This window comes from Aristolochia californica, unplaced genomic scaffold, assembly GCF_029961685.1.
Source record: "Aristolochia californica isolate CCGP_79_NKW_82.1479 unplaced genomic scaffold, dmAriCali1.0.hap1 SCAF_3, whole genome shotgun sequence".
NCBI classification, from domain to species: domain Eukaryota; kingdom Viridiplantae; phylum Streptophyta; class Magnoliopsida; order Piperales; family Aristolochiaceae; genus Aristolochia; species Aristolochia californica.
Genome location: NW_027181992.1, coordinates 45,875,883 through 46,431,444, shown reverse-complemented (window position 1 = coordinate 46,431,444; position 555,562 = coordinate 45,875,883). Strand labels below are relative to the sequence as shown.

The 555,562-nt window shown below is 38.5% G+C and overlaps 60 protein-coding genes, 4 long non-coding RNA genes, 3 other non-coding genes and 2 pseudogenes across 95 annotated transcripts; 21 read left to right on the top strand and 48 right to left on the bottom strand.

Annotated features, from left to right (window-relative positions):
- Positions 1–3,384: 3,384 nt before the first annotated feature.
- LOC137959037 (omega-amidase, chloroplastic) lies at positions 3,385–18,404 on the bottom strand. Its single transcript, XM_068806306.1, has 10 exons — positions 18,075–18,404; positions 16,004–16,120; positions 15,096–15,320; positions 13,142–13,235; positions 6,569–6,643; positions 5,324–5,402; positions 4,670–4,685; positions 4,194–4,274; positions 3,923–4,005; positions 3,385–3,810 (listed from the first exon to the last, which is right to left on the bottom strand). The coding sequence occupies exons 1-10, from the start codon at positions 18,306–18,308 to the stop codon at positions 3,735–3,737; spliced, it is 1,080 nt and encodes a 359-aa protein (XP_068662407.1). The 5' UTR covers positions 18,309–18,404; the 3' UTR covers positions 3,385–3,734.
- Positions 18,405–21,915: 3,511 nt separating this feature from the next.
- On the bottom strand, positions 21,916–23,278 carry LOC137959633 (uncharacterized). Its single transcript, XM_068806987.1, has 4 exons — positions 22,981–23,278; positions 22,614–22,876; positions 22,347–22,532; positions 21,916–22,278 (listed from the first exon to the last, which is right to left on the bottom strand). Exons 1-4 carry the CDS (start codon positions 23,276–23,278, stop codon positions 21,916–21,918), a joined length of 1,110 nt encoding a protein of 369 aa, XP_068663088.1.
- An 8-nt stretch (positions 23,279–23,286) lies between these two features.
- LOC137958379 (uncharacterized) lies at positions 23,287–25,495 on the bottom strand. Of its 2 annotated transcripts, XR_011113978.1 has the most exons (4): positions 25,207–25,495; positions 24,623–24,681; positions 23,931–24,076; positions 23,287–23,364 (listed from the first exon to the last, which is right to left on the bottom strand). It is a non-coding gene; the product is annotated as an uncharacterized lncRNA (long non-coding RNA). The 2 variants fall into 2 exon arrangements; XR_011113977.1 differs by lacking the exon at positions 23,287–23,364 and having other exon boundaries at positions 23,820–24,076.
- A 105-nt stretch (positions 25,496–25,600) lies between these two features.
- On the bottom strand, positions 25,601–37,925 carry LOC137960122 (phospholipid:diacylglycerol acyltransferase 1-like). The gene is made up of 8 exons (XM_068807621.1): positions 37,170–37,925; positions 30,520–30,742; positions 30,028–30,311; positions 29,612–29,939; positions 29,250–29,515; positions 26,449–28,930; positions 25,946–26,363; positions 25,601–25,697 (listed from the first exon to the last, which is right to left on the bottom strand). The coding sequence occupies exons 1-6, from the start codon at positions 37,601–37,603 to the stop codon at positions 28,447–28,449; spliced, it is 2,019 nt and encodes a 672-aa protein (XP_068663722.1). The 5' UTR covers positions 37,604–37,925; the 3' UTR covers positions 25,601–25,697; positions 25,946–26,363; positions 26,449–28,446.
- Positions 37,926–38,836: 911 nt separating this feature from the next.
- On the bottom strand, positions 38,837–42,740 carry LOC137959837 (protein Brevis radix-like 2). 3 transcript variants are annotated; one of them, XM_068807220.1, is made up of 7 exons: positions 42,489–42,740; positions 42,248–42,372; positions 41,944–42,109; positions 40,936–41,303; positions 39,906–40,041; positions 39,413–39,819; positions 38,837–39,253 (listed from the first exon to the last, which is right to left on the bottom strand). In XM_068807220.1, exons 2-7 carry the CDS (start codon positions 42,262–42,264, stop codon positions 39,175–39,177), a joined length of 1,173 nt encoding a protein of 390 aa, XP_068663321.1. In that variant the 5' UTR covers positions 42,265–42,372; positions 42,489–42,740; the 3' UTR covers positions 38,837–39,174. The 3 variants fall into 3 exon arrangements, with proteins under 3 accessions (XP_068663321.1, XP_068663322.1, XP_068663323.1); XM_068807221.1 differs by having other exon boundaries at positions 42,320–42,372; XM_068807222.1 differs by lacking the exon at positions 42,248–42,372.
- Positions 42,741–64,036: 21,296 nt separating this feature from the next.
- LOC137959296 (GBF-interacting protein 1-like) lies at positions 64,037–73,794 on the top strand. Of its 2 annotated transcripts, XM_068806701.1 has the most exons (10): positions 64,037–64,446; positions 65,321–65,364; positions 66,847–66,973; positions 67,193–67,319; positions 68,271–68,890; positions 70,191–70,530; positions 71,314–71,569; positions 71,654–71,746; positions 72,539–72,985; positions 73,312–73,794. In XM_068806701.1, exons 1-10 carry the CDS (start codon positions 64,272–64,274, stop codon positions 73,648–73,650), a joined length of 2,568 nt encoding a protein of 855 aa, XP_068662802.1. In that variant the 5' UTR covers positions 64,037–64,271; the 3' UTR covers positions 73,651–73,794. The 2 variants fall into 2 exon arrangements, with proteins under 2 accessions (XP_068662802.1, XP_068662803.1); XM_068806702.1 differs by lacking the exons at positions 64,037–64,446; positions 65,321–65,364 and having other exon boundaries at positions 66,886–66,973; positions 68,306–68,890.
- Positions 73,795–74,405: 611 nt separating this feature from the next.
- On the top strand, positions 74,406–102,359 carry LOC137958750 (polyadenylate-binding protein-interacting protein 3-like). Of its 6 annotated transcripts, none has more exons than XM_068805860.1 (16): positions 74,406–74,730; positions 76,725–76,854; positions 78,582–78,743; positions 78,812–78,973; positions 79,214–79,350; positions 79,479–79,666; positions 80,642–80,819; positions 80,946–81,179; positions 81,623–81,768; positions 87,782–87,836; positions 87,967–88,000; positions 90,049–90,371; positions 90,562–90,708; positions 91,878–91,976; positions 92,104–92,166; positions 102,106–102,359. In XM_068805860.1, the coding sequence occupies exons 3-16, from the start codon at positions 78,605–78,607 to the stop codon at positions 102,133–102,135; spliced, it is 1,935 nt and encodes a 644-aa protein (XP_068661961.1). In that variant the 5' UTR covers positions 74,406–74,730; positions 76,725–76,854; positions 78,582–78,604; the 3' UTR covers positions 102,136–102,359. The 6 variants fall into 6 exon arrangements, with proteins under 6 accessions (XP_068661961.1, XP_068661958.1, XP_068661962.1 ...); XM_068805857.1 differs by having other exon boundaries at positions 78,574–78,743; XM_068805862.1 differs by having other exon boundaries at positions 74,407–74,730; positions 78,574–78,743; positions 81,653–81,768.
- A 905-nt stretch (positions 102,360–103,264) lies between these two features.
- LOC137960531 (pentatricopeptide repeat-containing protein At5g39710-like) lies at positions 103,265–104,627 on the bottom strand. The gene has a single exon (XM_068808177.1). The coding sequence runs from the start codon at positions 104,622–104,624 to the stop codon at positions 103,488–103,490; it is 1,137 nt and encodes a 378-aa protein (XP_068664278.1). The 5' UTR covers positions 104,625–104,627; the 3' UTR covers positions 103,265–103,487.
- Positions 104,628–106,897: 2,270 nt separating this feature from the next.
- On the bottom strand, positions 106,898–108,714 carry LOC137960528 (extensin-like). The gene has a single exon (XM_068808174.1). It carries the CDS (start codon positions 108,676–108,678, stop codon positions 107,239–107,241), a length of 1,440 nt encoding a protein of 479 aa, XP_068664275.1. The 5' UTR covers positions 108,679–108,714; the 3' UTR covers positions 106,898–107,238.
- Positions 108,715–110,976: 2,262 nt separating this feature from the next.
- Positions 110,977–112,768, bottom strand: LOC137960294 (uncharacterized). Its single transcript, XM_068807869.1, has 2 exons — positions 112,566–112,768; positions 110,977–112,420 (listed from the first exon to the last, which is right to left on the bottom strand). The coding sequence occupies exon 2, from the start codon at positions 112,311–112,313 to the stop codon at positions 111,267–111,269; it is 1,047 nt and encodes a 348-aa protein (XP_068663970.1). The 5' UTR covers positions 112,314–112,420; positions 112,566–112,768; the 3' UTR covers positions 110,977–111,266.
- Positions 112,769–114,903: 2,135 nt separating this feature from the next.
- On the bottom strand, positions 114,904–120,688 carry LOC137959945 (probable 26S proteasome non-ATPase regulatory subunit 3). Its single transcript, XM_068807372.1, has 9 exons — positions 120,572–120,688; positions 118,095–118,182; positions 117,808–117,998; positions 117,516–117,653; positions 117,260–117,396; positions 117,056–117,110; positions 116,874–116,984; positions 116,364–116,603; positions 114,904–115,608 (listed from the first exon to the last, which is right to left on the bottom strand). The coding sequence occupies exons 2-9, from the start codon at positions 118,171–118,173 to the stop codon at positions 115,096–115,098; spliced, it is 1,464 nt and encodes a 487-aa protein (XP_068663473.1). The 5' UTR covers positions 118,174–118,182; positions 120,572–120,688; the 3' UTR covers positions 114,904–115,095.
- A 5,567-nt stretch (positions 120,689–126,255) lies between these two features.
- On the bottom strand, positions 126,256–132,725 carry LOC137959632 (phenylalanine ammonia-lyase-like; annotated as a pseudogene).
- Positions 132,726–132,807: 82 nt separating this feature from the next.
- LOC137959631 (phenylalanine ammonia-lyase 2-like) lies at positions 132,808–135,053 on the bottom strand. The gene is given in 2 exon segments (XM_068806986.1): positions 132,808–132,968; positions 132,971–135,053. Coding segments are annotated over 2 exon segments (2,244 nt in total).
- Positions 135,054–136,284: 1,231 nt separating this feature from the next.
- Positions 136,285–143,204, bottom strand: LOC137958587 (PHD finger protein ALFIN-LIKE 4-like). Its single transcript, XM_068805652.1, has 5 exons — positions 142,770–143,204; positions 142,623–142,655; positions 141,068–141,296; positions 136,945–137,077; positions 136,285–136,807 (listed from the first exon to the last, which is right to left on the bottom strand). The coding sequence occupies exons 1-5, from the start codon at positions 142,867–142,869 to the stop codon at positions 136,541–136,543; spliced, it is 762 nt and encodes a 253-aa protein (XP_068661753.1). The 5' UTR covers positions 142,870–143,204; the 3' UTR covers positions 136,285–136,540.
- A 771-nt stretch (positions 143,205–143,975) lies between these two features.
- LOC137959256 (alpha/beta hydrolase domain-containing protein WAV2-like) lies at positions 143,976–153,996 on the bottom strand. Of its 2 annotated transcripts, XR_011114060.1 has the most exons (9): positions 153,541–153,996; positions 151,924–151,959; positions 151,748–151,826; positions 151,595–151,649; positions 150,458–150,574; positions 146,864–147,028; positions 145,303–145,537; positions 144,500–144,603; positions 143,976–144,334 (listed from the first exon to the last, which is right to left on the bottom strand). XR_011114060.1 is itself a non-coding variant. In XM_068806640.1 (8 exons), the coding sequence occupies exons 1-8, from the start codon at positions 153,776–153,778 to the stop codon at positions 144,324–144,326; spliced, it is 936 nt and encodes a 311-aa protein (XP_068662741.1). In that variant the 5' UTR covers positions 153,779–153,996; the 3' UTR covers positions 143,976–144,323. The 2 variants fall into 2 exon arrangements, 1 of the variants encoding a protein (XP_068662741.1); XM_068806640.1 differs by lacking the exon at positions 144,500–144,603.
- Positions 153,997–159,008: 5,012 nt separating this feature from the next.
- LOC137959630 (uncharacterized) lies at positions 159,009–159,515 on the bottom strand. Its single transcript, XM_068806985.1, has one exon. The coding sequence runs from the start codon at positions 159,513–159,515 to the stop codon at positions 159,009–159,011; it is 507 nt and encodes a 168-aa protein (XP_068663086.1).
- Positions 159,516–161,800: 2,285 nt separating this feature from the next.
- Positions 161,801–166,066, bottom strand: LOC137959104 (multiple organellar RNA editing factor 2, chloroplastic-like). Its single transcript, XM_068806408.1, has 4 exons — positions 165,534–166,066; positions 165,164–165,261; positions 164,997–165,062; positions 161,801–162,184 (listed from the first exon to the last, which is right to left on the bottom strand). The coding sequence occupies exons 1-4, from the start codon at positions 165,938–165,940 to the stop codon at positions 162,042–162,044; spliced, it is 714 nt and encodes a 237-aa protein (XP_068662509.1). The 5' UTR covers positions 165,941–166,066; the 3' UTR covers positions 161,801–162,041.
- A 5,728-nt stretch (positions 166,067–171,794) lies between these two features.
- On the top strand, positions 171,795–178,358 carry LOC137959230 (nuclear transcription factor Y subunit A-3-like). Its single transcript, XM_068806604.1, has 6 exons — positions 171,795–172,112; positions 173,952–174,374; positions 175,543–175,655; positions 175,746–175,811; positions 176,741–176,893; positions 177,528–178,358. Exons 2-6 carry the CDS (start codon positions 174,074–174,076, stop codon positions 177,912–177,914), a joined length of 1,020 nt encoding a protein of 339 aa, XP_068662705.1. The 5' UTR covers positions 171,795–172,112; positions 173,952–174,073; the 3' UTR covers positions 177,915–178,358.
- Positions 178,359–179,393: 1,035 nt separating this feature from the next.
- LOC137959399 (large ribosomal subunit protein eL21x/eL21w-like) lies at positions 179,394–181,517 on the bottom strand. The gene is made up of 2 exons (XM_068806791.1): positions 181,203–181,517; positions 179,394–179,854 (listed from the first exon to the last, which is right to left on the bottom strand). The coding sequence occupies exons 1-2, from the start codon at positions 181,437–181,439 to the stop codon at positions 179,597–179,599; spliced, it is 495 nt and encodes a 164-aa protein (XP_068662892.1). The 5' UTR covers positions 181,440–181,517; the 3' UTR covers positions 179,394–179,596.
- Positions 181,518–181,849: 332 nt separating this feature from the next.
- LOC137960385 (uncharacterized) lies at positions 181,850–187,920 on the top strand. Its single transcript, XM_068807996.1, has 9 exons — positions 181,850–182,030; positions 182,832–183,151; positions 184,110–184,232; positions 184,664–184,709; positions 184,809–184,891; positions 185,054–185,131; positions 185,478–185,528; positions 185,631–185,765; positions 185,864–187,920. Exons 2-9 carry the CDS (start codon positions 182,870–182,872, stop codon positions 187,541–187,543), a joined length of 2,478 nt encoding a protein of 825 aa, XP_068664097.1. The 5' UTR covers positions 181,850–182,030; positions 182,832–182,869; the 3' UTR covers positions 187,544–187,920.
- A 284-nt stretch (positions 187,921–188,204) lies between these two features.
- Positions 188,205–190,865, bottom strand: LOC137960344 (uncharacterized). The gene is made up of 4 exons (XM_068807940.1): positions 190,287–190,865; positions 190,132–190,197; positions 189,368–189,543; positions 188,205–188,528 (listed from the first exon to the last, which is right to left on the bottom strand). Exons 1-4 carry the CDS (start codon positions 190,564–190,566, stop codon positions 188,334–188,336), a joined length of 717 nt encoding a protein of 238 aa, XP_068664041.1. The 5' UTR covers positions 190,567–190,865; the 3' UTR covers positions 188,205–188,333.
- A 3,606-nt stretch (positions 190,866–194,471) lies between these two features.
- LOC137960053 (galactinol synthase 1-like) lies at positions 194,472–196,123 on the bottom strand. Its single transcript, XM_068807519.1, has 4 exons — positions 195,797–196,123; positions 195,031–195,351; positions 194,802–194,936; positions 194,472–194,711 (listed from the first exon to the last, which is right to left on the bottom strand). Exons 1-4 carry the CDS (start codon positions 196,121–196,123, stop codon positions 194,472–194,474), a joined length of 1,023 nt encoding a protein of 340 aa, XP_068663620.1.
- A 1,149-nt stretch (positions 196,124–197,272) lies between these two features.
- LOC137959113 (chloroplast stem-loop binding protein of 41 kDa b, chloroplastic) lies at positions 197,273–199,651 on the bottom strand. The gene is made up of 10 exons (XM_068806418.1): positions 199,512–199,651; positions 199,075–199,209; positions 198,888–198,974; positions 198,726–198,816; positions 198,531–198,585; positions 198,376–198,436; positions 198,064–198,285; positions 197,800–197,916; positions 197,629–197,718; positions 197,273–197,535 (listed from the first exon to the last, which is right to left on the bottom strand). The coding sequence occupies exons 1-10, from the start codon at positions 199,644–199,646 to the stop codon at positions 197,344–197,346; spliced, it is 1,185 nt and encodes a 394-aa protein (XP_068662519.1). The 5' UTR covers positions 199,647–199,651; the 3' UTR covers positions 197,273–197,343.
- Positions 199,652–205,366: 5,715 nt separating this feature from the next.
- On the top strand, positions 205,367–208,542 carry LOC137959709 (small ribosomal subunit protein bS1c). The gene is made up of 7 exons (XM_068807043.1): positions 205,367–205,814; positions 206,403–206,678; positions 207,054–207,134; positions 207,349–207,630; positions 207,714–207,824; positions 207,917–208,003; positions 208,220–208,542. The coding sequence occupies exons 1-7, from the start codon at positions 205,527–205,529 to the stop codon at positions 208,325–208,327; spliced, it is 1,233 nt and encodes a 410-aa protein (XP_068663144.1). The 5' UTR covers positions 205,367–205,526; the 3' UTR covers positions 208,328–208,542.
- A 438-nt stretch (positions 208,543–208,980) lies between these two features.
- LOC137958802 (uncharacterized) lies at positions 208,981–220,294 on the bottom strand. 3 transcript variants are annotated; one of them, XM_068805939.1, is made up of 15 exons: positions 220,081–220,294; positions 219,713–219,825; positions 219,529–219,625; positions 219,228–219,352; positions 218,226–218,763; positions 217,704–217,889; positions 217,110–217,403; positions 215,805–215,957; positions 215,544–215,698; positions 215,114–215,219; positions 214,119–214,985; positions 213,202–213,286; positions 212,602–212,982; positions 210,230–210,427; positions 208,981–209,379 (listed from the first exon to the last, which is right to left on the bottom strand). In XM_068805939.1, the coding sequence occupies exons 1-14, from the start codon at positions 220,183–220,185 to the stop codon at positions 210,234–210,236; spliced, it is 3,399 nt and encodes a 1,132-aa protein (XP_068662040.1). In that variant the 5' UTR covers positions 220,186–220,294; the 3' UTR covers positions 208,981–209,379; positions 210,230–210,233. The 3 variants fall into 3 exon arrangements, with proteins under 3 accessions (XP_068662040.1, XP_068662041.1, XP_068662042.1); XM_068805940.1 differs by lacking the exon at positions 208,981–209,379 and adding an exon at positions 209,386–209,497; XM_068805941.1 differs by lacking the exon at positions 208,981–209,379 and adding an exon at positions 209,739–210,091.
- A 207-nt stretch (positions 220,295–220,501) lies between these two features.
- LOC137959778 (Golgi apparatus membrane protein-like protein ECHIDNA) lies at positions 220,502–223,912 on the top strand. Its single transcript, XM_068807128.1, has 6 exons — positions 220,502–220,648; positions 221,262–221,318; positions 221,405–221,608; positions 221,768–221,827; positions 222,003–222,129; positions 223,613–223,912. The coding sequence occupies exons 1-6, from the start codon at positions 220,634–220,636 to the stop codon at positions 223,699–223,701; spliced, it is 552 nt and encodes a 183-aa protein (XP_068663229.1). The 5' UTR covers positions 220,502–220,633; the 3' UTR covers positions 223,702–223,912.
- A 1,860-nt stretch (positions 223,913–225,772) lies between these two features.
- On the bottom strand, positions 225,773–228,745 carry LOC137960043 (psbP domain-containing protein 1, chloroplastic). Its single transcript, XM_068807507.1, has 3 exons — positions 228,509–228,745; positions 226,919–227,337; positions 225,773–226,158 (listed from the first exon to the last, which is right to left on the bottom strand). Exons 1-3 carry the CDS (start codon positions 228,705–228,707, stop codon positions 225,940–225,942), a joined length of 837 nt encoding a protein of 278 aa, XP_068663608.1. The 5' UTR covers positions 228,708–228,745; the 3' UTR covers positions 225,773–225,939.
- Positions 228,746–229,405: 660 nt separating this feature from the next.
- On the bottom strand, positions 229,406–234,883 carry LOC137960452 (uncharacterized). Its single transcript, XM_068808084.1, has 6 exons — positions 234,657–234,883; positions 234,470–234,577; positions 233,806–233,930; positions 233,206–233,306; positions 230,917–230,976; positions 229,406–229,708 (listed from the first exon to the last, which is right to left on the bottom strand). The coding sequence occupies exons 1-6, from the start codon at positions 234,880–234,882 to the stop codon at positions 229,624–229,626; spliced, it is 705 nt and encodes a 234-aa protein (XP_068664185.1). The 5' UTR covers position 234,883; the 3' UTR covers positions 229,406–229,623.
- Positions 234,884–242,893: 8,010 nt separating this feature from the next.
- LOC137960289 (MYB-like transcription factor EOBI) lies at positions 242,894–244,514 on the top strand. The gene is made up of 3 exons (XM_068807862.1): positions 242,894–243,050; positions 243,580–243,709; positions 243,836–244,514. The coding sequence occupies exons 1-3, from the start codon at positions 242,894–242,896 to the stop codon at positions 244,431–244,433; spliced, it is 885 nt and encodes a 294-aa protein (XP_068663963.1). The 3' UTR covers positions 244,434–244,514.
- A 3,596-nt stretch (positions 244,515–248,110) lies between these two features.
- LOC137958943 (alkaline/neutral invertase A, mitochondrial-like) lies at positions 248,111–259,686 on the top strand. Its single transcript, XM_068806161.1, has 6 exons — positions 248,111–249,104; positions 250,012–250,177; positions 250,362–250,573; positions 250,671–251,164; positions 258,934–258,982; positions 259,062–259,686. Exons 1-6 carry the CDS (start codon positions 248,343–248,345, stop codon positions 259,386–259,388), a joined length of 2,010 nt encoding a protein of 669 aa, XP_068662262.1. The 5' UTR covers positions 248,111–248,342; the 3' UTR covers positions 259,389–259,686.
- A 2,139-nt stretch (positions 259,687–261,825) lies between these two features.
- Positions 261,826–262,411, bottom strand: LOC137959628 (gibberellin 2-beta-dioxygenase 2-like). The gene is made up of 2 exons (XM_068806984.1): positions 262,209–262,411; positions 261,826–262,036 (listed from the first exon to the last, which is right to left on the bottom strand). Exons 1-2 carry the CDS (start codon positions 262,409–262,411, stop codon positions 261,826–261,828), a joined length of 414 nt encoding a protein of 137 aa, XP_068663085.1.
- A 4,713-nt stretch (positions 262,412–267,124) lies between these two features.
- Positions 267,125–268,320, bottom strand: LOC137958337 (uncharacterized). The gene is made up of 3 exons (XR_011113971.1): positions 268,251–268,320; positions 267,717–267,781; positions 267,125–267,622 (listed from the first exon to the last, which is right to left on the bottom strand). It is a non-coding gene; the product is annotated as an uncharacterized lncRNA (long non-coding RNA).
- A 10,119-nt stretch (positions 268,321–278,439) lies between these two features.
- Positions 278,440–284,963, top strand: LOC137960137 (beta-glucosidase-like SFR2, chloroplastic). Its single transcript, XM_068807641.1, has 10 exons — positions 278,440–279,099; positions 279,703–280,072; positions 280,621–280,759; positions 281,359–281,525; positions 281,715–281,936; positions 282,951–283,119; positions 283,211–283,444; positions 283,563–283,712; positions 284,044–284,173; positions 284,304–284,963. Exons 1-10 carry the CDS (start codon positions 278,919–278,921, stop codon positions 284,498–284,500), a joined length of 1,959 nt encoding a protein of 652 aa, XP_068663742.1. The 5' UTR covers positions 278,440–278,918; the 3' UTR covers positions 284,501–284,963.
- Positions 284,964–288,379: 3,416 nt separating this feature from the next.
- On the top strand, positions 288,380–291,393 carry LOC137959627 (putative pentatricopeptide repeat-containing protein At1g56570). Its single transcript, XM_068806983.1, has 2 exons — positions 288,380–288,952; positions 289,763–291,393. The coding sequence occupies exons 1-2, from the start codon at positions 288,380–288,382 to the stop codon at positions 290,966–290,968; spliced, it is 1,779 nt and encodes a 592-aa protein (XP_068663084.1). The 3' UTR covers positions 290,969–291,393.
- Positions 291,394–292,102: 709 nt separating this feature from the next.
- Positions 292,103–293,553, bottom strand: LOC137960192 (nifU-like protein 1, chloroplastic). 2 transcript variants are annotated; one of them, XM_068807721.1, is made up of 4 exons: positions 293,183–293,553; positions 292,622–292,758; positions 292,307–292,525; positions 292,103–292,251 (listed from the first exon to the last, which is right to left on the bottom strand). In XM_068807721.1, the coding sequence occupies exons 1-3, from the start codon at positions 293,517–293,519 to the stop codon at positions 292,337–292,339; spliced, it is 663 nt and encodes a 220-aa protein (XP_068663822.1). In that variant the 5' UTR covers positions 293,520–293,553; the 3' UTR covers positions 292,103–292,251; positions 292,307–292,336. The 2 variants fall into 2 exon arrangements, with proteins under 2 accessions (XP_068663822.1, XP_068663821.1); XM_068807720.1 differs by having other exon boundaries at positions 292,103–292,525.
- A 1,141-nt stretch (positions 293,554–294,694) lies between these two features.
- Positions 294,695–297,182, top strand: LOC137958541 (serine carboxypeptidase-like 26). Its single transcript, XM_068805602.1, has 10 exons — positions 294,695–295,018; positions 295,159–295,266; positions 295,430–295,525; positions 295,642–295,734; positions 295,839–295,927; positions 296,018–296,260; positions 296,396–296,550; positions 296,639–296,734; positions 296,836–296,941; positions 297,027–297,182. The coding sequence occupies exons 1-10, from the start codon at positions 294,748–294,750 to the stop codon at positions 297,171–297,173; spliced, it is 1,404 nt and encodes a 467-aa protein (XP_068661703.1). The 5' UTR covers positions 294,695–294,747; the 3' UTR covers positions 297,174–297,182.
- Positions 297,183–297,250: 68 nt separating this feature from the next.
- LOC137958542 (uncharacterized) lies at positions 297,251–305,309 on the bottom strand. Of its 3 annotated transcripts, none has more exons than XR_011113997.1 (3): positions 305,166–305,309; positions 304,228–304,306; positions 297,251–297,298 (listed from the first exon to the last, which is right to left on the bottom strand). It is a non-coding gene; the product is annotated as an uncharacterized lncRNA (long non-coding RNA). The 3 variants fall into 3 exon arrangements; XR_011113998.1 differs by lacking the exon at positions 297,251–297,298 and adding an exon at positions 303,089–303,358; XR_011113996.1 differs by lacking the exon at positions 297,251–297,298 and adding an exon at positions 303,089–303,353.
- Positions 305,310–308,312: 3,003 nt separating this feature from the next.
- LOC137960217 (protein AGENET DOMAIN (AGD)-CONTAINING P1) lies at positions 308,313–316,757 on the top strand. Its single transcript, XM_068807767.1, has 3 exons — positions 308,313–308,791; positions 315,747–316,163; positions 316,497–316,757. The coding sequence occupies exons 1-3, from the start codon at positions 308,366–308,368 to the stop codon at positions 316,515–316,517; spliced, it is 864 nt and encodes a 287-aa protein (XP_068663868.1). The 5' UTR covers positions 308,313–308,365; the 3' UTR covers positions 316,518–316,757.
- A 131-nt stretch (positions 316,758–316,888) lies between these two features.
- LOC137960218 (uncharacterized) lies at positions 316,889–317,603 on the bottom strand. Its single transcript, XM_068807768.1, has one exon. The coding sequence runs from the start codon at positions 317,490–317,492 to the stop codon at positions 317,061–317,063; it is 432 nt and encodes a 143-aa protein (XP_068663869.1). The 5' UTR covers positions 317,493–317,603; the 3' UTR covers positions 316,889–317,060.
- Positions 317,604–317,832: 229 nt separating this feature from the next.
- Positions 317,833–320,965, top strand: LOC137960219 (intermediate cleaving peptidase 55, mitochondrial-like; annotated as a pseudogene).
- Positions 320,966–320,986: 21 nt separating this feature from the next.
- Positions 320,987–332,611, bottom strand: LOC137960213 (uncharacterized). 5 transcript variants are annotated; one of them, XM_068807760.1, is made up of 16 exons: positions 332,536–332,611; positions 332,306–332,421; positions 330,656–330,738; positions 329,795–330,238; positions 329,560–329,592; positions 329,345–329,463; positions 325,078–325,820; positions 324,391–324,520; positions 323,871–324,310; positions 323,210–323,290; positions 322,985–323,083; positions 322,730–322,864; positions 322,522–322,608; positions 322,182–322,253; positions 321,672–321,945; positions 320,987–321,475 (listed from the first exon to the last, which is right to left on the bottom strand). In XM_068807760.1, exons 7-16 carry the CDS (start codon positions 325,741–325,743, stop codon positions 321,381–321,383), a joined length of 2,079 nt encoding a protein of 692 aa, XP_068663861.1. In that variant the 5' UTR covers positions 325,744–325,820; positions 329,345–329,463; positions 329,560–329,592; positions 329,795–330,238; positions 330,656–330,738; positions 332,306–332,421; positions 332,536–332,611; the 3' UTR covers positions 320,987–321,380. The 5 variants fall into 5 exon arrangements, with proteins under 5 accessions (XP_068663861.1, XP_068663863.1, XP_068663860.1 ...); XM_068807762.1 differs by having other exon boundaries at positions 325,078–325,490; positions 325,605–325,820; positions 332,306–332,541; XM_068807759.1 differs by having other exon boundaries at positions 330,617–330,738; positions 332,306–332,541.
- LOC137960215 (F-box protein At5g49610) lies at positions 330,810–332,318 on the bottom strand. Its single transcript, XM_068807764.1, has one exon. The coding sequence runs from the start codon at positions 332,166–332,168 to the stop codon at positions 331,056–331,058; it is 1,113 nt and encodes a 370-aa protein (XP_068663865.1). The 5' UTR covers positions 332,169–332,318; the 3' UTR covers positions 330,810–331,055.
- An 821-nt stretch (positions 332,612–333,432) lies between the features above and the next one.
- LOC137960216 (protein REGULATOR OF FATTY ACID COMPOSITION 3, chloroplastic) lies at positions 333,433–336,148 on the top strand. The gene is made up of 5 exons (XM_068807765.1): positions 333,433–333,754; positions 334,723–334,777; positions 334,900–334,965; positions 335,101–335,178; positions 335,393–336,148. Exons 1-5 carry the CDS (start codon positions 333,479–333,481, stop codon positions 335,890–335,892), a joined length of 975 nt encoding a protein of 324 aa, XP_068663866.1. The 5' UTR covers positions 333,433–333,478; the 3' UTR covers positions 335,893–336,148.
- Positions 336,149–336,601: 453 nt separating this feature from the next.
- LOC137960287 (pentatricopeptide repeat-containing protein At3g48810) lies at positions 336,602–339,309 on the bottom strand. The gene is made up of 2 exons (XM_068807860.1): positions 339,236–339,309; positions 336,602–338,941 (listed from the first exon to the last, which is right to left on the bottom strand). Exon 2 carries the CDS (start codon positions 338,662–338,664, stop codon positions 336,658–336,660), a length of 2,007 nt encoding a protein of 668 aa, XP_068663961.1. The 5' UTR covers positions 338,665–338,941; positions 339,236–339,309; the 3' UTR covers positions 336,602–336,657.
- Positions 339,310–340,377: 1,068 nt separating this feature from the next.
- On the bottom strand, positions 340,378–345,933 carry LOC137959626 (importin subunit alpha-4-like). Its single transcript, XM_068806982.1, has 10 exons — positions 345,718–345,933; positions 344,650–344,746; positions 344,436–344,527; positions 344,214–344,345; positions 343,929–344,114; positions 343,677–343,840; positions 342,860–342,938; positions 341,455–341,583; positions 341,069–341,196; positions 340,378–340,711 (listed from the first exon to the last, which is right to left on the bottom strand). The coding sequence occupies exons 1-10, from the start codon at positions 345,931–345,933 to the stop codon at positions 340,378–340,380; spliced, it is 1,557 nt and encodes a 518-aa protein (XP_068663083.1).
- Positions 345,934–348,938: 3,005 nt separating this feature from the next.
- LOC137958467 (protein REDUCED WALL ACETYLATION 2-like) lies at positions 348,939–356,279 on the top strand. Of its 2 annotated transcripts, XM_068805504.1 has the most exons (16): positions 348,939–349,281; positions 351,296–351,387; positions 352,266–352,406; positions 352,507–352,563; positions 352,645–352,717; positions 352,921–353,079; positions 353,682–353,831; positions 353,916–354,171; positions 354,263–354,384; positions 354,525–354,611; positions 354,704–354,792; positions 354,890–354,952; positions 355,080–355,136; positions 355,458–355,554; positions 355,643–355,801; positions 355,951–356,279. In XM_068805504.1, the coding sequence occupies exons 1-16, from the start codon at positions 349,249–349,251 to the stop codon at positions 355,954–355,956; spliced, it is 1,641 nt and encodes a 546-aa protein (XP_068661605.1). In that variant the 5' UTR covers positions 348,939–349,248; the 3' UTR covers positions 355,957–356,279. The 2 variants fall into 2 exon arrangements, with proteins under 2 accessions (XP_068661605.1, XP_068661604.1); XM_068805503.1 differs by having other exon boundaries at positions 353,682–354,171.
- Positions 356,280–358,348: 2,069 nt separating this feature from the next.
- On the bottom strand, positions 358,349–364,990 carry LOC137959160 (probable pre-mRNA-splicing factor ATP-dependent RNA helicase DEAH2). 3 transcript variants are annotated; one of them, XM_068806490.1, is made up of 7 exons: positions 364,543–364,990; positions 363,556–363,749; positions 362,352–363,436; positions 361,786–361,911; positions 361,453–361,691; positions 360,596–360,714; positions 358,349–358,797 (listed from the first exon to the last, which is right to left on the bottom strand). In XM_068806490.1, exons 1-7 carry the CDS (start codon positions 364,810–364,812, stop codon positions 358,668–358,670), a joined length of 2,163 nt encoding a protein of 720 aa, XP_068662591.1. In that variant the 5' UTR covers positions 364,813–364,990; the 3' UTR covers positions 358,349–358,667. The 3 variants fall into 3 exon arrangements, with proteins under 3 accessions (XP_068662591.1, XP_068662592.1, XP_068662593.1); XM_068806491.1 differs by lacking the exons at positions 358,349–358,797; positions 360,596–360,714; positions 361,453–361,691 and having other exon boundaries at positions 361,820–362,015; XM_068806492.1 differs by lacking the exons at positions 358,349–358,797; positions 360,596–360,714; positions 361,453–361,691 and having other exon boundaries at positions 361,855–362,025.
- Positions 364,991–367,769: 2,779 nt separating this feature from the next.
- LOC137959625 (jasmonoyl--L-amino acid synthetase JAR6-like) lies at positions 367,770–370,449 on the top strand. The gene is made up of 5 exons (XM_068806981.1): positions 367,770–368,044; positions 368,506–368,607; positions 368,903–369,623; positions 369,669–369,753; positions 369,836–370,449. The coding sequence occupies exons 1-5, from the start codon at positions 367,770–367,772 to the stop codon at positions 370,381–370,383; spliced, it is 1,731 nt and encodes a 576-aa protein (XP_068663082.1). The 3' UTR covers positions 370,384–370,449.
- A 4,074-nt stretch (positions 370,450–374,523) lies between these two features.
- Positions 374,524–376,195, top strand: LOC137959624 (probable glycerol-3-phosphate acyltransferase 2). The gene is made up of 2 exons (XM_068806980.1): positions 374,524–375,210; positions 375,311–376,195. The coding sequence occupies exons 1-2, from the start codon at positions 374,524–374,526 to the stop codon at positions 376,193–376,195; spliced, it is 1,572 nt and encodes a 523-aa protein (XP_068663081.1).
- A 2,099-nt stretch (positions 376,196–378,294) lies between these two features.
- Positions 378,295–379,773, bottom strand: LOC137959623 (pentatricopeptide repeat-containing protein At5g66520-like). Its single transcript, XM_068806979.1, has one exon. The coding sequence runs from the start codon at positions 379,771–379,773 to the stop codon at positions 378,295–378,297; it is 1,479 nt and encodes a 492-aa protein (XP_068663080.1).
- Positions 379,774–382,271: 2,498 nt separating this feature from the next.
- Positions 382,272–392,465, bottom strand: LOC137958902 (galactokinase-like). The gene is made up of 13 exons (XM_068806106.1): positions 392,126–392,465; positions 391,591–391,775; positions 391,111–391,157; positions 390,888–390,982; positions 390,708–390,790; positions 390,414–390,482; positions 386,756–386,941; positions 386,360–386,494; positions 385,727–385,861; positions 384,280–384,350; positions 383,860–383,937; positions 383,082–383,223; positions 382,272–382,644 (listed from the first exon to the last, which is right to left on the bottom strand). The coding sequence occupies exons 1-13, from the start codon at positions 392,283–392,285 to the stop codon at positions 382,534–382,536; spliced, it is 1,497 nt and encodes a 498-aa protein (XP_068662207.1). The 5' UTR covers positions 392,286–392,465; the 3' UTR covers positions 382,272–382,533.
- A 1,719-nt stretch (positions 392,466–394,184) lies between these two features.
- Positions 394,185–397,929, top strand: LOC137960002 (uncharacterized). Its single transcript, XM_068807442.1, has 2 exons — positions 394,185–394,739; positions 397,539–397,929. The coding sequence occupies exons 1-2, from the start codon at positions 394,491–394,493 to the stop codon at positions 397,806–397,808; spliced, it is 519 nt and encodes a 172-aa protein (XP_068663543.1). The 5' UTR covers positions 394,185–394,490; the 3' UTR covers positions 397,809–397,929.
- Positions 397,930–404,760: 6,831 nt separating this feature from the next.
- Positions 404,761–407,777, bottom strand: LOC137959020 (short-chain dehydrogenase TIC 32 B, chloroplastic-like). The gene is made up of 8 exons (XM_068806278.1): positions 407,571–407,777; positions 406,505–406,736; positions 406,080–406,159; positions 405,816–405,969; positions 405,617–405,695; positions 405,428–405,515; positions 405,260–405,306; positions 404,761–405,158 (listed from the first exon to the last, which is right to left on the bottom strand). The coding sequence occupies exons 1-8, from the start codon at positions 407,701–407,703 to the stop codon at positions 404,976–404,978; spliced, it is 996 nt and encodes a 331-aa protein (XP_068662379.1). The 5' UTR covers positions 407,704–407,777; the 3' UTR covers positions 404,761–404,975.
- Positions 407,778–411,251: 3,474 nt separating this feature from the next.
- Positions 411,252–411,325, bottom strand: TRNAE-UUC (transfer RNA glutamic acid (anticodon UUC)). Its single transcript has one exon. It is a non-coding gene; the product is annotated as a tRNA-Glu (tRNA).
- A 3,074-nt stretch (positions 411,326–414,399) lies between these two features.
- Positions 414,400–416,431, bottom strand: LOC137959866 (WRKY transcription factor 23-like). Its single transcript, XM_068807270.1, has 3 exons — positions 416,047–416,431; positions 415,684–415,827; positions 414,400–415,566 (listed from the first exon to the last, which is right to left on the bottom strand). Exons 1-3 carry the CDS (start codon positions 416,382–416,384, stop codon positions 415,137–415,139), a joined length of 912 nt encoding a protein of 303 aa, XP_068663371.1. The 5' UTR covers positions 416,385–416,431; the 3' UTR covers positions 414,400–415,136.
- A 3,696-nt stretch (positions 416,432–420,127) lies between these two features.
- On the bottom strand, positions 420,128–428,378 carry LOC137959806 (prefoldin subunit 3-like). 2 transcript variants are annotated; one of them, XM_068807167.1, is made up of 7 exons: positions 428,132–428,378; positions 422,869–422,926; positions 422,654–422,725; positions 421,005–421,124; positions 420,798–420,899; positions 420,561–420,682; positions 420,128–420,469 (listed from the first exon to the last, which is right to left on the bottom strand). In XM_068807167.1, the coding sequence occupies exons 1-6, from the start codon at positions 428,263–428,265 to the stop codon at positions 420,608–420,610; spliced, it is 561 nt and encodes a 186-aa protein (XP_068663268.1). In that variant the 5' UTR covers positions 428,266–428,378; the 3' UTR covers positions 420,128–420,469; positions 420,561–420,607. The 2 variants fall into 2 exon arrangements, with proteins under 2 accessions (XP_068663268.1, XP_068663266.1); XM_068807165.1 differs by having other exon boundaries at positions 420,128–420,682.
- Positions 428,379–436,363: 7,985 nt separating this feature from the next.
- LOC137960517 (transcription factor bHLH148-like) lies at positions 436,364–437,323 on the bottom strand. Its single transcript, XM_068808163.1, has one exon. The coding sequence runs from the start codon at positions 436,986–436,988 to the stop codon at positions 436,410–436,412; it is 579 nt and encodes a 192-aa protein (XP_068664264.1). The 5' UTR covers positions 436,989–437,323; the 3' UTR covers positions 436,364–436,409.
- A 932-nt stretch (positions 437,324–438,255) lies between these two features.
- LOC137958837 (protein SUPPRESSOR OF QUENCHING 1, chloroplastic) lies at positions 438,256–466,351 on the bottom strand. 2 transcript variants are annotated; one of them, XM_068806011.1, is made up of 29 exons: positions 465,947–466,351; positions 465,000–465,100; positions 464,715–464,771; positions 464,250–464,344; positions 463,928–464,027; positions 463,643–463,701; positions 462,003–462,130; positions 461,540–461,645; positions 456,155–456,242; positions 455,897–455,975; positions 455,706–455,766; positions 455,494–455,569; positions 454,007–454,117; positions 451,975–452,070; positions 451,657–451,779; positions 449,431–449,628; positions 449,162–449,266; positions 448,910–448,974; positions 443,314–443,407; positions 442,944–443,101; positions 442,350–442,399; positions 442,150–442,271; positions 441,588–441,695; positions 441,198–441,290; positions 439,794–439,830; positions 439,346–439,593; positions 439,093–439,242; positions 438,767–439,005; positions 438,256–438,587 (listed from the first exon to the last, which is right to left on the bottom strand). In XM_068806011.1, the coding sequence occupies exons 1-28, from the start codon at positions 466,314–466,316 to the stop codon at positions 438,838–438,840; spliced, it is 3,246 nt and encodes a 1,081-aa protein (XP_068662112.1). In that variant the 5' UTR covers positions 466,317–466,351; the 3' UTR covers positions 438,256–438,587; positions 438,767–438,837. The 2 variants fall into 2 exon arrangements, with proteins under 2 accessions (XP_068662112.1, XP_068662113.1); XM_068806012.1 differs by having other exon boundaries at positions 438,256–438,584.
- A 428-nt stretch (positions 466,352–466,779) lies between these two features.
- Positions 466,780–469,444, bottom strand: LOC137959885 (WUSCHEL-related homeobox 8-like). 2 transcript variants are annotated; one of them, XM_068807293.1, is made up of 2 exons: positions 469,260–469,444; positions 466,780–467,552 (listed from the first exon to the last, which is right to left on the bottom strand). In XM_068807293.1, exons 1-2 carry the CDS (start codon positions 469,315–469,317, stop codon positions 467,044–467,046), a joined length of 567 nt encoding a protein of 188 aa, XP_068663394.1. In that variant the 5' UTR covers positions 469,318–469,444; the 3' UTR covers positions 466,780–467,043. The 2 variants fall into 2 exon arrangements, with proteins under 2 accessions (XP_068663394.1, XP_068663395.1); XM_068807294.1 differs by having other exon boundaries at positions 466,780–467,525.
- Positions 469,445–472,024: 2,580 nt separating this feature from the next.
- Positions 472,025–481,774, bottom strand: LOC137959887 (uncharacterized). Of its 2 annotated transcripts, XR_011114087.1 has the most exons (4): positions 479,836–481,774; positions 479,597–479,712; positions 473,792–474,159; positions 472,025–473,661 (listed from the first exon to the last, which is right to left on the bottom strand). It is a non-coding gene; the product is annotated as an uncharacterized lncRNA (long non-coding RNA). The 2 variants fall into 2 exon arrangements; XR_011114086.1 differs by having other exon boundaries at positions 479,597–481,774.
- An 8,874-nt stretch (positions 481,775–490,648) lies between these two features.
- On the bottom strand, positions 490,649–491,419 carry LOC137960268 (calcium-binding protein CP1-like). The gene has a single exon (XM_068807831.1). The coding sequence runs from the start codon at positions 491,323–491,325 to the stop codon at positions 490,849–490,851; it is 477 nt and encodes a 158-aa protein (XP_068663932.1). The 5' UTR covers positions 491,326–491,419; the 3' UTR covers positions 490,649–490,848.
- A 1,731-nt stretch (positions 491,420–493,150) lies between these two features.
- Positions 493,151–493,224, top strand: LOC137960723 (small nucleolar RNA R66). Its single transcript, XR_011114271.1, has one exon. It is a non-coding gene; the product is annotated as a small nucleolar RNA R66 (small nucleolar RNA).
- A 79-nt stretch (positions 493,225–493,303) lies between these two features.
- On the top strand, positions 493,304–493,390 carry LOC137960736 (small nucleolar RNA snoR118). Its single transcript, XR_011114283.1, has one exon. It is a non-coding gene; the product is annotated as a small nucleolar RNA snoR118 (small nucleolar RNA).
- A 531-nt stretch (positions 493,391–493,921) lies between these two features.
- Positions 493,922–519,935, bottom strand: LOC137960558 (uncharacterized). Of its 3 annotated transcripts, none has more exons than XM_068808212.1 (21): positions 519,436–519,935; positions 518,438–518,805; positions 516,544–516,780; positions 515,560–515,652; positions 515,089–515,133; positions 512,349–512,543; positions 510,774–510,848; positions 510,503–510,667; positions 510,162–510,325; positions 509,779–510,003; positions 501,516–501,642; positions 498,515–498,703; positions 497,797–497,883; positions 497,501–497,661; positions 496,949–497,068; positions 496,284–496,509; positions 495,365–495,424; positions 495,089–495,262; positions 494,885–494,994; positions 494,486–494,696; positions 493,922–494,383 (listed from the first exon to the last, which is right to left on the bottom strand). In XM_068808212.1, exons 1-20 carry the CDS (start codon positions 519,722–519,724, stop codon positions 494,531–494,533), a joined length of 3,276 nt encoding a protein of 1,091 aa, XP_068664313.1. In that variant the 5' UTR covers positions 519,725–519,935; the 3' UTR covers positions 493,922–494,383; positions 494,486–494,530. The 3 variants fall into 3 exon arrangements, with proteins under 3 accessions (XP_068664313.1, XP_068664314.1, XP_068664315.1); XM_068808213.1 differs by having other exon boundaries at positions 493,922–494,368; XM_068808214.1 differs by lacking the exons at positions 515,089–515,133; positions 515,560–515,652; positions 516,544–516,780; positions 518,438–518,805; positions 519,436–519,935 and adding an exon at positions 513,772–514,230.
- Positions 519,936–526,038: 6,103 nt separating this feature from the next.
- On the bottom strand, positions 526,039–529,257 carry LOC137959802 (stachyose synthase). The gene is made up of 4 exons (XM_068807158.1): positions 527,556–529,257; positions 527,302–527,479; positions 526,860–527,227; positions 526,039–526,787 (listed from the first exon to the last, which is right to left on the bottom strand). The coding sequence occupies exons 1-4, from the start codon at positions 529,029–529,031 to the stop codon at positions 526,209–526,211; spliced, it is 2,601 nt and encodes an 866-aa protein (XP_068663259.1). The 5' UTR covers positions 529,032–529,257; the 3' UTR covers positions 526,039–526,208.
- A 2,238-nt stretch (positions 529,258–531,495) lies between these two features.
- LOC137959939 (GDSL esterase/lipase At4g16230-like) lies at positions 531,496–533,467 on the bottom strand. Its single transcript, XM_068807364.1, has 5 exons — positions 533,119–533,467; positions 532,883–533,013; positions 532,508–532,753; positions 532,164–532,419; positions 531,496–532,085 (listed from the first exon to the last, which is right to left on the bottom strand). The coding sequence occupies exons 1-5, from the start codon at positions 533,372–533,374 to the stop codon at positions 531,862–531,864; spliced, it is 1,113 nt and encodes a 370-aa protein (XP_068663465.1). The 5' UTR covers positions 533,375–533,467; the 3' UTR covers positions 531,496–531,861.
- A 5,492-nt stretch (positions 533,468–538,959) lies between these two features.
- On the bottom strand, positions 538,960–541,502 carry LOC137960201 (pentatricopeptide repeat-containing protein At5g66520-like). Its single transcript, XM_068807743.1, has one exon. It carries the CDS (start codon positions 541,459–541,461, stop codon positions 539,422–539,424), a length of 2,040 nt encoding a protein of 679 aa, XP_068663844.1. The 5' UTR covers positions 541,462–541,502; the 3' UTR covers positions 538,960–539,421.
- A 1,176-nt stretch (positions 541,503–542,678) lies between these two features.
- Positions 542,679–544,544, bottom strand: LOC137960524 (peroxidase 29-like). The gene is made up of 3 exons (XM_068808171.1): positions 544,290–544,544; positions 543,418–543,775; positions 542,679–543,306 (listed from the first exon to the last, which is right to left on the bottom strand). Exons 1-3 carry the CDS (start codon positions 544,512–544,514, stop codon positions 542,891–542,893), a joined length of 999 nt encoding a protein of 332 aa, XP_068664272.1. The 5' UTR covers positions 544,515–544,544; the 3' UTR covers positions 542,679–542,890.
- A 3,441-nt stretch (positions 544,545–547,985) lies between these two features.
- Positions 547,986–553,637, top strand: LOC137958473 (ABC transporter B family member 4-like). The gene is made up of 12 exons (XM_068805513.1): positions 547,986–548,117; positions 548,404–548,458; positions 548,561–548,736; positions 549,030–549,251; positions 549,476–549,714; positions 549,891–550,416; positions 550,511–550,784; positions 550,868–551,748; positions 551,904–552,158; positions 552,279–552,542; positions 552,645–552,938; positions 553,035–553,637. Exons 1-12 carry the CDS (start codon positions 547,986–547,988, stop codon positions 553,389–553,391), a joined length of 3,675 nt encoding a protein of 1,224 aa, XP_068661614.1. The 3' UTR covers positions 553,392–553,637.
- The last annotated feature ends 1,925 nt before the right edge of the window (positions 553,638–555,562 follow it).

Genomic DNA, 555,562 nt, shown 5'->3' with positions numbered 1-555,562 from the left:
GGCTTTTGGCAAAAGCCAAAATCTGAGAACACTGGCGACCACGCCTTAATCAATGTGAAAATGACTGGTGTTGGAGTCCATTATTCGTTTGATCTTTGAGGGGATGGGGAAGTAAAGAGGTCATCTTCCTTGTCGGTTCCGGATCTGGAACCGTTAACTGGTCCGAATTTTTACCCGCCTTTTTACTATTACAACCGTTTATCATTGAATTGACGGAGTTTGAAGAGGGCTGATCTAATACAAAAAATCATAGAGGGAGAAACATCTCCGATTAATAACTTTCTCAGCCGTAACTAAGTTGACTCAAATTTGAAGAAGGCCGATTTAATATAAAAAATTATTTGGTATAAAACATGTAAAACGACTATCTCAGTTGTCCAATCACGATCATTGACTATCTCAACCATTCGATCGATAGCTTTCTCAGATCTTTTTTTTTACAATTAGTTTATCATCGAATTGACCCATAACTCAACTAAGTTGACTCAAATTTGAAGAGGGTTGATCTAATAAGAAAAATCATTTTGGTACAAAATATCCAAAACGACTATCGCAGCTATCCAATCATAATCAACGAGTATATCAACGAATGAATAAATAGTGCAGATATGAAATAGAATAGGTTGAGCAAATGTTGGATCAAGTGGGACTGACAATTCCAGGAATAGGAAAACCGAAAACCAATGAAGATATCCAGTTTAAGAATAACAGTTCAAATGATAGAACAAAATGGGACCGGAAGATTCATATATTTCACTCAATTATCATAAGAATAATTCTCTTAGTAATTATCATATATTTAAAGTCATTTGTTTCAATTTTCCATCAACGAATGTCCTTAGTTACCACTCTTCAATTGTTGTACAATTATGAAGATAGAATTGATGTTATCTTCATAAATATGGTCTAGGGTTCATGAATCTTCATCTTACGTGTCCGGCAATCTGTGACTCTTCACCAGCCGTAATTATGCAGTCACACTACAAAATGCAGAGAAGTGAAAGCGGTTGGGGGGTCAGGGGGAAGCGTCTCTCCCACTCTTCACTCGATGCCTTTCAGCTGCCTTTGGCGTGGAACTGAAGTTACCCAGGACGTTCATGGCGTTCTCAACACCAGCTTCTCTTCCACCCACGTGTCCCAGCTTATCACTGCCTTAAAGCACCCAACGCCAAAACCAGAAATCATTAAAGGGTATGATAAGAAATCCCAAGATCTCTTCCGTTGACGGGGACGGATGGTTTCGGACAAATTTATCTTCATTTAAAGAGACAATTAAGGCTACTTTCCGGCGTCCACTGTATTCCGAAACATTTCGATTTGAATCAATTAATAACCAGCGGAAGATGATGATCAGTCGTCTACATGCTGGGCAGCGACCATACATGAGTCGCTGGCCGCAGTGCGTGAGGCCGCCCCCTCCACCTGATGTACCTTATCCCCGCGCCCGTACGGCGGCCCCACGGTTGTCCAAGATACGGGACACAGGGTGGGCTGTGAGCCTGTGAGGATCCCACGAGTGGAAAGAAACAAAACCCAGTTGGGTCATTTTCTGAGAGTTCTGATTAGAGGAGGGAATTTGTCTTTCTTTCATTGCATTATGATATTATCTGCCAGTAATGGAGTTCGTCATTTCGTCTCAGTGACGTGACTAAGTGCGGGCTCCATGGGTGTCTTTGATACAGGGCGCATCCCGGGTCGTGAGCGTTTTAATCCAAGCGTCCGTCGAAGTGGACATGGAATGGCTTTGGGACTGATCATTTAAGCATCACGGCCTGTGGTCTGGTAGTTGTCACGTTGCAGACGCGTAAGGGTCCTGTCCCCTGCAGAATTTCACATTTCCGGTGAAATGTGAACCAGTGATTTGATCTCTAGTCTTAGTAAATGACTCTACAGTTTGTAGGGGATTGGCGTCAGTGACGAAGGGGAGCAGGGCTGATACTGAAAGGAAGTAAACATTAGCATCAAATTGAATACGAAACATCGCGGAAAGAGATGGTTTACTGCTTTACTGTACGGAACTGGAGAGTAAAGGGACAGAAGCGTCGCAGGAGCAGGCCGGCGACACGACCCAGGTACAGAAGGAGACCAGAGAGGCGCGGTGGTGGTGGGGAAGACGGGACGTGGGGGTCGCCCGGCTCACGTGATGCCTGCCCCCACGCTGTCTGCTTCTTGTCTCCACAGCCTGCAGGGAAGCACACGTGCTTCTGCTCATCGTCTCCGCACAGCAACTCGTCAAACAAACTCAGATTAGACTCGTTTGATGTGGCTTGCTCCCTTTGCCCCTGGCAACTACGTCAGCTTCGCTCTGCCATCCCTCTGCCTCTTCCTACTTTTCTTAAAAGATGCTCCAGGAACCATTAAAGGGCAATTGCGGATCAGCGCGGATCAGCGAGAACTATTACGAGGGGTTTGCTGTAACTGGAGTCTGGACCACCATTCTGTAAAAAAATTCAAATCTTTCAAATTGGATCAATGTGATATCAGTAAAGAACCCAAAAGAACCCAGAGGCAGGTAGCTGATAAGCAGATAAACCAGATAGGTATCTGTGATGAACAGTTGGATAAAGGCTGCATGAGACACGAGAAGAGGGGGTAGCTTTTGGTTAATTAATCAGTGGGAGGTGTGAACAGAGGATTAGGGAAGACAAGGAGGGGAGTTCAGAGTTCAGACAGTACAGCTTTTGTTAAAGCGGAGGAAGAAAAGAAACCGGAGGAGCTGCCAATGGTCAGTGGTCAGTATCTGGCGGGCTTTAAACGAGGATAAAAGGGTGTGGATAAGAAGATTTTTGGCGATCCCAAGGAGGACTTGTGTTTTTATTTAGATTATAGACGCATCGTCTTGCTTTTCGCTTTTCTTTAAATTTTTTGGAGAACGAGGAGGGAGTTGTCCGATCGTAGAAGAAGATCTTCTTTGATCTATGTCAGACCCTGTCGCTCTCACGCGTGAATTGTCACGTGCAGTGCCTGTCTTCTCCTTCTCTTCCAAAAAAATCACCCGCGTAATCGCTGACACGCAGACGCAGGCACCATTCACCACCACGGCTTTCGAAGTTGAAAAGCAGATGGCACTGCGAGTCTCGATGCCAGAAGCTTGAATCATACACTGCCTGCAGGTTTCCCAGGCCGAGACCATCTGCTGAGAGGGACGGGGCTGCTTCTTTTTGTGCTTTTGCACAGAATAATCCTGTAATCGGTGAAGAAAAAGGGCTGGTCACGTAAGGCATCTCCTGTCTGGCTCGATTTGGATTGATGAACAGAAACCCACTTCTCCCCACCCGATGAGATGATTAAAGGGCTTTTCATCTGGCAAAATTGCACTGGAATCTCGAATTAGTTGTGTAATTTATCCTCAGGCTTGGCTGGAAAAAAAGAACACGCAGCACATTGAAAACCCAGCAGGCCTCACTAAATACCAACAGAAACGAAGGAGACCAGAATGCTCGTTCATGTGTGGATTACAGGCTGAGACAGATCCAGCAGTTTATCCATATCAGATTCGGTTGCAGATCAAGTTTACATATCAGTTGCTTCTCACTGGGATTTGCAGATTGTGGCTTGGAAGTCAACCAATTATTGAAACTGATACCCTAGTCTTTTGCTACTCAAAGTTGCAGGTTTCTCAGTGAAAGCATATTAAAAACATCTTCGAAGGACTTCAATGCTTGAAAAACTTGGTGACTACTTTTACTGACATTGTTACTGACCATGATCAGGAGTTCGCTTATTTTGGTCTATTAAGAATTAAGCCTCTGGACATCAACGAATTGATACAGATCCCCTCGCCTTTGCTTCTGTAGAGGAAGGTTTGCTCTGCAAAAACAATAATGAAATTAAAGAACATATTCAGAAAATCTTGTAAAGAAATCACCAACTTGAATAAATAAAATGGTGATTATCCACTTTAACAAATTTGTGGAGTTACCTTCGAAGGTCAATTATTGAATAGTCAATCTCGGCTATGATCGTAGCTTCCTCATGTTCAGTAGTTGCAAGCACTTCTCCAAACTGTCAATGGAATCGAAGAAAAAAATCAAGATAGAAATGTAATCGACTGGCTCTAACTCCAGGAAGAACTATTTTGGACAAGATCAGTCATGACTCTGAGAAGCATATTTCTTGTTGATTAATGTCATCTTTTCCTTTTTAGAAGGTAAATAATACAATCTTTATTTAACAACTTTGAGCATACTTACTGGACCAACAAGGGTAGAATGACCCCATGCAACGTAACCAGAACCAGTATCTCGAGCTGGTGAACATGTTGCCACATATAACTGTCACCCAACAGCACGTCTTTTAGACCACGTCAAATTCTAAAAAGAATCCAACATAATGTCAAATCAAAGAGCCATTTAACTCATTCATAGGAAACTATGATTTTCTAACGATTTGTTTGAATAACATGGTTTCCTTACTGACTATCTGAATATATTCAAAAGGAACAAGCAAGATCATTCTTAATGATATCAGGTATCAATTTTTGTTCCTATTCAAGCCCATCAAGGTAGTTCTATTATTGGTGGATAATTTTCCATGTGGACAGATTTTAATTTCTTTCGGATTTTCGTTACTGTTAACAATATTTTCTATTTGAGACCAGAAGCATGACCATCTTTTTAGAAAAGCTATAATTGGAATTGGAGTCAGTGATAGGGTTCCAAAAAAGTACCTGATTATCAGCAGCCCTGTAAAACCAATGGAGAATAGAATGGATCAGCATGGTTACTAATACGGCAAGTGAATTTTTAATAAGTATGTCATTCATTAAGCAATTACTTCACATTTGATTTCAGAAAGAAAAACAAGGAATTACTTCTTATTTCAAAAGAAATAGATTTTTGTGAAAGATGAAAAATACAGATCAAAATCACACAGAATAGCTAGTAAATTCATCCCTGAAGACAATGGACATAACAGACAAAACAGCAAGCTTATTCATTTCTCTTAACAAGAGGCAACCTGATATTGAGAGGGACGAAATATATGTTATGTGCTCAAATAGCAAAGAGAATTCAGACAAAAGTACAGACCAGCAGAATGCAATTGAAAGCAACTACTATCTTTCTGTTCAGATTCTAACGTAAATAAATCCCTTCTTAGTAATCCCATTGGTGAACTAAGTAACATATCTCATTCACAAACACCCATTTTTGTTTTTCAATAAGCTCATTGACTCTAGGTGTGACGACCTCAAAATCTGAAAATAAAATCTTGCTCTGAACCTTCATTTTGCAGTTCCTAGAACGGCAAAGAAGCTAATGATGGTGCATTTAAGCTATTTAATGAAAGTTCAAAAAATCCAAAGCAGCCAGATGATCATTACCTTGCTCTTTGCAACAATTCCCAGTGCAATGGGCCAGTAGTCATGTTAAAGGCTCCTGGATAACATACTAAATGAGCACCTGCAATCCAATCCATACTTCACTTACAACTGTGATATGCAACCTCTTCTTCTTCAAAAAAAATAGTGATATCCAACCATTCAGATTCTTTTAGTTTGCAATAACATATAAATATGCAAAAACAATAGCGTGAGGTTTAAAAACCAAAAGATAAATAAACAAAAGAAAAAGTAGGAAAGAAACCAGCATAATGCATAACATGATATAATAGAGCGGAGAAATGAGGAGTTGGCAAAACTAATGACATAGGGAATCAAGAAATGCTCATCCCTTGGAAAAAGAGAAAAAAAAAAAAACAATAAACTTTCTATGTTATAAACAAGCTTTCAGAGAACATATAGCAACCAAACAAGACACTCTCTTAACTCTTCCCACCAAAACTTACGAAAGAACATATCATAGATGGAAGCAGTAAGTTTCTGTTTCACATTATATTAATATGCTTCACATAATCTGTCTTTAACCGCTCACTTCCTGTTTTAATACCATGTCTCCACCCAATATCATGATGGAACATAGTAGGAGTAATGCATTGATGTGAGAATAACAATGATCATGATCATGATTCAGCTCGTGATGCTCATCATGATGATCTAGACGCTCCGACAGAGTAATACCTTAAAGCAAACTGCTACAATCAATGTGGTGCTGTGAAATAGTTTCACCTTACATGATATTAGGAAAAACCACCAGTATATTAACACCCAAAAATTAACAAAGGAAACATAAAAGTGAAAATTTGCCTGGTCATGCAATTAGACCTCGTCCTATGAAGTACAGCTGGAAGGGATCACTAAATGGCAGTCCCATAAATAGGGTAGAGAGCCCAAAGAAAAAACTTTGTTGAGAACTGTAGGACCTGGGCCCAGTTGAGCAACCAGGCCCAAACTCTAATATATTCATAATGATAAAATATTAGTACAGTATCAGAAATTATTTAGAATTTTAAACTTCCTCATAATGGTTCTGAAAAGTAATTCTTCTGTAGCTTCAGGGAAAATGCATGTGGCCTGGCTAACCAAAAAAAGACTGGCAGAAGTGATGACAGAAATGCTAGATTTTGAGGTAAAAGCTAATTGAGAAGGAAAAAAAATTAAAGAGCAATACTAACAAGCCTTAGTGCGATCTACAGAAACTCATATAACAAAACGAGTATGGGAAAAAACCTCTTGCTCCATATATCATTGCCAGTTCCTGAAACCGAATATCATAACAGATACCTATACCAATGCGCCCCACATCTGCACCCACAATTGAATATTCAGTTTCATACACATGAATCTGAACTACAACAAATACAATTAAATGCCATCGACAGATTACTGTAAAAGCAAGGAAATTTTTCACAAGAAGAAAATAATGGAGAAAGTGCATTTTGTATAAGACAATATGACACATCCTGAACAATTGGAGTTACTTCAAAAGAAGCCACACATTGTGGTATTAGATTTTTCTCTCAACATTTTAAGGCAATTGAGTTTATTAATATTTTCACCTCTGGCCATTCAAAGGAAAATATTTTTCTCACTTTTAGTTCAGTTGTTGCAATGCTAAGTGAGGCCCTATTTTGAAATTTTCTCTTAAATGAGTCATATGAGATGAAGAAGTCCCAAATATATCTGCACTATTATCCTGTGCCAGATGAGAAAAAGAACGTATTTGCCTAATGTTAGAGTTAGGTCCAAGTCCATGCCAAAATACAAGCCAAAGTTGGAAAGCCTTTTCCCTACTAATCATCACAAGGTTTTCCTGACATTAGCTTGTGGGATTATTCCCATTAACTCTCCCTCTCACATTCAAGCCTAACCAAATAGACAATGAGATTCAGACAAGGACCACTTCTAAACCTAGAAAAATATTCAAGGAAGTCCAGAAATGGACAACATAAATGGGTTATAAACTAAATGAGGATGAACTACGTCTAACAAAATAGATGCCCTTGGGTCTGATACCATGTTAAAGTTTGGTCCAAGTCTATTCCAAAATAACTAGCCAAATTAGGAAATGTTTTCCCAATTAATAACCAAAGGGTTTTCTTCTTGACATTAAATCTATATAGGATTATTCCTACTAACACCTAGAATTGTCAAATAATCCTCAACTATCACCACAAGGCTAGTAAGAAGCTTCATTAGCATTGGAGACATGAAAACTCATCAAATTTAGAACCTCGACTGATGGTCCAGATGCAAGCATCGGTCAATACCCAAGATCATGAAGTCCAACCAAGGGTTGACTACCAGTTAAGATCAAACATCTTGACCAAAATTGTGACTTGACAAATAGATAATCAGACATCAAAGTCAAATACATTGATAGACAGTTAACCATTGGCTAAAATAAAAAATGAATGATATGAAGGAGAAAGTGATTCAAATCACATTATTTACTCGCTTTCGGTATTTACTTACTATTGACTTTGACTTTCAGGATGACCAACAATGCGAGTCTGAATCAAGGATCGGATATGTCAACTCACAATCACTCAAGGTTTTAGGTCAAAGATCTTACAAGGACTTTGGCGACTAGAGGTCAACTAAAAGTCTTGACGACAATGCAAAGACTTTGGCAAAACCACCAAGTCAATTAGTGGTTAAAGTCAAACACCTTAAACCAATAGTTAAGCAATGGTCAAAGTCAAATGATTTTGACCAATGGTGATACAAGTTTAAAGCAACAAATGTGGTGCTCAGCCAATTGTCAACTGGGTCAACTGGCAATCAAAGTCTGAATCATTGTCAAATAGTGCAAGTTTCAATCAGCAACCACAAAAGTCAGCTTGCAGTTAACCAAGAGTCAAGGTCAGACAACTTGACCAATTATACAAGGGCCATATGATCAACCTAAAGTCAAAGAAATTGTCTGAAGAGGTGAGACCATAAGACTGAATCATAAATCGATTAGAATTGAGAGTCCCTATCGAATGAGTTGGAAGTGACGTTGCAAGTTTGGGTCAACATCTAAGATCAAGCCATGAAAGCGGGACCACCACCAAAATTAAATCAAGCAAGCGGATCACCCTTTAAAACCTTCCAATCAAGATTACTGGTCTAGATCATCTTGGCGTAGGATGGGCCCATAGATTAAGTCAATAGGTAACATGTAGCACCACCTAGGAGTGACATTTGGCATGATCAAGAGGCTCCATGTAATCCAATATGTGACTTAAACAAGACCCACATATTTGGAATTCCACCCATGCATTTGCCAAGTGTGACACCTCCATGAGGTGCAGATTTGGCTTTGCCATATATCTCATCCTCATGGAGGTGGACTTGGCAAGGGGGAAATGCTTATGAAATAGTCTCAAACTTCTTTTATTGACTCTACAAGGAAAAATACTACAATGATGTTTCCTTAACTCACAAGCTTCACACATTGAGGACCCATTTGACACTAAAGACGGGAAAAGATGGAGCTTGACATAAGATGGATGATTGAGCCTCGCATGCCATTGGTATAATCCTAATATGTTTGCAAAACCTTCAACCCATAATCTCCTCCACTAGTCAGATAATATAAACCATACCTTTCATGTCTTCCTCCAATCGTCCTCCTCATCTGTAAATCCTAGAAAACTCAAATAGAGGGAAAGAAGGTTTTGGAGTAATTAAGAGACTTAGTCAATTGCTGATTAATAGAAGATTAAGTGGGAATTTAGGTACATACCAGATAGAAGAAATAGACAAGGGTGGAGACACTTTAGTTTCACCTTGCCCTTGAATCTTTTGGCAGTTTAGAACATCAAAATTTGTTCTTAGAACAGTAGAACCGGTAACCTTAGGGTTATGGTAGAGAGAAAAGGAGAAAAAATTGGATTTTTACTAATCAGTAACCGAAAAACTGGAAAAAGATCTTTCCTTTAAGTAGACATCTTCTTCAAAAGAGAGAAAAAATTACAAAGAGTCCTCCCAGATGCGATCTACTACTTTGATATCATGAAAAAAAATTAAGAAAAAAAAGGGTTGAAGAGAGAGAATGAGAAGGAGAGAAAGTGGAGAAGAGAGATTTGAGAAAGTGACTGTGTTAGGGGACTCTATTTATAATCAGGGTTGAGTACAATTTACAAGAATGCCCTTACTTTAAGAGAAAAACCTAATTCTCTATATCTCCTATTCTACGTATCCTATTCTATGTATCCTCTTTGCATGAAATTTGGTCCATAGACATATTATAAATAAAGAAAAGGTAAAAAGACCAAAATGCCCCTGTACTTGTTTTTCAACAACATCTTTTCACAAGAGATTAACAACTCAAAGTGCTTCCCTCTGTTGCTCTAAGTTCTTGTCACTCACCAATGGATGGTACATCAAAAGATCTTGCCACACACTATCTAAATCACCAACAAACTCTATTAAAAATTTCTCACTTTGTCGCATAGTGAAGGCCTTAGAACAAGTCATATATCCTTGACAAGTTCCTATCTTTTGAGAACCTCTTTTGCAACTTTCTTACCATGCTTCCATACTGTTCACCAACCAGCTATCATTGTGAAGTTGTCGGTTTCCCATTCTTCTGTTAGAGTAGGAGGGTCTTTAGTCACAAATTTCAATTTTTTCTTTGAACCAAGAAGGATTCAAACAATCTGCACCCATACTACATAATTCGTGTTATTCAACTTAACAAAAATAATTTGGGTAATGTTGTTGTCCTTGCCATCAATTTTTGCAGGTTTCATATCACTTGAATCAGCCATAGTATATGCTATTAGGGGTGGGCAATCAGTTGGGTTCCATGGATAACCCAACCCGAAAAGCCAGGTTTGGGTTTCTGATTTCACCCTACGGATGGGGAATGGGGTGGGGAAAAAAAACCTTGTCTGGTTTCGGGTCGGGTTTAAGTTGGACTTACGGGAACAGGGCGGAGACAAGATTACAAGGACGGTGATCGGGTTGGGTTCGGATTTGGCTATTCAGGTTCTGGTATCGGGGATTGGGTTCGGGTTCAGGTTTTGGTAAACCTGACCCCGACCCAACCCATGACCACCTCTATATGCTATCTCACTTCAGATGTTCAAAAACTAGTATTCTTCAAAGAAAAAAAAAGGCTGGCTCACACACACACCACAAGGGCAGGCAGGCACGAGTTCATCAAACACCCAAATACTACATTATAACACCAGATTGCTTGAAACAGTAGCACATCAGCCACCAGTATAGCTATGCAGGCAATTAGAAATTAAAAAAGAGACAACTTTAGAGGAGAAAACCCTCTCAAAGGCACTTAATATTCGTAAAGAGGGTAGGCAAGCACAACATAACACTTTCTGAAATGTAGGCGGTTATTTAAGCCATTACCTGAAGGTAATAGCCCCCAAAATAACCAACTTGGGAGTTGTCCCAGACAAAAGAGAAGATTTGAAGAGGCCACAAGTTGAGAGAGAGAAAGAAAAGTAAATAAAATAAGAAAAGGGAAGAGAAATTGATAGAGATCACACATGATTTGACAATTGATGCTTTGGTACCATGTAGAATTAGGAGAGCATTGCTGTCACAAGAAAATTGAAGGAAGAAGCAGGACAGACACCTGCTGTCACTTAATTCTCTTTAATTAGGGCAGAAATCAAGCGCTCTCCTGCTTAAGTAAAAGTCAAGCGCTAAAAGACATAAAAGCCCATATATAAAGAAAATAAAAAGACTTTAATTGATCTGACTAAATTACTCTTAACTAATTGCATATAATAAAGAAGCCCATAACAGTGATTGAAATTACAAGAATGCCCCTCATACTCTCGTCACTCAACAGTAATAGATGTGACATCCTTTCCCAAAAAGTACATCACATGCAAGGCCTACTTCACACACACAAAGCTCCATAACATTACTTCATACACACGAAGCTCCATAGTACTCCATAACATTTCTTCACACGCACAAAGCTCCATAGTACTCCATAACATTTTTTCACACACACAAAACTCCATAGTACTCCATAATGGTTCTTCACACACACAAAGGTCCATAGTACTCCATAACAGTTTTTCACACACACAAAGCTCCATAGTACTCCATAACATTCTTCACACACACAAAGCTCCATACTAATACATAGCAATGGCAGAGTTTATCAATTCTCCTCCACCCAAGAGAATTGGGTTATCAAACCGTTTTATGTCAAATTGGCTTATTAAATTAAAGTTCTTTAAGTCTAGTTTCTTGAGAAACAAACCATTTGTTATTCGGAGCTATATTTTGGAAGATATCGATGACAAAAGTACCAAAGGTCAGATCTGCCAAAAATCTTTCATTTTCCTATTCTCTCCTCTTACCTTTTTTTTTTTTTTTTTTTTAATGGAATGTGTGAATATTATAAATAGAGGAAAGAAAAACAACCTATAGAGGTGCACCCTCCACCTCCACAATAAGGATTTGGAGGGAGGTTCCCTGTTTAGCATGATTCTCTCCTATTACCTCTCCATGCATTGACGTAAATTGAGTTTCCTTTTCTCTTAGAGTCCTAGTTTTTTAGGTAAATATCTCTTCTAATCAAAGAGTTTTGGTCATACTTAATCACTCCATGATGTGCTCGTTCAAGGTATGCAATATCTTGCTTGAATGTTGTTCTTAATTTTTTGCGTTTTTGTTACTTGGTTGTGTATCTTCTGCATCACCATCTCCAAAAATTATGCTTAGGCCCAAAAATTTCTTCTAGGTCATACTTAGACAAATTGGTTTAGTAAGTTATTTTTATCCTTAAAAAAAAGTCACATTCTAGATTCGTTTAGAACTATGAGTATTGCATAATCGCCTCCTTCCGATTTTAGTTGTTTTCCTCTAGTATTTTTTTCATTTATCACCTTGTGTTTTCATTAAGTCAAAGTAATGACCCACTATCTAAAAAGTATAGGAGTATGCCCAACATCCAACTCGAGTAAAGTCTTTTATTCTTCACCCAAGAGGTGAATCTTGTTTGAGCTACCCATAAAAAGTAAGTAGTATTTTTGTTGTACCCTAAGCTTAGGCCATTTTTCTACCTTTGAAATTAAGTGGTGTGTGTTTCAAACTATGACCGTTTTGACTAGTATATGGAGTTTTGTCGTACAACTAGGAGTGATTTTATTCTCCCATATTATGTTTTGTCCAAGTTGTGTCTCTATGTCCTTTTTATCCTTTGCTTGAGGGGGAGAAGTAGAAGAAGAAATATAAGAAATAGGTATTTTATTCCACATATTGTGGTAATTTTTATGTGACCAAAATATTCAAGAAAAGTGAGAAACAAAACAAAAGATTTTGTATTTGTGAAAAAAAAATTTAGGCAATGAAGATTGAAAACCAAATTTTTTCTTCATTGTAAACTAACGTTATAAACTCCAGTTTGAGGGGGAGTGTTGAAAAACAGGTATGGAAGAGTCTTACATGACTCTCACAGCAAGAAGTCTCACATAGCCAAAATTAATATGGTGGAGCCTAAGAGGAGTTTCATGGAAAGAGGTCTCAAAGAAGAGTCTTAGTTAAATGTGTTTTAGTTATTATGTTAGTCTGCTATTTATGTTTAATATTTATCTTTTAGTGTAAGACTTTGGGTGTAACAGGAACAAAAGGGTCATTTAATTGTAATTAGGTTATACTTGTTTCCTCTATTATAAATAGAGGCGCTTTGTACTCAAATTACAGCAAGTCAATGAACTATTTGTCTTTTCCACACATTCAACAATTTTAATAAACATCCAACTATTCAAAGGAAGAAAGAAAGTTGAATAGAAAGAAAGGGGGAAAAAGACCCCATGAAAATAATGAAACCTGTATCTACAATAGTAGGTGTCTCCCCCGCTGTAAGAGTTTTTGATTCTTGGAAAGTGATCTTCCCAGGAATGTCAATGTCAAATAGATGGATCTGCAAAATGAAACTTTCACTATCAGAATTATTGCAGTAATTGAAACAATTAGATGAAGAAAGACTTGGTGAAGACAAGATGGCCCTAACAATACTACCACAAAGGTTAGTAAAAGTTATCCCACAAGACCCCAAGTTAATTACTCAAGGAAAACAAGAGAGGGAGAGAGAGGAAGAGAGAGTCCATAAGATATAGGTTATTTAGTAGTTGAAAATCAAACACATCCATTGGAAGCTCAGAAAAATACCTTAATAAGCACAATCCAAATAATAGCTTAACTGCCAAGCCATATGCTTTCTTGCAAATGAAAGTGCAAAATAACTAGACTTTGGATCTTCCCCTCCTTATCTGAAAACCTTGCTTTTGACTCATTCGTGTATATTTTTTACCAATATTTCTTTTTATTGTATGCTCTAAAAAATTGCTAGAAATCCAAATATTTTGAACTCTCACAACTCCCTATCAGGTTTCTCATTCTACTTCTGCACTCGAATAAACTACCAAATATCACCCCAAAAAAAATAGCAAGAGCAATTTCCTTTTCTTAGAATGGTTATATGTACTTGTAGACATATATACCTACCCATATATTCAAAAATAAACATAATTCAGATCCATTATAAATAGACAACAAATAAAACCATTGGGCAGAGGCATGAGACATCCATTAAATGAATCGTCCAACATAAAACTCAAAACTCCTGAAACTCATAGATCCTTCCCCTAGGAGGAAAATAAAACACATTATCTATTATTTGTTTATATATCATATATGTACCTTCGATAAGGGCTATAGCTATCTTTTTTTTTTTTTTTTTTTTTTTTGAGATGTAGGCTTTAGCCATCTCAAGAACATAACAACCACTTTCTCCTTCATTGTCACTTCGCCTGGTCTGTTTGGTCCAGTATCTTCAACCACTTCGGCCTTTAATTATGCCTTCCCAGTGACCTCCTCACTACACTAAAGATCGCTTCAAGGCTCCATCTTCCCACCTTATGTAAAATCTTGATCTCCTCAGCTATTGGCCACACTCCTTGGGCCATATGGAAAGAGCACAATAACAGACGTTTCAACTTCAAGGCCTGCTATCCTGAGATGGTCGTCACCAAAATTATTGGTCAAGTCTCAGCTTGGCTTCATACCAGAAAAGAATTCAGATATATCAGCTCCTCCCTTCGTCTCAATTAGTCGACTATTACTGGTATGACTTGCCATCAACATCCACCCACCAACATAGCCTGGACCCCTCCTCCAGCAGGCTTCTTTAAGCTAAATTTTGACGGCAGTGCCCGTGGAAGCCCTGGCATAGCTGGTTTCGGTGGTATTTTCCGGGATGCTGATGGCCGATCCCTCCTCACTTACCCAGGAGCTAGGGAACTGCTCATTCTAAGGAAGCTGAGCTCTTTGCTCTCTATCAAGGTCTCCTCCTCTTCCGGCACTGTCTCAGCAGTCCCCTCATTATTGAAGGTGACTCACTGATCATCATCATCTGGTGTTCTACCGCCTCAGCACCTCCTTGGTGTAATTGGAGTGTTCTTAACAAAAACATTTATCTTATTTCCCCCCTTCAATGTTATTGGACTCACACCACAAGATCAGCAAATGAGTTTGCTGATTCTCTTGCTAAAAATGGAGCCTCTCTCCAATCCCTTGTGGTAGGGGCAGAGCTCTTCTAAGTTCTGTTTGTTTGCTTTTGTTGTCTCTAATAAAATATCGCTTAATTCAAAAAAAAAAAAAAAAAAGATAACAACAACAGCAGCAAGAATTCAGGAAAAAGTTTCATTTCATTTTGAAAAAGAAACAGAAATTCAATAAATTCCATGATCTCTAATACACGTTACCATAGAAGTCTCCACACCTTTCTATGTTTGCCCTTCAGGTACCCATCTGTACCAAAAATGCAGCAGGTGTTGTACAACCTATCACCTGAACGCTCTGGTATAGACCCACCCACTATTGTGATTTTTCGATTACGAGCAACTTCTGATAGCATTGAAATTGATGGCGATGATTCACCACCAGCATCAATATCTTCAGCATACACGGGAAAGCTATCATTTGAATATGGACTGTTCCATATTTCCTGAACCAAAGAGAAATGAAATAATGTCAAAACAGCAAAATCTTCACAACAAAGGCACCACCTACCTAAAGGAAACCACCAAAGAAAGAAGAAATAGAGAAGTAGAAATACAAAATTGGAGAGGAAGATGTAGTCTCAATGAGTCCCTAGCAAGCATACATGCAATTTTTTCAGTTAGAAATGAATTTGACTATTTAATTTCTTTTCAGATTATTCCTACAAACTGTTCAAGAATAAAAGTGATAACAACTAAATTTAAAAAAGATTCTGTGCTTGAAGAGCAACATTACCAATTCAGATCTCTCAGACAAAGAATACAATCATAACTCACATGGTCAAAATGAAGAAGCTGAACTACTAAGAGCTAGATTAAGCTCTCTAAGTCTTTGTTGATGTGCAGGATTGTGCAAAAGTTAATTTTAGAAATGCATCTACAAAAGTGATTGCATATCCAACATATGCCTTCTCATCAAGCTGCTCAAGAAAACTCATTTCCTTCACACTTATTAGCTGCTGAAAACCAAAGTAGCCAAAATATATGAACTCCTTCCAGTGTTATGCATAGAAGAAGTCATTATTTTAGTTTTGAAATCATGCTCCTGTTCTCTCTTAATCAAAGGAACTTCTGACAGAAGCAAGCATCAATATTTCAGTAATTTCCAAACAAAAACAGTTTAACTTACAGGTAAAAGAACAAGTTCAGCACCCTTGTCTGCAGCCTCTTCAATGGCCTTACGAGCATGAGAAATGTTTCTCTCCTTGTCTGCTGTCACTGATAATTGGCAGAGAGCAATCTTGAACTGAAAATCAGAGAAAAGATTAAAAAAAATAAAACAGAAATTTTCATGACCTTATGAGTTGCCATACTTTGGCCCATCAATGAAAGACCTCATAAAGACAACATCAAGGAATCCATATCAGAAGCATTGATATCCTTAAACCAATTTGAGAAGTACTTGAAGCATACTTTTTTATGGATAGAATCTCATCATTGTCAGAGCAGGAAAGGATGTAGAAAGAATAAGCTCCAGAAACAACCTATCTACAGACTGCATAGATCTCAATAGCTAACATCATTTTCAATTATTTTGTCATATTACCTCCAAAATCCAATAGCTTCATGAATACCTAAACCTGATGCTAACTAAAATTTATCTTACTAAATATTCATTACTAAAGCATTCAATGGTTATACTTACTCCCAGCCCTTCTTATAACAGAAACTCAAGAAGAAAATGCAAGAAATGATAAAAAAATAATGTATAAAAAGAAATAACCATAAAATATAGTTACATATAGACAGGGGAAAGTAACAATCTGCATCTGCTTGAAAATTTTTAATGGGGAAGAAAGTTGTACCATCTCTTATCGTTGCAAGTCTATTTGGCACACAATTGAGAGAGAGGAGAGAGATCAAATGACCTGACTTGGTTGAAAATATTTTTACTTGTTTTTTATGCAATATCAGAACCTTAATGTCTACAGAGTCTTAGACTTGAGGAAAAATACACCTTTTTATGTTATTTCCCACGTCGGGCTTCCAAATAAAAAGTCATCCATGAATGAAAAGCATTGTCCACAAACAATGGCCCTTTCTGGTATCAGGTACTCAAAAGTTCTTATACATATTCACCAAATCATCTGAATGAATCACTGAACCAGTCTAACATAATTGATGCAAAACAGTGATGGCAAGATCTGGATCTGATATACCCTTCACCTTAGCACTAATACATTATCACTGTTTGGGGAAACATGACAAGTACTTCTGAATTAACCAAAATTTGAACAGAACCTGATACTTCTATGCAGATTATCTAAAGCAACCCGTTGACTAGGGAATTTCAGTCACGAATAAATTTTCACCAACTCAGGCACTTCAATACCTGCAATCTTAACTCTGTAAATTTGTGGTTGAGTTTTATGTAGTTCGCACTAGAAAAAAAGCTACATGAAAATCAACGAGAATATTATGCTTAACGGATCACAAAATATTTAAAAATGAAATGTTCAAAAAGCTACATTTGAGCAAGGTAAATAAACAATTGCTACTGCTTATAAAGACATACTTTGTTTCATGAAACCTTGTAAGAACAACATTAAAACCACTAATAAGTCATGCATAATAAGTCAACAGTTATATGTTGCCTTGAAGAAGCACTAACCATGATTTTCATCATTACCATAATCACTCTGCACTGTATTGTTTCTCTTTTAGTTACTCCAACCATTGTAATAGAGTAACTGCTGAACTTATGAATGAAACATTCAGAAAATTATATCTCTTTTTCCAAGAGATATGCTTCTCAAAGAGCCAAACAATTCTCTTCGTATTGGCCCGACATGACACATTTCTAACTTTCCGGAGCTCCGAACAACAACACCTAAAAATCAGTCAATTCCCTTCTAGTTTATATCATCGGAATTACGACCAAGATCTAATAGATGGACCTGATCCTTCTACGGCAAAAATTTAGCAGTTTACCTAACTATCCAATCATTCAACCGCAGCATCTATGAAGTCCAGAAAAATCATGAGAAAAAAACAAAAAAAAAAACACAAGAAAACCACAAATTCTGAACAATCCCAATTGCTCTGGTAATAAATAAATAAATAAAAGCGCTTAAGATAAGAGTAAGCTCGCGATCAAATCGGAGTAACAACGGCAGTACCAAAAGCACATGGTGTTACACTTTATAAAGTTGAAAAATCACATGGTGAAAAATACGTCTATAATTGCTACATGTAGGTACCTTGGACACACGGGGCGGTGGCAAAGGAAGAGCCGGAGGGACCCTAGCCTGCTCGGGCTTGTAAGCAGAAGCCATGGCAGCGAAAGGCCTAAAAGGAATACTGAACCTCGGGACGCTTTTACGGATTCTGAAGACGGAATCAAGAGGAGAATGGCAGCTGTTAAGATGAGATAAAGAAGCGAGACTTGTCGGGCGAAAGGAGGCGGACGACAGAAATGCAATGCCGGTTCTCATCTTGCGACCATGGCTTGGATAGTAAGCACGACTTAATGCAGTTCGGTACTACCCGAACCGCGGCATTCTCATCAACGAGGACGGCAACCGTGTCGGAATCTCAAATCCGAAAAATCCTGCACATATTCGACGCTACAACTTTACCATGGGTTTTTCGACCCGGGTTCTATTAAACAGGTCGCCCCAGTTCAGACCGAATCTGACCCACCTTTTTTAAGACCGAGTTCATTCAACTGAAAATCGGGTTGACCAAAGTTTTCCCTCCTACACTTATAGGGGTTAGTCAATAAACATAAAATTTGAAGTTCATCTTTATCTTCATTTTTATTTCATGTATCTACATGATCTTCATATTCGAAACGGGTGTTAGTGTGGACAAGTTCATGTCCACTGGAAAATAATTTCCAGTGTTAGTACTTTCAAATGAGGAAAACGCAGAAAATAAGAGAATTAGTAACTTGTAAAGCATACTTAAATATTAAATTAGGTAAAATTATTACTACACGAATAACTAATTTAATGTATCACTAAAATACATTAACGTACTAATTAATTTAATTATATATTATATTAGTTAAAGATTTCTGTTAACTGTTTAACTATTTTTCAATTGACAAATTGACAAACGGATACGTTTCATTCAGAGTAAAGCTATCAACCAAATTCAGTTTCACCAACTAGGTAAAAGGGGATGATTTTTTATTTTTTTCTTTTCCTTGTAATTCACAATTTACATCAACATTGGCATTAGCCTGCTGTCACAATTTTCCTGGATCTTGAAAACTGGAACAATAAGCATAAACAAAGAAATTTGCAACAAACCAACAAATCTTTTAAGAAAAGTTCGCATGCAAAATAAACCATTTTGGAATTAAACTGGAGATGCCTCCAACACCCACCACTTTGCCAATTTGTCATTCATCTAGCCATTTATTGTTTGAACAAGATGTGCCTTTGGGGCTAACAACAAAGCCAATATGTTGTACTCAAATCAAAATGAGAGTTTACATAGTCCAAGAAAAAAACTGAGAAGAAAACTATTGAAGGATCATGTTATCAATTGAGTGAACTTTACTAATCCACACCTCAAAAAATATGCTGTCCTTCTTTCTTCCACAAGAATGTTAGACCACACTTTTCACTGTTCAACAAAAAGGAAACAACAATTGTCACACTATCATTAAGCATTAGCAATGGGGTCTTAATCTAGTGACCAAGACGGAACTTATACATAGTGGTAGAGATCCCCTTCCTCATGGTGTTGAAGCAACTTGTCTCAGTTTGGTCTGAAGGACGACACTGGCTTCATCTACCATGTTTTTCTTCTTTGAGGCAACCTGCATTTTACATTATTAAGTGTTTGGCTTCTACAAAAAAAAAAAAAAAAAAAAAAGTGAACAGCTTAAATAAGAAAAGATGATCTAGCTCAAAAGAAATAATTAGCTCCAAGTGTCTCATAAAGGTCTTCCATCTTGAATGAACTAAGGCAAAGGGGGAGGGGGAATAAATTCTAACGGAGGATTTTAAATTTTCAAATTAGAAGTTGGAGGTCACAAGAACATCTCTTCCAGAGAAAGGAGAAGGGGATGTCAAGGTCAGTAGCACATTCTCTTCAACCGAGGGTTTGCAGATCAGCCTTTAGTGACATGTATGAAAATCCCCAAGGTCAAACTAGGGAACTGTTTCGGCCTTAACCGAAGTCCGAGTTGCAACACTGTTAGGTCTCTACCCCAAGTTTTGATGCTCCAAAAAAGTATTATCAGTTCTACTTCCATCCACTACATTTATACTGACCATGAATGTTACTAAGCAAGTTCACCAATCCAAACATATATGCTAAGGCGATTTCCAGCTGAACAAACAACTGAATTATATGAGCTATGAGAACTCACTCTTGTTTCCTTCCTCCAATAAATAAGATAAACTTGAAATGGTCTATAGAGTGCATTCGTTAACTTGCAAAAACTAACATTTTCCAGTTAAAGTCCAAAACAAATACATGGAGAATTTTAAACATAATCTATTCCTTTAGGTTGCTAGGTAAAAAACTAATCCAAAGTGAAAATAATTTTGACCGATGCCAGCAGCTGTTTCTTTTAATAAAGTTATCAATCAATAAGCAAACAACTCAAGATAATTAAATCATCACAAAAATGCCAATGCATAGCAAGAAGTTTGACAAACATATTTAGTTAACAAAATAAATAACAAGAAAAAAGGTCAGCTTCAAGAAATGAAGACAAAATGGTCCACAAAGTGAAATCAAATTCTTGGCTCATAAATTGTAAATATGTTGTATACCTTCTGAAATTTGGGGAAAATCGAAGCCGAATGGGGAAATCGATGCTTGATCAAAGTAGAAATTAAGCAATCGATGCCCAAATGTCAAAATCAAAGAAAATCAAAATCAAAATGGGAAAATCGAACAAAATCAGAAGGTATTTTTGGGGAAAAGAGAATAGCGAGAGAGAGACGGGAGTGGGATGCTGAAAGGGAGAAGAGAGGGAGAAGAGAGAGAAGAGAGGGAGGCCAAGAGGGATAAGAGAGAGGGAGAAGCGAGAGAGAAAAACGGAAAGCGAGTCCGAGAGAAGAGATGGAGACACGGAGACGAGAGAGGGGTGTGGGAGAGAGGGCGAGTCCAACAAAAGACCGAGAGACGGAGGCTGGAGAAGAGAGGGAGCAGAGACGTCGGGGCGCAGGGTGACGAGAGAGGGGGTGCGGGAGAGGGGGGAAAATGAAAAATGAGAAGAGAGCGAGAGAGAGGGGAAAAAAAATAAACGTAGAGGGTTCAAACCCCTGTGTTTCCTTCATCCAAATGATTGGCAAAAAAGGTCAGAAACTAGTTTTCATTTTTTATAACGTGGAGATGATGTTCCGCCTTCATCCCCAACATCCAGATGACATGAAGTCTGGCGCTCCACTAACGACGTAAACTGATGAACAATGTAATGCGGCTGATCTTCATCATCAGCTACAAGTTGACTACACCCCCCCCCCCCCCCCCCCCCCCCCCCCCCCCCCTCCCCCTTAGTTTCTTGTTATTAATTACTAATTTTTTGCCCTACGAGGATCGATTCTCCTTGAATTCCCGACTACACTAACATCGTGCCTTAAATCATATATTTTGCAGAATAATTTTACATAAATCAATTATGAAGTTGGAGCCAAGACCTATCCCAAAATGACTAGTCTTCTTAATAAACCTTTTTTCCAACTAATAAACAAAACATATTTGTTCTCATTAATCCATTGAACTATTCCTTAACACTTCCCCTCCTGCTCTATACCATATGAAATTGGGTCAAGGCATATCTCAAAATGAGTAATGCTCTTAAAAAAAAACTAATAAACTTAACATATTTATTTTCATTAATCTATATAGGACTATTCCTTAACATCAATTAATACAAAGATCTTGAATTTATTTATTCACATGGTCCATCATAATAGAGAAAAGCATGAAACCAAAAGCACCACAGTAAGTACCAATATGTAAACCACCCATCCAATTATTAACGTGTAAGAGATATAAAGAAGGTTCACTTTTAAAAGTATATGTAAACATGGAGCAACAAAAGCAACATAAGAGAGAAGGTTGAGGTCTATGTCAGGCAAGATAGCCAGCCGAGAACCCCAGGTTGAGGCTGGCATCATCGGGGGGTCGAAGCGCATCATAACCTACGAGCTGTGGAGATCGAGAATAAGACCCTTTCTCTGTTGGCCATGCCATGATGTAGAGGTCGATCCCATCCATTCGCTCGATTGCAGAAGCTAGGGTTTGTTTAACCTCTGCATGATCACAACAATGTATGAGACCCGTTGAGGAGACTGTAGATGGCATCAGGCTGTGACCTTCCAGGCGGGAGATGATCATCAGCTTCCCCGAGGCTGCCGCCTGCTCCCGCAACTGTCTCAGGCCGGCTCTGTCCGCTGCTGAACCCTTCGCCACCCCGTAGATGCAAATGAAACCCTATCAAGCCAGACGAGTCGATCACTATCAGAAGAAGAATAAGAAGAGAAGGGGTACAGTAACTTTACCTCTTCTGTCCGCTTGATGTCCATGCCGAACCGGGTTTCACCTGCTTCAGGCGTCAGCATCACGGGAACCTCAGCAACTCCAGGCAAGAACCAAATCCTCACGGCTTGCAAGATTTGAATGGTCGGATTCGGGCTTTGATGCCACATGCTCCATGTCTGTGAATTGCCTCCGATACCGCTTCTCTCCTGCAAGAAAATTTAGGCTCCACTATTTTGAGGTGTCCATGCTGATCGATGAAACAAATCACCAGTAAAATGGTTAGTTACCGATGTGACGATTTGTTCCGTCTGGATGTTGACGAAGACGAGAGGAATCCCAGAAGAAACTGCAGCTGAGAACCAGGCCATGGTCCTCGAGGTTGTGGCCTCGACGGTGTGCTCGTTGTTGACGGGCAGGAAGAGAATGGAGCTGATAACGGTGGATCGCTGGTCTGGTAAATAGGTCCCAAGCTTCTTCTTCCAATCGTATTTAACACCCTTTCTCATGAAACCATCGCCATCCGTGATGTTCACAACCCTCCTGCTCATTTCTGTGATACAAGAGCACTGCTTACAGTAATCAGTGAAAGAAATTAAACCTGGACAACCAGTTGTAACTGATATTAGCGGAAGCGCAGAACCATGGGAGTAGTACCTTGGAGCTCGCAGCACTGATCAAGTGTGAGATCCGCCAAGACGGCCACATGCCGATCATCGGAAGCTGCCCGAATAGTGAATCTCTTCTGCAGCTTCGAAGATGATCTCTCCGGCACAACACCAGCCTTCAGTCTCAGCGTCGCGTTCCCACGCCTAACCTTCACCCATACAACCCCCCCATGGCGAATGAGCCTTCCCAGTTGCGAGCTCAGTTCCGACCTGCCTTTCGCCGAGATGAAATTTTCACCGCACTCACCTTCTGCGATGCCTTCAATTATATCGCCGGGAAGCGGCATGCTCTCGTCCCACTCCCCCTCCGGCATCCCTTCCTTGACTTGTTTGACGCAGACGAGGGTCTGAACACTACCCATATCGCCTGGAGCTGCAAAACAGCACAAATCCATCTACTGTTGGGTTGTGATTTTCTCTGGGGACTTTAAGCAAACTGTCCCTTGATCGGTGAATCCGAAGAATGTGTTTTGAAATTTACGTCCAGGTGGAGCAAACAAACAACAGATGTGGACGATGTGTTGCTTCGGTTATTTTGCGCGTGGACTGAATTTCTTGGACGATCAAATTGTCTTGAAAAATGTTTTTCTATGCCAAAACAGTAACCAATGCTGGCCATTATCTCATTTTTATTAATTATTTTTAAGAATAATAATGATCAAATTATTATTATCTTTTTCTTTTAGAGTTCTGGATAGACCCTAAATAGCATAAACTAAACGGGTTAGATGTGCAAGCATTGGGCTAATCTACTCCAATTATATGGAGAGTGTGAAGGAGACTCACTCCATATGATTAGAATAAACTAGCCTCATTATTATCCATTTGATACATATACAAGCATTAAGCATAGTGGCACATCTGAGGACTATGTATTTGTAATTGGGCTTTAATCAAGCAGATCGCCAAAAGCTTCTGCTTTCCTCTTCTTTCTGTTACCTTTTGAACCTCTAAAGGAACATTGGGCCTGGATCAGCATCTTCTCCCATCTTTTCCTCTCACTAGAGTGCAGGAGCTCTTGTTGACCTATAGGAGCTCCCATTGTCAATGGAAAAAGCTGAGGCATCTCCTCCCCTCTCTAATCTCTGCAGTGTCAGACCCAAATACTTAGAGGTCATATTTACAGAATCAAATTCACTAAGAGTAGAACAAGTCTTCTTGTTATCCATTTGATTACTAATAGTGAAAAGTAGATTCTCCGACACTCACGATTATGACGAGAGAGGTGCCATATATGAGGCTACCAAAGAGAGTCTCTCTACTGCCCTTCCTTTCTTTTTTTGCAATAGTTGAGAAATATGTGGTTGTTTATTATTTAACAAGATTTTTAAAGGTTTATAATTGAGACAAGATGGTAGTATCTTTTCAGTTTTCAGTGTAAAAAGGGGCGGATAACCCACCTCCCCATCTGGTTTTCTCCTGACATAGTGATTCTTGCACTGAGAACGGGGAACAGAGGCACCTCCCTTCTCCTTTTAACATTTTGTGATATAGAGAAGAAGGGCGAGGTCATCCCCTCCCCTTCCATCCTTTTTTGCTCCCTCATTCAGGAAAGTTTCATCTCCCAGCTCATCTCTTGCTCTATTACGCTAGCAAAAGATAAGTGTGCATCAAGGGAAACACAAACTTACAAGTTTCACCAGTATCTTAGTATCTCCTGCCTTTTTTCCTTTTCTCCTTCTTATTTCTCCTATCCTCGCACCACATCAGCAAATAACATGAAAGGTTACAACAACAAAAAGTTAGCATCAGAAGGAAGATCTCACTTGACAAATAAATCTGCATTCATTTTGTGGTGAAAAATTCATATTCATATCTGCTCTTGGAAATTAGAACTTGAAGCCTTCAATTTGGAAAGTCTTGTCCAAAAAGAAGAAAAAAATACAAAATAAAATTCTGTTAAAATCATGCATAGAAAATAGATTCTTTAAAAAGTTAAATGGTACCTGGAGTTTGTAACAAATGTTAGCATCAAGGACTTATTCAATTAAGAAAATTCAACACCTAACTTTTTTTTTTTTTGAATGTCGATTATGCATGACTCATTTTCCCCAACAAGACTTGAACTGAAGATCGCCTCCCCTCTCCCACCCCCACCCCCCCAATAGCCATTGACCCAAAAGGCTCATTCCCAATATTTTCTTTTCGAACAACTTCAAGAAATAAATTCTAGGAATCTACACCAAAGAATCACCATATCTTATTAGAGGCAGACCTTTAGTCTTTGGATGTGTGTATCACATGAAGACATGATGCACTTCACTGAAGGGAGTGCATGGATTTGATGATTCACCTCGCCTCTACATGGATTCAGCTATGAAGTACTCTACAGCCTTCTGAGCTCATCCCAAGCAGGGGTTGCATCGAGTTGAGCCAAACTTGAACCTGCATATGCTCGAGTTGGGCTTTATCTAAATACTTCGAACTCAAGCTTGCTCTCGAGATCAACCTCGAGCCTAAAATTAGAATCGAGCTCCAACCTATATTTAAAACTTTGCATAAAATACATGTCAAATAAACTGTACATAAAATTATGCAAAAAATTTACTTAAAATTGTACATAAACTCTGCATAAAATTGTACATGAGCATCGTGACAAATTTGTCAAACCATTCTCGTGTTTTTCAAACCTACATTCTCTCGTGTTTTAACAATTTTGTACTGCACAAAATTTGTTTGGACATAGTCAAACGAGTTAAATCCTTCCTGCATAGAAACCAAAACCTTAATTAATAGTTGCAAAACAAGACTACTTTACATACAGGAAAAACTAATTTTCTCCCCAAATTACAGCAAATCATCTTATAATCAACGAGGTTGCTGCAAAATCAACCAGGAGACACACACTAGCTCACTGGTAAACAAAATAGTACAATTAATAAAGGAAAATCAGCAAAACATACCATAAATAACAACTACTGAAAAAGAGAAATAAAAGAAGTTCAAAAGCTTACTTGATAACAATGAATCAACAATGCAGTAGCTCTGAAGACGCTTATGATGTGATCAGACGTAGGCCTTCCCAACTTGTACACTGCAGTGAGTGGAGGACGAGCGATGGGCTCGTATCATGCGAAGAAAACAACGAAGATAGGCTTACAAGTAGCTTGGAGATCAACGGTTAACAGTGAATAGTAGCATGCATGAAGACACGAAGCCATAGGAGTTCACAGCGTGGAGCAAATGCAACGGTCCGGTCCGCTTGGCGGGTAAAACCACATTTGGGGAAATTATTTCCGATTAACTTGACAAATCAGAAAAAGTAATTTTCAAATTCCGACAGGACTCTCCTTAGCCTTTTCACAGTCAAGCTTCTGATAAAAAAATGTGCTCCTCTTTCGACTCTCTTTGTTTAATCTATCAGACCAAGCACTGTTTAAAGAGAGAAATCGAAAAGAGGAGAATAAAAAAGAGAAGAGAAATCAGTGGTTAAAGATAAAATAGGTAAGGTTGATACCAGTTGGTTTCGAGACTTCCATCGGCAACGCTCAAGATGGCAATGCCCAAGTCGTTGGTAGCACCCAAATCGGCTAGAGCGGCGGAGAAATTGCAGACACCTAAGATTCAAAATTTTTGCAATTTGCATCCAGGCAAAGAATAATGTTGAAGGAAATCAAACTTACCTATGACTTCCGTCGGCAATGCCCAAATCTACAAGAGCAACGGAAAAATTGCAAACGATGGAAGATGTACATGGCAAGAGGAATCAATTTTCTGGAGGCAGAGAGGAGTCATGGCCTGGCTCCCTTATTCTTATGTCGAAACTCGAAACACCTCCTCTATTTTGGATATGCCCGAAGCGGAAGATGCTAAACTCCCCAAATAAATCGCCCCTCCCAGCTCCTGCTGGTTTAAGTAAATGAGCTGGCTCGCGAGCTTGCGAACCGAACCGTTGCTCATTCAAGTTCAATTCGTTTACTTAAACAAACCCAAAACCCGATCTCAAATTCGATTCGAGATCCAGTTTATTTGAACCAAACCGAGCCGAGCTCGAACCATTAGCGAACCGGCTCAGTTTGATGCCACCCCTAATCCCATGTGACCATTAGCACCACATATCAAGCCAGCATTACACAGCCTTTTTACAATTCATCAAGAAGCTAAACCAAACATAAATAATAATAATAATAATAATAATAAAAAAAGCATGCAGCTTGGATAAATCAGGTCACCAGTAGTGACTTCCACTATCAACCATCTAACTTTTTCTATTATTCACATATGTTAAAAAATGGTGAATCACAAATATTTTATAAAAATTAAAAAGAAAAAGTTCCACCTAGTCATATGATGCAATAATTTTGACCTCTATCAACCAGCATTTGGTTATAGAAACAGATCGAATACAAGCAAGCACTTGTGCAGAGAATTCCCCTATACAGCAACATTGCTCTGTCCTTTAACAGCAATATTGCATCTCTGCACCTGGGGCCCTTAAGAAGGTTTCTATACAAGATTTTAGTGTTCAAACACTCCAGTACGTAAGTCCAAGCTGCAACCTTGATCATAAGAAATCCAAACAATGCATGAGAGAGAGAGAGAGAGAGAGAGGGAGTAAATTAATCCAGGTGGGTAAATGCATTATTTTTGTATTAAAAAAATAACTTCATTAGAATCAACCTAGAAGCATATTTCCTTGCAATGGAGATGATAATAATGTTACTTAGTCTACCTTTCTTACACAACACAAACAAGGTATATCTTGACAAACATCTAGTTAATGTGCATGAAAAGAATATGTCAGAAAAGGGATTGCCAAAAGAATGATTCAAGCCAAACAAGTCTTCAGACTCTCAAGATGCCTAAGGTGTAGCAGGTAGAGACAGCTTAATTTTATTTTTTTGCAACTTCTCTTTTTATCTGTTATTCTTTTCCTCCTTATTCATAACAAGCCTCCACATTGAAATCTACTAGACTAGACTGCAGATTACATATTCCAATAAGAAGTTCAAGCAAAATTTTGTAGAGTAGATTCAGTTGCATCCATCATGTCTTTTAGGTGATCAAAATGATGAATATTATGGTGAGAGACACTCACACGAATAGATATAGTTAATCAATTCGGCTGGAATTATATAGAAAATTTCTAGTTCAAGATGCATATTTTTCCACTCAAAAGCATTACCACCTTTTTCCTACTTATGCTCTTCTTGCACTATTTCAGGTAATCTGGAGGTCACTAATAACTCTGAAATTAATCAATTCAAGGCAGTCTCTCTCACTGTAAAATGGCAGCTCAAAGGATGAAGGGCAATTCGATCAAATTTGCTCAATGCAAACCCTCGGAAAAGAGCTTCAATGAAATCAGATTAAAAATCATAGGAAGAACTTTCTTTCAATTGCATTTCCAGTTGTGTTTCCTCGTGGAAAAAAATGGATGATATATCATTCTGCTGTAAAATGAATATAAAATAAAATAAAAAACTCGGCATGTACTTGCTACTACCTTTGGAGACTAGAGCTTTAGACTGACTTTATCAGACCACTTGAAGATATCAGAATGAACTTGATCACCGCCCAAGTCCTCCCCAGTAGCCCCAGCTGCAACTCTTATAATATCTTCCATCAGCTGAAAGTTACCCATTATGTCAACATGGGCACCACTCTGTGTCCCACGTCCCTCCAAGAGATTTGCAGGTGGTGCATGATCATATTCCCTAATATATGTCCGAATGCCTGACGGGTTGAATCGGTTTTTCCCACGCCAACCTTTTGCACACATGAAGCCAGCACTTAGAACAGGCACAGTCTCATCTCCATTTGTTAAGTAAACTCCTCCTTGTAAGCAGTTCTCATCTTGTCCAGCCCCAGCAGATGTATCAATTTGGAAGGGGATGTGACATTCGGCATAGGGAGATATCTTGTAAACATATGATCTTTCAGTGAGAATTCCTACTCCATACATGGAATAGATCTCCATGTCAGGAGCATCCGGCAACCTGCAAAAAATTCTCAGCAGAAAGTAAGCAACCAGAGAGATAACCTAAAGTGAAGGGCATATTTTCCATTCTTGTATAAGCTAGACTATAAATAAGATTACTGGGTCAAGTTCTCGATCAACCAGATAGCCCCCTCTTTCTCAAAATCTTTTCTCATCTTTTTCTTCTCTTTCTCCTATCTCTTGACTTTCCTAATTTCTTCTCTTGTCCAAGCAACCTCTCCCACAAATACAGCCCCATAAAAGGACTCTTACCATTCTTCCATGCAATTTAACCAAGAAGAAACTTATATTAACCAAGAGAAAGGTAAAATACTTACTTTGTCTCCAGGGGGTTAGACCAATATTTATAGTGCTGATATTTTGGGTCATCCAAATCGTCTGCAATTCCATAGGAGAATTGGGCCCCTCCACGCTGCATCATCTTTGGAGCAACAAATTGAAGGAGATCCAGAAGTGACCCAGCGGTATAAACTTTGTAATCAGCAACTGCTTGAATACCACCCCATCCCATTTCATGGTACTCAGTCCAAACATCATGGCAGGATACATTTGGGGAAGCAAATTTGCTACCTTTAACAGCATCCTACATATGTTAGCACCAAGATGAGATTTTTTTTAACAGCAAGTATTTCATTTAAAATAGGATAAAATGAAATAGGATAATACCCATAAGACTTACCCTAAAATCCAGCCTTTCAATCTTCAATGATGGTAACACAGCCACATCTTTTCCAAAAGATATAATCCTTCCATCATTAATTCCTTTTGATTTAATTTTCATATTTTCTGTCTGGTTGCCACGCCCATGCTTAGCATCATTGTTTCTCTGTTTCTTAGGAGTGCAATCAAAGCCTTCGTCAGGTGCCCAGTCAAGGCCCCCCCATATGGTGTCACCACCTTTTGGTATCATTGACATGGTTGAATCCCAAGTTCGTGTCATCCGCATAATATGTTGTAAAGTTTGCAGGCCAAATAAATCAGAGTCTAACACACCCGGAGCAAGTGCTCTGTAAAATTTTATTTCACAAACTGGATCTCAGATTTAGTAAGCAATGAAACGAAAATGAGACTACATGGAAGTTGTTGAGTAAGAACCTTGCAACGGCAACATCTCTAGCTTCAGCTGAGAAAAGTCCAGCAACAGCTTTTGGAACTCCTAAAAAGGGTCCACCAATGTTCATCACTGCTTTAATATGGCGAGCACACCAATCTGAGCCACCCTCACCACCCATTGGAGCTGGTGCTTCAACCCACTTCATAAAATGTAGAAAGTACAGAACACCCATAGAATGTGGAATTACAACCACTTTTTTACCACCATTAGTAGCCACCATAAGCTCTATATTACTTTTTATTCGACTAAGTGTTTGATCCCTCACCTGTTGACTCCAATTTAAACAGAAAACAGTAAGCATATGTTCCCAATATCAAGAGACGTGTAAACCCGTAACAGAACTCACACAGGAAGGAAGAAGTATCAAGAAAATTTCTTGTTAGGGAACAAAGGGAAAGCAAAATTTTGTTTTCTGAAAGTAAAGGAAAATTTAAATTTTGTTTTTTGAAAGTGAAGGAAACGGAAAATATTGCCTCAGTGTTCTGAAAGGAGATCCTCCAATCATATGCCGCCATATACATATTTTTTTCTTCATAACCAATGCGTGCTAAATTAGCAATTAGAACTGCCCAGACAAAATATCCAGGAGCAAAGTAATCTGCAGCCACAAGTCCTGTAACAGGCCTAATTCTTATTCCTGGGGGATCTAATCCAGTCTCATTGTCAAGAGACATATGCTCTATCCAACACAAGGGCCTGCAATAAGACAAGAAAAATGTTAATACAATTAGAACCATCTCTTAGATCTAAGAAGAACACCGCACTACAAAAAATAAAAAATAAAAATAACAAAAAATAAAAATAAAATCAACTTACCATGTCCCCAAGCACCATATAAAAAATTTACAAAAAAAAAAGAATAGAAAAGATAAGTTCAAAAGGAAACACTGGTCATCTGTCTTTTTAGAAAATGAAATCAGTGCCAATTAGCCAATCATTAGTTGTCTAATTTTCTTTGATGGGAAAGAATAGCAAATGAATGTGAACATTTTCCAACTAAGAGTTTGCTTGAAGAATCCAGCATCTGGGGCACAGCATAAAATGCTAACCACAATACAATAAATGGAAAGTTAAAGAGAGTAGCAGTACAGTACTCCTTTAGATGAGAGAAGGAGTCATGTGTTGCACAAAGATGCTGTAACCAGTCCAGAGGATCACCCAGATTGAACTTCTAAGAGAAATGTGTTTCCTGAGAAGTGTGAAGTACCAGCAGCTTCCAGCCAACATATCCAGGAGAAATGGTGTCACTGCCTAGCCAGCATGCACGGCTTATTTTGAGGAAAGTGAGAGAGAGAGAGAGAGAGGAGCTACAAGGGTACAGCTATCTGGCTTAAGGTTCACCTGTAACTTTCAACCCTATACCTAGGACATGTTTAGCATGTAGCTCACACTTCAACCACATTAGGCATAGTCAACAGAAAGGAGAGAAGAGAAACTGATCAGGAATGGATTGGGTTTAAAGCGAAACGTGAGGAAGGAAGAGAGGAAGAAGAAGAGAGAGGCAGGAGGGCTGCAGAGTGAACAGTCTAACACAACCCAAGTGCAAATATGCCCCTAACTTAAAGAATGAGTAAACAGGGGCAATTAAGTAAACCCAAATAAAATACTAGACTAACTTAATTTCAGTAAACCCAAATATAACTTGAAATAACTATATCAACAAATATGCCCTTATCTCAAACAATCCACCCCCAATACCCAGCTTTGAAACTAACATGAGATAAATGAGCAATAATTAATGCTGTTTTAAACACATCTGCAAGGTGATTCTATAATGAAACATGCTCTGTGAGGATAATTTTATATCTCTTTTTTTTTTTGAAAAGTGACAATCAAATTTATGACATTTGGTTTGCTCATATAACTGCGTATATATAGAGTAGCTTTACTACCCCAAAACAAAATCATAGGCTCCTCAACTTGTAAGTATATTGCTGAAGTAAACAATTCAAAGGCATTATCTCGTGTATTGCATCAGCTACAGCTCAGCAACTCTGCTTTTGCACTTCATCTTGCAACAGAATTGCTTTTTACTTCACCAGATCACCAAATTTCTGCCCACAAAGATACTCTTTGCCACTTCAAATAGATGCCTAGTATTCCTCTCAGTAACACCATTTTGCCGTGTATATGAACAAGATGTTTCATATAAGATACCTTTGTTATAAAGAATTTGATAAAGATGTAAAAATAAGAGAAAATAAGAGAAAGGAGAGGAAAAATGAAGAGAGAAGAGAGAAGAGAGAAGAGAGAAAGGAAGAAGCAGCCAGAAAGGAGCTGTGTTCCTCTTAAATTCATCACTCAAGTGATTTTGGGTAAAAGGACAGAAATGCTCTTTAGTTCAAGAATCCCTATAACTTTTCCATACACATCAGATTGTAATGAAATATCTACTCAATTTGAAATTACTTAATTGGAAATAACAAAACATTGATAACAAGTAAGTCTAGAAACTCATATAGATTTCCCTATAACTTACACATGGTCTTCAAGAATGAAATCTGTCACTATAACAAATAAACTAATGGACATCCAAGCCTGTAGGAATACAACAGTAGGAAAACTGCTGTTGTTGATGCTAGGACAATTTTTTGTCATTATAATAAGACCAACAAGCTCACAACATGCACCAACCACCCGCTTTATCTGCAGAACCTGAAAGGTACAGTGAGTAGGAAAAAGAGTAATAGAACAACTAAGATGCTTACTAAGCTTACTAAAAAAATAAAGGACTCGAATGAAGATTTCATACATTAGGGACATTTGAAAAAGATAAATTTGGAAAGACCATAGATGTCTCAAAGCCATGTACTCGAGACTGGGACATATTAGGCAACAAGACAAATCTTTCTATTACAAGGATGAAAGTACTATATGCTTTTCAAATCTGTCATACGTTTAAATGCTCTAAAACAATGATCCAAGAGGGAGACTAGAGAAGCAGCACTAAGAAATCTCTAAAACCAATGATCCAAGAGGGAGATTAGAGAAGGAGCACTAAGAAATCCCACAACTATAGAGGCCAGTATAGTTTGCAAAATATGATTTTTTTTTTTTTGAGAAAGGGCACATTGGTATCAGAGCAGGTATTCATATGTGAGTCTCCACCTAAATTATCCACTTGTAGAGCCACAAAAAAGGCCTACACGTTAGGGGGAGTGCTAAGGAATAGTCCCACATAGATTAATGAGTAGAAAGATGTTGAGTTTATTAGTTGGAAAAGAAGCTTCCTAAGTTGGCTAGTCATTTTGGGATGGGCCTTGGACCCAACTTTACAACATTAAAAAAACCCAAAGGCTAAACAAGTAACCCCCTCTTTAGCTAAAGAATCAACAACATTATTTGTTGACCTAGGTACATGAGATTACGTAGAAACAACATCTTTCAAAGGATCTTGAATTTCAAAATAACATTCCAACATGCACCAAGGAGGGGGTTTGTTGTCCATGCACCAGCCATTGACATTTCTGAATCTCCTTAAACAGAAAGCATCCAAGAGATGCGATCTTTAAAAATTCTTAATTTGTGTTCTAAAGCTTGAAGTTCAGCCATGGTGGAATCAGAAATGCCACAAGGTCCAGCAAAAGAGGAGATCACAGCACCATTAGAATTCTGGAAAACTCCATCAAAACCATAAGGCCCAGGATTATCGAGAGAAGATCCATTGCAATTAAGTTTGATAAGGTCATTTTCAGGGGGTTTCCACTCCATTTGGATCAGTCGCTTAGGATGAGAAATGTTAGCAATCTGAGACCGATTACTTCTGATTACCCCACATTTAATTTCCTCAAGATATCAAAAGAGCATAAACAGGAAATCAAATGGGATAGGGTCTTCTCAGCAACAACCTTCCCAGGAGAGGAGCTTTGACAAAAGCATCTTTTATTTCTCTCCCCCAAATCACACATGGGGCAAAGACAAGACACGCCTTGAGCATACTCTTAGTTTTTTTAAATGCCTTGTATTTATCATCAGACAAAATATGCATGCCCTTGGAAGATTGTGAGCTAGATGCTTGGACTTCCACTTGGTTTCTTCATGCTCGTTGATGCACAACATAATTCGCAATACTCTCCTCTATATTATTGAGGGGAGTTGATTTTTAAAAATTTTAAATACTATTCTGGTGTAGATTGATCAGATTAGGCAGCCATAATTGATCCAAGTGGGTGAGATCACAAAAGAAGAGATGAATAAAATTCTAACAAGTATTTCATAAGCTTTTAAAAAGAGAAGAGAAGGAACAAAGGTTCAAGTTTAAATTTTGTTTGTGCCAAATAAAAGCAGCATAAACAATAATACGGATGAAAAAATCACCTTCAGCAACAAGAGAGTAAGGGTTTTCCTTAGCTCAGAAATAGGAAACCCAATTAGGTTATCCAGGACCCAAAGACTGTAAATCAACAATATAAAAGATTTCCAGCAACTCTATTTAGACAGCCCAGATTACTCAAAAAGTAAATTAGACCACCAAGACTAAACAAGTAGGAGAAAGCAGACAAAAAATATTTTCAATAAAAAGGGGACAAAAATAGATGTTGAAACCAAAATTACTCAAGAAAATACAGAAGTCATAAACAGTGAACTCACCCAAAAGGATTAAATTTTTTCAAAGAAATAGGACAAACTACGAGCAAGAAACTTTTTAAGTAGATGCCAGGCCTATTACTGGCTCTGGTACAGTGTTAACATAATAATCACTCCTTATAGCCTCATGCTTTGAGCACCATCAGCATAAAGAAGCAGGAAAGAAAGGTAGATGCAAGAAGAGATTAAGATTTAGAATGAGAGAAGAGGAAGCAACAGAGGAAAAAGAGATGAGGGGGGGAAAGCTTGTAAGAGGCAGCAGTAGGGCTGTCCAGTGAACAATCTAACTTGACCCCTCTGTCTCTTTCTCTAGCATTCCCTCATAAATAATAGACACATTTGTTTTCTTAAGCTTTTTTTAGGGAATAATGGCAGATGTAAAATTTGCACATGGAGGGAATGAGGTTTCAGAGCGTGGTGTACACATGAGATAGCTGATGGTTGACGAGAATAGTGTGACAACCTCCAAGTTGGGTCTGGTTTAAATCAGTGACTTCCATGCTCGGCCCATGAGTTGTGTCAATTTCAGCAAACATAACAGTAATCACTCTCTTCTCTCATTCTCGCAGCCCATAAGTTGTCCAGTAAACAGACTATTGTCCTCTCCCTCTAAAATAAACCATGAACCCAAGGTTCAAACTTAGCTGACTTCTAACTAGACTCTTGACCCAAACCAACTACAATTCAATTAACTCTTCTCCTAATAACTTTATTGACTCTTACTTGACTCTTGAACGTTATCACAAGGATCCAGGCATCTTCTCATGTGCAACAACTAAGAGTTTACGGAAGCTAATTCACCAAGCGGGTAGCTGCCACCTAAGACTTGGAACACCTTGAGTACCTCCCCAAAGCAGTTATGTCAAATTGAGTTGACCTTAGCTCCATGTGTAACTACAGTCTGGCTGGCTGTGGAAGGTGCTTCGGACAACAATGGCCACATGATCCTTACATGCCCTAGTTCCATGGGCATTGTCAACTCCGGATAGTGAAACTCCACTCTAATACAGGAAATCAAGACATATCTGCAGTTCTTCTTGAGTCAATCACTGAAGAGGACTCCACAGTAGCAGCAGCAGGATGAGACGGAATGGTTCAAGCCATTGAAGCCTAGAGCAATATATTGGAAAAAAATGCTTGTGATATGGCAAATTTCATCTCAATTTCAAGCTCTCGCATAAAGCTAACTCTTTAGCCGATTTCTTAGCTAAAAATATTGTATGCAATCAAAACCTTGCAGCACAGTAGATATCCCCTCAGTTGTCCTGATTGGATATTCATCGTTCCACCAAAAGGTTTTTTTTTTGGGCCTAGAGGCAAAATGTCTAGCACTGAAGCAGAGATGGATGTGTGTGTTCTATCATGTTAATGTTACCAGATTCCAGTTAAATTTTCAACTTCTTGCTAACTCTTAATGTTTTGATCAACTATAAGTAAAATAATGACATGCAAAACCTGCATGTTGTAGCTCACCATAACTAAGAGGCAATAAAATTCCACGAACGTTCAATTTGACTGGATCCCAACAAACAGCATGGTTGGATCAAGAAAGCACCAACATTAAGAGAACTTCAACAAACATTATCTACAAAATGATGCAATTTTGTTCATTCTTCTGTTTCCTCCTATCCTTACAAGCACACATAAAAAAAGAATAAAAGAGAAGGTTTTCTAAGGATTTTTTTCCTTATCCTACTCTAACAGGAAGCCTATCACCCAAAATGCATGATTATGACATGGAGTAACACTTCTAAGGACCATTAAGTACTACTTCCAGTTCTGCAAACAGCACAACATCCATAATAGATGATGATGCAACCTTTCTTCCAAAGGTCGCACTTGACCTTCCATTACTTAAGATTTATATGATATAAAAAGTTGCTTCCGTTTTCCTTGAGCCCTCAAAAGATTTGTACGCATATTCATCATCCTCATATGAAGTCTAACATGATTAACGATTCAAAGTTACATACTTCCAATGTTTATGAGAAATCTGTCCAGAAAGCCAAATACGCCAGCTAAAAACATGACATAAAAAATAGAACATTCATATCACCCAATGACATGAACTAAACAGTCAAGTGGCACAATTTTTTAAATAAATCACCTTGAAGTACAAGTACTTAACATAGAACCACTCCTTTGGGAAAATAATATAAAAGATAAATGCAAAACAAGATAATTACTTTGGTGAAAATTTCAGAAAATGAGCAGTCCAACTGGTAATATAATCGTTATAAAGGACAACTTAGTTAAAACACCTGCCAATTTTTATTTTCAGTAAAAATTCCACATCAGAATTAGTTAATAACTACTAACTCTACCATATGTTTTCTGAGTCCTAAGTGGTAGAACAACACCAGTATTTGCAAGATAATAACTGCAAATTAGGTTGCAGCACAAGTAGACCACCAGCAAATTGAATAACTTTGAAACCAGTTTAGGAGTTCAAAGTGTTTGAATTACAAAAATTCAAAATGTGCTATTTAATATAACTAACAGTCAGCTGATGGAGTCACAGCTGAATAAACTTTACCTCTTATAGACTTCCCCAAATGTACCGCCCCATAGTCGCTTCCTAAATAATCCATCCGCGCACTGATGCCCCTCCCACAATTCCAGTCCTCCAGTGACAATCCCCGGAACGAACACCACTGGATGGTTGACTTTCAACCCTTCTTTTTGTAATTTCACTCCCGGTGGGTGTGGCATAGGCCCGGTTATCGCCTCCGTCACGTACTGAGGAATCGAAGCCGGCAACGCATTGTACAAAAACAGGAGACACCACCATATCGAACAGATACAACCAATCAACCAATAACAACTATCCACACAAGACCACTTCTTCCTCTTTTTCTCATGGACCTCGTTTCTGCTCTTCTCTTTCTTCTTATCCTCCTCGCTCTGCTTCTTATCCTCCGGCGGAGTCTTCTGCGGCTCCGAAGCCTTCCGTCGCCGAAGCGTCGGCATTTCTCGATCCTCCTTTACTTAAATAAATACCACATAAAAGAACACCAAAACTAATTAAAAAAAAAAAAAAAAAACTACTACAGACACCACAACGAGCTATGCCAGCTGCGGAGACGCAGTGAAGTCCGAGCTGCAAACCGCTTTATTGGCTTCTCTTTCGTTACAAAACCCTGATTAACCGAGATCTTTGTCTTCTTACAGCAGGGAAGAATTTATGAATTTACAAGTGCGGTGCTGCGGAGGCGACGTAGAGAGTTCTCGGTGGATCCGCACTGGAGTTCGGGAAAACGGCTGAAGGTTTGCTCGTCAGGTCTCGACGTTAAGAAACTTGGCTGGATATTAATTGCTGATGACATTGCCATCAACATGGGACCAGCTGCATAAGGGTGTGGCCAATGACTTATTTTATGGCCAGGAGAAAACAGACGGAAAAAATTCAACAAAAAAGATTAGAGGCGGGCGTGACTTAGAGGTGGGCACGGGTTGAGTAGGGGTCGGATTTAAACCGGAACCGAACCCGACCCGATTATTATCCTCATAACCTATTCCCGTAAACCCGAATTAAATCTAACCTATTCCCACCCCATCCCCATAAATCTTGACCCGTCTCAACCCCATTTTATATCTTTGTTTTATATGTGAATTGAGTTCGGTTGGGTTCCAACCCAGATCTATAAACCCGAACCTGCATTTTTCGGATCGGATCTAATAGGTTCCCATAAAATCCGACCCGATGCCTACCTTGGGGACGTCAGGCTGCGCTTTTGTTGTTTTATTTTTGACCGATCACGTGCTGTAGACTATGGCCTCTCACGAGCATCGGGTGTTCGGATGGGGATTCGGGCCTCTATTCGGACACTTTGGAAATTCAAGTCATATCAGCCGATCGAGACTTATCGGTCCATTAACTACACTTGGGACGAGTAGAGCGGAACAAAAGAGTCGAATCCATCCAAAAAAACCAGTCCAAAAATCCGATTTAACTTATTCGAGTTGTGGATCAACTTGGTGACTCAAAAGCGAACGGTAAACATAAGAACTAATGGGTGTTTTATTGCTCATTTATTTACCTAAATAATTACTAATTATTCCAATGTCTATAAGCCTATATTACCTTGTCACTAAGATTTTTAATGTGAATTCAGTTTTTATGTAATTAAGTCGAACAAGATTCCGATATCTTCTAATTACTAAACCACATACTTCACCTTTTATTATTTACAACACCCAAAGTGAGAAGTGAAGGCCCCAAACCCATTTATATTAAACACAGTTCTTTTCACAAACAATTATTGACACATCCATTCTTCACCAATCCCACTCGGACGAGCTCCGAGTTCCAGGACAGACCAACGAAAACCCAGAAAAAGGAGAAAACAGAGACAGACCATCAGGTAAAAAGATAATAGGTGTGGAAGAGCAACTAGCATGATTTTGGCTGTTGGTGCTCCATTATCTTAGACAACCAAGAAAGAAACGATATGAAGATGCCGCTAAGCTTTCAGTGAAGCTTAGTGATAGAAGCTACTCTAGGATATGTATTCAATTTGCTGCTGGAATCATCTGTACGCTCACAAGTACTGCGCGTGTATTCTGGCGCGATTTTCTTCCCACCACAGCCTCGCGTGCATCTCCCCGAATCTTTCTCGGCTGCACAAACAGGTTTAATCGCAGTCAAAACTCTTCTGCAACCAATTTTAAATGAGGGAAATGCACAAACAAATAGTGAATGGCCTTCTCAATTCTCAGTCCAGTGATCAAGTAGGTGGCATTGGACGATAACGTAATTGATTTCGCTTGTATATTTACCTGAATCTGACGCGTCTAAGCTCCCTCGTCCCACCGGGCAAGGCCCTGATTGTTATGTAAACGCCGGGCTCGTCTTGCTCCACCCACTCGGTCTCCTGATCGCTTGCGTTGCTAATTGACACAGAAAGCTCCCCAGACCGGTCGCCTTCCCTTGAAGAGCTCGTCCTTATGGAGGCATCCATGGACGATGTCTCCGTCTTAGCCCCACTTAAGCTAGAGAGCTTCGGTGTCGAAGCGGGTCCGCCAGAGTCGTAGTAATGGCGAGGGTGGCTGTGTATAGGGTGGTGGTCCAGCGAATCCGAGGAAGAGTAGCCCATCCCAATTGGCCGCTGGAAGTTTCGCGGGAGGCGTTCTTTGCTCAGCGGGGGTGTCACCGGGCTATCCTCCGCTGATTCCATCTTCGAGCTCTGAGGAGAACATTAGATATCGCTCATTAATGAAACAGGAAACGGTGAAGCAGATCAAGAGGTAGAGGCGATTGAAGCCTTCTCACCTCATCTTCAGACCTCGGCGGTGTGGGAAGAGGGACAGCCTGGCGGTTGAACCTCTGGACGTTGTAAAGCTCCATAACTTTCTCATAATTTTCGGCCCACCACCTTTGAGCTTGCCATTTGTTGAACATGTCGCGACTAGCAAAATCCCAAACAGAACAAGCTTAAGCATGGCCTCGAAGAGGGTCTTAGTTGTGGGTCATCTATTCAGGGTCATGACGCCTGTTGACTATAATTTATTACGAGTCTGAAAAAATAAAGATTAGGATAACTGCTCACCACATCAGGAGACGGTGCTCCTGTCAGAGAATCCTGATTCATGGGAAATAACTGTAAACAGCCACAGTATTCAATATGTGTTGACAACATAGGGTCCCACTGTTAAACATGGGCTCTAAGTCCTGTGCCCATTGGCTTTCCACAAGACATCTAAGAGACGGAAAAGCAAGGAGAAGATGACAAACTGAGACCACGCAGCGCCCATGCACAATAAGTACCTAAACCAGATAAAGAAATGGTGTCCTACACAACGTGTACCAGCCTAGTGGATAAGGGCCACAACCAAATGATCCAAGAGACAGCCATGGAAGAAATTGACTCACCACATAGCCCACATTTCGACGCGCGTGGATTTCGAAAATTGGAAAAGGTTAAGCGCGATTTTGACAAGAATGGGCTCAAAAAAATACTGTACAGATAAGGGGAAAGGAGTGGTTTTCCTGATCCGCTTCAAAACCCCATATTTAATATAAGAAGATTTTCTATTATTACAAGTGAACATTGATGTCCAGATTATTAAAATAATAAATTTTATATAATTTAATATTTAACAACTTTGAAATAAACCTCAAACTTATCCCTCGAAGGATAGGTTTTAAAAAACCGGACCGCGCCGGTTCCAAGCCTGGTTTGCACCAATTTTGGAAGGGAAGCAAGATTGGGAGTCGTGTGAATCAATGTAAACGAGTAGAGTCATGCAAAATATAACTTTGAGATATAAAAAGCAGGGCCAGTAATAAGTACAGGGCTTACCTGAACCGAATCCGCTTGAGATCGTTCCCTCCCTGAGGAAGAGTGACGAAAGTTATGAGGACGCCGGGCTCCACCTGCGCCACCCACTCTTTAACCTCTTCCTCCTCCAGTAAAACAACTGCCGACGCCGACTCCGTGCGGCCACTCATTGATGGCGTTCGTTCTCCGCTTGATAGCCCCTTGAGCTCCTTCCCGAAGATCCTAGGCGTCGAGCTGGCGCTTCCCGTCCGGCGGTACGAGTAGTGAAACCTCTCTGACGCCGATGCCACGTCCGAGTCGACATACCCAGCGTGCCGGTGACTGCCCGATCCCGCACACGGCTTGCAGTGCTTGTACGCACCTGACGCCTTTAAGGCCATATCCTTGATCTGAGAGAATCAAACAGGCAACCACCATCAGACCATTTCACGCAGTTTGGGCTTTCTGTCATTCAGAATCACTCTTCCCCACGGTACTGCGCCCTTGCGCATTTTGGCAGAAGCCAACTAAAAATGAAAATGAAGCTGGATTCACTATTTCTAGGAAAGAATAGATTGCCATCCAAATGTTTGAGCAAGGAAGGTAACTTGCAAGCCTCATTAGAGGCAGAAGATCTGATGCACGCCATTAAAGAATGTAGACCAAGTCGACATGAAGTGAATAACAAAACATTAGGCGGACGATTGACATCAAATGGATGAAATTATCGACCAAATTGTATCTGAAATATACTGAATGCAACATTAGGGCTTTCTTTTTCCACGAATGTGAGCATTTCCTATGAAGACGTCAGACCACAGCATCGACTATTTTTTGCAGTGAAACTGAATTGGGCGTGGTAGGTGATGATTTTTCAAAATAGTATGATATGTTAATAGGCAAAGATCACCATCTCCGGTAACAAACAACCCACCAATGACTAAAGCAGAGGTCACTGACATCCCACCAGGACCGTACGCGATCCAAAAAAGGAAAAAAATATGTTAGAGAAAGAGAAATTTCTTCAGCCTATGAGCAATGTCATTTTACCTGAGCTGTAAGAGCTTTGATAGCTTGTTTGGTGCTCGGAGTTCCGGAAGGCTCGTTTTCTTCGGGATGGTGTATCGTTCCCCCGAGCTGCTTAGAGCAAGCGATGCACGTCAACATCTTCTCAGTTTGCCGATCCGCAATATCAGATCTCACCGGTTCACTCCCCCTGAACAGATCGACAAATCAAACGCCCTCAAAAACAAGAGAACCCGAATAAATGAACTCAAGTGAGACCAAATTCCTCCTCAGACATATTATCAACTAAATTCTTCTGGCCTTGAGAAACACAACTCGACATCCTTACGAAAGACTACAAAACATGGTACAGTAACAGGCGCAGAGAAACCACGAGTGATTTAAAGCTCCAATAAGGTACTTTAATGGCTACATAAATACAGCGGGCAGAGTCTTCAGGCGCTTTAAATCCCTCTGCAAACAAAAAAACAAAACCCCCCCAAAAGAAAAGTTGAGAAACCCATTTGTCACTCACACAGTCACACGTCTAGAAGAGGAATCGAAGGAAACATGGTGTCTGATAATATTACCGCTGAAACTTGTCGACAAATCTCTTCACCGACTGATCACGGGCTACCAGGGGGCTCCGTTATTTTCGTTTTCGGGATGATTTGAGAACGCGGAGAGAGGCGTGCGCCTGCGGCGGCCACCAGCGCATTTCCCTGACAGTTCTCCAGCACACAAAGGCGCAAGGAGAGTGGGAACTTAGATATGAGAAATACTCCCACTCCTCTCCCCCTTTCTCTCTCTCCTGCGCTTTCCGTTTCTTTTTCTCGCTCTAGGTTACAGAATTGGAATATTAAAACCCGGCGAGCTGCCGTTAGCCACTTGTTACCGGGTAACAACCGGTTAGAGGAGGCGTACGGCCGGTATCTGAGTCGGACGCAGGGGGGGGGAGGGGGTTCTCTCTTGTCGCTATGTGCTGGATCTCGGGACTCGACGAGGTTTTCGGAAACAAAACGCCGATGTGAAAAGACAGCCGAGCGCTTTTTCTGCTCACCCCGAGTTCCTCTCTAGTGTGTGCTCGCTTTCCGTTTCCTTGAGCGCAGATGAAAACCAGTAAAAAAGCGAAAGTTACAGTGCACACGCGCGTGAAAAAAGCTTTGCTTCGTACCCTTTTTTCCAGCTCCTGCCCCCTGCCTTTTCCATAGATGAAAAAAAGAAAAACAAATCCCTTTTTTAATCTATAAGAAAGTCTTCTTGCAATTGATCTTTTAAAAAATTATAAAAGTTAACTCTAATACATTAAATTAATTTTACAAAACAAAAATAAAAATAAACAATTATATCTCAATAAATAGAGAGAATTATATTTTTATTGTAAATATAAATATTATTTTAATTTTAAAGATAAATTAAGTATTCAAGTAGGTAATTATCCAATATGAAAAACTATTTGGTATGAAATATATTAAAAGATAATTTAAGACGTCGGATTTGTTAGAGTTTGTGGTTTGGGATAAGTATTAGGCTCCGTTCCTTAACAGACCGATCTTTTGGATTGTATTCGCTAGGCGTTTGACATGGTATTAGAGTTAGACACCATGTTTCGTATTAGAATCCCGGAGGGCAGTGGTACAGAACCTTGGAAGGGTGGTTGTTAAAGTTTGTGGTCTAGGTTAAGTACATGGCTTTTTGCTCCTTAAAACCGATCTTTTGGGCAATTGAGATAATGTTTCACACCAAATGTAAAGGTTAAAAAGATAAAATCAGATTACTCTCAATAACTTATCAAGTGGTTATTTTCCCTGATTATTACTAATCATTATTTTTCGTAATTTTTTAATAAAAAGTTCTTTGGTTCCTGGAATCTAAAATAAAACGAGAAAAAAAAATCAAAGGAAAAAACGTAGGGTCGTTTTCAGGACGGTGGGGTCTAACCGGACTCGAAGCCCGGAGCAGGGATCCGGCACACGTGCTCATCCAGAAGTACGTCAGAGAATGGAAGGACAGGGGAGTTCTTTGTCGCTGGATCTGCCCTTCGACTTGCTTCTGAATATCCAGATCCTAAGATCCGTAGAAACCGGAGTTGTTTCAACGTTTCAAATCCCCCAACGGTCATTTCGCGCGCCAGTTATTGTCGGTTCAATTGACCCTCTTCTACTCTTTTTCTTCACTCTTCATTGTAATGCATTTTTTACTACTCAACCAGAAAAACGACCATAAAAATAGAAATTATCTACCTTTGTTGGAGGTTGCTAACGTTAAGTTAGGTCCAAAATCCATTTAAAAACCAACTTAAAAAAATAAATATTTAAACTAATAAATTTAATATCTTTATATTCACTAATTCATGTGATACTATTCTTTAACAACTAACTAGTTACAACCATGGTATTGAGATTCATGGTTCTCATGGTTCTTATGGGTCTACTCGATTTTGTACCATGATAGGTCTCTCATGTCTACTCAATTTTGTACCTAGGTGAGTCATATAGGTCAAGCTCCACCTTTCCATGATAGGTGAAGCTTCCTTACCCACCCCAAGACTAGTGGGAGTTCACTTCAAGTATTGATCAAGCTCACATAGTCTAACTCAGTATTTCAGGAACATTTTTTAATAGAGTTTTGGATACCTAATATTTTTTTACTATTTAAGTTATTTAACTTTTATTTGTATTTATTACTACAAATCGGTTCAACTTGGATATTTTTCCTTTCAACCGGTCTATTTGTTCATAGGCACTTCATTAAATGGTTGTTACATCAAATTGGTTCAGCCCGGACATTTTCCCTTTCGCCCGGTCTATTCGTCCATGGTCACTTCATTAATTGCCGTTGATCCGGAACTAATGGTCCATCCTGTCCCGATCTCCTCCAACCGGTCCTACTGTTCCAGCGAATGCACTCTGCAATCTCCTGTCTTGATGTTGCCACCCAACCACTCGTCTTCATCATCCGGACCCTTTTTGTCATTTTCTAAGTTAAAACTCGCTGAAGGACGCCGAGTAAAGTTGGTAGGACGTAAGAATCGTGAAAAACTCGCCGAGTCCTTTTTGCGAATAAGGTTACCTTGCGAATGGGATATTGTGGGGTGCGCGTGGGGCGCAGTGATGACCTCGAAAGAGACGACTCGATCCGCTCTCCATGCTAGAAAATAATACGCCACATGACTCGAATGTAACCGACGGTCATAAAATCAGACCCCGGTTCGGTTGAACCGTTGGTCATAATCAGGTCCAATTGAACTCTATTTCTTTTCCTTTTTTTTCTAGTGTATTTGTGCTAATAAGAAAGTGCAAAAAAAATGTGATAGACCAAAAAGTACAAAAATGATTTTTTATCACTTACCTCTTATATTAATTTTTTTATTTATAAAAATACTTTATTTATAATATAATATTTTTTATTGAGATAAAAATAAAAAAATTGATCAAAGATAATTTTTTAATAATTTTTTCCTAATTTAAAAACTAGTTAAATAAAAAAAATTCCCATTGCATTGTTTTTCTATGACAGTATCTATAAAAAATAAAAATTTGACCATTATTATTCCTAAAAATAGTTAATGGTCCGATCCAATTGAACCAACTTGGTTTGATCTAAAAATAATAAATTAAACCAACTGGGAATAGCAAGTTAAGGAGATTTCAATCATGGGGCATCAGTAAATTCGAGGTGGACAGAAATATTAAGCCATCACATTATATCATTTGTCACCAATTATTCACCAGCTTCAGCGTGACACAGCTAATGACGAAGATGGAATCAACGCGTGCCACCGAACGATGCGTTTATTGCTCCACTTTGGTCGGCCATAACGCTCGCCCGCGCGCCATTAAATCTTCATGCTAAGACAGGGATTAGAAAGCTTATGATGATTAACGGGGGGAAGAAAAAGGTGAAGCCTTTCTAGTGAAGTACCCGGTAAGTGGTAACTGCATTTATTTACATTATTATTTTTGGTGAAGAATGATTTTGTCGAATGGGCGAAATGGTCCCATTGGGGCATGTGACATAAGTGTGGACGTTAATTGGATCATTTGGTTTAGTAGACCACCATTCTAATAACCTAAAAATCTAGGTCGGATTGACCAAGTTGGATCGTAATTTACAAGTTTGATAGTAAAATTGGGGGGCTTTGTATGAAAGGGTTTTAATAATGTAAATTGGTAAAGACGGGTTTAATTATGTTTTATTTTGGCAACTAATTGATTGATTAAATCCTATTTTTAAGATTATTAAGTTAATTGACATTTATTCTTTTGTTAGGAAAAAAAAATTTTAAAAAAAAGTTATAAAAATATATAAAAATAGTATAATTTATTTATATTTTTCCTTTAATTTTCAACTGTCCGTACATACTTTTAGGGTCTATTTGGAACCCCTAGAAAAAAAGGAGAATTTGAATATTATTATTCTCAAAAATAGTTAGTAAAAATGAGATAATAATTAAATTCTTATTTTTACTAATTATTTTGGGGAATAATAATGACCACATTGTTAGAGCTAGGTGGTTCAGGTCCACCTGGGTTAGGTTCCGTCCACACCTGGTCCATTTGGGTTAAGTACTTGGTTTTCCGCACTTAACAAACTATTTTTTGGGGTTGTATTGGTGAGGCTTTTGATATGGTATTAGAGCTAGACATTCGAATCCCGGCAGAAACGATAGAGAATGGGAATGGTGGGTGTTAGAGCTCGATGGTTCCGGTCCACCTGGGTTAGGTTCCCTCTACCCCTGGTCTATCTGGGTTAAGTACTTAGTTATCCGCACTTAACAGATCGGTTTTTTAGGTTGTATTGGTTAGGCGTTTGACATAAATTCTTAATTTTTTTATTTAATTTTATTTTTCATAGGTTCCAAATATACCTTTTAAGCTGTTGAGGTGGTAATTAACCGGATAATCTTCTGTATGGTGAACGCACTAAAGTTATAGTGTTGTGTTCACTTGTTTAATTAACTAGTTGATTATTTTTTAATTAATTTGAACATTTTTAAGTATAACTCAACATCAAGCAATTAAGCAACAGCTTTCGAATTTTATAATTAGGTTGGGTTTCCACTTGATGGGAAATTATACTTTGCTTGCCTTGTGTGCGACCAAATGTCATCTCTAAAAGCCATTAGGCCACCGAATCCTGCAAAAGTTGCTTCTCTCTCAAAGCTTCCTCTAGTCTGATATAAAAACAAGAGACCATCACGTACTACTTTCTGCCCCGGAAGAAAAAAAGTTTCGTCGAAAGGTTCCTGCAATCAGGTATTATAATCGATTACTCTAGACAATGCTCCAAGCAATCATTTATTCTCCCGGATTTTGATTCTTTGTCGCGCAGGAACGAACATACCAGCCACTGCATCCGGAATTCCAGTTTGGATCTTTGCGGAGGAAACTGGACATTTACCCCTTTTTATTCTCTTCGTGGAGGTTCTGCGTGTGTCGAAAGTCTTCATTGCTGGCTACACGCTGAAAGTGAAGGCGAATATTGTTGATTTGCTGTTGGCCGGTGGCGTTCTCGCGGGGTTATCAAAAGGGAAGGTAGTAAAGGTCGGTTTGCTCTGCTTTAAGTTGTTGCTTATCTTGTGTTTGTTGCAATGCCTAGGTGCCAGAAACTGGCGATAGAAGCAGATCTATGTATAGTTAATGGTTCTGGCTTTGAATGAGGGCATAGTTGCACTAATTAGCTGAAATTGCCACCACCTAACGCATTTCTGAGCAGTTTCTGCTAGCATTCGCAGGCTAGAACAAATCAATTCGTTCATTTAATTTATTCAATGCTCTTGTCAAAGAAAGAATCTGCTTCTTCCATTGTTGGTAGTAGGGTTTCAACATTCTAACCACCTAGCATTGAAGGGCTGGTGATGCCATCACCAGTTTCTTTATCTGAGAGGGAGAGGGGTTCTGACTTTGGAGGCTTCATGATTTGGATTTTAAGGTTGTTTCAGTCTTTAATCACACCTAACGCTGCTTTAAGCTGATTTTAAAGCTTTGAACCAGTGTTGATTCAGTCTGGCGGACTAATGGGTTCTGTACGAATTATGGAACGATTCAAATGATCCCATTAAATTGTTCATTGACTTGGTTTCTATGGGGATATTGGTTGGCTTAGCTACTGGGATTGGATTTGGAGTTTTCTAACTTCTCTTAATCTCATTTCAGCATGAGACTGATTCATCCCTGTTTAGTCGTGTAGAGCCTCACTGTAATAAGCATGCTTACCATTTCAGTCGTTGTTTTGTTATGTACAGAACTTTTTAGAAATGCCGAAAAAACATTTCTAGTAGAAAGACGTTGTTAGGGACCATTGATGTCTCATGATTTTTTGAAACATTTTTCTAGCTAAAAATTCTTACCTTGAAAATCATAAAATTTTCTAGGTAAGATTTTCTAGCTATAATGGGCCGGAAAACTATATGGAATTTTTTTGAATAAGTGTGTGACAATTGATGCTTTAATACTTTCAGCACAAAGGTAATTTTGTATTTGATAATTTATTTTAGTAAAAATTTATCCGATAAGTATGGTAATGTATGAGATTGATTATTAAATTTTCATTTATTTCCCTAGAAAAAGCACTAACAGATCCATTTAATTTTTTTTGGAAAATTTTAAAAATTTTTATTTAATTTCCTAGTAAGTCACTAATAGGATTTTATCTGAAAATTTATTGGAAATGTGTGTCATAAGAAAAATATTTATAGCTTTTTCTGGCATATAAGTATTTTAAAAAAAATTAATAAAAAAGGAAAGTGATTTTCCTGTTATTTTTTTATTTGCTTACTATTTCAATTTTTTATTATTTACAAAAAAAATATTTCTTTCTAGTGTAGTTATGAACAATATCCTTAGTTTTCTCGTTGTTTTTTATGGCGGCATCAAAGTAAGAAATTTAATTTAATATTTTTTTAAATTGGAGAACTTTCGAATAAAAAATGTAAATAATTTATTTTTCCAAATATATATATATATTTTTTTTTTATAGAGACAATGTTGTAAAACCTGATCCGGTCACCTCCCCCCTTTCCACTGGCGTGGAAAGGGGGATTTGCCCTGCCCTTCCTCCTTTCCACAGGCGGGGAAAGGGTTGTCGCCCTCTCCTTTGCTGTCTAAAAGTTCCGCAACTCCCCGTCCCCACGTCTGTGATGCTTGGTGATTTGGTCAGGTCCGCCAGTTCACTAGTTGAATCAGCAATCAAACCTGGTCAACTAGAGTTTCACAACAGGGGAGGGCGGTGGTCCTTCCCCAGCTGACGTAAAGGGAAATTTTCTCAGTGATTTTCCCCATCTGACGTCTGTGGCCCTTCCCCGTACATACTCTTCAGTTCCCTTCTTGTTATATCATAACTGAGTGAAGGATCCCTTCTCGGTCCTTGGAGGGAGGAGGTCCTCTGTGATGAAATAGGGGAGTATGCATCAACAATCCCTCTTCCTCTCTTATATCAACCTTCAGAAGAAGAGCAAAGTGCATATAGAAATGGTACAAGCTAGCCCCAGTGCATACCACTCATGTTCATAGGCTCTTCGTTTTAGAAATTGGAGAACTCTAGAACTTAGGGCATTTATTCACCATTTCTTTGATTACTGAGTAGTTTCAAATCTGTTTTTTTTTTATATATATATTAGGCTCAAAATCTTCATATTGATTGAGTGATTGTTGGTTTTCTTGCATAACCAACTTAGTAGTATTTCTGAATGCAATTCATTTTATCTTTTGTACATTAAAGTTGCTGAATTGCTGGTAGATTCACCTTAGTATTGGGGGTGTAATTTGAAGTTTTGAGTTTGATCTTAACGTCTACCTTTCAAGAGGCTTGATTTGTGTTTTAATTAGATAAACAAGTAATCCTTGTATTTGTTGAAAATGAGGCTCATGATTCCTCCAAATACAAGATTTTTGAGGATTACAGACTCTTATGTTAATGTTCGAGTAGAAATTTTGCAGAAGAGACAGAGACTTATAAAGTTTTGAAAAAGGAGTTGAATCCATACATGGGTTACAAACCACTAGCATGAAGAACGAAAAAGAAGGATTCAAACATCAGTTAGGAATCGAGCCCATCAGCCAATAGGATTTCGAATCCCAAGAACAAACGAACACTAAAAAGAACAATGAAGTTGACGCTAGGCATAGGAGTCGGACACTTACGCAACCAAAAAGAACAATGGAGTTGAACTCTAGTTATAGAAACTTCCAGAATAAAAAAGGGAGGGAGTCGTCCCCTATATGATGAAGAAGTTAAGAGGAGTTGAATCCACGGGAGATATCCACCCCATCTAGGTGAAAATGACAAAAGTATTGGGACAAAATAAAAGGGTCGACCTCTATAGGGTATAAAATCTATAGGAGTCAAACCTAGGGGAGCATTCGACTAGAGAATCATGATGTTGGCAGAAAATGGAGTCCAACCCAAACATTAGATTTGACCCCATGGTGCACAAATTCAAAATTTATGAATGTTTGACGCATATCCAGGAAAGAGTATTTGCTTTTTCGAATTGAATTTCTATTGAATTAGGAAAAGTAACTTTTATCCAGGAAAGAGTATTTACCTTTCCGAAATGAATTTTTATTGAATTAGGAAATGTAACTTTTATACAAGAAATTTCCACAATGACGCAAATCTCGTGAATCTATTCTTAGATAGTTATACAACTAATACAATCTATTTATAGCTATCATTGACCTTCTCAATATTCTTAACATTCCGTCTCAAGTTGTAGAATGAACGTAAAAAACTCCCAACTTGTGCAACATAGTTGAAAAAATTTCATTTCCCAATGGCTTGTGAACACATCCGCAAGTTGATTTGTTGAAGTAACATATTTGGTTTGGTTATAACTGAACTATTTTGTATTTTGTCACAAATAAAATGACAATCAATCTTTATATGTCTAGTTCTTTTATGGAAAATAGGATTGGCTATTATATATAAGGCAACTGTGTTATCACAATATACCAATGCTTATTTCATATGTAATATTCTCAACTTTGTCAATATTGAGCATAACCAGGATAATTCATTGCATATACATGTCACAAATCTATATTCGGCTTTTGTTGAGGAGAGAGATACGGTTTTATGCCTCTTTGTTCACCAAGAAATAAACGAATATCCCAAAAAAATACAATAACCTGTAGTGGATCTACGAGATATTGGACAACCAGCCTAATCTGAATCAGAAAAAGCTCACAAGGATAAATCGTTCTGAGAAGGGAAAAACAAACCTTGTCTTGGATTGTTTTTCAAATAACGCAACATTGCAAGGTGGCTTCCATGTGTGGTTTGTGTGGTGCGTGCATGCATGAATTTGCTTAACACATGAACCGAATAGGTGATATCAGGTCGGAAATTTTTCTAATAAATTAGGTTCTCATATATTGAGATGGATCTTTAAGCAATTCACCTAAATCCAAAAGCTTTACGTTTTGCTTCATGGGAAAGTTCATAGGTTTAACACCCCAAAATCCAATATCTTTTAAAAATTCCAAAGTATATTGTTGTTGCGAGATGTAAATACTTTTCTTTGATTGAGAAATTTCGATGTCCAAAAAATACTTCAAATTACCCAATTTTTAATCCGAAAATGACTATGCAGAAATATTTTGAGAGCTAATATGACATTAACATCATTACCCGTAAAAAGAATGTCATCAACATTTATGAACAAAGTTGTAAAAGATTTGTCTTTCCGACATGTGAATAACGAGTAATTTGCTTTGGATTGAACAAATCTTGTATTTTGGATAGTTGTAGAGAACTTGACAAATCATTGTCGGGAAACTTGTTTTAAGCCATATAATGACTTGTGAAGGCGACATATGAGATTCTCCCCCATGTCAGAGTGGTTCCGTCCACTCTTGTTAGAGTTTGTGGTCTGATTTAGATACTTGGCTTTCCACACCTTAAACGGCTAGTCTTTTTGGGTTGTATTGGCTAGGTATCTGACTCAGAACTTCGTAGTTAAGCAAGCCTGGGCGAGAGTAATTCTAGGATGGGTGACCTCCTGGGAAGTACTCTTGCCTAGGACTTTGACATGGTATCAGAGCTAGGCACACCATGGCCCGCGTTCGTATCCCGTGAGAAGTGGCTCCAGAATGGGCGAGGTGGGTGTCAGAGTGGTTCTGTCCACTCTTGTTAGAGTTTGTGGTCTGAGTTAGATACTTGGTTTTCCACACCTTAAATGGCTAGTCTTTTCGGGTTGTATTGGCTAGGTATCTGACTCAGAACTTCGTAATTAAGCGAGCCTGGGCGAGAGTAATTCTAGGATGGGTGACCTCCTGGAAAGTACTCTTACCTAGGACTTTGACACCCCAGTAGTTGAAGACTTGAAAGTGGAAACATATAAATTTCTTCATGGAGATCATCACGAAGGAAAACATTGTTGACATCAAGTTGGTGAATAGACTAATTTTAAGCAATTGCTAAAGCTAATAAACGACACAATAATAATTTTAGTAGTGAGAGAAAAAGTGTCATGGTAATCTATACATTCTAGCTGTGTGTAACTTTTTGCAACCAAACGAGCTTTGAAATGCTCAATAGTATCATCTGAGTGTCGTTTGATTTTATAAACCCAATGATAACAATAGACCTCTTACAAGGAGGAAAAGAAGTGAGTGACCAGGTGTGGTTAGCTTCTAAAGTGGCTAATTCAGATTGCATTATATTTTGCCAATGGGAATGAGAAACTGCTACGATATAAGATGTAGCCTCAATATCTGATTGACAACAATAGTAAAAGAGCAATGTTTGTTAGAGTGGTTCCGTCCACTCTTGTGAGCGGTAGCTTTCCGCACTTAACCGACTAGTCTTTTAGGTTGTATTAGCCGGCCTCTTGACATGGTATCAGAGCTGGGCAACACGTTCCGCGTTCGAATCCCGGCTGAAGCGGTAGGGAACGGAAACGGTGGGTGTCAGAGCTAGGTGGTTCCGGTCCACCCTTGGTCCACCTGGGATAGGTATTTGGCTTTCTACACTTAATAGACCGGTTTTTTGGGTTGTATTAGCTAGTCGTTTGACATGGTATCAGAGCTAGGTTAGACAAATCTAGCCTTCGAATCCCGCGGGAAGCGGTAAGGGGTGGGGTGGGTGTTAGAGGTGATTCAGGTCCACCTCTCTTGATTAGGTTGGTTTTTTGCACGTAAACGACTAATTGTTTAGGTTGTATTGGTCAACCTCTTGACATCAGGAGTTCTGGGGCACGCCACATCCGCGTTCAAATCCCGTGAGAGGCAGTAGAGAATGAGCGGGGTGGGTGTCAGAGTGGTTCCATCCACTCTTGTGAGCGGTGGCTTTTTGCAGTTAACCGATTAGTCTTTTAGGTTGTATTGGCCAGCCTATTGACAATGTTGTGGTGAGTAACGATGATAAGAGACAAAATTGTTAAGGAGATAACACGTACCTTTTTGTGGACCTAATGACAAAGGCGAAAAATGGTCGAGTTATGTCACTTGGTTGCAGACATAGTTACGGAAAGTCGTGGGAGAGTTATGAGGTCGTTGAGAACTGCTTAAAATTGGTTCGGGAGGATTACTAACAAACGATGGTTAAAGAAAAACTAGAGTCGGTGGTAAGGTTTATTGAACGGGAAAAACTAGTTCTGATGGTGAGGATTGTTTGACAAGTTGGGAAGGCTAAATTTGAGAAATTGGATGGAATAGACTCATCATGAAAAAAAGTTTCATGAAAAACAACATCACGTCTAGTGAACATATGATGAGTGGCAAAGATCATTTAACGTGTAAGCTTTCTGACCAATAGGATAACAAGAAAAAATACAATGTTTAGTTCGAAAAGCGAATTTTTGTGGGATGTGCACATCTGTGGTATATGCAAGATACCAAAAAACTCGAAGATGAGAATAAGAATGAAGTTTGTCATAAAGTTGTTCAAAAGGAATGGTGCGGGCAAACGATTAATTATGTGAATAGTAAAAACACATTCTTCCCAAAAATATAAAGGAATGAGGGTTTGAAAATAAAAAGCTCGAGTTGACTATATGGCAATGTTTGCACCCTACAACCCCATTTTGTTGGAGAGTATAAACACAAGAATTTTGATAAATAGTCATTTTTTCTTTAAAAATTTTTGGCATAGAAAACAATTTTCCACCATTATCAACCCTAATGTTGGCTATAGAAAAATGAAATTATGTTTGGACAAACGAGAAAAAATTAACAAATAATGTTGTGTTTCACGTATGTGATGCATAAAAAATACCCACGAGACTATAGAATAATCGTTCACAATAGTTAAAAAAATATTTCTAACCAGAAAGAGGGGCAATTTTATAGGGCCCCAAATGTCACAATAAATTAATTCAAAAGGTCTAATAGACGAAATTGAACTAACAGAAAATAGAAGTCAACTTTGTTTTGCAAATGCACAAATATCATAAGCATTATTAGACTGGAAAGTGAAATTTAACAATTGTCTTGCTATAAAACCTAATTTAGAAGAAGACAAAATCCTCCAATCGGCATTGCCACAAAGCGGTGGACGAGGTGACATGAGGGTTGAGTGAACTACAAAAAGTGGCTACAGTAGATGGAGTTTGAGGTTTTAAATTCTCTGATGCTAACACAACCAAGTAATAAAGCCCGTCTCGTTGTTCACGTAAACCAATTCTTGTCCTCGTCATAAAATCCTGTAAAATACACCAATGAGGGAAAAAATTACTAAACAATTGAGATATTTGGTAACTCGACTTGCAGACATTATATCCATTTTAATGGCACATCAAACACATTTTTTAAAGTAACAACAAAATTCTTAGATAAATTACCAATGGAAGTATATGGAAACTGTTCTCCAATTGGCATAACAACTGGTGGCAAAAAGTGTTCTTACTACTGTTGATAATCAATGTTGTAGATGAAGAAATGTGGTATGTTGTACCACTATCGATAATTAATTGGAGTCACAACAATGTTTGTAACAAACCTTAGCTTTAGGATTGGCGGATTGTGTTGTCCATATTTTTTGTATGAAAGATAAAATTTGTAAATCAAAGAGCCCATTTGTCACAAACGACACTTCATGAATTATTTGACCCTCCTTGATGGAAGACTGATGACTATTGTTGCGTTTGAAATAAGTACTTCCTTGATTAGGCTTGTTTGATGCATCTTTAGGGTATTCCGATGGGTACCCATTCAACTTCTAGCATATTTCTTGGAGATGATGGTCACGATCACAATAAGAGCAATGCAATGTTTTTGATTAGAAGTGTTGGAACGAGAATAAGAACCTTGTCGACATCGAACAACCAGAGCCACCGGTTCAGCTCTTCAATCAACCACGGCAGAGTTCTCCGTTGTCTCATGTGCTGCCCTCAAGCTTTCCTACTTCTTTTCTTGTACAATGAAAGAGTAAGTTTTAACAACATTAGGTAGTGGATTCATCAGTGGAATTTGCCATTGTATAACACTGTACGATTCATTGAGTCCCATGAAAAATTGCATCAATTTGCATCTCTTATGGTTTGTCTCACAAGAGCAAACAGTGTCATTATAGGATCCTATTTATCCCATAATCTTTTAAGCCTTGTGTAATAACCTGCAACAGTCATATGATATTGAGCAAGAAAAGCAATGTCCCTCTCAATATGAAAAATACGATGAACATTGCTTTGAGAAAACAACGATCCTGAAGGTCTTCCCATACCTTTTGGGCGGTGGTCGAAAGAATGACACTGTCTGCAAGATCCAGTGTGAGTGAATTGAGAATCCAAGAGAGGATTATTCCTTACCCTCTTTTTATCATTGTTTCCCATTGCCATGGTGAACGAGTAACCTTCGAATGGAGGCAAACTTGATGCTGCAAATCCATATTTTATTCACCATTCCGATCATCCAAGAATGGTGTTTGTTTCCAAGCCTCACAATGGGGGTAATTATTTGACAATGGTGTAGATCCATGACGATTTTTTTGAACGTCATATCCAAGTTAGGGTTTATAGATGAGACCACAATAATGCCGTCCACAACAACCAAACCAGACGATTAAGCTTCGTGGAAAAAAAATGTAACTATATGATCCTCTCTTGGATTCTCGATTCACTCACACCAGATCTTGGAGATAACATCATTCTTTTGACCACCGCCCAGGAGGTATGGGAAGACCTTCATGATCGTTTTTATTAAAGCAATGCCCCTCGTATTTTTCAGATTGAGATGAACATTGCTTGTCTTGCTTAAGATCAGATAACTGTTGCAGTTTATTACACAGGGCTTAAAAGATTATGGGATGAACTAGGATCCTATAATGACACCGTTTGCTCTTGTGGGACATACCATAAGAGATGCAAATTGATGCAATTTTTCATGGGACTCAAATGAGTCCTATAGGGGGGGTTAGTCAACTTGAAGTTTGAGATGATCTTCAACCACATGATGCCCTTCAACAGTTGAAGTTGTTAGTGGAGCGCTGATGACATTTCATCAGGATGCAGGGGATGAATCGGTCCTTCATCTCCACGGTTTAAAATCCTTCATCTCAAAGAAGGCCATATTTGATCTTCTTTGAGATGAAGGACGCGCAACGCTTCCTTTTCCCCTCTCTCTCCTCGCACCCCCCTCTCTCGCGCGTCCTCATTTTCCTTTTTTTCTTCCACTCTCCCGCACTCTGTCTCGGAAACTCTCCAAGCGGCGAAGCCCCAATGGACTGCGATTCACCACCGAAGAAGCAGGAGACTCTGTCGGGGAAATGTCCACAAGGGTTCTCTATTCTGGGGTGTTGAGAAACAAAGCTTAACAGGTTTCCGAGAGCCCTCTGTCTCAGAATTCTCCACACGGCGAAGCCCCAACGGGCTGCGATTCGCCCTCGGAGAAGCACGAGACTCTGTCGGCGACATTTCCGCTCAACCTCCGTCTCGGCAGCACAGCGGCAAACGACCCATCAGCGAAATTTCCGCAGGAGGAAAAAGGCTTCCGATTACAATTTTCCTAAGTTAGGAAACTTTAATCAGCGCAGTATGCTGAGTCGCGTGCCGGACCGGGCTTACTGAACCGAGTCAACCCAGGCCAACTCGGACCGGACCAACTAAAAAAATAAATAAATAAATAAATAAAAATAAGCTACAATTTTGGGCGTCCAGAGGGTGGACATAGCTATCGCGGATGCTACTTGGGCACCGGTGGAGACGTCGGCATATAGACCCTACTTTCGAGCTTGAGGACAAGCCGTATTGATCTGCTCCGTAAATTCGGTTGGAGCTTGATTAGCTGCCTGGATTGATTTTCTCTGTTCGTCGCAGTTTCTGGTTTTTCGGTGCCATGGGAAGAAGACACTGTTGGAAAATTTGATTTTCCTAAGTTAGGAAAAAATTAATGTGGCACTGGTTCATATTTAAGTCTCTTGTATATAAAATATAATTAAAGTATGTATTTGATTAATTAATTACTTTAAATTTTGTGAAAATATATTATTAATTAATACTATGTAAAAATCTATCTTATGTTATTAATATAATTTTTTTTATTAATTATATTTATTTTTTATTTACTCTATTGTATTAGTGATTTAATAGTGGTAATTAAAATATTGTTAACTCAAACACTTGGTTTAATTAACTCATTTTTATAATTAATAAAATCAATGGTTTTAAATTTCAAAGATGAAGATGAAGATGAACTTGTCTACACTAACACCCTATTTCAAAATTTCGAACATGAATTTGTCCACACTAACACCCATTTTGAAGATGAAGATCATGTAAATACATGAGATGAAAATGAAGATCAAATTTCCAGTTTGTTGACTAACCCCCCCATAATACAATATGAGGGCAAATTTTATTCATAAATCCACTACTTGATGTTTCCAAAGTTTTCTCTTCCATTATACAAGAAGAGAAGCAACATAGCGTGGGGGCTGCATGTGAGACAATGGAAAACTCAACCATGATTGTTCGAAGGGTTGAACCGGTGGCTTTGGCTGTTCGACGTGGACAAAGTTCTTCTTTTTGTTCTAACACTTCTAATCGAAAACCTTTTTGTGACCGTGACCATTATGTCCTAGAAACATGTTGAAAGCTGAATAACACAAAAACACCCTAAACATGCATCAAATAGGCATAATCAAGAAAGTACTTATTTCAAACGCAACAATAGTCATGAGTCTTTCATCAACAATATCAAGGAGGGTCAAATAATGGAGGAAGTGCCATCGGTGACAAATAAACTCTTTGATTTACAAATCCAACAAATTTTATTTATCATGCAAGAAAAAGTATAACACAATCTGCAAATCCTAAAACTAATGCTAGTGTTTTTTTCTCAGGTTTGTTACAAACATTGTTATGGAAAAAGCAGGATAAGATTTTGAAGTTAATGGTGCTTGATGGCGTTTTTTGGCTGGAGACGTGTCGTGTATAAATAGAGAAACATCAACACCAGATTATGGCAAAAATCAATCACTGTTCAGTTCTAGTCGGCCTTGTAAATTGCAAAATGACATGATTTTGCTAGAAAACCAGCGACCAAATGTTCTAGTGGAGTCTGTCTCCTAACAAAAGAACCTGCGCAACAGTTAAGAGAGAAGTGGCAGGCAATGCTGGAATTTCTGAAATTTGAAAGACGGGAAAGACAAATTCAGAAAATCGCACAGGAAGGGCAAGAGCTTGATCCGGAGCTTATCAGCAAGGTAAGAGTAGGAACTTGCAGAAAAATTCAAATAATTAAACAAAGTCTATAGATTGATGTTATTTGATTCATCCCGCTAATCCCTAATGGATTTTAACTGGATCCACCTCCAGGAGCCCCTGAACTTCCTGGATTGCCGGAGGAAGCAGGTGATTGGATTCTATACTAGAGATGGCTATGTGTACAGGAGGAAGGATAAATGTCTTTCTTTGATGGGCAGCGCGTTTTCTGAGAAAGTCGGGATCCAAAGCCACAAAAAATCTGGGTGAATCGAAAAAGTTACATCTGGTTGCTGAATATGGTGGCATTCGAGCATCAACATGGTGTAGGGCTGTAGGCTACGAAATTAGTGCCTATCTCATCGCCTCTCCAGGTAACGACGAGACTGCAGGTTTCCAGCAAAAGCTACGTTACAGTCCGGAGTATGAACTGGAAATAGAGGAATACTGCAGGATGAAGAGGAGGCCGAGCCAACTTGATCCGTGGAAAAAAAAAAACTCGAGGAGAAAATACTTAAGAGCTTGTGGGATATGATCAAGACCAAGAGAGATCGGAGGAAGGCGGCGGCCGTTGACTATAGCGATCGGAGCGTGCTTCTTCCGATCTCTTCGGATTCATTGATTTAATCTTCGATGCATGTCCTTCTTCCGATCTGGTCACTGCAAAGCAGGGAGACGGTTTCAAGCCGCGGCGAAGGGTCGGCGGAGGGTAAAACGTTGTCTCGGTAGATATTGCGAGTTCTTGACGCAGAGAACTCGGTTCGTGTGGCTGGAAGATGCGAGTTTACTCAGAATACGAAAGGTCAAATCCGCGCCAACCTTTTTTTCTCTACAGAAGGCAGATGACCGAGTCAACTCGTAATTCAACTACATGTATGCGAGTTAACTCGGTTTGTCTGTTTCGTAGCTGTTACATTGAAGAAAAACGTTACAATGCCGTTACGATAACGGCCGATAATCGTTACTATCGATTTGTAACGGCCGATACTCGTTTTAACGGGTACTTTGCTGTCTGTAACGGCCTATACGTAGTTACAAGTGGCCCGATATTTTGGGGAAATCGAAATTCGAACAAGCACATCAATCAACATATCAGGTAATGCCAGACGCAACCGAGTCAACCCGATTTGACTCTGTCAGATTTTTGCCGTCGGCCGAGGCTAACTCGGACACACTCGGTCGAATCCAACCGTAATATCTGGAAACGGCCGATTCAACTGTGTCAACACGTTTTAACTCGGTCTGTTTCGTACCCGTTACATGCAAGAAATAACGTTACAATGCCGTTGCGACAACTTTGTAACGGCCGATAAGCGTTACAGTAATGTTGTATCGGCCGATATTCGCGTTGTAACGGACTACTTTGTCGTCGGTAACGGCCGATAAGTGGAACAAAGTGGCCCGATATTCCGGAAACATATCGAAACGTATCGTATATCGTAACATTCCGAAATGAAACGATATACGATACGTTTCGATATGTTTCCGAAATATCGGGCCACTTTTTTCCACTTATCGGCCGTTACCGACGACAAAGTAGTCCGTTACAACGCGAATATCGGCCGCTACAACGTTACTGTAACGCTTATCGGCCGCTACAAAGTTATTGTAACGGTATTGTAACGTTATTTCCATCATGTAACGGTACGAAACATACCGAGTTAAAACAAGTTGACACAGTTGAATCGGCCGTTTCCAGATGTAACGGTTGGATTCGACCGAGTGTGTCCGAGTTCATTCCTGAGCCTCGGCCGACGGCAAAAATCTGACAAGAGTCAAATCGGGTCGAGTATCGGCGGCTACAAAGCTATCGTAACGCATACCGGCCGCTACAAAGCTATCGTAACGGCCTTGTAAGTTGTAACGTCATTTCTTGAATGTAACGGGTACGAAACAGACCGAATTAAACGAGTTGACACGGTGGAATCGGCCGTTTCCAGATATAACGGTTGGATTCGACCGAGTGTGTCCGAGTGGACTCCAGAGTATCGGCCTGTACAGATTTGACGCTAAAAATCTGGCAGAGTCAAATCGGGTTGACTCGGTTGCGTCTGGCATTACCTGATATGTCGATTGATGTGCTTGTTCGAATTTCGATTTCCACCCCTGCTTCGTCTCGCCGATTCTGATCCTCTCTGCAATTGACGACGTTCTTCGTTTCCCCTTTGAAAGAAGCGGCTTTCTGATTGCTTCCGCTTGATTGTGTTGATCTTGTACAACCTCACTCTGAACGTGATCACGAAAAACTGGTGCAGCGAAAGTAATGTCTGGAGAGAAGATGCGTTCTCGGTGGTGGCGCAGCACAGGGGACGCTCTGCTGTAGGATTTCGTCAAATAGCTTCGGTTCAATCTTCTTCCTGCAGGAGAAGGTCTCTCGCATCGACATTTATAATAGCAAATCAAGGTAGATTTGATTGTTTCACTGTCGAATAGTGTGTATGATCCGTGTTCATACCTGAGTTCCAGTGAAAGGTGCTCCGGTTACATTACCTCGGAATTTATACGTTGCTGAAACTCGGAATTCCAGCAGAATTTTCTCTCGTTTCTGGGTTAAACAAGCCTCGTACGCTCTGATTTCTGATGAAAAACAAGAAGGCTCGCCGAATCACAGATCAATTTTACCAGACGAGTATTATATGATTTACTTACTCATCTGATTGTTCCGTTGTGCCTCTCGTTCAGATCTGCAGTTTCTCGGAGATTGATTTTGTGATGTGACAACGAAATTCGTAGTTGGAAATGGAGCTGAGAGAGGAAACGGCGGCTAAAGGATTTGGCAGGGAGAAGATCTGGAGAAGTCCGGGAGGCTGCAGAAATGATTAACCCTCTACATACTAAAGGTAAGTTCTTGCGTGCTTTTTTAATTTTACAGATATTCATCTCGTATCGTTCAAATTTTAAACACAAAGCGGTTAGTAGGCTGTTAAGTCGGTTCAATATAACACCTCTCAAAATATTAGTTGCCTTACACGTCTCCTAACTCGACCCAAACCAATTACCATCCTCGTAATCCCATCCCAGCCCTGATCCATAACCCTATTTTATATTTATGTCCCATATGCGGGTTTTTTTTCACCCTTTCCCATGCTAGGTAAAATTAGAAAGCCAAACCCGGGTTTTTCAAGTTGGGTTAGGTGAAGTTCCTGACCGGGTGCCTTTCCCTAATATTACCGGTATATTTATTGCTTTATTTTTAGATATAAGGTAATAAAAAGTGTTTTTTATTTTTTTATTTTTTTAAAAAAATATTCAATTTTTTTATTTAATGGCATGGCAGCTTATATGGCAGATGACGTGGTAAAATAATGATATGGCAGATGACGTGTTCATCTAACTTCACTGCACTAGTGACATGGCGACATGTAAACAGTCAAAGCTTACGTGTTGCCTTTGACTGTACACATGTGCAGTGGACAGGTCCAAGTTGGGTATTTTTCAAAATAATTTGATGATGTGGTTGTTTTTCAAAATAAGTTGTTTTAAATAGTTATTTTGGTGAAATTCCCTCGCTTTATATAGAAGAAAGAGAAAAAATCAAAACATTTCTACTCATACAAGAACTCCCTAAACTAAAAGGGGTGATAAATATTTTCATATATTTATTTTCACAAACATAATATAATATTATTTATGGATGATAAAATAATAATATGAATTATCATTATTTTTATTTATTATTAAACAAGACGGAATTACAATAATATTACATTGAAAATGGATGAATCATATAAATACACACATAAACCATGTAAAACATCAGCTGAATCATTTTCTACTGAAAATTAAAATTTGTGTGTAGTAAATAAAAATTAATATTTGAAAAACAAAAACCAGTATTGGCATAGAATAGCTCGAAAGCTCTAAGATGGTTCGGTCGATATTTGGATCACGTTACAAAAAAAACTTATGCAGGGAGAGGCGTATTCTGTGTTGATACATGTTAAAATTTGCCTCATCCGATATACTATATAATGACAGGTAGGGGTGGCTTTGAACCGAGCCGACTCGAGTTCGGCTCGGTTCGATTCAGTATCTTTTGAGCTCGAGATCCGAAATCGGCTCGTTTGAGTTAACGAGTCGAGCTCGACCGAATATAGGTTCGGTTTGAAAGCTCGCAAGCTGGCTCGTTAACGGGCGAGTTGTGGGATCGTCGAGCCCCTCCCATCCGCCACTTTGGCCGCCTTTGTCGTCGTCGACAGTTATATCCCCTCCGATTTCTTCCTCTTCCTCCAATTTCTTCGCCTCCTCTGTTTTCGTCGTCGTCGCTTCCATCGTCTTCGACGACAGGTGCTCGTCGGCGTCGCGCCTTCGCTCATCCTGCATGCTAAAAGTATTATATCATCAACTGTCAATTTTTTGTGCATGTCAAACACAAAATTGTTATGAAAATTGTTTCATGCTAAAAGTATTATATCATCAACTATCAATTTTTTGTTAAAAAATCATATAATTTTCTAAGTAGATTTTCTTGCCTAGATGGGCTAGAAAACCATATAGTAAAAATTTGAATAAGTATTTGACAGTTGATGATATAATACTTTTAGCATGAAGCAATTTTCATAATGATTTTGTGTTTTACATTTTATTTGATTAAAAATTTATCAATAAGTATAGTAATATATTAGATTAATTATTAATTTTTATTTATTTCCTTAGAAGAGGCAATAAGAGGTCCATTTAACTTTCCTAAGAAAAATTTAAAATATTTCTTATAATTTTCTAGTAAGTCTCTAATAGTAATAATATTTTATTTAAAAGATTTATAGTTTTTTTTTTGGGTGATTGTAAATTGATAGTGATATTTTATTTAATTTTGTTGTGTTTAATTATTGTATGGGGTTTATTCATAATGTTATATAGTGTATGGAGTGTATGGAGTGTTTATGGAATGTATAGATAATTTTATGGAGTATTTATTGAGTGTTTATGCATGTATTATGTATATAGACTATGCCCAATTTTAAGTAGAGGTTATGTCGAATTTTATATAGGTATTATATATATTGATCATGCTCAATTTTAAGTAGAGGTCATGTCCAATCTTATACATGTATTATATATATAGGTTATGTCCAATTTTATGTAAAATATATATATAATTTTATATACAATTTAATTTATATATATTTTTTGAAAATTTTTAAATGTATGTTGAAGCTCGAGCTCGGCTTGAACTTGGTTAAAATTTTTGGACTCGACCTCGATAAGCTTGAAATATTCAAATCAAGTTCGGTTCAAGTATAGGTAAGTTCAGGATTGGCTCGGCTCGAAGCAATAGGTAGGACCACGAGAATCCCAAAAAAGGTTATCGCCACAGGAGACACCGGCGCCATTGTTTATTTAATTGGGGGTAATATAGTCATTTAATAAATTGAGGTCCATTCGTCGGAAAATTCCCTCCTCCCTAACACCCTAGGGCCATTTCCGTAACTTCGACGAGGAAGGAATATATAACGCATATCGGTTTTTCAAACCTCTTTTTACTGAACTCTTTACGAGAGTGACTACGCGCGATTTCAAAACCCTCGCCCCCCTCTCGCCTTCCGTGAAGCAAGATTTTCCGCTTTTCCCTCTTTCGCCTTCCTTTTAGTGTCAGATGCGTTACCGAGTCTCGACTTTCCTGCTCTTCCCTCAAATTTGGTGCCGTTTCCCTCAATCGCTTGCCGTTTGAGGGTTTCCCCATTTCCTTTCTCCTCGCTATTCTGAGCTTTTGGTTTAAATACCTTGGGAGATGGTCTCCGGGCCGAGGTTCGATGGTGGAACTCCAGTACTTCCAGCGCCTGTCCGTAAAACCATCCAGTCGATTAAAGAAATCGTCGGGAATCACTCGGACGCCGACATCTACTCGATGCTTAAGGAGACCAACATGGACCCCAATGAGACCGCGCAAAAACTGTTGAACCAAGGTTTCATTTCTTGTTCTTTTGGTGTACTTACTGTACTTAAAAGTGCATGCTGAATGAATGGTTTGGGGAATAGGGGGTCCTCTTCAAGTGCTTGTTGTGTTAGTCTTGGAACTTTGTTGCTAGTCTGTTATACTTCGCGCTGATTGACTAATTTTGGGAGTAGAGTTCCTGTTCGAGTGTTTGTTAGATTTCTCTATCTCTGCATGGATGACTATTGGGAGTCTGCTATTGTTTCCAGTAGGGATTGTTGTGTACTGCCTTAGTTATTGCATGTGGAAATACTGACAAATATTCGTGTGCTGAAATAATGACAATTATCTTTAAATATTAGCAGAGTTTTACTCTGTTGTAATAAGATGAACTAGATGAGCTTTTGAATGGGGACATGCTACGGGGTCTTCTTCTTATTGCCTCGCTTTTTCACTGGAGCTACTAAAGTATTGGATAAGAAGAAGATTGGAGCAAGAAAACATTTTTGTAATTAGTGAGTTAGGGCATGAAAATCTTTTTGTACTTAATGTAACGAAAGAGACACCATACTTGATATGCTTGTAGGAGTGAAAATATGTCCTATCTCATGTACTCAGAGCTCAAAATGGTATTTATTGTGACACTGTGAGCGAAAAAAAAAATTATCTGAAAGGTCTTGAGATTGTAGATGAGTACTTTTTTGGCATTAAATGGTTTTTCATTCTCTGTTTCTTCTTTCCTGTTTTTTTTTTTTTTTTTTTTTTTTGTAATTGAAGTGAGAGGGTGGGGGGGGTGGGGTTGGGGTTGGGGTTGGGCTGTGTCTTATTACTCCAGGATATCATGTTTGTTAAATATTGTTAACTTTTCCGAAATTTATATCATGTATTCTACTTGTACTCGGCAGATCCTTTTCATGAGGTGAAGAGGAAAAGAGACAAAAAAAAAGAGGTATGATTTAATGCTTTATTGCGTGCATATACATTTTAGGTTTTGATCTAATTATTGTTACGTTTTTCAGTGCTCATGGTGCATAACAATCAACTGGTATGAACATTTGTTTGGCAGCTTCCCACCTTCCAGCTTTGACCATTTATGGCTGTGATTCTTTATGTAATTATGCCATTCAAAAAAAATCTTTATGTAATTATATGGCCACTCGTTGGTGGACTGGGACTGAGAAATTGTTTTTTCAAAAAAAGAAAAAGGGACAGAGAAGTTGATCAAAGGTCCACAATTCAGTCAGTGTCTTATTGCATCTCTGAACTGAAATTCTTGAGTTTGCTATTGTCCAATAGGAACTTGTTTCCATAAAAAAGAGTGGTTGTTGAGAAGTCTTTAGTGTGGAAGTCTCAGCTTTATTATCATTAAGTGGTCCATGAGGTTCCTAGGTAGGTTATTGGTGGTGTGAAAGAGTTCTCACTGTTATATGGTTGTATGTGTGATCCTGGTATAAGGCTAGCCATTTTTGGATGAATTGCCCAATGCCAACACGGTGTCAGAGCAAATCTAAGCCCATGTTCCTGTTCATGACTTGTAAATGTGTTCGTTTGTTGGTCTTGAGTGTATGTTTTCAAAGACTTAGGCCATGCTGTCTTTTTTGGCATAGGCGCGAAGAGAAGTATAGGAAGAAAACAAATCTCAATGTTTGATGGCTGTATATGCTCTCAGGCTAGTCATGTTGGAGGAAGCATCTCCATTTTATAAATCAGTATATAGTTCCAATATATATTGATCGTGTTGGGACTAGTGGATGTTTTTCTTTACTGTTGAAGTTGTTTGTTTCTTATTCTACTATAGTATAGAGCTTCTCTAAGTTGTACTTTTTATTTTTGGAAACATTAGACAGTGAGAAATTGTAACTCTCTAAAGATTCAGGGTTTAGTGAAGTTCTTTGTCACATGCCAGGTTGACTGTTTCTCCCTGTTTAGAACCATGGATAATTGATAGATGGCTTCAGACCCTTCATAATAAAATTGGAGAAACCCTTCAATTCTATGTCAGTTTTTTTTTTTTTTTTTTTTGTGTTTACATCTTGCACTAATTTTACTTAGTTAAGTTTTCCTGACTTATCTTTTTTTCGGTAATTCTGGATATATTTCTTTACCTCCTGAAGAAGTGGTGTACTTCCTGTTAGTAAAAGGTACTCATACATAGGAAGTAGGTGGGGCCACCTGACTTGGCTTCATTAAACAATGAAATTTGGCTCAAATTGGTCACTAAAAAAATAATTTGAATTTTTGTGTGAAAACATTCTTTTTATGGTTGCAAAATTCTTGTATGACCTTGTTTTGAAACGTGTTGTACTTTTGGCTGTATCTGTAGTTAGGTGAAACTTATGGTGGTTTGAAAGTTGCCAATTTTAATTTTATTCAAAAAGTCCAATTTATCTCTTTGCAATGACTTTGGTCACGTGTATAACTGTTGGTGCAGAATGTAGGAAACAAGGGATTTGTAGAACCAAGAAATGTTATTGAGAACACAAGACAAGTGTCGAAGCCTACAGTATCATGGGATCGCAATGCTCAAAAAGGAGTCTATTACCGCCCCTTGGCACGTGGTAATGTGAATTACTGTGGAAGTTGATGACGTGATGGTGCATTTCAAAAAATAAAATTGAATAATGGAAGCAATTCTTTGGTGATATTATCATCATTTCTATCACCATCAGTTTTATGAAGTATCTACCTTAATTTGAATAGTATATGCATTTTCATGTTACTAAACAATTCTTGGGGTTGGGTGGGGCAACTGATACATGAGGCATGGTTAAGTGCAGGTATCAGCCGAGAGTTCCGTGTTGTGAGAGATAACAGAGTCAATCAAAATGGGAATATGCTGTCAGAGCCATCTCAATGTTCACCATCAACCAAAGAACCAGTCAAGTCGAGTGTCTCTGACAAGATGTATTACTTTTCTCTGTGGATTTCTTTTTCCTTGTTTGGATTATAGCCAATATGAAACCAGAAGTGCTTCTGGAGTGGTATTTCATGTTCATTCTAAGGATAAGAGACTGGTTGAAAGTTCTTTGGATTTTTGTTATATCTGCTGTTCTAAGCTAGTTTAATTAGCATGAGAAGCTAATACGTAGTGCAGCTGCATTACTTGAGGCTACCACTGTGAATCCTACATGCTGTTAAAGTTGCATTGTTTTTTTTACCATAACTGTGGATTTCCTTATGGTTGATTGGGATGTTTTTGATTCTTTATTTGAACTTTCTAAGCTTGCTGATATTTGGGCTGATTCAATAGGTATGGTTTTTGGGCATGTCTTCTCATGGTCGAGCTATCTCAACTGGCATCTCACGGATTAGCGCATGTTGGTGTTAATAAATTAGGTTTCTCATGGATTCTAACATACTAGCGTTAACAATTTCTTTAGGCCTTACAATGCATGTATTTAGGGAATCAACCTGGTGCCATGTGCTTTTCTTGCATTATGCATTCTTATAGTGGAAATTTTGCCAAGACTTACATAGATATTTCTCCTTGAACTCGGGTTGAACTCAGGTTGCCTACTTGTAGCTTGTTTTTTTGTACTAATATATGAAATTCTGGAGGTGTCTGTTGAACTTTGACAACTATTGAGTATCTAGTTATAATAGAAGCACTTAATAAGCTAGTAACCCATTAATAGCTCAAAGCTTCTTGTCTGGAATTGGGTCGTGTGATGGGTGATGGCAAGCATTGAAATATGTCCTGAATATTACATATCATTATTTGTTACATTTTTTTTATTAACGAATATAATAATAGTGCTAAGATTTCTTAATGTATTGGTTTCTGGTGCTGTTAATACCCCGATGTTTATTCTCATCCATTTTAAAAACATGTTATTCTCATCCATTGCTATGTAGCCCTTCAGAGATTCTAATTGATCAAAAGCACTCAGATGCCAGAAACTGTGATCGGCAGTATGCTTCTCAGGGTTTTAATGGCACTCGTGATTTTGTTTCTGGCCGTGCCATTGATGCTGATTCATATGGTGCCCGTAGGCCAGTACTCTTGGGGGAAAAGAGAGCAATTGTTCCTAGCTCAACTCTACGGTCCTCAGGGCAGAAACCACAGAATATTTCAGCATCTTCACTGACATTGATATCAAGCAACTCTGCAGTTGGGTTGTATTCCAAATCCACGGACCCAGTTCACGTGCCTTCACCGGATTCAAGATCCTCTGGGAAAGTTGGTGCTATCAAAAGGGAGGTTGGTGCTGTTGGTGTTCGTCACCAATTGGCGCAAAATTTAGTTGGTCTTTCATCTGCTCAAAATAATTCCTTGTCAGTTCCACCTTTTGGAAAGGATGGGCCGGGTTCTACAGAATCACTTGGAGAGTCTTCCTCTAACTTAGCAAAGAGTGGTAACTTGAGCCAAGTGTCTTTAGTCCAGCCTGTTGCGTCTGGAACTTCAACTGGTCGGTCCTTTTTGGGTAATCAACAAAATAATAAACCGCATCAGCAAGCAGTAGGTCATCAAAAAGGTAATGTAATCATCTAAAACGGTTATTCTTGAATTTCTGTTTGTTGCCATCAGTTTTATGCTTCTAGACTAGGGCGGTTTCATGTTTCTTGGTCATACTGTTTTTTTTGAAATGTGGTGTATAAGCTATAAAAAGATAAGAGTAAAGTACAAACAAACCTAGCTAGACGGGCCTTCCTCCACAACAAGGTGTTGGAGCGAAATACCCATCTTAGCCTGAGTGTCTGCCAAATGATTGGCAGAACGTGGAATGTGCTTCCAATTACAATTTTGTTCATAGTTTAGTCATGTAGCAATGTAAGGGCTCTCTCCAAAGGTTAAGCTCACAATCACAAAGAGCTTCTAAAAGGAAAATGAAATGATAGTGTTAATTTTACGGAGGACCTTAATTTTAAAATGACAAAAATATCTTTAATTTGTTTTAAAATCCTTCATGTAGTCATGGAAGAACTTTAACAGCAAGTTTAGATGTAGTCTGGTTTAAATATCTCTCTTTATTAATTTGATTATAGACTTACCTGTATTCTTGGCTGCTAGGATAATTGAACCATTTGATCTATTAAGGTAATATTCATAAGACCTTAATTTTTCCTCTTATATTACGACTTTTTCTCCCAATTTGGAGTCTAATATTAGAGAAATTGTTCTGTTATGTTAAATAGAATGTAGTATTTGTATTTTGAGTGTCTTATCATGCTGTTCCTTTCTATTTTGAGTGTTCCATCATGCTGTTCCGTTATTTATTTTTTTATTTTTATGCACATTTAAAAATAAGTTCTGTTCTTATATTTAAAAAAAAAAAAAGTTCTGTTCTTATGGATCAGACTTGGGTCCATGTTGTCTGGAATAAAGGCAAATTTAAAACTAGCTAGAAGAATAGATTTGTTGTAAATACATTCTTTGATGTATATATTTGAGATAGTTTCATTTCATCGTAACTTAGCAAGGTATTACGGGGTAGATGGATGCATTTCCTACTAGTGTATCAGTTACTGAACTCATACTAAACAAGTGGTCCAAATCTTTTGATCAGTTTGATTTTTTTCTATACACATGAAAAATGTTAATTTTAATATTTAAAACTCTTATTGAATTGATTTTTATTTCCTTTACTCTGTTTAGAATAGGTTGAAAGCGTTGTGCTTAGAATATTGGTTAATGACTATGAGGTCTATTACCAAGTAAAAAGGACAGCCAGATAAGATGAGCCAGTGTATTTTCATTCTTAGTTTTTTTCTTTTGCGGCATGTTCTTGTTTTGGATTTCTAGGTTTCCCATAATTTTTCATATTCCTTCTGCAGCTTCACAATCTAATATGGAGTGGAAGCCAAAATCAAGTAAAAAGACAGGCCTTAATGGTCCTGGAGTAATTGGAAAACCTCATGTTCCTACTGTGTCTAATGCTGATAATTCCTCAGCCACACAGAGGGAAACATCTAAGTTGCCAGAGAAGCTATCACAAGTTAAGGTATCTGAGAAGCAGCCTGTTATCATACCACAGCATCTTCGAGTTGCTGAGGCTGATCGCTTCCGGTTGACTTTTGGTAGCTTTGAAGCAGGATTTGATTCTACAAAAGGTTCCACTTCTGGACCCCAAGGATTCACCAATTCAGGAGAATCAAAAGATGAACCGGCACTCAGGTTGGTCACATGGAACCACATTTATTTATTTATTTATTTTTCACAATTTACATATTTAATAACAATCATCCTAAAGTTGCCTGATGAATTGGCAACAATAAGTGCTTAACTTGGATTCATTGTTGGTTGAGTCTTGCTATTCTGGTTTTTGGTTGGTGTTACTAAGATTGTCCTCTTCTTATGATTGTTCTGGATGAGTGGACATTGGCAGCTTTTTTATAATCAATTTTTTTTCTTACAAAAAAATGTTCTGATTAGATAAGTCCAGTTGACCATGTGATCATAAATACAGGATTCCAGTAATGCACCAAAGCCAGTGTGTTATGGTCTGGCTTATGATGTATTATGATAAAACTTTGGTGAGATGGACAAATTATACAATCAAAACCCAAAAGAATACTTTCTGAATGCAATTTTTTTTTTTTTTTTTTTGATAAAATGCTGAATGCAAATTCTTGGTTAATATTATTGTAAAATAGAGGTTTATTTGGCTGTTATTTTTTTAGCTGGTCTTCTGTGTTGAGCCTTTGGATTTAAGGCGAGATTGTACGTGTTTATCTTTTGATATCTTGTGATATTTTGTAAAACGTTAGTAAGAATTATGTTTTGCTCATATGAGCTTGTAAAATGTCTCTGAAATTAAGTATAAACATTTTGAACATTGATTTAATTTCTGTTTATGCTATTTCCGAAAGGGAACTAGCACTGAGTTTTAGTTTGTTATTTGTGTGAACATGTGCTTGATTTGACATTGTAGATACTTTTTATGTTTGTTTCTGCTAGCCCGTCTTTATCAAATCCAGTGGCTTCAAGTGAAGATGTTACTGTCCGTGATGAGATAGACATCCTAGATGACCAAATTGGAACTTCTGGATCTCAGTCTCCATCTGAAGGACCTGAACACTCCCTGCCAGACAGAAAGGAGTCTTCAAGCTCCCAGAGTTTGGATAACTATGGGCTTGTTCAAAGTGAGAGCCCTCCTTATGGTCCAGCTGACTCACAACAGGAGAATGATCCCGACTCAATACCAAGCTTTACTGTGAGTCTAGTTTGTAATCCTCTATTCTGGTGTTGCCTGTGTTTTGTTTCCTTATTTTATTATTTCTATTCATTTTTGGAACAGGGGTATGATTCACAGAATGGATACGATGTACCATTTTTCAGACCTGCTATGGATGAGAGTCTGCGGGGCCAGGGATTAGCTTCTGCACATGAGGTACAAAAATTGTTGCTTGCTAAAGGTCTTCTGTGTGGAAATCCATTAGCATTTTGGAAATCTTTTGAAGGCTTGTCACGTTGAGAGGCCAAAAGGCCAGTATATGTGGAATCAAGAGCATGCCTTGCTGTTTATAGATGTAGTCTGCTGATTTGCTACATTTTGCTTCAAATACCTTGACATAAAATTATTATGTGTGCTACTTACTATTTCTTTCCAAGCTATATAAGTACACAGATGCATAGGTACTAGTGACTATTTCTTTCTAAGCTATACAAGTATACAGATGCATAGGTACTTGTGGATTGATTGAGCTTTCTTTCCTATGGTCAGCGGTCTCTTGTGTGTGTGTGTGTGGGGAAATCAATTAGCCTTTTGGAAATCTTTTTGAAGGCTTGTCATGTTTAGAGGCCAAAAGTCCAGTTATATGTGGAAGCAAGAGCATGCCTTACTGTTTATAGGTGAACAATTGGGTACAAAAGTAGTTTAAGCCAATCTGTATGCAATTCAACATCTAAAAGTGTGCAATTGCAGATTTTGCCGTTTGTCCAGGAAAGACTTAAAACATTCTATTTTATTAAATATTAACTGGATGAACTATCTCCAGCATTTACTTGTAATGTATGATTGCCAGTGACTTTGTTTTTTATTGATCTTAGTTGGATTTTGTTGTCAGCAAATGAAAATTGCATTTATGATGTTATAATTCACATATCTTTTTATCTCAAATTTTAGGCCATGTTAGCTTTGCCCTTTCTACTTATTTAGTATTTCTTTGTTATCATTTGTCAGGCCTTGAGTTCACATCCAGCGACCGGTGGTCCACCTGCAACACTGGCCATGGTGCAGCAGCAACAACCAGTGGCCCAACTGTACCCACAAGTTCATATTTCCCATTATCCAAACTTCATGCCTTACAGACAAATCCTTTCTCCAGTGTATGTCCCACCAATGGCTGTACCAAGCTATTCTAGTAACCCAGCTTACACTCACCCCTCAAATGGCAATAGCTATGTATTAATGCCTGGAGGCAGCTCACACCTAACTACCAGCAATTTGAAGTATTCACCGACACAATATAAGCCTGTCCCTGCTGCAGGTCCAGCTGGTTATGGAAATTATAGTAATCCTGCTGGGTATGGTATCAGCACACCTGGTTCTGCTGGTGGTCCCACTGGCATCGAAGATGTGTCACGAATCAAATACAAGGAAGGGAATCTTTTTGTCCCCAATCCGCAGGTGAACTTGAAACCCTTTTCCTTTTTCTTTGCTTGGAAATGTATTTTCCCGTTGTTATGGAGTTTGATATACTGTGTGGAGGGCACTGTTTTTGTTATCAAAGACAGTAAAAATGTGTTGGCTTTTGTTCCTCTTTTATTTCTTGTTACTCTTATGGTTTATATTTTGAGCATCCTAAAATAATCTCCATTTGATGGGAGTTTTTGATTTTACCAATCAGACAAGGTCTGTTTTGGCTCCAAGGTTGATTGTTCTGATGAATATCCTCAAATTTGATCAGAAGAAGGGTGCCTGCTTTCCAATTTATGTGAATTTTGATTATGCAGGCAGAAACATCTGAGATTTGGATTCAGACACCGAGAGAGCTTCCTGGGATGCAAACAGGTCCATATTATAACATGTCAGGTCAGGCACCTCATGCAGCATATGTACCATCTCATGCAGCTGCTGCATCATACAACGCTGCACCAACGCAACCTGCGCATGTGCCATTCCCTGGTTTATATCACCCCTCCCAGCAAGCCACAATGACTAACCCCCATCACTTGGTACACCAACAGCTGCCTGCCATGGGTGGAAATGTTGGTGTGGGCGGCCTTGGCGCTCAAGTGGGAGCCTACCAGCAACAGCAACTTGGACACCTTAATTGGACCGCAAACTTCTGAAAAATGTTGATATGCCTTGGTGTTGGTTGGTAGATGTAGAGTTCTCGGCTTTTCCTGTGCATTGTGCATTCATAATGACTGTAATTTTGGGATGAAGAAATCAATGTCTACTTGGCATTCATAAATATAATAGCATATATCTCACAGGTCTCTGTACTAATCTTCTTTCTTTCGGAGGCCTAGTTCACACGGCATCTAATTATAATTGTTATTGGTGACGTGTATTATTGCCAATGCATCCATGCAACTTGGGGCCCTAGGACCATGTTCAGGCACGAAGATTTTGAATTCTTCCCTATTGCAGTCTGTAAGCCAAAAAGCTGCTCTTTCAGTCACTTTTGCATTGCTTAGTTTGATTTTCTAAGGAGTGCTTTTATTTAAATAATAAAGAAGAGAAAACCATCCATTAGGGAAGTTAAAAAATGAAGTTCTTCGGAGATGTGGAAAGAGTAGATAATAAATTTTTACTGAATAAGAGAATTTCATTCACTACATCTCGTAAGAATGATAAATAGATAAGAGAATCCACTTTAAAACGAACTAATACACGTCGAATGAACTTACGAAGGATCCATCTTAGGTTTTGGCAGAGAGGGCAGATATTTCCGGACACGCTGAGGCATCAAGCGCAAAACGGTCAGGTACACGTCAACTGACGAGAAAGGCCTTGTCAATTTTTTAAAATACCAGAGTAACTCCTTTAGGACATACTCCGTATCCCGTCACTGGGCCTCTTCCTCTGGAGTCCGGACTCTCGAGACTCCACGCACTGATTAACGTTTCCTTCCTCGGCACCCTCGATATTCTTCCTAATTGCACTCTGGTCCTTGTTCCCTTTAGCTCAAATTCTGATCTTCGTTGGGGGTTGAGACTCGCATTCCGATCTCCCCTCGGAAGCCCTAAACCCCACTTCGGTTTTGATTAGTTTTTTCTCGCGGTGCCTGTGCTATCTCTCGCAGAAAGCCTCGCGGCCTCCTCACCTTTTTTTTTTTTTTTTGGGAGAATCCTGCGCTGTGTAGCTCAGTTGCCAGAAGACTTCGCAAAGACCTGAAAACGAGATCGAGTAAATTTTTTTTACAGGTACATATTGTTTCTATCACTTTCATTTTTTATGTGTTTGTTTTTCTACATTGAAGTACGGTTGTTAGAGTGCGAGGGTACATAGAATTTAAATTTGAGAACGATCTGTGAGTTTGTTTCTCTACATGATCAGCATTTTGTTTGCTTTCTTTAGTTTTTCGGTTCATCCTTTTATTAATAGCGGTTGGTTGCTTATGTGAAATGGTGTTGAAAGTTAATATTTTTTGTCCTTACGATTGAAGGGTTTTTTTTTTTGTAACGTAAGGGTGTCAGAGTTTATATTTTTGTCTTTGGTCTCAGATAGTTGGTTAAGTCATTGAAGGAACTCCCAGTTGTTGCTCCTCCGAGAGGTGCTATCCTAGTTTCGTGTGAGGACCGTCTTTCCTGTTCCTCGTTGAATATCAAGCTTTTTTTCCTCTGTGATCCTGTAAGGTTGTATATGTGTAGAAATTATCTTACATTGGCTTTTTTTCCCCCTCTTAATGGAACATGAGCTCAAGAAATTCTTTCTCTCTAAACTAAACTTTGACGGATCAACCTTTGGTAACCCCAGGCCTGTGGACGTTGGGGGTAGTAACAGAAATCAAAATGCACCATACAATTGCTGTTCTCAAGCCCTTTCGAGTCATGGTGATTCAACTGAGCTTTAAGCTATGCTTGCGGGTTCATGATTGCTCTCTCAAAAATTTTCTGGAGATATGATCCAATGTCATTTTAAGGTTATCAAGAAGATCAGTGCCTCCTTTTTTTTTGAAATAGTGCCTCCTTGAAGACTAGTCTACATCTTTTTATGAAATTTTGACCTCCGTGCTTTCAGAGCTACTGAACCCAATCATATTCACTGAGATGCTAACAAGCTTGCTGATTGTTTAGCTAAAGATGAAGTTTCCTGAGAGCATCTTGCCCTTGGGATCTCCATCCCTTTTGTAATTCTGGGCTGCTGGCCCATTGTCTCATGATATATATTTTCCCTACTGTTTAATAAATATTATAACCACTATAAAAAAATGAACTCAAGAAACTCTTTCTCTTTCTCTCTCTCTCTCTTGCTCGCTCGCTTGCACGTGCTCTTTTTCTGTGTGCTTTTATTACATTGAGGGAGCACAATAATTTTTGAATGTGTTTCTTAATGGAAGATGAGCTCAAGAATCTCTCTCTCTCTCTCTCTCCCTCCCTCTCTCTCTCTCTTTCTCTGTGTCCAATTTTATAACATCAAGCAGTGCACATTAATTCTTTAATGAGTTCTTATCACTCATTATGAATGAACTTCTTCATATCTTAAATTCTATAGGTATTAGTCACACTTGAACTTTCTCCTTTTTGATTGTTCAAGCATTTCAGAAGTTCCCATGGAGGTCAGAAAGTAGCTAACACAATTTTTCTGTCCTTCATGCTCCAAACAGAAACTTAGGGTGGCATTTTTCTTGTCCAATTTTATCTGTTTATGGAAATGTCATTGTCAACTTTTGGTTCTTTTGCAATGCTCATGCTATTGTTTGCAAATGCTATGTATTACGCTTCCACTATTCGGATAAAAGGGGAAATTCAAATGCATTCTTGTGGTTCCTATGAAGGGTAACTATTAATATGTTGTGTAAATTCATTGCTGTTCTTGTGTAATCCTGTCCCTTGGGGTGCTTGCCTAAAGTCCTAGGAAAAGATAACTCGGAATTTGATATTCCAACAAAAGTAAGCTCATCTTCCATTAGTTGTATGTGAGAAAATAATATGTAACATACATAATGAGATTCAGCTTATAAATAAAGAATTTGCCCCTGGGTTTTTTCTCTCATCTTTACACGATATTTTGCACGAAATAAAATTCTCTTGAAGGACTACCTAGCTAACTTTAGTGCATATATCACTGGCAACAGAATTATGCACAAGCCACATCTGTGGTCACAATGGATAGGCAAGTGGACTGTCATTGTGCATAATTAGCTATTAAAATGGTAAATTTCTATAATATTTATTCAGTTATCTGGGTGATACAGGTCCCTGCTTTTCTGGTAATGCGACATTTCCAAAGGCAGAAGATGCTGATGAATCTAAGGCAGAAGAAACAGATATTCATGTGGAAACCTTGTATTTTGTTCAGGAACAACTGGAAGATACTATAAATAAGTCAGAATCTGCAATTTATATCTCTTTTAGGGAATAGGAAGCTATCTTTATTGAGAAATTGACATACCTTTGAAATTTTAATGAAATTTAAGATAGTTTCATGTGGTGGAAAAAAGTCAATAATAGGGTGAGGAAAATAAATCTGCAAGAGGAAAGACTGCTGGCAGAAGGTTCTTACTGTTCTTTTCTGTATTCCTTGCAAGAACAGAGTTGAAATCTGTATATTTCTTTTACCAATTATGGCATGAGAAAGAGGATTACTATATTGCCTTTGAAAGATTAAGATCTTGCCAAGTATCTAGGGAGGTGATTAGAAAGAGATTCAGAGATGGTCACTAAGTGGAAGGGGGTGGGATCATTCAACCTAGTCCAACACAGTCCAGCTGAAAACCTTTGGGAAAAGGACACAGGGAAAGATAGGAATGGGGAGATATTGACAAGTCATTAGAGAATCAAGAAATTTGCAGCACACGTCTAAAAATTTGTACTTGAATTTTTTTTCGTAATCATCTGAAATTTGTTACATTTCAACATATGCAAGGAAATTGTAGGAAGGATATATAAATTTTGGAACAAGCTGCAGCACCAAAGTGTATTTTGCTTCTGGGCTGGAATTCAATCATTAATGTTCCATTTACATTGATGTATATCTCTTTCTTCTTGCTTTCTCATTTTTCTTCTCTTCATTTGTTTGATACTTGTAAGAATTTGGTACTTAATTGTATTTTTTCGGACAGCAATTATAATTTACAGTGCGATTTTCCCTAAAAAAATTAAGTTGTGGTTTATCTGAAAAAAATTCAATATTTTGTAAGAAATGAACTTGTTTTTCACCTTTTTTCTTCAAATGACTGAAAAGAAAAAAAAATCTCTAATCACAATATGATGTTCCATTAAATAATGATTTTGAATTTTTTTCTCAGTACTCGCGGTAGGTTGTAAAAGCCTTAATCCATCTAATTCTTCGATTCATCCCAATTCCTAAAGTATACTTGACTGTAGCAGATGAAATCAAGAGGGCTTTGCCTCATAAGCATATGATCAGGCCTAGCAACATATAGAGAAAGTGTTATCATTAAAAAAAAACTTGTGCAAAAGGGGTGGTTGTAATTTACGAAACATGGAACTTTACACTCTAATTTTCATTTGATTGCTTAATATTAGCTTCTGTTGTGACTTGGGGCCTTTGGTTCAATGGTCACATGGGGAATTTCTCATGTGAGGTCTTGGGTTCAAGTCTCACTAGGGTAAAGGGTTTCAATATCCGAACAAAAATATCAGCTTTTATAATGCAATTTATCTCCTGAATCTGGCTATTCAGCTGTCTGGTGAGCCATTGCGTAGATTGTGCTGTTTGACTAGATTCTTTCTTCAACTGAAATAGACATATTACATACCAGTCTAAATTTAGATGCTAACTCAACTGTTGAGCATCATCCTTAAGTTAATCTAGTGGTAATTGGACTTCTAATTGATTGTAATCATACAATAAAAACGTTTTTTATCAACTTTGTCTCTCTTCACTTCTGTTTCCTTGTCCTCTTTTTAATTTACTTTTGAACTTGTTTATCATGTATGAGTTGTTTTTTACTGAATCTATTTTGATCCTTTTCATAACTTTTGCTCATTCCATTTTGTCTTCTCTCTTTTTGATACGTAGCCTCCTAGCTGCATATGACTTGGATTCTTAAGCAGGAGGCCTGATTTATGTTTGCGTAGATCTGCAGTTTGGTAAGGGCATCTTCAGAGGATGAGTCTACAACAAGCAATGCAGCCGAGGACTTCTACAAATGGATTTGGCCGCCGCAGAGTTGACAGAGAGATGGGATCCCGTCTTGACAGTAAATCATATCCAGGAAGATCATCCTCTAGCAGTTTTGGAAATGCAGGTAATGATCACTTCTATATCAATAATCAACCTGTTCTTTTATTGCTTCTCTAATAGCTTTATGTGCAGGTGTAGTGAATGGAAGCAAAGTTGGAGGATTTGAAAGTCCATCACGTGATCGATTAATCTTTCTAACAGCATGTCTTATTGGACATGGTGTGGAAGTCCAGGTCAAAAATGGATCACTTTTCTCGGGGATTTTTCATGCAACTAATAATGAAAGAGATTTCGGTAAGTTCTTCTGTTCTGGGGGATCTCTGTATTGACTCAGCATGAGTTTGATTTTTTTAGATATCTCCATCCCGATTCCTGTCAATTGACCCCAAAATCTGAGTCATGTTGGTTGATTAGTAGGTCCAAATGTCAGTAACAGTCTGTGTTGTTTGATACAGAACATATTGGCCTTTGGAAAGGCCAATATGACTTTAATGCACTATGGTCATTTTGATTGATTTGTTATGGTTTTTGAAGGAATTATTCTTAAAATGGCTCGGCTGGTGAAAGATGGTTCTGTGAGAGGACCAAGGTCCCTTTCTGATTCTGTTAGCAAACCTCCATCAAAGACATTGATCATACCCGCTAACGAACTTGTCCAAATTATTGCTAAGGTATGTTCAATGCGGTGTAATAGGTATAGAGAAGCAAATTTACATCTGTCGCTCTTGTTTTTCCAAAGATTATGGCATTACAAGGCTTGTGACACTAACATTGCACTTAATTTTGTAAATTATCTCAGGATGTTCTATTGTCTGGGGACGGATTAATAAATGGGCATGCATGTGATAAACAACAGGACATTTTGATAGATTCGTTCATTTCACAGTCTTCATATGTTGAAGAGAGGGAGCTGGAACGTTGGGCCCCTGATCAAGATGATCCTCAGTGTCCTGAATTGGAAAATATATTTGATGGGCCATGGAACAGGTTTATGCATGATCTGAATTCCTTTTCAGGTTTCAGGAGTACCTTCTCTTTGAATGATTTGGCCTTGTTGAATGGGAACTTCTGTTGCCTTTGCTGCTGGCTCATTGTTCTGTTCATTTTGTACTTTTTTATTCATTTATGCAGTCTTTTACTCTATGTGCATGGAATTGAATGGCTGTAAATGGTTTTGCTTGTCAAACTCCTTATAATGTTTTTAAGAAGTACTGTAATGGCATGCAGTTTTGTTGATGTTAGCATGTACTCTATTTTCAGAATATTGATCTATGTGATGAAAGGAATTTATGAATATGGAAAACATATGTTGGTAAATGTAATCGTCTGTAGAGGACATGAGAATAAGAAAAATAAATGTTTTATGCATATATTCTGTTTTTTACCTATTCAAAAAAGGAGAAAAGAACGGCCACAATAGAGAAAAAGAAAAAAAGGGATTGACACACCGGGCCTTCGATTGCATACTGATCTTGGAAAGCCGATGATATTTTGTACTCCACCTTGACCAAATTGCAAAGTCCTGTTTTTATTTGGAAGTCTTGTTGTTAATATTCTTTCTTTTAAATGGGCTCTTCTGCTAGCATATGTCAGAAATCAAGGATGACACTAAGTAGTATGAACTTGCTGTCTCACACCTTCGAAACATTCTTTCTTTTAAGCAGATAGCTATGCGCATCTTTCAGAAAATAAATATGTCACTGATTAGTATTGTTGGCTTCCTGTTTCTCACCCAATGGCCTAGCTAATTTTATTCCTTTTTTGATATTTCAAGCTAATTATTTGAATGTGCAAAAATTTGTTTCAAGTTCTTTTTATGCGAGTCTTTTAATTTCATGAAATTGCTTCCTTGTACTCTGTATCATGTCAATTCAATTGTCGCATCTCTCTTTAATAGAATCATCTTCCACGTGTTTTTGTACTTGCTTGTGGTTGTTTATTCTTCATCTAATTCTGTACCAGGAAATGGGATCAGTTTGAAACCAATGAATCACTTTTTGGAGTGAAAAGTACCTTCGATGAGGAGCTTTATACAACAAAACTTGAAAGAGGCCCTCAAATGAGGGAGATAGAAAGAGAAGCTTCTAGATTAGCACAAGAAATTGAAGGGGAAGAAACTGAAGATCTCCATTTAGCTGAGGTGGATTTACAAAATGTTCTGTTTGTATCATTCAGAAAAAAAAAAGTCTTATGCTTGTCCGACTAGCAGATCTATTATTTGCCCGTCTCCACATAGCAGTTTAATGTTTCTGACTAATTTTGACAGGAGAAGGGCCTCTGCTTGTATGATGATTTTGAACTAGATGAGGAGACCAGATATTCTTCAGTATTTAGAGGAGTTGATGATGGCAGATATGAAGAAACTGATGACACAAAACTAGATTCACGGAATACAGAAACCTTTGGAAGTTCTACTGATTCTGTCATTAAAAGAACTTTTTCTGATATGACTCAAAGGAAAAGCAGTGATGAAGCTCAAGTTTCGCCAAGCTGCTCCATGGTAGGCTCTGAGCTTGCATTTTGTGTGCATGCAATGTTAAATATGTTATTTACGTTATTACATATTATTGTTTTTTATCAGTCATGGATCTGACATCTGTATATGGTTAAATTTGGGACCATTTTCATTTTCCAAAAAAAAAACGAGTGGATGACTAATAATCATGTGCAGGTTATTGTTTTTCATATTGTTGGAAATGCATCAGTTTTTTTGATAAATATCCAAATGTACTGTTAGGCATTAAAAAAAAATGCTGTCGAGTTTGTTTTTTAACCATTCTGTTCATGTTGAAGAGGCTGTTTATTGTATTTACCATAGCATTAAAAGAGATTATTAGAATGTTACCACCCCTCATCCCAGCCAACCCACACACTCTACGTCCTTTATTTATTTATTTATTTATTTTTGAAATGATGTCCTTTATTGTTATTGTCTTTTATCAGTGCGCACAATATACATGCTACTTTATGCAGGAAGAGGTATCCAACTGTCAAAGACATGCTGCCAGGACTCTGCGTTCTTCGGGTTCTGCTGATCAAGTTGTAGATCGACTGGATAGTGTCTCAATTAGTGCAGATGCACAGAGCAGGTTCCTAGTTACTTTAATTGGGTGGTGCAACTTAAAGTTGTTTCCTGTTTCCATGAGCCTGTACCTTTTTTTGAAAACATAAACCTGTATTGTCTTAATTTTGTATACTCTGGCAAAAAGTTCAATTGTTTATTAAGATTTTGCGAATGATTTTTTTTTAAGTATGAAAAGTTAAAAGAAAAAGAATTCAGTGATATGAAGAAACATAGCCAGCTTATAGAGGAAGGATGCATCAATGACAAGATGGTGGCAGGAGGTCCATGCTTTTGCTGACCTCTAAGCAGTGGAGTTAAAATTTATAAGTGTCATTCAAATTTCCTCCTGTTTATTGAAAGTCGACATGAATACTATTCATGTGCTATTTTCCACATTATGTTTGAAAATGCATTTTAACCTGTTAAAATACTGGTATAGGGGTAATTCACATACTTATACGGGTCTTATAGAGTTACAGCAAGCTAGACTTCATATTAGGACTCTTTAATTTTCAATTTTCATTCAATTCTGACTTGGATTTATGATGTTATGAGTGTGTTCATATTGACGGGCTGAATTGTCATTTCCTTGTATTTTTTCACTTATGTGAGATTTTAAAACAGAGTCTCGATTTCTGAGTTCTCATTCAATGCAGCCTTAAGTGCTACTTCTCTCACTCTCTCATCTCCTTATTTTCTCCCTTTCTTCTCCTTTAATCCATTCACTATTGCATCTTTCATAATCTTCATGCACTTGTATCCTCAAAAGTCAGAGAAAGGTGAGGAATGGTCTGCCAGTGATGCCATCTCATTTCTCGTTGTTATTTTTAAAAAAATTGTCGTGTCTTCTTTGTCTTTTAATTTTTCTCTTTTTATTAAACTGACAACAGGACCTGTGCAATAGACAAGATGCAATTCCACATTAGGAAAGCTTATGAAATAAATAAGTATGAAATTAATATAGGTACAAATTAGGTAGTGATGAATTAAGATTGGTAAAAAATAATCTGTTTCAGGTATTTTACATAGTTATCTTCAAGTTAGCACCATAAGTTTTCATGGCATGTTAAGGATTTCATAATCATTTTTAATGTGGACTCAATTTTAAAAAAGAAGATGTGACTCTGAAAATTAAAGAAAATGATAAAGAGTAGTAAAAAATTTGGGCTAATTTATATATTTATATTCAAGTGGGCCCTTTGGTTTGCATGGCTGGAATTTAGATTTCATACAGAATAGGACAAGCTACCAATTAAATAAAAATTCATAAAACTCAAAGACATTGGCTTGTAAATTTTGGAGATGAAAGGATGATTATTATTTGTATTATATGATAGAGTTGCCATATTGAAAAAAATCTTAGTATTTAAAGATGAAGCCAATCAAGTGAAATGTAAAAGAGGTATTATAATGAGGATGAGAGGTCAACCGAGACAGCTTGTCCAGGGTGGTCCCAGTGTTATTACTAGATACCCCTGCAATCCAGAGATAGGGGACTTCATCTTTCCAGAGCCAGGTGAAAGAGCTCAGAATTATGTGGCTGCTCTTTAGATAGAACAACAAAAATTCGAAATAGTGGAACTTGCCAAGGTGATGGGCATCGTCTACACGGAGCTCCTCTGGGGATATACCCACTTGTCTGAGAAGTCCAAGAAGAAGACTGGTGATCAATGGTCATTCTCTCTTGGAATGTTCGTGGAATTAGATCCGTGCGTCGTCGTGCCTCAGTTCGGGACCTCCTTGCCTCTACCAAGGCAAATATTGCTATTTTTCAAGAAACCAAGGCGACTTCTCTGCCCCTTGGATGTATCCGCAAATTGTGGCCTCTTAAGGAGCTTGGATGGATTTTTGTGGATGCGATTGGATCGGCTGGCGACATTCTGATGATGTGGGACACTAATACCATTGAGGTGCTCGATTGTTGTTGTGACACTTACTCCCTTGGAATCAAGCTGAGAGACAAAGGATCGGGGAACATTTGGTGCTTTGTGGGTGTGTGTAGTCCTATTAGACACCATGAGAGACATCTCTTCTGGGATGACCTTTAGAGGACTTGTCAGAGGTGGCCCATTCCTCTGATGCTTGCGGAGGATTTCAATGTTACCCGCTTCTGCCATGAGAAATCCCCGCCCTCCCAGAGAATCACTACCTCCATGAGGCTATTTGCAGACTTTATTGGCAGCTGGGATTTTGATGAGGTTATCTTATCTGGGAAGACCTTCACTTGGTCAAATGGCAGATAGCCCCCTCGTCCTCTCCAAGCTTGACCACTTCTTAGCCAACAACGACTGGCTCCAGTTATACAGCAATTCCACAGGCAAAGTTCTCAATAGGGTCGTTTGCGATCATTAGCCGATTATGGTAGATACCCACTTCGGCAGCTACTCCCCCCTGCTCTCTTTCAGATTTAACAATGCTTGGATGGCAGACCCCCCTATCCAATCCTTCTGGGAGAGGATGGTCGTGGCTGTCCCGAATGGGTGGACTTTCCTAGCCAAGCTCAAGATGTTGAAGCCGTTGCTGTGATCCTGGGCCAGCGAGAAAGACCTCTTCCTCAGCCGAGAGAGCCTTTGTCCTTTCTCAGATTTCCACTCTTGACTTTGAGGAGGAATCTAGAAACCTCTCTTCCTCGGAAGTAACCCAGAGATATGCCCTCTAAGTGCAAATGCAGTCCTTTGCTCATAGTGAACTCGTGCAAGATTTAAGTGGCTTGTTGAGGGGAATGCCAATACTAAATTCTTCCATGTAGTTGCCTCTGCAAGGAGAAGAGCCAACCGCATCACCATGCTTAGCGTCAATGGTGAGATTACCTCGGATCGATCCCTTATTTCAGACTCACTGGTGAACTTTTTTGCATAATTATATTATGATTGCTAGCCAATTTGCCCTTTCTTCGAAAGGGTTCATTTCCAGGCTATTCCTTCGGCCGAAGCTAGTCTCATCAAGCTCCCTTTCTCTAGCAAAGGAAATTGAAAAAGCAGCATTGAGTCTTCCTTTGGATCGTGCTCTGGGCCCGGATGGTTTCAACGGGGAATTCTATCACCGCTGCTGGCCCTTCATTAGAAAAGATATTGCCTGCATGGTCCACTTGTTCTATCAGCATGACATCAGATATAGGAGCATCAGAGCTTCGTTTATTGCCCTCATCCCTAAAAAAGAAGGGACAAAACTTCCATCTGACTTTCGGCCAATCAGTCTCACCACCAATTACTACAAAGTGCTTGTGCGCCTCCTTGCCAATCGCCTCATGGCGGTTATCCCTATTGCCATTCATCATGGCCAAAGTGTTTTTATCAAGGGAAGATATATATTAGATTCGGCCATGGAATGTCACGAGTTCATTCACCATTTTAAAGCTTTAAAGCTTCCCAAATTCATCCTCAAGCTTGATTTTGAGAAAGCCTTTGACAGAGTTAATTGGAAGCTTTTGGACACTCCTGGGGAAGATGAGATTCGGGGGAAAATGGCGCTTTTGGATTCAAAGTTGCATCTCCTCTGCAAGTTACTCCGTTCTTCTCAATGGAACGGTCTGCAGGTATTTTAAGGGATCCAAGGGAATCAGGCAGGGAGACCCCCTTTACCCTTTGCTCTTCAATGTGGTAGCGGAATATCTATCCTCTTTGATCTATTCGACCAAGAACTTGGGTTGACTCCTCCCCACGACGAACTGTGCAGCCTTTGATGTCCCGATCCTTCAATTTGTAGACGATACAAATTGCTTTGGGGTTGGTACTGTGGATCAGATCCGAAAACTGCATGCTGTATTGGGACTATTTGAATTGGCTTCTAGTCATAACATTAACTGGAAGAAAACCATCCTCCTAGGCTATTATATCAATTCACCTGTGCTTCAGGGTATGACTGGCTATTTGGGGTGCTCAGTGGCAAATTTGCCGGTTATATATCTTGGACTCCCACTCTTTGACTCTTGCCTTTGGCGACACTTTGGTCCCCCCTTATTGAGAAATTTGAGAAGAGACTAGCTACTTGGAGGGGCAAGCTTTTATCTACTGCAGGGCGATTCACTCTCCTCAATTCTTGTTTGGCAAGATTGCCAAACTATTTATTATCCTTCATGCACTGTCTGGCCTTCGTTTGCAGCAGGATTGACCCCATCCGTCAGCGTTTTCTCTGGAGAGGATTAGAGGACACCTTCAGATATCATTTGGTGAGTTATAAGGATATTTGCATGCCGTGCAATCGGGGTGGTTTAGGCATCTGGCCTACGAAGGAGACGAACAATGCCCTTATGCTCAAATGGATCTGGAACTTCAACATCAAGTATAACATCCTATGGGGAGATATGGTCAGGTTCTATCTTCAACCTTCGGGTTCCTGGTGGAGGAAGGATGGCGCTACTTGCCTCCTATCCCCGATATGGAAATCAATTCAAAAGCTCCTTCCAATATTCAGAGATGCCACTTCCTCTTTCACACAAGAATGGAAGGACCCTCCTCTTTTGGTCGGATGAATGGTGTGGCCCCCGCCACCTCTCCAAGGACTTCCTGGGGCTCTCGAGGGTGGGGAGGGACATCTCTTACTCAGTGGCTGATTCTTGAAGAGATAGCTCATGGAGTCTCACGTTTTGTCGAGGATTAAATGATGAGGAAACTTCGCCTTTTTGCTCTCTCCTCTCCAGACTCAGCAGCATTACTATTCGTGAGCATGCAGTTGATAAACTGACATGGAAGCCCAACATTAATGACCGATTCACAGTTGCATCCGCCTACTTTCACATTAGAAAGCAAGATTATAACATGCTTGAGCACAAGGCAAACCTGGCATGGAAGCTCTTAGCGCCTAGTAAAATCAAATTCTTCATGTGGACGGCCATCAGGGAACATATCCTCACCTCTAACAACCTCCATAAAAGAGGTTACACAGCCCTCAATCGTATTTGTCCCCTTTGTGGATTGTGCGACGAGACAGTCTGGCATGTTCTCTTATATTGTGATTTTTTTAGGCAAGTCTGGATGAAGATATTTCAGAAGATTGGACTCCAAATGGGGCTACATCAAGACCTTTTCGGCACCTATGAGATGGTTATGGGGATCCGCCTTCTTAGGTTGGGCAAGATAATTCTCTCGGCATGCCTTGCGCATGTCCCATGGTGCCTATGGCTCGAGCAAAATAACCGGAGATTCAACTCCAAGGTTAACACCTCGGATAATGCAACTTCTCAGGCATTGGGCCTTATCTCAAATTGGTTATATACTAGGAAGGAGTTTGCCTCTCTATTGAGTGTTTCTCTTCCGAAAAATTGGGGTTTAATCGTGCATATGGTGGGCCCCTGTAGGAATCCGGTTATGGCCACCTGGGATCCTCCCCCTTAAGATTGCATCAAACTCAATTTTGATGGCAGTGCTTTAGACTGGCTTGAGCCGACTGGAGCTGGTGGTGTTTTCAGAGACAACAGTAGAGACCCTATTCTATCCTATGTTGGGCCGGTGGGTATTGTTGATTCAAATACTGCTGAAGTGAATGCTCTTCTATTCGGCCTCCAAATCTTTAAAAAACGGCTTCATGGCAAGCTGCTTATCGAAGGAGACTCAAAGACTATCATCAGCTGGTGTTCAAAAGATAGCTCCCCCCCTTGGCACCACTGGCTAATCACTGATTGTATTGCTGACATTGTGTCATCCATTCATTATAATTGGAACCTCGTTCCTTGATCAACTAATTCTTTGGCTGATAAATTTGCAAAATTCGGAACCTCCCAGCAATCTCTCATTGTTTGGGAAGGTTTCCCCTCTTGTAATCTGCTCGTTTGAGCTCTCTTAATAAAATTGAGCATCATTTAAAAAAATAAAAAATGAGGATGTTTAATCATTTCACTTACTAGAAACAATGAAGGGCAACATAACATGGTTCTGTTTATGGCTGCTGAGATCAGGACCACTTGAATGTAGATTTTTTTTTTTGTAGGGCGAAATATTTTTAGGCTGTCATTGCATGATTCAGTTGATAGTTCTTATTCACCCTTTTCTTGTATTTCTATGTGTAGAACATTTCAATGTGACAGTTTGTGTCACTTTCAGGTTAAATGAGAGCTTTTGCATAGATCGCTTAAAGGATCTGGCAGAAAGGAAGAATGTAAGTTGATTTTTATTAAGGAATTTTGTTTTTTTACATTCCTGGCATTTTTTCATGATTATATTATTCCTTTTAAAGTTTCCTCTTACCCCCCCTCACCCTCTTATTCCTAACCTTTTGTTTAATACAGATTTCTGAGGAGGCTCAATCTGCAAAGCCTGAGGGTGAGTGAAACTAAGGTTATGTGAGTTGGACAGTGTTCTTCTAGGGCTGGTTTCAAATATAGTTTATACATTGTTGATTGTAAGTGCATGGGAATGGAGCAGAGTTTATTTTTCTACAAACATCATCTGCCTTATGATAGAGTTTCCCTCTTCATCTTGTTAAGAAAGCAACCATGGGCATTGAAGCTTGATAAACATGTAAATGCACGTCTTGTGGTGATAATGGTGGTCTGCCAATAGAAAGTATGGCTTATTACTAACCATATGGTTCTGGTCCCATTACATTTATCTTTCACTTGCTTCAGTCTTCTATCCAGAACAATTTGCATGAGAAAGAATGGTTATTATATAAAAAAATGATTGTGAGTTTGTTACTTACCATGCTTTCGAGTTACTAATGATTTCTAACATGCTTGAATGCCTTCTACTGCCCTAGTAGTCATTTTTGGTACTCCTTGATGCTGTTCACTCTGCATTCACTTAACATTAGAATTTCTTATCTGGTTAGAAGAGGGCTTCATGGTAAGTTGATAGATGTCCTGGAACTGGCATTTGGTCCAGGGAAGATGGGCGGACTAAAAGTAAGTTAAAAGGTGGTGTTAAATTCCATCTTTTTCAAAATCAATAAAGATGGTGTTATATTGCAACTTATGGTAAAAGTACAGTCAAATGTCTTTTATAGGCTGGCATGCTTTTGAGAAAATAATGCAATCTGCAAAATAGAATTGAGAGTATCTTTGTGACTCTTTGACCTGGTTATTATTGCCATTTCTCCCTCGTCTGGTGTTAGATTAGCATCTTCAGAGAATGATGAAAGAAGGGCGGGATGGTAAAGCAGACCTCTTAGTACTATTGACTTTTTCAGTCTTTTCACTGGGGACCTGTTTTTTCTTTTGAAGAGAAGGTTTAGTTAAATTTCTGATTGAACTCTAGGTAAGTTTCCATTGACACTATTGGACTGACGAACCTGTATAGTATTTATTTCCAAGCTCCTTGTATAACCCAATGTCAACTTCAGTGAGAAAGTTTGGCCCTCGTCTCCTTTAATTTATTTATTTATTTTTGCCATTTCTTCTGAGGAAAGTAATGGTCTAGAACAATCTAATTTGAATAAAAAATCTGACTTGAGTCTGATGATCATCTCTTTTTTATTTTTTTTAAAACACTGATGATGATCTTGTATTCTCACATATTTTCACGTCTTTGGTTCATGTTACCAATGATTTATCCTCGCTTTCCCATTTAGCTTTGTCTCTTCAGTTTGGTTATTATTCTCGGCATCAATCATGTGTGGATCATGTGGACAGACACCTTTTTGTTGTGGTTCTTTGGAAAGTTTATGAAGAGAGAAAGATAGGATCCAGGTTGCTTAAAGATCTAAAGTATCGCATGGCTCTGCCTCTTATGGCATCTCAATGCCGGATGAGCTCCCAAGGGATCCAGGTGTAGCTGGGTTCCATTGGTCGTGGCTATTTTCAGGGGGACCTCCTACTACTGAGTCGAAAAGGGCAGTAGTTTGCTGGGCATCCTGTTTTCTTGTAAAAATCCAAGCATCCAGAAAATGGGGCAGTAGTTGTGGACACTCTTGACTGCTCTTAAGGTCCTTATTGATAAGTTGGTCATGTCTTAGTGGCATGTGACTTTACAAGTGTAATATTTTCATGATAAAAGGAAATTGAGCCCTTTGCTAGTGTAATATAAGCATGATAGGCACATCAATTGGTGGAAAGATTGGCTAATAATATGGTGGGATTATACTTGATCATACCCTCTTGTTCATTGTATACTCTCTATTTAGCCTTTGTATTTCTATGTTCTTCATCTGCTCTTCTTGATTATCATCTTCATTTTTGTTTATTTCAGCTTTGATTGTTTTGGTTGGATAAAATATTTTGGTCTAGTTTACGTATTGAGGATGACTGTAAACAATCTAATGAAGTTATAATTATTATATTTATTATAGTTATTGAAGGAAAATGAGAAATTTAATGCTTTTATAGTGTTTGGAAGAAAAACAAGTAATTTGACTATATTTCGATTTGTTGCAGATATACATCCAATATCAAACCCAAAGAAAGCCAGCCTGGAAAAAGGAGGTTTATCTCCTAGTGCCACTGCATATGCTCCTTCATTTTCCACTCCCTCAATACGTCAGGAGCGTGTTAGTGCTAGCGCTGAATCTTCAGAATTGGGAGGTTCTGGCAAAGGGGCAAAGCAACCTGTAAGTCATCGTGGACGACCTGGTAGTTCTACATCATCTACATCAGAGTGTCATGGTGCTTCCTCTGCTTCTAGTGGTCCTGGACTGTCACCTAGTTCATCTGTCGGGTCATTGTTATCAGAAAAGTCATCACTAAATCCTAATGCAAAGGTGGTTCTTTTTTATTCTAAGTTAAGATATGTTCTTCGTTGTAAATCCTCTGGTTCTTGTTTTCAAAAAAAAAAAAAAAATCCTTTGGTTATGCTTACCTGGATCTTATGTACTCTTTATTTTACCACTCTTCTATTTCAATTTTTTTTTTTTACCTCTTTTTCTGTTCCTTTCTTGCTTTGTGATTCAGGAGTTTAAACTAAATCCCAATGCAAAGAGCTTCTCACCATCTTCAGCTTCCTTTAGGCCTCCTGCCCCTGGACCCGAAGGCTCCTTCTATTATCCTGCCAATGTGGCTGCCGTTCCGCATATGCATGGCCTACCACTGGGAGTTGGGGTGAGTTTGCTGTTCAGCTCTTTTTTTATACAATGTTTTGTTCTGAACAATTTTTGGGTATCCTAGATATGATTACTTCTCTTACATCTAAGTAGATAGATAGTGACTGGTATATTGGAGCTTCATCCAACCATAATTCCAGTTGACCTCCGAAAATTGGAAATTCTCGTTATTTCTCATTTGGAAGATTCTGTTCCCTTAAAAAAATTATAATTTTTTTTGAATAACATTTTTTGGTGTAATACTGAAAAGTAATGGTTGTTTGCACCTGGTTGAAGAGAGTTGTAGAAATTTTCGTGTAAGTCTGATGTTACCTTTAAGTTTTAATATAGGTTGCATATAGGTCGTGATGTCTTTCTAAAACATTGATTTGTTGGTAGCCAGATGAAGGTTGAAGCCATGCCTGATAAGATATAATTTGATATGCAATTAAATGAACTCTATTCTGAATGAGTGAGCTTTGTTTTAGTAAGTGATGACTCTGAAAATTTGTGATCAAGCTAGATATTAATATCATGACGGTTAGGCTTGCATAATATCGTTTCATGCTGGTTCCCTCATTGGGGCACTTGTTTTTTAGTCTGTATCAGGTGATGCCAACTGAGAAAGCTGAGGAAACCAAGGAGCCGACTTTGTCCATTACAAATCTCTTATTTCCCCACTGACTTTGTTATGGCTAATGAATGATGTTTAAAATAAAGTAAATCACTCTGAGATATCATACATTGTTGGCATTTGAAAACTTGTATATCTCGGCTGACATTGAACTGCATCAGCAATATGGACTCTGTATTGCTCTATTTGCTTGCCTATTAAGCTCAGGCCCCTAACTGAAAATGCTTAAAAAGATGTTTATGTGAGAACCAGTTGGAAGACAACTTTCAGCATTAGTAACTTGCAGGTATCTGTATACTTGTTTAAATGTGAGAAAGACTACAACTTTTATTTCAGATTTTTGTATTATGACGATTACATATATCTAGTCAATTACCTTATATATATATATATATATCTAATCAATCATTCTGTCATCACTATATTATTACTATTAGCATATTTTTGTTACCTTATTCTGCCATTTATTTCGTCATGGTCCTTTAAGAGTCTTGCCATGTATAGAATTATGGCATGAGAATTTTTTTGTAGTGACCCAAGGAAACATATTGCAGATTGGACCGTCATTTGGTGGGAACCAGCCAGTTGTTTATAGTCCACAGGGGACATCATTGCAGACACATGGGGGATATGTCCATCCAAGTGGACCACTTGTATGTGATTTATGTGCATTACAAGTTTCTTTCAGTTGACTTACAAAGAGAGGCTATTTGTTTGGGATGATAAGTTTCTTAAGTTGTGTCCACAAAAGGATGACTTGATTTCAACATTTGCTTGTAGTATGGGCAGCAAATGTTCGTTGGCCAACCAAGGCAAGTCTTATACATGCCAACATATCCTCATGTAAGTCAGTGTATTATGCATTTTACTTTTTTTCTTTTTTTCTTTTGAACAATGTGTAAATATTCATTAAAAAGAAAAATGTGCATGTAGCTCTACATTGTTAGTACAAAGGAAAAATGAAAGGTCCCTTCTTTAGCGAGTGAATCTGCTGAAGAGTTTATCGAACAAAATACATCCATCCACACTCTATAAAAGCATTATTAGATCTGTGATATGCGGGAAATGTTGATAAAATCTCCACAGGGGATTACCTAAGCTTTCCTCATGAAACCAATATGACCGCATCACCCTCAATGATTAATGGCTGATTGAAATGTTTGCAGTTAAGAAAACAATAAGTCCTTGAAGAACTTACTGGACTTCCACTTCCATATAATTTACTACCCCAACTGTTACTGAATAGGACAATAAGTGACAACCCCCAATGATCTCTTATACTGCCACCAACATCCCCAGGTCCAGGGTTTCCTCTTGAACTACTGTCAAAATTGAGTTTGAAAAAATCTGTCCACGGGGAGTCCTAGCTTCTATGTTGATCTGTTTTACAGAAGAATTGCATTTTTCCAGTTGAGTCTTAAAGGGGGCACCTGTATGAATAAAGGCAGTTGTTAATTGAGTCCATGTGAGCACCATGTGAACTGATATCTTAGTAACAGCATCAACTGAGCCAATCTGATTTTAAAAGACCATATAATTACTTTCCAGCCAGAAGCTCCATATAACAGCTCCTCCTACGATGGCGATTCTTAGATGAGGCGACATCGGGAGGAACGCGATGAGGTGACATTGGTGCCTGGGCTCCCCCCGCTACCCCCCTTGGCTATGGGGGAACAGGAGGAAGATGCACACTGACCTCCCCACCCTGGAATTGTCGACTATGTGGAGGATCCAGTCACGGGGACCCATCAGAGGCAAGCCCACCGTGGAAAACTGGCAGCAACGGAGGATGGACCCTGGAGCACGGTGAAAGTAAGATCTTCGGCGAGGAAAGGAAATCGTAAAGGCAGGAAATCATCGTGGGCTTGCGACGAGTCTGAGATTTCATTGGAACTAAAGCAAGGGCGAAGTGAAAAGGTAATCCGAATCAATATAAGAAATGGGTGAAGGAGTTCTTTCATTTCGATCCCTCTGGTTTCAATTTCGGATTTTGCTCGATGTTTCGAAGATGGCGACACGGGAGAGCGCCGAAACTCCGTGAAATCTGAATCGGGGAGGTCTTTTTCTCCCTTTCTGTGTTTCGGAAAAAGGGGTTAGAGAGCTCAAGATAATCTAGAGAAAGGTGACTACCATCATGGCACGTGTCTACCTACCGGAAATTTTCGGGTCCTCTCCTTGCTGGAAAGAGGTGTGGAACTTGATCTTAGCCATCGGTGAGAAGTTCGCCGAGGTTCCTCCGGCGAGAAATTTAAAAAACCAGCTCCCCCCCCCCCCCTCTCCAGAAATGACCTCCGTGACTTCCCTCCCCTTCCAATTCCCAGCCAGGAAAATCTAACCCGTAAGCCACCAAATCAAAACAACACCTGCCCCCCCCCAGAAAATCCCTCACCTCATTGCTCAGAATCCATCAATAAACTTACCCCTCAACACCTTTGTAATGGGAAAGATGAAGCTCAACGCTGGCCTAATCGTGGCAGCAAAATCTGAGTGCTGGAATAGCACAAGTCTCGCGCAATGGTTCTGTGAATCCTTTCAGCTTGCCCGGAAATGGCTGGTTCTCCTCAAATTGAGGGAGGAGGTAGAAGATATTCTGGATAAGAGGAAATGGCTGCAAGAAGACGGCATTTCTTTGTCAAAGTTGGAAGAGACCCCGGTGTGCCAACCTCTCGGCCAATAGGTCTTGGTCTGAGGCCTCCCGATCGAACTATGGATGGATGAAGTGGTAAATCAAATTTTCAGCTCATTTGGAAAGTTGATACAGTGGTCAAACACCACGTCGGAGAAATCAAAACTCGATGTCGCGATGGCTTTCGTTGACCCAAACTCACGCTGGATCTTTACCTTGTTTTCTTAAATTAATTTTTGGTGAGAAGTTTGTATGGATTGAGGTATCCTTCGGGGAAACCTGTATTTTGAGGTCGTTGGAGTGTCATCGGACGTGAAGGAGATACACAACTCCTGAGTTCACAACCTGCTCGACTCCCCGACGAGTCAACTTAATGGACACTCAATAGGATCCCTCTTGCTCAAGTGAGTCCACATCGCTCCCAAGTTCTGATTCAAACTCAAACTCGTTTTTGAATTCTTTGGGAAAGGTTTCAAGATCCATCTCTGGCGTGGTCCCGATGTACAATGCTCCTCTGTCAGAAAGTTTTAAATCAATCCCAGATTCCCAAAATGAAAAAGTGGGATGTGTCAGATTCCCCTTCCATCCTCTCTTACCCAATCCCCAATACGGAAGCCCCTCGGTCTCTGGCCCCAAAGTTTCAAAATTCAAATTTGAAGAGCCAAGTGAGATCTCCGAGATCTGTCCCCTCTAATCTCGTTTCGGTAAACGAGTCCACTTCATCTAATACAAATTTAAAACCGGGTTCCCAAAATGAGAATGCGTTAGATCACACTACTCCTTTCCCAAACCCCAAAACAGAATCTTCTCGTACTGCAGCCTCAAATTTTCAAACTTCGTTAGGTCTCTCGTCTAGGCCTCTGTCAGAAAGCTCTATCTCGTTAGCTTTTTCCACTTCTTCCTCCTCGTACCAAGAGACATTTCCATAGAGTTTGAGATTATCCGCCGGTCACAAACACTTTGATCACCGTGGGAACTCAAATAGCTAGAAGGAGACCTTCAATCTGAACCTCGAACCAAGTTCCTCACCTACACATCATCTCAAGGCCCCAACTAAGTACAATGGTGCTATCAATAGTGACCTCTCGGGGTTTGACACCTCGAGCACCGAGAATACAGGAACTTCTCTTGTGGACAACGCACTCTTCCCCTCAAACTCTGTTTCTTTCGGGGAATGGAATGACCAATTGCCAGGAGTTGCTCTCATCGATTCCAGCTTCCATCTTACTATTGTTTGTTGTTGAGCAAGACTCCCCTTTTCTGAGAACCGAAAGACCGTCATCCCTTGCCTCACCCCCTCAAACTCACATGGAGCCTGGACATCCTGACCTTCCAGACTCAGAAAACTTCCCTCCTCTACACCCAATTCTCCCCCTGTCCTAGCTACATATCAAAGAAGAAGAAGGCATATGGAAAAAGATGTTCCTCAGGGTGTTATCTCTTCGTCTTCTTGAGAAGTACATTGCTCAACCTCCGCCTCTTCGAAATGACAGATCAACTTGTCTTGTGGAGGAACTCCAAGTGGAACGTCATAGATATGACGATGAGACATGGAATTAGATGATGCATTTGGCGCACTTTTTGGGCATTGTTTATAAAGGTCAGTTGCCTTGTGGCAGTACTACGTCGAGAGTCCAAAAACGAGGTAGCAAATGATTTTGATATCTTGGAATGTCAGAGGGATTGGTGTTGTCTGGAAGAGCGGCATGATATCTAGTTTCCTTTCTCAATTCAAGCCATCTATGGTTATCTTCAAAGAAACAAAATGTCAGGAGATGTCAGATGCCATTGCCAAGGAGCTCTGGTCGTGCCCTTCAATCAAGTGGGTTGTGGTAAATGCTATGGGCACTTCGGAGGTATCTTTGTAGCCTGGGACTCAGCGAAATTTGACTCTCTTAATGTCATTGAGGGTCGATACTCTTTGGGTATCTAGATTAGAGATCTCTCCTCCGGCAGAATTTGGTGCGTGGGTAGTGTGTATGGTCTGACCAGGTATAGGGAGCGAGGCCTATTCTGGGAAGAGCTCAGTGCACTTCAGTAGAATCGGAATCTCCTCTGGATATTTGCGGGGATTTCAATGCTACCAGATACTGTCATGAGAAGAAACCTCTGTCAACCCTTATTACTGCCTCATTGCGAGGCTTCTCGGATTTCATTGGCGGATGTGGTTTGGATGAGATTCCTCATTCCAGAAAGAACTTCATGTGGACAACGGCCCAACAACAGCCTATCCTCTCAAAATTGGACCGTTTCTTGGCTTGTCAGGACTGGTTGCAGCTGTTTGGGAATGTTACTGGAAGAGTTCTCAATAAGGTAAGGTATGATCATTGGCCTATCATGCTGAGCACCGTTTTTGAAAAATGGGGGCCCTCTCCTCTCCGTTTCGAAAACTCATGGTTGATGGAGAAAAATTTTGAAGCTCTTATTGATGGATGGTGGGTTGAGGGTTCAAACTATGGTAGAAGGGAGTGAGCATTCCCTCTAAAGTTTGTGATTCATAAAAGGAAAAATTAAGGAGTGGGCTACTAGTCATCATGCCTCTTTGGGTGTCGAGAAGGCCTCCCTCTTCTCTCAAATCGCGGCCTTGGATCTGGTGGAGGAACAAAGGTACCTAACTTCTGATGAGTTTTCTTCCCAAGTTTCTCTAAATTTTAATCTTAATACCATGCTGCACCAAGAGAAGATCCGTTGGAAGCAAAGATCCAGATTCAAATGGCTGAAAGTGGGAGATGCAAACACTAAATTTTTCCACACCGTTGCTTCGACAAAGAGGAGATCCAACCGAATTACCTCATTATGCATTGATAATGAGGTAACATCGTGTTGGGCCTCAATTACTAATGAGTTGATTAAGTTTTTTACAGATCTATATTCGGAGGAGTGTCCCAATCAGCCGAAGTTTCAACACATTAGCTTTTCTTGGCTCTCTCCAGCGACCACTTCACTGATTGAATCTCCTTTCTCTTCTGGAGAAATTGAGCGGGCAGTCTTGGTCATGGAAAGCGATAGGGCCCCTAGCCCTGATGTTTTCAAAGGAGATTTTCTAAAAAGATTTTGACCTCGTCTCAAGAAAGATATTATTGCAATGATTCATGGCTTCTTCAGAAATGGCATCACCTTCCACAACATTGGTGCATCTTTTATCATTTTGGTTCCGAAGAAAGCAAGTGTTGAGAAACCAGAGGATTTTCACCCAATCAGTCTTGTTACGAGTGCATACAAAATTATCGCAAGAATCTTGGCTCACCGTTTAAAAGTATTGCTCCCTATCGTCATCCACAGAGGGCAAGGCGCTTTCCTTAAGGGAAGAGAAATTTTAGATTTCACAATGGCAGCTCACAAGCTTATGGATCATTTTCGGCGTAACCAGAAACTGAGAATCGCCCTTAAGCTTGATCTTGAAAAAGCTTTCGACAAAGTAAATTGGATCTTGCTTGACGAGATAATGGAAAAAATGGGTTTCGGAGAAAAATGGCGTTTTTGGATCAGAAGTTGTGGGCTCGGCATCCTATTCCCTCATCCTCAATGGTTCGGTTTGTGGGTATTTCAAAGGAACCAAGGGGATCAGACAAGGTGACCCTCTCTCTCCGCTCTTATTCAATATAGTAGCAAAATTCATCTCCGCTATGTTTTATTTGGCTGTTAATCTTGGATGACTCCCCCCACTAGTCCCCAACAGACTTTTAATATTCCTATTCTTCAGTATGCGAATGATACCATATTATTTGGAATCGGAAATATTGATGGAGCCAGAAAGATCAAAGCAGTTTTGGGCTTTTTTGAATTAGTGTTTGGATAGAAAGTTAATTGGGGGAAAACCTCTCTCATAGGATTCAATGTTGGCACTGAGCTTCTTGCAGAGATGGCGAATTTATTTGGTTGTTCAACTATTAGCCTCCCAACAACATACCTTGGCCCCTCGTCCCCCTTCAAGGGCGTATATCCCAATGTCTATGGAACCTGGTGGTTGAAAAAATTGAGTCCCGATTAGCAACCTGGAAGGGGTGTCTCCTCAGCAAAGCTGGAAGGTTAATCCTCCTTAAGTCTTGTATTGCGGGCATCCCAAATCATGCTTTGTCCTTTATGCCTTGCCCTTCTTCCGTATGTAAAGCCATGGATAAGATGAAAAGAAGGTTTCTTTGAAGGGGATCAAGTGATACATTTAAATATCACTTGGTCAGATGGGATGTAGTATGTTTGCCAAAGAGATTCAGTGGACTGGGGATTCGGAAATCAAAGGAAATGAACCAATCTCTGCTCTTTAAATGGATATGGAAGTTTAACACTAATTCTTCTTAACTTTTGGAAGGATATGGTTCGTGTCAAGCTGGGTTGGAATTCTCCACGGTGGATGTCTGGTGGAAATCAGAGAGGGCTATCCTCAATATGGAGATCAATGTACTCACTTCTTCATAAATTTTTTCAGCCAGTAGATTCTATGTTGGAAGCGGTAGATCTCTTAAATTTTGGGATGATTTGTGGACGGGGCAGAAGCCTTTGCGGAATTCCTTCAGGAATCTATTCCTCCTTTCTACCCAAAGGGAGATGGCAGTTGTCGATGCCTTTGAGGGGGGTAGTCTGAGCCTACATCCCCGAACGGGTCTTTCCGACTCAGAGGCCATGGAAGCAAGTCGTTTATTGGATTCTCTGAATTTTGTCAGAATGAGACCTTCCGATGCGGACAAGCTCATTTGGTGGCCTGACAAAAGCGGCACTTTCTCAGTTTCATCTGCATACAGTCATATTAATGGTTAGGATTCAACGCCAATTGAGCATGATATCTACTTTGTATGGCGTCTCTATGCACCCCCAAGGATAAAATTCTTCATGTGGAGCGCTTACCAGAGTAAGATTCTCACGATAGATGTGCTTAAAAGAAGGGGCCACCCATCTATCAACCTCCTCTATCCTTTTTCCAATGTTGAGGCTGAAACCGCAGTCATATTCTTCTATTGTGCTCCTTCTCATCGCATGGAATGTATAGACCTCTGTTCTCTGCAAGTTGGAGCTGCAATTCTGTATGTCAGCTAATCTGATCTCCTTCAACAAGTCGATCATTGGCTATCCCCTTCCTGGTCTCGGTAAAGTGATGATCTCTGCCTGTGCTAGTTTCGTCCCATGGGGGCTTTGGAATTAACGTAACCGAAGGCGGTTCGATGCTAAAAGTGAATCAAAAGTAAGAGTTGTGGACAAGGTGTCAGGGCAAATCTCCACCTGGCTTCTAACTAAGAAGTATTTTTCTTCCTTCAAGGGTGCCTCTATCCGTGATAACTTCAGTAATTTGGCAAAGATGCACTTTGGGACTAAGGTTCAAGTAATGGAGGAGTGGACCTCCTGGAAGCTGGTTACCTAAAGTTGTATTTTGATGGCTCTTCTCTCAGCAATCAGGGGATCGCTGGTTTTGGGGGAGTTAGTTCGGATTCATCTGGCAATCAGTGTTTCTCTTATGCCGGTCTGTTAGGCATTTCCGATTCAACGTCGGCTAAGCTATATGGCCTCCTCAATGGGCTTCACGTTTTCAGAGACAATTGCAGTGGTTCTATTCACATTAAATGGGACTCAAAGGTAGTCATTGGATGGTGCGAGTGTGCTTCCCCTCCACCGTGGCGCCATTACCTCACTACTCTCTTGTATTTGGTCTCACATTCCGAGATCTGCAAATTCAGCTGCAGATGTGCTAGCCAAGCAGGGAGCGTCCCTGCAATATCTTTTTGTTAGGGATCTACTCCCTCTCCCTTTGTAAATTTTATCTTGTTAATATATATACATCTTTATAAAAAAAAAAAAAAATGCTCATCCTAGGGTCTTCCATAGTGTACTACCCAAAGAAGGGAGTGTGAAAGAAGAAATTTCAGCAAGCCATTCATTAATTTTCTCTTGTACGCAAAGAGAAAGGCCTAGTCTCCTAACGTAGGAATACCAAATCTCTCAGACAAAAGAGCAATTTAGAAGAATATGATCGATAGATTCCTCTTCTTCATTATAGAAATGATAATTCATTAAGGGTGGATGGAAACCTCTTCTGCTGAGAAGGTTACTTAACAGCTTGCCTTTAAGTACCATCCCCAGAAGAGCCTTAACCTTTGGTGCCCCCTTAAATTTCCTAGCAATGGCGAGGACATTTGAGTAAGTTCAACTGAAAAAACTGCCTCAGCAGAGCGAATGGCTTCTCTTCACCATTGCCATTATAGTAAAATTGGTAAGGAGTATCTTGACCCTATTCATCTTGGAGTTTAGCATTTTACTTCTTATGTGCATGATATTTGGTCTTTTCTTGTACTATTTGATTTTATGTCTGTTTGGGAGGATAGACTCTTGACAATATTAATTTGGGGTTTGGTTCTCGTATAATCTTATTTTTGGACTCTTTTTACCTTTATTTTTTATTTTTAATTTTATATAATGCTCTATATATATGGATTATCTGTTGGGCTTGATTGTTATTACCAAGGTACTAAAATGTACTGTTGTATTGCTTTAGCATTTCTATACTGCACTTAATCTCTGGTTATTCTAGATATTGAGACTGAGATGTTATTATGTATCAGTTTATCTGATAAAGTAAAAAATGGGCATTAAAAATTCATCTAGTATATGGCTTGGGCTTTAGGCCGGTTTCACTGTGGCGTCTTAGAATAAAGTCTCATCAGGGGTTGTGTGTGTGTAACCAGCATTTAAAAAAAAAAGTCTAATGTTCATTTAAAAAAAGGAATATTTGACCGTTACTCAAATGGACTTATGCTTTTGCTTCAAAATTACTATTGTATGATGTTTCAGTGTGTGAAAAAAATTCAGACCCCAAAAGTAAGATATATTTGTCAAAACCTAGGTGCTTGAGTATTCGAATACTGTCTGGCTAATTGGTAGGCCCTGTGTGAAAATCACATCTTAAATTTTTAACATTTTGCAGTTCACCAGGATAGATCTTTAAGGAATATTGCATCTTATTGTTTTTGGTATTCTATTTATTGTTTTTTAATCTGCCGACCAATTGTAACGAATGTTATGTATATACTTCTGGTCAATAGATGCATGCAGAAATAACATTAACAGCAATAATGTTTTAACTTGGTTGATGAAATGTCATGGAATGTTAGGGTTGGTTAGTAGTAACCCATTATCGGTGGTGATTATGGCTGGCTAGAGGCCCCTTTATCTGTCTGGTGGACAGTTTTATACATGATGACTCTGGAAACGGGCAGTAAGAATTAAAATGGCTTTCCAAATTTTCAAAATGCCATCTAGTATGAAACAAACCTCTTAGTTTCTGGCCAAAAGGAACCTGAGCTTTTATGCTACACCAACTTCTGGTGGCACAATGACAACAAATGTCATCCTGATGGCATTGTCTTGCCAAAATTGGGTCTGATGACCTCAGTTTTCTTGTTCCGTCTCCTGCTATGGACCAAACAAACGTCACAAGTGCTGAGAAACAAATGCTTGTAGCTGAGAACCAAACTGTTCCAGAAGGAGTGAGAAATTTCCCAAAACTTGACTGTCATTGCGTATCCGTTAATTTTTATTAATTTTTATATCTGGTGAACAGGAAATGATTACTAGTATATTGGTGATAAACTTGGATTTGGAAAAGAAGAAAGTCATTTAGCTTGCTTTATAGATTTCATATGACATTCATGTGAAATGTTGTTATACTGATAAAAGAATGGAACTAAAATGCAAACTATTGCGATACTGCCAAGAAGATCTGGTAACAGAGTTATGGAAATATTTGAGCTTCTACAATGTTCTATATGGTTGTTGTAATCTTCTATGCATAGGCATCCATAGTTGTTTTATTCATTTGTTTTTTTCTTTAATTTTTTTTTTTATAAAACTACAATATAAGCCCATTATTCTTTTGTGCAAAGATTGCATAAATAGCATAAAGATATTGTTAGTCTTTTTTTGAGTTGAATTTTGTTGTGCTGTCGTTTTGTGCTGCTCTGCAAGCAATTTGGTTTTCTCTGAATCCGTGGAAATTCTCTATCAGCGCTTCAACTTTTTATGATTTCCACATCAAGGTTGTGTCAAATTACTGTGCTGAGCTGCTTTTTAATTTTCATTCGACGACGTTTAATATTTTCATCTACTCTTTGTCCATTCGTTATGTGTCTCTCTCACTTTCTTCATTCTAATCCATGTTTATCCTGGTACAGGAAATGCAGTACAAAGGAAGGGATTTCTAAACAATTGACCGAGGTTTTCAGGTGGTATGAAATACTGCACTTTGGGGGTGTTGTTGCTTAAATCATTGGGAAGAACTAGCGTTGCGCCAGGGGTTCAATAAAGGCACTTGCCAAAAATTCATTTTCAAACTTCATTTTCATGTCTGTATTTAATAGTATGTATGAATGCTGTCTATTGTGTGATCACCAAAAGTTTATTGTTAGATTTCTATTTGTCCTCTTAATTCTTCCTGCCGAGTGTGAACTACACTTGCCATGTGATAGTAATAGGAATAGTTTAGTCGCCTTGAGTTTGCTTTTGTTCCCTATTAGAGGTTTGGCTTGTTGGCTAGATTGGTTGTCTACTTAAAACTATAATATTTAGGAATTGAGAATAATATTTGCCGTGATTTCATTGATGACAAGATAAGAATTTATAGAATTACAACAATGATTGTAGAGATTATAATTCTTCAGAGTTTGAGTTTGAGTCTATTTGGTATTTGTATTTCGGTTTTTATCCTTTATCTTTATTATGTCTCTATAAAATGGAGTAGTCTCATATGGATTAGTGAGTATAAGTCTCTCACAGAAATTATTGAGGCTTATATTCCACATTTGGGGTACCTTAACAGAGATTCGAGTGAATATTGTTTTGCCAAAAAATCGTTGTGGATGCGATGAAACCAATATTCAAACAACTTGCAAACAGTTTTTAGCAGTCAGTTTGTATATTTAATGCCACCAATATGCCTCAGAACTTGGGTTTTAAACCCCGTTGAAAAGAAAAAAAAAGAATTGTATTCTGGGTGATTTGGGCGAGGGCATTAACTAAACCGTTATTAAACTGCAAGGCTGGGGAACAAGTAACATCTTCCGGTTCATTATCACACCATGTTTGGGATTCTGCATAAGACTTTTTTTTGTCTCATAAATTTCATGAAATTTGGGTCAATTCTGCTAGTTGAAACTTCAAAGTCAGGGTCTGACCTGACTAAGCCTTACCAAGAAGTAACCAGTCGAACGTGATGAACTTGGATGAGTTCAAAAGTGAAATGAGGCAGTATAGATTAAGATGAGTGATTGCAAAATTCAACTCGACTGTTAAGCAAACCTTATCAGAGAGCTCGTTATTCAAGAGAGAAACCACCACAGTAACGCAGATTTATCTTTGCTTGTAAGATGGATCTTATGTTAGAAACTCTGTTCATTTTGAGCAGTTGAGTTCATGTACATGGGTGGAGTGGAACTCGAAATATCGCACTGGCATTTAATCTTCTCCACTGCCAATTACCACTCTTCTATTTTACTTCCCAGAAATCTAATGAGCCCGTTACCTTAGTAGTTTCTGTTTAGCTAACCTTTGTGGAATGTCACCTTATCAAATGCTCATCTACTACTCTTCTGTAAAGGTCCACTTCAGGTACATGACATCTCCTACACATCTCCTCGAACACTTTCTCTACTTCACTCCCCTTGCTGTCCTGACATAAATTCTTAAGTAGTGCAGAGAAACTCTCCCTGTTGATGACAAACCCTTTCTGTATCATCTCCCTAAACATTTCAACCGCCATTTCCATATCATTACTCTCACAGTATCCTTGAACCAGTGAACTGTACATCGACGCATCAAGGGAATGACCCTTTCGAATCATTGTAACAACAAGGTCTTCAGCATCCCTCATCCGACCTTGATGCTTGCACAGTTTACAAATCACAATGCTGTAAGATAAAGAATTTGGAGCTGTGCCCTGTCGAGGCATCTGCTGTAGAACATGAAATGCTGTCTCCGTTTCTCCTAAATGGCACAATGCTCGCAAGACTGCATTGAAACTAGAAACGTTTGGGACTAAACTTTGAACCTTCATTTGCTCCAAAACATTCATGGCCTCCATTGGATGACCCATCTTACAGTACTCATTTATTATCACCTCATATGATCTCACATCTGGTTTAATCCTTATCCGAAGCATCTCTTCGAGATGTTTCACAGCATCATCCAATCTTCCAGCAATACAAAATCCCTTTAGTAAACTAGTATGGGTAGCAACATCCGGTTTTATACCATTTAATAGCATCTTCACTAACATCTTCTCTGCCACATTGATCTTCCCCTGCATACACAACCCATATATTAAAGAGTTATAAGTTACGAGATTCGGTTTGCAAGACCACTTTGCCATCTCTTCCAAATATTTCAGAGCCAAATCCAATTCCCCCTTTTTACAGTAACCATCAATCAAACTTGTGAAAGTAACCGTATCAGGTTTGGATTTCCCACGTACTATCATCTGGTATACAATCTTCCTGGCATCCTCCAGTAGTCCCTTTTTGCAATACCCATCTACAAGTGTGTTATAAGTAACTAAATTTGGTTCACAAAGCATTTTATCAAACAGTTGTCTGGCATCTCCAATACGCCCGAATTTACAAAAGCCACGGATCATAGTAGTGTAACTTGATACATCAGGACGTGCAGACCTGTCCTCCAACATCTGTTTGAAAACCATGTGCGCATGATCGATGCGATTAGAGCGAACGAGAACAGCGAGCACCGCGTTGTAAGAGAAGCATGTCTGAGATGTTAGGAAGGTGCGGGCCCTGTGGAACCAGTGGAGGGTGCCGCTAATGTCACCCAGGTCGCCATAAGCTCTGATGAATTTGGAGAGGATAAGATCGGAAACAGAATCGGGGTATTTGATGGGGTCAAGGAGGGATTCGGCGCAGGAGAAAAGCGAATGAGAAAGGAGCCGAGAAATTATGTAGGCGAAGCAGCTTGTGGTCGGCGTATAGTGGTTCGGAGTTTCTAAAGCCCACCGGAAGAAACGGAAGGCTAGATGCGGGTCTGATTGTGCGTTAATAACTTGGTTCACGAGACTCGGAGACAGATATTCGACGAAATGATCAAGAGAAGCTTGGGGGTTTTGATTACCTTTCAGGGATTGGAGGGTAGAAGAGATTGAGGCTACGAGGCAGGCGAGTGGTAGAGGCGAGGCGCTGGCTCCGGGGAGAAAGCGTGCCCCCGGTTGCATAATTCGAGTTGTTTGCCGCCTCTTCTCTGTCGGAACTAGACACCATTAGCTTATCACGTACTCCCGAAACTTTTGAAATCCATGGATTTCGATTTTTGAGATGGATTTAACAAGTCTGCAATTAGTCAATTTATTCCAGTACGATGGGAAAAGCGCAAAGAGTCCTAGAAAAATAGAAACTTCAAAGAGCCCTCTCTACCGTTGTTTAACAATTACTAACCTGTGATTTGAGCAAGCCTGCTAAGGAAATGGAGAAGATGGGCTCTTTGGAGTTTTTGACTCACCCAAAGTTGCTGGTAATCTCGAGTTGACTCACGGTCTCCCCGCATCCTCCTCTCCTCCTTGTGACGGGGAGGCCTCCCATTCCATTCCCCCTTGTCACCTTAATTTTCAAAAATAGTCACAAGAATACTAATTGTTATATTTTTAGACATAAAAATTTGATTATTTTATTTAGAAAGTGGGCAAGATGAAGATTAATTTCGCAATGGTTCATGATAGATGTATGTGTAATATTACAATTATTGATTTTAATTTTAATAATAGGCAATTTACACCGTGTTTGGGTTTATTTAATTTCTAATTTAATTATATTAAGCAATTGCGTGATCTACTAACATCTTAGCTATCGTAACAGTCTCCACACCAACCCCACCAACAAGCAGAGGCTTGTACCAACCTGAGCGATGATGTTAGTGCTAAGACTCATGGTGCATCGCCCTGAAGAAGGTGATGACATTCAAGTCTTACAAAGATGAAGATATTTCCAACATGTTTGACATGATCCATGTAATTCCACTTTATTTAGATAAATTTTTAGTAGATTGTTATAATGATGAGTATGTTAGACGCGTCTATAAATCAATTTGGGACAAATTATCATGGATTACCACTCTGAACAATATAAATAAAAAGGAGTGATCCCCAATATATATGATCGTAGAGAAGGGAAGGAGAGAGAGGTGGTATCTTCCCTCTTGCATTTGAAGATCAGGGGAGACTTATCTCCCCTAACCTTTTTTTATAAACAAAATTTAACTTAAAAACTATTTTTCATACAAACAATTCACCATAACCGGCTCAATTGATTGTCGAACCTGATGGAACTAAATCTCGTCACTTTCAATATTTTTAAAGTTATGTAACTATATAAATAATCTTATTGTAAGACATTACTTTTAAAAAAACATTTGTTATAGTAAGAATTGTTTACAATTTCATAGTTTCTAGGGTTTTGATTAATTGATCAATTAACCTATTGTAAGCTAAAACCTAAGTGGCTTTATAGAATAGTGTATTCACATAGACTAAGTAGAGTTAAATCTACTTAGTCCATGGACCACATTAGAGTTATTACCTTTCAATTCCATGAAAAAAAAAAGTGAGAGACACCTTATTTAGATTGGGAGAAAGAACTCACTCACCTCGTCCATTTGCAGCCTTACTAAACGAACGCAAGAGAAAGCTGTAAAGGGGGAGAAAACTTTCGTGCCATCTTATTCTCAACTGAGATCAGGCTCAAACGAACTCAGACCAGATGAAGAGAGAGAGGAGACCATCAGGCTCAAAATCATTCCCCCTCCTCTTGCATTTCACTCGTTCAACTCCAATCAGCCGTTACTATGTTTAGATCATTTGTCTTGATCCCTTTTAATCATATGGGGTAAATATTCAAACCAGTTATAATCCCACCGCCTCATTCTTCTCTTGCAATAACTACATACAAGAAATTGAATGAGCTCGCTAGTGAGTTCAGCAAGAAGTCTACTCCATTATATTATAACCATGCGACTTGAATAAAACTGCAGAAACTTGGGTTTCAAGCATATAATTGCTTCTTGGAGGAATCACTTCAACATCTGGTCTTTAACAAACTGTTAAAACTTTAATACGACGACTGAGATCAAATAACAAAAAGACATGCAGATTCTGCTTCTTTGCTTCATTGCTATGATGGCAGTCGCTCTGGATTATGGGCAACAGAAAGACGGAATCTTGCAAGTTTGCAGACCTTAACTAAACTGGGTATGGATGATACGGCAGCGGAGGCGAGCGGTGGACATGAGTCGGCGGAGGCGGAGATATATACCTACTAGACGGGTGTTGGTGGTGGAGGAGATTTGTACCTGTAGACAGGTAATGGTGGCGGAGGTGACCAGTACTTGTACATCGGTGGTGGTGGAGACTTGTGTACTCGTCGTGGAGGCGGCGGAGAGTTGTACTCGTACACGGGGTGTGGTGGAGACTTGTGTACTACTGTCGGAGGTGGCGGTGATCGGTACTTGTATACAGGTGGCAGCGGAGACTTGAGTACCAGTGGTGGAGGCGGCGGTGACTTGTACACGTACACAGGGGGTGGCGGAGACTTGAGTACCGGAGGTGGAGGCGGCGGCGACCTGTATACGTATACAGGGGGTGGCGGAGACTTGAGTACCGGAGGTGGAGGCGGCGGCGACTTGTATTCGTATACATGGGGTGGCGGAAACTTGAGTACCGGAGGTGGAGGCGGCGGCGACTTGTATAAGTATACAGAGGGTGGCGGAGACTTAAGTACCGGAAGTGGAGGCGGCGGCGACCTGCATACGTATACAGGGGGTGGTGGAGACTTGTGTACTACTGGCGGAGGTGGCGGTGACCGGTACTTGTATACAGGTGGCGGCGGAGACTTGAGTACCAGTGGTGGAGGCGGCGGTGACTTGCGTACCAGAGGTGGAGGTGGCGGCGACTTGTATACATATACAGGGGGTGGCGGAGACTTGAGTACCAGTGGTGGAGGCGGCGGTGACTTGTATGTGTATACAGGGGGTGGGGGAGACTTGAGTATCGGAGGTGGAGGCGGCGATGACTTGTATATGTAAAAAGGAGGTGGTGGAGATTTGTGGACGCGTGGTGGAGGTGGCGGTGACCTATACCTGTATACTGGTGGAGATGGAGGTGGGGGAGACTTGTATCTGTGAACAGGTGGTGGAGGCGGTGACTTGTACTTATAGACAGGCGACGGAGGAGGCTTGTGAATGGGAGGCGGAGGTGACAGGTATTTGTATAAAGGAGGCGGTGGCGAACCGTAAACAAGCAACGGGGGAGGAGGTGACTTGTGCACAGGAGGCGGCGGTGGAGGAGATATGTACAGGTACGGCGGTGGTGTGTAAGCCGGCGACGGGGGTGGCGGAGATTTATACGTATAAATGGGTGATGGAAGCGGCGGCGACATGTGTGCAGGCTCCGGCGGAGGAGGTGACTTGCGCACAGGAGACGGCGGTGGAGGAGATATGTACAGGTAGGGCGGTGGTGTATAAGCCGGAGATGGAGGCGGCGGTGGTGACTGGTAAGTATACTCGGGAGGAGGTGGTGGTAATTTGAACCAGAAAACGGGCGCCGGAAAGTGATGATGGTGGTAATGCCATGGGAAAGGCGGAAATTGGATTGAATGCCAGAGACCTCCGGACAGTTCACCAACAGTGGCGGTGGCCGGCGCAGCAGAAGAGAGAAGAAGAGCCAGGCATAGGAAGAGATACGCTACTGAACCAGCCATAGTAAAGAAATTCTCGAATGTCGGAGATGAAGGAAGCTGTTTGGTGGTGGTATATATAGTGGTCTCCGGTGAGACCCAGCCCGAGCAAGACAATACTCATCCACAGAGAGAAGCACGTCCTTTGCAACGTCAAGGATTTTCTGTAGTAAATTTCCAGAGCTTTGGCTTGACCCAGAACCGGTCCAAACCCACTCTACTACTGAACCTTCCGGTTTAATCATATTCCGCTACTTATTTTGATTATTCTAAGCTTATTCTATTATCCATTTTAATTACACGATTAACAATAAGTAAAAGGGATATAGATCATCTCATTATGGTAATTAGGTAATTAGATGTGACATAATGTCTGACCATACTTTCATGTGAGACACAGAAGCGCAGACGCTTACCTCTAATCATGGCGATCAAATTCCAGAAGTTACAGAAGAATGTCTCGTCTATTTAGAAGTTCCTCAATGGAGAAGTCACTTACTAGACCAAATCCGAATTCTTAAACTTTTTTTCCCATCAAAAGAGAGAGGTTACAACTGCCTATCTTCACTACATCTAAGGGATAACGGGTCATCCCTGAAAAGCAAGAACCGATCATCCCAAACTCTGGTTTTGCTTATCTTTTCATTTTGCATGAACCAGACCAACAGAGAAAGAAAACCTGGTCAAGGCAGGTAGGCTCTTGCATGCCCAAGAGGGAAAAGTTAGGTTGAAAACATTTGATGAAGAGCAGAGAAAGTATATAGAGAAGCTCAAGTCCTCTTTGTAGAGAGAAAACTGAAAAAGAAAAGCTGCACAGCCTATAATTACTCCCCCAAGTCCAGAGTTTTCCCCAACTTTGTCAGATAAGGATAGAATGTCTCGTCTCTCTCTATTGAATTTAGAGAGCTTAAAACGCAACATGACCAACCCAGGAACCAATCTTCCTAATTTCTGCTTTGGGTTTAATTAAGCTTCTTTATATATGATCATGAATGGTGGGTTTGGTGAAGAGCAGGTGGAATCAGCTGACACAAACTGGTTGTGGCTTATGATAATACAAATGAGGAGATTACTAATGGTTTAGTGCTCATTTTCTGCTTTGCCAAAGTGGGTTTTGCAGTGTTCTAGTGTCAGTTCTGGGTTTCTTCCTGGTTGTGAAGCTTAATGATTTTAGAATACTTTTGGAAGTTACTATACTGAACCCATTTTGAATTCTTCAGAGTTGTTGTCCAGTGTAGAATGCTTCAGATAGCATTATTAGACCAAGATTAAATGACGAGAACTGATCCTACCAAGTCGTTCCTGGTTCTTAATTAAGCAGTTCTGAGGATTCAGACTGCCAATTCCCAGTGCATGGACTGTAATGGTAATGGGAACATTTAATAAGTTTGTTTCTGAAGGTTTACTGGAAATTCTTTCTGCAAGTAGAAAACGAAGAGGGAAAATGAACAATCGTCAGAGCCAGAGTGAGGTTTTAGAGCCTACCACATTTAATTTTCTTAGCTGGAGGCTGAAGCCATTCGTCTATTTTCATCTTCAGTTCTTTCAAATGGAAGAGTTGGCTGGCTGGCTGCCATGATAGTATCTCAAAGTTAAAGAAAGGCACAACTGATGGGTCAAAAAGCTAGATGGATTCATAGTTCTTCAGCTGTGGGACTTTTGTCGTGGGACACTTATGTATTGAATATAGGGAATTTTACTTAAATATTTAATTTTTTTTTAAATAATAACACAAATAACCGATTTTTCAACTTAATATCACAAATACCCAACTTTGACGGGTCAACTTCACATGTGTACAATCAAAGGTGATACGTAATCTTTGACCGCTTATATTGTACCACATCATCACGTTATATCAGCACCAAAGAGTGGCTTGATCCAACTGGGGTAGTCTCACATGATTCTAAGTGCCATGAAGAGACTAGACAAGAGTAATCTTATGGTCTTTGTTCACCTTGTTTTAATCATGTCAAATGGTCCAAAAATTCTCTTGAGTTCATTTTCAAACGTTTGATGTCACGGTGTAGCTAAAATGCCAACAACACTTGAGAATGAAAGGCGTTACAAAGAAGGTAACGATCGCCCGTCTAAAATATACAGACTTTAGACAATGACCGTTGAATGCTTCAGATAGCATTATTATACGTCCTGTATACGTCCGGCCACCCCTCACCCCCTAATCGCAACGCCTGCACGCCCTTTTTTATCAACTTTTTCCATTTCTTCAGCCCAAGGTTTAGATGGAGAACAGTATCACCATGCCCTTGAATCGTGATAAAAACATTTACATCGTCAAGCTTCTCCGTTTGTGGAAAGAAATGAATACAGAAATTTTCATCAGCAGCAGTCTTTTTTCTTTTTTTTATCGAGATTACAAGCATCTGTTTTTAAACGTTACATAACCTTTTCTTCTTCACCATCTTCCCCAGTTTCAGGTAATATCTACACGGTACAACAGAAAGAAGAAAGACTCTTCCACGGTATCGCTGGGTAGGAGAAAAGGAAGAGGATGGACGGAGGACTTTGCGTTACATAATTGGAAAGAAACAGGCGGGGGGAGGAGAGGGAAGAAAAGAAAAGAAAAGAAAAAAAAAGTCCAGTCTTTTCTATCAAGCTAAGGTGTCCTGACTCTTGGCTGAGAGTCGTTTCAAAAATTCGTACGTGGTGATCATTGTGGTGGCAGACATGGACATGGAAGCCCAGCGAGGACCCAATCCCCTGTAACAGGCCATCCATCCACCCTCTTTCAAGAGATTCCTCACCGTTTGTCCCACCGTCGGGGCGCGTCGTCCATTCTCCTCCCCTTCCAAAACCTGCAATCTGGTCTTGATTGTGTCCAGCGGCATCGTTATTAGAGCCGAGACCCCTCCCGCCATGGCGGCGCTCAATCCCTGCACCGCCACCACCGTCTTCGAATCCGGCCTGTAGACAACGCCCGCGCTCCCGCTTCCCCCGCCGCTATACTCTTTTACCTCCTTTCGACAAGAATAGTACCCAATGCCTTCCCACACCAGCCGCTGCGTGACAGAATATGAAGCCCACCACACGGCGTTGGAGGGTGCATAGGTCAAGATGGACATGCCGAACCCTCTGTACAAACCCCGCAAACCGTCCGACACAAGGATCTTCCGAAATGCGTCGATGCCTCCACGGTATTTACAATTGGTGGCAACCGGAGCAGAACCGGAACCTTGTACCATCAGCCGTTGGCTGATTACGTCCACAGGGGTCCACACCAGCTGCGCAGCCATTGCGGCGCTCAATCCCGCCGCGGCATTCGCTATCGTCGCGGCCGCCGGCTCAGGCAACCCTAACCTCACGGTGGCGGTCCCCACGTTGCTCTTCGTGATCTCCAGAGCGGTCATGTACAGTGCCCTCGCCGGTATGGTACCCATAAGGGAGGTGCCAAAGCCCCGGTACAGCCCGCGGAGGCCTTCGTGGCGCACGATGGAGAAAGCGGTTTTGATGCATGACAATTGGGTCTGTGAGATCTGTTGCCTGGTCTTAAGGACCACAACGGGGTAAAGTGTGGCTGAGACGCCGGAAAACAGAGCAGCTCCGAGAAAGAAAAACTTCGATTTATCAAGCATTTGCCAATCAATATCAGCTGGGAGATGGATCTCCGATGCCGAATCCTCTTCGGCGCCCAAGCTCATCTTCGCCACTTTGGGTGGAATTTTCGCCCGGGAAATCGAACGAAATTCCTCTCGATTCGATTCGATTTCCCTACTCGTATTCTTCCTACTCTTTCCTCATTGAAGCCCTACATGTACAAAATAAGAAGAACAAAAAGCAAAACAAAACAAGAACTTCCAGTCCCAGAAAAGCAATAAAAAAGACTAAAACCCTAGCCCTAACTGTACAAAACGAGGCACCGGATCGACGTCAGAGATCAAGGGTCTGAGTACCTGAGTCCGAGATGCAACCTGCGGCATCCCGTATCGGAATTTCCGGCAAAAAATGGAGTAATCGCTGGAAATAGAAGAGAGAGAGTCGCCAAGAGAGCAAAACAGGGAGTCACACTACAATCGTTTTTAACAGAGCGAAAAGCGGTCGCAAAGTCGAGACGGGGACGAGAGGCCTTTCAGGAATGGGGGAACCGGATGCCTTTTCAAGGCTTCAAGGGGATTTCTCATTAGGGCTTAAGCAGGGCTTTTTAATTGTGAATGCCACGTGTCAGTCACGAATTCGAGATCTCTCGCAGTCGGTGGTGGAAGCGAGGCCTGGATACGTAGGTTAAGTGTGAACCCTATCCGCACCCAGGGTCCCTTTTTTCTAACACAAGGGAGCCCGACTCAGCCGGTTCTCGACCGGCACGTTTCATCCTTCGATTCGGAAAATGGGACCCTATGGGCCGAGTTCCACGTGCCACGCACGTCCTCCGAGGGGGAAACGTTAATGTGGGTGATTAATCTGGCTAATCAAGGATCTTTAGGGTTTAGATCCATTAATACAAAATTATTGCACGCCCATCCACACTTAACAAATGACTCGCCAATGAGTCATATAAGTTATCCAAAGACTTTATTACGAAAAAATGGAATAAAAATAATATTTATTTATTTTTCGTTAATAAATATTAGTTTCTCCAATAATGACGTAATTTATTGTTAAATCATTTTAAAGAAATTAACGGGCTCGAGCATAAATAAATTAGGGCTGTACACGTGGCCAAGATGTAAGGGCTCACCGATCACACCGCAATAATTCTGACAAAATTTGTTGGTTACCGATACTAAGTCATATTCAATATTATCTCGATTAGGGTATTACCAGATTAGGCTAAACAAGAACACGAGGTGGGCCCGCCATCTGAAATGTTGCGACTGACGATGTGAACTCAGGCCCAGATATCTTATCGATCTCGACACTGATTGACGGCCAGGATGGTGGAATTATAGCCTGTTATGTGGTCCACGATGGCGTCCACTGGCTCAAATCAATTAAAATGGTATTTAAGTTAATAAAAACCTTAAGGATCAAGTGGTGGACCCAAAGCTGAAACAGTGGGGTCCATCGGGCTTGCCGTCTGTTTTGGACGGACAGAGGTAACAGTGTCGCACAGTTCCGCAGCTTTTTTCTTTTCCCAGCGGTTATTATCAATTTCTGGGTTCTGGTAACCAAAACCCAATCGTTGTTTCTGCGCAATCAATCAATCGGCTCTGCCTTTAGTGGTTTTATGTCCGGAAGAAGCTGATCAGCCCATCCTGTGTCTCCTTCTCTGCAACAACGAAGAAAATGGAAAGAGTTCACTGAATCGCTTACAGAAGGGAAGGAGACAACAGACATTGAGTATGGAACTATGGGCTGAAATGATGTCTGGCTGCGGCAGGAAAGAGCTGTGAGGACGATACGGTGGGTCTATTTTGTTTCTTTGGCAAGGTTAGAAGGTTCGTATCCGCTGGTCGGTGACTGGCGGCGGTGGCGATCGGGTTTGACTATCGTGAGTTCTGGGTTTCTGGGTGTGAAAGTCTCTATTTCTTAAACGAGTATGGCCATGGATGATTAGTTACAATAAAGTGAGAAGAAATACAAATTTTTTTTTTATTCTGTGTGTGGACATGCACGGAACCAAACTGAAACGAAAGGGCAAAAAAAAAACAAAAGCCAAAGAGCAATCAAGTGCCACCAAGACTTACCTGTTACAGCAAATTTTCATTGAGAGGGAAAAAAAATAAAGATTGGATTGAACTCAGGTAACCACTCTGTTTGGTTTGCATTTTGACAGCATTAATTTAGCCCTTTTTTGGACGGGAGTAACCCAAGCAAACTTTCTTTCTATGCAATAATTATGCTAATTGTTCTACAAAATTAATGTAGACAGATAGATCTTATCCGGGAATTGCCTGATTTGCCAACTTAAAATGGGCAAACATTAAAAGGTAGTACCAGTGTAATATGATTTATATAAGAATATGATCATAGATTGACACGCACATACGACGTGAATCATTAACCATAAAAAGCAATAAATAACGCAGAATTTTGTTTTCTAGCCAAGAAAAAAGAACTTGCACAATAAAGAAACCAGCATGTTACTGTAATGGCACTGGATTTTGGCGAGATCAGCTGTCACCTAAATTAAGTCCGTGACTGAACAAATTAATGAGTCTCAGACCTCTAATTTGAGGCAGATAAATGATACGAGACAAAAAGAGACGACCTAGAGATGCAATTCGGTGGTTACCTGAGAATTGTTCTCACCAATCACCGAAATCCACACCCTACATAAACATACAGAACAGATAATGTAACAAAGCCACTGTTCAGCTTTGACGACGAGGCACCTACTCTTTAAGATCTCAAATCCAACACACTAGATTCAATGAAACTTGGTATCAACTTCTAATAGCAGGTAGGCAGATACCAATGTAAATGATTTTGGTCATTAGTAAAAATTATGAAAACGAAAGAGTCTATCAAAACAGAAAGTAGTTATCAGAACTCATCATCCTCTTCGGCGATATGCTTTGCAAGCTCTTGCTCCTGTTGTTGTCTTTCTCTCCTTTTCTCAGCACTTTCCTTCCCTTTCTTGTGCGAGTTTGGTGGGAACCTCAAAGCCTTGACTGCTTCATTATGCATGTTCAAGCAAAAAGCAATTCTCGAATTAAAAGCCGTCTGGGGTTCCAGTGTTGAGTACACATCACCAGTCTCTTTTGATAGCATCCATCCGCTGGCATGATCCAATGTGGCATCAATGGCGCCATCGCGGATAGCCTTGGCCACAATACTTTCAGCATCAGCGATAGGATTACTTGAGTCCAACCTCAGTTTTTTAGCAACATCTATGAGAGAAATTCGAGAGTAGGAAATGCTGATATTTCGAAGACCTGTCCGTATCACATTGTGGCGAAGCCTCACAATGAGATTATGGGTCCTGTCTGAGCTGAACGTGCTTCCAAATTTCTCAGCTACATTCCTGAAGAGTTCTAAATCTCCTATCCGCACAGCCTGATAAACCCCATGAAATGAAATATAAGTTTCTTTTACAAAATCAAAATTGCTATGTATGCACTGAGATTTTAGTTTCAGCTAGCATAAGTTCTTCAGATCAAAGAGTTCACTAAAAGCAGGACTTCAGTCTGCTTAGTTTGGATTCAAGGAACTTTTTTCATGGAATTACTTATGGAAGCTTAAAAAATCAATGAACTTGCAACTACTGAAAATAAAGGAATTCAAGCTATAACACGGTCAACTAAAAATGAAGTTGCATCTACAGTAAAAAAAAGGGATAGAACCTATAACAGAGAACTAATATATCATAGGCCTTTTTATCCAACCTCTCTGAAAAACCATTGAACAGACATGCATCACTCGCCACCTATTTTCTTAACTCAAAAAGCAGGACTTAAGCAAAGATAAGATACCCCTATAAAATAGTGATTATTATCTCTTAGCAGATTGGAATTGTGAATTATTTTTTTGAATGTAGGGTAGCATCGAAATGGCCCCACAATGACACTGTCCACAGATGGAAAACAATCCCACATCAGATGAGCAGGCATTGAATCAAAATAGGAGCCCACAATTCCTCATGGTACAAGAGACAATAGATTGTTTACCATTGTAGTTTATCTTTTCTATATACTGGCTTAATGCTACTCGAAGACAACAGAGAGAAAGGGGTAGAGACCCTGGTTTTATGCACATTAAATGCTCACACAGAACACTCACAAAGGAATTTAATTTTATGGCGTTGTACTCACATTGGTAAGTTCAAAGTATGGCCTAAGAGCCTTCTTCATGCCTGTCTGCATGAAAACTGTCCTTTCAGGCATCTCTCCTAGAAGGAGGCGCACGATCAAAGCCCACTTATTGCACTGAATTCTGAAACCCCGGGCTGAAATTGGAGCCTTCCGCGCAGCTTGAAGGAGGCTATCTTTTGCGTCTGTATAATCCAATTGAATTGTCCTGATCTTTCCAACGTAGAACAGGTACCGGCAGAACTGCAAGAAATCATTCAGCAGCAAAATCTTAAAGCGCTTATCCACAAAACCAAATATATAGCAGTATCAGTAGAATCATTGTCTTTAGAGCCTTATCATAACTACTTCAGGTTCAGATTATAACTCATGGCAACTCAGTAGACAAATAGACAAATAAAAAAACCAGAATATCTTAGAACAGATTCAGCAGGATCCACGAAGGCTATTTGAGCATATTTACTTGTGACCTTGGTTCACAAGTATGTTTATCACATAAGTCAGGAGAATTACCTGTTGGTTGTTGTGAGCTTCAAAGCGTGGAGCCTTCGACCTCAGCTTCTCTGCTTGATCATACAAGTTGTAGTGAAGGTAATTGCGAAGAAGTAAGTTCAGTAGAGTTTCCTGCCATAAGAAACCAAACCTCAGAAGCATAAAATTTCAAGGGAATTGCAACTCAACTAATAGACACAAACCTGGCCGAGTTCATCATGCCGCAGAGTGGCCATTCTGTGCAAGGATAATAGGGTCCTGAAAGGAGTCCATGAGAACAAGTTTTGATAGTTAAACAACCTTGCTAAGAGATGCAAAATTTTCATTTTCTTCAAGTTCCAGGTGTACTAACCATCTATATAAAAATGAAACAAAAATTATCAGAAATAAGGTAAAGAAGTACTTACCCACGAATTTCTGCAAGGCTGTCAGTGAGTTCATGGACATATGAATAATAGAAGTAAAGTCTAGATGCTAAAACATCAAGTGTTCTTCTGTTCACACTCTTCACACGAGCAATGCTGGCAGAAGCACAAGCCTTTGCCTGAGAAACAGAAACCACCACCCAACAGGATAAATTAGCATGAAATATTGAGCATAAATTCCAAAATGGAGCAGATGCAAATTTTTTATAATTTAGCTGAAATTCTGGGACAAGTTTACTTCGTTGAATAACTTGTGGTCAATTAGAAATATCAGCACAAGCAAGTGACAGTAAATCTCAATCTCTGGAAGAGAATGTCTTAAAGGCCCTTGAGCTGCAGCTGTTGCAGTATCAATTTCCATATCCTCAACAGCTTCCTAGGGGAGAAAACAATACCATATGCAGGCTTTAGAAACAAGTCATTAAGAATAATCCAGAAAAAATCTATCCAAAATCTAGATAAATTATCACAGCAAGTCGGCTTCATAATCTATCACAAGAACCAAAAGAATAGATGAAACAATTGTTTACCTTCGGAAGATATGAGATCAGCCGTGAATGGGATTCAGAACCAGGGACAAGCACCAAGTTAAGAAATGCTGAAAGAATAGATGCTTTCAACTTCCTCCTTAATGCAATTGTAAGACGGATTGCATGAAAGATTCGGTGCACCTCCTTCGCGTAGGCCCCAGTCTCGATCAAAGAAACAATATCTTTCAAATCTATAACCACCCTCCACAACGAATCATCGTCAAAAAGCATGGATACTCAAAAAAAGGCTTGTTGAAATGAAAAACAGAAATTTAGGTTTCCCTTACGCTGTAACGTTACGAGCACAGACGTCGAAACAGAGTTGGAGGCCACTGGTACCTCCCTCATCTCCACATCTTGAGTCATCTTGTAAAACTGCAGCATATAAAAATCATATCCACCCTAATCTTTTTTCAGACCCTTTTGTTTGCAAAAGGAAATTAAAAAAATAATATCAAGTGAAAGTGTTCAAAGAAAGATCCATGAACAAATATTTGCAGAGAAAGACATGCACCCAGCAGAGCAGAGGAAGGCAGAAGAGATGCTCAGGGCACAAGCTCAGTGACACAGGCCTTCCTTAACTTTGGGAAAAGATAAAGATGTGAAGGAAAGTCGCTTAGGGGGAGGTCAGTGTGCAGAAATAGAGTTTTAGAAGCAGAGAACTTATGAGCTTCCTAACTTAGTCTCTAATACTTTTGGGGAAGTCAGTGTCTCTTGGTAGACAGTGCCTTGAAATGCAGTCACTTTTTTTTTGCTAGGCAACTACATGGAAAGCATCCAAGGTATTCGTTACTAGAGAGATTTGAGACTTTTTAGCCTTATTTTGTTTACAAATGTTTTCGCCAAGATTAAACGTTACAGATGAAATAAAAAAAATAAAAAAACAAGAAAATTGCCCAATGTTTGCTCATCTTATGTAAAATTACCCACCGTTAAATGCTAAAACCTTCATAGAATGTAAATGAAATTACCATCATTTTTAATGTGAAAAGAAGATGTAAAAAAATTCCGCACATACTGGAGATGTATTATCCCACGTGATTCATACAAATGAGCTAGCCTGATAGATTTGAATCACCCCCAAAAACATGACAATGAATTCATAAAATTACCAAAAAATAGTAAAAACTTACTTAAACCATCCATGAGATATTCATTCTATTCCTATCATATAAATATAAACTACCCATCACAAGTCATATATACCTATGTAAAAGCAAATATCCAAGTCCAATATATGCAATAAGTAATACTGTTTCTAGTATCGAGCATCACATGAGAATCTTGAACAGATTGGCTGGGTTCACTTAGCCAAGATTATGCTTCCTTACCTTTATCCAAATATATCTGCCCTATGTTTTCTTCCATGTTTTATACTGAACACACAATAAACAGAAAGCTCCACCTCTATGTTTTTGGGATGGGCATGATATCCCCCACCTACATAACCCTCCATATTTTCGCTAAAAAAACTAAGCTGCATCCAGAACAGGACTTAGTACAACCTCTACCATATCCACCTTTATTTTTGAGAAATTGCGAAGATTCTTCATTACTGAATGCAAAGATTACAATGAGGAGGTACATCAAGCCTCAGAATTACAATGGGAGGGAGTTTCCAACAGTTGACAAGCCAATGAGATTCCCTAAAAGTCAACACTAAACTAACATGATACGATGGATAGAAAGCGCAATTCAACATATTGTACATTACACATTGAATTACCTGATCTTTTTTATTTGCCTTAAATTTTTTTAATAAAAATATAATAGTAACCTTCAAATTTAAGAGACAAAAGCCAAATAATCATCTTCTGTGACTTTAATTTTATAAGTGAGTCCTCACCAAGGTTAAAGTTTGGCAGTCAATTCTCCAAGGCAGTTCGGTTTTAGATACCCTTATACAAATAGTTGTGCAGTGACTAATAGAAATACTTGACTAAACAATAGATAACAAATTTATTTACAACAACTCTTAGAGATTCTCAACTAGGCAGTAGATAATTTCGGAATTTTTATCTTCATCTTGTTCTTAAGAGATATAAAAGTTTCTGGATCAATTGAGCTAGCATATCATAATTACAACTAACATTTTTCAATGAAAATACGTTATCCGGTTGATATATCACTTTTCTAATCAGTAGCAGTTGACTAATGAACTAATCTGAAAGAACTTCCATGGAGAAGTCAAGAAGTTTGGTCTCGGATTTAGAACGAGCTTAGCATGGTAGCTGCGAGCTGTTAGGCGACACGGATCTCTCACTTAACCATAAAATTGACTCTAGATTTAAATAACTAAACAAATAACTAATTTAATTCTTAATAAAAGGAAATGAAGATAAAAAAAACTCTCCCACATCATTGACTAGTCGGTTACGTCTCAAATACCTCCCATCTAGTAGGAAGTCCTTAATAGATGCAGTATAATAGTAATCACAATTGCTACTAAAAATGAGAAATCCCTCTCTGAAATTATACTGTTTCTCCGATCTGAAAGCCAAATGAGATGAGAAGGAAAAGATAACGAAAAGAGGGAATAAAGTTCGGGATCCCTCAATCTGACAGCCAAATAGCGAAGAGACTTCTGCCAAACTCGATATCTGTAGATACCTCGAGTCAACAACGCAGAGAGGAGAATAAACGATCTCTGAGAGGAGAAGGATGAAGCCGCACTGCTTCCGGAGAAGAAGAAACCAACGCACAAACGGCACACAAGCTAGGGTTGCGGAAAATAAAAATGGAGATATGAGTAATGAGCACAGACCTAGGTCGCCACGAGGAGGACAGCGAGCGGGCAGATGTAAGATCGTCCTTCAAAGGAGAAAAAAGTGAAATGCCACTCTTTCTCCTGTTCTGCTCACCCCTTTCTCTTGTAAGGGAAGTGATCCAGAGAGATTGTATTATGAAACGACCGGATTGTTTTATTTATTTGTAAAATCCCAAAAGGCCCTAGTAGTGCACTCTGCAAATTTTACTTACACCAAGTAGTAAAAGTGCACAGAAACCCGTTACTTACAAATATAATTCACTTCCCCTCGTTTTAGACATAACTCGAGGGAAAGTGAATTCACTCGGGTCTGCTTTGAATTCACTTTCCCTCAGTCAATTACATCGGGCGGGTTATCGAAAGGAAGTTGGAGAGAAAAAAAAATTGCAACTTCTCGCTCGCGACCTTTGGCGATTTCAATCCCCCCCCTCTGTAACCTCTCCCCGGTGCTCGTTGAACCTCTCTTACTCTTGTTGTCCCTAGCATCGATGATTTTTTGCGACTTCTCTCCCCCCTCTGCAACCTCTTTGGCTCGATTAGAAAGAAATTAGGGTAAACCTTTCTTCCTGAAAATTGAAGGTCAGTCTTCTTCTTGTTTGTAAATCGTTCATCTACCTCTCATTTTAAATTTTGCCTCCATTTTTAGAATCGTTCCTTTGCCTCTCAGTGCTTGCTATTTGAAATTCTATGGTTTTTTTATTCAGGAATTTTTTCCCAAATACATTTCTTGGAAATCTTCCCTTTTTCTGCTTTCCATGTTTTTTCTTTTGTTGTTTCTGCATTTGAGGTTTTAGAGTGGAGTAATGTTGGTTTAGTTTCGTTTTTTATTTTTTTCGATGAAAAATAAAGTTATTGGAGTGGTATCCTTTGTAAATTCTGTCTCCAAATTCTTTGATGCTTTCTAGCTTTTTTTGTTTTCCAGCTTTCATCATATTCTCTTTCGGTCCAATAAAATTCATCATACTGCAATAAGCTCTATCAACAATATTAAATTTTACGACTTTCTTGGGGAGATCAACCTTGTATATTGTACCCCACTTGGTTCAATTGATTCTACTAAGGTGAAAATCCATGCCCTTTATCATAGCCTGAGGCTTTACCGTGGTTCCTTCTCTGCCTCCCCATTGTCGACGGTGACTCGATGGCTCTTATCAGTTGGGTTGCCGATCATGCTGCCCCTCCATGGATTTGCAAATTGGATCATGTGCAATTTGCAAATTAATTTCTAAGTGGGGACTAAGCCTATCAAGTAGGAACTAGATTTGTCTTCTATTAAATTGCACTGTCCTTTTATGGTCCGCTCAGTACTTCCATATTCAATAGGCAAGACAAATAAGGTCCAACCATGAGATTTTGTAGATACAGTCAAGATCACGACCTCATTTTGTATCAGAGGTGATCAGTGGAGAAACAAAAAAATGTTGAATCATTAAGTGCATTTCAGCATCTCCAAATGACTATGTCTCACCAGAAACCAAAAACCATGTTGCATTCTTTCGGGTACAAACCACAGACCAGAAACCTTTTCTTCCTCTCCTTTCCTTTTTTCAGCACTTACAAGTTATTTTTGATTCATTGTCTACTTGTTATGAGTTTTGGATGGTTGGAAAGAGGAAAGGTAAAGACAATATGGATGAAACTACAAAGAGCGCATACAACACATGGATGTGCGACGAAGACAGTAAAATGCTTGATTTATTCATTGAACAAGTCAATTTGGGTTAACAAATTACCCAATGGAGTCTGGAAACATGAAGCTTTCAACGATTGTGTCTGTATGTTTAATTTGGACACAACGAACCAAAAGACACTTGAACAATTGAAAAACTGCATGTGGACTTGGAAAAAAATCTATTAGATCGTGAGTACATGCCCCAACACTAGCAGCTTTGGGTGGGATCCAACAACCCAGAAAGTCACCGCAAGTAAGACTGTGTGGCAAGATTACATAAAAGTTTGTAAATGTAACATAGTATAATGTTTTTTTCTTTACTAATCAGGATTTTAAGTATTTTAAAAGATAATTTTTCATATAGGCGCACAGAGAAGCCGATAAGTATAGGTGGGAAGGTTGTCCACTATATGAAAAAATTGGCTTTAATTGTTGGAGATTCTATTGTTGTGGGGACAACAAGTCAAATAAACGTTGAGTCAGAAGACAACATTCCAAAGACTGCAAATGGTCAATGCTTGAGGACATAGATGAAGATGATGCAATGAGGGAGATCCTTATTGAAACCAGTTGCACTAAAACCTTGAGGTATTAGTGAAGGCGCAACATGAATAAAAGAGGGATCGGCCCGATCGATATTAAATTTTCAACACTCCCCTGCACATTGCCATTTGTGGCTCGTGGAAACAAGTGGGAGCGAGACTCGAACTCGAGACCAACCTTGCTCTGATACCACATTGAAACCAGTTGCACTAAAACCACGAGATCAACCTTGCTCTGATACCATATTGAAACCAGTTGAACTGCCAACCTTGCTCCGATACCATATTGAAACCAGTTGTGCTAAAGCCTCGAGGTTTTAGTGCAACTGGTTTAAATATGGTATCAGAGCAAGGTAGGTCCCCAGTTCGAGTCTCGCTCCCACCTGTTTCCACGAGCCACAAATGGCAACGTGCGGGGGAGTAACCAGTTGCGCTAAAACCTCGAGGCATTAGCGAAGGCACAACATGAATATAAGAGGGATCGGCCTGGTCGATATTAAATTCTCAACAATTCTAATACCTAACGGTATAGATTCTCCAAATAAGGCTACTCTAATAAGCAAAACACCCAGAAATGTTGAGGGTAGAACTTCTGCTACTCGATGTAGGAAGAGATACGAACCATTAACTAAATATACTTATAGGGTCGTTGAGGCTATTAAAAATATCTCATCAACCCTTTTGCATATCTTTAGTCCCATACCTGTCGATGCACAACTTCCATGGTTCAAAGTTATCGAGGCATTACCTAATTTGCCCAAAGAAGTCAAATTTTGTGCCCTAGAGTTGTTCGACACCAAAGATAAAAAGGATATGTTTGTCAAGATGAAACAAGAAGATCAATATGATTGGCTGATGGCTAAATTTAATGCAATATAATAGACTTACACAGATGTTAATAGTTTTAACCTATATTTATGAGACACATTTGACTTTGTATGAATAACGTTGATTATTGAGTATTTTTGGTAAACAATAAATGTGTATGTAATATGAAAAAATATGGGTAGAAATTTAATGTGTTTTTTGTATGATGAAATGGTTGAAAATTATTATTGTTTATGTTCAATATGTAGATATTGAGACTTCTTTAATGGTGTAGGTTGTGTTAACATGTTCAGACATAAATAACTGAATGTGTTTTAACTATGTTTTTATTATTGAATGTCTAGTGTTGCAAGTACTCATAAATAATCTACCAAATAGGGAGAAAATATGTATTTGTATTGCAACTTACACAGTTATACTTGTCCTTGTCAATTCATACTTAAATTTTTATAATAGGCAAGTACAACATTCTTATCATGGGTGGTCCACAATATTTAAATAAAGCATTAGAAATATTGCATATTAAATTTCGAAAAGTGTATAGGATGAATCAAACTATTTTTCTCAAGTTGGCTAGAATCTTAAAAAATAGAGGACTCTTATTTGATACAAGGACAATATATGTGGAAGAATAGCTCGCATATTTTTGTATCATTGTTGGTCAACAACAATCGTACACTGTCACCTCAGAGATGTTTGAAAGATCAAATTGGACAATGAGTACGTATTTTAACAAGGTGTTAGATGTTATTATCAAACTACAATCTGATTACATCAAGGAACCTTCAAGACGTACTTATTCAAATATCTTGAACAGTGATATCTATTACCCATATTTTAAGGTAAATATAAAGTCGTTTGATGAATAATTTTCAGTTACTATCAAATATATGTTTGTATTAATGAATTTTTTTATTTGGATTGTATTGGTGCCATCGATGATACTCATATTAAAGCACATATCATGTGTGATCAACAAGCAAGATTCTGGAACAGGAAGGGTTTCCACTCACAGAACGTAATGGCAGTATGTACATTTGACATGCTATTCACATATATACTTGTTGGATGGGAGAGATAACAGTTGATTCACGTGTCAACATTAACCAAACGAGATAAAGGTAAATGTCACTTCTCTCTATATAGGCTATTTAATTTTATTATTTTTATTAGATTATAATATATATATATATATATATATATATATATATCTTATTGTAAGCAAATATTATTTGGTAGATGCTGGATATGCAAATCTTTCAGGGTTTTTAACTCCCTATCGAGGGACTCGTTATTACTTGCAATAATTTGGAGATAATGCTCCTCGGATGAAAGAGAATTATTTAACCGAATACACTTATCTTTACGGAACACTATTGAGCGTACATTTGGGGCTTTAAAAGCTCATTTCAAATATTAAAAGATGGTCCTCCTTTTGATTTTGATATCCAGATAAAAATTGTGATTGTTTGCAATATATTGCATAATTATATACGCATGGAACATTACAAGGATTTATTTGAAGATAAAGAAGATGATTCAAGTGATGATTGTGGTGGAGAACAATGTGAAAATAATAATTAAAATGAAAATGAAGACAGTAATATTAGTGATGATGTTGAGGATGATGTGGACACTCAAAGAAGTACTCATCAGGAATCTACAGTACAATCTGCAAGAGCATCGTATTTTTGAAATATATTAGCAATTTAAATGTGGCTAAATTATAGACTATTATGTTTTAATGCCATTAAATATTTTTTGTGTTGTATTTTGTATGTACAATTGTGGGTTTTTTATATTAAATAGGTGATTGAGTTATATTTGTATTATTTTTATTTTTATTATTACGATCTTTGTGCAGTACGTTGGGTCATGAATTTAAACAAATATAACTAAGTATATACATTAGTTTAAGAGTGAGAATTTAAACACTTTTAATATAATAATTGCATTAAGTTTTTGGATATTATAAAAGTAAGTATTTGTGTAAATATTTTACTTTTTATAAATTATGTTAATAAATTAATATTATTTTGATATTACTAATATGTATTAAGTTAATAACTATTTTATAATATCCTTTTTTATATAATTATTTTATATTTAAATATTACAAAATTACAATTCGATTACAGTTTTAATAATATAAAAGTAAGCATTTGTTTAATTGTTATATTTAATATATTTATTTATTAACTAATTTTAATTTAATTTTCTAAAAGTCAGATATATCAAAATATTTTATTTAATAAATAATCTATCTGCACTTTACACCGCACTTTCCATTATGTACACTAATACAAACAAGTACTTTACTCTTTCTCCTGCTCTAACCATTAAACAACCATCTGACATAGTCTAGAGATGCTCCATTGTTTTATTTATTTGTAAAATCCCAAAACTATCCCTTTCTTCGTGTTATTATACAAGTTCTATATTAATTTAATTTACTTATTTTAATTCATCTAATTAATTGAAGTTAAGTAAGAAGCAGAATTCCGAATTCCAAACTACTCCCACCGACCCATTTCCAACCAGACCAAACCCTCTTCGTCACCTTGAGCTTCTGGTTTCAAAGTTTCCGTTGATCCCTCCAAGTAGTTGCAGCAGGGGACGTCGCTCGTGAGACGGCGGAGTCAGTTCGTGCCGGCGGATGTCAAACACTTCATCAGCACCTCGCCCAATCTGTCTTCCTTGATCGCCATATAGACTTTCTCGTTATCTTCCCCGGGGCTCACCTTCTTGGCGCCACTCACAAGCTCCGTTCCTACTTCACTCCTTACGAAGCGATAGATGGGATATGTTCTGCACTTTTTGATCCTGTTCGCTATTGGGGATTCGCGGGCGTCGAATCCTTTTCCTCGCTCTACCTACCTCCTTTTCCAGTCTTCTCTTTAGTTCCTCTTCAAATATCGGTATCCGTTTGAACAACGCGTAGCCCTCCTGGCTGTTGGCCTTTTGTACTTTAAGTGCCCTCTCAATCAGAACTGCTCGCAACTGTTGCAGAAGGGAGTAGGAAGGATTGGTAGGATCGTCGAGATAAAGAAAACACGGGCTGGTGGTCGATGACCATCGAGAGATCCTTCTCGCAAAAATGCGCTTCCAGGAGGGTTCCGTCATCGTTGATGTGTTGACAACTATGTTATGAAAAACTGATGACAATAAAGAGACAGGTAATCACACGGCACAAAATTTTACGTGGTTCGGCAAATTATCAACGTCCATGGGAGCTGCAGAGGATTTTTATTTTTTCAATCAGAGGAATCACAATACAAATGGGACCAGTATCTTTCTTTACACCTTTTACACAACGTCGACCAGCAGAGACCCTTCTCTGCAGCGTTGACCAGAAACATCGGCAACGGCGTCGTCCAACAGTATCGGCAACGGCGTCATCTAGCAGTACCAGCAACGGCGTCGTTCTTCTCGAGCCTCGCTCTCTTTGCCGAGAAGAACGCTTCTCTCTTCCGGCAAAACCCTTCTCTACTCTGTCACTCTCTGTTTTTTGTTTTTTCACTGCTGCTCACTGTTTGTCCCGATTATTTAAAAAAAAATAGCATAGAGGGAAATTTTTTGTTTCCCTTGTGTGCAGTACATGCATTGAATATGGGATGGGAAATGTCCTCCATGCCGCCCCGTGGACCAGACTCCACATTACTCAACAATTCTCCCACTTGGAGACTGGTAGATCCACTGCATCGCCTTCTTCCTCAAACATGATATCCTCCACTACCTCTGCAACTCACTGCTCCTGTCTTCATGCTAGAAGACCAACTGAAGTTGAGCACAACTTCAGTTTCTCAAGTGTAACACCCTTTGTCAACATATCAGCGGGGTTCTTACTTCTACAAATTTTCTCAAGTACCAACTGTCCATCATCTAACAATGATCGTATAAAATGATACCTGATCTGAATGTGTTTTGTCCTAGAATGAAGTGTTGGGTTCTTGGCAAGGAATATGGCACTCTGACTATCGCTGTAGAGAGTGCCCTTCTGATTTTTCTTGCCCAATTCCTCCAAGAAGTCCTGTAGCCAGATCATCTCCTTTGCAGCTTCTGATACTGCATGTATTCAACTTCTGTGGTAGACAAATAAACTATTTTCTGTAGATTTGAACCCCATGAAACTGCAGTACCGCCCAGAGTGTAAACAAACCCTGTAGTACTTTTCTGCTATCAATATCTCCAGCTAGATCAGCATCAACATAGCCCCTCACCTCTAAGCTCTTTCCTGAGAAACACAAACACATATCTGAGGAGCCTTTTAAGTACATCAGAATCCACTTCACAGCTTCCCAATGTTATTTTATTGGGTTACTCATGTATCTACTCACAACTTTCACTGCATGGGCAATATCCGGTCTAGTGCAAACCATAGCATACATAAGTGAACCAATGGCTGAGGCATAAGGAACCTTACTCATGTAATCTAGTTTCTCCTCTGACTTAGGTGACTGATCCTTGCTGAGTCTGAAGTGACTACCCAAGGGTGTGCCAAATGGTTTGGCCTTATCCATATTGAACCTGCTGAGTTCCTTTTTCACATACTCAGCCTGTGAGAGTCTCAACGTGCCTCTGACTCTTATCTCTGACAATTCTCATACAGAGGATTTGCGTCGCAGCTCCCAAATCCTTCATTGCAAAGTGCTCTGACATCAGCTTCTTCAGATTATTGATCTCATCAATACTAGCCCCTGCAATAAGCATGTCATCCACATACAGTAACAAAATGATGTAAGAATTGTCAAAATACCTGACATAGCAATTGTGATCTGCCTGACATCTTATGTAACCTGCACTGGACATAAAGCTATCAAATTTCTTGTACCACTGTCTAGGAGCTTGCTTCAGGCCATACAAGCTCTTCTTCAGTCTGCAAACTGAACATTCCTTTCCCTGTACTGCAAACCCCTCAGGTTGGTGCATGTAGATGTTTTATTCAAGGTCTCCATGAAGAAAAGTTGTTTTCACATCTAACTGCTCAAGAAATAAATATTCAGTAGCAACCATAGACAGTACTAACCTGATGGTTGTGATCTTCACTACAGGAGAGAAAATCTCAGAGTAATCAATACCCTGCTTCTGCTGAAAGCCCTTTACAACAAGTCTAGTCTTGTACCTCTTACTGCCATCATGCTCAGTTTTCACCCGGTACACCCACTTGTTGTGCAATGCCTTCTTCCTGGTGGAAGTTCAGTCAACTTCCATGTCTAATTTTCTAACAAGGAATCTATCTCTTCCTTCATTTCCAACTCTCACTTGCTAGAATTTTCATCTTGCAAGGTTTCTTCATAACTCTGCGGTTCTCCACCATCTGTCAACATAATATAATTCAAAATAGGTGAGAAACGCTGTTGAGGCCGAATAGTCCTGACTGACCTACGAACTGTAGCTACAGGAGAAGACGGCTCTAGATCTGACTGAGGAATAATAGGAGTGGGTGCACTAGATCCACTCTCCCCGTCACTCGCATCTCTGCACTGCACTGTGGCCTCTGGTAGGTCATCCAAGACTACTGAGGAGCTGCTTCAGCAACCGTACTGGACTTGTCCTTGTATACAATCTTCTCATTGAAAATCACATTCCTGCTTCTTATAATCTTCCGACCCTGATCATCCCAGAAACGATAGCCAAATGCTTCGTCTCCATAGCCAATAAAATAACATTTTTTTGACTTGGCCCCAAGTTTACTACGAGCATCAGAATCAACAATAACATAAGAAAGACAACCAAAAAGTTTAAGATGAGAAAATATGACCTCTTTCCCGCTCCAGGCCTCCTCTAGCTATCCACAATCCAACGGAACTGATGGTTCTCTGTTGATCAAGTAAACTGCAGTACTGACTACATCTGCCCAGAAAGTAGGTGGTAATCCAGTGTGCAACCTCATGCTTCTAGCACACTCATTGATGGTTCTGTTCATATGTTCAGCAACTCAATTTTGCTGTGGTGTCCCAGGAATGGTCTTCTCCATTCTGATACCTTGAGCTGCACAATATTCTTTGAACCCGCCATCAATATACTCACCGCCATTATCAGACCTCAAACATTTCAGTTTCAAGTTTGTCTCTGTTTCAACCATGGCCTTCCAAATTTTGAACACATTGAATACCTCAGATTTATGCTTCAAAAAATAAACCCATACCTTCCTACTATGATCATCAATGAACGTGACATAGTAACGAGAACCTCCAAGGGATGCCACTAGGGAAGGTCCCCACACATCTGTGTGCACAAGGTCCAGTTTTTCTTTCTTCAGTGTTCTGCCACCCTTCAAAAAACTGAATTTCTTCTGTTTCCCCATAATGCAACTCTTGCACATACTGAGATCAACTAATTTCAGTTCTGGTAGCTTACCTCTGGACAACAGTTCTGTCATGCCCCTCTGACTCATATGGCCAAGCTTGCAATGCCATAAATCTATTGTGCTTTCTGCAACGGTAGTAGAAATAGTATTAATCAAACCAGTAGTCGAATAGAGTGTACCGATTTTCTTACCCCCAGCCAGTACCAATGCTCCTTTGGTGACCTTCCAGGTGTTATCTGATAACACCACTAAATGGCCATAGTCATCAAGCTACCCAACAAAAATGAGATTCTTCTTCAATTCAGGAATGTGCTTGACCTTTTGCAGGGTCCATTTGTTCTTGTTAGGGAGTGCAATGTCAATGTCTCCCATCCCCACCATGTTCAAGGCCTCTCCATCAGCCAGATATTCCTTCCCAAAGTCACCTGCAACATAGTTTGCATTATCTCCTGATGGTAGGATGTATGGAATGAAGCCCCTGAATCCAGTATCCAGTCATCAACTGGACTATGAACTGTAAGCAATAGTGCATCTTGTACTTCTTCAGTTACTGCATTTGCACTATCATTCTCGGTTTTCTTAGGGCTTTTACAGTTTCTCTTTAAGTGGCCAGTTTTGCCACAGCTCCAGCAAGTTACGTGCTAACCAGGCTTTGACTTACTCTTGCCCCTGTACTTTGACTTTGATATGTTTCTGTTTGAGTTCCTGTCATGTGATCTCCCTCGAGAATCAACATTCAATGTGGAACTCGAACCAGAAGTCTCGTCTGAATCCCTCCAGCGTACCTCCTGAACCAAAATCAAATTACGAATATCATCATATTTCAACTTTGATTTACTGACAGAATTACTCATGGCTTCCCAACTATTTGGCAATGAAGCCAATAGTATTAGTGCACATATCTCATCACCAAATTCAATTTCAACAGATGACAATTGATTTGTGATAGTATTAAAAGCATTCAGATGTTGTGCAACAGATGTACCTTCTACCATCTTCAAATTGAAAAACTTTTTCATCAAATAAACGTTTTATTCGCTGAAGGTTTTTCGTACATACCTGACAAAACCTCTAAGAGACCCATAGTCGTCTTCACCTTACTGACGTTGTGTGCAACGGATCTTGACAGGGTTAGACGAATAATCCCTAGAACCTGTCGATCCAATTGATTCCAATCGTCTTCCTCTATTTTTTCCGGTTTCTTCCCCAACAGTGGAAGATGGAGTTTCCTCCCATGGGGGTAGTCCTCTATCTGCATCCTCCAGAATCCATAGTCCTTGCCATCGAACTTTTCGATTCCCGATACCTTCACTTCGTCTCCAGCCATCATTTTTCCCTCAGCCGAACCTCTGGTCTGATACCAGTTGTTATGAAAAACCGATGACAATAAAGAGACAAGTAATCACTCGGCACAAAATTTTACGTGGTTCGGCAAATTGCCTACGTCCACGGGAGCTAGAGAGGATTTTTATTTCTTTAATCAGAGGAATCACAATACAAATGGGACCAATATCTTTCTTTGCACTATTTACATAGTGTCGACCAGTAGAGACCCTTCTCTTCAGCGTCGACCAGCAGAGCCCGTTGGAACCGTCGACCAGCATAGACCCTTCTCTGTAGCGTCGACCAGCAGAACCCGTCGGAACCATTGACCAGCAGAGACCCTTCTCTGCAGCATCGACCAGAAACACCGGCAACGACGTCGTCCAGCAGAACTAGCAACGGCGTCGTTCTTCTTGAACCTCGCTCACTCTGCCGAGAAGAACGCTTCTCTCTTCCGGCAAAACCCGTTTCCCTTGTGTGCAGTACACGCATTGAATATGGCATGGGAAATATCCTCCATGCGCCCCCCCCCCCCCCCGTGGACCAGATTCCACATTACTCAACAAACTATGTACTTGATAAACTCACTCATATGATCCTCCAGGTGTCTGAGATCCACAGCTTGACAAAGGGCGATCATGTAAGTGGCAGACATGAGCTTCAAGATCTCCACGGCCTTGCGGAGAGTAAACCCAGAGAATTCGCATCTTGGGTATGTTGTTCGGCACTTTGGACGTGGGTAGTGACGGGGTTTGCGAGGTACTGGAGTTCCGAGCAGTAGGCAGCCATGGCTATCACAGCCCCTTTGAGACCGTAATCCAATCTCAGGTCTGGCCGCTGAGATTCGAGGGAAGGCCGTTGCTGTAGTGCTCGCGGATGAGCTCGGAAAATTGAGCAAACATGAGCTTCCCGATTGCAGCCATTGCGATTCGCAGGTTATCCATAGGGGTCCCTTGCCTACGTGAATGGAGATTTTCCGGTCGACGTCTATCAGAGGATTGTCGTTGACATAATTGATCTCACGCCAAGCGAATTACCTCGATCTGGGGCCCCAGCCACTGCGGCGATGTCCACAGCGCATACCTATCCTGCTTCGGCTTCGTATATGGATCCCTCTCGTGCCTAATCTTCGCCTCCTTGATGTAATTGCTCTCGTCGAGCAGGAATTTCATGATCGCCGCCGCCTCGATCTGGCCCGGGTGGTGCTTCAGCTCGTGCGTCAGCGGGTACGCGAACTCCAGCTTCCCATGCGTCACCTCGCAGAACATCGCGGAGAGGATTTCGGTAGAAGGGCCAGCACGTAAGCGTTTTAATAGAGATGCTCAAGAACAGTTGAGAACAGACTAAGAAGTCTGAGCATAGTCATTTGGAAGTAATTAATTTATCTCTTTATTTTCTAACGGTGCAAGTAATTAATACATAATCATTTGGAAATAAACAGAATTCTATTTTTATTTCATTTATTTTAAAAAACATATCGAAGTTGGGTATGATGCAGATTTCCGATTTTCAAATGATCCATTTACATTTCCATGGTTCTACTCTACCAATCACAACCTTACTCTGCAATTTTTATTATCTTTTCCGGCGATGTCAATCCTCTCCTCGTTTCGACCTTGCAGTTTCTAAGTTTCCGGAGATCTCTCCCAGTTGTTGCAGCAGGGGACCTTGCCTGCTCGAACCAGCCACTGGGATTACAGTGAGCTGGCGAACTCAGTTCTTGCCGGTGGAAGGACCGGACGATGTCAAACATTTCATCAGCACCTCGCCAAGTCTGTCTTCCCCGATCGCCTCGTAAACTTTCTCGATATGTTCCCCGGGGCTCACCTTCTTCCCGCCACTCAGAAGCTCCGTTCCCACTTCATTCCTGACGAATCGATAAATGGGATATGTTCTGCACTTCTCGATCCTGTTCGCTATTGGGAATTCGCCGACGTCGAATCTCTCCCTTGCTCTGTGTACCTCCTGTTCCAGTCTTTCCTTCAATTCTTCTTCAAATATGGGTATCCGTTTGAACACCGCGTAGCCCTCCTCACGGTTGGACTTTTCTCCTTTTAGTGCCTTCTGAACCAGAACTTCTCGTAGTTGTTGCAGAAGTGAGTAGGAAGGATTGGTGGGATCGTCGAGGTAGGAAAACACGCTCTGGTGGTCGATCACCTTCGATAATTCCTTCTCGCAGAAACGGGCTTCCAGGAGGGATCCGTCGTCGTCAGAGTAAAGAGTCTTCCTTGATGTTTGGACGATTATCTTCTTAACGAACTCTCTCATGTTTTCCTCCAGGTGTCTGAGATCCACAGCTTGACAAAGCGCGACCATGTAAGTGGCAAACATGAGCTTCAAGATCTCAACGGCTTCGGCGCTCTTCCTTGCGGAGATCAAACCTAGAGAATTCACGTCTTGGTTGTGTTGTTCGGCACTTTGAACGTGGGTTGTGACGGGGTTTGCGAGGTACTGGAGTTCGGAGCAGTAGGCGGCCATGGCGATCTCTGCTCCTTTGAGACCGTAGTCCAAGCTCGGGTTGGGCCCGCCGCTGAGATTCGAGGGCAGCCCGTTGTTGTAGTAGTCGCAAACGAGCTCTGAAAACTGAGCAAACAAGAGCTTCCCGATCGCAGCCAAGGCGATTCGCAGGTTATCCATGGAGACGCCGATAGGGGTCCCTTGGAAATTCCCTCCATGAAGGGCGATATTCCGGTCGACGTCTATCAGAGGGTTGTCGTTGACAGAATTGATCTCGCGTTCGATCGAATGGGTCGCCGAGCGAATCACCTCGATCTGGGGCCCCAGCCATTGCGGCGACGTTCGCAGCGCGTACCTATCCTGCTTCGGCTTCGTCAATGGATCCCTCTCGTGCCTAATCTTCGCCTCCTTGATGTAATCGCTCTCGTCGAGCAAGAATTCCATGATCGCCGCCGCCTCGATCTGGCCCGGGTGGTGCTTAAGCTCGTGCGTCAACGGGTCCGTGAACTCCGGCTTCCCATGCATGACCTCGCAGAACATCGCGGAGAGGACCTCAGCGAGAAGGGCCAGCACGTTAGCGTCGTAACAGACGGTCGCCGCCACGGCGGAGCCCACCGCCGTCCCATTCACGAGCGCCAGCCCTTCTTTCGCCTGTAGCTCAAAAGGGCCGGCGATCCCCACCCGCTTCAACGCCTCTATGGAAGTAATCTCTTCTCCGTCTCTCGTCACCACTCTAGAATTATGACGGCCGGTGAGCAAGCCGGCAATGTAAGATAAAGGAACAAGATCGCCGGAAGCAGTAATCGTTCCCCTCAGGGGCAGCTTCGGAATCAAATTCTCGTTCATCAGCTTCGCCACGGCTTCCAGGATCTCCCACCTGATCCCGGAATAGCCTTGCATGAGAGTGTTTGTACGCACGAGCATGGCAGCCTTGGCGTAGCTCAGGGGGAGAGTCTCCTTCCCGACGACGCCTGCGTTAAGAAACCGTATCAGCTCCGTCTGGAGGTCAGCCGTCTTGTTGGTCCTCCTCTGAGAAGTCGACCCAAAGCCAGTGGTGACCCCATAAATATCAATCCCCCGAGCAATGTTGTCAGCCACCCAAGCAGCGCTACGAGATACCCGACCCTTCGCAGCCGCCACGTCCAACTCCACCGCGACCTCAGCCCGGCGGGAGATGGCAGCCACCTGGGTGACCGTCAGGGTAGTCCCCTCCAGCTGGACGTACTGTGAGTCCCGGAACTGGGACACCATGCGGCGAACCTCGTCCAAGTGGGTACCCTCAAGGGCGGCGGCAGCCTTCTTCCAGTGCGCGGGAGAGCAGGGAATAGAGAGGTCGGGGGAGGCCATGTCGTGATGGGAGGAAGGCGAGAAAGAGGACTGAAAACAGTTTATGGGAAATCTCGAAGATGATCGATCGTCTGCCGAGTGGATGCCGAAGGGTCGCCAATTTATAGGGGAGAGATGGTCGGTGCCCGCGTCAATGGTCAAGTCATCTATAGGGTTGGTCAGAGAGCAGAACGTGCGAAGTGGAAACCCAGCTTCGTGGCAGGCTTCCCAGTCAATCCCAGTCAAAGGGGCGTGCGTTCCTAACCAAGTCGACTAGATTTGAGATCCCCTAGGTTTTTCTCTTGACACAGTAAGGCTCAGTTAGACTTGAGTCCGGTCTCATAATGAAACCGGTCCCAATTGAAAATGAATCCTCGAGACTTAGGTGACGGTGACGGGAGCGACATATCTGCAAACGAGTGGTTCAGGAAGAGCCGAGCGTGAAACTCGTAGGGAGGAGATGGGGACGATTTAATTAGACTGGACTGAGTAAAAAAACGTAAACCACATCTTTGCATGGTCGTCTCCGAATTCACAGCGTTCACAAGATACCATTCTCTTCTGTTCGATCAAGAATTTGATTCCTCTTCTGCAAGTATCTTGGTGACCGTCATCTTCTTTCTTTGATTAACCTCCTTCCTGTTGCTCCCCGTTTCTGGTTCTTTAAAACTTCAAACAGGATTAGACATAAAGAAGGGAAACAGAGTTTCTCTGTCCCTTTACTGCTAATGTTTAAAGTCCGAGTCTACTGTCGAATTGAAAATTGACGGCCAGACCTTTGGTTGTCTCTACCCAGCAGGGGATCACCCTCCTTCCTTTTCCTCTGCCTTGATCGTTCTTTTTGCTTTTTGGTCTCTCGACTAGGATCGTCGCTTCTGTGTGTTTCATGCGGCTGTCGAATTTTAGAGTTTGCGGACTTTGTTCGTTGTGTTTCATGCGTTCACATTGAAGGAATCGTGAAGAGTATTGGCGTTTGCAGATTCGCTAGACAAATTTAGGCTATCAGGTGAAGATGATCCAGCATTCTCATGCATGTTTCAATCGTTCGGTTCAGTCTATTCTTCTCCTATTCTTCGTCTTTTGATTTTAACCACAATCAAGCACCATAACGTCATGTCGATGGCATGCTTGGCTAGAGAGATATTGACACGCCCTGAATATGAATCAGTAAATGACTGCTTCAGCACCCCAAGCATAGAATGATGCTAGAGTCTAATGCACCAAAATCGATCAAATAACAGGCAAGAGAACGGGGTTAACAGATATAATTTGAATCAAGACGAGCGAAAAAGGCCTCACAGCGTAAGATGAATTTTACGAGGAACTGAACATTTCAGCAATGGGTAGAGTTGAGATGAAGTCTTATGAGACTTCAGAGGCAAGAGTATCATACACGCGCTGGGACCAGTGTACTAGATAGTAAGAAAAACAAACCTGTCCACTCCCTATGAAAAGAAAATGAAAACTAGACAGTTAGCAGAACCCTCAATTACAGACAACCAACAACATCAGGGACGCGCTCTCTTGTTGCTGCAAGATGGACACTTGTACTGCTTGATATGCTCGGCCCTTGCGGGGGTGATTTTCACACATTTACCATGGAACCACTTCTCACATATATCACAACAGATCCAGAACTCGTCCGAGGCATAATTTTCACCACAAGCCCCACAAAGAGTCTCACCATGTTCATCCTCATCTTCATCCTCCAAACCATCATCTTCTTCTTTTTGTTGCATGGTTTTTGTGAACTTCGACTGAGAGTCGGAAACCCGCTGATGGCCATAGAACATAACAACATTACAGTAAGTAACTAACTTATTATCCTGTCAAGAGTACAAGATGACTCTACTGAAGCACAAAACTACAGCAAATAAATGCAACAAAGACAATAACACAAACAATTCATTACCACTTTGGAGTTGGGCTTGGATTTGTTGCTGCTGTGATTTGTGCCGGTCTTTTCCTTCACTTGCTTCTTTGCAGTTCCAGTCACAACCTCGAAGATTGATGGGAGTTCATTAATCATATTAAACAGCCGCCTCCTGAATATCATGCAGTAGCAAAAAAAAAATTATCATTTGTCCAAATGACATAAGAGGCATCAACCTGAGCTATGCCAAAAAACTCAGCTACTATCTGCATATTAAGAAGCACCTCAAACCCTTAACATTGGGATATACAACTGTTTAAACATTTTCCAGATTTTGCAACATTTCTTTTTTCAACCACCAGATTTTGAAATATATATCTCCCATATGAATTTAACTCAATTTACACAGGTTAATCACTACTTCTGTCACACCAAAACATCATCAATCACTCGTAACAAGATGAAAGTTCCAATGATCAAAAGCAATTAGCACACAAAACAAGTCCAGATCAACAACTCAGAAAAAAAATGATATCTTAAATACACAAAATCTATATAGAATCCATTGAGTTCTCCCTTGATTGTTAGACGAACCAGGATACCACTGCATGCTACACATAATATCAACATAGTATCGGGAGACCTATCAATTCATTGACTTGTACCAACAAAACTTAACAAAGAAAGGTCTTAAACAATTACCACTAAGCCAAATTCTTAGTGAGTAGTCCATGAAGATACAATACCCCCAGAGCGAGCAGCCACAGCCAGCCTTAGGCTGCCTCATGCAATTGCAGTTGCAGAATCACAAGTCAGCAGAGGGTAAAAATCCTCAACCCTAGTTCCAACTCTCTGAAAACCTTGACCAAAGTGAAAGATATAACAATATGAGGAAAGAAAGAAATAAGCTCAAAAATCCAGAGTATCTCCTCATTATACAAAATTCTGAGACAATTTAATCAAACAAAGAACTTGAAAATGCCCTATATTGACTTCATCTCCTCCCATATCAAACCAAAAAACAATATGACAAAATGAAAACAGTTAAAAGCAAAAAAGAAAAAATGAACTTTGAGAGTTTACATACAGGAAAACATCACTACTTTTAACTCCTCAAGATCAACATATACAGTAGACAAGCCAAAGAAAGGCAGGCTGAGCCAAAAAATATTAGGAATAGCCATCCAAAGGCAAACAAAAAAGACAAATAAGCCAGAGACAGCAAATATAAAGAATCAAGGTCATCCAAAAGAGATCATCCACTTGAAATGTCCAATAAAAAAGCAATCCAGGACGTGAGATTCCAGCATAGATGCCTTTATCTGAAACAAGTAATGATGACCATGGGTGTATCTCCACAGTGGATTTCTAGGATCACAAATGCCAGTTTGCTAATCCACCTTGTCAGTGAGCATCCTTATCATCAAGGAGTGATGAAGTTAAAAGAATCATTCAACCCAAGGGATCTAAATCACAGGTTACCATTTGCACTTACCAATATAAGGTTTCCCAAGAATTGAACTTGACAATTTTCAAAAATAAACTTAATCTGGAGATACTTTCATATGAGAAATAACTTCTATTGAAAAGCCTTAATTCTTGAGAATAGGTCACTCTCATTACAATACAGTAAAACAACCATGCAATCAATCCAACACTTCATCACAAACAACATGACACTCCATAACAGAGCCTGACCGAACTTTTAAGCTGTGCTCAAGATTCAAGCATTATCTCACTAGAATATAATAATGATCTACAATAATCTATAAATATGTTCTTATTGCGAATTTTAGTTCACCATCTGCACAATTTTTTGGAGATTAAAAACATGGTTTTCTCAAGTCCGATGTTCATCAAACATGCACTTCAATTAGGTACTTTACTTAGAACTACACTTAATATTTGTTTTTAAGACAAAATAAAGAGAATGAAGTGCTCTAAAAGGCTCAAGAAAAAGTAGCATGCCAGAAAAAATTAGACACATGCTAATGCACCTTTTCCTCTATGCAAGTTTTACTCACAGAAAAAATAATTTTTAATAAGATTTCCCAGCTTGTCGTGACCCTAATTTGTTTAATACTTTAATTTCTTCAACCCTAACCATTATGGTGATTTCAATTTTGCAAGTGCAGGAAGCATCAGTACATTGATAACAAGTACCTCAATATAAAACATACTTGAATATCCAGACAACAACCTTCCACCACTTCAACTAATATAGGAAACCCCAATTTTTAAACATTGTTACACCTAGCACTTCATCAATGGACCAGTATGAAAAAAAGCTATAGAAGTTGTCACAAGAAAAAAGTTGAAGTAGGTCACTAATGCAGGTTTGGAGAATAGAACATCTCACAAGAACAAGTTAGAATTTAGAACAAAGGAGAAAATAAAACCAATGAATATGGACATCAGCAGGGTCTAAACTAGAAAAAATTACTAATAATCCATCCTAGAGCTTGATAGACCAACCTAAACTCAAAATAAGATTCAAGACCAATAATAGTAGTTTTCATGCAAAATTTGTAGTGGGGATTGGGAGAGAGGTCAAGCTCTAACAAATTAAACAACTTTTGCTTCCTATCCATTTATAAGATAACCGAAAGCCCTCCACTTATTTATACTCTCTAAATTACATGAATACCCCTCCCCATCCACAAATGGGTTTATTAACTGTTGACAGAAACTAAAATACAACCATAAAAAAATGTTAGCAAGTAAAACTATATCAGTAGAAACCCTTCTTTTTAAGGAATAAATCATTGAGAAGCATCTTCTTATTACTATGAAGATCGTCCAGGTTGTACTCTTCAAGAATGTGTACCCAATTCTCTTCAAACCCCTCATAGTCACCCTACTGAAACCCTTTAACACACCAGATCTAACCAATTAGGTAAAGCAAGGGATGCATCAATCAACCTCAAAACTGGTAAGAAAAATAAGGTACTGTATATTGATGCAGAGGCCTTTTTCTTCTTTCCACTGTAAAATAAGGTTTAGGCCTGTAAAACTTCTGCAATGACTAACAGACATCTACTGCAAAATATACCAAGCTTCCTACACATTTTGTAGCACATAGTGGGGTCTTGATTTCAAGACTCATTAGTGTAAGGGGTTCAACAATCAAAAACGCTAGAGCAAGAGAGAGAGAGAGAGAAGAAGAAGAAGCAAGAAAGCACATAAAAGAAAAGAAAAGAAAAAATTATGTACTGTATATTCTCCTAAATTCTCAAATTTTAGGAGCACTGCAATAAAATTTTCCCACCTTAACCGACTTAGGCTTAATAAAATTTGTAAAATAGCAATAAGCACGCGTCAAACCTTGTGTGGTATAGGCAGGCACTTTAAACAGCTAACTTCCTCACACAAGGTATGCCGCACCAAATAGTCAAACCAAATTCGAAGTTTGGATAAGGTAAGCCTCCTGTGACCCATTAAAAAAATAAAAAAGAAAATGAACCACCCAACTCTTTCAGTGATTGTTTACTACTGAGATCAAGTAAGCACAAATAGAGAATCTCAAATAAGAAAAGCCTATACGTGAGTAATCTTGTTCACCTTTTCAACCTCCTCAATGTCCTACATAATGACTATATCCCCTTATCTTTGGATGGGTCCACCCATGAGATTTTACAATATGACCCCCTATTACATAGGATCAATGAGCTTGTCTAAATGCATGTGGTAAATATAAAAACTACTAGTAATCAAAAGATAAATTCAAGAATAGCTCTTTTCTATAAGAGTTGAAGAAAAGCATTCAAGAATAGTCAGTTACAAGTGTTGAGAAAAATGCTTTGCAGTCAAACTGCATCAATTCAAACTCTTGAAAGCCTTTTCTCGATTGTACTTTTTGCAGTATTTCCTGAAACTAAACATAGATTCTCTACAAAATTTCCAACCTATACCCTTTTAACATATAAATTACTACTTTCCACAGAATTTGAAAGAAAAGTTTGCAGTTTGGTAGCAAAGAAAAGTTCTTATCTTACTAAATAAATAGAAAATGAGATGCACACACAAAAAAAAAAAAAAACAATCCGATAAATAATTCATGTTATAACTTAAAATAACAACAAGAAAAATGAAAAAATATAAATACTGCTAAACATTCAGAAATGGGAAAAAGATCTCCACGTGAAATGGATAAGAAAATCACCTGTCATTCTTATCAAACCCAAATCTAGCTCCAAAATAAAAGGCCACAGCAAGTAACCAGGCATCGCTGTGGACAGCAACCAAAGACAACCAATCTTTTTCCTGCATACCATCTCGAGCAAAGTTGATGCCCAGTGCAGGTTCAGGGAGCTCAGGTGGAACCTCATCAGCAGGTAAATTTACTTCCCATTGCTCACTTGGAAAGCCATAGAGGCACAAATTTTCCTTTTCTGCAAAAAAAAAAAAAAAAAAGATATGTGATGTCACTAGTAAGTTGCCCAGCCATGAAGTTTATGTAACTAAGACAATATGTAGCATAAAATGCTATTAAATTGAAGCAACAAGAACAGCAGTAAGTGAAAGCAAACTTGAATCAACAAACAAAAAAGACAACTGCAAAACCAAAATGTACATCAGAATTATTAGTCCTGATGTCAACAACCAGTATAAGAAAGTCTCAAATTTTTAAATCTAACTGACTGAAAACACCAACACTTCAAAGAATGCCTGACCCAAGAGCAAGGAAGAAAACAGATAATCCGAAAACACTATCAAACTGTTCATTTTCCATTGAATAATCAATAAAAATGGTATACAAGCAACACTAGAATTCAAAACAGAACGCCATTAAGAAATTTAATGCCCATAATAAAACTTAAGACTTAGCAAAATAACAAAAGTAGTAACTAAATATTTCTATTAGCATACACAAATCAATGTCCTAAAATCTCAACTCACTACCATGACCAGAACAGACAATACCTTTCAGGCAGGCACTAATTCAATCACAGGTAAGTCAGATACTCAAAGTAATTTTAAAAAATACAACATAGTATTTCATGTAAAACTCCCAAGAAAGAACTTAAATATTTGAACCATCACTTAGCTACTCACGTACTAAAGTGGAGAGAATATTAAATTTAATATGAACACGTGGACATGAACCAAGGACTTAGAAGGTATAACTTTTTCATATACACTATTTGGAAGAGAAGGTGAAAATAAAAAGACAAAAGTAAAAGGCAAAATGTATAAATAAGTGGGCTAAACGGTAATGCTAAACACAAAAAGCATGTATTGTTCTGCACTCTACTATTGCTGGTCTAAAAGCATGGACACCAACCACGTCACTTTCCATCCATGAGAAGCAGCGATTAAACTCTGGGACTTCACGACATACTCTGAAGCATAATATTGAAAAGTATGGGAGGCATTTTAATTTTTCAAAAAATTAAAATAAGTAAAAAGAAAGAAGAACAAAAACAAGCAGAAGAAATAATTCGCATTTCGACAAAACCGAGGCAAAAGAAGACAACAAATTCGAGGAAACAGCTGGAAAAATCAACGAAGAGCACGCCTTAGGAGCTTAAGCCCTAACATCAAACAAAATAAGACCAAAACTTCGAACTATACTAGCTGGTCAACCACCATAACCACCGAACAAAAAAGACCATATGCCCAAACCGAAAACACCTTCCCAAAAGAAATTCCACTAGAACGGCGAACTTCACAGAACTTTAACATGCACAACGAAACCACAAGCCATAAACCCTAACCTGGATCGCACTGGTTGAAAAATTCCTCCACGTCTGCACAAAAACCAAAAGCAGAAACTACGTCAATTCCTCAAAATGCAGCAAAAAGGAAAAAACGAAGCTACAAATTCACCTTCACATAAAAAGTCAAAAAACGAAAAACAGCACCTGTAGTGAGGGCTTTAATCATTCCGGCTCTCCGGCCTTTAAAATCTCTGAAGACCTCCTCAACCGTCCGAGGATTGTACGGTCCGGATCCCGCGTCCATCGCTCACAACTCCCAACCTGCCGCGAGAGACAAAAACAAACAGAACGGGCACGAAGAAACGGAGGAGGACGGTATAGATGCAGAGAGAGCACGGGAGCAGAATCCCTCAGAAGCGAGAGAAAAAAAATGCAGAGAGTTGAGAGAGCGGACTGCGTTTTGTGTTCGGAAAGGAGGGAAACACGAAAGAAAAATATTTGACCCCTCTCCCTCTCTCAGACGAGCGGGCTGAGCAGTTTCGGAGCACGAAAAAAGAAAACCGGAGGAAAAAACGACATTCGCTTGGCGGATTTGAAGCGGATTGTTGTAGACGGTTTAACTGGATTTGAGACAGGGGGGACGCGTCCGGGAACGGATTATCCAAGTACAGGTAAACGCTAAAGAACACCGCGAGTTGATTGGACGGAGATGCGATCATCCGCGCGCTCATGCGAGAAGCGCCAGAGCGGGCCCACCGGCGTCACATCACCCCGATCCGAGTCTGCTACAAAAATCGAAGAGGGGGTTTGAATTTCGGGATTTCGGATTCGATTCGAAATTTGGCGGTTACTTTTATAGAAATGTCCGTGAAATTTCACACAATGACGGTACTGTCCCTTGGCTCGAAAGACAAGGCGATGCTTCAAAATCCGTTGGTCGCTGGTCAGGGATGTCACTGTCTTTTCAGTGATATGACGAAAACACCCCTGTCATGCGACGGGGATCAGCTGATCTTGGCTGAAACGAACAAAGCTGTGAGATCGATGTTTGGCCCACTTCTGTTTCTCGATGTCATTGGCGTTCGGTTTGAAGGATTTCGGGTCTCGGGTTTCTCAAGCGGAGTTGGGTTCGACTCAGGGGCGGACTCGGAGCATGTTCTCATCTGAGACTTTGACTGGGCATGATTTACCTTAACGGACTCGTATCAGATACGTGCGGAACTGGTACGATATGTATCAGCTAGTAAAACTTTGAAAGAAGAAAAAAAATCCAATCAAATTTTATTTACCTCGGTTCTTGCCTTCCTTCTGTGATCTTCTATTGCTCTTGCCTTCCTTCTGTGTCGCTAAATTTTATTTACTTTGAACTGAAGAATGACGAAGTTCTTTGAGAAAACAAATGGACAAAAATTGGACCGAATGAATTGTGGAGCAATCTTGAGTACTAGTTGTTTGACTTTCATTGGGAGATTCATGATACAAGAGAACAAAAACAAGAACTCCAGATTGGACAAAGGTACAAGGCCGATGTGAATACTGACAAAAGAGATATCTAAAACCTACTCTTATCTAGATTCCAACATAGCAAATGTCCAGGACATACGGGCAGCCAGATCCACAAAACATTCAAATTTTTCAGCTTCTCCTGCAAACAAATTGATAAAACTGGTTGGAGTGCCACTGGCTAAAGCTTCAAAAAGCACAAGTCAAGGCCAGAGCCCAAAATGAGGTGGGAAATTGATGTTTACTCGACGCCAATTATCTTGCATCTGTATCAAGTAAAAAATAATCAAGGGTGTTAACATTCGGCCATGGCCAGACAGAAAAATCCCATGTCCAGAAAGATTCACAGACACCATTTTTCCAATCTTAGAAACATATCAAATGACAAATCATCAATAAAATCCCAGGTTTATTATAAGCTCCAACCATACCTCTCATTTAAACCAAGGCCTCTTGCACCAAATCCAAAAGATCTCACTTACAAATATCCTATGTTTATCATAAGCTCCACCCTATCTCTCATTTCAACCGAGGCCTGCTCGTTCTTTCATCAAATCCAAGAGAAGTTGTACATAAACACGGTTGAGAAGACTTTAGAATAGTAGAAAGTGTGATGCCCCAAGAATGAACCGTAGTTATAAACCCAAAGTTCATGATGGGTCTCCACATTCATGTACTGATAGAAATTTGCTAATCTGTAGCAGTGGGTGGTTGTATTTGTCATTTTCTATATACACAAGCGAAGACCCCATACAACAAGGATTAAACAGCATCCTTATGAATCATTTTGTACTACAAGCTTTTCTTGAAAGACGCATTATGCATGCATAAAGTACTGGATTCATGCATCTAAACTCCAAAAAGAAAAACAAGTGCCAGTGGGAAGATCCATAGTTCCAACCCTAATAAGCGGAGGAGGGTAACATTATCTCCATACAGATTTTTATGCCTTACAAGAACGATATCAACTTAAGAAACCTCCTTTGACCACAACTGAATAGTTATATTTAAAGAGAGAAAAGTTTTAGAAAAATTGAAGAGTGAAAAGAGAGTACACAAAAAGGACTGAAATTCATTCCTCCAAATAAATAAACAACCATCTCATATTGGGAGAGAAACAGAGGACAATTATAAAATGGAGAGTTCTTGGCTCAACTCAACTAAACAATTAGATAAATATATAGCAAGGTTGCCATGGATAAATGGAAAAATATATTAAGCAAGGTTCACAAACCGCTAAGACTATCTTTCTCCCGGCTCTCTGGAACATGCTGCTCAAGAAACAGCTGAATTGACCTCCAATACCTATCACCACCAGACAGCCATGTGTCCATATGCATGCCTGAGGGAAAATCAATGAATAGGCATCTCCTGTTGTTTTCTGATGCTTTAGCATAGAGCATCTGCATATGAGAAGGGGGAACCATCTCATCTTGCAAACCGGACAGAAATAGAATCGGTTGCTTAATCTGCAAAACCAATTCTACATTAAGCCAGACTTATGAGTCATGCTTCATTCTTCTAGAACTTAATTTCACTTTTAACCTAGCTGCCCTCAAGTTACCTTGAGTTTGCATTGGTAGTGTGTGTGTGTGTGTGTGTGTGTGTGTGTGTGTGAGTGTGGGTGGGTGTGTGCAACTAATATTTCAAAAAGAAAAAAGAAACAAATTAAAGCTCAAGATCAATCACAAATGATAGTGATGATAATGCCACAATATTGCCTTTGCACAATAAATTCATAAATTTTTCAATCAGAGAACTATAACATTGACCAGTGCAAGTATAGTGAGTGTATTATCCATCACCATGCATGTCACGCTAGTCTTGTTAGAGCATCTTTCAGAGTTTATCCAACTCAGAATTTAAAGTTTTAAATAATTCCAGAAAAGTAAGTTTAGTCAATATGAGTTTATCCTACTCAGGATTTAAAGTTTTAAATAATTCCAGAAAAGGACATAAGTTTCATCATATGTTTCAAATTCCTTTATGAAATAAAGCTCCCATAATGGTTACCCAACATGAGATACAGAGGGGCTAAAGCACAACAAAAAATGATGAATTTCTATTGTGGTTCTTATTCTTCAACTAGTCAACAGAAAAGTTGCATTAAATATTTTATAAAACTGAGATATATAATTCCATATCAAGCTTAACTGTCAGGATGACAGAATCACCAACCTATTAAGGGAACCATCATATAGATCCCTATTTATCCAGTTGTGGGAATAGTCCAAAGTTATTATCAAACTTTGAGCCCTCGTATGGACAAAAACAAATAAGAAAACTACTTTACAGTGCTTTTTTTATGAGTTCTTACACAGCATGATAATACCATTTCATGCTAGTCAATGAGCTGAACCAGATTCTTAATGCCAACTTCTAGCAGAGTTAATGGCAACTTTTTTTATGAATTAAAGACAGCAAAATAGAATAAAATTTTGAAATTTTTGGGACTCTATAGCTGCACCAATAGCACAACGCAGAAAGTGGCTAAATCCCTTTTTTTCATTTTGAAATAACCAACAAACTATTTCTAAAACGCTCCATAAGTGCAGTTCAAAAGAAAAGAAAAATTCAAAAAGTGCAAGAAACTAAAACAGTGAGAGGACCAACAGCATGATTATGGCTTTGGTATCATCGCTTTCACATGTCAAAGAATGGGCCACTGGACCCAATACTAAGCTATATGACCATCCAAAACTACAAAGAAACAAGACCTCGATACAATGAACAGGATTTATGAGAGCAATCACAAAACCATATACACAAGCAAACAGGTAAAAAACCAATTCTACCTGCCCAATAATATCAATAGTGCTCCATGGAGAACGAACAACACAATTGAGGATCCTTGGACCTTTACAGCCACTTCCACCTATAAACCATTTCAGGAATGGCAGCAGAACACCAGCCATGTCCAAGATTGAAGTAAAGGTGTTCTCCAATATAATAGCAGAAACCTAAAAATCAAGGAACACAAATGCTTACAAATCAAACACAAGATTTGACAAAAATAAGGCAAAAATAAGAAAAGAGAGAGAGAGAGAGAGAGAGAGAGAGAGAGAGAGAGAGAGAGAGAGAGAAACCCAGATGAAATTAAAATATTTCAGTAAAATTGAAGCTTGTACAGCTATCAAAGTGGATGACTAAAGTATTTTGATACAGCAACAGAAAGTGCACACTATGCATGGAATTTTTTCAAAAAAATGAGAAACAAGATTCATTAAGAGAACTCCCCGAGGGAAAAAGGTAATTCAAGAAGTAGAAGATGTCAACAGAAGATGCTGAAGAAAACCAAATAGCCCTGTAATAGACGTAAGGCATTACCCACAAGGCATTCTGGGGAAACACCCACTCTAGAAAGAGAGCCCACCATCCTATTGGCAGAACCAGGTATGTGATTCCATGATACATTAATACAGTAACAATTAACATCAATCTCATCTAAGAACTCGAGAAATCTCATTGGGTGAGCAGGGCACAATTTCCCAAGGCCCAACTGATGACAACCAAAAAGTCACCTCAACCAATAGCGAAATAGGATATCCTCTGGGAAGGGCACACCATTGGGAATAACTTGAAATTAGCCCAAAGATATTTCCAATATGAATCCATCAAATTTCTCAAACAAACACAAAAGCTTGAAGCCATAACTCATCAAAAACATATTGGCAGTGAGAAGATCGCATTGAGTGCCAATAACATTGTTGAATTTGGGTCAGTTCCTCCAAAGTGAGTAGAATAAGTTCGGATCCAACTAGTAAGTGTACGATCTCTCCAAGCCAAAAATAAATATAAGATTACTCCTCCAGAGCCACATTTCCCACTCTCAGTCAACTGGTCAAGACATGGAGTAAATGTACAGCCTTAAAATAGAAGGACTTCTCTTTCACAACAACACAAATGGAGTTCAGAAAGATGTCAACCTTGATTTTTTGTTTTCCTCCAAAAATAAAGCGATGTTAGAGTACATGCCTGACAGAGCAAGCAAGAATTTTTCCCATCAATTCCAAATAAACTTTGGTGACTTGTTTACCCACGTACCAATTGTGCAACCTACTGTAAAAACTAGACTTAAAGAGTAAAGCTACCCACATACCAAACATAAAATGTTTCTTCGATTCTTCACATCACTTATGTGCTTCCACCCTGTAAAATATTTCTATGAAGACAACTTGACACGTGCACTACAGTTATAACTAACGAGCTATAGAATGAAGCCTAGTGCAATAAAAGAGAAGTTACAACATATTTGGGAGAGGAATTAAACCACATTCCAAGAATAGTGAGCAGAGAAATGTTTTTAACAAAGTAGTACCACAAAGCAAGGGATGGAAATGAACAGCTCTGATCCACTCATGCTAAAACAACAATAACAGGAAATTGTCTTAGTTTCAGTCCAATCCAAGTCAGACTCAGCCTTCGACAGCAAATCAAAATGAGCACTCAGACTTTGGTTCAAACAAATTTCATTCAGTATAGAAAAAACTGTAGTCAAACAAATAAGGTATATAGCAGGAAGTGCCGCAGAGTTTTGGAAGGGAAATTGTTAGGAATCAACCCAACATGTAAAATGTTTTAAATCTGATGGAACCTGGAAAACTAAGCCCTTAAATTAACATATTCTAGTTGATCCAACCAAATTGGGCCCCAAAGATACATAATAATGTACCATGCCCATGTGTTAACATCCACAGAAGCCCACCCTTTGACGGCTTTCACTTTAAACCCAATAGCCTTTTTCACCTTTTATGACCACTCTCACTTTGGCAGCAAGTAGTCTTTTCTATAGGTAATACCTTCTAGGATTCGAACATGGGATGCATTGCCTGCTCTAATACCAAATATTAGATATCTAACAAAGTATGCAAAAGCTCCATAGCTGATAGAACACCAAAATCTAAGCTCTTAAGCCAGTCAATTGCTAAGTTGGTCTCAACTCAACACCCATACCCCCAAATTGCCCACATGCATATAAAACATGCGAGGATCCGAATCCATATTTAAATTTGTTAACCAAATTCACACCACTTGATCAAATAATTAAGTGTTTGCGTCCTAACTTCAAGGACACATAAAAGTCCAACTCCAGCAAATTAATGGTCCACATTAGAGTTTTCTTGCAGTGATACACATAATAGCCTCTTTGAGTACAAGAGTCTCAACTCAACACCCGTACCCCCAAATTGCCCACATGCATATAAAACATTCAAGGATCCGAATCCATATTTAAATATGTTAACCAAATTCACACCACTTGATCAAATAATTAAGTGTTTGTGTCCTAACTTCAAGGACACATAAAAGTCCAACTCCAGCAAATTAATGGTCCACATTAGAGTTTTCTTGCAGTGATACACATAATAGCCTCTTTGAGTACAAGAGTATCACTCAGTTGCAACTGTATCTGTCCTTCCTAACAAAGGTGAAATAAGGCACCTAAAATGATGCAGATGATTTAAATAAACCTATATCCTCGGCCCCTCCCCTTGCTTGTCCATGTGCTCTTCTCCTCGATGCACTCATCAAGATTTGATCCACTGGTAATGCAAGTTTTTTTCTGCTCAAAATACACAAGTAGCCAGTCCAACAACAAAATACAAGATATGCCAGATTTTTTTAGCAGATGCAAAGTAGACCATTTGCATGTGAAGTCATTGCCCTTATCAGCAACCCCTGAAACTACGAGCTCAACCTGAAATGTCAATCTAGCCTTACAAGGTAATGGTTGTCCACTTTGATAAAGAAAAGTTCTAGATAACTCAAATTCAACCAATGAACTCATACTAGATAGACAAAGTCAGTGGAAGAAAACTCAAACTTCACTTAATACAACTGTTTGCGTCATAATTGTGGATGAAAAGCCTAGAGAAAGACAACTTGATGTAGGCCTCAACTAAAAACATCAAACAGCCACGATGCTTTTCTTTCTTGCTTTTGCATGAGTAAGTCTGCTTCAGCTCCTTCACTCATTGTGTGAGCATATCAAGATAATTGAGCAGATAAATACAGCATTCCATTTTCTTTCCATTTGTAAGTTTTCAGTTCGACTACTAGGAGACACCTACACTAGAATGTTAAAGAAGATAAAATGGTTGAATAATATAAAAAGCCTTAACCTTGTATGAGCAGTTCATTCAGGTCATTATTGGTCACTCATGGAGCACATGAAGAAGAAGAAAAAAAAAATTATTAAAAAAATATGATGAGATCCTAAAGAAGCTAAAAAAAATTGTTATTTCCCAAGCTGAGGTTCAAACAACAAAAAGTGATTCCTTCAATAATGCTGCCAAGTAATAGGAAGAGAGAGAATCGGTGAAGTATCATCAATGTCAAAAGAGAACCTTCCACATTATTCATACAAATAACAAAAAAAATTAAAGGCATACCTTATCAGGATTATTGTTTGCAAGAACTGATCCAACAGCACCCCCAAGTGATCTTCCAAAGACAACTATCCTAGATGTGTCAATATCAGTTCTCTGGAAGAGATGATCCAATGCAGCCTAACAGCAGAAAAGAATAGCACTTGAATTTCATCTTCAGAGTCATGCATATTGTTAAAGGTCATGGGTATTTTGGTAATTTTACTGTAGGGTATTGTGGTCCAGCCATCTAATTAGATAGAGATGAATTAGACATGCTCACAGATGTAATTTTTACATTTTTTTATTCTGTTTGATGGCTGTAATTAAGATAACTAGAGTAAGGGCATTATGGTCATTCTGTACTAAAATTACTTAAGTTATCAATAAATAGATTAGGGATTGTGCAGATCCTCTAACCACTTTCTCTCAACATGAGACTTCCCCTTGTCTTTCTTCCCTTCCTCTCTTTTCTCTTCAAAAATTCTTTCTTTTTCTTCATTTTACACATATTTAGGAGTTTCCTAGATTAGTTTCACTTCATACTTAGCAAATTTCAAAGTTTGATAAAGTTGTATCTTATTACTTTAGCAAGTGCCTTTTCAAGGAAGTTTCTTCCTATAGTAAGGAGTCCTTTCTTTTACTATTAGGGTTTCGCATTTCACATTATTTTCTTTTTATTACAAATTTCCTATTTTGGAATAGTATCTTTGATTACGTGCTTCCTAGTTTTAAACTAGTCCTTTTATCATTAAAAAATTCTTACATCAGATTATTGGTGTCTATAAGAGATGCACTTGTTTAATTAGAAAAATAGAGTTCTTAGGGAATTTAAATTTTGTTTCCATGCAAGAATTGTGTAGTAGAAGGCTACAAATAGCCCTCTCCAGCCCCTGGACAGGACATCTTATTTTGTTTTAGAATCAAAAAAAAAAAAATTTGGGTTTTCTTTTCTTTGCTGCAAGGAACCTTCCACATGATTCTGTAAATCACTAAATACTATCAAAGGTCAAGCTGTACCCTAGTGCAAACAGATTATAAATTGTTTTGAAAAGTCCCTAGTGCAAACTTGGTACTATTATTTTCTATTCTTTGTTTAGGCCACAGCACAGAGGGAAAGAAAAAGAAACTACAAGTACAATGTAAAAAAGTCACACTTACCTGAGCATCTCTCGTGATGCCTTTCTGAGAGGGGTAGCCTTCACTTGCTCCGTACCTGAATTACAAAAATAGTTATAATCAGTTCAGTCTATGAAGTAGAAACATGAAAAGGAAAAAGAGCAAGATCTCACAAGGATGAGAAAACAAATATACCCTCGATAAGATAGCATAAACACATTACATTGCAGCCTCTGCAGCATTATGCGAACAAATTCAAGACGATGAGCAATATCTGAGTAATCAGTAAAGTTTCATCCAAACAGAACTCATATAAAACAAATTGTTAAACATACACCAAAGCTTTTCAGAAAAGCAAGAGAAAAGGATACTGCCAGCATTTTCTTGAAAAAAGAGCATTGTAGGACCTGCAACAACAGCAACACCACTGTTACGACTTTCTTACATATTCAAAATCACAATAATTGAAGTAAAAAAAAAAGACACTTGCTAATCTTTTCCAGGGCAAGGGAAACATGAATTATCACTACAGAATGCAGGAAGATTTTACTAATACTATGAAGTGGAAAAAATTCTTTCACCAAACATTTATTAAATATGCTAATAGCACTCAGCACTCACCACCAAGCTCACATTTCTTGTTCTTTCTCTGATTACTGAAATAATTAGAAAAATTCACAGTTGTGGCAGGACTAGTTCCATGGGAATATATGCCAAGCCAAGCAGTGAGAAGATGTTTGGAGCAGCAGTAAAGGTGCAAAGAGGTCAATCAACTAAATAGACCTTGCAGGAAACAAATGCAACTGACGGTAACAATTTCATGAGGTCAAGGCATTTCATATAGGCAACTTTCACTTCAGTTGAAGCAGGTCGAGAAAGTCGAAAGGCACACAATGACTATTTAAAACACTAACGATTTACACCCATGCTTTACTCTGGATCGGAATCATTGGGAAGTACTCCTTGATCATTTCTACCCTATTGGTATCATTTTCAACCATTTATGCTGCCCCTCCCATGAAGTTAATCACCATTTTCTGTTATTCAAGATATGTTTGTGAATGTTGATCATACTCTTCCCGTGCAAAGTTACAACCAACGCTTTTCGGATGTATTACACTCTATAGCTACTACAAGGTCGATTGAGAAACAGAGAGAGATGGTCATACATGGAACACTGATTTCTGAGCTTATTTGATTAAAAGATACTGTGCTTAAATGTTAAACGAACAGTGATGTTGTTATGGTCCCGAATCTCACACAGCAAATCGCAAGGAAGAAGAAGAAAAGAAAAGAAAATCAAGCCAAAGGGAAGCTTGAGACCCTAGGTTCGTTGAGTAGAACGCACACCCCTGAACTCGTTTAGGATAACTCAAAACCCTTTGTATAACCTAAATTCAGACTTCCTTTTTTCCCATTCCATTTCCCCTCTAGATAGGGTTCATGTCCACAAGGTTCAAGAGAAAATTATAGATATGCCCCTCCAAGGCATTCAACTTAAAAAGTAAACAAACTTAATGACTTAACTTAATAACTAAGTATCTTTAACAACTAAGTAACTTAATGACTAAGTATTGACTTAAGTTACTGACTAAGTAACTGACTCAGCCAAAGTAATTACAATAGATGGACCCACCCAAGTGGAGTAATTACAATAGAAATTAGAAGTTCCAAGACAGAATCTAAACTACAAGATCAAAGAAACATCATGTGTAACCCTAGCGCGACTATCTCCCGTCTGCCATAATTGGATAAACCAGACCTCGCAGAGAAAGTCCCACCAAATGGAACAAACACCTAAAGAAGACAGTCAAGAGCAGCCTTGCCCTAACAAGATTTCATCGAACAAAACCACAGGCATACAAGATACAAGCAGTTCAAATTCTCCGATAAACCCTCGAGAAACATCGAAGCCCTAGCTCCTCAACCCTCAAATACCACAGCAAACGAGTTTAAAACGTTCAACCAAAATCAGATTCACGTATCACCTCTACAGTCAGGAAAAAGCTTGATGAACCACGCGTGAAGTCGAACACCATCCGAAGAGGTCAGCCATACATCTTCGTACTTGAGACGGAGCCGCGCGGGCGTTATCGGGTAAGACTTGGTGAGTCCCGGCAAGACCGGAACGTAAACGAGCTTCTCCTGAAACGCCACCAACAGAGCAATCCCCGCCATCATCATGCCGCCCACCCCATATATCAGTACGTTGAAGAACGAAACCATTTCCTCCCTCTCTCTCCTACTGTTTTCGGAATTTTCAGGCTCAAAGAGAGAGCAAAAGAAGGCCAGAATAGAATGAGACGCGAGAGAGCTGAATTACATGCAGAATTGGGAGAAAGCTTGTCGGAAAGTGGGAGTCGGAGGTACGAACTGCAAAGCTCCGTTTTCCAATCGCGGGCGATGGAGCAGAGTACGAGACAACGGAGGGCTTTTGTCGCATACGTGGCGATGACGATGCGGTAAATTTTGATCTTTCGGTCTGGAATTGGGCCCAAATGTATAGAGATGCAAACTTTTTCGAGGCTGACAAGTCTCGAACGTAGAAATGCAAGTCCCGCGTTGGAGGTGGGTAGAACTGTCCAATAAAAGCCCATGGGCTTTGCATATATTCACATTCGGTAAAAACTACAAAACGATTTTTTATTTATTGTAAATTTAATTATGTAAAATAATTATTCCTAATTTATTAAATAATATATTTATGATTATCTTCAATTGAGTTTTTAATCTTTTTATTTTTTATTATTAAATAAATATAATAGCATTTTTTGTAAATTTTAATTAAGAGAATGGCACTTTTTTTTTGTAAATATTGTATTTTTTTTTTAAAAGCAAAGAGCTGGAAGAGCCACAAGTAGATATGGACATATTGTCTTTATGAACTTCTTTGATACTTTAGTAAATTCAATTAAAAATGACTTCTTTATTTAGTCCAAAGTTTTGATTAATAATTCATCATTAAAAATGTCTGAACTTTTTTATTTGATCTATGCCTTCATGATTTTGAATGATGAAATTTATGTTTTCTCCACCAATTTGGGTGTTTGATTTTTAAACTGAAGAATAACAGACTTGATTTTTGCAATTATTTATCCATATTGGAGAATTTTTTCCACCATCGGACATGAAAAGTGTGCTGCAATTGTAAATCGTTAAATGCAAATTTACAATCCCATTGTAATATCCAAAAAAGGAAAATTACAAAAAAGAAAAATAATGTATTAGATATGTCTAGAATAGATTTTACCTCTCTTATACCATAAAGTTATTGAAGTGGATCAAGAATAATTGAAATTGGAGGTCCAAATTAGTCCACCACTTGTATACCGATAAAGGAATGAGTATATTTTCTTGTTTATGCTTTGTTAATTTAAGCATTAAAAATGACAAACCAATAAAACCTATGCAAAAGGTTTTGATAGTATGACAAATTTGACCAAACATCGACATTATCCTGGTAATTATACCCTTTATAATTGGGCATATATTTTTCGTCATGAAGATTATGTTTTCCCCATAATAAAGAAGATAAAAAATTATTTATTGTACATCGACTAAGTAAAAAATAATACTTCAATTACAATCTTGATTTCTCATTCACATCATCGGCTTAAATAGCCGTTTTACAGAATATACATGGAAGAATTTGAGTGATTAACGGGATTACCCCAATCACCGGATTTACAGAATATTTACATGATTTCTCCTTAAGGGAATAAATCTCAGAGTGAATCTTAACACTCCCCCTCAAGTTGGTGCATATATATTACTCATTCCCAACTTGTCAAGACATTTGTTAAAAGCTCGGTAAGACACTGTTTTGGTTAGCACATCGGCAAGCTGATCCTCAGATCGAACATGAGGGACTTCAATGATTCTTGCTTCTAACTTTTCTTTAATAAAGTATCTATCAACTTCAACATGTTTAGTTCTATCATGCTGAACTAGGTTGTGGGCAATATCGCATACTGCCTTATTGTCACAATATAATTTTATAGGACTTGTTTGTTCAATATGTAGTTCTTGTATCAGATTTTTTATCCATAATAATTCACATATTGCCTTGGCCATTCCCCTGTATTCGGCTTCAGTTGACGATCTAGCCACCACCTCTTGTTTCTTACTTCTCCAAGTGACCAAATTTCCACCTACAAATGTAAAGTATCCAGATGTAGACCGTCGATCTTCTATTGACCCAGCCCAATCGGCATCGGTATAACCTTCAATTTTCAAGTCACCTCCCTTTTTAAATAAAATTCTTTTCCCTGGAGATGATTTCAAGTAAGGATACGATTGATGACATTCATATGTTCTTCACTTGGAGAGTGCATAAATTGACTAACCACACTTAGTACATAAGCTAAGTCTGGTCTGGTATGTGCAAGATACATTATCCTCCCAGCTAGTCTCTGATAACGCTCCTTGTTAGCAGAGACTTGATCTGAATGTGTTCCCTATTTCAGATTTTTTTCCATAGGAGTACTGACTGGACTACACGCTGTCATACCATTTTTTTTCATTTCAAATTCTCTAACAAGACAACTTTGCAATGATCTATTTTCTTCTGGATCATTCCCATTTACTATCATATCATCAATATATACAATAAGATTTGTGATGGCCTCCTTGTTATATTTCAGGAAGAGAGTATGATCTGAGTTGCTTTGCTTGTATCCGATAGATTTCATAAAATTTGTGAACCTTCCAAACCACGCCCTCGGAGACTGATTCAAACCATATAGGGATTTCCTCAGTTTACATACTTGTTTGCATCATTTGTTTTGCATAATACATCCAGGAGGTAATTCCATATATACTTCTTCATGGAGATCTCCGTGCAAAAATGCATTTTTTACATCAAACTAATATAAGGGTCAGTCAAGATTCACAGCTAGAGATAGTAGAATCCGAACAGTGTTGATTTTGGCCATTGGTGTGAATGTCTCCATATAATCAATCCCGTAGGTTTGAGTATATCCTTTGGCAACAAGTCTTGCTTTGAACCTTTCAATGGTGTCATCAGCTTTATATTTAATGGTAAATACCCACCTACATCCAACTGGTGTCTTTCCTATAGGTAGGTCAACCACTTCCCATGTTGAATTCTTTTGGACAGACCTTATTTCTTCATTCATGGCTTTTTTCTATTTAGGATCTTTCAAGGCTTCCTGCACACTATTAGGAATAGATATAACAGATAATTGTTTCACAAATACTTCATTTGCCTTTGACAATCTATGATAAGATACAAAATTATGCATGGGAAACCGAGATTTAGAGGTGAGAAGAGGTTCATAATTGACTTTAGGTTTTCCTCTTGTGGTTCGATGAGGTAGCACTCTTAGTTGAGTTTTGGAAATTACCTGAGGCTCAGACATGGACCCGGACTCAGAAGGCAATTGATCCATTGGCACATTATGAAGGGGGGAAGATGGTAGCTGGGACTCTGGTTGCATTACTTCCATCTAGTCTTGTCTTTCTTCATCCTGTGAACCATGCTCATTTGTATCATTTTGATGTCCACAGTTGTAATCTGAATATTGACCACTTGTAGTATCCAAGATATCCAAATGATGATTAAGGGTCTTTAATTCAATCATTTTCTTCCCCTGTATTGAAGACTCGGGAGTAGAATAATACATGTTTTCTTCACGAAATACCACATCAAGAGTGACATACAATTTGCGAGAGGGAGGATGATAACAACGATAACCTTTCTGATGTTGAGCATAACCAACAAAAACACACTTGAGAGCTCGGTGTTCCAATTTATGTCTCAATGACTTATGAAGGTGAACAAAGGCTACACACCCAAAAACTTTAGGTGGCAGATTCGGCACAGCAGGTGAACTTATGGTTTTATGAAGAACACTCAAGGGAATCTGAAATTGTAACACACTTGATGGTATTCGATTGATAAGGTAAGCTACAGTTGTGATGGATTCACCCCAGTAACTAGCCGACATATGAGCCTCAAACAAGGACACACGAACAACCTCAAGAAGGTGGCGATTCTTTCGCTCTGCAACCCCATTTTGCTGAGGGGTGTACGGACAAGTAGTTTGATGAGTAATATCATGATCATCTAGATATTATTTGAAACTTTGATTCACAAATTCTCCACCATTGTCACTTCGAAGAGTTCGTATTGTAGAATGATACTGAGTGACTATCATTCTGTGAAATTGTTTGAACAATGAACTAACTGCACTTTTTTACTTCATTAAACAAATCCAAGTCATACGGGTGTGATTATCAATAAAAGAAACAAACCACCGTTTATCACTAAGAGATGTTGTATTTGATGGACCCCACACATCAGAATGAATAATCATAAAAGGTGATGGACTCCTATTCATGCTTATTGGGAATGGAACACGAAGGTTTTTCGCCAATTCACATATATCACACTTAAAATCTGAAATAGATAACTTTGCAAAAAATGTAGGAAACAATTTCTTTAAATAACCAAAGGATGAATGACCCAACCGTTTATGCCATAACCAAATGTCAGAATCTGCAGATTTATTCTGAAATAGATAACTTTGCAAAAAATGTAGGAAACAATTTCTTTAAATAACCAAAGGATGAATGACCCAACCGTTTATGCCATAACCAAATGTCAGAATCTGCAGATTTATTCTTCGTTGAGAACGCTTGGGCTAACTGATGAAAACTCTCTGGCTGCAGATCAAGGTAATAGAGCTTCCCCCTTCTAGTACCATACCCAATTGTCTTTTGAGTTCGAATGTCCTTAAAAACACAAAGGTTAGGCCAAAAAATCACAATACAATGCAGAGTACAAGTTATTTGAGCAACTGATAATAGATTATGATTGAGGGTTGGAACAACTAATACAGAATCATGACTCAGATTTTCAGTGAGAGTGATTGAACCTTCTCCAATAACGTGAGATGGAGTACCATTTGCTATAGATAAAATATGTTGTGCAGATGGTTTCATACTTTTAACATGATGATTGTCAAAGGTCATATGATCAGTAGCACCAGAATCAATTATCCATTCACTATTTCTACTAGAAGCGGAAGTATTAAGAACCTTACCAGATGTAGCGATTAAGACTAATGCATCCTCAGTTGTGTGAAAGGTGGAAGGTTCTGCTACTACAACGAAAGCATGATTATTTGATTTGGAGTTCCGTTTGCGAGGCGCTTTGGTAGGATCCCACCATTCTGGATACCCGATAAGTTCATAACATCGTGACTTTATATGCCCAGTCTCACCACAGTGAGTACAAATGCACTCTGATTTGGTTGTTCCAACCTCATAGCTACAATTTTGAAATCCTGATGTTCGGTTTTGATCACTAATTGGTTGAGCTGTTTTAGGCTTAGCTCGACGTGCTACCATTGCAGATGTCTCAACGCGATCAACTTCATTATGTAAAGTGGTTCTACGAACAGAGTCACGAAGTACATAAGTATAGGCTTCTTCAAGATCCAATATCAGGTCTTTTCTGAGAATTTTCGCCACGAACTTGTTCAAATTCTGCATCCAATCCGTTTAAGAAAATATGAATACGCAATCTTTCAACGGATTTTCTATACGTGATAACATCATCAGGATCTTTCATTATAATCCTGTCACGATGATCAAGTTCTTGAAAAATTTCCACAAGATCACCATAATACGTTGATAAAGGGCGACCAGTCTGTTTGGTGGAGAAAACTCTCTGATTCAATGAAAATAATTGGGATTCATCTGACCCATCATAGAAAGTTTTTTCCAGAGCATTCCATATTTCGCATGCGGTACGCAGCCGAATATAGCGCTTCATAATATCTGGTGACATAAAGGTTAACAACCACCCTTTGACTTTTTTATTTTTAGCATACCATTTCGCATAGGAGGCATCCATTTCTTGTGGAAATGGTGTTTTCCCATAATATATTCGAGCTTTTCTCGTCCCGCAATTTGCATCTCCATGATCTGGGACCATACATCATAGTTGACTTCGGTAAGAGTGACGTTGGTTGTAAAACCAGAATTTTCGGATTGCACATGAATAATTGGTGTCGATTCCTTCGACATGATGAAATAGAAGATCAGTAGATTGGTGATCACCCAAAAATACTGGTTCGGTCCGTTTTCTGTTCCCTGGGTTGACCCGGTTTGGGTCTCCGATTGTGGTCCGGTCCTCTTTTTGAATATATATTTTTTCTTTATTTCCCGGTCCGGTCCAGTCCGATAAGTGGTTCGGGTCTCTGTTTCCGGTCGGGTTCAAGAAGATCTCGTGACCCGCCAGAAAAATAAAAAAAATTTGGACCTAAGTTAACGGAAGCGAATTTTTTTGTACCTGTCTTCTTCGTCGACGGTGCGGCTTCTTCGTTGCCGACAACATTCGGGCTGGCGGTATGCTAGAAGGCCGAGCGGTGGCTCTTCGTCTTCTGCGTCGTCCCGACGGTCCACCGGAGTGAGGGTGACGACAGAGATAATGCGGCTCTTCATCTTTTGCGTCGGTGACACTGGTGCCGATCGCTGGAAGGTGGTTCATTGTCGGCGACGTTCGGGCTGGCGGTACGTCGACAAATTTCGGGAGTTCAGGTGATAGCGGTTTTGTTGTAAAGCGACGGCCGAAGAGAACCTCAACAGAGTTGTAGACCTGCTCTGTTTTTTTCGACGACAGAGTTGCAACTCTGTTCTTCGGCTACGGGAGAGACGACGAGACAGAGCTTTTGCTCTGTTCTTCGGCGACGAGAAGGAGAAGGATTCTCCTGCTTTGATACCAAGTAAAAAATAATACTTCAATTACATTCTTGATTTCTCATTCACATCATCGGCTTAAATAGCCGTTTTACAGAATATATATAGAAGAATTTGAGTGATTAACGAGATTATCCCAATCACCGGATTTACAGAATATTTACATGATTTCTCCTTAAGGGAAGAATTCTCAGAGTGAATCTTAATAGACTATATGCTATTGGGTTGTCAAAATGTTTTTATATTTGACAGTGTATGATGTGCAGTAACAGATTGAGTATGAGCCGAAATTGCTTCATAGTCATACCGATATTTTTTATTAGTGACTAGAAAAATGAATTCTTTAGCCACTTGGACATAAATTTACATGGATTAGCTATTATGAGCATATCTTATTGATTGATAATCATAACTTCTTACGTAATTAGAAGAATAGTAAAATCGAGTTCTCAAATAATACTTCAGTCATTGAAGTAGAAGATGAAGCTTCGAAAACTTAATTAAACTGTGCTAGAAGACATTTGGATTGGTGGCTGAACCCAAGCAATAATCTAGAGAAGCATTCGTTTTGAGGGACAGAGAAAGAAAAAGAAAATGGACGAAAGAATTTTGTTTTGCATGATGGAATGACTCGCTGTGTGGAGTTCATTTGACTTTGCAACAACAAAAGGCAATTAAAAACTGGAAATGCAACCGCTGTCTTTTCATGCTCTGATCTCGAAAGGAAACCCACGATTCTTTTGCTCTGAACTCTGATCCTCTTCTCTCAGGTCCCCAACCACTGTATCTTCCCCCCTGCAACAGCACCAAGATCTCTATTATTTTCTCGGTCATTTTAAATTGGTCTAAGCTTTCATAGTCTCTGTAAATGAGGATGAGTGGATCGAGAGGGAAGTTAGAGCAGCATTAAAGCCTTTTGTTTTCATTTTCCGACGGAGACAATTCTCTCTCTTTACTTGCTTCTGTTTCTCCCTCTTCCGTCTCCTCTCTTTTACGCATTTAAGGTGTCTGCACTTCCCGAGCTTCCAACATCCAACCACATGTTGCAGCCGCCGCTGCTGCTGCTCAGAAGCCCAGCTGGAGGCATGTGAGTCTACTCTGTATTACAGACATGTCAAGGGTGTGGGAACCATTTGTCGCCAACCCATTAGAAATCGTCTCAGGTTGTATACAGGATGATTGGGGATTTACAGGTTGTGTGCTAGGAGAGTCTTCAAAGCAACAGATTGTGTTGAGCTTAAAGAGTAGTAAGTAACTCAGCAAGCACAAAGTTGACAATTGTGCATGTAAAATTAGACACTTCAAAGAAGACCATAATCTTTACTAACTACCCTCAGTGGAAATGAACTGAAAAGTAGATAAAGAAAGAAACAATGAAAAGAAGAGAAAATCATGGCGATGAATTGCATGTGCCACTGCCATGGTTATTTCATATCCCTCTTTTTCTTTACGTACTATTCAGTTTACTATACCCGCTGCTGTAGCATTATAGACTGTATTATTACTCTTGCTCCCTTCCTCTGTTCCCCAAGTAAAAGTGAATGTTTCCATTGATCTGATTTGCCGCCGCACCAAGTCCAAACAAAATATTATGACATACTAATCATCAGCACACGGAATAGATTAAAACAGCCTTCTATCTAGCATGACACTAGATTCATGTCAATCCTTTTTTTTTTTTTTTTTGTCTCAAGCCACCACCTAGAATTGATAAACAAAGAGTACACAGCTCAAAGCATCTCTACATTTATGGTGATATGATTCATCGTTGGTTCTCTCTGCGCCTAATATATCGGGTTCGATCGTTGTATCTAGGCCGGTCTCTATTACTTGGTGGAACAGGCTCAACCCTCCTCTGTCTCTCTGGAGATCTTTGCACAATCTCACCATTGACAAACAGTTCAGCTGCACAGGCAAGAAACAGTTTATAAGCCTGACACAAGGATTCTTTTTTTTTTTTTTTTTCTAAATGGTAGCTGATAACGAGATTAACAAAAAAGGTACTCCACCAATCTTGCAAAATGGTTAAGAAAAATAAACGAAGTAAATACATGAAAAAATAATAAATACTCTTGTTGGTGTATAATCAGTCCATAGCCTTAATCACCAGGTAAAACAACAATTTTCAACGCAAGCACAGCTTGGAGCATAAGCAAGTACAGAAAACAAGCTCATATATAATTACATGACATGAGTGCAGTGGCTTCAAAAAAAAAAAAAATACATGGGTATATTGAGCAAATTGCTCCAGTTATCATGCCACACAAATGTCATCTGATTTGACCCTTTTTTTTTTTAATATGATCTCAACATTTCTAATCATAAAGACAAATCAAATTTGTTTTTTTATGTCTATATGCCATCATTTGTAGTAAGCACAACATAGGCACATCATGATCTTAAAGCTACAAAGTCTTAAGTCTTGTCACCAACAAATAGATTTGGCATTTTTTGTCAGAAAAAGGTAAGTGATATCACAGGAGGGAACTTTCTGCAAAGTTTCACTACTATTAATGGGTGGCTCCAGGAGTTCTTATGGGTATAAGCATCTCAGGTAATTCACTCTAATGGTTCCTCATTATCCACATACAAACTCATTTTGTCCACCAATAAATAGATTTGGCAAAATAAACATAATGCTAATTTTAGCAACAGAACAAGATAAATTGATTAACATCTCCCTCGTCTATGTTCTAAAAATTGAACTAAATCAGTCTCTTAGTTGTACTCATTATAAATTTTGTTTTTTGGTTATGTGAGGAAAATTCAACATGGATACTCAATCTGAAGCAGGATTTCTCTGCATTGAGATAGAATGCCATGCCATGCATAACCTTCTGCTTCTTTTTTCCATGACAGTCTTTTAAGCCAATCCTACATAACCCTCTATAAAGCCCATTAGGCTATAGCTGTTTGGATGGCTTTGGGTCAATTATCTAACGCACATTAGGCTAATGGAATTGTTTGATGCACTCAAATATTGTTTTATTAAAATATTAAACACCTCCATCGTATATCAACTCACAAGAGAATAACAGACAGCTCACAAATCATTAAAACCATAATCAACCGTGGGTAACAGAAACAAACAACCAAATCAGGAAAGAAGAAACTGAGAACTGAAGTTTCAGAAACCAACTTAATCACAAAGATACTAACACGTAACAACTAAAACTACATAAATATACACAAAAAACCAAGAAAACTAGCCTACTCACAAAATGTACACTTACATAAGCAGAGAAGACAATTTTTTTGCAAGGTAGAGAAACCATCAAAACGGTACAGTGTCCTATTTAACAAAGCTTCAAACTCAGTATCTAACCGAATACTACACCTAGATGCAATCATGATTCTCCTAGCAGAATGTTATCCAAAGGAGCAAAAGCTGTCTCTTGGCCACCCAACCCCCCCTCTCCCCGACAAACCATCCCCACTCCACTTCTCTAACAGACCTTTCAAAGAAATGATAAAAATCTACAGAAATAAAGCAACTTTTATAATATTGATTATGTCCACAAACCAAAGATACCACATACAATCTGTGAGTCTTGATACCAGGAACTCAAATTAGAAAACCCCCAACATGGCCATCAAGAAGTGATATCATTTCAAAATAAAAAACCATTAATTCTCAAAAATAAAAAATATTAACTTTTTAATTTCAATGAATATAAAAATATATTTTCTCTATTTTTCAGTAATAGGAGCAAAATTTAGGTCAACATACATCTTTAACTCATGGGCCTCAATATAGTCGGCCAATGCTCAAATAATTATGATGGATGTGACACCAAACTTTCATTATGTCTCACGTTCAGAGATTGTGTCTTTAGGACCTCCAAATCTCTACTAGAAAAGATCCAATCTCTTAAGAGCTCCTCTCACCTTGATCCCAGTTTTAATTGGGTTCGTATATTGCTAATCTTAGTTGAGTAATCCTCTCTCCACATTCGCTCATCTCTTCACCACAAGGTGATTCTTCACTAGCATGTTTTTGGGCTGGATTACAAAGACATGACAAAGGGTGATCCAGGGGCCATTGCATGACTTAACCACCATCAATTTCTCAACTCCAAGGAAGTGTATGATGATTTGAGATTGCTATACAGTTTGGCAATGTTCAGTCGAATATGTAAAAGTAAACCATATGTAACTTCCCATAGCCAAGATGTGGAGATATCAAGATAAAGTGAAAACTGAATATGGGAAACTCTTAGACAATTGACTATCCATCATCCCATGAAGCATGAGGACCAAACATTAGTAAGACAAAATATAGATAAAAAGAGTATCACAAGGAATTTTTTAATTTCACATAAATGGAATAAGTAACCTAAAAAAATGTGATATCAGGGAAAAATAATTTCAATCTTAACTCAAACGAAAACAGAAATTAACAAAGGAACTAAAAAGAATTAACAGTTAAGGTGTCAAGACTGAAGAGATCTTTTATGCAGAAACTCAATCTAAACCTGATGGCATCTGAAGTAGTACACTGCCAATTGCACTAACCCAATCTGCCAAGGTGGACAAACTAGATTGAACAAGAACTCCTTACTAGTATCTAGAACCATTATTTTCCAATTATATTCCTGTAAAACTTTTAGTCTGAAGCTGAACCGTTAAGCACGATTCTTCTGATCTTAAAAACCATGAAATTATGTGAAATGCTACACATGCCACAAGAAATTATTTTTGTCACTAAGATGATTACCTCCATAGTCCTTGTTCTCAGGATCAACATATGAATCAGGCAGTACAAACAGAACTCCAGGCAGACCTGTGGAAGAACAAAAGTCCAATTTAATGGAACAAAGAACAAGACAGAACTTTGCAATGCAGAGATAAATTCCAGTTCCAAACTGAACGACATCAACTAACCCTCAAGCTTGTTCGAGGTCTCCTCATCAATCTCACAGCCAAAGCCAAAGTAACGCTCACAAGAAACATTATAAATCTTCTTCTTTGCTTCCTCTTCACTGTTCGATCACAACAAAAACGGCAAATATATGAAAACTGGAAAAAGGAAATCATGATTCTAATACTGGACAAGAAAATAATTTACACGTATGAAGTTCCAAGCATAGGAATATTTTAAGCTAACCCATTAATAGGAACAGATGCATCCACTCAAATGCAGAAAGTAAGAAAGATTTATCAGACGAAGTGAAAAAGTACTGAATCAATACAAGGAATTAAATTAAGACAAGTGATGGAAAACGTAAACTTGAAAAAGGAGAAACATACTCACCTTCCTAAGACCTTGGCTAAGGTCTGGATGTAGCAATCGATCATCTGCTGCTTGGCGGCCCCATCGCCTCCGGGTTTGTCCATCACAATGAGCCAGTGATTATAGTCACATCCGGGGAAGAGTGGAGCCATCTCCGTCGGCGGCCGGTCGCTGCTGAAGTTGGAACCCGAGTTCAACGGTGAGTATGCTGAATCGTTTCCGGAGCGGTTTACCCTGCATCGGACAGTGTTGAACCGACTGGCTAGTCGCGAGGCATGGAAGAGTGAAGGCACCATCCGTGCCCTAGCATAACCCAGCGACAGCGCTCCAACTCCGGGAGGCGTCACGCTGGTGAAGAGATGCCTTGAATGGAGGAGAGAAGAAGACCGAGCGGACAAGATCCCTCGAGCAAGGGCTGCTATGGCCATGGGGAACAGACACAGGAGGGTTTCGGAGGGGACGAGAGAGCGAAGGATGGAAGCGAGGGTTTTAGAGACGGCGAGAAAATTTGGCCGCGGGGCAAAGGGAGAGGAGAAAGGGAAATGAGATAACGCGCGTCGCGCGGGGGGGGGGGGGGGGGGAGGTGTCCGGAATCAATTTGAATTGAAGTCCGGAATCAGGGTTTAGGGTCTTATGTGGATGGTAAAAATCATTTACAATAAAGTATCTTAGCCCATTTTCGAAAATTTAACATATGATTTAGCTCATGCCTTTTGCAAATAAATTGGATCATCAATCCCATGAGGATGTAGTGCACGTCTATTCCTATGGCTGAGATAATATTTTTCCATCATGTACATAAAACATGTGAGTGCTATCATACATACAATCATTTTTTTGTCTTTCTTAATATCCATGGAAACCTGCAATCACCACAAGCACAATGACAACTATAAAAATAATTTATATTTTTTCCTAAATGTCATAAACACAAAAGCATACCCTTATTTTCAATTATAACCTAATTTCAATCACACCTATATACAACTACATCCAATCACAATATTTATTCATATAATAAGAACACAACAATCATGAAAAGCCAAATCTTATCCATAATGATATTCATAATCTATTAATGATAAATCTCATAATGTCATAATTAAAAAACATAATTACAATTCAAACAATCGTCCCAAAGTAGATAGTGTACTTAAAACTCATTACTACATTTCACTAGAACAATATTTAAGCCACTGAAGTCGCTCTTCCACTGTCATATTTGTAAACATGTTCCTCTTAATTTTCGTATCCAACCATTCAGGAGCGCAAAACTTCCACTGTATCGGAATCTTCGGGATTTCTGATAGGGCTTCAATCCATTTCTTTTTGTTGACTTTATCATCATCCGATTTTATAGCATCACACAATACCGAGACAATTTCTTTCATTGTATCAAGGAACATGAAACTGTCATCAGTGGAGATTTCCGGTCTCTTTCTACAACGATTTGAAGTTGACGGGTTAGCACTTCGAGACTGATCAGGTGCCGACTCATTTTCTGTAAAGAATGGTGATGGAGTATCTCTACTTAAATCAACATCCTCTAGCATGTCCAAGCATGAATTTTCTTCTTCATGCTGGATATCATTGGACATGTTTGCGTTAGTTTAACTTACTGTCCTCATGGTTATTGAGTTTCCCACTACCAAAGCCAATTTCTCATAAAGGGGGCAACCTTGTTGTCTATACTTTTTAGCATCTTTGTGTTTCTACAAGAATAAAACATCATTAGACGACTTGGAATAGAGTTCTAATAGTGCGGAAAACATTGGCATTCATTTTACAGTACATCATAATTTACTGACCTTGATATAGTATTGCCATACAGAATGACATACAGTAACTTGGTGTGTGGTTGCATCTCAGCCGAACCCACTAGTGTTGAGAGAGTTTTTTACTGCTTGGTAAGTTTTCTTTTATGATCTTATTCGATTCTTGAGCTGATCAACAATTTTTTTATTAGTTGCGTCTTCATTTAACCTATTGACACAGTCCAAATACATCTCATGCTTCCAAACCCCATTGGGCATCTTGTTCCCCATATTGACTTGCTCAACCAAGAGATCGAGCATTTTGTTGTCATCAGCAAAGGTCCAAATGTCATATGATCGAGCAGTTTGTTGTCTTTTTCTGGCCATTTATAATCTAAATCTGAGATGGTCCTCATGGAAAAAAATTTAGATGTGTAGTCTTGAAAGCATGAAATCCGATAATTAATATATTATTCATAATTTATAATAATAAATTATTTCTAAAATCAGGTCGAACTTTTTAATTCGTGGATTATGAAATATATTTTTCACTCAAATGTTAATTTAATCTATTTATTTTTGGATTAAATAGATTTTACAAATCCGGTCCATTTATAGCCCTTGACAACGCATTCTCGCTACTCCTTTTTGAGAACTGTCCCAAAACCCTCGCTTCCTTCGCTCTCTCCTCCTCTAAAACCCTTTCCTTCCCAAAACCCTCCTGTGTTTGTTCCCCATGGCCATGACTGCTCTAGTACGAGAGATCATGTCCGCTCAGTCTTCTTCCCTCCGTTCATGGCATCTCTTCACTACTGTTACGCCTCCTGGAGTTGGAGCGCTGTCGTTGGGTTATGCTAAACGTTTATTACACGCAATGGAGCCGTAGACAATCAAGTGAAATCCTAATAAACCCTAAAAGAAAATTAAATTAAGATTAAGAAACAAAAATGATATCTATATCACATAAGAGGTTATATTTGATTTTCCTAGTAATAAACGTGTGGATAAATGGTGAGCTTTCTCTATTGTCTATGAACAAATGAAAATGAAGGCAAACAACAATGAGAATTAGTCAATGCTTCTCTCTTAATGATGCTCCCATAGTTACCATTATAGTTGTCAAGGAACTCTAACACTTTCATTATATTTCATTTAGAAGATTATTTGTTTTTACATATGTTTACATAATAAGGATAACAACGGGTCGGGTTTCATGGGGAACAAACTCCACCTCCACCGATTTAATCGAGGGGATGGGATTGTTATTTGACCTCACATAAATGAATGGGATGATGTCCAAAACCTCGATGAATTTAGTTTATAACTTTCTTGTAATTTTATTAGTAAACTACTCTATGGAACAAGATTGAAAATTAATTGCATCATAAGACTAAATGGAGTCAAGATATAGGGTAAAAATATTCAAACCCCGTTGTAACGTGGGACGAAAACGGGGTTGTAAGGTGGAGTTGAATGTCGATAAAAAAGTTGAAAAACCAACCCAGTTGTGGGATTAAGAGGGAGCAAGTTTACAAACTAGGGTTAAGGGGGATGGTTGGGTTTCTTAAAACTTGTCCAACATACACCTTAACTACAAATATTACATGAAATTTCAAGGTAAATATTTAATTATATAACTTTTTCATTGATTTTAACAAGAAGACCAGCTGGGGTGTCAAGTTTATTACATCGATAACTCGAGTTTGAGCCTCACTATGTATAGACGTAACCAAGTATAGACATGATACCATAAATACACCAAAGATAAAGACTAATATCGAATACAAAAATCTAGTAATTGTAGGTGAATAGAGATTTTATGGTATTCAATCAGTTGAATTTCGATAAATCTTAATTGAAATAATTCGAACCTACGTTGAAGTTGTAAGGTAAAAAAAAACATAATTTTCGTCGAGTTCATCGACATCATTTTTGAACATTAAACACCTTTACTCGTTAATATTTATTCATTGAACTTATCTTATAATACAATAATTTCCGATTTTCATTTTTATGAACATTCATTCATAATTGTTTGTTCTATTGGGATCCATTCTAATCAGAGTAGTTAAAATGGAGTTTTCAAGTTTTTATGCAAAAATAGAAAATCACAAAAAAATCGAAAACTCAATTTTTTTAAGAAGAATACAGTAATCATACAACAGATTTTCTAAAATTTTCTATTAATTTCCGAAATAAAGAGTCTTCAAAGTTCAGACATCAAGCCCTAATTGACATGAAAATTACCAGAAATTTTAAATTATAAATATATTTGGGGAAGCAGTGATCTCCAAACCAGCAGAAAAACATATCTCCATCGCTTCACCTAAAATTCTCCAACCCCTTTAAACTTAGTTTGAAAGAGCAGCAACCAATCGAGAAAAAACACAGCAGAAAAATTAAGGTAATCTGGTTCCCGGTCGTGATTCGATTTCCCAAATTCTTGGAGCCGTTCGAGTCGTTTTCCCTGGTGTCGTCGTCCCAAACACCTGTTCCCCGAAGAAGATACCGTCTCAGGCTTCCTCGTACACGGCCGGGCATAAATAGACAAACAACCCTAGCAAATCCCCAAATCCCCAAATCCCTATCCGAGGAATCAATCAATTTCATGCCCTTCCCATTCCTGTAATTCTAATGCCGTCTTCTTCGACGACAAAATAAACTGGTTTTTGCTTTCGAACGGAGAGGCGAGCTTGGAACAACTCATCTTCTCCTGAATTGGAATTGGAGAGGAGAGGCCGAGAGACGCAGGTGATTCATGATAATAAAATAGTGGAAGAATATTCTGGGTTGGTGTGACAAATCAGCTGTTTGATGGCTTCAATCTCAACTGCTTACAAATTTTAATGGGTTGGATGGGTTAATGAAATTAATTGGATTATAGGATTATAACTTTATATTTTATTTTTGGGGGGTATTTATGTGCTTAAGACGTATAGATTAAGGTAAAAATCAAATTTAATTTGATCTCCAAATACCAAATTTGGCTGCGAAACTCGGATTAGTATTTCAGGTGTAATCAAGTAGCCTAATTCGACATTTACCTCCCTAAAACCAATTGGGGCGATCGATTTTGATCTAACTGGGTTAGATCAGGTTCAACCCTAAGTTGGATTAATATATTTTTTTATTTCATTAACTTTTGACATTTGTTCTCCACTTCAAATCCTCTCTCCAATAGAATCGATTGGTCGAATCATCCGGTTTTTATCTGAATAAGAACAACAAAAGGTTCCATTCCGATTTAACCTGATTGAACAAGCCAGTTTGGTCCGTTTTGACAACATTGCTAAAGCCAAATCGATCAATCAGAGTCGATGATAAAGTGACATGAAGAAAGTTATTATAAGGTTAAGAAGCACAATTGATGTTATAATCTAGAAGGGTGATAAATTATAAATTATAATTTTTTATATTGCATTAGCTTTGAAGTTTTTGATATATGACAAAAATTAATTAAAGCTATTATGGTGACAAAATAAATTGTTAATTTTACTTATTAACGCTAAACTCCGACAATATCTTTGGGTTGAAGCAGTCGATAATTCTTATGTACGAATATTTAAAATGATTTGATAATTAATTTCATAATTATCATTTTACTTAAAAAACAAAGATCAAAATAATTTCTTGGTGGTTGGTGAAGGGTTTTAGGTTTAGAATTTAAATATTTAATTTATTTAAAAATTATTTAAAAATTTAAATTTAAATTATTATTTTTGGATGAGTCAACATTACTTAACCTAAAATGCAGGTAAAATGGGAGAAGAATTATTTAATGTGATGTTGATCTAAGATTAATTAAACCGAGTTAAGCAAAGTGGGAGTGCTTTTATGAAAAGCATTGATTAATTAAATTTATCCGTTCATAAATAAAAAAAATATTTTAAAAAAATTGGTGGTTGTTCTTTGTTTTATTTTAATCCAAGTCCCAAGGTTTCGTCTAATTTAATTAAGTTTAATAATTAATAAGTGCTTAAACATGTGAATATTATAAATTAATGACATTTGCATCATGAATCATTAAGGCGTACTTAGCGGGAAGCTGAAGTTATTCGCGTACGAAAAGACGGGAATACCCCTGTAGTTGTGTTGGGGAACAACGACTTTATTGGTATTATTTTGTTGGAACAAGTGAGGGGCACCGTCGTCTTTTAAGGGGGTCTTTTCGTTTCACCTGACGAGTCAAGCAGCGATTGACGTGGGTCTCTGTGTCCTATTCGTTAGACTTTAGGGCCTTAGGCGGCTGAAAGCGAGCCTCCACAGCTCAACCGTCCATTTTTTTATACCTAAAATACCCCTATTTAAATAAAAAAAATATTTTTTTCCTTATTAGTCTAGCTGGATTTCGGATTTACCAAGTAGCCTTAGCCGCCAGGAATTACGAGGGCGATTTTGAGATTTTCGGGACTTGCGGGGGGAATACGAGGAAGGGCATTTAAAGTCTTAGGATTCCTAAAAAGGAATCGTGGCAGAAATGGAAATAAAGAGTAGAAATAAGGTTAGTGTTTTAGCCGTAGCTGTCGTTTCTTGCTTCGATTAAAAAAAGCAGGCAGGAAGAGGGCGGCTGGAGATGGTGGCGGTGTTAAAAGCAGGCAGAGCCGAGGAGAACCGCTCAGGAAATTATAAATAAATAAACTAGAAAAAATTGAGGGAAAAAGACAGGAAGAGAGGTGAGAAGGGAAAAAAATAATCTTCTGCTTGGATATATTCTGCCGTTGATGAAGTTGTGGTCATTGTTTGGGTAGAGAAAAAGAGTGGGGAAGCGAAGGGTTCCGAGCGGGGGAACATAAAAGGATGTTGAGATCAACTCCGGCACTGCTGAATATCTTTACCAATCCCAAAGGTCTTTAGCTTGTTTCTTTCTCTCTCTGTCTTCTTTGTTCTGCTGTTGTATTTTTTTCTTTTGACTTCTGTTTGTTTTTCTGGTTTTTGGTTGGTCTGTCTTTTTTACTTCCCTTTGAGTGGTATCATCGTTGTCTATCATCTCTCTGGTTGGAGATGGAAGTGTGTTTCCGTGGAAAGGTGTTCAGTCTTACTTCTTTTCTTTTCCTTTCTTACCTCTCTTTTGTTTTTTTTAATATATATATATATTTTTTTGTGGGTTTGCTGTTCAGCACTTCTGCTTTGGTTGATTTTGGAGCTATTCCCATGTGTGTTTGTTTTGTTTTCTGGTTCACGGATTAATTCCGCTGTCGTGAGTGAAGTTTTTTTTGTTTTGCTTTTGTTATTATTTTCATTTTGGTCGGCGTTTGGTCTCTTGCTGGCGGAGTTTGCGCCTCCGTAAGGAGCACACTGTTCGCTATCGTTTGTTACTTTTTTGTTTGTCGAAACTGTGCTCTTATGGGGGTAGGGAACTGGTTATCCGTTGTTCGAATTTATTTGTGGTTTATCTTGAATGGTAATGAAAATCTTGTTCTACGGTTTACTCGCTAGATTGTAAAATGGGTCGGTAAATGGGGTCTCTCTTGAAATTTCGAAGCATGGTACCATGTTGATCATAAAACTTTATCCATCACCGCAATCACACAGATCTCTCTGAGAGTTAGCTTCACTGACTTGAACACCATGTAATTTTGATCTTCTGTTAATCTGAAAATAGTTTACTGGAAATAACGTTGGAGTTTAGCATGAGTTGAAGATACGTTCCTTACTCCTAAGTGGAAATTTGCCATGTTTGCTATGAATTTCTTAAATGTGGAATGCAGATATTATTCAAGCGTTACTTCAGTGGGAGTGACCTGACTTTAGTTTTGCTATGTACTCGAATTACTTACCGTGGAAAGCTTATTGTCAAATTTAAACAGTATTGATAATTATCTTTGATTATTAAATCTTGTTCAGGAGCCAAGTTATCCGCATGTTTTTTTAGTTGAAGAAAGAGTTATATGTTTTTGCCTTCAAATGTTGTGTTATTCCTGGAAGTTCATTTCTTCAAGATAATGAGTGTTCTATGTAAAAAATTGATCAAGAAAACACCATGGGGTATGGAATATCAAATTCAAACAGGTCATGTTTCGTTATAGTTGCCCTTGATTTTGAAAATTTTCAGGATTTGAGTTTTAGTGGCCAGATGCTGTCTTTCTCCCATTGGTTAAATTTGCCTGAACATTCTTAGAAGAATAGGTAGGTTGACAAACTTTGGTTAGAGGAAAGTGAAGCTTTTTTTTATGTGTGTACTCCCTGTTATTATTATAGTTTTGTGGTGAGATGTCAAATAAAAGGATCAATATTCTGGACTGAGTTTTTTTCTTATTGGCGTGGACAAGGTACCACATAAGTTTAGTTTGTTCGTTTTTCTGAAAAAACTGAGGGAACAGTAACTGGTATGCAATAGGTCCTTGCTATTTTCTTCAGCATTTTCAATGCTAGCAAATGATGCTAGTTCTGTGTTTTCTTCACTTTCCCTCATAATCAATGCTTCCGGGGCATGAACCTTTTAAAGATAACTGATGTTTTCTAATCCGATAATCTTATTTTGAGGACTTCCTGTTTGTATGACTGGTGTCTCTGAGAAATATAGACTGGCTATTGTGCCAAAACTTGCATCTCTTGCTTAAATCAGCAAGCTTCATCTAATAATCATGATGGTACCAATTATATCATATTCTTTCATAGTTAAACCTTTTTTTTTTGCTAATTTTTCGTGTTAACCTATTGAGTGTACAAATTGATGCTCATGTAGGCTTGATCTTTCGTCTGAGTTCTGGTTGAGGAGTCTTGATTGGTTCAATGAAATTCGAAAACAACATTCAGCATTAGAAAGCCCTTTGCACACATTTGAAGATTTACTTTTGGCTGTAAAGAATGCAAAGCATAAGCAACAAAGAGTCTAATCAAAGCTCGGTACATTCTACATCTCAAGGCATTGGTAATTGCCCATCATGGTGGAATTCAACCCGGTGTCAGATTCCACATTCTTCTCCTTCGAAGAATTTGAACTTGAATTTGGACTCTCCAACTCAAAAACTTGATCATGTCAAACAAGTCAGTCATCAACTGCAGGATCAGGAGTCATCCTCCACCCAATCGACGGGCCAATCTTATCATGGAGTGGGGGGTGTGGAGGGAGGAAATTCACAAGGGCAGTGTGTTTCCACCCAATCTGGTATAAGTCACACACTTTATCCCTCTCCATTATGTTAAATTCTTCTCATGTTGTCTTTTCACTTGCTCTTTTTTCCTTTTTTAATTAAGATGAAGATAATATATTATATTTGTTTTCATTAATCTCACAACTGTTGTTCTATCACTACACTGCTGTCAACATTTCTTTAAATGTATCATATCCTGTTTGGCTTCTTTTTGTCTTCTTTTTTGCTGTTTCTAGAAATTTTTGTGCTGGGTGTCTTTCTATGTGTATGTTGATGTGGTTTGGGGTTGCAAATTCCTTCTGCTTGTTTCTCCAGTTTTCTGAGTAAAAATACTTATCCTTTGCAAGGATGCCATGTATGGTTCACTAACTTATCTTACCTCAAAGATTTTATTCTTCTCTCCCTTTGTGAATGTTTCAATTTCATGATGTGACAAATTTGGTATTCTTTCTTCTTCATTACTGTTATGTGCATTTGGTGTCTCCCTGAGAACAATTAAATTAATGATCTATATGCAGAGAAGTTAGGGATTTGCTCCCAGTTTCTTTGTAATTCTTTTTGTTAAAATATACATCCTTTTTTTTTAAAAAAATAAATTATATGCAGTGAAGGATATGGGTCACATGTCTTGGACACAAGACATTCTAGACCTTGATAAATGAGTTTGTTGTGCAATCAAAACCAGTATTGTAAAACCCTACTAATTATTGACATGGGGGACTGAAGCAGTCTGGTTCAACTGATGGGAGCACCAACATATTTTTAATTAGGTTTGAATAAAAACCTGAAACAAAATGACTAAGTCAAAGTGCTAACTATTATCTTTTTCTATTTTTGGAACCCTCTCATTATGTGTGCTTCATAATTTGGTCCTGTGTTAACCCATTGTCCAATTGGGTTTCCTGTGTATTCAATATGAGGCCTTATCTAATGATTTATCAATTGCAGAACCTGAAAACATAAAAGGAAAAATATCTTCTGAATTGATTTTAAAAATTGAGGTGCCAACTGAATAATGGGGTTTTACATACCTCTCTCTCTCTCTCTCTATATATATATATATATATATATATTCACCCATTTTCTTCTTCTTTTGGAGGTGTTCTGTCTCAACAAATAAGGTCATCCAATTATTGATGTAGATAGAACACCAACTTTGGCTTCTTTTTTTACTTTGTTCAGGATGCAGTGAAAGTAGTGTGCCGCGAGTTGAGGCTCCTGGAAAACAAATTTTAGCCCATGGAACTCCAGATTTTCTCTTTCCTGCTTCACAGGTTGATTACAGCCAGCAAGTTGTAAGTTTACTTCATCTATTTTCTTCTTTGCCTTGTCCTTGGCATCTAGGTACTTCAGATTTTTTATTGTAATTCTTTCTCCTGTTTCAGGTTCAAATTCCTTACACTTATACTGATCCATACTTTGGTGGGTTAGTGGCAGCTTATGGATCACAGGTGCTGTTTGATATTTTAGCCTGTCTGTTAATTCATACATGCACACCCCTATTCCTGGTGGTTGTGTGGGTGTTTTACCTTGGTGGTATTCATTTTTCCAGTTCGTGGTTCTATGTATTATTGTCACAGATCAGCATGCACTATTCAGTTTCATGGTTCATGGAATTGTGCCTATTGCTATCTGGAAGAATGGGACGTTCATTTTGTTTTATATACTTCTTTTTTGGATAGGTTTATTAGATCAAGCCTGTGACCTAGATGTCTGGATAGGTTTATTAGATCAAGCCTTTGACCTAGATGTCTGGAGTCTAGTCTGCCTGTCTGTCTTGTCTGTCTGTCTTTTCATAGGCTGTTATGCTCTTGAAAGGTCATCTGATATTCTAACAGTAATATGTAGAAATATGAATGGTTGGTATCTTGTTCATTTATTCTTTACCTTCTGTGATAGTTGACTGCCCTATATGTATATGATTGCCAGAGTACAGAGTGTATCTACTTATAGCAATATATTTAAATTGTGAAGATCTTTTGAGGAAACACACCTTGACAGTATAATTTATCATTGTAGGGCCCTTTTTTTTGGAACCTGTTACTCTTGTACTCTTATTCTAGCTTTAGGTAATATCATGTGTCTTTCATTGAACAAGTAAGTGGTCACCAAGAAATTTGAAGCATTGCATGAGATCTTTACTTGTAAGTGGTCTATGATCTTCTTAGTGGTGTGGTGGGCTATAAAAGTGTTGATCCTTTTTGTTTTACAGACTGGTAATTGTCTGCCTTGTCGGTATTCTTTTCCCTTAATTTCACTCAGCCAATTGTGTAAATAGATCCTCACTAGAAAGCTGGAATTTTGAAATAAACACATAGGAATTCCAGTTGTATGATATTCTTTGAAAATTGCATCATTTGACTTGTAGATACATACTCAGGTTTATGGGGTTCAACCTGCACGTGTACCACTGCCAGATCTTGTGGAAGATGAACCCATATATGTGAATGCTAAACAGTACCGTGGAATCCTGAGGAGAAGAGAATCAAGGGCTAAGTTGGAGGCAAAAAATAAGCTGGTCAAATCTCGAAAGGTACTTCTACTTCAACTTGACTTCCTATTGTTTGTATTTTCTTTTGAGTCCTTTTTTTTTTTTTCCTTTTTTATTCCCTGTAAATTTCTTTTTTATCTTGGAAGATTAATTGAGAACAATTCCATTCGAAAAAAAGGAAAAAAATAAGAATAATCCATGACAACTTTGTCTCAGAATTCTCATTAATGCTGATAACATTGCTGAAGTCTTTAAGCACTATCATGTTGTCTTGGCCAATGAAATGCCGTAGTTGTCATTGAAAATGGAGTCTCTAAATGCACTCATATTCTTCACATTTTTATCTAATTGTTTGCAAACTGTTTTGAGATTTTAACGGGTGATAACTGATACCTGTTCAGTGAGACTTAATATGCTTATTGTGGAACCTTTATGTTTCTAGTAGAGGGTTTATATATCTGATAGTGATATAGTTTGGACAAGGTTTAGATGATGGTGACGACACATTTATGAGTTAGCATGTTAATATGATGATGATATATTGTGTTGGATTGTGGCATTCCCGTCTGGATTCATAGCGTTATTTGACTTTACGATAAATTTCTTTTTACTTCTTACAGTATCATGTCCAAATTTAACTATGCATTGACTTTCCTGTTGTGCATATGATATGTAGCCATACCTTCATGAGTCCCGACATCTCCATGCAATGAAGAGGGCTAGGGGATCTGGGGGACGATTTTTGAACACAAAGAAGCTTCAAGAATCTGACTGGGCACCTCCCAGTGGTGGAGAAAAAACCACACATTCAGCCACCATTCTCCCATGTGGAGGCGGAAGTGTATCTGAATCAGAAGTTCTTCAATCAGAAAATGGCAACGCAGGTGCCTCTGCGGTTACATCTTGTTCTGAAGCGACAAGCTTTTCTAAAAGTAAAGAAGAGGTCTTTCGGCAGGCTAATCTTGGTTACTCCACCTTTCATTCCCATGTTGGTGGTACCCTCCAAGATGGTGGCAGCATCATGCACAATAGGGCCCAGCACCGTACTTCCGCCATCCGGTGAGAGGCGGAAAACTAGTGCAGGCTTGGGTTTATGAACGCCAGGCATTGTTGACACTAGCTCATATTGTCTGGTGGCTCATGGGCAATTCATCCTTGGCTTTGATACATCTCCACTACAACGTTTACTTTATCCTGTCTATATATGCGGAAGACTTGAATGGGGTGTCCAGTGCAAGACTGTTGATCCGCTTTATCTTATTTCCATGTGTGAGCTAGAAATCGGTTTCTGAAATCACTCGTATTTAGGGTACATCATGTTAGATTATTTCTGAACGCATCTTTCTTTGGTTTGAAAGACTGTTGAGTGTCTTTAGATTTTGTTGGGGAAATTCTAGACTCCAGTACCTGTAAGGTCATCTTTGTGCTGCTGTTTAGCTGAACGAATCGAGTTTCCCCCCCTATCTTTAACGACCGGTTGCATTGCATGAAAGAAAAATGAAATATTAATAGTGGGATGGGGGAGGGGATGAAGAGAGTAGGTTCTTTACCTTTCCCTCTCCTATTATTTTATCTCAAAAGGCCTTTTCCTTCTCTCTACATCGTCCTTGTACATCATGGAAAGGTACTCTCTTTCTTATGTGAGTAAAGGAGTGGGTAATCCTTCTCCTCCCATGCCAATAACCCTCACCTGTGGTTCTAAGGTAGGTCATATTCTTTGTTTGGGTTGATTTTTTAACCTCATCTCAGTTCCTCAAATTTTTCGTGAATTTACAATCTTTTAATTATTATCATTTAAATATTTTTTAATTAAAAACTATATAAAAAACCTGTGTATTTTTTGATCCGTTTGTTCTATGTTTTCTCCTCTTGTTCCAAATGAAGGTTAGTGGATTTCGATAGTGCCAATTGTCATTAGTTTTTGTTTGTTCTATGTTTTTTGCTTTGATTGTTAACTTCGGATGATTTTTTTATTTTTTTATGAAACTGCATAACTGAAAATCTATGGTTGGGTGAGCCTAGATTTGCAATTGACGTTCATAATTCTCAAAATTGACTAGTCTGCGGAAAAACATCTGATGTGTGGACTTCCAGAAAACCTGCCTAGTTTTCTCTTTTCTCTCTTTCCGACTAAAACAAAGATGGAACCTCCTCTTAATTCTCTCTTTCTAGATAGTATAGTTGGCCTCTTGGAGAGAGAATTAGGTATGCTTTCACCATGTAGATCATATGTCTGATAAAGCAGTTGACAGTTTATAATGAATCGGTGTTCTTTATGTTCTTCTTGTTGCAAATTCACTCATTCAGGATTCTCTCAACAAATTATTCTTGTATGAACAAATGAGGAAAAGAAAAGACTAGAATCCAACCCATTGTGTAAATAAGGAGAATCTAATTGAGAACTGTTTCCTAATAGGTTAATTTGGGTTATGAATCTTAATCGATATCTGTTTCCAAATGGGTCAATTTGGGTTTTTATTCAGTTGCTGGTCAGCCAACAAATTCCAAGCTTTTGTTGATATGGGCATATCTCATCAATAGCTAAAATTGAAAAGAAAAAAATTAAACAGTTCATATGCTCTCTCAGTTGTAGAGAAAACATTGATTCACAATATGAATCCTTGGCAAAACTGCATCTCTGGCCAATAAGAAAACTAATTGATGTTCTTGTGCCTAAAAACTCAAAACAGTGAGAACTCAAACCTCAAGTATCACTCCAACAAAACCCTGGAAAGTTTCTTATGACTAGTATCCTCCCTTGAGATCGTTAACAACATCATAGGGAATGGGTGTTACTGTCTCAAGGGTGGCTCCTTCCACCATGAACCCAGGTTTGGGTCCAATGGGTTGTCTCTTTGTGCTGATGATCTCACCACGAGCCTTGGCCTCCGCCTTCAGCTTGTCGTTGTTCAACTTTCGCAGCCTGAACTCTTCCGTGCACCTCGATGGCTGGACATGCTCAACACGCACATGAATCCTCTTCCTGATTATCCTGTTGCCGACCTGTTAATCAACAAATTATACAGGTGAGACATTGGATAGGTTAAGCAGGCAATTCACTGCCTACTACAGCAAGAAACTTCAATTATAAACTTTTATGTTTTTCATGATTATGAAGAAACATGATACTTGTAACAGAGTCTAGCACATCAGGGACACAAACTACTATAACTTAAAGAGAACAGAATATAAATTTTCTTTCTACTCCAACCCAGCATTCAGTTAACTCACAGATGAAACAAAAAGTCATCTGAGAGTATACAGGGATAAAAAATTCTTATCATTAGGGAGATTAGTGAAATTGAAGTAGCATAAAATGTTCATCACCCAATCTGTTTGTAAGAACTTTTCTACTACAAAGCAGAACATACCACTGTAAAGGAGCTACAACCACACACAGGACATGAAAAGTCCTTTTGAATGGGTTATAAAGGACCTGAAAGAATAATGCATGAAAAATGTAGACAATATAGCAGTAGGATTCCATGAAAGTTCAATCATCATCGAAGTGAACCCTACAAACAACTCTTCTTGAGCTTCAAAACCAAACTTTAGCACATTTTGTTAATTTGGCTTATGAAGTTGACCAGCAACATTTTAGAGTTGAAAAGCTTGAACACCATACTCCGAATTTCATTTTATGGTGCTATTCTGAAAAAAAAAAAACATTATAGGTATAATGTCCCTCCCACAACTAGTTTGTAACATTCCAACAGAGCCTACTACTACACCCGACCTGAATACTCCAGATACTCTGGCATGTCAAAATTATAAAACTGCACTCCCAAAGGAAAATGCCACAAATATGATCCGAAGTAATACAAGTAACTGTGACTTAGCTTGCAGAACAAAAAAATTAATATAGGCATGAAAACAAAAAATTTCGATTACATAGACACCACGTAAAACATAAAACAATATCTATGATACCGTCTCAATCAGCTGGTGAACCACAAAAAGGTGCATGGTTAATGATAAAATGAAGCCGCGCGCATTTCAATGTATTCATGTAAATCAAAATGTAACAAACCGGCAAGCACCCACCGCAAAAACCATCTGCACAATCGAAAGACCTACCAAATCTCCTAAACCCAGCTAAAATTTTCCTGTATTCGTAAAAAAAAAAAATGCAGCAAAATATCAAACAATCTATGACCATATCAATGAGCTTGCCACACAAAAGTACGGGTCAATGCACAAGCTCGCATATATAAACCAATCTAATAAGGAGAAACGAGAGAAAAATATATCCGAGCTTCTATCAAGAGGACAAACAGAACAGACGTGAAAAAAAAAAAACAAATTGATTCGTTCGGTAATATTCATAGCGTCCACGGCTAGACAGTGGTACCTGTTTGTTAACTTCGACACCAATAGCGCGCTTGGTAACGTTCCAAACCCTACCAGTGCGACCATGGTAGAACTTGTGTGGCATACCTTTGTGCACTGCGCCATTAACCTTGATGTCTACGAACTCCCCGACTCGGTAGGTCCGCAGGTACGTCGTCAATGGGATGTAACCCTTCTTCCTGAAAGGGCGAGAGAACAGATCCCTGGTGCGGGAACGGAGACCGTGTCCTGCCGGCATCTCCTTTTCTTTACGGTGCTCCCGCGCTCTCCAAAGATGGCCTCTCGCCTGAAAGCAACCGCGCAACGAAGAGACAGAGCTTAGTAGGGTTTCTCTGCAGCCTTCTTAAACCCTACTTATCAAAATTTTGAGCTTCTGGAGATGTGCGGCTAGGATTATTTGGATCAAGATGACGGGAATGCCCTCCCTCAGATGTTCTACAGGGCCGCACGCCGCATGCGCTTAACGGGTCAATGTCCCGGTTTTCGTTTCTCTGGCAGCCGCATTCGGTCACCTGAATAGCCCAGACCCGAACCGGATTATTGTCATTGGCCCATCAAAGAGAAGGGTCAACTTGAGTTTTGAGTTGTAAGTACGAACGGTCAGGGCAGAGGTAGGGTTTAGGCACAACTCATCGGGCCGAAGTGTTCTTGCTCGACGACGGCCATGTGGAGATACACGGGTTAAACCCAGGCTTTGTGATTGGAGAACATTCGGCTACGTTGCGCAGATACATTTGATCGGGGCGAGATTACCTATGCAGGAAGAGCTTGGAGGGAAAAGAGCGCGTCCTCTATGAGAAGAAGCGGCAAATTAAAAAAAATCTCCCAGGTACTAGAATTGTTTTGCGGCTTCTATTTCGCTAGGTTCTTTTTTTTATCACAAATTTGTTGTTTGCATTAAATCGTCCTGGTGCTGGCTCTGGCTTCGGATGACAGAGGGAAAAGCAATTCCGACTTAGCCCAGGAATGAAATTGATCTTGAAGGTGAAAATGCTGAAGGTTACACAAGACATGAGATAATGATCAAATTTTTTTCACGAACTATTTTTTGGAATAATAATAGTCAAATTCTCATTTTCGTTTCTTTTCCATGGGTTCCAAACATACCCATAATCTCTTTAAGAAATGTTAACATTGCAGATTCTCTAATTCGGTGGGTGGGGGTGGGGAGGGGGGTTGATTTACATGGTATTGTTGTGGGCGATTCATTCCCTTTAGATATTTGAGCAGCCTCCTGCCCTTTGTACTCTTGTATATTCTCTCTTTAACGATTTCTTCGTTTTACTCAAAAACATCTTTTTTGTAATATTGGCTTAGTGGGGTTGTATAGATCTTGTTCCGCCTGTCTTTTCTTTTTAATTTTGTGGGTGAGCTTCTTTTTTTCAATCCTAGTTTTGTGGGTGGCCTTTTTGTAATTCCTCCTCTCTCCTTAATTTCATCATTCTAAATGAACATGTCTGGGAGCTAGCAGAAGTAGCATGTAAGTATTGTCAATCTTTTGAATGTCTTGGATGCATGTTGAATACATTTTTTGAATGCATTTAATTTTTGTGCTTCATGTTTTTCTGTTAGTATTGATAATATAATTTTTGTAAGCTTCTTCAGACTTATCCTCTTCATGCTCTTGCAGTGGCTTCTTTGTTAGCAATAGACATAGCTGTTCCAGAGATGGCTACGAAAGTTGACCAGACACCCGTGGTGTCCTCGTCTACTTCATCGACAGTATCATCAAGTAGTCCAAAGGTTTCTATGTTTGGAAAGAAGTCTGGATTCGTTATACCAAAAAATAAACTCTCAGGCTCCTTGGTTCCTGTCATTCGAGGCAGCAGGAAGTTAGAAGATGGTAGTTCTTCCAAGGAAAACACTAAACAAGCTCACAGGAAAACAAAATGGGGTCTGGATCTGACTCAAGATACCTCTGTCAGAAGGGGAAGAGCCTTGGCATATCAGGTGAATTGAGTCTTAATTCAATTGCTCACTACATCCTTCAGACTTGAGTTAGTTTTTCATATTTTTATGTTTCTGTAGACAAGTTTTCTCAAACAAATATTTTGCCTATCAATCTTTTTCTCCTTCTTGGGGTTTAGAACCTTGGTACTCGTTCCTCAGATACATTATGATGTAGAGCCTCCAGTTATGATGTTAGAACCTAGGTACCTGTTCCTCAGTTACACTCGGCATATGCTGTGTATCACTTGGCTTTTATTTTTGTTCAACTTTCTTTTCCCTTTTTCTTGATGTTTTATGCTTGGTGCGCTTTATAAGCTACTTAAGTTCTCTTTGACCTTTTTCTTGTATTGTCTATTTATGCAAAAGTTGAATATGGTTTTCATAGGGAACTTAAAGCTCTCTTTGACCTTCTTCTTGTATTGTCTATTTATGCAAAAGTTGTATATGGTTTTCATAGGGAACGATAATCTGAAAACCTTAGTGCTCTGGAAAACTGTGCATTTACCAAGATACCTTTAAAGTTGTCTAAAACGGCAATATAAGTTTTTATGACCTCTTTGGAGTGTCAGGAAACTTGAATGAGTGGGTTTCAAACAGAGGTGTGAATCTAAACCATTCTTGCTGGAAATATTTAGGTGGAAAATGGGCCATTTTACAAGGATAAATAGGATAAATTTTCTTTTAGGAACCCATTTTCCTGGAATATGTTTCCTGTTAGAAGTGCATTTCCAGCATTTCTAGGAAACGACACTAACTGAGCCTTGGGCAGGGGCAATGATTCTTGCACTCCTACTTGTGGAAAGGAAGTGGCTTGCTCCACATCCGGCAGTTGGACTTCCTCTGTCCATTGAGTGCCTGAATGTTAGTGTCTTCCTTGTGAATTTCTTATATTGAAGCTTCCATTCCAGGTGGCATTAAGTGATGTTACTACCTGTGTGGTGGTAAAAATTTTGTTCAGACTCGAGTGGAGCAAATTACAAAGCAACTGAAATCAGGAGCTGAGAGCGGAGATGGTCAGGACTCACGGACACCCATTGAGTCTGCAGATAATGGATCATCCAACCAGCAAACTAACAATGAGGTGCGTTTATAATAACTATTTAGCTCTTGAAGCAACTTTTTTGCATTCTGTGTGATTTTATTTTGGGTGATTGATATTACTTTGTTGAGAAAGACAAGAACCAAGTTCACACTGTTGCTTTTATTGGTACTCCCAAACTTGGTCCAACCAAATGTAGGTCCCACATATGATGTGTATTGGTGGAAGTCATCATTCGTTATATAAAGAAAGTTTCCTATAAATGAGAATCTTAGAATACAGCCCATTCATGGTGGCACCTATCTTGGTGCATCTGGTCCATGTTGCCTGTACTTAAAGACCCATGAAATTTGAGCTTTAAATTTCTTGGGTTTATCCTCTGAAGAGGATTCCATCATGTACACGACCCTTGTGCTTTTGTTAGCAACATATTGTAATTCTAGTGTTTTTATGAGATCACCTTAAACCTGCAGCAACAAAACTTTGAACAACTGGAATTGGAAAGACGGGAAGCTATCGGTATCTTCAGTGGCTTCTTTTGAATTTCTATTTGATTTTGCTAGTTATGTTCTTAAGCCTGTCTTTTCCATATTTACAAGTGGTAGTTTTCAATTTTAGGTGAAATACTACGTTTAAACCCAAATTACAAGGCCCCACCTGACTACAAACCATTGCTTAAAGAAGCCAGAGTTTCTGTTCCTGTAAGTGAACTTCTGATCATTTTGGCTCTTTTCTGTTATTCTTATCTCCATGTTTAAGCATTTGGCTTCTACATATGTGTTTATAGTTACCATTGATTGCTTTTAATTTTTAGCAAATAAAAAAAACAGGCTCACTTTTCTCTTATCCTAATACTTCTGCAGCTTAAAGCTTATCCTGGATATGACTTTCTTGGTGTCTTTTTAGCACCGGAAAGCAGTACTCAAAAGCGATTGGAAGAAGTAAGTATATCTTATGTGAGGTGTATATATTGAAGCTCATCTTCAGGAAGATTTTCTTGTAGATTCCAGTTTCCTTTATTTATTGGCCTCGGTTGAGCAGCCATGGTTATTAAATTTATTTCTGTATATGCATGTTAAGTTTCGGATGAAAAGAATGAAATTTTTTCCAGATATTCTTCAAAACATTGTGGAACTCATCCTTCTATTGTCTATCGCTGCCAAGAAGTAGTTTCTTGGGTTTCTATTAAAACATATTTCTCTGTCTTCAGTGTTAGTTATTCAAGCTGCACTAGTTTATGCAGAATTCATGTTTTTTTCTTTTTGACATTTTCTTTTTAAAAATCAGGAAACTGGAGCTAAAATACGAGTTTTGGGTAAAAAAGCAGATATGGTGGAGGTAAATATTCTGTCCATATATTTTTCCCATTGCTTTTTCCATTTTACTTTTTTGAATCTTTGGACTCAATGTCTCTATGGTTGTATTGTTGCTCATATTCAGAGGGAAATTACTACAGTAGACAAGGATGATGTTCAGGATGTTTATCAAGAGCTTTATGTCCATATATCTGCAGACACATTTGAAAAAGTTGATGCTGCAGTCGCTCTTATAGAACTTTTAGTCACCCCAGTATCTGTGAGCCCTCTATCCCTTCTCAACATACATATATCTTATATCTATATACACGTATCGTTATCAACAATGTTGAAGTCTTGACTTTTCTGAAATAATAGGGAAATTCAAATATGGCCGTGACAAGTTCTACTTCAGATTCTGGGGATAAGGTGAGACTAGCTGATCAGAATGTGACATCCGGTTTCTTGGTGCCAGTAGCCTCTGGAAATCAAGGTTTGATGCAACCGAAGGTGGGGCTTGCACAATCTGCTCGTCTGCAAGTTCAGCTTCAACCCTACCCAAGTTCTTGGGCTCCATTAGGTCAACTTCAGACTCGTATACCTGCTGGCTCTGTCCCACCTCCAAATTCAGGTTTTGCCAACCCTCATTTTCCTCCATCTGCTGCCAATGTTTACAACCCACCATATTTTGGTGCTCGTCCTCTGACCTCAGTAGGAATTCAATCTGGTTCTGTAACTGCATATCCATTTGGGCCTGGACCACAGCAGTATCCAATGAGTCAAGTCATCCTGCCTCAAAGCGCTTCCATGCAACACACGCAGGTGCCACAGGCTTATCCTCCCTTGCCTGCCCAGCCAACTTCTAGTGTCCATCCTCAGTTCAGTGCTCCCCCTTCAATTGCAACCCCTACTGGATCTGATGTTAGACCTCCTATGACCTCAATGCTGCGACCTGTGTCATCAGCACCGCGAGGCCCAGCTTCAGCTGTAAACCCTCCCATTTGGACTGGAGCATCAACGACTGCTGCTCATGCAAGGCCCTCCAACATTGTCCAAACAGGTCCCAACTTGGTTCCTGCGTTGAGGCTTCCTTTTACAGATCCACACTCAATCATGCCAGCAAATGCAGTTAGTAGGGCTGCTAGTATTGCTCTTCCAGCTACACCACCTGTGAACCGTCCTGTAGGCCCATTATTTACTCCTGGTTCCCCTCAAATTGTTGGTGGTTTATTGTCATCAGTGACATCTCCACCTGTCACTCTTCCTTCATCAACTTCTGTAGCACAAGCCCCATCACCAACATTTTCACAGCCACCACGATCAGTAAATGTATCACCTCAAGTCTTGGGTCAAGCATCCAGTCCATCTGGATCAATGCCTCTATCGCGGCCAATGTTTGTGCATACTCCTGGACAAATTCTGCCACCATCACCTCACCCCATTTCAGGAAACTTACCAAGCTTCTCACCTATAAAACCATCGATGTCTAATCCACTGACAATTCAATCCATGCAATCCCCAAAACCACCAGGCCCAAGCACCAATGATTTCACATTTCAACCTCTTAAGCCTCAGTCTTTGGCTTCTCAAACATCTCTGAGGCCAAGTAATCAGCCTCTACCACTGAACACCCATCCTGGTCAACAGCAACATTTAGTTAGGCCACCTGCACCCCAAACACTTCCCTTCCAACCGGCTGTGAGCAATCTAACCACTCCTCTGAGCATGACTGGATTTCATAGGCCTCCTGATAATCCAGTGGGTCGTGCTCCTTCGGGTCTCATGGTTCCTTCGGGCCCTCCTCCAAGACATCCAGCTTTTCAAAATTCTGCAGCTCTGGCAACTCAAATGCGCCCTACGGGCTTCATGTCAGCTCCCCAGGGCAACAGTCTACTTGGATCTTTGCCTGTTCGACCTGGAGCTTCAAATACTTTCAGAGACATGAACATCATCATCCAAAACCAACAGCCAGGGATCAACCCGACATTTCCTGGTTCGAAGATGGCTTCAAGCCCATCAGGAGGGAATCAGATATATGATCCATTCTCGCCCACGTAAGAATCCTGCAATACTGGATGCAGCAAATGAAGCTGGGAAGGGAAGGAAGCTGGAGCCTTACCATATGGTATTAACGTGGAAAATGAGGCTAAAGGCGGTGTCATGAGTGGGCGGTACATTCCTTAGTGCACTTGTAACTGAATGCCCTTAATAGGACCTTGTTTCAGTAGATAGAGAAAAGGGTTCTGCTGTTGCCTAAGTTTATTTGTTTCTGTTATCTGTGGTTGCTTATAAGCAATTAATCTTCAGCAAAAACTTTTAAATTGAAATTAGCTGCAATGGTGAAGTAAAAGTTGGAGAAAAATCCCAACAGAATCATGTGTAAAATACTGTGGGACAAGGGATTAATTGTTATCTATAAAAGGACATTTGCCTGATGCACTGTTTCAGTAGTTTCATTACTGGGAAAACCCAGATCAGATTAGGGTTGCTTTGTCCATTGGAATCAGGAATCAGGACTGAGGCTGACATGAGAAAACCGCCGAACAATTCTACATGCTGTTGAACTCTTTCTGATCCATCCTCCTGACTCTGCTCATCTATAATGCTACTTTCTCAAAGTAGTCAACCTGTCTTGATTTTAAACGCCTAGTTTCAATTTCTACGTTCTTCACGGTTCAACCAGTTCTATTTCACTAAATACTTGAGAGTGAACCAGAAAGTAGTTTCTGAATTAGTGGATAAAAACCTTTCAGGTGAACAAGCTTCGACAGAAAACTTGGGAGAAGTATCATGTCTTTGAGTTATGTACAGATTCAGGATTTACAAGATAAAGAGTCATAGGCTTTTATCAAATGGAAGCACCGGATCTGAGCACTCTCTCAAGCTTTTCTGCCTTCTGATAATCCTTGTCTGTGATCGGTCCTGCGGGAAACGCAGTGATTTCCACGACAAGATGAGGCGTTGGCAGCTCATCAAACAGTGCTCTGACATTATTACAACATACAGTTTCCCCATGGGCACTCTCCCGCCTAATTTGACATCCCTGAGTATCCACAGAGAATTAATAGTAAGCACTTGGGATATTACACCCTATCAAAGCAAATCACAGTTCATATATTATCTAAATCTCATATCTTTAAGCAAGAGGACTTCATCAAATCTTCCCTAAAAAAACTAAAACCATGCAGCTCAAGAGGGAGGAAGGGCTACACTTGGATGCTGCAACAAATCATTACATCAAATAGAAATTGAAGGATCTTAGAGTTCATCAAGCCCATGATTTCATTATTGGGTAGTTAAAAACATCCAAATTTTGACAGATAAAATATGAGATTTGAGGGGATAAAGAAAATGCCAATGGTTTGAGCTTTAACAGTGATTTATATAGTTCTGAAATGTTAGCTGCTACTAGTGCTACTAGTGAATATACTGCTACATATACCAGTCATAGCTCATATAACAGGTTAATATGATTGTAACACTATTTTCTACTTGTGCCATCAGTTCCTACTAGAAAGAAAGAGCATCCACCATTGCTTTTTTGGTAACTTGCTCGAAAACATTAACCATTAAGGAGCCATGCAAATCTGCACTAGGAGATTGATTGAAAAAATGAACTAAAGGACTGTTTATGAAATCAGAAGAAAACAAAGAGAGGAAAATCAGTTTTTGTTTCATTTTGAGTTATAGGAAACTCAATTTCCTGTCCATTTTAACACTTTGCAAGACGAGATATTGGGTACAAAATATGATTTTTTTTTTACTAAATAGATAATTTTCCATTTGCACTTTTTTCCTATTGTTTCCTATTGTTTCCTATTGGCATAGCCACATCCTTAATTGTATTTGAACAAGATTTTTAAGAAGGACAAAAGAAATCACCTTGTGGGAAGTGGCATCTATGAATTGATCATCGTCCGAGAGTAATGAAGCAATAGACTTAAGGAGCTTTCGCCCAACAGCTTTTGAAGGCACTCTGTAGCTTCTCCTGAGTGTACCCTTCGTAGTGGGATGCCACTTGCTTATTAGCTTCCTTTTATGGCTTGCTTCTTTTTCCTCTGATCAATAGAACTCATTCATGAATATTAAATACATATGAAAGTAGATTGTTCACAATCTATTCTCATTCCTATAAATTTTTGAAAGATCAAAGCTGATTCCACCTTAATCCATCTGATAAACAACTAACTAATAGAATTGAGTTTCAGCAGATTCACACAATTTTCAACAATGAAGATAAAAAATAAAATAAAAGATTGCTTTTCAGTAGACAAGAGTTAATATCCTTTATATAACTGAATAGAGCATCATCCTCAATAATCATGGAACTGTTGCCACTTCTTTTCCCCTTTTCCTGTTATTTTACCCATTAGGAGCATGGAGGAAATCGAAAGGTATGCCAGGTAGAAGGGACTAACATCAGTAAGGAATTTCATGGACATCTCAACAAACTCAGCAAAAAACAAAACATAAGAAGAACATGAATGAAGGTAATAGAAGAAACCCAAGAGACTCGCGAACGAGTATGACGGCAATGTGAAGAGCAGATAGCGAAACATTCAGCTAAAAAAACCAATGTGCCGTAATTCATTACGATAAGAATGAAGATACGGCAATAAACATATAAATCAATTAAAACAACGTACTGGAGCTTCCTTGGAGGGTCTCAAGCCACTTAGAAAAACCCAAATCGTCTCCCTCTTTTACTAAACCTAAGACAAAACCAGGAAATAAGAAATACCCATCAATATAAAAAATCAGGAAAAGAATCGCAGTCAGTTTAAAACATACAAATACAAACCAGAAGCTATAGGATTTGACTCAGATCCAGCAATTCCCGCCTTGAGGAGAACATAGAAAACGCAGAGCCTACCGGCCCATAGTACAGGTGTTTCCAGCAAAGACGCCTGGAATTGAGACGGCCCAGAAAACTTATCCCTCCTGTAGATTCTCCAAACCTGTAATCTATTTGGGGTTTTTAAGGTTTCTATGGAAGGAAGCATAGACGTCTTGGTGGGGGGAAGCTTCTTGCAGACTTGGAAGGGCGAAGCAAATGGGGTTTGTACCAGGTAAAGAGGCATTGCTAATGTTTGCAAGGTACTAAGATGAGAGTGGATTTGAACTACGCAATGTAGGGAAGATTGAATTTACAAATGTTGAAGTAGATGGAAAATTCAGAACATGACTGGAAGCGAGTATTGCCATGTTTTTGATAAAGAAACAAGGAGGGTTTGTGGATAAACTACATGAATAATGGCAAGAAAGAAACAAAACAGTCAGGATCCAGCCTCCCATTCAAGAGAGGGTCCCCCCGTCCAAAAAATCTCCTCTATCCATTAGCGAAAAGTTCGTAAATAAAAATAAATATTCGTCATTACATTAGATTCTTGAGAAGAAAAAAAAACAAAAAACAAAAAACTAATCAGCGCATCGTGACAGTGAATAGCGGTGACATGAATCGATCATGCTTCATCAATGAGCATAAAAGACGAAGTTAAACGGGGTCTCGTCTATTGAGAAGTTCAGCTCTGCTTCTTTCATTCCATGGAGTTTAGAATTACTCCACCTCCTTGGATTTTATTTATTTATTTATTTATTATAGTTTTAGAGAAATAATTTTACTTTTATTTTTTCTGTAATTTTAATTTAAACTATCTAAGGGTGGTACCAAGCCAAACTAGCTCACTTACGCTGGGGAAAGTGGGTTGAAACCGTTAATACGCCCAGTAAGTGACGGGGGAAAGTGAAATACAGTTATATTTCGTTTTCTCCCATTTTAGGCATAAAACGATGGTAAGTGAAATCTGAGGAGACGAACTCGGATTTCACTTACCATCGTTCAAATACATCTCGCTGTCGGGGAGGAACATGAGGTTTCGGAGAATTTTTTTTTCTCTCTCAGAACCTCGGCTCTCTTCTCTCTCGGCCTCCCTCTCCTCTCCCTCTTGACCTCCGTCGCAGAGCACGGGAGGGTGAGCCTCTACTGTAGAGCTTCTCGGCCTCCCTCTCTTCTCCCTCTCGGCGTACTGTTGAAGCACCGCCTCCTTCACTGTTGCTCGTTGGCCTGTCGCCTCTGTCGTCGTTGCCCACTGGCACATTGCCTTCGTCGTTGTAGTCTCTTGCCCGCTGAGAAAGACGACGCACGCAGGAAGACAATGGTTTAATTTTCCTAAGTTAGGAAAAATTAAACCATCATAAAAATAATAATTTATATTTTTTATTTATAAAATAATTATTTTTATTTATTTAATATATTTATTTATAATTACTATATTAAATTATTTATTTAAAAGTCATAATTAAAATATTTTTAAAATAAATATTTGATAATTTTTTTGGTTTAATTATCTCGTTGCTATAATTAATTAAACCAATGGTTTTAAATTTTGTGACAATATATTATTAATTAATAATACATAAAAATATATTATATTCTTGATAAATATATATATTTATTTATTATATTAAATTAGTGGTTTTTAATGTTAAAACATATCTTATGTTATTAAAAAATAATTTATTTATTTATTATATTCACTTATGTTATTTATTTATTTATTTATTTATTTTAGTCGCACGTACTCAGAGAGAGTTTGCAGTACAATCTAAAAGGGCATCATATTTTTAGCAATTCAGATGTGGGAAAATTATTGACTATTATGTTTTAATGCCACTAAATATTTTTTATGTTGTACTTTTGTATGAACAGATATACTTTTTTATATTAAAAAGGTGATTGAGTTATATTTAAATTATTTTTATTTTTATTATTACGATATTTGTGTAGTACGTAGTACGATATTTGTATAATTATTTTATATTTAGATATTACAAAATTAAATTTTGATTACAATTTTAATAATATAAAAGTAAGTATTTGTTTAATTATTATATTAAATATTTATTTATTTATTAACTAATATTAATTTAATTTTCTGATAATCATATATATCAAAATATTTTATTTAATAAATAATCTATATATACTTTACACCACACTTTCCATTGTGCACACTAACACAAACAAATACTTTATACTACACTTTCCATTGCACACATTAACACAAACAAGTATTTTACACTGCACTTTCCATTGCGCTCACTAACACAAACAAATACTTTACATTCCCTTTCACTTTCCCCATGGAAAGTACTTTTTATTGTATTTTATTTCCCTTTGCACTTAAATTGTACACTAACACCTCCCCCCTAAGGGTGGTACCAAGCCAAACCAGCTCACAAACCCTTCCAGCTCAGCTAAAAAATAATTTGAAATAAGGTTCATTAAGTATAATAAGCTAAATTTGAAAATTTTCAAACTTGTAACATATATTGTTTTACGAAAATATTTTTTACTATAATTGTTTTCATCAATTTTCCTTAAACCTCAAACGATGATTAATCATTCAGCTGGGTCCCTCAATATCTAATATTGTTATTTGTCAATAGAATAAACACCTCAATATCTAATATTATTATTTGTCAATAGAATAAACACTATTGATTGGAGGTGTTTACTCTTTATTTTAGGTTTGTGAAACTGGTTATTATATATTAATATGTTTCATCGCAAAGTCTTACCTTTTGTGATAACTTGTAGTGTAACCACAATATTTTCTTTATTTATATTTATATTTATTTTTATAATTTTAAATATAAGTTATATATATTTTTATAATTTACAAAGTCTTACCTTTTGTGATAACTTGTAGTGTCATCACAATATTTTCTTTATTTATATTATATATATTTTTATAATTTTAAATATAAGTTATATATATTTTTATAATTTTAAATATAAGTTAAAACTCCAACCCAACTTGAACTCGAGTTGGGTTAAAATTTTAGGGCTCAAACTCAACTCACTTGGATGTTACCCCTAAAACCTTCAAATTCAAATTGAAAGATTTGATAGTTTTGTCTTTACTTAATTATCTCATGCATTTTCTCCAATGTCTAGTTTTGATGATAAAATAAAAGATAATTATATTATTCCAAATTAAAATAAGTATATAATAAAATTCAAAAATATATAAATTTAAATAAATAAAGAACTAGGTGCTAAGTTAGAATGACGGAAGAGTCGAACCTCCACTCACTGTGGTTAAAATTCTTTCATGAGATTTGGGATGAGGAGGTGAAATCATGATAAGGGAAGATTCTTAAGCTTTCCATCCTCATCAATGAACTTGGGTTGGTATTGATCTCTGAGAAGTAAGCAAACAGCCCATGATGTTTGAGGATGGTCTCAATGAAGAAGAGACTAAAACCCATTACAGTTAAAACCAACCGGGAACAAATTAGAAGGTGAGAAACAGAACACCCACGGCAAAATATTCAGTATTCACCCACGGGCATAAGCGGTTTTGATGGCGGTGATGATTTGGAGATGCCGAGGGACCCTTTTCAAGCATTCGGCAATATCTTCAACAGTTCTTGGACTGGAAAGAAGCTCCAATTGTCAGAACAGCAAGCAAAGAATGAAAGCAGGAATCGAACGCAAACAAAATCAGCCCATCTCGACCTGTAAATCTGATAAGGTTAAACATTGGATACAGTGCCAGTGTCAGATTGTCCGAACTGTTAGGACTAACAATCTCGACGTTACACCCGCTTCCATGAGCTTCAATGGAGGAGGTTCTGAAGATTCCCTACTACCACTCATTCTTCGATGAACCGAAAATGCGCACAGAAGTAATACTCAGGAGCTTCACTGGGGAATAGTCCGAAGCTTTGGGTCTCAGGAACCAAATATTAATGCATAAGAAGTGATATCCAGCACCTGTAATTTACCCCTTTCGTCCATTGATCAAATGAAAAATACAAAAGCTTGTTGACGTTCTGGAAAACAAATTTACCTAAACAGGTCTTTACATCTCCAATTCTCACGCCCAGAGATAAAAAGAACGAACAAATTAATCTTCTCACTCTATTTTTTCACATGACTGATTTTAGGTTCTTCAGTCATCATACCCCGGCCCCGCGCCTACGCCGCTGATGGTGCTGTTATATAATGAACAGCTCCGGCCTCCGATATGGCCGCCAGCAATGGCTGCAAACCAGTGGGCTCCGGCTCCGGCTCCGGCTCCGGCAACCTGCCGTCTCTTTTCGGCTGGTAGTCCAACGAGTCATCGTTGTAGATATCCCACCATTTCTTCACCAAAATCTTGATGTCTTCCCTCTGCATGTTCTCCTCTTTGCCTGTGTACCTCCATGGTTTTGAGCCCTGCAGTCAATATTCCATACTATCTTTACCACTCCTCCATACATAAATTCCTTGATCTTAATGCCGTTACTAAAGAGACTATATACTTACCGCAGCACAATAGTGTACCACTTTAACCTTCTCCAGCTGAACATTCTCCGGATGACGCCACAGCATGGCCATGACAAGGTTGTAAACAAGTGGAATGGGCTTGTAAGTGTTCTTAAAGAACATGTTCAGGAAATCCTGCTCAACTCGTAAACAGTATCCTTCTCAGAAATGAACTTGATGTACTAAATTCTTAACTCAAACGTTCGCCATGAAAACTCGAATAATTTACCTGTTCGGCAAAAGGAGTGGGGTCGGTGACTTTGACAGTGTCCAGGAGGGCCTGGCAGGTGGGCAAGCTGGGCTCAAACACGAACATACCGGCATTGAAGTAGAGCGCCGGAGGTTCACCGAGCTCTGCTGGCCAATGAACCTTCCCAGGACATTGCTGGCAATAGCCAATTTTGTACTGTGGTGTGTGAGACCACGTTTTCTCGCAGAAGCAATCCATCACTGCGTATAAGTAACCGTCAGGGTAGTCGAACAAGTGGTCTATGTTGTCGTACACTTGGATGTCGGCGTCCAGGTATATCATCTTGCTGTACTCCACGAACTGCAATTCATAATCAAGATCACCAAAATCACTCTCGTACGTTTTCCGATCTTGAAATAACAAAAACAACAATTCTCCACATAAAAAGAAAAAAAAGTGAAAAACGACAAACAATTTGTTTAAAAAATAAGGAAATCCTCTAGCATTGGCAAATCGCATCACTACACAGACAACGAAATGAAATAACCAAAACAGATCTCAACGTCAAAACTGATAGTCTGCCAATGAAAATCAACGACCCATGCAACAAATAGCACCACCATACAGACAACGAAATACAATGACCAAAACAGATCTCAACGTCAAAACTGATACTTTGCCATTGAAAATCGACGAACCAAGCAACAAATTAATCCAGCTGGCAACTAAAAAACTCCAGGAACATATCCACGAAAACTGAATTCTACGATCCATGCACTGATAACGAATCAAACACAACACTTACGCCCCAAATCCTAAGCTTGGAGTAGTTGATAACATAATACGCCATAGCAAAATTGGTCTGATTCTCAGGGGGATAAACCGGCTCGATCACCCGCACAATACATCCCTGATTCTCCAAAATCCGGCGATGCTCCTCCGGCACGTCCGGCAACACCGCCACCACCAATGGATAAGCAGATTTCACCTTCCGCAAGCCTTTCGCCAATCCGATCGCACCTTTAATGTAATCGCCGTCTCCCGCCAGAAACGTCACGTAAGCTCCTCTACGGAACCTGGCGGACGGCTTAGAGTACATGGCCGTTTTTCTGCTCAACATCTCCGGCGCCATTGTAGCTAAATGAAGAAGAAAGAACGAAGTGTAATGAGGAAAAAATAGAAGCAGCTGATTACAAGAGAAAGGAAAAGGCTTTGAAAGCTTCAAGTCTGAGAGCTTGGTCCTCGAGGCCGCAGTGGCTTCATAAGCGCGAAATGAGAGGCAAATTCGGGTAAAATGACGGGAAAGTGAAATGCAAATGAAGAGTGGTCAGGTTCCGATAATATTGGGTGGCGTAACGACACGTGGCGAGTCGGGTGATCCGACGGTTGAACGTTTGGTTTGCATGGGAAAGTTCTCGAATGCGGCTCCACGTGGAGTTTGAGAAGGGGCTAGAAGCTTTCACATTCAGTACTCGGCGAGCTCATGTATACGAGTAGAGGAAACAAACAGTATTCCGACTTTGGGTAAAGTATTCTCCATAATGACTCTCATATCCCCCTTCCTCCACGAACATGCTCTCGTCCGCGCTCTCTTCCGCGAGATTGAAACGTGTCACTGTATGAGGCCCCAGCGTCCGCCACATGGGTTTTCTAGCGTCTTCGTGGAACGCTCGAGGGAAAAGCCCATGGATCTTTTGTCGTTTAGTGTGATAGGATTTTGATATCCCCCTTCCTCCACGAACATGCTCGCGTCAGCTCTCTCTAAGTCTTCCGCGAGATTGAAACGTGTCACTGTATGAGGCCCCAGTGTCCGCCACGTGGGTTTTCAAGCGTCTTCGTGGAACGCTCGAGGGAAAAGCCCATGAATCTTTTGTCGTTTAGTGTGATAGGATTTTGATATCCCCCTTCCTCCAAGAACATGCTCGCGTCAGCTCTCTCTAAGTCTTCCGCGAGATTGAAACGTGTCACTGTATGAGGCCCCAGTGTCCGCCACGTGGGTTTTCTACGTCTTCGTGGAACGCTCCAGGTATAAGCCCATGGATCTTTTGTCGTTTAGTGTGATAGGATTTTGGTGGAGCAGGCGATGCCCGTAGCGTGACGCGTGACTCGCGTTTATTTGATTTTTTTTAAAAGAAAATTAGCTGCTGCTACTGGGCCCACAAGGAATATGTTTGGAAGAAAGAATTTTTTGTTTTTTTCATTTATTTAATTCGAGTTCTAATAAATATTAAATAAAAAATCAATTAAAAATGACTTTAGAAGGAATTGTGGGCAAGTTGAGGAAAAGAAAATAAATTTTATTTAATTTATTAATAATATTAATAGAACAAGTTGAAACCTCTTAATTACAATTCATAAGCTAACACTGGGGGCAACTATTGGAACGTTTCCCAGTATAATGTCGTCTGTGGAGAAATCAGCTTCTTCTCTGTACGTTCCTCGTCCAAAGTCCAGGTTATAAGAGTCAGCCAGACCTTCCACCAGTCCAAATTCAGGCTTCCACCCCAGTTCGCTCTTCGCTTTCTCGATCGATGCGAAGAAATGCTGCAATCCAGTCGATTCACAGAGAAACAGAGGTATAACAGATCGTTAGAATTTCTGTAAAAGAGACAGCTTTATGTTTCATTGATCGTTTACCTGATCGCGGAATGGGAAAGCCTTCTTTTTGCCGAAGTCGAATACTTTTGGATTGTAGTGAAAGATCTCTGGTTCGGGAAATCCAGCAGCCTGAAATAAAGAACGGGTAATTGAATTACATGAGAGCTACGGCTAAATCAGTACGCATTAGAGATTGATTCATAAAATCACCTTAGCACAAGCCCTTGCTAATCCATCAAAAGTCACATATTTCTCCCCGGAGATGTTATACACTTGCCTGCTTGCCTTCTCATTACCAAGTACCGCGACGAAAGCTCTTGCCAAATCCTGAGACATGATTTTTTCCAAGTTTTAAACTAGAACAGAAGAAAGAAAGAAAGAAGACCGGTGCATGTAACTGTTAAAACTACTTTAGATTGATTTCAGAGTAAAATTGCGCTTGAGGAGACTGTAATTTATGGGAATGCATCAAACCTTGACATGGCCAAGTTGGCTAATTTGGATTCCAGAGTTGGGGATCGGAATAGGGCGACCAGCTTTCAATCTGTGGAAGAACCATTCCTCCACAGGATTGTAATTCAGAGGGCCGTAGATGTATACGGGTCTTATGGAGGTCCAATTCACACCCTTGGAGTTTAACAAGCTCTCTGTTTCAAGCTTCCCTTTGTGCCTACTCTTGGGATCGACTGCATCGGTCTGTAATTCCCAGAAGAAACAAAAGATCAAATAATCAAAAGCATAAGGCCTTATTCTCTGTTAGTGACGAAAGACACCAGAGAGATTCACCTCAAAGTGTGGCAACAGATCAGACTTTAAGTAAACTCCTGCCGACGAGCAGTATATGAACCTGCAATTGTTTATATTTTCTCTCGTTATCTGCTCGGAGGAAGATGAAAATAGGAAGCTGTTTGTGATACTGAAGATTTGAATAGGAAGCTTACTGCTCCAGTTTTGGTAGGGCATCCAGAATGGGCGTCACTTCTTCTGCTTCTCGTCCTGAAGAAATTAAACAAGTTTAGAGAGATTTACTTGATTTTGAAAAGAGGAAGAAAGAACCCTTTGTTTACATCAGCTGTACTAGTGTTGATGGATGGATTACACAATGTAAGCAGGAAGTATTATAAGAATTCTCATACCGTTTATGTCATAAACAACATCAAAGCCTTCAGCAGAAAGGCTACTCTTTACAAACTCAAAATCCTTTCTATCGCCTTTCAAATGCAAAATCTGCATAAAAACTGAAACCAATGAGAAGCAAAATTCTTTAAACTACTGTCACCCTAACTAATGTCGTTTACTTTGGAAGAGAAATCGGTATAGTCTTGATCAGATTCTCCTGGAAGTTGCTGAGTGACTGGTGTTTTCCCTCTTGTAAACAAGGTAACCTGCGCAAGATAATTTTTTGCATAGATTAAGCGCTTGACGCCAATTGAAATCATTCTAAGGGAATGATTAAAAACTGCATTAGAGGCACGGGAGAATTACTTGATGGCCTTCTTTTACTAGCAGCCTGGACAAGAACACTCCAATAAATCTTGTGCCACCCATTATCAGAATCTTTTTGGCGCTCGAAGCTGTAACCTGCAATCCCCTCTTTTGCTGCCATACCTTCCTCTTGCTCTGCACCATTTTTTATTTTTTATATACAGGAAAGAACAATCTGAGTTTAGAAAAAGCAACAACTAAATGGCAAAATTAATCTTCCCTTGAGTTCTTCTCTCTCACACAAACCTAAAATCATACAGAATATGTGCAACCCTTGAACGAGTAACACATCGACAGAAACATGAAACATTTCTATTAAGCGTTTTCAAAACCTGATTGATATAATCTTCCACGTAACGAAATTTAAGCAAGTACATAAAGTTCGGTAGGTAGTTTCGGCTCAATTTATATTCAAATGCAGAGTGTCTGAGTTTCACCTGAACGGGAAAGCTAAACCTGGCTCCATTGAAGTCAGAGAGAGAAGAAGGAAGGGCAAGGAGGTGGGAAGAAAGGCCAGAAGTGGGAGCGGGAGCAAATGGCTGATTCAGCTGAAACGCGACCAGGTTCGCCATTCTTTTTTTCTCTGATTTACCTGACTCTGTTTCTTTGATGTCCTTAAATATATGCAGCGATGAGATGAGCGATGGCTACTCCACCAATCATCTTTCTCCTTCGTTTCTCCACGTGAGGATAAGATGTTACATCCAGGGCCTCTCGTTTTTGTACTCTTGACTTGTTGTTAGTCAAACATGAAGGACGAGATATCTAACCGCATAATGCTTTTCAACACTTGAAGTCGTCAGTGGAACGTAAATGAAACTTTATCTCGATGCAGGGGATGAAGGGGTCTTTCATCTTCACGGTTTAATTTCGATCATGTGGAAGAAGGCCCTTTTTGATCTTCTTTGAATTGAAGGATGGGCGACGCTCGCATTTTACCCTCTCTCCTTGTACCCCCCATCGCGCATTGTCATTTATCATTTTTTCTTCCTCTCTCCCGCACTTCCTTCCCTCTCTCGTCTCCCTGTGCCCCCAACGTCGATCTCGTCCTTTGTCTCCGGCCACCGTCTCAGTTCCCTCTCGTCTCTGGCCTCATCTCTCGGTCTTCTCTAGGCCTCGCCCTCTCTCTCGCACCCCCTCTCTCGTCTTCGTGAGTCCCTCTCTTCTCTTTGACTCGCTCTCTCTCGCTTCTCTCTCTCTATTCCCTCCCAACCTTCCTTTCTTCTTTGTCTTCTCCCTCTCTTTTCCCTTTCGGCCTCCCACTCCCTTCTCTCTTTGGCTAGTCTCCTTTCCCCTGAAAATACCTTCTGATTTTGTTCGATTTCCCCATTTCCATTTCGATTTTCTTCGATTTTTGACATTTGGGCATCGATTGCTTAATATCTACTTCAATTAGGCATCGATTTCACCCTTCGGCTTTGGATTTCCCCAAATTTCAGAAGGTATGCCTAAATCCTAATTTTTTTCATTAAACTAGTGTTTTATTTGATTTAAATTTATTTTCAATGCGTAATTAGGGGTTATTTGTGCATTATTTTGGGATTTAGGGTTACGATTTATAGTCTAAATTCTTGATTCGTGTATGGATTATTTTTAGGGTTTGCTGCTCGGTATTTAAGGGTCCAGTAATTAGGGTTTAGGGTTTATGGTTAAGGATTTAGGGTATTTTAGGCATTAGGGTTTTTAAGGTTTAGGGGTTTAGGGTTTTTAAGCTATAAGGTTTTTTGGGTTTAGGGTTTGGAATTAGGGTGTAGGGTTTAGGGTTTAGGGCTTTTAATGTATTAAGTCCTGAAATTAGTGTTTAGGGTTTAGAGTTTAGTAGGTGATAGGGTTTATGGTTTGATCGTTTAGGTTTTTTTTTTATGGTTTGTGTTTCGGGTTTAGGGTATTTTAGGGATTAGGATTTTTAAGGTTTAGGGGGTTTATGGTTTTTAAGGTTTTGGGGGTTTTGTGTTTTTAAGCTCTAAGATTTTTTAGGTTTAGGGTTTGGAATTAAGGTTTAGGGTTTTGGGCTTTTAAGGTATTAAGTTCTGGAATTAGTGTTTAGGGGTTTTTAGTCCAATTCAAACAAGGTTGGGTCGCCTACACGGGCATCCATTAGCCAACGAAAGCTGACCCCCATCACTGACGAGGTACAGTTCATAGTGACTGCGAAGTTATATGGGGCTCTATGAGGGGTCTTTGGTGAATTTGGACTTGATGTGTGTGTGTGTTTTCATTGTTTAGTGCATATGCATTAGTGAAAATAATTTAATTAATTTTGAAATGTGTGAGAATGTTGTTGAGATTTTTTGAAGTGCTACGGAATGTTTTTGCCATGTGGTGAGGAGATTCGGGTATTATACATATCCACCACATGGTATTTTTTTTATGGTTTGTGTTGGTGTTTTTTTTTATGGTTTGTGTTGGTATTTTTTTTATGGTTTGTGTTGGTATTTTTTTTTTTTATGGTTTATGTTTCCGTGATGAGTAAAGGTTGTCTGATAAAGTTTCTTCCGTGAGGACCGTCTCAGATTTAGATTATACATAGCTGCAAGAAGACAACCAAGTGGTCGAACATATGATATTTGGACATTCGATGATGATAACAAAATGCTCGATCTCTTGGTCGACCAAGTCAATCTAGGGAACAAATTGCCTAACGGGGTGTGGAAGCATGAGGTATACATGGACTGTGTAAATAAGTTCAATGAAGACACAGTCATGAAAAAAACTGTTGAGCAGGTGAAGAATCGAACAAGAGCATGGAAGAAAACATACCAAACGGTAACGAGCTGTATCAACACTAGTGGGTTTGGTTGGGATGCAACCACACAACGAGTTACTGCATGTAATTCTGTATGGCTTGATTACATAAAGGTCAGTAAATCTGTATGGCTCGACTACATGATATACTATAAAATATTTTTTATGTTTTCCGCGTTAGTATAACTCTATTCCAAGACGTCTAAATGATGTTTTATTCTTGTAGGAGTATAAAGATGCTGAGAAGTACAGACGTGAAGGCCGCCCCTTGTACGACAAATTAGTTGTGGTGGTGGGAAACACAATAGCGGTAGGGTCAGGAGCTGCAACCTTGGTAGATCAGGGCGATGAGGTGATCCGTGAATCAGAACATGTCCCGATGGATGAGCCAGAGGATGTTGATATAGTTAGGGATACTCCATCACCATTATTAAGCATGAATGAGTCTCTAGGTAATCAATCTAAAAGAAGTAAACGGTCATCTTCAAGTCGTCGTAGAAAGAGAAGCGAAATGCCCGATAATGACACTAGTAGAAGAATCTTTGATGCAATAGATCGAATTGCTAAGACATTTGAGAATTTCAAGATGAAAGACGATATTGTAAGAGATTGCGTCAAAGCCCTCAGGGAAATCCCGGACTTGCCTACAGAATTGAAGTATCGCGCTCCTTCATGGTTGGATACTCCAACTAAGAAGGTCATGTTTATGGAAATGACAGTGGAAGAGCGGGTCGAGTGGCTTAAATTTTGTTTTGAAAACTAATTGTAATGCGTTATAAATACACTATTTTTTGGAATATTATTATGTAGTAGACATGATATTTGAATTATGACGTTGCAAGACTTATTAGTATGGTTTGTATTTAAATTTGATATGTTGTTGTGTTTATAGATTGCATAGATGAATATGGTGTTTTGAGTATGGATGTGGAATGTGGATGAATGTAGGATGTGGAATGTGGATGAATGTAGGATGTGGAATGTGGATGAATATAGGATGTGATTGAATGTAAGATGTGGGAATGTCGATGAATGTAGGATGTGATTGAATTTAGGATGTGGGAATGTGGATAAATGTAGGATGTGATTGAATGTAGGATGCGGGAATATGGATGAATATGGTTGTTTATAGGTGTGATTGCAAATAGGTTATGATTGAAGATTGATGTTTACTTGTGTTTATGAATTGTAGGCGATTGAATTTGTGGATTTCCAAGGATACTATGACAGACGATGAAAAGGTTGCAACTATGGTTGCATTCACAACTTTGTTGATCGCCATGGAAAGATACTATTTGTACCATTGCAACAGACGTGTACCACGTTCTTATGGGATGAATGGTCCATTGTATTTGCAAAAGGCACTAGACAAATCTCCAGTTAAATTTCGGAAAGTGTACAAGATGAACGAACTGGTCTTTCACAAATTCACAAATATACTTACTAGTAAAGGGTTTTTATCAGCCACAAAGACCATCTCAGTTGGAGAACAACTTACATATTTCCTCCTAACTGTTGGTCAAGGACAAGTGTATAGTATCACAGCAGTGATGTTTGATAGATCAAACTGGATGATAAGTAAGTATTTCAACAAGGTGTTGGATGCAATCCTCAAACTTCACTCTGATTACGTCAAACGGTCTTCGGAATGCACACACTCGAAGATTTTAACAAATTCAATGTTTTATCCTTACTTCAAGGTAACATAACTTCCTATAACTAAATAGTTTTAGATTAATATACAAAGTTAGTAAATATTAATTGAAAATGTGTAATTAGGATTGTATTGGAGCTATTGATGAAACTCATATCAAAGCCAACATTCCATTTGAAGATCAATCAAGGTTTTGGAATAGAAAATGTTATCTCTCACAAAATGTGTTCATTTGATATGCAATTCACTTATGTACTTGCTGGATGGGAGGGGTTAGCAGCCGATTCCCATGTACTGAAGGATGCATTGATTCGTCGAGATAAAATCTTTGTACCTGAAGGTAAGTAATATATTTTTATGCAGTAATTTTTTATCTATTTTATCTTCAATTATTTTGTGGTATATAATTTTTATTATAGGAAAATATTATCTAGTCGATGCTGGTTATGCAAATCTTTCGGGATTTTTGGCTCCATATTGAGGAACCCGATATCATCTGCAAAAATTTGGAGATAATATTCCTAGAAATGAAAAAGAATTATTCAACCGAAGACATTCATCTTTACGGAATATTATTGAGCGAACTTTTGGTGCTTTAAAAGCTCGATTTCAAATGTTAAAAGGCACTCCTCCATTTTCTTTTAAGATCCAAGTGAAAATTGTACATGCTTGTTGCATATTGTACAATTATATACGTGTAGAAGATTATGATGATATATTTGAAGATGAAGATGATGATTCGGGTGGCGAGCTCGGTGGAGGAGGTGATGCGGTCCAATTAGGTGCAATGGATGATACAGACAATGATGATTGCGATGATCTTGAGGATGTGGGTAGCCAAGTAACAAACATTCAGAGGTAGAGTGCATTAGAATCCATAAGAGCCGCACAATTTCGAGATGCCATATCGACATCCATGTGGAATGATAAATGATGGTTTACTCTTATTACTTTTGAACATGCGTAATTTATACGTACTAAACTTGTAACTCGTTGATTGTAATATTAAAGGCACGAACTCGTTATTTGAATAATTTTTTTAGGTTATTTTCAAAGTTGTATATGTATTTATTAATTATTTTTTAAATTTTATTACTATATTAAACTTCATATTTAAGTCTCTGGTAAATAAAATATAATTAAATTATGCATTTGATTAATTAATTACTTTTAATTTTGTCAAAATATATTATTAATTAATACAATGCAAATCTATCTTATGTTATTAATATAATATTTTTTATTCATTAATCATAATTTTTTTTATTTACTCTATTGTATTAGTGATTTAATAGTGGTAATTAAAATATTGTTAACTCAAACACTTGGTTTAATTAACTCATTTTTATAATTAATAAAATCAATGATTTTAAATTTCTTAGATGAAGATGAAGATGAAGTTGTCCACATTACCACCTATTTCGAAAATGAAGATGAAGATGAAGATGAAGATCAAATTTTCATTTTGTTGACTAACCCCTCATAACGACCTCAGGAGATGAACTGAATAATGCTGATGTTAAAGTGAATTCATACTCATTTTTCGCTTAAATACGTGAAAGTGAATAACTGTGTAATTCACTTTCACTTTTCACTTATACAATGTATTAACGCTTTTGGAGTCACTTTTCCTTACTAAGCTGAATCAAAGTTCTACAAGATTTTTCTGCAATTAAAAGAAATAGCTGAAGGTAATATGGAGACTGTTTCAATCTTTTCTTCTAGTGTGGACTCCGGTCATGCGTAACAAAGTTCTCACCTCTTGTTTTCTTCTCAGGGTAAATATGGATGTAAACAATCGTGCAAGATTTCTTATTGGTTCAGTTCTTAAGATTTGGACTTCCCAGTTAAAGTTGCGAGCTGCTATTTAACACTCACTTGCGTCAATCGTCGAGGCTCAACTGCTTTGTCTTGGCCCTGGTCTTCCCACCTTATCTCAAAACGAAATATTTCATCCTTTTTCCGGATTTTTGGTGGGAGGACTGAGAGACTAGAGAGAGGTGAAACTTGGATAGAAGACGGGTCGGACCTTTCTTCTACTTTCTCCCCTAGAATGGCGTCTTTGCCGCAGCAGTTTGCAGGATTGAGATGCCCGCCGCTCTCTTCGTCTCATTTGTCGAAGCCCCTTTCTTTGAAGCCCCATAAGACTTCGTTTTCCTGCATAGTTTCTGCTGTTGCAATCTCGAATGCTCAGACGAGGGAGCGTCAGAAGCTCAAGGAAGTTTTCGAGGAAGCCTATGAGCGGTGTCGAACTGCCCCAATGGAGGGCGTCGCCTTCACGGTCGAGGATTTTCATGCGGCCCTTGACAAGTACGACTTTGATTCGGAGATTGGTACTAAGGTCAGTTTTTTTATTTTTTTTTATTTTTAAAGTAGGTACTTTTGCAACGAAAGGAAATTCTCACTGGGAGCCTTACACCCATGACGAAATTGGGTTTTATATCCTTTTTCTTCTCTGCTGTCACAAGGACACTCGCTGTGGAGATTTTCTCATTACTGCGTATGAGCCTGGATGAGCTATTGTCAACTTCAGGGTAGACTTACTCAATCAGTTTCGTTGTGTTCTTCATATTATACACGCTGTGGATGCAATCCCTGATGTGTCTGAGTTCATAAAGCTTTCCCTTCCAAGTTTCTCTGAATTTGTAAACCAAGTGAACTGAAGATTGAATGCTGATCAATATATTAGCTACCTGAATTGAGTGGCTTAGCTCAAAAGCTGTTTGATGAAATTCCTGTTCTCCAGATTGTGCAAACGGGGAAAACGAGTTACTTTTTCTTAAAACTTTGTGCAGAATGGTTACATATTCTACCTTTGCATCATTGCTTCTTTCTTGTTAGTGGTTAATTTGAAGGAAGCCACACTTTCTTGGGCAGTTTTCATATTTCTCGGGAAGAAGTGTTTACTTCAATCCTGTTTTCCTTTTAGGTCAAAGGAACTGTTTTCTGTACAGATGCAAATGGAGCACTAGTTGACATTACAGCGAAGTCTTCAGCATTCTTACCTGTTAGAGAAGCTTGTATTTACCCAATTAAGCACATAAAAGAGGCAGGCATATATCCTGGACTACGAGATGAATTTGTAATTGTCGATGAAAATGAAGCTGATGATAGCTTGATTGTGAGCTTAAGATCGTTACAATACGACCTCGCTTGGGAAAGGTGTAGACAGCTTCAAGCTGAGGATGTCATCATCAAGGGAAAGGTAGGAGTATTTTGATCTGAGCTATCTCCGGTGAAGTCTAATATTTCTTGGAAACATGTTTCTTTAACTTGCATAGGTATTTCCTGCCTGCAAGTTAGTTTGATGGCTGTTTGAATGGCATATTATCCTTTGAGAGATGAGCATCAATTTTGATTGAAAATAAATTTATTGAAGTCGCACATAATGTACAGGAAAAGTCTGTTAACAGACTTGATAAGTAGGACGGACAGAGAGCTATTAACTGTATTTACATTTTGTTCTCTGAGGAAATGAAGCTTGCAGTCACTGGTCTTTGTGTCCAATTGTTTGGTTGCCTTATGTTCATCAATACCGAGATGACATACTTTCAAACTAAAGGCTGAATTCTCTATACAGGTAGTTGGTGCAAATAAAGGAGGAGTGGTTGCCATTGTGGAGGCCCTTCGTGGGTTTGTTCCATATTCACAGATATCAAGTGTATGTTCCATCTTCTTTTGAATTGTCAAGTTATTATTGGAACTGCTAACTTTCTGATATATGTTTGTAGTTCTGTCCTTTGTTTCCGCTTCCCTGTTTAGTTTGTTCTAAACTCTTTCTTAGATTCATAAGCAGTGATAAAAAATCATAATTTTATTATATTTGCCATCTAGGCAATTACGTTTCACAACTGATGTTGGCCACTTGCTAGCAGAAATCGACTGCTGAGGAGCTCCTTGGTAAGGAACTCCCCTTGAAGTTCATGGAGGTTGATGAAGAGCAGTCCAGATTGATTCTCAGCAACCGCAAGGCTGTGGCCGATAGTCAGGCTCAGCTTGGAATTGGATCAGTGGTCACTGGAACTGTTCAGAGCCTGAAGCCTTATGGTGCCTTTATCGACATTGGTGGAATTAATGGTCTTCTCCATGTTAGTCAGATTAGCCATGATCGGGTTTCAGACATTGGAACTGTCCTGCAACCTGGTGACACTCTTAAGGTAATACAGAATTGACCCATCTGTGCCTTTGATACTGGGTCATATCTATTAATCTAATTGTGGATCTGTTTTGTATTTGAAAGGTGATGATATTGAGTCATGACCGCGATAGAGGTCGAGTGAGTCTTTCTACCAAAAAGCTGGAGCCTTCACCTGGTGACATGATTCGCAATCCAAAGCTTGTTTTTGAGAAGGTAATCATCTAAAGAGATTTTGCTCCATACTGACTAAATTTATGCAAACTTGGTAATGTATTTGTTCTTATTTGTTCCGTCATTTGAATTAGGCGGATGAGATGGCTCAGACATTCAGACAAAGAATAGCTCAAGCAGAAGCGATGGCCCGGGCTGACATGCTCAGATTCCAGACTGAGGTAATTTACTGGCTTTCTATCCACCCATCCAAAAAGTGAACCATGGGGTTGTTACTAAACGATGAAATTATCAAATTCTATAGTTTTGAGTCATCTGATTGATTAAGTCCTTACTGAAGTGGAGAATTTCACTCCGGTGGGGCTTTTCTTTATCTGAAGTTTATAACATCTCTCTTTTTCTCTTTTTAACTGTTGGAACATCTTCTCCATTGACAGAGTGGATTGAGTCTAAGCTCAGAGGGTATCTTGGGTCCTCTTTCACAATCAGACTTGCCAGCAGATGGGCTAGATTTAGGAGATGTTCCTCCTGCTGTAGATGAGTAAATATGAAGGCTGTGAAGGAATATATAGATTGCTTTCTGTAACTATAATCTTCTGTATCATTTGCATGCAAGAGAAGTCTCAGAAGTGTGCAAAACTTGTCTACATAAGGCTGATCAGATTCATTCTCCTTCTATCCTCTAATTTTTAATGTATCTTTGTCTTAGTCCTACGTGCGAAACCGAGACATTGAATAATAATATTTATAATTTTGGCTAGGTGTATCGGTGATCCAATACGGACATCATGCTATATAATATGTACACCGAGAGAGATCCATAAGAATGGATTAATACTTGCATCTTATCAGAGAGACGCTCACCCTTGACTGTAATGCACTTGCACACTGAAGAACACAGACGACACATCCATACGGTTAACAGAAACCAATTCTTTCCTTTATGTTCCCATTGAAGATGATTTTTTTGCAGTTTTGTGTATTCCTTGAAGATTATTTTGTTTTTGTTATCGGTATTCTTCGTTATGTCAGAGTCACCATTCACTTTTGCCTTATCTTTAGCCTATTTGTTACTCCTGGTACACCATCCAAATTGAAAGGGGGTCTAGCCCCTTAATAGATTGTTCCCACAAACAAATCTAGACCTGTAATAACCAAACCACCCGCCTCTTAAAAGCTCATATAGCTACACAAAGCATGAAAAACCAAAGTTAGATATCCCTACATTAATTCCATCTGCAACTTGCATATAACAAGTACTACTAATAGCACCTCAGAAATCAACAGAGAACCCATGCCTTTAATCAAATTAAAAATCCATCATTACACCATAAAAAACAGGAACAAGAATAGCAAAGCCAGACTTTCTGAACATGAAACGAAAGGGCTAGAATAAAGTTATGCTGCCATTGAAGCGAAGAGAAAGTTACTATCTATCACTGCTTCATGTATGGTGGCCCTGACGTGCCCTGAACGGGAAGGCCACTTCGCCACATTTGGAGTCGTGAGTGAAGGAAGAAGGGGAGTTCTGCCTTTCAGTCTGCATGTCTCTGCTCGTGCAAAGGCGTGCAGGAGGGAGAGGGTCTCCACGCAGTCTCTGCAGAGAGGAAAAGAGGGTGAGCTGAGAACTTTGATCCCGTCAAAGGGATAGATGGGTTCGGGTTTAGAAAACCTGCTCCTAACCCTGTCTGAGATACCATCCTTGTTGCATTTGTCTGAGAAGATTCAAAAGAGCGAAAAGAACGTCAACTTGTTCTCACTTATCAGTTCAATGAAGATAAATTCAGTGGCTATGCGGCACGAAACGATTGAGATGAGAAAGAAAAGAAAACCAGCGGTGATATGCTTCCATCTCATGACAGAAAGAATAATCTAATGGAAAAAGGAAGAAAGGGGATACTATACATCTTTATCCAAAAAAAAAAAAAAAGAGATACAAGGTTCAAAAAAACAAAAGGAAGAAAGAGGAGAAAGACCGCAAGGGAGAAGAAAGGACGAAAGAGCAGGTGCTAGTTAGCATCTCATTCAGAAAATTTCTTCATAGAATTTGGAAGCCTTGAGTTTGATATGTAGCTGCCCTTGACACTCAGCCAAAAGCAAGGAAAACAATTCCAAAAAACTGCAATTCATATATGGAATTAAGTTTTGTATTCAAAATTCTCTCTGGGATGTACAATCTCGAATATGGTTTGACCATATCACTTTGGCAGCGACTCCTTTTGACATCAATGCCTATCTCATCCACATCTTTGTGAGTTGATGATCCATTCCAATCTAAACCGACTTACGTCTACTCATAGAAATTTCACCTAGTGGACACAACATTAATAGTTAAAGATACAACGAGAGTGAACATTGAAGAGAGAGCAACAGGCCTGAACGACCTAGGTGTGTCATTAACGATAAGTTCAGAAAGCTGTAACTGACAGGAAGTATTTCGAGGATACCTTGTTAAATTTCTTGTTTGCTGCTCTTCTTTCCTTTCTTTTGTTTTTGTTTTAGCTGGTTAAGTCCTGCTGCCGTTATCTTTACGTTGCCAACTATTGCAGCTACCAACTCTGGGTCTGTACAAGCTTTCATAAGTTCCTTTTCCCTGGTGGTCACTTCTGGCGTGTGACTAAACAAATTCATTGCAGTTTTTGCAGCTGAAAGTACAAGAATAAATTGTTAGAGGAGGGGGGGGGGGGGGGGGGGGGGGGGTTAACCAGTAGAATGCCAGGATATAAATATATATAAGGCATAACGCGGAACTTGAAGAGTGAGTTCATCAAGTTTTTCAAATAAACACAATCTCAGAATCACATCATATGTAACTAAAATCATCGTTAACATGTGAATATATTCACTAATAACTGGAAATGCAATACGTATGTGAGTGCCCATGAGCAGGAGCGGCAAGTCCCATTATTTGAGCCAAATTCAATCAAATTTAAAGATGGATCAGGTTCAAGTTTGACAGCAGGCCCAGAGGGGTCCTGGTTAAATGATTCAGAATTGCAAGAACGAGAAGGACTAGAAGTTTCTTACAAATGAAATGGCACCATTCATTAGATTGTCTCATGAACAACACCCACGAACATATTGGCAGTAACTGGAATGTAAACACACAATTTATATTGGGAACATATCTCAGTGCCAGAGGTGCATATTTAGTCCTTACTTGTGGGAGCTTCTTCCAAGGCCTATTCATGTGTTCTTCTGGAATAGTACTACCAAAAAAATACAAAAATTCTAAAAAAATGATGAAAAACCAGTTTATAGAGTTCATAGAATGGTGAATTTTTAATATGGAAGAGGAGGGATTAACACCAAACTAGTACCCCTCATAGGGTCAGCTCCAGAATGTATCACCACAAAAAGTCCGGCTCCTTGCTTTGCATGGCAGTTTGAAAAGAAGAAAATGGTTACTTTGGGCTTAGGTTTGCCCTTTGCCAAGTTAATGGTCTAACTTGCCCCTTGCTACATTTTTCTAAGCTGACAGGGAAAATTAAAAGGCAATCTAGCACCTTATTTTATATTTGCAGAAAACGTGGAATTGTCTAAAATATATGCGAGTCATACACTCAAAAAAGGTAACAGAGTGACGCAGAAAAAGGCTAGAAGACTAAATGGAGATGGAGATCGGAGAGCTGAGCAAATGATGAATGCCACTATGGGCATTAGATCGGCCGTAATCTAAAAACTACAATATCAAACAATGAAAAATAACATCCACATAAGAAATCAGAGCCACAAATTAGAATCTTGAAATGAATGTCAAGAAAAATTAGCAATTCAATATTGGAAAGGAATGCATTATAACACTGAGGCATAGCACCAATAGCTAGGAAGTAAGAGGCTTGTCTAAGATATTTATGCATGTTTGATAGAGGCCAATAACACACCAGAGAAGAGGGTAAGACAATATTGATCACGGACTATTGGAAACTGATGTATTCTAATGTTGAAGAAATTGCTGAAAAGTATGAGGACAAACTAAGTCATCCTAAACAATAGAAGGTTTATGAAAGGAGGAAGCAGAAAAGGAAAGGTGAAGACTTAAAAAGACAACAGCTTACTATGTTTGGAAGATCACTTTTTTGGAAACTACACAGTTTAATACTTTCTATAAGGAAAGTCAACAAGTTGCTACTACTATTATTTTCCTAATTTCTTAAAATAAGTCCCAATTAGAAGAGTTATTTAGGAAAGTGTTTGGTTAGTAATTTCCTTTATTAGCAATCAATTTAGGAAAGTCATAAAGTATTCATTGTTGGTAGATTCAATTTTAGTTAACTGCTGGAATTCTTTTTCCAGCAAGTGATTTTCAATTTGGTAAATCTCAATTCAATTGTAATAAGAAATTTTAGTCCTAAGAAAATTCTACCAAATAGAGGGTAGTTTTAGAGTCTATAAATAGGGATCTTGCAGTAACTTTCATATGTTGTTCAAGAATAAGACAGAATTTAGTTTTGGCTGTGTTAGGAACAGAAGAAAACTCAAAGGCATGGACGCTAGCAATCAAGAAAAGACTCGGGAGAGATATTTAAACAATGAATCCAACATATAATAAAGAAAACAAGAAGATTCATATACCTTAAGTCAACACATATAGAATGACAAAATAAGATTGAGTTATATGAAAAGAAAAAATGTTACTTGTCACAAGGAAATGATGATGGTAGTTAAAATTCCTGCTAAGCATCATTTATCTGGTCACTTCATTATCAAAATGGATATCAGCCACCTCCACAAATTAGAGCAAAGTTAAAAGCAACATCAAGTGGTATTGATGGTAAACTAATGTAGATTATGACTATCATACACAGATAGTTAATACCTTTCCCCTTCTTTGCAGTGCCAGGAGTTATTTTCACACGATATTTATATGTTTGCAATGCATTGTATGGACCACAAACAGGGACAGCATAGTGCAGGATATCATTTGGTAATGGGTTCCCTGTCAAGTAATCGATGTCATTCAGCTTGCCCTTCTCTTCATCCCCAATCTCATGAATATCATCTTCCTCCAGTGCTACTCTATCCATCTCATCATCATAGTCTACATCAGCTTCAAGATGCTTGTCACTACTATCCCTGTTTACTTGTGCATGACCGGCCATTGCATCACCATCAATTTCAGCTAAATTTTCTTGACAATCTCGAGAAAGGTGGCCAACTTTTTTACACCGATAGCATATTTTTGAGGATTCATCCTTGCCTGTTAATTTGAGATAACTGGTATTAATAAAACCCAAAAACATCATGGCAACAAGAAAGTTCTAAAACATCTGTGAGAGAGAATGGGATCATCCAACCAAATAATAGATTAGAACAACCAATGTGCAACAGATAACACAATTAGAGAAAATATCAAATGAAAAAGCATTCCTCAAAAACAAATTTTGTCTTAGATACCTAGAAAACTTAAATCATATACCTGTAATAGGTCCATCTATTTTAGGAGGAGGCCCTTTTCTGTCTGGCGACTCTTTTTCATTCATTGGAGATGGTTTCCCTGCAGACTAAGAACAGTAGTGCAAACTGTCAGTAGAACTCAAATAACCCTGAAATATGTCATAATTGGCTGGAAGGATTCCAAAATAATATCTACCTACCTCTGTAATATCAACCAAAGTGCTTACATATCCACTATTGGGTATTGTCAGTTAACTCTTTAACTTTGACAGAGGAAAAGACAAAAACATTCCTGTAAAAACAAAATTCTGATTTTTTTATATATTGTGTATATGACTGCTACTAAAGTTGGGTCTATGTCCATCCCAAAATGACTAATCAAAATTAATAAATCTCTTTCCAAGTACATGATTTTCTTATCTTGATCCATGAACAAAAATCCTTATTATTCCTCTTAACATCTGAGCCCTCTTTTTGGATCATGTGGACAGCTTTGGATGAAGGTCCCATACACATTGCTCAGGTACCATGTTAAAGTTGGGTCCAAGTCTATCCTGAAATGATTAGCTAAAGTAAAGAGACCTCTTCCCAACTAATAAGCACAAAAGTTCTAATCCCAGATCTATATGAGACTATTCTTGACAAGTGCTATATAATTTCTCAGACAAGTGACGTGGTCCCACTTAAATAACCATTTAGGTGTCCCTCACATCATTTTTGTGTCACATTAAATTGGTCCCATTTTAGTTGTATAGGTTCCGATTCATTGTATCCTTCTTTTAAGGGCCATCTTGTCTTTTCACTTATCAAAGTTTGAGTTAACTGCCGGAATTTAGCAGGGAAGTGTAAGCAACTGTGCAATTTTTAGGGTAAGTAGGCAATTAACCACCAAAAACAGAAACTTAGTGATATATTGAATATTTTATCTATGTTACTTACTGCTAATAAAGCCATTCGGATTTTCCTTTCTTCCTCATCCTGTTCTGCATACTTCTGCTTTATCTTCTTAAGTTTGCCCCTTTGTCCACGACTTGGCTTTCCACCGCCACCAGCAGCTTGATTAAGATTATCAGAATTTTTATGTGAACACAATTCTGGATGCTCATTTTCTCTAGAGGCTTCTCTCTCATGATCACCTGATGCAACATCATCAGTACTTTTCTGCCCCTTCTTCAGTTTCCTTCTTTCTGCCTTCGAGATAAATTGCTTATCTTTAACTACTGTTGTTTTCTCTACACACTCAAGATCCTCTACCAAAGGAATTTGAGTATCAGACCCTCTATATCTCTGGGGTATTTTAGCAGAACCAAGTTCAAGAGCCCGATCAATGAGATCCTCAAGCTGCGTTTCTACATTTTCTGAGGAACTATCATTATTAGTACCATTCAAAGTAGAGAGTATGTCTCCAGTAGGATCTTGATGACCAGGGCCATCCTCGTGATCAAGCTTAGCTGCAATATCAGATTCTACAGTTTTATCTGTGATTCCAGTAGTTAGCTCATCATCTGAATCAGAATCTACCTGCTCACTAGTTGGTTCATTTACTTCCAAAATGGGGGAGCCTTCCTCCTCACCCCTTACCCTCCTTTCATTTAAATGTGATCCTAGGGAAGATTCATCCAAGCGGAATAGCAAGCCAAAACCCATAACAAGGGGGTGAGGAGGAAGAAAGTTCTTTTTCCCACGGATCATAAAACTACCAGCAGTTAGATATTCTCCTGTGGGAGCTGTTTTACTAACTTGATGAGGATAAACCCACCAAGCGCTAGTCACAATTTTTGAATCCCATGCTTGACTGTGACACACCTGCAAATTGGAAAGCATATTAGTAGAGACAAAGCAGCTACTAACATTGCATTACCATCTCTCATACTCGTGCAATAATCTAAATTGATGAAAACACAAAAAATAAGAAGTTCTATGCTCAAACTTACAGTGAAGCAACCTGCTTGGTTCAAAGTAAGAGGAGGAACCGGATGATTCGGATTGTGATTCTTTATGACAGTACTAGATGCTCCATGGAGGTCTGCATGTATGTACCTGTTTCAAATACAAACAAATGCAAAAAGGTGACCATGTAGGAAATGCATAACATATTTCAAGGCTTGTGTATAAATATGCATATGTGTATAGACAGGAGCAACTTTTTCTATCATTGATATTTATCATGTATTATTATACATTTTGAATTTCGCTAATAATAATGTAAAATCTGTTATATTAGCGGATACATATCAAATTTTGACAAAGGAAGGATCAGAGATTAAGTTTTCACATGGCAAAATGATTTTCAATCAAGAAAATTTGATGCCTCAGAGGTAGGCATTTAGTCTATCATTAATTTCACATGAAAAATATACTCACAGATCTCCTTTAGACATGTATCGCTTCACAATCATCTCATTTTGTTGGGCATCACGACCACTAATCACCAAGTAATTTTCGCTGCTGATAAACCAGTTAAATTTCTCAAACCAATGAACTTTACGCATATGTGTAATTGCAGCCACAGTTTTTTCCTGCAATAAAGGGAAGTGAAAACAAGAACATGTTAAATCTAGTATTGTAAGAGTGATTTAATCAGAAATTTAAGAAGACACATTTTCAAGCATGTGTGCAAGGTACCTGTGAAAGCTGGAGACGGGTCTTCCTTTCAGCTGCTTTAAAAGCTTTCTCATGGGCTGTAGTTGTCTTTTCCTGCTTACTCTCCTGCCGTTTTTTCATCTCATACCAGCGACGAGCATTGGCATGAGCTGACAATGCCAAATCAACTTCCACCTTAAAAAAAGTAATAAGACAAAGGTCAAAGATACTTAGAAACATAGAGAAAATGAGCTGTTCAATGACAACTCTCGTAGTGTTTAACATATATTTTAACATGACATGTACTTGATGGAACAGAGAAAAATAAAAAAAAGAGGCCTATTTTACTTGAGGAGGCAGTACAATCTAGGAGAATTGTACCAAACAAGGACCATTGTGCAGTGGGAACCACTTCAAGTGCATACTTTCAGAAAAAACCATCAGTAAAATAACCTTTATTGACAAATATGGCTCCTGTGACTCTCCAGCCTCCACAGGCAAGAATTTCGTTTACTTATTCTCAAAAGAAAGAAAAACAACTAAAACAATGGTATTCTCATATGGCATCCACCAGCTCTACTTAGAGCTTTGGAAAAAGAAAAAAAATCTATGCCAACAAAGGATGGTGCTGGGGATGCCATATTCTCAAGATAACCACCAGAGATCTCTTCTAAAAACTTTAAAAAATGCTTGTTCAATTACTGGCATTGATTAGGGAGAATCAATCACTTCTTAGGGAACTAGAAAGCAGACCATGCAAAGAATTGATATAATATTAGTCCATGCAGCTGTTTGAAATTCTAGTGAACATCAAGAATTATCATTGACTGCTCAACAGCCTGCAGAGACATTGTGGATACTCTTTAGTTTTCATTTGTCCTTTCAGTGGAAGAATACCGGGATCAGTTTTTTTGGAATGTTGATCCCGCATCATACTACTGTCCAATGAGCCGGGGAAAAACTTCACACTAGATATATCCCCCAAGTGGCCATTGAGTCGAAAGCTCAATCCACATTTAGAAACTAGAAGAGCCTCTGGCTGCCTGTGTTAGTTCTCAGCTCTTATATTTTGTTACAACAACCCACTTACATCTGTGTTCCTGAAAGGCAATAAACTTAACTGAAGTAGACCACAAGTTGTCACTTCCAAATAGATATAAACCCAGGAATACATACATGTGAATATATACAGCAAGATGCACGTGCTGAAAATACAAACCACTCTTAATTTAGGTGCAGAGTTTTCTATGAGAAAAATCAACGTAAATAATAATACATACATGTGAATATACACAGCAAGATGCACGTGCTGAAAATACAAACAACTTTTTCCCCACAAGTACTCACCTTATGAGCAGGGAGTGTTTTTTCATCATCATCCATTTCATCCAGGTTATTGCTCAGCAGTAATGTGATGCAATTTCTTTCAAGGTGAAGCTTATCAATTAGCCCTGCGACAGGGTTTCCAGACTTTTTCTCCTCTTTAACCATACGAGCTAGATCCTCCCAAGCCATTCCATTAGCAAGTGCTACTCGGACAGCTAAGATGGCTCCATCAACATCTTCAAGATTATACTCAATCAATTTTGCCATTGCTATACTCCGATCAACTTCGTTTTTCAGTGTGTACACACGATTTTCCTACAAGATAAGACAATTGTTAAATTGGGTTCAAGGCCCTATTCCAAAAGGACTAGCCAACTTAGGAAACCTCTTTCCCAACTAATAAAATCTAGATCCTTGTACTCACTAATCCATGTGGGACTATTCCTCAACAACAATAAACTTTTGAGAAGTGGTATGCAAACTATAATATTAGAGACATCTAAATGTAAGTGAATAAATTTCTGGAGTAATGTCCATTGCAATTGCCAAACTAATTCTAGTAGCTGATATCTTTTCACTTTTTGCTTTGGTAAAAATCTAAAGTGAAAATTGAACCTGATCTAATCGTATCTTATTAAGTTTCTGAATAGCAGCTTCTTCTTTTGATTGCTTTTGTTTTTCTGCCCTTTGACTTTCAATTTTGCTATAGAATTCATCCAACGCAGCATCGAATGTATCAAATTTTAGATTCTCTCTTGACTTGAACTGATTCAATAAAATGGGGCAGAATTCATCATAAACCTGCACACAGACAAAGATTCAGGAAACAATCAAAGGCAGTTAACATAAATTGTCTCACTTTTCCATTTCCAGTAAGAGAAACCATCAGCTGTATTTGAGACAAAGATAATAAATTCCCTGAATCAAGTAAAATATTAAACCAAATACAATGAAAGATTGCAACAACCTATTTAAGAAATTTCCAACTGATTCAGAGCCCATTTGCAGGACACACTAACTAATTAAATTGGTTTAAATATTGAAACAAAAACATTAATTTTTTATCAAAAACTTAGAACTCACAGCAGATAGTATTATAAAAGATATTGCACAAAAGACAAAGCAGAATCAAATAACCTGGTTAGAGATTGCTTCTGAAGCAGGTAAAATTTTCTTCCTTTCTAACCCTCTGTTCTGCATCAGAATGTATCCTTCAGGAACTTTTTCACCAGATATAACATCCACAAGCCAGTCCTCAAACCTTGTAACAGCTTCAGCCAAAACCTGAATTGTATCATCTTCAATCTTAAAACCCTCAATAGCAATTACCATGTTTGGAAGCAAGCCTGCATCCAATATGATGTGCTCCGAGAGGGCAGGTCCATAACCCAGACCCTCACCAAGAACAGCCTTCAGTGTATGTTTCTTGGCACTGGTGCCAGTATAACTTTTCTTGTTTGGATCAGATAGCTGCTTAGTTTTGCTAATATCTTTTTCTTTAGATCTTTCTGAAGCATGGCTGCTATTGTCATCTTCATGAGAGTTGTTTTTCTCTGATGCTACTGAAGTATCAAGTGCACTTTGTAACTTAGCAATCGTGGTCCTCTCAAAAACACGACAAGCATCAATTGGATATGGATGACGTGACATTATAGCAAATCCTTTATCATCGTCCCTGTGAATAGTACCGAATGAAACAATATTTCCTACATTGTTTTTAAATTATGAAATACTTTCAAAATAAAAACTTTTTGTCCAAAAACAGAAGCAAAGCTGCAAGTAGGATAAGAACAGAGGTTAATCGGTGATAAAAAATACAAATAATAGCAAAAACATAGCAGGATGGTTTTGTTTTAATGCAAATATAGCAGGATGCAACAACTTCAACAACCAGAGGACAGACTAAGCACCACAACCTCATGCATTAAGAACTATACTGTGGGCATGCAATCTTTAGGCAGTCAAATGGTAAGCAAAAATGTTAGGCTACCATGACCGATGTTGGTAACAATACTGCAGCAGCTCTCTAGTGTCTTCAGTTCATGTTCTTTCCTAGACAACATTTCCTAACAGCCTTTTAGTAATATGACAAAGATCAGTAACACCTGATGGGTGAAATAGAGATTCCTCAAAACAAACCTGTGCGACCGTAGAAGAGTCATGACCATTAACTGAGAGTCAGTGAGGATGATGTTTCCATTGGCATACAGCTCCAGGATAATAAAGTGAGCATTACTACTCAATCCAAATTGAAAGAGAATAATCTGTATAATAGTTTTAGAAATAAGGAATAAGAAATTATAGCTAAAATAGTAAATTCAAGTTTCAAAATCCACAATAAATGCAAAAGGAATTGATATCATCAAATATATAAAATTTCTCCACTTTATCAATTATATTGTATATATAAAAAAGATAACTAAGAAACTTTGAGATGTACACGATCATATCCAAGTTGGCGGACATCCTCAAGCCTTCTTGTGCGTATGTGCTTCCTTAATTTAAGGGTAAACCCAGAAGGTGTTGTACTCTTGTCCCTAGAAACACAAAGACGACAAGTCACCGTAGTCAGAGATTCTATTAAAGAAAATATTCAAAAACGCTTCACATGGTGAGGAAACTACCTCATGTACGCAGTTGTGTGCAACCTTACTCCACTTTCCATTAGCAATAACACCTTTTCACTCTCACCAGATTCTGTAACCCCGCTGCTGTTCATCAGCTTGAATATATAAGTCTGCAAACCAACTGACAAAGTATTACTAACAGGTCCTCAAGTAATACTCCTATAACCTAGACGTTCCCAGCAATTTTTATGCCTCAATTCCAAATTCTAAATTCATTTCAAATAGTTCGCAACAGCCTGAAGCGTCCATTCACAGAAGGATCAAAATGTTTTAAGCATATAATAAGTGCACGAATAAAGAGATAAAGAAAATTTAAAAGAGTGATAGGGTTTAACTGATTCATTTTCAATGGGAATTAGAAATACCTTCGGTGAGAGGTCGTAGACGTTTGAACATCGCATTCCGATCAACCTTCTTAAGCATTTCACCTCTGCGGCCACGTCGGCCGTGTTCATTCTAACTTTCACCATCTCCCTTCTATTTACTTCTCCGGCAACGACCCTTTAGATCTGCAAATCCTCGTATAGAGAGAGAGCGATTCTTTCGTGGTCTATGCAAGCAATAGTCTACGGCGAAATTGTGTTTTCCTCTCAAATTGAGTTCCAAATTCCAATAATCTCCGAGGAGTAGGAAAGTTCGAGACTTATTACTTGAAAGTACTAAATTACCCCTATTCTTTAAGAAGACGAACGGTCTGAGCTACCGACAAGATGGCAAGACATGCAAATTTGCCTCTTTATGGTGGATACTTTAGGTATTTTTCTTTAAACCTTCAAGCAAGAGATCTGTGGAACAAGAAATGGAAGGGAAGGGATTTTGTTCAGACATTAAACACCGGAAGACACGAGGCCCCGTCCTCTACGTTCATGTAATCTGAAATCCTCTTTGGATCTCGCTGAATTGAAATCCTTTCTAGAAATGGATCCGAATCAGGTAAGTTTTTCGTTCTCCCACGTATGCCCTAGTACTTTCTGAAATTACAACTACTTTATATATGTGAGACCAATGTAATTGTTTTAGTTCTTCATTTCTTTCTCGGACGTATATCTTTGGAGTTCTAGTGCATTTGCGTTCTCATAAGTTTTTTTTTTTTTAATTCTGAACTTGTTATATGTTGGTATTGAAACGGTAGATCTTGCTTCTCTTGATTTATGAATTCGACAGTCGTACAGGCTCCGTTAGGTCTTTCTTTCCGATGGAGAATGCTGTCATGATGGATCTACTATCAGTTATGAATGTGAATTTTTCTTTATTCCCTTTTTAATTTAATGGACTTGTGTTTGTTATCGTTTCAATGTTGGAGTTGGGTTTTCGTCTGTTTACAGCACGGTTTGGGAGGTATTTTCGGAGTTCCGGATCTCATTAGGCGCTTGGTTGATCATCCCGCCAGGATATATTAATTTCCACTTGGGGTGAACTTATTTTTAGAGAATTAAGAAAATTTTAAACAATAAGATGAACTGTTTCAATACTACTTGCTTGTTCTGTGAGCCAGTCATTTCTTCTTTTATAAGCCTAACTAAATCTGTTCTCTCTTGTCCTGCAGAACTTAACGGAAAATTATGCTAACCCCAAAACATGTTTCTTTCATGTTCTCTTCAAGGTATAGTGTTCGTATCTTACAAGTGTTTCTGGTTTTGCTTGATTTCCTTTACTTCTGAAAATCTTACCGCCTCATGGCTACTACAGGCTGCAGCTCTGGCGTTCTATATTCTTTCAGCTCTCTTCTTTGATAGTTTTGTTATCATTTTTGTGGTCACCGTTGTTCTCGGTGCTCTTGATTTTTGGGTTGTGAAAAATGTGAGTGGTCGGATATTGGTTGGTCTGCGGTGGTGGAATGAAATAAATGACCAAGGGGAAAGCGTTTGGAAGTTTGAATGCCTTGATCAAGAGGTACGTTTTGTTTCTTTCTTTTGCAATGCGAAACGTGTGCACTTAACATGGAGAGCAGGAACAACTAAACTTTATACCTTCCATTCCAGTGAGTGATTTTACTTTCATTATCTTCTTTATTACTGTACGTCTTAATTCATCTGTGTCATTGTGTTATAGTCCTTGGCTCGTATGAACAAGAAAGATTCGTGGCTCTTCTGGTGGACTCTTTATCTAACAGTAAGTATTTTATCTGTCCTGTGTTTTGAATCAAAGTGCAGATTGCTGACCAGTTTGTTGCCCTTACGTAACTTAATCTTGAGCACTAACGAATACCTATAGCATTTTTTTTCTGACAACCCCTACTGCATGTTGTATTTTGTAAATTTTTAGTGTTGGATTTTTCACTTTGCAGGCAGCTGCATGGATTTTCCTTGGAATATTTTCACTCATAAGGTTTCAAGCTGATTATCTACTAGTGGTTGGAGTATGTTTGAGTCTGAGCATTGCAAATATCATTGGCTTCACAAAATGCCGGAAAGGTATGTATGCACTAAGCTTATTTGAGCAACCATAGAGCCTAGAGCCATCACTTGCACTAGGTGTGAAATCTATGATGAGGCCTACATGATCAAGAACATAGCACATGAAATAAACTGCATTGGAAATTTTTTCTCTCTTTTTGGCTTTAGGAACCAAAATTACTTTAAAACCCTTGGTCATCTATGATTGCCACAGGATGGCCTCCACTGAGGATCTGTGGTTTATATAAATGCGAGTGAGTTTCAGAATTAGGCTAATACTTCGAACAAGATCCTTAATGTTATGGATTGGAAATCGACGAATTCCATGTGCCTTTACTCATTCTTTTTTGTGTTATATCAAAGTCTTTCTTTAGTAGTAATGGGCTTACTCGGTCAACAGATTTATTAATTGTAGTTGAGCTTGGACTGAAATGAAGCAGCAGTTCAGTTAGCTGTTCTTTCACTATGATTTGAGGCCACAGTCAAAGTAATATGAAAGATATATTACATATTTAAAGATGAAGTCGAACCATAGTTTTTCTTTTAAAATGGAGTATATTCATAGTTTGTATTGGAAATTCCAGCGGATACCTGTTACTTTGTATAAATATGAAAACATCAATAAAATTAAGTATAATGTTTTGATTCCTGGGTACTTAATCAGCATGTATTGGTGGTTTTTAGAAGTTTTAGTCAGTATCAGTTCATTCCTACATGGGCCATTTTATTATCTATTCGATTGGCCTGATTTATAGGCTTATCGTACTGTTCCTATAGTTTGACCCCAGTTTCTGGCCTTCATGGGCTGCAACATTTAACAGGCTTTAAGTTTGTTATTCCTGTGTTTAGCGAGACAGGAGTAGGTGAAAAACTGAGTACCATCTTCATTCTGAAAACCCCTCCACATCAGATGGACATTTTTAAAAAAATGGACTCACTGAAATTGTTGTTTGACATCCAGAATGTTTCAATCATAAATACACCTTCAGCCACTGACTAGTCAGACAACAAAATGTACTCCAGAATGTTGTGGTTTTCATTATGTAAGAGTATAGATGATTAGACAATATTCATTGTTTGATATCCTCATTCTAGAGTCCAACCTACTATATAGGCCACACTCACTCCCTTAACCTTACTATGTTAGTCTTATGTCAGAACTTTTATTTATTTTTTATTGGGTACGCTTCTCCTGGCTATGCTGTTGGTTAGCACTACTATTGATAATTTCTGATTTGCATGCATAATTCTGAATGTACTTAGGGGGCGGTGATATCTGGTACCCCTTGTGACCACTGAAATTCGAAATCTTTTTTCATCTGGATTCATTATTCTTTCAACTTCATTCTGTAGTCCATACAACTACCCAAATTTGAAATCTTTTTCATCAGGATTTATTATTCTTTCTACTTCATTTTATCAGAATTGGTAATACAGAAACAAACACATATAGCACAAATATTTTATCAGTCTTTCTCATGAATCTCTTTCTGTGCTACAGATGCGAAGAAACAGCTGCAAGCATTTGCTTCTCAGACAATTGCTTCCCGTGTTACATCAACTATACAGTCAGCTTTCAGCGTTGTCTGAGCACGGATGCATGCAACATAAAGGTCCACACATATACAATATAATCAACAGGACATGTCTGTGCATGATCTTTGGCCATTGAAAGGCCCTCTGTTTTGGGATTGATACACTGGCTCCTGACTTTTGTAGCATATAACCAATTTTTCTCGTTTTTTTTGAATACATTATAATATTTCCCATTATCATCATTCGATCCATGTTTTGCTGTGTCTACCTTGTATCATTTGTTCTTCCTAGAAAGTGAGATCAGTCTAGGAGTGGTATTCATTATATCACTACCCACCATCTGGGGTTTGTCCCCACTATAGCATCTGTAATTGCTTTTCCTTTTTTGGCATCCTTATGTGGCAAATATTTATAAGACATGAAGCTTTTGAAAATTTTAACAGACTATCAATCTCATAGTATATCCAAGGAGAATGTTGTTAATTTTATCACATTCTCAGCAACTTCCAGACCTCAGGTGAACGAGCTTGACAAGCTTTCTCCTGTATGTTAGACACCACTACTGAACAATTTATCTTTATTACATGAGGCCTTTCATTCAATAGACACAGGAGTGTTTTCTGCATGAGATCTTCTTTCCAAGATAAACAACAATATTATTGACAGGAAAGAAGAATGGGTAAAGAAATTAATGCCGTAGGACTCCCCGTCTCCAGAGCCCGACGCGGCTAATATCAAACAAAAGACGTGTTTGTGTCGTCCATCTGCATGTGTTCCACCGATCTCGACTATTTGATGCAGCCATCTCTGCTGGATTTCAAACAAGTAGAACTAGCTCTCGGATTGCGGGTAAGCTCTCTACTGGATCTCATCAATAAGTATGATTTCGAACAAAATTTTTATTTTGTTGCTATTGCTTCGCCCCACAGCCCATTCTCGTCAAAATCCTCTCTTAGTTGATTGGTAGTTTTAATTTCGAGGTTTTAAGTTTCACTCTACGAAGATTTTGCGCTGTCTCAAGGAGATTTTCTGTATATTCTCCTACTGAGAGGTAGTTGTCCTCTGAAAATTTCGTTTGATCTTGTAGCTCTGTGAGCATGTAGACTCTCCTCTCTTTAAAAAAAAAAAAAAAAAAAACTAGCTTCCTATCCGTGCTTATTGTCGTCGTCTCCTTCCATGCTTTTGCTTTGAGTGGATCATTATTTTAACAGTCTTAGCCAATTGATGTTATTTCATTTGGATTTGCCAGTCCCAGAATTTCAAATGTTATACAATTGATCTTTTTTTTTTATCTCTCTTGTCTCCCCTCTTCTTTCCTCCCCACTTTGTGTGTTCCAAACACAGCTTAAGGGTATGTTGGGAACCCCATGAAAAAAAATGAAATTTTTTTTTTACTATTATTATTCTTAAAAATAGTTAGTGAAAAGAAGAATTTGATTATTATTTTATTTTCACTAACTATTTTTTAAATAATAACGGTTAAATTCTCTTTTTCTTTTGTTTTGTTTTTAGAATACAAAAAGGAAGAGGAGAAAAAGAAAATAAAAATTTCTTTTTCTCTTATTTGGATACCCATGGAAAATGAAAGAGAAAATAGAAGAAAAATATAATTTGCAAAAAATAAAAAATGAAAAAGAAAATAAAATTAATAATATTTTAAAATTTTAATAATTAACATTTTCTTTCAAGTTTCCATTTCTTTTCTTGTTTTTCCCTGGACTCCGTCATTTTGTGAGAAAAATTTTATTAACTAAAAGAGTGATTTTCTCTCCTAGTTTTTTTTCTGAATGATTTTATGTTAAGGGAAAATATTTCAGCAGGAACTGGATTTACCCATCATTTTTGGGGTTAAGTCTCCTCTAATCGTTTATGAGACCATTCACATAGGAAGGAGATCCAACCATCAACTGGATTAACCTCAATAATAGTCCATGGAAGAAATAATTTAAACAGCTTTCCAAACGAATTAGTTCTCTAGCTCCAGTACAGTAGAGAAGAAATTGGCGTGTACGGTACAGTGCTTAGGGTGCAGAGAAGGTAACCTGCAAAAACATCCAGATTTCCCTCCTTCACTGTCTGTAAAGCTACTGCATCAAATAACTGTCATTCTCTGTCTCTCTCTCTTTCTCTCCCTTTCTCCTCTATTGGATATGCAGTCGACTTATGTTTTGTAAAGTAGAAAAGAATGGAGTACTGAACTTTTGTTTCTTGCAAGCATTCCACAGACCAATAAATTAAACAAAAAGAAGGGAAATGAATAACCAAAACTTTTGATTTTGCAATTGTGTTATATTAGTCCACCTTCATTACTCTGAAGGAATCCATTACTCGTCGCAAGTCATTTTCCTCCTCTTGAAATACATTTTCTGGCGTTTGCAATCTCAATTCATACAATCGATTGTTTTCAACTCCAAGAACAGAAAGGTAGCGACGATCCCACTCCAGACGAACAACCCGGTCTTGGGGCATAACAGCCAACTCATTATTGTTTGCATATGACTTTATGTTTACCTGCATGCAATTGAATGGAAGCACATCCCAGCAGAAAGCACCTCAGTAAGTCCCAAGAGATCATTCAAAAAGGATTGGAAATCTATCTGCTAACTAAAAGTATCATTCAGTATTGTGAACCTTTTTAGAGAGCTGCACATTTAAAATGCAGGATTAGATTCATCTACTCTTACGCCAATGTGCGTTGTTGCTCAATTTGGAGTCTAATACTGCTCCATCAGTAGATGCTATAATCACACTGATGTGGTTAACATTCACTAGTGAATAATCCAGATAATGCCAGCCTGAACAGGTCATTAAACTCGGTCTTGGTTTCTGATGCATGATGCAAATCAGAATTTTCTATAAAGTCCAACATAAGGGTTAGTTACCTATACCATCCTCAAGATTTGAATTTCTCAAATTTTAATGCTAAGGTTTAAGCCTCTGTAAAGGAGGAGGATGGACTGAGCAAGTTAAACAATCGGCACAGAAACTCTGTCCCATGTTGCAACATGGATCAGGAATTCATGTTACTGACTCTATTTCGGTCAATTAATGTTAAGCTGCCAGTCCTAGGCCTCTGTAAAGGAGGAGGATGGACCGAGCAAGTTAACAATCGGCACAGAAACTCTGTCTCATGTTGCAACATGGATCAGGAATTCATCTTGCAACCTCAACATATTTGAAACAGGGTTCTGAAGATGACGAGGATGCCAAATATATAAACAAACTCAAATGTATTTCAATACCAATCATCTCATACCATGAGGAGCCTTACCTCAATTTCATAGTAAAGTTTCCCATCATCTGCAACTCTCGAGGAAGTCGAGAGAATGTTTGACTCGCGCCTTACACCAAGTCTAGTAGACATAAATTCAGTTAAATATTGCTTGAGTACTTTTGCTCCAGCAACCTGAGGGGGGCCCAGATCTTCAACACTTTTGTACCTAGAGGATGAAGGAGAAGACATTTCTACTGAGAGATTTTCATCCAGGACAAAAGGATCCCTGAAAAACACGTCAGCACCAGCACCTCGAACCTGGATCCAGTTTTTTGGGTAATTGAATGTGTAACCATCAAATGTATCAACATATTCCCTGAACACAACTGGTGGCTGAGCTAAGGTGGTACCATGTAGGTTCCCTTGAGAGAAGATAAAACTTGAGAATACGAAGGTCATAGTGTTCCTCCTAGAAACTGCAAAAAAATTTGCTCTGTTTATGATAGAGAAGATAACTTGCTAAGTTTTTTTATAAATAAATTGTGAAGTATTGGCAAATAATTGTAGCACACAAAAAGTCAAGAACCATAATCACAAGTAGTAGTTAACTACAAAAGCAGATCAATGCAACAGAGCATGATATATCCCAAGCACAAGTAGGGGTGGCCATTGAGTCGGGTTTCTGGGGGAACCCAACCCGACTGGACCTGACCTGAAAAACCCATGGATGGCATTCGGGTTTCACCCCATGGGTTGGGGAAAAAAATCCATTAGGTTCAAGTCAGGAATGGGTTTCCCCAAACCCGACCAGCAAGGACAGGGTGGGGATATGAAAATTGGGTAGGGATGGGGATGGGGCAGGGATAGGGGGATGGGTCAAGTTTACAGGGACGGGGTTGTGAGGGCGGGGATCGGGTTGAGGTTGTAGGGACAGGTTTCTTTTGGGTTTTGGAGTTGGTTTTTGGGTTTGGTTTTCAAAATCTCCACCCAACCCAATCGCACAGGTTCACCTTAGATACGTCATACAGCTGAACAAAAGGTGTGCCACAAGAAAATCCATGCTCAGCTTCAGCCAGTATCAACAGTATTTACCAAGCCATTTTCAAATTTGGGATTTTAGTTTCCTAAAGTGAAGCTATAGTGTACTTTTCCCGTACTCAAGGATAGTTAAAAAACATCCTGGTTTGAATCCCTAATCTTTTAAGCAGCTTTAGCAATCAGTGAATCATAGTATTGGTTCTAACAATTAACATCCCAACTTTTAGCTCATCGACGGCCCAGAGTAGTAACAGGTCATTTCTTCCTAATTTTACAAAAGTTAGGATGAATTCCAAAGGTCCGACTGTCATGACATCAAATTAAATAGGTTTTAGCAAGAACTGCAGGCGGAGTCCCAGTAGTGAATAGCAAGCAACAATGATTAACATCTACAAAGGGGTTTCATGATGAACAGCTGAGCAAATCAAAATCTACACAAAATAAAACTAATGTGGACATATGAGCACCAGCAATTTGCCCAATCTGTACCAGTATCACCACTACCACACAAAGGACGTATCTTTCACATAAATGTATTCCAGGGCTAAATGCAGTACATTAACGCATTCACCAAATGTTTACGAAGAAAGGAAACGCAAACCGACTCACATTTGGCGGTAGTTACCGATTCACTTCGCCGGCCGTGAGTAGGATCATCGGCACAAGCTGCAGAAATAAGTCGCGACGAACGCGAAGAGGTACTGGAACCTCCAAGAGACAGCCGGGTGAACCATTTTTGAGAAACCGGAACGACGGTAGGACGAGTAGAATAATGAGGACAGGGAAACGGCTCGAGCAAAGAAGCCATGAAACAGAAGCTTAGAATGAGCTTAAAATCGAGTGACGCAGAGACTATGGATGAGGTGGATAGAAATAGAATCAGCGAGAACAAGCCGCCGAGAGGTTTCTTTCCCACTAGGGGTGGCACAAGCCAAACCGGCTCGTAGCTCGGTTGAGTTCAGATTTTAAAACTAAACTCCTAAGATTATTAGCTTGTGAGCTTACTCATTAGGAATGATTTTTTTTTATAAAAATATCATTTACTAATTACTCTCATTTACCTCAATCCTCAAAACGAGTCGGCCTTTTTGGGTCCTTCTGTCATAGTGGTTCCGACAGAATGGATCTGTCCAATAGTTTTTCGCACTTAACAGATCGGTCTTTTGGGTGTATTAGCTAACCGCTGTCACCTTCAACATCTAATATTATTGTTTGTCAATAGAATAAGCACTATTAATGGAGGTGTTCAATAATTTTTTTAGGTTTATTAAGTTGGTTATTAAGTATACTCCATTACAAAGTTTTGGACCTCTTTGTGACACCTTGTGGTTCAATGGTACCAAGGTCATCGCCATATTCTATTTATTTAGTTCGGACTCAAACTAGTTAAAAATAATGGGTTTGAGTTAGATTCTAATTTTAGGATCGAAGTTGAACTGAGTTCGAAGTATTAAGATCAAACCAAGCTCGAACATCGAACATATGCAGATTCAAGTTTAGCTTGGCGGTAACAAACACTATATATCTAATTCCTGGACTGTAATGAGGTCACTTCATTTGTACACTATATATCTCAAATAAGGACTCTTGTCCCAAGTCCAAATTACTGATACTCCAATATCCTGTCATGATCCATCTTGTGTACAAAACATTTCAGGAATAGTCAAGGCTACCTCATGGTCCATCTTGTCTCCATGGATAAGTGAAGACTGCACACCTCATGGTCAACTGTCAAGGCAGTCCCTTATACCCTGCTCAAACTTGTCTAGGGAAGATAAAGTACTGATCAACTCGTTCTTCAGCCTGTCTCTGAAGCACAAAGAAAGATCAGTAATACAAAAATGGAAGTCCCATTCATACTATACAAATACATGAACACGCCAAGATTTGGCAAACAACAGTATCATACATGGCTTTGTCACAGTTGGTCGTCGCGAGATTATAGCTTGCAGGTAACTAGGGTTCCTGAAAATTTGCTGGAACCTTAACTAGCATGCAACCAAAAAACGCCCCAGAATGTTTACAGAATATTCAACATTAAAGGATTATGGTTGTTTGAAGTGTCAATTTTTAAGGGTCTGTTTGGAACCCCGTGGAAAAGAAAAAAATAAATAAATAAATAAGAATTTAACCATTATTATGTCCAAAAATAGTTAGTGAAAAGGAGAATTTGATCATTGTCTCCTTTTCACTAACTATTTTTAGGAATAATAATGGTCAAATTCTCATTTTCTTTTCTTTTCTAGGGGTTCCAAACAGACCCTAACATGACCAGACAAACAGTCTCAAAGCTTCCACAGATGTGACAATCACACCAAGATTACTACTGTTATCTCACCTCAAGCTCAGTCTGAAGCCACCTCTACTTAGTTTATTAAAATGGAATCCACCAATACAAACCCATTTTCTGGGTATTGAACCCTATTGCATGCAATGCCCTACTGAACACTTGCACGAGAATTCAAAACGCAAACATATCGTTCCTCTGGTTTCAGTTAGAAATTGAAACAACTCAGTGAACTAGAAACACACCTGGATGAATGAAAAAAATCCATGGCTCTTATTAATGGATTTCTTTAAAGAAAAGAAGATTTTAGCAGCCAAAAATTACTGTAAACCCAACTTTACAGACAACAATGAAGAGACTTGAGCAACAAGCAACCCTAAACCACAAGCCGGTACTAGCAAAAAACTGTTGCAGCAGAAAATGAATCAGTCTATTTTATATTGAAGAACAACCCTGACCAGGTTTGTCAAACACCAGGATCCACAGAAACAGCTGATGGAACTAGATGGCAGCGAATGCATGCAAGCACAGCTCAAAGCTCTTGGGTTTAGTTTACTAAATTAAGGCCTACAGAGTATACACACTTATTTAAATGATGGAATAAACGGGCAGAGGGGAAGGGGGCTATTACGTTCCCAAATATTGAGCATAATGAGTTATAATTTTCCCTTTATAGACTCAGATATACGCACATACATGGCAATTTTTCTTATATCATGACAGTGCATACCTATCAGAGGCCACTTGAAGATTGGTGACATTTGCAACATCGCTGAGAGAACTAAATGATCTGAGACACACAAAAATGAAATCATTATAATTTTCTTCGGTCTAATATTATAGATGAGACATCTGTATCTTGAGCACGAGCCTTTTTTTATTAACACGGTTTGAAAATGATTCTGCTAAAAGGAAGCAAACAGGTCCTGTTAGATTGTAGCATGCAATAAATCAAATTGTCAAGACAACATATTTCCAAGATAACCTCATGTAACTTGTCATCAAGTTCAACGTATAAGCCGGTAATACCATTAGAAGCATCAGAAACTACTAATTTGCACTAACACAAAGGTTGGCCTTCCACAGCAAGGATACAGAGACCATGGACAACATTAAATCTTTGGCAAATCACCGAGAAAAATTAGAGAGATGATTGAGAAGTCTTACTAGTTTGAGATTCTTCAGGGTGCATTGACAGCAATAAGGCATAGAACATGCTCCCCTGTTAAATCGAACAGTAAGGATGGGGCTACCACACCACAGGGGCAGACAGAGAATTGCCTAAAAGGGTTAATAATGTTCAATCCTAGGAATGTCAGTCTCTACACTGCTTCCCCTGATTCTGAAATCATTATGCACACCCCTCCACCTTTTTCCAATGGTAAGGACAACAATACCTCTTTCCTCTCCTCCCCTCCAATGACAAAAGAGAGGAAGAGAAGTGGTGGGCCCTTCCTCCCTCGGCCTCTCCCTTCTCTGTCAAGAGAATGGGCATCACTCTGAAACATCTAATATAGGGGGAGGAGAGAGAGAAAACTACCTCCTTCCTCCCACCTCCTTTCATGAAAGGAGAAGGAAGAGTATATGAAATAGGGAGGATGGCCTCTCCCCCCACCTCCCCAGGGCTCACTGCTTCCCTCCTCTCTCACCATCGAGAAAGAAGAGGGAAACTATGGCCTTTTTTTATAAAAATCTATTATTGAAATATATATATAGGGTTTTTTGGTCATTTCCCATGTTTGTATGTCCCTCTTAGGATAGCTATTAGCTTGTCTTCATGTGAGAACGATTTGGTTAAGTGTTTGTGGCATTCTAAGGTGTAAGTAGGGAGTTATAAGAATTTATGTATAGAGGTGTATATATGTTATTTTGTATTCTTTTAACTTAAGTGAGTTTATGAAGAGGACTGGGGTCGAGCTCAGACCCAGCGGCTGCTGCTTTCTTAACACACCCTCTTTCCAACTTCTCTTCTCCTTTTCTTCTTCTTTCATCCTCTATTTCTTCTAATTTTTCATATTTCACATCCATGTTTAAATTATATCTAAAGAGAGAGGATAGAAAGTGTTATGGAATGTCATAGGGAGGGATGCAGATAAGGTGAGGACTGCTCTGCACCTGCACAAGAACTCCATTCAAGAGTCCTCGGGCCAACAACTAATAGAAGGCAGTGTTTGCCTCTGCATAGACATGTGGCTCTTGAGTGAAGCCCTCGCAGAGGTTAGGAGCCATAGCACCTTGCCAGATCCCCTCTCTAATGTTAGGGGAGAGTGTATTTACAGATATTCCAACAGGTAAGTCTACATATACATAGGGTGTAATCCTGCTGCATTAAATGTTTAAATTATATATTCAACATAGTTTACATAGTATTTAGAATCTAAGAATGTATTGGCATTAATATATGTACAAAAACATAAAATTAAATAATATTACATGAACCACTTAAAACATAACATTTTGGAAACAAAATGGCATCAAGTAGGCTGAGTCAAAAATTGTTTCCTTGGGGGAGGGCCTGTGTTGGAGAAGAAACCCCATCAAGGAGCAAGGCTGGTGGGGTGGGCAAAATTGGGAATGGAATAAGGTCCTGTAGTGTGTTGAGGGGTCAGATTAATGACAACCATTCCAGCCAGCTGAATTAGACCGCTAATAAGATGGATAACTACTTAAATTCCAATTTTTCTCTTTTAAACAGTAACATGTCAGAAATTTTTGCTTTAATCGAATCCTTGAAACATATGATCCACTAATGCAATTCGCTTCACACCAAACCCCCTAAATCCAACAGCAGACTCAGTAGAGATGCTTTTGTGAGGTCGAAAGTGTCCAGCATCAGTGAGGACCAAGGTATTTATAAAAAAAAAAAAAATTATCTTTGATAATAACATTCAAACTTCATTTAGAAAGCAAGAAAGATTGTTGAATTCCTTCATGTTTTGGCAATGGCACATCCAGAAAAATAAAAAAAAGTGCAGTACAAAGTTGAGTAAATTGAATCAAAAGGAATAAAATTGACCACCTTATGAGATCACCAAGCTCAGATTCAGTTTTCAACTTTATAGGGCTTCTGTCGTCAAGCAAAGAAGCTGCATTTTTCACAATCAAACTGAATGTACAGACCTGCTCAAATAATTCGCCAGAGAATCAGTGCCAAATTCTAAAATGGACCAGCTTATAAGATAATGTAGCTTAACTTCAGTGCCCATCTTTACATATACAGAAGAGAAATCAACATTATTTTAAAGTCATAAAGGATGTCCCTGCCAAGACATAAAACTGTGCATGGTAAGGGTTTAGTAATTAGGAGGAAGGGAAATGAATCTTAATTTCATGAAAGGAACTTGGTAATTTATATATCTAGATACAACATTTCAGTCAGACTTCTATTTGATTCCAGGTAAATCTGCACAAGCGAGACAAAGTTTAGTTGATTAATCATATCTGCAAACTCTTTACTGATTCACTAGAAGGAGAAACGTCAGAGAGTTATCAAGTCAGAGTTTCAGGAGTTTTATGATAATGGCTGGCAGAAAAATAATTATCCAGGAGAAAGTTTGCTCTTTGCTGTGCACCAGACAATCATAATCCCATCCTAGACTCAAGAAAAGAGAAAACAAACCTCAACCCCTGTCTGCGATTGGAAAGTGAGAAATGAGTTCCTCTCCTGAAGAACACAATCCCTCGAAGCAGTCTTTAACAACTTCCCAACTTGCTGCATGTCCTCATCTAGAAGCGATTCTGCAGCTGTATAGGATCAAACGAACAATAAAATAATAAGAATAAGAGAGAAAGAAAGTGTTAAAGGATAGTACCATATACATTAGTTAGTATAAAGATTTTGCATTTATTAGCTGGGAGAAAAGGTTTCCTAAGTAGCTAGTCATTTTGGGATAGGGCTTCGACCCAAATTTAACATGGTATCAGAGCAAGGTTCTCATATGTGGACATCTACCCAAATTATCTACGTGTCTACACATGAGGGGGAGTGTTAAGAATAGTCCCACATACAAAGGTTTCTTAAGTGATTAGTCATTTTAGGATAAGGCCTTGGACCCAATTTAACATAGTATCATAGCAAGGTTCTCATATGTAGGCATCCACCCAAATTATCTATGTGCCACCACATGAGGGTCTTTACCCAAATTATCCACGTAACTATACGTGATGGGGAGTGTTAAAAGGTAGCCCCACCTACATTAGTGAGTATAAAAATCTTGCATTTATTAGCTGAGAGAAAAGGTTTCGGCTAGTCCGACAGGCAGATACTCAATACGAAAACATACAGAGCAAGAGGGAGGCGGTTCGAAGGCTCTGCCGCGACGCATCAATGGGCGCCAATAGGAACTTGGATGTCTTCTTCTTCTGCTCTTTCAGCCATTCTTTCGGTCCGCCTGCGTAATCAATCGACGGCAAAGTTACAATATATGCAACAATCAATAGGATAAAAGAGAAGACATACTCTATATTTACCGAAAGAGAAGGTATTGCCGGTAGCCTGGGCAGGGTGAGAATTGAGACCAGTGAGGGTGAGGGAGAGGAGAGGGAGGAGGACGACATTTCGCCTATTGCGAGTTCTGGAGATACAAAAAGGTTCCTGACACTGTTTTTGCAGCGACTGTAACGGCGCCGCCGCCAGCGCCGGCGGAGGATCATTCTCCGGGAGGGCGATGGATGGCAAGTTGATAAGGCCGCTCATTGGTCGCAAATTACAGTGAGCATTTCAAACCGTACAACAACTGCTCCTTTTATTATATAATATTTGATTTTATGTAATTATTTAATTAACATGAATAAGTTTCCATAAATTATTTTGACTATAAATTATAATAAAATTCAAAATAAAATTATTTTTCTTAAAATTATTAAAATAATTTTTATTTAGAAAAAATTGGAAGTGGCTCACCTCTTTATCAGATTTTAAGGCATCCAAATCCGTGGAGAGTTGAGACTTAATTAACCATGATTACCACGTGCTTTAATTCAAAAAGCCTATTGGGCCAAGCCCAATACTAATCACCCCAACTGCCACAAAGAATCAATTAGGGTCTGTTTCGAACCCATTGAAAAAAAAAAAGAATTTAATTATTATTATTTTAAAAAATATTTAATAAAAAAATTAATTATTATTTTATTTTTACTAACTATTTTTAATAATAGTAATAATAATAATTTTATTTTCTTTTCTAGGGTTACTCCGTTAGCTCACTAAATAAAAATTCAAACCGGTCCACGAGTCAACGCGGAAGCGATCCTTTTCACATTTATATCCCCATGAACCGGATCCCGATTCGTAAAAATTAAACGGAAATGCGAGCCAGTCAAATCTGGACAGTTCTGTTTTTTGACTTTTTTTCTCTTTGGTCAAATAGTCAATGTTTCGCCGCGTGCCTTCAATTTGTCTCTCTCCTCTCGGCAAATTGCATTTGCAGCTCTGGTTTTGAATAGTTACCTAAAGCGACTGGTGAGAGACGAGGGAAGGCCGACGTCGAGATGCCTAGTTTCTAAGATTCTCTTCGATCAACTCCTCGTCCACGATCCCTTTTTTTCTCATTTCACCACTAAACTCAGACCTTCCGTTATTTCAAAATTCTGATACCTACCCACATTTTTTATCCTCCTCTCCACGTCTCTTGCCCTCTCCTCTCCTGGTTCTGAATTTTTTAATTGGGTTTGCATTATATTACGATAGGGATGGCAGCCTTGCGGGCCTGTGCCATTTTTGGATTCAATCCCATTACAGTCTTCGTTCGCCGCATTGGACTGTTGCAGCCTCTCAGCAGTTCTATCTTTGTCCATTAATCTTCTGTTGTTTGTCTTGGATTTCATACTGTTGTAAAATATCTTAAGAGTGGTCCATGAACATCACCCACTTGAATTTTCTTAAAGCTTTGCGACCAAGTTGATCTTATAGTCCAATGGTTTAGTAGTCTAAATTCTAAGCTAATCTAACAATCTTCGATGGGGTGATCGACGTGGAGCTGGTTCATAACAATGTGCAGATCAATGGGGGAAGTCAAAGCTTTTTATTTTATGTTTAATGGATATTCTTGAGATAAGATGGGGTTAGGATGATTACCTCGTTGTTAAAGAACTACGACTGAGACTGATATGCTTTACGAAGTCAAATAGAAGCCTCCACAAACTTAATCTTTCAGTAAATAACAATGAAAAATGGCTGTCTTTGGCCGTTTCTTCTTCTCCAATTCTGATTTCTTATATTTGCATGAAAGCAATTCATTAATGGGGTTCGGCAAAACTAATATTCGCATGAATGTAGAGCAGGCCTCGTGTATCAGGGAAAAGAGGCCAAAAGGTGCACTATTCGTCTTCTTCCAGAAGGTCATTTTCCATTCAGAAAAAGAAAACAGGGGCTGAAAGAAATATCTTTCTGGACATTCATTGATCCATTCGTGTTCGTTCGCTTTGATAAGTCTTAACCTTCGGTAGTTCCGAAAGGGCAAAATCAGCTATTTTCTTTCAGAAATTTCAGTTACAACTAGTGCCAAACAAATAGAAATCTGCCAGCTCGATCGCGCTCTCGAGGCTCAAAAGAGGAAGACGATCACTTTACACGATGCTTAGCTCCAAAAAGAAGGTCATGGAACATGGTGGAGAGAGACGCCATTGCCGCGATCGCTATTTCCTTGTTCTAATCGCTTCAGGCTAATGTGCGACTGATTATTGGGAGAGACACCTGCAATCCCATGAACAACCGACACAGAAAAGGATTCAAGAAAAACAAAATGGAACTACCTAACACAAACTGCAACTCGCCATGTGAAAAACTCTGATTTAACTCTCAAATTTCCGTTTTGGATAATCCCTCTTCTTGGTTACGCGGATCGATCCAGATGGTCATTTAATTTTATGCAGGATTCGGTGAATGGCTGCACGCGTGAAGAGGAGGTGACGGGTGGGAAGATGACAGATGAAGGAATGAATATGCCAGACGTCAGTGACTAACTTACTTCCCATCAATCATTTCGTACTTGTAATTAGTAGTTAAAACTTACATGAACGATAGATCAATCACAGGTTTTCAAAGTGGGCAGGAATATATTATAACGATCAGATTTGAAAGCGAACTCCCTCTGTCGTAACACCGTAAGTTGTTAGAATTCGGAGATCCATTACAGAGATATATGGCAGATTAAGAACAACCCAGCGGTCGTTTTTGTGGTTTTATCCCACCAAGAAATGTCAATCTCACTCAACAGTGCGGATTAGCTGTAGCCCAGATTTATTCCTGTTCGTGTTACGATTTTCGATCAGTACTGCGCGATTCAACTACGGTTAATTAACAGAATACCATCATCACATAAATTTCTTTCTGGGGTAGAAATTGAACCAGAAACAGCAGAACTGAACAAGAGTCTCCGCCATCGTAGTCACTGATATCAGACACAGTCCTGGTTTTCAAAAATTCCTAATAAAACTGGGACACCCGGCGGGTATCACGGCAGACTCTGGTCTACGGGCGATGGCGTGAAGCAGACGCCAAGGCTGCAGCACCTTGAGCTCCTGTTGTAATGCCGATCGCTTTAAGTTAGTGTATTAAAGCTTTTAGTTTAAGAGCATCTACATAGCCTTAACTGGCAAAAGGACATGAAAATTTCTCTAAGTGAGAAAGAGAGATCCTTTCAGAAAGTGGACCAAAGTGACGACTCATGATACAAGGCATTGCATCTGGACAACTTCAGCGCTTATTCTTTAAGGCCTTTCTTTTAACTTAATCCCTCCTCTCTTCTTTCCTTTTTGAATTCTTCCCAGCACGTCCCTCTCTCCTGCTTTTCGCCTCCACTATGGTTACACAGAGCGTTTGCCTTCATCAACTTCATCGTCTTCGTTTCCATCTTGCTTGCCGTTATCCCAGTCGTCTCTGCAAATTCTTATTTTATTTACCTCCGTCTCCCCTTGTTTTTAATCTTTTTACTGTTGTGACACAGTTCCAGTACACCATGTTTGTAACGATTAGAGTGTCGATAACCCAGAAACGGAAGAAACTTGTTTTCAGCATCCAATTAACTTGTGTATAACGACTGGAGAGCGGAGAATCAATAAACCCAGAAATAGAAACTAGTTCTCTGCTTGAAACTCATTGGCAAATCGTTAATGAAGTCTCCGAAGAATTGACAAATGGAACCCAACCAGGGTCTGGTCATCAACCTGAAAACGCAACAGGGGTGGTTACCGTCTATTTGATCTTCTCGTCAACTGTTTCTGATCTGCTCTCCCTTTCTCAACACTCGTATTCGATCTTGAAAGATCTGTGGGCTTTGTCACCGGTGGAAGACCCTAGAGATGACTCAAAACTCCAAGCTTTTAGAGATGTAGATGAGCTGCACTGCGTGCATCGCCCCCTTCCAATTGGGTCACTCTCACACAACCTCCACTACGACCCCCGTACCTATCCAGTTCTCACCTCTGGACAAATGTGGCAACTGAAGTCTGCAACTGACCAACGTGGCGGACCCACGGTGAAGTAGAATCTGCTGGTGTGTTCTCTTCTCCCTCGAAGCTGACTGATTAAGATTTGAGATACAGACAGAAAAAGAAAGAGAGAGATCAGAGACCCAGAAGGCAAAAACAATGGGAACGGACGTGGGTTGCTTCCATTCGACAGAAATGGATAAAAGGGTCCACTGCTCGCACCATTCATGGAACATCCAAATCATTTAACTAATAAGCTTATCATGGCACTTGCCCAGCGCCTCCACTACAAACCTAATTAAAGTAACATCCACCTAATGACTGTGTCTCTTTGTTCCTTAGACAATTGAGAGGGCCTGGGTTCAGCACCAAAAAGGAAAAAGGAACAGGCGTCCATGGGTTTCAGAGTTCACACCGACAAGGCGACATCAAACCCCTTCACCGAGCTCCATTTTGCTTCAGAAGCTGTTGTTTTTTAGGCCATTCGTCACTGACGAAAGAGGTCGATTAGTGCCGGTCAATGAGTTGCAGAAGTCCTGTTACAGGCTTGTTAACCGACGGAGAAGACGCGCAGGGACACGGCCGAATTTTTTAATTCTATGGATCGAAAACACACGACAATCCCAACATATTTAATGTCCAAAACAACGGGCTGAAACATGGAAAGCGTGCGCCTACAGAGTCCCCAACACTTTCTAGATTGCTTTGGCGGCTGCTCATGGAAGGGGGGACCTCGGAGCTTTTTAAATTCCCTGCTCAGATGATGAAAGACCAGGTCCTCAGGAAGAATGCCCGATGAACAGCATTTACACTAATACGTAGATAAGCATTGGCAACGAGGGTCAAAAGACGGGAAGCAATCTCATTAAAAAACGTTTCTGAGATAAAAAGAAGAGCAGAGCATTGGTGATTGAAGCTCCCTGGTTGGGTCAAAGACGCTTCAGAAGTAAAGACGATAGACAAAAAATTAAAAAGGAATAACCGAAAAGAAACCAAGATTAAAGAAATAAAGAAAGAGATGGGTATTTGTGATGAGTTGAAAGAGGTCTATGTGAATAGACACCGTCCATGGAAATGAGAGCATAGCCCCTGAAAACCCGGCCATTTCTTTTGACGAATAATGCCACCGCCGTAATCGCTATCATCTGTGCAGTTTCCGATCACCCCTTTTCCCACTCTACTCCGATTCAAAACTCAGTTTCAAATTAACCCAGAAATTTATAAATTTCCATGTTCTCTTCATCTTCAAATCAACGGACGGAGCCCCGGAGACCCAGAGATTCTCGTCCCATTAAAAAACAGAAAAAACTCAAATTATCCATCGATAGCATTTCATTAAAATGGGCTCCATACAGCGAATGTTTATAATGGAGCCGACAACGCAGAGAATGGAGGATTAAGCAGGGAAAAAGTAGCCATTAGCAGGTAAAATGCGGTCGTATTTGAGTTCCGCAAGAAAGGAATTGCTTCGCAGTGGAAGAAAAAGATCAGACGTGACAAGACAAAAGAGGCTTCGCTCGTGGCTCGATTTAGCTTTTGTTTGGCTTTCACCCAACCAGTTTCCTTAAAGGGAGTACGAACACCTCGCTTCTATAATCTCCATTTCCTTTCCCTTCATTTTAATTCTTAAATCTTTCCTCGGAATTCACTTCCCTACTTTCAACACAACCATAATGGCAATGCCCAATTAAACATTTTAGAATTGTTAGTTGTAACACTTTACTTTCTGATATGCTTCTAATAATGATTCATGAAACTTAGGTGCACATTTATATATAAATTAATATTTACAAGTCTATTATAAATACCAGACTATAGTCGAGAAAGGGGGTTGGTCTACTAGGTATGATTCATACTTAAGGTACTCAAGAGTTATGTGACTCACTCGAACAATACAAGCTAACGCGCATGCCTTGTTCTGTAAAAGCTGCTTGCTCACGTTCTCGATCGCTCGTAGCTAACGCGTATGCCTTGTTGTGTAAAAGCTGTTTGCACACTTTCTCGATCGCTCGTAGCTAACACGTATGCCTTGTTGTGTAAAAGTTGTTTGCACACTTTCTCGATCGCTCGTATAATTAGGGGATGTGTGACTAATTCAAACTATACTGGTTAGTACGTATGTTTTGTTGTGTAAAAGGTGTTTATACACTCTCCGATTCTCTAGCTTATACTGTATTTTTATAGTTCAATTTTGGAATCAAATATAAAACCTAAACCCTAATGTGAAACACAATTTTTTTTAATAATTATCATTTTTAAGTAAAATTCCTAAAAATGGGCTGATTGGTTCTTCTCAATTACAAGAAATAATTAGGTTGTCTCTTCTCTATTACAAGAAATAATTAGGTTAATCTCCTCTCTTTTAAGATTAGTGGCCAATGGTACCTTCTCTAATAAGCTCCATGTAGTCCACCACAACACATGCAAGCTATTAATGATACACTTCTAACTAAATAAGCTAACCATATAGTCTCATCAAACATCACATTTGGAGAAAAATTGACTTAGTTTTCTTTTTTCTTGTTAGGATGGTACAAAGAAACTCATTTTGAGCTACTGACTTGCAACCCTTTTTTGGCCCCTATGCCCTCTTTTTTGTATACTTCTCCTTTTGACAAGGATGTCACACTCATTTTCAGGTACAAGTAGATTTTATTAGCAAAAAAAATGACCTAAAATTTTCATGCTTTGAATAAGGTCATATATTATAAAAATCAATACCGGCAACGACTATAACTTAAACCTACAACGACAGAAAAAGACTCATTTTACAGTGTTTAGGATTTAGAGCAATTAGATGAAAATGAGACAAGCTCAATTGTACAAATGACATCGATTCCACATAATATCGTCCACTTCTTACTGAGGTCGACCGACAGTCGGTCGACTGATCAAGGCGAGCTAAAGAATAAATGGACGACTTTGATTCTATCTCAAATGAATGTGGGTCAATGAACCCTACACTAACACTCCTAAGTCTTCACTTGTAAGCTAATAGCTATTTGTTTATTCTCTAATCCGGGGTCTCAAAGTCTTAATTCATCCAAGTCCATCTTTGACTCCGGTCAACCCGGCTGCACCACAGTCGGCGAGATTCACGATCCATTTTCCCTTAAACTAATTTCGCTTACCATAATTAATGAATAAAACGGTGTCCAGATGTGTCGGCCGCCTCGCTGCTTGAATGCGTGCCGGAAATGTCGTTTCGGGTTTGAAGAATTATTCGGTTTCGTTTCCGGAAAAGGGTTTGCCAGGATGAGTGGCCTTGCTGGCGCTTCGAGAAAATCAACAAACTCATTTTACGTCACGGAAACATTCGTTTGTTCAAGTTTTTGGCTTGCATGACAGGTTCTGTTAACGGTTTTTTGTAAGCCTTCACGTCCACTCCCACCCCGTTCCGTTTTATTATTTAAGATATTTATCCTTTTATTTTAATGAGATTTATAAATAGAATATAATATTAGATTCTGTTCGTCTAATTCACGAATTGTCACGTAAATTTAATATATAATTAAAAATTAAGTATTTTCTCCTCATTTCTTACGTGCATATATGATTATAATTTTTTATTTTAGATTAAATAAAATAAATTTCAAACGAGAAAAGGAACCAAAATTCTTTTTTTATCATTTTTTTTTAAAAAAAGTTCGAAATATCCACGAGGGGCTTAAAGCAGTAAAATTGGATTTTTACTTGCGGTAAAAAAATCGTGAGTGAATAATTTGGTCCGCCACGTCAGTGCGCCCACGCATGCGTCCAGAGGGCTCATTTATTGACATATTAAATGGTCGCTATACGGACAGAAACAGACAAAGCCTCCTCTTATCTTTTTCTTCCTTTCCCTGAAAAGCTAAGCCTATTAAACCTAATTATATTAAATTATTCCTTTATAAAAAATAATAATAATGACAATAAAGAGCGAGAGAGTTCCGAGTCGACTCGAACGTCGGAGAAGAAAGTCAAACTTAACTCTCTGTAACTCACTCGTCCTCGCTCCTTTTAATTAAGAAACGAGACCTCATCGTTTAATCTTAATCTAATCACGTTGCGGCGTGTTCTCTCTATCTTCCCTTTCTCATTTTCCACTCTTTTCTCTCTCTATAAAAGCCCACACGTCTCTCTTTGATCACTCCGTATTAGTCCAAAATACGCTCCCTCTCGATTCCTCCCTCCTCACTTCTTCTTCTTCTTCTTCTTCGCTTTCTTTTCCTCTCCTTCGTCCTCCTCCCTACCTCTCTGATTAATTTCTCTCTGCCTTTCTGGGTGTCTACGGAGCAATGGATGCTGCAGGGCGAAGTTGCAACTCTGGGAGTCAGAGCGAAGAGGATATGGATTTGAGGAGAGGCCCTTGGACCATGGAAGAAGATCACATCCTCGTTAATTACATTGCGAATCATGGAGAGGGTCGATGGAATGCTCTCGCGAGGTCTGCAGGTATGATCTGGTTGTTGTGCTTGTTGATCACACCGGTTTCTTGATTTCGTTTCGAAATGCGCCGAAAATATTTTTCTTCTTGGGGAGTTGTTAAAAACTGAAAATGATTCTTTTTCTGTTTGATATTGCACGGATTGGGATGCACTTTAGATGAATTATGATGGTTTAGGAAGTGGGTTGCTCTTAGAATGATTGCCGAGGTCATAAAAGCTTTCGTTTACATCTTTTCCACTCTTCTCTTTCCTGCTTCTGTTCGTATTCTGCATTTCTTTTTTAAAAGTAAAAGAAAGGTCGTTTGGAACATGGAGGAAATAAAACCTCCTTTTCCAGGAAAAAGATAAAACCATAGCGAAAAGAGTTTGGTCTGTAAATTTACGTATTAATCACAGCTAATTATGCAAGCTTAAGAGTGATGTTGATGCCAGAGGAAGAATAACAGAAGGGCCAGCAATTTCGTTTTCTTTTTTTCTTTTCTCTCCTGCACGTCTGGATATGAATCTGATCTAACCAAGTTGCTGGAAACGAGCAGGTCTGAAACGAACTGGAAAGAGCTGCCGACTCAGGTGGTTGAATTACCTCCGCCCTGACGTCCGTCGAGGAAATATCACCCCAGAGGAACAGCTTTTGATACTGGAGCTTCATTCTCGATGGGGCAACCGGTAATTATCGTGCAACAGAACACCTCCACTCTCTTCTCAGCTTGATAAATGATTTCGTAGTATCATCTGGGTCTCGCAATTTATTAACTCTAACTTCCTGGTTTAATTTCTATCTGTTAATTTCAGGTGGTCGAAGATTGCCCAGTTTCTCCCTGGAAGGACAGACAACGAGATTAAGAACTACTGGCGGACAAGAGTTCAGAAGCACGCAAAGCAGCTCCAATGCGACGTTAACAGCAAGCAGTTCAAAGACACCATGCGTTATCTTTGGATGCCCCGGCTGGTAGAAAGGATCCGGGCGGCCAACGGGAGCAACAACGTCGTCACCAGCCACCCCAGCCTGGCGGCAACCCAGCAGGTGAGCCCGCCGGCTTACGAAATGAGTGCCGTCCAAGTTAACCCCAACTGCACCTCAGAGAATTCCAGCAACGCAGCCTCATCGGACTCCGCCGGCCCCTCCGTCCAGGTGGTCTCGCCTCCTTCCGACTTGACCACGGATTATTACTTTCAGGGCCACAACAACACTGACATGGGCGGTTTCCAATCCGGCGGTCCCGTCGTCTGCCCGGAGGCCTTAACGAGCCCGGTCTGTTTTTACAACCCGACTCTGGACTTCGAGTCTAGCGAGCAGAGCGACTGGTTCTCCGGCGACGGATCAGAGAACTCCTCGTGGAATGTCGACGACATATGGTTTTGGCAGCAGCAGTTCTCCAATGGAGTATAGAAACGATTTGGAGATTTGTAGAAGCTGAGAAAATGAAGAGAAGGCATACATAGAATACACATATTTACAAAGAATAATCAAAGAAGGGTGAAAGATTTGTTGAAACAAATGAAGAAGAAGAAGAAGAACCAGAAAGAAAGAAATCAAATTAGTTTTTTCTTTTCTTTTGATCTTCTTTTTATATTTTTGTAATTTGTTACTCTCATTCTTTTAATTGACATGTATTGATGACATTACGAAGCTTGGTTTGGATTTAATAATACTCTAAAATGTGAATAATTGGCTTCCCACTCTGCCATCTTCTTTAGTGCTAGTCTCTGTCTTCACACATTTATCCGCCATTAATGGCCTTCTAAGTGAACTCGTTCACATCATAGGCTTCTAAACCTTCAATCACCCTCCCGACTTCACTTACAAATGGTTACAAATCTTACATTCGTGATCGAATTGGGCAAAACCATTCATGGTAAGCAGCTCGATCTGATAGGGCCAAATTCGGTCCAAGTCCAGGCCACCGGACTCATGAGTGCCAATCTGACTCAGACTTGAATAAATGAGCATTTTCGAAAAAATTAAGAAAAAAAATCGTCTTCAGCCATTCCTCCGAATTTAATCATTTGTTTCCTCCGAATTGCACGTTACGTGGCTGTTACCGTACGTGAGATGATCAATCTTATCTTTTCCCCCACGTGCATGGTGGACCCACCAGGACTGGCGGTGCCGATCAGCCATCGTTTCCGACACAAGCTCTTGATATCAACTTAAACGAGAATACCGGACCCGGCCATGGAAGACCAAGTCAAAGTTACGGCTGCTTCTAAAAAGTAAAAGGCACGAGGGAAATAAATGCACGATGCAACACTTTGACTACGTGGCTTCTTCTGAAGACTCTATCATGGTCCCCGCAGAAACTGGTTTCCTGTTCCGCCACGTGGCATGGAGAAAAAGTAATTCGTTAAACTTCCTCTGCTCGGTTTGCATCCGCTGAAAGCCGCAAGCTTCCACGTGGGGGTCGCGATCACCGCAGAATGACGGAGGTTGGCTCGGGAAGAACGGAAACGGTGAGAAAAATTACGGCGTTTTTGGCCCGCCGCTTTCTGTTCCACTGCTTGCGTCATCGATTGTCTTAACTCGAGCACGTGAAGGGAGTACTCGAGCACGTGACTCTTCGTCTTCTCTAATTTTTTATGGTTCCTTAATCCGAGCGCGGGATACTCTCTTTTCTTCTGAGAATATCGAAAGTATCTGTTGAGATCTTCTATTGTTTCGGTAAGCAATTCTAATGGAGGCTTTCGTGTTGCCGGATTTGGGTTAAAATCGGATCTTTAGCAGAGCGTTTAATATTTTTAAACCCTTTGAATGTGGCGGTGTTTGAACATTTTCCTGCAACTTCTGCTTGATTAAGAAATCCTGAGAAAGCTCGTGATTTCTCGTATGTTGTGTATTATTGATTTTGAGGTCGCGATGGGTTGTCTCTCTGGTCTCTTTCGACAATATAAAGCATGTTTTATATGCGTATATTTCATGGGCGGAGACGATCTTCTGAAGCAAGGGACTTCGTAGGAGACGGAAGGACAATGGGAATCGCGTTTTACACAATGTGTAGAGTTAAAAAGTAATGGAATAAAGGCTTGATTATTGTTCAGAATTTGTGTTTGCAGCTTTGTACAGATTCCAAACTGGCTGAAGTCCCTTCAGCGTACAGTCATGATGCGTTGTAGGGTCGTATCCATGGACCTCTTCGAGCAAAAGCTAATCACGCAGCTCGATCTCTGTCTCTCTGAATCGAGACGGAAACCCGTTCCCTTTCGGTCATGGGGTTTTTGAGCTGGAACAAACCTTTTCCATTCCATCTTCTCTCCCTGTTAATCTAATTCCATGGAGTTAAACGGGCGTTTACCATTGGAGATCAGAGCCTGAAAAACCTTACTTGCCCGTAACATATTCAAGAGAAGGGTTAGTCATGATTTCTTACCATCAAGGCGGCAATGTGCTGATGCAATATCCTTATCAGAAAGCTTCAAAAAGGCTCAACGTTATCATCCCACCACTACAAACGGATGGTTTTCAGGGCCAAACGAATCGAGGGAAACCCACATGGAATGATGTGGTTCTGAAGGCCCCCCAGAAATTTCTAGCGAGGAAATCGAACCAGTTGTTCTTTGATACTGACCACTCCGATCGTTCGGAAAGTAGTACAAATACCATGAACCCTGTTTCGTTTTCCATTTACGGAATCGGCTCGCGCATTTACAGGAACGGGTTCTCTGGATTGAAATTGTGCTAATCGGGGAGTTAGCTAGCGTGAAGGTGGATTCTTAGTCCATGAAGGTCGTCGTGACGTGCGTCTGGAATGGATGACGAAGACTACAGTGACGGACAGATATTTTCTGGTGAGAAGGTCTGACCCGGTGCAGGGATCAAAGGACTGCAACTATTCAATCAGGGAAACTGCAGGGGATCAGACGAGGAAGAAGGAAACGCCAGTGACTGTCCAGTAGATCAGAACCCTTGAGAGGGTCCAGGGTCGTTAGCAGGTTTTGTTAAAGAATAGCCCAGATCTAATAAACCAGAGGGCCTACATGTTATCTATACCGTAAACCTAAACCCTTAGTTTTTAGGTGTGGCTTATCCCAATCCTGTGGGACCTGAATGCCATAATGGGCCAAGTGGCTGGTGTCAACTTTCTGCAGGCCCAGTCCTACTCTAGTCATGGTTGGAAACGTGATCACAAATCTATTTTTATTTGGTTAATTAAGAAAAACTAATTTAGTTCCTAGTGAATATAAGATTATGAAACTAAATATAAGGTTGGGGGAAGATTTTTCCAAGCTCCAACTAATAAACTTAAGAACTATTACATGTGGATAATTTGATTCTATGTGAAATTGGGTCTAAGGTTTATCCGGAAATAACTAGTCATCTTAGAAATTTTTTTTTCCAACAAATAAATTTAACATATTTAGTCTCACGAATACATGTAGGACTATTTCTTAAACATTGTCGGCTATAATTTTACCTTCACTATTTAAATTGGATATATAATATCTAAACTCCACCGATTTTATAAATTTGCAACAATTTTGTCGAGCAAATTCAAGCCTAGCTTAAGCCTTCATTTGACCCAAAAAACACAAAAAAAATAAAATTAAAAGGAGTCTTTTGTGGTAATTGGGATGTCTCGTGGGTTTTAGACATCTTAATTGTAGTTTTATCCGGTGGAGCGGTTTATACGTATACAACTCGTATATATACAGTATTTATACGGGAAAAATCGCCGTAGATTTCCTCCAAATGGCCGTTTTCCGTTTCTCCGAAACGAGTAATCCGTACCATCATTTTGAACCGTCTGCGTCCGACACGTTTCTCTCTCTTTATCCGTTTAATTCTTTGGACTAAACTACCCTTTTAAAAAAGAATTTTTTATTGCTCTTTTTTTCATTTTAGCCTTAGTTTCGTACGCGCTTTCAGTTTTATATTTTAGAAGGTCGCCTGCTTTTTCGGAAAAAGTAATGGAGGGGGCTAAATTCGTCACTTCATATCTTTTTCAGGATTATCCGGTCCCATGGGGAACTTTCCTGTTTCGAATGCTATTAATAGAGGGAGGGCTTCACTGTCCCTGTTATCTGCGTTTCGTAGCGGCACAAGTTTGGTTTTGATTTTGATTTTGATTTCTTCTCTGCAAATGCACCAATTCTGTTTCTGTTTATCCAATCTTTTCATCTCTTTGTTCAGTGAATATAGAAACAGATCTAGTTTCATTTTTTTTTCGTGTATAGGTTTCAGTTTAATCTGATCTCTGTTGTTGTTGTTTTTTTTCACCGAACAGAGCTGTAAATTATCACTCTCTCCCTTTGATCTGATTTTTCTGATTCTTTTTCCTATTTTCTATTCCGAATTCGTTGTGATATGAGTACGGGCGCTTCGATGGGAATTTCTACCATGAAACCCTGCTGTAGGTTGCTCATTAATTGCAGGAGCGTGGCCTCTTTCGGATTTGAATTCCGGAGATGCAGCCATGCGATTATCGACGATATTTCGGGTCGCCAAGCGAAAGTTTTCGGCGATCAGCTAATCCGCTGCTATTCTCATCGTATTCTCGATTTTCGAATTCCGAGTCGGGCTCCTCTTGCAGTCTCAGGTTCGACATGGAGCCAGTCTAGGGGTTTTTTGGGACGTGACAGGGGAAGACGCATATCAATAATTTGTAACGTTGCTTCTGATGTTAGAAAATTTTCTACGTCGATTGAGCCCCAAATTGGCGGCGACAAGGGCTTTGAGAGGATTTATATTCAGGGGATGAATGTTAATGTGAAGCCTCTTGTTGTTGAGAGAATCGATAGTGATGCAGTGAAAGAGGAAGATACTAGGCTAAACGATAGTGCAGATGTAGATACGAATAATGCTAATGTGGATGAGTCAACAGTTTGTACAGTGAAGAAAGAGTACTCAAAGAGCGAAGCAGAGGCGTGGGAATTGCTGCGTAAGGCTGTTGTTTATTATTGTGGGACTCCTGTTGGGACTGTTGCGGCAAATGATCCAGCGGATAGTCAGCCACTTAATTATGATCAGGTGTTTATTCGTGATTTCGTTCCATCTGCAATTGCTTTCTTGCTCAAAGGAGAAGGCGAGATTGTTAGGAATTTTCTTCTTCATACCTTACAATTGCAGGTAATTTTCATAGTTTTTTTTATTTTTATATTTCGTAATTTAGATTTGTTCTATTTGATCACTATTAATTGAATAAGTTGCACACAGTTTGCTGCTTTTTTTTTTTCCCGCATTCTGCATTTTTCTGTTTGTACAAATACAACTATCTAAATTTTATTTGTATGTCAGTGTAAAATACTCTGATTCGTACGTTAGCCGAAATTATAGATAATTATTGCTTTAACTGGAATTTTGATTATTATTTTTAAATGTCCATACTAGTTACCGTTTATTCATTTTAACACCATGTTCAATCTGGAAATGATGAATAAAAAAGACTGACTGAGATTAAACGTACAAGAGAAAGTGAGACAAGAAGGCATGGCATCAAAAGAGGAGCCCTAGGGTTGGTCCCCTTAGAGATCAACCGTCCTCTTTCTATGTTGTGTATAGTTCAGAAAAATAATAGAAAATTCAAATGTGCTGTAATCTGACTAAAGTACCCATTGATAGCCCAAACTCACTTAATACTACATGATTCAGCAATATGAATGCCATGAAATGGGAATTGTGGAGCAGAGGACGAATCCTTCTCTCCACATACAAACTGGATCAGACAATAGAAAACCTGATATCATGCAATATGACATACCTTTTATGGGATTTAAAATCACAAGAACAATTATTGCTTATATTATGAATTTGTATCATATATTGTAAAGTTGGGCCATGCAGCATTGACATAGGGTGTTTCAATAGTCAGTTTTATTAATGCTCTTCGCCTGTTGAATTCAGATGTTGTTGGGTGAGTCATTATAGCAATTTATGTCATAAAAAATGGGTTCAAATCTCTGTTGAATTCAAAACAATCTGCCTATCCGCTACTTTGAACTGTTGTTGATTGGTGATTTTTGGATTTGTTACCCAGAGCTGGGAGAAAACTGTGGATTGCTACAGCCCAGGACAAGGTTTGATGCCTGCAAGTTTTAAAGTTAGGACAGTGCCTCTAGATGGCAACAAAGAGGCATTTGAAGAAGTCCTTGATCCAGATTTTGGCGAGTCAGCCATTGGCCGTGTAGCACCTGTTGATTCTGGTGAGAAAATGCTACTGATTATTTACTCCTTCAATATTACAAAGAAATATCATCTAGGGCTTATGGTGTCTGTCCTTGTTTGCACACTGCATCTGTCAACGCTTCTATCTTTAAATTAATCAACTGAATGCTCTAATTTAGTTCTACTTTGAAAGTAAATTTACTTGGACCTCTTTCTTTCCAGGGCTGTGGTGGATTATTTTGTTAAGAGCCTATGGAAAGCTTACAGGGGACTATGCATTGCAGGAGAGGGTGGATGTCCAAATTGGCATACAACTGATACTAAATTTATGTTTATCTGATGGATTTGATATGTTTCCTTCTCTGTTAGTCACTGATGGTTCCTGCATGATAGACCGACGAATGGGGATCCATGGTCATCCTCTTGAGATCCAGGTATTTTACATTTTCGGCAACGAGTTATCTGTGTGATTCTCCAAACTCTTAGTCAATTCTTGTTTGGTCAAGTATGGCTTATGGTCCTATTTTTCAGGCACTGTTCTACTCGGCTTTACGATGTTCCCGTGAAATGTTATCTGCAAATGATAGTTCTAAGAATCTGCTCCGTGCCATCAATAATAGACTAAGTGCATTGTCATTCCACATCAGAGAGTACTATTGGTTAGACATGAAGAAGGTGAATGAGATATATCGGTATAAAACGGAAGAATATTCAACTGAGGCTGTTAACAAGTTTAACATCTATCCTGAGCAAATTCCTCCATGGTTAGTTGAGTGGATTCCTGAGAAAGGTGGTTATTTTATGGGCAATCTCCAGCCTGCACACATGGATTTCAGGTTGTTCACACTTGGGAACACGTGGGCTGTAGTTTCTTCTTTGGCCACTCCTAGGCAATGTGAGGGCATTTTGAATCTGTTCGAAGAGAAATGGGATGACCTGGTGGGAAAGATGCCTCTAAAAATATGTTATCCTGCTCTAGAAGGAGAAGAATGGCGTATTATCACCGGATCGGATCCAAAGAACACGTGAGTGTTCTTACTTCTTGGTTTTTTTAACCTTTGTTGAATGATATCGTTTTCTTTATAAATGAAGAAAAATATCTAGATTCCAATGACACTTCTCACTTTTCCTTTTCGTTTGTTGGTTTTGAACCATACCTTTAAAAAAATCTAATGTCCTTTATAAGATTGTGCTCACCGGTAGGTTACTAGAAAAGCATTTTCTAGTATATTGTTTAAGAAGTCATCCACTAATCGTGTTAAAGCTACGAAAGTTCAAATATGCCCTCAGTCTTCCTTCAAGATTTGGAATCTGGAAGTGAAGCATTACTTCCTTGCTTGTCTTTGTAGAACTCTGGTCCTAGATTTTTAATGAAAATGCATCTCTTTGTTGTTGAGGTGCACAATGTTTTGAGCTTTCTGAGAACAATATGTTGGAACATAACCTTGATCCATGAAGCCCAGCAAAAAGAAGCTTAAGATTCCAGTGTGCTGGCACAATCGAGGTCGGCAATAGAGTACGGCAAGAACCATGCGCTGGCCAGTAAGTCGGCAAAGGTCGGCAAGCACAATGCGCTGCCAAGGAAGTCAGCAAACCAGTAAACGTGTTCGGCAACGATGAGAGGTGTATGCGGTGCCGATTAACTCTAAATGTCTATAAATAGGACCATAAACTATGTAATCTAGAATCCAGAAATAAGAGAAAAGTTCAGAGAGCTTGGTTGTCCGAGAGCGTTAAAATTTCTGTGAGAGCGAACGTCGATTATATTTCCAACAGTGGTATCAGAGCTGGTCGGAAATCCTTTACGAAGGTTATGCTGCCAAAATTCCGGCAAGAAGACGGTCTCCGGTGGAAGAAAAGCCAGAAACAGAGACGACGACGTCTCTGTTTTTTGGTAGAAGGAGGAAGACGAAGTTCGGGTCGACTCGTCCCGATTTCCACACGCTCGACTTGTCCCGTACGTTTCGGCTCAACTCGTCCATCTAGAGCACCAAAGTTGCGCACGGACAGACTCGTCCGACCCGTATTGAACTCGGCCGGTTCAACTCGTTAAGTTGATTCAATACTTTTCTGGAGGTTTGTAGAAGCTCATCCGACGTATCGGGGTGATTTTGGAGGCGTTGGATTCGTATTTTCGAGAGCTTCGATTTGATAAGGTAGAACTTTTTCAATAATATATAAGTTTTTTTCTTTTTGAAAAATGGCAAATAGTGTGACATATTTCCAAGTTCTGATTTTCAAAAGTGATATTTATGATAACTAGAGTATCAAAATGAAAGCTCTTCTTGGAACTCACAATGTCTGGGACATCGTTGAAAATGGTGTAAGTGAGCCAGAAAGAGAAGATGTTCTTACACAAAAGCAAAATACATCTTTAAAAGATTCAAGAAAGAGAGACAAGAAAGCTCTCTATCTCATCTATCAAACATTAGATGATGATGGGTTCGAAAAAATTTCAAGTGCAACCTCCGCCAGAGAGGCATGGGAGAAGTTGCAAACCTCTTATAAAGGAGTCGAGAAGGTGAAAAAGGTACGTCTCCAAACACTAAGAGGTGAATTTGAATCCTTACATATGAAAGCATCCGAGTCTATTTCGAGTAGTAGTTGTTTCTAATCAATTGAAAAGAAACGGTGAAAAGCTAGAAGATGTGAGAATAATAGAAAAGATATTCCGTTCATTGGATCCCAAATTTGAGTATATCGTCGTGACGATTGAAGAAACAAAAGACTTGGAGTAAATGGCAATAGAGCAACTTCAAGGATCGTTGCAAGCCTATGAAGAAATGCACAAAAAGAAGCAAGATCTCTCTGAACAACTGTTCAAGACAGATCAAAGAAAATGAGGAAAAACAAGACTACACAAGAAATGAGAGTGGTCGAGGAAGAGGCCGAGGCCGTGGACGCAGAAGAGGTCGCGGCTCTGGACGAGGTTGGAATAACAATTCCAACAACAGCAATGAGAGAGGTGAAACCTCAACAAGAGGTCGTGGAAGAGGAAACATGAATTCCAAGTATGGCCAATCTCATATTCAATGTTATAATTGCTAGAAATTTGGGTATTATGCTTCAGACTGTAGTGCTACCGAGAACAAGTTTGTTGAGGAGACAAATTATGCTGAAGCAAAGACAGAAGAAAAAGAAACGTTGTTATTAGCATACAGAAATAACAATAAAGAGCAAGAGAATACTTGGTATCTTGACTCAAAGGCAAGCAACCATATGTGTGGAAGAAGAAGTTTGTTCGTAGATCTCAATGAATCGATAAGTGAAAATGTCTCTCTGGGAAATGATTCTACTATGGCGGTACAAGGAAAAGGTAACATTCTTATTCGTGCAAAAGATAGTAGTCATCAATTAATTTCAAATGTCTACTATGTACCAAATATGAAAAATAATATCTTGAGTTTGGGTCAACTCTTAAAAAAGGGTTATGACATTCATATGAAAGATTATAGCCTTTTTATAAGAGATGACAGGAGAAATTTGATAACAAAGGTACATATGTCAAAGAATAGAATGTTTCCTTTAAATATACAAAACGATGTTGCAAAGTGTTTACAGGCTTGCTATAAAGATACATCGTGGCTGTGGCATCTTTGCTTTAGGCGACTAAATTTTGAAGCTTTAAAGCTATTGTCTAAGAAAGATATGGTGAGAGGCCTACCTCGAATGGCTTACCCGAATCAAGTGTGTGAAGGGTGTTTATCAGGGAAGCAATTCAGAAAAAGCTTTCTGAAAATATCAGAGTCAAGAGCCAAGAAACCACTCGATTATATTTCCAACATTGTTTTGTATATTTAAAGGAAACATTCTATTCTTTGACGTATGTACCTTTATTATCAAATCTCCCCTGTCATCTCTTATAAAAAGGCTATAATCTTTCATATGAATGCCATAACCCTTTTCTAAGAGTTGACCCAAACTCAAGATATTATTTTTCATATTTGGTACATAGTAGACATTTGAAATTAATTGATGACTATTATCTTTTGCACGAATAAGAATGTTACCTTTTCCTTGTACTGTCATGGTGGAATCATTTCCCAGAGAGACATTTCCACTTATCGATTCATTGAGATCTATGAATAAGCTTCTTCTTCCACACATATGGTTGTTTGCCCCTAAGTCAAGATACCAAGTATTTTCTTGCTCTTCATTGTTGTTTCTGTATGCTAATAACAATGTTTCTTTTTCTTCTGTCTTTGCTTCAGCATAATTTGTCTCCTCAATGAACTTGTTCTTGGGAGCTTTACAGTCTGAAGCATAATGCCCAAATTTCTGGCAATTATAACATTGAATATGAGATTGGTCATACCTGGAATTCATGTTTCCTCTTCCACGACCTCTTGTTGAGGTTTCACCTCTCTCATTGTTGTTGTTGGAATTGTTATTCCAACCTCGTCTAGAGCTGCGGCCTCTTCCACGGCCTCGGCCTCTTTCTCGACCACGCTCATTTCTTGCGTAACCTTGTTTTTCCTCATTTTCTTTGATTTGTGTCTTGAACAGTTGTTCAGAGAGATCTTGCTTATTTTTGTGCTTTTCTTCATAGGCTTGCAACCTATAAGTTGCTCTATGGCCATTTCTTCCAAGTCTTTTGTTTCTTCAATCGTCATGACGATATGCTCAAATTTAGGATCTAATGAACGAAGTATCTTTTCTACTATTCTCACATCTTCTAGTTTTTCACTGTTTCTTTTCAATTGATTAGAAACAGTTACTACTTTTGAGAAATAAACCGAAATAGACTCGGATGCTTTTATATGTAAGGATTCAAATTCACCTCTTAGTGTTTTGAGACGTACCTTTTTCACCTTCTCGACTCCTTTGTAAGAGGTTTGTAACTTCTCTCACGCCTCTCTGGCGGAGGTTGCACTTGAAATCTTTTCAAACCCATCATCATCTAATGCTTGATAGATGAGATAGAGAGTTTTCTTGTCTCTCTTTCTTGAATCCTTTAAAGTTGTCTTTTGCTCTTGTGTAAGAGCATCTTCTCTTTCTGGCTCACTTGAGTTATTTTCAACGATGTCCCAGACGTCGTGAGCTCCAAGAAGAGTTTTCATTTTGATACTCCAGTTATCATAAATATCACTTTTGAGAATCGGAACTTGGAAAGATGTCACACTATTTGCATTCAAAAAGAATAAAGCTTATATATTGTTGAAAAGGTTCTACCTTATCAAATTGAAGCTCTCGAAAATACGAATCCAACGCCTCCAAAATCACCTTGATCGGACGTCGGATGAGCTTCTACAATCGTCCAAAAAAGTACTGAGTCAACTCAACGAGTTGAACCGGCCGAGTTCAAGCCGGGTCGGACGAGTCTGTCCGTGCGCAACTTTGGCTCTCTGGATGGACGAGTTGAGCCGAAACGTGCGGGACGAGTCGAGCATGCGGAATTCGGGACAGAGTCGACCCGAAAATTAAAAAAATTTAAATAACTCACCCGCACTTTATCTTTCTCCTTCTGCCGAAAAACAAAGACGTCGTCGTCTCTGTTTCTGGCTGCTCTTCAGCCAAATAATCCTTCCACCGAAGACGTCTTCTTGCCGGAATTTTGGTAGTGTAACCTTCGTAAAGTATTTCCGACCAGCTCTGATACCACTGTTGGAAATATAATCGACGCTCGCTCTCGGACAACAAAGCTCTCTGAACTTTTCTCTTATTTCTGGATTCTAGATTATATAGTTTACGGTCCTATTTATAGACATTTAGAGTTAATCGGCACCGCATACACCTCTCATCGTTGTCAAACACGTTTACTGGTTTGTCGACTTCTTTGCCAGCGCATTGTGCTTGCCGACTTACTTGCCAGTGCATGGTTCTTGTCGACCTCGATTGTTCCAGCACACTGGAAATCTGAAGCTTCTTTTTGCTAGGCTTCATGGATCAAGGTTATGTTCCAACACTCTCCCTTAAACTTGATCCTGTAACTCCAAGTAGAATCCTTAATTTTATGAAGTCTTCACTTGTCAATGGCTTGGTAAAAATATTTGCAGCTTGATCTTGTGACTTCACATATTCAGCTTGCACATCCTTTCTTGTAATGCACTCCCGTAGATAGTTGTAGCGAATGTGGATGTACTTGCTTCGATCATGGAATACTGGATTTTTTGCTAGAGCAATGGCTGACTTGTTGTCGACATAGATTCTAGTAGGCTTTTCTTGTATTAAGCCTATTTCTTTCAATAGATTTCTGAGCCAAATAGCATGACAAACACATGAAGTGGTTGCAACATATTCTGTTTCACAAGTTGATAATGTGACAATCTGTTATTTCTTTGACATCCATGTGAAGGCGGTATTTCCCATGAAAAATACAAATCCAGTAGTACTTCTTCGGTTGTCTATGTCTCCACCCCAATCACTATCGCTATATCCAATAAGCTCGTAATTTTTAGAAACTGAATAAAACATGCCTAAGTGCATAGTACCTTTTAATAGCGAAGAATTCTCTTTGCGGCCTGGAAATGGGTGGTTGTTAGAGATTCTATGTAGCGGCTGACCAGTCCAACTGCATAAAGAATATCTGGCCTTGTACAGGTTAGATAACGTAGACTGCCTACCAAACTTTTGAAAAAAGTTGGATCTACGTTTTCTCCTTCTTCATGCTTGGATATCTTGATTCCGTCGGTGTGTTGGATGGCTTGCAATTTTCCATCTTGAACTTTTTCAAAAATTCTTTTGCATAGCCTTCCTGTGAAATAAAAATTTCATCTTCTTCTTGCTTCACTTCGATGCCAAGATAATACGCCATAAGCCCGATATCTGACATATCAAATTTTTTCGCCATTTCTTTCTTTAAGTCATCAAACAGGTTTGGATTATTACCTGTAAAGATCAAATCATCCACGTATAGGCACACAATCAGCACATCTTCCTCTTTGATCTTGATATAGAGAGCATGCTCGTATGGATGTTTTGTATAACCATGCTCTTGGAAATACTTGTCAATCCGGCTATTCCATGCTCTTGGTGCTTGTTTTAGCCCGTAAAGAGCCTTCTTTAACTTCAAAACTTTGTCTTCATTTTCCCTCTTTATACCCTAAAGGTTGCTCGATGTAAACTTCTTCTTCAAGAACTCCATTTAGGAATGCAGAGTTTACATCCATTTGATGTATTTTCCATTTGTTTTGAGCTGCAAGAGAAATGATTAGTTGTATAGTTTCTAAACGAGCAATAAGAGCAAATACCTCATCAAAGTCAATACCGGCTCTCTGACTGTATCCTTTTGCCACTAATCTTGCCTTGTGTTTTTCGACGTCTCCCTTGGTATTGCTCTTTGTCTTGTACAATCATTGAACACCAACGGGTTTATGCCCTTTAGGGAGTGGAACGAGTTCCCACGTTTGGTTCTTTTCGATAGCCTTAATTTCTTCATCCATGGTATTTTGTCATTTCTTCTCTTGAGCAGCTTCGTGGAAGCTTACTGGTTCACAATCAGCAAAAAAACAGAAAAAGAGTGAGATTACCAGATGGCTCGGTTTCTTCATATATTTCTCGAAGACTTCGTATTCGTGGCGCGATTCTTTGGCTCCCACTTGAATGTGACGAAGGTGACTCATCGTCGTGTGTAACTGTAGTAGGAGTCGTAGGCTCTAGTTGCATTTCTCCATTCTGTTCGACCGATATTGGTCCATCTTCAGATGGAGGGGAGATATTGAAGTCACTGTTATGAGATCCAAAATCCCATAATCCTTTTTCGTCAAACACGTCTCGGTTGATTATTGTCTTCTTACTGTCTGGATTATATAGCTTGTAGCCTGTGGAATGTGCATCATAACCAATGAAGATAAAATTTTCTCTTTTGTTATCAAGTTTGGTTCTTCTTTCATCTGGTATATGTGCATGAGTTATACTCCCAAAGACTCTTGAGTGGGACATGCTAGGTTTTTTTCCATTCCATGCTTCTTGTAGTGTTTTTTCCCAAACACTTCTTGTTGGAGATCGGTTTGATAAATAAATCGCACACGCCACAGCTTCTGCCCAAAACTCTTTAGGTAATTTCTTGCTTTCTGGCATACTCCAAACTATATTGAGAATAGTTCGGTTCTTTCTTTCTGCCACTCCATTTTGTAGGGGAGATCTAGGAACTGTCAGTGGTTGACGAATTCCATTTACTTCGCAGAATTCCTGAAATTCTTTGGAAGTAAATTCTCCTCCTCGATCAGATCTCATGGCTTTGATTTCTTTACACACTTTCCTTCTCTACTGAAACTTTGAATTTCTTAAAGACTTAAAACTTCTGATTTTTGTTTCAAAAATATACCCATGTTTTTCTTGAAAAATTATCAATAAAGAAAAGAAAGTAGTTGCTTTTACCTAAAGAGTTTAGCTTGATAGGTCCGCATACATTTGTGTAGATTAACTCGAGTGGCTTCTTGGCTTTTGACTCTGATCTTTTTGGAAAGTTTTTTTTTCTGAATTGCTTCCCTGATAAACACACTTCACACACTTGATTCGTGTGAGCCATTCGAGGTAGGCCTCTCACCATATCTTTCTTGGACAATAGCTTTAAAGCTTCAAAATTTAGATGCCCAAAGCGAAGATGTCACAGCCACGATGTATCTTTATAGCAATCCTGTAAACACTTTGCAAGATCGTTTTGTATATTTAAAGGAAACATTCTATTCTTTGACATATGTACCTTTGTAATTTAGAATCAAAAAATAAGAGAAAAGTTCAAAGAGTTTTGTTGTCCGAGAGCGTTAAAATTTATGTGAGAGCAAGCGTCCATTATATTTCCATTATATTTCCAACACAATAGCTGGTCACTGACACGATTTATCTCATGCAGTTCTTGGTCGTATCACAATGGAGGATCTTGGCCAACATTGTTGTGGCAGGTATGAATGGATTTAATTATTTATTTACGTAATGTCTCGCCCAATGTGATTATGAGTTGGTTTGTCTTGATCCCCACAGTTCACCCTAGCTTGCATCAAAATGGGAAGACCTGAATTAGCGAGGAGGGCAGTTGCGGTGGCTGAAAAGAGGCTAATGGATGACAAATGGCCCGAGTATTATGATACTCGTTCAGGGAGATTCACTGGGAAACAGGCGCGCCTGTGTCAGACATGGACCATTGCTGGGTTCCTCTCTTCCAAAATGTTATTGGAGAATCCAGAGCTCGCCTGTATCTTAACTTGTGAGGAGGATCTTGAGCTCCTCGAAGGCTGTGCTTGCCTTCTCAGCAAAACAGCTCGAGCCAAGTGTTCTCGCAGGGCTGCAAGATCCCAGGTTCTTGTCTAAAAATGACGTGGGATTCCATATTAGTTCATGTTGGTGATATATCCTTTTTTTTTTTTAATCACCTATTGTTTCATACCAACTGTGTATATATGCTGTATAAATTTTGAGCTGACAGGGAAGCCAGGCGGGATTTTGGTGCGCCTGGATGTGTTTGATTTGATTCAGACCACGTTTGGCTCGATGTCACCCTGCTATCGCCTCAAAAGATTTTTTTTTTATTTTTTACTGTCTGTAACGATGTGATAGATGTTACAACATTTTTAACAGAGATTGTTGAATCCAGACACACTTACCACTTCATGACTTGCTTTTAATCAATTGTAGCTATTATTTACTGATAACACATTCCAAAAATTTTCTCCAGAATCACGAGCTCGAAACTCCATTGTAAGGACTTAAGGCCAGACGCAACGCTCAGCTATCCCCCACATTCGATCATCATCTTCTTTCTCCATTAAGTTGCAGATTACATCGCAGTACTCGGGGAGAGTACCAGAGGCAGAATGGACCTGAAAGGCCACGCGTCCCCGCCGTGTCAGACGTCTCTCACCATCTCTGTCCATCTCCTTACATTCCTCGCCCACCGGAAGAAGATCGTTCCCGCCTCCTCTCACCAGAGCTCCCAGGAACAGCAGCAGTGAAGCCATTGCGACGGAGACACTAGCACAGAACAATCTCGCAGTCACCCTCGTTTCCCTTTCGCTGCGTGCAGTCAGAGACAGAAACCCAGCTCAGCTACAGCGAGGGGCCAGTCCATTTGGGAGCCGACTGATGGAGAAGATAAAGAGAGGACTGGGCAGATATGGGAAGAAACTAGGCGCGTTGTAGGAGAGGTTTTAGCAGTTTTTAGGAAGATGAGAGCTTTTCATGTAACTGGCACGGCGTTATTTCTTGGCAGGGTTGGCCATCTAAACCTCTCTCTGTGAGTCAATGGACGCCAAGCTACGTGACGGCTCGGACATTCTGAACGTGTCGGTCACTAAACGTTTCTTCTGGAGAAGACAATCCATGGTTTTGCGACTGCCCGGAGGACTCGGATTTAGAAACGGCCTACTCGAGTCAGAGGTCTGGCTTCTTTTACTTCTAGACTCGAACGACCCGAACTGATTCTAGGAACCGGACCCAGACTAAGACCAAGTCGGGTCCCGACTCTCCCTCGCAGAACCATGAAACCAAAATAACACAAGATTTTTTAGTATAATTTTTTTTTATGTTGCATAAATTTACAAAAACTTTATAACCCTTCTTTCCATTACCCAATTCACCATCAAACGTTGTAACGTAGAGTTAAAAGGAATGAATTAGGGTTTTCTAACTTAGAATTGGAAACTAACCCATGTTCTTAAAAACTTAAGTAAGATTGGGTCACCTGAATCTAGAGCTGGAGTTAGGACGGGGGCGCCTCTAAGAGGGGCGAAACCCCCCGACCCGACCTACCTCTTGGAAATGTTAGGAATAAAACGCTCTAATTTCAAACTAATGAGATCAATAATAATAATCACAGAAGAAAAAAAACACAAAAATAAACATTAAGATTTATATAGGTTTACCTCAAGGTGAGACTACGTTCTATTTTTTGCCGCTACAGTAATCCACTATAAAAATAAAATAATTTACAAAATAAATCGCACACACTTACAGTGTTTTCTCTAACCTCTCTTAAGCTACAACTCTTTCTCTCGATGATAAAACCCTAATAGTGATGCTTCTCGATTATAAAGAAAAAATTAGGGTAATTACTATATAAGAGTAAATTTTCCAAACTATCTTTAATGAAAAAACAATTAATATATCGTGGACCAGGCGACAACCCCTTCCAACCCCCATAGCGACTTTACTGCGTGCCGACTTAGTGTAGGGTGTTGATTAGGCTCCACAACTTAACAGGAAAAATTGAGTAAATTGTGATTAGTACCTCTTTTGACTCATGTCATGTAGAGATATCTCAAGAAACTAAAAATTTGAGATGGGGAATCTTGACCTACCTTAAAAAAAACAAAAAACAAAAAAAAACTCCTGCCTCTTCATCTCACCCAAAACCTATGCTTGAATTGGCCTCGCTGACCCTCAATATATTTTTTCAATTTAGAATCCCATTTTTTCAATATATAGAAATAAATAAATAAAATAAAGCAGCACCACCGGTTTGGCCATTACCTTAGCAAAAGACAGCTGGACAGAGAGAATCTAAGCCGGATCCGGGGAGGCTTCCCATGGCCAGACGAGGACGAGACAGTAGAAAATGCCCAACAATGACCCGTCCTTTATATGAACGGAAGTGAAACGTAGCCACCAAAGCCCATTTATGAGGCCTTTTAATGAAAGCTCTTGCAGTCACTCCATTTGTGGGTAACGGTTTATATAGGCAATGTTGTTTATGGACAGTAGGAGACCATACCCATTTAAAGGGGATCATTCAAAGCCCATATACACTCCGTCAGGGCAGAGCTGCACGCACAGCATTTCTCTCCTTGTTCCCCTCCATGCAGCACGGGTAGTGATTCATCGTGAACACAGAATCGCTCTCGCGGTCCCTGATCAGCCTGCTTAAGACCTTCTTGTCTGGGATTCTCAGCCCCTCCGCTAGCAGCTCCAGAATCTCAAATGCAATGTCTCTGACTGCCTCTATACACTCCGTCACGGCAGAGCTGCACGCACAGCATGTTACATACATGAATTCATTGAAGAAATCAGATGGATCAAATGAATGAACTAATACCAGTTACCAGTTAATGCAAGCAAATGAGAAGATAAAAGATAACTAAGCAGCTAAAGGAGAAGTTTGATTAATTGGCAGAAGAGAAAGAGAGAGTTGGATACCAGAGTTGTGCTGGGTGCCTGGAAATAGTTTTGGATCGCTGAGCGATGGAGATGGGATTGGTGTGAAGGAGAAGAGACTCGACTTCTCCGGTATCTCCATTGAATCCGATGTTCCTGCATCCGTAGCCCATAGGATTAGCAGGACCGGTTCTCTGCTTTGCCGAAGCCGGCCGTGAGTAGAAATCCTGGCCTTCCGCTTCCATCCTTGCAATCACCTCGTGGGGGAAACCGTGATTGATCACCTGGAAGAAGCCATAATCTTCGCAGGCTTTCACCAAGAGCTCTGCCACCTGGGTCCTTTTCCGAGATAGATCAATCACCGGAAGACCCACTGTCCGGATCTTCTAGCCGCCGATTGGGTTTGCGTTCTCATGCACATGACACTGATTTTGATGGTTGAAGGCTGGGTGATAAAGCTTAGTCGCGGGTCTCTTTCAGTTTGCTGCCATGGATGCTCGTTCATTCTCCTATTTGTTTCCACTGTACTCCTTTGTTTAAACAAGGTAATTATTATGAAGAATCATTGTGGCATAAATAATCTAAATCGATCAGCATTCCTTGATTCCCACCATTTGGAGGTTGGGTGTTGGCTGGGTTGGGTTTACAGGTCTTGTCATCAAGCTGTTTGGAATGAAAATTTTGCCCTTTCAAAGCCTTAAAAAATTAAAATAAAACCTGAAGTTATGTTGGCCACAGTCGGGTAGCAGCTCTTTCTCTCTTTTTTTCTCCTTTGGGTTTTATTTAATGAACAAGCAAATGAAGCTCAGCCCATGAGATCCTCACGTGGCTAAGAAGAATGGACAAAGAGAATATAACAAAAGAGGGGAGAGAGAAAAGGCTAGACCCCGAGCCCCTCATGTGGAGAAGAAGAATGGACAAAGAGAATATAACAAAATAGGGGGGAGAGAAAACGCTGGACCCGGTGAGGGGGTTTTTGTCCGGGTACTTTAGTGCGTTTGGATGGAGCAGATTTGTGTCAATCTTATTGGTTAGTCAACATGACTCAGGATATGATCTTCATGCGCCAAACTTCATGTCATGTACATGATCATCCATGACTCGGGAGTTCATGTCCCAAAAGTAAACGGCGGAAAGTGTTTTTGGCCCAATTTTGATAATCATGTACATGACGCACGCACGGGGCTCTCTCTGGCACACACCGTCTCGTTCATTTCTGCTCATTTCGTTCCTGCACCCCTCTCTCGTTCCCGAAGCCCCTCTGTCGTCTCCCTAAACCCCGAGCTCTCTGCTCCCTCTCTCGTTTCCATCGTCCCTCTTCGGTCTCCCTCTCTATGACCTCTCCCTCTCGACCTCCGTTGTAGAGTGCGGGAAACCGAGAGGCTCTGCGACGGAGGTCGAGAGGGAGAGGAGAGGGAGGGAGGCCTTCCTCCCTCGGCGACAACTTCTCTTCTCTCTCGGCGTTCCTCTCTTCTCCTCCCCTCTCTCCTCTCCCTCTCGACCTCCGTGGCAGAGCACGAGAGGTTGAGCATCTGTTACAGAGCTTCTCGGCCTCCCTCTCGGCATACCATTGTCGTTGCCCGCTGGTTCGCCGCTGAGGAAGACGACGATGGTTTAATTTTTCCTAAGTTAGGAAAAATTAAACTATCGTCATAAAAATCATTAATTTATGAATTTTATTTATAAAATAATTATATATATTTATAAAATATATTCATTTTATAATTACTATATTAAAATAGTGATTTAATAGTCATAATTAAAATATTGTTAAAATAAATATTTGATAAATTATTTTGGCATAATTATTTGATTGCAATATTTAATTAAACCAATGGTTTAAAATTTTGTGATAATATATTATTAATTAATAATACATAAAATATATTATGTACAAATATATAGTGTGTTAAAGTTATGATTAGATCAATTTTTTCTCTTAGATTATTTATTTTTAGGTTAAAGTATATCGTATGTTATTAATAAATTAATAACTCAAGGTATTACTTTCGTTTTTGTTATTTATAACGTTATTTATTTATTATTTGTAATTAATCATGTGCATATTTCATTGGCTCATGTAATTACCATATTAATGCACAATAAAATATCTAATTCAATTAATACATATATTAATATATTTAATTATACATTAAATAACTTATTCGTGTAGTAATAATGGTTGTTTTACCTAATTTGGGGTTTAAAGATTATGTTGTAATTAAGTGTACTGTAAGGGTTTAGGGATTCTCTTGTTTTTTATGTTTTTCTCATGTTAGGGCACTAACACTGGAAACTATTTCCAGTGCACATAAAGTCATCGACACTAACACCAAGTGTGAAGATGATCTTCATGTACATGATTAACATGATCTTCATGTTGGACATGAACTTGAACTTCAAAAATCCATTTGGGAGACTAACCAACTCCCCCTAAGTTTGATTATTATTCCGGACGTTTGGAAGTGAAGATATGGGGTGTAGCTCATATGGTAGAGCCTAGGGGATGTATTGAATCGAACTAAACTTGAACCTGCATATGTTCGAGTTTAGTTTGATTTGAATACTTTAAACTGGAGCTCGAGCTCTAACTCAGCTTTGAGCTTAAAATTGGAATCGAGCTCGAGATCAGAAATTTGAACCAAGTTTGAGTTCAAGCTTCAATGGATTTGAATAAACTATCATAGAGGAATCCAAGACTTTGCAATGAAGTTTACTAATGTATAATAACCAATTTAATAGACCTAAAAGAAATAGCAAAATACCTCCCTTAAGTAAAAGTTGAACTTAATTGCCGGTGCATGATGCTACCCTAGTAGAGTTAGTCGTCTTCCCTTCATCTCCATCTCCATTGTGTAATGCAGTGCCTAATTCTGACCTGTCGGCGTCCTCCATTTCCGAGTTCAAACGTTGAAGCACTTGATTTTTTGTTCCATTACAGTGTACGAATGTCCTACAATCAGTGTACTTGTCCTGTTCATTGTTTCATTTATTAGCTCATGACTATTTATGTCCTGGTCAGAACCAGTGACTTTTGTCTGGTGTACTACTCTTCACCATTATTTTCCGGCAAGTTCTTTAGACCAGTAAACCCCAGATTGGATCAGTTCCTTGAACTGGTTTCAATAAGACTTAGGTCCTTCCCAAAGGCTAGTGGAAGGAGGGGTAGAAAGAGGGGAGATTGGAGAGTACTAGAGAAGAGCTTCTCTACCCCTTCCTGGGGCTCCCTCCCTGTCGCAATAACAAAACGGAGAAGAGGCTAGAGATATCAATTGTCCTCGCCTGAGGTTCTAACCAGTCGACCGAAAGCTCAAAAAGGAGGCAGGGCTCAAGCCTAAAGGAAGGAGAGTCCTTACTATCAAACAAAAACGACGAAGTGCTATGAGACTCCGAAGAGCCAAGGTCCCTTACTAGTCTCCAGAAAGCGCAATCGCCTCCGCTGTGATGGGTCTCCGCCATCTGTAACGCGATCCGGGAGGTGTCTCCTTCTCTTTTATGATCCCAACAACCAGCGCCATCACCAGCTCACTAGAGCTTCGATAAGAGGTGACCCTCAGCCCATGAATCATTCACGATCTGCAACTCAAAAGCCGCTTATCTTTTCTCTGTTAAAAGTACTTTCACCTCGATTTGATTGACTGACAATGAAAAAAAGCTACTCGTTTTTGGGATAATTAAACTGGGTATCGTTGCTCAATAATCTGGCTCCGATCTGTCCTACACACAGTGACAAGAACTTGTTCTTGACAGCAAAGAGGACGAGAAAAAAAGGCTGTGTACTCTTTCCAGGGGAGTCAGACGGAGTTTGCAGTTTGCACTGTCAAACATATCTTCTCCATCCCACGAACACGATAGGTTCCCAAGCTGGAATCGATAGAGAGAAGATCAAATAATGCGACTACCCATGTTCTGAAGTCAGTCACGAGTGAGTCTACAGAGAGTGTTTCATGAGAATATTTACTGTCTACTCGTCCATCACCCAAACAACATATAAAACAACGAAACTGATGCCTCTGCAAAGCATGTCTGCTCACATAAAACCAGGGAAGCCCAGAATACTAGAAATTTATTTTTTTAAACTTCTCATGTCGTCAATGCAGTGGAGCTTCTACTTCTCTGAATCTTTTTGAGATTACCTATTTTAAATTCTTTTATTAACTAAATACCTAAAAATAAGATTTTTTTTTGTCAAAATACTCAAATTCAAACTTAGTCGATGGTGAATTGCCATGAATAAGGATGCATTGTCAATGTGCCACATTACTCAACATTCACTTAAAAGGTTCTCTCTTTCGGGCAAATCTCGATACCTCCTAAGTCGAATGCTACTTGACTTAATCTACTCGTCTCTTTTCCTTCGTTTAAAATCGTATGAAAATGTCAAGATCGAAAGTCCGAACCTAAAATTAATGTTCATAAACTACCTTAATTCACCTAATCGATTCATATATTAATCGTTATACCAAAAAAAAAGCCTCTTTTCCTTCGTTTAAAACTCGTATAAAAATGTCAAGACCGAAAGTCCAAACCTAAAATTAATGTTCATAAGCTACCTTAATTCACCTAATCGATTCATATATTAATCGTTATACCAAAAAAAAAGAATGGACTTGCATCCTTACAAAAAATAAAATAAAACATAATACTAAATACTTTAAATAATAATAAAAATATTAAAAATTGAATCAATTAATAAGAGATTAATCCAAATTAAATAAAGGGTACTAAAAGAAATGCTACATATGAACTAACACCAACATAGGAATTTTAATTTTTCTTTAAAGTAAATATTGAGTGACGTGGCACCTGGATGGATAAAATTTGATGACATGGCAATTGACCATTGACTAAGTTTGAATTTGGGTATTTTGATAAGTATCAGTACTTTTAAAGGCATTTAGTTTTCCATTCATTTCTTCATGTTAAATTTCTTCTACAAGTATTTAACAAGATGGACATGAAAGAACTCAAAGCTCAAGCAAAACAAAGACTTCAATATTCTTGATCTGTTCTTTGATGATAGCAGTAAGCTATATTGATGTATCCAGAAGCTCGGGAGGGATAGACAAAGATGGAGGAGAAGGGGGAGGAGGAAGGAGGGAGGAGATGAGTCGAGGCTTGCAGACCAGAACGCAATACCGAACCCAGACAGCCACCACGACGTGGGGTCTTACAAGGTCAAGAAAAGGTCTTACAAGGTCAAGAAGACTTGAGTTCCAATGGAAGGAAGAAGGGGGAAGGGAGGAGTGGAAATGATTCAGAGCTCAGGTAGGATAGCGCCAAACTAAGGTCATGGGTCGGCTGCTTCAGGACGTTCTTTCTCCGAACAGCTTCCGTGGACTGCAGATGGTTCCATCCGCAGAGATTCCATGGCCGCAGCAACAGCTACCAGTTCTTGAAATAATGGAGGCAGTAAGTGCATCCATACTGATCGATGCGGTGCAAGAGATAGGAGCCTGCAGAGAAGGCAAAATAAAAAATAAAAAAATGGCGTTTGAAATACCAGAAAAGAAACTAAAAAGGTCCAAATCTGAGGCATCTGAATCCTACCGACTGGACTCAGAAAGCTGTTTATCTGATGCTATTATTCTCTTCATCGCAGGATGTAACGAAACCTGCCATATAGAAAGAAGACAAACGGAATATATACATATGTAAGAACCGATACGTGAATCAGCCTTCGATCTTTCTGGGCTAAAAGGAAAACCTATTCTAGCAAACATCGTAAAACCTAGGCCGGAGTCAAAGGAGACCAAATAGCCTTTTCATCTTCAAAAGAAAAAACAAAGCGCCTTATCAGTCACCGCCTTAAAGATCTCATAACCAGAGGGACAGAAAGATCGTGCTAAAGAGAACAAAACCAATTTCAGACAAATAAAAGGAATGAAGCAATATCTTTCTTTTCCAGTCCAGCTTCCTCTGCTGGCCTACTGACGCCACAGAGAGAGAGAGAGAGAGAGAGAGAGAGAGAGAGAGAGAGAGAGAGAGAGAGGGATAACAAGAGGATCTTATGTATATAAAAAGCTTGAAATCCACATGGTCATCCAAAAGAAAAGAAAGACTACATTACAGTGAATCTCTTACCTCATCTGGATATGGAGAAGAAAGAAGAAGGAAATAAAAGAATATGGCGTTGAAGGGGAGGAGGAGGAGGAGATGATGAAGGGGTGGGTTGGTCGGGTGGGCTTTATGTAGGGTGAGAATCGGGCCGGGTGAGGTAACTCGGAGCGAGGTGCTGAAAGGGATGGATCGAAGCCGAGAAGGAATGAGCAGAGAAGATGATGTCATCCTGCCCATCCTGCCCGATACGTCGCTCGGATACGGTCAGGCAAGTGCATAACGGTCAGCGTTCGGCGATCGTTGGATCCAGTCTCAAGTATTCAGCGCTGTTTTTTTTTTTTTTTTAATATAAAAAGAAAGAGAAAATAATAATTTCTGGCCCAGAGCGGCCGCCGATGAGGTCAGTGGGCTCCATGTGTCGACGTGGCGCGGACTGCGGCATGTGCGTCTTCGACGAACTCGCGCGTGGAGGTCTTCTTTTACTGTAGTGAACAGTAGCCAATTCAGGACTGCTTTGTCGTTTCTGTTCTCTTAACGGAACGGGGTGGCGGAAGAGCCATTGCGGGACTACGGATTCGTGGAGGCTCTGCCTCCCATGTGCATTTATTTTTAGTACCACCCATTGTTGTGTACTTGTGTACTTATTTTTTAATTGCCGTTTGGGAAAATAAATTAATTTTAATAGCTTAATGTTTCATTATTTTTGTTCTATTCCAAAGCAAGTCATTGTCATGGGTCTAATTTCTTAGACTATAGGGCAAGGGGTATAGGACTTATAGGACTTGCCATGGTACCAAAAAGTTGTGCACATTAGTGAAGAGGGCTAGGGCTAGGGCTAGGGCCCCTCCCCATTGTGCAAAAAGGAGGAAGAGGACATCTTGCCCCCTCCCCCTTTGTACATTTTTCTTCCCCATTATTTGTGTTGGATGAGGGATAGGTCACTTCTCTCACCAACACTGCATGTAAAATTGGAAGTGTCTAATCATCCATTTGAACCATTTGATTTGATAGTTCAATTAGGGGTCTTATTGGGTCAATTAATCTTCTTAACAAATTATTAAACCAAGTTCATAGTGGGTATAATCATTTTTAAACTAATTTATTGTTATTAAATAAATAAAAATATTGATCATAAAAATCGAACTCAATTATTCGTGTGAAGATAATAAATCAATATTTTTAGAAAGCGGAATGACATTTTATGATCGGTTTTTTACTAAATATGTGGTTAATTATTGTTCAAGTTTGCAAAAAACAGGGCATGTGGACCCTTCTTTTATGAATTTCCAATGTACTAAAGTCTTGTGCAACAGTAGAGAATGCAAAGGGCCCCCCCACCCCTCCCCCTTATGAAGAAAAGAGATGTTAATAGTCAAGACTTGGCATAGTACTAAAGTAAAAGTGGGTAAGGGCCCCTCTTCACATGTCACTTTCCGGCCTCAGGTTCGTGTAAAATTTAAAATATTTAATTAATTAATTAATTTGTTTTAAAAAATAATTTTAAAATAAAGAGGAATTATGTTATCTGCTATTAATTACAATATTTAAAAAAATAAATAAATTAATTTACGATAAATATTGCGTTTATTATGTTGGTCCATCATGTGGCACGGGAATGGGAGCGTGTGCGCCGGAGGAATGGCGTGGTCGGTCACGGTCTCCCACGACCACGCCCATTTTGACTCACATTTCATCACAATTCACGAGTAAAAAAAAAGGGTAAAAAACAAAGACGAACCGGAAATTTACTCGATCTACGATCAAAAGGTGGCCCACTAGCGATCATGACAACCGGGCACACTTGGACGTTGAGGATATGACGTATCCAAATTGCTCCAGACATTTTGTCCGTGGGCCCACTGGAAGCTCGGACCAATTAAGACGAGAAAAAAACATCCGACAAGGAAAAAGCCTGCAAAGATTCTCGAATGTCGATTTTAAATAACGGGTAGAGGGGTCGTCCCTGTGATCCGTCCCCGATTTTTGTTTCGGATTTCGCCCCGACTCGCCTACGATTCAATATCCAGTTATCAAATTCAGGTGGAGTTTTCGGTTTGGGTTTCGGCCGATGAGGGTAATAACGGAAGTAGCGTTTCAGACAGATATTTGCTTCACAGGCGTCGCGTCTTCGGGTCAGGAACGTAAAAGAGACGGAAACGGGAAAGCGGCTTCTGGTGTCGTACATTTTAACCTATTCTCCAGGCAGATATGGACTCTGGAGAAAAGCTCCGACGGCCTTTTCTGAGTTGATGGGATGGTCTGACTCACCGGAATTCTATAGATTTTCCACCCTGCCGCTTTTTCAGTTTCCGCGGCGGTCACCGCCAGCTTTATCGCCGGCTTCGTGACAGAGATAACCACATTTGTGTCCAAAATCATGTGATTGATGATTGGGAAGCGAGTGGAGAGCGGTAAAAATAATGAAAAGGATAAGGTAAAAGATCAACAGCTCTTTGCCATCATTGATGGGCGTACAGGAGATACTTGTCGAGTATATTGACCGGATGGGAATCCTTTGACTCCGTATAAATTTGTACACGAATAACTTATTATTAGGACTCTTAATTCTAAATCAATGCAAAATGGTAGTTTAATTCAATAAATAATAATTTCTTATAGGGTAAAAGGGACCGTGTTAAAATTTTAAATTATATAGTTATATCTTGGTTGTCTGGTTCCGGTCCACCTGGGTTAGGTATTTGGCTTTCCGCATTTAACAGACCGACCAATCTGTTGAATTATATTGACCAGGCGATTGATATTGGTATTATTAAATATTATATTTTATGTTCATTTATTCATTTTTCTTGTGTTATTTGTTTTTTAATATTAATTATTATTATAATAAAACAATTGAATATATAACAATTGGGGAAGAAGGTCTTTTACAGGAGAAGAGGAGCCACTCTTGGTCAGTTGATAACTTGGTTTGGATAAGAAATGGAAAAATGATATTATTTTTATTTTATTTTATACACGAAGGTGGCTCCACTAAGAACTTCCTGTTTCTGATTGATGGGGCGAATTTGAAGTGGGGTTGGCCTGACGCCTGGCGCACGTGAATGAACATCCATGACTACTATTTCCACGTTGCATGGCATGTGATTCTTCATACAAATCCATGGATTTTTCCTGAAATATCTAAATTCCTGCCCCTATTGAACTCTTTCAAATGACTCAAAGAATCTATCTAGGAAGATGTTGAGATTCGACTCAGTTTCAGAGGGAGTAGCATATTCGTTCAATGACTGAATACCCTTGCCCTCATTCATCTCTGATTTGAATCTTGAGACATGGAATGCGAAGAAAATGATTTGCAGCAACCTGATTTCTTATGTTCGTCGCTTCCGGCGTTAAGAAATCCGGTGAAAGTCCTTTATTTGATCACCTAACTGAAACCTGCACCGTTTGTAGGTTTGTAGCGAGTGAGATAATCTGTGCTTACCGTGATCAAGGATTTCTCCAGGAATCGCACCGACTGTTCGATGAAATTCCTGAACGGGACGTTGTGACTCGGACTGCCAGGATTTTCGGGTGCATGTCTAAGTGGTAGCATTAGCTTGCTTGGGTTGGATTTCGGGAGATGGGGAGGGAATCAAGGCGTGGGTCCAAACGCTTATACACCACCTCGAACGTGCTCAAGGCCTGCAAAAGTTATATGGATAGGCGCTTGCATGGGGCCGGGTGCACGGCTTGGGATCAAAAGTGATGTTGGTGGGAGCATGTACGTCGAGAATGCGCTGGGTGATTTGTATGCTACCAACAGGGGAAGCTTGGATGAGGTTTGCAGTATTTTCGAGCGAATGGAAGAGAAGACCGCAGTTTCGTGGACGACCATGATCGCTGGCTATAGCCGCAAAAGTGAAGGATATGCTGGCATTCGAGTCTTCCGACAAATGCTGCAGGTAAATATGACTGATGACATTTGAATTTGATTTGTGGGACCTCTACTGCAATCTCACAATGGTATTTTTGGCGTTTGGGCGGTCATATTATCATCGACCCATGTTCATGTTCAGAACAAAGGAATAAACTATAAGAGAAATATCACGACTACATTCCTCATTAATTTCATGCTTTAATTTGTCTGTAAGTACCTTAACGGTGAGATTTTAGAGGTTAATGGGATGTTTATTTGAAGCTCAAATATAACCTTAATGCTTTCAGTACCTGTGCTCATCTTGGTAATATCTTTTTATGAGCTTCAACATCTGAGTAAGAGTCTCGTTAAGGATCTGATTGAAACATTCTGGCTGATATAGTTGTTGTTCTATCTACACTAGTGGTTTATAGGTTCTCATGCCAAGTAGGAGGATCTCCTACCTGGCATCTGATTGGCATTTTTGCATTGTGGGCAACAAGTGCATGGAGGCATCATTTGAAGAGGTTTCTGCAGTAACTTTGCTTTGGATATGCGCTTATAGATATGTATACAAAGTGTGGACTATTGTTGATTTGTGCAGGGTCTTTAATGAAATGGATCAAAGAATTTGCTTTCATGAACTTTTATCATGATTGGATATGGGAACCACTGATATGGGAGATTTGCTTCCTTTATCAACATGCATCATCTTGGTTTTCTACCAGATCAAGTAGCAGCTTTAGTGTTCTTAAAGCTTGTAGTCATGTGGGACTAGTTGATAAAGGCATGAACTATAAGTCCATTGGTGATTATGGCATGTCTTTGAATCAGAATATATATAGGTGTGATGTTGATTTACTTGGACGCGGAGCAAAAATTAAGGAAGCTTGTGAATTGATTCAGAGCATTCCCTTTGAACCTGATTAATCAGTTTGAGGTGCACTTCTTGGGCTTGTAAGGCACGCAAGAGTAAAGGATTTGGGTATTTTGTCTGCTACCGAAATTTTCTGTTTAAGGCCAAGGGGACTAGGACTTGCATCATTGTATCAAATGTTAATGCAACTGATTGCAAGTGGGATGAGTTTGCAAAAGCTAAGAGGATGTTGAGGGGCATGGGTAGGAAGAAAGAGGTAGGAAGGAGCTAGATTGGGGTCAGAAATAAGGTGTCTAGCTTTGTTGTCAGTGAGAGGATTAGTCCCCACATGGAGTTTGTATACATTCAAGAGATATATGCTATGTACCCGATTTGAAATGTAGAGATGATATAGAAGATTGTAGGTGACAAGCGATCAATTTGGAAAGTGTGATTCTTTTTCCTATTAAAATGGCTCTATTTCATAGGCCATGACAAAATACTCAAATATTGAATCATTTGGGTTTCTTCTTAAATTATTTTAAAGTGAGCGATTTCAATTAAAGACACAAACAATTGATTGGTTTTGCCTGGGAAGGTTCTTAAAACTTGTTTTGATACTAAAGAACTTGTGTACTTTTGGTTTTCCATTTGAGCAGGGAGAACATGTGTTTTCGCAGGAAGAACCAGTTAGAATAAGGTCTTGTTTTCACTTTTAAAGAAGTGTTCTATTTTTCTTTTTTTGGGTGATTGACAACTTGTACTATGGTATTATTAGCAATGGATGCCCGGAAGAATTAGCCCTAAAAAAGGTCTATCCATCATTCTCTACATCCTAAAATGAACTTTAATGCCCAAAAGGTGGTTCTTTTTCTTAGCCAACTTGAGGGAAATTTTATGAATTCTTTTCCTCTAGGGTGTTGTTCTCCTAATTGCAAACAAAACATTAAGCATGACAGCCACTGAAGCACCCAAATGTAAAATTATTGATTGCCCAAGATGGGATTGTCTCTATGCTACATGCCAACAGCAAAATCAGTGTTGAAATTTTTTGTTTCAGTGCAACTTTACTAGTGCGGAATTATTTCAAGTCACTAAAGGGTTTGATAGGTTTTTCCGAAACACATGAGTTGTAAGGAAGAATATGGTAGTATATGAAATTTAATTAATTTATTTATTTACTTTATCTGCTTTTCTATGTTTTAGTGAGTTTCTTATGTGAATGTTAAATTAAGCAATACAGTAAAAGTAGACATATGTTGGTTACTATCTTAATTGTCTAAAGTTGATATAAAAAACAAGAGGGGAGCTAAAGTTTTGATATTAGCTCCACCCTTTGTAATTGAAAATGGAGACCGGGGCCTGGGAGAGTTGGAGAGATCCTCTACCTTTAAATTAACAAATAATAAAAATTAAATCCTCTGCCTCCAGATTCTTTCTGAAGCCACACGAATAACTGACTCATCCTTGATTGCTGAGATAAGATACTGAATTGGATATGTTTCATTCATCTTTATCATCTTTTCTTTTTCAGTGACCGTTTATAGATCCTGATGTTTGGATCCTGAATTGAACAACTACATTTGCTTTTTCAAAATGACAACCTTTCAAGTCATCATTGCTACATTTGCTGCATCCTTCTTCTTGCTTATTTTTCAGTCGGACCAAGATTGCATGTCAGCCTTTGAACCAAGGTCGAATTGACCACATAACTGAAATGCTTGTTCTACTTGAAGAGAAGAATTTGAAATGGTGCATTTGTCTCCTCTGACAACCTTGTAGTGGACGCTTTTTGATTAAAATGGTGCATTTGTCTCCATTAACAACCTTGTAGTGGATGATTTTTGATCATCTATTTCTTGATTTCTGCAAGGTGCTGAAGAAGCAGAACAGGCAGCAAATGCTAATACAATACCTGAGGCAAATGAAAAGTCAGCCACTGGTGATGTGTCTGTATCTCCATCTTCCAATGCTCTTTCTTCTGTCCCACTTGTTGTTCCTCTAACATCTACAGCCGATGGTGCTGCAATTCCATCTGCCCTTTGTATGTTGAGTCTACCACCAGAGTTCACTTTCCTCACTTCTGGTTGACTGTAACTTTATGTCTCTCAGATGTTTGCTGTGGTTTGTAACATGGTTAAAATAATTCGCATCAATTATCAAAAAAAGGATCTCATCAGCATTCGTGTTTTGAAGCCTGGATTCTCATAATTTATGTCAACTTATCAAAGAAGCTTCTCTATTTGTGGTGCGACGCATAAGCTTTGGTCGCTTATCATATTTTTGATACATTGAGGTTGTGGGAGACTGTCCTATGACATTTTTAAAGTTACTTTTACTAAGATTTTTTCTTCTGAGGAAGGTCAACCTAATCTGGTCACTAGATAATAATTATGAAAGTTAGAGTTTATTTTCTCATGTCAGGTGCATTTGCATTTGCAAATGATTGTTCGGAGGTTTTAGAATGATTTATAGACTAAGCCTTTGTTTATTTATTTTTTTCGTTTTTCTAGTGCCAAGAGTTGTTTTTCATTATCCAAAAGAGGCAACTGTCTTTGCTATCTAGACTGTCCTAAGCTCCTGGCTGTCATGCAGAGAAAAAAAAATCATGCCAGGTGACTGTGTCTGAAACAAGCAATGTGTTAGGAAGCTGCATTTTTAGGAGTGCTTCTTTGGAGATACTTGCGAGATTTAAGCAGGTGTACTCCATAATTGGTTAGTGTCACTTAACAGAAGCTAGTTTTAACAGGGAAGCCAAACAGAATATCATATTGTACATACCAATTTTTTGGGTTGAATGCAAATTACTTACTAAAATTACTTATATCAAATATGTGACGGTATTTCAATTTAAATGTTTTGATGTTGTAACTTCTTGTATATGTTTTTTTTTGTGTCAAATGATTAAATGATCATATAGATGTTTTCTGACTTGTGACTTTTTCCAGCATTGTGTGTACTTGAGAAGAAATGGTCTTGATAAAATGATTCAAGCAGCTACCTCATCTGCTAAACTCTGAACTATGAAAAGGTTTGAACAGACTTTACAAGAACTTGTGGTTAGTTGTGCTTCCTTTCATGACTGAGTAACATTAGAGCAGACAAACTTAGCATTGTATTTTATGTAGTGCTTTTCTTAATATAGTATTTATTTATGAAAAGACGTTTTCGTGCTTCACTATTTCTGTTCAATCTTTTTTTTTCTTTTCAAATTTCAAATTGTTTGTTAGCTTTCGAAATTATTATCTTTGTCATAATTTAACACAAGCAATCTATTTGAAGATTTAGTTGCTTTTATGGGATCATTTTGAAAAAATTGAAATGCTTTTTTGTTTTTTCGTTCAATTGTCTCCCCCCATGTATATGTGACATTTGGTGTTTTAAGAATTCCCTATGTCCCATTGCTAGTTGAGATTTTTAGTGTAGTTCCACATGTCTTGTTGTATTTCAACAATCCTATTTTTTAAATTTATTTCCTTATCAATTCCTGATTTACTAGTTGATGCTCTGTGTTATTCATCTTGCTATCTTCTAGTCAGTTTGATAAAAATATTAACTAATTATTTGTGATGTTCAGTGTCATGTAAAACCTAGGGTTCCTACAAAAGCAGTTGGTGCTGAGCATGTCGAATTATGGAAAGCAATGCTTACTCTACTTAATCTCCAGAAGCAGGTGAGACTGTTAATATGGTTATGTTCTGATATAGTGGCTTGTATGGGTTTTTATGGCTTGCTATGAAAATGTTCCTTCTTATAAGCACTGTTGTTTTACTGATTGCAACATGTTGCTGATCAACTATGTCTTGGAGTTAGACATGGTGGAATGGTACAGTTGGGCCTTCTGACTGATACAGACTGACATATTGACAGTTTCAGCCATTGCCCCGGCAAACATCAGATTTTTAGGTGCTCAATAGTAATGCTTGTCAATGCCTTTCTTTGCCATGACGTGTGTTTCTCTTTACCCAGTTGTCTATATCATCAGAAAAGAACTAGCTTGAGTTTGTCCTAATTGCATTTGTTTTGTTTTACTAATAGTTGCATTATAAGGAAGCAGAAGCTTCTGGTTGAGACACTGAATATATTGAAACACTGGGTACCATGATCCTTCGACTTCTCTGACATTCGATCCATTGAATTGCTTTGAATTAGACTGAGTGGGGGTGAGGTGTATCAATTTTAATTGAGTAGTCTCTTGATATGCATGCAGGTTGATTGTGGGCTAGAATCATAGGCATAGGGAAGAAGTTGTTCTTGCTGTTAATGTTCTTTAAACTTTCGAAAGGTTAGTTAATTGTTTTTTATTTGTTTAAATGCTAAAAGAGTTTCAAAAGGGAGGGATCGACTCTCCCATCCTCTTCTTCTGTTGGAAATATTTTAATTGTATATAAATTGCATGAAAACATAAGCAAAAAGAGGCTGCCTCCTTCAGATTCTCCTCCCTATTGCCAAATACGTGTTGGATTTTGACGTATTTGATACAAGTACTATTGGCCGATACAAATCACTGATGATTATTATGTGGCTACCTGGTAAGATGATGATGTATTGATTTTTGGGACAAAAATGCCCTAGGCTTCCACCTCAACTCAAGCCATCTTTACCCATGCATTTTCTTCAACAGTTCTTAAACTACTATTTTACTCTAGTTTGGATTTTCGAAACATTGAAAGTGTGTGCTAGACCCCAATTTTTCTCTGTCTTTCTCCTCAAACTCGACCTTTTGTCCTATTTCTTCCTCCTGAAATCAACCTTCTCATATGCAATCTATAGAAGACTGATGTCTTCCTCTTCTAAAGCTTTGAACTCTGACAAAGAACTATCTTTAGGTAAGCAATTTTATCTTTCACTATCTAGCTCAAAGTGGTCAACTTTTGTTGAACTTTTTATTTACCCATTAAAGTGGTAGACTCTTTTTTAAATTCAAAACCCATCGTTGGGTAGTGGTTGAGTCCTTTAATCACTTTTTTGGTTCAAAGCTAGTGGGTTTTGATTTAAAAAGGACTTGACCATTTCACTAGGAGAGTCTTGAAGTGCAAATGACCAAAGGAGTCGACCACTCTGATACTAGGTAATTACTTTGAAAAAAAAAAAGTGATAAAAGGAGTTACCAATACATACCAACGACTTTTGAATTTAAAAAGGAGTCAACCATGGATGAATAGAGCTAAACTAGAACAATGTCAAACCTAACCGTTGATGAATCATCATTTACCATCTTTGGTTGAAGAATTATAATTTTGATATTATTGTGTTTGATAATCAATAAATTTTTTTAATTGTGTAGTATTCAAAGGAAGAAGACAATCTCTTATAACTAGAGAAGATTTATAAAATGTTCTATATTTTTCCAGAGTTCCAATTTGCTCTTGCATGTACTAGTAACCAGTGTAGTTCCCATCAAACATATAGAAGAGATAAACCAAACCTATTTATATGGAGAAAATGAATAAATAAATGTAAAAATAGTTGTTTTATTTCTAGTTTAATCTGTTCAATCCATCATATTTAGGATATAAGATAAGAACCTATCTTATAGGAAAATGTCCATTTTCCACTGCCCAACAGTGCTTCTGCTTGTATCAAAGATTTTCTATGATACGAAATCTTCGAAATTTGGCTGTAAGAAGACTGAATTTAAAGCCAGAGGAGAAGTTCACCAGGAAATCAACTGTGAAGGGTACTCACACCCGTCACCTCAGAAAGCTACTCCGTGACACCTTATCCGATGCCAGACGTACTCTTCCCAATGGATCTGGTCAACTTCCTCGCACTCAACCGAACCGAAGCCACACAAAGTTTTAATCGGCAGACTTCTGGGACGTTCCGTGCTCTGTAATTGGTGATTAACGGTAGCGTCAACACTCTGCGCTTGCTTCCCAGTTCCCATTAATAAACCAATCGTCTTTTTCTTGTTTGTTTGCTGCTAGCTTTCCTCCCTTCTAGCTGGCGAGAGCTTTTCCAAGGAGCCCTAGAAATGACGGTCGTGGCTCTTTGTATCTCAGCTACTAAGCTCGTCGGCGGCTTATTTACCGTTATCGTCGCCGCCAACGCCTTCTCATATTCTCGGTACCGGAAGAAGAATCTTCGCCCGTTCCGGTCGCCCATCGATGAATCATCCGACGTTCTTGCTGATTTCAGTGTGGACCCACCAAACGGTAACCTACGCCCTCTTGGTACTCCGACCCAGGAGGGTCTTGCCCTTCATTTTATTCTTGTTTGGGACCCAGTACGTAAGCTTGTCGACATGCATGCGGAGTGGTTTCGATGAGTAGAAAAAAAGTCATTGCATGGATGATAGAGCATGTCTTATCTCCGTAATGGTACCTCCGAGTTTTCTTGGTTACTTTAATCTGATCATCTTGAGTGCCAAATTACATGCATCTGGGTGCGTACTTACACAACACCCAGACTTCGTAGTCCAATATTGACTTCAGATACGCTTTGCTAATCTGAATTCATATTTCGTACTTACAAGTTGGAACTCCAAGACTGAATTCAGATATGCTTCAATTATTCTTCATTTTCAAAATAAAAAAAACATTAATTGATATAATAACTCCGAGACAAGGCGAATAATAGAATACCCAAAAGCAAACCGAACATGTGATCCCAGAATCTCCCAGCTCTTATTAATATCTTTTCCTCTGCTCATAAACTTTGAGAAATTTTGTACTAAAACAAAAATCACTTCGAGAATTTTGTTTGCATGTGCATAGAAGGGAGACTACATTACTCATATAGTACTTACCAATTTCCAGAAGATGAAGATCAATTCTTCTTTGGATTGGCAACTGCTCCAGCTCATGTAGAAGACGAGCTCAATGATGCCTGGCTACAGTTTGCAGAAGAACGCCCATGTGCTGATACTGAGCCAATGCAGGCTTTAGAACAAGCAGATGCCATAAGAGGTTCTGCAAGTGGGGATGGTGGGTCTCATCAGGCTAAGATGTCAGGTGTTGAACCAACAAAATCAAAGAAGAGAAAGAAGCCACTTAAGGTAGCCATGGAAGCCATGATTAGAGGTATTGTGAAGTACTCCGAAGAGGAGGACTCTGATGAGGAGGAAACACCAGCTGTAAATCCCAATTGCAGTCACAATATAGCTGCTTGGCATAATGTGCCTCGGCCGTAAGTCTGAATCTTTCTAGCCAGTTGATGTTAACCTCTTGTAGCATTTATGGTTGGATAAAGTTTTATGGTTAATTATTTGGGTGCCTCCATGAAAGTGGATAACTTGAAGTAGCCTACTCTATAGGTGATCTATACATAGGAAATAACTGAAAGGACCACGGTATCTGTTTTCAATGCCCCACATTCCAGTTATTATATCTATATTGCTTAAACCTGTGGATGTGACATTGGCCACCTATGACTTCTATCCCATCCCTGTGCGATTGTGTAGATTGAACCTTTGACTCAAGTATTCTTGTGGTTTGTTGGTTTCAAGTCTTGCAGGTGTTTTGCTATTCTGGCAATCTCTGACTTGACTGGCAAAAAATAAAAACACAAAAGAGTAGGTTGAACTTATGGTTACCCACATTCACTAGTTTTAGGGTGATGCAGAGTTGGGGCCTGAAAAGTTGAAGGGGGTGGAGAACGCTTGAAGTTGACATATCACAATGAGCTTGTTTTCCTTAGACATTCATGAGTGACAATATTTTGTTTTGACTTTTCAGAGAAGAGAGGCTAAGATTTTGGTCTGATCCTGATATTGAACTAAAGCTAGCGAGAGATACTGGCATAAGCGTCTTTAGAATGGGAATAGATTGGACAAGAATCATGCCTGAGGAACCAGACATTGCACTTGGCGAAACTGTAAGTTAGTGATGATTCTCCAACCCTAGCTTGCTGATACCTTGCTGATCTCTTGTGCGTGTTATCAAGAAGCTGAATTGATAGTACAAAGAGAAACTTTTTGTGGTTTTCTGTATAATCCTTATCTTATTATTATTCTCATTGATGGGTAACTGGAAATCTTATAAATGAAGGTAAAGATGGGACGGAATCCAACACTGAAAGCCAGTCAGGACTCAGGATCCTAATGTTGTCCTACGGAATTATGCCTGTGCAGGATTTAGAAATGTAGAAATTGACATAGAACTTTTAAGACCCTGCTATACGAAGGGAATCATTTCACAAATTGGTTTTACACTTTTGAGGATGCTGCACTGTCAGTTAGTCCAACTGTTCAAAGCATCCACCACACTCCAGAAGAAGAAACCTTTTTTAAGTTGCACCATTAGAGAGATTTTCTTTATTAATCGCTGATTCAGTGGGAGACCATTGTAGTAACTTTTGTTTGATTTACTATGTCAACTAAGTACCAAGCACATACTTGAAATTACGTTGTTTTAATCCCTTGTTTTTAATTTAATGGTCAAGACGAAGGATGAGTTACTGGTTTTTAATTTCAGGTCAACTTTGCAGCTTTACAAAGATATAAGTGGATCATACAAAAGGTTCATGCATATGGTATGAAGGTGATATTGACATTATTCCACCATTCTCTTCCTCCTTGGGCTGGAGAATATGGGGGTTGGAAGATGGAAAAAACTGTTGATTACTTCATGAAGTTCACTAGGTAGGGTAACATGTTCTAGTTTACAACCTGGAGTCTTGGCAATTATTGGCCTGTTTGTAGAAGTTATAATCTTTGCTTCAGATGAGAACCCAAATGTTTCAAATTTTATATAATCTTCTTTTTCTATTTTAATGTGTATTTTAAGTTGTATGATTTTTCCAAGTAATATCTGGTATTTTGTTTCTGCAGGCTTGTTGTTGATACTATGTCAGATCTGGTAGACTATTGGGTAACATTTAATGAGCCTCATATTTTCTGCATGTTAACATATAGTGCTGGTGCTTGGCCTGGAGGACATCCGGATATGTTGGAAGCTGCAACTTCTGCTCTACCTACAGGGGTTTTTAACCAAGCAATGCACTGGATGGCTGTTGCCCATGCAAAAGCATATGATTACATCCATCAACAGAGGTCTTTTTCTTCAATGCATCTTGTCATCAGTTTCATCCACTATAGAGAGGTCTGAGAAATAATGTTGAAAATATGATGCAGTGCTCCTTAGTAATTGCTTTTGAATATGTCCTGAAGATTCTTGTAACAAAAATTATTTTCAAGGGCCTTAGGATATCCTAAAGTTGGTTATGGAAAAATACATTTTAGAGTATGATTTTTTTTTCAAAAAAATAAAATAAAATTCTTGATCAATCTATACTTTGATTTATAAATTCATGAGATTTGAGGACAAGGTTTGAAAGATGATGAAGGCATACAAATGAGTACTGTTAGGTCCAGATTTCAGTATGCTTTGATAAGGTAAATTCCTAGTTTTGATGATAAAAATAGGATTATTAATCATGTAAAACATAAAATTTTGCTGACATATATAAAGTTTCAGTTGACTATTTCATTTATTTTCTATCAATCTAGTCGATAGCAAAATTCAATTGTGAGATTCAGAACTATGAAAGTCAACTACCTAAAATCAGGGTAGCCAAAGGAAAGGGGTTCCTAAATGTAAATCCAATCCTTGCTTCTATTCTAGGAACTGAGGGAGATTATCGGAAGCTTTATCATTGCTTTCTAATTACTCTACCTTCCTTTAGTAGTGTGTCCACTCACTCAGTCTTGATTTAGATTGTTAGGTTGGTGGGAATCAAATTGGGTGTTGTGGAAAGGGCTGGAGGGCAAAGCTATTGGGAAATAAAAAAAGATGCATGTCCAATGAAATGAAATGCTTGTCGCTATCTGCTCTAATAATGAATCATTGTTGTGACTCTTCGGTTCAAAAACTCTTACACAACGTAAGCGACACAATGAAAGTTTATTCTATTCTTTTATTAACGTGTTTACATATCGCATTCCACACTATCAAATTATAATTGGTCTTGTTTTTACTTTTCCAGCTATTCTTTTTCTTTTTCCAGTTAAAAGTTTTCAATTACAGTATATAGTGATGCAAATGTGATTTTTTTTTGGTTGTTGCAGCACCATAACAAAGGCTGTGGTTGGGGTGGCACATCATGTATCATTTATGCGACCTTACGGCTTATTTGATATTGCAGCAGTTACTCTGGCTAATTCATTGACACTTTTCCCCTACCTAGATGCCATATGTGGCAAACTTGATTTTATTGGAATAAACTATTATGGTCAGGTGCTTGCTTTGTCTTTGTAATTATTAACTCATAGCAACAATGTCTACGTTTTGATGGAGTTTGTGTTTTGACTATAACTTATATTACCAGGAAGTGATCTCTGGTGCGGGATTGAAGCTTGTGAGCAATGATGAGTACAGTGAATCAGGGCGGGCTGTTTATCCAGATGGTTTATATAGGATGTTACTACAGTTTCATGAAAGATACAAACACCTTAAAGTACCTTTCATCGTTACTGAGAATGGAGTTTCGGATGCTACTGACTTGATCAGACGACCGTATGTGTTAGAACATCTGTTGGCTGTATATGCAGCCATGGCAATGGTTGTGCACTCAAAACTGGATATTTACATAGTTTACCCTGGCAAAATTATGAATATTTTCAGGAATCTTTTGAATAAAAAATTGCTGACTGATTTAATGGTTAATGTCCATGTTTTAGGGCGTTCCAGTTCTAGGTTACTTATTCTGGACTACTTCAGACAACTGGGAGTGGGCTGATGGATATGGACCCAAGTTTGGGCTTGTAGCTGTAGATCGGGCTAATGGGCTTGCTCGTATTCCTCGCCCTTCATACTATTTGTTTTCGAAGGTAATGCATTTGAAGAGAATCTAATGCATCTTCATTAGGGTGTTTTTGTTGCTTACATAACATAACCTATTCCTGGGAAATGATGACAGTCTGAGTTATTAGACAGTGGTAGCGGTGGGGGCAGAAGGGGAAGGGGAGGGATATCGAGGCAATGCGATCAGAACACCTTGATTTCCCAATTTTTGGAGGGGTAATTCGCCCCCCTTGGAGACCTGAAGTTGCTTTGGGAATTCAGGGGCATGCTGTAGCATTTGAGAATGACATTTGAGATGTAGTTTAATGAGTAGCATATCTTGTTTACGTAATAACTTCAACTTGGTTGCAAGTCTAGGTGGTGAAGACAGGTAAGGTTACAAAGATTGACCGAGCACGTGCATGGTACGAACTCCGGAGCGCTGCTAAAGAACACAAAACACGACCATTTAACCGTGCTGTGAACAAACATGGGCTTATGTATTCAGGTATAACATTCTCAATTCTCCCATCTGTATTTGTTCAGTAAAAAAAATGTATTAATTGTTTTTTCAGGTGAATCTTTTCCTTCTTGTACATGGGCTATGTATTTTCTTGATTGTTGTCTTTTTCTAACAGGAGGACTAGATCAACCAATTTGGCGGCCCTTTGTTGAACGAGACTGGCGTTTTGGGCACTATGAGATGGAGGGTTTGCAGGATCCTCTGAGTTGCATCTATAGATTAGTCTTTCCTCTTTTCCTACACAAAAAGAAAAGAAGTCCTGAATCAGAATTTGATGATTTGGTGGTTGAGCCTCTTGGATTATCCCTCTAGGGCGCATATATATATATATCCCTACTGGCTGCGACCACTATTTTTACTGTTTAAGCATACAATGATGAAAGTGGCAGCTCTTCATGCATGATCCTCTAAACTACTACTTCAATGAGACTTATTCCATGGAATCCTGAAGCTGTAAATGTCATGGTAGACAAAGCATGTCCCTTGAATAGAAGAAGAGTATCATTTGCTCTGAAGCTGCTGGTGAGTTATTCCAAGCCTCCATCCCCATTAGGATTTAATATTGCATCTGTTAATAGCTCATCTTCTTTGCAGACTCTATTTATATTCGAAGAAGATAGAAACAGCTATTGAAGCTTTTGCAATCTTAATTCTATAAATGCTCCCACATTCCAAGCATGTACAGTATTTGGTTGTATGTTTCCATACGAAGCTGTATACTTCAAGAATTAGTTGGGCAACTGGCTGCAATCTGATTTGTAAATTTCTGGAGTTACAGTAGAGTTTGTTTTTGAGATTACCATGAGATTCTTGTCTCATTTTTCCTTTATATTGATACAATGTATGGTAGCTTTAAGCAATAGCCTTAAAAAGCTTGAAAACAAATGTTGAATTTGTCAGGAAATATTGAAATTATATTTCTCTTCCAATTTCTCTTTTACTTTCCATGGGCATCCAATAAACCTCTTTTCTTTTATTTTCTCTCCACTTTCTGTGTTCTAAACACAACCTTAATTTTTTTTAGGTCAAATTTATTTCTCATCCTAATATATTTACCATCGATTTTTATTTAATAGATTATCATAAATATTGTAATCCTTTATAAATAATATAAATAAAAAGAGTATAACAAGACTAGACTAAGACCAACCAAATTTTTGTTATACAAAAATTTCTAAATTGAATTATTTACTATTATTATTAGTATTATTTTTATAATAATATTTATTTTATCTTGTAAAAAAAAAAACTTAATAAACACCCATTATGAATAATGTGAGTCTAATAAATAATAAAATTTATTTAATATTTCTCTTTCATTATTTCACAAAGAGCAACAGTTCTTAAGCATTATTTAGAATGATTCATGTGGTCTTAATGAAGTTGATACATCACATACGGTTTTAGTTTTTGTTACGAACTATTAGTAGCTGCTATGTTTTCATTTATAAAGTTTGAAATGGACTTATTAGAGCATACTAATTCCATTAGTCTGACAAAAATCTATTATTAACGATACATTAAACATATCTATGTAGTTCCATCCAAGGCTTTAGTGCAAGAGAAACTCTAAGATGTTGTAGTTGAAGCTTGGTTTGTAAGGAATCAATTGGTTGGACCTAGCAATAACATGTAAGAAGCTGACATATTTCTCACTATTGATGTGAGCATACATTTGACTCGGTTCACCCCTTCCTTCTAGAGTATAATTTCAATATTTGGAATTCTTGCTGAAACAACAACAAAACGGACATGGGCTAGAGGGGAGTGGAAGTTCGGTGTGATATCAAATCACAGGATCGAACATTTGCAAATTTGGTGCTTCATAATAGAAAAAAGAGACCCATAGCTAGAAAAAAAAAAAAAAGTACACCAACATGAAATCAAACATGTCAAAATGGAAATATACAAATAATGAAAATGAATACCCAACGCAGTACACACATGAAAACTTTCAGATTGTTTTGGGACTTGAGATAATTAGAGGCGCATAAGAGAAATAAGAGGATCGTAAGTGGAGAAGAGAAATCGGGGGATTGTAAGCTGGAGAAGAGAAATCGATAGAAGAGAGGTTGGCAACCTTTAATTTTTGTAGGCCGGAACACAAATAAAGTGATAAGCGGGCGTGCACGAGGCCCTGGGTGGTCCATGTGTGAAAGCCTATCAAGATGGGTTTAAAATTCAAAAATTGAGGTTGGGGGTCTATCCAGATGGATTTGGATAAATTTTTTGAGGGATTTTAGGAATGTGGGATAATGACTTGTTTAAATTTGATATTGGCCTTAGTTGACAATTTTTCATTAGGTAGAGTTTGGATAAGGGATAAGAGGGTTTATCTCCCCGGGATAAATAGGGCTTTGTAAATCACTAGTAACATATTCAAATTCGTGCTTAGAGTTCACCATTTCAGTGAAGGCTTGTTGTACTTCATTTTTGGCTTAGTTTCTTTTTTAAAAAAAAGGTTGACTAACTTACTTTTTACCCGAAATAAGTTAGGCCTCACATTGAGGGACTGGCAAATTTTCTTGTTCGATCTAACGGCGTGACAATTGGTATCAGAGCCAAAATGTTTCAGCGTTGGAAATTACTCCAAACAAAGGTAAGAAGAAAGTCCCCGAAACTGAATCTCGTTTAATTTCTTTTGAATCTAGGCTTAAGAAGGTGGAGTACCGATGCTCGAGTTGTGAGGAGAATATACAAGGAGTGGCGGATTTCCATGAACATAACCTTAAACCAGTTCAAGGGCTAGAGAATGATGTGTATGATGTTGTTGTAGTTCTAAAAATAGATACTTTCAACGATCTCAACAAGATGCAAACGGAGTTGGAAAAAATGCGGACAAAAATGGTGATTCTTGAGCGAGCCATTTTGAATGGGGAAAAGGGTTTCTATGCACATAAAAATCAAGGTTCCCAAGCTTAAACCGTGTAAGGACGTACGAGATTTAAAGGCAATTGAGAACTTCTTATGATAAGTTGAACAATACTTCAAAACTTCAAATTTCACGGATGAGGAAGCAAAGGTTAGTACTGTATCCATCTTTCTCAATGATGATGTTATCTTGTAGTGGAGAAAAAGGGTTGGTGATGCCACTAATGCTAGAAACTTGGTTAACACTTGGAAAGATTTCAAACATGAGTTGAAGCGCCATATTTTTTCCGAAGATGTCAATTACCTAGCTCCAAAGAAATTGTGTATATGAAGCAAAAAATGATGATTCTCGAGTATATTTAGTCTTTTACTTCTTTATTGTTAAACATTTCTATCATAACTGATGAGGATCAATTGTTTTATTTTCTTGCGGGACTTTGTCCTTGGGCTGAACAAGAGTTGAGGCGTTGGGAGGTAAAGACATTTGCAACCACTTTAGCCACCGCAGAGAAGTTGATATATTTTGAGAGAAAATCCAATGATAATACCGCCACATCTATGGTTAAAAAAAATGAGACTTATCTTGCTTAGGTAGCACTTTCTCATTAGGTAGAGTGTGAATAAGGGATATGTTGGCTTATAAATAAAATTTTGTACATCATTTGTAACATCTTCAAATCTGTGTTTAGAGTTCCTAATTTTTGAGGTCTGAACTCTTCCATTATTTATTAGATAGTATTACCGAATGATTTCATACCCTTCTTAATCATTTTTGTTATATTAACCTTCAAATATGATGGATTTGTTGATGTACTTAAAAATTCAAATAAGGCTGATCGAATCAGATATTAAATACATCTAATATAGATGGACTTTGCTACAATACATACTCTAGTTTCACTCCTGCAATCCCGTTATTCTTCCCCATGTTGTGGCTTCTGACAGTAATGCAGCAGGCGGGACAGAATCTGCATTAAGGACCTCACGTCCAATCTTTAGATGCTCAGATCAACCAATGGATACAGACATAAGTCTTCTTACCCTTTTCTGTCACTCTTCATATCGTTAAATCAGCTGAAGATGCATACAATTTTCTCGTCAATACCCATGACTTCTACATAGCCGATGAGAGCTATGCAGGTGAGCTACCACCCTTTTCTGGTCTCTGTTTCTGAATTTTGGCTTGAAGAAAGAACCAGTTCCAACTCTCAAAGACACTACCTCTTGTTTCAGGACTTTACTGCCTCAGCTTGCTGAGCTTATGAATGAACGTAATAAGTTCGAGAAGAATTTCTCAGCCATTAATCTGAAAGGACAAGAATGAGTTGCAGTAACCGGATTTCATCGCTTCCGGCCGTAAAAAATTCGGTGAAAGTCTTTTATTTCAACACCCAACCAAAACCCGCTCCCTTTGTAGCGAGTAAACTAATCAAAGCTTACTCAGAGCATGGTCTCCTTGAGGAAGCGCGCCGGTTGCTCGATGAAGTTCCTGATCGGGACGTTGTGACTTGGACTGCCATGATTTCCGGGTACACGTCAAACGGGTTGCACGACCTCGCTTGGGCTGGGTTTTGCGAGATGAGGCGGGAAGGAGTGGGGCCAAACGCTTACACCATATCTAATGTGCTCAAGGCCTGCAAAGGCATGGAATTGCATTTGCATGGGACCGGGGTGCATGGCTTGGCAATCAAAAGTGGCATTGATGGGAGCATGTACGTCGAGAATGCACTGGTTGATTTGTATGCTACCTGTAGCAGAAGCTTAGATGATGCGTGCAATATTTTTGAGCGAATGGAAGAGAAGACTCCCGTTTCATGGACAACCATGATCGCTGGTTACACCCGCTGGGGTGAAGGATATGAGGGCATTCGAGCCTTCCAGAGAATGCTGCAGGTAAATATGACGGGTGACATGTGGATTTGATTTTTGAGATTTTGTACTATAACCTCACAATGGTATTTTTCGCATTTGAGCAGTCACCTGCTTGCCAACTCATGTTCACATCCGCATTAAGGACAAAGGAATAAACTAGGTGAAATATCACAACTGCCTACCCTACTAAATTCATGAAGTGATGGTAAGTTTATCAATGGATAGACTTCAGAGGGAAATGGGAAGTTTCATTGAAGCTAGATATGATCTTAATGCTTTCAAAACCCTATGCTCATAATTGTAGTATCCTGTTATGGGCTTCAACAACTGAGTGAGATTCTCATTATTGATCTGATTGAGAGTTTCAGGCTGATGTGGTTGCTGTTCTATCTACACCAGTGTTTTGCAGGTTCTTATGTCATCTAGGAGGGTCTTAGAGCTGCATCTCATTAGCATTTTTCCCGTTTTGCTTATCATTTTTGGCCAGGAAATTATTGTGGGGAAACTTCATTACACCCCCACATAACTTCATGGACCTCTTATTGTACTTTGAAGGAAATTCTTACATACATACCTTATGGTTGTGTTATAGAAGAAATGTTTACCCTATCCTAGAAAGAATATGTACATCATCGTTGCCAAAAGTGGTACGAGTCCACCACTAACACCGTGTATAGTTGACTAGGTCTATGTGATATACGGAAGGCTTCACTTGGGCATAGCTCATGCTCTGAGTGAAGCTATTGAAATAACAACCTGCTTGTAACCATATTTCTAACTCCTACAGTTTTGAGACTTGCTTTTAACTTGGTCTGTAAAATTGCAAAACAGGATGGTACGGAGCTCAATCCATTTAACTGTTCTATAGCGATAAAAGCTTGTGCCTCAGTAGAGTCAGTATTTCTTGGTAAGCAAATCCATGCTGCAGCAACCACCTCCGGTTTGGATTCAAATCTCATTGTTGCCAACTCTCTTGTTGACATGTACTGTAGATGCATGAGTCTATCGGAAGCAAAGCAATACTTCGATCGGATGCGTAATAGAGATTTGGTCTCTTGGAATACAATAATTTCTGGCTTTGGAAGGTATAGCTTTCATGAGTCTTTGCAGCTATTTTCTGAAATGGCTGTACATGATATGAAGCCGAATTGCTTTACATTCACTAGCATTACTGCTTCCTGTGGAGATTTGGCCGTTTTGCATTGTGGGCAGCAAGTCCATGGTGGCATCATTCGAAGAGGTTTCTGTAGTAACTTACCTTTGGGTAATGCTCTTATAGATATGTATGCAAAGTGTGGAAGCATTGTTGATTCGTACGGGGTCTTTAATGAAATGGATCAAAGGGATTTGCTGTCATGGACTTCTATGTTGATTGGATATGGGAACCACGGATATGGGAGAGAGGCAATTGACTTATTTAATGACATGCTTCATCTTGGTTTTCGACCAGATCAAGTAGCACTTTTAAGTGTTCTCAGTGCTTGTAGTCATGCAGGACTAGTTGATGAAGGCATGAAGTATTTTAAGTCTGTTGGTGATTATGACATTTCTTTGAATCAGGATATATATGGGTGTGTTGTTGATTTGCTTGGACGTGGAGGGAGAATTAAGGAAGCTTATGAATTGATTCAGAGCATGCCCTTTAAACCTGATGAATCAGTTTGGGGTGCACTTCTTGGGGCTTGTAAAGCACACAGAGTAAAGGAATTGGGCATTTTGGCTGCTAACAAAATCTTCGATTTAAGGCCCAAGGGGGCTGGGACTTACATCATTCTATCAAATATATATGCGGCTGAGGGGAAGTGGGATGAGTTTGCAAAAACTAGGAGGATGTTGAGGGGCATGGGTAGCAAGAAAGAGGCAGGAAGGAGTTGGATTGAGGTCAGAAATCAGGTATATAGCTTTGTTGTCAGTGAGAGGATTAGTTCCCATATGGAGTTAGTATATGGGGAACTGGAACGACTTCTAGAACATTTAAGAGATGCAGGCTATGTACCTGACTTGAATTGTGTAGATGATTCGGAAGATGGGACTTGACAAGCAATCAATTTGGAAGTTGTGAATCGTTTTCCAACAAACTTGCTTCAGTATATGGCCCACTAAAAGCGACTCATATTGAATCCTATGAGTTTCTTCCTAAATTATTTTAAAGAGAGTTTTGTCATTGAATGGAGTGGAGATTTCAATTGGAGATATGAACAAGTGATTGGTTTCAGGCATGAAGTTTATTAAAACTTGGTTTGAAATTGAAGAACTCCCTTATTTCTGGTTTTCTTAGTGAGACCTTGTATTTTTGTTTGAAGGATGAACCAAGTACAAGTCATCATTGGCTGGTGCTCACTCCCTCTTTCCCTGTGGCATCACTGGCAGTTTTTTCTTGATTTTTTGGACATTGTTTGTACTACCTCTTGTAATTAGTCCATGTTCTTAGATCAACTAATTCGGCTGCTGATTCAAATGCTAATTGGGTCCTCTCTGTAATTTTTTGTTGTAAGGGGAGGCCTCCCTTGATGTATTCTTTTGTTTTTCTTTGTAATAAAATCATCACCGATTTGAAAAAAAAAAAAGATGAACCTTGTAAGATGAGGTCTTGTGTTCATTTTGACAAAAAGATTATTATTTATGACCCACAACTTGTATGGCTATATTACCAGTGATGGATATCCAGAATGATGAGTCTTAAAAAGCCGAAGTTGAATCGTTGTTCTCTACGACCTTAGTGCCAAAGAGGTGGTTCTTTTTCTTAACCAATCGGAGGGAAATTCTCATCAATTCTTCTCCTTTGGAGTGTTGTTCTCCAAAGAAACAACCATTGAAGCACCAAAATCTAGATTACTATCACTGTTTGTCCAAGAAGGGTTTGGCTCTAAAATGGGGAATGATTTAGTCGTGTTGGTATAAAAGAAATTGGCTACCGAGCAGTTCATTGATACAACAACCCATCAGAAAAAGCAGTGCAGAAATAGTGAAAGGTTTTAGTGAAACTTTACTGGTCTTGGAATTGTTGCAAGTACCAGTATTTTACCCTTTGTGGCTTGTGGAGAGAGAAGACAAAATTTATCTTAGAATACAATTGACTAGTTTTACAGTTTGTTTAAATTTTCTTTGGCTTCTCTTTCCTCTCCTTCTCTCGTTCTCTCTCATAGCAAATTCATCAATTAACTGCAACAAATTTACAGGATCTCATGACATAAACACCCAAAGTAATATCATGTATTACTGTTTACAAAAATTAAGCTGCAAGTCAGTAATGCAGTCGTAGATTATCACAGATGGATGGATAGTACATCTGATTGTGTAGGAAACTTGATGATTGAGGACTCATCGAAAACATCTGTTGTGTTGCAGACTCTACTCCAAACTTCCTGAAAAGGTTTACATGTATTTTGGTTGTTCAATCACATCTTAACTGGTAAAAACAACATTGACAATGTCTGGGAATTTCTCCTTAATAGCTGCTTTGATTCCAGAGCCAATGGAATCCGGACCAACGTATTTAACAAGACAATCCCCACCCTCGACAGAGAGCACTTCCACGCTTCCACCAAAGTTCCTGATGGCGGGTCTCAGGATCTCCAGGTGATCATTCACTGCCTGTTACGAGCAAAGATTTTAGAATCATCTTCAGAAGTAAGCTCAGTAAATGGTTTTCTGAAGTTTTCTTTCTATGATGATTGTGTATGAAGTTACCCCAACTGTAGTCTCCTTCTGCATGTCATCAAACACTTGCCGTATATCTGTCACTGCTTCGCCAAACTTCTCCCTCAACACTCTTTCAATTCCCATTTTCATAGTTGTTGTTGAGCTCGGGCAGGTACCACAGGCTCCTGTACAATTTTCACAAATAGAATCACAAGCCTGAAATCAGGGAAATCATCTTAGGAAGAAAATCAAATATTAAAAATAAAATCACAAGCCCAGCTCTGTTGGCACCAAAAGATGAACAACATGGGATTACAATTCATTTCTTTGAAATTTGAATAATTTGTTTGTTTATCATTCAAAAAGAACAAATATAAATAAAAATCTTAAATGACACCATTAATTTTCAGCAGAACAATAATCAACCCAACCATGAAATTTCCTCTGCCAATCTAAACAATCCACACAATCGATGGTACTTCGAAATTGGGAGTTATGAAAAAGATACTAATACAAAAAGGGTTCGATCCCCTTGAATCACTTTAGCCAAATTTGGACAGAATGGAAATAATTCGAATTTGAGATTTAATGGAGAGTCCAAATTCATACCTTGTAGCTTTAGAGAGATAACGCCGTCTTCAACAGAGACCACATCGACGTTCCCTCCATCAGCGATTAGGTAAGGACGAACATCCTCCAGAACGAAATTTACATTCTCTGGAGTAAGTTCAAGTTGCTGAGCAGAATACAGGCCAGGAGAACCAGAACTGGATGCCTTGACTTGAAACGGTTTCGAGGCTTTAATGGCGTTTCCCAAGATCCATCTTCGAAGACCAATTCTGGCGCCACCGATAGGGCTGCAGAGAAGAGAGTGATGAGATTTAGGCACCCGTGAGCTACAGATAGAGGGATTTGGCACCGATCCTGTCGCGGTTAGGGAATTCATTCTTCGCTCTGCAAAATTACCCGATGAAGACCATTCAAGAAGGACAAATCAAGGACTTGATAATCACGGGCCCTGCTAAATGATAACGTAAAACGTAAAATAATTAATTAATTTAAAATATACTTAATATTTAGGGTATTTTGAAATAAGAATAACTCCAAATGTGTTGGATTCTATTAAAATCTGTAGTAGATAAATGATTTGATTTACCCATGAAATTCGATTTTTTATATTTATTTATTATTAATGAGCTATGATGGAATACTAAAATAAGGATAATAAATTTTAAAATTAAAAAAGCTTAATTCAAATTTAATGGCTTAAATTAACATGGTAGTAGCGGCATCAGGCAGTAGCGGGGTGATGAGGACGAGGGGTTCGATGCGGGGGTGGTCGGCGCTGTGGTCGTCCAGCGGCGACAGTAGCATGACCAGAGCGACCAGAGAGGCTCACGGTAATGTCTATGACAGTCGGACCAGAGGAGCTGCAGAGATAGATAGAGAGGGACCAAAGGTCGCTAGAGGCTGAGGTCGGTGTTGGGAGGTCGAGACTCAGGTCGCAGTCGTCGACGGTGGGGCAGTAGCGACTGCGAAGATTGTCGACGATAATTTTTTTTTTTTTAAATTCATCCAACGAGATTACATACCAAGTACGGGCAATAACAATGGGCTACAGCTACGGAGACTAATTTGATAAAGATTTTTGGTTCTGATTAATTGATAGGAAGCTTTGATACGGTATAAAATATAATAATAAAGAATAATATTACCATAATTATTATTAATTAAGTATAAACTATTTATAAAATTATACAGATACATGACTTTCCGATTATCGTTATATGTATCACTAGTTATGTTTGATTTTTCCCCAGGTTTTGGTTTCTCGCAATTATGCAGCAAAATCATACTCCGCTCAGAAATCTGCATTTAGGAATCGTTGTCCGTTGAAGCAGTTCAGAACCAGATCAGGTCCAGAATCTTCAGATGCTCCGCTCAGCGAATGGAGACAGACACTATTATTCCTCCGATGCTGACAAGTCGCATCTCACGGGACTCGGCAAGTCTCGTCTTCTTCGTACTCGAGTCTCTCTTCTACGGAAATCCGTGACGCCATGGATGGACCCATCACCATCGGCGTCCCCCTCGATATCCACCCTGTTTATTCCACCTCTCTTCCTTCATTCATTCATTGATAGAACGATGAATTTGTAATAAGTTGGAAAAAAATGCCTTCTTGCACCGGCATTGCCTCCTCTCTCTTCTGTTTCTTCTTCTTGTTCTCGTTAATTGGGACTGAAGCCTTGCAGAAGGAGCATCCAAAGACCCAGGAGTCTGATAGGGTATCGAACCTGCCCGGCCAACCGCTGTACCCGTTGCTTTCGCACTACTCGGGCTACATCACTGTGAATAGAGATCATGGGAGGGCGCTTTTCTTCTGGTTCTTTGAAGCTCTTTCCCACCCGTCTGAAAAGCCCCTGCTTCTGTGGCTTAATGGAGGTATACGACAGAAACTTGCACGATAATGTGATTCAGCATCAGTAGTTTTCCTTCTAGTTCCTGTGGGTTTGGTGCTTTTTAATGTTCATGACATTGATATGCAACATTAATGATCATTTATGTTCTCGGGTTTTCTGCAGGTCCTGGTTGTTCATCTGTAGGGTTCGGATCAGCTGTAGAGCTGGGTCCTCTGAGAATTCAAAGAAAAGGACTCGGCTTGGAATACAATAAATATGCTTGGAATAAAGGTCTATTAGCTTCCAATTGTTTTTTTCCCCCTCAAATCTCCACTTTTATCTACCAATCAAAGAAGACAAGACTGGATACAAGATATGGACGATAATGATGCTAATTTGAGGTTTTTGAGAGTTAAAAAGTTGACAAAACACCCATGATTTTTTGGTCTTGCAGAAGCAAATCTGCTCTTCCTTGAATCCCCGGTCGGAGTTGGCTTCTCCTACACTAACACATCTTCTGATCTCGACCAGTTACATGATGACTTTGTTGGTGAGTTTTACGCAGTGATTAAATAAATTACTCAGATTCAGATTCAGCTAATATAGCTTTCTCCTCCATTCTAATCTTCTTACCGTTTTCCATCACTCTGCAAATCATTAAACCAGCTGAAGATGCATATAATTTTCTCGTCAATTGGCTTGAAAGATTCCCAGAATACCGGACTCACGACTTCTATATAGCCGGGGAGAGCTATGCAGGTGATCACCTACCTTCTACCATTACATCATCTGATCTCTGTTTCAGTATTTCCGCGAAAGGACGAACCAGTTCCAGCTCTGAAAGAGACCACCACTTGTTTCAGGACATTACGTGCCTCAGCTTGCTGAGCTAGTGTATGAACGTAATAAGGACAAGAAGAATTTCCCAGCCATTAATCTCAAAGGTTTCATGGTAAGCATTTTCTGAGATCTTCACGCATGAAAATAAATGGAACTTGAACTCCTCCTTTTGAAGTCTGACATCACGACGGACAAATTTCAGGTGGGTAACCCTGAAACAGATGATTTTTACGATTCTAAGGGCTTGGTGGATTACGCTTGGAGCCATACAATCATATCAGATCAGGTTTACAGGAAAGTAAACCAGGTCTGCGACTTCAAGCTTCTTAATTGGACAAGAGAGTGCTCGGAGATCATGTCTGAAGTCTTTCAACAGTACCAAGAGATCGACATTTATAACGTTTATGCGCCCAGTTGTCTGGTCAAAAAGAAATTCCAGCAAAAGGTAACTTCGGCCTCCACAGTATCTCGTGGATTTGATAGTTAGATACATTCATGAAACAAAAAAAGAAATTAGTGTAACGGAGATTTCTCCCTTTTTCGAAGAATTTGGTGGGTTGGAAGTGAACTGTTGTTTCAGGTGGAAATGAACAGCTCGAGGCAGATGAGAATTCCGGGGGGATATGATCCATGTTATGCAACTTACGCAGAAGAATATTTCAACAGAGTTGACGTGCAGAGATCACTCCATGCAAATGTAACAGGAACTGTTTTCGGGAATTGGAAGGTCTGCAAGTGAGTAAATTGCATACTTGTATTTCGTAGTGCATCACGCATTTGAATTTTCAATCGAACCCATATATCGTCTTCTTCAATTTTGCAGCAATTCAATCTTGGCAACATATAAATTTACAGTATTTTCCGTTCTACCCATCTACACCAAACTCATCAAGGCTGGATTGAGGATCTGGGTTTACAGGTTCGTGCCCTCAAGATCACCCATCAATAGAAAATTCTTGCTTTCTTTGCAAAAGTAAAAACTTACCGATGGCTGCAATGGGTTTTTTTCCTGTTACCCAGTGGAGATACGGACGGGCGAGTACCAGTGATCGGGACGAGATACTGGGTTGAAGCTTTGGGCCTTCCTCTCAAATCTCCGTGGAGTAACTGGTACAACGAAAATCAGGTAGCCTTCTTCATGGATTCCAAACTCGAACTCTTCCGATTCAATTTTTATTTTTTCTGAAAAAGGAGTAGCGATTGACGTGCAGGTTGGTGGGAGATTCGTGAAATATGAAGGATTAACGCTGGCAACAGTGAGAGGTGCAGGTCACTTGGTTCCGCTCAACAAGCCCAGCGAAGCTCTGCTGCTCATCAATTCTTTCCTCGCCGCTGGCGATCTCCCTACGCAGAAATGATTCAAATCTACAGCCAGGGGTGAGCGGTATTGGGTACGTATCTGATTATTAAAATCCTATCTGATATGTATTATGTACTCATCAATGTGATTAGTCATTTGGCTCCATCATCTCCGGCACCAGATCTGATAAACAAACATCATGAGCATAGACGAGATAATTGTAGGGAAGTATGCCATTTTTATCCCATCTTTCAACAATTAAGATTATTGTGACGGTGCACTAGGAAATGTCAAGCTCATCTTGAACATTCCTCAATCAAATGGATCAGAAATGGCTGGGATATTACACACACTCGGATTTTGAGGGAAGCTTTATACACGTAACATCCAACATTTACAATAAGATGTTATAAACATTATGCAACATGTAACATCCAATATATATCGGATTTTCTAGAGAAGGAAATTGTAAAAAATGAGCTTTCAGTAATCACAACAAAAAAAGCAGATGACCAGCAGCAAACTATGGCAACCAGAGAAATAAAGTTAAAAGTCATTGAATGGTTAAGACTTAGAAGCAGTCAAGAATAACCTACTTTCCTGTCAGAACCTTGCACACACAACATGAATAAAATTTATTCAGATGCAATTTTCGACTTTGCGCAAAGAAGAAAATAACTTGAGTACAGGCAGATTTAGGTATTCCAAGAGTTATAGTCTTGGAATAAGCATAGATAATTAATAAGTTCGATAGCCTAACTATTGTCAAGCTAAGAAAAATGGGAAACATGATACAGGCTAGTTCGATAGCCTAACTATTGTCAATTCAGAAGGCAATGGCTCTTACAACTAAAGGTTCTCCACACCTATGACACTTGTGTTTGGGACATTCATCACGAACTAAATTTTAGCAATCCTTTCCATCTCTGCCGACTGATCTTACCTTCGATTGTGAGTCGTGTCAACTTGGGAAACATCGTCAGGTTAGTTTCCCTAGTAGTTTTAGTCATAGTTATTGAGTTTTTGAATTAATCCACTTTGATGTATGAGGCTCATGTTGAGTCCCTAGTTCTTTCGATTTTAAGTATTTTGTTTCCTTTATAGATGATTTTACTTGGGTGTATCTCCTACTGGAGAAGTCCAAAGTCTTTGATGCATTTGAGAAAGTTTTCAATGAAAAAAAGAATCAGTTTGGTGCCAATGTTCATATTATTCGTACAGATAATGGTGTACTTTACATAGTATTACTAAATAGTTGAATATATTCTCCCCGATAAAATGGGGAGAAAATTTTCAATGAAAAAAAAAGAATCAGTTTGGTGCCAATGTTCATATTTTTTGTAAAATTAATGGTTTTGAGTTTCTCTATCACAAGTTTAATTCATTTTTTACTTTACATGGTATTACTAAACAAATTTCATGCACATATTCTCCCCACCAAAATGGGGTTGTTGAAAAAAAAAAACAAACATCTCCTTGAAGTTACTCATACCTTACCATTCCAAATGAATGCTGCCAAATCTTTTTGGGACGATGCATTGTTAACATCATATTTCTTAATTAACAATATGTTAAACATTTGTTTTGCAAGGACAAGTTTTTGAGCAAGTTTTAAAACCACAGTGTAATTTTTTTTATTCTTCCTCATATGTTCATGTCTACGTGTTTTATTCATCTGTTCAATAACTCTATTGATAATTTATCTTCTCATTCTGTTAAATGTATTTTTCTGGGTTATTCCTGTTATCAGAAAGAATATAAGTGTTATAATCCCATAAGCATAAGACATTTATTTGTGCCAACATCACTTTTTTTAGAATTGTCTATTTTCAGTCCTCTATTGATTCTCAATTGTCATTTGATCCTTCTCCAAATAATCCATTGCTTATTGTGGTTATGGATACACCAACCGTAGGTTCCTATCCGCCACTTCAAGTGTATAGCCGGTGCTCTCTTCAACATACCGTAGGTTCAATTCCATTTGATTTGGATTTGTCAATTGGTCTCCAAAAATGTAAAAAGTCATGTACTTCTCATCCCATATTGAAATGTGTCCCTTGATTTTTTGTCATTCTCCTACAAGTCATTTGCACTGTTATTATCTATATTTCTATAGCTTGTTCACTACAGTATGTTATGGGCTCACCGGTGTAAAAATGAGCTACGGATGAGGAGATGAATGCTTTTGTGCCGATACAAGGCTAGATTGATGGTAAAGGGATATACCCAAACCTTTGGGGTTAATGTGTTTGAAACATTTTCTCCCGTTGCTCAATTCAACTCTGTTTGTATTTCAATTTTTGTGCTTGTAAACAAAGGGTGGTCACTATTTCAACTGGACGTTGAAAATGCTTTCTTGTATGGGTTTAAAGGAGAAGGCCTATATGAAGCAACCTCCTGGGCATGTTGCTCATGGGGAGACATGGAAAGTGTGTCGATTAAATAAGGCTATTTATGTATATAAGCAACGTCCAAAAAACGTGGTTTGAAAAATTTAGCAATGTGGTGATAAATTTTTGGTTTTACAGGAGCCATTGTGATCATTCCATGTTTTTTTTACTAGGATTATTATTCTGGTTGTGTGTGGATGACATTGTTTTGTTTGAGAGTGACCTCGAAGGTCGAGCAAGTAAAAAAATATTTGGCAGCACATTTTCAAACACGATTTAAGAAAACTAAAATATTTTATTGGTATTGAGGTGGCTCGAAAGTAAGCAAGGTGTTATTTTTTTCTCAAAGAAAGTATGTTTTAGATATACTACAGGAGTATGGTCTATTGGGTGCATGATCATTGGATGCTTCCATGGAAGTTAACACTAGTTTCATGATTCTCAGTCCTAAACTCAAGGACAAAACACATTATAAATGTTTAGTAGGTAAGTTGATTTATGCCACCATTACCAGACCAAAAATATATCATTTACAGTGGGATTGGTGAGTCAATTCATGAAAAACCCAAGGAAAATACACTTAGAAATCGCTCGGAGGATTATAAGGTATTTGAAAGGTGTTCCTGGAAAAGGTCATTTGTATATGCCTCATGAGAATATTGGATGTATTAGGATACTATGATGCAGACTATGTTGGGTGTAAGATAGATACGAAGTCCATCATTGGGAACTATTGTTTTATTGGATGTAACCTAGTGAGCTGGAAGAGTAAGAAACAAGTTGTAGTGGCTAGATCTAGTGCTAAAACATAGTATAAGGCGATGACTCACGCAGTTACTAAACTTATGAAGGTGAAATCAATTCATGTTTAGTTCACAATTCAGAACGTATGACTATGAAGTGTGACAATTAGGCAGCCATTTTCATAGCCAGTAATCCAATCTTCCACGAGAAGACAAAACACATCGAGATCGATTGCCATTTCATAAGAGATGTCGTTATGGAAGGGAAGGTTGTCATTCCATATGTGAAGTCATCCGAACAACTAAAAGTGATGTGTTTACAAAACCTCTTGAAAAGTGTGAACAATTGGTATTTTATGACAAGTTGAGTCTATTTGATATTTATTCTTTAGCTTAAGGGGGAGTGTTAAAATACTGATGTAGGGGTATTTTGGTCAGTTTGCATACTTGTATATCACTCATAAAGTTACAACAAGCTAGACTTCAATTAGGACTCTAGGTTTCAATTGTCATTGATTTTTTACTTGTAGTTATGAAGTTACGAGAATTGTCATTGATTTCTAACTTGTATTTATGAAGTTATGAGAAATGTCATTGATTTTTTACTTGTATTTATGAAGTTATGAGAATGTTAGTAATGAGGGGCAGAAATGTCATAGTATCTCTCACTTATGTGAGATTAATAAAAGAGAGGGCTCAATCTCTGAGCCCTATTTCCAACGGAGCTTTCATTGTTGTTTTCTCCATTCCCGTCTCTTTCCTTTCTCCCTCTCCTCCTTTCTTCCATCCAATCTTGCAACTTTTCAAGAACAACAAAGAGCTAACACTTACTTCTTTAGAGAGAGAGAGAGAGAGTGAAAACAATAATGTTATTAGAAAAATAGGACAATGACACCCTACTTAGGGACTATTAATAACGGTTGCAAAATTTTATGCCTCTTAAGACGGTTTATTCTAGAAAACAATTAACATGCAAATCAAAGAAAAGGTCTACATCTTGTTACATAAACAAAAAAAAAAAAAAAGTCGAGTTTAGGTCTATCCCAAAATGACTAGCTGAAGTTTGATAGTCATTTCCCACCTAATAACCACGGGATTTTTCTTAACACTTATTTACGCGTACAATTCCCACTAACTCTCTCCCTCACGTCGAAGCTCACACAAACAGACCATAGGCCTGAGATGTGAACAAAAAGAGGATACAAGCTAAACAAAGCACCAATTGGGTGCAACATAGTAGACGTCATGATTGGATACCAGATTAAAGTTGAGAGTAAGTCCATCCCAAAATGACTAGTCAAAGGAGGCTTTTTCCCAACTAATAACCATAGGTTCTTTCTAAACACTAACTTATGTGACACTATTCCCACTAATACTTTCCCTAACATTTAGGCCGTTAAGTTGTGGAACCTAATTAACACATTACGCCTTACATAGATTTCACACTTGTATTATGGTTGCCCTAGTTTTCTCTTTATATTTGGGGACGCCGTTGTTAGGGTTATCACCTGGAGGAGGATTATCAGTTATGGCTGAGAGAGGTTAGAATTAGGGCGTCCAATTCCTAACATAGGCCTACTCAAAGGATAATGAGCCTGAGACATGACAACAAAAAATGGAGCACAAACTAAACAAGACACAAACTGGGCCCCAAAAGGCAAACATCCTGCTTTAATACCATGTTAAAGTTGGCTCCATATCTATTCCAAAATGACTAGGCTAGTTAGGAAGTCATTTCCCAACTAATAAACACACAATTTTTCCTTATATTAACCCATGTGGAATTATTCCAACACCCCCCTCACTAGGGGCAATCTTTTTGGTTCACACACGTGAACAATTTTGGGTGGGGGTCCATTTACAAGCACTCACTAGTATATTACTTTAGCTCACTTCGTTCATTTCTCATCGTGCGATCCTACGAAAGTGAGACTGACAAAACTAACAAGAAGAGAGGAAAGAACCATAGAGAAGTGGCAAGAGGGAAGTTACACTGATTCTAACGACAGACTGGGAGAAGAATGGCCATAAATGAGCTTGAGAAACAACTATCAGAAGTTCGAAACAGGCTTCTAAAACCTCCTAATACTACAAATGAACTTCCCTAGCAAGTTTAAAACTATCTGGTGAGAGTTGAAGAATCTCCATCCAAGAGGATGTTATCTATGGTTGGCTCATCTAAAGATGCATTGATTGGAAGCAATTTTCTAAAAATTTCAAATATGGATGTTAAAGTGGTAGTTGCTTCCAGTATTAGTGAAATCACCGAGATAACAACTTCAATGCACCATAAAATGATAGACTTGATGAAGGAAATTCTTCGGGTAATCGTTGCTTCATGAGACGATTTGTTTGATGCATCAAGCACTCACATCCCCAGAGGGTGTCAAATCTTGAAATTGCGGCTAAGGTTTCATCATGTGTTTTCATGCTTGCCCTTGAATGTGACAATTTGAGTTTAAGGATGTTCTAGCATTTTATGGAAACAACCAAGGAAAACGTCCCATAAATGTCTTTTCATCAATGGAGACAATTATGATGTTGGAATTGGAGAACAATGAAGATGTTACATCTAAGCTCCAGTCATGTCTCTTGAATACTTTATTTTTTATTTTTTATAAAGATGTATTTATATTAACAAGAGAAATTACAGAAGAGGGAGTAAATCCTTGACAACCAGCGATTGTAGGGTAGCTCCCTCCAGTCATGTCTATTGAATAGTGTGAAGAAGGAAAAGTAAAAATTGGGACCAAAAGAAGAAGGATCAAAAAGTGGCAATAATATCAAAGAATGACTCTCTTAATTCAGGATGCAAGTCCAAGAAAGAAGCTACTCTGAGAACCAGATCAATGTCTAAAACAAAGACACCAACTTGGGGGCAAGTCCAACATAGATGGATCTTGGATTAAAAAAATTGTGCTGATTACTAGAAAATCACCTCCAAATTTGGGATAGTCATTACTAGAAAACCTTAAATTACAGACTTACGTACCTGTTTTCCTGTTTGGTAAATTTATCCAATGTCATGTGTCCCTTAAATGTTTTCTACACTTGCCAAGCTTGGCTGCCAGACTTGTCGAGTTACCTCCATGAGTTTCATAGTGCCTGTGCTGTTTAAAGTCTTATATTCCATTGGGAAAAAAAATAATAAACACTATAACAAACACATGCACAGAAAGATTTGCTCACATACAAGTATCAAGGAAAATGAAGTAAATTCTTTTCCTGGAACATCAAATGAGATGCAAACAAAAAGGTTGACTTCCATTTATCCAACTAAGCTGCTAGATTTTAGATTGCCATTGGACTATCTCATATTCTTCAGGCTTCCAACTAAACGCTTTCTTGCCCTCTTAAATACAATATGTGCTCGGTTGTTAGCACTTCGACTAGTCACCAAGGCAACGCAGCCACTGGAATTAACTAAAACCTGATTTTCTAGTTGCAACTAAAACTGACAGACACAGGAAAAAAAAGGTCCAAATTGCAGGCCACCAAACTGATGGACTTGCCGAGGCCATGAGAAATAGTAGGGAGCCAATATAGAAGGACATGTTTACACTCCCTGTTCAAAATTGTATGTTTATACATATACATCTATAAACATCCTCCAGAAAATACGAAATCATAAGCACCCATGCCATTTCCACATGAAGATGCAAAGATGAACACTTCCATAAAACAGATACTAGCCAACCAAACCAAACCTATGAAGGCAAACTAAACCTAGACCAACTAGTTGAGCAAAGTCCACCATCCCGTCAGTTAGCATGGTGGGGTATAGTGTTTCAAGAAATGACTCTAAATCTCAAATGCTGGCTATAGTAGAATCTCACTGCTTCACATCCCAAACAAAAGATAAAACATATAAGACACAGAAACTGAACACACAACAAGATCGTTTTTTAGAAAAAATTAAATCATAAGAACAACATTGAATTTATATATAATGAGAATAAGAATATGAATCAGTGCTCACCAATCTCACTCCAGCCTGTGAGTCCAGATTTACGACAGTGAAGAACCAAATGTAAACCATTGTCCACCGAGCTATTCTCCTAAGGCAAATGTATCAAGTGATCAGGTAACTCTTTGATAGTCAAACAAGCTAACATAAGTTTTCCTAATAACACAAGAGAGATAGTCCAACTAAACAAATATCAGAGATATATTGCACTTGAAGAGGCCATCAGAACACAATGTCAAGATAACAGAGTACATCAAGGAGCCCAAAAAAGAAAGTTCCACTTCTTTGAAATGCAAGAAAATTACACTTTTATTGTTCACTCTTTGTTAATTATTTTTTTCTTGAATGGTCTCACTTTTATCAATATAAGCAATTTGTCCTTATCAATTTATTTAAAATCCCAGAAATAGCAAATGTGCACCTATGAACCTAAAAAGGCGTTGAACTGCTTGTTGCATGAGCATAATACAACACTACTTAGGATGACCCAACTCTTCCTTCCAGCAATAAACTCTTTTGTTATATCCATATGAAATATTCAAATACCCAATAATATAGTTCCAGATTCTTACATTATACATAGCAAATAGAACAAACTGCAGTTTGTTTGTGACAAACTCTAATCAACGAGAGAAAAATTAATGCTTGTACGAAACATTTTACTTTATTGAAGACGATGAGAAATTTAGAATTCATAAAAAACCACCAAAAAATAAGAAGCCGCTCTAAAGGGTAAAAAATATAATAGGAAGATACTAAGATAAGCACGAAAAGTCTAGCAAAACCAAGTACACTTCCAAGAAGATCCAAAAATATGAAAAACATCAAAATGGGAAAGAGCGATATGTTGCCGTTGCCGAGGAAGCATCCTCCATTGTTAAGGAATCCGCACTTCCATTTGCGACGTCTAGAGGAATGAGACGAAAACATCAACAAAGATTTATTTATACCTTCAATCTCGTCAAAATATATCACAGAATGAACAGGGGGCACCTTCTTCCTGGGAATCCAGCTAAGAACCACCATCGAGTCCCCTTCCTGCAACGAGGGGAGAGGAGAAACGACTGATATAGAGCCTCAGAACCTGCAGATGATGAATGGACCCTCAATTTTGACACGACTGATAAGGCCCATTGAAGGTTAAGTATTTAAACTACCTACAGCCTTGAGCTATTATTAGTTCTTACCCTATAATTCTTTTTTTTTTATCTCCTCAAAATTACATAAAATAAATGAGACCTAAGTAATTTATTGAATCATATGGATCGTAAATTGATCTTAACCCTTCATGAAAACTTGATCTATGTTTCTATTTTGTATTTATCTACATTAATTTATAGTATTTAAAATATATTTTATTCACGTGTGTTTGTATCTCATTCAATGGAGGGATATTATCATATGTTATATTTCCAATGTTTTTTTGTTTTTTCATCGAATTTGAATCGACGTGAGCCTGTCGCGCCAGACAAAAAGGTGGCAAAATGCCGTGTTCTCAGTTTTTTCTTCCGCTCGAGCACCCTCGTGCAGCTATTAAATGCAGAGTTCCTCCTTTTATTGTTCACGCTGTAACGATATGTATTTATTTTATTTACGCGGGTGACTGAGTGCACGGTAAATTCTCATTTAAAGAAAAGAAGTCGTTATGTTATGGGTGCCGATATCTGGGTGGGTTTTGAGCATCTGGTTCTTCCCTCTCCGTGTTCTGTTTTTCAAATTTTTGGTAACCACGGGTGTACTGTTGTTTCTGTTCTACTGTTAAGGAGTAATGCCATTTGTTATGTTTGTGGAGTCTCATTTGAGCTTTCTTAACTGTACTTTCGGATTTGATCTTTAGGGATCTATTTCCTCTCAGTTCATCCTTGTGTTTAGTGCTCTCCCTTTTTGCTTTCTTAAAGACTAGTGTTTCAGTGAGGTTGTTATTCAGTAGCATCTCATTTTTGCTACTATATTTTTGTTTCTTATCCTCTGCACATCCTTATATGCCCAAATACATCCATTTCCTTTGGGATACTTGAGATTTCAGTAAGTAGTCAGTTATGCAAAAGATGGAGAAGTGAGGAGTGATTTGGTAGGCAGGGCATGGAAGAGATCTCTCCGGAAAATTTCATCTATCCTGTGTTTCGACGCGATTGTGGGGCAGTTTTTATGTGCTGGGAGTTTTCTCTGCAGCAGCAGTGCTGAAGCTTTCCCTAGAAATGCAATTGAAGGATAAGATAAGCCTCTGTGTGTAATAATTCTGATGTTTCCTGTTCAGCATTCCAGTGACATGGATTCAATAGTTTTGCACATTTGAGCCGGTTCCTTTGTGTTATAGGAGATAAGGCAAGAAGGGGTAAAGGGAACTAGGAAAAGAGGGAGACCTAAAGGAAGTGGCAAAAGAAGAAAAGACCTCCTAAAAAGTAAGAAATGGCAACTGCCTGTTACAGGTTGTTTCCTTGTTACCTAATTGTTTCTAGCCATTATGTGATGATGTTCATTGATTTTTAGACACAGAAAAACATATTTCGGGAGGTTTCCCATCTGATACACTTGCCATTGCTAGACTGTTAGAGGAGGTCCATCAATCAAAAATTGATGACCCTGTAAGTTACTTTGATGACAAACTGAAGAAAATTGCATTGCTGGAATGTCATGGGAATGATGTTCAATTAGTGTGTGCTCGTATGGCGGCGCTGTTACGATTAAAAAGGATAAAAGAGCAATGCTTTAACAAGGTAGCTGAATTGGAAGTGGAGACTTTCAACCAAAAACATGGGATTGCAGCAATCAACACTGAAATTGACAGGGTAGGTCAAGATCTGTCTTTGGAAAAGAGTATCCACAAACAAGAACATCCAGTGGGTACAACAGTTCTAGGACGTATTGCCTGCTTAGAACACTCTCTCACCAAACTCATGTTACAAAGGGAGTTTGGCATAATAGATGTTAGTAGGTTGAAGAAAGAAGTTCAGCTGATTAAGGAGAAATGTCGGAACTGTAGAAGTGACTTTGATAGAGTAGCTGCTGCTCCAATGGGCAATGAATAGCTGAAGCTTTTCTGTGTGTATATAGTCATTAGTTCATCACAATGCATACTCGCATTCTCTGAGTGAGAATACTGCCCAAAGATCTATGTACCATGCTTAAATTTTAGCATGTAGCGGATGAGCCAGTATGACACCATTTCCTTTTGCCAAAGTATTAATCATTCATCAATATACACAGATTATGAGTTTTAAATATAAACCCTTGATCCAACCAGAGGTTTTTTTGGCACTTCTGCTTGGATGTTTCACTTATTCTTTCTTATCATTCTTCTCTCAATTGGGTTTTTCTGTCCAATATATTGCTCATTTCTAACAGAACTTTGTGCTTTTATGAGGACTGGATTACAAGTGGGTCCATTAACATAATTTGAGTTTGCTTAGTTTTTGTGTGCAATCATCAGCTGAATCTCTGATAAAGGGCAAGTTACTGGTTCATATTCAAGTTTGGATTCCATAATACTTGGAGGAACAGCTGATGGTTGTCATCTGCTCCGAGCCTGCTATCTTCCTCTATTGGTTACTTGTTTGAACCCTCTTGTCGTCTTACAGTTGTTTTAACAGAAGGAATTTGCAAAAGACGATCTGTGAAGATCAATATTATTATCTTTTCTTTCTATTGTCCTTGTTGCCCATTTATTTTCTACGCTTTTCCATCTGAGTTCCTTGGAGTCAAAATGCATAAAAGAATCCGACATGGCAATATCTGTATCAGAAATTTCTTTGCTGAGAATGGTTCAGTTGATGTAGGAGATGCAAATTACTCTTTTTTACCAAGGTTTTGCTACTCGGGATCGGGATCGGCATCGGGACCTGACTCAGGGTCGTTTCAGACCTGGCTTTCCGAAAGCACATGGAGCTGGCACGCCAATTTGGCCCAGGGGACGAGTCAACGGTTCAGATGTATTTGTTCTGGTGGGCCACGTGCTACTCCTCACCGTAATCCGCGTGCTACAGATCACAATCAGTACAGTCGCGCCACGTCTGCAAGGAGATGCACGCGTACGACTCCGACTTCTGTGGTTCGCAAGTCCCGATTCAGTTTTCCGTACCATTTCCCGCCAGCTTCCTTCCTCCATTCCTCGACACACGAGAACAAACCGAGGGCAGCTCGGGAGAGAAAGATGGAGGAGTCGGGAACGTCAGTATTCTCCAAGGGTGCCTCAGTTGAAGTCCGCAGCGACGAGCCGGGTTTCGTTGGCGCCTGGTTTGAAGCCTCTGTTGTACGGAAGGTTAAGAAGAAGCAGCTTTCCGTGGAGTACGCGGAACTCGTTGAGGAGAACGATGTGTCGAAACCTCTTCGGGAGATTGTCGATCTTAGTTCCGTTAGACCTCGGCCACCTCCCGTAGGAGCCAAACGGGAGTTTTCAGTGGGTGATAAAGTTGAGGCGTTTTTCAATGACGGGTGGTGGGTTGGGGATGTAGTCCGCGTTCTAGATGAGGCTATATATGTCGTCAAGTTTCTCGATGATGAGGAGTTGGAGATGAAGGAGACGGATTTGAGGGCCAGACTTGACTGGGTTGATGGGCAATGGGTTCATCCTTCCAAGGTAACGGTTAATGATTCTCTGTTACTTCTCTCTCTCTCTTGTTATTATTGATTGACACTGTTTTTTCTTCTATGTTTTTGCTTTGGCATTGTAGACTTTTCTTCTTCTATCCTCCTACGTTTTTCATGATAAGCATTTTCCTGCACTCCCATAGTTTGTGTTCCTCCATATTCGTCTCTCTGGATTTTTTTTTTTTTTTCACTCCTCTTTTCTTCTTGCATTCGCTTCTGTTTGTTTTTATGAAATTTCTCCATTTGACCGGGTGTGCGTGCATTTCGCTGTTTTCCCTGTTGAGCTCGACGCTTGACGATTTATTTATAGATACTTTTTTGCTAATACTTAAAAGAAGTTGAAAAAGAGTGTCATAAAAACCGGACTGGACCCTGTCTCTTGTCCAGGTTTCAGAGGTAAAAAACATGGGGATACTAAAAGACCGGCTGAGTCACCGGGTCACATTATGATGATACCATCTAGCTCAAACGGTGGTCAAACCTGTTTGAACCAAATTGAGCTGGACTCGGTCACCTCTGTGATTGGGTCTGTTTTTATAATATTGGTTGAAAATCCTCATATATTGAGCTAGACTGTTTATTTTATAGATGCCTTTGCTATTTTTTTTTAAGAGAAGTTGAAAATCCTCATAGATGCTTACAGCTCGTTTTGGGGAACTTTTTGGTGATCTGGACCAAAGAAAGTATGCAATTCATGTATCCTAGTGAAACTTCGTCCTGATTGTGGTTCGTGTTTCTATTTTCTTTTAGTTGTTTACTATCTGGGTTTTTTTTGTGAAAACAAGTATTAATATTAAAAAAGTGAGGAACCCTGTCCATGGGAAACGAGTATTAATAATTAATTTTTTAAAATATAAGAATGAATAATGGATAGTATTTTTTTAGCTACTAAAAAGGTAAAAATGTCACTTCAGGTTACCTAGCTATCCAAACCATGCATGAGAAAACTAATTATAGAAAAGACAGATGAAGCAAGACATCAGAGCTTCTGATTAAGAACAACATTGCTTACAAGCCTTTTTGGCAACCTTCTGGAACAGTCTTAAAAAAATCAAACAGAACTCTTCATATTACAAAAGACATGCACATCCTCTGGCCACCCATTCTCATCCTCAAAGCTTTTCCTTCTAGACGGAAGTGCAGGATTGAACTATCTTCTTTCTCGTATGCTTTCAGATTTTCAAGTGAGGAGAGAAAAAGAAGAAAACTGAAAAAAAAAAGTTCAAGTGATCCAAGGTTAAATTATAAATAATTAATTCAGCAGAAAAATATACCTGGGAATAGGTGGCATTTAAGCAGGAGCAACTCTACATCACAGCCTCTAACTGTCCAAATCAAATACTCCAATTGCTCCATCACAAAAATCAACATATAATAGAAAACCATCACAAGAGTGGATTATGCTTGAAATTGGTATAGACAGCCTCTATAGGAGTACTCTATATCAGATAAATAAAAGCAAAAACTCATTAGAAAACGACGTATCACGTAAATGAAAACCTAATAAAATCATTTCTTCCATCAGATGAATGAAGAACATACATGGGATATGGCTTTTTGAACCATGAAAAGAACCTCATTGAGAAGAAAATAAGTCGTCCTCTTAAATCAAAGCATGGAAACCTTATAGTGCACACTAACAGGGATCACCACACTGGAGGTGCCCAAGTGAAGCTTTACTTTTTTTTCTCCTTTCTCAACCATCACTAGCACGGACATAAAGCATCATTAAGCAAATCACTTATATTGGTTAGAAATAACCTGAAAACTTCCATCTCCATAGATCCAAAAGAACCTGAAGTTAAACAGCCCTCAAGATTTTCACTCAAGCCAGCTACTTACATGTGCATCAGCATCCAAAGAGACTGATGAAAATCAGCTGAAGCGTAGTTTTGTCATTTTTAGCTGTATCTTCCAGAGTCAACAGTATTTTGTTCAGCATGTTTAGATCCTTCTATGGTCTAATTCTTATGTTATTTGAATGTATATTTTGGGAGATATAAGGGTTTAAGTGAAATGTAAGTGAGTGGGGGCATTCTTGTAATTATCTCTCACTTAAATGAATAAAAGAAGAGGGGGTTGTGCATGACCCTTAAGGAGAGTTATTCTGAAACTCTCTTCCCTCAGTCGTTCTCTTTGTTTTCTCTTTCTCTCTTCCTCTCTTACAATCTTCATGTTTTTACCTTTTTTCATGGTATCAAAGTAGTAGGTATTAGGTACAAGCCTTCAGCTTCCATTTTATTTCATCCTTGAAGCATACGAATCCAAGAAAAGAGGCTCCTTGAGGTATGTGCATGACTGGTTGCCCAAAAAACCAGTCTTTTTCTTCTTATTTTCTACCAAAACCCTAGGGTTGTAGGCTTCTGCTGCATTTAAGTGCAGTCTAATGCTAAAATAGAGTCCTAGAGGGATTCCTTGAAATGGGACAACCCCATTCTGCTTGTGCGCAGCCCAATACTGGGCCTTTCTGCATGCGTCACCCACGGGTAAGGTGACGCCAGCCCTAATCTTGGTTGTTTTGTGATATTTGTTGATTAAAATCAAATATTCTAGTTGAGATTGGATTGAAATTGGTTTATTGTGCAAGTGTGAAAATAACCATAATTTTTTGAGATGGGGTTATCTCTCACTTCAGTGCAGGATGCCTTCTTATCTCCGTAGAGGAAGTAGGCCATGGATGTTGAGATGGAGGCTCTCCTAGATAGAGGCATCTGGGAGTTGTGTGATTTACCTGCTAGTGCTACAATGGTTGGATGTCATTGGGTGTTTACTGTGAATTATAAGGTAGATGGCACCATAGAGGGGTACAAGGGAAGGTTAGTTGTCAAGGAATACACTCAGACATATGGTGTTAACGTGTTTGAGATTTTTTCTTCAGTAATGAGATTATTCTGTGTGCGGATTTTGATTTCTATAGTTGTGAATCAAGGGTGGTTATTATCTCAAGACATTAAAAATTTCTTCTTGTATGGAGACTTGAATGAAGAAGTTTATATGGAGCAACCTCTTGGGTGTGCTACTCAGGGAGAGATGAATAAGTTATGTAAACTCAAGAAGGTTATATATGGTTTCAAACAAAGCCCATGAGCGTGGTTTGAGAAATTCAGTCAAATTGTTATGTTTGTTGGCTTCTCTAATTATTGTGACCATTATGAAACGCCATTCCGGTATTGTGGTTTGTAGTATATATGGATGAGATTATCTTATCTGGCAATGATGAGAAAACATTGAAGAGGTTAAAGCACATTTAGCCGAACATTTTCAAACCAAAGACCTGGGACACCTGAAATATTTAAGTATTGAGGTGGCTAGAAGCAAGGTTGGTCTGGTATTGACTCAGAGAAGTATATTATAGACATGTTGCTAGAATATGGCTTGTTGGGGACTAAACTAGTTGACACCCCTATGGAAGTTGAGTATGATCTTCATAATGAATAGAGTAAGGAACTTAAGGACAAGACAATGTATCGCTGTTTAGTCAACAAACTTACATATGCCACAGTTACTCGTCTTGACATCTCATTTGATGTTTGTGTTGTTAGCCAATTTATGGAGTGCCCATGGAAGATTCACTTGGAGACTGCACAAAGAATATTGAGGTACGGAAAGGTTCACATGGAAAGGGATTGTTTTTTAATTCTCAAGATCATTTGCAACTAGAAGATTTTTCAGATGTTGACTATGCAGGGTCAAAACTTGACAGAAAATCTACGACAAGTTATTGTGTGTTCTTGGGGGTAATCTGGTAAGTTGGAAGAGTAAAAAGCAAAATATTGTAGCCAGATCAAGTGTTGAAGCTGAGTAAAGGGCCATGACTCATACAATCAGTGAGTTGATGTGGGTGACATCTGTAGTCAGAGAACTTAACCTAAAGAAGAATGAACCCATGACGATGTGTTGTGACAACCAGACAACTATATTCATTGCATGGAACCCGGTATTTCATGAGAGAACTAAACATATTGAAGTGAAGTGGATTGTCACTTCATTTGAGATACCATAATAAGGAAGGAAGTTGTTACTCCCTATGTTAGATCTGGTGACCAAATGGTAGATTTGTTTATTAAATCATTGGGTAAACATAAGTTTGAATCCTTTTGTAGCAAGCTGGGATTTGAGACTCATGGACATATATGTTCCAACTTGAGGGTGAGTATTGAAAATCAGTTGGAGAGTAGTTTTGTTATTTTACAGTAATTGTATCTTCCAGAGTCAACAGTATTTTGTTTAACATGCTTAGATCTTTCTATTGTCCAAATCTTATGTAATTTGAATGTGTAATTTGGGAGATATAAGGGTTTAAGTGAAATGTAAGTGAGTGGGAGCACTCTTGTACTTATCTCTCACTCAAGTGAATAGAAGAAGAGGGAGCCATGCACGACCCCCAAGGAGAGTTATTCTAAACTCTCTTCCCTCAATATTTCCCTGTCTTCTCTTTCTCTCTTCCTCTCTTACAATCTTCATATTTTTACCCTTTTTTAGAGACCAACACCATTTGAAGCATAATCCTTGAACGGAATATCCAAGACTGTAATCATTGAGGTGAAAATCAGAAATTTGAAACCTTCAACCAATCAAAGGACATTTGCATAGCCTGTGTTGCCCCTTCTTTTGAGATTTTTCAGAAAAGAAAGAAACATATGCCCTTGTCTATGCAACAAGCCAGGACTATCAGATATTTTTTTATGTACTCCATTTTACTACTCTGTACTAAAAAATGACCTGGCCAAGTAATCCTTACCTAAAATGTTTTAGGTATCCATTCCTCTATTTCTCTTTCCATCTCTTCTTTCTGTTACTTTATTTCCTACTTCTAGGTTTTGAGTTTTCTTGTCTTATGGAATGCTTACTCTCTTTCAATTAATCATTGAGAACAACGGATCTAAGTTGTTGTTCGCATCATCACGACCAGTGGATGTAAGTTGTCCTTCATTTGTGTTCCTCTTGTGGCCATCTCGGCTTTTGTTCAACAACTTGATCGTATCACCAGTGCAGAGAAGGACGGGTCTTGTGAGCCATGGTCTTGAAGTTCCGTCTTCTTCTTCTCGGTGACCGCCTACAGGGGTCGCCGGCACTGCCGGATCACCCAGCGCCGGGGAATCTCTATTCTGGCCTGTCTCTTCATCCTGGAGTGTACAAATAGTGGATTCGGCTGGAATGAGCTGGCGGAGGCATTACAGAGCCCCCCCTGATCCCAAATCATGGCCCTGTTCCCCTTGACTCACCCCCTCCAAAACTCCTTAAACCTGCATCTGCTTCCCCTCAACCCGTCAACCAACCAGGAAAGTCCCCGGAAATCATCCACCTACCTTCGAACCTCCTTCGCGACAGGTGTTTAGTGCTGGCGTGCTCAGTCGTCATCAGTACCAGTCATCAGTATCATCCACCTACCTTCAAACACCAGAAAAGTCCCACTCAGAAATCATCCACCTACCTTCAAACCTCCTTCAGATAGATGATTGATGTTCAGATCTTATCCCATACGGAAGTGGTAGGAAAGTAGGGGCTTATGCTTTTTAATTGATTATATTATTTTTATAGTTTTTTTTTTTTTATCATCTATGTTTTCTAGGGAACTCATTCTGCAAGTATGATCATACGTGTTGCAAAGCTGGTGGATGAAATAGTGAAGACTGAACTGCTGAATTTTAATCCTAGTGCTGTCAGGAGCAATGAGATAAGAGGTAAAGGATCACTACCAGTAATTTCCTTGGTTGCTGCAGACTTAATGGGTCATTCACGTGAAATATGCTTACTGAAAGAAGCACCTTGGCTCTTCATGAAGAAATCTCCTCTATGGAAACACTTAAATCAATGGAAGTATTTAACAATCACCGCAAAATCCACATTTTCATCCATTGGAACTGTTCATCGAAGAGGTTTGGAAGGGTTGGTGATTGGCATGATGGTTAACTTTGTCAATTTGGTAGAAAACATGCAATAATCTCAATTCACTGATCCTTCAAGTTTTTTCATGGAAAGATTGGTGGTTGTTGAGGACTTGGAACACCATGGATTTCATATTCAAGGGATGCATTCTCACCTTCTTGAGATGATTTCATATTCAAGGGATGCATTCTCACCTTCTTGAGATAATTACACTAAAGCAGATAAGGAAAAATGTTAGGGGTACCTTGCTGAGCTAGAAGAGAATATTCTAGGACAGAAGCAGGAGACACGTTGATTTCATGGCCTTATGAATGAAATAGACAACAAGATAGTAAGATTGGAGAAATTGATTGCATTTGTGCAATGTCAAAGAGCTTCATTCAAAGATCAGTGGTAAAATTGTGAATTTGAGCATGCCCAGTGGGAAAAGAAGGGAAAGGTGATAAAGGAACAGCTGTCTATTGGAAAACAAGAGTCCGATAGTTTATCTATGGCACCACTGTTGAACACACCCGTTTTATCATAGTTTTTGGATCAGCTTGCGGCTTTCCTTTTGTAAAGCATGTGAGGCATTGATAATGACGTCTTGTTTACGTTGGTGTATCAGCTAATATCATATTATGCTACAGCTAGAATAGATGTACATTGAAGAAGTCCCCAAATGATCCCAAAGTAAGCTGTTGTTGATAATTATGGATTTACAGAGGTGTTTGAACTGGTGTTTCAAAAAGGATGACATGAACGTGGGTTTCTTTTTTTTTTTTCTTTTGGAGAAAATGTATATGGGTTTCTGTTAATATGAAATCTCTGAGCTAGTTGGGGTCTCTCCCTCTCTCTGGATTTGAGATTGCACTTTCTTTTCACAAGATTCACTTTCTTTGTTATTATGTAAGTATCCGATTACATGCAAATTTACATGCTTTGAACATTCATTTTTTCTCTCCAATTCTTTTGTTTGATTACATATTTTTGTTTTTTCTATATATCATTGGGTCTAGCAAAACTTGTAGGTAGATGTATATACTCTACTAGTTCTGCTCTGTCCGTGGTTTCAGGGAAACTTGGAACTGAAGATTTGTAAGGGGAAAGTTGTAGAGGTCTGCAGTGATGAGGAAGGTTTCCAAGGGGCATGGTTCACCGCGACAGTGATTGGACCTGCTAAAAAGAACAACTTTCTGGTGGAATATCATACCTTAAGAACTGACGACGAGACCAGGCTCTTGAGAGAAAAAATACATTCTCATCACATTAGACCACCACCACCAGCCATTAAGGTCGAAAAGTTTTGCATACTTGAAGAAGTTGATGCATTCTACAATGATGGGTGGTGGGTTGGAGTGATTTCAAAAGTTCTAAAAGGCTTGAAGTACATTGTCTACTTCAGACAAACCATGGAGGAACTGGAATTTAGGCACTCTGACTTGAGGCTCCATCAAGATTGGATTAATGGCAGATGGGTGCGAGCTTCTCAGGTATTCTAATGTTCTCATTCTTATTTGAATGAAGTATTACGTACATGGTAAGCATGCCTAACTGGTTTTAAACGGAAGACTATTGCGAGTATCTGCTCAGCTTTTCTTACGGTCAGATGCTATCCATGTTTCTTATTGTTTTGCTTGGAGAAAAGGGAGAAGATGTGGGGAGTATGATAAAAACAGAGATTACAAAAGAAACACCCACTCAAGGGTTTAGAGTTTTGAGTGATTTTGAGACATCTTGCGCGTGAAATATTTTTAGTAGTGAAGATACAACTGGAGTTTGCTTTTCCTTTTCTCATGGTTGAAATGTGCAATTTTCTTTTTCAGGCTCTGAGGCTTTCTGATTGATAGGAAAGAGTCTGTGGAACCAAACTAAATACTATTTCTGTTGATATCTTCAGTCTTCTCTGTAGCTGCTACAGAATGACATCATAGCTGATCAACGTGCTCTGTTGAATCTTGTTTTTCAGCTCGCTAATCATCATGTATAAAGAATTTTTGGACAGGAATCGATTCGATACAGGGATAATATAGCCGTTGTTCGTGGCCCTTTTTTATATGTATTCAAATAGTTCTGCTATTCATGCTTGTTAGTGTGAAGTAGACCTGGCAATTTGTCTGAATCTGGCTTGAATCTAACTGCTCCGATCAAAGAAAAAAGGATTTAGGACATGGTTCGAGTTAAATCCAACCAGTGGAATGTAAATTCTAATAAGATCTTAAAAAAAGAGGTTTTGGCTTTGATCTCTTCTATAATTTGAGATTCATTTGAGCAATGTTGTGAGCAAGGAAAAACGAGGAAACTCAATGAAGGAAAAGCTGTTGCAGAATTCCTTCTATTTTTTTATTCGATTAACGACCAGATTAAAGAAGGCCGCGGTCGAAGAAGGCCTACTTCTTATCCTCTTCCAGCTCGAAGGCCTCGGTCGGGAAGGTCCTGAACAGTCCGGTGGGCGTCTTGCACGTCAGCTTTCCGGTGGGCGGATCGTCGACGTGAATCTCACTGAGCGTAAGCCAAATAAACTCCTTAACCTTGACCCCAGTTAACTTCTTGATCTTAAACTTCTCGACGTAGGCCGTGACCTCGGTGGCGTAGGAGACGAGCTTGTTGATCTTCTCAAACCGGTGCTCTTTCTTCTTCATCTGGATGAGCCAGACGTAGCCAGTTTCTTCAATGTAACCAACCTCGATGATGTCTTCCAGAGGGAGGAGGCCCCTCGGCAGGCTCATCTCCTGCAGCAGGAACTTGGATTTCTCTTGGCATATCGCGTCTCCGTAGTATACTTCAGCTTTAGCCTTCTGCTCTGCCGTGACCAGAGACATGTTTGTGTTTTTAACCCAGAGAGCTCGAAACGCCAGCGGCTGATTTATACAGGGGAGCTCTACGCGGTAGCCTTGGTTCGGACGAAACCCACTGAATATGGTCTTTAAGGCTTTGATCGATGTCCTTGGATGATTAGGTGGAACGCTAATTCAATCTCGTGAGTCACGAAATTGCAGCGAGAGGCTACTGGTGAGTTCCGCCTTCAAGAATGTCGTTTTTGAAGTCTATATCGTTTTAAAGAGATCTAAAAGAGACTTGTCGACTGCCCATCAGTTAATGATCCAGCTCATGTGGCTGGTATGTCTGTCCCAAAAAAGCTTGTTTTGGCTTTGTTTTCTCCCTTGCAAATTTTCTGGGCTCGAGCTCCCAACTTTGATGGGGGGACAGTGAGAAAAAAACACTACGGAAGTTCAGGCAGGGGAGGAAGTGGACTGCTGCGATGTTTTAAAGAAGCTATTGCAAAATAAATGTGGAATTAAATTGGAAGAGTGAAACGGGAAAGTAGATGAACAGAGAACTTCCACGTCTCTGAGGTTGGTGAGAAGAGGAAGCTGTCTCTGAAACCAGTAAATCTGCAACTGGCAAGAAGTATGAGGAATCCAGAAAAGATTGTTAACTTTCCAGAACTACGGTGGGTCTGGATGCAGCATCTGACTGAAAATAACTATGAATTAAACCTTTGAAAAGTAAAAAATCAAATCCAAGTACCTTCAGAAAACTGTTAGGGTTGGCACCATTCCGTTTGACTGACCTCAGCTCGAAAAAAGTTCGATTCAGTTCAGTTTTTATTTGAGTTCGGTTCAATATCAAACTTAAAATAAGGCTCGTTAAGTATTATTACATTGCATAATCTTGGATTTCTTTGTGATAGCTTTCGGTTCAATAGTACCTAGTGTTCAATGTGAACATTTCTCTTCGAGCTTATTCTATGAGTAAGATATTTGATGCCGGGCAGCCGACTCCTGCAACTCATCTTCAGGTGCTGCTTTGTTATTTTTATTGGAGTTGGCTTATGTTTAGAAAATTTTGGAACTTGCTAATCAAACGTTACCTGCTGTTATATGACTGCTGAGTTGAAGTTTATTTTTTTGTGTTTAGCTTCTGGGGGAAGGTGAGGTAACACCTGGCATCATGGCTGATGAGTACATCTTGAGAAGAGAGAAATTCTTAGACCATCTACCTGACAAGGGCTTAGCGATTTTTGCATCAGCACCAATTGAAATGATGACTGATGTGGGCTCTTATCCATTTAGACAGGATGCCCACAACCTGGTGGTATAGCAGTTCTAGGCCACAACTGTGGCTTATGCATGTTTATGCCCGATCCTGATCCTCAAGTAAGCTTTTTCTCTATCACAATGCAAAATTTTGGTTATTCAGTATTACATATGGTCAAATGTGAGGTATGGACCAGCTGTAAGAATCGTTCAAATCTGCTATCATTGTAGGATAACTAAAAGGAAAACTAGGAAATTATCAGGACTTAGTTACCTATGCTTCATGAACTAATGTAGGGGTGGACATCGGGTTGGGTTTTACAGGGAGCCCAACCCGACCCGGCCCAAAAAACCTGGGTTCGGGTTTCTGATTTAACCTGCAGGTCAGGGACGGGGCAGGGGAAAAAAGACATGCCAGGTTTCCCCAAACCCGACCTGAACCCGACCCACATAAGAGACAAAGATATCAAACGGGGTTGAGACGGGTTGGGTTTCACGGGGATGGGGTTACGAGGATGGTGATCAGGTCAGGGTCGGGTTTGAGGATTCAGGTTTTGGGGTCAGGGATCGGGCCGAGTTATGGTTTTGGTAATCCCGACCCCGACCCCACCCGTACCCTCCCCCAAACTAATGGAACTAATAAGAGTTCTATAGCACACTCCTTATGTATGGCACCATACGAGTTACTGAGATGGCCTCTTGTCCTGCATAAAATGCATCACCAGCTTCTTTTATGTATCGACATGACCAACCTCTTCTTTCTAAAACAATGAAGATGGAAGAAGCTTGATGCATTCCAAAAAATTTCTTATTTTTTATTACATCTATCTGTCTTAATGTGCAGTGATGCTTTTTTCTTGTTTCTACAATATGTCTGTACCTACCCTTTTATTTTATCATGTAGGAAGTGACTTGGCAAGGACAAAGTGCTGGAATTGAAGCAGCTGTAGACACATTCAGGGCTGATCAGGCATATCCACTAAATAGGTCAGTTCAGCTATTTACTTTTTTTATTTTTATGCATAAATTTATTGTTGAACAAAGTCACCTGACGTAGTTACGACTTTCTACACTGTTATACTAATTTTGACAACCTAGTCTAACGACGGTTTTACTGGGACATGCTGTGATTTGTGATGCAGATCCTTTCCCCAATGATTGGTAATGCATCAAAGTTGTTTCATAATAACAAAGACTGCTTCACCAGCTTATACAGATCTGAACGCCTTCCACAAGGCGGCTTACAATGGAAAAGTCAAAGACTGCTTCTCCATATACACATGAGCTGAGGTGGGCAAAATCACCATCTAAAATTAAATTGATGAAAGAATCTGCATCAATTGCTTGCCAGGTACGTCACTTATCACATATGATATGTCACCATTGTTTCTTCTTCGTTAATAAGATGTGAATTTTCTTGTTTTTGTGCTGCATTATGTCACTTGGATTTCCATAGGAGTCACTGTGTCTAACCTGCCAAACTAAAAAGTATTAATACCCATTAATCTATGTGTGTAGATTTTTTTAAAAAAAGTTTATTTTTAACTTGCTCGATTGCTATTGTTTCCTACATTTTCTTTCCTGTTACGTTTTTGTTTCTCATTGTAAGTTGCCTATGCTGTTGCAACTTTATAATTGATTAACAGTGTATGATGATAAAACTTCTGACTGTTTGCAAATGGGATTAATGATGCATCCATGAATGGGCTCTTATTCAGACTATGTTGCTGTCCACAACATCACCTGAGGAAAGTAAGTTAGCAGCTAAGGTTGCATTTGAATGCAAAACGTTATCGATTTGTTGAAAGAATATATCTGCTGTTCTAATTTATTTGAAAGCATTTCTAGTCACCTTTAGTTTTTAATATCTGGGTTCAATCCCGTGGTTGGTGGTGGAGCAAATGCTAGTGTTATTCACTATTGAAATGACGAGACGGTATTTAAATATGTAATTCAAGTCATGTATATATCAAACATTTATTATGAAAATTAATGCGGTTGTATAGCAGATCAAAGCTGGAGAGCTTGTTTTGATGGATGTGAGATGTGAGTTTCATTGTTATCTTAAGTGATCTCATTTGAACCATGTGGTAGCTTTTCCACTGCTCGCGTATGGAATAGTGGACTTTCATTCCAATCTTTCTGTTACTGGAATATGCAAGAAAAGGCCATTGTTCTGTGGAATCTAATGTTTTGGCCTCTGTTTTAGGAGGAGCTTTACAATCTCATTCTGGAGACAAATATGGAGTGTGTGGAGCTTTGTAAGCCTGGTGTAAGCATTCATCAAATACATCAGCATTCGGTATGTTATAACAAATTCACCCTTGCCATTCTATTACCACTATTAGAGAAAGATTCAAATTTTACTGGCTGTTTTAACAACGTTACTCTCTTGAATTCACATTTAAGAGCAGATTGAGATGCTCCTCAAAGGACTCAGCCAAGATTGGAGTTTTGAAAGGTGACATGAATGATTTGCATTCCTTCTATCGGCTAAATCCGACTTCGATCGGTCATTACTTAGGAATGGATGTGCATGACTGTTCCATGATTGGTAATCACCAGCCTTTGGAGCCTGGTGTGGTAAGTTTGCTCTGAAATTCTACAGTTCGGATGATTCAACTCATGTCATTAAGAAGGCACCCATGAAGCCAATTGCCCCTCGCGCTACTACAAATCTGTCCAGCAAATCAGATCATCAACAGAAATTAACAATTCTCTTTTGGATCGAGTACCTGCAGCCCGCCAACGCTTTTGGTGTTCAACTGCACAAAAATGAAGAACAAATCTGCCAATTTTCTATCAATATGCTCTTGCATAAGAATCAAAGGGTTGCTTTACACAATTTGTATAGAAAATTATGTAGATTATGGCCTTCGTTACGTGGCGAAATACATCTAAGAAGCTTCTTCTTTTGACAAAAGTCCAGTAACCACTAGAAGTCTCACCATTGCTTCTTACCCTTTCGCTTCTTTTTGCCACTGTTGCTTTTGGAGTAACTGGCACCATTTGCAGGGGTGTTCTCAGAAGGGCTATTGCTGGTCTCAAACATGCCAGATTTTACTGCATTCTGTAACCATTCATAGAACTCTTCCTCTGTCATTGGCTCGTCCATGTTGAGGCTAGGTCCATCTTTGTGTGATGCGCTACTACTAGCCTTATTATTCTGCTTAGACACAATGCTAGCATTGACATGAAAGCTTGGCTTGTGGGTATTGGCTGGACATCTCATTCCCTGCAGGAATAAACACAGGAATGGAATATAAAATCCAGAATGCAAAACCAAGAGGGGTGCTCTTTGAGAGATGCATTTTCCTCTGCAAAGTTCCCAAGGATTTCAGAGAATCCATGAAGTCATATAAAACCCTGAAAGTGCAAGAGCATGAGCATCAAGACATACTGTATCTGCTTTTCTTAGAAATCTGTGACCATGAACACGGAACTAAGGTATCAACGACTTCAAAGTTCTACCTGACAAAGATACCATGCAGTTGCATCATAAATCTGATTATCGGTACAAACATAGGCTGAAGGTGCATGAGCCTGTGCAAAATGACCGTCTATCAGTTGATATCAACAACAAGAAACATGTAAACTTCATATTTTACTTACAAATTGAACTTTTTTTCTAGCAAAAGATAATTAATCTTCTTTCACAGACAACAGATGGTGTCTATGAATAAAAGAAAAGATATGACAAGAACACTCATTCTTCTATGTTACAGCCACGAATCTTTCTGGTTGAAGAGGCACAGACCCCTTTGGTTGCAGTGACAAATGAAGATAAGAAAACCTATACAGTTTATTATACCTTTTGTAACAACCCAAAAAGAAGTGGCTGGAAGGATTGCTCAACCCATCCATCCCCATCTTTGGCTTGATGAAAGTCTTTACAGTCCTGCAGTGCAAAATCCATAGAAACAAAAGAAAATCAGCCCCATTGTTTCTTCTAATGAGTGCATTAGTCCCAAAGGGAGAAGCATTTAGTGAGCCACGTTGTTAGAGAAGAAAGGGTAAACCTGACACCATCTTGCACGAGCTTTAAATCTTTCAACAAGGACCCAGACATGGAATTGCTTGCACTTCTTGCAGGCTATTCTTCTGGAATCTCCAAACAGATCCCCATCATCAACCTCAAGCCCAGGCCTCCAATTCTACAAAACCACAAAAGCAGAACCAATGGTGAAATAGAAATGGCCAACCAAATAGCAGACTCAGGGCTATGTGGAAGAACTTCATTTAAAACAAAAATAAGTAGAAGAAGAAGTAGTCACCTGTTGAGGAGCATTTTGGAACCTACGGAAGTAGTTGAGCAACTCTACCTTCCTTAATTCATCATCATATGCTTTCCGCTTGACAGAATCCAATAAAACCTGGATGTGAAGATACCCTTTATATGGCAACTATACCTAATCTTGATATTTTCAGATATAAAGCAGATGGATCAAAAGACAGTTGCAGTTCTTAACAATAGAAAAGAAAAACGGGACCAAAAGTACCTCATATGCATTTTGAAGTTTCTTGAAGGCTTCTGCAGCCTTTTCATTGCCCATATTTTTATCAGGATGCACCAGCATTGCCTGAGGAAGACATTTATAAAAGACTAACTCAATACAAGGAACAAAGAACCAATGTGAAACCCCGAAATAATGTAAGGGAACAACTGAATACTGGACCATATGCAAAGTAAGCAATTGAAAATCAATGAATGAAATATAAACCAAAGATCTCACAAAGTAAATACCCAGGTCAATCAACTATTTCCTTATTTATATTTCAACTTTTTCTCTAATATCCTCTTACACAATCCCCCCCCCCCCCCAAAGGTTTTATCCATAGTCTTCTATTCCAAATATTTTTTCTTTCTTATTTTTTGTTTTCATTTTTTTAGGTTGGAGGGGTGGCGGCGGGGGGAGCAAAACAGAAGAGGGCTACCTAAATTTCTTACCAACTGATAGCGAACTGCCTTTTTTTTTTTTTTGAAACAACAATTTTCTGATTAATGATATGAAAGCCAGGATAAAGAGTTTGGTATTTCATGACTGTAGCTCATCCATAAATTTTGTCCAAAAAACCTTAAGCACATGCTCTGTTACTGCTTAGGATAGACTTATTAGAGCTATAAATAACTTGAATATATCTATTAGAGATTGTGCCTACCTTCTTTCTGTACTCCCGTTTTAAAAATGCAACATCAATATTCTCGAAACGAGGCAAACCCAATGCTTTATAGTGATCACCACAGGTCAAGAGCCTAAGAACTTCATCCTTGGATGTCATCTCTGTCTCAGCTCCACTAGTTGAAGGAACTCCTGTTTCACGATCCATGAAACCGCCCAAAGTAGTTCGAAAGGAATCACTGTCAAAAAAGTAGTTTCCTGACCTCCCTCCATGTTGCTCATGTTGGTCAGGGAAGCTAGTAGGCCCGTGGTCATTTATATTTTCTTTCAAGCAGAGTATCAGAAGATCACTTGAAATAAAAGACAAATTTATTCCCAAAAGCAAACCCAGCCAACCAACATATCCTACCGCACAGTAAATGGAGTACAGAGTGGTGACTAAAAGAGTGACTCGTACACAGCTTAAACCAAATGCAGCTCCTGCAATTTATAGCAAAAAAAGAAATTAAAACAGATGAAAGAAAAAAGTACATATTCAAAAATAATGTGAAGGGGCAAACCTGCAACAATGATGACAGGACCAGTTGTCCAAAAGCTGCCATACATCCACAAACATACAGTTGCAAAGGTGGCAGTGAATAAAATGGAAAGAGTCACACCAACGAAAAGAGCCATAAAAGCCGCTATTACCTGGACCACCAAGAAATTTAACAGAATTAAAATAATTTTGAAGCTATAGCCACATTGAAGCTTCAGTAAATCAAAGCTTAAAATAGGAAGAAATATGTGCACTATCTCATTTGGCCAGCAAATATATTTCTGCATCTGTTTTAAGTGTGTATTTAGCTTTACATGTGAAAAGTGAAAAACATATGACCTGCTGATCAAAGGTATATTAAGTGTAAATCACCCATATCCAATAAAAATGATTACCAACTTATTTTGAAAATTTTAAATCCAGCACACATAAACAACCTTCAGTAGTAGATAAAAATACAGTTCAAATATCAAATACATGAGAGTCACCACTATAGATTACAGAGATTCAAAGCAAAGTTGGATGTCTAATAAAATTATGGATATTATTTAAAAGTACATTCAAAATTAGGAAAATAATACTATCTAAGAGTCATCGAAAGTCAACTTATATAATAATTGGCACATGGTAAAATACGTAGATCTCAATTATCGAGAAAGAACTAACAAGAAATACAATGCAAATAAGAAGCATAAAAGATAGAACTCACCACCATTATAAGAAACTTAGAAAACCCTATCATAGCCATCAAAGAGAGAATGCTGCACCAAACAACAGTAAAGAAAGATGTGGTCCCAAGTTGTAACAATGAATCTAGGCCCCTAATGCTGCAGTCAAACCAAACCATTGATAGAAGCAGAACCAATTTTCCAAAATGCACAACCCACCGCCAAATGATGGGGTATAAATGCTCAACTTTGAGGCGTACATAATCATGACCACTTGCTAGGAGGGTCATAATAGTATCAAATAGTGGCTTCTGCTTTTCGAACCATCCAGCTGCAACCTTTAAAATGGAGAATGCCAAAGCACCCAAACTCCACCCAGCTAGTATATTAGGCCCGGGATTGCCCATGGCTAATTCAGGAGACAGGCCAGCTGCAGGATCATCTCCCCTTAAATCTGATGCATCAGATGCAGATTCATTTCCCATACAATTCTTTGAATTAATATCAAATGACGAACAAGTAGTTCTCAGGTTCATTCTTTGACCCTCTTGCGAGTATTTTGCCTTACCCAGTTTTTCTACTGGTGAACCACCATTTTGATGATCTTCCTGCTCAGAAACCTTTCCTTTATGCCCCTTTTCTTTCTTCACTGACAAAGAAGCATTACGACCTAATCCATTCTTCTGCTGATTTCCCTTTCGAGCCATTGCAGTTGAATTCAGTAGCCAGAAACTCTAGAAAATTTCAGTTACCTTCATGAATGTCATTTAATCCCAATAAAAGCCTGCAGGAATATGTATGTTATCATTAAGACTGGTAAGAATGGACAGAAAAAAAAAATTCCTGAAATCTGATAATGCAAAGCTTAATTTAGTCCCTGTTTGAGTCTACATGTAATTGCAAATTGACGAATTATCATTATCTTTCCTCAGATTTGTTATTTTAGAAGGCAATGAGAATTAAGAACTCTTTAAGAGGGCCCAAACCAGAGCAAAGAGTACAAATGCAATTAAGAAAAAAGTAAAATAGTAACAAGGAAAAAGATATTTTTTTAAAAAAAGGCCAATCCAACATCAGCAGCTACTAAAGACATATAACAATAAAAATTATAAATATAAAAAATCTCAAAAAATTCATAACAGGAGGGAGTTGTCATCAGTAGGGACAGCAAATTTACCCAATTACCCACATTACCCATTTAATTTAAAAGGATATGGAAGAAAATTCTTTACCAGTTTATAAATTCAGGTCAACTTACCAGATTACCTGTCACCCAGTTTGTTAACAAAAAGGATATGGACAATGGGTTTTTGCACCCGATTACTCGTTTACCAGGTTCTATAGGATACATATCCACCCTACAAGAAAGGAGAGAGCTAGAGGACAACAAACTATTTTTTAATATGATGAATACGTTTTATTAGTTCTATAGTTTTATAATGTTTTATAGTTTTTGTATAAACCTTGCGGGATGTTGTAGCTATATTTCAATTTTCAATTATTTTCAGATATTTATTATTTACAGCATTATCAAGTTTATGTGGTTCTAAAATAATATATTAAATTATCCATTTACTTACCGGTTTACCCATTTACCTGCAGGTAAACGGGTAAGAAAATCGGAAATAAAATAGGCTTTCATCATTAGGGTGGAACAGGTAACAGAATACCCATTACCCGTTTACAGCCTAGTCATTAGCAAGGTGCTACTAGGTAACTCATTTCTAAGCTAGGCCATCAGCCGCAATGTTGGTGCTTTGAAGGACATATTATTAGCATATGGTCCTAGATCTGCCAATGTCCTCATTCTCATTATAGTACACCAAAAAGCACCTTAGAGGATTTTTTCCCCCTGAAGTCCAAGCGATGACCACTGTAAAGACAACTTCATTTATAAAAAGAGGAGGATTGTAACTCGAGAAGAACCCAAAACCTTGAAGGAGAGCAGTCAACTCCACAATGGATTCATTCCACCTCAAGGGTGCAAGAAGACAAGAAGAACATTCCTTGCCGTGTCCTTGACAATGGTCCCACGCCCACTAGCCTAAGATTCCCCCTAGGTCTTCCCCCAGTTTTGTTCAGAAAAAACCGTTCTATCGGCCTTCCCAAAATATTGCTAACCTTCCCCAGAGTGACCAAACCGTAGATGATGGTCACTGCCACAATTGGTACTATATCCACGACATCATTATCATAGTCTTCTTTACATTTTATGGTCTGAAATTGTTATTTTACCTTTATTGGGATCCATCTCAATTAAGGAATGCCTCTTTTTTTGGAAAGCAATGAGAACTAGAATTCATTAAGAGGGCTGAAGGAGCATAACTACACAGAGGAATGCAAAATATCCTAAAACTAGAGCATAAGATACAATAATGAAAGTCATAACGGACAGGAATTGCTGAAAGAAAGGTGCTGGCAAGTAGATCTACCCCTTGAAAGTTTACTAAGTTATTAGCACATGTAGGAACATGCTGCCAATGAAAGGACAACAAGCTAAGATTTTTTTTTTTTTTTGAAAGATTGAAGTTTTATTAGGGAAAACAGCAACAAATAGCAAGCACAAAGGACGGTTGACAACAAGGAGTTGAAGATTGAGCCCCTCTTTAGCAAGATTATCAGCTAAGTCATTGACGGATTTTTGAACATGAGACCAAGAGACTTCTAAGGTGTTACTAACTAAAAAATCTGATCTAACATAGGGACAAAGTGCCAAGGGCCTGAGTCTTTTTTTGAGCTCCACCCAATGACAACCGCCGAGTCTCCTTCAATCACTATCTTTCCATCTGAAAATCACTGCTTGCAAAGCTTTAGTCCAGCAAGGAGAGATCTGACTTGAGCTTCATTTAAATCTTTTATTCCAAGAGGGCCAAAGTATGTGGTTAAGATTTCCTAGTTACTGCTACAGATGCCAACAAGCTCATTAAAACAAGGCCTGAATCTCATGAAAATGAACCAGAAATCCACCGGGGAGATTTTGTCCCCGAGGCCTGAGCAATAACTGCCACTGAGTCCCCTTCGACAATTTGGGAGGCAGACAATCTATCCTAGTAAAGACATAAGCATTGCAGGAGACCTATTAGCTCCACTACCATGGACCCACACAGCTCAAAAGGAGTAGAGAAAACAAGAACACTACCATTTGAGTACCATTAACTCATCCACCAACTGCCTCTCAAGTGTTTATCCTAGAGCTATTAACAAAATTGAGCGTCAACCATGCCTCCTAAGGAGGCCCCGAAGCCGCTAGATTTATGATACGCTGAAGGGACATATCAATAATAAATTTCTATCTTTTCCGAATAACCGCACTAGGTAGAAGAGTGGTCTCATGGATGTTACATGCCCAAAAAAGGATGCAGTGGGTGATCTTTTCAATGATTATCCCCAGTGATCTTTATTTGTTTTCAAATATTATCCAATTGGGCTCTTTCCATAAATCCCAGATGATGGCATCATGGCAGTATGGAAGGGTAAAAGTAGTACTGGTCAGCCAGACAGCCATTTATCTTGCCCTCATGGATATGCCACAGGATATGGAGAATGACTTTAGATCTCTATGGCCTGTCTTTCTTTTTTTGTTAAAAGGAACATAGGAGTGATATACCCCTTTTCGTTTAATGAAAAGAGGGAAATACACAAGGCACCAAAAGATATGTATCACAGTGATTACCAAGTAATTAACTATTGAAAACCGGCAAAGAAGCAATTTAAGGAATTCATATTTGTCGGTTGGCCTTAAAAAACTTCTTGTCTATTGAATAAGGGTAAAATCAATTCTCTAGAAAATACATGCCATTTTCTCTTTCTCCTAAATGAATATGGAAAGTAAGGTAGAATTTGATCAATGAAGAAAGAGGCAGATAAGTTCAGGGGAAAAAATAGTACAAAACTTTAGGATGGCAAATGGCTTTCCCAAGATGAAATAAACTATAAGAAGCAGATACATGGAACAGTGAGCGCTACATGAATAAATTCAAGAGGTAATATGGGTTTTGCAATTGTCCTTTGTCAACTTAGATTATCAGAAAAATAGAAAGCATAGGGTGGAAAAGGATCTTCAAAATGAGCTGGATGTATGCACATAAAAATGTACATAGAGATGCTATGTGCAGGACAGTAGAATACCACTGTATAGGACTAATTCAATCAAAGAGACAACTCATACAACTATTGGAATTTGCACCAAAAAGTGCTCATAAAAGATCCATAGTTGGCTGCATGCAAGTGTAAGCGGACTTTTAAGGAATTTGCATTTAATCCACCAATATAGTTTTTGCAGCCTGCCGTAAAACCTCCAAGACTTACAAAGAAGTAACCGAGTATGCACATCGAAGAAACAGTCTATCGCAGCTGAACTATTGGGCGATCTTTCACCGCAAACAGTTAACCCAAAGAACGAGCAAAACCCCCAATTTCAAATGTTCCTACAAGAAGCAACTCCATTAAAGTAATAGCATGCACAAGCATGCAGGAAAGAAGAGAGAGGTACCACCAGAAGGAACCAATCCTTAGAATCATACCCCGCAAATTCCCCAGCAATAGCAGAAGGAGAACTGAGACATGCAATAGCACGGAATAAGAGAAACGCAATTCAAAAGAAAGGAAAAAACAAAACTACCCATATAACAAAAACGAAGAATATAGAAAAAAAACAGGGTGATCAACGAAATTCCGTGAACGTAAGAAGAAATAAAAAAAAAAGCGACTTCCATGACGAAATGTCTGAAACACACAAATTTGGGCGAGGATATATACCTCGATACACTTGCATGCGAGAGGCCGCCAACCTTGCAGAGAGAGAAAATAAAAGCTGTTGCGGAAACAGAGTCAGTACGTTCACTCAGTAACGGGAAGGGACTTTTTCTCAGCTCAGTTTTGTATCGCAAATGGACGGCTACCCAGAAGCTTTTCCACGCGATTTATTTATCAGTATTCAGAAAATTCAGAAAAGTCTGTCCGTGAGATATAATCGTACTGCCGCTCGGTTGAAACTTGAAACCATGTTTGGGAAGGAAAAGAATTTTTTTTTTATATTTGTGCCAATATCGACTATTAGCCTGCCAACTGTAAGGGAGGTCAATCAAACCCTGTCTAGGTTCTTTCCCTAGGCCCACTTGAAGCAGTTTAAACTGGGCTCCACAAGTCAAGACATGGCCCACAAGCCATTGAAGCCACCCACTCCACCAACATTACTAGAAGCTGACATGTGAAATGCACCAAATTTATCAGGAAATAAATTTCAAATATGACACTTCTATATGTTATGCTCTAAATGATTTTTTTCTTCTTTGAATCATAATTCCTGTTAATTATTTTAGCTTAGTACAATAGACTGATGCTAATTTATTTATTTTTTTTTTTAATTGTTTTCAATGTAAGGGACGAATAAGAAAGAAAGAAGAAACAAGAATAAAAATAAAAAAATCAATAATATTTAAGAAAATTTCATGAAACGTTAAGGAAATAATTGATGATAATATCTTAATGATATTGATTATCAAATAAATCTATGCTTTGCAATCTTATGTTGGGTATCAACTCCTCTTCAGAACAAAAGAATTGTTTGAGGAATTTTACCAGTCACGTCTGGTGTAATATCTCTTTGATTGTACAAACCTTGCTGTAGATATCAAATTTACTTCAATTTTTTTTTTTTTTTCTCCAAATGAAATCCAACTTGTTCTCATCAACAACTGCTCCTACAGAAAATAAAGGTTATAGCAAGCTTCAGCCAACACTACTTCAAGATAGTAACAACATAAGATAAGAAACAAAAAACATCATAAATTCTCATGTATGTCTTCAAGCTATATATACACACACCAATCTACCATTTTCTTTATAGGGTCAGGGGGCTAAAATTTTACAATTTCAGCTTGGACTTCAATTACATATAGACATAACTAACACAACTTCCCTACAATCATCTGCCATCACACCTTCAGGAAAGGTGGTTTTATGGTAGATAAGAGTGGATCTTTGTAACTCTAACACTTGACTTCCCAACAAGCCTGTCTCATTCCATCAGAGTCCTCTCCAGTGAGTCAAAAGAAAAAATTGTGCTTCTAAAAGAATGAGAATAGAACCACAATGGAAATGCCACAGCTTTATCCACAGAGTAAGCCTGCTTCCACCCTTTACTCTTTCTGTTGTATATCAATATCTGTCTATGAGTTGCTAGGAAAACAAAGTCCTTGGTCTGGCTAATGGGAAAAGTAGTTGGTACCAATGCTTCAATACAGCTAAGGCTTACTGTATATTTAACAACCCATTCCTCTTTCATATAACTGTTCAAGTTCCATGTGATCATATAATTCTTCAAAATCTGAACCACTGAGAGAGAACCTTCCAATTCCAAAAGGTAAATCTTAGTGTCTAAAACATTCACAATCTCATGGGGCAGGTGTATTTTACTCCATGCTTCATTGTCCAAATCAAGAACGAGGACATACCTTGACCACTTTGTTAACCAATGTAGCGAATCCTTTACAAACACCACTTGATTCTTGTTCATATGAGTGAATTCATCATTTAAAGTTGTATAAAACCTCCTCCAAGAATTTGTCTCCGAATCAAAGACATGGCAAAGCAGGGAATCAAAGGGTCTACAACCAAATGGCCGATAAAAATCTGCTAGAACAACTTTAAATCTTCCATAATTTGGATAAACCGCCAATCCAACAAGGGTGGCCTCAACTTCAGGATGAAATCGACTCAACGGTCTTTCAGTAGCCCTGTAAAGTGTCCTGAACTTTCTGGTCATTGGGTTGCAAACATAATAAACACCTCGATTCAGGATGCTTGAGCAACACAATAACCCATTACAAGAGGCACGAACTTTAACTCTATCATTCAAGAAACTAAGAGAAAATTCTGAAATAGAACTAGATTTGTCAATGCACATAAAGGTGGAACTGGAATCGACTAGCTTCACCGTCTCCACCAATAGCATTTGGTTATCTGACGATATTTCGTTGAAGAGCCGAATGAAGTACTTCGAAGAAGTCAATTTATACCATTGTTTGCAAACGGCTCTGAACCTTAAGACAGATTTAGTAGGCAATCTAGCAAGAATTTGAATCAAAACATCATCGGGGAAAGACCAGTTCGATATCCCGCAAGAATTCATCCTCTCATAATAAGCAGATACCCCTCAGCTAGGTCAGACGAAATCTTCTCATTTTCGGCAAAATTGCAAACCTAATCGAGGTAAAAGAGGATGACAAGGCCAAAAGTTTCCAAATCGTCCTAGCCAGACAAACTTACAGAGATGGAAGCCATTCAAACCCATTTCTTTCATGCATGACTTTAAAGAAAGCGACGCTTCTTCTGTTGTGATTCCTTCGCCGTCTGCTCTTATGCGCGAACAATCTACGAGAGACCTAGATGGATTGGTAGTGTCAACAGCAAAAGGAGGAGAGATCACGGCCCTAATTGGTTACAGAGTTCAAACAATCTGAAACTCGAAAGGGAAAAAGAAGGGAAAGAACGCTAACCGTTACAGAGCATTCAACAAAGGCATCATCATCCGTCACGACTGAGGACCCCAGGGTCACTATATCCTCATTCCCCTACCAGATCCTGTCAATGGGTCGAAACTCAACCCATTAGAAAGAACCCAAACATGATCCATTAGTAAAGCCCAACCCTGATCTATTATTGTAAAAACAAGGAATTTTACCCCTTTTTTATTTATAGTAATTCATGATTTTAATATTATACTTGATTTCTAATTAAAGAGTGAGAATTTAGATATTACAAAAGTAACAATTTGATTAAGTATTTGATTATTATAAAATTAAGTATTTTAATTATATATATCTAAATAAATAATTAAAAAATATTTATTAATTTAAAATAAATTAAATTTTATTTTAGTAAAAATATCTAAAATAAAAATTAAATCTATTAAATTAATTTTATATAATAAAATATCCTTTTTTTATAAATTTCTTGTTTTTAATATTATATTTAGTTACTATTTTAAGAGTGCGAATTTAGATACTGTAAAAGTAATAACTTGATTAATATTTGGATATTAAAAAATTAAATTTTGTATAAGTATTTTTATTTATTTTTAATTGATTAAATAAAGTTTTTTTAAAATTATTTATTAAATTAGAACCTAGGAATAAGTTAGAATAAGAAAACAATAAAATTTGAGTTATTTAATTTAAATATATTGGTTTATTAAAAAAATAGGTAAGTATAAGTTGAATTGATTTATGGGGGGTTAGTAAACTTGACACACAGGAGATGAACTTCAGCCACATTACTCAGTTCATCTCTTATATTTTTTTAAAATAAAGTTAAAATAGTAATTATACCGTAATAATTAAACAGTTAAGTAAGATTTACCACACCGAACAGAAGCTACTTTTTAATCCATTTTATCTCCAGCAACTAGCTAAGATGTTCTAGAGGCGAACGATATTCGCCATGGAGGTTCTCAGGAATTCTCCCTCTCCGAGCTCTTTTCTTGGAAAAAACTTGAAATTCATTCAGAGACGGACGACTGTAACGAAGGAAACCTATTCCCGCTTGATTTCCAATCACTGGTCGGCTTCATTTTCGACACAGAAGCTCTCGCTCGATGTAGGAAAAAGAAAATTGCTCATTGCGGCAGCGAAGAAAAAGAAGGCGGACTCCCATAGTTTCGTTTCAAACCCGGATGAAGCTACAGGCCCATTTCCCGAAGCTGTTTTGCTGAAGAAGGTAATTCTTGGAAATATATGTAAATGTATATTCGTAGGGGTTCCTTTTTGTGGCTTGATGGTATAATGAGAAACAGCAGTTAAGTTGTTTGTTTTGTTTCGTTTCGTTTAGTCAAAATTGTGACAATAGAAACCCATAGCTTATGTCTGAGCTATTGAAATTTGTGATAGTATGATGAGGTTGTCGTTTACAAAGGGGTTCTGGAAGTGTGCTGCTTCCTTTAGTTTTTCTCTTTCAGCTGGATAGCTGTAGGGCATGAGCAGTATTCTTGCATTGAGTTCTTCTGTTGTATGTTAACTTAATTAGCTGGAAGCTAGATGGATTAGTAGGGTATAGTAAAGGCCACATGCTCAGATTGCTGAGTTCCATCTTCCAGGACAGAAGTCTCTGGAGAAGCTTTTTGATAATGTTATGGCTTTTAATTTTGTCTCTTCTCTGGTAACATCACGCTGTCAGACTCTGGGAGAGCTCTAACAAGATAAGTTTTCATCATTTGAAATATTTTTTGGAAGATACGAATGGGTCTTTGTATCTTATTTAAGAGCCTCCTATATTTAGTATTTGAAATAGCTCCTATTTGGCTGTGAAGGTTAGTATTAGTGCTAGTATTGACTCGGTTCGAGTTCAGGTTTTTGGTTCACTTGCTTAAAATTTTCTTTGGTTGTTTTATTTTTTTCCTTTTCTCCAGATGAAGGAACAGCTCTTTCAGACTACCGATTGATCTTTCTGATTTTTTCTATTTAATTTTCCCTTCTTTTGATTATGATGGTCCTAGATAAGTTTGTATATTAAAATTGGGCTGCATTTTTCTCTTGGGATCAAAATTGGAACTTCCTGATCTTTGGTTGTTAGCAAGTTACTTAAGAATGTGATTTTTGAGACGAGGAATTGAGTCTCGGGTTATATGGAATCTATCTTGGATTGTTGTCTCTTGATGCTGACGCTGGGATCCTATTGTCCGTTTTCAGAGGGAAGTTCAGAAAGATGGTAGCACTCTGCCTGAGTTTGTAGATGCTGAAGAAGGTCAGATTTCTCATTTTCCTCTTCTCTCCTGTGCTTTTGGTACTCATATGCTTCCTGAGATGCTACTGCTGCTGGGTCTTGATATTCTTTGTCAAATTACTGAAACATTTGCTTTTTGGCAGAAAAACTTTTTGAGTTCCTTAACCTTCAGCTGGAGAGCGACTTGAGCGACTTGAGTGTTGAACGAAGTAAGCTTTTCATTTTTGTTCATATTTACTTTCACATTTCCACTTATTTTTGTTCTGCACGTGCCTGCTTAACGTGTTCAGCAGATTTGGTAATAATAAACCTTACTGTAGAAGTTTGGGTTTCTTTATCTGCAGTTCGTCACTATGAAGTCGTCTTTTTAATTCATGAAGATTGCTTGGAGGAGGTTCCCCGAGTAATATCAAAAGTGGAAGGTGGTTCTTTTAAACCTTTTTTTTTTTCTTTTTATTCCAGTATCAATTTCCCATAATTCCAGAGATTATTTCATTAGTTTTCTAAACTGAGGGAAAGTTGACAACCATTCTAGATCCTGAGCTAAATCTTTCCTAAGCTTTTTTCCTTTTTCTATTACTTTTGATATCTTCTGCACAACTATTTCAGATTTATTAACAAACTGTTGTTTTCCAGATTTTATTAAAGAAAAAAAGGGGAAAATCTGGAGATTAAACAACTGGGGCCTCCGGAGGCTGGCATACAAGATAAAGAAAGCAAACTATGCCACCTACATTTTAATGAATTTTGAGATTGAAGCCAAATGGATTAATGATTTCAAGAGCATGTTAGACAATGATGAGAGGGTCATTAGGCACTTAGTGATAAAGCGAGATGAAGCAATTACAGAAGATTGCCCACCACCTCTTGAATTCCACACTTTGCGAGCTAATAGTATGGATGATATTGATACTGATGCTGATGCTGATGCTGATGCTGATGCTGATGGGTTTGACGAGGAGGAGGATGCAGAGGAGCGGAATGATGAGAATGAGTCGGATATGATCGGCTCTGATGAGAATGACGTGAATGATGGAATTGTTTATGTTGAAGCTGCTGCTGATGATGAAGAGGATACTACAAGAGGCTCAAATGGTTCAAGAAAAAGAACTCTTCGGACTGGAATCGCTAGGTAGTTTCTATTTGTAGTTTCAATTAGTTGTTTTACAGGAGCTTTTAGTACGATACACAGTGAGATAGTTTCATACAATCATATCTATGGTAAAGCATCTCTCGACTTTACTGAAGAAATCAGCTCTTCTATAATTTTGTGATTATGAAAACCGAATCTTCCTGTTTTCATAAACAAGTGGAGATACTGATTGGTTCAGCCCTCATACCAGGGATTTTTGTTTTTGCAGTGCAAATATTATGATTAAGATGTTATACTGATGAGCCTAGCCATGAATGTTGTTAAAAGCCAATGTTTTCTGACTTGTTGAGTTGACTTCATACTTGGTCGAGTCGGATTGGATTTGGGACTAGGTGAGCCGAGTTGAAGGGTGAGACTCGACCTTTCTGTTCCGCCGAGTTCCTTCGACTTGCCTTAAGTCTGGCCACCAGATTTGAGAGTCTTCATCCAACTCGGCTGATCCGACTTGGATTTTCATTTGTCAAGTTGAGTCTCGAGTCTGAGTTAAAAAACCCTGTTAAAAACTCCTGCGATTGTACCTTCTCCTTCTCTCCTTCCACGAGGATGAAAAACTTTGTTTACTAGCAGCAGAGTATTGTATATTTGATTGAGATCAATGATTAAAAACAAAACTGAGCCAAGATTATGGTAAGATTATGGTAGGTGAAGTTAGTCATCTTATGAAGCAAGCACAATTGAAATCACCATGGGAATCTTCTTTTTTCAAATTGCTTGAAGTTACAAATTACATAAGAATGCTTTTTGACTCTTATTTTCCTTCTTTTGCCAAACCGTCCACTAGCATGTATGATGACTCAGAAAAAGCTGTCTCGCTTAGGGCCTTATGAATCAAAACATTCCAAGTAACAAAATTGGGAGATATTCCATCCTCTAGCATCTTATTGAAATAAATCATAGCCTCATCCAGGCTAGAATGTTCACAGATGCCATGTATTAAACTAGTATATGTAATCAAGTCAGGGGCCAACTCTTTTGCAGCCATTTTATCCATGAGTTGAACAGCCTTTTTGACTTCACCACCCTTCTTACAATATGCATGAATAATAGTGTTGAAAGTCACTCTATCAGGTGAAATTCCCCTCACAACCATCTTTCCCAAGTGCATCAAACCTCCCTGTATCATGCCACTGGAGCAGAAACCATAAATTAAAGTGTTATAGGTAACTGAATTCAACTCGATTCCCCTTTCCAACATCTCATGTACAAGGTAAACAGCATCTCTGTAATAGCCTTGTCTGGAGAGGCCACTCAAGAGCTCATTGTAAGTGTTGACATTAGGGAAGCACCCCTGCATTTCCATTTCATTTAAGACACTCAATGCCAGGTCAAGTCTACCATTCCCACACAAGCCTTTAATAAATACATTGAAGGTCATAGTATTTGGTGGGCAGTTCTCAGACACCATTTTCTTGATTAGTGATTCAGCTTGTTGTAACATGGACCTCCTACAAAGAAGGCCTACCATACAAGTGTAAGCCACGACATTAGGGCAGCAGCCACTAGTTACCATCCTGTTCCAAGTCTCAGTTGCACCTTCCAAGTTTCCTGTCTTTGAGAAGCTATCTATAATAATACTGTAGCTTGTCACATCTGGGGAGCACCTATTTCTCTCCATTTGGTCTAACACAGACATAGCAGTAAATAGAAGCCCATTCAAGCATAGACCATGTAGGAGTGTGTTATATGAAATGACACTGGGCTTGAATCCCTCCTTGAACATCCGATTCCAGATTTCAAGAGATTCTTCAGTTCTTCCTTCAATAAAAAATCCTTTCATCAAGGTTGTAAAGGTGAGGAGATTAGGATTAGAACCTCTTACAAACATCTGTGCCAAAAGAGCAAGAGACATCTTCACATCCCCAAATTCACAAAGAGCATTGATAACTGTTGAGTATGTAATAACATTGGGTTGGACTCCTCTGTTTCCCATTTCTTTTAGCAATAGAGACACTTCTTCAAATTCAAATTCTTTGCATAGACTATTTACCAGGGCATTGTAGGCAGGCACAGTAGCTGGGAATCTTCTTAGAAGCTCTTTTGCTTCTTTCAACTCACCAAAATGGCACAAACCAGATATGATTGTTGTGTAGCTGACCCCATCAGGATTACAACCTTTTTCTGTCATCCCCACAAGCAGCTTCTGAGCAGCATCAACTCGATTATTCTTACACAAAGCTTTGAGAAGAATGTTGTATGTATAAACATTAGCCTCTATTCCATCTTTCTTCATGTTACCATAGATGGGGTTAATCATCTGGAACTTGTTCTCATTCAGTAACACGTCCAACATGTGGTTGTAAATCTTGACTGTGGGTTTGCAACCAATATCCTGCATCCGATAAAACGTTTTCAGGGCTTGATCAGCAAAACAAGCTCTCCTGTATGCCTTTAAGACGCTAATAAATATTTCCTCAGAGCAATTTACACCTTCTAATGTCATTTGCTGTAGAAGGTATTGGATACCATCTACTTCATTCTCCATCGCAAGTTTTTCAATGATTGCCTTGTAAGTGAGACTAGTGTGTCTAAATGCTTGCGAATTAGAGACTGACTTAAAGTACTCCAAGGCAACAGTGATGTCCTTCTCATGTTTCAGCCTTCTCAAAACATTGACCTCTTTCACTGCTGACTTCTCTGGTTTTGTTTCTTGTGTATGATCCTGAAGCACATTTGTCGTGAAGATGACTGGAATTGATGGGTTTCGGACTTTTAACAGCAGTGAGCAACCGTCCTTCAAATGCACGACTGAAGACATAATTCAACTTTCCTCCTCGATCAAGAATTCAACTTTGTCTATAAATATGCAGAAAAAAAAGAGAAGAATCAGCTACCAGTAGCCTAACCGTTATCATCTACACTTGTTGAATCGACCATCCTTGAATGTCATTTCGGAGTACGTCTTCAACATGGTTTTTTCCACCAAACAACCTCCAGTTCTATACATTAACAATCTGACTTTATATTTATAACAAGGATTTTCTAAATTCCATCCTCAGAGGTTCCAACCGTTCACCACCTTCACTTTGGATGATCTGCAAACAGAATAATTTCAGGAAAAGAACATTCTTTCAGGCATTTCATCGAACAATTTCATACTACACTTTTAAGTTTCCTACTCCGAGTGTAAACGGACAGTATTAAAACACGCAGAAGCTCGAGTGATGAAACAATGAAATAAAAAAGATGACGCCTTCGAATAACGCTCGGTTTATAATGGGTATTCAGTATTTCCGAGTAGCTACATCTAGAAAAATGAAAACTACCCATTCGAGGCCGCGGAAAATCTTGTCGTCAAGAAAGTAGTTTATTACAAAGCATTATCTGACCTTTTCCGAAACTTCGTACCACTGAAAGCATGCCACCGATAGAATGGTTGCAATTGCAGTTCTTTGCGCCCTTTTTTTCTGTAACTTTCTCGTGAAATCGAGTCTAACAATAGGTTCCGCGACTTGGGTCTTCCTCACCTGGCAGGCCTGGCGCGTTTATTTCAGTACGACTGTGGGAAGAAGTGTACCGGAAAGAAACCGCAATTTCGACAAGGAAATGGACAATTGACAATTTAACGTTAATTTTTTTAACTTGTTAATTACATATATCCCCGCGCGAATTGCCAATTAAACTCAAAATACAAATATTAAGTCTCCTCCATCGTAGTTTTTTATTATTTAAAATTTTATAAATACATTATTTTATCATTGATTTTAAGAAGATTTATGGATAAATTTTATTTATTTATTTAAATTATTTTTAGTTTTATTAATTAATAAAATAATATAAATATTTTAAAATTATAGATAATTTATTAATTTATGAATAATATTTTATTTTATTTTGATTTAATATATTTATTATATATTAGGTGATGATTATCATATAAAATAATCACTTAAAGTTCATAATTATTTACCGTTACTTAGTTATTTGGATAAATAAAATAACTAATAATTTTATTCGTAATCATATAAATTATGTTATAAAAATGAAAAATAATAGGAGATTTATAATTGACTTAAATTATTATATGTTTGTCATAAACATAGTACAATATTTTAATTAATAAATTGAGATAAATTATATTTATGTTATGAAAGTAAAAAAAATATATAATTTAAAATAACCAGTAATTAAATTCTGAGTTACACTAAAATGAATTCTTTTGACACTTTTCATAAGGTAACACTAATACAAAAAACGTACATTTCATTGCACTTTTTATATGACTCACAAACACAAAAAAAAAATACATTCTTGATGAAATTCAATTGGATGAAATGCTCAATCCATCAGAAATCAAGAAAAAAATCACAAAAAATGTGAAAAAAAAAAAAGACTCAGCTAATGAGATGATAACAACAGTAGCACTTTGCTACAATTCAGACAAACAAAATTCGCAAAATAAACCCATATCAGGCTCAAACGAACTTAAAGCTTCCAGCAGAAAGACTGGGTGGGTGGGTTAGCTACAAATCTAAAGCCAATTAACCCGTACACCATCTTCACCACCTAGGGCATTTTCTTCGTCTTCATTATCCTCAACCCAATACCTCTCCAAGATCTTCACAGCCTTTTCATAGATGTCTTTATTAGCATGGCTCAACAGATTCTCAATTTTATCCAAACCATCACAATCAGCTATCATTTGTGCATATGCATTAACTCCACCACTGTTGCCAAATTCTTTATCAGCTTCACCAGCCTTGAGAATGTTCTCAATGCCCTCAAGACACAATGTCACAATTGTCGGATCGGGGCAGGATAAATGATCGTACAACGGCTTTACACATCCTTGACTCACTAAATTGCTGTAGTAACAACAATTACAGAGCCACAGTTAAAACCAGAAATAGTATCATATCAAACAACTCAAACAATGTTAATTGCCATGGCTACAAGTAGCTCAGCTTAGGTGAACCACTCTCATTCCAGAAAGCAGTCCCGATGGGCAAACAATGGACTTCATATGCGAGTTCAAACAAGAGATTCCAATGATAAGGTTGAATGATAAGGTTGAATCACAAGGTTGAACTCAAACAGTTGCAACTAGAATTTCCAATCGTGAATCTGGCTGTGCCACACCTTGCCACTCAATGTTCTCAGAAACTGCATCTTACATTTGCCAGAATATAATGAACTTCAACAAGTAAAGAAAGGAAGCATACTTGATTTGTTCATTTGAACCCCCCCAGGTGGCATTTGAGATTGCCCAAGCAGCCTCTTTCTTGATATCAAATTCTGCATGTTGTAGAAGGTCTATCAATGGGTTGATGATGCCCGCATCAATAACAGCCTGTAGTAATATTGTAATGTAGAGAAAAAAATGAAAAGTTTAACAAATTCTGGAAATAGTAATGCTTAAATTGAAGATTATGCGAAAGAGTTCATGGCTGATACAGATCTCTCTTTTTCTTCTTTTTTTCAATGTTAATTACACAAACACACTACAACCCATTGCCCCAGTGAGACTTGATCCCAAAGCCTCACACTTGAAACCCATTCACACTTAAACCCACATACTCAGACACAGATATATCAGACACCAATTTACCTGTATATGACCACTGTTTCCAGCAGTGATGTTGGAGATTATCCAACATGCTTCTTTCTTGACGCACTTCTTGTGAGGTTGTGAGAGTAGGCCACAAAGACACGGTAATACCCTCTTGTCAATCATGTACTAGAAAGAAACCTCACTGGTTAGTGTATTGAGCGGTAAGACATCCTCAGACATTTGTACAACACTACAGATTTGACTAAAAAAATCTTCTGAGATGTTTACAGTTGCTTGGAAGCAGTTAAAAGTTGGACTTACAACTTCACCCTCAAAATTTGTAGTCAAAGTCACTCCAAAGATGGGATTCGGATGCAAGTACAGTTTAAGAAGGAGAGGAATATAAAGACACATGCCTTTAAAGGTCCTAATAGCTACATAGGCCCCACAAAGAAGAGACTGTAACTCAAAAACTTTCCCAGGAAAAGGTTTTGGCCAAGCATAATATTCCAGAAGACAACCAAAAGCAACTACATAGACTAATTTCACAACCAAAATTTATCTTTAAAGCATCGTGAGTTTCAAAACTGCAAATAGAAAAATCTAAAGCCTTCTTTACTCCATGTAAACCTGCAAGATGCACCTTTGCAGATGATCATTCTAATTGGTATCTCAAACGAGATGTTAAGCCACACAGTCATGCATTTTCTGCCCAATTTTAGTGCCATTGGATGCTAATGCTACATCTCCTTCCTCTAATTGATGCTACTGCATTTAAAAGGGAATGAACAATGACTTAAAGTCCTCTTTCCCTGTCAACAAACAGAAATGATCTTTGCTTGTTAATATCTGAACTTCACTCCTGACGAATATTCTATAAAACTGCAGTCCACACAATTTGTTAATTGATTGGCCAGATCCATTAACCATAACAGCCTTAAAGTCTTTCATAAAAGTAAGGAGAAAAATAAAAGAGATCCTGAGCAGAATTAGTTGATGCTTATTATTTCCTAAAAATTCCATACATATGTTTTGTTTTCAAAATCATTCTGTTACAACCACACTATCCTCTTTGGTCTAATCTAGCTATGAACCTATATAATTGATAGAGTAGCAGCTATTGCAACCATAACTTATATCCATTTATGTATTTTTGCTTCAGCCAATTCAAGCTAATACGATTTTTGGTCAACTTATACTTAAAAATATATGGCACGAGTTTGCAGGCAAATATGAGAAAATATCGTCACTGTGATCTCTGAAATTTATACACTTTAATTTAAGAAAAATAACACAAGAAAAAAGTCATTCATAACTTTGGGGCACTTAAACCATAACAGTGTCAAAAGGACAGGAGGCTACTTATTAGACTTTACTTTGTCATTGTAAATGAGGGGAGAATAGATTTTAGCTACATTCGATGAACAAAAATGCAATCTCACAGTCAATCATAGGCACATACCTGAGTTTGTTCATCTTCACCCATTACAATGTTCCCAACAGTCCTAAGAGCAGGTATAAGAGCAGTTGAAGATGGCAGACTGGAGGATAGACAAAGCACCATCATCAAGTTTTATATTTCTACCTAGCTTCTGAAAAAAGTACATAAAGATACCAAAAAGAGAAAGGTTCATTTGGAAAAACTGACTAAGCAACAATGCGAAGTCTTCATCATTAAAAGCCCATTTCTACTACTTAAGCCAAAGTAATAAACAAGAAAAAAGGAAAAAGAGAAAGAGAGAGAAGAAGACTTTAAGTCCATCAGCCATATGCTATTTAGACATGTAAAAACCATTTGCTTTATGAGGCACCCCACTAAAAACCTGGTGAGGGTTGGGCTCCTAGGTGAGAAAGCTCAAAGAAGGCCCTAATTATCAACAGAGCCAGCAAATGATAGAGCACGATGAAGGAGAATCCATGTAGCTCACTTAACATTCTCTAGGATGAAGTAACAATGACCATCTCAAGATAAGTCTTATGAGGAATGTCTAACTCTAGTATTAGTATCAGATTTTACTGAAGACACAAAAAGCTACATGTGAAAGAAAAACATCGAGTTTTAAGTAAAACTTTTGAACAGTGTTATATAACCCTGCAAGTGTTTAACTGTTATTGCACCAGAATCTCACAGAAAATCAATAATTCTTCATTCAATTTTTTTTTGGAATTTTAGCCCCATACTAGTAGTCTTAGGATCCTGAAACCATATTCGTAATCACAAAAGAGGACTACATGTTATTGATTGATAGCTAATGAAGAATAATAAATTAGCGTCATACCCCAGAAGATCTAAAAGCTTTTGGCAAACTCCTGCTTCAATTACAGCCTGGATTTCATCCTTTGTGCCATCAGAGAGAGAGAAAAGTGCCCAGCAAGCATCTGTTAGAACTTCTTCATCAGTTGAGTGAATAAGATGTGCAAGAACTGATAAAGCAGGCTTTATCTGATGCATCCAACACATAAGTACGGTTAAATTTACAAATTCATGCCAATTACAGTAAAAAAATGAGATGTTATCTCAATCTTCGTACCAGTTGAAATGGTGCAGATGGTTTGGAACGACAAAAAATAGATAAAGTCCATGTCGCTTTCCTCACCATGGACAATTTTGAGAGTTGATTGAATTGAGCAAGTAAAGGCATCAGGGCACCATGACTAAGAACGAGATCTCTCAATCTTGGTGAATCACCAGCAACATTCCCAAGGGCCCAAACAGCCTATTTGTATAACTGTCTTTATTAGAATTCTTAACAGTTATCCTAATTAGTTGAATCTTAAGGATTGAAAGCAAACAGAAGATAGGACAAAAATAATACCTGCTCCCTCACATCATCGTTTGATGAACTGAGAAGTTGGACAAATAATGGGACAGCACCATGTTCAATGACAATCCGGGTGTGTTCTGATGTGCCAGAAGCAATATTGGTGAGAGCCCATGCTGCCTCGAACTGCAAAAAATGGTATACTAAACAATTCTTACAGGCTTATGGATTTTTTAGCAAACAGAGAAATCAGAAAAAATGGCAGAAAAAAATTGCCTGTAGCCGTGGCAGATCATGCCTTGAAAGAAATTCCACAAACCGGGGAACAACACATGTAGTAATGACCTCCTCTATTGGAGGGTTTCGCTCTGCCCAATTACAAGCAAAAAGATTATAAAGCAAGTTAGTAGCAGAATGCCAAAATTCCAACAGTTAACCTAATAAGACAAAAAGGATAAATAAAGGGAAGCAAAAACCATAGCTCTACTACCAATAGAGAGTAGCTTCCTAAACTGAATAGTTGCTTCCAACTGCAAAGCTGGGTGGTCTGACTGCACTCCTTCAACCATGGCAGATAGGCTTTCCAACTGTAAGAAGTCAACAATTCACATTAAACTACTATTTAAAAATGTTTCAGTGGAATCAAGGTCATCTTTATCCCACTTCAGCTTTTAAAAAAAAAAAAAATCCTAATTCAAGCTAATTTCAGCTATTCGAATGCTTTTATACTGGTTTTGGCATGGCTTATTGCTGTTGACCTGTTTAGCACAATGACATGCAAATAAGCTCTTGTTTCCCCTTAATTTATAGACGAATACAACTGAAATAGACACAAATAGGCTTCTGTGTCTTCTGTGAGAAAGAAGAAACCACAACTTTAGCGGTCACCACTAGGTTTCTTATCTCTCACTAAAAAAAATACACATTCACAGAGAAGCTCATTTCCAGTGTCCATTACATTAGAAGGCTGCCCGTCTTAGTGATGTGCTATGTTTCTACTAACATGGCCGATGGTCATTTTCATAACATGGCAGTGAAGTGTTTCAAGAAAAACACTAAGGTGCACATACGAAGGCTGGAATATTTTCTTTATCAAGAACAAACCATAGGAAAGAAAAGGTTCTCGAGTAACCAACAAAACAGTGTAATAATTGATAACCAACAGGAAATACATCAATCATGCCTTCTTAATTAACTTTTTCAAAATAAACATAGCCACCACCAAACCCATTATCCAACTATAATGGAAATGTGGAAAACCAAAAGCAGTCAAGTAGAACAATAAAACAACAGTAAGACCAAACAAGCAGAGCAAGAAAAATATACCATAATCGACGCCTGTTGGTCGAATGAAATTGCAGAGTTATTAAATCGAAGTGACCAAGAACATTTAAAAAATAAATGCAACAGAAATAAAAATCATAAACACACCGAAGAGAAACCAAGAATGTCAAGTGGAATCCACTACAGTTAGACCAGAATCAATAGCGGCTCATTGAGATACGAGATAAAACGTTAATATGGAAAAGATGAAACAACAAATGACAAAGACATTCACCTTTTTTTGGTTAGTTGAAGGTGTTTGCGATGCTTGCAGAGGCAGCTGAGATTGTAGAAGCAGTTGGCGTCGCTTCTTGAGAAGATTGTCCTCTCTTTTATTTTTCCGAATCTCCTCCAGATTATCTTCTCGCTTTCGACGAGCTTCGTCCGCATCAATCCCCGTTTTGTACGACTTTTTCCGAACTTCCGCACAAGAATTTGGTCGGAGAGACATCTCGTTCCCTCCTTTTCTTCAGAAGGCTCTCTTCCTTCAAACTCAACGTATTCGTAGAAATGTTTATTTATAAACTCTTAAGAGTTTACGATGTATTTCAAATGATTTTTTTGTAAAGCACTTTTCCAAAAACATTTATAGGTATGTGAAGCAAGTGAAGTGACTCTGGATATGATCAAAACTTAATCTATATCGGTTATAAGAATCAGATTTCCAAGACAGGCAACTAACTCCTCTATGACAGTGGATTTGAGAGAATTCACCTCGATTAAATTCTTTTGTGAATGGTCGTTTGTGAATGCTTTTTTGGTTTCGAAAATCTTCTCTGAGTTGTTCCGTTGCATGCTTTAGAATTGCACTCTTTTCGTCCTTAAAACCTTTGAAATGCACAGAAGCAAGTAAACAGAGGGGCTACTTCAACAAAAGCCATCCAGTGCCCGTTGATTCCGTGGACCGATATGTTTGGATTGGCCGGCCGTAGTATGTTGCAAACAGATAGCTTTTGAGTCGAGGGTTCTAATGCTGGAAAGAGATCTGCAGACTTGTGCAACATCAACCATGCACCCCTATAATCTTTTCTTTTCTTCTTCCTCACAACTATTTCCTTAGCTCTAAGAGCCAACTCTCTGCGCTCGTCCATATCTTTCTGTCATTTTTCAGAGTCAAAAAATGAAATCGTAGAAACATCAGATTCAACGAACCAAAGCATAGAGAAGGAAAAATAACAAAAAAATTACAGATTAAAAAAGGTGATGACAAGTCAGAGGTAAATATTCAGTTCAAACCATACAGAAACCTACAAGTATAAGAAAAGCACATAACTCATTGGCAAACAATGAAAAGGTTAACAACATCTTTAGTCCAATAACGGAAGTGAGTATTAAGATTTACTCGTGAATTGGGTTTGTTCTTCATCGTTGAGTGATGGATACAGGCTCAGGTTCAGACTCCAATGGCAGGGTCCATACACAGACCTTGATTCTCAAGGCGATATTTTTTATAGGAGGAGCGCTACTTCTTAATATGTATAGTATATTATATATTGTGCCTCCGTCCCCGACGGTTGAGCAACGCCGAGAGTTCGCAGTTGACAACCTTTATTCCTGCGGTTCGTGCTCGAGGTCGAGTTTCATTACTTTATAGCAGTTAATTGTGTTCAGTTATTTTCCCATTGATATCTTCCCTCTCCATCTTCTCTTAATTCGCCTAAACCCTAAACCCAAATCCAATTCGGACAAGATTATTCCATTGACCCGTAATCAAAACCATCGCCCAGATTGTGGGATCTCGCCAAGCACTGCGCCACAGCCACAAACTATATTCAGTAAAGGATTAAAGCAATAGTTTAATGCAAATGTTCTTGTCTTGTTCCTTGAAAGCGAAGACGAATTAAGGCTGTCCATAGAGTTTTATATGAATTTTGTAAGTCTCTAATTGTGGTTAATGCAGACACGCAGCTTAAAAGGATTTTTATCAAATATTTGTCAAATCTGACAGTTGCAGTGTATTCACACGGCTCAAATTATTTTATTTTGACAGAAAATTTCTTTTTAATTAGAATTTTATAATATTTTAACCTAACTAGAAACAAAGATAAATTTATTTATACATAATATTTGTATTTATATTAGAAATAATTTTGAATAAAAAAAATTTAAGCAAAGAAACCAAGCTATTAAAAGTTTTCATTCACAAAACGGTACAAACTGAGAGAATTTTGATTAAACAGAATTTTTTTATGGTCTTCTATTAACAGGAATTCCCTTAATCAATTTTTTTTTTTTTTTATGATTATATAGCGATATCCAGATTCAGCTACTCAGTAAGAGATAGATAAGAAAAATAGTTTTCTATTTCTCGATTACGAAGTGACTACAGAAGGACAAACTTATAAAAAAATCTACTAAAAATTAATTTCCTCCGTATATCGATTGCACAAACAATCTCTAGTCTCACTCTTCATGACTGTCCTCGTTCATCCATGAAGTCTTTCGAAATCACTTCGAACATCCTTTTTCGGAATATTTTACAAGTGACAGTCTAATCGCTAGTGAAAAATTTTCAGCGAAATGAACAGATGATCAGGATGAGGTGAGTTCAAACTCACACAGTATTAGTTTCGGATCAAGTTCGTTTCACAATTCGGTCATTGATCTAGCTCTGACCTGCAGCTGCATTTTCTCGTATCTTCCAAGATGTAGATCTTGACGACGTTGCATTTTCTCCACAGCTCAACCGCAGAGGCGCGGTGACTCTTTTCCGCGTGATTCCAGAACTCAAATTCTCTCCGCGTGGAGCGAACAGCGGACCGCTGACGTCCCGATCCACCAAAGCTGGAGAAGACGACAGTCGAGAATAGACACCTCCAGGAGAGAGAGGTTCCAGGAAAAATCCGGAGTTACGATGGAGGATCTCTATCAATGGCCGTGATCTCTCTCTACTTTTTCTCAAAAAAATTCTTGTGTACTTTTCTCTCCGTTACGTCAGGCAAGCAGCCAGGAACCGACAGGCGACAGCTATCCTCTACTTCGAATTCCTCTCCGTCGCTTCTAACTCTTCCACGTTGTTCACTCTGGTCAGCGCTCGCGTCATGCTTTCTCCATATTCAATTTTCAACTCTTTCCATTGTGAGTTTGATCCACCGTCGATAAGTGGGTCACCGTCGTGCACTAATGACGCGATAAGGGAAGTCTTGAGAGTGCGACAGGCTATATTTATTGGCTAGTATGGGAATTAATAAAATGCATTTTCTATGTACAAACCTCAAAACTACTTAGTACGGATTTCATTTTGGAACAGACAAGGATTTGAATTTTTTATCAATTTATTAATTTATTTATGCTCTCTCACTACTTTTATGAAAACAAAAAGAGAAAATCAAGCTTTAAAGCGCTCGAACGACGCGACGAGCTTCCCATCTGTCTCAACTAACCTGCTTCAACCAGACTCTATTTATTGGTGATAAGTTTGAGTTTTTGCGACTCTCAGACGAGACGAGTAAATGATAATAAAAGCAATTGTAAAAGAGGGTGCGGCAGAGAGAGAGAGAGAGAGAGGGACAGATCTCTTGCCGTGGTTCGTACAACTTCCTTGTGCCACTCTTGCTTGGCGCCTCTTATCCCCTTCTTGTCGTCCGGCACTTCTCCGTCCCGTATTGCGGACTTCGGGTTGTAATTGTTGCAGCGCTGCGGTCAGGAGCATTTGCACTGGAGCTTATATTAGATCTGCTCGGTGATCGGCATACAATTGAAATGTGTGCCTGTTTGTAGAGATCTCCTTGGAAGTTCCTCTCTCGAATTGTTGCATTGGTCGGAAATGGTGATCTCGGGACCTCTGACTCCTGGTCAGGTATGTCGAGTTGAAGAATACAGGATCTATGTTTGTACGGATTACCTTTTTTTTATTTGTCATACACAGATCGGAAGTGCCGTAGCGAAAAATTGTTACGGTGGTGGTCGAATTCGCGACTAGTTATATCGCGTGTTTTGGGATTCTTGCTTGAAAATGCGGCGGGTACCGCGTTCCTGCCAGTGTTAGAAACAGAAGGAAAGCTGCTGCTGATAGTCACAATTTTTGTTTGCAAGTGTAAAACAACGAGACGTAATTTGAGAGATCTGGATTTGCTTGGTGAAATATTGGCTTGTTTGAATTAGTATTTTCTTTTCTTTAACTCATGTTATAGTGTTTCACAGCTTGATGAGGAAACGATTTATCATAAGTTCGTAACTTACCAAAACAGAGACATGAGAGGAAGTGATACAAGGATAAGAAGATAAAACGGGGTAAAAATCAAGATCAAAATTGACATGTTCGCATTTTAGAATATTGTCATTATCACATCTTTGGTGGAGCAGAGAGCGGATGATGATGATGGACTAAAATATAAAAAAATAAATGGCTTAAGCCGAGTACTGTTCAACAGTGTCTAGACTGAACCTAGCTTCGTTTTTATAATCTTTGATATTTAGTGAATTTTATCATTCAAAACAAAACAATGAATGTCCTATGGCTCTTGCATATGCTCCTAGGCCATTAGTGGTGGTTGTAGAGGTTGCATGTCATTCATTGGAAAAATTCTAATACTAACTAATGGTGTAGCACTTAGATTATTTTTTGATTGTTATTCCTAGGTCTGGGAGTTCTGTTAAACAGATCTGTAGAGATTGCTTTCTCAGCAACATGCAGACACATTTGACCCAATTTTGCAGTTCTGTTTGCATGAGTATTCCATGTTTTTGCAGAACCTCTTGAAAGATTTTTGAGAAATTAAATAGATTCATAATTTCCTCTTCGACCAACTTCAGGAAACTACTGTGCCAGGCCTGGATTTTTTTTTTCTTCATACACACTACTGAATCCTTTTAGCTACTCAAATGACAATGAACATCAAGGGATTGAGAAAGGAAAAACCCTTTTATACTTTTCTTCTGGCTAAAATTGTGATGAATATGAGCTGATGTTCTATAGATTGTCTGTTTAGCATGTCAAACTGTTTATGATTGGCCCAGATTATCATGGCATTTTCTGAATTTCCAAAAAATATTCGTTTTTAAATTGTAATTTCTGTTGTCACAGGGTAGATACATTATTTGGTACCTTTTCTTTTTTGTGACAATCAGCATTTTCTGAATTTCCAAAGATTTTTCGTTTTAAAATTGTAATTTCTGTTGTCACGGGTTAGATACATTATTTGGTACCTTTTCTTTTTTGTAACAATCATTTGGTACCTCTTTGAAATAAAATTTCATCTATATTTCAGGTTACTGGTATGATCCACAGTTATGAAATACTCTAGGTTTAGAATTTGAGGATTAGAATTCGATCATCTTCCCAAGTGCTAGTTCTTTATCATTAAAAACCACAAATTAAAATGAACTTTACGTGCAAGGTTGAATTTTATGGTTTAAATTATAACTGAGATATAGCACTCTTATGTCATTATCTCAACAAGCCAAAGTGCTGATGTCTGAGCACCCTATTTACCCAAGTGCTAGTTCTTTATCATCACCAATCACAAATTAAAGTGAACTACTTTTCATGCAAGATTTGAATTTTATGTTTTAATTCAGAACTGAGATATAGCACTTTTATGTCATTATCTCAAGCCAAAGTGTTGATGTGTTAGCACCCTATATACCCATATCATTTGTTTATGCATTTTTTTTTGGAATTTTATGCATAACTTGTGCATACTGTACTAGTTCTTTAAGTGTGCCAAGTTCAATGGAGGAGAAAAGTGTTGCATCATGACACAAGATAGGGCTGAACTGGAGATAGTATTGTGATTATTTTAAGCTTCCCTGTTAGTGAGATATATCAGCCTTTCCACTCTGGCAGCATAATCTTTGCATGCTTGGTGCAGGTATCTTTCTTCCTTGGAACCATCCCAATTCTTGTAGCATGGTTGTATTCAGAGCTGTTGGAGTACAGGAAAAATTCAACTGCTTCCAAAGAGTGAGTTGTAATCTTGAAACTCAAAATTCTTATTTATTCTTTATCGTATGATAAATAAGTTACCAAGTCCATCCCTAGGAAGAACAAGTCATCCAAAATCACTTACAAGCTTCATATGAATCCTAATTAGTGATTTCCTATGAAACTCTTCCTTTTTTAATTTTTGAATTGTTCACTTCTACTTTCTTCTCCTTTTAGCTTTAATTGGTCTCATTCTGTATCTTCTCCATATAACTTCAATTGGTTTCATTCCCTGTCTTATCCATCTCTTTGTTGCTGTATCCTTTTGTCTTGGTTTGCACTGGATGATGGAATTCATATTTAGTCATGCATTAGCAATTTTAATATCAGTTTTATATATACTCCTCTCCCAGGTGTAGAGAATCTGCAGTGGCTTCTAACTTTTCCCACCATATGATAAGAAATATCTAGGTTCTTTGAGTAAAGCTTTTTGTGCTCTCCATAGACAGCAAAGATCTGATCTCAAAGATTTAGAGATATATGTACTGCTTAAAACTAACTGATGGTCCATCGAATAAATTCAAGAAAGTACCTGTTTGAGAATGACCTATTTCATTGGACCTCAGTGACAAGTGCTTACTTTTTAGGCTTTTCCTGGTTGAAAGTTCGTCTTGATACTGGATCTGAAACACCATAATGCTTTGATGTTATAAGACAGAGCACTTCATCATTTCTCCAAGATACATATAGTCGTTAATAATAACATCAAAAGTACATAATAGCTGGTTTTCAAAATTTAAAAATATATCTTTAATGAATTTTATTTTTTATTTAGTTAATTTTTGGTAGTCACATGGACTGGCTGGTGTAATTTTCTGCTGTACTGCAACATTTGACTTAATGAATTGCTTCTCTAGTGGTAGGCGTTCAGATATCACTTTGGTTGAGTTGGGCAAGGAGGTAGTTGCGGAAGAAGATCGAGCTGTTTTGTTGGAGGGAGGTCTCAAACCTGCTTCTACCAAGGTTCATGCCTCATCTGCAATGTCAAATATCCTCAGGTTTGCAGTATAACCAGTAAACAATTTTACAAATGGTGTTGAATCTCACGGAATTCATACGAGCTAACTCTATCTGATTATATTTCGTTGAGTGGGTTAGATTTCTTATGATGGAAGAGTCCTTCTTGGTTGAAAATCGTCTGTTATTAAGGACCATGTAAGTTGAGCCATCCTTAGAATCCAAAATTACAACTGTTGAAGAGAATTATTGCCATCTGACTATATTTCTGGCCTCCAGATCTGAATTTGGACTTATTATGGCCTACTTCTACATATGTGATCGGACAAACCTCTTTGGAGAGTCTAAAAAGGTACTCATTCTCTCTTATCATTTCGAACACCTTAAAAATCTTCTATTGAACTTGTTTTAAAAAGGAAACAATTGAAAATGGCATGTGAGTACTGCATTACTGAAGCATATTGTTTGGCACTTGGTACCTGGGTCTTTTTATTGGTTATATTATTTCTACTTATTGCCACGATCTTTCTCTTGACCATCTTTTTTTTGGTGCAGAACTACAACCGGGATCTTTTCTTATTCTTGTATTTCCTTCTCATAATAGTTTCAGCTATCACTTCCTTCAAGATCCACCATGATAAGTCTGCATTCACAGGCAAATCAATTCTTTATCTTAATAGACATCAGACGGAGGAATGGAAAGGCTGGATGCAGGTCAGTCCCTGCATAAAAATTTTAAGCAGCTACTATATCCACTTTCTAAATGAAAAAAAATTGTTAACATATTGTTGTTCAAGCAGTTTTTATTTGTGTTCAGAGCTTGCTATTTAGTCTCATTTTTAATGTTGCAAGTTCCAGATATTATCTTTACTAACATAGATCAGCGCTTGTGAGGAACTTGATTGAGGCAAACCAAGTTTACGCAAATTAAGATCCAATCAGTGGTGAATTTTTTAGTGTTTTCATTGATTTTGCAGTCATATTGCATCTAATATGAATTATTTAGTGTCTCTGAATCGTCAAAGTACCATTTAAGATCTACTTTTCGTTTAATGTTTGTCTTTTTCAGTTTGCTCATTAGGAAATTGGTTATCCTTGCGTTCATAATTAACTGTAGATGGGGCCTTTGGCTCAATGGCTATATGAGGGGTTTTTTAGTGAGGTCTTGGATTCAAGTCTCTAGGGAATGGGGTTAAACATTAAAAAAAAAAGACAAAATAACTGAGTATCGATCTTCTGTCTGTTTTCCACAATCTTTGTTTCTTATTGCTATAGTTTCCTGTGAAACATCTATGTTTTTACCTGTACATTTTCAGGTACTATTCTTGATGTACCACTACTTTGCAGCCTTGGAAATGTATAATGCAATTCGTGTATTCATTGCTGCATATGTGTGGATGACTGGATTTGGTAACTTCTCCTATTACTACATTAGGAAAGATTTCAGCGTTGCACGGTTTGCTCAGGTGGACTCTCTCTCTCTCTCTGTCTTTATCTATCTATCTATCTATCTCTATCTCTATTTTAATAACATTATTCCCTCTGAACAGATGATGTGGCGACTTAATTTTTTTGTCGCATTTTGCTGTATTGTTCTTAACAACAACTATATGCTCTACTACATCTGCCCAATGCATACTCTCTTTACATTAATGGTCTATGGTGCACTGGGAATATTCAATAAATACAATGAGAAAGGATCAGTTATTGCCACAAAAATTGTTGCCTGCTTTCTTGTGGTCATTTTGATTTGGGAAATCCCAGGAGTTTTTGAGTTTGTCTGGAGCCCATTTACGTTTATTCTAGGTAAGTGATTTGCACCCTTGCTTGTGGAATGTATTTTGTTTCTGTTTTTGTTGCAAACAACTCACTCTCTGTTTGACACACATGGTTGTAGGTTACAGAGATCCAAATCCCTCAAAGCAAGGGTATCCCCTTCTCCATGAATGGCATTTTCGCTCAGGACTTGATCGCTACATATGGATCATTGGGATGATATATGCTTATTATCACCCTACTGTAAGATCTAATGATCTCATATTTCTGTAGATATTCTCCCTTTGCATTACAAGGCATTTACCATGCCATTTAGATGAATCATTAACCTTTTTGTTCTCTTTTAGTCCTCAATTGCTAATTTGGCTTTACTGTTAATATAGGTTGAGAGATGGATGGAAAAACTAGAAGAAAGTGAATCAAAGTTTAGAATAACCATAAAGACAATTATTGTGGCAATTTCAATTGTGGTAAGCTAGCAACATCTTCACCTCTATTTTATTTTTTACATGAATTTAAGATATTGTCATGTCCTATGTTGAACACTCTTATGCAATTTTAGATGGGCTACCTGTGGTACGAGTACATATACAAGCTGGACAAGATTACATATAACAAATACCACCCTTATACATCTTGGATTCCTATCACGTACGTAAGCTTTTCCTTTTTTGAAATATATTTGGTGACATTAGGCTATACTGGATAGATTAATTATGATTTTTTATTTTTTATTTCTATGACACAGTGTCTACATTTGCTTGCGAAATTTCACTCAATACTTCCGGAGCTTCTCTTTGACCCTTCTTGCGTGAGTTATTAATCAGTCCAATCCTACTAACTTCATTAGACAATAATTGGTGCCTACGGGGTTGCAATAAATTCATTTTTGGATTTGGATAGAATTGCTGAGTAAGTAGTAATATCATTTTCTACAGATGGCTTGGCAAAGTGACTCTGGAGACCTACATCTCTCAGATCCACATCTGGCTAAGGTAAAGCTGATTTAACTGTATAATTTTCCTTTTCTTCTTGGAATTTTATGTTTAGCATCAAATTAGTCAACAATTCGGGAGTACATTACTGCAAGCAATGAGGTGGAAATAAGTGGCTAGCTCAGAATTTGGTTCACTTCGCAAGCTTCGTATTATGGATTGATTTGCATTTCTGATGAACTTTTGTGTTTGGACATAAAAGCTACTATCCTGGCACCTTCTCCTGCTTGATGCCAACAAGTTTTTATTTAGGCAATGATCATCTTGCTTAACTGAAAATTCTCATTGAGAAGACGTCTGATTTTTCACCAACTTTTGCAGGTCGGGAGTGCCTGATGGACAACCTAAGTTGTTGCTGTCGTTCATCCCCAACTACCCCATGTTGAACTTTATGCTCACAACTTCCATATATATTGCGGTCTGTCACTGCTAAAAATGGGTATGTTAGAATAGTTCCTTATGAGAAGATATATCTCTTACACGTACACATTTGTATTATTTGGCAGATCTCCTATAGAGTCTTTGAGCTGACGAACACCTTGAAAACTGCATTTATACCAAGTAAAGACAACAAACGTCTTGTTCACAACTTGACCACAGCTGCTGCTGTCTCAGTCGCTCTATATTCATTGTCCTTCGTTCTCCTTCAAATTCCCCGGCTGACGGTATGCGTAATTTCCTAGCTTCACGAATTGAGTTGGGCATGAAATAGACAAGCACACAAAAAGTAGATTCTTGTTGATGCTTGGCAACTTTAATGCAGTTGCTAACCGTGACTATCTTGCTTGGTGGCTCCATTTTGAAATATGTGCAGGCATGAAGATTGATGAAATCAAACAGCAAATTTCCACTGATTCTGGGGATTGACTTGTCAATTAGGCCATTGGATTTCATCCAAATACAACAGTGAAAGCACATATATCAAAAAAATATACGTTGGAACAGTATATGAGAGAGGTACGTGATTTTTCACCAACTTGCAGATCGGGAGTGCCTGGTCGACCCTGCTTGTGTTTTTATTTATTTATTATTTAAATCAAGCAGAAGTACGTGATTGGCAGTGAATATGTATAAAAATCAGGTGGATTTTTAAGTTTGTAAATATGATTTTTGCTGCCTCACACATAGGCATTGTTAGTGCTCTTTTCAGGAGATTTAGAAAAACATTTTCGGATAGAAGTTGGTTGAACAACATAGCCTGAAAAACATATTTGAAAAATCATCGGGCTCCTCTTTCCTCTCTCCTTCCATCTTTTCCCCTTTTCTTCCCCCAATCCCCCCTGCCACCACCCATCCTTCATCACCAATGAGGCAAGCTCTTGCCACGAAGATCCCATTGGATAGTCCTTTACCTTTGATGAGCAACGTGGGAGGGGGGGCTGTGGCCTCCCCCTTTTTCTCTTAGGACAATGGCAACACCTCCACCCAAGAAGGAAGAAGGGTGAAAGGAGGCCACTAGTCCCCCTATGTATTGACAAGAGGAGATGGGACGGGGCACCGACCCCCTCTCCCGTTTCTTCCTCTTCGAGTGGGGATGAAGCCCGTATAAGAAGAAGGGCGGGGTTGAAGTCCCTGCACAAAGAAGGGGGAAAGGGGCCCTCCACATCGTATCTTCCTCACGGTGAAGTCTCCCTCTTTTTTAAAAATAAATAAATATAAATATATCAAACTAAATAAAATGTAAATTATTAAAAATAAATTTATATAAATTCTAGATTATGATATGATATAAATAAAACTTCTGACCTTATTTTATTGAAAATATTATATTAATTATATATGATAGTCTATTTATTATTCTATGTATATTTAAATTATTTTATATTAGATAATAAAAGAGTTAATTAACAAGATAAGTAGTTATAATTATTTAAAACTTTAATATTACTATATTGCATATGATATGAATTTGCTTATATCTACTATTATGCTTATATACTATTATTTTGCATATTTTAATTTTTATTACATATGGTCCCTCAAATTTTATATGTATTTGCAAATGAATTATTATGTGTATTTTAATATAATACTATAAAATATAATAAAAAATTACTATATTAATATTCTATAAAGTAAGTCGGGATGGGGCTTGTAGGGTGAAGTTGGATCCTTAACCTTAAACCCTAGTGTTGCGATCCAAGTTGACCGCCTGCGTTGGATCCAACTCAGAATTTCATGGATTAAAGTCGGGTCCTGGATCCGAGTCACCGCACGTCAAACAAGACTCGAGACTCGATATTTGAGTCTCCTCGACCATGACATTTTGTCTCAAATGAGTTAAAAAACTTGGCTTTGCTATAGAAAACCCAGATTCGATGGGTCGGTTGAACTTAGACTGAATCCTTTTCCAAACGGATCTTACAAACTCGAAGTAGAGTGAAAACCTTGCAATTCAGCCGGTTTGGCCAATTCAATCGGTGATCTAAGTGACCGCAGGATGCAAATGGGAGGGGAGCACCGCTAACCCCTCCCCCCTTCCCTTAATTAAACATATTATCTTATATTTTATTTTTGTAATGACATCAAATTTGATTCAATTGACGGCTAAACCAAGTTGAAGCGAACTTGATCACCTCTTAGAGTCAGTGACTAGGTCAAAGTTTCAAAATATTGGTCTCATAATTTGAAATAACACAACAATCTAACTACTTCAAGCTGAGGGCACAATCAAGTTAATCACATATGTACCAGATTTGAATTGCATTAGAGTAACAACAACGATGATTTGCTTAGCAGGAGCACTAAGACCTTGGCTAACAAGACCACACCATTCCCCGTTATTTATCAACCGATATTTTTTAATTACGAGCCTAGAACAGGGTATTCTTTTCAAGTGTTAGTCCCATGTCGTCCTGGATTGGTCACTTTATTGAAGGGGAAAACGTTTGACATAATTGGTTGTCCCTTTTCCCTTGCAACAATATGTATATTTTTTCTATCATCACCTACATGTAGATTAAACAGCAATACGCAGTTTTTTTTTCATCAAAATATTTTCAGGGTTCGGAAGCTAATCCTTCACTCACCAATCTACAATTCAAACATATTGCCACCCAAAGTCTCCCTCATATGTTAGCTATTGGTCTAGCAACTGCCATCGATACGCTACAGTAGTCCAAACAGGTCAGGTGCCCAGGTGCTCCTCTTATCTCTTGTTGGTGGCAGAGTAGACCGTGCCAGGGATTTCATATGTTCCTGAAGGCCATTAATTGTCTTGACAACAAAAAACTAATTGCATAACCGAGCGAATGAGAGATTTGTTTCTGATCACATATGAGAGCACAGCAAAGGATGGGACAAAGGCTCTCTAGTAGCCAATTTGAATACCTAATACACCGCTTTGAAACGCTAATCCAATACATTTCAGTTCCAAACTCCACAGCACCCTTTTTTCCAGTCCGAAACTGCAATTATCTTCTCCAAATTCCAGCATCCCAGCGCTTGAAAAAAACGAAGGGCCAAAATCAAGTACATCCAAGCAGAGCAATCTTCGGACGCTGAAGCGTGTCCTTCGAGCAGACAAGTCTTTCATTTGGTCCGGTTCCTACTTTCTCCCTTTTCTTTCTCACGCTTGCTGTAAAGACGCTCAAGAACACGCTTGGCTTCACAATTGGGAAAATTATCGAGATCATAGTAATGAGGTGCTACGTCAATTAACCTGCACATATAAGTAGTTGAGAATATGACACAGGCACATGAGAAAACGTAGCTCCACATTCGCATTTTAAAAAACAAACTGTTTCTTATTACAGTGATACTTGTTGCTGAACATATGAACCAAAAACACATTGCTTCATAGATCAACAGATTTGAGACCCCAAAGAGATCCTTAAAACAACACCCAAAAATATCCAGGGAGATATATCATTTACAAATTGTCATCATGATGGGTCACTACACCGCTCAGCACAAAAATCAATAATACAACAAGAAAACTTGACAACTTGTGACAAAAAGAAAAAATCTCTGAAAAGATTATAAGTCAAACCACCAAGTGAATTGTTGGAAGATATAGATTGCCATTTTATACGGGAATATCTTTGACACCATTTGCAGCAAACTAAGCATTTATGATATTGTCTCAACCCCAACTTGAGGGAGTATTGGAAAATGGGCCCAAACCCACACAACCAAGTGTAAAAGATGGGCTCAAACCCACAAACCCACACAGTGGTAAGATGATGCTAAATAATGTAATTAGTTTATAATTTATGTCTCTTATTCACTCTTACTAAAGATATTCTTGTAATATTAGTACTTTTAATATATAATTCTCCATATAAAATCTCGTTTTTTATGGCATAAAACCGCTCAAAAATTGAAGCTTACTACTGTTGCACGACACTTTTTTGCTGTTTGACCTTTGCTTATTCAAAAGTCGATTTTTCTTTCTAGATAAATCTGATCCCAATGATTATTTTTTATTTGGAAACTATACTCAGATATCTTTCTAATGATGTATAATTTGCTATATGAAACATAGGGTAAGAGATTCAAAAATCCAATGAAAAACATGAATTGGAAAATAAGACTAAAGGAAAAACAAGAAACTCTTTTTTTCTTTTTCTTTTTCTTCTTATTCCTCCTCCCTTTCATCTCCATCTTCGTCTCATTTTACATCTCAAATCTTTACCCGCTCTAGGGTTTAGGGTCTCTTGGTAAAGAGACCACTAACTTAATGAGTGTTGGAAAATATGATGGACTGCCATTTTATACAAGAAAATCATGTACACCATTTGCAGCAAGTTAGGCATTTATGACGTTCTCTCACCCCCAGCTTGAGGGAAAACGTTGAAAGATGAGCCCAAGCCCACGCGTCCAAGCGTGAGAAAGATGGGTTCAAACTCACAAACAAAGGAGAGAGCCCAAAATCCCACATAGTAGTGGCATGATGGTAAATAAAGACATATCTAATAAAGATGACACTGATTAGTTTATGATTTGTCTCTTATCCACTCTTACTAGGGTAAAGAGTATTCTAGTAATATTAGTACTTTTAATATTCATAAATACAACTTAAGGGGGAGGGTTTGGACAAGTCCATACCCTAATTCTCTAGCCTCTTTCTCCTTCTCCAAATCCGTCACTTTTCATCTTCTCACCTCTTAATCCTCTTCTACTTTGATTAAACATCATGGAATCCTAAGTTTCAATAGGAATAAATGACTTGCAGAAATTTATAGAAAACCCAACAATAAACAGAATTGAATAAAGAATTTTTGTTTGAAAGATTGGGTAAAAATCAATGATTAAGATCAAATTTATAGAAGACCCAAAAATAAACAGAATTGAATAAAGAATTTTTGTTTGAAAGGTTGGGTAAAAATCAATGATTAAGACCATCTTAACATGCATTATGTTCATAAACATATTGTTTAAGATACTCGTCGTGGCAAATGTATTAAAGTAAAATATGTAACTAGCTATAATCAATTTTCTAGAGATCAGCTTCTTACCATTCCCCTCGAACATCTGTAACAGTGCGAATGAAATTCCTGCTGGTCAAGACATACTCATTGTATATAACCCACTCTGGCTTATGATCCAGGCAATTGGAAGGATGTAAGTGAACCACCTGCCAGGAAAAAAGAAAATATCAACCAAGTAAAACAGAATCAAGGCATGATAAACAGAATATATGGATGAAACACTCTTCCGCCAAATGCATGCATTTCAAATTGAAAGCTTTAAAAAAATAAAACATACAACGGGCAAACTTTATAAAGAGAAGGTGAATATCTTAAATCTCCAACATAATAACTCGTAAACACACAGAGTCGTTCCCACGCCACGCCACACCCAAAAAAAAGGGAAAAAAAAACAAATACTTTACTTTTTCAAAAATTTCTCAATAAAGTGAAAGGGAGAAAATTAGGGACTTAATAGTTAGGGTTCAATAAAAGTAAAAAGAACCTGAAAATTCTGTAATCAGCAAGTTATTAGAGTTTTCCTACTTTAATGCTTTAAACACCCACAAGATGCTAAAGATGCAGGCCTGCAGGCACTATAAAATAGTTTTAACTACACTAATAAGCAGGGGAAAATAATCTTATAAGAAGACGATTTCACCAAAGTCTCTACACAATTTCTCACCAAATAGCAGCACAATAAAAAGTGAAAGGAACAAAACCTAAAATTGACAATTAGGTTCAAAGCCTACAACAGGCATGCCTTGAGACTCAAAAAAGCAAATCATAAAGAGCAAGAAATGTAAATTTGTATTAGATAGCTAGGCTAATATGGTAAATATGCTTCAACTTTTGAAACGTATCAACATGAAGATGATTATTGAAGAGGGAAAGAAACTTTTTACCTGATTGTCTTTAACAGTCAAATAGTGACCAGTACGCTCCAAGTGTGCAACCTGCATAAAATACCCAGCCAGCATGGCTTTCCTTATGTTTACATAGTAGTCTCTGCTGTTAAAGTCAGTGCTGCATAGCTTGAGGTTGAAGCGGGCCATGATCCGCACTAATTGTTGCCTCACATTATCAGCTGACTTCAATGCCCTCTGATTTACGAAATTCTCATAGCACCATGATGGATCTTCATCTACACCAAATGAAACGAGGCAATCAGAAACATTAATTTCAATTGGAGAGTACAACCAAATATTTTCTAAGAATTATGCAGTTTGAACACGTACTGTTTTGCTTGTAGGCATGATATACATTCAGAAGGGTGAGATGATCTCCATCAATGTGTCCAAACCGAGCTTTTGCTTCATCTGCAGCTTTCTGAGCCTCCCTAGGCCGGAGAAAGCAATTGGGTACTAAAGAAAGAAATTTGTTATCACAGAGGAGGCCCACGGTAGGTCAGCAGATGCACAGAGGCGAGAGACGAACACCATTTGCTTCATGATAGAATACTGAGAAACTGCAACTATCTGCATCAGCACTTACTTAGGAATTTCTCCGCTGGCGTTGGAGACGACAAGACAGTTGCTGATGACAACCTAATGTGCAAAGCCCATGACACTAAACACATGAATTGAGACTCTTTTCTTTTGTGCTCCATAGTTCAAGAATGTGCTTGCCCACGAGTGGGAAGGATAAATATATGTCAAAATCTCAAAACTAATGGGGCACAAAAGCATAGAATTCCAATACATGTGAGGCATCCCAAGCACATGTTATGGGTTTTAAGATTCATGCATAAGTAGCATGATTAGGAACCAGAAAACAATGCACACGAGTAGGGAAGAGAGTGTACCTGATAGCATTGCAGAAACTGAGAGGATCTCATTGGAACAGTTGAACTCAGGACTCACAACAAGCATCTTAGACATTTGTGGATCCAAAGGAAACTCACTCATGATTTCTCCTAATTTTGTCAGGTTTCCATCATCATCCAAGGCACCCAAATAGTTCAGAACCTCTAGAGCCCGCATCAATGTTTCAGGTGCAGGAGGGTCCATGAAATCAAAGTGTACAAGATCATCAATCCCAAGCTTCTTGAGTGTGAGGACAGTATTAGCCAAATTAGACCGCAGTATCTCCGGGTAAGTTTGAGGTTGTAGATCATTTTGGAAACTTTTCTCTGTGTACAGTCTAAAGCATTTACCAGGCTGGGTTCTACCTGCTCGACCTGATCTTTGATGAGCGCTTGCCTTTGATATGGGTGAGACAAGCAAAGATTCCACTCTAACCCTTGGATTATAAACTTTCTGTTTAGAAAAACCAGGATCAATCACATACACAATCCCATCTATAGTCAAAGATGTTTCTGCAATGTTGGTTGAAACAACAATCTTCCTGCCAGGAGGACCCCCTTCATTCAATGCAGGTGGAGCAGGATCAAATATCTTCTGCTGCAAGGCAGGAGGTAATGTAGAATAAAGTGGTACAGCTTTTACAGGCCCCACTTGATCCCCCATATTATTAACTTCCTTCGTTATTTTTCTGCATGCATCTTCGATCTCCTCCTCTCCAGTAAGGAAAACAAGTATATCACCAGGCGGTTCACACATGTGTATCTGGACAACTGTGCGAATGGCTGCCTCAAGATAATCCCTCTCAGGTTCTTGTGTATAGAAAATCTCCACAGGATGTAGCCTTCCTGGAACTTTCATAAGTGGTGCATCATTGAAATAACCCCGAAATTTCTCTGCCTCAAGTGTCGCACTCATTACTACAAGCTTCAGGTCAGGCCTATTTTTCAATACTTCCTTCAGAAGCCCAAATAGGACATCTGTTGCCAAAGTTCTCTCATGAGCCTCATCAAGAATAATCACCCGATATCTTTCAAGAAGTGGATCTGTCATTGCCTCTCTTAGAAGCATACCATCTGTTAAATACCTGAGAAGAACAATGGTTCAGTAAAAATGCAGAGTCATCTAACTGCTAGTGATCACATTTCACAGAAATATAGACAGCCCAAAACACATCAAGATAAAAAGAAAAAGGGATATCAGTACTTAAGAACAGTTTTTGCACTGCTGCAATCTTCAAAACGGATGCTGTAACCAACTTCTTCACCAATAGTTACGTCCATTTCCTCAGCCACACGTCGTGAAACAGACATGGCAGCTACTCTGCGAGGTTGGGTGCAAGCAATCATCTTCCGCTTGCTAGGCTCCTGGCTGAATGCTTCCAGAGCGAACTGAGGAATCTGCAACATATTTAAAGGTCAGATTTCCATGAGCCAGAACAAGTGTAACATGATTTCCAAGGGATTACATAAATCTTAAAGGAGTTGGCTTCAGGGGAAAAAAAAGAAGAATAGAATAGAACAGAACAGAAAAATAAAAGTAAAACCATAACAATTTGCCGCACACAGCTTCCATATCAATCAGCAGAAGAGAAAAAATATTAGACAAACAAAGAGTCCCAAAAAGAAGAAACACCACCAACACAAGAAGCAAGACATGTAAAGGGATACGAAAGCCATACAGTCTAGGCACCCCTTATGATTGCTCTATAACTCAAAGCAAGAACATCGTTCAGAAAGTCCTTTTGATCAGCATAAACACGACCAGGATTCCATAAACAAAATTTCCATTTTAGCTTTCTGGAAAACGAAATGTGCTCACATTTTAAGGAGAAATCGAACTTCGGTTTAGCAAGTTACGTACGTGTGGGATGACGTGCAACAATAGCAACTATCCTGAGCCTAAAGCATGAATTGCTTCGATAATGAAATAATATTATCCTCCAAAAGATTAAATCCTTACACAGTAAACAGACCTTTCCGAGGTTTATATGTCAGTGAAAGTCAATAACTACAATCTGACGCGCAAAAAGGAATTCGGATGCCATGAAAAGAGAATAGATGAAAAACCCAGCCCATATGCAACACTATAGTACAAGAATCCATCAGTTCAGCACATCCTGAAAATCTTAAACTATATCTGCAGACACCCTGCTGAAAACAAGAATAAAATCTTATCTACAGTCTAACTAACCTGAGTCGTTTTACCACTTCCAGTTTCCCCAACCAATATCAGCGACTGATTATCCCTGAGAGTTTGGACGAACTCCTCTTTCTGCTGCCAAACAGGAAGAGTCTTTCGCTTCTCCAGAATCTCAAAATACCGTTGGGAAAACGGCCGACCGTTCCATGGATTCGACTTCCCACCAGTAAACGCACCGTTAGCGGTAGCCAGCTTGGCCGATACAGTAGTCTCGTCCACCACGTCGAACAAGCTCACCTTCCTCTTCCTCTCCGTCGACATTCGAATCACAGTAAAACCCTAAGATATGCACAATCCTACAAAAGGCGTAAAAAACCAGAGAAAAGATGTATGAATCCTGGCGCAGCAAGAGGGCTTCTTCTGGTCGACCTGTGAAACTCAGGACACAGGGTTCCAGCTTGACCTGTCAGACGCAAGCCCCAATTAAACGATTTACCTAGACTCCCCCGCGCTCAGTCGAAGCAGAGAAAGAGGCTATCTAGGGTTTTATTTACTCAACGGCGAAGGACGGCAAAGGAAGAAGTGGAAATTACCGGAAGATCCCTCTAGTCTCTCTGTAGTCTACGTATCCCCTACCGCTTGTTAGTCTTTTTCAAAGGATCTTTTTGTCTATTCAGCCACGCGAAGCTTTCTGGAAATTTCGCGCGAAGCGTTGCTGTTTGCTGCAAAAGTAGGGACAGTGGCATAATTTTGGCCCGTCCAGCCTCGTGGGCTGAGGTAAAGCCTGGAATGGGCCAGATGGTAAAACCCGCCTCGAGCTCGGTTAACTGGTTTTTTACTTCTAAAATATCTAAGTCCTCTAATTTACTTCATCCGTAAGCAAAGAGAAGTCGCAGGCCCCGTTGAATTCAAAACTTCGTTCCACGTAGCTCAAATTATCAAAGATTCGATAAAGACGGGTTTGTACCTTAGTGGCCGCTTCGGCCTCACTACCGTAACAGGGCATCAGTGTGAGAAATCAATGAGATGATCAAATAAAAAGGACCAAATGTACAGCAATTATGATTAATTTATTAATTATTTATTACATAAATATGATTAGTGCTACATTTCAGTACTGATTATGTACACTCACGTCAGATTATATTTATTTTTGTAATTTTCGAAATTTTTATGAATTAGTTTAAATAACAACAAATTATAAATATTTATGTCTGTTTTCTAGAATCTAACTTGCTTCTTACTATAAACAATTTGCACGAACCGCTTCTATATTGAAGAGGCTCCGACACCCTAGCCAAATGATAAGTACACGATAGCGATGCTTTAAAGGTTGGAGACGGGCGAGGCCTGGCACGGTCCAGAAAGTGCGGGAGCTGAACTGAATCGTCCCTCGGATAAAAAGGTGAAGAACACTGAGAGAGAGAGAGAGGGAGAGGGAGAGCGCGGGATGGGGAGGAGCTGGTCTTCTGTCTCCCGGTGGCTGGAAATCGACTTCTCGGTCTTCTCATGGACTGGACACTCCTCGGTCTTCCGGTGGCCGGAAATTGATCTCTCTGGCATGACCCCTAACTGGGCCAATTACCATCTCGATTTCTCCATCGTCGATAGCCTGATCTGGACCTTAATCACCGCCGTCGAGTCCGTCGCCGTCGTCTCCATGCTCTGCTTCTTCTTCCTCTTCTGCGGCTGTAGCATATGAGAAAGGTAGTTAAGCTGCGGGTGATGCCCGAGGGGTGACGACCAAAGAAAAACAACCAGGGTATACAAATTACAAATGAGTTTACTCTTTGTTTTTTTTTTTTTTTTTATCTTAGTTTGATGATCGGTGTCGATGATGCGTTTGCAGTAATGTAAATATCTTCAGTAGGGTTTTGCAGTAGAGTAGAATTTTTTCTTTTCAATTTGGATTTGCGTTTTTTGAAGGGTGGTTGGTGGTTCGGCGACTGGGGAAGACGATAGTACCTGGTGATGATTAGGTAGTCTGAAAGGCTTTTGTTTTTGTTTTTTTCAAAATATCCAGGCGACGTTCACGAAGAATCGATTCAAAAGTACCAAAAGAATTTTCGAATTTCATCACCTAAACGGTTTCTGGGTGGGATCAATCGTGTGCCCAAAATGAAAATGGGTGGGATCAATATTTGCGTCCGCATAATGATTTGAAGCTGGGTTTCTGAAAATGCCAAAAACAAAAAAAGCTGATAAATATCATAATCACACCTAGGAAAGTGAAACATAGTGACTATCAAATTTCCAATAACCAATTTATAAATCTGGACCACATTGGCCAGTAAAACAAAGGTCAATTGGACCTAGTTTCTCCACTATTTTACCATTGTATAAGACTCAAAAGCTTGAGTCAAACTTGGTTCACAAGCTAGGTAGGGTTTGTCGATACATTTGGTGATAGTTGAAATAATTCTTAGGTCATGTGAGGTACAAGCCTAGGGGTTGTTACAGGCCAGGTGGGGGTTAAGTTCCTAGTCATCGTTTTGTTTTTTTAAACCTGATTTAAACCCGACTCATCTTTGTTTAATACCTCAACCCCATTTTAAATCCCTCTTGTTTGCAGGTCGAGTTTGGGTTAGGGTTGGGAAACTTGTCTCCGATTCAAAATTCGATGGGTGTTTGATTTGTGCCCCATTCCCATTTCGTGGATCGAGTTCAGGTTGGGTTGGGAAAACCCGTCCCTGATTCGAAATTTGGTAGGTGTTTTATTCGTTTCTTGTCTCCAACTTGCAAGGTGAAACCATTAACCCATATTCGAGTTTTGTGGGGTTAGGTCGAGTTTCCTTTCTCCCCATCCGGAAGAGAGATTGTCTCATTAGAAATTAAGGAGATTTAATTGAGGAAGATCATAAAACCAATAATTCGTTTGGAATAGATCTAGGGATTTATCCGGAATCCTAATATTCTGGCATGATATAAATTCTGAATTAGTATTTACAATTAAAGTTTTGTAACAAACCAAACTAAGTACCCGAGGCAAAGAATTTTTATCATTTATTCGCTTTACGAAACAAAATTCCAGAAATAGCAAGTCGAAGCAACAGTTATCCTGTCTACTGCTGGCTCCTGGTTACGTTTCCGCTGCAGCGTGGCAGTTGAGCACAGTGCACACCTCCGCTATGCCGACCCTATTGCGAAGAAGCAACCAAAACATGGCTGTCGCTTCTGCAATCTGGAAAACTCAGCTGGGTCAATAGATGAGTGAAAATACTCGATGATCCGTGCACAGGGTACGTACTGGCTAAAGAGCACTAGCACTGGAGAAAGAAATGGAGGAGCTTCTAGCATTGGTAGAAGATTTCGAAGCGGAAACGGAGGACGCAGAGAGGGTACAGAGAGAGACTCTGGAGAAGATCCTTGAAGAGAACGAAGGAACCGAGTACTTGAAGAGGTTTGGGCTTAACGGGAGGAGGGACGAAGAGACTTTCCGGACGTGCGTTCCCTTGGCTTCTCATCAGGATTTTCTCCCTCATGTTCAGAGGATTGCGGACGGGGATGCTTCGCCCATTCTCGCTGCCAAGACTTTTACTGCCTTGTCTTGGAGGTTCGCCAATTTCCCTACTCTTTCTCCATGTTGATTCTCTTTAATGGCGTTCCAGAATGGGCTTTCCAAGACTTTCTAATATTACAATTGGTTGTATTATTTTGCTCAAAATTCTCTGCTTTTACTAGAAAAATTGAAAATTGGGTCTTCCTCCCTCCTTCTTTCTCCTCTTTTTGCGAGTATATTTAGCACTTGTGCAATGTGTTTGTATATTTAGCACTTGTGCAATGTGTTTATAAGAATGAACATCCTAAACAATACTCAAAACCTAAAAATAGATGTTGTAATCTTTTGAATGGGTAGTGACACTACTCAAGTTCACATTATGCTCATATTATACTAACCTTGAGTTCCAATTAAGTTTGTATTATTATTAAGCTCGACCGAACTTAGGGTCCTATCACTCTTCCCTCATCTACCCAATCTAAGAACTATTGTAAATCAGTTTGTGTATGATGCAGCTCGGGGACTACCGGAGGAAAACCGAAACTCATACCTTTTAACGATGCCTTATCCAGATCTATGACCCAACAGTTCTCCACATGTTTAGCTTATACCTTGAGGTATGTTACTCAAATTGCTAAGTAGATTTGACATCTAAACCTCGTTCATTAATACAATATATGTTGGGAAAGATACTTTTTAAGTTGATTAGTCATTTTGGGATCGATATTAGACCCAACTTCACATTTGTATCAAAGTATGTATTCATATGTGGGTATCCACCCAAATTATCCACATGTAGAGTCACAAAAGATGGCATACACGTGAGGGAGAGTGTTAAGGAATAGTCTCACATGGTTTAGTCAGTATAAAGATCTTGAGATTCGTGAAACAAATGTTAATTTCCATAAGCAGGGAGTTCTCGGTGAAGGAAGGGATGTCCCTTAGGTTCCTATACATAGCTTCTCGACACAGAGCAAAGGGTGGATTGAACGTGGGTCCTGCAACTAGTCATATATTTCATCAATTGCAGTCAGGGAAGAGCATTGATCAAGAGAAGACCGGAAAAATTCAGCCATGCAGTCCCAAGGTAGTAGCGATGGCTTCCGATTATCAGCAGGCTTCGTATTGCCATTTCCTTTGCGGGCTTTTTTACTCCGATCAAGTTCAATTTCTCCAAGCCTCCTTCTGCCACCTCCTAGTGCAAACATTTCGGATTTTTGAATCAATTTGGGAGGAACTTTGTGCAGATTTACGTCAAGGAAGACTCGGTGAAAGAGTCTCTGACCCTTTTGTTAGGGCAAGCATCTCTGAACTTCTCAAACCGAGTCCAGAGTTAGCAGATGAAATTTATCGCAAATGCAAGGTGTTGCAATCCAAGAACTGGTTTGGTTTGATTCCAGAATTGTGGCCGCAAGCAAAATTTGTGTCTGCGATCCTAACCGGATCCATGGAGCCATACGTGGGTAAGCTGAGGCATTACGCTGGTGATCGATTGGCACTTGTTAGCTGGGTCTATGCAGCATCAGAAGGTATGATCGGGATAAACGCTAGGCCAAGAACCAGCGTAGAATCCGTGGCGTACGCCGTCGGTCCTGGTAATGGCTACTTCGAGTTCATCCCTCTCAAGAGACGAGTTCTGGAAGGTGATGACTTGCTTATTGAGACCAGATCAGATGAGGGATTGTACGAGGAATCCGAACCTGTTCGACTAACAGATGTGAGAATTGGAGAAATCTATGAAGTTGTCATCACCAACTTTGCAGGTATGCCAAGTTATCTCTCTCCAAATAATTATTCTTTAATAAATTATTTCCATCAAATTTCAAACACTGTCTTCTTCAACAGGTTTGTACCGGTATAGGTTGGGGGATGTGGTGAAAGTATCGGGCTTCTACAATTCCACACCAGAGCTCCAATTCATGCGAAGGAAGAACGTAGTTTTAAACATCAGAACAGAGAAAACAACAGAGACCGATTTGCAGCTCGCAATGGAGAGAGCTTCAAAGCTGTTTTTAATGGAGGACGAAGTGGACATCATGGACTTCACGAGCTACGGCGATTTATCAACTGACCCAGGTCACTACGTAATCTTCTGGGAAGTAATAAGTGATATGCTCGACAAAGAAATGTTGCAGAAATGCTGCAATTGCTTGGATCACTCATTCGCTGACGTTGCCTACGTAAACCACAGGAAAAATAGGTTTATTGGAGCTCTGGAGTTGCGAATCGTTGCAAGAGGAACCTTCGGAAAGATATTTGAACACTATCAAAGCCTTGGGTCTACCATCTACCAATTCAAAACTCCCCGATGCATTGCCAACTCCAATACAGCAGTGTTGAAGATTTTAGATGATAATGTCATTGCAAGTTGCTTTAGCACGGCTTATGGTTGAGAGCTCTCAGGAATCCATTTTATATGCTCAAATGTACAGTAAGAATAAGCCATGAGAAGAACTACTTTGGAGAAGAACAAAGAAAAAGAAAGAAAAAGTGGAAAAAATCTATAAAATTCGGGGCTTAAAGGCTACTACTCATTTGAAATGTATATTCCTTCACACGAACTAATCTCAATACAAAGAAAAAATATTCTTAGAACTGGTTGGTATAGGCAAAGCAGGCTAACATGTCTCCCAAGTGGACCAATGAGTCAAAATGATTCTTATTAGAAGGCATAAAATCCATTGATAGCCAAACTTAGAATCAAATGTACTTGATATTTTGAAAAAAAATTCTCAGGGCAAAGATACTATTATGCTCATGTTTCGAGAATCTCTGCAAACCCAACTTTTCTCTTATTAGAAAAAAACTATTTTCTATAAGAACCCTTAGGGGGTTAGTGCACAATGTAAGTGCAGAGGGAAATAAAATACAATGAAAAGTACTTTCCCTGGGGAAAGTGAGAGGGAATGTAAAGTATTTGTTTGTGTTAGTATGCGCAATGGAAAGTGGTATAAAGTACTTGTTTGTATGAGTGTGCATAATGGAAAGTGTAGTGTAAAGTGCATATAGATTATTTATTAAATAAAATATTTTAATATATCTAACTATCAGAAAATTAAATTAATATTAGTTAATAAATAAAATATATTAAATATAATAATTAAACAAATGTTTACTTTTATATTATTAAAATTGTAATCAAATTTTAATTTTTTAATATCTGAATATAAAATAATTATATAAATATCATACTACATAGCGTACTACACATATATCGTAATAATAAAAATATAACTCAATCACCTTTTTAATATAAAAAATTATATTTGTTCATACAAAAGTCCAACTTAAAAAAATATTTAGTGGCATTAAAACATAATAGTCAATAATTTTGCCGCATCTGAATTGCTAAAACATCTCGGTAATATGATGCTCTTGCAGATTGTACTGCAGACTCCTTCTGAGTACGTGCGATTAAAATAAATTATTAAAAATAAATAAATAATTAAATAATAACATAAGTGAATATAATAAATAAATAAATTATTTTTTAATAACATAAGATATGTTTTAACATTAAAAACCACTAATTTAATATAACTAAAAATATATATTTATCAATAACATAATATATTTTTATGTATTATTAATTAATAATATATTGTCACAAAATTTAAAACCATTGGTTTAATTAATTATAGCAATGGGATAATTAAACCAAAAAAAATTATCAAATATTTATTTTAAAAATATTTTAATTATGACTATTAAATCACTAATTTAATATAGTAATTATAAAATAAATATATTTAAATAAATAAAAATAATTATTTTATAAAAAATATAAATTATTATTTTTACGACGGTTTAATTTTCGGGCCAGCGGGCAACGGCGTCGGAGACGGCGCTCCAACAATACACCGAGAGGGAGAAGAGAGGGAGGCCGAGAGGCTCTACGGCAGAGGTTCGACCTCCCGTGCTTTGCTACGGAGGTCGAGAGAGAGAGGAGAGGGAGGCCAAGAGAGAGGAGAAGCCGAAGGTCGTGAGAGAGAAAAAAAAATTCTCTGAAACCTATAGAGGTTCCTCCCCGATCCTCCCCGACAGCGAGATGTATTTGAACGATGGTAAGCGAAATCCGAGGGGTCGAGCTCGGCTTTCACTTACCATCTTTTTATGCCTGAACTGGGGAAAGCGAAATACAACTGTATTTCACTTTCCCCCGTCACTTACTGGGCCCACTAACGGGTTTCGTCTCACTTTCTCCAACGTAAGTGAAATATACTTCACATAAGCTGTGCACTAAGAGGCCCTTAGAGTTTGCTAGATACTTCTTGAAACCGGTACAGATGAACTCTGACTGAGCTTATCACCTAACGAAAGAACGAGGGGACCACTTTATCTTGATGGGGATGATCGAATGGCAGGAGGAATTGTGGGCATGGATTGTAAAATGGAGTTGAGAACGATAGTGCAGTCGTTGACGAGGTACAGGGACAGGGCGCCGCAAATGCATCTCGAGAGTTTGCGGAGACGAGGTCCCTGCAAGTCTCAGTAATGAACTCTGACGAGAGGCCCCGCCTCGGTGAGGTGATGTAGAGAGCGCCCATGCCTGGGAAGCATGGCCAAGATCTCTACCAAGTGAGAACACATGGAGGTAGGATCGGGCGGTGTATGCAGCAGCAATGGAGATTCATAAGTCTTCTTGTTTCATGCACTCGGTGTAATTACATCGAGGCTATGCTTTTAATGGATTCTTAGAACTTGGAAGATGCAGAAAACTCTTCATCCGACATGACTGGGAAATTGCCATTTTGGGATGGACTGGGCGGCGGGACGCCGTGAAGGGGTACTATTATTTCTCTCTCTTCGGGTCTCAATTCCACTGTTATCACCTCAGTCGACCACGGCTTGCAGCTGTCTTAATTTAATGCACACGGACCCGAAATTTCTAATCCCCTTCAGAGACACAGCTGTGGATAGAATGAATGAGTAAAAAAAAGAAATCAGTAGAGGGAAGGTTATGCAAAATACCATATGTCTGAGTTTTAAGAATCCTTTAGCAGTTTATCTTCACAAAATGATCTGAGGCATGCAATAGGATCTTCTTTCAATGCTTTAGGGAGATGAGAGACCACTCAACTTTGTGATTAAGTAGAAGTTTGGCCTTAATAATCATTGTGTGAGTATCACCATTCCACCTCATACATCATCACTAAAAACTCACTAAAATTAGTTGAAGTTGTAATCCCTATGAATCGTGATTGACCTCCATCGTAGCCAACAAAAATTTTCAAGATTCTCCTTCAATTTTCCATTGTATCGACAAAGGATACGAACAACTAACGCCATATTTTCTACAAAATCTATATACATTATTAGTAAGCAATTTTTGTTAACATAATTCCCGACCTCCACAAGGTAATGAATTGAATATTCTATAACACTTGAAATTTTTTCAAAAACAAAGTTATAGCACTTCAATTTTTACAAAAAACAAGTCATAGCACTTCTAAATTTTACCAAGCCTATATTTAATTGGGCTCTAAGTACCCAAGTAGTAACTACGACACACACAACAGCATAAACTGGAAAAAAAAGACCCCTCAGCTTAGTTTGAATTGGACTGAACCCACTTAACCTTATTTATGCAAAAAATTACCCAAGTTCAAATTAACCAAATACCCCTGGTAGAGCCTATATGACTAGTCCTATTCATACAAGAAACTGCACTAGTCAAGATTTACTTAAGTCCAAATTCATCAAATACCTATAGTAAAGCCTTATATGACTTCACAGTCATTATGAACTGTATCTCCCCCTTGACCCCTCCCCCCTCGAGGGAGAGTGCTGCCACAAGGAGGGACGAAGGGAGAATCACTACTAGGAGGAGAGATTGGCTATGGGAAGAGGGATTGGCCACCAAGGAGGAGGAGAGAAAGGGAGCCGGAGAGAAAATGGGGAGAAAGAAAGGAAAAGAAGAGAAATAGGGTTAAAGCTGACGTGGTGCGTTGCTGACTCAAATGTTGAATGTGACATATGTTCACTTTGGTTGACACTATGGCAGCAAATGTGGTGACACATGGCCGTCAATGCTGATGTGTCATTGGACTTTACAGTTGGTTATTGACATGTTAAAGTTAGGTATTTTTAAAATTAAGTTTCTAATAAATATTTTATTAAATATGGTTATTTTAATCAAATACTCCCCAAAAAAATCAACTACGACGTGTGTGTTGTTTGTTCTCTCTCTCTTTGCCTTTCTTCCTCCTTTCTCCTTTGCTTTTCTCTGTCATCTTCTCATCCCGTTCTGCTTTCTCTCTCTCTTTCCCCATTAATGGTTACGCGTAATTTTCACGTGTTATGCTTTAAAAAATTTAACGGGACTGCCTTGAAAAGGTCCACCTTTTTCCCATCCATGGATCTCCTTCTAACCAGACTCGAGAGTTTCCTTCTCAATGTGCTCCATAACTTCATTAAGCGTTTACTCTCGATGGTCTAAAGGGTCACTGTCTCATCAATATTTCATTGACGGACATTTCTGCAGGAGGGTCGCCTATAAAAGCCGATGGTAGGCACCAAATATGTATGCAAAGATGGCCACAAGTGCGATCCTCAAGTTCCTTCTCTTCTTTCGGATCATTCTCAGGCGACAGAAGAACGGACGCCTGCTCCAGCGGAGGGGAAGTTCTCTATCTTATCTTCTCAAACGCCTTAGTCCTCCTCTTTGTACAGAGAAGCTCCCTCAGCAGACCTTACTGTGTGATGTTGAGGGTGCCCTGTTCAAGTCTTCCTCTCTTTTCCCGTACTTTATGCTTCTGGCCTTCGAGGCAGGTGGGCTGCTGAGGGCGTTTCTTCTCTTCCTCCTGTACCCCTTCATGTCATTTCTTAGTGAGGAATGGGCACTCAAGGTAATGGTGATGGTCACATTTTGTGGAATTAGGGAGGAAAGTTTGACAGTGGGGAGGACTGTTCTTCCCAAGTTCTTTTTGGAGGATGTCAGATTGGAGGGCTTTGAGGTACTGACGAAGGCGGGGAAGAGGGTGGCTGTCACTGAAATGCCGAGAGTTATGGTGGAGGTGTTTCTGAAGGAATACCTGAACGTGGATGTGGTTGTAGCGAGCGAGCTGAAAATCATTGGTGGGTATTATGTTGGACTAGTGGAGAAGAAGATGAGCCTGGATTTGAATTTTATGGAAGAAGAGAAACTGGACCATGATGTCGTTGGTATGACAAGCTTCAAAATGCCTCTTGATCGCCGTTCTCTCTTCTCCAAGTGCAAGGTACAGAACGCATCTCTCTCTCTCTCTCTCTCTCTGTTTCTCTTTCTCCCTCTGTGTTGCTGCTTTTTAATAAATCGGATTTCCCCCCCTGTTGCACCAGGCAATCTACTGGGTGAGCGAAGCAGACAAGCAGAACAGCAATTCCCTGCCGACTGAAAGATACCCAAAACCTCTGATATTCCACGACGGCAGATTAGCTTTCAGACCAACACCAATAGCCAGTCTAGCCATGTTCATGTGGATCCCTTTCGGTCTTCTTCTAGCTCTCTTCAGACTCCTCATCAGCTTATCTCTACCTTACAGTTTCTCTTATCCCATCCTAGCTATCACCGGGATGAAACTGAGACGTCAACCCCATTCAAAACCCATCCAAGGAAAATCCAAGGGCACACTCTACGTCTGCAATCACCGAACGCTCCTTGACCCCATCTACCTCTCATTTTCTCTGAACAAGTCCGTCACCGCAGTCACGTACAGCCTCAGCAGAGTGTCTGAGATACTGTCACCCATCAAAACCGTCAGTCTGACGAGAAACAAAGAGCAAGACAGAAACAGAATGGAGGGTCTGCTGAGGCAAGGAGATCTCCTGGTGTGCCCCGAAGGCACCACCTGCAGAGAGCCCTTCTTGCTGAGATTCAGCCCTCTGTTTGCAGAAATCACGAAGGAGATCGTTCCCGTGGCCATGAATACGCATGTCAGCATGTTCTACGGCACAACAGCGGGAGGCCTCAAGTGCTTGGACCCGCTCTTCTTTCTCATGAACCCTAATCCTGGATACGAAGCGGAGCTGCTTGAGAAGATGACTGACGAGACCGAGAGCTGGGCGGTTGATAAATCCAGCATCGAAGTAGCAAACATGGTGCAAGCGAAAATAGGAAACGTTTTGGGGTTCGAGTGCACAAAGCTCACTAGAAAGGACAAGTACTTGATGTTGGCTGGAAATGAAGGTATCGTTGGAGTGGGTAATGGGTTCAAAACTAAATAACGTAAGCTCAAACAGAGGAGAAAAATTGTAAATTAGTTGATATTTTGTAACCACGAGTTATCTCGTTTATGTCTGCATAAGCTTATTCTTTGAATAAATGATACTTACGATAACACAGGCAAGGGTGGAGATAGGCAAGTATATAGGCAAGTGAGTTAAGGTCGGTTTGGAACCCTAAAAAATAAATGAAATAAAAGAAAATAAGAATTTGACCATTATTATTTCAAAAAATAGTTAATAAAAATAAGATATGATCAAATAATTAGGGTTGGTTTTTTAGACCGATGCTCAATTGGGAGCACTAAGAAAGATGTTTTGGTTGGATAGGAACTCCGATTGGATGCGATGCGGGTGGTTAGAAGTAATGGTAAGGTTCGTAAATAAGTTTATATGAGCTTAGGTGCACTTAATTTTTAATTTAATAATTATATTTGAATCAAATTACTTAAAAAATAATTTATTTTTTATTTTTTTATTTTAGTGATAAAATCGAGATAATAGTATTGTTGTAAGTACAATAAAGTAAATGACATTCTTGAAAATAGAGTGATTTTTTTCAAGAAAGAAAAAGTCGGGTGGAACCGACCTTTGTTATATTCGCGATTGAGAAAAATTCGTTACTCAATTATAATTATTCATTGTGTGATTCATACCTGCATTTGGCATGTGACATATGATGCATTTTATTAGGTGCAAATATTTTTGTAACATATTTTTAGAAGAAAAATTTCATTATGAGACACTTTTTTTCTATTATATTACTAATCATATAAAAATTTCTTTTTTTCTTAGGAGGATTTTTGTTTTAGTTACAAATTTTTCAATAATAGGTTCTATATACTATACTACACTTTATGACAAATTCAGAGAAAATCCAAATTGTGCAAGTAAAACTAGCTTCAAAAGCATGGTTAGACAATTTGCCAAGTTCATTCGTGACTGAACCGAGTCTTGGACTTGGGTGAGCTGATCTAACTGGAGTTTTTGGGTAACCTAATGGATTCCCAAGTATAAATTGTAGAACCATGGTCCAAAGTCATCGTGCACAGGTTCCAAACAGGTCAGGAATGGAAAAGGCAACTTGACTTCATCAAACCATCAAAATCTTATTGTAATCTAAGGTGATTCAAGTCATAAATTGAGCTGGGCAATAAGAATCTGTATGGCAAAGCCCCTAGAGTATTCGAACTTGAGACTAAAAGAAAAAAAGCCAGGCAACAAACTCTGACGAGGCAGAGTAATGAAGGGAAGGGGTAGATGGTTCAGATGGGAATAAGCTGGGGGATTCTAAATCTTTCTCCTTCAATCACTGTTCTGGAGATTGAAGCAATGTGGTTTGTCCACCCTCGGTTTTTGCTAGTGGTGTGAAATGGGTGAAAATTAGTGATTGAAATGATCTGGGAATGCTACTTCAACCCAAAATATGTGGGTATTAACCAGAATAACAGAAAAGCTAAGAGTAGAAAGCTCAAATTTCCGGGAATCTTCATATTCAGATGAACTAAAACAGGAAATTCAAAAAGTCTTGGTGGATACAGGTGTGGGGGATGATGAAATACTTGAGCTTCCTGCCAAACTTGTTGAGCAATTAAACAAAGGGCTTGAAGGTAGTGAGGCTCATTATGTGCAGAAAGTCAAGAGGTGATTGTGCATGTGGTGTGATTTCTAATCGAACAAATTGATAATCTTTTACTGAAACCAGGGTTGTCTATATCATTATCAGGTACTCCATAGAGAGACTCTTAAGATCAGACTATGATATGCCAATAGTATGCATATTGGTGCAGTTATAGGGATGTGACAAAGGAAAAGATTAAAAAAACTTGAACACAATAAAAAATAAATTATGTACCTCTCTCCTTGAAAATCAGATCAGATCAACTTCAAGGAAACAGTCCAGGCCAAGAGAAAGATCACTAGCTTTTTAATTTACACACCATTTGTTTCCTTGTTCTTCCATTACTGCCTGTTTACCCAGAATCTCACTGACTTTCAGTACACACACAATAAAAAATAAATTATGTACCTCTCTCCTTGAAAATCAGATCAGATCAACTTCAAGGAAACAGTCCAGGCCAAGAGAAAGATAACTAGTTTTTTTAATTTAAACACCATTTGTTTCCTTTTTCTTCCATTACTACCTGTTTACCCAGAATCTCACTGACTTTCAGTACACCAGGGTGAGAATTATCATATGCAACAAACTCATGACAAGAGCCATTTACTTCAATCAAGCTACAACCAGGATTCCTTCGACAAGCAGCCTCATGCATATCCTTCTTCACTCTCTCCACATCACTCCCCCTCCCAACTTCAGCATACAAGCTCATCAAAGCCATGTAAACAGCCCCATTCCGTGGCTCCTGGTTTATCAACTTTTGGGCTGCTAGTTCCCCTACTTGAACAATTTTATAAACCCTGCAAGCATTAAAGATTGCACCCCATATGGCAGCGTTTGCCTCCATTGGCATCCTCCTTACAACTTCCATTGCCTCTTCTATCAAACCTCCTCGTCCAAGAAGGTCAATGACACATCCATAGTGTTCAATGGTGGGTTTTATACCGAACTCACTTTCCATCCGCTCGAAATATTTTAACCCATCTTCAACCAATCCTGCATGGGTACACGCTGAGAGCAGTGCCACAAATGATACAACGTTAGGCTTAATTCCTGATTTGATCATCTCTTCAAATAGGATGATTGATTTTTCACCGTATCCCTGCATGCCTAATCCAGATATCATTGCTGTCCATTCACCTATGTGCTTCTCTTTAGCACTAGCAAAGATAGTAACTGCATTTTCTACGCTTCCACACTTGCAATACATGTCGATCAAAGCAGTAGTGACTCTACTGTCCAGTTTTTTCCCCTTCTGCTGTATGTATGAATGAATCCATTTACCAGACTCAAGTGCTCCCAGGTTCGAACAGGCACAGAGGACACTCGTAAGAATCGCATTGTTAGGCTCCAGATTTGCAAGTTGCAAGTCTCTAAACAAACACAACGCTTCCTTATACTTGCCACGATGTACATAGCCTGCAATCATGCAACTAAAAGAAACAACACTCCTTTGAGGCATATCATCAAAAAGCCCACGTGCTTCTTCGATCGAACCAAATCTTGCACAACAGGAAACCAAAGTTGTCCAGCTTCCAACGTCTCTTTCAGGCATTCCATCAAAAACTCTCCAAGCTATCCCAATTTTGGAATTGCACCCATAGAGATGGACGAGTGAATTCTGAACGAACACATCATAGTTGAAACCGTGTTTTACCACCCTACAATGGGTCTCCTCGCCCTTGGGGAGAGAAGGTAGGTTAGAGCACGCTTTGAGTAAAAAAGTATAGGTGTATTTATCAGCTGGTATGCTCTGCTTGACCATTTGATTATAGAGATTAACAGCAATGACAGGATCTTTGCTCGTAGCATAGCCTCTAATCATGGTGTTACAGATGAATGTTGACGGGTGTTCAATACGGTCGAAGATTAGGAGGGCGTAGTTGATGGAAGGGGGATGAGAAATGGCAAAGAAGGTGATAAGTTTACGTAGATAAAGCTCTTCCTGCTGAAGCCCCATTGTGGTTATGTGAGCATGAAGCTTCTTGGCTTGTTGCATCCTTGAATTCAATCAGAAGTGCAATAGACATGTTAGGAAGATTAAGGTGCCAAAGGCATCAGCCATGAGAACCCTTGCAAACAATTGTCCCTTTCCAATCACAGACTCTAAAATTCTGTAGTAGTGATGCTTTCAGGATTTCTAATTGTGACTCTATGCCGAGGCATGACTTTGAGAGATATACTGATCACTGATGAATCGATAAATTTACTTCCTTCTTGATCGTGACGAGTGACCATATGATCTCTCCATCTCATTACAGTTTGATCAGAGAAGAAAAGCTCCATCAATGGCAAGTGGACCTTTTACATGCAGAAATTTAAGTTAAGACCACCACTAGTCTGAGAGGTCAGTGATGACCAGAAAGTGGCACCATTGACAGACAACTAGAAGAAGAGAAGAGGATTATATTGTGATAGAAGAACCACATCATCCAATCACAAAACCTTAAAAATGAAATTATGATGACTTGGCTCATAAATAGTTTAAAATAAAGTATGCAAGTAAACCAGCTATGGCAAATAATAATGTGCTTCGAGTCCCAAAAAGTGTTAGTGGTGATAATACCTTCACTAGTGAATTGCTTTTAAGCTTGTTAAAAAATGGGAAGGATGGATGTCAGGATTGGGTGACACTTAACCTATGCCACAAATTACTTCATCCAGTATTGCAATGCAGATACATTTTATTGCTTCTTGTTGATGGCTCACTTTCTCGAGTTAAGACTGAAGGTAGCATATAGGAAGCTCCATCTATCTCTGTCTTTTGTATATTGTGTTTCTCTGTTTTCGATCAATTTAATGTCTATTAGTAAGATTACCTCTCAATCGAAGTGTTTTATTACATTCTTTCTTTTGTATTTTGTTTTTTAAGATCTACGACGATTGGTATTGGTTATGAGATGAGTGATCTTTATTACTTTGATATGTTTTGAGGTCTCGGTTAGTGGCTTTTGTTGGTGCCACTTCCTTGCATGACTAGCATCTCTATCTAGGACATCTATTTGTCGAGAAACTATATTAGATGTTTACTTCCTTCAATGTTGATTATTCTGATGAAGAAGAAAGTACATGGTTGCCCTAAAATATTATTTTTTGGTGATTATCATTTACCCCCTTATTTGACATTTTTACTCCTACCATTTGAGAGTCGATACCTTGTGGAAAGACATCGTCATGGAAGAGTTTATTATTGCACTTCTAAGCAATGCCTATAGATCTACTATACCTACAGAGGATAAAATCACTCCTAGCCATAAGACAACGTTTCATAGTCAAAAATATTTTTGGCTCAATTTCACAGGCAAAAAAGTAGCCTTATTGTAGGGCACAAAGTCTACTCACTTTCTTAGGGTAGCTAAAAAAACACATTTTGGGTGATTAGTATCTAAGAGACCACTAATTTGAGGGGGAATATTGGAAAATAAGATGGATTACCCTTTTATACGAGAAAATCATAAACACCATTTGCGGCAAACTGGTGTTCATGATATTTTCTCACCCCAACTTGAGAGGGGGAGTGTTAGAATATAAACCCAAGCCCTCATGACCAAGAAATGATCACAAGTCCAAGTGTGTTAGAAGATTGGCTCAAGCCCACAAGACTAAAGAAAGCCCACACATCCAAGAGATTTGGAAGATGGGTTTAAGGTTTCACAAACCAAGGCTAAGGCTCATAGGCCATCAACAGTGATGACGTGATAGTAAATAAAGAGTTCTCATAAAGATAACATTGATATAATTAGTTTAAGCTTTAAGGTTATTATTATAATATTATAATTTTATTATCTATAAATTGAACCTTAGGAAAAAGGTTATGACACAAGTCCATAACCTTTTTCTGTTCCTTTTTTTCTCCCATATGTGTCTCAACACTTTCAAAAAATCATCAAATGAGGGCAGTTCCCCTCCTGGCCACTCTTTCCTTTCACTCCACTAAAAAGGACAAAGACAACAAAAAATCATCAAATGAGGGCAGTTCCCCTCCAAGCCACTCTTTACCTTCACTCTGACTAAAAAGGACAAAGAGGTGTCAAATGTTCCCTTTTCTATTTAAACAAAGAGGGGACTAATAGGACCTCACTTATCCTTTTTAAGAAATAATTATATTTTTTACAATGTATAATAATTTTATATTTTATATAAAATTAAAATTAAATAAATACTATTTTACAACACAAATTGTTATATATTTTGTACTTTTGTATTGTAATAATATATTATATATGGGATAAATATTAACATTATTTGATATTTTTTTTAATAATATATATATATATATATATATATATAATATACTACTAATAATAATATTTTATGAATAAGTTAAGTGATTATCTCAAACTTTATCCCATACTAGGACAAAGTTCAAATTTGACTGAGTTAATAAGACACTTTATCTCAACCAAATCAAGCAATATATCTCAATACCTGAAACAAAACAAATTCTAACCAATCAAATACAGTTTGCTCAAATCATCTTAGTTTCAATTCAAGTTGTAAAGGGACATCCGTGCTCCAATCTACATCAGGTGCCTGTCAGATTCAAGTGCAGAAACCTTTGAAACATAATATTTGAGCTTAGGTTGACCAAGAACCTGATCACTTGCAGGACGTAATAGTTTGGCCAGCCATTTAAAGCAAAATTTATTAATTATACGATGACAGAAGCAACAGAGCAGCTTGTTTCATCAAGGGGCAACAAATACAAACAATGAGCAAGTTAAAACTTCAAAATTGCAGCGCCACTGGATGGCTTGGTTGCGAAGACGTAGAGACCAAGTTCATTTTTGTTGATGATGCCCTTCTCAATTCTTGCTTGGTAGTACGACTCCTGAATCAAATCAAAGTTTTTCTCATACATCAGGATATCCCACAAGCTATTTATCTAAATAGAGATTTGAGATTTCTAATGTGTTGTTAACATTTTTAGCATTTTCTGAGGCACCCATAGCACAGGATCTTTTATTTCAGATGGGAGTCCCAAGCTAATTCTCCCTGCCCTGGGCAGCTATTCACAGCTGCTTATTTGGAATGATAACCCTTGAAGGCTGATCCAATACGAAAAGTCATTTGGTGCAAAACATACGAAACGCTATCTCAGCCGTTTCACACCAAATAGTTTTTCGTATTGGATCGGCTGTGATAACCCTCTATGTCAAACAACTATTGACAGCTGCTATTTCCACAAATTTCTACATAAATGATTAGAATTCATCAAAACTAATAGCAACAGATACTGCACTAAAAATTAACCGCTCACGAACTAACCTTTAAATTGATAATGAATTGGGGAACAAGACTCTCTTTTACCAATGCAACAGCACAACCACCCCATCCAGCCCCTGTGAGTCTCGCACCTAGTGCTCCATTATCACGACACACTTTAACCAGCTCCTCCAACTCAGGACAGCTAATGACAGCAGATAATAAGCAGACAAGAAAGAAGAAAAGTGAGGAGGCAAATTTAATAAAAATTGCAGGCGCATTCTCAATGAAAACATTCAGTTGATATTAGCTCATGCATATAGTTGGGCACTGTAAGAAACTTTAACTGGAAGAAACCTCAGTCTCAACAAATTTGCTGAGTTTAGACCAGCCAACAATATTTACAGAGAGGCCAGTTGTAGAAGCTGACGAGTCTTCCAGCCCTCAGCGGTTGAAATGCATAGACATTTTTCATGAAAGTTGTTTTTTAAAACATACATAGGCAGTCCTTGGCAGCTTAGACGTTCTACAACATATCCCATTTTACATCGCTCATTACTTTTAAAGCAAGGACTATCGCAGTTGGAAAGCATAGTGCCATGCTTGAATACAAAGTTTACCATAATTGTAGAACAGCATAAGAAACAAATACAGCCACAGAAATAGGCCACAAAATCTACCACCAGCAACTTTCATATATTAATTTAGTGTTTAAATCAATTATGATTAAAAAAAAGCAGTAACCATTTTTCAAATGAAAATAAAAAACAGAGGCTGTGAATGAACTGATTGTTTAATTACAAGGGACCATTGCTTGCATCAAGGAGTGTATAGATCTTACCTGCACTCATACAAAACACTGCAGCTATAATGGCTCTCATTCATAAGATCACCAAGCTTCTTAAGCTTCTCCTCGTCACTGCAAGACCCTTTCACAGTCAAGTCTACAGTAGATTATATTAGGCTAACTACATCTTTAATTACAATAGGCTCTATTTAATAATTTGAATACATAGAAATTTCTGTTGTTTTAGACCTAAGTTCCGTCTGATTAAAAGTAGCTAATTGCATCTTTAACACATCAAAGAGATGAGAGTCAATTCTGTAATGCAAACAAGCTCATGAAGTTTAAATATATTTCTGCTGTGATAAAGAGTACTGACATTAGAAATTACAGAGTAAGAAGTGATTAAGAGTATTCTTTAGAACTATATAATTCCTCTAAGAGTTCTTGAACTTTCCCAAAAAACCAGTGACAAACCTGAGGTCTGATTGCACGGTATCCCTGAAAGCATAAACACGCCTAGCTTCAGAATAAACATGGGTCGCCCGCTGGAGTCAATAACCAAAAACAGTGATGAAATTAGACAATAATTATGAAAGATCATCCATATCTGGGGTTAAACAATAACATATCCCAGCTTCACAAATGCTACAAGAAATTTCCAGGAAGATTTAAAATGAGCAGCTATTTCAACCCACATGCTCACATTCCACATTTAAATGACATAATTGCAACTAAAATGACCTCGTAAACTTTCACACAGACTCATGTAATTAAACACATAAATTTAGAGTAGCATCTCAATCTAACCAACAATTACATCAAGCCAAGGGCAGAATCATAACAACACTATTTTGCTTTAAACTTCTCTCACAAATTCTCAAAGATCAACAAACAAAAAGAGAAGTTCAGCCATCCCTCACAGCAATGGGTTCAGTAACTGAGAATTTACTAGTATCAACCAGGGACCTCTAATTAAACTGCCAGAATGACTTCCTTGAGGATCTACTTGACATCTCCCTTTTTCACAATCTAAGGTGTCTAAGGATCAACAGCTCCCCCAGTTACAATGAAGGCAGTTAGATGACACCCAACTGCCCCTTGCTATTTAATTCAAGTAAATTGTTTGTTTCCGGACCCACCACTGTTCCCTTGGAAAAGGGCTTCAGCTGACAATTTTTTAAAAAATGTTGACTACACAAGCACACACCCCTTTTCCCTAGTGAGACTTGAACCCAAGACCTCATAGTAGAACCTCCTATGTGATCATTAAACCAAATGCATGACAATTAGAATTGCAACATCAGTGTTGGGAGGAGGTTTCCTGGTCAAATGATCAAATTTCTTAGTTCAGCAACTAAGAAATAATTCTTGTAACAGTCTCACTTGCCTGTAGATGTAAATGATCAACAGATGAATCCCAGGAAACAATTAAAGATAAGAGAGTTCAATGATATTTTTTCTCGTTTTTTTAAAAAAATCTTCCTTTGTTCGTTTTACCATATTATAATAAAAAATAAACAAGCACAAGTTAGTGCCTCAAAACCAAGATTTAGTAACAAGACCAGTAAGAGGTATGTTAATTTGCGAGGAACTCAAATAATCCCTCCCCCCTCCTTTTCACAATGTTTTATTTCAGTTTGATTGCATGATAAAATCCCGGCGATCCCATGCACATTCAGGGTTACCTGGTAACCATCACATTGCTTAATGCATCATCCATACTATTTAAGAAATGTTTCAGTCTTCTGCATGTCCTAAACACTTCTACTTGGTAAATATATTTGTAAAAAACCTGAAGTTCTGAATTGAAGTACATGAAAGCATTAATTTAATCTGACTACAGTAGAAACCTAACTAAGAGTTCTAGCTTTAATGACTCATCTAGCTCATACAGTATTGATTATAAAACTATAGTTAATACCTGAAATAACTTAAAATGCTTTGCAGCCTTTATCACAGCTAACGATGTTGGAGAATTCTCCAAGATCAAAGGCAGGCCTTCCTCTGTGATCTTCTCAATATCTTCAGCTGTGTAAGGCCCCTCGTTCAAAAATTCCTGCATACAAGGAACAGAACATAATACTTCAGACAGCCAGTTCATTGTTTTCTGCAACGCATGCAGAAGAATTTTACTTGAACACGAAAGACATGGGCATATTCATTTTAAAAATTCACAAGTTCTCATAAGAATAATCTAGTACAGACATAAAAGCAAGGCCAGATACAACTTCCTGTCTCACAACTACCTTAATGCAAATGAAAGAAAATAAAAAGTGCTAGAGACTACATCAGGACGACCTACTCACTTACCAGTAGACAATAAGATATGAATCACCACAATACATATTTGTGGCAAAATCTTTTTAGGTATTCCAACGTCCTCTGAACAAGGACATTTGCTCCTTCAACATAAAAGGCCTGAGCTCTCAGGTAATTTGTTGGGATGGTATAGAAGACATTTTATAGACAAAAGAGTAATGGAAGCATGAGAATGCACAGAAAAAATCAAGCTCAGATTATTTCTCATAATAAATTATAGAAGACAGCTTAATACCTTGACAGCAAGGACAGGATCCGAGGAGCCACGCCCATCGGCAAAAGTTATACACAAACCCTCAACATCTGAGAGAGTCTTAACTTTGGAGACTGCTTCTTTAGGCTTCATCCCCAGCTTGATACCAAGCACAATCTGCAGCAATTTCCAATAGTTACAACAACCATCTTGGAAAATATTAATTGCAGGCAAAATACATAGTTCATATGATTACCAGGGAAAAAAAGATATATAGTTGAATTCATTAGAAAATAGTAGCTCTAATAAACCAACTTCAAGAAAAATGAATAATGTAGAGATAGAAACAGAACCATGATCACCCAAATTAAAGGAATACGAAATAAATATCTTCAGAGTCTTTGTTTTTTAAATGTATTATAAAAAAGTCAAACTTACAGCAGCCAGACGACATTCCACTACCCGGTTATTGTAATTTGTTGCAGCAGTAACAGCCTTTTGAGATTCTGCTAAGGAATGGGCAATAATGAAACTACCCCCTGCGGGTAGTTTCACATGAGTTGCTTTGATTGGATTGAAATCTATCAGCTCAGCAAATCCAGATTTTGCCATGACGGATATTGCCTGTAGAGTTTTATCCACTAAAATAAGATAACTGATGTTATCAACCAATATGCATTTTGATAGGAATTGACAGTAAAAGAACAATAGATAAAATATATTACTGATGCTCTAAAAGAGAGCATAAACAAGCTAAGAAACTGAAAAGGTGGCAATAAATGACTTTTCATATGCCAGAATGCATTAGACGTGTAAGTAAACAAATAGGTCTGATTAAAATGGAAGGGTTTATAAAGCATTGACACAAAGCACCTAACTCCATTGATGACATAAATCTGATATATGGTGATATAACTGACTTCGAATTATTTCTCAACTAAGCTACCTGTATTATTCATATCAGACCTTAAACAAAAGTATCTTGAATGTAAAGATCACCACTATGGATGCAAGAATCTGCCATAATGTTTTCGAACTCAGGATCGTCCCAAAAACGTTGGATTGGGCAAGTCAACCAATTCGGCTGCCCAACCCGAATTACCTTCAGAGTCGAGCTTCCAAGGAAGACTTGGCCAAAATAAAATAAAATAAAATAAAATAAAAAATATATATAAAGTATACCTAAAAATAGCTTATGAAAGTATCTACTTTTTTATATTTGATACAATATATATCATAGCTAAATATAGGGTCGCATCGAGCCGAGCCGAGCTTGATTTAAATATTTCGAACTCGAGCTCGAGCCGAGCCTAGGCTCGAGCCTAAAATTGTTATCGAGCTCGAGCCCAATAATTTTAACCGAGCTCGAGAGCTCCAACATTCATTTAAAACTTTTCAAAAAATACATGTCAACTAAATTGTATATAAAATTATGCATACATTTTACATAAAATTAGGCATGACCTCTACATAAAATTGCGCATAACCTCTACTTGAATTTGGGCATAAAAGTGGCATCAAATCTAGCTGAGTCCGAACCTTCCTATATTCGAGCCAAACTTGATTTAAATATTTCGAACTTGAGCTCGAGCCGACCCTAACCTCAAACCTAAAATTGTAATCAAGCCCGAGCCTAATAATTTTAACCGAGTTCGAGCTTAACCTACATTTAATACTCTAGATAAAATATACGTCAAATAAATTATATATAAAATTATGCATATATTTTAAAAAAAGAATGATAGGGAGGTTCAGGATTGAATCTCGATAATGGATTAGAACGCACCAATATTAATCTTTTTTACCCCAAATATTGTTTAGATTATTTTGTAATTTTTGAATTTGGCCATAAATTTACTATGACCTCCTTAGTGCCCCTAGTTGAAAATTTATATTCTAGGAAAAATTAAAAATGTTTTCCTATGTTACATATTTCCAAAAAGTCCTTTAAATAAAATCATAACTTACAAGAAAATTACAAAAAATATTTTAAAATTTTCTTAGGAAAGTTAAATGGACCTCTTATTGTCTCTTAAAGGAAAATAATAAAAATTAATAATCAATCTAATATATTACTATACTTATTGATAAATTTTTAATCAAATAAAATGTCAAACACAAACTTGCTATGAAAATTGCCTCATGTTAAAAGTATTACAACATCAACTGTCAAATACTTATTCAAAAATTTTCTATATGGTTTTCTAGCCTATCTTGGTAGGAAGATCTTACTTAGAAAATTATATGATTTTTTTAATAAGAATTTTCAATTAGAAAAATGTTTCCAAAAAACATGATGCACTAATAGTCCCTAGAAACGTATTTCTACTAAAAATGTATTTTCAACAAAAAAAACCACTAATAGTCCTTCAAGAACCACGAGGAAGGGACAGCCGGAGTTTAAGAAAAAGTTTTTTTTCCACTTTTTATGATCTCACACGTGCGAAACCGTCTTCGTTCGTGTGTGTGTGTGTGTGTGTGTGTGTGTGTGTGTGGGGGGGGGGGGGGGGGGGGGGGGGGGTGTTTGGTGGCGCAGGACCTGTCGTCGGGGATGACGGCAGCGACGGAAACAGAAGCGAAGCCAGATGAGGGGAGGAAAAAATCGAAGGAAAATATGGAACCAAGCGGCGAAGGCGGCCGGCGACAGCACCGGACGGAGGGGCTCGGCGGTTATGAGGGGAGGAAAAAATTTTCCTCCCCTCACTCTCACTCTCCCTCTCCTACTCCTGAGTCCCTGAATCTCGAGCCCGTTAACGAGCCGGCTCGCAAGCTTTCGAACCGAATCATGACTCGGTCGAGCTCGGCTCGTTAACACAAATGAGTTTTATCTGGATCTCGAACCAAGTTCGAGATCTAGGTATACCGAATTGAACCGAGCCGGTTCGTTCGAAGCCACCCCCAGCTAAATATATAAATGATTTATGGGGCATAACTGAAAAGTTAAGTATATAAATATATTAATAAATTCATAATTATTTAACTGTTAATTAGTTATATATTTTTACCAAAAATTACCATTATTTGACTGTCAACTATCTACCAATTACCTAGTTTTTAGATACATCACAAACTACTAACAATTAATAATTACCCATTATCTCTCAATCAAGCCTTCATTGTCAACTAGCAAATTACATATTTTCATAAAAAATTCCACCTGGTCAGTCTTGAAAATCCGAACAGCAACAAACCACACAAACTCAACAATATCAAGCAATGCACCATTAAAAACACATTAATTAAAACCAAACTTAAAGTTAAACCAGGAAATACTCGAATGTGAGGGGGGAAACCATTTTGCAGAAAGAAGAACTTCTTCCTGAGGTCCGGCAAAATCTACAGGGACACCAATCAGGCAGGTACAATGCCAATCAGGCAGCTGGAATGCCGATCCAGTAGCTGCAACACTGGGAAATCGCATGACAGTGGAGGAATGATGGAAAAACCGAGAGAAATAGAGTAAGATGGTAAACAACAGATAAAAAATGATTCCAATAAAAAATACCAAAATCTGGCATGGAATGGTCAGAAGAGGAGATAGAGCTTGAAGCTGAGAGAAAAAGAGGTAAGGTTAGGGTGTCTCCTCAGGGAAGCCGATCCTAACAAGCAGATTGGAGACTCGAGAACAGGACCAGGAACCGCCCCAATTCCCTTCCCGCCCAATTCTCTAAATCTAGTGGGTCAGGTAGTCAAATCAGTCAAGTCAAATTGGGAGTTGCCAGTCTGGTGGCAGGACTCGGAGCGAGTTGGTAGGGACTCAGTCGGAATAGAAGGGTCGGGTCCATTCCTTTCATTTGGCTCACCCAATCCAAAATCCAATTTGACACACACGAATCATGAGTCAAGTCAGCGATTCAGAAAACCATGGACAAAACAGCATGACTCTATATGCATTTCTTCTGGTTGATTGCCTCAGAATTTAAGTATGCCATGATAATAATGGCAATCATTATAGGAGGAATAGGCCAATGTGCATGATAAAATTCAACACAATAAACTGCTAAATGTTAGATGACAGAAAAAAAACATAAATTAAATCAACATATAACATTGAAAATGCCATAAACTCATGTGCAGTAACCTCATGCCTGACTACCTGGTCCATTCCTCCAGATTGTGTTCCAATGTGACGTTCACAATCACAAGTAAGTTGAGCAATTTCATTCTGCAAATCAAAATACCAAATACAAAGATTAGCACCTTAGAGACAACCTTTGCCACCAGCAGATGGCTTTTTTCCCCAGAAAGCTTCACAAAGAAAGTTTTTCAACATATACTACAACACATTCAAAAGAAATTACTGACAGAAACGAATGATAAAACAAAACAAAGATTTCAAATATTGCTATAAACAATTTCTTTTCTGCAGACTTTTGTTAGAGAGAAGTACCTTTGGAAAATTCTTATCAAAAGCAGCCATTATAGCAATTGTAGAGGAGCAAACAAATGCAGCTGAACTGGACAATCCAGACCCTTAGATTGATTAAAAAAACAGAAAGTTAATTTCATTAAGGAAAATAAATTTAAAAACTGCTCCCAAATACATTTGCTTGAGGTATATTCTCTCTACCTGTAGGAACATTTCCATCAACAAGTATGTCAAGACCAACAGGTACACCAACATCCACACCTTTGGATTTAACAAAGTCATAAAACCCTTTATATCTGCAACTCATAAGATAGCGAAGTTTCATACTAAGATAGTATCACTAAGTCTAGTTTATGCTGGCAATAATGATGCTGATTCCTCGGGAGGGTAACTATAGTTGAAAAACTACAGGCACGTATATTACCCGCACAGAAAATAATGACCCCATTTGAGAGCCTTCAAGTCAATCTCCTGCCAAAAAAAAAAAAAAAAAAGATGCCATAGCAATACCAATTAATCCAATAATTAAATAATTAAATATTTCATGGCCATGTAAATAAGAAAAGTTTAAAAAGAAGAGGAAAATGAAAGAATGTGCAATATAAATTGAGATTCAGTTGCAAAATATAAGGAAATAAGAGAAAGTATACATCCTTGGCATGAACGGAAAGATTAAAAAAGAAAAGAAATAAATTAAACGCCAAAAACCCATGTATACAAAATACTGAGGTACGTTCGTCTAGTTGGGTCACCTAAAGCCTACAGATCCCCGAGTCCACAATTCCTGAGAAATAGACGTAGTACAGAAGAAGCTTACGATAATCTATTAGAACTGGTGTTTGTGAAACTACGCATGATACGGTAGCTAAAACTAACGCAAATACAACAATCACGGAAAAGTCACCTGGAGTGGATCAGCAGGATAAGTGCACATGGTATACTTGTCATTCACATTTGCAATCCGAAGGTGCTTTGGTGATTCATCGGGCTGATGCTTACGGATAGCGACAATAGTGTCCTGTCGGATGGCCATGGGCAGTACCGAGTACCCCTCGTAATCAATATGCTCGCCGATGAGGTTCACCCGACCTGGAGAGTGAATCACAAAACAGCAATTGCCAAATCCTCAGTATCCACTGAATGAACTTTCATTAGCCGACATCAACAACATCTCTATCCGATACTACGAAAATCCGATAAGAAACATAAAAACGATCAGAAAAAAAGTCAGTAAGCTTAAGCCGGAATGCAGCGAGAAAACGACGACATGGTCGATCCTCAAAGTCAACTAAAGAACAGAGTCTCATAAGCAAAGAGAAATCATCCAGAGTCGCCCAGAAAAAAAATAAAAAAATGAAAACGCAAGACAAAAATTCAAACTTGAACAAAACAGAAAGCCAAATTGAGGAACGGAGCAACTCAAAATAAAAACATCAGACCAGGAGATCGAGTGAAAACATCAGGCTGGTGGCCGAAAACTTCAACAAACTTGGATTTCATCTTGTCAAATCGCAGCTGAGCTTCTTCGAGCAAAGATCCGTCACCGTAAACAGGCTCCAGAGAGGAGAAAATGGGAACTGGTTGCCCGTCGTGTGCCATGGTTGAGAAAAATCTAGGCCGATGTCTCTATTGTCAGCAAATGGAATCGAAGCCGAAGGACTTCGGAACTGCTGTCAGGAAAATTTGGACAGAATTTTTTAATCCCGTAGACCCTTGAGTGAGAGAAGCGAGGATCAAAGAACAAGTCTTTCTCTATGCCGTTTCCGGAATCTCGCGGTTTTGAAGGATATCTCAGCGCGGTCTCTTCATGATGACAAGTGGCCAACGGTGCGGGACGAATCTGAGCCGTTGCGGAAATCTCGACGAGTAATTTTCGTAATTCGAATTTATGTTTATTATCAGGAGATGTCGCCGGTTTTCTTTGACAGTATTGCCCTTACTGGACGTAACGGGAGGCTATGACACGAAAGTCACGTAGCGTCTGCGGAAACGGAAACGCTCTACCTTGAACTCTATGGCCTCCGTTTTTATGTTTCTATTACCTTCTTAATTCCCATCGTTTTAGAGCATGCAATTGGGGAGATCCTTGAGCCATCACTTAGCGCTACAAAGTCTACAAATGAGGCTCGTAGAAGAAGTAAAACATCCTTAGATTCCCGATTTGGAAGTTCTTCTACTCGTCGTAGGAAGAGATCCCGATCTCTTGACAATATTGAAATGGTCGTTGATGCTATTAATAATACGACACCAACTTTTGTAGGGATATTTAGTCATGTAGATGACAATGTAAAACTTTCATGGTACGAAACTATTTTAAAAGTACCTAACTTGTCTAGAGAAATCAAATTTCATGCCCCTAAGTTGTTTGACACCAAATATAAGAAAGATATGTTTGTCAAGATGACACTAGAACAGTGGTATGATTGTTTATATATAACTTAAATGAAATGTAATAGGCTGACACACAGTTGTTGACAGTGTTAACATTGATTTTTTAGATATATTTGATTTTGAATGAATGACGTTGATTAATGAATAAGTATTTTGATTTACTTTGAAATAATATGTCTTAGTGTGGATAAATGTGTATTTGTGGTTAATACATAAATATATTTATGTTTAATACATAGATGTGATTTTGGGCTGAACATTATTTTTTTTTTGTTATCACAGAAGGACTCGAAATTTTCTGTTGATATGATTTAATATTTGAGTTTAATATATATATGTTGAAACTTATTTCATAGTACAGGTTGTGTTTTATTGTTCAAACATAGATGTTTATTTGTGTTTAAGTCATATTTTCATTATTGAATATCCAACATTGCAAGTACTCGTGGAAAATCTATTAGATAGTGAAAAAATTGGCATTTGTATTGCAAGTTTACATAATTGTGTTTACTCTTGTAAGTTACTATTTACATCATCATAATGCGCAAATGCAACGTTTTTTATAATAGTGTGTGGTCCACAATATTTGAAAAAATGTTAGAAAGATCGCCTATTATATTTTGAAAAGTTTATAGGATGAATCAAAATGTTTTTCTCAAATTGGTTGAAATCTTAAAGAATAGAAGACTCTTATTTGATACAAGGACAATATTTGTGAAAGAACAACTTGTATATATTTTGTCTCAGTGTTAGTCAATAATAATTATACAATATTAATTCGAAAATGTTTGGTAGATCAAACTGGACAATTAGTACGTATTTTAATAAAATGTTAGATGATATTGTCATACTATAATCTTCTTACATTCATTCAAATATTTTGAGTAATGATATTTATATCCTTAGGTAAATATAAAGTATGAATAATTTTAAATTAATATCAAATATATATTTATATTAATTAAATGTACTCAGTCGTACGGATACAAGTTTTTGTGGATAATGCACGCTCATTTTACTATCTTGCCCTTAACGACGGATACGGCAAACGTTAAGCCTTTTGTAAGCATAGGAAAAGCAAAAACCTAGATGCGCCCGGAAAATATAACTGGCATTTCCACTGTCCTGTTCCGCCGTTCTCGAGTCCAATCAGGCTTACGTTCTCGCCGTAGACGACGAGTGGAGCTCAGCATACCAGAAGCTCAATCAGTAGCAAGAACAGCCCGCTGCCGAAGGACTGGAGAGTTGAAACTGCGGACATCGATGTCTTTTGTTGGGTGAGCTGGTTTAGGGCTTCCGGTCTTAAATAATAAAGGCTAGCGTCTTATGCCTTGGCGAACACTTGATTGTCGAGGCGAATTCATGGAATAGAAACACTGGATCCGGTAACAAATTTTCAACTCAGATTTGAGAATGAAGAGCTATACGGGGCCGCCAGGGGGGGTACAGCCAGAGTCGTCGAAATCTATTGTATCACCTCTTCCTCCAATAGCGCCAACAAATGCTGGAAACGCGATTGTCGAGTACACGAAGCCTGCGGCACTGTTGGAGGATGATGAAGACCTCGAAATCAAGCTTCGTAGGATCATTGAGAATGTGCCTGTTCGCGTCGGTAACACCTCTGGCAGCTCTGCTGGTTCCGGTTCCGGAGACTTCCACCAGGTATGGTTCCTAGACTCTCATAGCTTCTGCAGAAAATGTTATTTTCTTCTCTGCTTCATAAAATGAATGATGAAAGTATTCGTAAAAGAATCTTGCGCTTTTTCTTGCTTTGAGTGAAGAAGATATGCAGGGGCTGAACTCAAGTTATTTTACTCTTTATACAGTTTTGTCTACTGTTGAATTTTCCTCAATTTACTTTGCATTTTCTTGCTTTGGCTGATTTTGTGGTTTACCTTGGCTGCCGTTCTCCTGTACTTTTGTAATTGTTGTTCTCTCTTTTCTTAATGAAATTTTCATCTTTTAGCAAAAAAATATATTTTTATTATGTGCTTGTTTTTTTTTTTTTTTTTGTCTTGGAAATGAACTCCAGGAACGGAGATATTAGAAGCTACTTTCTCAAGAAGTTTATTGGCATTAGAGTGTCATTTAAGATACGCAGATAAGAAGCAACTTTGAGTCTGTTCTTACTAAGTCACTAAGTTGACAATTGCAATTTATAGGTAGAATGCAGATTTTTTCTGTTCTAGGTAGGGGATAATCTGTAAGCTGAAGCTCCATTTGTTACTTGTTATTAATCTGAATGTCTTATGTTTATTTCGTAGATCTTCTTTTCTTTAATAGTTTGGGATATCTTTTGCACATTAAATTATTGTGTCACTCCTTTTGAACTATCAGTGGTGGACCCAACAAGATATATCGGACTCTATACTTAAAACAGGTATTATTTGCAACAGCCAATGAACCGTGTCCACTCCTGACAATAATTCCTTAGTAAACAAATGCTGTTTCTCTCTTGGGATTAACTTGTCTCCCTTGGCTCCATGATTTTGGGCGTTTGATTGAGTACTTGTGGCTGTCTGTTTCTCTCTTGGGATTAAACTTGTCTCCTTGTCTCCTTGTCTCCTTAGGCTCCTTAATTGCAGTTTTTGTTTGATTGAGTCCCCGTGGCAGTTTCACCATGGTGAAGTTGAGTTTTCAAGTGTATCTCTCTTTTGGGGTAGCTCATGAAAGTAGTATTGTGGATCAATTGAACACTAAAAATTATAGAGCTGGCTTTCCTGGTGATAGAGTCACTGGTAACAAGAAAAAAGGGAAAAACTAAGACCAGGTAATAGATTTTTTAATGAGACACTGCAAGGGAAAAAAAGAGAGTAGACAGTAGAAAGCTTTAGAATTATAAGAAGTACTAGATTATGAGAGTTGTTGCAACTAAAACATCTTGTTGCTTTTTATATGAAACTTTCAACTAGCACAGCAAGTTGTTACAACTACAAGTTCTCTAAGTAGATTTTAAATTGTAGATAAGAGTGTTGCTCCTTATTTAGACTTGCTTACTTAACAGATGCTATTTTAGAAACTTGAGATTGGAAAAGTTAAGTCCGCTTTCTTTAACTTGAGCTTCCTTCTTCTTTCTTCTTTCATAAACATGAGTATCTATTGGTGTCTCATATCTGGAAGTATTCTTGGGCTAATTCTTTATCATTTTGGTGTATTGTACCGTTTCCTCCTGGAATAGGGATTGTTTTTGAGTTCTTACTAATGCGTTTTCTATTATATGGAAGATGTTATTGAAGTCATCACTGATTTTTAAATCTACTGGCAAATCCACCTTATAATGCTGTCAGTCATCTTTGCACAAATCTTACAAAAGCCCCTTTTTTTTGGTGTGTGTGTGTGTGTGGGGGGGGGGGTGTTGTTCTACTTATGATATCCGCTGCTAGAATAATGTTCCTTACAAAGATAAAGATGAATTTCACAACAGCTTTGAAGATGACTTCTTTCTTATTTTTGGCTTGCTTACTTTTTGTTTTTGGTACATCTAACCTCATTAATTGCCTTCAAATTAGAAATTGTATTTGTGGTTTTCTTATTTTGAACACCTAAAAGTAGGAACAAGAAGACCTTGTTGGTTGCAATCCTAAGCTATTAGAAATGAAGGAAAACCTGAACTCTTATCCGTAGAGTAGTTAATTTCAAATTTTACTTTGGTAAAACTTTATCCCAATTCCTCAGTTCTTTAACATGAGTGCAAACCAAAATGTCACACAAAAGGAATGTAATCTTCATCGATCTAGAGTCAAAGAATGGAGCTGTGGGCTGAGCAGTTTTACTTCAAGGTAGTGAGGTACCTTTCTCCGGAGTGTGGGCAACTTGAGAGCCCCAAAACAAGAAACTCTTAAACTAAAACAGCAACTTGTTACTGTCTACAGACTTTCTATTTTTTATTTGATATTGGAAGAGGAGATAGGCAACTTAGACACTGTTGAAGACTTTCTAATTTAGAAGCTCAAGAGTGAAATAGGAAAGTTAGTTTTCTGTAACTTGAGCCTTATTCGTCATTCTTTTTTCATGAATACAAGTGATATTGGGATCTCATGGTGAGCTAATTTGTCAACATATGATGTATGGACTCAAGCTGACCTTGTTTTTTGGCCCATCGTTGAGGTTTTGTCTTCTGAAGAAGGCTAAGGCTGTCGGTTAGAGAACTGATCTTGATCTTTCTGAAGATCTTTATTTTTCAGCTATAAAAATACTTAATTTTTACACTCGGTAGGCTTTCTTTTTGACATTTCCTTTCCTCTTTTTACCTTTATGATATAGTTTACTATTTTTTTTTACCAAACCAGCTTGTGACCAGAAAAGAATCTTAGCTGAGTTTGGTGAAATTACATGTGATGATATCATAATATTACCTTCAGGTTTTTCTTGCTCTTTTGTAAGAAGTCAAGATTTACCATGTTTACCTTTTCTTTTTTCTGTTTATGTTTTCCTTGTTATCTGATATTGGAACTTCTACAGTACCGGCAAATGAGAAGGAAAGAACAAGATCGCTTAGCAAGGATGGAAGCTGATTACCAAACAAGGAAAGAAATGTTTGAGTTTAATATGAGAAGGGAGGAAAGAGTGAAAGCCGCAGAAGAACGAACAGCAAAAAAGCGATTGAAACGCCAAAAAAAGAAACAAAGGAAGAAAGAGAAGAAGCCAAAACCCACCTACCAAGTAGGAGAGGAGAACAATCCCAAAGCAGAGTCTTCAGACGAGGAAGCTTCTGATAATAGCGGCCAATAGGAACAGAATTTATTGGCTCTTAGAGGAGCACTATATTTCCCTGCAAGAGAAAAGTAGCATGTACATTGTAAGTGTTCTTTAGCCGATGAGTCGATTTGCTGCAACTAGAAGTGGCATACTATGGGCACGTATCAAGCTGCAGAGGCTACTAACTGCGGGTTCAAGAGACTGGAATAGAAGAACTGATTTATTATTTAAAGGTTTAAAGGTTAGAAAACTCTCGATTCAAATCAGTGGGCCAGTAAATCTAGTTTTTTCAGAAGATTTTTCTAGGGAAGTAAACAATATAGAAAGAGGGAATAAAGCTGTGAACGGGAAAGGTTTCCTCAAACCCAAATTCAAACCAAGCCTTTTAAAACACAATGGATATCTAGAAGAGGGTCCCTTTTCCCTTTGGAGGGGTCACCCACCCCTCCTCTCAAAATAATAATAATTATTATTTAACTTTTTTATAATTAACAAAATGGCAAGGTCGTATTTGCGTACTTGACTTCCAGTATGTGCTATAGCTGAAAATATAGCATTTGAAGTGATAGTAGGCAAAATACTACCTCCAGAGCCCAAAAAGGTCGTATACTCATTTTGCAGGCTTTGTGCGGCAGAACTGCCAACACAATTTTACCAGTAGACAAAAAACTCTTCTTTCCTCTGATTCCTAATAGAATGAGGTGATGTTAGAGAAACTAATAGAATGAAGAAAGACAGTAAATTGAAGTCCTTGTGTAGGAAGCATGCCCTAATACATGTAATTGTAATAGCACCAGCTATAAGAACATTGAGAGAAATTGAACTAATGAGGCCTGATGGCCATGTTAAGATGAATGAAGCACAAAACAAGAGAATATAAAAAAATATATATAGCCAATGGGCAAGGGTGCTCATAAAAAGGTATGGATTTAAGACCTGATTAGCAGGTTCATAGTACTATTACTTGACTATTTCCTTACATGTAAATTCCTTTCCTATAGGACCTTAAGAATGATCCAGACAAACAGTTCTCAAAGACGACTTAGTGACATTTGACTCCAACTAATGAATGCGTTTGATTGCAAGCAATTGCGTGGAATGTGATAAACAATGATATCTTTTTCATTCTTATCCATTTACAAAAAAGAGAGGTAAATATAACAAAATACAGAGAGAGTTATTCGACTATGACATATTGTTCTCCTAATATCATATATGATCCATGAAAGAAGGAAACCGATCCTATAATTTCTTCTATTGGCAGCTCATGCTAACACTCCCCCTCAAGTTAGTACATAGACTTATCAAATGAGTTGTAGAAGGTTTTGTAAGGAACAACCTTTGTAAGTATATTTGCCAGTTGGTCTTCATACTTAACAAATGAAAATTGAATTATCTTGATTTCAATTTTCTGTTTGATGAAATATCGATCCACCTCAATGTGTTTAATTTGATAATGTTGGACTGGATTATGAGAAATATCAATGACCGCATTATTATCATAAAAAAAGTTCATTTCAGTATTAGGAGTAAATTCAATCTCGATTAACAATCTTTTAAGTAAGAAAGTTCACAAAGACCTTTGGACATTCCTCAGATCTTGACTTTAGCACTGGACAATGACAATACTTTTTGTTGTTTGCTTCTCCATGTGACTAGATTGCCCCCTCCGAAGGTAAAATAAACTGACGTGAGCTTCCTATCAAAAACATTCCCCGTCCAATTTGCATGTGTAACCATCAATATTTAGATGATAATTTCTGAAAAACATAAGCCATTTTCCAAGAAAGGACTTTTAAACAGAGAAGAATTCGAATTATTACTAAGATATGATATTCATTAAGACAATGCATATACTGACTCACTATGCTTATAACATTAGCAATATCTAGCTGAGGATGAGATAAATAGATTAATTTACCAACCAATTATTTATACCTTTATTTGTTTATTCGTACATGATCTGTACACTCTCCAAGTTTGTGATTATGGATAATTAGAGTGTTAGATGGTTTATAATCTATTAATCCTACTTTTGACAACAATTCTAGATTATTAAAGTTGGTATCTTTCCCAGTCAATGTTTCAGGAATAGTGTATGATCTGAGTTGTTTGTTGGAAGCCATATTTTTTTATAGCCACGCTTAACTGACCAAACCACGTGCTGGGTGATTATTTTAGCCATATAATGAACATTGCAACTTACGCACAATCTCAATATCTGAGGGTGCAATGTACCTCTTTGGAATATCCATGTAGAGCTCCCGTTCAAGATTACTATGAAGAAATGCATTATTTACGTCAAACTGATGCAATGACCAGTCTAGGTTTGCTACAAGAGATAACAAGACTCGGATGGTATTCAATTTTGCCACTAGTGAGAAAATTTCTTGTTAATCTATGCCATACGTTTGTGTATATCTTTTTTGCCATAAAGCCCTCTTTATATATTTTGATGGATCCTCTACGTTTTTGCTTAATGGAGAAAACTCATTTGCACCTGATCGTTTTCATTCCTTTCTGTAATAAAACATGAGTCCATGTTTTATAGAGCCTCCATTTCTTGTTTTATTGCTTGAACCCACTTTGGATCTGTTAAGGCTTATTGTATTCCATTGGGAAGATGGCACAAGGACAATGTATGCACATATATTTTAAGAGGTTTTGATAATCTCTAAGTAGACACATAATTCACAATTGGGTATTGTAACTTATTTCCTCGAGATATGGGGAGTATCAAATTGGTGACTAGCCACGATTGTGTTTGAAAGCTAAATTATAATGAGCAAAAAGCTAAATTATAATGAGCAAATGTATTTGAGTCATTAATAGGAGAAGGTGTAGTAGGAGAGTTTACCTTAGGAATGTTCTCAGGAGACGGATTTGTGTCTTCGAGTATTGAGGGGTGAGGGGATTCATTCTCATATTCAGATCCTTGAATAATACGATGATGAATTTATGGAAAAGTGTTATAATTTGAATACAATAAGCCTCTGTTTATAATAGAGGAAGCAAGTAAAATCCAATTAATATTAAACTACCCTTGTCCCAGTTACAACCAAAGTTAAACACTAAAAGATAAGTCTTAGAATAATTGAACAACTAAATATAAATAGAAGACTAATTTAACTGAAACACATTTAATTGAGACTTCCACTTGTGATACTCCTGTAAGATTCTACTATATTAATTTTGGCTTTGTGAGAGTCATGTAAGATTATTCTATATCCACTCTTCAATATATCAATACCATTAGTTCTCTCCTCATTTATCGTCACCAAATTTTCTTCACCTATCAGATTGTCTTCAAATCCTGGCTACTTCCACAAAATTTGCTTTTAACCTTGTATCTTCCCTTAAAGACAAAAAGTGGATACTGAAAAAAAATATCCCTCAAATTCCAAGAAAATAACATCTATAGTGAAATAGGAGTGAATAGTGACAGGATTGTAACATTGATATCCTTTTGTTGTGTGTGCCATATTGCAAAAAAAATACAAAGCACCCAACATGGATCAAACTTAGTTTATTGATTTTTATGAAGATGAATGAAGGTCATACATCCAATGATTCATGGAGGAATCACCAAAATAGCAAGTAAGGAAACACAGTTGGAGAGAACTTGTAATGGGGTCTTAAAAATTCAACGCATCCAATTTAACAAGTGTACTGCTGTGGCAACAACATCATCGTACCTACTCGATATATGTACTCCAATTAAGAGAGCACATGTCGTTTCTAAGATATTCTTGTTCTTTTGTTCAATAATTCCTTTCTGTTGTAGCATTTGAGCTCAAAAAGTTTCTTATCAAAGGTCACGAATTTGAAAATAAGCTTGGAATTCCTGATTGACATATTCTTCATCATTGTTAGAGTGGTGAATCTGAATTTTAGATGAAAATTGTGTCTATTCCATTGCATGAAAGGATCGAAAACACCAAACATTTCATCTTTATGTTTTAACAAGTAAAACCAAGTCATTCAAGTGTAATCATCTATAAATATAATAAATTACCAGCCACCAAAAGAAGTGGTAATAAGAGAAGGTCCCCAAACATAAGAGAGAATTAAGGCAAGAAAGAATCTCACTTTTATTCAAGCTTATCTGATATATGATGACTTTTGGCCAAAATGCATGTATGACATTTAAAGTCTAAATCACATACTTGCGAAAATAAATTTGGAAACAAGTATTTCATTTACTGAAAAGATGGATATCCCAAATTGTGGTGCCAAAGCCAGACCTGTCTCTCCTTGACATTAGTCACATATTGCTTATTATTAATTCTACCAGAATTAAAATCATCCATGTATAACAATCCCTATCCTTTCTTAGTACCACGCCCAATGATCTCCTTGGTAAAAATATCCTGGAGAAGACAAAAAGTAGGATAGATTAGCGCAACACAATTTAGTTTGTCAGAGGAAAAAGGACAACGATGTCGACGCATTAATGACTCTTTGTTGTATCAAGAGATCTTGATTAGATCTCTTAGTTATTCACCTACTCTAATACTATGATAAATAATGATATTCTTTCATGCTTATCCATCTTTGATTTATAGAAAAAAAGGTATATATAGCAAAATACAGAAAGAGTTATTCAACGGTGACATGTTGTTCTCCTAATATTATAAATGATTCATGAAAGAAGGGTATTGATACTATCATTTCCCCTATTGATAGCTCATGCCAACAATATGTATATTAGCCAATGAGGTGATCAAATGCTAAAAAACATACATTATATAGGAGCCACACCCTTTATCAACCTAAAGTCTTGAAATTTCTTTTTTTTTTTCTTAAGAAAATTTACTTTCATATGATAAAGTCCACTTAAGATGATCTTAATAAATTGTTCTACCTTTTAGATTAAACAAAGGCCCTAGCTTCGACTTCTATTGATTCACAAGTATTCAAAGGACTAAAAAGAGGATAAGAGCAATCCTCACATGATCCTTGAGTTGCTTCTAACTCCCTCAAGCATGGTCCTATATACCAGTGAGAAGCACTTTGTCAGGGCTATTTTAGTCAAATAACTAATAGTCTTAATTTTTTATTTGTATGATGAGAGGCATTATTGTAATGTTTATGGCTAAAACTTATCGGCTAATTGTTCCACTACTAAGGGGTTGAAAATGTGAAGTTCTCCCCCTTTGTTCTCTTTTTCCCTATTTATTATACCCATAGCTAAAAAGAAATAAGAAGCAACTACAAAAATTGTTGCTTGGGTTTGAGACAAGTAAAATCTATTAACTAATATGGTTTGAAACAAAATCATGGAGCTTGTCAAACGCCTAGCCAATACAACCCAAAAGACCGGTCTGTTAAGTGCGGAAAGCCAAGTACCTAACTCATCAATGGTGGACGGAACCACCTAGCTTTGACACCCATCGTTCCCGTCCTGTTCCCTACCGCTTCACCCGGGATTCGAATGCGGAACGTAGTGCCCAACTTTGATACCATGTCAAACGCCTAGCCAATACAACCTAAAAGACCGGTCTGTTAAGTGCGGAAAGCCAAGTACCTAACCCATCACTGGTGGACGGAACCACATAGGTGGACGAAACCACCTAGCTCTGACAGAGCCTAGTTTGATAAACTCAGTAAAATAATGTGGAAATTGGCTTCAAAAAGAGTTAAACTGTTCATTTTTTATTTTTAGTTTCGTAGAATCTAGTACAATGTTATTAGTTTTATATGTGGACTATAATCTTTTCTAAGAATGACACAATAAGCTTTAAGGAAGCCAAACAAAATCTAAAGAAATAATTTCATACCAAATTTTGAGTCTTTTGAAGTAATCTATGGGAAATAATTGTGTTCCCCGCCAAGAAATTAGGACACACCAGTTATTAAGTTTGTTGGCTTTTAGGTTGCCATACAATATGATCTTGATAAAGGAGAGAAAGAAGAGAAAGAAGGAAGAAGAGAGAAGAGAGAAGAAGAAGAGAGAGGGAAGAAGGATACGTCCAAGAGAGAGAGAGAGAGACTAGAAAATGTGAGGGAAAGAAAAGGGGAGGAAGAATATGGTTATGGACTTGTCCTAACCTTCCCCTTTTAAGCTTTATTTATAGATGCCAAAGTACCAATATTATAAGTGTACCTTTCACCCTAATAAGAGTGAATAAGAGATAAAAAAATCATAAACTAATTACATCAATGACACCCAAACTTATTCTTATCTTCCAACAAGGTTATAAATAGAAATACTCTATCTACCCGATTGTATTAAAAAATATGAGAGGGAGTGACATTTAAAAAGTTTCCTTTATTATAATAATAAGACTCGTAAGCATTTAGAATTTGTTCCTGATAAAGGTGGTTTACTAATTCATAGATTGAAGACATAATTTTACTTTTTTTCTTAAGGTTTTAGAGTTCAGATTTTCAGAATCAATAGGAAGTAGAGCTCAGAAATTTGTATTAACACTATTAAAAAGGAATTCGTACATGATACAACATTCTACTTCATTGCTTGATCGAGTCCTATCTTTGTCTCCTCATTTAGCACGAAGAATGAAGAGGAGAGAAGACGGGCAGCGAAGAATTCCTTTCATGCAGCTTATTATATAGACTAGCATCTTACATAAGAAATCATGATGGCATTCGAACAGATTGAGTCACGAGACATATGTTCATCCTTCTAGTAGTTTCCCCTTGTATTCAAGATAGAGACTGATCTTCAACCTGAAACACTCCCGTTGAGATAAGTAAGGGTGGCATTGAGCCGAGCCAAACTCGAACCTGCATATGTTCAAGTTTGGTTTAATCTAAATACTTTAAACTTGAGTTTCTCAAGCTTGAAATTGGAATCTAACTCGAGCCCAAAATTTTTAACTGGGTCTGAACACATAAAACTCAGGTTCATGTTATAAAATTTCTTCACTCTCTCAGTTTTTCTTCAGCTGATTGAACACACAAAACTCCGGTTTGTGTTTTAAAATTTCACCAAAAAGAGAAAGACTAATTGAAGTTTCGTTTCCTATTTATATATTGGATTTTTGACTCATAGAATCATTATTCCATGTACAGGATCATCCACTCTTCAGGATGTATATGTAATCTATGTGCATATGTAATGTGTAGATCGTGTAGGTATTTACATTCTATTTCTTCGTACATATATCTGATATATTGAAGAGGAATTGCGCTAAACTATTCATTCTCGACTTGCAACTGTGACGCTCATTAAGCTCTCTAGGTCGTGTTTTCGCTTAAAAGTCTATGGATAAGCGCTCGCGTCCGCTTCCAAAGCTTCCTCGCTTCCATTTCGTCATTCCCTAGGCTTGAACATGAGGTCTGATTGCAGTCTACGAAGTACTTCCCGCTCACTCCGTTGATCTGATGGCTTAGAGCAACAAAGCAGGTTGTCGACGCTCCCTGTAGAGATAAGATTCAAGAAAGATTTCTGTCCTCAATTCCAAGTTGTTTGAGTTGCAGAGATTTAAGAAAAAGCGGAAAACGAGGTAAGAGGAAGATACCTGAGAAGTGGATTTCAGTAGCTTCGATGCCAGGAAAAACACTGAATCTGCATCGATTAATATTCTGATTGATGAGTAACTTCGTATGATCATGTTTGTACTTTCACTAATTTTTTTTTTTTATTCTTCTTCTTGTGATAAGATGAGAAGAAGATCGGGATCTCTTGCCTGTGATCAAGCTCTTCTGGTCTCTGATGATTCCGGTCTTCACAATGCCTGGATGGATAGCATTGACGGTCACTCGAGCATTTCGCTCCTGCATCCAAGATTTGAGTGAAATGTATGAGATTCTCTCTTCTATAAATTCAGAAGAAAGGACATATTTACGTTTATTCCGATGTAAATCTCGAGTCTCACTTTGAATCGTCTGGCCAGTTCCTTTGCATGCAAGATGTTCGCCAATTTGGATTGAGCGTAAGCTCGTGTGCCGTTATAGCTGCATTGGAAGGTAACGAAAACTAAGCTCGCTTGTTATTGCACTAATCCATTTTGTGTTTATTCTTTAAAGAATAAATAATCTGTTTAGATAAAACAAAGGCAGGAAAAGAAATTTTACCTTTTGGGATTAAGAAGATCATTGAACTGGAATCTCCCTCTTTTCACCCAGCCATGAATTACAGACGAGATATTGATTATTCTTCCCTCAATACCAGTTCTTGACGCTGTTTCTACCATTTTCTCTGCTAATAATTCTGTCAATAAAAAATGACCTGCAAAAGGATGCATCAAGGATCAGATCGGTAGAGACTTTGATTCTTTTTTTTTTTTTTTTTCCAGATTGATTCTGCAAGATTAATCAGTAAATGGAAAATTTTGTTACCTAAGTAATTCGTAGCAAAAGTCATCTCGAATTTATCATCGGAGAACTCCAAGTTTGGACAGAATTTGCCGGCATTATTTCTGCAGAAGTGATTTTATCCAGTAGATTTATTGTCAGACATAGCATCAACCAAATATCTGTTCTTCCTTTCACATTAAATAAAACTGTTAAAAGAGATGCTTTGCTGGAAAAGCATAAAAAAAAAAGGGAATAAAATTTCAGTGCGGAAATTCTATATTCCGAAGCTAGATGTACAATTTCACCAATCATTGGACATATGTATAGAATAAGTGGGTTGTACGATCCAATCTTGTAGATCATAAGATTGTTCATGGGGATTATACACTGAGTTCTTGTATATTTTCCATCTCTTTGTGGTCACTGTAGGACCGGGATTTGAAGCTAAAACTGAGTTATTCACTCACATGAGGATATTGAGAGGCAGGCCGAGGGCGAGGAAAGCAGAAGAAAATCTTTTGATCGAAGCAAAAGAGCTCAGATCGAGCTCTAATGGGATGATCTCAGCCTCAGGGCTCTCTTTTTGAATCTCCTCTTTAACTTCTGCTGCTTTCTTGAGATCTCTCGCTGGAATTACGAGTCTCACTCCTCTCTTTGCCAATACTCTTGCAGTTTCCGCACCGATGCCGGAGGTTGCTCCTGTTGTCGGAAAAGTACGAAAAATAGAAGAAAGATCAGGTACACATACAGAGAGTGATTACCACTAGACATATTCCTTGTGAAAGAAGAAAAGACAGATTTGAAAAAGAAAGTAGTTTAAAAAATGATTCCTGAAAACATGGTTCAGGCGGAAACAAGATGAAGATGGGAATCCTTTGAAGATCGTGAGAGACCACTAAAGTCTCTTCGAATACATCATTCCGCCGAAAAGCTAAAATAGATAAACTCATTTAGTTAACACTAATGACTGATTAATGAGAGTATAAAAGTAATTCAGAGAGAGAGAGAGAGGAGAAAGACATGATTAGGTCAGAACACTAAAATCGAAAAGATTCAGTGATCTGATCTAAAACATTAAAACACAGAAACAACTGCTGAAAAAAGGATTAAAGAACAATCTGAGAAAGTAAAATTTAAATAACCATTTCAGAGGAAAAAATCTGACATTAGTAGTAACAACGATAAAGAGTGATAGATAGCGAAGAGCATGTATGGAGAGAGAAGGCGAAAAAGAAAAAGGAAGTGAAGGAAGTACTACAATCACCAAGATGAGGAAAACCACAACTTTTGCAGGTTTTGGAACAAAAGTCCAGGCGAAAACAATTCAACCAGTGATGGGAAAAACACAAATCGCAGCTAGAAAGTAGAAACTAGTAATTATGACAAACCAGAAATATGTTAAAAAACAAAAAAAGACTGTTTGAAAGGAATAACAAAAAATGAACTACAAATTAAAAAGAAAACTGAAATGTCAAGAAGCCATGGGTGATTGATCTTGTTAGTTGTTTTAACACAAGATTACGTGAAACTAACCTGTGATAATTGCAGTGAGCTGTGTAGTACTGATCAGAGAAGAGATTCCTTCCGTGACCTGCTCAGCAGTGGAATTTGATCCAAATCCACTCGGCCCTGCAACGCCTGTCAAATACCTGAGTGTACCCTTCATGGAGTGCAACTCGAGAGAACAAAAGGAAACGGAAGGGAGAAAGCCCTATATATAGAGGAAGCTCATCTCTTCTCTCTTCATTCCTGTCCCTTTTCTTTTGTTGTATATTCTCCTCTCTTGGTTCCTGAGATTTCCACTTTTCTACCTTTTCCAGATAGAGTTGTTGGGTCTAGTACAGCCACAAAATTGCTCCTGCCCGCGATATCTCGTCTGTCTTGAGTGTCTAAATTCATCTCGGATCAGGAAGGCACTGTGAAAGATCTCCCTTTACTTCGGTTTCACTCGAGAAAGATTTACTTGGGAGGTAAGTCTGTCTGGAACCACCCATTTACCAATTATTTCATCGATCAAGGGTTGAGTCCATCTAAGTGCACTGCACTCTGGATTCTGATTTTGGCGTGCTTACTGCGCAACCTCACTTCTGCCTTCACTCGTACCTGAAACCCTATACCAGGTAGCGTACGTTAGTCACCTTGAAAGTACACGTACCTTTTGTTCACGCTGCATACGCCTCCTATACGACGCTTTTTGAACAGTGGAGCTGAATAAAATATATACAGCGCATGGTGTGAAGCACGCCATCGTCGCCTCCATGCAAGACCTGGATTCTCATATTTGACTGAAGACTCTAGAGTAGACAAAAAGTGGGCCGAGCAATACATTGTGGCCCATTCCACGTATCTCAACAACCCACTTCGTGGATTAGACCCAGACAAGAACGGCGGGTTATAATTTATTTTTTAACAAACTTCTAGCTCTAGTTCACTCAACCCGACCCGAAGTGAATCCATTAAACCCAACCAAATGTTGGCTGGGTCCGAGAAATCGAATCCATGACGTTTGATCGACGTGATGCTTCAGGAGAGAACGAGAAATTGAGAGATCTCTGCAGCATCCGTGAGAGGAGATTAGAAGGAAGGGAAGTGTGAAAGTAGTTACTTTTACTTTATGGAGGGGATTTTGGGTTGGGTTGTTTGGTTTGATTCGTTTGTCGGGTCAGGCATGATGGGCCTTGTAGGGAGGTAAGCCGGCATTGACGCTGACGTTTCAACAACGGGATCGGTTATGGCACAGAGGGGCGGTCCCACTGGTCCCCCCGTTTTTAGTGCATGCCGCATCATTATGTCTTCCCCAGCGTCGGTTTCTTCCCACCCTGGCCCACTTTCCTCCGTTCGTCATGCATGGTCCAAGCCTAAAGAATCGAGTATGGTCAGGTTTGGGTCGGGCATCTGAAATCTCGTGACGGAGAGGGGTACTCCTCGATAGTGCTTGTTCACACGTGTGACCTATATTGGTGAGGGTCCACAGTGGTAATGATAGGGTGGATCCCCTAGGGAGGAGGACCCGAATATTTTCAAATTGTCGAGGTGCACGTGAATCCTACATCGGTCTACAATATAATGACACTGAAGAATTCTCAAGTCATTGTGCATCGCCGGCAAAGCCGAAAATTTCTCCCGTTACCATCATCACCTCCTCTGTTTTCCTCCTTCACAAAGAAAAAAAAACAACAAAAAACAAAAAGGGAAGAGAGAAACCCACTCGGCCACTCCCATTTCCTCACCAACTACACCAATATCATCATATAATCAAATATTTAGTCAAGAACAGGGGAATAAACGAGGAGAATTTATTCCCCAGGGACCCAATCAGAGTAAGATTATGAGAAAAGGTTGTTTGTCTTTTCTAGCAAGAAGCAAATCCAAAGTTTTATTTAAACGCTCGCGTCGATCGCTGGGTTTAGAATAATGGAAGATTATGTCGCGGAAAAGAAAACACAGACACATGACCAGGTGTTTGGTGGAATTCCTATGTGGCTTCATGAGTTGATTGGGGAGCGCAGTCTGCTTCCAATCTGACCAGCACCATCAGCTTCAGAACATACAAGGATTTCTTTCATTCGGGATTTGAATAAGTGCACTAGGTCAGGTTCCTGGATTCGAATTTTAGGTTGGACTTTCCGTTTCGTGCTTTTATATTAACTAGTAGAAGGCACTAATGCTTTAGTGGGTTCGATGTTTTTATTCAAAGTGTGAAGGGGGCCAAGGGAATCCATTAGAGGTCGATGGTGAAGCAGACGCTTTTTGAAGCTTGATGATGGCAGTGCCTCACGTGAGTCCAGGATGACACGGGGGGAGTTGTTGTTGGGGTTAGCTTTATTAAGGTGGCAATGAGTAGGTGACGAGGGACCTGTGTGCATGTGAAAGGGAATTTGGGCGAGACAGGGAGGAATTGTGCAGGAAGGAGAGAGGGAGAGAGAGAGAGAGAGAGAGAGAGAGAGAGAGAGAGAGAGAGAGAGAGAGAGAGAGAGAGAGAGAGAGACTGAGAGACAGGGAAAGCTGGGGGACCCTACACCTTGCCTCGCCTTGTCTGGCTAACGGCGAAAAAGATGGAGAGACTATCTGTCTGCATGGACAGAAGCCAACCTGGTTGTATCATGGATGCGATGTGTGTTCTCTTCTGTGCTCAGTTGCAGGCCGGACGAGGCGGATGGGATGGCACTAAATTGCGCTTTTGTTGTGGATTCAGCGCCACTGCAGAGTTGCATGTGGGAAAACAGTGAGCTCCATTTTCTTTTACTTGAGTTCACTGGGATTCTAGAAAGCTAGGAAATGGAGCACTTTTAATGGGGGTGCCCCACTCACAGGCCGATTTACTGTAAGCTTGACACCGTCCTTGATCTGGGTTCCTGTAGTGAACCCATGCAACAGAGCTTAGGTTTCACTCTTCCAGCAGTTCAACTGCTGCTTCGGAGGTGAAAAATGGAAGCTCCAGTGCGTTGGTTTAATCAAAACTTTGAACTAGAAAGCTCCCATTAATGACAACATCTAGGCGTCTAGGGTCCCCCTCGTCCAATCTTATGTTTAGGGTTACAATGAAGGTTTTCATTAGGCCTAAGACATGCCCCGACATGTCCCTGCAGACTATCAATTGCAACTCTATTAGCCAAAGGAACGTAGCGAAATCATTGCTATTTGTTCTCAAATGCAAGACGCCTGACTGAGGACTAGTCGTTGAGAGTAGAGATAGGACGAATCAGTTGTTCTAGCTTAATAGACTACCAAAACAGATAGGACTGATTGTGCAGCTCGACGGCCAGCCATGAAATCGAGCTGCGTGTTGTCATGGCCGGAGGTCATCAACAAAAGCAAGCCGCTCGTTGTCGTGTCCGGCCGACCTTCGACAGCAGCATCAACAAGTTGCTCTCCTCTGCAGCCAACGGTGAGCTGAATGTTGTTCCGATAGGCTGTCGGTTGCCAAATGAGCCCTTGCGGGGTTTTGTCCAACTTGGAGCATGAGAAAAATTGGGTGGGCCTTGGGCCATCGAGGAGAAGAGATGGCAAGGAGGGAGGGCTTACCCTACCCCCTTCAAATCAAGTAAATTCCACCTTGATATTTCTTGTGTACTAATAGACCCATCTATATAATTGGGACAATTGATATTAGGGGATGAGGCTATGAACATATTGTGTAGTACACTACTTTTTCCAATACTAGTGGCATTATTGTAATTTTATTCGAATTAAATAGAAGCAAAAGAAAAGCATTTCCATTGCCGGGATTTGAACCCGGGTCGCCTGGGTGAAAGCCAGGTATCCTAACCGGACTAGACGACAATGGATTTATTGATAGACTCTTACATATTATTTACTTCTACTTTAATTTCAAAGTATGCCATATTTTTAAGGTTTTATTTTACAAATTAAAATTACAGCCGACTTAACTATGAACTAAATAATTACCTGTGAATAGAATAGAGAAATAGAAATGAAAAAATACATTCGAAAGCATCAACCTAAAAGCGGTGAAAGACAATTTTTATAAGTCCCATTGTCGTCGAAGTAATAGTGACAACTCGAAAGCAAAGAGGTTGTCAAACTCCTTAGGATCGAGAGAGGTGACACTATCCCTTGATGGAAGACAATGTGTCATCTCTTCTCCCTGTATCACTCTAGTGGGTCACCTTAATCGTTTCTTTTAATGTTGTTTTAACCATAACAATTAAAGTAAATGGTGTTTTAGTCATTTTAATCATATTTAATTTAACTTGCTCAATCTAATTGTCGATTAGATTCCAATAGAGTGGAAAAGGAGGCTAGACTCAAATCCAGCAATCCATGGTTGTACCTAATTTCCCATGGGAACTCAAAGTGGGTAGGATACATGTGCCTAGAGTAAATGTTGATTGATCATCCTTGTTCTTTATATTCAATTAATTCTCTCTTGTACATTTTGGACTTGGGCTATGCTTCAATTGTCTAGATTGAGTCTAGAATTTGAGAGTTCTAGAGTTTGGGTAGAAGGTAATTGGGTACTAATCAATGTATTAACCAGAAGAAGAAGAAAAAAAACACCTTGAAAGCTAGCAATGTGACTTCACTAAACTATTTTAATTCTTGATCAGAAAGACTAATGAGTTCGTCCATGTCTCAGAAATAATCAAGGTTGACAAGAATGGACTGCTCTAATCTTTTTCAGATAGAGACATTAGTCAAGAAATCTTAGAAATTAACCCAAATTCTTGCACAAAACTAGCTTTTGCATAATTTCATGAGTCCTCGTGACTTCTCAACAAAATGGTGTTATTGAAACGAAAAATAGACCACTAATTGAAATGGCAAAGGTAATACTTCGTACATATAATTTTCCACATAAACTATGGGTCGAAGCTGTAAATATAGAATGGACTGTTCTCATCTATTTCAGATAGAGACATGAGTTAAGAAATCTTAGAAATTAACCCAAATTCTTGCACAAAACTAGTTTTTGCATCATTTCACAAGTCCTGGTGACTCCTCAACAAAATGGTGTTATTGAGATGAAAAATAGACCACTAATTGAAATGGCAAGGGTAATACTTCGTACATATAATTTTCCACATAAACTATGGGTCGAAGCTGTAAATATAGAATGGACTGCTCTCATCTATTTCAGATAGAGACATGAGTTAAGAAATCTTAGAAATTAACCCAAATTCTTGCACAAAACTAGCTTTTGCATCATTTCACAAGTCCTGGTGACTCCTCAACAAAATGGTGTTATTGAGATGAAAAATAGACCACTAATTGAAATGGCAAGGGTAATACGTCGTACATATAATTTTCCACATAAACTATGGGTCGAAGCTGTAAATATAGAATGGATTGCTCTCATCTATTTCAGATAGAGACATGAGTTAAGAAATCTTAGAAATTAACCCAAATTCTCACACAAAACTAGCTTTTGCATCATTTCACAAGTCCCGGTGACTCCTCAACAAAATGGTGTTATTGAAATGAAAAATAGACCACTAATTGAAATGGCAAGGGTAATACTTCGTACATATAATTTTTCATATAAACTATGGGTCGAAGCTGTAAATATAGAATGGACTGCTCTCATCTATTTCAGATAGAGACATGAGTTAAGAAATTTTAGAAATTAACCCAAATTCTTGCACAAAACTAGTTTTTGCATCATTTCACAAGTCCTTGTGACTCCTCAACAAAATGGTGTTATTGAGATGAAAAATAGACCACTAATTGAAATGGCAAGGGTAATACTTCGTACATATAATTTTCCACATAAACTATGGGTCGAAGCTGTAAATATAGTTTGCCATATTGTAAATTGTGTACATATTAGGCCTCTTCTCACCAAAACTCTGTATAAGTTAAACCCTTTCTAACATAACTTACTTTAGAACTTTCTAATTCAAAATATTTGTACTAAATTTTGACATATGACAAACTCTTCCATCTCCAATTAGTGCTAGAAAGACCCTAAAAACTGCAATAGAAAATCCCAACCCTAGGCATCAATGGTCTCTAAACCTCCTTAAAAAATGAACTTTGTGAAAGAAAACAATCTGGATGGTCACAATTGTGGAAACAAGAAGAGAAGATTGGAGAATAAGAAATACCAAGAGATGATAGTCATATTTTCCTTTACCAAATCAGCTGAGGCTAAGGTGGCCTTGGAGTCCAATACCCAATTACTCTTCCTTCATACAAAATGGGCCTAGTAAACATCTAATGTGGTTGATGTGACAACATGTATAAGTCGACCAACTGTGAAGATTCATGTGTATGCAACTTGCAGGGCCAACCACGGTTGATTTGGATTTGGATGGAGTGGAGTCCTATTTGCAGGTTACACTTCTTATTGCTGCCAATCGTTACCAAGAAAGGGTGTGCCGACAAATGGGTGCAGTCAATACACTAATCCCATTTGTTGATGGCGTGTAAATTGAGAATGTGCTTCAGTTCCCCTTTCACCCATTGGAGAGTATACAAGGATTTTTCCTGTGCAAGACAATAAATACATGGAAAACATGCTTGATAAGAAAGTGTTCGTTCAACAAAGGCTGCTCGATGAGAATCTAAACCACGACTGCAACTTTTTTTTTTTCCATACGAGAATTCAAAGCACAACTAAAATCATATATGAACCGAGCCACACGTGAGGGAGAGAGTGTTTATTAGTCGGGAAAAAGATTTCGTAAATTGGCTAGTCATTTAGGCATAAACATACTTTACATAGATCTCTCGTCCCAATTCCTACTTGCGTTTTCGTCTTTTTAAGTCAGATTTGCGGTCTTCCATTGACGTTTTTCTCTTTGTTCAAATTGCAGAAGAGCATGAATGTTTTTAGTTCAAAGACATGCTACATAAAAAGAGCTGAAACATCTGGTACCCAAAGGTCGATTTCCTGCAAGGAGATTCAGAAAGGCTTGCCGAGGCCTTCTGCTTCGTATGAGGATCCTGTCAACAATTTCCTTTCAGAGACAAACAAATTAGTCCTTCTTAAACGACTACCACCAGAGTACATGTTTTAGCAGTATCTTACATATTTCTACATCAAGCGAAATTATTTCAAATCCAATCAACATGAATCTGGGTTCTGGGTTGATATCAAAAGGTCGGTAAAGGCCATAACTTCCATGAGATAAAAAGTGGCATAGCAGCAGTACCTTGTACTTCCATCTTGCACTCCATATGCACATTTAAAGGCTGCCATTTACTCACATAAATTTTCCCATAGTCCTCCGAGACTGTTTCTCCGCTGCGGCCTTTTCACTTTCCTCGGAATGGAAAGGCTTCAAGTTCCGAGGATCATTCTGCAGAGTTCGTCTTCCTGCAATTGGGTTCTGAAAACGATCCTACTCGGCTTGCATTCTCAGGAAACCCTAACTTAGCCCTGCAAGCGCCTCAATCCACATTGCTGTCTCTCGATGAATCAACGAAAAGAAGAGAAAATACAATCAGAGAAGGCTAAAATACCAGCTCTGGTTCTAGTGTTCCATATCTGAATCACTATATACAAAGATAATACAAACAACCCAATTAAGAAAAGTAATCCTTCTCCATGTAATAAATAAAATCAGTTCTACGGCTAAATTCAGCAGATATCAGTATAAGTGAAGCAGGATGTTCTTTCAGGACAGCCTTCTACTACTCCTCTTTCCTCATGTCCGGCGGAACAATGTCTTGCAGCAATCCGTGGTCTCTAAGTAGAAGAGACGCTGCAGATGTGCAGAACCGCATGTCTTGGAAAAAGGACGAAGTGGAATTAGAGGAGGAACCAGAGGTAAAATTCACAGAAGATGGGAAGTTGAAAAAATAAGGCTGCTGCTGCTGCTGATGATGATGATGATGCTTCGGGTGAGATTGAGTGGTTTGCACTGGCGAAGAAAAACACGGAGGAACAGAAGCGAAACCAAAGGAATCAGCGGAAATGCCGGCGGTCGATCCACGCGGGGCGACGGGGCTCGGATGCGTGTGCTGCCCTTCATAGGTGGTGACAACAACCGTTGGATCATAGTATGATCTCTCCACGCGCTTCTTGACACCGCACAGAGCACTGGTGCAACGGTAGTAGCTTCTGTAACATGAAATGCAGCAGAGAAAGTAGAAAAAAAACCCGCGGGATTCAGTCTCTCATCGGCGCTCATTAGTATGAGGGAAAATTTTTTTCCAGTGAAATGGCAATTTTGGTTACCTCGGAAAAGGGCTATTTTTCACTGCTTTTTGTCCATACTTTCTCCATCGATAGCCATCTTCCAGATGATCGACCTCGCTTTTAGTCATGAACGCGAACCGCGGCTCTCGCTCTCTTTTCTGATTCTTCTTTTTCGGTTTCAGTCTGCAGAGAAAATAAATAAATAAAACGACTAAAATAAGCGAAATTCTTCTTTACAGCACATCTTCGGTTTCATTCAGTGAGCTGAAGAAAGAAATAACCATAACAGAAATAGAAAATTTCAGAATTGAACTTCAGAGATGCTCTAGATACAGGCGTCTGCTTCAGAGTTCTGCACCCGAAAAAATGATTCACAGCTCCAAAAGGGAACTAAAAACCTACGCTTTATTAATCTTCTCTTGCTCTTCTTCCACGACTGTTTTCGGCTGCTCCTCGGTGGCTGCCTCTGTGGAAGTCGACGAGATCGAGGAGGAGTTGGGCGTCGCCGGGCGATTCGTAATATCCGACGATTCAGGAGCAAGAGGAGCCGGCGTCGGTTCCGGGAAGTCGAACACCGGAGGATCACCCAGATCTTGAATTCCTAGTAGTTCCATGAAACCAAGTGAGCTCTTCCCCGGAGCCGCAACATCTCCGGCGAGATCGAAAATGCTCGGAAACGGAAAACTAGTGGAGATCTGATCGGCGAAGGACGATATCTCAGTCGAATTCTCAGTTTCCATAGCTTAATCTCTGTTCCATCTACTCCCACAAACCCTTCTTTTTCTTCTCTCTCTCTCGTCTCTCTCCTTCACTGGATTCTGAGAGAAAAAAAGAGTGATTCTTTGGGTTATAATCAGTGCGATTGGAGAACAGGCTGGACGGGTCTCCACCGCATACTGACCGGGTGTAGCCGGTCATCCCGTAGGGGCACGCTTGGTCGGCTCCGCCCCGTTGGTTCAAATGAGCCTCATGGTCTACGCTTTCATACGGGCCCTTTGACCGGATTACCGGCTGGTGTGAACCGGAAACACGTACACGTGGATCATTACGGCGGAAAAGGCAATAATCAGGTTTTCGCCCCCTCGCTCGTGTGCATGTGATTCCCCCGAAAAAAGGCTCGATGCTTCTCGGTTTCCTGACCCTTTTTATCATGCACGTGTGAACCCGGTCGGAGTCTTCGGACCGTTTGGTCCGAAATCACATCTACGCAGTTTCCTGCTCGTGTGAAAGCGGACCCCAGACTGACACGTTTTAGCGCGTGACCCTCGCTCGCTGCTCTCCCGACAGTGCGGCACCGCCAATTCCCAATTTAACGATTTTATTCCAATTTTATTCCCAAAGGGGCGTCTCCAAATTGAGCTGCTTTCGTAAAGTTATTCATCATATGACCCTTATCTCCCTTTTTATCATTTTTTTCGATAAAAGTCCCCCTTGCCCGAGCATTTTTCCAAGCATTTAAATCTTTAATTCTTATTTTTGTCGCATTATTTATATTTTCCTTTTAATATACCCTTTTTAAATTTTTTTTTTCTCTTGGAAGTAATTAAAGAGACCTTAATTAATGTAACAAAGGGTGGCACCGTCACGCTGATAATTCGTCACAAAATTAAATGAAGCCACACTTGAAAATTTGAAACAGTTTTGTAGACGCAGGTGACCAATTTAAAAATCTCATCAATTGAGGGACCGAAGTGTTATTATGGAAAAAGACGAAGACCCTGGCGTTTTTATTCTTTTCTTAGCCACGATACACGGCCCGGGTCGTAATTGTCGCGGAATCCGGCGCCCGACAATTCGACCCCCAATAAGCGTCGCACGTGTAAAGATCCAATTCCCTCTCTCGTGCGCAGCCGTCGATCCCCCTCGATCCGAGGGATGAGGTCTATCTCGGCTCTCGAGGCCCGTAAGAGTCTACGCGGTTTCGGTAAATTCCGCTGTGGCTTACGTGACACGCTCTCGAGATTTTGTTTCCGGGGGTTTAATTTAATCCCACATTGAAAAATTAGCGGGAGCGGTCTTGCCGGAAAACGCACAAAAGGTCATCGAGAGGATATTTGTCTTATTTGATGTCAAGTCGAAGTCGATTGTGGAGCCTGAATTTCTTGATTTTTGACCGCTGTCACGATTCTACGCTACGGATACCGCCATCGTCTTCGTCGTTCTCTTCCTCGTCTTCGCTCCATTGCAGCCAGAAAGGTCTCTTTCGGTTTTTCCTCTCTTTCGTGTTTTATTTTAAATCATTATATGATTCCATGCCTCCGCTTATTTTGAAGATTGTTTACGTTTTTTATCATTGAAGTACATTCCGAGTTACTGTAGAATAATTAATTAATTCGGACTGATGTTAACTGATGAACGCAGAGTCAATGAATAATTGTAATTTTTAATTTCTTGATAGTGTTAATGGCGTATGTTTTAATAGAGGATTTTTTTTGTAATTACGATGAGTCTTTGATTCTGATCTTATATAGAGTTGAAAAAGAAGTAATATAATGTGTGAAATCAAGCATTAAAAATTGAGGTGTTAGCGACAGTTTTTTGAGGTTTCTCTTTGGTCAGCTTTCATTTTTATTTGGTAGACGTAATAAAGATGAGAGACAAAGATGCACTAATGCTTGTGCATTCTCCTTTACTCGGTGTTCTGGTTAAACCGAATTGCCATTACAGATCAACTGACCTGTTTTTCTCCATTATTCGAAGAACATTGGATTAGATTGCTTTTTAAGTAAATAAAAAAAAAACATTTCATGTGTTGGACATTTCAATGAAGGAAGTTTGTTTTTCGTGTCAATTAAAGTATAAGAATGTTTCATCTAAAAAAAGTTGAACAGGATGAATGTTATTATTGGGTGAAAGAGATACCAATAGTTTACAGTTTACAAAGGAAAAATCATCACAAAACTTACAAATGCAGCAGTATAAGCGCATCTCTAGAAAACACCTCCAAACAGAGATTTGGTTTGAGAGATTTATGTGCCTAGTGTGTAGTTCTGGTAAGTCGTAAGTGCATGGAGGTGGTCGTCATGGAGTTCTGGCCTTTTCGATAGTTTGGCAGTATTTATTCAAAAGTTCAAAAGTAGCAGAGATTGGTGGAAGTCAAAAGTCAAGATGTGGGCTGTGGTGCTTATTGCAAGGCTTGTCACCGAGTCAAAATGAAAGGCTTTGTTCAACAGAAGATTTTTCATGCAAGGACAAAATCAGCCTGGATTACAGTGCTGGCTTCCTTATTACCTTGTATTCTAGAAATAAATGTACGTGAGGTCGTGCTCCCCGGCGATTGACGTCTTGACGAGCAGCAGAGTCCTCCCCACTCTCGCCGGTTTTTAATTTCTGAAACGGGGACCTCTGAGAAACAGAGTAGACAGAAATTGGGAAAGAGTTGAGAAGAATACAAAGAGAATAATGGCCGCGATTTGGATGGCAACTGGTCCAGGAGTACAAGAGTAATGCTTTCAGTCAAATTCAAAAGGGTTTTGATGGTCCTAGTCTCTCGAAATGATTGACTGAGTGAAAGGGGAAGGGGAGGGAGAGAAGGGAAGTACAGGGCTTTCTGTCTGTGGTAAGGATATGCTTATTGAAATTAAAACGAGACAACTGCTGCAGTTTTTTTTAGGAGTTGGCTGTACTTGGATTACAGGGACGCGCATTAACTGTTTGCTCTAAAATGTGCTGACGATCTGCATGTGAGCTCCTAATCCAAAATGCCCTGGCATCGCGATAGCCTCAAGATAACCCTGATAAACTCGGTAGTTCATTAAGAGGAGTCATTGGCATTGTACCTGATATATGGGTAAGAGTAGTGATCTGATTTTCATCAAGTAACCCTGATAAAGTAGTCGTATTGAGAAACTCGTAGTTCGTCGTAACGAGTCTATTTCGACTTTGACCGGGAGTAATTGGTACAGAGGAATTGATTAAAAATTTCACCATGGAAGAACAGATGGTATAGCATTTACGTTGCTGCTGGAGGTGGAGGGAACGCAAGTCGAGCATTAAATTTGATGTGACTAGGATGAATTGGAATCACCTTGTGGAGTCCTCAATCGAAGGAAAACTTGTCAGTTTTGCCTTCGTAGAGCACTATTTATAGGGTTCCCAACTCCCATCGTGATTATAGAAGCAACTGAGTTATATGCTTGTAAAAAAAAGTATTTTCCCACAACACCGTCAAACTCAAAGCAGATAACGAGATCTCTGCAGGTCGCATCAACTGATCCGAGAAACAGATTAGAAAAAGAACTGCAATAATTAAGATGATATAGGAATTGTTTACGTATGGAAGTAAACTGCTTCACAGAAGATTAAGGCAGACGCTACCCTTTAATATTCACATGCAGAGCTTTAATATAGTCCAGCCATTGCAATTTACAATTAATGCTGGATAAGATGAGTAGTCATCCATCGGCTTGCATAATCTTTTAGTGGGTAAGAACGGACAAAACATATATAAAATGCAAAGAGAAGAGACCATTATAATCCCACATCCTGAAACGTTTCTATCAGAAACCTATTCTCTGTTCAAAACTGGTAGAAAATTCCACAGGGTCTCTATTTCTAGTGGCCATTTCAAATCTGCATGGAAATACAGATATCCAGTCGGGCCGTAGTTGCAGGATCCTTTGCGTCAAGTTTTCAAATGCTTAGAAAAAATTAGGCGTCACGGTACGTAGCTCACCTACGCACCAACAAAAGCCAACAACCATGTCCCCCTTGACTAGGACACATGAAGATAGGGATGGTGCTACTCCCCAGGCGGAAGACTCCGGCCGAAGAGGTCGGAGTCACTTTTGTTTTTTCCCTAACTAGCAATAACGAGAACAATTCACTGTGCCAAAGAAGCCAACATAAATTAAACAGAAATAGATCGATTTTACATAATCTAAGAAAACATATTAAATTAGACAATCAAGACTCACTGAAAACTCTTTCCATATTTCTTCCCTAGAAGATAACTGGAAGCAGGTCAACTATCTTTTTGAGCCGTTTGCTTTAGTCTGCGCTGATGAACATCCCAATTGTACACTCGAGCTATCGTTACCTGCTTAAACATCAATTTTGTCAAAGGCAATGATCCTTCAATACTGGTTGTATTGAAACAAATTAACAAATCAATGGCTGGAGAAGGAAAGAGAAATGATGTGATATGGATTTGCCTGAGTTATGGTCACTTGGTCCCTCAGGAACTGCAGATCTGCTACAAGAACTTGCAGACTGGCTTTAGCGTTTTCCAGATTCTTCTGTAGAAGGGCATTTGCCTGGAGATCATGATGAATGTGTGAACGATATGTGGCTCCTTGTCTGGAACCATATGTAAATGGGAAGGGATCGAAAAACATTGGTGAAAGATGGAACTACCAAACCTCTTCACAGGGATACTCTAGCATGACATTCGCACCAAGCCACAGACAGACTGAATCCACATCCCCTATACGAGCTCGTGAATATATTCCCTCAGATACTTCAAAGTCAGCAATCAATGGCTGTGCCATATCATTGGTACAACAAAAACTTATTTAATTAACTATAATTTATTCAGACAAAAAATCTACCTTAATTTTACGAAATACAAGACTTCCAAAAAAAAAAAAAAGCAGGGAAATTTTGACAAAAAAGATTTGTGTTTTCAGGTTAAATATTTTATTTCATAGCAGAACCAATCTCAAGTCCTTAAAATGCTAAACGGTACTTGGTTAATCGTTTTCTAGCTTAGATTAGCAAAACTGATTCATTAGCATAAGAATAGTGAATCGATCTAGTTTAGATCAAATCAATTCTCAACTTAGGTGCACCACCAAGAATCTACTTTTTAAGTTATAAGTTGTTTCTAGTAAACAAGTTAAACCAACAGATAAAACTCAGAACAGAATACATGTTGAAAAATAAAAACAGGGGCATTTTGGTTATTTTACCTTTTCCCTATTTTTATTTCTTGATGTAATCTTATTCTACAATTCAAACTATGTCTATGAACCAAATTTCAAGTAAAGGGGACAAGTAGTAGAATAGGAGACATAGAGAATTAGGGTTTTCACTTAAAGTAGGGAGAATATTGTAAATTGCACTCAACCCACTCAACCCTAAGCTATAAATAGAAGCTGGGGATGGCCAGGTCCCCCATCTCAGTTTCTTTCTCAATTTTCTCTTTTCCACTTTCTCTCCCTCTAATTCTCTCTTCAACCTTCTTTCTTCTTACTTTTTTTGTATGTCCTCTGGGTTCTTCTCTCATATGAGTGGATACAATTGTTGGGATCCAGTATTTAAAGAGGGTTGATTCATGTAAAATTATTCACTTAGTCACATTTAGTAATCTTATTGCTATAGATAGATGGTAAAGGTCGCCAGATTGATGTACAACAGACTCAAAAAGCAGTGTATTTAGCTTCAGTAACTATTATGGTGGCGAACTAGGTTAACAGATAAATGTTCCACATTGCAACAAATTGTTGTCATCTCTTTGATATAATGCATCAGATAAACACACTAAAAAAAATCACATGTGTGAGACAGATGATCAAACAAGATTACCTCCAAAGGTCAAACAACAAAAACAAACATAGCTATAAATAATTCTGTTAGCGGAAATCGTGGTTATTAGATAGGGAAAAATTCTCTAAACTTTAACTAGTCATTTTGGGATAGACTTGGACCCAACATTAATGCAGTATTACAGCACGGTGTCAATTTCATTAGGCATAATTTGTACCCCATTCATTCTGTACCCAGTTTATATTGTCTGTCTCAGCCCCAATGTTCATTTGTTTAGGCGTGGATGTTAGGACGAGATCTAAAAAGAATATTCCCGCACATGTTAATTTCAGAAAAACAAATCATGTGGTAGTTAGTTGGAAAAATGCCTACTAACATTGGTCATTTATTTTGGGATAGACCTAGAGCCAACTTAAACAAATTCCAATGTTGTAAAGTCACTAAAACAAGACAGCCTAAACTCCTAGCTGAAAAGTTCTAAACAGAAGTTTATATAATATGCCACAGAATCATGCCAACGAACCTCACCAGTACCCTTCTTAGCTTGCAATGTGACAACTATACCCAAACACTTTTCAATGTCAGGAATTTTGGCCTGATATGACAAGGGCGAAAGAAAATTCAGTACTGAAGCATATAATTGGAGTAACATAATGATCATATTCTTGATTAGGCATAGGTGCACCATTAATGTACAATGGTTTAGAGAAAAAAGATAAAATATAAAGAGATATATACCTGAAGATCCCTGTGCTGAGCAAGAAGTTTCATCTCAACGATCTTGTACTGTTGAAGCCTGTAAAAGAGTAAAGCCATTGACTTTTTAAGCACAAATTCATAGCAACATCAAATTTTATTATTTTTTCTTTTCCAATTATCGTATTTCCTTCTAAGGAAAAAGCTTGAAGTTGGTCTGATAAAGGGTTAAAGGCATTATCAGATAATACTGGTTGGATCTTCAAAAGCTGTGCAAGATGTAAAAAAGACGCGAAAAACAGAGAAGAAACTGAGAAGATGGGAAAGAAAAGGAAAGAGAGATGGGACTGTCGGATTGATATTTATAAGAGTAGCCAAATTTTTTAACAGTCTATGGTAGTAATTGTTTTATTTAAAACAAGACGTTCTACCATACTCGCAAAGAGATAATCACTAGGATCCAAAATGTAAATTGACATCCGACTTTCAAACAGAAGAACTTATAAAAACAGACTACACTTTAGCCTAGGAACTGACAAAAATTATGATATAGAGAACAGTCTGACTTTTAACTCATATCTCACAAGAACTTACAAGATGAATTTTTAAACATTGAATAACACTTATACGACAAGCATACTCCAGTACTTCCATCATTTGTATCTCTGACAAATCTTACTGCCATGTTTTATAGTTTTCATTATTATTGGCGTTCCTTGTGAATGGAACTCCTCACACAGCTGTAGCTTGCCCATCATCGATAGCTCACACTCTTCTCTCTTATTGACAAAACAGGCTTGAACACTATAATGCAGTTATGTAAACTGCAAATTGTCTCATGAGGTGAACTAGATATACTGAAACAGATAGTAATGATTCCCCAGCATGTATCACTGTTCACTTCTTAATATTTACATTCTTAGTAAGAAAATTATATAGGTTGAATACTTCAAATAGGACTATTACCTCAAATACTTCCCAGAAACTAAAGGAGAACCAATTATATCTTTCCATGAAGAAGAAGCTAGTATTGTTGGCTGAATCTAAGCTGGAAATTGTTCAGAGATCACGAACATTTATTACCTTTAGTAGGAAATGTGAAACCAAGTTGCACCAACACACTGCTAGTATAAACCTGCTGCATACATGTAGTATGATTTTATCCAAACACATCTGGTACATCATTGACAGTATGGTCTTTTTTGTTTTTTTCTGAATGGGAATGTATGGATTTTTGAGAATTCAGAATTTGAATCTGACTCATTTGGATGCCTTAGATTTCTTAAATTGATCTTCATTACCCATAGGAATGTCAAAGTGTGATCAGTAAGTGCATTAAGAGGCTTCTTAGTGTCAGCAGTAGGATTCACGTCTCCTGAATCTCTAAAAAATCTATGGTGTCTACATGTACAATCAACATTTAAATGTGTCAATTGTAGATACTGAAAAAATTTTAACAGCTCTAATCATTAGGTCAAGACCCCGAACATCCGGGAGAATGATGAACGGTTCAGATTGCATGTTTGCAAAGAGAATCTGACTATCTTGATTATACAGAAGATATCATGAAAGTTAAGTATCACCTTCAAACAGCAACCAATGTTATTCCTGCAAGTAAAGCATGTCACTATGACAATTTGATACATGTCTTGATTGTTGATGGTTTTTGAATTTTGAAAACTGCATATGAGACAAAAACGCATGTGGAATAGGTTTAAAAGGGGAGTTCTTTATTGCACAATGGGATGGGGACTTTACCCTTTATAAGTTTGAATGCTCTTCAACAAGTAATCCACAACATTCTTGTGCTCGCACGTGCACGTGCTACTTCTCTAAATGAGTGGGCATGTACACACATGCAACGTGGTGCCTTGACACAAAGTAACATGTGTGGGACTAGGTGACAGTACCCTACTACAAAATGGTCAAGATGATCCGACCATTGTGGAAAGTTACAGAACCATCAAGATCAGATCTAATCCATTTCGGTTGGATAAGACAATTCCATGGTTAAACCATCATTCAAGTTATTATAGATCTGAACAACCACATAAACAATTATAGATCTTACTTGTCCATATCATCCCGTAGATAGAAGGATGGTTGTCCAACATTGGGCCAAGTGCTCTATGGATAGAGCAATGAAGAGACGAGAGTACGACCAAAAACTAGAAGTTCTCTCAGACTCATGAGTTTTATGAGGTGCCTTGAAGTGTAATGTAGTGCTCTTGTGCTCTCAAAGTGATTGTTTGACCTATTTGGGCGGTGCGTCAAATCAGTTCCATTGTAAAGTAAGGGCAGCCAAAAAAGGAATTGCCGAGTTTGTGTGGTATTTTTAGTAGAGTGTTTGCTCTAAGAACCCGATGCTCCGCCGTATCTTGGGAAGAAGACGCTAGCTTCCAATGCACTTAAGGAGGCGAATCTCTTTCGAAGCTATTGATTATACACCTTTATACACCTGCGTGCAACTTTTCATATACTATTTCGATTATTTACTTTTTGCAGCTTGTGAAGAAAGGAACTGGTGCATGCCAACACCAATTTTAACTCAACTAGGATTTGCTTCTTGTTATATTAAGTTATATATGGTTTATTTAGAATAATTTTAAAATAATTTAATGTCCATAAGTGCAACAGATGCTGAAAACCTCTTCTCAAGATACAACAGGTCATCAGATTTTTAGACATTTGTTGTACTAAGAACACCCACATAAACTCAGGAAACCTTTTCTAATTGCGCGTATCTTTCAAAGCAACTGTTTTGACACACTCTTCAAATGGATTGAAGGATCACTCTTTTCACAAGAACAAGAGCACTTCTCCCAATCCCCACGAAATCACACAAGGAACCCAAGATCAAAGCACTTTAAAATTCTCAATCTCGATCATCTTTCAAAGGAATAGATGCCCATATGATAGTTTAAATCTGTAATTGTCTTACAAATGGTTCATATCCGTAACTCTTAACCCAATCTTGTAAAATTCCCATTTGATCAAAGGAATGATCTGTAGATGCCCATATGATAGTTTAGATCTGTAATTGCCTTACAAATGGTTCATATCCGTAACAGTTAATTTGATAGTTCAGATTTGTAACTACCATATGATGGTTCTGATCTATAACTATTTCAATGATTTATTATCCTGATTGACATAACAAAGAGTCATTCTCTAGCCCAGACATGTCACATTTATAATAGGTAGGGTCCAAACATGCACACATGGACATGAGCCCATACGTGTGGCAAGAAGGCGCATATGCAAGAGCACACACTTGCTGGTGCAAGAGAACCATATGCACACGCTCATGTATGTCTTGCATGTAATTAGTCTTTGAAGAATGTTGAGCCTCATAAAGATTAAAGTCCCCATTGCATTGAATAATATGGGACTAAACCTTTCGAGCGTATCCTGCATGCACTCTGTTTCATGTGCTTAATTTTCAATTTCTTAAAACCGCCAACAACAAGTGGAATACCAAGTATACACGTGTCACCCTTCCATGAGATGACATTCTACACACTCTTACTTGCTTTCAAATGAAATAAGATAAGTTAGTGGGGAGTGGTTTGATTGGCCCAAATCCAGATTTACACCAAAAACTACATAGAAATGCGGAGAGAAAGCCTACAACAGGATAGAATTTTGTTAAAATCTATTCTTACTCCTTGAGCCATTAAACGCAGTACAAGATCAAAACTCTTCATCACACGTCATATGGAAACCAACTAAACGATTAAATCCAGTCACTCATTTGGTTGCTGGATCAAGTAAATTTTTTTTAAGAGATCAAATGAGAGGAACAAATTTGAAGATAGAACATACACCTATTGATTTTCATCAAGTTTCACTTTGATTGTATTTTTTATCACATCTCTTAGCAAAACTAGCACATTCTTATACCAATATTATTGCTGCACTAGATAGTAAAATCTTATAATCTCATAACTAGATACACAAAAAATAGAATCCTACAAATTTCCTAAAAGTGAAACTGTTCCAAGCTGTAATGCTATCAAATTAGTTTCTGCAATCACTTGGAATCATACATTAAAAATCAAACAATAATTTCATAACAACTTCTCCATAAGGCTGCATGATTAGTTTAATTTCAAATTGCAGTCTGTTATGGCTTGGGATCTCTTAATTTTATAAGTTGAGTAATAGAAATCTTAAGGTGGCTAGCCAATGGGGATGGAACCAAACTCAACTTATATTGGTATTAGAACTAGGTCTAATCAACTTTGTGCCCCTTCAGCAATTCAATTCAGCCCTTTTGTCTAATTGTTATATTGGGATGGAATGTGAGAGGAGGTGTTAGTGAGGGTAAAATCGCCTTCTGTCTTGACTTTACAAGTGAAATAATAGACCTCTGCAGGTGGTAAGTCATTTGGTTATGGCACTGTCCCAACTTCTCGTGACCAAACGATACATACCATGCCTAGAAACCTGTATGAGTAAAAGAACCCAACACTTCCGTTTATTTTTATCTTGACCATCCTGCTTCTCCAGAAAGGCTAAATAACAAGACAGCATTTCCAGTTCACAAGCGTGGATCTCTGAACTTCAAAGCTACATCAAGCTGGCCCCCAAAACTCTAAAACTGTACAATATCATACAACTAGTATGACAGTCTGCTAGTATGACTATCCATAGGCTCCGGGACATCCTAAAGGAATTACTGGACAGCACAGAACTCTAGGTTTTCTTTATCCATGAAAGCATCTAAAAGCTAGAACCTGGGGAAGAGAAGCTTAGAGCTATTAACTTCCTCTTAAACTTTGCTAAATCATCATAAAACTATAAAAAAAATGGGACAGCGTATGTGATAATTCCACTTATTTTATACTCAAATCAGAAACAGACAAATCAGTTGGAGTGATTGGTAGAAAGTAACAGTCATGATCAAACTTCGATCTTTACCTCATACCTGAAACTCTGCTTTGAGCGTAAAAGACAACAGAGAAAATTACCTAATTCAAATTAGTAACGATGCCAATCGTATTTCATTAAATTGAAACCACCAAATATGTAAATGTATTGGATTTCTCCATTTCTCCGGCTAGGCGTTTCTCGCAATCAGCTTTTTCCACATGTATTGTAAGATATAACACAGCATAAACATAGATTAACATACAATAGGGAGAGATATACACAAGCTCCAGCTGATCCACTTGTTAGCATCGTTTCAAAAAACCAAAAGAAAAAGAATCCACCGCAAAAATCTTAAGAATCAGGAAAACTCAAATTAAAAAAGCTTTTGGAGACTTATTTCATGACGGAAATATAAAACGCACAAACTGACCTTTCCTGCAGAAAAGCGAGACCAGAGTTCACATCAAGACCTGATTGGGTGAGATAGGTCTGCACATCCTCTACGAAAGAAGCTGCAGGAATACCCCTTCTTTCAGTAATGCTAGACGACGACGGAGCAGCCATGGAAGAGCGTGAGAGATGCTAGTAGACTTGGGAACTTCAAACTATCGGTTTCCCTCGACACAACTCTCAAGTCGCCTAGTCACAAGCCTTACAAACGGGATGTCGAATCTCGGTTGGTCGACAAACTGTGTTGGGCTGGGGGAACAAATAAGTTTCAAATGGATTTATCCCTAACCCATATATGGGGCCCATCTTCAAGCTAGTTCAACCAAACGGTGCAAGGGCTTAACCTGGTCTGATGGTTATGAAACTGAATTGGGGTTTTGTCTAGTGTCTGTTCTAACACTTTTAAATGGAGCTAGTTATAAATTGAACTAGTATAACATTGACATTATTCAAATAAAAATATTTTTTATAGGGATCATCTGAGTGGTTATAGAAATCTAGTCTTTGAAGTTTGAAAGTTTAAAGTAACATACCAAGCATTACAAATGCAAATGGAGTTGGTCGATACATTGATTTTTTAAGTTAATGTCTACTTAGGTAGTTGATCAATTTTTTTTTTTATAGAAAAAGAATAATGAACTATATTTCATTGAGAGTGGATATCCATATTTTTCCGATATGATGTCAAGGTTCATCTAATATCAGATTGTAAACTGTATACTGTAAGAAGGAAGAAATTCTACATACATCATGAAATTCATAAATGAAATGCAAACGGAAATGTGAATGCTTTTCTCCAGCCATGACAATCAAATTCCAAAAGTTGTAGAAGAGCGTCTCATCTATTCAAAAGCTCTTCGAAGAAGTCACAGACTATTGTTGTTAGACCAGATCCGTAATTTACAAACCCCTCTTTTCCCATCAAAAGAGGGAGTAGTTACAATTGCCCACTATCCCTACAACTAATGGAATAATAGGTCAAACTAAAAAATAGGAAACTACTAATACATACAAGTTTGATAGTTGTTGGAAGATGGGCCCAAGCCCACAAGACCAAGGAAGGCCCACACATCCAAGTGTGTTGGAAAATGAGCCCAAACCCATAAGACCAAGGAAGATCCATACATCCAAGAGATATAGAAGATGGGCCCAAACCCACATATCAAGGAGAAGGTCCAGAGGCCCATACAATGATGGCAAGATGGTAAATGAAGAGTAATCTGATAGAGATAGCATAGATGTAATTAGTTTAAGTTTTATGGGTATTATTATAATAATATAGTTTGATTAATCTATAAATTGAGTTTCAGGAGAAGGGTTAAGAGCATCAAGTCCATAAACTCTTCTTCTTCCTGTTTTCTCCCAATGAGTGTCTTTATCTTTTTCTCCATGAGTTATCTCCATGGAGTCCTGAAAATCAACATGGTATCAGAGCACTGATTTTCAGGACTCATAGGTATGGTTTTCAAGATTCCAGAAACCCATTTTTTCTTTCTTATATTGATGATTATTTTTTCATAATTTCTGGAACTTTGTGGAATTTGTTTTTTTATTTTATTGGTCGTTTTTTTCTCCTACCGCACATTGTTGTTGTTGTTTTTTTCCTGTATTTGAGTTGAGCCAAGTTGACTCGGCATAATAACATCATACCAGCGAGTCCACCATATCAAGCAAATGAGCCGTCTGTCGATGTTATGCACACAATAATATTATTATTTTAATAGTTTTTCTTTAATTTACTTTATTTTATTTCAATTTTAAGCCATATGGGTATTTTTGTAATATTTTATCTTAAGCCTTGTAATGGCGAACCCTATTTAAGAGGTAAGAGTAATGAGAAAGTTAAGCATTGATTTTAGGTTAAATAGGGTTTTGAGTTTTCCTCAACAATCTCAAAGGTGTGCGTTCTCCTTAACGAACCTAGGGTTTTCAAGGTTCCCTTTGGCTTGATCTTCGTCTTTCTCTTCTTCCTCCCTACGAATCTATGTGTCAGATCTGGGACCATAACAATCGGCTTCTTCTCTGTCCAGCAACATGGCCGTGAAATAACATTAGAAACAGAGGACTTGGAGGATTCTATTGACATGGTAAGGTCAATGAAATAGAGTGGCTCCACCATTGATCGGCATGGGTCTCGTCGCAGTTGCTCCGATAGCGAAGAAACAAACCAAGCCACTAAAATGGCTAGTGAAGTTTGATTTTTTTTCACTTGCAAGAAACGGGCATTTACTAGAAGGCCATCTGTCGAATTTGATCTCCGTCCAAAATTGTCGTCCTCCTTTTCTGTTTATTGGTTATTTCCCGAGTGACGGCTCCGTTGCTATTGCGGATGACGATGACACGAAAACTCTGCCGAGTTCTGTTACTGCTCGCTGGGAGAGATGAAAGGTGGCGTTATTACCGGGTGTGGGTTGATAATCTATTCAAGTTACCGCTGTCTATCCTCACTCTACCGATTGATTTCTGGAAGTGCTGAGCTGGCGCATTGGCAACGCGAGGAAGACAAAGATGATATTCTTCTCTCAACAACTCTCTGCTATTAAACTGGTTAATAACAGGTTTCAGAAACTCCTCTGATCCATTTCTGTTTTTCTACTGCCGCTGGCATTTCCATACTGAGATACAGATCCGTGAGCTTCCAAAAAAATTGATCTTCCTTTGCTGGAATGATTTTTATTCGGATGAGTTTATTCTGGAAGTCGTGTTGCTCTGCTCCGTAAATTACTCTATCTGCTCGATTGGAGCTTGACTAGCAGATCGTGCTTTTCTTGGATTTTCGTTGTTCGTTGATATCTTTGCTTTCGTCAAACCATTTATTTTCGGAAGTCATGAGCTAGTTGGAAGTTTTTGGACGTTACCTTCAGAAGATATACATGATATAGATACTGAGATATGTATCCCATGAACTTCCAATTTTTTTTTTATCTTCCTAAGTTTGAAAAGATCACGAATCTGTTTTCGGAAACTCCTCTACCATTCCAGAGACGATGGACTTCTTACCAACCTTCTTATTTCGAACCAACTGTTGTTTCCTTTTTTTGAAAACTATCTGATTGCCATCTGAGATCTCTCGTTGTTGTCCCGTTTCTGCTCAGTGCCAGCTCTACGGTGGGGAAGAAGATGATTGTTGCCCATACAAGTTTCCTAAGTTAGGAAATTTGAATTAATCAGCGCTAGGCCGAGCCTATTCTGATCGAGACCCGGACTAGGCCGAGTTAACCCAGCAACCCAAGTGTTGATCCCTTATGTTATGTTGAGTTAACTTGGACCAACTCGGATCGAGACAACCTGGTCTAGGTCAACTCAGGTTCGGGTCAACTTGACTCATGTTACTAGTTTTCTACATTGGTTATACGGGTCCTGGTCCCAAGTTTTATACATATATTTGCCGTGACTCGACTATATTGGTCTACTATTTGACTTGACACAACTTGGTATTTTTTCTCTGGTTGGATTCTTATTTTGAAGTATTGAAAACTTATTCCTTGGTCAGTATATTATATGGTACATATACTTGCATTGAATTATCTCATGGGTCCTTTTACAAGGTTTATTATTTTAGTTCGTGCTATATGTGTTAGAAAATGGTCGTGTTATATTCATCTGTAACTATTATGTCTCTTTGGATTATTATTGAAGAAGAGGTGGCCTCAATATCAATAGACCGACTACCACCTTGAATTGACATTTATTATTCCTACCACTTGAGAATCGTTGTCCTGTGGAGGGACACGGTGATGGAGGAGTTTTTTTTATACTTCTGAGCATTGTGTATAGACTCACTACCTATAAAAGATAGAAGTGGCACTACCTACGAATAATAGGAGTGTGTCCTACATCCAACATGGATTAAGACTGGAGTATGGAGCAATGCCATACAGTTTATAATGATTTTACTCTTACTTATCTTATGCCAGTTGGGCCTAATGGAAGTTACCACCAGTGTGAGGGAAAGTGTTGGAAGATGGGAGGACTACCATTTTATACAAAAGGTTTATACAATATTTGCAGCAAGTTGGGAGTTCATGATATTCTCTTACCCATAACTTGAGGGGGAATGTTGGAAGATGGGCCCAAGCCTACATAACCAAGGAAGACCCATATATCCAAGTGTGTTAAAAAATAGGCCCAAACTCATAAGACCAAGGAAAACCCACACATCCAAGGGACGTGGATGATAGGCTCAAACCCACATATCAAGGAGAAGGCCCATTGGCCCATACAATGATGACAGGATGGTAGATAAAGAGTAATATGATAGAGAAGACACAACTATAATTAGTTTAAGTTTTAGGGGTATTATTGTAATAATATAGTTTGATTAATCTATAAATTGAGCTTGGGAAGGGTTACGATCATCAAGTCCATAACCTCTTCTTCCTCTTGTTTTCTCCCAATGGATGTCTTTCTCTTTTTCCCTATAAGCTAAATCCATGGAGTCCCGAAAACCAATAATAGTTTATAGAAAAATAGTTTTAGGTGAGTAGTAAATATAGAGGGTTACAATCTATTTTAATAAAAAAAAATCGGTAGATACATAATGGTTTTAGTCATTTCTCTATCTTCTTCTTCTTCTTCTGTTTTTATTCTATAGTAGGATTTGATAGTTCATAATGGTTGAAGCAATTCTGTTTCTCTCGCTTACTCCTTTTAGATTGAATCGAGTTGTAGGTCAAAGACGGTTGATAATTCATTGGCCAAACGATTAATGTTCAATTCCATTTTCAAGAGAATCAATGGCTTTCATCATGGGATCAGGGCTTAACGGATAAAACGAAAGAAACAACAGCCTCTATCTCTCTCTTGAATTCAATGAAATTACAGTCGCTTCTCCTGGTAAATTTACCGAGGCATGCACACTGATGAACCTCCAAAAACTCAGTTCGATAACGGAATAAAAGAACAAAGAGTACTGTAAAAGAAGTGAACATTTACACGAATCAGTCAATGAGAACCTGATAATACTTCAACCAAAATCTTCATAACCTTCGCTTGCATCTCTAACCTCATTATATAATCAGCCGTCTCCTGAAACAGTCCGTTCAAGTCCATGGACTCCGGGCTAGGAACTAGCTTCTCAAGGGTTCTTACCCTTCTCTCGACTCGCCTTAATGGCCTTCTCATCGACCTTCTGTTCCCATGCAGAACTCCTGAACTCTTCAAGAGCTTCTTCTCCTGTAAGTGCCTCCTCACGTTTTGTATTTCCAGAGCTAGGGAAGTGGTTGGAGCCGAAGACATGTCTGTATCGACAAGGATATGAAGCAGGGACGGCACAGAAACGCCCATTCTTGGAGGACTGAGTGTTCAATACCCGTCAAGCTTCTTCCTTCTCGCTGCTTTCGGTTGAAAATGGCTTCAGGGTCCGGCCTTATATAGAGGCGGCAAGAATGGCCCCAGGGGCACTTTACCGTGAAGTCTGCCATGAACGGGGACCAAGTCTCCTTGAAGCTATCTTGTTGCTTTGGGCATGTTCTTGCACCTGATGCACATGCCCTCACATGATTCATTAACGCCCAACCTACTTCATCACGAACCCCCTCAGCCTCCTCGATTTCTCTCTCCTCTGCACTTCATTCCTTCCCCATCAAAACACTCTGGATTATTCCCAACGCTTTCCAAATACAATGGATCGAACTGGTTTCCACCGTACAGCTCAACAGAACGTGACAGCCATCGCAAAGAGACTTGGCCGCCATTGCTGCGGGCACTCGGAGGACATGATAGTAACACGTCCATCTCCCCTTGTGATGCTCCTGGTGCAGACACTCTGTCACTGGTTGCTACGACAAATTAAGTACAGGAGTAGATTTTCGTATTTGGATAAGGAACCCCATCTGTTCCCCTTGCGTTCATGAACCCCAATCCTTATGCTCCTTCCCAGAAATTCCCATTTCTTAATCTTCTGAAACTCGGAAGATCAAGTTCAGCTTTCATCAGCTTTCAGATTTTCAGAGACATGGATGACAATATTCTCCATTTTGCTTTGCGCAAAGTCAAAAACATCATGATTAGGCGGATCAATGCTTTGTTAATTAATCATCAGAGCTAATAATTGGAGACCTTGGTCGAGTTGGCTACACGACTGAATCGGGTGCTTCTGGTGTGGGATTTATATTAAGAAAATGCATGAGCCATGACATGTTGCTGGAACCATTCATTAGGGAACATGGCTATTACATAGTTTCTGCTGGAAGTACAGGCAGCTTTCTGTATATTATATGTTTATTTATTTCACGTTAACTTCATCTTCCCTGTGTCTCTGCTGCAGCCAAATTTGAGATTAAGGTTTCCAATAAACCAACTCTCCCCCAGGCCTTCTTTTACAGAAAGCTACGTCTAAGAGAATCTAACTCCATGATAACATCAGCCCTAGGTCTCACCTCATATTTCCTCAACCAGACGTGTCTGTAAACGAAACAGAATTAGAGTTGTTCATTCAGAATTAGAAGCTTTCCATGTTTATTAAAGACCCGAAAGTGAGAAAGGGATCCAAGAAATCCTTGGACGTGATAGATCCATAAAAAATTTCCAAGTCCCTCACGGGTCGAAGAGATCCATCTCCCCTTGTGTTCTTCTTTAAAACCATTAAAGACAAAACTAAAAGCAGGCTTGTGATTCAGTTTAGTTTGATGGATGAATTAGATTTGGGCAGACAAGGTAAGGTCAAGCAAGCCCTAGATTCATGCATTGCAACCTAAGTTAACTCGACAGAGATCAACAATATTCTCTGCACCGGCAAATCCAAACGTAAAGCAACGAAAATGTGTAAAAAACTAAAAATGTGCCGGCGTTGCTTATGGTTAGCATCATCAACCAGACAAGAGCTTGATTAAGTGCTTTAATGGGATTCCTGAAATCTAAAATTATTTATAGGGTAGTCAAGTTTAAGGTTTATCCTTAATATTTTCACCCCTAAAAGATGTGGACCCTTTGATTTTGTGTAAGAATAAGTTGAAGTTAGTCACCACAAACCCCTTTTTAACCTCTTTGATACGAATGAAGACACTTGACCATACAAAGTGGGCCGGGCCCCGAGAACAATGTCTAGGCCAAGACGCCCAAACCGAACCTCGATGTCAGATCCAGGGACAAACGAGACACTAAACCGGCCACCATGACGAGAATGTGGTGACACGTGGGCCCGGAAACTATTTACTCCCGGCGGGCTGAAGACTCGCGCATGTGTGCAGGCCAGTGAGGCCACCTTAGCGGCAAGAGCGCGAGGTGAAAAGTGATTCCAATATCGATGGCGGACATGTGCGGGGTGACGTGGTCACATGTGACTCACCGGGAGCTATTTCGCGAAAACTCCGGAATTTTTCGTCTCCGGCCGGGCCCACCTCGAGCAAACTTGAAGTGGGCCCGATGAAAGGGGTTTCTGTCCCGAGACAACAAATGTCGAGCGTCCATGTGACAGTCATGCCGGGCGTGGTCTGGAAGGGCACTAAAGGCGCCTGATTTGTCCTCCATTGATAGGGACCGGATTTCCACGTGTCGTGTAAATGAGATCCAGCAGGGAAATAGAAAGCGCGCCCGGTCTGGTCAGTGCTACACGTGTTTATCTTAAAGAGGAAAATGCCAAAATGCAGCAGTTCATCTCTACCCTCGTCCTCACTACCAAAAGTGACCTGTTCGTTTTCCTCTTTTCTCTGGACTTTTCTTTCCATTTCTGTAGAGTACGCCAACATCTAAATCCATGGGAAATACGTTTGTTTCTCAACCCCAGAGTCTGGATCAGAGACTGAAAGAGTTTCAATTATGAGAACCTGCCATTTATCCTTTTGTACCTTTCTTTGCGGTCACAGTCTTCGGCCCATCTTTGGACAATCGTTTTTAAACCGCCAAATGTCGTCGACTTCCGTGACAAGTTTTTGTTTGAAGAACGGATAAGATTCAAAACTATGCTTTATGTCTGAAGCTTCTGGTCATCTTCAATTTATTGAAATTTAATTCTAAGAGGTGCTGCGACTGCCACACATGAATTAAAAACCAGTGCAGTTCACCTGCTCTGCTACTCTTATCCTGAATTAAATTACGTTTTAGATTGTTTGCGTGTGCTTGTGTTCGCGTTTATTAGGCCAAATTGGAAATTTTTTAATTTCTGTTTGCAAAATTTGTAATGGAGATCTAGGAGAAGAAACCGAGACGCAGAAAAACGAAGACTCATGTATACAGTAAAATACATGAATTAATTAAAAATTGTAGAGGGAGGTGTTTAGCACCTGCAGCCAGAGGTGGCGGCGGTGACGAATGATTTGTCAGCTCGTCGCGGTGGCAGGCAAGGCGAGCCGATAACCATAGGCGCCGCCAGTGGCGTTTAGAACCTCCGTTAAGGAACTCATGGCCCTAATCTGCATCTCCAAAGCAGCGATATAGTCTGTTGCTTCCTCCAGAAGCATCGGAAACGACAACTTGTGGCAACCGGGAACTAACCTTCCCAGAACTCTCACTCTGTTCTGCAACGCCGGTACTTTCTTCGCCGGCAGGCGCAAAATAGAGGTCGAGGATTTCTTCGAACGGAAGCTTCCGGCGACGGTCTTCTTACACGTCTTCCTCAATTTTAACCTAAGACGGCTGGCAAGAATCGCGCGACTCCACCTTGTGCGGCCTCGGGCGGTCATGGCTAGAGCGCGGTCAGCAGCTTCTCGCACAGCGAGACTCGGGGAAGGAGCAGCCGACGACGTTGCAGAATTTCGTCGGGTGAAGCGCAGTGCTTCTAGAAGCTTGGAGGAGTAGATATGTTGCTCCGTTTCGGTCTTCCAACGGAGCTCTTTTTTCTTTCTCTTGCGTTCTGTTTTTGCGGAACGCGATTCGAGGTTCGAGATGGGAGACGCCATTAATTGATGAAAGAACAACGAAGCAAGATGAAGCGAGAAATGTCCTTCGCTAGCAGAGATGAACAACGGTTGACAGAACAGACCGCGTCTTCGCAGAGAGTAGAGAGATCGAAAGATCGAAATGAAAGACAAAACTTCTCACGTCCGAAATCAAAAATCCACTTCAGACCTTTCTCATTCTCGTAATAAAAACTCGCAGGGAAAAGAAATATAACAGCCTTCCTCGATCAAATTGATGTACCGACGAAAGAGATCAGATCGATGAAACCAAATCTACACATCAGAAGCAGGAAGGACTCCAATCAGGTCCTCGACGACTGCAAGTAACCTCAAGAGCAGACACCAGAGAAGTAAGAACAAGAAAAGAAGAGGAGAAGCGTCAGAGAAGCTGCAAATCGAGATGACCGGAGAAGAAGAACACGAAGAGCAAGATAGGCGTCCGGAATTTGGAACGAATGAAATAGGCCGGGGAAGGGAGAAGGGCCTTCAAAGCAATCACATGTAACCACGCGTCCCTTCCTTAATCACATTAAATGGCTTCCGATTTTCCATTTCATCTTTTCCCTTAATTATTCAGGTGGTCGTAATTACGGATTTATCTTAAATGAGTAACCTGATTCACGTGCGCAAATTAACCATCGTTAGTTCACCTAATCTTTCCGTAACCCCGTTGGATTGTTTCTGGCGGGGGCCCACCAAAAGAGCTGGAAAGCAGGTGCTTCACGTTCACGCGTTGGATTTTACACAAATAACCTTCACCCCTCTGCCTAATTGCCATCGCAGTACCCCACCGGTGAAAGGTTAGTTTCGTGATTTCGAATTCAAATTTACCGCGGAATCTGCTTCAGTTGAGTTGATTAATATCCTATAACTTGGAGAGCTGAAAATTGAAAAAACAAAAAGAAAAGAAACTAACGCTAAACGGAAATAGCTGCCGTTCGGTGTTACGGCGATTCGGGGTTGATTATTTTTGGAATAAAATAATACAAATGCTGGCGTGGACCTCGACAAGTGGTGCTGTCAAGAATCCATGGGGTTGAACGGGCCCACAAGCTGTTTGTATTAATCCGCTGCAATGATTAGTGGGTGATGAAAAGCTGGTGCAAAACGCATGTGACAGTTATCCCCCGCAGCCCTTTCCTCTCTTTTTAAATTTTAATGCTTTTGGACAACGGTGTCGGGCAAACACCGATACGTGTGGTATGTATCGGAAATGAAAGAGCGTAGTCTATTTTTATACATTTTACGTAGAGCTAAATGATTGATTATCGTAGGGCCATCTATGTGAGGCTATTGAAGATGGTTAATCTGGTGGGACCAGAGGCTTGTAGATGACTTTTTCTCTTATTTCAAGCCTTTTCTTGGTTTCGAAGGCTCGAAGATGCTTGCAACACAAGTCTTTGACTGCCGCCTCATCAAATCATTTTCAAGCCCAATCCACGAGACTCTCTCGAGCCACAACCCAAATCTCTAAACAAATATTAGCCGATTCCAGTAATTCTCTGGCTGACGTAATTACGGATTACAGCAAGCTTAATTGAAAATTTGGTTTTCTCCATGTGGGGAAGCCGGTGCCCATTTGGCAATCAGACAGACCTGCTGGAGATAAAGATGCATTAATGTTAGGGATTAAGGGCGCGAATTTGTTGGAAGAAATGCGTTATAGGTGTCATTTACTTGATTTTTAAACCCACTAATGACTGCATTCTAGTATATTTAACGTTCTGAATTATTTCTTTGTCTCCTACTGTTATTAGGTGTTAAGTAGCAGCCAATACCTGGAATCTCTGACCAAACAAACACAACCTTCCTCAGTTGATTGCAGGTAGAAGAAGACGGCTTGTATTAGTTAATTTGTAGATGGTAGCTGCAGAGTAGTCGGCAGAGTCTTGGGCTTCACAATATATGGAAGTGTAATGTCTGTCATAGTAGAGTCATCGCCCTGTGCTTCTTGGAAAGGTACTTCGAAGGCAAGAGATTGGTACAAACAGACTTCGTCCTCCTTGCAGTAGTAAACCTGCCAAATATGGACAGTGTTGATTTTGAACTATCAGATATATGAATTCACTGATAGCACAAGTCATTTTGAAATGAATTGGTTCACCTTGCAGTTTATTTTCCCAGTGGCAGGTGAAGGGGAGGATCTCTTGAAATGGAGTGCTGCAGACCCTTCCGGGCTGAGAAAACCAGAGGATGGTTCCACAACAACTGAACTTTCAGGTTCAATTTCAACATCAAATTTGCTTTGGGCTTCCTGCATCAAGAGCACACAGGCATAATCTTAGGAACAGAGGCGACTTCAAAATTTCCTTAGTTCTGTTGTCAATGAACCATTTCATTTGTGGTCGGTCAAAGACCTTTGAGAAATGGTATCCTTCTGGTACAGAAATTCTTAGATAAAGGTTGCCTGAAGTGGATGATCCACCATCAATTCTAAGAACTTCAATGTCAGCAGGTTGCCTCCTCCTAAGTCGCCTCAAAGACTTGGATTTTGGTGAGGGAGGCTGGACCCCTTTCAGTTCTAACGTATGGAGTGCTGGCTCATCACCATTCAAATCTAAAACTCTGATTAGACTGTTATTTGTATCAGCTACGAACAGTCTTCCTGTAAGAAAGTATAGAACAGCTACTGTCAGAGTCCAATGAATGTATAACAAGTTCATTTCTTTCACCTAGTTCAAGCCTGTTGCTATTCAGAACTGTTTGTCTTATAGGCAAGAAAAAGCCATAACAAGGTGAACAGGTCTTGCAAAAGGTCAAACTCTAAAAGATGAAAGCCATCAAGGTTTATCTGATTGCAATCACCATTGCCAGCTTCAACTATTCCAGACGGCTCTGAAAGCTGCATCCACATGATTAAATGACTCAAAAATCAATTGGAGATGTTAGCTACACTAATAGCACAGCTAAGGTCACAAAAAAACCAAATTCCTTGTTCAATTACATTATAATAATTTCAATGCCAAAAGATGTTAATTGTATGACAACTTAAAAGCAATGCAATCAGTTGCACAAGTACTTCAAATGTACCCTAGTGAATCTGCACTTTGATGGACCCACCACACAACAAGACCTCATAGAGAAAATTTTATCTATACGGGTCTCCAAATTTAGAACCAGACAGGTCCAACTGGGACAGGATTAACCAGAACCTTCAGAAACAAAAAGGTTGGGTAGAGGTTTTTATAGTTTCATGTTCAGATGGATGTACAGTCACCGGTATATATTTGTTACTTAAGTCCTAATTACACAAGTGCATACAAATATAAACATGCATGTGTAATTTCCTTTCATATTTTCAATAAAATTATATTTTTGAAAGTGCTATAAATTATTTTCCTATAGTACATATTGTAAAGAGAGAAGATAGAACAGAATTGGAGAGAAATGAGAGAAAAGGAGAAGAAAAGAGAAGAGAATAGGTCAGCCATACAGCATAATCGACAGGCACAGGTTGACCCCCCCATCATGTTTTATTAATTCACTTATGGGTTTCACAAAAAGACTAAAAAGCCCCTAACATGAGGTCTTGTACAAAAAGACTAACAAACCCTTTAAAACCCTCAAAATTTACACTATAACCACACCGCTTCAGAAATACTGATCTGAACACTTCTGTCTAATAAATTCCAGACATACCTACCTGAGAAATTACTAGAAACCCCTTATTTCTTACACATTTTTTCTTCTGATAACATGTAACTGTTTTTTTTCTAGCTGCTCTAGTAAGGTTGAGAAAGAGCCTTACTAGGCTTAGAGTAAGTCCCTAATCTTGCGCTAATTGCAGACCCCACAGGATAGGATTCATTTCGGGGAGTGTGTGACTGTAAACAGACTGTAAAGAAGATGGCAGTGGCACCATGATTTGGTGAAACCTACTTCAAGCAGATTACTCCTTTCCACTGGTAAAGACCAGTTCAAGATGATGTTTTGATCCAATTCAACTGTCATGGTATACTAGATATGGCATCTATATCTTGGTATTACATATCATTTTGTGTAATTGTCAACAAGCTAATGCATTGACATAAATACCACAAGAACATGACCTGATAAAAAATATGACATCTTAGTGAGCCAGCAGGGCAAGCAATAAAAAGAGGATACAGATAAAATTGCAAGTATGAATCAACTTTTTGAAGAAACTTGACTTTTGGTGAGAAACAACATTCAAAGAGAAATAATATCACATCCAATGATGATGCAAACCTGGGCTGTTGTAGAAGAACCATCCCTGAAACCAGCAGTCCCATTCCCAGCTATAGTAACTACTCTTCTGCTTATAGGATCTAGTTTCTTGATCTGCCAGATTAATTTGTAAGCTGTCTTATCATGAAATCTCTAATAATCACATTTTGATAACTGTCAAGAGATAAAAAAGGTACTTGGGGCCAACTATTAACTACTTGGGCCCTCTCTCATACATTTATGAGAATCCCTCAATTATTCCCAGGTGTGCCCCAGAATCATCAGTGATATCAACAAGATAAGAATTTCATTTTCTGGTAACACAGTTATTTAGAAAATTAACTCAAATAAATTATAGATTACAACCATTCAAAAAGAAAAAAAATTATAGAGCATAATATTAAATGGTACCTTGTGATTATAAGAATCAGAAACATAAATTTGGTTATCTTTTCCACAGAAGACACCTAAAGGATGTTGGAAAAGGACCTCTGAGCCTACTCCATCATGGTCTCCAAACTGGAAAAGCGTGAAAAGCTGACATCTTCAGAAGGAATTTAGAGATTTTATGGAAATGTAGCCTTAAAAGAATATCCATACTACATAAACATCATGCCATCTTCTCCTCTAAAAAGTCATGACATTTCCAAATCTCAATAAATGTCACATAAATTGCTATCCTTGCATCAAAATCCAAACACATGGCAACAAAATCAGAGTGGTTAGGGTTCTGTCTTTTGCACTTTTCATAGAGGACCACCCTTAGTGAACCACTCTGATAAAACAGACGTGTTTCACCAACTTATAGGAATTATGCAGACCAAGCAGCTCAATATCGTTTTTTTGTTAGACACATATCAGATTGCCATTTTGTCAGTAATCAATGTTCTCCAGAGCAGTACAACTTGAATAATTCCCACTGCTGTGATTAACTTGCATCAAAGAATCAATTACGTGAAAAAAATCAACATACTCTAAACAAGTTTTCTGCAAAAACAGGATCACCACCAGCCAACAATCTCGAACCTCCTGTTTTCAGGTTAACTGCTCTGATAGAACTGCTCTCACTGTCAGCAATATAGGCTTCCTGCAAATCTGTAAAGCATATCTGTGTTTTATATGTTCAATGAACAAATTTTGAAAGTCATATGCAAGTAAATCCAAAGTATTTACCAGAAGATAAGGATATTCCTGAGGGTTGTGCAAATGATGTGCCTGTAGAACTACAACCATTTTTAGGGCAGAGAGAGATGGTTAGAGGAATTAATCCCTTCTGTAGACCAAAAATCTCAAAAGAAAACTAAGATTAGATATCAATGGAGATAATTGTCTGCAATTGATGTGAAGGTGGAGGAGGATTAGTTTTGCCATCAGAAAGAACTTGTTGTCTTTATACCATCTCCACATGACTACAAATTGGACAAAAATTCAACTACATTGGAAAAGAAACCTTTTTGAAGCATGCCACTAAAAATAGAGCCAATGCTAACATCTATTTTCAGATGTAGTGGTTGGACCCAATCACAAGAACAAATCATATTTGTGCATGGAGAAACCTGATAAGCACTTCCAATTATAACTGACATACCTATGAATCATCATTTGGACAAAATTTACCTACCAGTCAATGCAAAAAGAGCACTATGATTTAAGCCTCCCAGAGAGCAAAGGTTTGCATTCAATTGATAAAAGTCAGTGCTGCTATAGCAATTGACAATTTTATGCTCCAGCCTATGCAAGGCCAATAAACAGTAGTAAATTTATTACCTTGCACCATTCAAGTTCCTTTCAAAACCATCTCCACTGAAAGCTCTTGTAACTCCGTCTGTTGTACGATGCTCCCATATCTGATGTTGCCCTGCCATCGCTATATAAACTATCTGGTTTATGGGCTCAAAGCAAACATCCCATGGAGAGTTAAGAACCTGTTCAGCAGTATTTCACTTTTCTGTCAGGATCCACATATTTTGTTCATAAATTATTATATCACACAGTATGAACAATATTTTGAATTTTTACAGCAATAAAATGATGACACTTTTGTGGATTTAGAAAGAAATCATCAACAAGAACAAGTATTAAGGAAATAAATCCATGGAAGTAATAGATTAAGGCTATCTTCATTTTAATAGCTTACCTGATCACTACCTTTTCCTCCTCCTGTATAATCAGAACCTTTAGTACCATTTCCAGCAAGAGTCCGAACTGTTTCTTTCACAAAATCAATCTCTCTGGACAAAAATAGGAAGTACATTAAACAAAACTTGTTATCACACAAACTAAGAAAGGATTGGGAGTGAAACTTGTTTATGCTAGGTGTTAAGAATATCACACGGATCCTGTGCTTATTACTTGTAAGAGGCCTCCGGCTACACATTTTGAGAAAGACTTAGAGCCAACTTTAACATGGTATTATAATGGCGGCTCATACGAGGGCCTCCACCCAAAATTGTTTTTGTAGGAGCCATAAAGAGGGCCCACAAATGAGGGGAGTGAGTAAAATATGCTGTGATTATTACTTGGGAGGAGGTCCCCTAACTTCAGCTAGCCATTTTCGGATGGGGACGGACCCAGCTTTAACATAGTACAGAAAATTAGAAGATTTCTTGAAGAAGGATACATTCAACTAACATTTTGAAGCACTTTTCATTCACCAGAGACAAATATTAGGCAAGATTCCCATAGAAATATAATGATTAGTGAAAACCCACGTTGTTTTACCCATGATCATTCTTATTTGTCATTAGAAAATCTACTTAAACTATGTATGTTATGCCCTAAGCAACCCCCATTATGCCCTCATGTAAATGGTAGTTGGAAGATAGGCCCAAGCCCACACGACCAAGGAAGGCCCACATTTCCAAGTTTGTTGGAAGATAGGTCCAAACCCATAAGACCAAGGAAGACCCACATATCCAAGAGTGTTGGAAGATGGGCCCAAACCCATAATATATAGGACCCACCATGATCACGTGAGGTGGCATAAGAAGTCTTACACAATAAGAAGTCTAAAATAGTCACAATTATTATGGAAGCAGGTCTCATAGAGGAGTTTCAGTTTAAAGGTGTTTTACTCATGTTACTCTTCTATTTATATTGGGTTATTTAATTATGCTAGGACTTATCTTTAAGTGTTAGAGTTTGGGTGTAATTGGGACAAAAGTAGTTTAATTGTAATTGGACTCTACTACCTTCCTCTATTATCAATAGAGGTTCATGTACTCTGATTAAATAAGTCAATAAAGTATTTCTTTTTTCCATAAATTCAACACTAACAAAATCTTTGAGACAATTTTTTCAAAGTTAAATCATAATTCAGATTTTTTTTGTTTTTAAAATAATTCTTGGCTTCAAGACTCATTGGGGGTATTGATGTAATGTGCACGTGATATTCAAACAAAAAAAATTTAAACATAATATGCAGCAATCATACCCCTGTTGATTTATCAGTTTTTTTGTAACGATTGGTTTTCAAGGGGTATAGTTGTGTTAATACAAAGACACGTTTGGCACAGAGGAAAAACGAATGTGCAATATCAAGATCATTTGCTAGCTAGATTTCATAACCAACACGTTCCTTTTCCAAGGTAAATCTTTGAAAAAATATCTTATTAATTTAGTTAACCAATGACTAAGCCTTCAGACTCCATGAAATAATATTTTTTTTTTAGTGAAATGATAATTTATTCAGAGAAGAAAGAAAACAAACCAACTTAAAGGAGAGCTCCTGTTACAACAAGGGATTGGAAGAAGGCTCCGTCCTTAGCAAGCAAGTCAGCTAGAGAGTTAGCTGATCTCGATACATGAGTCTAAAAACATTCAAAAAGGGAAAGAATATCAAAGATTTTGTTGATTACATTCTAGTGTCCCCAAGGAGGGGAGGAGACGGAAGAGCACCAAGTGATAACCACTTGGGAGTTGCCCTCAATGATGAGGGGGCCGGAGAGATAGTCCTTGAGGATGATAAGCCCTTGCAAGAAAGCGGTTCGGCCTCCGTGGAGTCAGCAAGGCCCGTTGGGCCATAGTAGGTGATGAGAACATGGCTCTCCATGAAATAATGTTGCATGAGTAACAAGTTAAATTAAGAGAGACAACAAGCCAAATAAGGTTAAGATGGTAGTAATTAAAGGGGATGAAGATGTAGTGCAAGCGTATCAGAATTCATATTAATATATTTTGCTAGAAATTTTAAACTTTTTATCCAATAATTTTAAAAATGGAAATAAATAACATAAATTTAGTTTAAATATTTTTTATTATTCTTTAAAATGTATGAAGGTAGTGCAATTAACAGAGTTAATACCCTATCCAATGTAGTAATATTTTTGTTGGATTTGGCTCCTAGAGGAGTTTCATCTTGGTCAATCTTTGCGCTTAAAATAAACCACAATTTCTTTTCTTTTGTCATTTTTTTTAAATGATGAAATATTAACGGAGAGAAAACAATACAGAAATCAGGTGAGCAAAACCCTAACAACAAGAGATTGGAGGGTTGCTCCCTACTTGGCAAGCACATCAACTGCCGAATTTGCGGTTCGCGGAATTCTTTTCTTGTGTCATTCAATTCACACAAATCTAGCTTATAATATAGACAAGCCCTTCTTGGTCTTTAAGTGAATCCATAGCTCCATGTCTTCATTTGTTACTCTGCCAGTAATTATTGAAGTATGTCAGGTAGATGAGAAATACTACTTAGAATCTAAAATATATGAGAACTTGCAGTAATATGATAGATATTTTCTGCTCCAATTCACTGTAGACAACCTCCACAAGAGGGGCTTTACTGCCCCTGATAGTACCTGCCCTCTCTGTGGCGTTTGTGAAGAGTCCGTTCAGCATGTTCTCCTTCACTGCGGCTCCTCTTGGCAAGTTTGGATGGTGATCTTCTAGAAAGTTGGCATTTAAGTGGGCCTCCATCAGAACCTATTCGATACTTTCTAGATGGTGTTGGGGACTTGTCTGCCTAGAATTAGCAAGTTACTTCTCTCTGCATACCTTGCTCACATTCCATGGTGTCTTTAGCTTGAGCGTAATAACCGGAGATTCAACTCCAAATTCAACAACTTGGAAAATACTCTCTTGCACCGTAGGTATGATTTCAAGCTGGCTTCACACCAAAAAGGAATTGGAGTCTTCTAGCCCATATGGCGGGTCCCCAAAAGATACCGGCCATGGCAGTGTGGGAGCTTCTCCCTAGTGATTGCATTAAGTTAAACTTCGATGGGAGCGCTTTGGGATGCCCCAGGCCAGCAGGTGCGGATGGAGTCTTCAGAAACCATAGAGGAGAGACTATTTTTCCTATGCGGGGCCGTTTAGTATTGCCGACTCCAACACCGCTGAAGTGACTGACCTTCATCATGGACCGTCTTCATGGGAAGCTTCTGATTGAAGGGGATTCCAAAGTTGTCATTAGTTGGTGTTCTAGCTTGGCCTCCCCCCCTTGGCGCCATTAGCGAATCATTTCCTCTATTGCAGACATTGTAGCCTCAATTCCTTGGCTGATAGGCTAGATAAATTTGGAACATCCCAGCAATCTCTTGTTGTCTGGGACAGTTCACCTCCTTGTAATCTTGCTCTTTTGAACCCGTTAATATAACTCAGCACTATTTCAAAAAAAAAATAAAAAATGATAGCTATTATAGTTTCCTTTTCAGATTAAAAGTACTATTGGTTTATTCCTATTTAAACTGAGAAAGCTTTACTGTAATTACAGAAAATCTATAAATAATGATAAGACACGTCAAGCAGGCAATGCTCAACATTTCCCATCTCTGATTGTCTCCCTCTCTCTGATTCCCATCCTTAATTGTGATTTTTAGCATTGTAATTTTAATAAAGCCTGGTGAGAGGGTAGAATTCTCCTGATATAATTGACTATAACTACAAAACAAAACAATCTGTCCAAACATCCAGATAAACCATCCATATCCTGGTACCAAAAGAGACTCTGTTTTATGGCACAAATTGTAAAACAGGGCATCATTTGCCAGGTCTGTAAGTGCGCACCATACCACGTGGTTAGTGCACTAGACTGATTAGGACTATACATTTCAGATCTAGCATTTGCACCAGGCACAGGCAGTTTGGCTCTGTCTGGTCATGCATTGTATGAAAACATAGAAAGTGTGACCCTCACAGTATCTAATCCATCTCGTTTGGGTACAGCTCTACAAAAAAAAGGTAAAGATGTTATTATCCTCTCTCTAAAATGATACCTTGGATTATGAGTCTACCCATGCTTCCTTTGCACCAATCTAACACCATTAAAAAGTCTTCTCGTTGCATTAATCGACAGATTCAACAGAAAGAAAGCCGGATTATTCTACAGTAAGGGTGTTTCTCAAAAGAGGTCCCAAACTGGACAGATGTAACTTCCAGTCTCTTCATTTAATTGGAGGGATAAATAATATACATGATAGGAAAAAACTCCCCTCAGCACAAAAAAACAAAACTCCCCCCTCAGCAAAAAGAAACAATCAAATACAAGTACATATTGTGTACAATAAAATTGACCATATTCCATCCTAAAATGACTAGCCACCGAGGAGATCTTTTTGCTCAACGTTATAAACCAAGAACACTTCTTAATACTTATCAACATGGGACTATTCCCACGAACACTCTCCTGCCCTCCGGTATACATATAACAGGCCTGAGACATAGACAACACAAGCAGATCACAAATTCAACAAAGCACAAATGTGACCCAAAGCCAAGGCACATGTCCTGCTTTATTATTATGTTAAGATTGAGCCCAGTTCCATCCCAAAATGACCAGCCACTAAGGAAGCCTATAGCTCAACTTTATAAACTAACAACACTTCTTAGCATTTATCTATGTGGGACCATTCCCACTAGTATATTTGTGAAGCTGCAATAATAAATGGATTAAAGGAGAAGAAAGAGAGAGAAGGAGACGAGAGTGGGAGAAGCAAGACTTGGGAATGCGTTGAATGAGGGATCAGAAATCGAGCCCTCTCCTTTAATGATCTCACTTAAGTGAAAATTACAAGGAAAGAACAATTCTACCCTTCATTACAAACACACTTATAACTTCATAAATACAAGTAAAAATTCAATAAAGATTAAAAAGCAGTCCTAATATGAAGTCTAGTTTCTGTAATTTAATGAGATCCATATGATAATTTGAAATGACCAAAATACCCTTATACTAGTATTTTAATACTCCCCCTCAAGCTGGAAAGTAAATTTCAAATAGACCCAACTTGTTAGAAAACACCAAATGTTCACGCTTTCCAAGGGATTTTATAAACACATCACCAAGTTGTTCAGTTCAGAGGACTCACATATGGAGTAACAACCTCTATCTGTTTAGTTGTCTCGTGGAATACTGGGCAAACACTATCTAAAAGCCTAGATTTGGGCCAGACAATACAACAGAAATTAATCATCATCACCCACCTAGAAGTCTATGCTAAAAGGCTTCAACCGAAAAGAACATGGGAAGGCCTTTCATTTTGATTCCACACTGCATAAAAAGCCCCGCTAAGAATAATGCCAACACTTGATATGTCAAAAAGAAAATTAAACTTGCATTGGTGAGGAAAAGTCTTTTATACAAAAGAATAAGTGAGAAAAGAAACAACGTAAAACACATCATACGACACAAACTAAAGTGAACCAAAGAAACATTGTCCCCAACAACAAATGTGAATGTGGTTGATGAAAGAAAATAACTGAAAATAAAAAAGCTGAATTCTTTGGTGTCATACCGCAATGCGTGATTTTCTGTATCAGCAACATACAACAAATTTTTCTTTGGATTGTATGCTAGACCCTAGAAAAAGAATGCAAATAGAAATGTAAGGTCTTTTCAGAAGGGTGATCACTAATGAGAAATTAAATACATGAAAGTAGAGTTCTTCTATTGAGCTTAATACTTGTACAAATAGATTTATATGATTTTTTTTCGAAATATGGTAATTATACTTACAGACTCAAATAGTTTCTGCTGGTTTCCTCACCTGAGGTCGATTGAAAGCGGCATTATCAAAGGTGCCATCGCGAAGGTCCTCTTCTCCGGTGCTTCCTACTTGAAGAATGAAATTCCCCGCTAGATCAGTTACAACCTACCTCCCAAATAATAAAAATCAAATTACTAGTACTCCATGAACAGAAAAATCATTTAATAAACAACAAAGCCCTTAAATTTGAGGAAATTAGCACCAAAATATTAATATTTAAAAGTATTTTTTAAAAGAATATTTAAAAGTATACACAAAAGAGAACCCACAATGCGGTTATGGTTACTGTCTGAAATAAACAGCCTGTTGTTTGGTGCATCCACTGCAAGCTTTCCTGGAAATTTCAGAGGTGATGTCATCATACGTGGATCATTATCTCTCTCTAAAGCTATCGGAATGCGTGTGCTGTCCAGGATCTTTTTTCCACCATAGAACTGAAGAGCTGCCTCTATTAAATCATCAAGATCCTGAAAAAGCAAGAGAAACAAAGTCAAATCAAACATACCCAAATAAGGAACAAAAGGAAGATGAAAAAAGAAAGGATACAGCAAAATCCAAGTGGTTCAATATACATAATCACCAACTAGCATCTAAAACAAGACCAAAAATAGTACATTATGTACTTATTAAAAAAGTAAAAGAATTACAAAATTATAAGAGCAACTTAAGATGTCCAAATTGGGACATATGGATAACAGAATATTAGAAGGAGGGGCAACAGGGATATTATCCAAGAATACTGAACCAAACTTCCATTTATTATGTTGCTGCAAGTAAAATAAGATGAAGTCCAATTGCTGACATGAAAAAATTTGTTCAACTTGAGCAATAGATCAGCAGAATTTAGTTCATCCTAAAATTGATGGAATTATCCCTGCTCATAGAAACCTCAAATCTAGACCTGAGAAAATACACATCAAGCCTACCTAGCCTAAAGAAAATCAAGGCAAATCTAACATGCCCATAACTATATAATTTTTATTCTTTCCTTCCACATCTTCTTCCTCTTTCGGCCCCACCTTTGACTACACAGTAACCTAAGAAAACAGAGAAAAAGTAGAAATGAACTTCATAATTTTTTAAAAAGGAAAGAATCTTATGTGAAACCTTATGGAAATCGGTATGTAAGATTATTACAGAAATTACTGAAAGAAAACTAAAATTTCAAGATTTCTTGCTGTACTGTGGAGATCCTTGCTGAAAATAAATAAATAAATAAATAAATAATTGGGCCTTCAACTTAGTGGTCACATGGGGGTTGTCTAGTCTGAAGTCTTGGGTTCAAGTCTCACCAGGAATAACATTAAAAAAATAGAAATACATAGATAATTTTTTAAAGGAAAGAACCATATGTGAAAATTTCTCAAAAAAAAAAAAAAAAAAAACATATGTAAAAGCTTATGAAAGTCAGCAGGTAAGGTTATTACAGAAATTAATAGAAGAACTGAGTGGATTTCAAGCATTGTTACTGTACATCAGAAACCCTTTCCCTACAACGAATAAATGTATAAAACCTTCATTGTATTTGATTTCCCTCTCATACACTCATGGAGATACACAACATAGTATAGGAGATAGGGTGAAGCCTCTCCAGTTTCTAAATTTAAGCTTTCAATTAGATTCTTTATTCATGATATCAAAGAGGTAAGATTGAGCCTCAAGTGATAGTTCAACCTCCACCTAAATTAGCCATATGTTTAAAGCCACAGTTGAAGTGACTGTTGAGTGTAACTGCATCTCAGTTGTGATTGATCTATAACCTATTATAAGAACTTCAATTGGGACTCTCTTTCTCTAAGCTTGAGTTTTTTTGTTGTATGCCTTTTTTCACTACTTTATTAAACAACTTCTTACATCTAAAATCTGATGCATCCTCAATTCTTTAATTTCTCTTGACACTGATTTTGACCTTCCCTGCTTGCATATTTTGGAGAAGAAAAAAAAACAGAAATATCAGGTAATTATTGACATTTCCTTTTAAGTTTTATATGGAACGAAGGTTTTAGTTAGTGGTAGAATATTAAGCAGTTCAGATATTAATTTGTGCTTTTCATATAGGAACTTATACAGGGTTCATCATCTCATATCAATTACTCAGAGCAACATCAATCCTATGACTTGGGATTAACAGCAGCTATAAATAACTATCAGTTAAGTGTCAATAGCTTAAAAACGTCTATAGTTTCTCTAAAGGGACTACTCATACAGGAATTAGGATAGGTTATGTCAACTGATAATAAAAATTTTAAGACAATGGGGAAGGGTTTCATCACCTGATATTTGATTTTGTCAAAGAGAGATCAACCCTAAGAACATGGGACTAACATTATACACAATAGGGAAAATGCACTTCAATGACAAAGGCTTTTATATGAATTTAGTTTCTACAAAGAAACACCAAGGTGTTTTTACTCAAGAATAAACCTATTTTTCACCATAAACTTCACAATAAGATCACTAATACAAGAAAGTATATGAGAGAAGGACAAAAGTACCTTCCGACGTCCTTCACCTGCTACCTGTGCTATCACTTTCCCACTAGGACCAACAAGAGCAAATGTAGGCCATGAATTTATACCCAATTCTCGCCAGAGATACATATCCCCATCATTCACAACCTATTATATGCAATAAGATAATAATCTAGGTGAGAGTATTGCAAGCATTTCCATGTTTGAAAAAAAAAAGAAATAGAACGGGATCCTATTGAATGCACCCCCTTTCTGGCAATAATCAAGTCTAATAATGGACGATAGTTTGTCATCATAATATTTCTTGCATCTCGTCAGAAAACATCAAGAGAGTTGACATACTGGATGAGTGATGTTGTAGCGTAACACTGCATTTTGGATTGCTTCAAGGTCTTTCTCATTATCAAATTTGGCTGAATGCACCCCAATCACAGTGAACTGCACCAGTCACATGTACATCTTAGCAACAATTAGGTTCAACCTCAAAAGAATGAAATAGCATATATGTTTATGATCACTTCTATAAAAGATGAAAAAGGAGAAAAAAAAAGTAACTGCATAAAAGATGGAGCTTGCTATATGTAAAGTCTACTTGAGATGTACAGCAGTTTTCTCTGAAAATGTCTTTTGAAATTATAAGGTTTTATCAATAGAAATGAGAAAATGTTGCAAAGCTTTTGGGAGGCAATGATGTTAACTAGAAGAAGTTGTTAGTGACAAAGATCATCCCTGGTGAAAAAATAAGCTAGACAGTTTGCTGCCTTTTAGGGATGACAAGGGGTTCGGTTAGATGGGGAACCTAACCTGAACCGATCCACGTCAGGTGGGGATGAGGTTTTCCCTCATCCCACAGGTCGGGAACGGGGTTAATCCCAAAAAGTCACATCTGGTGGGGGCAGGAAGGGGTTAACTCAAAAAACCCTTGTAAAATGCAGAATTATCCTTTAGCTTTTTTGTATTTTTATATAAAATTAAAAACTTAAGTTAAGAGTGAGGGTGATTTAGGAAAAGAAAATTTTAGTTTTTATGTTTTGTAAAATACATAATTATCCTTTAGCTTTTTTGTATTTTTATATAAAACTAAGAACTTAAGTTAAAAGTGAGGGTGATTTAGGAAAAGAAAATTTTAGTTTTTATTGTAAACTACCTATATACTTTTATCTATTTCGAAATGATAAAAAAGGGTAAAAAAATCAACTTGTTAAATGCAAAAATGGAATAGAAACTCATGATGTTTGAGAAATGAATGTCATACCAAGACACTTTTAAAATAATAAAACTTAAAAAATGTGTTTTCCTTTTCCAAAGACACTGTAATTCACTTTTTCCTACTTGAGTCCCTATCTTCTCAGCATTTCGGTCTTCTACCTCCTCCTCTTCTTTTCTCCTATTCTCTTCTTTTCTTTTCCATCTTTCATTTAATTTTATTTCCATGAAGAAGTAAAAACACTAGCCTCCCTCATTGTCATTCTCTTTCTATGCTTTTTATCTGTCTTCATGTCTTACATAAATTGGCAAATCTCTACTCTGTTCTCATTTCAAGATAGTTGACAAAGAGAGGCAGAAAACCCCCAAGAAGAGGTGATGAGAGAAGCAGAGTCTGGGATGCAGCAAGGACGGTATTTCAGACTACACGGCAGGGTGGGGATAGGTTTGTCTCCATTAACCCTGTCATAGGGCGAGGAAGGATAGGATGATGGATAGAAGTAGCAAGCCTGGTTATGTTTTGCGAAACCCGACCCATTGCCATCCCTATCGCCTTTCACATGTTAGTCCATTACAATGAAAGGACCCAACAATGATTGGATCTCATCGTAATGCTTGAGAAGCCACCATTGCGGAGGACACTGCCTCAAGACTGCAAAACTGCCTTAGAATCCCTTCAAATTAGAGAATAGATGCTCTAGAAAAGAAATACTGATAAAGAATATGCTTACTTGACCGATTTAGGACCCAAGACTACTTTTATTTTAGAATACTGTCGGAGAAGACTACTCTTAACTGATAAAGGTAGAACTATTCACATCACATTTTCTTGTGTTTTCTTTTCTATAATTTGAAATACATTTCAAGTAGAAGGAAAAGGTTCACACAGATCATCATTTTCTCTAAATGCCTACAAATATGATTTTCTTAAAGACAAAAGGGATTTACAACTAAAAAAATAGAAGAAGTCTAAATCTTGAAAACTATGGGACAAGCTTTCAGTGGATGAACCAAGAAACTGGATATTCTGAGGGATCAAACATATCATTCACAATGAAAATCTACAGAAAAAAAAAACCATAAAAGGAAATAAAATTAAAAGCCAATTTATCAGGGCATCTTAAACAACATTGGCAAAAAGTAAAAGAAACAGAGAAGGAAGATTTACAGGCTTGTTGCCGTACTTTCTCTCCAAGAACTCAAGATCTGGCAACACATGCATACAGTTTATACAGCAATATGTCCAAAAATCTAGTAATACCACCTTTCCTTTTAAATCCTGTTACCATAGGGAAAAGGAGAGGTTCAGAATAAATTTCTACCACAGCAAATCATTCTTCAAGTCATAATACTTTTTTTAGCAGATAAATGATTTTAGTAAAATTTAGTATCAAAATAAGTTCATCAGAAATCATTCTTTCTCTCATCCATCATAAAAAAAAAAAAAATTGAAGTAAAAAAATAAAGGATCTATTTTTTGTGGCTTGGGTCATTAGCTCAATAACCAAATGGGGCAGGGGATTCTAGTGTGAGGTCTTTGGTTCAAGTCTTATTAGAGTATATGGGGTACAAAAATTCTAAAATAAAAAATAAAAAGTACCAACTCCTATATTTTTTGTTTTATGAGAAAGGACACATTACATTAAAAGTTGGAAAGCAAAGCTGCACAACACAGGGGGCCTCCATTAACTCCTACACCATTATAATTAAATCACATGAATGTCTGCATATTTCAGTTGCTAATTATGGAATAATGAGGTATAACTGCTCATCATTAACCACTACATGAATCCATCTAACCCAATTAATTAAAATTTTCTACCTTCTGAGATGGCTTCAAGATCACTTGGTTTACAGGATCATGGAAGGTCTTGATATAAGGAAGTTCACCTTGAACAAGTTCACAAATAAAGCCACCCCTCATTTTAAAAAACAAAAAATAAATCCAGACAAGAACCCGAGAAATCCTCATAAGAAAACCTGAAACTCTGCTTTGGTTTCCTCAAACATGGACATGTACTTCCTGAGAAACATAATCCAGGAGTCACTCCCCTTCCCCACACACACAAACTTCAAGTGGAATCAACCCTCGCAGGTCTTCCAAATAACTTCATCTCTCACTTAGCCCCGCTAGCATTGCGACCACATTGAACCTATTTTAAGAAGAGTTCTCTAATTTTATCCTTTTGTAGTTGCTACCCTTTTTATTCTGTTTATTTTCTCCTTAGGGAGTTTGTTGTTCTCTTATTCTCCTTAGTGATATATATTTTTTACATCATTTTCAAAAAAAAAAAAAACAAAGACAAGACCATCTCATCTGGCTGGCAAAAAACTGATCAATAGAATTAGAAGAGACCGTAAGAGCTGAATAAAGTGGAAAAGGTCCGAGATAAAATAAATTGACTGCTAGGGTACTTCAAATGGAGAAAAATTAATAGATTGAGCTCTTAGTTCAACAGCCACAAAGGGTTTCATGTGTGAGGTATCGGGTTCAAGTATCACCATGGTTTAGGGTGTAGAGTGTGTTATCGATATCCAATTTATATTAAAAAGAAAAAGAACAAGAACAACTAATAGTCAGCCCACATTCTGGGAGTATTCTTTAACAATTAAATAAAAATGCCATTTTATACTAAGATCATTGATAAGAATTACCCTGTGCCATTGAAGTGGAGCTGTATTAAGCCAATCAAGTTTAGGAGGAAATTCAGGTACAGTTCGACCAGCTCCCCTTAAAGAATAACATGATCATCAATTAAAATCAACAACAGATTTTTAAAAACCATAAAGTAGGAGCATAATAGTCTCATTTCTAAAATATGGAAAGAAAAAAAAAGGGACCATGATAGTCTGTGTTGTTCTCATACCGAGCTTCAAGATCAGATATATAGTTCTCAAATTGTTTGATTCGTCCTGAGTCATTTATACCTATCAATGAAAACAATAATACATTGACTTGATTTCTAACATAAATAAGAGTTCTAAATAATTATAACAATTTTTATAACATTCATTTTGAGCCTTTTCACCAGAAAAAATATCCAGTCATAAAGCACACCTTCACTTTGTCTTGGAATATCATTTTCAACACCAAGAAACAAATTCAGGATGCCATTTGGAGAAGCATACTGCATAGCCTGCAAGGTTCCGCAATTTTCCAAGTCAACCAAGTGAAGTAATAGAGAACACAGTATAAACAGCAACAAAATGTATTGACTTCAGAAGAGTCATGTAATCAGAAAGTATGAAATGGATTAGCCTTCGCTACATGGTACCTTCCATTTATTTATATTCCTCTTTTATGTGATGATCATACCTTCCAATTAGTAGCAACAAAAACAAAACAAGATATTGCAACACCCAAGCTTCCATATCTCAGGATATCTCGCCGTGAGCCCTGCAATCTGTCAATAAATTATTTCTGCAATATGAAACATGATTTGCCATGCAGTAAGAATTTGATTACATTCTTACTGTAGAATTGAGATTTTACACCTTGATGAAGGCAAGTTGAGAGAGAGTAGGAAATCAACCTGCATCAATTTCTTTAACAGTTGAATTAGGGACCTGTTAGTGAACTCATTTAAGTGAAAAAACGAGTCAAAGTGAATTCACTTTCTCTCGTTGTTTCACTCGACGCTCGACGTGAAACTAAACTAATTCAGTTGGATTTGAATGGAAATACTCATATTATTTTATTAATAAAATACTTTATTTATTTATTATATTCATGGATATTAATATTATATTAAATTACTAATTTAAGAGAGATAATTAAGATATCGTAAAAGCAAGAATTTGATCAAGTATCTAGAGTAAACATTTTTGTTTAAGTATTCTATTTTTTATAATTAATTAAATTAATAATTTTATTTTACTTGTAATTATTGTATTAATTTAGATAAACAAAAAACTATCTTATTTTATTAATAAAATACCCTTTATATTTTTTATATTCATGACTTTTAATAGTATATTAAATTCAAGTTGGAATATAAGTGTATCTCCTCTTTTGATGCGGATGAACTAGAACGCCCTTTCAGTCCTGAAGAAATTGATCTGGCCTCTCTTGGCCTTCCTAAGGACAAAGCCTCTGGTCCAGATGGTTTCAACGGTGAGTTTTATCACAAATTCTAGGGAGTAGTAAAAAATGATATGTATGCCTTTGTTCAAAATTTCTACCAAGTTGGTATCACTCACAAAGTTGTTGGTGCCTCTTTCATTGCTTTAATCCCAAAAAACCCAACTCAGCCCTTCCCCAAGATTTTAGACCTATCAAGCTCACCACTAGCTTTTACAAAATCATAGGTCGAATTCTTGCCAACCGCCTCAGATCCCTCCGTCCCAAAATCATTAACCCTTGTCAGAGTGCTTTTATTCGTGGTCAAAATATTCTTGACTCAGCAATGGCGGCCTATGAACTCCTAGACTCCTTAAAAAAATTCAAGTTGCCCAGATTTGTCCTGAAACTTGACTTTGAAAAAGCCTTCGACCGTGTCAACTTGAAACTAATTGATCGTTTTTTTGACAAAATGGATTTTGGAACCTGTTGGAAATTATGAATGAGAAGTTGTATCTCTACTGTGTCATACTTTGTCCTTGTTAACGAAAAAACTTGTGATTTTTTTAACGCAACCCGAGGCATTCGGCAAGGGGACCCTTTATCGCCTTTCCTCTTCACTCTCATTGCAGAACATCTAGCATCCATGGTTCGTCTTGCAAAAAATTCTGGTTGGCTTAGCCCCATCTCTAATGACCCCAGTCAAGATATTACCCTCCTTCAATAACCAAATTTCTCATATTAAAGCTCTGCTTAACTTATTTGAACTCTCATCTGGACAAAAGGTAAGTTGGACAAAATCCTCCATCACTGGCTTCAATATTGATCCAAATGTGTTGAACTCTATGGCTTGTTATCTAGGATGCAAAATTGTTACACCTCCCTGTACCTATCTGGGCCTCCCCCTGTCATCTGCTCTACCCTCCAAAAGCTCTTGGCATCCTGTTATTGAGCGACTGGAGGGCCGTTTGGCTTCATGGAGAGGAAGATTTCTCTCCAAAGCAAGTAAGCTTGTTCTTATTAAGTCTTGCCTTCACGGTATCCCATCTTATTTCCTCTCATTATATCAATGCCTTTCCTCTGTCTAGAAAAGAATTGAACTCCTCAAAAGGAGATTTCCGTGGGGAGGGCCGAACGGTGAAAGGAAGTATAGTCTCGTGAAATGGGCTGAGGTATGCAAACCTAAACTCCTTGGAGGTCTCGGGATCCGTGATACGGCTACCACTAATTCTCCTTTGCTGCTTGAATGGATTTGGAAATTTAATTTGTATCCTGATTTGATTTGGAGGACTTTAGTTGCCACTAAAGCAAATAAATTATCTGGATGGTGGATTGTGGCTGGGAGACATAATAGGTTGTCCCCCGTATGGAAAAAAATTGTAGATTTGTTACCTGATTTCAAAAAGGCAGTCAAATGTTACACTGGTAAAAGAAACTTGACAAAATTTTGGTCAGACTAGTGGATGGGACCGTGCTGTATTAATATCAGCCATAGTTTGATTTCAAACTTGACCAAAAAATATGGAAGCCACTATCTCAGACCAGTGGACCGATTCTGGAGGATAGAACTTAAATCTTCGGAGAGCGCTTTCAGACTCAGAGGCTCTAGTGGCATCCAACCTCATCACTTGTCTATCCTTAGTAAGCCCTCGGAATGTGCTCGATACACTCATATGGACACCTTGCACCCAAGGTACTTTTTCGACTTCCTCTACTTATAATTTCCTGAGTTGCCCCAGCCCCCCAGAAACCAATCATCCTGCAGCCATCGCATGGACCTTGCTTGCCCCTCCTCATGTAAATTTTTTTATCTGGAACGCATGTCGAAACAAAATCCTCACGTCTGATTCTTTAATCTAACGAGGAATCCCTGTCCAAGACCCCTTATGTCTCTTCTGCCAAACTTCTCTCGAAACAGTCACCCATGTCCTCTTACTTTGCAATTTTGCCCACACTATCTGGACTAGCCTCCTCAACAAAATCGATTTCCAGTACTACCCCTCTCAAAATCTTACATCCACGATCTCCTCTGTTACTAATGCTAGCCTCCCAAAGCTCGGGAAATAACTTATCTCTTGCTGTGTTGGTCATATCATTTGGGTGTTATGGAAGGAAAGAAGCAACCGAAAAATTCAATTTAAAATCTATCCCTAGTAATATACTGATAGAAAATATTGTTGGCCAAGTTTCCATGTGCATCCTTATGCGTAAGGAATTTCGAAATTTAAATGGCACCAACCTTCGTGGGAACTGGCGGCTGATAGCTGGCATGTCTTATCCTTCTCGTCCCCCAACGATGGAAATTTGGTGTCCCCTCTGAGGGACCACTACAAATTGAATTTTGACGATAGCGCTTTTGGATACCATGGCCCTAAGGGTTTTGGTGGAGTTATCCATGATTGTAACGGTAGTCTTCTTTTCACCTTCGCTGGGCCAATTGGAATCTCAGACTCAACCTCTGTTAAGCTCTCCGGTTTGCTTAATGGGCTACAGATTTTCAAACACCATCTAGTAGGACCCCTCTGCATTGAAGGCGATTCTAAAATTGTTATCAACTGGTATGCGAAGTTAGTTCCTCCTCCATGGCGACACTGGGATAAGTTTTTTGATATATGTAATTTAATTTCTCATCTAAACTGAAATTGGAAGCACATTCCTAGATCCGCTAATCATTTAGCTGACACTCAGGCTAAATTAGGTGTTTCACTCCAACACCTTGTTGTGGAGGAAGGCCCTTTTTAGCTAGGTATTATACTCTTTACTCATTTAATAGCTTATACATCTTCATTCAAAAAAAAGAAAATAGTATATTAAATTATTAATTTAAGAGTGATAATTTAGATGTTATAAAAGTAAGAGTTTGATTAAGTATCTAGACATTATAAAAGTAACCATGTTTTTTTAGGTATATTATTTTTATATTTTATTTTAAAAATTAAATTATTTATCTTATTTTTTTAATTAAAAAGTTAAATAAAACTATCTTAATAAAGTTAAATCTATCAGATTATTTTATTAATAAACTCATTCTCCAATTTCCACTAATTTTTTCATTATACGCACTAACACAAGAAAGTACTTTAGACTGCACTTTCCACTGAGCACACTAATACAAAAAAGTAATTCACTTTCACTTTCCACTGCACTTTCAAAGTGCAATAGGTAATTCGCTTTCACTTTCAAATTCACTTTCACTCTCAACTTTTTCCTGCCCTTCAAATACATTCTAATAGATCTGGACCAAGTAAGATAATTATTACCATTTAATTTTTCAGAGGTGATAGTGATGATATCTTTCCCATCCAAATTATATGATTCTTTAGATGGAGCGTAAACTTCAACTGAATCAACCATTACAGATATATAGAAGCACCAAACAGATTAAATAAACATTCCAAAGAGGTCAACTTAACCAGCCTAGGTGGCCCCTAGGATTAGGGCAATTTAGATAATGTGTGCAGGCCAGAACTCGCAAAAAAAATCCAAAACAAAGTGCCTCAATAGGGTTGATGCCAGCAAATGCCAAAGATGACATCAGCACATGTAGGTCTGGGAGTCGGCACACATCCCGAAAACAGCATAAAAATCCTTTTTGGGCAGTTTAGAACATTAAGATCTGTTCTATGAGCAGTAGAACCAGTAACCTTAGAGTTATGGCAGAGAGAAAAGGAGAAAAAATTGGATTTTTACCAACTAGTAGCTGAAAAACTTGATAAAGATTCTTCCTTTTTGTAGACATCTGCTTCAAATGATGAAAAACTGATAAAGAATCTTCCCAGATGTGATCTACTACTCTGATACTATGAAGAAAGTGAAAAGAGAGAGTTTAAGAGAGAGAATGAGTGGGAGAGAAGATGGAGAAGAGGAAAGCTCAAGTGAGAGTTGCGTTAGGGGATGTGCACGTCCCCCAAATTCTATTTATAATGCTAAGTACAATTTACAAATATGCTCTTACTTTAAGTGAAACCTAATCCCCTTATATCTCTCATTCGACATGTCCTCTTTACATGAAACTTGGACCATAAATATAATTGGACATACAGAACAAGATTACATCAAGGCATATAAGCAAAGATAAAGTGAAAAGACTAACATGCCCCTGATACTTGTTTTTCAACAGTATGTTATTTTTAGTATATTGTATTGGATCTGCTTAGTAGTTATTAGTTATTTATAATTTGTACTTTGTTCTTTAAATCTTCTTCTAAATAAAGTGGAATAGGTCTCTCTCTCTCTCTCTAGTTACATTTCCTCTTTTAATTTTTACTTTGAGATTTATGTCTCTCTCTCCCTCTCTTTCTCTAAAGTCATTCAGCACCGATGCATGCATTAATCCATTAGTTTTTAAAATATAAATTATGGCTCCATGGTTCACTCGAGGCTGAAAGAGTATTTTACTACTCAAAAGTAAGTAATAACCTCAATAGTCACTCCTCAAGTAGGTATTTGAAGTTTCATGGCTTTTGACAGACCAACAAAGGCATGCCTTTTTTTAATTCCTTGAAAAGGAAAAGCTACATCAAAAGTTCTATAATGAACCAATTCTGCCCTTCAGTGATAATTAACTATTGGGAAGCCGACTATCATAAAAAATCATTAGGCATTATGTTCTTGAAGAACTCTAAGTACAACTCGTCTTACCCAGCAGTAGAACTGGCTTTATCATCAGTCAAGCACGTGTCCAGGTCTATCCTACCGTTACTCTCATGAAGCATGGAATCAGCACCCTGGCTTTGAAGCTTCTCATCTGCAACAACTTTTTTCCTTTAGACTCTTCTCAAAATAAACAACTAAGTACTCAGACCCATTACTGCAAAAGGACATCACCTGTTCACTAGACGTACAATGCTACCACATTAAACTATTAATTAGGATAACTGATACAAATCATAAGAGCAGAGAAAGAAAACCAAGCAGGAACAAAAAAAAAAAAAAAAAAAACTCATTAGGAAAAATGTACTTCTATTTAAATCTGTGAGTGAAGTACAAGGTAGTAGTAAAAGTTCAAATATCCTCAGGATCATCAAAACTGCAGCTTCACATCTGCCACTAAGTGCAAGACTCAAAGAGTTTTTCTTTTGCAATATATTCTGAAACTACATACTATGGAAACTAGAACCACCACCACTGAGAATGTCATGGATGGAAATATTTCCAATTTCTTTCTTGATAAGTGATGGTCCTGCCTGTGCTAGAGCCTCCTCAGATAGTGTTGTTTTCACTGCAATGCATCTGCAAAGAGAAGAGCAGGGGAACAGGTAACCAAATTGAAAATAGTCGGAATGTAAAATAGGAGACCGATGACATAATTAATAGGAAAACTATTCATGTACATTAAAGTTCCAACGTTACTTAGTCCCAAACAGTATTGCAACCTTGACAATGAGATCTTTCTTAGTAATTATTAAAATATCAGCCCATCTGTAAAAGTCTTATGAACTTCGTAATACACGCAAAAAGAGAAACTAAGACAATAATGTAGTGTCATCCTTAAGTTTGGCTGATTCTTGTAAGTTTTTGTGGCCATAACAGCATGAACCTTTGATTCTTGAACCAGATAGGGACATGGAATAGTTTCAAAACAATCAGCATTGGAGAACCATTAGACAAAGACATCATTAAAGAAGTTTTCCCCCCAATTAGGGGACTTCTTTTATTGATAATTTTGTCTCTTCCCTATACTTCCCGATCACTCTTTTCAATAGATACCAATCTATACTTAAAAGACTTTAACCCTAAAATAATGCTAGAATCAGAACAAACATGAATTAATTCAACATAGATAGTAAGATTCATAACTAAATTTAGTATAATGTGGGGTAATTCAAATGATAAATTCTAGGGAAATGACATTAATCCCACATTAATAAATTCTGTCAGTCAGAACTTACAGGAAACATTTCACTTTGCCACTTGTTATAGAGGGCAACTCGGTAGTGGTTACGGAGTGGTTCTCTTCTGGGCATTCTCCACCATGGCAATTTTTTCATCTATGCATGACAAGATTGGATTTTTGCCATGATCTTCAAGTGATATGGTCTCATGAAGTCAGAAGTTCCAACGGTTTAGCAGACTATTTAGCAAGGATGGGTGCCTCTCTCTCCCTCTGACATATAGTTCAGAGCAACACCTACCCAATAGATAATGGATGAGTTTCCTGTATTTTGGGTTTGGGTGGCTGCATAGTGCTTACTCTTTGTTTTTGTTTGTTTAGTGGTTGATTATGCTGCATCAATTATACAGGTGGTTCTTTTGTCATTCCTTCTTCTGTCCTCTTTCTCTTATCATAATAAAAATGCCTCACCATTCTCAAAAAGAATAATTTCTGTCAGTGAAATAACAAAAAGCATTGCAAAGATTAGCAATAGCTAAGATGTAAGAATTCCCTTATTAAAGGAATTTAAGAATAAGATAAATCTGTGGAGAGACACATGAAACAACCCACTTTGTGGATTGTGCCTTTGGCTCAATGACCACAGTCTCACGAGGGTAAGGAGTTGAGCATTCAAAAAAGAAAAAGGCTCACTCACAATAAAATTTAGGAGCCATAATTTTGTCAAGACCACCTTCTTCAGATCAGAGTATAACAAAAAAAATTGCCACCTCATTGGAACTTTTTAAGTGCCTCTCTCATCACCTCACCAAAAGCTAAATTTAGTTTAGTCTGTGCTCCATCATGGGCTACTAAAATATGAGTAAAATTGATTTTGGTCTTCCTCAAGAGTGGAAATATCTTCAACTGACCTCATTTTTGCAGCTTTGGCAGCTTGAACACCAGCAAGAGCATCTTCAATCACAACACACTGATTCAAGAATTACATAACAGTGAACATGACCACTTCTCAAACAAGAATAAATAAATGAATAAAACAAAAATAAAAAATAGTTAACCCTGCAATAATTTATGTACCATTACAACAACAAAAGATAAGAGATCACATGGAAGTTTGTCAATAAGATAGAAGCCACTAGAAATTTTGAAAGAAAATAAGAATAAGATCATCATGAACTCAATAATAGAAATTGTACCTCACAAGGAGGTACGGCCAAGTTCTTTGAAGCAGCTAAAAAGATATCTGGAGCAGGTTTCAAGTTATCAAATGCATCTGCCGACACAATTGCATCAAACCTGAAATCATGGTAAAAGACGAAACATTTTTTGTTGGACATGAGACTGATATCACAGATGAACTACGAATGACTAACAACTGTCTTGGAGAATGTAAGGAAAGTAGCATAAAAAGTGTCCTAGACAACTTGAACATAGGCAAGACAAATATAGAAAACACCTGGTGGCTAACCTGAAGTGGCAACAACCATGAAGAAGAAAGAAGCTAGAACATTAGCTTACATTGACAACGGCAAGCCAGCTGCAGCCAAATTTGCATCCACCTTTATACGATCAGCACTAGATGCCACGGCAACTTTAAGACCATTTTGTTTACACTGCATTAAGACACATGATATAGTACCTATCTCAGCAATGAAAAAATAAACACCTTTTTTAGATTCATTAAAGCAAGAAAATTTTACTGCCCCAAGTCGAACAGCTAAAAGGTTTACCAGTTCTTGTACAAGTTATCAACCTTATGCCATGTAACAGAACATACGATTGATAATATCATCTGTCCTATATAGTAACAAAATTCATGTACCCTAAATAACCATACACAATGCCTAATCCATTTGGTTCATTGACCACTCGACCCTCAAGAAAGAAACAAAAACAGAAAGAAAAGAAAAAGGCATGACGAAGGCCACTCTGTTGAATGAATCATACAAAACTAGAATCATTAGTGATGAAGCTGCAAATTACCTGCATAATGAGCTCATGGGCACCAGGAAATCCAATTCCAGAGTCAGGTTTTGCATACTGGAAAGAAAAAAATAGTAGTATAAGACATATCTTCTTTCATAAGCTAAACAGCAAAAACATATGAAGTAACTTTTCTATTTTAACCATGAAGATTTTGTAAAAAACAAAAAGAAAGAACTCAAGATGCCCAACACTGGAAGTGATTGTGTGGCTTAAGGAAAAAAACAAATATGAAGTATATCTTCTTCTTTTTTTAGGATGGAAATATCTGCTTGCTGTTATTACCTTATTAAGATAAATTTCAAAAAAACGTTGTTTGGCCACCTCAGGATCGAAGCCTTTTATGCCTTTTACAGAAGCTACTCCTCCCAAGAAATTTGCCTCACCTGATTAAATTGAAAAGAAGAAAGAAAAATGCCCTTGGATGAGAGCCATGAGCCAAATAGCATTCAATTTAGTGATAAAACTGAAAGAAACTGTTAAAAAAGATAAACAATGACAAGACAAAAAGCTGCATTTTGTATAGAACCTCAGGAAAGAATTGATCCTACTATTTCAAGGGTTACACAAGCAACATTATTTCAAGCGGCAAAGCACCGCACTTTATTGAAGAACATGAAAAAGCAATAATAAGCGAATTCTGACATCCAAAACTGAAACACTCCTGCTGTGCATTTGCAACCTCAGAAATTCTTAATAATCCCATCAAAGTAATTGTCATTTCGACTTAATTGCTCCAATTAGATGAATATAAAAAATAAAATGAGTTATAGGTTCTACACCCCCTCTATTTGACCCTGTAACGTCAAATTGACCAACTGCCCAGAGAACCCTACCACACCATCTCCTAAAAAGTGTGGACGGCAGACATGCAGATTGAGTACGCATTCTATGAGAGTTGCTATTTAGCTTTTTACGATTTTGATTTCAAACAAAACAGCTCGTTCTATTTATTTTGATTGGCTTCTCCGCCAATTCAGATAAAAGAATTACACTCCTTCGGGAAAATGGATCCTCCGAGTTTTCTGTACAGTCCAAACTTCAAATGCTGCTTTTCATTTCACTAAACACCAAATCTTAGAAACAACTCCAAGTTAAACTCTACCAAAAACAAACAAATTACAGCTATACGCATGAAGCAGAAAAACAGTAGCCGTCGTGAAAGCTTGATCTGTAAAGGGAACCTGTCAAAGTGGCAACGCGAAAACCGGACGGAATCAAGTACACCGTACCTGTACCCATAAATGGCACAAAATCCTCGGTCGAAACTGACACGCCCATTTCAGCAAACAGGTCGACTGCTGCACGCCGAGACAGTTCTTCGCTGTCACAAAGAACTCCATCCATATCAAACAGAACTGCCGACACTTTCCCCCACTCATTTGTCGTTGCAGGAGCTTCCGCTTTCACTTCCTGTGGAAGACACCAAACTTTCCCGACTCGAGGCCTAGGAGAAAACAAGATGGCGCGGCGAGGGAAAAGGGAAGCAGCGCTCGAGTCCAACAACGCCTGGAATTTCGGCGATGCTGAAGGGCAGTTTGGGAAAGAAGGCCGTTGTTGGCGGGAGCTGGCGAAAGGACTGGTCGTCAACCATAACGCCATCTCACCAGGTCCTCCTAATCGGTAAGAAGAATTTATATAGCGACTGTTCAACGGAGGCTAAATGACTAAAGTGACCTCTTCGTTCCCAAGCATCACCGGCCTCTTGGAAGTAAGAAGAAAACAAACGCTACGAGAAGGCGCTTCAAATTTCTGAATGGTAGGCTGACACGTGGCATTGTGGCCTTGCCACATTCTAAGCCACCAGAACAATATTATCCGCTTCATGAAATATTCAGAAATTCGATTAGTAGAGTCTGATTTCCTCCAATAATAAGATTTATTAATTTTAATAAATTTTAAATTTACTAATAATTTGATCAACTTCACAGTGGAAAGAGGGAAAAAAGACCAAATAAATTGCAGGAAATTCTCGCCAATGGAAGAGCAAAACCCACATCAGTTTCTCAATCTCTTGTGCAATTTCTTGCCATTCAAGTACTTATTTGATGCGCAATATGTAAGCTGATATTTTTAATTCTAATAATTTTTCAGATAGACCAAATTGATGTATCAAATCAGTATATGATATGACTGATACATATCAAATTTCAAAATTCCAAGGCAATGCATACTGAGATGCTCACCCTGTTCATGGAAGCAGAGCTCCTGGAGGTCCCATTGAAATCAAACATTACGGCAGATGGATCAAAAAGTTCTTAGCCAATATAAAAAATCAAAATTTTGGCTTCACTTCTCCTTCCTTATTTGCCGGTGCCGGTTATCCTTTTCACTGGAGATCGGATTGGCTAGGAGTGGGTTTCTGTTGCCGCCCTACGTAGATGAATCCTTGTGCATCCACACATATCGTTAATGGTCCTGCAGCCTCTGAACTTTCGGTTTTACTGTCAGCTTCGCTTGGATCCTCAGCGTGTTCTTCATTTGGGACGTTGTCTGCCAATGCTTTCTCCAGATTGTGATCCACAGGGATGCTTTCTTCAGTTTGAGCGGCAACACCCTGTTGTTGCTTTTGATCCATATATTTCCTGTTCTGTAGCCATTTTCTAATGCTCTTTTTGGTTACAGAACCGTGCTTACAAAGCTTAGCTGTGAGTTCATTAACTTCCTTGTGCCCCAAAGAGCCTTTCCTCTTCATGACATTGAATGCGTCCTCGAGCATCTCCTTCTGTTTCTTCTCGGGTCTCCACCTGACTTTTTTCTCTTTCAAAGAAGGAATTGAAGACGAATCTGTTTCAGGGATAGACTCGGAGCCTGATCCAGTTGATGGAGTTTCGTCCCCTACAGAACATGAAGCATTACTAGAATCTAAACAGACCTTTGAGATTTCAAGGCAACTTTGAAAAGATTGCTTCAGCAAATGCAACTTCTTGGAGTGTGCAGCTTCATGCTTCCACACTCAAAGAATCACTTACAATCGAGAATTGATATTTCAGGTTTTGACAGACATTGATGATGATCCAATCCATTCAATGATCTTTAAATCCGCACAACATGATATAAACAGTTATTAATAAAGGCAGATATCATATAAACAGGTTTATATTCTGAAGTTTGATGACAAAATGGGGTTCAACTGAACCTTTAACAAGGTTTCTGGAAATAAAGCATAGTTACAACTTCAACCAGATTAGAAAGAAAAATGAGAATTAAAAAAAATGGAAACACTGGAAAGGTGTTATTACAAGATGAAATAAATAGATCGGAAACGCTAAAGAAACAAGAATAAACCCTGGAGAAGTTTGCAAGTAACCGACAAGAATCAACAGAAAACATTTTGTAAATGTTCTATGACCGATGATTTAAAGAAATAATTAATTTTATTTTTAATCTAAAAATTATATGAAAAAGTTATAATAATCAATTAGTTATAATTGATTTTACATAATTAATAACAAACCAAGACAGTTTAATTTTTTTCAACTTCAACCCCTTACTTTGACTAAACAAATATGAAATTTTATAAAGTTCAGACAGGTTTCTAGTGAATCATAGAACAATTTATCTAAAAGTTTTCAAAAAAAAAATTAAAATATTTACCACGATATTCAGAAATATCTCATTTTGGTTTCTAAAACAAGCTACTGACTCCACAAAGTTTCTGACAACTACGGTCAAACGACAAAAACTGTAACGTATACGACCTTGTCATCCGACATTCCTTTAGTTATTACTATTTATCTAAATCGATCGACATTCATTCCGCTACAATTACATCCTGCCAACCAGAATTTATCCGCTTGTAAAGAAAATCCAAATAACGACCTTTATTAAAATACTGAGATCTACAATACATGACTGAGAACAGAAAAATCTAATAAATTGCAACATATCTAATTTTGAAATCCCATGATGCTACAACTATAACTTATATCAATGAAATAATAGCAGCCACAACAACAGAAATAAAAATACAGACAAAAAAAAATCTAACCTGTAACTGTTAGAAAAAAGATGAAACAATGACTATACTGCATACATAATTTTTCTCGCTCTTTTTCTTTTTATTTTTCTTTTGACAGAGTTAAAAATTGACATTCAACTAAAATAGAGTTAAAGAAAAAATCTTTCCAATAAAAATTAAGAAATCCCTCCCCTTTTGTAGCCACAAATCCAAGAAATATAACCTAGCTGCAAACATTCTGATTTTTCCATAGAAAACATAGACCATCCAGGATTACCTTAGACGCATCTCAGTATGAGACAGCAGTTAAGGTCATACATTCATCTGAGTTCCACATGAATGAATGGCCTTGAATACCGTTTCACGTTAAGATATATCAGGAAATATCGGCCCTGATTACCATTTCACGTTAAGATATATCAGGAAATCTCGGCCCTGATTACCGTTTCACGTTAAGAAATATCAGGAAATCTCTGATGAACAAAGACCATCCCCCAAGTATTACAAGAAATGGGCAAAAGAGTAGCGTCTCCATAGTAGCAACTTCCATGTATGAAAACAAAAAAGGGTTGAAGCAATGGTACCCGTATGTGAAGGAACAGTATGGCTGCCCTGGCCCATGAAACTCCCTCCTCCATCCATCTTCTGACCTACATGAATAGCTTCCAGAGACTCCCTTTTTGGAATAGGAATTATACAGTGAACTTCCTTTCTCCAACAAGGAGCTTCTCCTCAGGTATTTAAAGCACTCCAACATGCATACTTGATTCCAGAAAATAAATTTTTTTAATCCAAAATAAATAATGCCTGCTAATAAAACTGAAAAGGTTATAATTGGAATAAAATGATAGCTACCAGTAAAGAACCAGGATTCATACAACACAAGTAGTTAAATTCTAGCTTCAAACTCATTAAAGTGAATGTCATATAGTAGCTCATGTAAACTATTTGAAAATCATTTAATGTTATTAAAATAAAAAATCACCTTCTCAAAGAAAACAAAAAAGTTTGTTGCATATATTTGGAAAGCAATAATTTTGACCCAGGTAACTATTAAATACCTGTACTTAAGTGTAAGTGACTAATTTATCTCCTTTTACACCAAACATTGGAAGAACATAAGCTGTCATTTCAATGTGTTGCCATATAAAACTTCAGAGAATAAATGCATGGTGCTTGAACCAAGACAGATTCTTTATTTGTGCAAAAAAGGAAAAAAATCAAGATACGTTCCTCATTTATGCTCCAAAATAATAAAATATACACCTTCTAAAATAATAAAATATACACTTTTAAAAAATAATAAACCATGCAAATAGATACAGACTATATCTAAGAGAGAGAGAGAGAGAAAGATGTAACTTAAGGGAAGCAAAATTCAACCCTATCCTTTTATTCAACCCATAGTTAACCCATTTATATTCGAACCAACCCAAGTTATAAACAGGTCAACTTTGGTCATATATACATGACCTTCTTCATCATTGGGTCAGCTGTGGGTTTGAAACCAAGACCCAATACAGAACCAGATCAGTTCAACCAAATAAAATCAAATTGATCTGGAATTTTTTATAACTTAAAATATATTATCCAATTTATGCATTTACTTTTTTACATATTTCTAAATTTTGCTTTTTTTTTATTTTAGCTTTTTATGTGAGTTGACCCAGACCAGGAGGGTAGAGTTCAGGCACACACTTTTAACTAGATTAATAAATGGGTCAGGTTCAGGTCATCCCGTTCAGCTATGAGTTTGGACCAACCAGACCTAAACTTAATTAGGCCTAACTCAGCCTAACTCTAATTGTTTGTATTCACAAATACAATACCTAATAGGGTCATATTTGAATTGTACCATTAACATTAACCTGTTTTTTCAGAATGTCAATTGTTAGAAAATACAATCAGGGGTATTTTGGTCGTTTTACCACTTCAATGGTTAATTTTTCTTTACATAATCTTCTTCTGCATGTTAAATTATGGTTAAATTTTAATGTACATAGGACGTGTAGTTAAGGAGATATAAAGAGATTTAAGATCTATTAAGTGTATAGGGGCATTTTTGTAATTTGTAACTCAAAACACCTATTTAAGAAGCCTGGGAGCAGTTCCCATCGAAGCCTTTCAGGCTCTTCAGAAGTTTCTTCTTCCCCTTTCTCCCTTTTCTCTCAATTTTCTCCTCTTCCTTCACCCAAATCTGGATTCTTACAACAATGATTTTTATAAATGACTGAGGAGGACAAGCAAAAGAGTACAAGACTAAAGCCGAGGGGACTGATCAATACAAAGAGGACTTGATGGATCAACTCCCTCCTTGGCAAGTCTATCTGCCAGACCATTGGCAGAACTGTTTACATGAGACCAATTACACACGTATTTCTCAGGATTACAACTTTCATAGAATGAGTTGTGATGCCACCAAGGAGGCTGAGAGCTTTTCTGCACCAGCTGATTACCAGTTTTAAGTCACCTTCAACCTCCCTCCAAAGGCTCTGAGAAGTGGGCATGATAGGCATTAAACCTTGGAGAATTGCATTTATTTTGGCAGAAACTGAGTCAAGAGTGCCAAAAAGATCCAGAAAACAAGAGCTACGGATTCATCACATCTTCTAAAGGCACCCCATGACCCAATGGCCCTGGTTTCCCTTTGAACAGCCCTCAAAATTTAATTTGATTTTCCCTTGAGAATGTTTTCTGGGAAGAAAGGTTGGCCACCATTACCAGCTGCTTTTTATCATCCCCCGTCCACGTATGTTGCTAAATTCTGGCAAGCATCACGTGCTGAACAATGTCTTCAATCATCATGTCAAAGGCGGAAATTGTAGTTGAAGTGTCTATTATCCATTTTCATCTCATTTTCTCCAGGGGATAAAGATGATGCAAGTTTTCCACATCAGTTTGCGCAAGAGTGGGAAATGGCTGGATATTATTTGCTGCACAAGATCTTTAAATGTAAAGGGAAAGCAGCATTGAAAGTCTCACTTGGACAAAAAGGAAGACCAAATCCAGGAAGAAGCACTGCAATAGTCTCGCTTAATGTCCACAAACTGAATGGATACACCTATGCCCACAAGGTTGTCAAAAGTGAGTTTCCTATTTTACTGCTCAGACGAAGAATTTTATTTTAGGTAACTATTCCAGTTTCCACATTTCAGAGGTAATACAAGCCTGACCTCTGCTGACTGTGGCAACTTCTTACCTTATACATGCCAGAAGCAGAGGGTGTCCAAAGCAGGGTATCTTTCTCATTTGTCCAAACAAGATTACATAACATTAAATACATAACATTGAACACATATTTTATATATACATTATACAGTGGTTTAAAAACAAAAAAACATTTTTGAAATTTTCACTTGGCAGACCACTTTAATTTAAACATAATTTTAGTTCCTAGAAAGGTCGTATGCTAAAGTATTCAGGTGTTTAATTATTATTTCCCCCCTTTAAAATGTTGGCCTTTAGGATACTTGTTATATTTAATTCTTGATGAATTTTGTAGGAGAGAGTGTGGGAGAGATTAAGGTTTAAAGATCCTTCTCCAATATTTATAACTCAAACAATATTTAAAACTACATCCATGTCTCTGCACTCCCTTAAACCCTAGGAAACTACTTTCTGAAGAAAACATCTTTCCTAGAAAAGTAAGAAAACTACATAAACTCTAAATTATAACTTCTAATACTCCCCCTTAAGTTGGACCATATAACTTCAGATTGTTACAAAGTGTATCTAACAATTGCCATTTTAAGCATAAAAAAATAATACAAAATTGGTCGTCTACACAAAATTGATCTTCAAAATTCTGCGGCTGCCTTTTGGCTTTTATGTGGTCTTCAGCTTTTGTGTTTGCAATGTAAGATGGTTCTTGGACTAAAGATCACTAACACACATATTCTTTTCTTTCTTCTCCCTCAGCCTGAACAAAATAGGAACTCTAGATACTTTGACATTCATCTTCCTCTATCTTCCTTGAGTAACAAACCACCTCGAGATGTCCAATTGGACAAAATAGCAAAAGCATATACTAGTGAAGAAAAAGACTCCAACAACCGTAACAGAGGGCACAACCCAATAAAAGGATAGAAGAAACATAGATGACACACATAAAATTAAAATTAAAATCAACACATTGTATAATTTCGAACAAAAAATAGTGATAACAATCACTAAAGTAGAAATATCAGTCACTCGAGGATGGCAGTAGAAATCCAACTAAGGCAATAATATGTCACTATGGAGAAAATCACCTTTATACACCAAAAGTAAGAAGATTAGTCCAAAGAACTCAAACAAGAGGATCTACACACACAATTCCCAAAACACGAAAAGTATTTTCACAAGACAAAGTTTGAACCATAAAGTAATTAAAAGTCTGAACAGGAACAAAGAGTTTCAAAACAAAATAGAATAATTTGATCTTATCGAATAAGAGAGAGTCCACTTCACAATTTTGAGATGGCATAAAAAATAGGTAGAAGTGAATTAGTAGAGGATACAAGCCAAAGACACGGTGAAGGCAAGTGGAACAAACATGCATCAAGAGCATTGGGCCTAAGTCTAAGCAAGGTGAAGAGTGTAGCTCAGTACACCAAGTTATAACTTCAAATAATCTCATTTTCTAAATCAAAACATTTACGAAGCACAGATGTCACACTATGGATGAGTGAAAGTAAAAAAGGGTACCCAACCTCAAACCAGCACAATTAAGAGATAGCTTGCACACCAGATCCAACTAAGAAATCCTTCCCGCCAACAAGAAAGGTAGAGTTTACCAAACTGGGTAGATGCCATCATGGTGTCACATGCAACTACCAAACTTATATTTATGAAATTTGGACCAAATTAAACGAGAGATATAGGTAAAAAACAAGAACTGAAGTCAAATCTTTAACTCTCTAAAGATAATAACTCTGACCGTGTTGCTTCCACAGGAAGTGATATTTTTTTTCCATCAAGCTAAACCCCAACTACCGATGGAGGAGCCTACAAATATTAATGAGATGAAAAGGGTGTTAGTTGACGACAATTGATAAAAGAGAACAGAGAAAAAAAATAGCATATTGATATTGGAAGAAGTCACTTTGAAGAAGAGGTTTGAGGGTAGCAGGATTACCCTTAAACACACTTGCTAGCACACAGATAGTGGCCCTCCGGAGCTTGATGCCTATGCTCCTCTGTCATGGCTTTATTGCACACCATTATGGGGCCACACCTACTCATTCATGTTCTTGTCGTATACTGAGCTGTACAGGTTCCTCCTCCTAGCAGAAATCGAAACAGCACTGCTGAAACACCCAATCGACTATCCATTGATGAATAGTGTCCCAACCCTAGCAAATCCTCGCCCTTGCAGATTGGTTGCTCTACAAGAACTGGCAATCTTACTTCGATCACTGTCCCAGTACTGGTATATATATAGAGTCCAGCAAAAGAGGAAACTGAAGTCTCAAAGGAGGTGAAAAAAGAAACTTCATTTGACAACTGCTCAGTAGAGATGAAAAACGAGATAAGTTCGAAGAACAAAGATGAAGCAAAGACAACATTGTAAAGAAAGAGGATTTAAATCTATGGGTGAAAATTATAACCTGCCTCAACAACACTTATCACATGAAAACAGAGAACAAAACAGAGACTTATCTTCAACAAAGACTAATATTCATTTGCGAATAGGACATGAGGAGGCGATGAGTAAATGCATTAATAGTTAAGATGTCTCTTGGAAGTTCTGACCAATGAGCCATGGGAAAACACATACTGTATCTAGCAAGGAGAAAGTAATACCAAGTAAGAGAAAAATACCATGGAGATGTTGTTGGACTTCCTTATAAACAGATGCAGAGATGCAGCTGGATAGGCTACAAACTTTCAGGGACCAAGGCAAGGATAAAGGCTGGAGAAAATTCTTGCCAGCCCAAGCTTTGAATGCTGAGGTACAGGTGCTAGGATTTGTATAAGGGAGAGACAAGCAGCAGTAGATACTGTGCACGAGAGTGATTTAGAAGAGTTGGAAAATCACACAGATAAACACCAAATGCAAAAGCATTATAAAATTTCTGATCGGGAATTCACAGACATGTTAGACAAAAAAGAAGAAGAAGAATACTACATGTGCAGAAGTTGAGAATCCGCTGAAGATAAAGGATTAACCTAGGAGAGGAGAAGATAGAAAAACAGAGACCTCTTCGAGAGCTTTCCTACAATGGATTAATGACTGAAAACATTAGAAACAAAGCAATCACATGATAGAACAAAGCAATGAAGAACATATTATCAATGAATTGACGATTCAACTCACATAGCTTGCTCTAATACCATGTTGAATTTTGCATGAGAGAGTGGGAAAAGATAAGGTCTAAAGGATCTTCTTCACTATTTATAACTTAACAGTACTTAAAATTAATCATTTACACCCTAGGAAACTACTTTCTACAGAAAACGGCTTTCTGAGAAAATAAACAACACTACATAAACTCTAAATTATATTTTTTAACAATTCCTTCGAAGAGTATTTTTTTATTTTGTTGTAAATAAAATGAATATTAAATTTCTTTATTTCAATATTTTTTTAGTTTAATTTTTTTCTATTTTAGAGTTATTTTGTAACTACTATTATTTAGTTAGTTGAAAAGAAATTTAAAAAAGTAAATTTTTTAAAATAATTAGTTGATTTAATATCAAATATAACAAAAATACTGACCTAAATACATCAATTTTCACTGCTTTATTTCATTTCACATAACTTATTTCAAGTGTTAAGGACATTGTAGACAAGTTTTTATAAAACATTTAATCTATTAAGAAAGATAGCGATTTATGCACATTAAATAAGATCTTTCATGCAACTTTTTTTTTAACGACTAGGCAGATAAATGATCAAATTTTGGAGGGCAGGGGATCTGATTAATATACCAGATTTTGAGGTAGATTACCCAAAGAAAAGTTAATTCCAAGGTGATTTATTTTCCATAGAAAATGTTGTTCTTTTATATATTAGTCTTTTTTTTTATAAAGATGTATTTATATTAACAAGAGAAATTACAAAAGAGGAAGGAGCAGATCTTTGACAACAAACGATTGTACGATAGCTCCCTGCTTGGCAAACACATTTGCTGCCAAATTTGCGGATCTCGGAATGTGAGACCAAATACAAGATAAAATTGAGGTAATTTCTAGAATCTCCCGAAAGATGTCCCAATGATGCCACGGAGGAGAAGATGCACACTCACACCATCCAATGACCACCTTCGAGTCCCCTTCAATATGAAGGGGACCACTACACTTGTCTCTGAAAACACAGAGTCCGTTGAGGAGGCCATGAAGCTCAGTTGACGCAGAATCGGATATGCCTAAAGGGCAGGCGTAAGAGAAAAGTTGATTACCAGAAGGATCTGAAACAACCCCTCCAAAGCCAGAAATCCCAGGATTACCAAGAGAAAAGCCATCAAAGTTCAACTTAAGGTAACAGGGATCAGGAGGGGTCCATTCTTGCATAACTTGGACCTTTGTCCCAGAGTGCATCATTGCCAAATTTCTCCAGTTTTCACGAATATGGGTACCCACTAAGGAGGAAAATGACTTCTTAGTCAGAAACCAAGAAGAGATATGTCCCACCACTCGGTTTGCAACATGGTCCGCTGATTCACTTTTTGTATCAAATCGCCTTCAGTCGCGTTCATTCCAAAGCCCCAATGGAATGAAACTAGCACAAGCGGAGAGCATCACTTTCCCAAGACCCAGAAGGGGAGTACCAATGAGCGACTTGCTGAAAGAGATCAGATCAGCTGCAATGCAGAACTATAACCCCATCATACTGAGAATGGAAGTCCACACCTTCCATGAGAAGGTGCATTGTAGCAGAATGTGGCTTGTGGTTTCAGCTTCAGTGTTGCAAAAAGGGCACAGAGGGTCAATTGAGGGATGACCTCTTCTTCTAAGCATGTCTGGCAAGAGAATTTTGCTTCGATAGGCGCTCTACATGAAGAATTTTATCTTAGGAGGTGCATAGAGACGTAATACAAAATAGACCTCATGATCCATTTGAGATGGATTTCAGCCATTAATGTATCCGAATGCAGATGATACAGAGAAAGGACCTCTTTTGTCCGGCCACCAAATGAGTTTGTCGGCCTCTGAAGGTCGAATTTTTACTGAGTTTACAAAATCCATCAAAGTGCTGGCTTCCAAAGCCTCTGTATCAGATATACGCTTTCTGGGATGAAGGCTCAGACTACCCCCCTCAAAAGCATCAACTACTGATATGCCTCTACGTGCAAAGAAGAGAAAAAGACTTCTAAAAGTAATCTGTAGCGGCTCCTACCCCATCCACAAATCATCACAAAACTTGAGGGATCTACCGTTTCCAACAAAGAATCTACTGACAGAGGAAAATTTTGGAAGAAGTAGGTATAATGCTCTCCAAATTGAAGATAGACCTCTCCGATTCCCCCCTGAAAACCACCAATGATCGACACCACCAAGCTTGACAAGAACCATTCCTTCCAAATATTTGAAGAAAGTGTATTGAACTTCCATAACCATTTTAGGAGCAACGCTTGGTTCTTTTATATATTAGTCAGCGTAAATAAAATGTAAAAGATAAGGTAAGCACACTTAAACTTTTTATTTTAAATTTATAGTTGAGATTGAGGATGATATCATGTTACACATTTTATTTTTAAAAAATTCTAAAGAAAGAAAACTCTATTCTTTAAAAATGGAACTTAACTTTCTATAAATTCATAATTAGGTTAATTCACTTCCTCTAGGTAAAGTGAATTCTTCCTTCCTTATGCATCTTAGGAACTTCTATGACAATAGGTAACATGAATTCTTCCTTCCTGATTTAAAAATTCTTATCGCTTTTGGTATGCATTAGTTTGGTGACTGTAACAAGTTCTAAACAAATGCAAGTTGCTAACCATTGTTTCCTTGGTGTATGTGAAATCTTTCTAGTTTCCCTAACTTCAGAAAGAAAAACTTCAGGCATATACTTTGAGAAAGAAATGACCTCTTTTTATTAAGATCTTCAAACTCAATTTTTTTTGCGGGTGCTTTAAGTGCTTTTTATGTTTTTAAGATTTCTTAATTTGGTGGTGATCACAAGAATTGGATAAGCGAGTTGATGTCCATTGGATCCAAGATATATTCTAGTTTTGCTTTTTGACTTTTGAGAGAGAAACTTAATCCTCAAAGATTTTTGTAGAATCTAATCTTGAGATACTCCTATTACTAGTATTATTGACAAAAAAGTGGGCACTTATTTTAAAGCATCTTTAAGCTGAAAATAAGAAGAATAGTCAAAGTTCCTTTAAATAGAATGGTGCTTCAATTCCACAATTATCCATGTTGCAATTTCAGTAAATAATGAAAGATTTAATATTAGTATATGGTTACTTGACTTTTTCTTATCTTTAAGGTAGAAATATAGTTAAAAATGGTCATCAATTCTAGGATCATGTAGGAGCCTGGATCCAGGTCAACGGATTTTTAAATATATTTAAACTGAAATATTTTAAAATGGTATTGAAATGAAAAACTAGTCAAAATAGAAAGCAGATGGTGGAGATAATGGTTGGCAAGCAAAAAGACCAAGTTACACCCATTTATAGTAGATTAGAGCAATCTTTGGCAGGAACTTGGGACTGATTGAAGTGGTCTGGATGTTAAAGTTCTAGGCAAGAGTACTTCCCAGGAGGTCACCCATCCTAAAATTACTCTTGCCCAAACTCGCTTAACTTCGGAGTTCTGAGTCAGATACCTAGCCAATACAACCCGAAAAGACTAGCCATTTAAGATGCGGAAAGCCAAGTATCTAACTCAGACCACAAACTCTAACAAGAGTGGACGGAACCACTCAGACACCCACCCCGCCCATTCTGGAGCCGCTTCTCACGAGATACGAACGCGGGCCGTGGCGTGCCTAGCTCTGATACCATGTCAAAGTCCTAGGCAAGAGTACTTTCCAAGAGGTCACCCATCCTAGAATTACTCTCGCCCAGGCTTGCTTAACTACGAAGTTCTAAGTCAAATACCTAACCAATACAACCCGAAAAGACTAGCCATTTAAGGTGCGGAAAGCCAAGTATCTAACTCAGACTACAAACTTTAATAAGAGTGGACGGAACCACTCTGACACTAGATACATCAGAAATATACAAAAGATGGAACAGAATGATGACAAGGGTGATAAGCAGCTCTTTTCTGAGTAACCTTTTAAACCATTACGACTTTCCCTCACTTGATAAACATGCCATTCAAATCCTATTTTTATACAACATTGAAATCATTTTTCGTCATCAATTTTAGACTCTTTAACCTGCTTTTATCAGTAATAATGAATTGCATACTATTTGCCTGTACTGAATCAGACACAATTCCCTATAATAGCTTTATTCACTGACAAGAAGCCAAATGTGAGTAATGAATTATGCAGCAAATCAACAATATCAATGATTTAAGTGTTCCAAAGAGCTCCAACATCAAAGTGGGACAAGATTCAGCTGAAATACCAATTGTGGACAAGCAGCTAAAAGAGTTATTGTCCCCATAATCATGGCAGTAGAAATTTTTGAAAAAGAACAAAGAAAATATTGGCATAGCAGCAGCTCTTTAAGTAGCATATTAATCATTTTATACCAAAACAGTGCACCTACTGCCTGATAGTTATCATTTAAATATAATGTTTACATGGACTACAACAAGAAAAGCCATACTACTCCCTCGAGCCAATATTGCAATTAAACACTGCCTAAGATACATAATGATGAAAATTTATCTGGTTACACCTAATTATACATACTTTTTTGAGCTCATCAACGTAGCAAAGAGATCTTTACCACCACAAGCTGAAAACACACATTTACAAACAATATATGAGATTTAGAATAAACAATATATGAGGTTTAGAATCAATTCACACCTGTTAATGTGAAATTTTAGTAATAAAATTAAGTTGATGTGATCTCCCATGTTGGCCAGTAACATAAGTTCTTCTTGACAGGCCAGAAGCTCGTATAGAAACAGATAGTGTAGTTCCTGCAATGTTTTCAGTACTGTGATTCACAAAGGTTGGAGAAAATTAAATCAAAAGATATCAAAAGTAGGATAATGCAGAATTCCCATCCTCCTATGTTATCAGATTGAAGTGGCAACCCCTACCATAAAACATACCAGAAAGGGGGGGTAGTATACACCATTTGTGCATCAGGTGATGTGGCAACAAAAATTGGGAATACTAGAGCACAACACTGCCTTCTGGCCACTTAATGACTTTCATGGCATGGAGTATCTTCTGATTCGTATTTGCCATCATTCTGTTTGTAATTTCCTTCATGTCAAATAAGTCAATGGAATACAAGTACTATTTTTTGCATAAATTGCTCTGAATTCCAAAATAAGAAAATCCAAAATGCAACATGCGGTCTACCAATTTATAATTGCACACATGCTCCACGTCTCAAACTAGTTGTCTAAGAGAGAGAGTTCTTGTATCTGGGAGACTAGTCTCATATTGGTTTCGGCTTGAAAAGATCCTTTTTTTCTTTCTTTTTTTGTGAATTTCATTGGAGAAAAAGAATATAAAATAGATAACATAGGTCTTTAATCTGTTCATAGATATAGCCAAACGGCATTGGGTGACGCTCCTTCTGTTATCCGGCTAATCACCATCTTGAAGTCTACTTCTACTATAACCTGAATCAAGAATTTTGCTTATACAGCTTGAATCCTTGTAGTAGTGCCCTGATTTCAGCTTTTGCAGTCACTGACCCCAATGAGCCCTGAAAAAGCTACTAGCACAGATCCCATATGATCCATTACAATTACCGCAAAACCTGCAGGACCAGTTTCCTTTCGAACTACCATGAAAGTAGATTCTTAACGACCCTAGACGAGGAGGGATCCAAGTGGAGAGCTGGGGTCGAGCTTTAGGGAGAATGGGGCTACCAATTCCAGTGCTTTCAGATTATTGATAGAGGCAGAAGTAGTAGATCTTTGTATGTACTTGCCCAAATCAGAATTGTATGCAATAGCTTTTCAATGAGGCCACCTAATGAAGAAGAGAATCTTTGAAACCTTTTATGGTTCCTTTCCTTTCAAAGAAACCTAGGGACTGCCGCTATTAAAGCTTTCCAGAGATGCTGGGCCTGTTTCTGGTAGCTTTCAAGAAAAACATTAAGAGATGAATTCCTGAAATGATGAGATGATGCTGAACGCACTCCAAATTGGCCAAAAATAGCACCACACACCAAAAAACTGAAAGGGCAATAAAGCATCGTGTGACCCAATGTTCCTTCCTCTGAAAGTACAAAATCTGAATTGTGAGGTTACTTCAGAGCATCAGCATTTTTGGAGTTCTTCACAGGATAGGATCTCTTGTGAGCAGCAGTCCATAAGGAATAGGTAATTTTCCGTGGTCAATTACTTTCTATAAAGCGCTTATCACAAGCCTTAAAGCCAATCATTTCATTTGGTGTGCTGAACCAATAAAGCTTCAAAAAAGAGGATATCCCATTGTTGACTCTCTAAGTAAATTCTGTAGCTTGTAGAAGGAAACCACAGATCATATCCTAATTCAATGCTCCTTCAGCCTCTCGGTCTGAAACACTTTTAGGAAGTTTGGTTTCAGCTATGCCAGCCACTCCTTCCCCGTGTTCCTCTTCCAGTGCTCAACCTACAGCATTCCTCAAGCAGGGCTGATGTTGTGGGAGAAGCTATATTTGCCGTCCACTGGATCTTATGGGAAGAGTGTAACCAAAGGACATTCTCTAGTATATCCTGATCAGTGTGTTGCATTATTGAAGTGGTACATGACATCTTATCGGCTCATTCAAATCTCCGTCTCTAGGTCTTCTCCTTGTCATTTTGTTCGCCCTCTCTCCCGCACCCCCTCTCTCGTCTCCGTGCGCCCCCGAGGTCTCCGCTCCCTCTCTTCTCTCGACCTCGCTCTCCGGTCTCCCTCTCTCGCTTCTCCCTCTCTCTTATCCCTCTCGGCCTCCCTCTCTTCTCGCTCTCTCTTCTTCCTCTCTTCTCCGTTTCGGCTCTCCCTCTGGCTATTCTCTTTCCCCCGAAATACGTTCTGATTTCGTTCGATTTTCCCGTTTTCATTTCGATTTTTTGGATTTTGATTGCTTACTTTCTCTTTCCCCCAAAATACCATCTGATTTCGTTCGATTTTCCCATTTTCATTTCGATTTTCTTAGATTTTCACATTTCGACTGCTTACTTTCTACATCGATGGCCCTAATTTCTCCGTTCAACTTCGATTGCACCCTACGCTTTTCCCCAAATTTAAGAAAGTACGATTAAATCTTATTTTTTCTATTAAATTAGTATTACATTTTATTTAATTTTAGTTTCAGTACTTAATTTGGGGTTATTTGTACATAATTATAGGATTTAGAGGAATTACTTTTGGCCAACTATGCAAATATCATAACACGTATCATGCCCTCCAGGATATTGTTTCACATGAAGGTACGATTACATTGTTTAGAGGAATTATTGCAAACATACTATCAGGGATGGCTGGTGCTAGAGTCCTTGCAGGATATGATCAACTGCATCGCATTGCTTCCTAATATAACTATGGTTTTGATCAATCCCTCAGAAGTTTGAAATGACAAGAGTGAAGTTCCTTGTTTGTACATCTGTTTCTAAATTGCTTCTTGCAAGCTGAAGGTGGGCTACGAGGCATTGAGCCTCTGTATACATAAGCCTTTACTAACTCCTATCAAATGTAAATATGGTTTTGTACTTTAATTGTTACATGAAGTAAAATTCGATCCATTTATTTGATGGTCACACTAGTAATTCGTCTTCTGTGCTATTTCTTTTTTGTGTGTTATGAACTGACTATCAAAGGAAACTTTTAACTAACAGTTTGTCATTCTTATAATCATTCTCCATGCTCAGTTCTTCATTGGATCTCAGCTGGTTTAAGAGGTGGACATTGATTCCCAAATTTCAACTTTTCTTATGCACTCGGTTCATGTTAGCCAAATTCTTCTTTTTTAAGCTTTGCGATATTAAAAATTGAAGTTAAGAAGACTATATAGGGGATTTAGGGTTTCAATTACTAGAATCACCATTTACATGGGACTATAAACAATAATCATTAATTAATATAATATATAATTCAATTAATTAGTATATTAATATATTTTAGTTATACATTAAATTAGTTATTCACGTAGTAATAATGTTTGTTTTACCTAATTTAATGTTTAAGTATTATATTTTAATTAATTATACTATTACAAGTTACTAATTTTCTTATTTTCTACATTTTTCTCATTTGGGGGCACTAACACTGGAAACTGTTTTCCAATGCACATGAACTCGTCCACACTAACACTTGAGAGGGGGGGTGTTAGTCCCCCAAATGGATTTTTGAAGTTCAAGTTCATGTCCAACATGAAGATCATGTCAGTCATGTACATAAAGATCATCTTCGCACTTGATGTTAGTGTTGACGACTTCATGTGGACTGGAAAACAGTTTCCAATGTTAATGCCCCAACATGAGAAAAACATAAAAAACAAAATAATCCATAAACCTTTACAGTGCACTTAATTACAACATAATCCTTAAACCCCAAATTAGGTAAAACAATCATTATTACTACACGAATAAGTTATTTAATGTATAATTAAATATATTAATATATTTATTAATTAAATTAGATATTTTATTGTGCATTAATATGGTAATTACACGAGCCAATGAAATACGTACATGATTAATTACAAATAATAAATAAATAACGTTATAAATAACAAAAACTAAAGTAATACGTTGAGTTATTAATTTATTAATAACATATGATATACTTTAACCTAAAAATGAATAATTTAAGAGAAAAAATTGATTTAATCATAACTTTATCACACTATATATTTGTACATAATATATTTTATGTATTATTAATTAATAATATATTATCACAAAATTTAAAACCATTGGTTTAATAACTATAGAAATCGGATAATTATGCCAAAATAATTTATCAAATATTTATTTTAATAATATTTAAATTATGACTATTAAATCACTATTTTAATATAGTAATTGTAAAATAAATATATTAAATAAATAAAAATAATTATTTTATAAATAACGATAATTATTTTATAAATAAAATTTAAAAATTAATGATTTTTATGACAATAGTTTAATTTTCCCTAACTTAGGAAAAATTAAACCATCGTCGCCTTCCTCAGCGGCGAGCCAGCAGGCAACAGCGACGGGCAACGCCGATAGAGGCGGCGCTCCGACGGTACGCCGAGAGGGAGGCCGAGAAGCTCTGCAACAGATGTTCGACCTCCCATGCTCTACGACGGAGGTCGAAAGGGAGAGGAGAGGGAGGATGGCTATTAAACCGAAGCCGATGGCTGAAATCAAAGTCGAATGGGGAAATCGATGCCGAATCAAAGTAGAAATTAAAAAATCGAAGCCCAAATGTCAAAATCGAGCGGGAGGTTTAGAGGGAGAGCGAGTCCAATATGGAGAGAATGACGCCGAAAGGACGTTCACAGCGAGATAGACGCCGTAGAGAGGGAGACCGGAGAGGGACGATGGAGACGAGAGAGAGAGAGGGTTGCGGGAATGAAATGGTAGAGAGGGTGTGCGACAGAGAGAGCCCCGCAATAGTGTCATGTACATGATTCTCAAAATCGGGGGCGAAAAGCACTTTTCGCCGTTTACTCTTTGGGACATGAACTACGGAGTCATGGATGATCATGTACATGACATGAAGTTTGGCGCTCCCTAACGACTTCAGGACATGAACTGAGTAATGCGCATGAAGATCATGTCCTGAGTCATGTTGACTGACCCCCCCCTTAGTTCGAAGAAGGAGATGGAACTTCAAATTTTAGTTTTGTTGACTAACCTCCCTTTAGGGGGGGTTAGTCAACAAATTGGAAATTTGATCTTCATCTTATGCATCTACATGATCTTCATCTTTGAAATAGGTGTTAATGTGGACAAGTTCATCTTCGAAATAGGGTGTTAGTGTGGACAAGTCCATCTTCATCTTCATCTTCGAAATTTAAAACCATTTATTTTATTAATTATAAAAATAATTTAATTAAACCAAGTGTTTGAGTTAACAATATTTTAATTACCACTATTAAATCACTAATACAATAAAGTAAATAAAAAATAAATATGATTAATGAATAAAAAAGTATTATATTAATAACATAAGATAGATTTTTTACATGGTATTAATTAATAATATATTTTGACAAAATTAAAAGTAATTAATTAATCAAATGCATACTTTAATTATATTTTATTTACCAGAGACTTAAATATGAAGTTTAATATAGTAATAAAATTGAACAAAAATAATAAATAAATACATATACAACTTTATTAATAACCTAAAAAAGAGATTATTCTAATAACGAGTTTGTGCCTTTAATATTAAAATCATCAAGTTACAAGTTTAGTACATATAAACGACGCATGTTCAAAAGTAATAAGATACAACTATCATTTATCGTTCCACATGGAAGTCGATATGGCATCTCGAAATTGTGCGGCTCTTGTGGATTCTAATGCACTCTGCCTTCGAAAGCATGTTACTTGGCTACCCACATCTTCAAGACCATCACAATCGTCGTTGTTTGTATACATTTTACGTAAAATTGGATATGACCTCTACATAAAATTAGGCATAACCTATATATATAATACATGTATAAGATTGGGCATAACCTCTTCTTAAAATTGAGCATAATCTATGTATATAATACCTATATAAAATTTGGCATGACCTCTACTTAAAATTGGGCATAATCAATATACATAATACCTGCATAAACACTCCATAAAATTGTTTATACATTCCATAAACACTCGATGGAATTGTTTATATACACTCCATAAAATAGTCTAAACACTCCATACACTGCATAACATTATAAATAAACTCCATACAATAATCAAACACAACAAAATTAAATGAAATATTACTATCAATTTACAATCGCCCAAATAAAAACTATAAATCCATTATAAATTTACAAACTATAATTGTTTCTCTTCATGGTAGTTGTTCCTCGCCCATTTCCCCCTATGAACTGATCTCCAAATCTTCGCCTTGATTGATCTTTCTCTTGTAGAGGAGGCTACTCCTTCAATACTGCAATTGTTACATCATCCGCATTGCCCTGACATGCAAGTAAGAACATCCAGAATAAATCCATAATTATGGTAAAAAAAAGGGCCAATTCTTTACTAGTTTACTTTTAACAATCTAAAAATTCTGAATAGGGACATAAATATTGCCCTGATGAGACATTCTCAAGCAGGCCTCCGGACTCAAAAGTCTCCTACTCCAAAAAAATAAGATTGGAAAACAAAATCTTAGAACAATGGCTGAAATGGCATTGGTCAACAAGTTCTCAACAATATCAAAAGTAAGATATATCAATCACAAGTAGCTGTCTATAAGGAAAATCAAATACAACACTAAATTAATAAAAAAAAATAGAGTTTAGACTAACCTTATGAAATTTGAGAAAAATCAAAGCCGAAGGGTTAAATCGAAACCACAAAAAAAAGAAAATACCATGTGGTGGATATATATAACACCCGAATCTCCTCACCACATCGCAAAAACATTTCATAGCACTTCAAAAATCCTCAACAACATTCTAAAACATTTCAAAATTAATTAAACTATTTTCACTACTGCATATACACTAAACAATGAGAAAACACACACATCAAGTCAAAATTCACCGAACACCCCTGGTAGAGCCCCATATAACTTCGCAGTCACTACGAACTGTACCTCGTCGGTGATGGGGGTCGGGTTTCGTTGGCTAATGGATGCCCATGTAGGCGACTCAACCTTGTTTGAATTGGACTAAAAAACCCCTAATAAAACCTAAACCATAAACCATCAAACCCTATCACCTACTAAACTCTAAACCCTAAACACTAATTCCATAACACAGTACCCTAAACCTTAGAAGCCCTAAACCCTACACCATAATTCCAGACACTAAACCCAAAAAACCCTAGAGCTTAAAAACACAAAACCCCCCAAAACCTTAAAAACCCTATCACATACTAAACTCTAAACCTAAAACACTAATTCCATTACTTAATACATTAAAAGCCCTAAACCCTAAACCCTACACCCTAACTCCAAACCCTAAACCCAAAAAACCTTATAGCTTAAAAACACAAAACTCCCAAAACCTTAAAAACCCTAAACCCCCTAAACCTTAAAAGCCCTAATCCCTAAAATACCCTAAATCCTTAACCATAAACCCTAAACCCTAATTACTGGACCCTTAAATACCGAGCAGCAAACCCTAAAAATAATCCATACACGAATCAAGAATTTAGACTATAAACCGTAACCCTAAATCCCAAAATAATGCACAAATAACCCCCAATAATGCACTGGAAATAAATTTAAATCAAATAAAACACTAATTTAATGAAAAAAAATTAGGGTTTAAGCATACCTTCTGAAATTTGGGGAAATCCGAAGCCGACGGGTGAAATCGATGCCTAATCGAAGTAGATATTAAGCAATCGATGCCCAAATGTCCAAAATCGAAGAAAATCGAAATGGAAATGGGGAAATCGAAAGGTATTTTCGGGGGAAAGGAGACTAGCCAGAGAAAGAAGGGAGTGGGAGGCCGAAAGGGAGAAGAGAGGGAGAAGACAAAGAAAAAAGGGACGTCGGGAGGGAATAGAGAGAGAAGCGAGTCCAAGAGAAGAGAGGGAGTCACGGAGACAAGAGAGGGGGTGCGAGAGAGAGGGCAAGGCCGAGAGAAGACCGAGAGATGAGGCCGGAGACGAGAGGGAACTGAGACGGTGGCCAGAGACGAAGGACGAGATCGATTTTGGCAGCAGTGACGTCGGGGGCGCAGGGAGACGAGAGAGGGAGTGCGGGAGAGAGGAAGAAAAAAATGAGAAATGACGACGCGCGATGGGGGGTGCGAGGAGAGAGAGGGAAAAAACCGAGCGTTGCCCGTCTTTCAATTCAAAGAAGATCAAACAAGGTCTTCTTCCACATGATCGAAATTAAACCGTGGAGATGAAGGACCCCTTCATCCCCAGCATCGAGATGAAGCTTCATCTGCGCTCCACTATCGACTTCAAGTGTTTAAGGGCGTTATGCGGTTGAAGATCATCTCGTCCTTCAAGTTGACTAACACCCCCCCCCTTAGTGTAGAATGAATTACTCTTCAAGTGAATTACGTCACTTCATTCTCTCAGGCAAAAATCGGGGAATTTGGATTCACACCTATTTTGTGAATCAACCAAGGCTCCTTCCCCATCCCTCCCCCCCCCCCCCGCGATCCTTCGGCCTCTTTCTCCCTTTCTCCCTCCCGTCAGCCTTCCTCCCTCTTCCCTCTCGACCTCCGTCGCAAAGCACGAGAGGCCGAGCCTCTGTCGCAGAGCCTCTCAGCCTCCCCGCTTCTCTTCTCTCTCGGCCTCCCTCTCTTCTCACTCTCAGCGTATCGTCGGAGCGCCGCCTCCGTCATCGTGGCCTACTGGCCTGCCGCTGAGGAATGCTCCCTCTCGTCAGTCTCTCCAGACGCAGAGCCCCCTCGGCCTCCCTCTCTTCCCCCCCTCCACGATTTTCCTCCCTCTGCCCCCACCCCCGTCGGCCGTCCTCCCTCTGCCCCCACCTCCGTCGCAGAGCCCCTCGGCCTCCCTCTCTTCCCCCCCCCCCCCCCTGTCGGCCTTCCTTCCTCCCTCTTTCGACCTCCGTCGCAGAGCACGGGAGGCCAGAGCCCCTCGTCCTCCCTCTCTTTCCGCCTCTCCCCCCCCCCCCCCCCCCCCGTCGGCCTTCCTTCCTCCCTCTCTCGACCTCCGTCGCAGAGCACGGGAGGCCAGAGCCCCTCGGCCTCCTGGCTTCTCTTCTCTCTCGGCCTCCCTATTTTCTCCCTCTCGGCGCACCGTCGGAGCGTCGCCGTTGCCCGCTGCCGTCGTCGTTGCCAAGATCGCCGCAGAGGAAGACGAAGACGATATTTAATTTTTCCTAAGTTAGGAAAAATTAAACATCGTCATAATTGGTTTAATTAACCAATTAATTAAATCATTAGTTTTTCGTTTTTTTAATATATTATTAATTAATAATATTTAAAATGTATATTATGTTATTGATAAATTAATATATTTATTTATTTATTATGTATTTATTTATTTTTATTAAAATAATGAGTTTTAATGTTAAACTATATCTTATGTTATTACAGAATTATTTATTTATTTATTATATTCACTTATGTTATTTTTAACTTTTTTATTTATTTTAAAAAATTTATTCTAGTCACACATAATTAGTATATTAATTTATAATAAATTATAATCATTAAGTAATATAATATAATTTTTCATTAATTAAGATATTAATATATTCTAATACTACACGTTGAATCACTTATAAGTGTAGTAACCACGCTTATTTTTGTTAATTAGATGTTTAGGTATATGTTCTATTTAAGTATATTATAAAATGTTACTTATTCTCTTTTTTATATCATATTTTTCATTTGGGGGCACTAACACTGGAATCTGTTTTCCAGCCGCTTGAACTCGTCTATACTAACACCCAAACATGAATTGAAGTGGAAACAATTCATCTCACTTCAATTCAATTTTCCACTTCATTTCCACTTCATTGTGGACTAACCCCCTATATTAAATTAGTGACTTAATAATCATAATTAAAATATTGTTAAAATAAATATTTAATAAATTATTTTAGTTTAATTGTCCCATTGCTATAATTAATTAAACCAATGGTTTTAAATTTTGTGATAATATATTATTAATTAATAATACATAAAAATATATATTATGTTATTAATAAATATATATATTTATTATATTATTATTTTTTATTATTGTATTAAATTAATTGTTTTTAATGTTAAAACATATCTTATGTTATTAAAAAATAATTTATTTATTTATTATATTCACTTATGTTATTTATTATTATTATTATTATTTTTAAATAATTTATTCTAGTCACACATAATTATTGTATTAATTTATAATAAAATATAATCATTAAGTAATATAATATAATTTTTCATTAATTAGGATATTAATATATTCTAATACTACACGTTAAATCACTTTTAAGTATAGTAACCATGTATATTTTGGTTAATTATCTGTTTAGATATATGTTTTATTTAAGTAAATTATAAAATATTATTCATTCTCTTATTTATATCATACTTTTCATTTGGGGCACTAACATTGGAATCTATTTTCCAGTGCACTTGAACTTGTCTACACTAACACCCAAGGATGAGTTGAAGTTGAATCAATTCATTTAAGTTCAATTTAATTATTCATTTCAATTCAAATTCATTGTGGACTAACCCCCCTTTGTTCTTTGGAATCGAAATTTTTTGAGAGGGGGTGAGGAGAGCAATAAGAGGAGTAGCGAGAGGAACATTGAGAAAGAGAACTCAAAATCAGTGTCAAAGTTCATAACCGACATCGATGAGAGGAGCGTCGAGAGAGAGATAGCATATTGAGAAGAATGCAGAGAGACACATAGAGAGAAAACGAGTGAAAGTTAATTACACACTCATACGATTTTGAGTGAGTGAAAATGAATTCGAATTGTATATCACTTTGCCTAGCGTGTATTAAATCTACGTGGGCTGGCTCTTACTAGTTGCCTTGGCCAACGCTCTCTCTAAAGCGGTCAATTCCGAATGTAAATTCAGGCGCCGTTTCTGATGGCCGGGGTCAAAATCGGCCTCGCCTCGTCTTCTTCGACAGCGGGGATAAAGTCAAACATCACTTTCCCTAAGCTTGCACTGGCCTAACAAAAAGCAGGGTGGGCTCGCCCCTTACTAGTTTCCTTGGCCTGCAATCTGTCTAAGTCAGCTGTCAATGGCCGAAGGTTGATTCAGTCAACAATTAATGGCATTTAAAGTTCCATATTTTTAGTGTCTTTCCAAGAAAGTAACAAAAAATCGGCGTCGCCTATCTTCTTCGACAGTGGGGAAAAAGATTCCATACATCGACGAGCCAAAAGAAAAGGCCGAATCAAGTCTGACAGCTCTTCTAACACATGACGGAGATGAAATCAAAAAGAAAAAAGAAAATAAAATGAGAGCCTCTCTGTCTCCCACGAGACAAATTCCTGGATTCCGGCGACGCAGATCATGCGGAGATACCAGCAGCCAGAATCTTCATCAACCCCTCATAGCAAACGCCGCCGTTCTTTTCATCCCCACCACCCATCCGAATCATCGCCCTGATATCCTCGTCGCTGGCCGCGAACCCCGCCCAAGCCATGTAATCCTTGAGATCCCCAAACCCCACCTTCCCGTCTCCGTCTCTGTCCATCATCCTAAACATCCCCTCCATCACGGCCTTCCTCGGAGACGACGACGACGACGACGACTTCCGTTCACCCACAACCAGCTCGAACTCCTCGAACTCCACGTACCCGTTCTTGTTCACGTCGGCCATCGTGATCATCGACCCAATATCGTCTTCGGTGGCGGCGCCAGAGGCACCGTAGAAAGTTTTGAGGTCGTCGGCGCTTATCTTACCGTCCCGGTCGGAGTCCAGGACATCAAATACCGGCTGCAGAACTGAAGTTTCCCCTAGAGGGTAGCGGCCGGAAGGACACATTTGGGATCGATTTCTAGACTCTCGTTGCCGATGGATGTTGTAGAAGCAGAGGTTAGGAGTGGTGGGTTTTATAAGGAGCGGGGGAAGTCAGAACTGTCAGCCTGAAGACGTAGTTGTCGTTCGAGTCCTACATATTGGAAGACGTGTGGGCTGACGTCAAAGGATTCGCGTTTCGGTGGAGGCTTCGATGACAGGGCTTGTCGGTCCAGACATTGCAAGCAAACAAAACGAGACTAATTGGACGGACCTCCGTTTCCGCCGAAAATTTTAGATTAATAAGAATTTTCCGATTCAGATGCCGCATTCATCTCGGATACATTAAAAAGATCGGATCCGAGTTTGGGACTCGTTACTCCGGTGATCAGAGCCGGAAACGATTTAATTGAAATAGAAGAGTCAAATCCCTCTCATTTTTATATTTATTTACTTAAAATATATTTAATTTATACATTTACTTGTTACTCATAAGACAAAAAGAAAAAGGTGAAACGGGACAAGGTTACAAGTGATTCCAAAATGGTTCAATTCTTCATTTCAATTCAAGTTCATTACACTCACGTATCAATTTCACTTGACACTTAACACTAATCCAGCAACAAGCTTTGCCATGCCCTTCAAGGCTACAACCATCTACAAAAACATCTTAGCTTCAACAAGTCCTAACCCCCGGCATCATTGTCATTCATCTTATCCTTCCACTTCTCATCCTTCTATGAGACAAAATCCTCCAAAACCAATCTCAAGGCAGGAGCAATCTCTGTCCTCAAAACTGATGATTCCTTTCGTTTTGCCACAATAAACTTCCACAAAGTAGTAGAATCCATTATCTGATAGTGCAAGTTTCCCTATCGACAATCCCTGTATCGACGCTCGTCGATGCCTGGTCCCAAATTCAAAACTTCTTTGTTCCTCTTGTGGGTGACAGAGCAGGGGATGGCTACAGAGGAAGGCAAAATTAATTAATTAATATTTTATTTTAAAATATTTAGACATTATAAAAGTAACCATGTTTGTTTAAATATATTATTTTTTATATTTAATTAATTAATTATTTTATTTTAAAAAATTAAATTATTTATCTTATTTTTTAATTAAAAAATTAAATAAAATTATCTTAATAAAGTTAAATCTATTAGAATATTTTATTAATAAATTTATTTTCCATTTTTTACTAAATTTTTTATTGTACACACTAACACAAGAAAGTACTCAATTTCTATTGAACACACTTATACACAATAAAGTACTTTCACATGGTTCATAAGTTAAACCGGAGGATCAACCCGGTGAAATAGAGTGAACCAGGCCAACCTTAAATGTGTAAACACGATACCATCTGTCCGCTTTGGTGGGTACTTGCGTCATTTCACGTATGAGTCGATCCTCCTTTCAATGCCCTAATTTCTTTCGCTACCATATAATTAGCCGCAGGAAGCGGCTCGTAGTCGTTCTGGTGCCCGTCCCGGAGAGGAGTGGAAGTGAGTCCATTAAGCAGTGATTCGGAAGCTTTTTACTTTTTAGTTCAAGCTGAGATTTTGAAAGTTCAGGCTCGATGCGTGTTGTTTGTGTTTTCTAGGAAAAGCCTTCCGATGGATCTCTTCCTCTGCCTTGCGCGTCAAGGTTAGGGTTTCCATCATTTCGAAGGAAGAGGGCTAACATTTCATGGCAGGAATCTGTTGAGTCGCTGTGCCTTGCTATGAACAGGTGCAGCGAATAATACCCTGCTAGACTATTGTTGTAAATTTCCAACTCTTCCATCTCCGATCGATCTTCTTTTCCTCTTTGTAGTCGGAGTTTTTCGTTTGTTCGGTTCGTGTTTCTTGGATCCTATGATGGCATGAATCTTTGAGACCTGATTTTCTTTCTGATGAAAAATCTAAGCATAATTTCACTGAGGATCCGCAATGAAAGTGATACTTTAAATTGGATTTTTTTTACCAGCCACGTTCGTATCTTTTGTGTTTTTTTGAGTGTTAACTTGGATGATGATAAGCACTGGGCTCCGAGCAATGTTTTTTTGCAAAAAATGATGCAAATGCTTAGCCTAGAAAGCTTTGTCTGACTTAGATTTTCGAGTTACAGCATTCAACTTATTTCAATGCTTCGGAGTGTGATTTGGCCTGTGGCTCTCAGCGAGTAAGACCAGAACTCTCGTGAAGTTCCCTAAAGTCATGAGTGGATAGAAATTTTTGGGTCACGAATCTTTCGCTTGTTTGGGTTGTGATTTTCTCTTTCCTGGTCACAGGGAGGCTCACACCCCTTCAATGGACAGTTTGAAAATTTAAATAAATGTGATTAATGTAGTAATTATGGTAATTAAATGTAACAATGTTTATTTCTTTAGTTACATTAAAGCATGAAATTATATGATTAGATATCCTTAACATCGAATTCTTTTTTCCCATTTAACCAATGGTAAGGAACCCTTTGAAAAAATTGCTTGTACCTAGCTTATAGCGTAATATCGGTGAAGTTGGGCAAATTGTCCAGACACAGCTACAAGGCAAATTTAAATTTGCATTAATCACTGGAAACTCCTGAGTCATGATCCTAGTCTATTCATTTCCTCAGGTAACATTTGAGAACAATTTCGAACTGTACCTCGTTGAAGTTGAATATTTTGGTGAAAGGAATGTACTGATACACTGCTTCTAAACTTTCTCGTACAAAAGGAGAATAATCAGAAGAAGTTATCCTACTGCTGTCTGGTAAGATGATGCAGCTAAAATCTGTTTTCTTGTCACAGTCAGCCATAATTGATCTACTATATTGACGCACCAAAGCAAATTAAGGTTTCGACTGCAAAGGAAATCAGTGTCATCAAGAAAGACCAGAGGGAAAGCGCAGACAAATCAGATGGGAGGGAAAGCTGAAAGAGTAGCTACTTCAATCCACGAAGATATGGTCCAGATCAGCTATGAACACCGACTGTAGAGGGACGAACCACGCAAACCATCAACAAGAGCTTTCCATTCAGTACTCCTGTTGGCCATTCAAGCGGCGAGCTGCAAAAATATGAGGGGCCTTCTATTCATGGCTCCACCTGTAGTTCGTTTCGCTATGAAGTTCAAAGTGGATTTCAATTCACGAAGATAAATTCCATAACTTTCAACTGATGCAACTCAAACAAATTCCAATAATGTACAGAAAAGTAGCTCACCAGCAGGGGTATTTGTCCAAATCCATATTATCAGTGGATTGCTGGTCAGCGAACTGGGGATGAAAAGAATATGACCAGGAAATATACAAAGAATCCTGCAATAAGAATACCCCCATAGATGAAAGTTTGGGATGTTTCCACGGGGATCTTGTATTCAATGTCACAACATCTCATCTTCTCCCTCTCCATGGCCAATATACGGTCTACATGTCTGTCGAGCAGAGAAAAGAAGGGCAAGAAAAAGGAAATGAATGGAAAAGGCAAATGAAATTGACTAAATAATACTGAAAAGGAAAGGAGAATTTATATCTTTTTGGTCCAATCCACAGAAAAGAGAAATTAAATTGAGATTTATGAGCAAAGATTCATATTGAAGCTTTATACTTGTAGGATACTCACTGCTGTGTATGTATAGCGGTTTGGAGGATTTCTGAACTGTTCAAGTGTGCCTCCTCTAGCCGATGATCATACAGTAAAGAAGAAAGATCCACAAGCTGCTCTTCCAGGTTCTTCACAACAAACATGGAACAAGGACTTAAATTAAGCAAAAAGGGAAAAATTTACTTTCATTGATTAGTTTATAGTTCTAGGAACAGAACTCACATCCAAATACGCTTCTAAACGTTCAACCAATTCATGTGGAAAAGGCTCTGGTAGGTTTGTAGTTTTCTTGTAGAACTTCTCCGTCCATAATTCAGTGTTTGTCCTCTTCTTTTTGCCCTTCACTGGCTCACCAAGAGATGTTTTCAGGTACTGGCTAGCAAAAGCCTGAACAGTCTGCATAAGAGATCACAGATGAGATAGTTTAATTTTTTAGAGTAAAATTTGAATTAAAATTCTAATCCAGGACAAACATTGTAATATTAAAAATAAAAATACCTCTGAGGCATCCCGTATCTTACGAAGTGCAGAATCAACACGAGCATAGATTGTGGTTCTCTGCAACAAAAAGGAGAGTTTCAGGAACACCCATTCCAAATAAGCTACAGCTTCTTTCTTTTTTCCCCTTTTTGGACATTTCTTGCAACAGGTTTATACCCAGAACCCCCAGAACCCCCAGGCCTAGCAAGGATCAAACCTGAGACCTCATACGAGAAAACCTCCCATGAGACCACTGAGCCACAGCCCAAGTATCTACAGTTTCATGTTGTAATGTACCGTTTATTGCACTCTCAGAATTTAATTTTCTTGGAGTTGTACTTAAGGGAGAGATCCAACAATGTCTATTGTCTTATAAATAACAAAAAAAGAAAAAGAAAACATTAATCATCACATTGTGGGACCCCCAGGTGACAGAAATAACAGGAACGAGATAAGCTGGAGACTCAGAAGGAGCCATATTCATGTAAACCTACAATTCTTTTTTTTAGTTTCAAGATAAAAGTCATTTTCATTTATACAATCTTTAAGCACCAGACAGATAGCATAGATGGTTAAATGGTTAATCACCATATCAGTAACCTATCAAAAGAAGAAATGTAGCTGAGAAGTTAGAAAACCCTTTTTTTTATAGCTTAAAAACCTTATGAATGAGACAGTTCAAAGCACCATTCATTCCACAGCTCGCGTCCAGTATATGGAATCACAGTACTCCCGATCCTTCACAAAAAAAAAATATTCTAAAAACTCTTCAACACAAACATTATAGAGCAACATTAACTGCAATAATACCACTGCATCCTGCATGGTACTAGATTCATTTTTCTATTAACGTTGTAATATAATCATACTCATGGTTTGAACTTTTTAAGATGCAGGAAATGACAATATTATACTAAGAATAAAAGCAGGTTCCTACCAATGCAACATCCTGAAGCATTTGGCTGATAACGGAAACATTTGAGAATGGTCCAAATGGATGACAGCCTGAGGCCCAAAGCCAGTTCATGACAGGCCTTTCATGTACATGTGAGGCTCTCTCATAAGGCGCACTCAGACCCCCAACAGCAGAAGCAAGTCCAGCTAAAATGTGGCGTTGTGCTTGTGAAGGGACTGCATATCTTCTCTCCTTTTCTGAAACATAACTGTTAAAAAAAAGCAGATTGTAATGGAGATCATAGCTGCTAGAAGCAAGAGGTAACAATTAATATTTTGACTTCTCTGAAAAAGAAAACCAATTACTCTGACGTACATAGGAACATCACTGTGTAAATGGAGTTGAGGCATCTTAGATATTGTAAACTATGAGAATCTGCAAATTCTGGAGATAAGGGACTTGAATCAGTGCGATAAGTGTGTGTGTGTGTGTGTGAGAGAGAGAGAGAGAGAGAGAGAGAGAGAGAGATTTAATGCTTGTAGCCAGACATGTCATTGCTGATAAAATAATTACATTGTTTGCTGCAAAACAACACGAACAAAATCCACATATTCCGAAAAACTCAAAATGTCACTCAAGGTTAGAATTATGGATGCTAACAAATACTTAAAATAATCTACTCAAACTAGAAAATGAAGTTAGTGTACCTCAAGGGAATTCTTTCACTTTCATGTTGAAGGACAATGACAACATCTTTACTTGTCCATACGAGCGAGTCATCTTCCATTAGAAGGTTGGAGTCAACATCCGCCAACGATAACACAAAGCTGTCCAGGTTGATCCAAAATGTGATATCACATAGCTTCAATGGATTATTTATATGCTACATCATTAAGTGATGGAAATTTTTTAAAAGTAATTCACATTATAATATGAGACACTAATAAAAATTTCATTTGAGAGATCATTTAGATGAAGACTTTCTATTTCACAGTTAGCAAAAAAAACAGCAATTTCCAAACAATAAAAATTAAAAACCAAAAAAATGAAATAAATCCAAGAAAAAACAACTTCAGCCAAGAAAGAAAGAAACTACTGATTAGTATGGCCCAACTGACCAGAAACCAAAGAATGTTCAATTGCAAAACAGAGTAGCATTCCATCATATGATATCGTCCCATCACGCTAGTGAAGTAGTTGTTGGAACTTGGAAGCATTTAACTATACTAATCACAGGAGATTATGAATGATATGCTCACACTGGAATCACTCTTGTTCCATAAGTCCGGTAAAGATTTCCCTGTTTCATCTTTCCAATCCCTTTCTTATCCTTGCTTCTCAGCTTAGAACTGTAAGATGCCCATATAGGTTGATGTTTGATGATTGAATCCTCTGAACCTTCAGATTCATCCATCCAGAACTGAAAATGATACATACAAGTTAGGCACATCATGAGTTGAAAAACTATAATAATTTTTTTTTTCTTAACAAAAAAATTACAAGTGAAAGGACTATTCTGAATCACAAATTATAGATAGAAAAATGCAGTACTAACCTGGCGGAGGAAAAAATTACTAGAGAGGGAGGGATCGGCAACATCTAACAGACCAGCAGCAAGCACATCAGCAGAGCGCTCCATTTCCTGCAGCATGTAAATGTTGAGACTGAAGATGATGATAAATAATCCTTCAGCAGCTAAAAGCTTTGAAGTGACTGCTGCAGTCAGTAAAGCTATCAGTGTCATGACTTCCTGATTGTAGTCCAGACTCTTACACCACAATACCAAAGAAAAAAATCAATGTTCAACTTCAGAAAATCAGTAACCGTGCAAATCTGAAATGGGTTAGCAATATACAGGATATTATTATGTTAAATAATGATATCAGGAATTAAAGAATCACTTTTGAACACCATCGAAATCAGAAATAAGGAATTTTTCTGCTGTAATGAAATTAGTATCGAATCAATACTTTGATGATGGAGTAAAGCAAAATTAAAAATGAGATTTGTAAGCATCTGAAAATCAAAAGTTGATAAAGAAACATCCTTTTTCACTCATTATGGCTGAGATCAGGCACAAAGCTTCCAAGGAATGGATTCAGGGCTGGTCCGAAAACACAATTCATTGTACCTCTAAAGTGGTGGTTTCACACTTGCATCATGCATGCCAGAGGGCATAATGGAGAAACAGAAAAAAAGTGATTGAACATTTGGAATGACCATATGTAGCCATTTCATTGAGTTTCACTCAAAACCAGATATCATTGCAAAACCTCTTTAAGAATGGCACCATCCAAGTATGTCTTGGTATGGACATGGAAACGCCCATCAGTTTTTGTTTCTTGGAGTGAATGCCCTCGCATAGCTTTTGATACTGCAATTGCTAGCTTTTCATGATGATGCAATGCATGAGAACCGCCAACAATTACGACTTCTTGGCCAGCATGAACCATCTTCTTCACCTAAAGAGAAAATATCATCCACAACATCAGAATAATCTGGCTCCTTCACTATTGTGTTTAATGACTAACATAAGAAAAAAAAATTGAACGAATGATTTTGGAAAAACTATTATTGCCAATAAAAGCTGAAACTCTCATCTATGAATTTGAACAGGATCACACAACAGGAATTTGATGCCATTTTCATTTTCCATGTCAAAGCATTTAACAGTTGCTATGCATCCATACATGAACATAAACCTTACATTTGTCACATTTCACTTTCTTTACTTAGATAATGACTGTTGGAAGCATTTTACATGAATATTTGCATATTCTTGCCCATGTATACACATGTATTTATACCTATGTTCCTATTTTAACTGATGAAATATGTGAGGTGGAATGGTCTTCTTCGACCCATGATTAGGGGTAGCATTGAGCCGAGCTAAGCCCAAATCTGACTATGTTCGAGCCAAACTTGATTTTAATATTTTGAGCTCGAGGTCGAACCAAGCCCAGCCTCGAGCCTAAAATTGTTATTGAGCTCGAGCTCGAGCCGAGTTCGAGCTTCCACCTATATTTAAAATTTTGCATAAAATACATGTTAAATAAATTATATATAAAATTATTTATACACTTTGCATACAATTATGCATAAAAACTACATAATTATATATAAAATTTATTAAAAAAATAATTCATCTGTAAAAAAGGAGCAGTTTTGCATTTCCTCTCTCTCTACAATCAAATCCTTGCCACGGTGGGAAGGTCAAATGAGGCTATTCAGATCTCGAACTTCATAATTTAGTGTAGTGTACTATTTATTGAGTACTGTTTAAACTCAGAAACTCTGAAACCACCACCTAACATATCTTATAGATCTTATGGTTTCAGCCCTGGAGGCTTCCACAATATATTTCACCCATACATGCTTCCGCTTTTCTCAGTAAGAATTTAATGGCTTAGAAGGACAAGCATACTTCTCTCCTCTGACCCGAACTCACTATGATCTTAATAGCTCAGGTCAGTTTTTACCCCACTTCAACTACTTTCACCCAAGCAAACACCATATACAATCTCTTTATATTATTAAAATAATCAAGAACTATTCATAAACATGATAAAATAAGATTAGGCATCAATGTAATATCAGTAAGAATTGAGCCATACTGCAAGTAAGTCAATGGGTAATTCTTTTCTTTTACGAAAAAACAAATACAAAACATCAATGTGAAAATTGGTGCTCATAGTGCCAATTGTCACAATTATACCACCTCATTGAACCCTCTTTGCCAGCTACGCCTCTCTCCTTCTCTCTAGTCGTCCCCCTCCCCCCCTCGGACGAGCGAATGAACATTAACTTTCCGTCATTCCAGGGCTGAGAAAACCCAAAATTGGAAGTTGCAGATCTTCTTTCTCAGCCAGGAAAGGAATGGTGTGAGGACTCAGAAATTTTGATTGATACCCTTATTTTTCTTCTTGCTTGCTTTTGATTGCGGTTATTTCTTTCTTCTTGAAGGTCTTTTCTTGATAAATGTGATTATTGTGATATGAGGGTTGTGAGGATCATCGCTGCTTGCGTGATTTGTTGATTTGTGTGGGAATAGGGGGAATCGTCAAGATTTTTGGGTGGTCTGGTTTTGTTTGGGTTTTCGCCATGGCTGACATCGTGAAGCAGATCTTGGCGAAGCCCATCCAGTTGGCGGACCAAGGGACTGAAGGGGCAGACGACGTCTCCAATTTTAAGGCGGAGTGCGTCGAGCTCAAAGCCAAGACGGAGAAGCTGGCGACGTTGCTCCGGCAGGCGGCCGTGCTGGGTCTGACCTTTATGAGCGACCCTTGCGCCGGATCATCGATGAGACGGAGCAGACAATGGACAAGGCGCTCACCCTGGTTGTCAAATGCCGCACCAACAACATCATGAAACAAGTCTTCACCATCATCCCCGCTGCTGCGTTCAAGAAGGTTACTGCCCAGTTGGGGAATTCCATCTGGGAGCAGCGAAGGTAACGGCTACTGAGATGACGCGGGGGCAAGGGAGTTTGCGACGAAGGTGGCCGGCGAGCAGCTGTCGACGGTGACGAAGGCAGCCGGCGCAATGGACGGGAGGGCTCGGCGACAGCAGACGAGGGGAGGAAGAAATCAGAGGAAAAATTGAAGTCTTGCTCGCGGCTCCTACTTCCCGGTCCCGAGCCCTCGTTAAGTTAACGAGCCGGCTCGCGAGCTTTCGAACTGAACCATGGTTCGGTCGAGCTCGGCTCGTTAACTCAAACGAGCCTTATCAGGATCTCGAACCGATAAATCGAATCGAACCAAGCCGCTCGCGAACCAACTCAATTCGATGCCACCCCTACCCATGATTGTGCAAAAAAAGCATTAGAAGGCGGAATAAATGATTCAACCAAGTCAAATCTATCCATAGTTTCCCATTTTCCCTCTTCCACTGGCATAGAGTCAGACGGTTTAATGGGCTCTTGGGTTAGTCTTGAACTAAATCTGCCAGGCATATCATTTACTTGCACTAGTAATTGGTATCATTTTTTATTTTTTTTTGGCAATTAGTTTCATATTCATAATGCATCATTCTCTAAAATAAATAAATAAGTAAATAAATCTTTATTATTACACCAATAAATAAAAAAAATGCAATTCTAGTATTAATCAATATATGTCTGTATTGCAGATTGGAATAATCCCATAGATGAAATCCACCCAATTATGGGAAAAAGGAGCAGAAATGTGCAATTAGAGTATACAATACCAAAAATTACCACTCATTTATTTCATGTGGGCCAGACAAATAACAGCATCTGCAGTGATATATATTTACCTCACTTTCAATGGCTGGAACATCAATACTGTAATTATGACCAGCTGAAAGGATGTTGTATCGATTATGATTTTGTAGGACAATGATAGGCACAAGTAATCTTGTTGCCAAGTCCACAGTTTCGAACCTGTGTTCAGAAACCAAAACAACAAAACAAGCATGACAGTATGAGCTATGTGAATACTTTAAAAGAATAAACATAAACACATAATACTTTGCAGATGGAAAAAATTGAAACTACATTTTAATCAAAAGGGACCATACTATTGAAAAGCAGAAGCAAAAACTTCAGGGCAAGCTTTCACACTTCTAACTGGAGACCAATTCCAGGCATCTAAAAAATCTGAACATATCCTTTGATATAAAAATAGGGGCTTAGTTCACAATCCAAGACACCCCTAAAAATACGCCAAACAAATCTGAGAATTTACAGAATAAGTAAAAGATAAACCTAACTCATTGATGTAATATTTGTGTTATGTTGGATTACGTGGAGCCTGAGGGCAGTTGGGTCATTATTCGTATAGGTAGTTATGTAAATTAGTTTCCCTCTCATATAGGTTCACTATTGGAGTTGTGATCATAGTATGTTATTTTCTGTATTAGTGCATATTGTATTATAAGAAATGGGTCACTGAAGACATCCTTACCATGAGAAGTGCCTAAGGAACCTCATTTTCCGCGTACTAAGGGATGAAATTTTATTATAGCTAAAGATATTGTTGGAAGATGGGCCCATTAAGTTAACTGAATTATTAAAAACTGTTAAAATTGGGCTGGTTCTAGCCCAATATGACTAGCCATTAAAGAAGCTTATCCAACTTTATAAACAGACAGTTATTTATATATTTATTTATCTATTTTTAAATGACGAGAATTTAATTAAGGAGAATTACCTAGCCAAATATAATATTGAAATACATGTAAGGGTAGTTTGGTCATTTTACCCTCAAAGGGCCTTCAAGAAGTAACAGTAATATGGTTACTTCGTTAGAAGTATAAGGTGCAATTTTCATGTTATCTGAGTTGTATTTAGTGAGTTATGGGAATTTAAGTGTTGAGGAGCAATTTTATAACTTCAATGATTATTTGCTTCAATGATAATTAAATAGAAAAGGCGATTGATTTCTCCCACATAGAGTGCAGAATTCATGCACTCTTTTGCTCTCTTCTTTCTTTCTCCTTAAATTCATATTTTACATGGTATTAGAGCAGTGAGATTCTATTGCGGAGCTTCTCAGGTGTTCTTTTTCTTCTTTCTAATGTTTGAACTTACACCAGGAGGGAATTTCAAAATTCTCTATTGATTGAAGATCAAAGTTATATTTCCGTTTTTCCTTGGTTCCATAACCCTTGGGTTGATAGCTTGTGATGCCCATTGAGTAGTTCTATGAGTAATTTGTGCCCCCAGACAGTTGTTCTTGGGGTTTTGTCCCAATTCTGGTCTTTGCAGATCTCAGACCTGTGCTTGGTGCCTGCATCACCTTCCAACGTGCTGACATCATCTCTTTTTTTGGTGAATCTTGGTGTAGTGTTGAATGACTTCTATTATAAGTTTAATTGCATAATTGTGGGTTTTTTTAAAATTGGGTGCCCTAATTGTTCTTGGTGTTGGGCCCACATGATCTATGTAGGCATCATATTATTTTTTTTTGGGGTTATTTTGTGCCGATTGGTTTGGTTAATTATGGCATATTCAGGTGAAGTATTTATACCTTTTTAGAGAGTCAAGAACTTCGGAAGACAAGGATACTATTGTGATCACCATTGAGAAGTTGAATGAATAAAACTATTTAAGCAGGTCCAAGTCTCTTTGAATTTATCTCAAGGCTAAGAGAAAAAAAAAAATCTACAGGATGATCCACTTGTTTTTTTTTTTGAAAAAGATGTATATATATAAACAAGAAAAAACAAAAATTAGAAAGAGGGGAGCATCTCCCTGATAACCAGCGATTGTAGGGTAGCTCCGTGTTTAGCAAGCGCATCGGCTACTGAATTTGCGGATCTCGGAATGTGAGACCAAATACAAGATTAAAATGAACAAATTTCAATAATCTCCCAAAAAATGTCCCAATGGTGCCACAGGGGAGGGGATGAATGCTTACACCGTCCAATGACCACCTTCGAGTCCCCGTCAATATGGAGGGGACCTGTGCACTTGTCTAGGAAAACACGGAGCCCATTGAGGAGACTGTGAAGCTCTGCAGACGTAGAGTCGGTGATTCCTAAAGGGCTGGCATATGAGTAAAGTTGGTTACCTAGGTGATCTGGGATAACCCCGCCAAATCCTGAGAGTCCGGGATTACCAAGAGAAGAACCATCAAAGTTCAACTTAAGGTAACCAGGATCAGGAGGGATCCATTCCTGCATAATTCGGACATTTGTCCTCAAGTGCATCCTAGCCAAATTAAACCAATTCTCACGGATAAGAGTCCCCACAAATGAGGAGTAGGACTTCTTCGTCAGGAGCCAAGAAGGATGATCCACTTGTTACGATGACCAATGTTTGGGAAGTTGAGGCAGTTAGATAATGACATGATTACTTCATAGTATAAGATCTAAATTAGAAGTCAAATTGTGAACTGTGAGATTGCAAAAAAAATTGACGACTCTTAAGTCTCTATATGCTTAGGAAAGTAATTTCTCAAGAATTTATGAGTTGCATGCAGAGTTGTTTAGTCTAAAAAGGGTGATAGAATATTGATTGATTATTATAGCGAGTTGCAAAGTATTCTACAGAAGATTAGTATCTATCATCCTTTTACCACTGATGAGAATGAGCTTTGAAAGCAATGGGGATAGATCTATCTTGCCACATTTTTGGATAGTCTTGGCCCTGAATATGAAGTAATCTGGACTCAACGTTTGCTTCTGATAATGTGCCTTTCCTTTCTAAAGCATTTAATAGAGTAATGCATGAAAAACAGTTGTGACTCTTCAGTGTAGAAAATAAAATAGAAGGGATAGAGGCTGCTGCCCTCAATAATCAGCATGCACCAAGTTGATCAAAGACATCCCGTGGACGTGGAGGGAGTACTAAAAGGCAAAGCTGAGAAAGCTCTGGTCGTGGTATAGGTCTTAGTGATAGTAGAAATGATAAACGGTGTGTATATAGCAGGCACACCAATCATCTTTATGATAAGTGTCAATTTTTGAAAATCAACCTGGGCTAATTCCAATGTTCTTGAGGATGGTGAGACATTTGCTAGCCGTGTAATAGGTATTGCGCTTGGTGCCCCAAATGAACTTCAGCAGTTAGCCCAACGAATGGCACAACTGACTTCTTCCTCTGCATCCACGGTTCAGGTAGTCCTTCAGCTACAACCACTCTAGCTAGTCCAGATATGTCTACTTGGAATGCGAGTCCGATTACTACATGGGTAGCGATTCAAGTGAGTCTTCACACAAGTCAGGTATGTCTTCACTTTTTTCATCCCTTGATCAATCGTCTCAATTTGGAAATGCACTCTTGTTGATGGTTCATCTTCTCCATTAGAAGAGTGAGCACAGTTCAGCCTACTTCATCTTTGTCCTTAGACTTTGTTTTATTCGTTGCAAAGTTTTTTGTTAATTTATTGTCTATTAGTCAAATTACTAAAACCTTACATTGTTTAGTAACCTTCTATCCCACTCATTGTGTGTTTCAAGACCTCCAGAAGAGGAGGATAATTGGTTCACAGCTTGAGAGAGATCTTTATTACTTGGAAGGACCACCTAGTAGTCGTCTTTGGCTCTTCATGAAGCTAGGCCATCACTCCTACCAAGTTAATTCAGCTAATCCCAACTTTGATATCCAGCTTGTAATTTCAGTGTAAGTATTTTTTTTATTTTTTATTTTAAATTCCGATGCAAGTCTTCTGAGCTCGAGAAGCACCATCAAACATCACTTCCATCCAGTTAGAGTTAGAGCAGTAGTTTATTTGAAATAATTCATTTAGATGTATGGGGATCTTGTCATGTCCCTATTATCTTTGGTTACTAGTATTTTGCTTCATTTATTGATGATTTTAGTAGGTCCATTTGGGCATCTCTTATGTGAAAAATCTAAATTTTTCACATTTTTTTCCTAAGTTTTTACAATGAAATAAAAAATTAGTTTGGTGTTTCACTTTGTATTCTCTGTACTGATAACAGACTTGAGTCCATGAACCATAAATTTGATTCTTTTTGTCAAGCTAACGGTATTATTCACTAGTCTTCGTGATAGTAGAATGTATTAGAATGAAATAACCGTCGCTTGAAATTACTTGAACTATATTGTTTCATATGCATCTTCAAAAAACTTACTAGGGCAATGTTGTTCTTATTGTTTGTTTTCTTATCAATAGGATGCCTTTGTTAGCGCTTATCCCTCCCAAGTTCTTAAGTTGGCCAGTAAATCGCTCCCTTTTTTGCCCCTAGGTGTTTGGGTGTGTCTATTATGTGCATATCTTTGGCCAATCCACTGATGAATTCTCTCCCAAAGGATTTAAATGTTACTGTCCTTCCACCAGAAAGACGTTCATATCAACAGATGTTACATTCTTCGAAGAGGTTTATTACTTCTCCACGTTAGATAAATAGTATGTTCCACCTTCTTTTGATGCAGATATTGTTGCTCCTAGCCTTGAGGAGGATGTTTCTAATCTTATGGCAAGTGTTGCAGAACCAAAATTTTTACAAGTTTATCAACACAAAAAACCTCCCAAGACACCATCAAAGACTCTCTCCACTACCTTTGCTAGCACCCCTTTGTTTTTAGTTTTCAAGGTAAGTAATCTAGATCTTCCTATTGGTATTCGTAAAGGTGATTGTATGTCTACTAAACATCCCCATATCTCAGTTTGTCTCCTTTGATTTTTTGTCTAGTTCTTTCAAAAAGTTGTTTTGTCATTGTCTTCTTGTATTATTTCCTTCTTTGGTGCAGAAAGACTTGTTGTCTCCTTAATGGAAGCAGGCTATGGATGTAAAGATGGAAGCTTTGCTTGACCAAGGCACTTAGACATTATGTGATCTATCCCCCAGTGTTATAATTGTGAGAGATGTCATTGGGTATATACTATAAAGTATAAAGTTAATGGATCCATAGGCAAGTATAAAGTCAAACTTGCAGCGAAAGGCTATACTCAAACCTACGGCATGGATATTTTTAAAACATTGTCCCTTGTAGCCAAATTGACATATGTTCAGATTTTGATTTCAGAGGCAGTAAATAGGGGTTGGCCTTACTTAAGGCCGTTTGGTATAGTGGTATTCTGTTTACATTAGGTACGTAAGGTCACGAGTTCGAATCGCGCCACGCTCCTCTAAAAAATAATAAAAATAAATAGATAAATAAATAAATAAATAGGGGCTGGCCTTTGACATAAACAATGCATTTTTATATGGAGACATATAAGAAAATGGCTACACGGAACAACCTCCTAAGTATGTTGCTTAGGGGGGACTAGGAAAGTGTTTTTTTTTTTTTTAGAAAAGATGATTTTATTATGAGGAAAGCAACGCCAAACGGCTAGACAACTCAAGGGAGAGGTCCCATAACAACAAGAGAATGAAGGGAAGCTCCCTGCTTAGCTAAGACATCAACTACAGAATTAGCAGATCTCGGACTGTGAGAGCAAATACAATAAAAAAGAAAAGATCTTGAAGAAAATATCCTAGTGGCGGCAAGGAGGAGCGGAAGCTTGAGCATACCAGCCAATCACTACTTTGGAGTCTCCTTCAATCTGGAGAGGAGCATGACCATAGTCACAAAAAATGAGAAGGCCATGGAGAAGACCCGAAAACTCAGCCATCATTGAAACAATAATTCCAAGGGGGGCAGTGAAGGATATGATCTGATTACCGGTTGAATCCCGAATGACACCAACAAAACCCGCTAACCTTGGATTGCCGAGAGAAGAGGCATCAAAATTAAGCTTGAAATATCTGAGACGGTGAGGCTGTCATTCCTAGATGGGGGGGGGGGGGGGGGGGGGACGTGAGAAGAACTGCAGTTGAGCCAAACACAACCAATTTTCCCGGATAGTCGATCCCAAGAAAGGAGAAAAAAACCTTCTTGGTGTGCAGCCAAGAAGAAATGTGCCCCACACAATAATGTCAGAAACTCGCTCAATAGCCTCAAATGTTCTTTTGAACCTAGAATTCCTTTCAGCCCAAAGACCCCACGGGATATAATCCACACAAACAGAAATCAGCAATTTCCCAAGCCCCGACAAAACAGTGTGTAGGAGCATCATGCTAGTAGAAATCAAATCCGCAGGTAAGCAAAACTGAAGACTAATGCGGCATAGAACCAGAGACCAAACCTGCCACGAGAAGGGACATAGGAGGAGGAGGTGACAAACTGATTCCTCTTCCAGTCCGCAAAGGGGACAGGGGGGATCGACTAAAAGGAGACTCCGCCGCCGGAGATTATCAACTGTAATAATCTAGTCGAGACATGCACTCCACATGAAGAATTTAACTTTAGAAGGAGCACACAGGTGCCAAGTGAAAGTCACGTCATGCACAATAAATGGATGAGACCAAACTCCGGTGAAAAGATAGGTTGAGGAAACTGTAAATGATTCCCCCCCTTATCGGGCTACCACACTAGCTTGTTAGGTTCCTGAGGCCGAAGTCTGGTCCGATGCAAAGTCTCCAAAATGTGTTTACTCAAAAAGGTAATTTATGGTTTAAACAAAGTCCAAAAACATAGTGACAAATTCAACAAGGTAGTTATGCCCTTCGGATTTACAGGAAACCATTGTGATCATTCATTGTTTGTCATAAAGAAACCTTCTAGAATTATGGTGTTTATTGCATATGTGGATAATATAGTTCCATTAGGCAATGATGAAAAAGGTATTGATGAGGTGAAAAAGCATATATTCAAACACTTTCAAACAAAAAATTTAGGGTCTCTCAATAACTTTGTAGGAAATGAAGCAACCAGAAGCAAGACTAAAGTTGTTTTGACACAAAGAAAGTAAGTCACAAATATGTTGTATGAATAATGGTTACTACGAGCAAAACTTTCAAAGACACTTATGTAAGTGACTCATAGTCTCCCTAAAGATAGTAACACTGAACTTAAGGAAAAGACCATGGACAAAAGGTTGGTAGGCAAACTTATCTATGCTCCTGTGACAAGGCTAGATATATCATTTGCTACGAGTGTGGTTAGTCAATTTATGGAATGTCCACAAAAGATTCATTTAAAGGCAACACAAAGAATATTGAGATAATTGAAGAGGACACCAAGAAAAGGTTTATTGTATGAGTCACATCGTCATGTGAAGATTTGAAGATATTTAGAAGCAAATTATGCAAGGTCTAAGTTGGATTGGAAATTTAATATTGGTTACTGTGTGTTTAGTGGTGAAATTTTAATTAGTTGGAATAGCATGAAACAAAATGTTATGGCCACTTTAGTGCAAAAGCAGAATACAGAGCAATAGCTTTCATATGGTTAGTGAACTTTTATAGGTGAGATCAATTTTATAAGAGTTGGGCTTCCTCACAACAGAAGCAATGACCATGCCTTATGATAATCAAGTTGTAATTTTATTGCTAGTAATCCAGTATTCTATGAATGGACTAAGCATGTAGAAGTCAACTATCATTTCATTCGTGGCACTGTGATGAGTGTTGTAGTGGTTAGTGGTTACACCATATGCCTGATTTGTTGATTAGCTTGGTCATATATTTACCAAGGCCTTAGGTAAAAGAGAATTTGAGAATTTTGTAATAAGTTGAGGCTTCTTGATATATACGCTCCAACTTGAGATGGAGAGCTGAAATACATATAAGTAGTTTTGTCATTTTACCATCCTTGTGGCCCTCTAGAAGTAGCAATGAGCTTGTTCCTTCAATTTTCATGCTATTTTTGAGTTGTATCTAGTGAGTTATGGGAGTTTAAGTATTGGGGACAATTTTGTAACTTTAATTATTTTTCAGCTACGTGATACATAAATAGAAATGGATCGACTTCTCCCCCATAGAGTGCAGAACTCACACACTCTTCTGATCTCTTCTCTATCTCTATTTTCTCTCTTCTCTCTTTCTTCCTCCTTAAATTTATAGTTTTACATATAACATTGAGTCAAATCAGACTTGACTCCGTTGAGTCATGAGGCAACTCATTAGTCATGAAACCTGAGAATTTCTTCAAATTTGATGAGGAAGCAATGTTCTCAATTAATTTGGATCCTTATCAAGTAACATAAAACTTATTCTATTCCCAACTCAAGTAATGACATGGTGATGAAAGCTACTTAATAAACTTGTAAAGAGGAATTACCTCACATCAGGAGCTATAACATGTTCAATCGTGGTCGAGATCAGTGCTGCAAGCTGTCCCATGAAAATATCCTGAGAGGGACTAGGATCACCGCTAACAGCAGTTGAACCCCTAGGGAAGAATAAATTAGACAATCGTGGGACTGTTCCATAACTGATACTTCCTTCCTCCGTTTCAATTTTTCCATAGGTACAGGGACCTGCTGAGAGGTCAATCACAACAAACCTGTATAGAGCAATCACTTAGATTAATACTCTAGAAGAGAAAAATAGGTAGGAACAAGAGCTATTGATATTAATACGCTACAAAGTAATACAGTAATTCACAAAATAATCATTTTGTTTTCTGCTTTCCACTAAAAACTACAAGAATGTCTCAAGTACCTGCCAAAGCCCAACCAAACTTGAGATGGTCCTCCTCCGCGATAGCGATAACGGTAGATATAGTCTCCTTCTTGTTTCTTCAGCTCTTCCGATGTAAGCCCCTCAATTCTGCTATACATTAAACTCTCAAGATCAATGTCCTGGTTTCTAGTGTCCATTCTCACCTACAAGAGAGAGCAGCACAAGGAAGTGTCACAACAATGAAACGAAAATGTTTCTGCTGCTAAGGTACTATTTCTGTGAAAATAGTTAATACATTAAGTGAAACTAAAATAAACAATTAATGATCTTTTAATTATGCATTTGCTTTTTCTACAGACATAAAAAGTCATTGAGGGTACCTTATCAAAATTGACAACAAAAATCACACTAGGATCAGGCTTATCCGGCTCCTTCGGAGAATATCCAAGGTCCATCTCAAAGATGTAGGAGTACAGCTTCTCAAAAGTGGGTTCTATAGTTGTTGCTTCCACCTCAAACAGAGGTACCTCTCTCCCATAAGCAGTCTAAAATTAGAAAAGCAGTTATCATACTTCATAGTAATTATGGATTTTATCAAGGTTCATTAAGATTATAGAGTGAATAACCTTTTCAAGTTTCTATGAGACTAACCTCTCTAGCAGTTCCAGCTGGAACCATGGCACCCCTCAGTGCCTTTTCAAGAGCAATTAATTCTGGTTGACCTGCCTATTGTTAGCAATTCATAAATCAAATTGCACAAAGATAGAAGAAAATCATCATTAATAACATAATAGATTAAGTTACAAGAAAAGAGAAGAGAAATCATGAGATATGAAAGACTATTCAGTATCTGTGCTCTGTTTGTTGCCTATGCAATTCTTTTTTAGGCATTAGCTATGTAAAATATCCAAAAAGAATAGCTCAGTCCAGGGATTCAGCACAGCATATTCTGTTCCTTTTCTTTGAAGAAAGGTTAACTAAGTTAATTTACAAACCATGAAGCAGAAATAAAAATATTTGTTGAGTTATACAGGGTTAAGAAAATATTGCTACAGGTGGGAGATGTTGAGTTATGGGATGAAAAAAGATGTCACAGGTAGGGGTGGGTATTGGGTCAGATTTCGCAGGGAACCCGACCCAAAACACCGAGGTTCGGGTTTCAGGCTTAACCTTGCGGGTTGGGGACGAGTCGGGGAAAAAACCCGTCGAGTTTCGGGCTCGGGATGGGTTTCCCCAAACCCAATCTGCAGGGATGGGGAGGAGATGTGAAAATGGGGTAAGGACGGGGATAGGACGGGTTTACGGGGACAGGGTGAGGAGTGGTCGGATTTATGGGGATGGGGCGGAGACAGAGTTGCGGGGATGGGAATTGGGTCAAGGTCGGGTTCTGGGTTTTTGTTGGGGTCAGGATCAGGTTTGGGTTTTCAAAAACTTGACTCTGGCCGTACTCATGCCCACCCGTAACCACAGGATCCTCCAAAATTAGCCAGGAACCAGTTATGTAGCCCACCCCATTAAAAACTCAGCCATGAGAAAATAGCAAACCAAAGAATGCGTTTTATCCTAATGTTAAAAGCCCATAGGCACCAAGAATATATTGCCCTTGACAAACAAAAAAAAACTCAGCAGAAGCCAATATTAAAATGTAATGAAAGAATGGTACATACCGTGCACCAACTTCCTAGCTCAGTAACTGAGAACCAAAGAGCTAAAGAAAATCCAAGAAAAATATGTCTAGCTAAGAAAGAGTGCTGATGCAGAAGTAACGGACATTACCATTTTTTTATTTTTAGTATCCTATTGACTGAGATATTTTTCTGCAGCTGTACAAAAATCCTATAGATTAATCCAGGGAGTTACCAGCATAAAGTGAGATGAGAATGGAATTTAATATTTTTCATATGTAAGATCTCCATGCTGGATTCAACCTAGAAAGTATGTCAGGGGATTAAGTGAAACTGAAGTCAATCTTAGATTTCTCTACATCAGCCAAATTGTCATCATTCTTGGAGATTCAACAAGTACATAAAATATGCTGACATAGTTCATTTGAAATGCCCAGGTATGTCTTCAGTGAGCCAAATCAAGGATGACAATAAAAAACATGTCATCCAGTACAGTACACCTAGAAATGAAATTGAAGTTCCCGTAGGTAAAATAGTTCATGGTAAAACAAATAACTACTGACAATCTTTCAGTCAATCAATTAGCTTTGCACGAACTTACAGGAAATGCATTATATATGAGATGGTGCTCAATATCAATCAACTCTCCAGTCTCCAGACATGAAGGACGATGCGTTGGGAAGCTGCTTTTCATAAAATCTTCCAGCTTGCGGGAATCCAGCTTGAACCTGTAGCCCCCATCACCATTAAAGCCAACAAGAACAATATTAACTTCAAGAGGAACCTGAAATGGGACCTGCCAAAAAATCCCTCTCATCAGTAAATTCAAAATCAAGACAAAAACAACTAAAGATCTATCATCATATCAAATCTTATACAAACTCTTTTCACAACAAGAAAAGCTTATACCAACTTTGTCAGGGTCTGATAGAAGAACCCTCCCATCCCTACTGCTATAGATTTGTTACCTCTATTCTTATTTGTCAAGTCCTCCCTCACCAACCCATCCATATCCTTTTTAGCCTTCACCTATTTCTAGCCAGATAGTGGCATGGCAAAACCCTTCTCACCTGGCCATCATCAAGACTGTGGTCTCTTCTCGACATGCCAAATCATCTAAAAAAAACTATATCAACAAATATATCTTATTCTTTATTTTGTTGGTTTACGCCTAAGGCTTCTCTAATACCTATAATAATAATTTGAAGAATCTCTTAAAGAAAAATGGGAATTTTTTTTAAGGATAACAGAAAAACACTAATGAGTCAATGTGTTAGTAATGGATTTCAAAAACATTTAACTCAAAGAAGTACGAACACTAAAGCATATTGAATAATTTTCTGATGTCATCATTCCATAAAAAGAATACTAACGAGAACAACTATAAGTTTCGGATCAGAAGTTATTTTTTTATGTTGTCAAAATGAATAAAATTCCTCATTTACCATTCTCAAAAAGCAGACCCTGCAATTCCAGTGAACTAGCATGGTTACACTCGGTCAAATCCAGCAGGCATTTGTAGTGGCAGTAGGCTTTGCACACACGCCATATGTAAGCACCAGACTTTAGTGGCACAACAAGTGCTCGTTAGGTTGAGTGAAATACCATAAATAGAGTTGGGGCAAGCGCACGGAGCAAATACGTACTAAAATCTACTACATGATGCCAACATAGCAGACTAGTGCAGAAAACAGGCCTCCCATTCAAAAATAAAAAATCAACATACGAATTACAAATACGTTACAATTTATTTTAGGTATCACCGAATGAGTTGAAAACCCATAGAGGAAAAAACAGTATTTCTTTCCAATAAACCAAATCGAACTTAGTACCAGGAGAACATAGAAAAGAACAACAGCTAAAGCAACAGCAATGACACTCATTAGCATTTTTTTTTTCTCTAAAAGATGGTTTCATTCAAAACCAGGTGCAACCGATTGGCTCCAACCGAATTATAATTCCACTAAATTTTAGGAAAGTTCAGAAACGAATCACGAAGGGAAAGAAATGCCGAGAAAAGCGACCTCAGCGCGAGAATGGAGCATGTTGTGGACATCAGTACGGACGGTATCCCGAACGTCTTGAAACGCGCTGTGATGCCACTGCGGGTGACCTGGATCGCGCCTGAAAGCTTGCGGAACCGCTTGTGATTGAGAAAAGAGAAGAAGAAACGTGAAGACGAAGAAAGAAGGGAGATGAAGAAATGGATCAACCATCGCTTGGAGAAATGGCAAAAATTCGACTCCCAACCGGTTGGCTATCGATTCGAAGTCTATAACGTGGAAGGTCAAGATTGTTGAGACATCTTAAGACGCCTGAATTGACGAAGAGAGGAGGCAGGAGGAGGGGGAGAGGCAACTGCCGAACAGCTAGTCCACATAGTCCTATTCACCACCAGCCTCTGAACCTCCACACGACCTCGCTCTGAAGATTGACACCAAGCATGTACAGTTGTAAGAGAGTTCTACAACATAAAACTTGCTTATATACAAAATCTCATTGGTTTTGTTCAAGTTAACAACAATACATATTAGGAGTAAAGAGTGATTGATTAACCGGTCAATCGACCAAGTCGACAAGTAAAAACGGTTTTAAGAACTAGATTGGAGTCCGGTTCTAGCTGAACTGGTTTCCACTGACTGCTCCAATCTGCAATCTGGATCTTATAACAATGGCGTAGAGGATTAGTCCGACGGATTGAGGAGCGAACATCAAATGAAAAGAGTAAATCTTGGTAAGTTCAAGTAACTTATCCAATTTGAAGAACCAAAACTTAAATCGGAAGTAGCTAAATTCGGTCAATCCAAGAGGCTAGAACGAAACGACCAATGAAGATGCTGCTAGAGTTTCCCATTCCAAAGGAGAAGCTTGAGTGCTGCTATCAGCCAAGATTGACGATTGACATAGCTTATTCTAGCTCAACCTGGTTTCATCGGGCGTGCAACAACGTGATATATAAAACGAAATGTAATAGTTTTGCAATCCAACAAAAGAAAAAAAGAAGCAACAATTATTTACAAATGATCTTATTTGGAATTTGTCTCTTTTCCTGTTCTCTTTCTTTTTCGATTATCAGGGTTCATATAAACAGCTTCCGTGCATCCCAAGAATTACATGAAATTCGGTTCTGGAATGCAGCATTCAAGATTACAAATTACACAAGGCTATCTACCTTACCAGTGAACCGATCAGAGACAAACTGACAGTCGTTATTCTGATTGCAGCCTGCTTACACTAGAAGAATACAGACTAAACAATTTATAATAGCAAAGACAGTGGAAGAATTAGCAACTAAACTGAATTTCACACAGCTGCAAATAAATTATAGCATGGCATTGGACCTTTAGAATGCTGATATACACTTGGATTCTTTGACAAGCGAGCCACTGGAAATATAGTAGAATAAATCATCAATGAACCAAATGAGTATATATTCACTTAAAAGGAATCAAATATCAAATTTTAGAGTGTACAGGAATAATGCCATGACTGTCAAAACAACTCCTCAGGATACTACAGTAGACCCATGAAGCATCTTTCTAATGGGTACAACAATCCAATTGTACAGTTTGAAGTCTTGCTGTAGTTGTTTCGTTTTGATGCTCTGAACCACTCATGCGGTATCTGTCGACACCAATTATAATATTTGAGCGGTCGACCATGATCAGAAGCAGACATGGTGGCCTAAGTCATTAATGTTCCAAAGCACTTCTGATGGATATTGTAGGACCTTGATTCAAGCCTTTGGAGATAAGATCATGATTTAAGAATAAAACAATGACAGTTATATCATCATGGAAGTGTCGCCGGACCTTTTTATCAATCCTTCTGAGGTCTGAATATCTCATTTCTCGTTTCCTAGCTGCTTCGTGGAGAGCAGCTTTGACTAGCCTTTTGGCACTTCCCTGTATAATAATAAAAACTTGTCAGTTCTTGAGTCAAGTCAAGTTCTATACTGGTCAATAAAGCTAGTGTAAGCAAATGCTAATACAAATAATCTCATAACTGAAAGAAGCACAAACAAAATTTGATGTCGCTGCCGCAAACCTACAACCATGCAGGCTTGCTGTTTGCTATGAGTCAATTGTGATCTCCAAAGTAAGGGTGCAAGCTGCCTGACTGCAGTAAAACTACTACCAGAGGCTGGAGGTTTCACATATATATGTTTCCATTATAGTAACTTTTGCAGTTGGCAGTGGCCTTCCTTCTGATTGTACCGCATACAATATATCAAAAACATGTCTTGTTGTTCTCTCCTACTCATTTTTACTTCTAATAAAACAATTAAAAAATTCATCATTCTCTAATTATTCAAAAATATATTCCGCATGAGGAGATTCTGATCAGCATATACACATGCATATATAATTCTGCTTCAAGGCCATCTTAAACAGTTAAGAGAACATCCACAGAGTGGCAGTAGGTTTTAAAAGTTGCCCCAAAGAATAGGGTACACAATGAGCAACCTTTCATTTCCCCTTGAGCACAGTCAGTATAAACAGAGTTCTAAGGCTACTGCCAAAGGCTAGTGCAGGAAAACTAGGCAGCAATTCCCGCACCCACGAAGAGCTTCACAAATATCTTCATTAATAATACTAACCAAAGAAGAATAAATGGCAAAGGAGCTTCAAAATGTTCTGTAGGGTAAAGGCAAACATAACATATTCCAACACTTTAGAGAGGGTATGTAAGAAGGCAAATTCACAACTACGTAGAGAAATGAAAGATCAGACCGATTACTTTCACAGCAGAAGAAATCAAGCTAGTAGTGATAATGATAAGAATGAAAATCTTACAGCACGTGGATGATTATGAACAATATCCACTGCTTGTTCATTGGTCAGGTGTTCCCACAGACCATCAGAAGCAAATATCAGGAAAGAATCGTTTGGTTGGAGAGTATGGGGGAGAATAGTTGGAGAGGCAGTCAAGATGGGCTTGTTCATCGGTTCAGAAAGTCTGAATTTCCCATTGATTGGTTCCCTGTTGAACTGGGAGTTTTTCATGTATACATCACCTATAGATCTAGAAACCTGCACCAAAAACAGTAAAAGAAAGTCATACAACAGATATCACTATGTATTGATCAAGTACTTTATCCCACGAAACCTAAAACTCTATGAGAATGAACAGAAATAGGAGTGAAACAGCAAATATACAAGGAACTCACTTATTCAAGATTTCACTCTGTCACAAAAGAACATTCTAGTCCACTTTGGAACTATTTGCATATCCAAAAGAAAAAAGCTAATAAGCACAAACATGGACAAGGATACACATGCCAGTGTGGACTAACACATTTCTGCATATGTGGCATACAAACCTAAGCAGATATGGAAATAGCAAAATCAAAATAAAATAGGATACCTAGATATATATAGTTCTTCTGAATGCCAGCTATCACATTTCAACACAAAAAGGAATATCAAGAGATTCCACACCAAATGCTCATATCAGGATGCAAATATTACAGAAAATAAAAGAAAATTCTCTCATTTTTTTTTTAACAAGTATGTGACTTGTAACCTTCTCCCAAAAGAAAACCAATAAAAAACAGTTGAAACTTGTCAGCTGAGCCACCGATCCTCAAATTCATCCACATGAAAGAAAAAAATAGTGCGATCCAGCAAAGCTTCACTTACAAGGATTGATATTGCCATGCCATCAGTCCATGAAATAGTAGTACTAAATACATGAGAATTGTCAGTTGCCCATGGCATTCAAATTTAAAAGAATGTCTAAAAGATTGTCAGCAGCAGACTGGAGAAAAATAAAATTAAAGTTTATTAATCGAAGAAAAAGTTAGTTGCTCAAGCAGTTCAAATGATTCAAAGATCTGAAATTCAAACTCATCTTTGTGGAAACTTGATGCTTTCTGCTAGACCCTTGCTTCACATGTGGTAGTTCATTTCTATCATTTACCTCCTCTTTTGTCCTGTTACTTTAAAGGATCTAAGACACACCATGGTCATGTATTGCACTGCTTGGCACTAGGCTTAAAGATAAAGATTATCTACCTTTCAATCAAGTACAGAATTCCTAGGTCCTATTGGAACTCCATCTAAGTGAAATTGAGTCAGAATTTTTTTATTTAAGTGGGCGATTTTGACTGATTTTACAGACTATTTATAAGGGTTAGACTTTTAAAGTTCACAATTGAGTTCACATTTCACAAACTAAGGAAAAGTCTGATGGCACTAACCCCCTGAAAGACCCCAACGACAAAAGTAGGTTTCAGTTAAAAGGTTAGCATTAAAATCTAGGGTCTAATGATTTAAATTAGAATTTAGGAGTGAAGAAAACACTTAAAAGAGAAGACAGTGGTAACCACTTCAAAAGAAACATGTAATAGACCGAGTACATAGACAAATAAACCACCCCAGACAAATGAGAGAAAGATTTTTTTTTTTTTTAATTACATATTTGATGACAATGAGAGAAGAGGATTAAGTAAGAAAGAAGCTCCCAGGGGAGAAAGAACAAACAAGCCACTACATGGAATAGAGAAGACAGACATCCTACTTTTCCATCACTCCATAAAGAAGTATACATATAAATAAAAAATAAAAGAAGGAATAAAATGTAAAACTAGTAAACAGAATTAATGATAATGCATTTTGATAGATGATGATTGGAACCTCAAAAAAGACATTTTTATTCAGAAATGAAAGACAATAAGTTAAATATAACCTGAATTATCCCTTTTACTCTCCAAACTCCATGCTTGAGAACCACGATTTGAGGGTCATTAGGATGTAGTTCCATTAGCTCCCGTCTCACAGCTTCCAAGTTAGCATTGTGTTCTGTGGATAACTGCATGGCTGCAATTCCACCCGTATTGCCAATTTTTCTCCCTAATACAACACGGGAATCTCCTAGATTGGCCACATAAAGAGTTCGCTGAGAAATCACACCAACAAGACAACATGTTCCAACAGTTGCCATCTGTGGTCGGGTTGTCCATAGTTCAGAAACAAGGGCAGTAAACCCTTCCTCTGTTTCTTGAAAGGCTCTACGGATGGTATCAGGTGTCACAACTCGTCCTTCCGATGAAACCTCTGCAGAAGACAACAATTGCCAACTCACATATAATAGTTTGACACAAAAGATCAAATTCAACAAATTAACGGAATTCCCCTTTTTTATGTCCCTAAAATTTTTTAAAGAGTCAGTAAAAAATGCATTCAGTCAGAAAAGAAACATTATAACGAACAAAAACTGAAAGAAAATAGAAGCAAAAGATGGTCTAGTAGATATATCTAGTTCAGGACAAGTCCTAAGCTCAACTTTGAGGACTTCTGAAATAGACTCGCTCTTTTGTTAAGAAGTAAACGAAGAATGAGAAAAGTTAAACGAATGTACTGTCTCAAACTCTTTCAAACCTCTAAAAAAGGTAACATCTTCTAGATCACTTATCTGATCAATTAAGAAGAGCACTTCTTCTCGATCAACAGAATAACTAATCATTAGCCCCAGCAATATGGAAAAAATTCACATTCCGAGACAAGAAAAATAGAGTTATGCAGTAGTATTAGCATCCTTAACGTTCTAGTTCCCAAAGAAAGTCGATCTTTCAGTCCTTTACAGACTAGAACCAAAGCTAAAGAATTCATCAGCAATTCACAGAACGAATCACCAACAACTCATAGAACGAAATCCACGGAAAAAACAGGATCAAGTATCCAAACCTCGAAACCTCCGAAACAAATGATCACAGACGTATCGAGCAGCCTCGGGCCCACCATGGCCATCATAGACGCCGACAAAGGTCCCAAAGGGCCCAGATTCGATCTGGCTTTGGTCCTCGAGCACCTGATTAGCCTGAACGACGGCCATTGAGAACTCTCCCGCAGCGTACCGGCCGACGTCCCGAAACCAAAGCAAACCCTCCCTCCTTTCTCTCCCTCCATCACCATCGTCACCGCCAAACGGCTTCCAACATAGGGAAAAGAGTTTCATAAAAGCTGCCCTCAGCATCCCACATCTCTCTCTCAGAAAACCCCAACCCTAGCACCCAACAACCACGGAGAAGAACGATGCGTCGGATACAAAGAACGCCAGTGCGTATATCAAGGATAGTGCCGTGTCCTCAGTCGAAGGATCATCACTCATGCAAATAAACATAAGCAGCAGCAGCAGCAGCAGGAGGAGGAGGAGGAAGAGAATAAGGAGGAGAAGAAGAAGAAGAAGAAAGTGACGAGATTTCCCCCTTTTTTTTTCCTTTTTTGTTTCTTTTGTTGGGTGTAGTTTTCAATGTCCACCAAACGACAGAATTTTTCTTCCATTTTCTCCTCAAATTCCTTTTTCTTAATAGTTTTTACTTTTGATTTGTACTTTGTATAGCAGAAGAGAGAGAGAATCCGGTAGGCTTTCTGCTTTCTGCTCTCTGCTCTCGACTCTGTTGAAGTAGCATTGACAGGTTTTTTACCGCGTGAAGGGTGACGACTGAGACCGAAGAGGAATTTTTTCTCGTGAAATTCTATCCATGTTTGCATGCTTTGTGTCGGGGGAGAGCGGCTAACCCGGCACTATAATGGCTGCATGTCGGGTCAACCGGGTCCGCCAGCAAATAATATTTATAAAATAAATCCAGTCCGGCAGACACGGCTCGTGGGGCCATCCGTCAGATTGCTAAAATGCGCCGGAACAGGTGCACGTGTATAGGTGGAATTTGTGGCTACGATTGCTCCTACTGACCCTCGTGGGTCCTTTGAGAATTAACACTCGTCACCCCTCTTAGGCATTCTCCTAATTTCACCCTCTCATTGTTTTAAGAGAGCTACCACTTATATTTCTTTGTATTTATATAATAAATAAATTATTATTTTTAAATAAAAAAAAATATATTTTTCCTATAATTTCGAAAACTCATTTTCTTATTATTTTTAATATTTCTTAAAAAGAATAATTAAGAAAAAGAATTCTGACCCGAAAAGTGCTCAAATATTGAAAATTTTGGTTAATAAATAAAATTTCTACACTTTCCTATTGGCACAAAACACACCCTTACAGTATAAGATATGTCTGGTTTGTGGTCGTCGGATCTACCCATCCCTTTTTTCATTTATCCATTTAAATCCAATGGATCTAGCTCTTAAACCCTAAACAACCCAGATTAATTACATCGATGTTCTTGTCCCACATCGAAGAAAACTATATTTTTTCCTTTTATAGTTGCTTGAGCAAGGGGCGGTGCTTACCTTCCTCTTTTTACTAATATTATATGTAAACAGACGAAATTGATCCTTTTTTATTTTAAATTAATTTTTTTAATTTATTACTTAATTCCGAAAGTCAAAAGTAAACGTGTATTTGTCTTAATAAAAAAAATAATTTTTTTATATCATTTATATATTCTTAAACCTAATTAATTCAATTTATAAAATATTAAAATGAATAAATAATTAGTTTTCTATTGCCCTAATAGTAAACAACAGAGAAAAAATGAATGTAAAAAATTAGTTAAATTTTAATTAAAATATGTTTTCTTATTTTATTTTCTAGGCGGTTTTATTAAAATAATATTTATCGAGGGAACTCCAACAATAGCCATGATAGTGGCCGGAGGAGAGAAGCTTCAATTTCTATTAAATAAATCTCCAATTCTAAAGTCAAGAGTGTGTCCTCAGTGTTACTCTTTTAGCATGATCCAAACTGGGCTTGAAACTTGTTGGGGTGGTATTCCCTATGTGGGCAATATTGTTAATATTAATTTTTCTAAATGTCGTATTTTTTAGTGAGACTCAAAAGGGTAATTGAGGTAATTTTTTTATTAGATCTTAATTATAAAAGTTAAAATTATTAATAATTATTATTTAATTATTTATTTTTAAAAAATTAAAAACTCATCTTTAAGAAACAAATAATAGGGAGAGATGGCCTATCCCTCCTCCTTCTTCTAATTGTAAGGGGTTTCCCTCCCTTTTGTTGGAGAGAAATAGGAATCTCATCTCTCTTGCAGGATAGAAAAGGAGGAGGAAGGAGACACTACGATATATTTTAGTTATTTTTAAAATAATTAATATATAACATTTATTGTAACATCGACCTGATTGCATTTGAAAATAAAAAATCTAAAATGGTCGTATTTGGATATTATATTTAATTTGTTAGTAAATATTTAAAACAATAATAAAGAATGTAAATTTATATTCCCATGCAAAATAATTCTATTTGAGTTTCTATAAATAATTTTTATATTATTTAAAGGGGTAGGACATTTTTGTAATTTTGTAAAATAAGGAGTAAATGATATTTAGAATTCTAGCTTCTCTAACAAAAAAAAGCAAACAATCTATTAGAAGTGCCCATGACAGTCACAATTTATCTAGTCTTTCATGTCTCACAACTCAAGTCAAGATTAGGAACAAGGGAAGCACCATAATGAACCCTATCCCAATTTGATGCATTAGGGGTTCTTGAACCAATACCACAAGCCAACCTTGGAAAATGATGATCTTTTGGCGCAATAAGCATTTAGTTATGAAAGGGTTAGCAAAGGAAATATGCTAGTTGGGACAATGCCTAAGAGATAGAAGCATGATCTCTAGAGCTAGAACCTTGAGGAGGTTTGGGTTTGTCTTAAGGGGGACAATGCTACTTCAAGTACACTCATGCCCACACAACACCCACATATTGTAGGGGTAGAAGAAGAAGAGGAGGAAGAATGGAAATAGGTGGCATCAACTTAACTTGGGTTATAGGATAGTGTAGTGCCAACCACCTAAGGGGTGAAAGTGTTATGGAAGACTCTAGAAGAGAGAGATGCCAACCATGCAAGGGAAAAAATGACCCCTAGGATCTAAATTGCTTGTCAAACCGTTAGTCCTACATAGAGTAGGAAGTAGAGATAACTCAAGTCTTTGTTCTATAAAATTTAAAAGTTTTGTTGGCGTGAATTGTCTGAGTTTTCTTTCATATGAGGAAATTCTTCGTAGAATCAAAACGAAAAAATCATACAAGATGGCAGAATGGTAAATAAAGGGCCATCTTATAGAGATGGCATTAATGTAATTAAGTTAAAGTTCCAGGGTTAAAACCCTAAACCCTAAACCCTAAGTTCAGGGGTATTATTATAATATTATAGTTTCATAAATCTATAAATAGAGTTTAAGGGGGAGGGTTAGGAATCATCAAGTCCATAACATTTCTTCCTCCTATTTTCTCCCAATGGATTTCTTTCCTTTTTTCTCCGTAAACTAAATTTATGGAGTCTTAAAATCAACAACTTTTTAGTCATTCAATCAAGTATAATTCTCTTTTTGTGTAAGCCTTAGGTTGTCATCCTCTCTCTCCTCTTACTCTCTAGCTCTATTTGTGAGCCATCCTCTTTGTGTTTGTAACACTAACATACTAGGCTAATGAGTTGGAACTGATGGGTTATACTAGGCTAATGAGTTGGAACTGATGGGTTATTCTAACTCTGTGTTGACACTAGAAAGTCCAATGCGAAAAACATTGAAGAAAAATGTCACTGAATAAGAGATATGATGAAGATACTAGATATCGTTGTGGGTTAGATTTGTTCTTGGTACAACTTAGTTGATCCACTTATGAAATGTCTACTTGTGACTTGTTTCACTATACATATTGACATGAGTTTCTTTTCCGTAGATGTATTATGAGACCAAGTGGGTTCAAGAACATTATAGTTTACATTCACTAGATATTGCCTTGAGGTTTAACTTCTCTATTACGTATATGCTCGTACTTGTACATGGGAGAGTCTCAATAAGTAGTTATTGGATCTCTAAATTGTCCAAGCCTATAAATTGAGAAGTCACAACTTAGTTCGTAATACTTCGACTATTATAGAGTTTTACCTTGAGCTTCTTAGGTTTTGACTATGATATCGACGATAATTGCCTTGATGTCCGGCTTCCTTATTAGTTATACACTCCTACATGTATATAGAAGGGTCTCAATAGGTAGTAAGGATGGATATCTAATTAAATTGTTTTGGCCAATGGAACTGATCGAGCATAGTTACCTCAGTGGCTAACACTTAAACTGGTATAGAGATTTAACTTCAACTACTTAGGTTTTGAGCATGCTATGAACATAGATCGCTAACGAGAATTGGTTTGGTTGATTCTTTAGCCTTAGATTCCTAGAAATATTTTAGATAGATAGATAGACAAATAGATAGATAGATAGATAGATAAGGATTTGAGATAATGCCTTTGGCCTTGGTTCTATTTTACATGGTTTTTGATGTTTTAAAACTAAGTAAGAGATTGTTGGATTTATGATTTTAAATAAACTAAGTAGGTGAATTATATTTCATGGGAGATGGGTGAATCCTAATCTCTAGATAGTGATATGTGGCTGTCTGTTGCAATTCATGATGTCGTGATGCTATGATGCTATGATGTGAAGTAATCATGTATGCATGAACTGTGAACGAACGCATGGATGTCATTGATCGCTTCATTGCTTTCGTCGTTCTCGATTCTCATGCTATCAGATAAAATCAAATGCCACCGCCGTCCCTGTAAGTAACTTCTTGAACCTTCTTTAACTCCATTAGATTTACTTTGTTTAAGAAAACCGACCAAATCTCCGAGGTAAAGGGCTGAATCCGTGTTTCAAGATTCTTCTCTTCCATGTCTTAAATCTTTCCCTCCAACTACTCGGCTGTCCCCATGGATAAACTATAAAAATCTTATCCTATATCTCTCGTCCCAAGGGTCATCGCCGAAAGGACTGTTATGGCACGATTGGAACCCCGACGTGTGTATTGCTGGCTTGAGATGAGATGAGATGAAACCGTCAAAGAAGATGATAAGCAGAAAAGCGACATGGGTTCTGGATAAAGAAATGGAATGAGAGAGCTCAGGTCAGAAGTTCGTCAACATTAATGGAGTGTCCCACACGGGATTAAATGTCGGTTCATCTGCTGACCCGTTAAGACTGGCAAGTCGAGGAGGTGGTTAGGCTTAAACTCTTTTAAATTCGACGTGATTCTGTTTTAGAATTGACTCTGCCAGGGTTCTAGGCTGAACACAAAACATCTGGATGGGATTAATTCGTTCTGGGACCTGTTTCTTACCAGTAAAAAAACTCATCAGATCACCAATCTCCAAAGCAGCAGTGGGCAGATGAAATTAGACTTAACCAGTTAACCTGGAAGACTTGAAAACAGCTGTTGGAATACTGCGAAGATGGAAGAAAACTGAAACACAGACGTCAGATTGCAGTGATGCTGCGTTGTTTTCTCTCCGGGACTTGTCATGTCTGAGTGGCCGGTGCTAATCCATGGTGAGTGATGATTAGATTTTCCAAAATCTGAAAAATGTGAAGTAATATTACCCTTTCAAATTTGAGAGTATTGGACGTTAAAGTTTTTGTTGGGTAGGAAAACATAGAAAGGAAAGTGGTTCCACTCCGTTCAACTGAGCCACTTCCCTCCTTGTCTAGGGTGCTACTAGGGGTGGCACCAAGCCAAATCGGTTTGCAAATTATTCAGAGTTCGGTTTGAAAAAAATTTAGTTCATTTCAGTTTTTACTTTAAGATTCGTTAAATATAACAAACCAAACTCGAGATTTTTCAAGCTCTGTTTGTTAGTTTATGAACTGACTCGTTAGCAATAGTTTTTTTTTTTTATGAAAATACCCTTATTCTAATTGCTCTCATCAATTCAGTCTTTAGTTGATAAATAGTTGGTCCTACTTACCTCAATCCTCAAAGACGATTGATTGTTCAACCCTTTTGGGTCCTTCAACATCTAATGTTGTTGTTTGCTAATGAAATAAACACTATTGATGAAAGTGCTTGTTATTCCTTTTAGCTCTATTAAGTTGATTATTATACATTAGTATGTTCCGTTACAAAGTTTTGGACTCCTTTATGATACCTTGCAATTCAATGGTACCAAAATTATCACAATATTTTATTTATTTATTTTTGTAATTTTAAATATAGGTTGGAGTTCAAACCCTTTTCGAGCTCGGGCTCAAACACGGATAAAATTTTTGGGCTCAAACTTGATTCTAATTTTAGGCTCGAGGCTAAGAACGAGTTCAAAATATTCAAATTAAACCAAACTCGAATATATACATGTTCAAGTTTGGTTCCTCTAAATGCTCAAGGGTTTAACAATAGCTTGTAGATAAAAACATAACATCATGAAATATCATTTGGAAAGGATAACATGTAATTGTACCGTTTTTGACCTAAAATCTATCAGAACTAAGCAATATGACAACCTAAGCAATAGCAAAGCCATATGTTTTACTCCCCAAACACCACACCATTGCTGCTGCCTCCTTCCCAAAACACTCGCAATTACTAACACTAATATGTGCTTTCTTGAAAAAAAAATCCAAACTTACATATATTTTGAAGGAATACAAGACGAACTTTCTTGTTTGTTCCTTGAAGATCAGACAATCTTCACTGAATGACAACAATCGCGTCCAAACTAAATCCAACTCCACTCACATTCACAAAGAAAAATATTCAAAACGATAAGTCTATCAGACAAATACCCGCTTCGTCTTCGTTCCAAGGCACATCTATCGTTAATTTCCCATCACCCCACCACTCGAATCCCACTTCGCCTCCGTTGAGGCAAATCTTCCTTGGCTTCACGCTTGAATAAGCCAAGAACTTGCCGACGCCCTTGACCTTCATCCTCACGCTCGCGGTCTCCTCAATGTCGTCATACTCCACCTCCTGAATGGTTCCGCCGCTGTTGAACATGTTCGACAGCCCGATGGGGGCGAATTTGATTCCGTGTCCTCGCAGTTTTTTTATGGGCACGAAGGTGAGGATCTCGAAGGAAGAGGGTTGGACTGTTATGTCGATGGAATCTGATTTTGTTGACATCAACAGCAGTTTTTCGGTCTGGTTCATATAAACTGCATACTCTTCGGAGCTACCCATGTCAGCTGTTTCTTCCTTCTGGTCCCATTCGATGTCTCTGATGTGAATTGACCCTGAAACTGGCTTGTAGCATTGCGAGTGGCCTCTGAAGGTTTGCTTCTCTTGATCCCACCCTGCTCCTTGGCAGTTGAATGCTCCGATGACTCCTCCAAACTGCCAAAAATAAAGGAATTGTTCAGAAATCTGTTCAACGGGTAAAGATCCATGATGAGAAACAATGGATACCTTGTTCAGGTTCCACATCTTGAAGATGGTTTGGCCATCGAAGTTTGGGTTCTTGAAGAGGCTGTCTCTGGTGGGCAGAGCGAAGTGAAGACACCTGGGGATCGTGCCGTCGGGGAAGACGAGCTTCCGTATGAGATCGAAGTCATGGCCGCCGAGGGAGTCGCTTACGTAGATGGGTCCTCCGCAGATTGCCCTGGAAGCGGCGTGGTACTTTGCGCATGGATGATCAGACTGAAACATGTCCCAGTCCGGTTGAATAATCTGTCCCATCCAGAGGCTGTTGAATGCGCAGTGAATCGTATGCAGACCTTGTAACCAGTATAATCCCATCGGATCCCCATTTGGGTCCTGTACCCAGAAATCATCGCCTGTGCATTGCAGAAGAAAAATCAGAAATTTTCCTTCTTTCTCAAATAAAGAAGCATTCTGCTCTAATGCTTACCTACTCTTCCCATCGGTATTTGCTTCGTCCCAAGGAAGAAGAAATCGTTACATTGCTCCATGCTTGAGATGAATCCAGTTCCTTTGAAGTTCTTTGCGATAGATTTTGATATTCCCTGATAATAAGCCTTTGCAAGCTCCACTCGGCCCCCATATTCTTCACATACATATTCAAGTGTCTGCAACAAGAAAAATTCTATAATGCATTTCAGTCCAAAACGATTTATCTTCCCTGAAGGGAAAAGACAAACTTACATGGATTACATCGACTTTGACTCCAGTGATTCCACACTCTGCAAGATAAGAATGCATAGATTCATACAAGTCATCAGCCTGGCTGGGATGAACAAGACCGATCCCACCTTCAACAATCCTTACAACTGCAAGATCATCCATCGTTCCATCTAGTCCGGGGGAGAGGGAGACGGGGACGACCTTCGAATCGAGATGAGTTGCTCCCGGCCTGACACCGCCCCAGGCTCCACATAAAGCATGCCAGACGTAGATATCATCCAACTCCGTGAATTTCGTCCTCAAATCTTTCGTAAAAGCTTTCAGGCCAGTCTCCTGGTCGATTTCAGAACTGCTGCTTGGCTCACCCAACACAGAGCTGCTGTCCTGTCCGCTAGCGATCATTTGATTCAGCTCTTGTTTCAAATTGGCGATGGTGGAATCGAAGCTGGACAGTTCAGTGACTCCAGATTGAACTGCTCTGTCACGGGCCTTCTGGGCGTGTTCCAGTTCGATTGCCTTCAAAGTGATCATCTTGGGTCTGTTGATATCGAACGATGGGGCAGTCGGACCCAGCATAGTGCCGCTCTTATATTTGTTAAATTTGTCGCACTCCTGGAACCTGTGGAGCCTGGCGGTCATCTGCTCTCCCCCCAAGACAAGGTTCTTGGCGTCTTCCGCAGGGTTCTCCCCGTCCAGATTAATGCTCTGCCAGCCATCGTCTATTATCAGAAATCTCAGAGGAAACCCTCCATCTGTGAATTCTTTCACTCCATGCCAGACTCCGATTGGATCCACGGTGAGGTAGAACGCGTCCCAAGTGCACCAGCCGAATTTGTCTACCAGAGAAGGGAGAGACTTCTCTTCCAGTAGCCTGAAAGTGTTGAGATGGACACGAGCAGCACTGAAGGCGTCTTTCATCAAATCGTATGGATTATCACAGACGTGAATGTAAGCTATGGAACTGAAAGAGGAGGTTTTCACCTGGGTCGACCCACTCTCTGCAATGATCATTACATGACCATCCTTGCCTGGATTGAGAGCAGACCTGAAGCTTCCTTCGATTAATGGAAGAATAAGGACGTAGGTGCTCAGCTCGGAGACATCTAAGAGTACCCACTGGGTCTCCTTCTCCAAATGAGAGCCAGAGTCACCAATCCACATGGTGGACCACCATGTCTTGAACCGGAATACGCTGACGAAGCTCGTGCCATTGAATTTGCCTAGGGAGTTGATCAACCTGTCGGAAGGATTATCTTGGGTGAATCCCAGGAATCCTCCGTTGTGTGATCTAGCCTGAACCAGTCGGAGAAGGGGAAGTGGAGCGTCAGAATCGGGTGGCAAAGAAAACTTACCAAGAGTGACATTATTGGGAACGTCGGATAGCAGAGTGACTCCATTGACTCGTAGGTTCCCTTCCGAGAGGTGAAACGATTGTTTTACAGTGTCAATCGGGATACTGTTAGAAACCGACTCCTGTATTTCGTTTGGTGGTGCCATGGATGGTTCAAAACAGGGGTTATGTTGATGAACAGAGGAACTCAGAGATGACGCTTGGATTACGATTTTTGACGCTTATTCGCTTCAACTAGTAAAGACTAGAGATGAAATGAAGGCAAGATGGGATGGTAACAGAAGCTAGGAATCCTAGAAGCTATTAAATGAACTCAGATTGAAGCTCTGAAACACCAAACAACGACGAAGAAAAGAGGCAGAAGAAAGAACTCTAAAGAGACAATTGAAGAGCTTTAACAGTATAAAAACAATATTTTCTGCACAAAAAGACTAACAACCATTAGCAAGTATTTATAAGAAAGCGCCAACCTTCACATGAGCTTTCCTTTTGGAAAATCCTGGAATGAAGACAACCAAAACTTGGGTGTGGAGGGTCCATGAAAAGATGATTTTGACTCGTCGCACCTGCAAAAATTGTATTCTCCGCTCTCGTGTATGTATATATGTAGCATCCGCACATGAATGTCATTCGTGCATACATGCGTAAGCATGTCTGCTTCTGGTTTTCTTCTCCGACGGTTTTGTGGAGCACTGACTCGAAGGCTACCTCTGGTTATCTTCTCTGACGGTTTTCTTTCTTATTGTTTACGTAGAATCGAAATTTGGAAGCATTGCTGGAATCCATGAGGACTTGTTATTCTGATTTCTGAATATACTGCTGTTAACAGATTATAATCTGAAGAGTATGCAGCCTCTCATTGAGATTCCCAAGAGAAGTAATAAAACAAAAAACAGAGAAAAGAGATGGAATTCAAGAGAAGAAATGGTCAGCTACAGCCCACAAAAGAACGTTCCAGTTATTAGTTGATGAAAGTGCTGAATCCATGGATTTAGAATTTAGTATGTCAAAAACTTGCCGCCCATCGTTATCATCTATTATGTTAAAGAAATCAAAAGAGTCGGTTATTTGCTACTGCTACTGTTCTAAATATATTTTCCTCTTTTTGGCATTTCACCTCCTTCAGCTTCGTCGCTGACGAAATGCCACCTTCATCGTGACTTTCAGAGGATATTATGGCAAGTGCTCATGGGTTTCTGCTTTATCAGTTTTCTATCATTTCATTTCTGTTCAAACCTCGATGATCCCATGCATGAATATGATGATTTCTGGAAGTTGTGAGAGAGGAAATGAAGGAGGTGGAGCCGCTTATCTCCCAGAACACACAGTCCCGTGGAGCAGACAATGCAGGGACCCTCAGGCTTCGGAAAGATGGCGACTTCATTATTTTTATAATGCAGGACGATGAGAGTCACCATTTATTTCCTGAAACTTCTATGGTAATTTTGAATCTACGTCGTCAATTTTACATTTTACTTTGAGATTGTAGGTGATTAGGACTCAACAATTTGATTTTATCTCTACTTCAATCACTAGTTATTTATCTTTATTATTATCTTTATATTTATCACTATGTTTATTTCTATCTCTATCATATTAAGACTCTACAATTTGAGTTTATCTCTACTTCAATCGTTAGTTATCTTTATCTCTATCATTATCTTTATATCTATTACTATGTTTATCTCTATCTCTATCGTGTTACACGCATTATTTTTAAATCTGAATACTTTGTAATTTATTCAAGTAGGAAGGGTACCATTGAGACGAAAAGGAAGAAGAAAAATCATTTTTTTGTAATATATAAAAAATTATTTATTAAAATTTCACCTCTAAATAAAAATAAAAATAAAAATAAAAATTCTAAATAGGAAATACGAAAGAAAAAATTCTAAGATAATCGATTTTTTTTGCAGATTGTACGTTTTTGTATTAGTGTGCGCTCTAGAAAGTGCAATAGAATGTACCAATTTAACCCAAAGGAAAATGTGTCGGTTTTTTTATTAATAAAATAGGTTTATGACAAGGTAACTATTAAGTGACATAGTACATAATTATAAAATTATAAAACATTCTATAAATTAGATAATATAAATATATAGTTTATCATAATTAATAGTTAAATTATTTTTAATAATTAAAGAAAAGTAAGTCATCAAAATACCAACATGATAAGTCAATGATTTCTTTAAAATTTTATATTATTACAAAATGTATAAAAATTTATTACCATAAAATCATAAAAAATCATTAACTTTCTAACTAAATTAATTAAATTTATTTAATAGCATAAAATTAGTTTTTAAATAGTTATAAACTAAATATATTTAGATTATATAAATTTAATAAATTTATATATTTTTAAATTAAATAAATATAATAACAAGTTTAGTATGATTTAAAATAGTAAATAAATTATTTAATTTTTATTAATTTAATTTAATCAATTTAATATTTAAATAATTAATGTAAAATAATATAAAAGTTTATTTATTTTATACTAATTTTTTGGTAATAGTTAAGTTTAAAAAATTATTTAAGGAAATAAATATATAAATATATAAATAAAAGAAGAAGTGAGGCAAAGCCTCTGCATTTGAAGAACGAAGCAACCTTCCTGCTCCTCCATTACTACAGCCTTCAATGACCTTAAATTTCTCTTTTCCTTTCCTGGGAAAATGCTTCGTTCACAGAAGCTACAATGACAGTCCCAGAAATAATTTCTAAGCCTAAATTTGATTAGATTAAAACAAAACATGAGTTCTCTCGTCCCAACGGTCCTAACAGCTTCAAATTAAACCTGCTAGAGTATCTGAACTGAACTCCGAGAGAGTCCCATCGACAACTACAAATCTATCTTGCCCTTGATGCCGTATTTTCTGTTAACAAGCTGTAGTTAAAATGACGCTGAAAGTTAAAAACGATTTGATACATTTGTTTCTCCGATCAGGTATTCCAATCCATCTTTCCCAGAGATCAAATTTGCAGAAGCTGACGAACGTTCATGGGGAAAACATCTTTGGAATCACCATCAACCAGTCGCTTTGCGATGATGATGTTAGTGGCGTCCGAAGGGTGGTAAGCATCCCAAAAGACGTACTTGGATCTGTCCTCACAAACCCTCGAAGAGGGACCGCACGGCACCAAACCTCCGAACCTTCCCGCGGAATGGCAGCATGCAGAGTTTGCATTTTCAAATCCTGCAAAAACGAGATCAGATTTTGGTAAAATAGGTCGTAATTGGAACCAAAGAAAAAGGAAGTTTGTTTCTGGGATACCGTAGCTCGAGTAGTTCTGAATGATATCTGATACAATGTTGTATACATCTGCGTACACAAACGATGCTTTTTTTAGGCTTTGGTTCAGCTCTGCGACGAGATTCTTCAACTGGTTGTTGAAGGATTGGGCTAGTTGATTAGGGAGGCTGGCGCAGTTTTCTCCTGCGGTTGGATTCACATCCCTTTGGTATGGAATGCACCCAATGGGTCCTACATTTACCATCACGAGCTTCCTGGCTTCCAACTCGTGCAGTCTCTGCGAGGAAATTACAGAGGAAGGGACATCAGATGGGCAGCTACCGCGGACAAATAAACAGAGACGAGAAGGGGGATCGAGGACACACCGTTATTTGGAGTCTGAGTTTTGAAATCATGGTTTCTACGAACTTCTCCGGCGGTATGGATCTTCTCTGACTCTCCGATAATACTGGAGTGAGGTAATTGTTGATGAAATCGTTCGAACCAATTACTACAGAAAAGAGAGCCTTCTTGAGCAATTTGGAAGCTGCCGATGCTCCAACGATTGAGATTATCTCTTGCCTTGTGTTCTCAAAGTTATCAATCTGTACGTCCAAGTTCAGTCGGCCACCCTAATACAGTAACGACAATGAGAGTAAGGGACAACCACTTGTAGTTCTTCCAGAATTTGCAGAAAACAGAGTAAACGATCAATGCCTATGAACAACCTTCATGGGAAGGATTTGAAGAACGAAACTTACAAAAAGCAGTCCTGTTTCGTTAAGAATGCCGCCTGCTCCAGAAGCGTAATTAACCCCAGTAAGTATTGTATCTCCAGCAGTTGTTGGAGCCAAGTAAGGAGGAGTAAAATGTGGAAAACCCAGCTCTTGACCTGCGTAATCATTTTTAAAAAAGAGTAAGAAGAAGAAAACAGAGATGAAGATGGCGACCCAAAACAGAATGAGAGATGGAAGAAGCAGAAGTTACAAAAGCTTGCCTATAATGTCTGGAATAGTTCTGCCATTTGTGAAACGACCCGTCGGCATTCGATACGGGAGGAAATCAATTCCATTCGGGGCGTAGTTGGCTTTTGAAAGCGAAGCAAGGTAGTTGTTGTTTCCGCAGTCCACTAGTGAATCTCCGAAGACGTAAGAAGCAGGAAAACCATTTGCAGAACATGACCCGAACAGAGAAAACCCCACCATAGCCGAAAGAAACGATAGGATGATATTGAAACGATAGAAGGCAGCCATGACTGTTGAGCGTAAGCACAACAGGATGCAGGAAGAACAGGACGCAGGAACAAGGGTGGACGACGTCTAGGTTGAACCTAACAAGCAACAAAAGCGGAAGTGAACAGAAGAAGAGTTTATTCAATATGCTGAAGGGAAAGTCTGGGAGTAGTTTGAAACCGCGTCGACAACGTACAAAACAGGGAAAATATGAAAGACTGAGCCTGACACTTGCTGCTTCGAATCAATGAGGGGAAAAAGATCTGGCAGTGACCAATACCTCAGTTCTCTACGCAATTCATTGTGTATTTAACAGGATTAAAGACAAAATGCTTAACAGTAAATGGAGTAATGGAGTTGAAAAGTATAGCAAGTGATCTTTATCTTCGTCGTAGTCGAGATGCAGGTTGTCACGCGGTTAGATTTTAGCTAAGTCTGTCTAGCCAAGCGGAATATCTATTCCATGCGGCCTAGTTCTTCCCAAGAACTAGTCAGCCTCCTTGTGCCTCGGATCTTCTTCCCAACCTCCCACACTCGATGTTGCCAAACAAAGGGACAATGGAAAGACCAAAGAGATGGAAGAGAAAAGCTCAACTCTATTGAAGGCTAAAACTCTCTATACACTTGGAGAGCAATGAATGCTCAAGAATGCTTTACAATGGGAGAGGTCCCTCCTATTTATAGGCCTCCTCCCTTTGCCATTAGAAGGCTCTAGAAATTTCTAGAGGTGTCTAGAAAACCCCTTAGTTCCAGAGATTTCCACTTCTGGTGGGTTCTAGCGCCTTCTAGCGCCTTCAGGAGTCTTCTGGAGTCTCCTGGCGCCTGGCCGCGCATGCCTCGACTGGAGTCTTGCGTGCAGCCCGCCTGGAGTCCCATGAGTGCCCCGCCTAGAGTCTTGCGGGCGCCCCGCATGGAGTCCTGTGTGCGCCCCGGTTGGAGTCTTGCCGCCCGCCCCGCCTGGGGTCTTGCCACGCGCCCTGCCTGGAGTCCTGCAGGCGCCCCACCTGGGGTCTTGCTGTGTGCCCCGCCTGGAGTCTTGCCGTGCGCCCTACCTGGAGTCCTTGCTGCGCGCGTGCGCTTGGAGTCCTTGCCGCACGTAACCCCATTTTGACCCGCCTCTGCACGTTTGTTGGTACGCTGCCTTGCATGCGACTGGCTCGGCCTTGTGTGCTAGGCTTGCTGACGTTGCTTCCCAAACTTGAATGGCTGCCATACGCGCTTCCTCTGTCGTATGCGCATTGCCTTCTCGTGTGCTGGAGTTGTGTGGTGGGCGAGCCGTCTGGACTCGGCTGGTTGCCCCTCGTCTCATACTCCCACCGCCATAATGCAAACGTCCTTGTCTGCGTGCCATCACGGTATGCCATCACCGCTGGTTCGAATTGCCATAGCTCAGCTGCCTCATGCCATGTTGCTTCGCTTTCTAGAAGGCCCCTCCACTTGACAAGGTACTCTGTCAGCCGCGGTTTCCCCCTTTGGCTTAATTGTCGGTCGGTTATGATGTAATCTACGTGCCGATCAAAGGTTATAGTTACATCAATGGGTGGTCAGGGAGGAATAACATGTCCTGGGTCAGGGTCTTTGTTGTAGGGCTTAAGGTTGCTCACATAAAAGACAATGTGTATTGTAAGCCTGGTTGGTAGTTGGACTTGGTATGCAAGCTTCCCAATGCGTTTGGTGATAGGAAAAGGTTCTGATACTAGTTGTCACGCGGTTAGATTTTGGCTAAGTCCGTCTAGCCAAGCGGAATATCTACCCCGTGCGGCCTAGTTCTTCCCAAGAACTAGTCAGCCTCCTTGTGCCTCAGATCTTCTTCCCAACCTCCCACACTCGATGTTGCCAAACACAGGGACAATGGAAAGACCAAAAATATGAAAGAAAAAAGTTCAACTCTATTGAAGGTTAAAACTCTCTATACACTTGGAGAACAATGAATGCAAAGAATGCTCAAGAATGCTTTATAATGGGAGAGACCCTTCCTATTTATAGGTCTCCTCCCTTGCCATTAGAAGGCTCTAAAAATTCCTAGAAACTTGGTTGTTGTCCCTGGCCTCTAGAAATTTCTAGAGGTGTCCAGAAAACCCCTTAGTTCCAGAGATTTCCACTTCTGGTGCGTTCTGGCGCCTTCAGGAGTCTCCTGGCGCCTGGCCGCGTGCACCCCGCCTGGAGTCTTGCGGGCACCCCGCCTGGAGTCTTGCGGGCGCCCCGCCTGGAGTCCTGCGAGCGCCCCGCCTAGAGTCTTACTGTGCGCCCCGCCTGGAGTCTTGCCGTGCACCCTGCCTGGAGTCCTTGCTGCGCGCGTGCGCTTGGAGTCCTTGCCGCACGTAACCCCATTTCGACCCACCTTTGTGCGTCTATTGGTATGCTGCCTTGCAGGCGACTGGATCGGCCTTGTGTGCTAGGCTTGCTGATGTTGCTTCCCAAACTTGAATGGCTGCTATACGCGCTTCCTCTGCCATATGCGCATTGCCTTCTCTTGTGCTGGAGCTGTGTGGTGGGCGTGTGGGCGTGCCGTCTGGACTCGGTTGGTTGCCCCTCGTCTCACAGGTGCTGAAATGGCAATCTGGCACTAGAAGACCAATTGCAAGTTTTTCAAAGTACAATATCAGTTTTTGGGAAGAGAGGGAAAAACCCAGCGAACAATTTTGAGGAAGACCCAGTTTGATTTAAAGATTTGGAACTCGAGCTGCCTGAGCCTAACCTAAAATGGGAAGAAAGGGAAAAACCCGAGAACAGTTTTGGGGAAGACCCAGTTTGATTTAAGAACTCGAGTTGCGTGAGCCTAAAATATTGTAATCGAACTTGAACCTAATAATTTTAACGGAGTTGGAGCTAAAGTTTTAGTCAAATAAATTATTTATAAAATTATGCATATATTTAAAAAAAAAATGATAGGTAAGGTTTGGGATTGAATCTCAATAATGGATTAGAACCCATTAATATTTTTTTTTACCCCAAATCTTGTCTATCTTATTTTGTGATTTTTGAATTTGGCTATAAATTTAATATGGCTTCCTTAGTGTTGAAAACTTATATTATAGGAAAAACTAGAAATGTTTTTCCTATGATACACATTTCCTAAAAAATCTTTAAATAAAATCCTATTACTATTAGAGACTTACTAGAAAATTACAAGAAATGTTTTATATTTTTTTAGGAAAGTTAAATGGACCTCTTATTGCCTTTTTTAGGGAAATAAATAAAAATTAATAATCAATCTAATATATTACTATACTTATCGATAAATTTTTAATCAAATAAAATATCAAACACAAAATTAGTATGAAAATTGCCTCATACTAAAAGTATTATAGCATCAGTTGTCAAACACTTATTCAAAATTTTTCTATACGGTTTTCTAACCCATTTTGGCAAAAAATCTTACTTAGAAAATTATATGATTTTTAATAAGAATTTTTAATTAGAAAAATTTTTCCAAAATACATGAGGCACTCATGGTCCCTATATTTTTACTAAAAATGTATTTTCAACATTTATTGAAAAAATCATTAATAATCTCTAGAAAGTATTTCTACTAAAATGTTTTTTCAATTTCTTCAAGATAACAGAGGAAGGGAGATTTTTTTTTTTTACTTGGTTTTTATCTCGCATGTGTGACTTTCACACCCCTCCTCGAGCCGAACCTTGATTCGGTCGAACTTGGTTCGTTAACTCAAACGAGCTCAATCCCGAATCTTGAACTCGGCTCGACATCCAGGATACTGAAGCGAACCGAGCCGAGCTCGAACCGTTAGCGAGCCAGCTAGGTTCGACAGCCACCCCTAGTTACAAAAACATATCTCCCTTTGTGCCGAAAATCTGAAAGTAACATACCAGTCAAGGGCCGAAGAACGGTTCGAGCTCGGCTCTGTTCGACAACCACCCCTAGACTTACAAAAACATCATCTCCCCTAGTTACAAAAACATCATCTCCCTTTGTGCCCAAAATCTGAAAGTAACATACCAGTCAAGGGCCGAAAAACCCAGAGAAAGCAGGCAATTTGAACTTAAGAGTCCAGAGAGTCAAGATCAGGAAAATACAGTTAATAAATCACCATGCCTGTGAAATTGAAAATCTGGTAAGGAGAGAAAATGGGTACGAAACAGTCAGCTATCTACCCTTTTATTAGGTCCTGTTGAAGATGGAACACTATAAAGGCTAGCGACATCATCGCCAAATCCGGCAACGTACAAAAACAGGGAAAATATGAAAGACTGAGCCTGACACTTGCTGCTTCGAATCAACGAGGGTAAAAAGATCTGGCAGTGACCAATGCCTCAGTTCTCTACACAATTCATTGTGTATTTAACAGGATTAAAGACAAAATGCATAACAATAAATGGAGTAATGGAGTTGAAAAGTATAATAAGTGATCTTTATCTTCGTCGTAACCGAGAAGCAGGTGCTGAAATGGCAATCTGGCACTAGAAGACCAATTGCAAGTTTTTCAAAGTACAATATCAGTTTTTAAAAACCCAGAGAGCAGTAACAGAGACAAATCGACTGTTAACAGATGGTTACAAAGACATCCATCTCCCTTTGTGCCGGAAATCTGAAAGCAACAGACCAGTCAAGGGCTGAAGAACCCAGAGAAAGCAGGCAATTTGAACTGAAGAGTCCAGAGACTCAAGATCAGGAAAATAAGGTTAATAAATCATTAAGCGGCCATGCCTGTGAAATTGAAAATCTGTTAAGGAGAGAAAATGGGTTCTAAACAGTCAGCTATCTACCCTTTTATTAGGTCCTGTTGTAGATGGAACACTTTGAGGGCTAGCGACATCGTCGCCAAATCCGGGTTAAACATTTCAGCACGAAATTGAGTTTCAGCAGTTTTGATGTTCCGAAAATGGAAGTCGAGACCGGCGAAATAAAAGCACAGACTTGCAGGAGTCTGATCGTTGCTGATTTCTGTCAAATGTGCAGATTCTAAGATGATCGACGATTAAGTTCAGAACTTCAGATTTGGAAGAGGTTAGCAACGATCTTGATTAGATTACAGTGAAACTAAACTTACTCCTGGTAACCTAGAGAAACCATTTAAAAAACTCTCAAATGCAAACGGCACCGTTTCGCTTTCGCTCGCTTTTAGCGATTTGCCTACTGTTAGCATCAGTTTTCCCTTTTCGGCTTCTGGATCACAAGATAGAAATACGAGTACAAGATTCATTAAATAAAGCAGTGAGGTAGATGGGCACAGTAACTGTAACAGAGCAGGACTCCTTCCTAGTCAAGGTGGAATTAAACTACAGGAAAGAGGCCAGCGACGTAGAAGGTACCACTATCATGTATGAAAAGGCTCCCTTATTGAATGAAACTGAGGAAAATGTACAGGAACCGTTGGGCATTCATGACTAAACATCCAACAGCACAGAGTTGTGTAAGACTTTGAATGATTTTCAAAGTTAAAAAAGGCGGAGACAGTACAAAAAAGGCACCAGGCTCTCTAAATTGCTGTACCTTGGGTATCATTCCTCCTTGGAGGCACTCTTGAGGCACTAGTAGACTCTTGAATCTGTTTTATTTCAACATGGATGATATGAAAGAATGTAATTTATTTTCTCTTTTGTAAGTTGGTAAATGAAGTCACTTTATAGTCTTTTTGCTTTGGCCTTCTGCACAAGGGAAAAATTAATAGAGAGAGAGAGGTAGAAGAGCAATGGCAGAAAATTGCTCGAACTGGAATATAAGGCACTGACTGCAAATATCACTTCATTTCCTGTTCTTTCCAAGTTCTTCTACATGACTGCAAGCTTTGTTTTAAATTACTGTAACGTGTAGAGGAGCATTGGTGTTGAATACTCTGCTGAGTTTGCCAATGGGATTCACTGGTCAATCAGCCTCTCTGCTGCTGGATTGTCATTGGCCGAGGTGCCCAAAAGTTCTTGTCAAAGTGGGCGCAGTTGGTCCGATCTTCATCAGTGAGGGTACAAGTGATAGTGAATGACATTTGCAGACCATGCTCAGATCTCACATGTACCAATTGGTAGTTCATTCCATGAAGAAATAAATCCTGGAAGGAGATTTGGGAGCTTATATTGGACAGGAAACTTCGTTTCAGGACAATTGTCTCTCACCAATAGTCTTTGCAAGAACAAAATCCATCTCTAAAGTAATGAAAGACGTTTCTGTCTCTCAATATAATCTCCCGGTTGAAAACTTTGGATATGAGCTTTGCAGCTGAGTGACAATCACGGCAAACTCTAAGGTTCTTCACTATCCTAATTGTAGTGCCAGCCTTTGTGCTGATAAGCCCAAATGCTATTGCCAATTTCTCACTGTGATAAGAAACTGCATGTTCTTTCTCTTCCTCTTCAATATCAAACAACACTGGAACAGTATTTGGCACGTAACCAACAAGTTTCAATCTTGAAGCAATTTCATCTAGCATGAAGTATATCTCCGTGCTCCTGGGGTGTGATTTATCACCTACATAAAATTCATGGACAATGCCACCAACTTCAATTAAGCTCTGTCCTGGGGTTTTTGATATGCCTTTGGATGTCATCAATGTTCTCACTTTCTTAGCATCATCCCACCTTCCTACAGTAGCATAGATATTAGCCAATAGCACATAAACACCTCCATCAGTTGGGGTGAGCTCAACGAGGTGTTGGACTACAATCTCTGCTACTTCGGCATTTCTATAGATCCAACAGGCACCAAGAAGGGTTCCCCATAGTACTGCATTGGGCTTCATGGGCATGGTTTGAACCAACGATAGTGCTTCTTCCAATAGGCCAGCTCGTCCAAACGAATCAATCAGACAACCATAGTGCTCAATTTGAGGCTTGATCTCATATTTTTTTCTCATTGCATCAAAATAATGCCTACCCATGTGCACAAAACCCCTATGGCTACAGGCACAGAGAACACCCATAAATGTGATTGCATTAGGCTTCACCCCAGCAATTTCCATTTGACCAAACAGCTCCAAGGCTTTATCACCGTGACCATTTAGAGCTAGCCCTCCAATCATGGCAGTCCAAGAGAAGACATCTTTTGAGGTCAAACGATCAAAGATCATAAATGCATTTTCTATACACCCACACTTCGAATACATATCTATGAGAGCGGTCCCAATAATTGAATCTACCTTCATCTTGCTTCTATCTATGTAAACGTGAACACGCTTTCCTTGCTCTAAGGCTCCAAGTTGAGCACAGGCTGATAGTACACTCACAATGGTCGCCCAATTTGGCACCACTCCTGCTCTCTTTGTCTCTTCAAACAAAAATAGCGCCTCATTAGGTTGGTGACCTTGAGCATAGGCAGTTATGATGGCACTCCAAGAAACAGTGTTTCTATCAGGCATCTCGTCAAACAGTTTGCGAGACATCTCTAGAAAACCGCAATTCGCATACCCGGTTATCAATGTATTCCAAGACTCAACATTTCTACTTGGCATCTGATAGAAAAGTTCTCTTGCATCGTCAATCTTTCCACATTTAGTATAACCATTAATCATCGCATTCCAAGAAACAATCCCTCTTTCAGGCATCCCATCAAACAAATTTCGAGCTTCTCCCAGCAACCCGCAATTCACATACCCTGACAACATGGAGTTCCAAGAGACCACATCTCTAATACCACAAGTATCAAAGAGCAAACGGGCCAGGTCGATCTCTCCACACGTTGCATACATGTGAATCAACCCATTGACTGAAAAGACGTCACAAGCAGACCCAGACCTAGACATGAAGCCGTGGATTTGCTTCCCTTCTGTAAGGGCGCCTAGATGGGCACAGGCCTTGATAACAAAAGGGAAAGTGAATGAATTAGGGACAGAGCCAGAATCTATCATTTGGCGGAAGAGATAAAGAGACAGTTCCGGAAACGGCGAACTGGCATACCCTCTAATGATGGTGTTCCAAGTAAAAGTATTGGGCTGGGAAATTTGGTGGAACACATTTCGTGCATAATGAAGATTTCCAGAGACAGCGACGACACAGTATTCAATGACCTTGGAAGCGACAAAAGGGTCTTGAAAGAGGTGGCTCCGAAGAAGCTGGGCATGAATTTGAACGAGTTGATTCATCGAAGAGCATGACTGCAAGAGGGAGAGACAGTGACCGTAGTTTCGTGTTAATGGAGAAAAAGAGGCATAGAACATCAGAGCTGAACCAAACTCCGGAAGGAAGAAGAGTAGCTTTGGGTTCCGCAGCCATACAACTTCAAAGAAGCTCTCAAACCCGACCGCCTATGCGCGCGCCACGGGGAATACTTCCTAAAACTCCAGCGTATAAAATAGGGTTAATTACCTTAAGTACCCAGGAAATATGTCAAAAATACCTATTTGCCCTGGGCTTCCTTTTTAGAATAAAAAAAGGCTGTCAATTTTCATAAGAAGTTGATAAAAAATAATAATTTTAAAAATATAAAAAAATCTACTATTTATATATTATTTATCTTGATCTCTATAATTTTTATTACATTTATATATTAATTTTAAAGAAGACTATTTTAGTTTTATTTATTTATTTTTCCTATAATTTTTTATTAGAGCAATAAGAAATTCATTTCTCTATCGATTTTAACATTTCTTAAAGGTGAAAGGAATCAAGAAGAAAATTTTCTAGTCACAGAAAATGGCACAAATGCCAGAAAATTTTGTATAACTGAAAAATTTCCTACAACATTTGTTTCTACATTTTTCTATTGGCATAAACATACTTTAAGTCTAATATTCAATCTCGACGGATTAGCTAATGACTGATTTATGTGAGAAAATCTATCATTGTGTATGTAATGATGCTTAGTTAAGTCTCGTTTCTTCTATTCTTGTCTCTATTCTATAAATCGGGTTTTTTTATCGTATGTTCTTTAAAATTTGGGTTCAGGTGGGTGAACTTGAGTCCAATGCTAAACTTGGGGAGAGTAGAAAGGGACTCGCTTGAAATAGAAATGAGTTTGCCCCCCTTAAAAATCTAGGTTAACGTAGTCAAGTCAAGGCGATTGTTTGATGATGAAGAATACAGGTAAGAAGAGATTGTTTGATGATGAAAAAACCCGTATATCTTTTATTGAAATCATTCAGACTTTATATAGCCATACAACTAACAGGGAAAATATAATTACTGCAGGAAAACAGGACATGACACATATCATTAACCTAGTCGAGTCAAGGCGAGGTGCCATAAGAGGTATCTACATAACACTAATCATTAATAGAAAACTTTGGTTGCCTTTAATTTGTGCTTTCAAGAGGAAGGAGAATGTTTAGTTGCCAAAAATCGACCGCGACCATGACACATATCTTGAAATATAGTAATGTTGCAGAACTTCTAGTGGTACCAAAATTTTCACTAGAGCACAATGATGGTGGTTTTATCTAAAGAATCATTTATAAGTACAAATCGTCATCTAATCTAGTTCATTTATCTCATATCGGACCATTCTACCATAAATTCCCCAATTGAAGCTTAAGTTTACATGATTTCATTGTCGAAGAGTGTGATTTACGAGTGTGATTTTACCGGAGGATGCCATTGTTCACTAAATGCATGCATAATACGTAACACGAAGCCAATCGCTGGCCATAATTAGAAATTTCCATAATCAATCCCGTTGCAGGTCCTGACCACCCGACCTTGATCTCCGGTTAAGACACCAGATGACGACAGCTTGACGAAAGCAGAAGTGAAAACCTCGAAGAAATAGTTCTGGTCCTCGGCGAATTGCGCAACGATTGGAGCTGTTCGAGGGTTCCTTGAAATCTCTGCGTCAACCCTCAATACACCTTTACCGTCGACCGTGTCTCTGAAGTACTGGTTGTCGAATACCAAGTTGGTTAGATCATTTGTCAGGAAGGCAGTTTTGGCAAGCGAACCAGTTTTCCTGCAGCTCAGTTTCAGAAACTTTTGGAAGTGAGATCCCATTCCTCCAATTTGTTCTTCTGGTTGGCCCTCGTAGTTCATATTAATGTTGATGCAGTGAGTAACTCCGATCGTATGAGCGCCTGCGGAAGCATTTTAAGCGAAGGTGACAACACTTCATTAAATTGCAGAAATGCTTCGAAGCTTATAAAGAAAACTGAACAATGAAGAGGATGTATGGGCGGTAGGAATACCTAGAAGGGCGACGGATTCCTCTACGGTCATTCCTTTGTCTGTGAAGATACCGAGCATGCCGTCGGCGCCGGTGGTGGCGGGGGGGAGAAGAGCATCAGCGAGCTCACTTCTTGCAGTGAGAGCATCTCTTCTGCCGAGAGGAACTCTGATACTGGGGCCTCCTGACATAGAGACAGCTTCCCGGGCAGCAAGTACAAGCAGATCAGCACATGAAACTTTTCCTGGACATTTGGCTTCTACAACCGATTTTATTATTCCGATGGCGTCTCTTCTTCGTATTCCGAAGTTCTTATCAGAACTCATCTCAGACGTCACATTGTCTCCTTGTGAATCGAGGAGGATGGAAGCATCACAGCCCTGCATTAATGGACATTGACGCCTAAAGTCTCACATTAAGAGAAAATATGGTTAAAACAGTAGGCTCCATTAGAGTACGCCCATGGTTTTATCTCTGTACTGTGCAGGCTTTATCTCTGTACTGTGCAGGCGTGTTATGGGTAGTTGAGAATTCAAGCGGAAGGCCAGAGCGACTGGAGATTGAAAGTAATGGTCTTAGAGATGAGTTGCCAGGGATAGTAATGGAGCCTTATCTCACTTAAAAGACTTGCACCGACAAACCTTGCCTAACCAGGACGAAAAGACCCAACGCAAGACCAGCACTCGACAGGTCCAATCTTTGCGGAAAAAGGTAGAGAGAAAAAAAACGGCAATGATCTTGAGAAAATCTGACATTGACAGTTTAAGTTACAGGGGACGATCAAGGAACCAATTGAAAGAACATGCAAGCATTCCAAATTTTTTATTTAACCTGGTCTAATTATTGCTTAAAATCACTCCTAAGCGTTTCAGAGCTAAAAGGTTCGGAAGAAACCTGAACTTGACAGTCATGGAACAGGAGCCTCAGCAAAGCAGCCGGAGATGTTGGATCGGCGAGAAAGATGGGAGACAGTCCTTCTCTGACAATCTTCTCAACTTGTGGACATGTTTCGTCGTAGAAATCGTAGGAGAGCGCATTCCCTCCTCCTTCCGTAAGGGACATAAAAATATGAAGAAGAAGAAGAAGAAAAATGAATACAAATGTGCTTCGCATTGGCATCTCGTGAAGACCGACTCGCTCAATCCAGCCTTGTCCTGGAACTTCACTAGTTGCACTAGGTTCCCGTTTTGTTGGGGTGACTAGAACGTAAAGAGATCTTAAATAGACACAGGGGTTAAGCTCACCGCAGCTCACCGCAGTAGGGGAAAAAGTAAGCTTTCTTTTTTATTTTTTTTACAGAGGGATCTTTACGTGGTTCTGCCATTGATGGTTAGGATCCTTCTGTTAAACCTCTTAAAACATATCTGTTCTTTCTTAAATGATTGAACCAGTTCTCTTTGGCACGTATGCATCGAATTAGAAGAAGATAAAATGTTTCCTTTCTGGGTGAGCAGAGCTGAATCAAACTGGAATTTTTGTTGTATCGCATACATAAGTTTTGATCCCGAAACGGAACAAGCAGATCATCAGAGCACTGGGAAAACTACCCTGAAATGGTTCTCGTCTTGGATTGGTAAATGGGCAGTGAATGGGAGTTATTAGATGCAACCACCCTTACACTGTGATTTCGGTCACGAGGGAGGTCGGACGAGGTGAAGGGGAGGCTTTTATGGGAAATCCTATGAATTTTCCTTCCCGTCTTGAACAATTAATTTCTTAAGGTGGGCATGCTTGAGGAAGACGAGAAGGAATGCTTTTTTAGCTTACCCAATTAAACCCAAAATATAACTTGCTAATGAAAAGATAATGAGACTTATCTTGCATGAGATTCAGCTTAGACTCCATGAAATTTGTGAGATATGCTTTGCACGAGACTTGTCTTCGACTTCTTGATATAGCTTCTTCGACACCCCCCTTTAAACTGGAGTTTGTAACTTAAGCTTGCAAAATATCTTTGTAAAAAAACTTGTTATTTTTTTTTAATAATTTGATAATATGTGTAATGTCATCATTGGTTCAATCGATGGTGGAATCTCATTGGTTCCAATGAAAAATACAATGATTGAGAGTATATTTGCAGTTTTTTTGTTATATTTTTCATGTTAACATATTGACTATTTGGGGGGGGGTCAGTGCATTGTGAAAGTGTAGTGGATTAATTTTTTGTGTTAGCGTGCTCAATGAAAAATGCAGTGTAAAGAACTTTCTTGTATTAGTGTGCACAATGAAAAATTCAATAGAAAGTGAAGAATGAGTTTAATAACAAAATACTATGATAGATTTAAATTTATTAAGATAGTTTTATTTAAAATTTTAATTAACAAAAAAAGATAAATAATTTAATTTTTAAAATTATAATATTAAATTAATTAAATATAAAAATAATATACCTAAATAACACATGGTTACGTTTATATTGTCTAGATACTTAATCAAATTCTTACTTTTACATCATCTAAATTATCATTCTTAAATTAGTAATTTAATATATTATTAAAATTCATAAATATAAAGAAAAAGTGCGGCTATTTTATTAATAAAATAAGATAGATTTTTGTTTAGTCTAAATTAATACAATAATTATTACCCTTAATTAATAATTTAATTTAACATTAAAAGTCATGAAAATAATAAATAAATTATTTTATTAATAAAATAATATGAGTGTTCCATTAAAATCTGACTAGTTTAGTCTCAGCCTCAAACGTCACGGAGTGAATTCACTTTCACTCCTTTTTGTAGTGATGTTATGGGTCCGGTTTGCAAGTTTGGCAAAAGCGGGCTCAACGTGCAAGATTTTGACCTGTCCTCGCTTGCCATCCACTGCATGATTCCGTCAATTTGACCACGGTAACTGATCTAGCAGGCATAGCTCAGCTTCGTCACTTCGACTCTTTCCGTGTTTCTCGTGGCAGGTTGAAAATTCACGGCGTTCATGGGGGCTTCACAAGAGGTTGCTTGGCCACCACGGTCAGACCTTTCTCTCTGCTTTTCTCTCTTGCTCACGTCTTTGCTTGAGACTCCCAGCTGTAAGTACTCCGACTTTGTTTCGGTAGCAAGTAAATGAAAGAGATTAGAAAAAGTTGCCGTTTGATCCATGGACAGGACGTGATAGCGCATGGGAACTCACCGAATCCAACGTTCATTTTTTAATCAGATCGAGAAACCAACATCGATTACAGAGCCTCAGATATTACAGATTTCACTCGACTGAAAAGGATTAAACTAATAGATCTTTGACTATTTTAATGGTTGCATATGTTGAATTGAAAGGAGCAGCAGTAAAGCTGGAACGCAAACAATATTTAAAAAGCTCCATGCAGACGTCAGAGGTAGACTTCCTGGGGTGTTTTCTCAGACATTTCAGCGAAGCTTCGCCCAGTTGAAGATTTTCAGAACACGAGATGCGAACAGAGAAAGAGACATGGAGATGCATGAACTTCGTTTGTGGATGAGCAGATCGATCTTTGACCGGATGTCAGCCTATCTGGTGGAATACTTGACCGTCCGAGCATGCTCACCATGCGTAGGGATCAAGTAATGGGTGATTTATATTCTCAGTACATGAGAGTCCCATTCGTTGAGTGAGAAACTTGGGAAGATTTCAAAACCCATTACCTGAAGGGACTCGACATCGGAGACCAAGTTATTATCGGTAATTTTAGTTTCTTGAGTCGCAATGTTACATCTGATGGATCACTTGTAGAAGTTGCATATTTTTTGCTCATAGAATCCTTGTTTTCTGCCTAGGAAAGGAAACAAAAGCCGATCTTTTTTGTCCATTCTACTTTAGTAGATAGAAGCTCTTATAGTCGCTGCAAGGTTTTATATTGTGCACTGAATGCCTATCTATCTGCTTCTGTAGAAGAAGAAATCATTTATTTATTTTTGCGTTGTTTGTGAATCTTGAGGCGCCTCTGTTTCGCAGAGCTTCTATGTGCAACTGAAAAATAGATAATTCTTTTAAATCGGTACACGCTGCATATCGATTCAAGAGGAATTTGAATTGAATTTTCTTTAGGCCAGTTTAAAATCTGATTTCGTTACTTATAGCTGCATGTCTTCTTGCAGTCTGTGCATTTTTAGTGCATATTCTTCTGCAAGTTTAATCAACCATTTGCTTAAGAACTGAACTATCTGGTTCGTTGCTATAATGCACAGTTTAAAATCTGATTTCGTTATTTATAGCTGCATGTCTTCTTGCAGTCTGTGCATTGTTAGTGCATATTCTTCTACAAGTTTAATCAACCATTTGCATCTGACACTGTGAAGCAGATAAAAGCATAAAGACGCACGAATTCGGACCCCAAATCTTTGAGACCTTGTTGGCCAACTTTGCGGCATTGAACGAGAAGAAAGGGGCATCGATCACTCAAGTCAGGCAACATGCCTGAAGAGAATGGGTTGGAGGGTAACAGCAACGGAAACGTCGGCTCCACGAGCCCGTGGGCAGAGCCGATTTCTGATAAAAGCCCTGAGAAAATGAAAGTCGAAGTAGAATCCGGAAAGAGTGAAGGAAACAAAGAGAAGACGAATAAAGTTTCATTTTACAAGCTTTTCTCATTCGCTGACTCTAATGATATTGGTTTGATGATTGTGGGCACTCTGGCTTCTATTGCAAATGGGGCGGCTATGCCTGTTATGACCATTCTCTTTGGACAGTTAGTCGATTCTTTTGGGGAGACTGTGGATCGCAATAAAGTCGTTGATGAAGTTTCCAAGGTAAGATACTCATGTCATCGTTGCTTTACTTCACCTCGCATGACCTTGCCATGTCCATCACCATGCAAGTTCTTCTTCTGGATTTTCATTCGGGAGATTTTGATAAAATAAGGCTCCTTGAAATTATTAGAATGAACTTTCATGATCATTGTTTTTATCAATTTAAGTTTCTGAGTTTTATTCTTAGATTCAAAAAGAATAATTTTGTTGGTTAATGACAACTGAATCAGTGTCAAATCGTTCTCAAGAGTTACTTGCTCATTCATTTTGATTATCGTGTCTTCAGGTATCTCTGAAGTTTGTTTATTTGGCTGTGGGATCTGGAGTAGCATCATTCTTGCGTAAGTATTGTATCCTTCTTATTAATGCAGTTCTCACATATCGTGTGTCCTACTGCTAACCAATTCAAAACTGCTGATGAAATTCTCTTTGTTCTTTGACAGAGGTGGCTTGTTGGGTAGTTACTGGCGAGAGACAGGCAGCCAGGATAAGAGCCTTATACCTGAAAACCATATTGAGACAAGATGTTGGTTTCTTTGATAAAGAAACTAGCACGGGAGAAGTTGTTGGGAGAATGTCAGGAGACACTATCCTCATTCAAGATGCCATGGGTGAGAAGGTAGCAAAAGCTTTTCAATTTTCTTCTTTTCTAGCAATTTCTCTTCCCCATTCAAGTCTCCTTTGAACTTGAGAAGATCGGGTTTTTTTTTCTTGCCGTTTCCTCTTGTTTGTCTTGTATTTGTACGTTTCTTTCCTACGGAGCTCTCTTAACGGAATCCTCTTTCTCTTTGTTATAATAAAAATAAAAAGGAAGACCGTTGAACTAAAAGCAAAATAGTATGAAAAAGTTAGCCTTCTCAAGGCCTTAATGCATTTGCTGCTTACTTTAAAATTGTTATTTCTCTTACACAGGTGGGTAAGTTCATTCAACTGGTAGCAACCTTTTTTGGAGGCTTTATAGTTGCATTTGTCCGAGGATGGCTCCTTACCCTTGTGATGCTCTCCTCTATTCCTCCCCTTGTGATTTCTGGAGCTGTCATGTCAATCATAATATCAAAAATGGCATCTCGTGGACAAACATCTTATTCTGAAGCAGGTGTTGTGGTAGAACAGACAATTGGAGCAATTAGAACTGTGAGCTACCTACTTAAAAACTCCATGCAATTCCCTGGTAGTTTTCAAATAGAATGCTTGCATGACAAAAAGGTTCTCACATGAGCAGAAGCACTACAAACTTGCATTTGTAGGACCATTTGTCAACAAATGGCTCCATACATGCATGCCTGTGCTCAAGTGGAAGATTCATATTGTATATTTCAACTTTCAAATAATGCTTATGACTCATAATTTCAATTCAGGTGGCATCATTTACTGGGGAAAAGCTAGCTATTAATAAGTATGAGAAATCCCTGAAAACTGCTTATAGATCTGGTGTTAATGAGGGCTTGGCAGCGGGACTAGGTTACGGGGCAGTCATGTTTGTCATGTTCTCCAGTTATGCTCTGGCTGTGTGGTATGGTTCAAGAATGATACTAAATGACGGTTACACTGGTGGTGATGTGATTAACGTTATTATTGCAGTCTTGACAGGCTCCATGTAAGTTTGAAACTCTTACTGCTTGCAGATTTAATTGTTTAGCATTTCATCATGCCGTGCAATCCTGAGAGTCTGTTGCATGCTACATACATAAACTAGTTAATTTTAGCAATTTTCTTTATCATTTTGAAGGGCTTTTCTGTTGAACCCCTGCCCATGTTGTGTGCTTGATTCAGGAGTCTCGGCCAGGCATCTCCATGCCTTAGTGCTTTTGCAGCTGGACAAGCTGCAGCTTACAAAATGTTTGAAACAATCAAGAGGAAGCCAGAAATAGATGCATATGATTCAAGTGGACTTACTTTGGATGATATTAAAGGCGATATAGAGTTGAGAGATGTTTCCTTCAGTTATCCTGCCAGACCCAATGAACCCATATTTACTGAGTTTTCTCTCTCCATAGCCCATGGTATGACTGCTGCTTTGGTTGGAGAGAGTGGAAGTGGGAAGTCAACTGTGATTAGTCTTATAGAAAGGTTTTATGATCCCCAAGGTGGAGAAGTACTAATAGATGGAGTAAATCTTAAACAATTTCAGCTACGATGGATCAGAGACAAAATTGGACTTGTCAGCCAAGAGCCTGTCTTGTTTGCTGCAAGTATTAAAGATAATATAGCTTATGGCAAGGGTGAAGCAACTCTGGATGAAATTAAGGCTGCAGCTGAACTTGCAAATGCTGCTAAATTCATAGACAAAATGCCACAGGTTTTACTCTTTTGGAACTACTTTATTAATTTGAGATGGTTTTAATTAACATCTTGGATTCTTACTTATTTACTTCATTCACTTTTATGCTTAGGGACTTGATACAATGGTGGGTGAGCATGGGACACAGCTCTCAGGGGGCCAGAAACAGAGAGTAGCAATAGCCAGAGCAATTCTGAAGGACCCACGGATACTTCTTTTGGATGAAGCCACAAGTGCTCTTGATGCTGAGTCTGAGCACATTGTGCAGGAGGCCCTAGACAGGGTTATGGTAAATCGAACGACAGTCATTGTTGCCCACAGACTGGGTACAGTGAGAAATTCCAATATGATTGCTGTTATCCACCGTGGATCTGTTGTTGAGAAAGGTAAATTAACATAAGTAATTTTATCTGAGTCCAAACTATGCGTTGAGAGATTTAAACTGACTAGCTGAACTGAATTGTATCAGGATCTCACTCGCAGCTGATTGGAAATCCAAATGGAGCCTACTCTCAACTAATACGCCTCCAGGAAGTTAACCAAGAGCATCATCAAACTACCGATGGCAGTGAGAGGTCCGAAATAAGAGCAGGATCTGGCAGGCTTTCGAGCAAACATTTTTCTTTACCTCGATCTATTAGTCGTGGGCCATCGAGTGTTGGAAGCAGCCGTCATCACTCATTGTCAGTCTCATTTGGCATACCAACTGGACTGACAATTGAAGAAGCTGCAGCAGCAACACCTGATACTGATCCTCCATCTGAAAATACAAAGAAAGTCCCACTTCTGCGATTGGCTCTTCTCAACAAGCCGGAGCTCTCTATGCTGCTTCTTGGCTCTGTAGCTGCAGTCATTAATGGCGTTATTCTACCTATCTTTGGAATTCTACTTTCTAACATAATCAAGACATTTTTTGAGCCTCCTTCAAAGCTTCGTAAGGATTCAAGGTTTTGGTCACTAATGTTCGTGGTTATGGGAACAATATCTCTAGTTGCTTCCCCGGCAAGAACATATTTCTTTGCTATTGCTGGCTGTCGTCTGATAAAAAGGATTCGAACTATGTGTTTTGAGAAGGTAGTCCGAATGGAGATCGCATGGTTTGATAACCCAGGCAACTCAAGTGGAGCCATTGGAGCAAGGCTTTCTTCTGATGCTGCTGGTGTTCGCAGTTTGGTTGGAGATACTCTTGGGCTTGTTGTTGAGAATACTGCCTCGTTAGTTGCTGGTCTTGTTATTGCTTTCCAGGCTAGCTGGCAATTGGCTTTAATTGTCTTGGTTATGTTGCCTCTGATCGGTGTAAGTGGGTGGGCGCACATGAAGTTTATTCAAGGATTCAGTTCTGATGCAAAGGTTTGGTTCTATATACAAAAAAAACTTTCCTTGATTACCTTTTTTCATGATTTAAAAATTCTGTCACTTTAAGATTCGATATTATAAGCTTCTTTGATAGGAGGAAGATTCCTTATGAACTTGGAAACATGAAACTGTTGCAGAAAATGTATGAGGATGCAAGTCAAGTTGCTAATGACGCAGTAGGGAGTATAAGAACTGTAGCCTCCTTCTGTGCAGAGGACAAAGTAATGAACCTCTACAAACAGAAATGTGAAGGCCCCCTACAGACAGGGATTAAACAAGGTTTGATTGGTGGTGTTGGATTTGGCTCTTCCTACTTCCTTCTGTTTGGGGTCTATGGTGCTAGTTTTTATGCTGGTGCCCGTCTTGTTGAGGATGGGAAAACAACATTCGCAGAGGTTTTCAGGGTAAGTAAGCTTGTATAGGATGTGTATGTATGTATTTGTGTGTGAGTGAGAGAAAAAGAAAGAGTAGTCTTGTACCTAAGACAATCTTTTTATTCTTATATGGTTACATGTAATTTGCAGGTCTTCTTTGCTCTCACCATGGCAGCTCTTGCAGTTTCTCAGTCGAGTTCACTGGCACCTGATGCAACAAAAGCAAAGTCTGCTGCTTCATCAGTATTTGCAATTCTTGATCGTGAATCAAAAATAGATTCTAGTGATAGTTCAGGATTGACTCTGCAAGAAGTGAAGGGTGACATAGAATTCCAGCATGTCAGCTTCAAATACCCCACAAGGCCTGATGTTCAAATTTTCCAAGATCTCTGCTTGGCTGTTCGATCTGGCAAAGTAACAAAATTTATCCTTTTCGCTACTTCAATTTTAGATCGTTTTTGGTCGAGTATAGAGATTTGACTACAATGTCTAAAAGTCCCTTCCTCTTCATTGCAGACTGTAGCTCTGGTGGGAGAAAGTGGAAGTGGGAAATCAACTGCAATCTCATTGCTGCAAAGATTTTATGACCCTGATGCAGGCCAAATTTTGCTAGATGGAATTGAAATCAAGAAGTTTCAACTGAGGTGGTTGAGGCAGCAAATGGGACTAGTGAGTCAAGAACCTGTACTCTTCAACGAATCAATTCGTGCTAATATTGCGTATGGAAAAGATGGACATGCAACTGAAGCAGAGATTATTGCTGCAGCAGAATCAGCCAATGCACACAAGTACATTAGTAGCTTGGAACAGGTTGGATCACTGTGAACCTGGTTTATGAGCCACTTTGTCTCTCTTCAGTCTAATGCTTTGAAATGAATCTTAATGGGTTTATCATGACAATTGCAGGGTTATGAGACATTGGTGGGTGAGAGAGGCGTCCAGTTGTCTGGTGGACAGAAGCAAAGAGTAGCAATTGCTCGTGCCATTGTTAAGGATCCAAAGATCTTGTTACTGGATGAAGCAACAAGTGCTCTTGATGCAGAGTCCGAGAGAGTTGTTCAAGATGCTCTAGATCGAGTTATGGAGAACCGGACAACCATGGTGGTGGCTCACAGGTTATCTACAATTAAAGGTGCTGATCTGATTGCTGTGGTTAAAAATGGGGTTATCATAGAGAAAGGAAGGCATGAAGCTCTAATTAATGTAAAGGATGGAGTCTATGCCTCTTTGGTAGCTCTTCATGTGAGTGCTTCAACCCATTAATCTCAGGTTCTTCTTGACGGGGACATCTCTCGTGTGCCACCGATTACATAGAGTTTATACTCGGAAACACCGGATTACGACAAGACACCTACCATGTTGCTGTTGGGGAGTGAGGCGTATTGGACAGATTAATTACTATTTTATTTATTTATGTTTTATATTATCTTTTAGAAGTAATTGTTTTATTTGTTCAAGGGCATTTTTGTCTTTAGGGGTATTTTTACTATATGGGTATTTTGGTTATTTTAAAATATTTTGGGGTTTTGAGTCGCTATTTAAACCGGTTATACATGTAATTGAGCATTATTGAATGAATCGAAAACTTTCTTCTTCCCGGCTGTGTTTTTTCTGCCTTCCCACTTTCTTCTTCTCATCCCATATTTTCTCCGATTCTCTTTTTTACAGTGTCTTTTTGCATGGTTTTTTCTCTTCAATGTCAGACAAATTTATTGCAAAATTTACAACCAAAAGAATGAATAGTTCTTCAGATTTTCACTCTAACATTACCATTATGAGGATATAGAACGTTCAGTGAATTAAAAGAGTTACAAAATGGACGAGACATGAATTTGGCACCTATACTACCACCAGCACCTCCTCCCAGACCTCCGCCACTTCCAACTCCCCTTCCAAGCCCTCCACCGCCTCCTGCTCCTCCTCCTAGTACCCCACAGCCTCCACCTCTCCCTCCTAGCCCTCCACTGCCTCCTGCTACTTTTCCTAGTCCCCAACTAGCTTCAGCTCCCACTTCTAGTCTTCCACCAGCTCCAGCTCCTCCTCCTAGACCCCCACCACATCAAATATGTTTGGGAATGAGAGATGTGCATAACTAATAACTCTCTTTTGCAATTACCAATTATCATTAATGTAGTTGTTAGTGACATGTACCCCTTAGTTTATCTAGAGGTACACAAATCACTAATAACACTGAGTCTCAACGAAAGGATATCTAGATTTTTGTATATTTTCTCCTTCTTACTATCGTACATTTTTATACATGTAACATTTATAGTGTTCATTGAAACCATTTTAATGAATTGAGCATTAAGATTACTAGAGTACTCCCTAACCCAATATGCTCCACCATAGAGGATAGTTACTCATGAAAAATAATCATTTTTGCAATATACTTGTGTTGAGTTTCATAAGGTGGGCATGCTTGAGGAAGAGAAGAACATCAGAGAAGGAAAAGAGAAGATGAAACAGAATAGGGGACTCCTCCTCTAGACACCTTTATAAATAGAATAAAAGTTTCCTAATTACAAATTGGATCTACTTTCTTAGATTGCCCAATGTTATGATCCTGGTTTAAATACATATGTCTTCCACTCCTGACAAGTCGGTCTTTTGGGTAGTATTGGCTAGGTGTTTAACATTTGGTATCAGAGCTAGCGCTACGTCGCGGGTTCGATTCCCGTGTGCTGCAAGTCGTGTGTGGAGGTGTGTAGCCCTGGGCGGAGGGGCGACTTAGCGGAAGAGGCGACCAGAGTGTGTTCCCGCACCATGGGCCATCGCCATAAGCGGAAGGGGCGACCTGAGTGTGTTCCCGCACCTTAGGGTTATCACTAGAGTGGGCCGTCTCCAGTGTAGGCCGCCGTGGGCGTCGGCCTCGTGACGATGGGTGTGATTGTATGGTCCTAGGTTATATACCTATGTCTTCCGCTCCCGACATGCCAATTTTTTGGGTAGTATTGGCTAGGTACTTAACACCCAAAAATATAACTTGCTAATTAAAACATGATAAAGACAAAACATAATTAGGAAACAAACACTTAAATTCTAATTTTTCCCTTTGAGGTTACTTCTCTAATGAGATTTATCTTGCATGAGATTCAACTTAGACTCCATGAAACTTTTGAGATATGATTTGCATGAGAATTGTCTTAGACTTCTTGATATGGCTTCTTCAATTCCCCTCCTCAAATTGGAGCTTGTAACTTAAGCTTACAAATAATCTTGGTAAAAAAAACTTGTGCGTTTGAAAATATTCTGATATTGGGTACTATAAAAAGAAATTCAGATTGCCTTGACTCATTTGGTTCTTATTCACATCTTACATGTTGTAGTCTTCCTCTTATTCTCCCCCATGGTTATTTTGATCACATAAAATTTGATTACGACAACTTGTGCAATCCTTCATTATCTATTACCTTATACTTGTACTTTTTCTT

Excerpts from the sequence above, each read along its gene's own strand:
- LOC137959037 (XM_068806306.1), bottom strand. The coding sequence starts at position 18,308 with ATGAGAACCGGCATTGCATTTCTGTCGTCCGCCTCCTTTCGCCCGACA. Across the intron at positions 5,403-6,568 it reads AATGATATATGGAGCAAGAG|GTGCTCATTTAGTATGTTAT; the intron begins GTTTTTTCCCAT and ends ATTGGATTGCAG. Across the intron at positions 4,006-4,193 it reads ATTCTACCCTTGTTGGTCCA|TTTGGAGAAGTGCTTGCAAC; the intron begins GTAAGTATGCTC and ends TTCCATTGACAG.
- LOC137959633 (XM_068806987.1), bottom strand. The coding sequence starts at position 23,278 with ATGCCGCTTCCCGGCGATATAATTGAAGGCATCGCAGAAGGTGAGTGC. Across the intron at positions 22,877-22,980 it reads TCAGTGCTGCGAGCTCCAAG|AAATGAGCAGGAGGGTTGTG; the intron begins GTACTACTCCCA and ends CTTGTATCACAG. Across the intron at positions 22,279-22,346 it reads ACATCAAGCGGACAGAAGAG|GGTTTCATTTGCATCTACGG; the intron begins GTAAAGTTACTG and ends CTGGCTTGATAG.
- LOC137960122 (XM_068807621.1), bottom strand. The coding sequence starts at position 37,603 with ATGCCGACGCTTCGGCGACGGAAGGCTTCGGAGCCGCAGAAGACTCCG. Across the intron at positions 29,940-30,027 it reads AGAGATGTTGCCGTTGCAAG|AGCACTTGCTCCGGGTGTGT; the intron begins GTTCTTACTCAA and ends AAAATTTTACAG. Across the intron at positions 29,516-29,611 it reads TTGAAAGGCTGGATTTTAGG|GATGCTGTTAAAGGTAGCAA; the intron begins GTAAGTCTTATG and ends TAACATATGTAG.
- LOC137959837 (XM_068807220.1), bottom strand. Across the intron at positions 40,042-40,935 it reads CTCAAGCGGATTCGGTTCAG|TCGCGACATGTTCAACAAAT; the intron begins GTAAGCCCTGTA and ends GGATTTTGCTAG. Across the intron at positions 39,254-39,412 it reads CTTAGACGCGTCAGATTCAG|CCGAGAAAGATTCGGGGAGA; the intron begins GTAAATATACAA and ends CTGTTTGTGCAG.
- LOC137959296 (XM_068806701.1), top strand. The coding sequence starts at position 64,272 with ATGGTCTCCGGGCCGAGGTTCGATGGTGGAACTCCAGTACTTCCAGCG. Across the intron at positions 64,447-65,320 it reads GCAAAAACTGTTGAACCAAG|ATCCTTTTCATGAGGTGAAG; the intron begins GTTTCATTTCTT and ends TGTACTCGGCAG. Across the intron at positions 71,570-71,653 it reads ACTCAATACCAAGCTTTACT|GGGTATGATTCACAGAATGG; the intron begins GTGAGTCTAGTT and ends TTTTTGGAACAG.
- LOC137958750 (XM_068805861.1), top strand. The coding sequence starts at position 78,605 with ATGAGTCTACAACAAGCAATGCAGCCGAGGACTTCTACAAATGGATTT. Across the intron at positions 79,667-80,641 it reads TTTGATGGGCCATGGAACAG|GAAATGGGATCAGTTTGAAA; the intron begins GTTTATGCATGA and ends ATTCTGTACCAG. Across the intron at positions 81,180-81,622 it reads TTTCGCCAAGCTGCTCCATG|TGCGCACAATATACATGCTA; the intron begins GTAGGCTCTGAG and ends GTCTTTTATCAG.
- LOC137960531 (XM_068808177.1), bottom strand. The coding sequence starts at position 104,624 with ATGGTTTTCAAACAGATGTTGGAGGACAGGTCTGCACGTCCTGATGTA.
- LOC137960528 (XM_068808174.1), bottom strand. The coding sequence starts at position 108,678 with ATGGCTGGTTCAGTAGCGTATCTCTTCCTATGCCTGGCTCTTCTTCTC.
- LOC137960294 (XM_068807869.1), bottom strand. The coding sequence starts at position 112,313 with ATGAGCTTGGGCGCCGAAGAGGATTCGGCATCGGAGATCCATCTCCCA.
- LOC137959945 (XM_068807372.1), bottom strand. The coding sequence starts at position 118,173 with ATGACTCAAGATGTGGAGATGAGGGAGGTACCAGTGGCCTCCAACTCT. Across the intron at positions 117,397-117,515 it reads ACCACAAGTTATTCAACGAA|GCAAAGGCTTGTGCTTCTGC; the intron begins GTAAACTTGTCC and ends TCTGTTTCTCAG. Across the intron at positions 115,609-116,363 it reads CATACTTTGAACTTACCAAT|GCTGTGCGGATAGGAGATTT; the intron begins GTGAGTACAACG and ends GGGGTTTATCAG.
- LOC137958587 (XM_068805652.1), bottom strand. The coding sequence starts at position 142,869 with ATGGACGCGGGATCCGGACCGTACAATCCTCGGACGGTTGAGGAGGTC. Across the intron at positions 137,078-141,067 it reads GGGTTTGATAAGAATGACAG|GAGGCGGCTGTTTAATATGA; the intron begins GTGATTTTCTTA and ends CATGATATTCAG. Across the intron at positions 136,808-136,944 it reads CCAAGCCCAACTCCAAAGTG|CGGGTTTCCGACTCTCAGTC; the intron begins GTAATGAATTGT and ends TATGGCCATCAG.
- LOC137959256 (XM_068806640.1), bottom strand. The coding sequence starts at position 153,778 with ATGGTTTCGTTCTTCAACGTACTGATATATGGGGTGGGCGGCATGATG. Across the intron at positions 151,827-151,923 it reads TTTTCAAGAAAATGCTGGCA|ATATTGCTCATCGTCTTGAA; the intron begins GTATCCTTTTCT and ends CTGATTACTCAG. Across the intron at positions 150,575-151,594 it reads GCATCACGAGAGATGCTCAG|GCTGCATTGGATCATCTCTT; the intron begins GTAAGTGTGACT and ends TTCTGCTGTTAG.
- LOC137959630 (XM_068806985.1), bottom strand. The coding sequence starts at position 159,515 with ATGGTCCCAGATCATGGAGATGCAAATTGCGGGACGAGAAAAGCTCGA.
- LOC137959104 (XM_068806408.1), bottom strand. The coding sequence starts at position 165,940 with ATGGCCATAGCAGCCCTTGCTCGAGGGATCTTGTCCGCTCGGTCTTCT. Across the intron at positions 165,262-165,533 it reads TTAGCCAAGGTCTTAGGAAG|TGAAGAGGAAGCAAAGAAGA; the intron begins GTGAGTATGTTT and ends GTGATCGAACAG. Across the intron at positions 162,185-164,996 it reads TGAGAACAAGGACTATGGAG|CTGAACTGTTTGTCAATGGT; the intron begins GTAATCATCTTA and ends TTGCCTGTGCAG.
- LOC137959230 (XM_068806604.1), top strand. The coding sequence starts at position 174,074 with ATGCAAAGCATAAGCAACAAAGAGTCTAATCAAAGCTCGGTACATTCT. Across the intron at positions 174,375-175,542 it reads GTGTGTTTCCACCCAATCTG|GATGCAGTGAAAGTAGTGTG; the intron begins GTATAAGTCACA and ends TACTTTGTTCAG. Across the intron at positions 175,656-175,745 it reads TTGATTACAGCCAGCAAGTT|GTTCAAATTCCTTACACTTA; the intron begins GTAAGTTTACTT and ends CTCCTGTTTCAG.
- LOC137959399 (XM_068806791.1), bottom strand. The coding sequence starts at position 181,439 with ATGCCGGCAGGACACGGTCTCCGTTCCCGCACCAGGGATCTGTTCTCT. Across the intron at positions 179,855-181,202 it reads GTGTCGAAGTTAACAAACAG|GTCGGCAACAGGATAATCAG; the intron begins GTACCACTGTCT and ends GTTGATTAACAG.
- LOC137960385 (XM_068807996.1), top strand. The coding sequence starts at position 182,870 with ATGGCTACGAAAGTTGACCAGACACCCGTGGTGTCCTCGTCTACTTCA. Across the intron at positions 184,892-185,053 it reads AAGCCAGAGTTTCTGTTCCT|CTTAAAGCTTATCCTGGATA; the intron begins GTAAGTGAACTT and ends ATACTTCTGCAG. Across the intron at positions 185,766-185,863 it reads TTTTAGTCACCCCAGTATCT|GGAAATTCAAATATGGCCGT; the intron begins GTGAGCCCTCTA and ends CTGAAATAATAG.
- LOC137960344 (XM_068807940.1), bottom strand. The coding sequence starts at position 190,566 with ATGCCTCTTTACCTGGTACAAACCCCATTTGCTTCGCCCTTCCAAGTC. Across the intron at positions 189,544-190,131 it reads GACCCTCCAAGGAAGCTCCA|AGGAAAAAGAAGCAAGCCAT; the intron begins GTACGTTGTTTT and ends TCTATTGATCAG. Across the intron at positions 188,529-189,367 it reads TAGATGCCACTTCCCACAAG|GGATGTCAAATTAGGCGGGA; the intron begins GTGATTTCTTTT and ends GTGGATACTCAG.
- LOC137960053 (XM_068807519.1), bottom strand. The coding sequence starts at position 196,123 with ATGGCGCCGGAGATGTTGAGCAGAAAAACGGCCATGTACTCTAAGCCG. Across the intron at positions 195,352-195,796 it reads CCAAGCTTAGGATTTGGGGC|TTCGTGGAGTACAGCAAGAT; the intron begins GTAAGTGTTGTG and ends TATGAATTGCAG. Across the intron at positions 194,712-194,801 it reads TGGTACACTATTGTGCTGCG|GGCTCAAAACCATGGAGGTA; the intron begins GTAAGTATATAG and ends TATTGACTGCAG.
- LOC137959113 (XM_068806418.1), bottom strand. The coding sequence starts at position 199,646 with ATGGCGAACCTGGTCGCGTTTCAGCTGAATCAGCCATTTGCTCCCGCT. Across the intron at positions 198,817-198,887 it reads ATACCGATTTCTCTTCCAAA|ATTTTGCATTTGAAAGGCGA; the intron begins GTAAACGACATT and ends GTTTTTATGCAG. Across the intron at positions 197,917-198,063 it reads GCCAACTTGGCCATGTCAAG|GATTTGGCAAGAGCTTTCGT; the intron begins GTTTGATGCATT and ends ATCATGTCTCAG.
- LOC137959709 (XM_068807043.1), top strand. The coding sequence starts at position 205,527 with ATGGCGTCTTTGCCGCAGCAGTTTGCAGGATTGAGATGCCCGCCGCTC. Across the intron at positions 206,679-207,053 it reads ATGTCATCATCAAGGGAAAG|GTAGTTGGTGCAAATAAAGG; the intron begins GTAGGAGTATTT and ends TTCTCTATACAG. Across the intron at positions 208,004-208,219 it reads TGCTCAGATTCCAGACTGAG|AGTGGATTGAGTCTAAGCTC; the intron begins GTAATTTACTGG and ends CTCCATTGACAG.
- LOC137958802 (XM_068805939.1), bottom strand. The coding sequence starts at position 220,185 with ATGGTGAAAGTTAGAATGAACACGGCCGACGTGGCCGCAGAGGTGAAA. Across the intron at positions 219,826-220,080 it reads TCTACGACCTCTCACCGAAG|ACTTATATATTCAAGCTGAT; the intron begins GTATTTCTAATT and ends GTTGGTTTGCAG. Across the intron at positions 215,220-215,543 it reads TACATGTCTAAAGGAGATCT|GTACATACATGCAGACCTCC; the intron begins GTGAGTATATTT and ends TATTTGAAACAG.
- LOC137959778 (XM_068807128.1), top strand. Across the intron at positions 221,609-221,767 it reads TTGAATGCCTTGATCAAGAG|TCCTTGGCTCGTATGAACAA; the intron begins GTACGTTTTGTT and ends ATTGTGTTATAG. Across the intron at positions 221,828-222,002 it reads GGTGGACTCTTTATCTAACA|GCAGCTGCATGGATTTTCCT; the intron begins GTAAGTATTTTA and ends TTCACTTTGCAG.
- LOC137960043 (XM_068807507.1), bottom strand. The coding sequence starts at position 228,707 with ATGGCTTCTTTGCTCGAGCCGTTTCCCTGTCCTCATTATTCTACTCGT. Across the intron at positions 227,338-228,508 it reads ATCGGTAACTACCGCCAAAT|TTTCTAGGAGGAACACTATG; the intron begins GTGAGTCGGTTT and ends ATTTTTTTGCAG. Across the intron at positions 226,159-226,918 it reads AACTTTACTATGAAATTGAG|GTAAACATAAAGTCATATGC; the intron begins GTAAGGCTCCTC and ends AATTGCATGCAG.
- LOC137960452 (XM_068808084.1), bottom strand. The coding sequence starts at position 234,882 with ATGAGCGGCCTTATCAACTTGCCATCCATCGCCCTCCCGGAGAATGAT. Across the intron at positions 234,578-234,656 it reads CGGCAATACCTTCTCTTTCG|GCGGACCGAAAGAATGGCTG; the intron begins GTAAATATAGAG and ends TTGATTACGCAG. Across the intron at positions 230,977-233,205 it reads GAGCTTGGTGATCTCATAAG|ATCATTTAGTTCTCTCAGCG; the intron begins GTGGTCAATTTT and ends TGTGTGTCTCAG.
- LOC137960289 (XM_068807862.1), top strand. The coding sequence starts at position 242,894 with ATGGATGCTGCAGGGCGAAGTTGCAACTCTGGGAGTCAGAGCGAAGAG. Across the intron at positions 243,051-243,579 it reads TGCTCTCGCGAGGTCTGCAG|GTCTGAAACGAACTGGAAAG; the intron begins GTATGATCTGGT and ends GGAAACGAGCAG. Across the intron at positions 243,710-243,835 it reads CATTCTCGATGGGGCAACCG|GTGGTCGAAGATTGCCCAGT; the intron begins GTAATTATCGTG and ends TGTTAATTTCAG.
- LOC137958943 (XM_068806161.1), top strand. The coding sequence starts at position 248,343 with ATGAGTACGGGCGCTTCGATGGGAATTTCTACCATGAAACCCTGCTGT. Across the intron at positions 249,105-250,011 it reads TTCATACCTTACAATTGCAG|AGCTGGGAGAAAACTGTGGA; the intron begins GTAATTTTCATA and ends TTTGTTACCCAG. Across the intron at positions 258,983-259,061 it reads GGCCAACATTGTTGTGGCAG|TTCACCCTAGCTTGCATCAA; the intron begins GTATGAATGGAT and ends TGATCCCCACAG.
- LOC137959628 (XM_068806984.1), bottom strand. The coding sequence starts at position 262,411 with ATGGAAGCGGAAGGCCAGGATTTCTACTCACGGCCGGCTTCGGCAAAG. Across the intron at positions 262,037-262,208 it reads AGGCACCCAGCACAACTCTG|CTCTGCCGTGACGGAGTGTA; the intron begins GTATCCAACTCT and ends CTGTGCGTGCAG.
- LOC137960137 (XM_068807641.1), top strand. The coding sequence starts at position 278,919 with ATGACGGTCGTGGCTCTTTGTATCTCAGCTACTAAGCTCGTCGGCGGC. Across the intron at positions 283,120-283,210 it reads GAATAAACTATTATGGTCAG|GAAGTGATCTCTGGTGCGGG; the intron begins GTGCTTGCTTTG and ends TTATATTACCAG. Across the intron at positions 283,445-283,562 it reads TATATGCAGCCATGGCAATG|GGCGTTCCAGTTCTAGGTTA; the intron begins GTTGTGCACTCA and ends TCCATGTTTTAG.
- LOC137959627 (XM_068806983.1), top strand. The coding sequence starts at position 288,380 with ATGAGTTGCAGTAACCGGATTTCATCGCTTCCGGCCGTAAAAAATTCG. Across the intron at positions 288,953-289,762 it reads CCTTCCAGAGAATGCTGCAG|GATGGTACGGAGCTCAATCC; the intron begins GTAAATATGACG and ends ATTGCAAAACAG.
- LOC137960192 (XM_068807720.1), bottom strand. The coding sequence starts at position 293,519 with ATGAATTCCCTAACCGCGACAGGATCGGTGCCAAATCCCTCTATCTGT. Across the intron at positions 292,759-293,182 it reads TATCTCTCTAAAGCTACAAG|GAGCCTGTGGTACCTGCCCG; the intron begins GTATGAATTTGG and ends AAAATTGTACAG. Across the intron at positions 292,526-292,621 it reads AGAAGGAGACTACAGTTGGG|GCAGTGAATGATCACCTGGA; the intron begins GTAACTTCATAC and ends TGCTCGTAACAG.
- LOC137958541 (XM_068805602.1), top strand. The coding sequence starts at position 294,748 with ATGCCTTCTTGCACCGGCATTGCCTCCTCTCTCTTCTGTTTCTTCTTC. Across the intron at positions 296,261-296,395 it reads AAAAGAAATTCCAGCAAAAG|GTGGAAATGAACAGCTCGAG; the intron begins GTAACTTCGGCC and ends CTGTTGTTTCAG. Across the intron at positions 296,551-296,638 it reads GGGAATTGGAAGGTCTGCAA|CAATTCAATCTTGGCAACAT; the intron begins GTGAGTAAATTG and ends TCAATTTTGCAG.
- LOC137960217 (XM_068807767.1), top strand. The coding sequence starts at position 308,366 with ATGGAGGAGTCGGGAACGTCAGTATTCTCCAAGGGTGCCTCAGTTGAA. Across the intron at positions 308,792-315,746 it reads AATGGGTTCATCCTTCCAAG|GGAAACTTGGAACTGAAGAT; the intron begins GTAACGGTTAAT and ends CCGTGGTTTCAG. Across the intron at positions 316,164-316,496 it reads GATGGGTGCGAGCTTCTCAG|GCTCTGAGGCTTTCTGATTG; the intron begins GTATTCTAATGT and ends TTTCTTTTTCAG.
- LOC137960218 (XM_068807768.1), bottom strand. The coding sequence starts at position 317,492 with ATGTCTCTGGTCACGGCAGAGCAGAAGGCTAAAGCTGAAGTATACTAC.
- LOC137960213 (XM_068807760.1), bottom strand. The coding sequence starts at position 325,743 with ATGGCTCGAAAGGGAAATCAGCAGAAGAATGGATTAGGTCGTAATGCT. Across the intron at positions 323,084-323,209 it reads AACTTCAAAATGCATATGAG|GTTTTATTGGATTCTGTCAA; the intron begins GTACTTTTGGTC and ends CTTCACATCCAG. Across the intron at positions 322,609-322,729 it reads CTCGTGCAAGATGGTGTCAG|GACTGTAAAGACTTTCATCA; the intron begins GTTTACCCTTTC and ends TTTGCACTGCAG.
- LOC137960215 (XM_068807764.1), bottom strand. The coding sequence starts at position 332,168 with ATGAATTCTTGCGGGATATCGAACTGGTCTTTCCCCGATGATGTTTTG.
- LOC137960216 (XM_068807765.1), top strand. The coding sequence starts at position 333,479 with ATGGAGGTTCTCAGGAATTCTCCCTCTCCGAGCTCTTTTCTTGGAAAA. Across the intron at positions 333,755-334,722 it reads AAGCTGTTTTGCTGAAGAAG|AGGGAAGTTCAGAAAGATGG; the intron begins GTAATTCTTGGA and ends GTCCGTTTTCAG. Across the intron at positions 335,179-335,392 it reads AGTAATATCAAAAGTGGAAG|ATTTTATTAAAGAAAAAAAG; the intron begins GTGGTTCTTTTA and ends GTTGTTTTCCAG.
- LOC137960287 (XM_068807860.1), bottom strand. The coding sequence starts at position 338,664 with ATGTCTTCAGTCGTGCATTTGAAGGACGGTTGCTCACTGCTGTTAAAA.
- LOC137959626 (XM_068806982.1), bottom strand. The coding sequence starts at position 345,933 with ATGTCTCTCCGACCAAATTCTTGTGCGGAAGTTCGGAAAAAGTCGTAC. Across the intron at positions 342,939-343,676 it reads AAGCTTTTAGATCTTCTGGG|TCTGCCATCTTCAACTGCTC; the intron begins GTATGACGCTAA and ends TCTATCCTCCAG. Across the intron at positions 341,197-341,454 it reads GAAACAGTGGTCATATACAG|GCTGTTATTGATGCGGGCAT; the intron begins GTAAATTGGTGT and ends ATATTACTACAG.
- LOC137958467 (XM_068805503.1), top strand. The coding sequence starts at position 349,249 with ATGGTGATCTCGGGACCTCTGACTCCTGGTCAG. Across the intron at positions 353,080-353,681 it reads AATGGAAAGGCTGGATGCAG|GTACTATTCTTGATGTACCA; the intron begins GTCAGTCCCTGC and ends GTACATTTTCAG. Across the intron at positions 354,612-354,703 it reads TTGTGGCAATTTCAATTGTG|ATGGGCTACCTGTGGTACGA; the intron begins GTAAGCTAGCAA and ends ATGCAATTTTAG.
- LOC137959160 (XM_068806490.1), bottom strand. The coding sequence starts at position 364,812 with ATGTCGACGGAGAGGAAGAGGAAGGTGAGCTTGTTCGACGTGGTGGAC. Across the intron at positions 361,912-362,351 it reads AGTTTCTGCAATGCTATCAG|TACCCAATTGCTTTCTCCGG; the intron begins GTACACTCTCTT and ends TTCTTTCTTTAG. Across the intron at positions 361,692-361,785 it reads TCATGCCTACAAGCAAAACA|ATGAAGATCCATCATGGTGC; the intron begins GTACGTGTTCAA and ends CATTTGGTGTAG.
- LOC137959625 (XM_068806981.1), top strand. The coding sequence starts at position 367,770 with ATGGAGGAGCTTCTAGCATTGGTAGAAGATTTCGAAGCGGAAACGGAG. Across the intron at positions 368,608-368,902 it reads TGTTTAGCTTATACCTTGAG|GGAGTTCTCGGTGAAGGAAG; the intron begins GTATGTTACTCA and ends TTCCATAAGCAG. Across the intron at positions 369,624-369,668 it reads TCATCCCTCTCAAGAGACGA|GGATTGTACGAGGAATCCGA; the intron begins GTTCTGGAAGGT and ends AGATCAGATGAG.
- LOC137959624 (XM_068806980.1), top strand. The coding sequence starts at position 374,524 with ATGGCCACAAGTGCGATCCTCAAGTTCCTTCTCTTCTTTCGGATCATT. Across the intron at positions 375,211-375,310 it reads CTCTCTTCTCCAAGTGCAAG|GCAATCTACTGGGTGAGCGA; the intron begins GTACAGAACGCA and ends CTGTTGCACCAG.
- LOC137959623 (XM_068806979.1), bottom strand. The coding sequence starts at position 379,773 with ATGGGGCTTCAGCAGGAAGAGCTTTATCTACGTAAACTTATCACCTTC.
- LOC137958902 (XM_068806106.1), bottom strand. The coding sequence starts at position 392,285 with ATGGCACACGACGGGCAACCAGTTCCCATTTTCTCCTCTCTGGAGCCT. Across the intron at positions 390,983-391,110 it reads GGTCATTATTTTCTGTGCGG|ATATAAAGGGTTTTATGACT; the intron begins GTAATATACGTG and ends TATGAGTTGCAG. Across the intron at positions 384,351-385,726 it reads AGCATTTTAAGTTATTTCAG|CGGGCGACCCATGTTTATTC; the intron begins GTATTAACTATA and ends TATTGACTCCAG.
- LOC137960002 (XM_068807442.1), top strand. The coding sequence starts at position 394,491 with ATGAAGAGCTATACGGGGCCGCCAGGGGGGGTACAGCCAGAGTCGTCG. Across the intron at positions 394,740-397,538 it reads GTTCCGGAGACTTCCACCAG|TACCGGCAAATGAGAAGGAA; the intron begins GTATGGTTCCTA and ends GAACTTCTACAG.
- LOC137959020 (XM_068806278.1), bottom strand. The coding sequence starts at position 407,703 with ATGAAGGGTACACTCAGGTATTTGACAGGCGTTGCAGGGCCGAGTGGA. Across the intron at positions 405,516-405,616 it reads AACTGGCCAGACGATTCAAA|GAGCGAAATGCTCGAGTGAC; the intron begins GTGAGACTCGAG and ends TCTTGGATGCAG. Across the intron at positions 405,159-405,259 it reads TACTGAAATCCACTTCTCAG|GGAGCGTCGACAACCTGCTT; the intron begins GTATCTTCCTCT and ends TTATCTCTACAG.
- LOC137959866 (XM_068807270.1), bottom strand. The coding sequence starts at position 416,384 with ATGGAAACTGAGAATTCGACTGAGATATCGTCCTTCGCCGATCAGATC. Across the intron at positions 415,828-416,046 it reads CAAGAGAAGATTAATAAAGC|ACTGAAACCGAAAAAGAAGA; the intron begins GTAGGTTTTTAG and ends TTTTCTCTGCAG. Across the intron at positions 415,567-415,683 it reads AAAAATAGCCCTTTTCCGAG|AAGCTACTACCGTTGCACCA; the intron begins GTAACCAAAATT and ends TTCATGTTACAG.
- LOC137959806 (XM_068807165.1), bottom strand. The coding sequence starts at position 428,265 with ATGGCTGCTCCGTCGTCGTCTAGCATTACTGAAAGAAGGGGTATTCCT. Across the intron at positions 421,125-422,653 it reads CTAAGAAGGGTACTGGTGAG|CCATTGATTGCTGACTTTGA; the intron begins GTTCGTTGGCAT and ends GATATGGCACAG. Across the intron at positions 420,683-420,797 it reads ACCAAGTGACCATAACTCAG|GTAACGATAGCTCGAGTGTA; the intron begins GCAAATCCATAT and ends ATGTTTAAGCAG.
- LOC137960517 (XM_068808163.1), bottom strand. The coding sequence starts at position 436,988 with ATGGCGTCTCCCATCTCGAACCTCGAATCGCGTTCCGCAAAAACAGAA.
- LOC137958837 (XM_068806011.1), bottom strand. The coding sequence starts at position 466,316 with ATGGCGTTATGGTTGACGACCAGTCCTTTCGCCAGCTCCCGCCAACAA. Across the intron at positions 464,772-464,999 it reads TTGAAATTTATCTTAATAAG|TATGCAAAACCTGACTCTGG; the intron begins GTAATAACAGCA and ends TTTTCTTTCCAG. Across the intron at positions 439,006-439,092 it reads CTGGGAAAATAAACTGCAAG|GTTTACTACTGCAAGGAGGA; the intron begins GTGAACCAATTC and ends CATATTTGGCAG.
- LOC137959885 (XM_068807293.1), bottom strand. The coding sequence starts at position 469,317 with ATGGATGGAGGAGGGAGTTTCATGGGCCAGGGCAGCCATACTGTTCCT. Across the intron at positions 467,553-469,259 it reads TACTGTTCCTTCACATACGG|GGGACGAAACTCCATCAACT; the intron begins GTACCATTGCTT and ends CATGTTCTGTAG.
- LOC137960268 (XM_068807831.1), bottom strand. The coding sequence starts at position 491,325 with ATGTGTCCTTCCGGCCGCTACCCTCTAGGGGAAACTTCAGTTCTGCAG.
- LOC137960558 (XM_068808212.1), bottom strand. The coding sequence starts at position 519,724 with ATGCTGAGGGCAGCTTTTATGAAACTCTTTTCCCTATGTTGGAAGCCG. Across the intron at positions 497,662-497,796 it reads GTAATTTTTTCCTCCGCCAG|TTCTGGATGGATGAATCTGA; the intron begins GTTAGTACTGCA and ends TATCATTTTCAG. Across the intron at positions 496,510-496,948 it reads AGTGAAAGAATTCCCTTGAG|TTATGTTTCAGAAAAGGAGA; the intron begins GTACACTAACTT and ends TTTTTTTAACAG.
- LOC137959802 (XM_068807158.1), bottom strand. The coding sequence starts at position 529,031 with ATGGCACCACCAAACGAAATACAGGAGTCGGTTTCTAACAGTATCCCG. Across the intron at positions 527,228-527,301 it reads AATACCGATGGGAAGAGTAG|GCGATGATTTCTGGGTACAG; the intron begins GTAAGCATTAGA and ends TGCAATGCACAG. Across the intron at positions 526,788-526,859 it reads AGATGTGGAACCTGAACAAG|TTTGGAGGAGTCATCGGAGC; the intron begins GTATCCATTGTT and ends TATTTTTGGCAG.
- LOC137959939 (XM_068807364.1), bottom strand. The coding sequence starts at position 533,374 with ATGGCTGCCTTCTATCGTTTCAATATCATCCTATCGTTTCTTTCGGCT. Across the intron at positions 532,754-532,882 it reads ACGAAACAGGACTGCTTTTT|GGTGGCCGACTGAACTTGGA; the intron begins GTAAGTTTCGTT and ends TTACTGTATTAG. Across the intron at positions 532,420-532,507 it reads AACTCAGACTCCAAATAACG|AGACTGCACGAGTTGGAAGC; the intron begins GTGTGTCCTCGA and ends ATTTCCTCGCAG.
- LOC137960201 (XM_068807743.1), bottom strand. The coding sequence starts at position 541,461 with ATGTTCTATGCCTCTTTTTCTCCATTAACACGAAACTACGGTCACTGT.
- LOC137960524 (XM_068808171.1), bottom strand. The coding sequence starts at position 544,514 with ATGCCAATGCGAAGCACATTTGTATTCATTTTTCTTCTTCTTCTTCTT. Across the intron at positions 543,776-544,289 it reads TCCATGACTGTCAAGTTCAG|GGCTGTGATGCTTCCATCCT; the intron begins GTTTCTTCCGAA and ends CCATTAATGCAG. Across the intron at positions 543,307-543,417 it reads GGAATCCGTCGCCCTTCTAG|GCGCTCATACGATCGGAGTT; the intron begins GTATTCCTACCG and ends ATGCTTCCGCAG.
- LOC137958473 (XM_068805513.1), top strand. The coding sequence starts at position 547,986 with ATGATTGTGGGCACTCTGGCTTCTATTGCAAATGGGGCGGCTATGCCT. Across the intron at positions 550,417-550,510 it reads TCATAGACAAAATGCCACAG|GGACTTGATACAATGGTGGG; the intron begins GTTTTACTCTTT and ends TTTTATGCTTAG. Across the intron at positions 551,749-551,903 it reads GATTCAGTTCTGATGCAAAG|GATGCAAGTCAAGTTGCTAA; the intron begins GTTTGGTTCTAT and ends AAAATGTATGAG.